We start from the raw sequence: 528,176 nt of genomic DNA, 5'->3' as shown, positions 1-528,176 counted from the left end.
GGTTGAGAGTCCGCCTGCCGATGGAGGGGACACGGGTTCGTGTCCCGGTCCGAGAAGATCCCACATGCTGCGGAGCGGCTGGTCCCATGAGCCATGGCCGCGGAGCCTGCGCGTCCGGAGCCTGTGCTCCGCAGCGGGAGAGGCCACAACAGTAAGAGGCCCGCATACCGCAAAAAATGATAATAATAATAATAAAATAAAGGCTGAATAATAATCCATTCCATGCACATACCACATTTCCTTTACCCATTCGTCCCTTGATAGCTGGGTTGCTTCCTCCCGGATATTGTGAATAATGCTGCAATGAACATAGGTATGCAAATATATCTTTGAGGTACTGCTTTCAATTCTTTTGGATTTATACCCAGAAGTGTGATTACTGACTATATGGTAATTCTATTTTTAACTTTTTAAGAACTTTTGTACTGGTTTCCATAGTGACTGCACTATCTTATTCCCACCAGTAGGGCATAAGCGTTCCAATTTCTCCACATCCTCACTAATGCTTATTTTCTTTTTCTTTCTTTCTTTTTTTTTTTTACAGTGGCCATCCTAGTCAGTGCGAGGTGATAACTCATTGTAGTTTTGATTTGCATTTCTCTAATGATGAGTGATGTTGAGCATCTTTTCATGTGTTCACTGATCATTTGTATATCTACTTTGGAGAAATGTGTATTCACATCCATTGCCCATTTTAACTCAGATTGTATGAGTTATTTACATATTCTTATCAGATATATGATAATGTTTTGGAGACATAGACCATTATGAACGTACAAGCATCCAGGAAATATTGTTCCCATACCCCTTTTAAAGAATTTACTAGAGAATACGGTTCAGAAAATAATTGGAGAAATTCAACTTAAGTTTTGGTGGTGAGCATTTTACAGTAGAATTGGAGAGAAACAGTGAGAATAAGGTTGAAAGAATAGTATTTAATTTATATAGGTTTTGATAATATGGATATAACACCAATATGAAAAATGGGGAGGAAGCAGAGACTATATACGAAGAGAAAAGCTGACTTCTTTTTAAAAACTGGGACTAAAAGGGTAATACTTTAAGTTAGATGCTGGGGGTAAAGGAGAGAAGAGAAAGAGGAGATGACTTGCAAATTACAATATTGTTCATAGTGGGAAGACAATATAAAAAAGGGGGCGTACTGAATGGTATTGAGTAAAGATATTAGAACAAAATGAAAATATTTCTAAATACCCAAATTAATGAGATAGAAAGAGAGAGAGAAAGAAATAAAACAGACTTCATAGGAAAGACTTTATATGATTATGACAAAACTGAAGCAAAGCATATCAATTGTATCAATACATGCAATAGGGCTTAACTGACCTATAAAAAGAAAAGAATTTTCAGATTGGATAAAAAGTCAATATCCAAATCTATGCTGGATAGAAGAGACTTACCTAAAATATAAGATTAAAATGGTAAAAATAAAAGGATGGTGTTTTTAAAAATTTAAGTGTACTTGGTATATCTATAACCATTCTAAATAAAACCTAAATTTAAAAAAGGGTGGGGGGGGATCAAAGCCACAATGAGATATCACCTCACACCTGATAGAATGGCTATTATGAAAAAGACAAGAAACAGCAAGTGTTGGAGAGGATGTGGAAAAAAGGGAACACTTGAACACTGTTTATGGAAATATAAATCGGTGCAGCCACTGTGGAAAACAGTATGGAGGTTCCTTAGAAAATTAAAAATAGAGCTACCATATAATCCACCAAGTTCACTTCTGGGTGTTTATCTGAAGGAAATGAAATCACTATCTCAAAAACATATCAGCACCTCCATATTTTGCAGCATTATTTCCAATAGCCAAGACATGGGAACAACCTAAGTGTCTATCAACAGGTGAATAGATAAAGAAAATGTGATACTTATATAAATTCAGCAATATAAAGAAGGAAATCTTCCCATTTGTAACAACGTGCATGGACCTCAAGGTTATTATGCTAAGCAAAATAAGTCAGACAAAGAAAGACAAATACTGTGTGTTCTCACTTATATGTGGAATCTAAAAAAAAAAAACCAATAGAACACATAGGTACAGACGGGTGGTTGCCAGAGGATAGGCGTGGCAGTGGGTGAAATGGGTGAACTTCTAGTAAGATAAATAATTCCTGGAGATGTAATGTACAGCATGGTGACTATAGTTAACTATACTGTCTTGTATATTTGAAAGTTGCTAAGAGAATAGATCTTAAAAGTTCTCATCACAAGAAAAATAATTTTAGGTGTGTGAGGTGATGGATGTTAACTTATTCTGGTAATCATTTTGCAGTACATACATATATCAAATCATTATGTTCTACACCTAAAACTAATGTTATATACCAATTATATCTCAATTTAAAATAAAGTAAACAGGGTCATGACTTTATTATTAGACAAGCAAGAATTCAGCCTTGTTCCCCCTAAAGGAAACAAAAAGACACTTTATAATGCTAAATACTGCAATTTGCAAAGAGGAAACTATCATTAATATCCATATGCCCAATAAAACAGCAACGAGTATTATAAAGCAAACTGAAAAGGAATGCAAAGATAAATAAGCAGAAACTCTAATAATTGGAAATTTTAACACGCTTTCATAACAGAATAGACCTAACTGGACAAAAAATTGTGTGTGGATACAGAAGACCTAAACAAAATTGTAAACAAGATCTAATAAATGTAAACACTGAATCCTGATAATAGAGATTAAACTTTCTTCTAAATCACATGGAAAATTCACCAAATTGACATATTATAGTCCACAAAGAAAATTTCAATACATTCCAAAAATGTAAATGATATAAGGGGCCTTCTGTGATCACAATTCTATATAACTGGCAAATAATGACATTAAAAAAATCTCTTCCAACTAAAACTGTAAAAACACACTGCTAATCAATCCTTGCATCAAGAGGAAATAGTGAAATGAAACTGTGCCCCCCAAAAGCTAAGTACTGAAAAAGTCAAGAAAATGACAAACCACTAGCTAACCTAAACCAAGATAGGGAGTGGAGGAAGGTTTGAAGGTATAAACATATGAAATAAAAGGTAATGGAACAATAACCATAAAATCAGAGGAAATATATAAAAACTTATAAACACTACTTTGCACAACTCTATGCAAATAAAACTGAAAACCTGTATGAAACCATTTGAAATGGTTAATGTTCCATAAATATATAATTTACAAAATTTCCCCAGAATCAATAGCAAGTCTAAAGAGAGCAATTTCTACAGACATTACAGAGAAGGTTTTCAGAGCTCCCACATAAAAACACCATGCCCAGTTGGTTTTACAAGGGGCTTTCTATCAAACTTTTAAAGATCAGATAAATCTAATGCTACTTAAACTATTTCAGAGTATGGGAAATAAAAGGAAATTTCCCAAGTTCTAAGAAATGAATATAGCATTGATACCCAAACTTCACAATGATTGTACAAAAAAGAAAATTAGGGACTTCCCTGGTGGTGCAGTGGTTAAGAATCCGCCTGCCAATGCAGGCGACATGGGTTCTAACCCTGGTCCGGGAAGATCCCACATGCCGTGGAGCAACTAAGCCTGTGCACCACAACTACTGAAGCCCGCGCACCTAGAGCCCGTGCTCCGCATCAGGAGAAGCCACTGCAGTGAGAAGCCCATGCACCACAATGAAGAGTAGCCCCCGCTCACTGCAACTAGAGAAAGCCTGTGCACAGCAACGAAGACCCAATGCAGCCAAAAATAAATAAATAAAATAAATAAAGTTTAAAGAAAAGAAGAAGAAAATTATACACCTGGCTTAATTGGGTTTCCCTAGAAAGCCAATATAGAGACGAGGTTCAAGTGCTAGTAGCTTGGGAGTCAGAGGGGGAAGGAGAAACGAGGAAGGAAGGGAACCAATAATGTGTTACTATCAAGCAAATTGTGGCTAAGGGCAACTGGAACTTAATCCTGCTGGGGAATTCCCAGAGTTATCCTGGGTGAGCCTTGGTATTTATCCACCAGCTCATGTTAGTCATTGGTTGAGGGCTGCTCCAACGGGGTGCAAATTTCCCAGCATTTCTGGCCTGCTCCTTGCTCTCTAGTTAAGTCGGCTCCACTGGCCAGAGAAAATCTTCAGGCAAAGAGTTGTAAATGCTGGTCATTGAAAACTGGGCAGATGTGTACACAAATACTAAGTGCCAACGTGGTTTGGGTGAGGCACTGACAGCCTTTACTCAAGACCAGTCTTAATTATGAATATTGATGCAACAAATTAAATATTAGCAAACAGAATCCAAGAGCACATTAAAAAATAGACGCCATACAAGAGATGCTGTTTCCAGGAGAAATTAGTATATTTATTAAAATAGTATAGTCATTAATATAATACATCAGTTTAACAGAATTAAGACGAAAAATCACATAATCATCTCTATAGATGTTAAAAAGATATTTGACAAAATTCAACATTCAGTAAGATGAAAATTGATACCCATTATGCATGATAAAATGTGTATACCTCTGCCCCAAAATCAGCATTTAACTTAATGGGGAAATACAGGGCTTTCCTGCTGAAGTCTCCAGACAAAATACAAGGATGTTCAGAGTCTTCACTAGTACCTAAACACTGAATTGGCAATGTTAGCCAAAACAGTTACATAAGAGGAAACAGTGAGAAACAAGAATTTGAAAGCATGAAGTAAGACTATTTCTAGATGCAGATGTTATGATGGTATACCTGGGGGTGGGAGTGGGGGAAGCATCAGAAAAACTGCTACTAACAAGAGAATTTGGTAAAGTAGCAAGAAATAAAATAAACACACAAAAATGCCACCCAGTCTGAAAATATAGTGGAAGGGAAAACCCATTTAAAAGAGGAATAAAATAAAATACCTCGTCATAAGCTTAACAAGAAATCTGCAAAAAATGTATGAAGAAAACCATAAAACATTCTGGAAATATAAAAAACAGATTTCAGTAAATGGAACGATATAACATAGATAATCCATGGTCTTGGATAGAAAGATTCAATGTCAAAACATGTCAATCTCCTAAAGTACACTATGAAATTTTCCCAATCCTAATATAAATACCAAAAGATGTTTTTTTCTCTTTGAGAGATTATAAAGTTCATACAAAAAGACGAACAAACAGTAGCAGCAGGGAGACTCTGAAAAGGAAAAGCTATAGTGGGAAGGGGGAGCTACCCCTGGTAGATATTAAAAACATAAAGTCTGCATAATAATTAAAAACAGTATTGGTACACAAACAAAAGAGGGGACAAAAAAGAAAACTCAGAAGGAGATCCCAGAGCACTGGGAAATTTTGTGTAGATAAGGGGAGCATCTCAGATCAGTAGGGAGAAGATGGGCTTTTTACTAAGTGGCAGTGGAACAAAAGAATAGCCATTTGGAAAAAAAAGGGAAATTTGCATCCATTCCACACACTATGCAACCAAATAAATTCAAAATGTATTAAAGATTCAAATTTTAAAAATGAAACCTTCAAAGTACAGAGAGAGAGAGGGAGGGAGGGAGGGAGAAAACATTTTCTTTATAACTGGAATCAATGGGGAAATTTTTCTTAACTATCATTCAAAATATAGAAGCAGTAAGAGAAAAGATCCATGATCTGACTATATTAAAATTCAAAAATAAACTTTATATAACAAAAATCAGCATAAGCAATGTAAAAAGGCAAATGACAAACTTGAAAACAAGATTTCCAACTTATCTCACTGGAAAGGGTCAATACTCATAACATTAAAAGCTTCTAAAACCTGAGAAGAAAAAGACCAATAACTCCATGGAAAAACGGGTTGGAGAAATGAACCAACAATTCACAGAAATAGAAATACAAATAATGCTCAAGCATATTTAAAAGAAAAGGTGCTCAAACTCATATTAAACAAACAAACACACAAGAGAAAATGACACTGGAGAACCATTTCTCATCTATCAGAAAGGCAAGAATAAAAAATTACAACATACCTACTGGCAAAGTTGTGGGGATCCAGACATTGTCATACACTAATGTTGGGAATGCAAAATGGTCGAGTTGCTATGGGAAGGAATAGGCATTATCTAGTAAAATTACACATATGCATTTACCTTTATACCCAGAAATTCCTATCAATACTCTGGGAAAAAATTCAAGATAACATACACACTGTGGCACTATTTGCAATAGTAAAAATTAAAATAACCCAGATGTCTATCTTTGGGGATCTAGTTGAATAAACACAAAATGGAATACTATGCAATGTAAAAGATGAGAAAAATATGTATATCCTGCTATGGAGTGATTTTCTAGATATATTGATAAGTGAATAAAAAGCAAATTGCAAGAGTGTTTATAATATGCAGGCTTTTGTGTAATAAAATGAGGGAAATACCTATATATGTTTATATATACGCACACATACATACATATGCACATATACTTATGTCTTCAAAAAGAAGCAATGGAGGATAAGCCAAAAAAGAATGAAATAGTTACCTATAGGGGAAAGGAAGAAACAGGGAAGGTATTAGAATTCTCTGAATGTGCTGTTTTATAGTTTTGTCTTCGGAATCATGTAAATACTTTATACTTTAAAAAAAATTAAATACAAAAGGAAAGAAAACCCACCCAAAACTGAAAACAGACTGAAATAACTGAATTTAACTATATATCAAGTTTGTGGCCTAACAACACAGAAAAGAATTATTTTAGGCGACTTTAAACCTCAATATTTGGATGGTACATCCTTAGTAAGATGTATCTTAAGGACAATGACAATAGCTACACACCCTCAGAGAAATCTTAAATTGTATTCAATCATCTTAATTTTTCATACTACTATTGGTATGGTTATTTTGAAACTGCTATGTAAATATTTTAGATAGAGCAAATAAGTAATTATATTAACACCATTTGCAGCTTAGATGTTTTGTTCAAGAGAAAAGAAATAAAAGCAAAACCTTCCTGTAATCTTAAATTTGAATTGGCAATATCTGTATAAATTCATGGTTTCCTTTTCTCTTTCTGAAAAACTATTTATTCCCTAGCTTGGTCCACTGGAAGGTCTAGAAACAATAGCAACCCACCATACAAGTATCCCTGAGCCCAGATGGTGCCTGTTAAATACCTTTCCCCACTAAAAGGAATAGAGCTTCTTAGATAAATGACTGATTTCAAGTCTGCGTCAGGAAATATAAACCTGGGACACCTGTGGAGCCAGAAAACAAGGAAGCTCTCAAAGACTATTGGGGTCATGTCAAAAGGAATCTGGAACTAACTCCAGAAATTCCCACTAGCCCAAACTGACAAAATCTGGATCTGCCAACCATTCTGACATCACTAAAAGTGTGACCAACCAATTTGTGCCCTGCTGCCTTAATGCATTAGGAAGTGCACAGTACCACCTAATATGTTTTGTAAAATAATGACAACTTTTCTAAATCAAGCACCTGGTTCTAACTACCATTTTATAGGAAATATAAGGAAGAGAGGGATAAGTGAAACTACTCAAGGAAGCAATCAGCCTAATCTAGAATATGGGAAATTCTACAGGTTAAATTTCTGTTTTCTTCAAAGGGAAAATCATACAAAAAGAAGATGAGCTGTTTTAAATTTTAAGATACTTAAAAGGCATATAAATATAAGAAACTTGTTGGTTGACCTGCATATAGGTTATAGTTATTATCATGGGCAAAAGCTCTAATCATGAGAGAAGGGAAGCAGCCCCCGATTGCTGATTGGGTGTTACCTTAAAACTTTTCCAAGAAATTGGAATTAAGATTTGCTATCCAAAAGTTAAAATGTAAAACTAAACAACTTGGGTTGTGGGCCCGCCATTGAATTAGCTGAAACAATTAGGATGAGCCTAATTGGTTTAGGCAAATCAGGGCCTACCCCTCCAGCTGGGGGTAGGCATGTCAATATCACCCAGAAGGCAGAGCTGCTGTTATAGGGAGAGGGTGCAAAGGAAATTAGGGAGGCATCCACATGTTTACTGCAGCCAATAATATTTGGGATTTATTATTTTGAGAGTCTTTTCCTAAGAGGTAAATTTTACTCATTTTTTATCTTCAGCAGACTCACCAAACTGATTATTTATGTTGGTAACTTTTCAAGTTGCTATTACCTGACTATCAGGCCCATAGGAACAATTATCTACTTAATTTAATTATCCAGTTTTGCAAATCAAAACTATTTTATCTCTAGAGACATGAATATTTTAATGCTGAAAATTATGGTGTAATTACATTGCAAATAATTTATTTTGGTTAGCCTCATAATTCATCCATTTAATGCTACGGATAAAATCAAACATTTGTGTCAAAGAAATGCTTTATTTTCTAGCAACATAACATGTTCACGCAGGGGGAGGGAGTAGGGAGGCATGGGGAACAGGATTTTAGTTCTAGTTCGGAAGAGTAGCCGCCTTAAATAAACTGGCTTAAACCTTGATTCTCTGCCTCACCTGCTGGAATTTAGAAAAAAATATTTTAAGGGTTGAATTTTGTATACATTGCAAGGTGTCGTTTCTTTGTCAAAGTTCCATCCATAGTATGGAACAAATGAGATCTGTGTTAAATTCTGCTAAATATTAATGAACCAGAACTAACACCCATGAGTTAAATCCTGAGAGAGGACTGGAAGGAAACACTTTTTTTTAAAACATTGGTAAATTGTGTACAGTTTGTACTGTTCCCTTTTTCTCATCCTACACTACCTCTTCCATCTATCTTATGTTAAAAGCACTTTGCAGGTTTAGACATTCTGATTATAAACTATGACAGGGCCCCCAAGTTGCCATCCAGGACAGAGAAATCTCTATTATTTTAAAATGAATACTTTCATTTTCACAGAAGCTGTCTTCCTTTGAAGCTGCCCAAACAGACCACCTACACACTGGCTAGAAGTTCCTGATTTTTTTTTAGCCAAGGATACAGAAGGTATCAAAAGAGGGGTGGCTACAGAGAGCAGAAGCAGAACCAGCACGTTTTTGTATGGCTTTTACCTCTGCACTGGTGGGATGTTACCAAAATAACCCTTTATGTCCCTGTTCCCCCATCTCAATTTTTTGTCGCTTTTTGGGGGATAACATTTCTGATTTATAGACAAGTTGCAACAGTATTATAACCCCTGTAAACCGTTTACCCAGATTCAAAAATGGATATATTTTGTCCCATTTGTTTTTTGCTTTGTCATATTTTTCTCTTTCTCTCCCCACACCATACAACACAATCCTTTTTTTTTGAATAATTCAAGAGCAAATTGTAGACTTCCTACTCTGTTTAACCTATAAATACATCAGTATATAAATCCTAAGGATATTTTCTTACATAACCAGAGTACAATGAACAAATCAGACAGTTTAACATGAATATAGTACCACTATGTAACCCATTGTTTGTATTCAAACTTTAATTTTCTCAATACTGTCCTTTATAACTTTTTTTTTGCCAGTCGAGGATCCAACACAAGATCATGCACTGCATTCAGTCCTCTCTATCAATCTGTGACAGTTTCTCAGTCATTTTTTCTTTTATGACTTTGACATTTTTGGAGAGGATAGACCAGAGATTTCATAGACTGTCCCTCAATTTGGGTCTCTCTCCTGTTTCTTTGCAATTAGACTCAAATTATATATTTTTCACAAATAAACCACAGAGGTGATACTAGGTCCTTCTCAGTCCATTATATCAGGCAGCACATGATGTAGTTTTGTCTCATTACTGGTGACGTTAACTTTGATCACTTGGTTAAGGTGTTTGCGAAATTTCTGCACTGTCAAATTACTAGTTATTTATTTTCAATTAACAAGTATTTGTGGGGAGATATGTAAATATATTGTCTCATTAAACTTTCACTCCTTAATTTTTACATCTATTGATGATTTTCTATGTATTAGTTGGTATTCTATTGTGAGAAAAAGCTTTCTCTTCTCCTATTTACTTATTTATTCACTTATGTATACCTGTGTGACTCATGGATTTTTATTCTATTTAATGGGCTTTCATCCATTACTATTATAATTTATTTTAATACTAAAATTGTCCCAGCAGGAGCCCTTTCAATTTGCAAATCTCTCCTTTTTATGTATCCCCATCGTTCTTTGAGCACTTCCTTAATTTCTGGTACAAGTTATTGCAGATTCATTTTGTACTTTCCCTGTCCCAGCCCTGGAATTAACCTTTTCTCCAAGGAGCACTGGCTCCTTTTAATGTTGAGAATGATATTTAGAAAGTAAGATCTGAATGTGTTAGTTAGCTAGGTGTGTTAATTGCTAATTATGTGTCCTAGCTTTTAGGCCTTCCCATTGTAGAGGGCAAGGAAACACACACATACACTCTCTTATCCACAATATATCTATATTTACTTCTCTATTTATCTATGTTTAAAAGCTTCAAGAATGAGAAGCTTGCAGCAACGTGCTGGAACCAGCATGAACCAGCTCAAGAAGGCTGATTACTAGCTATTTGTAATTTTGTGAGCTGGTTGTTGTCTGAAATCATCCAGGAGAGGATTTATACCATTGCAATTGACAAATGCTGCAAATCAAGTTTGTTTTTATTTTACCCCCCACCAAGAGAACCAGTTTAGCAGAGTACCACTGGAAATCTGACTTTCATTATTCTCAATATATTTATTCAAAATACATTACGTGGCAAAAGGGAATTAAGGTTGCTAATCAGCTGACTTTAAAATAGGGAGATAATCCTGGATTGTCTGGGTAGGCCCAATGTACTCACAAGGGTCCTTCAAAGTGGAAGAAGGAGGCAGAAAAGAGTCAAAGAGATGTGAGGATGGAAGGAGGGTCAGAGACATTGTGTACACTGCTGCCTTTGAAGAGATGGAAGGGGGCCACAAGCCAATGAATGAGGTCTGCCTCTAGAAGCTGGAAAAGGATTCTCCCCTAGAAGAGAGCCCCCAGAAGAAATGCAGCCCTGCTGACACCTTACTTTTGGTTCAGTGAGATTCATTTTGGACTTCTAACTTACAGAACTGTAAGATAACAAATGTTTTGTTTTAAGGCACTAAGTTTGTGGTAATTTGTCACAGCAGCAATGGAAAACAAATATGCATACTATGTATATTTTTTCTGTCAAGGCTCTCTCTCTTTCAGCATAGTGTCAGTGAGATTCATCCGTTTTGTTAAGTATATCCATAATTTGTTTCACTTCATTGTGGAGTAATTCTATTATTAACTTAGTTTTTCCATTCTCCTGTGATGAACTTTTGATTATTTCTAGTCTTAGACAACTATGACAAAGCTGCTATGAACAGTTTTTTTAAAAATTTATTTTATTGAAGTATAGTTGATTTACAACGCTGTGTTCATTTCTGCTGTACAGCAAAGTGATTGATTCAGTTATACATATATATTCTTTTTCATATTCTTTTCCATTATGGTTTATCACAGGATATTGAATACAGTTCCCTGTGCTATACAGTAGTATCTTGTTGTCTATCCATTCTATATATAATAGTTTGCATCTGCTAACCCCAAACTCCCACTCCATCCCTCCCTTACCCCACCTCCCCCTTGGCAACCACAAGTCTGTTCTCTAGATCTGTGAGTCCGTTTCTATGAATGGTTTTATACAGTCTTTTCGGGGCGGGGGGGATATATGAGCATCCATTTAAGGGAATGGTCACAAATATTGCGTTTGGACTTCCCTGGTGGCACAGTGGTTAAGTATCCGCCTGCCAATGCAGGGGACACGGTTCGAGCCCTGGTCTGGGAAGATCTGACATGCCACGGAGCAACTAAGCCCGTGCACCACAACTACTGAGCCTGCGTTCTAGAGCCCACAAGTCACAACTACTGAGCCTTCATGCCACAACTACTGAAGCTCGTGCACCTAGAGCCCGTGCTCCGCAACAAAAGAAGCCACCACAATGAGAAGCCCGCATACCACGATGAAGAGTAGCCTCCACTCGCCGCAACTAGAGAAAGCCCGCGCAGCAATGAAGACCCAACACAGCCATAAATAAATAAATTAATTAATTAATTAAAAAAAAACAAAAACAAATATTGGGTTTGCCAGGTCCTTAAACCAAACAGTATCAGCAAGGCCACATCCTCATCCCCAGAAGAGTAGTCAATACCCAGATGTCCCTGAAAAATATCTCAGCCATCAGCATCCAGTGTTACAGAAAACCTGTCTCCCAACAAAATCTGAAAAGTCAGATTCAAGAAGCCAGAACAACGCCATATATAATTACATTTTAAAATCTATTAAGGGACTTCCCTGGTGGCGCAGTTGTTAAGAATCCGCCTGCCAATGCAGGGTACATGGGTTCGAGCCCTGGTCTGGGAAGATCCCACATTCCCGGAGCAACTAAGCCCATACGTCACAACTATTGAGCCTGCACGCTAGAGCCCGCAAGCCACAACTACTGAGCCTGCGTGCCACAACTACTGAAGACCACGCACCTAGAGCCCGTGCTCTGCAACAAGAGCCCGCACACTGCAACGAAGAGTAGCCCCCGCTCGCTGCAACTAGAGAAAGCCCGTGCACAGCAATGAAGACCCAACACAGCCAAAAATAAATAAATAAATAGATTTTAAAAATTAAAAAAAATAAAATCTATTAATAATTCTGCTGGGAGTGGAACTGGAACAGAAAATCAAAATGCTGGTAGCAGCACCACTAAAAGTAAAGGAAGGTCAATTAAAATGTATTTATTTATTCACTTCAGGGTGAAAATTATTGAGTATCTGTTCAAGGCTAACAACAGTGTGCTAGTCTGAGATTTAAAGGCCCTGCTGACAACCTAGTAGAACGATGGACAGATAAGTAAACATTTCCAACGTGGTATTTTAATTAAGTGCCATGATCATGCCCTTCACTGGCCATCATGGAAGCGAAGAGCGAAGACCCTGAGTTCAGCTGGTGGGCGAAGACCCTGAGTTCAGCTGGTGGGTGCAGACTCGGGAAGGCTTATGGGAGAATGGAGTGTCCTAGTTAATGAGAACACCAAGCCCCGAAGCTGGGAGGCAGGAACCCATGGGCATGGTTGAGGAATGACAGGGCCCTGATGAATATTCAAGGATAGCCGACCTCTGTTTTCTCAGAGACACGTTCTAAAGACACCAGGAATAGGGAACCCTTGAAACATTACCATGAGTTCTTGGAGGAAAACTCTCAATAGGGACCAATCAACAAGGTGTTCTAAAGGAGATACAAATGTCACACTGAAATTCTTCAATTCCTTAAAATCCCTGTCCCCCCTCTTTTTTGCATAAGTAGTTCCGTCTGCCTGGGATACTCTCCTTCCTTTCCTATCCTACCTCCTAAAATGGCTTTTAGTTGAACTATTGATCCTTTAGATTTCAGCTCACTATCACTTCTTCTTGTAAGTCTTCCCTCTCCACAAACTTTGGAAGATGCTGCTGCTTTGTACAACTGCAGCCCCTCAGACTCTCCCTCACAGCCCCAGATATTATTGTAATTGTTTATTGAGTTGTGTGTCTTCCCTGACAAACAATGCAGTGGTAAACTCAGGAGTCCTATCATCCCCATTTTACAGCTGTGGAATCTGAGGCACACTGTAATGGCTCAGTTACTCACCCATAAAGTAGGAATAACAGCAGTACTTAACGTAGAGAGTTGTCACGAAGACTGGGTGAGTTCACTCTGACAAGGCGATTAGAACAGCGAGACCTCACCAGGTGACCTCATTCCTGTCTCCTGACTTTCTTCTCAGAGTCTCATTCAGTCCTCCACCGGGGATCCCGTTGAACCCTAAACCACTTCTCTGCTCAGAGCCCTTCAGTGGCTCCTGTCTCACCCAGAGTGAAAGCCAAAGACCTCACCATGGCCTACAAGCCTCGTGACCTGCCTCCAGCCACTGCTCTGCCTGCACCTGGGACCACTCTTCCCTTGATCACATCACTCCAGCCACACAGGACTCTGCTGTCTCTTGAACACAACAAACACACTTCTGTCTCAGGACCTTTGTGCTTGCTGTACTTCCCAGATAGCAGAGCTCTTCCCTCACTCCTTTCTGTTCACACCTGCAAGACCTCCCTGGATCACCCTATAGACAGAAAGTCTCCCTTTCTGTCTACACATCCCCACAACCTGCCCCCAAACTCTCCAACTCCTGTGTTTTCTTTGTCTTCATAGTAGTTACCACCATATGGGATATACATTTGTCTATCAATATACATATACAAGCATATGTCAGTTTGTTTGTTGTCTTTCTCCACTTGAATGTGAACTCTGTAAGGCAGGAATTTGTTCATTTTGGTCACTGCTCTATTCCCAGAGCACAGAACAGAGAGAGCATGGCATTAGGTAAGTGCTCAGTAAATATTTGTAAATGAATGAATGACTACTATTATTATTATTTGGCACATAGTAAGTCTACCATGACTACTTGTTGATTGAATGAACAAATGAATGTTCTAGAGATTCCTGGGAGGAGTGTTAATATTGTAGGATGCGGGGGAGGGGGAAGAAATGGGACATATGTCTGCAAACATGGGCTGCATGGGCTGCATGTTCTCTGAATCATGCTTTCCTCTAATCCTCTTTTCTTTATGAGTGCTTTATATGGTTTGTGGGACCACTTTTAAACAGTCCACAGGGTGGTTCTTGAACCTCAGTGATCATCAAAACTACCCGCAGAGATTCTTATTTAATTGGGAATTTAAGTAGTTTTGAGCAAGGATTTAACCCTTAGTTTCCTCATCTGAAAAACGGCATTATAACACTGCCCTCATAGGGGGTGAGGATTAAATAAAATAACCTCTGTGAAGCATCTCACAAGTAGTAAATTTAGATTCCCTTTGCTTCTGCTCATCTTCTCTAAACCTTAGAGGTTCAATTCTTACAAACAAGTCATATTCCCTGTTCTCTTAAAATTTAGCTTTATCTTCAGTCCAGATCTCTACTTTGAGTTCCAGATTTATTTTCCAAATATATACTCAGCATCTTCACTTGGATAGCTCATAGAGGCTGCAAACCCAGCATGTCCAAAGTAACTCAAAATGGTCCCTTTTAGCCTTCCTCCTCCAGATTCTCCCTCTCAGCGAGTAGGATAAGCTCAAGCCAGAAGCCCGGGAGTCATTTTTGGACACTTTTCTCTCCTTCACCTTCCACACACAGTCAAAGATCAAGCCTTTGCAGTTCTAACCCTGATCTACTTCTTTGACCCACTACCTCCTAAATCCCCATTGCCCACAAACGGGCCTTCACGCCTCCTCCATTGCTCCCTTCCTATTCCTGGTCCACACATATGACCAGCAATGTCTTTCATAAAGACAAATCTGATCATGTCCAAATGGACCCTCTCCAACTCTTCAGTGGCTTCCTTTTGTCTTTAGGAATAAATCCAAAGTCCTCAGCGTGGTCCTCAAGGCTCCTGCCGGCCTCTCCTGCAGAACGAGCCATCTCACTCTGGCCACAGTGGCCCTGTCCCAAGGCCTCCACAGGTGAAACCCCTTCCTACCAAAGGGCTTTCAAATCCGCAGTTTCTGTAGCTTCAAGGGCACACTCCCCACCCCACCCCCTTCCCTTTGTTGCCAGGCCTCCTCCTCTTTATTCTTCAAGGCTCAGATTAAATGTCACTTCCTCAAAGAGATCTTTCTTATCCGCCAGAACAGACAGGTTCCTTTGTTACACACTTTCATAACTCCCAGCCTTTTCTCTAGCATCATCCAACAGTGATTACTACATATCCTCAACTCTAAGTCACTTGCTTCACATTTAGGGTTGCCAGCTGTCAGGCAGAAGATGAACTAGTAATGTGGTGTTGCCTGCACACATCGGGACCTAACTTTTCAGAAGGGGGTAGCTCTTCGCCAGCTTCCACTTAAATTTGGATTCCAACTCGAAGCTTAAAATAACTAAAAAAATATACTCTATGTTGTGGCATACAGAACGAAGGGTGCTGTATAAGCAGAAGGTTGCTACATACATGGCGACTAATGAAATTCAGGGCAATGGAAGCCATCAGCTCTCTGAGAAGAAATGTTGGTAGAATTTTCAAAGCCGGTAGAGGGTGGCCTCTCCTATGTATGCTTTGCGCAGAAATCTTGAAAGACTGCAGGACCCAGAGGAGGAACACATCCGTTTGCAACTACTTCTGGCAAACTTTCAACAGCAGCTAATTACCTCTGAGTGATATGCAATTCAAAGCATTAAGAACAGAAACCACTTGAAAAGGCAGTCAAAACACTGTTTTTCCATATTCCTTGCAATTATACTTTCTTTCCTAATAATGACGTTCAGAACACTTGCATGGGCCATTATAAAAAGCATTACCCCAGATGGCCAAGACTGATACAGAAGCACCCTGAAGGTGAAGGTCAAAACTCTGATGGCAAAGCAAAAGAAACAAACGGGATAAATGTACTCTCTGATATCCTTTAGCACCTGAAAATCTGCTACTAATTCATTGGAGTGACTTAGAGTTGGTGGAAGCTTTGATTTGAGGAAGTGTTATTTGCTGTGTAATTTTTTAAATGACAGTCTCTCTTTTAGAAGAAGAGCCTGAGGACGGAAACCTTTGTTTGGGTCACTGGAATACCTCCGCGGCGTTGCCCATTACCTGCAAAAGATGCTCAAAAGATAGTTGTTAAATAAAATACACGAGTTCTCGGCTTTACGTTGCAAACTGTGGCTCACTTTTATATAGACTACAAAACAAACACGGGCAAGCTTGAAAAGTGTGGCATTCCAGACACCTCCACAGGGCCCATGCACTTTGCCTGTACACCTCTCTCCCACTGCTGGGAGCTGACCTAAATCTCATTCTTCTGGGGTCGCTCCCCTTCTCTCCTACCTCGGATCAAGCATGGCCCATTCTGCACTGCTCTTAAGAAAGGCTTACACAGTTTTAACCCCGGTCTGTGAGAAGGAAATATGAAGACGGCCAGCAGGAGGTCCCTGGTCTGAGAACAGAAATCATGAGTCATAGATTTGGGGGCTCGGACCAAGGAGCAGCCAGCGATGTGGATGTGCGTGGGTCGGTGGGGATGGAGGGGGCTGACGAACAAGGAAGTCCACAGCCCTTCTCTGCTGAGTAGCATCCCTTGAAATATTCCCCTTTTGCTCTGCCCTATCGGGTTCTCGGCCCGCGTTCGTCAGGTTGCGGCCAAAGGTCCGGGAGAAGGCGGCGCTCGCGCTCCCGATCGCCAACCCAGCGGCCACATCACCAGGCTCTCGCTTCCCCCGGGGCGGTGGCGCGGCTGCGCCTGCGCTGGGCGGCCGCGCGGGGGCGGGGCGGGCGGCTGGAAGCCCGCGGGCGGAGGGCGCCGGCTCCGGGGCTGTCACCGTGGGGCTGCGACGGCGCGAGGAGGCGCGCCAGCGGAAGGAGCCGCGGCCGCTGGGCAGCCGCCGCCGCCGCTGCCGCCGCGGGGGAACTAGGTGAATGCCCCTTCCGTCCCCTGCCACGGTGCCTCGGTCGCGTCTGAGGAGGCGGGGTCCCCTCTCCTTGCACCGCTTTCCGGGCAGGTGATAATGGAGGGAAAGTCTCGGCTTTGGCCGCGGCGCGGGGTTCGGGCGCATCCCAGGTACTAGAGGGAGGCTTGAGACCCGGCGGCCGGGGCGTAGGGAGGCCAGGGCAGGGGGAGCGGCCGAGCGGCGGGGCCCGCCCGAGCCGCCGTGTCCCCTCCGGGCCCGCAGGCAGCGCCCGAGCCGGGCCCGCCGCGGCAGCCCCACCTCGGGCGGGAGGGCTGGCCGGCCCTGGGGCGCCCGCAGCGGAGCCGGGCGGCCGTGGTGGGTCGTCCCCGGCCCTGACAGTGGACCGGACAGCGGGTGGTGGCTGAGTGATGGGTGGAAGGTGAGCACGGATGGAGACCCTGCGAGTCAGGCTGGGGCACACCCCAGATCCAAGGCTTCAGGGCTCACAATTGCTCCGTGTCACCGTGTTCTTTCATTCCTTTCTTTATATTTGTGATATATATCTCAACTAAAAAAAAACCCAAACGTTGATTCATAGAAAGAGAATACGTATATGTATGTAATACATTTGTAGGTATATTATATGTCTATGTAACTTCTTTCTGTAAATGAAGAATTTTTTTAAAAAATTGAGATATAGTTCACATACCACAAAATTCATCCTTTTAAAGCGCGGCCTTTAGTATTTTCACCGAGTTTTGCAACTATCACCACCATGCAGAACATTTTCATCACCCCAGAATGAAACCCTATACCCATTAAAAGTCACTCCTCATTCCCCCGTTATCCCACCCCCTGGCAACCACTAATCTCCTTCCGTCTCTATGGATTTGCCTATCCTGTAAGTTTCATATAAGTGGCATCATACATTATGTGGCTTTTAGTGTCTGGCTTCCTTCACACAGCATAATGTTTTCAAGGTTTATCCATGTGTAGCATGTATCAGTACTTATTTTTTATGGCTGGATAGTATTCCATCGTATTGATGTACTACAATATCACATTTTGTTTATCCATTTTCAGTTGATGGACATTAAGGATGTTTCTACTTTTTGGCCATTGTGAATAATGCTGCTATGAACATTTGTGTACAAGTTTTTATGTGGGCATATGATTCCCATTCTTTTGGGTCTGTATATTTAACTTTTTCAGGAACTGTCAGACTTTCCCAAAGTAGCTGCACCATTTTACATTCTCATCAGTGTATGAGGGTTCCACGTTCTTCACATTCTCACCAACACTTGTTATTGACTATTTGCTAGTTTTTATTACAGACATTCTGGTGAGTATGAAGTAGTGTTGATTTGCATTTCTTTATGACTAATTATGTTGAGCATCTTTTCATGTGCTTATTGGCCACTTGTGTATCTGCTGTGGAGAAATGTCTATTCAGATCTTTTGCCCATATTTTAATTGGGTTGTCTTTTTATTGTTGAATTATATTTAAAAAATTCTAGGTTTGGGGGACGAGTACTGACCGAAAAACCCAACCAACCTGATACCAAGCAACATAATGCTTCTACTTGGGGGAAGTGAATAAGTGCCGTTTAAGTCTGTCAGAATATGCTAACTGTCATTTCTTGGGTGCCTTACTGCCCCTTTACCCTTTCTGGTATTTTGAGAAAAGCCAGAAAAAGTGTGTTCATGACCAAAGTCAAGAGAGAACACACACAGCATTTTCATGTATTCTATGCTTGGTTTGGAAAGTCCCAGTTATCACTTTAATTACAAATAATTTATTTTGGTGGCTAGCTAAGCAAACTAATAAAAAATAGCAAACACCAATTACTCAATTAAAATTTCATATACTTCTCAGGCAAAGTGGAAGATCTTGTCATCCTAAGTGTGTGTAGTCTTTATTACAGCTATATTCATATTTGGGCGGCAAATAAGTATCTTTTATGGCGCTGAAGTTAAGAGCCACTTGCAGCTGAATGAATGCTACTTTGCCTATTCCGTGCTTAATTTCTGAGCGCACACAAATTCAGCATCAGCTTCAGGTCTTTCATACAAAAACCACTGAAAAAGACATGATGTTTATCTCCCAGGAATTCAAGCTCATTTTTCTTTTACTCTAATATGACTGTTCTAAAGTGCACTACCAAATTTCAGAAACGTTATGGAAAATAAAATTAGAGATTTTCAAGTGGAATTAATGGATAAACAACTGATTCAAAGTGGGTGAAGAGCCGTCCAGTCCTGCTCTTCAACTACTAAACTTTAAACAATGGAAATGTTATTTAACCCCTTTATGCCTCATTGACCTCATTAGTAGAATGAGGTAATAATTGCAATATATAACCTGAGTATATGTTTTACCTAATAGAATGATTGTCAAACATACTGAAATTATAACGTATCCAACCTAATATTGATTGTAACTGACTTACCCAATGGATGACTAAATATCCTGTAGTTACAAATGCTTTCCCAAGTTGGCTTTCTCTGCCCCCTGGGGTTTTTAATGTCACTTAAGGACTGAAAGTTGGGGAAAATGTGGGAACAACTTTGGGGATGTGATCCCTGGGAAATGCTGATCAGAGCGGACCTGCCTCCTTTATGGGAGATTTTTAGGCACCCCTCATCTTTTGTCTGAAATTACTGTAGTTAGATTTCTATAGCTTAAAAATGTCTGTGTGTGTGTGTGTGTGTGTGTGTGTGTGTGTGTGTATAAAATAAAAAATATGTATATCTCTAGTAGGCTGGGTAGACTGTCAGCCAGTTGTTTTATCTTAATGTGAACGAATTTGATCAGATTGCTTTCCTCCAGATCAGCTGCACTGAGGAAATGGGAGTTTTGACATGAGGAGGGATAGGAGACGTTAGTGGTATGGGATCATGGAACATTTTGGAGGTTTGGGGAAAACTTGGTCTATTTCTACAAGTGTGGGTGTTGAAAATGGAGATCTATGGGCAGCATAAAAGGTCTGGAAGATGAGAAAAGAGAAGCAAGAATGAGAAACAATTTGGAGGGGAAGGTTGTAGGACACAAAGATAGGTTCAACTTCTTTAGACATTTTTGCCCAAGAAAAATTCAAACGAGGAAAAGTGAAAGAAACCCTTTTCTCCTTCATTTCATTCCCTTCCCTTTTGCTCCACCTTGTTGCTCTGTGCTACGCTTCTCCTCAGACCCAGAAATCAGACTGGGATGACTGTTATTCCTCTTGGAGCTTTTCAGTTTGCTGATTACATCTCTTCTCTCTCCAGATTCTGCAAATTGAGATCAGATTCAAGAAGCCAGATGAGGATTATAGTACTATTAAAATATAATTTAATTTTCATTTCTGGTAAAGCTGGATTGGAGAATTTAGCTTAGACCCACACTTCCTCTGTTCCTTCTTAATTTATCTACCCACGTGATTCTATAGCGCCTAAAAAACTGCAGGTCTCCCCTGCAGGCAGGGAAAGCCCTGTCTTGGGGAAATTTCCTCATAGGAGTTGGAAGGGAAAGGAGAACCTTCTCTTCTTGAAGACAGATAAATCCAACAGCCAGTGAGAGCTCAGGGCTGGGGCCTGTCTGGAATATTGACCTTTAGTCTTATCTCAGCCATGAGATAAGTCACTTTGCTCTAGGAGGAACTGATAGAGTAGGGAGAAAGCAAGGTGTCCCTTTAATCCTGTTTTCTCCTACTTAGAGGAGTGAAAGTTCTCTTGTCCTTGCAGAGAGGCAAATAAGCAGCCATCCGCTCATCAGTTAAGTGCTTGTGGGTAATAGCGTTTTGTAGGCTAACTTAGGAACTTAATCACCAATTATATAATTGGAACTGAGAATATATTTTCCTTTGAACTGGCGAAACCTCTTAACAGTTTTTAAGTGGGTGCTCATTTCATTGTGCGGTTAAATATATAGATTATTCAAGTCCATTTCCTTACTTGCTTTACTCCTCATTGACTGAGTGCCTAATAAGTAACAGGCACTGGGCTAGGCTCTCAGGATTCAGCAGAGACCAAGAATGGGTCCTGATGCTTATGGAGTTTACAGCCTAGAAAGACAATTAGCACACATACAATTACAGTAAAGCTTAATGAATGTTAGAAAGCATAGAGTACTTCAGGAACACAGAGGAGGGGGAACTAATCTAAGAGGGTCAGGGAAGTGATGTTTAAGAGCTCAGGTCACAAAGTAGCATAGGAAGTAGCCAGAAAAAGGCAAGAAGGAGGATGAGCAAGAATGTTTCCGGCAAAAAGAATGTGTGGAAAGGCCAAGAAGTGAGAGAGAGAGAGTGTGGTATATACCAAGGTGGTATTTTTCAAGCTGCAGGTACCTACCAGGAGATTGTAAAATTAATTTAGTGGTTGTGAACTGCATGTTTTTAAAAAGAAATAAAATAGAAAATAAGCGTGTCACACATAGATACTTTACTAGAGTGTGATGTATAAAGTTTGAAAATCCCTACAATAAAGGAAACAGAGAAAAAGAACAGTATGACCACAGCCAAAGATCTTGGGTAGGTGGGAAGGGTGATGCAAGATTTAGTTACCCTTTTTAAACATTTTGGCTTTATCTTAGAGGAAATGAGAAGCCATTGAAAAGGTTTAATCAGAGCCTGATTAGATTAATATTTTCTAAGGATCCCTTTGAATACGTCGTTTTCCTCTACTCAAATATAAACTTTGCATTCCTCGGCCCAGTGTTACGGGTATTCCAAAGTCTGGTTCTGGTCTCTTCTAAAGAATATTTCTATTTTTGGTACTGGAACTTCTCGTTTCATAAAGATTCGTGGTTTGCCAAAGTGCCTTTGCACCAAGAGGGAAAGATCTATGAGAGCAGGCCTTGCTTCTGTCTTGTTCACACTGAACGTCTGGCGTTTAGCATGGTGCCCCATGCCCAGTAGGCACTAGGCAAATCTTTGCTGATAGAGTCTAAATACCCTGACTATTAGAACTGTTACATAGTAGTAGAAGTGACCTTGATGTTTCTAGCAATCCTTGCTTTTGGAAAAAGAAAAAGGGTTTTTTTTTGTTGTTGTTGTTTTAATTTTTATTTATTTACTTATTTATTTATTTTATTTTATTTTTGGCTGTGTTGGGTCTTCGTTGCTGTACGCGGGCTTTGTCTAGTGGTGAGTGGGGGCTACTCTTCGTTGCGGTGCGCAGGCTTCTCATTGTGGTGGCTTCTCTTGTTGTGGAGCACAGGCTCTAGGTGCACAGGCTTCAGTAGTTGTGGCACATGGGCTCAGTAGTTGTGGCTCGTGGGCTCTAGAGCGCAGGCTCAGTAGTTGTGGTGCACAGGCTTAGTTGCTCCGCGGCATGTGGGATCTTCCGGACCAGGGCTCGAACCCGTGTCCCCCACATTGGCAGGTGGATTCCTAACCACTGCGCCACCAGGGAAGCCGGAAAAAGGTTTTTATTAGAAATTCTTTTTGCCCAGTTGGATTCATTAGTGATAGAACTCCATTCACTTATTTAACAAAAAGTTAATTTAACAAAAAGTACTTTTGTTATACTAAAACAGTAGTAGAGATAAGAAAAAGAACAACGGACTTTCTGAGTCTGGGGTTTCCGCTTTCAAGAAGTACAGAACATTGCAGGCTGTTCACAGGAGGAGGCAATCGGGCAGCCATTTATATTTTGTTTGAACAGATAGGCATTCTCTGAGCACTCACCAAAAGGCAGTTTTATAAAGATGGCTGGGGACAAAGAGAATACATTGATTAAAATGTATCAATCATCTGCAGCCAATCCAGCCAACTGTGCTCTTTTCCCCATGGGGGCCTGGTGCGCAATGGTTGCAAACAGCAGCCTCCTCGGTAGTGTATGCAGCCTGTTGCCTGTATAGGTTGCCCTAAGGGACCTCGAAGACAGCCCTTTCCAGTGGACATTAATGACTGGCATGCTGACCCCAGTCTAGGCTCCGGGCAGGTATGGGTGGTGCCTTTGGAAAGCCCCAGGGCACAGGGGTCAGGGTCCACATTGGCCACGTCATGATGTCCATCTGCACCAAGCTGCAGAACAAGGAACATGTGATTGAGGCCCACAGCAGGGCCAAGTTCAAGTTCCCTGGCCGCCAGAAGATCCACATCTGCAAGAAGTGGGGATTTACAAAGTTTAATGCGGACAAATTTGAAAACATGGTGCCAGGAAAGTGGCTTATCCCGGATGGCTGTGGAGTCGAATGCATCCCTCGTTGTGGCCCCATGGACAGATGGCGGGCCCTGCACTCGCGAGAGCCTTGGCGCTGTCCCCTCCTTACTCACGCCCACCAATAAATCCTACTTTCTTGTCCAAGAAAAAAAAAATGTATCAATCATATGAGCTTAATGGAGAGGCAACAGAAAATAGATTTTGATCTTAGAAGTAAAAATAGAACATCCATATACCCAACAGAACTTACCATTAAGAATTTAGTGATGTCAGTTTGTTGCCAGAGAATGATTGTACTGTCACAGTACTGTGACTTCACAGAATTGGATAGTGAAACCCAACTGTGAAGGAAAATTGTTTCAGTGTATGGTTTTGATAAGTGGCAAGAGAAGTTATGAAAAATTCATGAAAGGTAGAGAGGCTTCAAGTTCTGTTTCAGATTTTTCTTTAATACATTTTTTGAGATATGGAAACTTCGCTAATTAGTTTTGTAAATTAGATTTTATATATCTTTTTTTTTTTTTTTTTTTTTTTTTTTGCGTTACGCGGGCCTCTCACTGTTGTGGCCTCTCCCGTTGTGGAGCACAGGCTCCGGACGCGCAGGCTCAGCGGCCATGGCTCACGGGCCCAGCCGCTCCTCGGCATGTGGGATCTTCCCGGACCGGGGCACGAACCTGTGTCCCCTGCATCGGCAGGCGGACTCTCAACTACTGCGCCACCAGGGAAGCCCCATAAATAAATAATTTAATAAACTCCTACCCCCAACATCTTCTTTAAAAAAATAAATGTGGCAATTCTCGTGAAGAAATTTAACCATTAAAAATGCTTTTTTAGATCAATGGTATCTTATTTCTTTTGAAATTAAAAAGTAAAAAGTGCTCAATATAAACAAAAGTTCAAATAATATAAAAAAAAGGCAGGATTTAAAAAGTGAAAATAGTATTTCAAGTCCTTCCTTACCCTGCTCCCTCAACCTAGGCCAACCCAGTTCTCCAGAAGTCAGTGCTCTGAGCACTTTGGTATCTGTCCTTCCAGACCTTTTTCTAACCCAGTGGTTTTCAAACTGTGCTCCAAGGAGGGGCTTTGGGGGCTTCTCAATTAGGTAAGATGGGGACTGAGTGGGGCTTCAACCGGTACGGCTTTGCTTTTACCTGTTTTCTATATTGGGGTTTCGAGTAGGGTTTAATTTAAACAAAGCATTCCCCTGCATTAAAAATAAATGTTCAGAAACCTTTGGCCTAATTTAGAAAATGAAGTCCTAACCCTGCAGTCAGGAATTCCAGATCTTCCAGTTTACCGTTTTTTTGCTGCTTGGTGATACAGATCTTCTACTCAGACCTGCCTATCCATTTCCCCGGCAGTTGTCTGCTTGGTTGCCAGCCACCTCATTAGGACGTACTTCCCCTTCTTTTTCTCCATCTCTCTAAATGTTGTTATTTAAGGTTCAACTCGTCAATGTTTCGTTCACTCCTTCTTTCAACATTTTTAGTGGACACCACCTACATTTTGACTAATACTGAGTGGGGAATATGCAGAATTTTGTATCAAAAGCTCACAGACTAGTAAAGAGCAACCTTCATGTAAATAAGTGCAATTATGTATTATAAAACAAGAGCGTTTGAGATACTAAAGATATAAGTGGTCTCTTCCTTCTACACCACATTATATGGCACTTATAAAAAGGGCAATTTATGGTATGGTTACATTTCTGGGTCTTCAGTAAATAATTGCTCATTTATTTATTAACAGAAGATAAGGCAGAAGATAATTCACCTGTGAATTAGGGGGTGAGACTTGGGGGGGAGCTGTTTCCGTTCTTGAGCAATCAACCGTGTTCAAAAATAACTTGAATCCAACCTGCTAGATGCCGGTGTAGCGCATGGAGTTGGGAGGGAGCACTGAAGGACTTGTTCTGTAATCCTCGTCTCCGTGGCCACTCACACTGGTGTACAGGGAATGCCTGTCATTTCTGCTTTATCATTAGCTGGTAAGAAAGTTGTGAATTTGAGTCCTGTGTCTTTATTTTACTGACTTTGTAACTTGAGCATATTACTTAACCTCTCTGAGACTCAGTTTCCTGAACTGTAGTGTATGAACATGTCTACCTCCTAGGTTTTCAGAAAAGATTATACAAGTACATACAAGCAAAGTCTATTCTTTTTGCTTTCAGTGGTTTTGATGTTCTGTAGAATGGGTGATTGTTCTCCTTTCTTTGGGGTTTAAGTTTTTAAATATTTGGGAGGACTTATGGATTAGACTCTAGTTCTTTTTTTTTTTTTTTGGCCACACCACATGGCTTGCAGGATCTTAGTTCCCCGACCAAGTATCAAACCCATGCCCCCTGCATTGGAAGCATGGAGCCCTAACCACTGGACCTCCAGGGAATTCCCTAGACTTTAGTTTTTTGAAGAAGTGGTTTTTTTTTATTCTCAGAGTGGCTTTTTGATAAGCTATTCATATTCCTGGTAAGGTATGAATAAACAATATAGGAAAGTAATCAGGCCAAAGAACATTTAGTGGGGAAATAAATCTTTTTCATTATTAACCAGTGTATTCTCCTGAGATTTAAAGCAGACTGTTATATCTATGATCAAGAAAGCAAAATTAATAGGTAGGCCCAGAGTCCAAAGCCTGGCCTATTTTCTTCATTTTATCTCCCACTTTCCTCTATCTTTTACATAACAAACAGTAAAGAATTTTTATGGTAATGTTCTAGTACTCTTTGGAAAAAAAAAAAAGTCAGAGAATTCTTGTCTGTCATTTCTGGATTATAGGTTTCAGAATAACCCCAGGCAAACTCATGATGGATTCTATCTTTGTAATATTTCTCATTCTGGTTGAGCAGACTTAGTTCTCTAGTCTAGAATAAACCTTACACTAATGGTTTAAGGTAGTCTGTTTTACTTGTAAATTGTAAAAATGTTATTTAGATACCTTTTTAAAAGTAAAAAAGTACATTAGATATGATATTTAAATTTAACAACAGTATTAGAGCTACTTCCTATTCCAGCTTTCATCTTCTTTTTTCCTTTTAAAACATTGTGGTTTCCTGAAGACCTGTGTTGTTCAGTATATATAGGTACCATTTGTTCTGTGTATATACTGGTCATTATAGATATACAGTATTTTATAGCATGCTAGCAGTTAAATGAAAAATAGGATGAGTGCAGTGTATACAATGTAAATATTAAACTTCAGTTTATTTTTTAAAGAAAGTAGGAACAAAACAGTTGATCTGAAAATTATAAGGTAGGGGTTTAATACAGCACTGTATAACATTTTTGTGATTCTGTGGTCTAGTCTGTTCCTTAGTAAGGGGAGAAAGAGGTGGAAAGTAGGTTTTGAGCCTTTTACAAAAATATATAATAATGAATAAGGATGACGGTAACTAGCTAATATTTATTGAAGGCTCAATACACTGTTCTAAGCACCTTACATGTATTAAGTCATTTAATTCTCACAGTAACCCAATGGAGGAGATATTTTTTCATGAGGAATCTAAAGTATAGAGGCATACGTCCCATAGCTAGTGAAAGTCAGAATTTAAGCCAAAGCAGTTTGACTTTAGAACCCAGCCTCTAAACTACTGTCAATATCATTAGTGTGTTGATACTTCTTCACATTTAATTTTTTGGAAGCAAATCGTCTCTTTTAATTGAAGTGTGGAGATTTGCTGAATAAGTCACTTGAAATTCCCCCGTAAAACCACTCAATGCAAATCATGTTATCCATTTATTCATATAATGAAAGCATTGCATGTATCTCGGGAAGCTTTGTACAGTTTCAAACACAGCATAAAGCATTTGCCAGTGATTCCACATGAATAGTACAACTTTGAACAAGCAGTTAATATTCTCCGTTTCAAAATGTGTTTGACTGAAATCTGTGTGCTCAAGTCTGGGATTTTGATTGTGCATAGATTTTATCATCTGAGTTTAAACTCATATTATTCCTTGGAACAAAACCTATTCTTTTCTCAATCCCAGGAGGCAGCTTAATAGACATGCTTAATAGACATGCTTAATAGACAGCTTAATAGACATGCTTAATAGACATGCTTAAAAGACAATGTAAGCATGTGTTTGAGCATTAGCAAGGGGGCACCAAAAGAGAGAAAAAAAATTAAATAATATTTTGAAATTTTTTTCAGTTTTTTTTAATATATATATTTCAGATTATTTTCCATTATGGGTTATTACAAGATATTGAATATAGTTCCCTGTGCTAAACAGTAAATCCTGTTGCTTATCTCTTTTATGTATAGTGGTTTGTATCTGTTAATCCCGTACTTCTAATTTATCCCTTCCCCTCCCTCCCTTTGCCCTTTGGTAACCATAATTTTGTTTTCTATGTCTGTGAGTCTGTTTCTATTTTGTATATAGATTCATTTGTATTATTTTTTAAGATTCCACATATAAGTGATATCATATAATATTTGTCTTTCTCTGTCTGACTTAGTTTGATAATCTCTAGGTCCATCCATGTTGCTGCAAATGACAATATTTCATTTGTTTTTATGGCTGAGTAGTATTCCATTGTATATATATACCACTTTTTTATCCATTCATCTGTCAGTGGACATTTAGGTTGTTTCTGTGTCTTGGCTCTTGTAAATAGTGCTGCTGTGAACACTGAGTGAACTAGAGTTTTCATATTTTCTGGATATATGCTCAGGAGTGGTATTGCTGGGTCATATGGTGGTTCTGTTTTTAGTTTTTTAAAGGAACCTCCATAGTGTTTTCCATAGTGGCTGCACTAATTTACATTCCCACAAAAAAACACTGTAGGAGGGCTCCCTTTTCTCCACACCCTCTCCAGCCTTTATTATTTGTAGACTTTTTGGTTATGGCTGTTCTGACCAGTGTGAAAGGATACCTCATTGTGGTTTTGATTTGCATTTCTCTAATACGTTGTTGAGCATTTTTTCATGTGCCTGTTGGCCATCTGTTAATGTTTTGTGACTTTTAAAGAAACAATGAAATAGTCTTTCTAGGAAAAGTTGTACCTTGTTGTGACTCTTATTTTGTTTGGAGTTATTTTGAATTATATGTCATGGCTCATGGGGGAGACACACTGTAGACTTGATGGCAGCCTGGCCCTTCCTTGGAACTTGGTGGCACAGATACAGTTGTTTATTCATGATCATCTAACAATATAAAATATAAATGAAATAATTGCTGTGAATACAGTGGAATGTTAGTTTTCTGGAAGTGTTTAGGATGTATTAATTGAATGAATGTTGCCTTTTAGTTGTGTTCCTACTGGGAAACCGTGGAGGGGGAGAAGTAGGAAAGAAGAAAGTTTAGAGCCCCTGGGAGTTTTAGAAAGAGGAAATTTTAAGTAGCCATTAAAAATAACTTTGTGGGATACTGATAAGACACTCTTTTTTGATATTTTATGAAGTGCAAAGAGCAGGATGCCAAACTGTGTGTAATATGAACCCATTTTTGTTTCAAACATAGACCTAGAAAAAAGTATATCAACAATAAAGTTATCATACGCACTAATATATCATCAGTGATTATCTCTGGATGCTGGGTTTCCAGAATAAACAACTTTGTTTGTCCTTGATTTATTTGTTTATTTTGCATTGAACACATATCACTTCTGTGAAAAATAGAAAAACAATAGAACTCTATGCCAGTGGATGTTAGAAGCACCATTTCCAAATGAGCTGGGAAAGAAAGGTAGTCAGGATATTTTTATGAGCAAAGGCCAGTATGTGGCAACTAAGTTGTTCTGGGGTGACTTTGAGGGTAGTTTTAGTTTGAACTTCAAGTTGGACTTAGAGCCCTCGGGCTCCTTTTTTTTTTTTTTTTTTTTTTTTTAAACTGGTATTTGAATTAAAAAGTACGCAGCTCTGACCAAAGGGTAGAGGAGAGACTTGATTGCAGAGAGTAAAGATACTGAAAGAGTTAGATCATTATTTCAGTTTGATGCCAAAATAGTTGAGTAAGGTAACACTGTGTACCTGTGGTTCACCTAATCTAATAGAGCCTCTTGCTGTGAGTTTGTGCACTTGCCCTGCCTTCACAGCTCTGTGTACCAGGGAGCAGTATTGAGGGAAAGTACAGTTTGGGAAGGGGGAAGATTGGTGTCATCTCCCTGGGTGGTACCATTGTGAAGGTGTCCCAGCGAGGGAAGGTGATGGTAGGCCACCACCTGAGGAAGACCTCACTGGGTTTGGGAGCTGTCCTGTTTCGTCACCTAGTAGAAGGTAGTGTAATTCTATGTGGCCTGCTCAGCAGGGTATAGCGTGCTGCTTCCTCAGGGATAGGGGAGGGAGAAGGGCCCCTGGAGGGGTAGAATGGCTCTGAGTAAATATTTGGAATGGGATCACCATGAAAATTATGGGGCACTCTTGGTCTTCAAATGTAGAAGAAAAATGTTAACCTTACACGTGGCAAATCATTTTTCCCTTTTCCTTTTCTTAGAAAGAAGATTTTTACTTTGACACATGGTTATCCATTCTACACTTTACAATTCTGGAAGATTTTATATTCAGTTTTCACTTTAATTGTACGAAGAATAAAGTGTATATTTTAAGTTGGCGCTAGAAGTGCGTTTGCGTTTTAAAAATGGAATTCTCTTTAAGAGTATAAGGATGTATTAAGGCTAAAAGTATGAAAGTATACTTTTTGGTGAGTTCTGAATAATAATTTCTCTTCATTTGAAATGCTGAACTCCAGTTACCTAGTCTCTAAATTTAGGTATTTCAGATTTATAAGTGCCAGGGAAAACCAGTAAGGAAATGTATTATTTATGTTTTATTCTCATGTATACTACCTTTTACACAAAGGTGTTGAGTCACTTTATAAAAAATAACATTTACAAGAAATATTGGGTTTTAAAAAAATTATGAAACCACTACCAGAGAAAATAAAACTAGGAGTGTAACATTAAGATGAATAAATTGATCATAGATGTGAGTTTCAGATGTAGCTGTAAGTTTCCTTGTTGCTGAAGTAAAATAAAAGGGTCGCTCAATCTTCATTAAAGAAAAAGAAAAATACCAGTTTTCAGTAGCAAGGCTTTCTGTAGCTATAATTTCTAAGTAAAGTTTCATGTGACTCTATCTAGGGTGATTGATAAGGTGGTGATGTTCTCAGCAGTAGTTTGCAGGAAATTAAGGAATGTCAGTTGCTAGTTAATTGCAAGAGTGTGGTTAAGTAGTTTTTTTGAATAAGATACATGTAAGAAATGTTTTAAAATGGGAGAAATATACTCTTTTGTTGTTTAAAAGCAGTTTCTCGGCTTCAAAACAGAGTTCTCTGATTTAGCTCCTTTGCTACCAACTATTCACCGAGTTGTTTCAAACAGTAGTACTAAGTGATATTTCTGGTCATTGTTTACTACCTGTATTATAAATCTGTATTGCTATTAATCTAATCAGAATCTAGTTAAATGATTGGGGTTTTTTTTTCACTTTTCAGTTGATTTGATAGGGGATAAATATAATCAAAGTTCATTCTACCAAGTATCAGTCAGTGCACTTGGTAGAATGAACTGTACTTTGTTTATGCAATACACTTAGTTCTTTGGACACACACTATATTTATTCTGTCAACATTTTCTCAATAAGCAGAAATGGTTCAATTGCGGATTTTGTTTTAGTTGATTCATTGGCTTGTCTTCGGTGTATCCTTCTTCCAAATAAATCATTCTTTTTTAAAAATTATGTTTTTAAGTGGGGCTGAGGGTTGTGATTCTGAAAACAAATCAGTTGTCTGGTTCTGGTTTCCTTTGGAACATTATTTGAGATGTATTGAGGATTTATCATACCGAAGATTTATTATACCCACTGATTCTTTCTCTGGGCTCAAACAAATTCTTTACAAATGTTTGGCTGTCTTTTAGGCCTATAGAAACTTTAGGATTGATAAATTTTATGATGTTACTCTGTTCTATCAGTGGGCAGTCTTAGAAATGAGTGATTGTTTTATGGAGTCCTTTAGCTTTGGGATATCAGGAGCTGAATCATGCCCATGATTTCTCAAGCTTCTGTGTTTGTTAGAGAATATCAGGACTACCAGATCAAGAAAGCTTGACATCACTACCTAAATTACCTAAATGTTACCTAAATGAAACCTGTGTGAGTGCTTGAATTCAGTTTAATTAGACAGTTTCCAGTTTAAGCCAAAAAGTCAGCATTTTTTTTCTAGGAGCTAACTCTATGCATTTCAACCAAAGCAAAAAAAGTGTGTGTGTGTGTGTGTGTGTGTGTGTGTGTGGCGGGGGGGGGATACATTGATTCCAGTTTAGAGGTGAGCCTTTTAATCGGGGAGGACAGTATTTGTGAGGTAGCAGTTATTTGGTTTTTTTTTGCGGTACGCAGGCCTCTCACTGTTGTGGACTCTCCCATTGCGGAGCACAGGCTCCGAACGCGCAGGCTCAGCGGCCATGGCTCACGGGCCCAGCCGCTTTGCGGCATGTAGGATCTTCCTGGACCGGGGGACGAACCCGTGTCCCCTGCATCGGCAGGCGGATTCTCAACCACTGCGCCACCAGGGAAGCCCAAGTTTCATTCTTTAAATGAACGTGGTGGAAGAAAACTGAGCGGCCATAAAGGCAGCCTGCGGTTTGAGTGCTGTAAAAAGCAAATTAAATAGACATAATCCTTCTGTGTGAACCTGCTATTCAATTAAGTACTTACTGGATATTATTCAAAAGAATGTACCAAAATTTTTTATAAAACAAGAAAATAATTTGTGCAATATTGGCTAAGGTCTAGCTAGTTTTGGCTGGCATGACCTCTCTGAAATCTGATTTAACTGACCACATAACACATCCTGTTTGGTGACTATCTACATCTTCATAACAAACAGAAACAGAAGACATATATTCAGAGGAAATGAAAGAAGCAGAATGGGGACTTCCCTGGTGGCGCAGTGGTTAAGAATCCACCTGCCAATGCAGGGGACACGGGTTGAGCCCTGGGCCGGGAAGATCCCACATGCTGCGGAGCAACTAAGCCCGTGTGCCACAACTACTGAAGCCCGCACGCCTAGAGCCCATGCTCCACAAGAGAAGTCACCGCAATGAGAAGCCCACGCACCGCAGTGAAGAGTAGCTCCCACTTGCCGCAACTAGAGAAAGCCCACGCACAGCAAAGAAGACCCAACACAGCCAAAAATAAACAAAATAAATAAATAAATTTTAAAAAAAGCAGAATGCACACTTGCAGAGTGGTGAAACTAAGAATACACAGTAACCATAAGCTGGCTTGACTTCTAGGTTAGTGTGTGTGTGTGAGACAGTGCTGTGGTTTTATGTGTGCTTATACAAATGTAAAATACCCACCCCCCAACAAGTTTTGAGATTTTAGACTAAGTGCGATAATCTTTTTGTTGTTGTTATGGGAAGATAACAGTGTTAAACTTCCATTTATTGCCTCTCTCAGTAATGAGGTGTGACTTAGGCCTGCTAACTCACAGCTCTGATGAATTTTTCAAGTGTATTATTTAACCTTTGCAATGGAACAGAATGCCTCTTCCAGCACGATAGGCAGATTTTCTCCAAGATACTGATTTAGTAAATCAACACACATATAATACAATTCTTTTTCTTCTAAAAAGAAGCAATTTTAGCATTAATGTTTTTTTTGTTTTCGTAACTACAGTTGAATTCATCAGAATTGTTTTGTATTAGTTTGTTTTCCTTTAAGTCAGTGGTTCCCTGACACAACTCTATAGATTAATGCTGGCCCATGACAAAGCTTTCACAGGGAGCATGAAGTGAGTTCTTGATAAATCTAAATGTGCTCAATGGAAAGGCTTTTAGTCCAAGATTTTGTCCTTTCTGCATTTTTATTTTTAAAGGAAAGATCATTTTTAAATTGGTAAAATTTGGGGGGAAATTTGGTTAATGAGATCTGAATGTTTGGAAAACACTGTTTTCAAACTCTTTAACCATAGACGGAATCCTTATGTGCTCATATATCAGAGAGATTCTCTTAAACTAAACTAGATGGGAATCTGTGGTTCAGATTCTTCTTTAAAATATTTACTTTTTTGGTTAGCTTTTGTTAGATCATGCTGTGGTGGTAAACAATTCCGCACTCTCAGTGGCTTTCATCAGCAAAGCTTTCTTTCTCGTGTTGCATGTTGCTTGTAGGTTGCTGCAGCTCTGTGTGTTATCTTTGTCCCAGGACCCAGTCTGAAGAAGCAGCACTTACCTAGGACATGTCATTCCTATGTCAGATGGAAAAGAAGCCATAGCTGAACTATTTCTGTTTGTAGATGTTGCTGCCATCATGAGTCAGATGCCCAAACCTGATGTCAGGGGATGTGAGGCAGTATAATCCTCCCATAGTCCCTGCAGGTAACATGACAACAGGTGGAGAAAACAATCATCTTATAGGAGGGGAGCAATAAATGGGAGTAAGAAAATCTGTCACAATATCACTCATGTGACTGAAGCACTCATGTGATGTAATGAAAATGTTTAAAAAACAATAATAAACACGTATATACCATCAAGCTTAAAAAATATAACCACTACTTTTGGAGTTCCCTGTGTGCTTTTGTACTACTTCCCCAAATGTAACCATTCTCTTGAAATTTGTGCTTGCTTATCATCCCCTTCTTCATATATTCCATTGTGTGACTGTCCCGCCATTTATCTTTTTTCATGAGTTAATTCCAGTTCTTTTGCTACTGTGAAAATATTGCTAAGGATATTCTTTTATGTGTCTCCTGGTGTACAAAGCAAGAGTTGCTTCAGAGTATGTACTTAGGTGTGGAATTGCTGGAATGTGGGGCATATGCCTCTTCAGTTTTTTTTTGTTTTTTTTTTTTTTGTTTTTTTTTTCCTTCGGTACGCGGGCCTCTCACTGTTGTGGCCTCTCCCGTTGCGGAGCACAGGCTCCGGACGTGCAGGCCCAGCGGCCATGGCTCACGGGCCCAGCCGCTCCGCGGCACGTGGGATCTTCCCGGACCGGGGCACGAACCCATGTCCCCTGCATCGGCAGGCGGACTCTCAACCACTGCGCCACCAGGGAAGCCCGCCTCTTCAGTTTTAGTAGATAATACCAAATTGTTTTCCAACGTGGTTGTACAGTTTACACTTGCACTAGTGGTGGTGTATGTGTTACCAGTTCTCATGTCTTTGTTCACATTTGAAAGTCTGACAATATCTAATTTTTAGTCTAATGGGTGTAAATCAGATTCTTTTTTGAATGTTCAGGGAAGTGCTTCTCAAACTTCCATGTGTACATAAATCACTTGGAGATGCTATTAAAAGCACAGGTTGTGATTCAGTAGGTTGGGTTATGCATGGGAGCTGAGATCCTGCATTTCTCATAACCACCCAGGTGATACCAGTGCTGCTGCACCGTGGACCATACTTTGAGTAACAAGGGTTTAAGGCACTCGAATAGACTTGCCCCTGTGTTGGCTCCACATAACACCTAAAGAATCTTTGGAACAAAATTGCTACATAACAGCATCTGATATAGCCACTCAATCGAGGGTTTTTGAATCATGCCTGATATTTTTATTGACCTTACATGAGCACTATAGATAATACTTCTTTTTCATGTAGTAATTTGGAAAAAAAAAATCAAGCCACAATGTTAATCACTGTACCTGTTTTACCTGCTGCAGATGCTTTTTTTTTTTTTTTTTGGAAAATGTTTTGTGCAAACATTGGCCATTAGCAAATAAAGTAGTGGATTCCTTTTTCCTAGAGATTGCTTGCTTTATAACTTACAAAGAGAATTGAGAATTTAAACCTAAGCTAACCTAAACTTTTAAAGACACTGTTTATTTTCGGCTATGTTGGTACTAGATTAAAATTACCTATTAGGTAGCTAAAGAGTAACCCATAAATATCTCCACTGGTATTCTTTAACTTAAAGCACCTAAAACCAGGGGAAACTTTGCCCAGTTCTATTCACTTATTTTTTAAAATTTTTAGTTGTTTTTACTCATTCATGGATGAATAACAATATAGAGCAACCCAACCAACTTTTTATTTAGTGGCATATGTGTACATTACCTATTTTAAATCAACCACAAAGTATTTTGATTGTAACCATTATTCAATGAGTTTCTAAGTGATTTCTTTAAAGGAAGAAAATTTAAGGAGTCTTTAAGGGAGATAATAGACCTTGTCAATATGCAAGCATTAGAATAACTGATCACTCATTAACTGGATAAAATGAAGGATAAATAAAAATAAACACATTTTCCTCAGTGCAAGACGGTGGCATGTGGTCCGTGGCATGCACTGGTAGCAAGGTAATTCCTAGTACTTCCAAATTGCATTATTTAAAAAACAGATGTTAGACACTCAGACTAGCTTAAGCAGTGGAGATTTCTTGGCCCATATAATTGGGAAGAACAGAGATGGAACGGGCTTTAAATAAATGAGATAGACATTCTCATCATGATGTCAGAACCCTCTCATCATCTCCTAGCTCTGATTCTCTGTTTCTGTGGATCCTTTTGTAACACACATGAGCTTTCCTCCAAGTGTTAGTGGTGGTGGTGGTGGTAGTGGTGGTAGAGGGAGCTTTTTGAGGAGGAAGACAGAGTGACAGCTTCAGAATTATTTCCTTCCAAAAGGAAGTGAGAAAACACCCTTCCAGAGGCCTTCCCCTCTGAAGTAGCCCTGCAAGTCGTTCACTCTTTGCTCTATCAACTGTTTCCTTCACTGCCTTTACCACAAATTATCTCATTTATTTGCTCACCTGATTGTTGTTCCTCCCCACTACAAGGAAGAATCCTTGAAGCAAGAATAGTGCCTCTTTTGTTAATGGGGCAGCCCCAGGATCTAGTAGCCATTCAGGAAATAATAAGCCAACAAATACGTGAAATTCCAGGGTAGGACTCAGGCCTGCTCCAGGCACTTGTCATTATGTGGTCTGGAGGGGAGGGGACTGTGATGCTAGGCCTACCAGAACCTCATGGAACAGGGCAAGTGTGGTTTTACGTGGGAGATGGAAATACCATAAGCTGAAAAACTGGGGAAAGATGCTGAGGAAAACAACAATAAAAATGTGGTGTTTTGTTTGTTTGTTGTATGCTCTTTAAGCGTAGTTTCCCATTTCACCCAACTGCCCAGTCTTGTTGTTCAAGGTTGTGCAGATCCTGCAGTGCCTGAAGGTGCTTGGCTGAGGGCGTGGAGGGGGGCTGAAATCCAGCCGGAGACTCCATTCCTGTGGCTTCCTTTTTCCGGGAGGTACTGTTTTAAATTTACCCAAAGGCTCTATCTGGTCTCTGTACACAGTGGCCCCGTGTACAGAATATCCACCTCTCCATCTAACCTTCTAAAGAAAGAATACTAGGGGCAAAAGTAAGAGCTGGATGTGTCTTCGCATCTGGATCCTGCTGGCCAACTCAGTGCAGACTATGTGCTTAACCATGTCCTGCAAATACTCTAAGAGAGATGATTTGTTTTGGGAAATTCCTCTTTTTTTAACCTTCTCCTCACTCCATTTTCCTATTTAGTGTTAGCTGGTCAATTTTCCTGAGCATGCTTTTTGAGCTGAATGGTGACTGAATGGTGATATGCATACTGTCATCTCTCTTTATTGTTTATCTACATTTCTCTGCATTTCCATTTTGATTACCCTTATAATTCTGCTTCAAGGGGAAGAAGAAATTGCCTATATCCATCACTGGCCCTTCAGACTTGTCTTAAAGCTTTATCTCTTTGAGATTTGCTCTGTTTTTTTGTTTGATTAGAGATCTCTTTGGGGCAGTGAAATGCTCACTACTTAAAAAGAGGTGAATTGGTTGAAGAAACCCACTCAATCTGACTCGTGTAAGGCTGCTGGAAATCTCATAAGTTCCAGACATACAGCTGAGCCCTTCTTACATGGAAAGTTCTCAGGCAGCTGTTCTGGCTTTCTTCCTCTTTGTGGACTGCTTGGGTTCTTCTTTGCTTCACTCCGGACATTGCTTCCATTCCTTTGATTTTCTTTAAACACTGCCTTTGTCTGCATACTGATCAGCCTGCAAGTGGCAAAGATGGCAACTAGTACTTAATCTCATCGGATTCTCTGCAGGTCCACAGGATGTCTGTACTGTAATCACTTGGGGAGCTTAAAAAAAAAAAAAAGGTTTATATGCCTCAAATATATTCTGAGTCAGTAGGTCCAGAGTCCTAGAATCTATATTTTAAGACTATTCCCCAGCAGGAATTCCCAGACCCCTCCATAATCACAAGAGGGAAGAAAGGAAAGTGAGTGAATGATGAAATAGATGAACCAGATCCTAGCATCCACTTGTCCCCAACATAGTCCCTTTTCTTTTTCCCTTTGCCATTCCTTGTTATTGATCTTCCTATCCAAGGAGAGGAGATCGATATTCTAAGAAATTGAAAACAAATATTGAAGAATAGAATGGTTTTCATTAAAAGCAGCAGTATTGTAGCAACAATTCTTAGCCTAGCTTGGTGGGTGGGCAGTCCAGTTAGGCAGTGGGCCATCTATCCCTTACCAAATCAGAGCCAATTTGTTGATCTTGGATGCTCTTATAAATGTAAGACGGGGCTGGGCATTCCTGAGAAACACCTGAGGCCTTAGACCCACCCTAATAACTTTGAAAACGTATGTACCTGTGGTGGCAGCTGTCCCAAGAGTCAGACTCTCTACCTGGGCAGGTGATGTATGACCTCACAACTTCAGTGCCTGTCACTCTCAAACCAGCTTACACAATATGTCTGTGTCTTTAGTTCAGGATCTTTAGAGAGAATCTTGTCCATAACCGGCCAATCAGGAGCATACTCTGGGATTAAGGGTCAGAGCTGACTTTGAGAAGGGCACTAAGTGATAAGTGCATTGCAAGCTTTCTTTTGGTTGGCTTGCAAAATAGGATTAAGTGAATATTTGTAATCCCTTTTCATTTTGGTTATTTCTTAGGTAACAGAGGGATTATATTCCTAAATCAACTATAATGAATTTTTTGTATGTCAGAAACTACAAATATGACATCAGCCTAATTTTACATGTGAAGTAAATGCCATGTACACTATTTAGGATATTTATCAAATAATTTCATGGCAAACATTATCATCGTTTCTTCATATTTTAATAACAAAATGTATATTATATTCAGTTGTAAATAAAGTAACACAGATTATTATTTAATATGTTTAAAATATAATGTCATATACTTTACCTTTGTTGTGCCTGCATATGTAAAGGGTTGTAGCAATTTGATTCTGAGACCTCAGTATAAGTAATGGAAGCCATTACTTTATTTAATAACTTTGTCTATTGTAGAATTTCAGAGACATTTGAAGACTTTACATGGGTATTAATTACATAAAGTATACGAAGATAAACATTTTTAACCGAGATAGAACACACAAAGAAGCTGTATACTACATTTCTGTGTACAAAGCCGTTATGTGTTAAGCCCAAAGGGTATAATGTCAGTACATTAGGGTTGGTTTAAGAACATGTGTTATTTTATACCTTTAATTATGAAGTATCAAGATAGTTAATCTGACTTTTAAAAATTATTTTATTTTGTTTTTCCAGATCCAATCCCTCTGTGGAACTTCTAAACATCTTCGGTTAGTGGAAACGTTGTTTTCTACACAATGAAGTCAACATCTTAATTTAAACCAGCATTCATGTGGTTCTGATTCATCTGCTATGGTTCATGAAGCTTGAGATCTAAGGCGTACAGGGTCTTTTGCGATGACAATATGACTAATAGTAAAGGAAGATCTATTACTAACAGAACAAGTGGTGGTCCAAGTAGTGGAGGAGGTTTTGTAGACTGGACTTTAAGTTTAAATACAATTCAATCTGATAAGTTTTTAAACTTACTGTTGAGTATGGTTCCGGTAATTTACCAGAAAAACCAGGAAGACAGGCACAAAAAAGGAAATAGCATTTGGCAAGATGGGTTATCAACTGCAGCACAAACTTTTAGTAATAGATCTGAACAACACATGGAATATCACAGTTTCTCAGAGCCATCTTTTCATGGCAACAATGGGCACACGCCATCAAGCTGTAGCCAAAAGTATGATGACTACGCCAACTACAATTATTGTGATGGAAGGGAGGCTTCAGAAACTACGGCCATGTTACAAGATGAAGGTGTATCTAGAGATGGTGATGAAGATGTCATTGTGGAAGCAAACCAGAAATTACCAAAGGAGTCCAGTGGTGTCATGGCGCTGCAGATACTTGTGCCATTTTTGTTAGCTGGCTTTGGAACAGTCTCAGCTGGCATGGTTTTGGATATAGTCCAGGTGGGTTTTCATCTTTGTTTAACTTCACTGTCTTTGTTGTTTAAAGTGCTTTGTGTTGGTTACTAATCTCAAACATTGTATTTAGATTTAATTTATCCCTTAGTTAAAATGAACTGATGCTGACTTTGGTGAAGAATCTGCTATTTCTGTTTTTTTGTTTGTTTTCCTTTAGAAGTTCTAAGAGAATTGTCTCATTCTGACCATAAAGTAACTTTTCATAAAATATTAAATAGTAAAGTAATCCCCAATTGGGTAAATCAGCTAAATGAATAACTCAATAAATGTTATATTTAAATACATCCTTATTTTAAAAATAAAAATTAATATATGCTCATTAAAATGAATTCGGACAATGCAGAGGATTAAATAAAAGATAAGTCTTTCCTATTCCTCATCTCCAAACCAAAACTCTCTTCCCCTCCAGAGGTTACCATTGTTAAGAGTTTGCTGTATATACTTGCAGACTTTTTTCTATGCTTATATACATGCATATGTGCAGTCTTTTTTCAAAAATAAAAATGAAATGCTATATATATTTTTCTGCAGCTTATTTGCATTGCTTATTAATGTATCTTGGACATCTTTCCAAATTAGTAACAAGGATATTCAGCATTTTAAAAAGAGTGCTTGAGGGCTTCCCTGGTGGCGCAGTGGTTGAGAGTCCTCCTGCCGATGCAGGGGACACAGGTTCGTGCCCCGGTCCGGGAAGATCCCACATGCCACGGAGCGGCTGAGCCCGTGAGCCATGGCCACTGAGCCTGCGTGTCTGGAGCCTGTGCTCCACAACGGGAGAGACCACAACAGTGAGAGGCCCGCGTACCGCAAAAAAAAAAAAAAAAAAAAAAAAAAAGAGTGCTTGATATTTCCATTGTATATATACACCAAAATTTACTTATTCATTCTCCCATGCTGGTGCTATAACAAATATCCTTATAAATTTATCTTTACACACTCATACTAATTTTTTCATAGGATAGATTTTAAAAATGGGATTGCTGGGTATTAGGGCAGCTGTATGTGTTTAAAATTTTTATAGGTATTGTCAAATTGCCTTTCAAAAAGTTTGTACCAATTTGTAGTCCTGCCATCAGTATATAAGTACTTTTATCTATCCGTACCCTTATCAACATTGGATATTCTTGATCTTTTTCATTTTTGCCAATTGATAGGAAAATGTTATCATATTTTAATTAACATTCTTTAATTATTATTAATGTCTTAGCATCTTTTCATGTGTTTATTGGCCATTCTTACCTTTTCTGTGACTATTTCTTATATACTTTTTTGTATCTTTTATCCATTTAAAAAATGGGTACATTACTTATTGACTTGTAAGAGTTCTTAATGTAGTATTATATAAAATTACAAAATTACCTATTATATAATTACCTTTCTAAAGCAGTAAATTGTTAAAAGGTGGCATTCTGTTACTATCAGTTTTCATTCATCAGTCAGAGAAAGCTTGGCTCTGGGAAAGGGTTAGAAACATTATCCTCATGTGCCTTTGTCTTTCATTGTTTGCTCCCTAAAAGAAACCTCAGGTTATCTGTGACTCTAAGACACTTTTAAACAGATAACATTTTTATCTAAATGGAAAATGTACATAAATAGAAACATAATTTTTCCACCATCAGATGGAGAAAAGATATGAAAAGATATACTGTGTTAAGTATATTGAATTTTTGAATAGACTGTAATACTCTAGGGAGACCAAACGTATCTGTCCACTTGAAATATAATTGTTTCAAATTATTACCATAGTATCATAGCTGCTAAAATGAATATGCTGTTTTGGGTTGACTTTTTTTTTCTTCATATACCAGTTATTCTGAAGAAACACTCATCATTTAGCTATAGGATGATAACATCTATAGGAAAAATATGTTAGAGTATAGATTGTTAAGCAGAATATTTACGTAGTTCATTATGTACCTTCCTCTGGTGCATGTTCACTTATTTCTTGATGCTATTTGAGAGAAGAGCACATATGTAATTGGGAAAAGTTCCTTTTATGATTTTATGAACTTTAATACTGCTAGCCCTGAGGACTTTATAGTGTTAAACTTCAGTGTTAAAAATCATAAAGACATAATGTAAATGTTTTGAAAGATTTCATTTGAATGAGGTTTTAAAAACTTTTAAATTGTGAAATTGAAAACATACAGGGTGAAAACAAACAGCTCAGTGAAAACAAAAACATACAGCTCAGTGAATTTTCATGACACAAACAACCATATAACCATCACCTGGGTCAAGAAGTAGACTCTTACCTATACTTCATTAGTGCACCCTTCCAATAGCTTCCTTTTTTTCCTCCATCACCAAAGATAATCAATAATCTGATTTTTATGAGAACTTTTTTGTCTTTATAAGCATGTATTATTAAGCACCACTGCTTGGTTTTACTTAATTCTTTTCAGAATTTATCCAGTGGAAGTATAGAGTATATATTCTTTTATGTTTGGGTGTTTTTGGTCAACATTACGTAAGTTTTAGGAAACTGTTGTTCATTTATTTTTATTGCTGTGTTTTAATCCAGTGTATAAATACATCACAATTTATCCATTCTACTATTTTTTTAAATCCATTCTACTATTTTTTTAATCCATTCTACTGTTGATGGACATTGGGCCTAATGGTGTTTCCAGGCTCTTGCTGTACGTGTGCATGCATTTCTCTTGGGTATATATGTAGAAATGGAATCTCTAGGTCTTAGAATATGCAGATATTTAAATGTAGCATTTGTCAAATGGTTTTCCAAAGTGGTTGTACCAATTTACAGACTAATATAGCAGTATATGAGAGGTCCAGTGCTCTATATTATTATTTATACAAGGTATCAAAAGTCTTTTTAATTTCAGAAATTCTGGCATATGTGGGGTGGCATCTCATTGAGATTTTAATTGGGATTTTCCTGATGACTAATGATGTTTACTGACCATTTGGATATCATTGGTGAAGTTTCTTTGCCCATTTTCTATTTGATCGTTTATCTTTGTCTTATTGATTTATAGGAGTTATTTGCATATTCTGGATGTAAGCCTTTTAGTTATACGTATTACAAAATTTTTCCCCTCTGTGGCTTGCTTTTTTACTCTCTCAGTTGTGTGTTTGGATGACCAGAAGTTCTTAATTTTTATACAGTCCCCTTTTCCCTACTTTTCTATGGTCTGTGCTTTTCGTCTCCTGTTTAAGAAATCTTTCCATACTCTTTGAATTAAGATATTCTCTTATAATAGCTCCTTGAAGCTTTGTTTTGCCTTTTACATTTAGATTATTCCCTACCGGGAGTCGGTTTTTGTACAGAGTGTGAGGTAGAGGTTATATTTTTTCCTTTCCACATGGATTTCCAATTATCTCTGCACTGTTATATAACCAAAATATTTGTTATAAATATTTTCCCATTTATGTGTAGTCAACTTCTGGGCTCTCAATTCTGTTCCTTTGGTGTATTTTTGTCTCTTGTCGTGAATGCCACACCATCATCATTACTCTAGTTTATAAATCTTGATATCTTAGAGAATGTTCTCTCTTTATTCTTCCTGAAGAGTGCTTTGGTTATTCTTTTCCCTTTGCATCTCTATGTATGTTTTAGTATAAAACCTTGTCAGTTTTCAAAAAAAGTAGTAGCGATTGTGATTCAGATATAATAAGGGGGAGAATTGACTCTACACTGTTTAGTCTTCCAACACAGGTATGTGGAATAATAGCCTCCATTTATTTAGGTCATCTTTAATTCCCCTCATTGATGTTTTACAGTTTCTGAACACAGGTCTTTTACATTTTTAGTTGGGTTAGTTCTATTTATTTTGCTTCATATATCCCAGACTCAGAGCTAAAGAAGCCGGCAACCAAGAAATGCCAACAAGGGCAGACAAAACAAAACAAAACCAACAAAAGCCTGCTCTTTGTAGCTGAAGGACTAGGAAAGGGACACCCTAGCAAGACAAAACAGTTTTAGACAATAACTGTTCTACTCTAGCCAAACACTACGGAAAAAACCGTGACCTCACCCACATCCACATCAGCAAAGGCCCAGTGGGGAGCCTGGAGGGCATTCTGCGAAGTGAAATAAGCCAGATAGAGAAAGACAAATATTGCATTGTATCACTTACATGTGGAATCTTAAAAAAAAAAGTCAGACTCATAAAAACAGAGAGTAGAATGGTGGTTGCCAGGGCCTGAGGGGGTGAGGGAAATGGGGAGAAGTTGGTGAAAGAGTACAAACTTTCAGTTACAAGGTAAGTATGCTCCGAGAATCTAATGTACAGCATGGTGACTGTAGTTGATAATACTGTATTGTATACTCGATATTTGCTAAGAGAGTAGATCTTAAGTATTCTCACCAAAAAAAAAAAAAAAAAAGTAACTCTGTGAGGTGATAGATATGTTAATTAACTTGTTGCTGGAATTCCTTTCATAATGTATATGTATATCAAGTCATCATACTGTACCCTTAAAATATATTACAATTCTATTTGTCAATTATACCTCAGTAAAGCTTAGAAAAAATGAGCAAAATATACCAAAAGCAAGCAGAAGAAAGGAAATAATAAATATAAAAGCAAAAATCAATGAAATTGAAGGCAGGAAAACAGTAGAAAAAAGTCAGTGAAACGAACATCTGGTTCTTTGAAAAGATCAATAAATCTGACAATTTGTAGCAAGACTGACAATGAAAAAAAAGAAGACATAAATTACCAAGATCAGAATGAAATAGGGGATATCACTACAGATCCTGTAGACATCAAAAGGATAGTAAAGAAGTACTACAAACAACTCTGCACACGTAAATTTTACAACTTAAAGTGGGCCACTTCCTCAAAAAACACAATTACCACAATCCACCCGAAATGAAGTGGATAACTTGAATAGCTCTATACTTATTAAGGAAATTGAGTTCATAATTTTAAAAACTCCCAAAAAAGAAATCTTCAGACACAGATAGTTTTACCTGGAAATTCTACCACATGTTTAAAGCAGAGTCAACACTAATTCTACATAAGGTTTTCTGGAAAATAGAAGAGGAGGGAACACTTATCAATTCATTTTAAGAAGCTGGTATTACCCAGATACCAAACCAAAGACAATGCAAAAAACAAACCAAAAAAACCCAAAAAACCTACAGACCAATACTTCTCCTGAATATAGACCAAAAAAATCCTTAACAAACATTGGCAAATAGAATTTAGCAGCATATAAAGTGAATTATACACCATGAAAAATGAGGTTTATTCCAGGGATGCAAATCTTGTTCACTATTTGAAAATCAATATAATTCACCATATTAATAGGCTAAAGAAGAAAATCACATGACCATGTCAAATGATACAGAAAAAGCATTTGACAAAATTCAACACCCATTCATGATAAAAAAAAAAAACTCAAATAAATAGGAATAGAGTGGAACTTCCTCAATATTATACTTAATTTAATGATGAAATACCGAATGCGGTTTTCCCCTAAGATCAGATACAAGGCAAGGATGTCCACACTCATTACCTTTATTCAGCATAGTGCAGTAAGTCAAGAAAAGGAAATAAAAGACATACAGATGGGAAAGGATGAAATAAAACTGTTCCTATTTGCAGATGACATGATTGTCTACTAAGAAAATCCCAAGGAATCTACCAAAACAAAAACAAAAAACAACTCCAAGAACTGATAAATGAGTTCAGTAAGGCCCAGGATACACAATACATACAAAAAATAAATTTTATTTCTAGCAATGAGTATGTGGACATTGGAATTAAAAATACAATAACATTTACTCAAAAAACAAACACCTAGATGTAAATCTTAGAAAACACATACAGGATTTGTATGCTGAAAGCTACAAAACACTGATGAAAATAATCAAGGAAGATCTAAATAAATGGAGAGACTTGCCATATTCATGGCTTAGAAGACTCAACATAATAAAGATGTCAGTCCTCCCCAAACTGTACACATGTTTAACAGAACTTTAAAAATCTCCACAAGATTTTTTAATAGAATAAATAATATTAAAATGTATATGCAAAGGGAAAGAAAATAGAATTTTCTTTTTAAAAATCAAAGTGGGAAGGATCAGTCTACTTGATTCCAAGCTTATTAAAATGACCACAGTAATCAAGACTGTGGTATTTGGTGGAGGGATAGACACGCTTAAACTTTTGACACCAAAAGTGTGATCCATAAAATGGAAAATGGATAAATTGGACTTTATCAAATAAAAATTTTGTTCTGTGAAAGACCTTGTTGAAAGAATGAAAAGCCAAGTTACAGAGAGAAAGAAATTATTTGCGAACCACACATCTGGCAAAAGGCTAGAATAAAGAACTCTCAAAAACTCAACATTTTAACAAAAACAGCCCAGTTAGAAAATTGGCAAAAAAAAAAAAAAAAAAAAGCATAGAGACGTTTCACAGAAGAATATGTACAGATGGCAAATAAACTTGAAAAGATATTTAGTATCTTTAGCCATTAGAGGAACGCAAATGAAAACCACAATGAAATATCACTGTGTACCTATCAGAATGATTATAATAAAAAATAGTGGTAGTATCAAATGCTGTTGAGCATGTAGAGAAAAGGTATCACTCGTATATTGCTGTTGGGAATTTAAAATGACACAGCCGCTCTGGAAAACACTTTTGACAGTTTCTTTAAAAAAAATAAAACCTAAACATTAACTATCATACAACCTAGGAATTGCATTCCTGGGCATTTATTCCAGAGAATGAAGACTTACGCTAACACAACTCCTGTACGTGAATGTTTACAGCAGCCTTATTCATAATAGCCAAGAACTGGGATACACGCCAGAAGTCCTTCAACAGTCAAATGGTTTAACAAACTCTGGTAAATCCATATGATGGGATACTACTCAGCAACAAAAAGAATGAACTGTTGACACATGCAACAATCTAGATGAATCTCCAGAGAATTATGCTGAGTGGAAAAAGCAAATCTCAAAAGGTTATACATATTATATTCATTTATAAAAATTCTTGAACCAACATTTTCTGGAAATGTAGAACAGATTAGCAGTTGCCAGGGATTAAGAAGGGGCTGGGAGTGGAGAAAAGTGGACGTGGCTATAAAAGGGCAACAGGAGGAATCATTGTGGTGATGGAAATGTTCTGTATCTTGACTATATCAATATCAATATCCTGGTTGTGAGATTGTCCTAGAGTTTTGCGAGATATTACAATTGGGGGAAACTGGATAAAGGATACATGGGATCTCTCTATTATTTTTAATAACTGCAAGTGAATCTATAATTATTTCAAAAAGTTTAATGAAAAACATAATATATGTATCTGGTAAAGCATATTTAAGCTGTATGAAACAATATATAAAGGAAAAAGAAGTCTCCTTTTTTTTTTAACATCTTTATTGGAGTATAATTGCTTTACAATGGTGTGTTAGTTTCTGCTTTATAACAAAGTGAATCAGTTATACATATACATATGTTCCCATATCTCTTCCCTCTTGCATCTCCCTCCCTCCCACCCTCCCTATCCCACCCCTCTAGGTGGTCACAAAGCACTGAGCTGATCTCCGTGTGCTATGTGGCTGCTTCCCACTAGCTATCTATTTTATGTTTGGTAGTGTATATATGTCCATGCCACTCTCTCACTTTGTCACAGCTTACCCTTCCCCCTCCCCATGTCCTCAAGTCCATTCTCTAGTAGGTCTGTGTCTTTATTCCTGTCTTGCCCCAGGTTCTTCATGACATTTTTTTTTTCCTTAGAGTCGATATATATGTGTTAGCATACGGTATTTATTTTTCTCTTTCTGACTTACTTCACTCTGTATGACAGACTCTAGGTCCATCCACCCCACTACAAATAACTCAATTTCATTTCTTTTTATGGCTGAGTAATATTCCACGGTATATGTGTGCCACATCTTCTTTATCCATTCATCTGTTGATGGACACTTAGGTTGCTTCATGTCCTGGCTACTGTAAATAGAGCTGCAATGAACCTTTTGGTACATGACTCTTTTTGAATTATGGTTTTCTCTGGGTATATGCCCAATAGTGGGATTGCTGTCTCGTATGGTAGTTCTATTTTTAGTTTTTTAGGGAACCTCCATACTATTCTCCATAGTGGCTGTATCAATTTACATTCCCACCAACACTGCAGGACGGTTCCCTTTTCTCCACACCCTCTCCAGCATTTATTGTTTGTTGATTTTTTGATGATGGCCATTCTGACCAATGTGAGATGATATCTTATTGTAGTTTTTTTGTTGTTTGTTTGCGGTACGCGGGTCCCTCACTGTTGTGGCCTCTCCCATTGCGGAGCATAGGCTCCGGACACGCTGGCTCAGCGGCCATGGCTCACAGGCCTAGCCGCTCTGCGGCATGTGGGATCTTCCCGGATCGGGGCACGAACCCGTGTCCCCTGCATCGGCAGGCGGACTCTCAACCACTGCGCCACCAGGGAAGCCCCTCATTGTAGTTTTGATTTGCATTTCTCTAATGGTTAGTGATGTTGAGCATCCTTTCATGTGTTTGTTGGCAATCTGTGTATCTTCTTTGGAGAAATGTCTGTTTAGGTCTTCTGCCCATTTTTGGATTGGGTTGTTTGTTTTTTTGATATTGAACTGCATGAGCTGCTTATAAATTTTGTAGATTAATCCTTTGTCAGTTGCTTCATTTGCAAATATTTTCTCCCATTCTGAGGGTTGTCTTTTGGTCTTATTTATGGCTTTCTTTGCTGTGCAAAAGCTTTTAAGTTTCATTAGGTCCCATATGTTTATTTTTGTTTTTATTTCCATTTCTCTGGGAGGTGGGTCAAAAGGATCTTGCTGTGATTTATGTCATAGACTGTTCTGCCTATGTTTTCCTCTAAGAGTTTTATAGTGTCTGGCCTTACATTTAGGTCTTTAATCCATTTTGAGTTTATTTTCATGTATGGTGTCAGGGAGTGTTCTAATTTCATACTCTTACATCGACCTCTCCAGTTTTCCCAGCACCACTTATTGAAGAGGCTGTCTTTTCTCCACTGTATATTCTTGCCTCCTTTATCAAAGATAAGGTGACCATATGTGTGTGGGTTTATCTCTGGGCTTTCTATCCTGTTGCATTGATCTATATTTCTGTGTTTGTGCCAGTACCATACTGTCTTGATTACTGTAACTTTGTAGTATGGTCTGAAGTCAGGGAGCCTGATTCCTCCAGCTCTGTTTTTCTTTCTCAAGATTGCTTTGGCTATTCGAGGTCTTTTGTGTTTCCATACAAATTTTGAAATTTTTTGTTCTAGTTCTGTGAAAAATGCCAGTGGTAGTTTGATAGGGATTACATTGAATCTGTAGATTGCTTTGGGCAGTATAGTCATTTTCACAATGTTGATTCTTCCAATCCAAGAACCTGATATATCTATCCATCTATTTGTATCATCTTTAATTTCTTTCATCAGTGTCTTATAATTTTCTGCATACAGGTCTTTTGTCGCCTTAGGTAGGTTTATTCCTAGATATTTTATTCTTTCTGTTGTAGTGGTAAATGGGAGTGTTTCCTTAATTTCACTTTCAAATTTTTCATCATTAGTGTATAGGAATGCTAGAGATTTCTGTCCATTAATTTTGTATCCTGCTGCTTTACCAAATTCATTTATTAGCTCTAGTAGTTTTCTGGTAGCATCTTTAGGATTCTCTATGTATAGTATCATGTCATCTGCAAAGAGTGACAGCTTTACGTCTTCTTCTCCGATTTGATCCTTTTATTTCTTTTTCTACTCTGATTGCCGTGGCTAAAACTTCCAAAACTATGCTGAGTAAGAGTGGTGAGAGTGGGCACCCTTGTCCTGTTCCTGATGTTAGTGGAAATGATTTCAGTTTTTCACCATTGAGGACGATGTTGGCTGTGGGTTTCTCATATATGGCCTTTATTATGTTGAGCAAAGTTCCCTCTATGCTTACTTTCTGCAGGGTTTTTATCATAAATAGGTGTTGAATTTTGTTGAAAGCTTTTTCTGCATCTATGGAGATGATTATATGGTTTTTCTCCTTCAATTTGTTAATATGGTTTATCACATTGATTGTTTTGTGTATATTGAAGAATCCTTGCATTCCTGGAATAAACCCCACTTGATCATGGTGTCTGATCCTTTTAATGTGCTGTTGGATTCTGTTTGCTAGTATTTTGTTGAGGAATTTTGCATCTATGTTTCTCAGTGATATTGGCCTGAAGTTTTCTTTCTTTGTGACATCCTTGTCTGGTTTTGGTATCAGGGTGATGGTGGCCTCGTAGAATGAGTTTGGGAGTGTTCCTCCCTCTGCTGTATTTTGGAAGAGTTTGAGAAGGATAGGTGTTAGTTCTTCTCTAGATGTTTGATAGAATTCGCCTGTGAAGCCATCTGGTCCTGGGCTTTTGTTTGTTGGAAGATTTTTAATCACAGTTTCAATTTCAGTGCTTGTGATTGGTCTGTTCATATTTTCTATTTCTTCCTGATTCAATCTTGGCAGGTTGTGCATTTCTAAGAATTTGTCCATTTCTTCCAGGTTGTCCATTTTATTGGCATAGAGTTGCTTGTAGTAATTTCTCATGATCTTTTGTATTTCTGCAGTGTCAGTTGTTACTTCTTTTCCATTTCTAATTGTAGTGATTTGAGTCTTCTCCCTGTTTTTCTTGATGAGTCTGGCTAATGGTTTATCAATTTTGTTTATCTTCTCAAAGAACCAGCTTTTAGTTTTATTGATCTTTGCTATAGTTTCCTTCATTTCTTTTTCATTTATTTCTGATCTGATTTTTATGATTTCTTTCCTTCTGCTAACTTTGGGGTTGTTTTGTTCTTCTTTCTCTAATTGCTTTAGGTGCAAGGTTAGGTTGTTTATTTGAGATGTTTCCTGTTTCTTAAGGTAGGATTGTATTGCTATAAACTTCCCTCTTAGAACTGCTTTTGCTGCATCCCATAGATTTTGGGTCGTTGTGTCTCCATTGTCATTTGTTTCTAGGAATTTTTTTATTTCCTCTTTGATTTCTTCAGTGATCACTTCGTTATTAAGTAGTGTATTGTTTAGCCTCCATGTGTTTGTGTTTTTTACAGATCTTTTCCTGTAATTGATATCTAGTGTCCTAGTGTTGTGGTTGGAAAAGATACTTGATACGATTTCAATTTTCTGAAGTTTACCAAGGCTTGATTTGTGACCCAAGATATGATCTATCCTGGAGAATGTTCCATGAGCACTTGAGAAAAATGTGTATTCTGTTGTTTTTGGATGGAATGTCCTATAAATATCAATTAAGTCCATCTTGTTTAATGTATCATTTGAAGCTTGTGTTTCCTTATTTATTTTCATTTTGGATGATCTGTCCATGGGTGAAAGTGGGGTGTTAAAGTCCCCTACTATGATTGTGTTACTGTCGATTTCCCCTTTTATGGCTGTTAGTATTTTCCTTATGTATTGAGGTGCTCCTATGTTGGGTGCATAAATATTTACAATTGTTATATCTTCTTCCTTCTTCTTGGATTCATCCCTTGATCATTATGTAGTGTCCTTCTTTGTCTCTTCTAATAGTCTTTATTTTAAAGTCTATTTTGTCTGATATGAGAATTGCTACTCCAGCTTTCTTTTGGTTTCCAGTTGCATGAAATATCTTTTTCCACCCCTTACTTTCAGTCTGTATGTGTCTCTAGGTCTGAAGTGGGTCTCTTGTAGACAGTAAATATATGGGTCTTGTTTTATATCCATTCAGCCAATCTGTGTCTTTTGGTGGGAGCATTTAGTCCATTTACATTTAAGGTAATTATTGATATGTATGTTCCTATTCCCATTTTCTTAATTGTTTTGGGTTCGTTGTTGTAGGTCTTTTCCTTCTCTTGTGTTTCTTGCCTAGAGAAGTTCCTTTAGCAGTTGTTGTACAGCTGGTTTGGTGGTGCTGAACTCTCTCAGCTTTTGCTTGTCTGTAAAGGTTTTAATTTCTCCATTGAATCTGAATGAGATTCTTTCTGGGTAGAGTAATCTTGGTTGCAGGTTTTTCTCCTTTATCACTTTAAATATGTCCTGCCAGTCCCTTCTGGCTTGCAGTTTCTCTGAAAGATCAGCTGTTAACCTTATGGGGATTCCCTTGTGTGTTATTTGTTGTTTTTCCCTTGCTGCTTTTAATATGTTTTATTTGTATTTAATTTTTGACAGTTTGATTAATATGTGTCTTGGTGTATTTCTCCTTGGATTTATCCTGTATGGGACTCTCTGTGCTTCCTGGACTTGGTTAACTATTTCCTTTCCCATATTAGGGAAGTTTTCAACTATAATCTCTTCAAATATTTTGTCAGTCCCTTTCTTTTTCTCTTCTTCTTCTGGGACCCCTATAATTCGAATGTTGGTGCGTTTAATGTTGTCCCAGAGGTCTCTGAGACTGTCTTCAGTTCTTTTCATTCTTTTTTCTTTATTCTGCTCTGCAGTAGTTATTTCCACTATTTTATCTTCCAGCTCACTTATCTGTTCTTCTGCCTCAGTTATTCTGCTATTGATCCCATCTAGAGTATTTTTAATTTCATTTATTGTGTTGTTCATCGTTGTTTGTTTCATCTTTAGTTCTTCTAGGTCCTTGTTAAATGTTTCTTGCATTTTGTCCATTCTATTTCCAAGATTTTGGATCATCTTTACTATCATTACTCTGAATTCTTTTCCAGGTAGACTGCCTATTTCCTCTTCATTCGTTAGGTCTGGTGGATTTTTAACTTGCTCCTTCATCTGCTATGTGTTTTTCTGTCTTCTCATTTTGCTTATCTTACTGTGTTTGGGGTCTCCTTTTTGCAGGCTGCAGGTTCGTAGTTCCCGTTGTTTTTGGTGTCTGTCCCCAGTGGCTAAGGTTGGTTCAGTGGGTTGTGTAGGCTTCCTGGTGGAGGGGACTAGTGCCTGTGTTCTGGTGGATGAGGCTGGATTTTGTCTTTCTGGTGGGCAGGTCCATGTCTGGTGGTATGTTTTAGGGTGTCTGTGGCCTTATTATGATTTTAGGCAGCCTCTCTGCTAACGGATTGGGTTGTGTTCTTGTCTTGCTAGTTGTTTGGCATAGGGTGTCTAGCACTGTAGCTTGCTGGTCGTTGAGTGAAGCTGGATCTTGGTGTTAAGATGGAGATCTCTGGGAGATTTTCGCCGTTTGATATTACGTGGAGCTGGGAGGTCTCTTGTGGACCAGTGTCCTGAAGTTGGCTCTCCCACCTCAGAGGCACAGCCCTGATGCCTGGCTAGAGCACCAAGAGCCTTTCATCCACACGGCTCAGAATAAAAGGGAGAAAAAATAGAAAGAAAGAGAGAAAGAGAGAGAGAGAGAAAGTAAAAGAAAGGAAATAAAGTTATTAAAATAAAAAATAATTATTAAGAAAAGAATTTTTAAAAAAATGGACAGACAGAACCCTAGGACAAATGGTAAAAGCAAAGCTATACAGACAAAATCACACGCAGAAGCATACATATACACACTCACAAAAAGAGAAAAAGGGAAAAAATATGTTTATCTTTGGTCCGAAAGTCCACCTCCTTAATTTGGGATGATTCGTTGTCTATTCAGGTATTCAACAGATGCAGGGTACATCAAGTTGATTGTGGAGATTTAATCCACTGCTTCTGAGCCTACTGAGAGAAATTTCCCTTTCTCTTTGTTCGCACAGCTCCCGGGGTTTAGCTTTGGATTTGGACCCGCCTCTGCGTGTAGGTTGCCTGAGGGCATCAGTTCTTCGCTCAGACAGGACGGGGTTAAAGGAGCACCTGATTCGGAGCCTTTGGCTCACTCAGGCCGGGGGGAGGGAGGGGTACGGATGCGTGGCGAGCCTGCGGCGGCAGAGGCCAGCGTGATGTTGCACCAGCAGCCTGAGGCCTGCCGTGTGTTCTCCCGGGGAAGTCGTCCCTGGATTACGGGACCCTGGCAGTGGCGGGCTGCATAGGCTCCCGGGAGGGGAGGTGTGGATAGTGACCTGTGCTCGCACACAGGTTTCTTGGTGGCTGCAGCAGCAGCCTTAGCGTCCCATGCCCGTCTCTGGTGTCCACGCTGATTCCCGCGGCTCGTGCCCGTCTCTGGAGCTCCTTGAAGCGGCGCTGTTAATCCCCTCTTCTCGCGCACCAGGTAACAAAGAGGGAAGAAAAAGTCTCTTGCCTCTTCGGCAGATCCAGACCTTTTCTCTGACTCCCTCCTGGCTAGCCGTGGTGCAGTAGCCCCTTCAGGCTGTGTTCACGCTGCCAGCCCCAGTCCTCTCCCTGTGCTCCGACGGAAGCCCAAGCTTCAGCTCCCAGCCCCGCCCGCCCGGTGGGTGAGCAGACAAGTCTCTCGGGCTGGTGAGTGCCAGTCGGCACCAATCCTCTGTGCGGGAATCTCTCTGCTCTGCCCTCCGCACCCCTGTTGCTGCGCTCTCCTCTGCAGCTCCGAAGCTTCCCCTCTCCGCCACCCGCAGTCTCCGCCCGCGAAGGGACTTCCTAGTGTGTGGAAACCTTTCCTCCTTCACAGCTCCCTCCCCGAGGTGCAAGTCCCGTCCCTATTCTTTGTCTCTGTTTTTCCTTTTGCCCTACCCAGGTACGTGGGGACTCTCTTGTCTTTTGGGAGGTCTGAGGTCTTCTGCCCACGTTCAGTAGGTGTTCTGTAGGAGCTATTCCACATGTAGATGTATTTCTGATGTATTTTTGGAAAGGAAAGTGATCTCCGCGTCTTACTCTTCCACCATCTTGAAGCTCCCAGAAGTCTCCTTTTCTATGTGCCCTTCCCCTATTCCCTTCTTTAGAATTTACTGGTATTATTTTTTTCTGTCTCCTTCCACTGACATTAAATGCATGTACATTGAGATATATATATATATATATATATGCTAATATATATGTGTGTGTATTCACTAAAAAACACAAGCAAAAAACATCCTATAATGCTGCTCTTCACCCTGCTCTTAATTTATCTTGGAGCTTCCTTATAGATACACACAGATTTACCAAATTCTTCTCTGGAGAGCTCTATTGTTATGTTCTATTGCAAAGATGTATCATTGTTTTTCTACCAAGTGAGCTAATGAAGGAGATTTAAAGTACCTCAGATCTTTTGTGATTATGAACAGTGATGAAGTTGACTCATTATATGTATGTGTTTGAACTCACATTCAACTTTATTTGTAGGATAAATTCCTTGAAGTAGAGTTTTGAGTTGAAAATTATGTGCATTTTACATTTGATAGATATTGCTGAATTCCCCCAAAGAAGTTAAACCAATAGTGTAATGGAGTGCTTATTTCCTTATACTCTTACCGACAGTATTATCCAACTTTCTGAACTTTACCAATCTCACAGAAGAAAATTGATCACCTTTTAATTTGCATTTTTAAAATTATGAGTGAGGTTGGTCACTGGGTCATATGTCTAAAAGTGAATGGGTTTAGTTTTTCAAAACTAAGTTAAAATGAGAAACAAATCTTCTCCAGCTCTGGGGTATATAAGTTTTTTTAAAATTGCATAAGCTTCTTTTACCAATTAGTTATTTTTAAACTTTTTCTGTTTATTTTTAAGTTAGGACTCTATGGATGTATTCCTCAACTTGTTTATTCTTTTTTTTAAATTTAATTTTATTTATTTTTCTTTTTTTTTTAAGTTTCATTTTTGTTTGTCCTTTTGGACATTAATAGATTTTTAGGTTTCGAGTATAGGACATATGTAAGCAACCTGACATTATGTTTGAGGTATGGGTGCTTACGTAAGATTCTGGGTATTGACAGACATCTAAAATTAGGTAAGATTAGGAGTTGATTTCCTGTAGGGAGGATTCTTGTGGAGAAGTTTAGCAGTGCATAATAATCTGCATAGCCTCAGAGGACATGTCTGTATTGTGGCAAAATTTATAAGTGGGTGTAATTTATTTGGGTCACTGGCTGCCTCAGCATCCCCTTTCTGGACTTTTTTTTTTTTTTTTTTTGGCATTACCTCTTCCTGACAGGAAAATTAACTGATAATATATCTTGGTGTTATAGCTAATAAACCCTCAATATTGTTATTTATTACTATGTACAGTCATGGTCCTGAGCACAACTGTATGAGGTAGGTACACTTATGACCCTATTTTAGATGAATAAAGTAAAGCATAGTTTTGCTCAAGTCATACAGTAAAAGTAGTCGTATCAGAATTGCAACTCAGATATAATCTGATTCCAGAGCCCTTTTCTTTGACTAACGTGCTGTACTGTTTCTCACCATTCTCGTATTTCCCAAACTGTGTGTCTGGACACCCTAGGGTTGCTGTGGGATATGTTAAATTTTTGAGGGAAACACAGTGACATCTCTTGGACACTCTACAGACCACTGACTCGAGGTGGTTCAACATATCAGCATTAGATCACACTCCATCTGACATACCTCTGCAAAGCTACATTTTCAGCGGTGCTGGGAAAAAAAGCAAGTGTCACACAAAAATCAATACAGAACAAGAAATGAAGGCAGTAGTTTCCAAATTCCAAGGTTTGAGACGCTGTGCAGTGCCCAACAGATACACACATCCTGTTAGTAAGTACTTGTGGTAACATGACTTAAAAATATGATTTATTCTTTCAATTTATTTGTGTTATTTCTTCAAATGGCTACCAAATTGTTAGGAAATAAATACTTATTAAATTGTTTGGACCTAGCTACTTAGTAGGACTGTTAGATACTTCTTTTGGCCTAGGGTTGTCATGAAAACATTTCTGAGATACTACAGGTGCTGTGAGCTGAGAAAGTTTGAGAAATTCTGAAAGCCCACCTCTGCACGTGTAGAGAGAAGAATGCAGAATTTATTGGGCATGAGGTTGGAAATCAATACGTGATAGTTCTTATTGTTATATCAATGCTAAGATGTGTTTTCATAGTAATTCTCACAGGAGCATTTGATTTGAATTAAACTTGGAAAGGGTGGTAGTAACCCAAAGGAATGCATCCCAACAGATCCAAAGTGGGATGGCAGTGACTGATAGAGCAATTTGGATATTCCGGTGTTTCTAAAATTGTGTAGGTAGGTGTCTTAATATTGTGACCTAGGTAATCCCAAATTATGTCTAATGTGATAAAAACAATACCTATCTCGTAAATTTGTTGTGAAGATTAAATGATTAAACCTAGAACAGTGCCTGGCACTAACAAGCAATCAGTGAATGTTGACTGTTGTTAATATTTATCATTATTATTATCTGTTGTTATTCATCATCATCATCATCACTGTCATCTGTGGAGGATGCATATTCCAGTAGCACAGCAGGATTCTTACCTATCATAAAACATGGACAGAATTGTTTGTTAGTTTTTTGACATGTTAAGGAATCTGAGAGGCTACTGGACCCCGAGTGCTGTTTTTAGGCCCATCCTTAATTGACTTGAACCCTGGAGGGATTCCCTTGTAAAACTGTTAAACCAGGTTTTTACCAAAGACTGGTCTGATAAACATTTCCTAAAGCTTCTTTAGGCCCTAGTTCTGCACCTATTTGGAACAGCCTCTAGGGAAACTTTGGGGACAAACTGAAATTTTCTTTCATTTTTCCGATCGATTTGTCTTACTTTTCTCACCTGTCTTGGTGTTAGTGACAAGACTGTATTCTTGATATTTTTTGGCATAAATTAATATGCCTAGTCCCTAAAGTCTCCTTTGGGACAATCACCTCTTAATAACACTTGTAAAGTAGCATTTTGTGTTATTCAGTCATTTGTATGGTCTTTTCAGTTTATAAAGTACTTTAATATCTATTGTTTTCATTATTATGGTATTTCCTCATAGGCTAGACAGGGCAGGTAGTATCTTCATTTCATGGATGAAGAAACTGAGGTCAGAATGGTAGGTAATTCCATCCAGGATCACACAGCCAGGTTATGACAGATCTGTGCCTAGAATAAGAAATTTTCTTATTTCCAGTTTAGTACTCTTTTATGATCCTGTGCTCTGCAGCCTCTTGCCTCACACCCTAAAATGGGGAGCAGAACATGGGATGACTCAGAACTCCTGGGGTCAATTCTAGGTCCCATTTTTTGATCTTGGGAAAATCATTTTAACTTATTTGAATGCTTATTTCTTCATTTGTGAAACGAGCTAATAATATTACTGTAATATTCCTGTGGGTTGGTTGTAATTAGTGTTGGAACCAAGATTCAAATACAGGTTATCTGGTTCTTGAATCTGTGTTTTTAACCACTAGTTACACTGACTCTTGCCATCATAAAGAGATACAGTAGACTTTAAGAGTAACAGAGTTGTGTAGCAAGCTAGATGTACTATGAGATATAGTGAGTGTATCAGCTATTACTTCCAACTCTAACTGAATTTCTAAAGTAACTCAAGGTTTTAGAACTCTGGAGAATGGCTTAAGCTAAATGTTCACTGATTAAATGACCTGTGTAGTTATTCAAAATGTAGATGCAACATCGGAAAAAAGGCTGAGATTTTTAGAAATCTTTATTCTAAAGTGTTTTTTAAAGGGTGTCAGAAAATTCTATTTTTTTGTTTTCTTACAGCACTGGGAGGTGTTCAAAAAAGTAACAGAAGTTTTCATTTTAGTTCCTGCACTTCTTGGTCTCAAAGGGAACTTGGAAATGACATTGGCATCCAGATTATCCACCGCAGTAAGTTTTTTCCTATACGTAAACATATACTGTTTTATCTATACATAAACATATACTGTTTCTCTCTATTGAGGAGAACTTGCACCAGGAAAATAATTTTCTCCTCTGTCTACTGGTAAATTTCTGAACCTTAGGGCTATGCTAAGTAGTTATGCCTGTTAATCGTGCCCTGAAAGCTCCCTGGGTTGTCTAATCTGGGGATTATAGGCTTTCCTTTTTCCTGAGAAGAAGTAGCATTCTTGCCCCCTTTCATTCCAGGGCGTTCTAGCAATTATCATCAGTGCTTAAAACATGGCGCAAGTCAGATATTGAGATTCTTTATGGTTCGATGGTTGGTAAATTGTTATTTAAACTTTTTGTGATTGTAAAAGTAATACATGTTTATTATACAAACTGCAGGAAAGGGAAGAAAGTATCAAGAAGAAAATTTATAACTACCCCCAATTATTTACCTAGACATAATTACTATTAATATTTTGATATAGATCCTTGTATACTTGGGTATCTCTACCTATGCATAGGTATATCATAATGTAGATACATACTGTATATTCTAAAAAAAAGAACTGGAATCATATATATTCTCTTTTATAATCTGTGATATCCATTTGTAGATACATCATGATCATCTTTCCATATCAATAAATGTAGACCTATCTCATTATTTTTATTGGCTGTTTGTTTTTCTGTTGTATAGCTCTACCACAGTTTAATCCATCATCGTTATTGAATATATAGGTTCTTTTTAATGTTTTGCTGTTATAAACAATGTTGTAATGAATATTCTTATACATACAGTTTTACATTCTTATTTCTTTTGGGCAAATTCTAGGGTTGTAATTACTGTACAGGAAAAGAAAAAGTATACTTTTAAGGCTTTAGCCACATATTGCAGAATTGTCATCCATAAAGGTTAAACACTTGATAATACTGCCACCAGCAGGGTTCTGAGGTTTTTTAGTAGCCAAAAAGGACATTGTTTTTTCACTATAACATTCTTTGGGGGTTCACCATTGTGGAACCAAGTTATCATTAAAACCATGTAGCTAGTGAGGTTCACTTCAATGAGCCATCAGCCCACGGAACGTTAGCCAAAAATTAACTAAGTCATCATTACTAATTGCAGTGCTGTTAGTATATGAAGTTTGTTTCTTTCCTTAAAGAAGGTACAACAAATGAATCTATGAACTAGGAAAAAACATTTGTGTATCTAAAGGTAACCAAGATGTGGAAGCTGAACAACCATGTTGTTGATCGGAGCCCTCTTTCACTCCTCTTCCCCTCTCCCCATTTTTCCCCAGGCAGCTGTGAGTTCCCTAAGGTTTCTTGGGTGAAGCAGATGCTTGGAAAGGAAATGCATTAAATAATGTTTTATTAACATTATTATTGGCTTGCTCAATTAACAGAAAATGCTACATATGCCCTATGGAAATTTCTAAGCCCTTTCCTTACATATAAAAGGTCATATAGCCATACTCTGCCCAGGCAATAATGAAGTATTGGATGTTAGTGAGCTCTCATAATGTGCCAGCACTGTGCTAACTGCTTAACAAGGATGTCTCTTAACAACCCTATGAGATAAACACTATTCCTGTTTTACAGAGGAGGAACTGTGGCTTTGAACAGTTGAGTGATGAAGGGTGAATCCTGAGAGCTATTTTATATTAGGTGGTTAGGGAAAACTTCTCTGAGAGGTGGTGTGTAAGCTGGAGCCTGAATAATAAGAGTGAGTCAGCCATATCAAAATCTTGGAAAAGACCATTCCAGGTTACATTGTATCTAATCAGTGTAATGATGTCAGTGTAATAATGTCAAATATTTATAAGCGTTCTGTACAGATTCACTTTCACAGTTGAGCCTGTGTAACTGTATGTCTATGTAGTAAACAGAGGCCCATGTAACCGTATATCTATGTAGTTTAACATTAAACAACAAGCTTACAAATTAAAAAAAACTTCTAGGGACTTTCTTTTCCTGGTGGCTTAGTGGTTAGGAATCCACCTGCCAATGCAGGGGACACGGGTTCGAGCCCTGGTCTGTAAGATCCCACATGCCGCAGAGAAACTAAGCCCATGCACCACATCTACTGAGCCTGAGCTCTAGAGCCCACGAGCCACAACTACTGAGCCCCCATGCCACAACTACTGAAGCCCGGGCACCTAGAGCCCGTGCTCCGTAACAAAAAGAAGCCACCGCAATGAGAAGCCCGTGCACTGCAACGAAGAGTAGCCCCCGCTCGCCACAGCTAGGGAGAAAGCCTGCATGCAGCAACAGAGACCCAATGCAGCCCAAAATAAATAATTTTTTTTTAAATCTCTATCTTTCTGCCTTGGCAAATACAGTATATCCTTTGATGATCTGGAAGTCCAAGATCAAATTTAGAATTCTTGAACTTCTTGGGTTCTATTTTGGAACATAGTGATATGGAGAGAGCCAGCCCCTGGTCTGATGCCTGCCCCCTTCCTTCTCCACCCTTGGCCCTATGTCCTGCACTTTGAAAGACCTCACACATACCTCACACCTCACGTTCATCTATACCCCCAACAAACAGCCAGCCCTTGAGCGCTCCTTGGCTTGGGCATGCACCAGTGCTGGCATGGTCTGCCTTCAGGAAGATTGGCTTCAGGAAGAGGCCATTGGGCTCTAGGCCATTTAGTCAGGGAGCTTTGTGATCCCAGGTATCTGGAGTGTGGCCTAGAAGGGGATGAGACACAGGCTTCGAGTGGGCACACTGCTTGGGCCCTGTGCACTCTTCATCCTAAGGAATGGGGCATAGCTAAAGGAGGGCCAAAGTGGGGCCTTCTAAGCCATGGGTCTCAGAGCTGAAGTCCCTCTTACAGAATTAGAGAACTACCGATTCTAGATTCCAGGAGTGAAAACTTCTCTTGGCCTAAGGAAAATTATATGACATAGAAGAGACTTAGAAGCTTCCTTGTGATGTACTTCTGCAAGATATTAAAACAGGATGGAAAAGTTATATATTAAGAAGGGTTGCTTGAACAAAATAGCCGTAATATTATACTCTGAAGGTAGCAGTCACAGGACTTACTAATAACCAGTGGTTGCCTACAGAGAAAGCAGTTCTTTTATTGGAAGCTTCTTAAGTAACCAAATGGCTGTACCTTGAAGTATACAAGTATCTCTTACATGATATCTGTCCTATCATTCTACTCTTGAGACGATACTGAAATTAGTGTGAATGCAATAAAAGCTGAGATATAAATGGAAATCCACTACTTTTTGGTGTCTTGGAAGCCAGTCACATGGCTCCATTGTTACACTTTTAGATCCGAGGTTTAAATGCAAATTTTTCTCAAGTGATCATGTGAAGCAGTAAGTACATGTAAAAACATTAAAATTTTAAAATGTGTTAGGACAACACCCTTTGACTCATCTGAAAATATTTAGAAAGCATCAACATCAAGCAATATACAAAGTTTCAGTTTATGCAATTATTTCAATGAAATTGCATCATCACTATTAACCAAAATGTCAAACCTGGGAATTAAAGAGGATATAAGTCCTTTATCAATTATATTTATTTCCTAATATAATATTTAGGAAAGAAAGCCTAATAATTTGATAACACCGTCATTCTCAGCAGTATCTAGACTGGCAAAAGTAGCCAAAAACATTCTTGATTGTTTAATGACTTCATTTGAAAGTGGGCATCTGTATAGTATTACAAATATGATGTATAGTGACCACAGGATCAATCTAGCAGCCCTCAGTGCTAAGAACTTATTTCTCAAAAATTTAATAATAAGATGGTAATAAGATTTTAAAAATTTGATTAAATTTCACATTTGTTCTAATCTCCTAGAAGTTCATCATATAATGGTGACATTTGGTGTCAGCTGAATATTGATTTTAACACTTGGCATCCAACTGGAATGTGTGTCTAGTATACCTCTAGCTTTTGTCTTCAAAAACAAAACAAAAACTTTTATATAGTTTTACTGAGGTTTTCAAAGTTAGTGAAATTACATGCATGTGTTCCATCTGCCATCTTTTCCCAGTGATCTACCCTTGATCTATTATGTTTTAAGAGCTGATGGGTTACCTAGATAGAACTCAATCCAAGAGTCTTTTTGACAGGAGAGGAGAATAAAGAAGAGGTCTTGAAAAACAAGAGTGGCAACATTTAAGGGAGAAGAAAGTTATTAGAATGAGAGTTAAAAGGTGGCTTTAGGTACATTTTATTAGAAAATGAACTTTGTTCTGATACATGTAGTTAGGCATACCAACACTTAAGCAACTTGATAACTTTGCCAGGAAAACTGAAATTTTGGCTAACTTACCTCAAAGAAAATATTTCTAAAAGCAACATTCTTGAGCATTGCCCAGCATTTGTTTAGATTCAAATAACAGATTAAACATGCCAGTCCATTTTGAAATAAGCCATGCTGTAGGGAATCTGGTTAAAAAAGAATATGCTGCAAGTTAAATTGTTTAATTTGATTACGTATTACCATTAAAGCTGAATTTAATCTTATTATTTGAACTTGATTTGTTGTGGTGCCTATATTTTATATTAGATATTCTTATCAAATGTCTGATTTGTCTGTTCATATTTAAGACAGGAGAACTCCAAAGCTGATTAGAAGCTCAGCTCAGCTCACTGCAGGGTCATCTAGCTGGACCTTTCTTTGGGGAGATGGGATGGAGTCGCTATTTTCCATAGGTCAAGAATTGGGTCACTGATTATAAGATATCTGAGCCGTAAACTAAAGGAATTACTCAGTTCTCTAAGCAATTAAAACACCATAAACTAGGTGAATATACCATGTTATCGTGGCTTGATGCCATGAGTTTCTACTTTTCCATCTACTAATTTGTTTACTTTTATTTTTTGAGGCTCTTTGAGATAAAAATGTCCCCTTTATTGCCAGGGCCAGAGACAGGACTGTTGTTGATTTGTTATATTAGTGGTTCTCAAAATGTGTCCTTCTGAACAGCGGCATCAGCAACTTGTTAGAAGTGCAAGGTCCCAGCCCCACTCCAAGGCTACTGAATCAGAAACTCTGGGGTGTGGCTCAACATCTGTATTTTAACAATCTTTCCAGATGATTCTGATACACATCAAAGTTTGAGAACCACTGTGTTACATGAACAGCATGGAGGCCGATAGGGCTGGGACCAAGTGAGAGGGGGGAAAATCACAGGGTGTGAGATCACCTGTGGGTCATCGTGAGGACGTGGGTCATTGTGTGAAATGGGAAGCCTTTGGAAGGTTTTGAATAGTTGAGTGATGTGATTTGATAGATATTTTTAACAGATTATTTTGACTGTTGTGTTGAGACAGAGCTATAAGAGGCCAAAGACCAAAGTAGGGAGGCAAGTTGAGAGTCTGTTGGAATAATACTGCAGTCCAGAGTTGAGGTTGGCTTGGATCAGGGTGGGGTAGTAACAGGGGATGTAGTGAGACATAGTTGAAGTCCAGAACTCATTTTCAAAGAGAGTTGTCAGAATTGGCTGATTGATTAGCTGAAATTAAAGACCAGGAGTTGTCACTTGAAATTTTCTCTGGATCTGAGAGGGGTAGAAGTAACCAAATTAGAAGATGGAAAGCTAGTAACTTGTGGCATCAAGCTAAAATGACATGGTATATTCATCTAGTTTGTGGTGTTTTAATTACTTAGAGAATTTGATCTCAAGTTTCCTAGGCAGAGTACTACCATTCTGATAGAGTGCTGGAGAATCATTGTCAGCTGTATTCCAGCTCTGATGCTCTATTTGCTATTAAAGCAATTCTGGGTTAATGACTTCTCAACAACAAAAACCCCAAAGCCTCACCTTCTCTGGCTGTTCTCTACTTGAAATTTTTATTACCCTTGACTTTGAGACCCCACACCCTCCTCACTCACCTCTTTCATGGTTTCTTCTTAGTTTACTTTTTTCTTTGCTCATCCTCTTGATTTGAGGTTTTCTTGAAGTTTCAGTACCTTTGTCTTACATGTTCTCCATCAGTAATTTCATGTCCTGGCACATTGCTGACTCTCAGATTTGTATCTCCGATCTCTTTCCTGTCCTCCGGAGCTGATTGCACCACTCTCTACCTTCAAAATTAAACTCATTATCTTCTCTCACTCTTAACTGTGCTTTCTATCATTTTTGTCAGTTTATTAACGTTACCAGTCACCTCCCCTCTATCTAGTTACTCTCTAGACTGTCAGTTCCACCTGTGAAATCCTCTTCCCTTTCCCTTATGCCCCACCTGCCACCACCTTAATTTAGTTGCCTGTTGTTTCTAATTGGGATGCTGTAGCAGATTTCTAACTGTACTCCCTTGTGCCAGGGAGAAGGATGGATGAGTATAATTTTTTTTTAAACTTAAAACAAGCACAATTTGAAAGTCAGCTCTTTCATCTATGGTCAAAAGATAATTCTCTTAAAAATTTTACAATTTTTTTTCATTTGTGAAATTAGGAGTAAAAATCATTATAGCTATAGAAGGCCAGTCTATGATTACTTTAATCTTTTTGCTCCATTAAGGTCTTTTCTCATTTTTATGACTGTCTGCAGTAGAATCATGTTAAACAAGCTTATAGGATTTTAAGGAAGGCCTATAAAGATGGAGAACTTAAGACATAAGATATCAGATGCAGCCTACTTACCCAATCCTTTGAAGGTCAGTTGTATTTCAAATTTGTTATTCTATGAAGCTAAAGATTAGATGTTCACAGATAAAAAAGATATTCCAGTAAAGTATGTTTCCTGTTTTAACAAGGGAGATTTAATAATGACGAATCCAAATCAACTTTATCTCTCCCTCTTTTACTTCAGTCAAAATTTATTTCTAAAGGTATAATGATTAACTTGAATAATTTCTCCTAGATTTCTATCTTTTCAACAGTAGATATATGTTATAGTAGTATGTTATCTACTATGTTATAGTCGATATTCTTACAGATATATAACAGTAGTATATAATTGAAAAATAAACCAGGTACAGTGACTCTGTAAATTGCTGGGTTTAAGATCTGTTATCTGAGGTCTAAAATTTTCTGCTTCTGAATGCTAGATAGAAAAGAGTCAGGAATGATACTCACTGTCCTAATGACAGGATTTTTTAAAAAAGTCTTTAAAACTATTTTCCAGGAGTAAATTGCCTAGCACTTTTCCACTCTAGGCAAAAGTGATTTTTGTTGCCTCAAACCTTTATTCTTTGAAATTACTTTGAAACATTCTACCTTTTGAATTCATTAATTGAAAAAATATTTTTGAGCCCTTTCTATATGCCAAGCACTACTCCGTGTGCTAGGGACTCTGCGATAAACAAACCGGAAAATGTTCCTCCTTCATTGAGCTCACATTCCAGTGGAGGCATGTGAAGTTGGAAACACCCTCTTTCCCTAATAATTTTACATTAGACTTCCCACTCAAACTGTGAAACTTCTAAAATAAAGAAAAAAATAGAGCCCCCAATAATGATGTTAATAACTATGGCATAATTTAGGTACCATCACAGTCTCAGTATTATTTCCTAAATTTGGCATAATTCTAAATTATATGTGTTCTTGTCATATCCTGATGATTAAATACAAATGAGATTGCATATTTCTATTGTTCTTAATTTTGAGGTATGTTTCTTAAGTTATGAATACCAACCCATAGTCATAGCTGTGTGGAGTGGAACTGCGTAAGTTTAATCTAGAACTGTTTCAATCAACTAGATATTTAGCTCTCTCCCTTCTTTGAAGGTTTATTGAGGTATAATTGACGTACAAGAAACCACACAAATTCAGTCTTAATTTGATGAGTTTCAGTACACAGTATGTACCTGTGAAAGCATCACCACAATCAAGACTGTGAACAGATGCATCACCCCTGTACATTCAGAAAGATATTAGGGTGTGTGTGTGTGTGTGTGTGTGTGTGTGTGTGTGCGCGCGCGTGTTTTAGTATATTGTTTTATTATCAAATATTTCAAGGGTGTAAAATTCTAATAAAGTGGTTGAGTGAAACTTCCCAGAGAATAACATTTACAAAATCTGGATAATAAATTATTTGCAGGCAATGGAAGGTGATCAAAAGCAGGTAGAAACTAGAGTTTACCCTTAAAGACCATAACTACAGTGGGTAAGAGTTGCAAAGTTTGTGGCTTGTTTTGCTTGATGGAATTCCCCAATCCTTGGGTCTCATGTGGTAGAAAACCCACAGTCTTACCAGCTTGAGGTGGCAAAGGTCAGGGAGTCTGGCAAATGAAAAAAAAGAAGAAGAAGAAAAGTAGGCAGAGATGTGAGAGGGTCCCATACTTGAAAGACAAACACACTGGCTAAAACTTATGAGTTTTTGCATTTTTGACTAAGTGCCTTCTGTTACTATGCCCAGCTATAGTGGCAGAAAATTGAAGTTTTGTTGGCTTGAATTATCAGATAACAGAGCTTGGAGGTGACAGAGCAGGTGGAAATTTATGGGGAAATCCCAGCAGCAGAGAACTGCAGAGAGGATGAGCCCCAAAATCTGAGTATTAATTCTCTCCAAATCTTTGGCTGACCATTAAACTACACAGGTGCAGGGGAGATCCCCAAAAGACTGGACTAAAAGTTGGTAGCTGAAGGAACCAAGCAGAGATATGAGCTGCTCCACATTGTGGAAGAGACAACAGTTTGTAGTTTGAGTCTAGGCAAATTAACTGACTATTAGAAGGAAAATCCAGTTATCCTCAGAAGAACATAGCATTATCCAGAGTTATTATAACATATTATTACACTGTCTAGTTTTCTACTGAAATCACTAGATGTGGAAAGAAACACAAAAGTGTGATTCATATTCAGTCAATGGAAAGTGACTCAAATTGGGCCTGGATGTTGGATTTAACAAAATCTTCCAAAACAACTAGTAGAAATATGTTCAAAGAACTAAAGGGAAAAAATGTTCAAAGAATTAAACAAACATGTCTTAATGAGTGAATGTATCAGATTGGTGATAGCAGAAGAAAGAATTCATGAACTTGAAGATAGATCAATAGAAATTATTCAATATGAAAAATTTAGAGGAAAAAATTGAATAAATATAAATAAAGCCTTGGATATCTGACAATATAATGATGTTAAACATATATGTGATATATTGGTACACTAAATATGGTAAAATTTTAGTATTTGACAAAACCAGGTAGTGGGAATATAAATGTTATTTTTTAAAAGCATAAAAGCAATTACTGCTGAATGAAATTATCTTTTTAAAATTAAACTTTATTGAAGTATAATTTACATGTAATAATATATGCCCATATTAAGCATACAGTTTGATGAGTTTTGACAAATATATTAAATGTGTAACTATCACCACAAACAAGATATAGAATATTTCCCTCACCCCAAAAAGTTCCCTTATGCTCCTTTGCTGTTAATCCCACTGCCAGGTAATCCCTCTGGTCTCAGGTAATCACTGCCCTTTCAATCACTAGTTTAGGATTTCATATAAATAGTATCATAATTTTTCTCATTGATTATTCGAATAACAGTGTTTGCCAGGTTTCTCCATTATAAAGTTACATTTTACCTCTTGATATATCACTAAATAACCTGTAGGAAGGTACTTTGAGACTGCAGACATATCCTGTTACTTAAACTTTAGCCAATTATCTTAGCATATATTAATGATTTTTGTCTGAATCCATTTTTACATTGAAGGCTGCTGAATTGTCATTTTCTAACTGTTATTCCTTCTACATTTATTCCTTAGTATTCTACTAAGGAAAAGATCTCCCTGTCTTTCTTATCTCCCTCTCTCTCTCCCTCCTCTCCCTTACCTCTATCTATCTATCTGCCTATCTATCTATCTATCTATCCATCCATGCATCCATCCACCCACTCTCAGTATGGACTCTTATTTTATTCAATGGGTCATAATCCATTACTGCTGTTATTCATTTTGATGCCCAGATTGTCTCAGATTTGGCTAGGGGGAAGCCCTTTCAAACTGGTTCCTGTGTTGTTTTGACATGCCCTTATTATGTTTTGAGTACTTTGTTACTTTCTGGCATAAGATATTCCAGGCTCATCTTATACTTCCCTGTCCCAGCCCTGGAATCAGCCATTTCTCTAAGGAGCCTGGTTTTAGTGGGAAATAGTATTTAGAGATTTTAGGCTTTTTAAGCTGAGCAGTTCCTTACTACTTCTAGATTCCACATTTATGGTATTTTCTTCTATCATTTTAACTGATATTTTTAAAGGACTTTATGCTTATTTATTTTATGTAATAAAGTTTAACATCATAACTACCCGAGAAGTACCATTTTCACTAACACTAATATTTTACAGGACTGTTTGCATATTTCTAAATTTGATTTGTGGTCTTCATGAGAGAGGTCATTTAGTCAAATCTTCATACTTTGTGCAGGACGGCCAGTGTGTCCTTCTAGATAGATGAGAGTCAACCTTAAATCAACCTTAAAACTTCAGAAGAGCAGATTTTACAGCCTCTGGGGAAAACGTACCAATAATCAGTGGCTGACACTCAAGGATTATATGCATTTTATGCTCACTTCTCTAAAGGGAAACATTCTTTTCCTAAAAGCCTTTCCCCACTTTCTTCCCATTTCTTTGTTTTCCTTCTACTCCTTCCACTTTTTTTTATTCTTCCTGTTATTCTCTTCCAAATGTTTAGTGTCTTACTGGATATAGGCCATTTTTTAGCTACTCTCCAGTTCCTTATATTTTTAGAGTGGTCTTAGTTTACATTATGATTTTCATCTTAATACTCTTTTTTTTTTTTTTTTTTTTTTGTGGTACATGGGCCTCTCACTGTTGTGGCCTCTCCCGTTGTGGAGCACAGGCTCCGGACGCGCAGGCTCAGCGGCCATGGCTCACGGGCCCAGCCGCTCCGCGACATGTGGGATCTTCCCGGACCGGGGCACGAACCCGTGTCCCCTGCATCGGCAGGCGGACTCTCAACCACTGCTCCACCAGGGAAGCCCCTTAATACTCTTTGAATTTTAATGTTATTTATGTTGTAGGACCTACATTTAGACAAAAAGCTGAGATTGTTTCTTTTTCTAGTTGCCAGTGTTTTAATTCACCAATTAATGTTTTTAAATAAAATTTCTCATTATACCAGTACTATTTTTTCAGTGATGAAAATTTGAAAAATTCTCTAAAGAACAAAGAAGAAAATAAAAATCATCCATAGACTCATCACCCAGAAATAACAATAGTTTTTTTTTTAATATACCTATTTTTTGAGCTCAGACGTAGAGAATGGACTTGAGGACATGGAGAGGGGGAAGGGTAAGCTGGGATGAAGCGAGAGAATAGCATGGACACATATACACTACCAAATGTAAAACAGATAGCTAGTGGGAAGCAGCCGCATAGCACAGGGGGATCAGTTCAGGTGCTTTGTGACCACCTGGAGGGGTGGGACAGGGAGGGTGGGAGGGAGGCGCAAGAGGCAAGAGATATGGGGATATGTGTACATGTAGAGCTGACTCACTTTGTTATACAGCAGAAACTAACGCACCATTGTAAAGCAATTATACTCCAATAAAGATGTTTTGAAAAATTTAAAAATAAAGACTAATACTTCAATGGAGACTTTCAGTGCCCTTGTTTCAAGTATTTACATATTAAATGTACATTTTCTAGTATCAATTTTAGTAACTATATTTGTATATGTATAACTATATTTGTGTGTATATAACAATTATAATAACTATATTTGTATTTATATTTCAAAGTCATCTCAACCCACTTTTATCTTTAGCCCCAGTAAATCTTGGGTCCTACCCGTAACTCATATACTTGAGGGTCAGACAAATAACATACACATTTATGGAGGGGAAGGGTGTAGGGATTATAAAAAGTAGAGACTGCAGACTCCACCTAAAGGCATTCAGATTCAGAAAGTTAAAACCGCTGTGTTGGCCAAACAGAGCACATCTTCAGGCTGTTGGCTATCTCAGCTCTACTCTTTCCTAAAAGACTAGTTAGTATATCTGCAGAAATAGTGGCCTGGTTTCTGATACTTTAAGACAGATGTAATTTAAATAAATCTGGATTGTACAGAAGTCTTTATCAGATCTTGCCCTAATGTGCTTTATCACCTTCCAAGTTCTTAGTTTCTCTAGCTGAGCACCATCAGGTCAACTAATCTAATAAAAATAGATCCAACAGTGCTTCCCTGGTGGCGCAGTGGTTGAGAGTCCGCCTGCCGATGCAGGGGACACGGGTTCGTGCCCTGGTCCGGGAGGATCCCACATGCCGCGGAGCGGCTGGGCCCGTGAGCCATGGCCGCTGAGCTTGCGCGTCCGGAGCCTGTGCTCCACAACGGGAGAGGCCACAACAGTGAGAGGCCCGCGTACTGCAAAAAAAAAAAAAAAAAAGATCCAGCAAAGGCCTTTAGATAGAACATTCATGCTTCTCCCTTGCTACTCTGAAAAAATATAGATAGTTCACATTAATCCTAGGCTCTGGACAGTAGGGTGGGTTAGCCCGCGTCTTGGTGCAGTTTTTACAAGTTGGAGGCAACTAGGGTCAATTTTCTGTGTCTTGCCATACCCCACCCTAATGCCCATACCATAACTGTTTTTCCTAACTATGGAAATGGGTCAACATTTCTCTAGTTTTATTTTCTTTTTTAAATTCTTCTAAAAGTCTTTTCTTTGTAAAAAGTTATTGTTTGTGAATATATTCTACTTTTTAAATTTCACATCATAAATTATATTTCATAAATATGAAATATATTTTATTTCACATCATATATCACCTTGCTATTTATTATTTATCTTACACTAAAAGGATTACAGGTTCAGAGACTCCTAGACTGGAAGGGACTTAGAGATTGTGACCATCATCATTTATAATACAATTAACTGAATAGTGTGAAGTTGCTCTGTCAGTTGGGTTTGGTCAGAAAAACAGAGCCATGTTATGTATTGTGGTAATAAGGAGTTTAATAGACCAATCTGGGCTTACACAAATGTGGGAGAAGTTGAAGTAGGAGGATCAGAGAAACAACCTGAAGCACTGGAGTAGGGGAAGAAAGCCATGGGTGCGTTGTAGTGAAGAGATCTGGATGCTACTGTATCTGACCAATGAGACCTTCCAAAAATAATGGCCTCTCCTTCACTTCTGCCTTTCAAATCTTAGGCCAGTTCTTCTCACTGGCAGCCTGTAAGCTGAAGCTCTAGAGAAGGGAATTTTGAGGCATGTCACTGCAGGCATCACTGGTAGTGATGATAGCAAGTGAATCTGGCACAGCTGCTTACCTAATTCATGGTGCTCATTCATTCTGTCATCTTCACCTTTCTTAATCTTTTCCTAGACCATGATGAATGTGTGTCTCCATTGATCATCAAGCAGTCGTGGAGTCTTGACATCTTGTACTTCTTCACAGAATCATTTTAGATTGCTTCCTATACCTACAGACATCTTTCTAAAAGTTATAAAAAAGTAATTTCTCTCATACCTATTTCTTGAACACTAAACCCAAGATAGGTTCACTCTTTAAACATTGCTTGTACCTTGTTCCCTAGAGCAGAGACTCAGGTTGCTAGAGCTGCAAACACAAATTTTATCAATGATTTAGACTTTCAGGCTTAGGAAGGAAATAATACAAGTAAAGACAGCAGGAATAATTATTCTGAAACACTGAGAAATCTTAATATGTGCATTTGCTTGATACTTTGAGACTACAGTCGAGAGTGAAGTTAGAGAATAGAATGTTTTCCAGATTGATACAGGAAGTGTTGATGTAGCACTTAACCTGTTGGTTTGAAGCCAGTGAACTAAACTCTAGTTTGTCCATGGTTAACTACCCATAAATAATTACCCTTATATATCTCCCACTTTACCCATTCATCTGTCTTCAGTGAACAACCATATAATGAGTAATTGAAACCTGGCTTAGTATATTTTTAATGATTATTGCTTTCCAAATGTCTGCATTAGAAAAAACTTATCAGTTTGGGATATACCTTTTTTGAATCCTAAGTGGTTGAGAAGTATGATTTAGCTTACAGAGCAATTGAATATGTGAATAATAATATTATTTTTTGGAGGCTCTTCTTCGATTTAGCCAACAGATGTATACATTTTAATAGTGAAGTACATTATCAAAATTCACATGTGAACTGAATGAATTTTTTATTGATAACAATTTTAGTCATGACTCAAATATAAATTATGTACATATGAATAATTTATTTATATCTGGGTTTTTTGGTCAATAATTCTTGAAATTACATAAGTTTCATGATGTGGAATTAAACGCTAGCAGCTAAAAATTATGTAATTATTTATGTTAGGCCTCAGTAGACAAAATTTGGCATGTTAGTATGACACTTGATGTTAGTTGTAAAATAACATCAGAGGGCAGGTAGATAGTACTAACTGGCCCACTAGTTCTTATGAGCTAGTAATTAAGTTAAAATTTTTTTTTTTCTAAACGTCCCAGGCAAGCTGAGTGTGAGATGCAAGACTTGTAGTGAATTTAAAGTTATATTTAACGTGCAATGTGAGCTCATCGAGTATACGAAAGGATTATTTTTGGCTTTAAGACTTCATGTGCTGTTTAAGCAGAGTACAGAGCATGTGGATTATTCAGTGATACGTGAAACTGTCCATCTTAACAGGTAAATATTGGGAAGATGGATTCACCCATTGAAAAGTGGAACTTAATAATTGGCAACTTGGCTTTAAAACAGGTAAGTGATACATATATTTGTTTACAGATCTTGAGCTTTACCTGTAAGAATGGAATAAATGTTAGTGCTCTTAAGTCTACCATTTAATTGTTTCAGGGGACCTAAAATAATAATTGGGTACTATGAACAAGTGATAGAATCAATGGATACCCATGGCTTCTGAAAGTTTTCTTTTCCTAGAAACTGATCAGATTCGTCTAAATATGAAAAATGTATAACATGCAAAATATAGAATAAATATATGAAATCTCTTCTACCATAAGTATATAATAGAGCCAGAATTTGAGTTCATATCTGTACAAATAAATATTTAGCACTTCATGGCTTAGGTGCTGTTTTTCTACTTTGATTTTTTTTAAAGTAAATCCTCTATTTAATTAAACCCAGCTGTTTAAATATATTATGGTAAGATGTTTGTTTAAGCTGAATTTTCCTTAATTTGTTAATGTTATCAGTGTTAATATAAATGAGCACATTAAATTGTCAATTACATATACATGAATTATATATAGATTACCTACAGTTCTTTCTAATCTCAGGGGAATATCTCTTTCTCTCCCACTACCCTCTCCTATCCCCAAGACACAAGACTGCAGCCCCCTAGCACCTCTTTAGCAAGTGCAAGCTTAGGAAATGCTCACTAATTTTAATGTTAGTTCAACTAGGACATAATGTTGAGAACATGTGGCGAACAATTTATTTCATGTAATGTTCAAAGACAAAGAAATAAAGGAAATTTTGGAATATAGGCTTTAAAAAAATATCTGTGCAACTACTTCTAAGATCACAGGGTTAGAAATAAGAAAATCTGGTATCTAATCTCAGCTCTAACATTAACTAGCTATATAACCTTTGTTAATGTAACTTTCTGTGCTTAATTTTCCTCTTCTTTTCCACAGTATTGCACTAGAGACATGCATGATCCTTTTCAACTCAAAACTGTAGGAATCTATGCTGGAGTAATAACCAAAATATCTAACAACCAGTAGACAACTATAAATTAATATATAAATTAAAATTTGAAAATATATTCCATTTTTTTCTTTAAATACCCTAAACTCTTACTAAGTTATATGAATTGTACTATAAATTATTCATCAAATTATTCTAATAATTTTCCATCTCTGCTTTTAATTTTTCCTTTCACTCTTAGTCTCCACCCTTCCCTTGTCATCCTCTCTCCCCACAACTGTTGGTCAGGATGGGAGCCAGTGATGGCCGGGGGATTCACTGATCCTAGTTGCCACAGCCTGAAGTCTGTGTCTTTGTCTCACTCCACCAAGGATGCATGAGAAACAGGGAACCCCACACAGGCCCATCAGGACATAGTCGGTGCCAGCCAGTGAGGCAGCAACTGGTTGGAGCCCAGTTACCTGTGGACAGAAGCAGAGGGGAGAAGAAAACAAGGTCAGGTGGGGGGTGGTGGTTGTGCTATCTCTGAAGCTTTATCCGCTAAAGCTCGTGAGGGAGTAGATGGCGTGGGGGAGGGGCATGGGATGGGTTAGCAGTGTTCCTTCGACTAGAGGCTAGTTATGGAGGGTAGAGGTGGGGAGTGATGGAAAGGACAGAGGAGGCTTATGCTGGCATTAGCTGGGGTGTATTCTTCTGACTATTAAATAGGATCCCAAGCAGATGATCTGTCACAGATTTCTTCACAATTGTACACAGTGGCCACCTCAACCTGTCCATAAATTGTCAAATAAAGCAAAGTTCCCAATCCCACTGAAGAATCATTACCTCACCAGGAGGGATGTGCCTTGCGCTCACATGTATTTATGGCTCCTGTTAACTTCCCCAGCTACTCCTTAACCCAGACTCTGCTCTCCTCTTGCGTACAACTGGGCATTTCCTTTGCAGGTTTACAGAATAGGACTTATTTATCTCAGGGGTGTGTGTGTGTGTGCGCGCGCACGCGTGCATATGCTATAAGTCTTACATAGGCTCCCTAGCTCTGTATTTCATTTCCATGAAGTAAAGCACTATATTTTATTTCTAAGAAAAACCTTGGAATCACAGTGCTAGAATTTAAATTATTAATTTTATTTCTTTTACATACCATATTATTTACTAACGAGTAAGAGAATGCTGAAGTATCTTAGCAACTGGTACAACCATAATGGTGCTTACAGCTTGACTCTCAGCTCTGAATCTGCTGTAATGAAAGATGTGGGGCTGGAATCTAGGATATCTGGACTTGCTGGCCCAGGCTTTTCCATTAATTTGCTCTATGACAAGATCAGACTACTTGGGTTTTTCACCTGGAGCCCTGGGTTCCAGTACATGGGTTGGCTTCAGAGAGTCTAAGCACCCAGAAGTTCTACTCAAAATATTGAATGCATCTGTGTTTTCGTGGAGGGAAGAATCTATAAAATTTTTGCCAAATTGTCAAAGGAGTCTATGACACAAACACAGTTAAGAATCAGTGAACTGGAGATTCCTTCAGGGTTTCTTTTAGTTCTAGCATTCGACTAATAGGATTCTAAAAGTAGTTGCCTTTTTTTTTTTTTCCTGAGGGTTGCTTTGTGCCACCACTGTGGGAAGTACTTTATATATTTATGTAATTCATTTAAATATCAAAATAACCCTTTCATGTTCGATATGATCATTATCATTTTTCAGATTAGGAGCTAAGGTTTCTATAGCACTAATGACAATTGTGACTATTTGTGAGGTTATTTTTTAATGTCTGTCCCTCCCATTGACCAAGAGCTCTGTGAGGGCAGGAAATAAATCTATTTTGACCACTGTTGTAGCCCAGCACTAAGCATAGCACCTTGTACATAGTGGATCCTAAATTAATGCTTGTTGGATTAATACATTTAAATAGCTTGCCACAAGATTAAGTGGTATAGCTAGGAATCAAACTCTTATCATTTGATTGTAGAATCCAATCTTTTGCCAATACTGTGTCTAGAGTCAGACTTCAGTTATGTGGATTGGGTACTTTTCAGTCTTCAGGTTGGTATTTTTTTAGGTGATCTGTGGGTTACACCATCAAAGTCACTTAGGGTGCTTGTTAAAAATAGATTCCTAGATCCCATTCCATACCTACTGCTGCCAGATCAGGGCACTTTGAGAACCCATCACCTTAGGGAATAGTAAAATAAAATACAGTAGCTTCTTCAAAAGGTAAGGCAGCTCAATTACCATATATAATACTTTCTTCTGACTCCTTGTATGCATATTTACATCATAAAATAAAAAATGCATTTTCAAAATGAATAATTCTGTTGGATTTTATTAAAACTTTTTTAAGGTTCAAGCAACAGTAGTTGGCTTTCTAGCAGCTGTGGCAGCAATTATATTGGGCTGGATTCCAGAGGGAAAATACTATCTTGATCATTCCATACTTTTGTGCTCTAGCAGTGTAGCAACTGCCTTCATTGCATCTCTTCTGCAGGGTAAGTAAATTTATAAATGTCTGCTCTATAATATTTTACTTTCTAATTATTTATTTTCCATGTTAACTATTTTTATTTAAATGGTACTTGTTCATTATAAAAAACAGAGAAAAGTTATCTACAAACTTTTTAAATAGATTATTTCAGATATATTTATATATATTATACGTAATCCTTAGTATAGAGCAAGCTTTCTGAGGTTGTGTCCCAGCTTTAGGTCCCCTGGTGCAGCTCCCAGACAAGATCAGGAAAATAGTCTAGATATTCATTTGTTTCTGTAATTTAAATTAATTGAGAATCTCCTGTCTGGAAATCGTGCAGAGGATTTACCAGCTTGTCATTTGAGTAACAAGTATTCCAGGAATTCTGAGTTTTAAAAGCAGTCCCTCTGGGTTTCCCTGGTGGCGCAGTGGTTAAGAATCCACCTGCCAATGCGGGGGACACTGGTTCGAGCCCTGGTCCAGGACGATCCCACATGCTGCGGAGCAACTAAGCCTGTGCGCCACAACTACTGAGCCTGCGCTCTAGAGCCCGCGCGCCACAGCTACTGAAGACTGTGCGCCTAGAGCCCGTGCTCCGCAACAAGAGAAGCCACCGCAATGAGAAGCCCATGCACCACAACGAAGAGTAGCCCCGCTCACGGCAGCTAGAGAAAGCCCGCGTGCAGCAACGAAGACCCAACACAGCCAAAAATAAATAAATAAATTTTTTTTTTTAAAAAAAGCAGTCCCTCTTGAAATTTTTTAAAGTTTCAGATTTCAAAAAAATTCCTTTACTGTTTCTGTGGCAATACAAGTATAACCATATGCTTAACACAGCATATTGTCGGCTATAGAATGTTAAAGAGCCAGAAGGTTTTAACGTTTAACTACATTATCATTTTTTTAGTTGGGATATCATTCTTTATATTGATTTATTAATATCAACTTTACACTAGAGAACTAGCTTATTATGGAACAGTAATCATAAAGACTTGGTAATTTTTATTTTATAATTGCCATCTTCTCATTTTAGATCCCCAGCAAGGTTAAAAACGGAACACTCTACTCTCAGGTGATCATACAACAAAGCTAACTTTTTCAGCTAGGTTCTGGTAATTTAGAAGCTCTTATTAAAATTAAGACCTGTCTACCAAAATATTTTCAAGCATTTTATTTTAGTACTTAAATTGTACCAGGGGTAGTTTCTTGTCTTTATAATAGAATTACTAGAATTGAATAGTGTTAACACTGGTGAAAGCATAGTGAAGTTATGCTATTGGGAAACTAATTTCTGGTAAAAAAAAAAAAAGTGTTAAAGCATTAGCACTCTGTTTCTTTAGGCTCATTTGCTTCTGTTTTCTCTCTAATATTGTTTCATTTAGAAAAAATTGTTTAAAACTTTTCAGACTAACAAGTATTTGTATTGCCTGTGATTTTTAAAACCATAAAAATTCAGATTTTTAAAATATATTTGTTAGCCTTCTTTTAATAATGTGTGTTCTAATTTTATGATAATCTGACCTTTATATATGTAGAGCAGATACTATTGACCACCTTTTGTAGGTGAGAAAACTGACTTAGGTAAGGTGACTTGTCCAATTTCATCAGCTTGTTCACAGAAAAATCATAATTAAAACCCATTTCCTGCCTCCCAGCTCTTTCCACTGGTCCATGATGGCAAAATATTTGTTTTCCGCTGAAAGTTATAGACAGAATTCTTTCATAGGAGAACTTTCCACATTGATCTTTAAATGTGCTGATTTTGAAAAAAAAATTTATATGATCACATCTTGACTGATTATTGTATAATATGTTTAAGTTTTTTTCCTGCTATTGTTTTTTTCTGTTTACAATGATATTATGGAAAAGGTAAGTCCATAGATTGAAAAAGCCTACAGAATATAAGACGTGAGACATTGAACAAAAATTCTGCTTTCAGTAATTTGGCTTTACGGGGTAGTAGAAAAAACAGTTACTTAAAAGCTATGGGACCTTATGCAAGAATTTAAACCTACTCCTAGGACCTCAGTTTTATTATCTATAAAGTGAGTATGTTAGAATAAAATCATTTAGAGTCATTTTCAGTCTAAAAATGCAGTGAGATTCTGGTTTTTGTCTATAGCCATATTTAGGCTTCCATATTGATTTATGGTTAGCACATAAATGAACTAATCTTAAATATTCTCTGCCCTGCATCCTCTTAAATGTGTTGGCATGAGAAAATCTATATAATCGGGTATGGCTGTAATGCTATCATTTTTCTCCCATTTCTGTATTCAAGAATATAAGGAGGGCTTCCCTGGTGGCGCAGTGGTTGAGAGTCTGCCTGCCAATGCAGGGGACACGGGTTCGAGCCCGGTCTGGGAGGATCCCACATGCTGCGGAGCAATTAGGCCCGTGAGCCACAACTACTGAGCCTGCGTGTCTGGAGCCTGTGCTCCGCAACAAGAGAGGCCGCGATAATGAGACGCCCGCGCACCGCGATGAAGAGTGGCCCCCGCTTGCCACAACAGGAGAAAGCCCTTGCACAGAAATGAAGACCCAACACAGCCATAAATAAATAAATTAAAAAAAAAAAAAGAATATAAGGATTTAAAAGTATAAGTACACAGTCACATTTTCATCTTCTGTTGTTATAGGTTCATAGACAGAAACTTGGGGTTTAAAGAATATCCTTTACAAAGACTGCTTCTTGTATTCTGGCCTTCAGTGTTCAAAATTTAATTACTTCCCTCTTCTTAATACTTCAACACTCTTTAATAATAAAATGAAGCAAGCATTTCTGGCTACCACTATGTAAACAAATCTGGTTTTGTTGGCCTTCTTCCCAATTGCTATGTGTATAAATATGACTCACCTATTTATTTATTTTAAATTTATTTATTTTTGGCTACATTGGGTCTTCGTTGTCGTGCGCAGGCTTCTCATTGCGGTGGCTTCTCTTGATGCGGAGCATGGGCTCTAGGTGCGCGAGCTTCAGTAGTTGTTGCTCTCAGGCTCAGTAGTTGTGGTGCATGGGTTTCATTGCTCCGCGGCATGTGGGATCTTCCGAGACCAGGGCTTACACCCGTGTCTCCTGCGTTGGCAGGTGGATTCTTAACCGCTGTGCCACCAGGGAAGTCCTTAAGTATGACTCACCTTTCTTTGACATTTTCATACTTTATTTGAGGGTTAAAATAAAATCTTTGACTTTGATACACATGAATACATTACATCTAAGACATGCATGTTACTAAATTTGGAACTTTAATGTTATTTTACAGTAGCTCTTCAGGTCTCTAAATGCAGCATTGAACTTCTCAGATCTTTTGTGATCCCCACTTGGAATTTGTTGAAAGACATTTTGCCAAAGCATTCAAGTAAAATGTTTTGTTTGCTTTAGTCAGCTTATCTAAGCAGTCTAACCGGAAGTGATACACTCTTTGTCTAGCCTATGTATTTCAATATTTCGGGGGATTGATTTTCTTTAAATTATAGCAGAAAAAGTAATGAGCTTTATTTTTTTCTAGGAATTATAATGGTTGGGGTTATCGTTGGTTCAAAGAAGACTGGGATAAATCCCGATAATGTTGCTACACCCATTGCTGCTAGTTTTGGCGACCTTATAACTCTTGCCATATTAGCTTGGATAAGTCAGGGTTTGTACTCCTGTCTTGGTAAGTTGACTTGAAATTAACTATAATGCATTATTCAAAGTCTCTTTAAATAAATATTGTTGCAGCAATGTCATGACTCCGTGGTGGCCTTCATCTGTGTTAGAACTGTAGTTGAGGCTGATTAGAACAATAACTGTTACTTGTTGTACACCTACTATGTGTTGTGGTTCTCACATATTTTTCTCTTCTTAAAGAGTTTAAAACTCAAAAGATAAGGATTATCATTTCTAATTTCAGATGAGAAAACTGAGGATCATAAAGGTTATGTGTGTTACCCACTGGTGGTAGGAAGGTTGAACACAGATCTGTCATAGTCTATGAATTCTGCCCTTTCCTCTGAATGTGTAGCCACTGATGGGTCAACCCACAGGATTCTGATATGTGTGTTGCACTGTTATCTCAAAACATAAGGTTATGGTGGAGTTTGAAATTTAGTGATTTTTCCACCTTTCAGAAACCAACGTGGCAATTAATACTAACAACCAAAAATCACCATGAAAATGAGCCTGAGTGCTGTGTGAATTTGGAGTCATCTTATATATGTGATTCCTGATAATAGTAATAGGGTATTTATAGAATGTAATGGATTGTTTTAATGCAAATTTATACTGTGTGGCTATTGTCAATGTAGATGTATATGATTTGTGAGCATAGGTTTAGTGCTAAAAGTTGGTTGTAGTTTCATCTTTTTTGATGCCAAATTTTTAAAAAATTAAAAGAAAACAGAAACCCACAGTAATACAAAAAAAAAAAAAAAAGAGCGAGAGAGACAGAGAGAAAGAGAGAGAGAGTTTATAAGCCAAGCCAGAAGCAAACATTTAATCACATATCCTCATATATTTTCATGGATTCTAGACAGATTTATGGTATACTTTAGAATAAATCTAAAGTATATTTGGTTTGTAGAAGTAAGAGTCTCAGATAAATGTTTTTGAACTAAAGAGAGGGCTTTAACCTGTCAAAGGCAGTCATTTTCTACTACTTTTGGAGATATCAAGAGAAGTTTCATGTAGTATATAAAATTACCATAAATTATTTAATGACATAAAAACAATACTCATTAAGACTTGATATGTATGTTAAAGGAAAATTCTCATATAGAAGATAAGATGTGTCTAGTTGAAGTAAGGTGGAAGACAGTAAATGATCAATGGCCCAAATGTAAGATCTTGTTCCCATAAAAAAGAAAAGTGTATTATTTGCAGACTTGGGTACTTAAATTACCATGATGTCAGCTGCCTGCCAAATACCAGGATGTCTCCACAAGTTGAAGCCATTGAAGAATGTTACCATAATAAATATGACAATTGTTATAATGATACAGACTATTACGATATTCCATAAGATAAATCAACTTCTGAGGAATTTATTTTTAAAAATTACACAAGTGATAAACTTATAAAAGACTTAACATAATGTGTTATTCTCTAAAGCTTTCAATATTTTGAGTGTTACAGATGATATATCAGTAGTTTAACTAGATCAGGAAATTTGAAAAGTGAAATGTAATGAGACCATAATTTTGTGAAATAATTTTATTTTTAAATATTGCTTAGCCTTTTCTAGGCCTTTACTTGTCTTCTGAAAGTTGACTCACAGTAATTCAAGATGAATTAATTAAAACAGGGTCTTTTACATTTCGTCTGTATCATTTGTTTCCCTAAAATTATATTTTTTAATGGGCTACTGATTGATTCCTCAGTTAATTTAAAGGTGTTTCTGAAGTGCCAGTTTTGGATTTCTACAATAAAGTGTTTGCATTTTGAGCACTAGGGGGCCTCATAGGACCAGCAGTTGGAAGCCTCTTATTGGAGGTATTCTGAACACAGAGATTAGGCATGGGCATATTTAAATTCCAAGGTCCCATTCATCCTGCTGAGTGGGATGCCTAGCTCTTGGAGACAGTGTTCAATTCCTGAACTATATTGGAAATACTTAGCTGTCTTTAGAGATAAAAAGAGGATTTCATGGCAGCCATACACTTTGGTTATAAATAGAGGCCATGAATTATGTGGCTCTCAAAGAATTGGACATTGAGAAAAGTCTCACTTAACTCCTCACGTAGAGCTTTGGATATTCAGAAATGACTGAACAGCTCCGCTGGCGTTCTGTTAGCTTCGGTACAAGCTCACTCTACATTCATTCAGTGTGCTACCTTTCTTTCACTCCTGATAAAACGTGCTGATTTCTGATATCTGAAGTAAATATGGAATTCCCCCCTTCTCACCTCTCCAGTTCTCCAAAAAAGGACAAAAGAAACAAAGCTTTGTTTACGGTTACTGACTTTATTTTTGTAGTCACCCTGAGAGGAAGTCTTTATTGCTTAGTGAACAAGGTTAAAGTTTTAACTTGGTGTTCAGGCCTCCTGGAGTCTTCCTTCTCAAGCTCCTGCCTGCTCCTCCCTTTCTTGTACCTCTTGCCTTTCTTGTACTCCAGCCAAACTCAGCCATTTACTGATTCTCATACGCCACCTGTGATTTTTGTCTTTTCTTTCTTATGTCATTCCCCTCCTCCATGAAGGCCAGTCAGAATCCTCATTTTTCAAAACTAAATTCATATATTTCCCTAATCTTAGGTAATTTTTTCTCCTCTGAATTCCTATAGCACTTTATTGACACTTCTCTTAAGTCATTCTTTATATTTGGCCAGTCATTATAGCTTTTTAAGTAAATGTAGTATCTTCCCTTATGATGGTATAAGCCTCTTGAGGACAAAACTGTGTCTTTATTTTATTTATTTGTTTTGTTGACTCCATAGTGCCATATACATAGTGGATGTTAAATAAATAGCACTTCACCAAATGTTTTATTCCTTTTGAAAGCTATCCAATTAATGTGAATAGAAATTATTTAGGAAGTGGTATATGTATGGAAAATGAAGGAGAGTTATCCCTCTAAATGACTTTGCCACAGTACCTGTCCAATAACATAATAAATTGTAATGAAAAAAATGATCCTTTCAATGAGGACATAGTATTAGGAAAATAGAGTATACTGCCTTAGCAGAAAGTATTTAGACATTAGTATCACCATAAAAAAATAAAAATGGCAACATGTGGCTAGAAAAAATCTATTTCAAATGAAAATAGAAGAGGAAGGACTTCCTTGGTAGTCCAGTGGTTAAGACTTCAACTTCCAATGCAGGGGACACAGGTTCAATCTCTGGTTGGGGAGCTAAGATCCCACATGACTCACAGCCAAAAAACCAAAACATAAAGCAGAAGCAATATTCTAACAAATTCAATAAAGACTTTAAAGAAAAAAATGGTCCATATCAAAAAAAAAAATCTTAAAAAAAAAAGAAAATAGAAGAGGAAATAGAAAGTCAGTTTAGAGAGTAATCTAAGCTCTAGATTATGATATGCTTAGGTATGACTTGTAGAGAAAGTATAAAGGCATTTATTCATCCATATGGTAATCTTTAAACATGTAGTTATTTTTAAAACTATTATAAGGATCTAACGTTGGGCCAGTAACTGAAATACCTGTACACAATGATTGTTGCCTTTTCTTTTTCTTGTATGCATAATTTTAAGAGGATTTTAAAGACTCTTTTTCAATTTTTTATAACTACATGGCTATGTAATTCTTGTATGTACATGATATATACTGATTTGAAAAATTATCAGTTTTTCTCTCTTTAGTCAAGATCTGAGAAGCAAAATGTTGATTCATTTCTCATTCCTCAAGGTTAACTTTAAAAAGATGGCCTAAGAAGCAATAAGCTCTAAGAGCAGTAACAGTCCGCCTCAGATTGTTACTTGGGTCCTGTGGAGACTAACAGGGATATTTACAAAACATTCTAGAGTATCACTGCCTTGATGTGGTGATGTAAGTAGAATGGAAAATTATCGTGCATGTCACTCTTCTACAGAGTTCCGTAGCACCGTATGATCTCAGTTTAGAGTGATTCCTAGAAGGTCAGTCTAGTGAGGAAATTCTGATGGTTATTATAAAGGGCATTTTAAAAAGTGTTTACAACTTTCCATGCCCATTGCTTTCTTGTTTGCACACAAACAGCCAATATATAAAAATGTCACTCATAGCAGCTACATATTTCAGAAGAATTTAGGGTGAAAATAATGAATGCTATTAATGAAATTATGTAACAGCAGTTACAAAATGCCACCAACAATCTAGATAAATGTGAAAGCCATGAATCAAAAAGATGGCAGTTATGTTTCGCAGTTAAGTGGAATCATAGCAGTTTGAACCACTTTAGCCGTGTTAATCCTTACCTTTCTGTAGTTTACCTGTATCATGGAATCAGTACCGAGGTACACAGACATTAATTAGGCTTAAAATTCTACAGTTTTATCTATAGTCCTGTATTCGTTTCCACTGCTGCTGTAACAAATTACCACAGCCTTGTGGCTTAAAACAACAGTAATTAATTTTCGTACAGTTCTGGAGGTCAAAGTCCAAAATGAGTTTGTTATTCAGGGCTAAAATGAAGATGTCGGCAGGGCTCGTTCCTTCTGGAGGTTTCAGGGGGAATCGTTCCTTAACTTGTTTCATTTTCTGGTAGCCGCTAGCATTCCTTGGCTTGCAGCCACATTACTGATCTCTGCTTCTGTGGTCACATTATTTTGTCTTCTGTAGTCAAATTCCTGTCTACTTCCTGCCTATAAGTACACACCTGTGATTACTTTAGGGCTTACTCAAATAATCCAGGATAATCTCCCTATTTCAAAATCTTTGACTTAATCACATCTGCAAAGCCCCTTTTTGCCATATAAGGTAACATTCCCTGGTTCTGGAGATTAGGATGTGGATGTCTTTGAAGACCATTATTCATCCTACCACATTACACAAGATGATATCCCCAGAAATTAATACAAAATATTATTTTGACTAGGGTCATTTAAATGTATTAAAAACGGTCATTTAATTTAGAAGGCAGACACTTTTAGGTTTTGATATTAATGCAGAAGTTCATGGTTGGCTTTTAATCAACCAGTTTCCCTCACTGATTGTGTCATCAGTGGTTTTCTAAAAGTAATTCTTTAATTATCTATAAACACCAATATATCCTAAAAAGAGGAATATTTTAGCACCTTTCTCTTTTTGTATATTTGTAATTTCCACCTAACTATTGGATTAGAATTTAGCCAGGGAAAAGGTAAGAGGGTCCTATACAATTAAACATACGATTTAATTTGGTGGGAGTGGGCATGTTAGATTTGCAGGAAATTGAATACATTTGCAGTAAATCATTTTAGGTATTTTGATTTTACCATGGTTTTCCCATTCTTTTTTTTTAATGTTAAAAAATTTTATTTGGAGATAATTTTAAACTTATAGAATAGTTGCAAAAATAAAATAGTACAAAAAACCCTGTATACCCTGTACCCATGTTCACCAAATGTTAACATTTTACTCCATTTACTTTATCTTTTATTCTGTCCATCTGTCTGTATGAATATATGTATGTTCTTTATATTTTATAACGTTGACATTTTTAAAGAGTATAGTACCCCCTCCTTTTTTTTTCATTGTGGGAATTTTAAAAAATTGAGATATAATTCAATTACATCATACAATTCACCTTTTAAAAGTGCACAATTCCGTAGTTTTGGCATAGTTATAAGATTGTGAAACCTATTATCTCATTCCAGAACATTTTCATCACCCCAAAAAGAAACTTTAGCAGTCACTCCCCATTCCACCCTCCCCCCAGCACTGGCAACCACTAATCTAGTTTCTGTCTTTGCCTATTTTAGACATTTCAAAAAATGGAATCATATAATATGTGACCTTTTATATCCAGTTTCCTTCAATTAGTACGTTTTCAAGGTTCATGCTTTAGCATAAATCAGTTCTGAATACCATGCAGTACTGAATAATATTTCATTGTATGGGTTAATAATATGGCTGACTAATATTCCATTGTATGGATATATCACATTTTGTTTATCCATTTACCATTAGTTGGACATTTGGGTTGCACCCACTTTTTGGCTGTTATGAATAATGCTGCTTTGAACATTGTCGTACATGTTTTTGTGTGAACGTATGTTTTCAACTCTATTGGTATATACCTAGGAGTGGAATTTCTAGATCATATGATAACTCTTTAACTTTTTGAGGAACTGCCCACTCATTATTTTTTATTTCTTTCCTGAGAAATTTTTCCCCCTCTTTGACAATCCAGGGCAATGATTCTGGAGTTAGGATGGTGAGCGTTTTCTTCAACTTAGGATGTCCTTCCAGAGATGTGATGTTGAGAATAAATTAAAAGCCTGGCATGGTGCTCCTCTCTTTACCTGAAGATGAAAATACTAAGACAACCTAGCAGAATAGTTCTTTTCAGTTGTGTTTAGTGGGTTTTAATGCTTTTAGTTTGCTGTTTGAGTCTATAAAGAGATTGTTGGTAACCTTAGTTGTTTTAGGAGGTAAGAATGCTTCCTAATTGGAATGTTATTTATCCCTATCTAATGGTTTAGCAAAGAGAACTGGAAATCCATCCAATAAAAGTTTCTTCATGTTTTAAAAAGCTATGGAGAAAATGACTCTATATGTAGCACTAGTTATGTCCCTTTAAATGGAAGGAAATATTTAAATGAATTTTGTTAGCACAATTATTTTGAAGATGTGTTGGCAAATCCAGCTAAAACCATGAGTGTAAAATTTGTTTGGGTATTATTTTAATATTTATAGTAATTGTTCCTACCTGATTTGAAAAAAATTGAGTTTCTATTTAATTTAAACATCTTAATCATAGGTGAGGAGATTTTTAAATATGTTAAAATGATAAAATATAAAATTCAGTCCAAGAGAAGGGTGTGAATAACAGTTGAAGAATTTTGTGAGACATCAGAAAAATTTAGTAACATTTAACTTAAATCTAAGGCTGTAGGCTACAAAGACTGTGAGATCAACTCTGTGTTTAAGTTATGAATTCCCTACCATACAAAATGTGTATTAGAGTCCTTGAGAAAAATGCAGGAATGTCCTGGCTGAGATGTCTGACAATAAGAAAAGCTCGATCAGCTAAAATGATATTACCAAAAATGTCTTGGGATGATGCAACTGTTTCAAGAATGGGTAGGCAACTTTTAACCCTAGGGAGATTTAGAACTAAGTATAAAAATATTTGAGAATCAAATTTATGGTATGAATGATTTTATGGTAAAGAGGCAGTACACATTTTTAAATATACTTGTTACTTAGCCCATTACAGTAACATGCCAGTCTTCTGATTCCATTTTAAAAGTAATGATTATGTAATTAATTTATTCTTGTGATTGTTAAATAGAAATCTTACCAAATTTATATACATTGCATGAATATTTATGAAAACATAAGACTCACCATATTTGTACATATAATTTATTAGATTTAGAAAGGTTACTTTAAGTACTAGGAAACTTTTGTGAGATAAGTGAAATGTCTAAAGTAAATAGAATATTTCCTGGTATTTAACTAGGTTTATAAATGCAACCAAATATAATTTCAAACTCTTAAAAATAATTTTTGATTGGATGTTAGACATTGTGAATGTAATGTTAAGTGCTTGACTGTTTTTTCCTTACAGAGTATTTGTTCTGCTTTTTGCTTTTTTTAAAAGATTGAAGTATAGTTAATTTACAGTGTTGTGTTAGTTTCAAGTGTACAGCAAAGTGATTGTTATACATATACATACATACATACATATATATATATACACTTTTTCAGATTCTTTTCCATTATAGGTTATTACAAGATATTGAGTATAGTTTCCAGTGCTATACAGTAGGTCTTTGTTGTTTGCCTGTTTTATATATAATAGTGTGTATATGTTAATCCCAAACTCCTAATTTATCTCTCCCCCCATCCCCCCACCCCTCTCCCCCTCCATCCCCCCACCCCTCCCCCCTCCATCCCCTTTGGTAACCATAAGTTTGTTTCCTGTGTCTGTGAGTCTATTTATGTTTTGTAAATAAGTTCATTTGTATCATTTTTTTAGATTCCACATATAAGTGATATAGTATGATATTTGTCTTTCTCTGACTTACTTCACTTAGTATAATAATCTCTAGATCCATCCACGTTGCTGCAAATGACATTATATCATTCTTTTTATGGTTGAATAATATTCCATTGCATATCTTCTTTATCCATTCATCTGTTGATGGACATTTAGGTTGATTCCATGTCTTGGCTATTGTAAATAGTACTGCAATGAACATTGAGGGTGCATGTACCTGTTCGAATTATGGTTTTCTCCGGATATATGCCCAGGAGTGGGATTGCTGGATCATGTGGTAACTCTATTTTTAGTTTTTTAAGGAACCTCCATACTGTTCTCTATAGTGGCTGTACCAATTTACATTCCCACCAACAGTGTAGGAGGGTTCCTGGTTCTCCACACCCTCTCCAGCATTTATTATTTGTAGACTTTTTAATAATGGCCATTCTGACTGGTGTGAGGTGATAACTCATTGTAGTTTTGATTTGCATTTCTCTAATAATTAGCGATGTTGGGCATTTTTTCATGTGCCTGTTGACCATTTGTATGTCTTCTTTGGAGGAATGTTTATTTAGGTCTTCTAACTATATTTTGATTGGGTTGTTTGTTTTTTGGATATTAAGCTATACGAGCTGTTTGTATATTTTGGAAATTAATCCCTTGTCAGTCACATCATTTGCAAATATTTTCTCCCATTCTGTGGGTTGTCTTTTTGTTTTGTTTATGGTTTCCTTTGCTGTGCAAAACCTTTTAAATTTAATAGGTCCCATTTGTTTATTTTTGTTTTTGTTTCCATTACTCTAGGAGACAGATCCAAAAAAATATTGCTGCAATTTATGTCAAAGAGTGTTCTGCCTACATTTTCCTCTAGGAGATTTATAGTATCCAGTCTTACATTTAGGTCTTTAATCCATTTGAGTTTGTTTTTGTACGTGGTGTTAGAGAATGTTCTAATTTCATTCTTTTACATGTAGCTGTCCACTTTTCCCAGCACCACTTATTGAAGAGACTGTCTCTTCTCTATTGTATGTTCTTGCCTCCTTTGTTGTAAATTAATTGACCATAAGTGCATGTTTTTATTTCTGGGCTTTCTATTCTGTTCCATTGATCTATACGTCTGTTTTTGTGCTGGAACCATACTGTTTTGATTACTGTAGCTTTGTAGTATAGTCTGAAGTCAGGGAGTGTGATTTTTCCAGCTTTGTTCTTCTTTCTCAGGATTGCTTTGGCTATTTGGGGTCTTTTCTGTTTCCATACAAATTAAAAAAAAATTTTGTTCTAGTTCTGTGGAAAATGCTATTGGTAATTTGATAGGGATTGTGTTGAATCTGTAGATTGCCTTGGGTGGCATGCTCATTTTAACAGTATTGATTCTTCCAATCCAAGAATACAGTATATTTTTCCATCTGTTTGTGTCGTCTTCAGTTTCTTTCATCAGCATCTTACAGTTTTCATGGACCTTTTTCTTGTAGGCAGCTGTTTGTGGATTAGTTTGAGCCTTACAGGGCTTGGTTTTAAGCTTCACTGGACTAGATCTAGCTGTGATCATATAGTGGCTAGTACCCTGCATTGTGGAATAGATCTAGAGTAGACATTACAATAGGGCTAGCCCTACTACTAAGAAGTATCCCTTCTTTGGTCTCCACTGAATGTTCTCAGTTTTCAAAGAGGCGCTCCTATCTAGGGGGTTAGATCTCAAATGACTTCTAGCCCTTTGTACACTCTGGGAATTTTTTTAGTTTACAAATCCCCAATTGTCTTGGCTTAGCCTTGTGGAATTCACCCTATGCATGCATGGCTTGGTATTCAGTTTGCAAGCTCCCTCTCTAATAGCTTCCTCTTCTCCAGTGTTCTTCCCTGTAAATTCCTGCTGCCTTAGACTCACTCTGCTGAAATTCTCCCTTCCTGAGCTGTGGTCTGGAATGTGCCTTTAGTCAGAAAGCTCAGGCTATTGTAGGGCTTATCTCATTTCTTTCCCCTCTCTCAGGGATCACAGTCCTGCAATACCAGTTGTCAGTGTCTGAAAACAGTTTACTATCTATCTATCTACATATATTTATAAATCTTCTAGTAATTTCCAAAAGCACATTTCAGATTTTGCTCAGAGATGGCATACATCATGTCTACAAAGCTAGACAAATAGCCAAGCCCAAAGTCAATAAGCTTTCCTAAACTCTATAGGAAAGCATTAACAAGAATGGGGAGAGAATGAATAATTATGATCAAGTAAGGCAATCTACCACAGAGAGGTATAAAAAAATATCCTGGCACTCTGTTATCTGAGTATATCACAAGTAGAAAGATGCTAATAACAATGGCAATGATGATTATGTTGCTAGTAAGTGTTCAGTAAATGTTAACTATGTGCCTGGGTGCTATTCTAGTTAAATTACATGTGTTAATTCTCTTAAGACTCACAATAACCCCATGAAATAGTTATAATAATTTTTATCATTTTATAGATAAGGAAATTTAAATTTATAGAAGTTAAATTTCTTCTTTTTAAATTTTATTTTTTTATACAGGAGGTTCTTATTATTTATCTATTTTATACAATATTAGTGTATATATGTCAATCCCAATCTCCCAATTCATCCCATACCACCAGCCCCCACCACTTTCCCCTCTTGGTGTCCATACGTTTGTTCTCTACATCTGTGTCTCTATTTCTGCCCTGCAAACCAGTTCATCTGTACCATTTTTCTGGGTTCCACATATATGCGTTAATATACGATATTTGTTTTTCTTTTTAGAAGTTAAATTTCTCGTCCAAGGTAAGTTGTAACATCAGATGTGAAACTAAGTAGTCTGGCCAAACTCTGGTTTGCATATTTTTGCATATTAAAGGTTCTGAGTAATTTTGTGAAGAAATCTGTTTATTAAACCTAGTATTTCAATTTCATTTTGGATATTGGAACACTATTCAGAATTAGGAGGATATCTATTATCAATCCATTGGCCAATATTCCATGGAATGCTTGTGCTATAAGATCCTGATGGGTAAAAACAATGTCCTATTAGACTTTATAGTTTGGAGTTAAGAGCACTAACTTCAGTGTCAGACAGATGTCATTTTCTCCCAATTCTTGCTGTTTCTTAGTGGTGTTCTTAAGCTCCTAAGCCTCAGTTTCTTCATAAGGTAGGAATGAGTTTCTACCTCATACTTGTGAGGACAATTAAGTGAGACAATGAACATAAAGCATTTAGCACAATATTTGGAAAATGGTAGGAGCCAAGTAATGTTAGATTTTTTACTGTTGTTACTCTTGTTATTATTACTGTTGTTGTTCACATCTAGGTCACATAACTATTTCAATAAATGTTGAATTAATGTGTTAGCTTTCAGTTACATTATTTAACATTTTTACCTTATCTATAGTTTTCAATTTGTTTGAAATTTATAGAAAGTATATAGCATGAGTGTGTTTGATAACATATCTTCTGGTAAACTTTTAATACTTACATTTGCTATATGGTTATAAGAGAGATTGAAATGTTGTCTCTTTTTGAATTTTAGAGACCTATTACTACATTCCTCCATTAGTTGGTGTCTTTTTCTTGGCTCTAACTCCTATCTGGATTATAATAGCTGCCAAACATCCAGCCACAAGGACGGTTCTGCACTCAGGCTGGGAGCCTGTGATAACAGCTATGGTTATAAGTAGGTTAGTATTAAAGTGTGTGTTTGTGCGTGCGTGTGGGGGGCAGTTATTCTATATGCATGTATCTATGTATATATTAAAACAAACCAATTGCCTGTTTTTATTTCTTAGGTCAATCATTTTATACAGTCGGTTCTTTATTATCCCAAGTAATAGGGATATAGTGACAAGAGTTATTGAAATCAGTGGATGTATGGAACCTCATTTGCTACCAGTTTCAAACTTTTCCCCAACCAAATCCTTACCAGATTGATGATTAAAATTTAGTGGTGTTTGTCTTTGTCTGTGTGAGTTTTAACCTGACAAGGACATCACTTATTTTGAACAGTAAGTGCTCGGATAAGTATCAGAAAACCTTAGAAATGTACATACCATTTGACTACGCCACTTCTAGGACTCCGACAGGACTTAAAGATATAATTATGGATCTATGCAAGTGATTAAGTTGTAAGGATCTTCATCACAGTGGAATGTTTAATAACAAGAGAGAGAGAACACCTTAGATGTCTAGCAATCAGATGTTGATTGAATAAATTGTGGCATAGTCACAAAATGAAATATTAGTCAGCCATCAAGAGTAGCATTGCAACATTCCTTTGATGTGGAAAGGTGTTCGTTATACATTTGGTGAAAGGAGAAAGCTAGAAAAGAATATGAATTTCCTATTAAAGATGGTAGATTGACACGTTTATCTTCTTCCTTATTGAAGCTATTAAAATGACAGTAAAAGAATAAAAAAGCTATACAACCACAAAAACAGAAGGGGAGCAGAGAGGACAGTAGGTGAAAGATTTACCAATATCAGTAAGATAGGAATCGGTTCTATGGTTGTTAACTGAACTATCAGAATGAAAAAAGCTAAAACCTAACTGCCTGCAGGACAAGGGGACACCGATAAGAAGCAAGCTGAACTGAGCCTCAGAAACCCCAAAAGGTGGAGGATTTAGAGACACTAAGAACTTCTGAAAGCTGAAATGAAGGGGATTGGTTGAAAGTTAAAGTAAGAAGCAATTAGAACCTAAAAGCCCTTTGCTAGCTTGACCACCCAGGTGACTGCCTCCTCCCATTCTATAGAAGACAAGAATTAACCCTGGAGAGGGTAAATCATAGAGCCTCTGGATTTAGAATCACCTGCACCAGTGAGGCTGTGGATTAAACACTGTATAAAAAACAAGAATTAAGGAAAAGTCTACATGCTGAACAATGAAAACCCAATCCCACTTCCTTTTCTTTTCTCATAGAATGCTGGCACTCTGGCTTTTACCCCCAGGCAAAAAATTAGATAATTCCTTTCTGGGGAAGCTCATCAGCTCAAAAGAAAAACCTGCAAAAACTGACCCTGTGGATCCTTTAGTGAAAGAGCTACATGCCCATCTGATCATTCTTCAGTGAGGCCCGCCTGCTGACAAGTTCTGCGCTTGTGCACAGAGAGCTCCAGATATGCTTTGCAGTATCCTTTAAGGAGGAGCAGACAGTAAACGGTCGCCAGACATTTGGTTAAGGCTTTTAACATGACAGAGACAAAAAAAAAACAAAAACGTTCCCCCAAAATTGCAGGCATAGTTGAAAAGTCTCCAAAAACGATCACCAGTATCCTCAGAGAAATTAGAGAAGTTATGGCATCTATAATGTAAGAACAGAATTTTCTAATAAGGAGGATTTGAAAAATTGGAAGAGCTCTTGGGAATATAAAAATGTATAAATAGTAGAAACAAAAAGAATCAGAAGAAAAATCTTGAGGGTAGAGTTGAGGAACTATCCTGGAAAGTAGACCAGAAAGCAAAGAGGTGGACAATCGGAGCAAACAATAAGGAGAGGAAATTATCAAAGAAATAATACAAGAAAATTCCCCAGAATTGAAGAACATGGGCTTCCAGATTTAAAAGGCCCCCTGAGTACCTCGCACAATGAGTAGGAGGGACCCCAAGCAAAGCACATTATCATAAATCCCAAAAGCTTCCAGAGAGGAAAGTCCAGTTGCATATAAGGGATTGGGAATTGGAATGATGTCCAGCTGCAACACCAAGTGATTCCCTCACAATTCTGAGGGAAAATTGTTTTGAACATAAAACATGCTCACTGTATCAAGCAAACATAAGCGTAGACTCAAGAAGCTTTCAGACATGCAGGATCTCAAAAAATTTATTTCCCGTATACCCTCTCATATAAAAGCTGAGAGAAGATGTCTATCAAAATGAGGAAATAATCAAGAAATAAGATGACACGGGAATGAGGAAACCTGTGACAACATGTGGTTCATTTTTCTATGATGTAGATTGTGTTTTCCTGGAGGATTTGGTCAACAGGATCCCATGAAATGTTGGGACCTGGTCATAGTACATAAACCAAGACCCATCGTGGGGAGGTGAAGGGAAGGTACAGAATGACAGCTGAGCATCAGACCTACAGAGCAACTGTCCAGGTTGGCAAGACAGTGACCTTAAGAAGGAATGTCTCTAAGGGAAAAAAAAGGGAACTGATTGGTTACCTAATGAGTATGTATTCAGAGGCCATTCATTAACTTTGTTCCAAATTTGATTCTGAATTAGTAATAAGTACCTAAAAAAAATTAAGAAAAATATGAAACAAGGCAAAACAGTACAAATGGGGAGATCTCAACACACTTTGTGGCCCAGTTGTGAATAATGATTTCACTGTTAAAATAAAGTAAAACCTAAATATTTCACCAAAAATTATAATATAACCAGATTGGCAGGATAGAGGAAGGAAGGGAATTGTGAAGGGACTAATGTGGGGAGGGAAGGGTAAGAGAGACTAAATGCTCACCTGCCATAGTGGACGTCATTAGGTAAATGTCTAAAATTAAAAATCAAGAAATAGTATAAACATGCTGTTTAGAAATAGAGGATTAAATGCCAGAAGAAACAGTTAAAGAAGTTAAAAAGAATTGCTAGTGGAGAGCAGGATGTGTTGTTAGGGCTAGGGGCTATTTTATAAGCTTTGTGGTACTTTCGCCTTTTAAATGATGCACGTATGTTTGTTTGATAAAAATCAAATTTAATACAAGTGAAGAACTCTACTTTTACAATTTGAGTTTTTATTTTTAAAAATATACATGTTTTGGACTTCCCTCGTGGCTCAATGGTTAAGAATCCGCCTGCCAATGCAGGGGACACAAGTTCGAGCCCTGGTCTGGGAAGATCCTGCATGCCACGGAGCAACTAAACCCGTGCGCCACAACTACTGAGCCTGCGCTCTAGAGCCCGTGAGCCACGACTACTGAGCCCCCGTGCCACAACTACTGAAGCTCGTGAACCTGGAGCCCGTGCTCCACAGCAAGAGAAGCCACTACAATGAGAAGCCCGCACACCGCAACGAAGAGTAGCCCCCGCTCACCTCAACTAGAGAAAGCCCGCGTGCAGCAACAAAGACCCAACACAGCCAAAAATAAATAAATTTATTTTAAAATATATATATATGTTTAAAAATGTCTGGGAGGCTATATATCAACATGGTAACAGTATAACCCTGAATGATGTAACTGTGGTTGATTTTTTTTTTTTTTTTTTTTTGCGGTACGCGGGCCTCTCACTGTTGTGGCCTCTCCTGTCACGGAGCACAGGCTCCGGACGCGCAGGCTCAGCGGCCATGGCTCACGGGCCCAGCCGCTCCGCGGCATGTGGGATCTTCCTGGACTGGGACACGAACCCGTGTCCCTTGCATCGGCAGGAGGACTCTCAACCACTGCGCCACCAGGGAAGCCCTATGGTTGATTTTTCTTCTTTTTGTTTGTATTTTCTAATTTTTCTATGATAAGTTTTTATCACCTGGGTAATAAAAATATTTTAAAATTATTTTAGCAAGTGTTCATGTTATATACACAGCATGATCTGTGTGTTTTGGCATGGAGATTTATTCTTTGACATATAACTAGTTTATTCTATGAAATACATAGTTTTTTAAATTACGTAGTAAAATATTTCTAAGGATGACTGTTTTTAGACTTTATAGTATACTTTTTAATGGGAACTCCTAGCAGTTTAGGCATATTTAGCCATTCATTTATATTATTAAAGAATTAAAATAGTAAAGATTTAATAATTTCCTAATTTAACTATCAGGTAGTGGTAAGAACATTTGATCTGATAGTTGACCATCAACCCTGTTCTCTGACAGCATATAGTTCATTTTTCTGTAACGTGAATTGCATTTTCCTGGAAGATTTGGCAACAGGATCCCATGAAATACTGGAACTGACACTGTTTTATAGTACGTAGACCAACAGACTGAAGTTAACCAATTGTTAATGGTCTTGGAAACAAACAAACAATTGTTAATGGTCTTGGAAACAAACAACCAAAAAATCTCCAAGCTCCATTGAGACACTGAGAGTGTGTATCTTGCCACTGTATAGCTGTATGTTATTTTTCCAGACCTCTGTTCTTCAGATCAGCTCTTTCTATGGCTGCAACTCATTGTTTTAATTTACCAATGGTCAGACACTGTAATCTACTATATCTAGTTTTAACACAATAAAAGTCATCTCTTTAATGGCTTGCTTACTTCAAATATGAAAAGATACTCTTTAAACCTTTTTTTAAATTATAAGGGTAATAAATGCACATGGTTTTTAAAAAACTAATAAGTACAGAAGGATACAAAATGACCATGAGTCTCCTGTCAGTGTCACCTGTAGGGGTGGACATTGTTAATAATTTCTTACATGTCCTTCCAGACATTTTAATGCACTTAAAGTATATGCTTTTTTCCTTTTTACGTGTAACGTATGTAAACATGTAGACCAGAAGGAGAGCCCTGAAACGTGGGGTTACAGCTTATGCCATGTTTTGTTTTCACCATTTTGCTTTTGACAGTGATTTTTACTTTGAATATTTTTTCTTTTTATTCAATTTTTCAAATGTCTAAATATTTTATGTTTAAAAATAGGGGTGTTTGTATATAAAGAACAACTTCCAATTAGTACATTTCCTTTCCTCTTCCCTAAATTATATGCTTTTGCTTCTTTCAGCATCGGGGGCCTTATTCTGGACACAACTGTATCTGACCCAAACTTGGCTGGGATTGTTGTTTACACACCAGTTATTAATGGTAAGAATTAGATACACTGTTTCATAATGATATCCTATCTCTCTATATCCTTAGGTACAAACAGGAACCTTTGAGTTCAGATTTTAAGAGGTCTGTCTTCCCATTCTATTCATTTGATTTTCAATCCCAGGTTGTTGCTCATGGTGGAAACTACACTGTATGTTCTCAGTATGCAGAACACATTTTTGAAAAGAACTCTCACTTAATCTTATCTCTAGATATTAGTTTGAGAATCAGACATACCTGATTTTTAAGATTCCTGTGGCAAAATAGGATATTCCAATTCTATATTATCATTAACTTTGGGCTTACCTGCTTTCTTGTGCTGCTGTGTTGCTGTCCCTGTCAATTTTTGTGGATAAATTAGAGTTAGCTAGGTTTAAGCATTGCTGGAGTCAATTCACTCCATTAAAATCTATCACTCCTCTGTTGATCCCTTTCAAACCTGCCTTATATTTTTTCTTATCTATAAAATGGGAATTATAATACTTAAATTCACAGGGGTTTTTATATAAATTCCATTTAAAAAGACAGATTTAATCCAGTCCTACTGGCTTTTGGGCTGGCATTCACTAAATTGGATTTTGGTATAGCCTAAACCAATATAATTTAAAATAATGCTACCTGGGGAAAACTGTATCACAGGATATATGACACATTTAATATAAATTACTTTTGTATATTTATGAATAAGAAAATATGATATACAAAGGCAACTTCTCTAAAATCTAATTTCATATCTACAATTTTTACTGAACATTTTAATTTTGGGGTACCTGAACAAATTTCCCCTAGAGATGCCCCTCCCAGTTTTCCTGGTAGCACCATTCTCCCCATCACCTGCCCTTAACATCATGGACCCATTTGATTCAACCTGGCTCTTTCATCCTCTTTGAATAGATAATGACCAAATCTTGTCTATTTGTACATTAACATAATTCACTTGTTCATTTATTTATATAACAAGTATGTCTTACTACTGTAGTCTACTAATGTCTCAGTTCAACCATCATTCAAGTAATAAAGTAGGCTTCCTGACTCACTCCCTATTCAGTGCAAGTTGAACGTCACTAGTAGATGGGTCTACCGTAAACATTGTTTTTATTACATTAGTTTTAAGCTGATGAACTTGACAGTGGTTTCCTCCTGCCTGTCAAATCAAATTAGAACTCTTCTGCCTACCTATCAAGACTCTCTCTATATGCTCTTGGATGCACACAACTTTATCCTTTATCATTGCGACTTGCTTCTTGCATTGTGGCCATACAGAGATCTAATTTTCACTGCCTGGAATAACTATCACTTTCTTTCCCCCTGTCCGAATCCTCTCAGTGACTATTACTTGATGAATTCACTAGCATGAATATTACCCAACAATGACTGTTAGAACTGTATTGCCCAGCATCTCAGTGAGAAATTTAACTTAAATTACAACCCCGTTATTAGTAAGATTTTAGTGAGTATCTCTGTTATTTTGCCTTTTACAAGAAACAGTTTGCTAAAGTGCCCTCATTGGAAGTCTGTGCATGGCATGGCATAGTGGTAAAATCTTTTTTCTATCTCAGTAAGTAAACCTCTTAGTTGGGTATCACAGTGAACACATTTTATGTTACATTATGCTCTTTAAAAACATTGATTGAGAAGATTCACTCCATGCTTCTCAAAAAAGTTGTAACTTCTGAGAACTGAATTTCGTTTTAAGTGTGCTGAGACATACTATTTAAAAGACCCCTCCCTGTTTTATCACCATCGTCATCATCTGCTATTTTTTCCATATTTATTTACTTATTTATTAATTTATTTTGGCTGCACTGGGTCTTCGTTGCGGCATGCGGGATCTTTAGTTGCAGCATGTGGACTCTTAGTTGCGGCATGTGGGCTTCTTAGTTGAGGCATGCGGACTTCTTTAGTTGCTGCATGCGAACTCTTAGTTGTGGCATGCATGCGGGAACTAGTTTCCCACCAGGGACCGAACCCAGGCCCCCTGCATTGGGAGCGCAGAGTCTTACCCACTGTACCACCAGGGAAGTCCCCATCATTTGCTATTTAGTGAGTACCTACTCTGTGGCAGATTACTTTTAGTTCTTTTATGCATGTTATGTTATTTAATCCTCAAATAAAGATAAGGTCTCATATCTAGCAAATGGTGGTTTAAACCCAGATCTGCTTGATATCCCAAAGCCTGTGACTTCTTTCCTTCAAAATGAACAGCTACTAATTTATCTGTTATATTAGATACGGGAATACACACTTTGTTTAAAGTAAGGCATATCTGTGTTGATACTGTGATGAGGGTATCTTTTAATGCTTATTAACATCTCTCAGAACCAGTAACATTTTTAAAAAATATATTTCATGTAACGATAGTTCTCGAGGTGTTGAAAAGTGAGTTCTGTGGTCAGCTAAGTTTTGGAAACATTAGGTTAAAAAGATTTCTTTTCCACAGGATGCTGTGAGTCTCCCCTTCTGGAACTTTTGTTAGAGAGGGGTTGGAATTTCTGGATCTAATCTTCTTTCTAAACCCTAGACCATACTTTGAGAACTACTGATCTAGGTCTTATTATATCTTTATCACAGTCTACTTTCAAATAATAATATATCACTTTACATAAAGGATAAGAACCTTATATTAGTATACTTGGATTTTCACTCTTTCTTATGGGCTCTTTTTGTCATACGTTTTACTTTGCTATAAATCCTATAACATTATTTTTGCTTTAAACAAGTATGTTTTAAAAAGATAAAAAACGAAGGGGTGGTATCTTGTACATTTCCCCAGATTTTTCACACTTTCAGCACTCTTCTTTCCTTTGTGTAGATTCGTATTTCCACCTGGCACTGCCTTCCATCTTCCAGAAGAAGCACCTTTAATGTGTCTTACAGTGCAGCTCTGCAGAGAAAACAGAGGCTTTAGGCAGGTGTCTCCCAGCTTCCTTCTCCTTCCTTTCCCTTCAGCTCTAACAGTGTCTACTCTTAACCTTTTTCACTCCATCTCAGAAGAAGAGCAGACTCTTTTATCTAAGACCATTACACCTCCAATGGGATCCTTACTCTCAGTTATCTTAACTTTTCCTGTACCTTCCATACCTTCCTCTCTTCCATCTTTCCTCTTTTTTTTTTCATCTTTCCTCTTTAGTTTACAATTGTACTCGACTCTTTCGTTCTAAATCACCTTTCCCACAGTGTTCTGCCTTCTCAAGCTTCTGTTTTCTCCCTTCTACTCTTTACAACCAAACTTTTCAAAGTGTAGCCTGTACTTGTAAAATTTCTTACAATGTCTTCCATCCCTCTCACTCTACATAACTTTTTTTGCTGAGCTCCACAGTGACCCCCTAATTACTTTATCCAGTAACTTGTTTTCAGTCTTCATTCTGTTCAGCTGTTTGATACTAGTTAATCTGCCCTTTTGCAACTCTCCCAATTCTCCTCCCATTCTCTGAAAATTCTTCTCCATTTTCCTTCACTAACTCCTCCTTTCTAACTGCCTCTTTAAGTATGTGTATTCTTCCAGACTCTGTTCTTGATCATATTCTATTCTCACTTTTCACCTTCTTTATGAGGGATATTGTCTAGTTCAGAGGTTTTCAAAGTGTGGTCCCCAGACTAGCAGCATCACCTGGGATCTTGTTAGAAATGCAGATTCTCAGGCCTCAGCCCAGACCTCCCATGTCAGAAAGTCTAGTGTAGAACCCAGCAATTGATTCTGACACATGCAAATGTTTGAGAACCATTTGTCTTAGTTATGTGACTTCAGCTCTCTATCCCCTGTCTCGACCTTCATTCACTTCCAGATCCATACTTTAAACAGATATTTCCACATGGAAGATCCCAAGCTCCAAATTGAACTCATTATCTTCCCCCCAAACCTGCTCTTCCTTCCCGGTTTCCTGTCAGTTAGTGGTATTATTATCTACACAAACAAAACATCCCAAAGTCACATACTCCCTTTCTCTAAATGCTCTCTCTTTTTATCTGCTCTTGAAATACCTTCTGAGTTAGTCTCAACCCTTTGTCTCCCCGTGCTCCCTGGTTTTTGTTCATTCATCTTCCCTGGGTACATCTGCATAAATTGTCTCCCTGCCTCTACTATCACCCAGTGTAACCTGTCTATGCTCCATACTGCTGTTAGAGTTAGCTTCCCGATCAACAAAGCTGATCCTGTCCCTTGCTTACGTAAAGATCACAGTTACGTTTCCTGGAGATAAAGTACAAATTATCTAGCGTAATATACTCAGTAAGCCCAATCTGCCCTAAAAGCACCCTCTCTAATCTCATTTCTCCACCACTCCACCAATTCTTAAAACTCTCATCTTGTTGAATTTTTGTTGCTTTCTCAAAAAGATCATGTCATTTCTCTATACCATTCCTTTGTACCTGATGTTCCCTCTGTCTCACTTCCCTTCTTTTACTTACCAAGTTCTGCTCATTCATTCAGACCCAATTAAAATGTCACCTCTTCTGCAAAATAGTTCCCTTTGGGAATTCCCTGCCAGTCCAGTGGTCAGGACTCTGCACTTTCACTGCCGAGGGCATGGGTTTGATCCCCAGTTGGGGACCTAAGATACCGCAAGCCATGCGGCATGGCCAAAAAAAAAAAAAAGTTCTCTTTTCTATGCTTCCACAGCATACTTTTAACATACATAATTATTTTGTATGATGATTCTTTTTGTATGACTCTCTAGTGCCTAGAGATAGTGCCTAGCATGTTAGGATTTGGTAATTGCTGGATGAATAAATGCATGAGTTTAAGGAACATGCTTTGTTTTGCTGCAAAGTACATGTCACCGAATTTGAAGTTATCTTATTAAATAACACAACTTAGATTATACCCGAAACATTTCATATACTTAGGAACTGGTGAAGTGCATTAAAAAAAGGCAAAAAAATAAATAAATAAATAGAAAAACGGTTCTTACTATTCGTATAAAAAACTAGCAGTGATGGCAACGTTTATTACTTTCCTTAACAATTTCTCCTGCGTGTAACCATAGAAATTGGTTTCTCAGCATTTCCTCCTCTTTGGTGTATTCTACAAGCTTTTTAGATAGGAGTGAATATTTATAAATTTATTTATTTATTTATTTTTGGCTGCATTGGGTCTTTGTTGCTGCACACGGGCTTTCTCTAGTTGCATCGAGTGGGTGCTACTCTTCGTTGTGGTGTGTGGGCTGCTCATTGAGGTGGCTTCTCTTGTTGAGGAGCACGGGCTCTAGGCACGTGGGCTTCAGTAGTTGTGGCTCGCAGGCTCAGTAGTTGCAGCTTGCGGGCTCAGTAGTTGTGGCTCACGGGCTCTAGAGCGCAGGCTCGGTAGTTGTGGCACACGGGCTTAGTTGCTCCGCAGCATGTGGGATCTTCCTGGACCAGGGATCGAACCCTTGTCCCCTGCATTGGCAGGTGGATTCTTAACCACTGTGCCACCAGGAAAGCCCGGAGTGAATATTTAGATAGGAGCTCTTTAGATACTGAAAGAAGTTAGCAATCCCAGGAGTGAATATTTTGTGGACAGAAAGAGTTGAGCTAGAGATCAATTGGTTAGAAGAGGGATGAGCTCAGTTAGTGTAGCCAGGGGAAATGACTCAGAAGGAACCATTTCTTCAGTGTTTTGGAAGGCATTTGAGAGTTCAGTTTTTGTTGAGTAGAAGCAATGGCTAAATAAATGAAGGTATAGCCTTAGATAGAATGTTATGAACAATCAAAATTAAAAAATTACATTTCACATAACAACAAAGATGAATTTTAGGAACTTAATATATGTGAATTATCCCATTTCTATAAAGTTCAAAAGCATGTTTAGGAATACACATATATGTGGTCATAACATAGAAAACAAGAGAATGAAAAACACAATTCAGGATAGTTACTCTGATTGACGAGGAAGGACATGGGATTGGGGAGGGCACATAGGGTACTTCAAATGTAAAAATCATGCTGTATTCCTTTTCTTAAATTGGGTGATGGGTACATGGGTGTTTTTGCAATATGGTTATTTATAGCTTATGTGTATTTTATAAATATTATTTCTGTATTTATTAAATATTTAGTACAAAATAAAAATCCTGGAAGTAGCACTTTTAGATTTCTTATTAAATGGTTGACTATGAAAAGAAAAGAATTAGAATAACAGCTAGGTGTCCAAATGAAGAATTTCCAAGGTAGGAGGGATATAGGTATGTTTATTGACAAGGAGGCAAAGGAATAATAGAAAAGGAAAGATGGAGGATGCATGAGAGATGGTGAAGAAGGAAAGGGGAAAGTCCACAGAATGATGGGCTACAAAGTAGCCTTGGAAAGAAAGGATACCCCTTATTACTTCAATGTGGTAAGAAAAGGAGTCCTGAAGAGAGACTAAGGTGAAGGGCCTTACCTATAATGACATTCTCAGTTGTCCCAAGAAGGTAGATAGATCTCCCAACCTGTTTCATGTCGTGACACACACAGAAAATTGTAATATTAGATGGCACACTAGGGAGAAGAAGGAGGCCACTTGGAACCAGAGGCAACCAGCCTGCCCCTGCAGAGCTTCGAAGGTCAGTATCTTGACACAGCTGTAAACTATTCAAGGCATCCTGGTTTGGGAAGTTCCGATCTAGGCAGTGTTTCTCAACCTTTTTTTCATTATGACCCTCTGAGGGAACCATTTAAAACATTTTTTCCCCTAAATGTTCCCACCCATGAAATTTTAATATCACAGATATCCAGTTTATCCATTTCTATACTGTATGTATATCCGTGCTTTATACATAAAATGAGTGAAAAATTTTTTTCTCCCCCCAAGAACAAATTTTTGTCCCCACTAAGAATGCATGATCTAGGGTAAGGGAAGCAGAAAATTTGGAGACCTTGTAAGTCACTCATCAGGTTGCCGACACGTACATTGGAAGGAAGTGGTAGAGGTGAATGTGCCTGCCCTCATTTAGAGGAAAGGGTCTTCACTCTGAGGGGCTTACATGTATTTCTTCTTAAAAAAAAAAAAAAAGAAAAAAATGGAAGACACATCTCCCCTATCCCTTTGCATTTCTTAAAACTAAAAGAGCAGTTGCTGTGTGTGAGTTCTGATAAGGAGTCATGAAAGGAGGAGAGGTGAAAATGCAGAGATGTGTGGAGACGGCCAAAATATGTAGGTATATATGGAAGATACTAGATCTGCTGTGCTGTTGATTATAAGGCTTTGCTTTTGAACAAAATGAACTTTTATTTCAGGTTCCCTTAGGAATGCCCAAAAGAATTATTGACATAATTTGAAATATATTCTATGGTGTGAAATCTATTCTGTGCTAAACATTTGCTGGAAACATATATTTCTAAATTTAATAAAACATGAAGTTGGATTTTAAAGCAGTCCTTTGATGAACCTTCTGAATTTGTTCATACTATCAAACTTTCTGTTATCAGTGGAGCTCATTCTAGCAATAAGGCACTTAGAAATTAGGTCTTATGGATACTGAAAGCTCTCACTAATTAGTATGTTGAAAATCTGTTTTTTATTAATGTTATTAATTTATGTGACAATCTTTAAAAGCGCTCTACTAGCTCTAGTAGTGCAGTTAGTCTGTGAGGAATTTAAGTAATTTAAAAGAAATGCTGGGGGCTTCCCTTGTGGCACAGTGGTTGAGTCCGCCTGCCGATGCAGGGGAGCCTGTGCTCCGCAACAGGAGAGGCCACAACAGTGAGAGGCCACAACAGTGAGAGGCCACAACAGTGAGAGGCCTGCGTACCGCTAAAAAAAAAAGAAATGCTGATAGACTTGCTCTTAATAGAAATGTAGAGTATGTTGTGATAGCGAGAAAGCATTTCTGACATTAAGGGAAGCTATTCAAGGTAATAATTCTGCTATAGTTTAAAAATATAACCGGTGATCATGATGAGATCATGATGGGGTTTTAACTTCATGAGCGGTTAAAACTTTAATAAGTTTCTATACTAATTATGTTAATTAATTTGTCTTTCACATGATGCCTTTAATCTACTTGGAACTGATTTTTGTGTATAGTATGAGAATAGGGGTCCAATTTCAGGGTATTTTTTTGGCATATTAATAACTGTCTTGGTACTATTTATTGAAAAATCTATACCACTCTTTATTGATCTGCAGTACCTCTTTTGTATATCACAGATTTCAAGTGTATGCGTGCGTGTGTGCATGTGTAGTTACCAGGTTAAAAAAGTACCCCTCGGGCTTCCCTGGTGGCGCAGTGGTTGAGAGTCCGCCTGCTGATGCAGGGGACATGGGTTCGTGCCCCGGTCCGGGAAGATCCCACATGCCGCGGAGCGGCTGGGCCCGTGAGCTATGGCCGCTGAGCCTGCGCGTCCGGAGCCTGTGCTCCGCAACGGGAGAGGTCACAGCAGTGAGAGGCTCGCGTACCGCAAAAACAACAACAACAACAGCAAAAAAGTACCCCTCAATTCCTGGTTTGCTAAGAGTTTTTAATAATAAATAATAAAATGATGAATTTTATCAAATTTTCTGCATTTATTCATATAATCATATTATTTTTCCCTTCATTTATTTGTTAATGTACCGTATTATATTTTCAATTATTAAATCAGCCTTATATTCCTAGCATAAATGCAGTTTTGTTGTGGTGTATTACACATTTAACATTTTGCTGGATTTGGCTTGCCAACGGTTTGATATCTTTTTTACATTTATTTTTATTCGTAAGATTGGCTTATAATTTTCCTTTTTCATATTGTCATTGTTGGATTTTGAACTCAGAGTTATGCTAGTCTCATTATGTGAGTTAGATATACTTACTCATACACTTTATACTGTAAAGTAATGTAAGATTTTGTAATCTATTCTTTTTATTATTATTTGTTACTTAAATATTTGGTAGAACTCACTTGAAAACAACAACAACAACAAAGCAAACAACTTATGTGGACCTGGTGATTTTTTGAAGAAGATTGAAAATTTTAGATTTAATTTCTTTAGTCATAGAATGATTCAGATTTTGTATTTCTTCTTGAGTTAATGTTGTTAAGTTATATATATTTTAGAATATTTTCCCATTTAAATTGTCAAGTTTACTGGCATAAAGTTGTTCATAATCTTATTTTTAAAATATTGGTAGTAATTGGAGTTATGGCTTCCTTTTTCTTCCTGTTGTTTGTCCCTACTCTTTTTTTCTTTTCAGGTAACTGATATGTAGCTTTATTGATCTTATTACTTTTTTCTCTTTCATTACTTTTCTTATTCAAGTTTGTGTTTATATTTCTATCTTTTCCCACTTCTTGAGATGGATGCTTAGGTCAGTAAGTCTTCCTTCTTTTTTAAGTATGTGCGTTTAAGACTTTAAGTGTGCTTCTCACTACTGCTTAAGCTGCACCCCACCTGCTTTTGTATGTAATATTTAATTTCCATTCAAATACAAATGTTTAAAAATTTCTATTATGATGTCTTCTTTAATTCACAAGTTATTTAAAGGCATGTTCTCTCAGTTTCCAGATAGTGAAGGCATCAGGCCCTGAAGGTTTTTTCTCATGAATAAGTTTTTAACTATGAATTCAATTTCCTCAATATAGGGTTTCTCAATCCTGACACTTGTGATATTTGGGGCCAGATAATTTCATATTGTGGGGGGTGGGATCTTGTGCACTGTGGTTTGTTTAGCAACATCTCAGGCCTCTGCCCACTTGATGCCAATGAAACATCCCAAATTACGACAACCAAAAATGTCTCCAGATATTGCCAAATCTCTTTTTTTTGGATTGGGGGTCGATTATTGGTGGCAAAATCACCCCCAGCTGAGAACTACTGCTTCATAGATATAGGGCTATTCATGTTATGTATTTCTTGCCAAGTGAGTTTTTATAGCTTGTGTATTTCAAGGAATTTTAAAATTTCACCCAAGCTATTATGTTTTGGCATAAAGCTGTTCATGGTATAACCATATTATTCTTTTAATCCTGCATAGTCTGTAGTAATGACTCCTCTTTCATTCTTAATATTGAAATTTGTGTCTTCTTTTATTCTTGATCTATTCAAAGAAGCAGCTTTTGGTTTCATTTCTTTTCTCTATTGTTTCTGTTTTCTATTTCATTGATTTATGCTCTTATACTTCTTATTCCTTCTTTATGCTTCCTTTCAGTTTAATTTTTTATTTTTTTTTAGGTTCTTAAGATGGGAACCTTAGATCATTGATAATAGATCATTCTTCTTTTCTAATATAAGATTTAATGCTGTGAATTTCTAAGGACTGCTTTATGTGCAGTACTCATCTCAATATGTTGTGTGCGCAAATCTCAATATGTTGTGTTTTCATTTTCATTAAATTCAGAATATTTTAAAATTTCCTTTGTGATTTCTTTTTTGACCTGTGGGTTATTTAGAAGTGTATTGTTTGCTTTCCAACATTTGGGGGAATTCTCAGATATCTATCTTTTCTGTTGTAGCCAGAAAACATACGTTATGTGTTCCAGTTTTTTCAAATTTATTGAGACTTGTTTTATGGCTCATAGTATGGTCTATCTGCGTGAATGTTCCATGTGTATATTTGTAAAGAATATGTATTCTGCTTTTGTTGGGTGTTGTGTTCTATAAATGTCCTGTAGATCAAGTTGGTTGTTATTATTGTTAAAATCTCCTGTATAGTTTTGATTTTTTAAAAATCTGTGTATTCTACCAGTTAATAAGAGAAGAGTGATAAAGTCTCCAAGTATAAATACCAACTTGTCTGGTTTTTGTTTGTTTGTTTGTTTGTTTTTCAGTTTCATCAGTTTTTCCTGTGGGTATTCTGAAGATCTATTTTTAGGTGCAACTACATTTAGGATTGTTATGTCTTTTTCATGAGCTGACCTCCTCAGCCATTATTCAATGTTTGTTTTTCTCTCTGGTAATATCCCCTGTTATAAAGTCTTTTCTTTCATCTTTCTGATACTGATATAGCCACTCTAGCTTTCTTTCCCCTAGTGTTTATATGGTATATCTTTTTCCGTACCTTTACTTTTAACCTATTTATGTTCCCATCTTTTAATAATGCATATTGTAACCTCTTTCCCACTAGATCCTTTAACATATTAATCATAGTAATGTTAAAATTCTTGTCAGATAGTTTCAACACCTGAGTCCTGAGTCTGGTCCTATTGACTTCTTAACTCCTGACAGTAGTCTGTTTTCTTTATTGCTTTTTACTGTCTCAGAAATTTTTTATCAAATGCTGGACATTGTGTATAAAAGAACATTGGAGATTGAGATAAATATTATTTACGCCTTGAAGGCAGGCTTTTTCTTCTATTAGGTCATTAGTGTGGAGGACTGTGTGAGTCTCATCAGTAGTTGAGCCGGGTCTGGTTTTTGTGGTTGTTATAGTTACCTTCAGTGCACCACTGGCTTCAGATTTATCAATGAGCGCCTGCTACCTTATGCTCAGTGTGAAGCTTGGAGCACTGTATGCCTGAAGCATGAAAGGCTTAACTATCTGTGCTCTTGCTTCTCTTCTCACAGTAGGTTGTTGATGCTTGTTACATGGTGCAAGGCATGGGATGGGATTTGGGATTCTCTTGCACTAGTCTCAATCTTAGGCAGTTCTTATACACTTGGTCCACAGAGGTGAGGCCTTCTCAGTGTTTCTTAAGACCAATCAATTACTCAGATTGGTCTTAAGCAGGAAGATTTCCTTCCACTTCTCCAGCAGTAGACAGCTTTTGCTTCTAATTTTCCTCCAGTGGCAGTTGATCTTTGCCTGGGGTCGGGTAGCTGGAGTGTTTCCTTCATCACCTCAAGCAGCTTTTGTTTCATATGAGAGAGGGAGTCAGAAATGGATGTGATTTCTTGCTGTGTGCCACCAAGGTCGGCTCTCTCAAGTGTTCTGTCCTACCTCAGTCTGTCTCACAAGTGCCCAGGGGAGGCTTGCAGAAATAGTTGACCCGTGAATGTAGACTCCCCTTGTGTCTAGGGTTCCCAGGTGTTCTAGATGGTTATGTTAGTCCACACTCAGCATTAAAGAATTTGAAATTTTCAGTTGTTTCCTTCCTACTTGCTTTTATGACTACTACCTCTTCCTCCCCATAATCTGTCAAAGGAGAGTTTGGGTGTCCTAACTTACCTTGGGGGCACTTACCACCCTTTGGAATTCATTTCACTTCTAGGCATCAACTCCCCTTCCTCTGAGTATATGAGAAGATAATCTAGGTTAAAAGATGACTTTCTTGAGTAATTTTTTCAGTGTCTTATACCCATTTCTTTAGTAACCTGAGAGACATGTATCAAGCCTTGTCTATTTGAATAAATCTAGCTTGTTTTCCCTGTCATTAAGATGATAAACATGGAATATCTTGTTACCTAGTTTTATATCTTGATTGTGATAGTAATTTTTAAAAATTAATTACTCTGCTTTCAGATCAAACAGTGAGTTAGATTTGAAAAAATAATGAATGAGTCTTTCACAGCAGTGATTTTCTGTCTTTGGAATATCTACCTCAGCATTTAATAAATCAACATTTCAGAAGAATTCTTTGTTTGTTTATTTTCTTGGCCCAGGATGTGACATAAAGAGGCTTGTATTCAGTTGAATGTATGCACATTATTTAAAATATGAAGATAACTACCTTGTTCGTTTTTCCTTATGTTTCAGGTATTGGTGGTAATTTGGTAGCCATTCAGGCTAGCAGGATTTCTACTTACCTCCATTTACACAGCATTCCAGGAGAACTGCCCGATGAACCCAAAGGTGGTTACTACCCATTTAGAACTTTTTTTGGTCCAGGTAGGTGCTTGTGGATTCTTGCATATTTTATTTCAGGAACTATTGCTCTCTATGAGTATAGGCAGGCAACATTTGTTGAATACATATTTTGTTTGTGAATATTGCATAGTTTTCCATTTCTGAGAGCTAAATAGATTTTAAATACTAGAATAGATTGTATTCACTAAATCTCAGTGAACAACAAAAAAAAACAATTTGGATCAATTCTGCAGTTGCTGAGGAGCTTTATATAGTTTTTCTCTTTCTCTGGGATATCTTGCTTTAGGAGTCAGGAAAGAGGAACCTTGTGCATATAAGAAAGCACTGTTAGGTGATTTAGGGAGACAGATATACCATCTGTCTTTTGTATATTAATCTTATGGACCTTTCTAAATGTAGGCATTTGATTCCAAACAAGCAGAATGAGAGGGGATAACCTCAGTTACAAGGACATTATTTTGTCCCAGGCGTATGATATCCAAAAAACTAAACCACAATTTTAAATTCTTGACAGTTTTTTTTTTGTGATGAAAATAAGTGTAATAAATGTAACTTTTGAATGAGGATCAGAAATGCCCAGTCTTTTAATTGCAGTGAAAGAATTCTAAAGGAAAAATAAAATTAAAACATTTCATAACCAAAGGTCCTCTATTAGAAGATCATGAGATGTCATTTAGTCATTAAAATGGTCAATAAAAAGGAATTAAATGATGTAGGGAAAAAAACTACATTTCAGTACTTTAAGAACTTCATATTTTTTCTTTTGTCTTTCCTCTGTTTTTATAATAGATATTATAGTTTGACCAGTGTTCTTCATAGCATGTTTTTATCAACCACCTTTTATTTAATTAATATATAACATATAGGGAGAATTTTTAAAAATTAAGTGAATTGTAAATAGTTAAAATTTATTTTTAGAAACTGAATTTTATGTGATTCTATGCACTATAGTAACTAGAAGTAATCCTCAAATTTTAACAACTGTGACCTATTATTCACCAAAATATGATTTTAACAACTTTTACATTTTATATTACAGGAGTAAATAATAAGTCTGCTCAAGTTCTACTGCTTTTAGTGATACCTGGGCATTTAATTTTCCTCTACACTATTCATTTGATGAAAAGTGGTCACACTTCTTTAACTATAATCTTCGTAGTAGTATACTTATTTGCTGCTGTGTTACAGGTAAGAGTTGAAACCTCTTGCAATCTCTTTTATGCTCAGATTGATGTAAAAGTGTAACTGTAAATCTAAAGGCATAAGAAATATTTTAACATTTAAAAAATCAGCTGAATGCCTTCATATTGATTTGATCTTCTTAAAACCAATAACTTTTAATATGATTTGATCAATAGAACCGTTGAATTTCCTGTTTCCTAGATTCTGTGTCTTCCCTTTTATTTGTTCTCTTCTTTTGTATGAACACATCTTCAGATAAATTCCTGAGAAAGACTGCTGCATAGGAGAAAAATTTTTGAGTCTTTGCATTTTGTAAAATGCTTTTACATGAATAGCTTGACTGGATATAGAATTGTTTCTTTTAGAATTTTGAAGGCATTGCTTCCTTGCTTTTTAACTTCTCCTGCTACCATTGAAAAGAACAACACATGCCATTCTCACTGCTGATCTCATGGTACAGAACTACTTTTATCTTTCTAGAAGCTTCTAGAAAGAAAATCTTCTCTTTTTCCCTATTGTTCTTAAATTTCTTCTGGTATTTATCTATAAGTTTTAAAGTAATATGCCTAAATTTCTAGTTCATGATTAATCTTCTTTAGACTTTTGCTAATAAAAGTTGAGGGTTTGGGGGCTGTTATAATGCCACATCTTTCCCATATGGTTATATAACAGTTTTTGGTTAAATTAGTAGTCAGTGTTTCTATTATTGGGTCTATCTAAACATTGTTTACTATAGAGCCAGATAATGTATTATATTTCCTTTTTGTGTATTTTACTTTTCTTTGGGTTAATAATCACATCTTTTTCCATTTGCCTCATTTTCCATAAACCCATCCTAAATTTTTTTTCCAACTGTTGCAGCTTTATTTTGGCTTCTTAGCCATGGCTTCTTGCTAAGCTTTGTAGGATTTGGTACCTCCTACAGTGAGAAATCCTAATTTAAGAGATGCATTCAAATAATTCTTTGAAAAGATAACATTTGAATTTGGCCTTCAGGGGGTTTGTAGGAGTGGAGCTGGAGGGTAAGTATGTGGAAAGAAACTGCATTGATGATAATGATGTTAATGAAATTAACTGACATTTACTGTGTTTCCTGTATGACCAGCATTGTTCTAAGTGCTTTACATGTACAGATTTACTTCATTCTCACAAATACTCTCTGAGATTTGTCCTCCTGGTGTAAATCAGTGATTTTTAAAGTGAAGTACGTGCAAAACAATGCATTGTGTGCAGAAAGAGAAGATTAAAACTTCTATTTATATATGTCTACCTCATTTGTTTAAAATGTCTATTTTCTCCTATTTTTATGATCGCTTTACAGTAAACGTTAGCACAGTGTTACGTAAGTATACTCATTTATATTGAAAGGGCTGCATAAGCTAAAACTTTTGGAGGTTACTGAGTAAAAGCATAGAGATGAGAAAGCACAGAGCTTATGCCAGAAAGAGCAAGTAATTCATACAGAGGATATAACTAAAAGAAGAGAAGGTGAGGTTAAGAAGGTAGATTAGGGCCAATGTAGAAAGGCTTTAAATGCCAGGCAGAGGAGACAAGAATCCGCTCATAAAATAACAAAAACGCTTATGACTTAATTGATATTTTTAACTTTTCTATAATGCTTTATAGCACCCAAGATTTTGTTAAAAGTCACTTATCAAATCATTCATTCATTCATTCAATAAACCTTCATTCTACTAGGTGCAGGGATGGGTTTTAAATCCCAGGATGAATAAATTCAGACCCTATCCTCAAGGACTCACAGCCTGGAGGGAAGACTACTACATGAACAAATAACTATATTATATTGTAATAGAATATAAACGCTGGGAATAGCTACGTGTAATTTGCTGTCAGAGCTTGGAAGAAAAAGCAGCTAATTCCACCTCGGGAGTTATATTTTTCTACTATTCAGTAGGGACAACAGTTACTTCAAATGCATTTTTACTACTGGCTATCTTTATTGCTACATATGATATGGTCATTTATTATAATTTATGTTCTCCATGTGTGTAAGTATTATGAAAAAGATGCATTCCTCAATCCTATGGGAAATATTTAAGAGACTATTCTTTGGTCTGTTTGTAAGCATGCCATTTTTAGAGCAAGTTCCTATTTAGAGCAAATATTTCAAATATATTTTCTTATCCCTCTTCACTTCATGGATGGATTTGATGTTTATGTTTATGGTTCTGTGCCAACATACTATCATGCATCATTTCTCTTAAGTTCATGAAGGATATAAGAAATTATTCTGAATTCATAAAAATATTAGATTTCAACCTTATGCTCACAGTATTCCTATATGTCTTCTGTTAACCTCTGATCCAAATTCTGACCAGTAAAGTTTGAAAAACTAGAGTTGAGGAGAGTAATTATTAATCTCTCTGTGTCTCAGTTACCTCCTCTATAAAGTGGGAGGGATACAGACAGTCCGACTTAACGATTTTTCAACTTTATGATGTGCAAAAGCGATAACGCATTCAGTAGGAACCGTACTTCAAATTTTGAATTTTGATCGTTTCCTGGGCTAGTGATATTCGGTATGATGCTCTCTTATGATGCTGGGCAGTGGCAGCGAGCCACAGCTCCCAGTCAGCCACGTGCTCATGAGGGCAACCAACTGATAAACCGATCCACTTAAGACCATTCTGTACCCAACCATTCTGTTTTTAACTTTCAGTACAGGATTCAGTAAACTACATGAGCTATTCAGCACTTTATTATAAAATAGGTTTTGTGTTAGATGGTTTTGCCCATCTAACTGTAGGATAATGTTAGTGTTCTGAGCATGTTTAAGGCAGCCTAGGCTGAGCTACAATATTCAGTAGGGTAGTTGTATTAAGTGCATATTCGACTTACAGTATTTTCAGCTTATCATGGTTTTTTGGGATGTAACCTCATCATAAGTCAAGGAAGATCTATAGTGTTACCTACCTCATAGTCACTTTTGAGGATTAAATGAATTAATTACATAAAGCTTGCTTCATAGTAGATGCTATATGTGTGTTAGCTGACACTATTGTTGTTGTTGTTTTAACATGGAATTGTAAATGGTGAGCCATTAATCTCTGAATAACAGTTGGATTTTTTTTTAATTTTATAGTATTGACTGAATTTTCTTATGTGTCTTTTACAACTTTCATTTTTATGGGTTTTAGTTTTTATTTTCTCCCTAAGAATCAGATAATCTGCCAGAGTAGATCTTTGGTTTTGCACCTGACATTGTGCATTATTTCAATGCAATAGCTTAGAATGAGATTGTAAATTGTCAAATCAAATCTTCATGCTCTGAGACTAACATATATAACACATACATGAGCACACACATTCACACATCTCTTTAGAGACTGAGGTTGAGATAAAAAATCTTGACCTTTCCCTGCCTACTTCACTCAGTCCAAAGATGGACAGAATAAATAAGTACTTTTTTTTTTTAAGACTTTTTTCTTTTTGATGTGGACCATTTTTTAAAGTCTTTATTGAATTTGTTACAATATTGCTTCTGTTTTATGTTTTTTTTGGGTTTCTTTGGCCATGAGGCATGTGGGATCTTAGTTTTCCGACAAGGGATCGACCCGCACCCTCAGCATTGGAAGACGAAGTCTCAACCACTGGACTGCCAGGGAAGTCCCTAAATATGTACTTTTTAAAGACAAAGACTCCTTCACCACTTAAGACTCATCTTTTAATATCCTTTACTTGACTGACTTCCTTTTTGGATGTGGATTAAATTTATATTCAAAACCTTGGTTTAAGTCCCAGCCCTTATTCAAATATTTCAGTCCACACCAGTCTTCCCATCACTAGACTCTATATTTTGATTGAATATTATATAGTAAAATTTTCTAATGCCTGTTTAATTTCTCTCCGCCTAGATTCCTACCTCCTTGAGGGGAGAGACCAAGACTTTTTTCTTTTGGTATTCTCCACGAGACATGATAGAGTCGTTGTTTTTTGAATTCTTGATATTTCACTCTCTTCCCAGACTAATGTTCTTTAAGGAAATTTCCCCACACCACCTAATTTCCCCAGCCAACTGAATGAAGGAAATCCATTTGGAAGAAACTTTATATTGAATTTATTATAATGACATCATGACAGTTCTTTGCAGTATTTTTGCATTTACTCAGATGTCATCTTCCTGGAAGCCTTTCTTGAATACCTAATTTGGTGCCTTTATTCTCTGTTCCCATGGTACCTTGTGAATACCATTATCCTAGCTTTTCTACTTCACATTAACATAATCTGTTCCTGTGTCTGTCTCACCCATTCTAGAGAAAGGGTCTTTGTTTTACACATTTTTTTAATCTCTAGCACCCAGCCCCATTCCTAGTGCTCAATTAGTATTTGTTAAACTGAATGACTGTATCTTGCTAGCTCTGTCACCCCCTTCAGGAAGAAGAAAGTTTACAACTGTATTTAGGTACTAGAAATTCCAGAAAAACTGAAAAATCTGAATTTTCTTCTCTTGCTCAAATTTTCTCTCTTTCACTGACCTAGGTATTTAAAATTAAAAAAAAAAAGAAAGGAAATAAAAGGCAATGAAAAGTAAAACACAAAATATCACAAATTGTATCAGGGTTCAGTCAAAATTACAAGGATTTACTGAAATGTTTAGAGATGACATGACTTGATATCCAGGGAAAGTGCAAGGTTGGCTTTAGATAAAGGGAATTGGAAATGAGTTGAAAATTGATGAAGCTGAAGGATGGAATGTGAGACTGCTGTGGGGATAATGTGTATTCTGTGTACTTTTGTGTATGTTTGAATTTTTACATAGTAAGGAGTTTTTTAAATTAAGGTTTTTCAGAGCATTTTTTTTTTGCGGTACGCGGGCCTCTCACTGTCGTGGCCTCTCCTGTTGCGGAGCACAGGCTCCGGACGCGCAGGCTCAGCGGCCATGGCTCACAGGCCCAGCCGCTCCGCGGCATGTGGGATCTTCCCGGACCGGGGCACGAATCCGTGTCCCCTGCATCGGCAGGCGGACTCTCAACCACGGCACCACCAGGGAAGCCCTTTCAGAGCATATTGACTTCCTAATTTTGGTCCTGTAGCTGACTATTTCTTACTTAAAGTGAAAAGTAAAAAGTAAACTTGAGTTTGAAATTGTTTGAGACTTAGAATAGTCGAGTTCATGTCTTGTTCATCTTAAGTGCACACTGACTCCGTTTTTTGAAGCTATTTTTTAAATTTAAAAATCTGCTTACATGTCACACATTTCATTGTTTAGGTATTTATTATGTGTCTTGAAATTAGAAGGAACATAACAAATGTGTTTTTGTTGTGTCATTAAGTCCACTGAACCACAGTCAGTAGGTGTGACGGATTATACTCTTCCTCCTGTTCCTGCCCGGTGCCCAAGAGCAGTCAGAGTAGTTGGAATATGTCAAGGCTGGAGTAATGTGCAAAAGGCATCCATATTTAGTACACCACCAACCACACTGCATTTTAAGGGTTTTTTTTTTCAGCATTAAGGATGGGTCAGCACCAAGCTGACCATGCTGATCACCCATTCTTCCTTCTGTGCCATGAGTCAGCATTTGTGAGACCGCTAGCTGTGGCTAAGGGTACAGTCACTGGCTTTAGAACAGGATTTTTCATCTGTGTCAACAGATTAGCCCACTGAACCCACAACTTTGATTTCACAGAACCAGAGTAGACTTTCTTCTACAAACTTAGAGATGATTGGGTTCTTTCTCTCTAATCAGTCATTTCCTCTGCCTTCACGTCTTTCTTATTCAGATGCTCTATTGACTGCTCAAAACCTGTTAATTTGTGATATCAAAAGCGTAATAAGGAATTCCAGGCTGTGATGGACCTTGCTGGCCTTCCTTCTAAGATGTACAGAAGGGGCTTCCCTGGTGGCACAGTGGTAGAGAGTCCGCCTGCCGGTGCAGGGGACACGGGTTCGTGCCCCGGTCTGGGAAGATCACACATGCCGCGGAGCGGCTGGGCCCGTGAGCCATGGCCGCTGAGCCTGCACGTCCGGAGCCTGCGCTCCACAATGGGAGAGGCCACAACAGTGAGAGGCCCGTGTACCGGAAAAAAAGTAAGATGTACAGAAGGGAATTTTGATATCTTCCTCAGGGTTTTCTGTTTCTAATTCTTTTATTTGCCTTATTCCCTGCAGTTTTTTTCAAGGACATAGTACCTGGACCGCATAATAAACCTGAGAAGGTACAATGATAACTATCAATCAAATAAGCAGACTGATGATCTCTTGAGCAAAGAAGGAAGAGCAGTACATTGTCGTTCATTTCCCTACTTAATTTAAACCCTCTGCTAGTTCTCCTTTGTGTTTGAATTGCTAGATATGCTTCCTTTGTCTGTGAAGAGATAAAAGCTTAAACTTTGGATGACATAACCTACAAAAGGCAAAAAGATAGGCACGTATGGAGTATATTAATTTTTTTTCTGCTATAAACTATTTCAGTGGGAAAGAAAAATGAGACTTTTCTAGCCCTAGAGGCCTACTAAATTCCAACAAAGTGTTCGTTAATATAATTCATAAAGAATGACTCAAAAACACTTCTAAATGAAAATTTTAATTCCCTCTTTTAGGCACTGATTGTTTCATATAGAAAATTAGGTTACTAAGAACTTTTCTAAACTTCTAGCAGCACCAAATTCCATGGGAAATTCATATGAAAGCTTGTGGGAAACCTGGCTGTATCTGTTTTTTAATTGGGAGAGACAAAGTGGTTCCCTTAAATGGTGGAATGACAAATTCTCATTTCGTAAAATTAAAAATATAAATATCGGGATTTTGTCAACTGTATAGTGCACATTATCTTGCTAGTCTCTGTGCAAAAGAAATAGAAGATATTGTCCCTGCCCTTTAGGATCTTCTCTTGGCTGTGGGAGATGAGACTTAAATGCAAAAAATAATTAGAGAGGAGCCTAAATAAGACTTACCTCCTTATAACAGTAAGTTATAAGCATCTTCCTGTGTAACTTCAGAATCACACTTTGTGCTTATGCCTGGATTTCATTGTTTAAAAGTGCTTTAATAGGTTTTTTTTTTTTTTTGGAGGGGAGGATCAGAATATATACTGTAGCTGATGAGAAACTTGAATTAATATCAATAAATATGAAACTGCTCTTAGCAAAATAGTAATACTTATACTTCTTACTAATATAATTTTGAAAGCAGAAGTCTCCTTAGTTTTTATTACTGCCTTTCAGTAGGCAGTGTTTGTTTTTTCATTTTATACTTATGTGCAAATTGCACCATCTTAACATTTCCCAACAAGTTCGTGTTCTTAAGAAAAATTATTGTCAGCAAAGCCCAAGCCAAACTTAAATGAGCAAATGAGTGACCCTCATAATAAAATTAATAATCTGGGTATTGAATATGAATTTCCTAAGAAGTGTTTCTGTTTTATAAATAATAGTTCGTGGTTGTTTTGAAACCTATGTTTGTACCATGAACACACCCACAGCACAAATAGTGCAAATTAAGAGCAAACAGCTTCCATTTCTCATCTAGTAGAACATGCTTGGGGCAGAAATATGGTCCACGTACTTGCTAACAGAAGCATTGGCAACATCTTAGTTCTGAAGTCACATTCACAATGACTCAGTGTCATTATTTTAACTACAAAGACATACAAATAAATGTTTTCACAGAAGAAAAATATTTATAAGCCTTATAAATCATCACATACAAAGGACAAAGTGGAAAAGAGGGAAGATAAGATCCAGTATGCAGAACATTGTAGAAAGATCACAGAGCTCTTTAGAGGCAGAGCTGAGTCTGAATTTCTGCTCTGCTGCTTGTTTTGTGGCTTCAGTCAAGTTTCCTAACATCTCTGGCCTTATTTTTTTCCCTACCTCAGAGGATAGTAATGAGAACTAAGCTAATGTATATAAAGTACTTGGTAGAGTTGCTGGAACGTAAAAAGTTTCCAGTAATGGTAGTAGCTGCAGTTTATCATCATTATTGTTGTAGACATTATTTTTGTCTTCCTCTCATTATTGGAGCTGGTTATTCAGTGTCCTAAGGCCTTTTTCATCTCCTCACCCTTCACCTTCCTTTTGACCCCTGTTCTTTACTGCAGGACTCTTTTTCCTGCTCTTCTCATGAGTGCCCTAAGCTTCAGATACCACCCTTTCATTGCTAACTCCCAAACTGATATCTCCAGTCTGGCTTCCTATTCTACATCTCCAGTTAAATGTTGAAATGTTGTTTCAAATTTAACATGTCCAAAACTAATTTATTTCTCTCATAATCTTTCCCACATCAGTAGGGGTGGTGGACAAGAAGCCGCAAGTGCACAGAGAACTAGGCCAGGCTTAGGTACACAAAGATCCCCTAAATCTCTCAGCCCTCAGCATCTGACCCTGTAAAGTTCCTCCAGGATGGGGAGAGCCTTGCTCGCATAGACTTTATATCTCATGTGTATTGCTGGTGTCCAAATCCTGCCCATCTCAGTCATTGCCATTACCTTGTTACTGGTAAGTCCAGGCAGTGTAATAAGAAGACTCCTAGATATTTCTGGGTTCTAAGTCTGGTCCCTTCCTAAGTCCCTAACTTTGTCTAAGTCACAGCCCTGCTCTGTGGCTTGGTTTCCTCACTTGTAACACAAGGGTGAAGATACTAACACTAAGGTAACCATATAATTTTAGTCCAAACCAGGACACTTTTGAGAATGAAAGGGAGCTGTTAATAATTATGATTAGAGTCACAAGCATACCATGACTATCCGGGGCAAACCAGGAAGTAGAGTGGCCCTAGCTATCACTCAGATCCCTTCCTGCATTTCTAATAGTTGATTTTGTGAATTCCCACTCCTACAGTAAAGATGATTTGTTACAAAGCATTGTTGTACATAATTAATAATGTATATGCTAATATTAACATTATTTGGCAACTAAAACAGTCTTTAATATTAAAATCTATAATTGCTGCTAAGGTAATATTAAGTTAAATTGGCTTTTATGGGTTAGCCAGAGAACCCAGGCAATACATAAAATGTTGTTTTCCTTAAAAATTGTATTTCAAGTCCAAACAGCTAATTTTGAATTAGTCTTTTTAAGTTAGAAGCTATCTATTTTTACATTTGTTCAGCCTAAAACAGTCTCTTTCAGGTTCCTGGGTGCCCTCTGTGTTCTAATATCTCTGTATTTTACCTAGAAGTCTGTATTTGCCTCTTTCTGCCATAATTTGACTTTTGTTATTTTATAGTGTTCAGCTTTATCTCCTCTTGATCTGCAACTTTTGAGAGGAAAAGAGTACTGGCTCTCTTATATTAAAAGCCGGCTTATCTCCTTATCCCCTAAATTGTTCATTCTGAAAATTTTCCGTCTCTGACAGATCCCTTCTTGAGGTTTGGTGTTCTGAGCCACTTTTTCAGTATATATATTTAAGAGTTTCCAAAATGGTGATAGCAAATATTTATATAGCATTCATTCTGAGCCATGCACTGTTCTAGGTACTTTACATGTATGAACTCACTGAGTACTTAACACAGCCCAATGAGGTAAGTTATACTATTAGTTCCCACTTACACATGAGGCACTCGACCTGGAGAGAAGTTGAGTAGCTGGTCCAGGTCCACTCAGCAAGACGGAGTCCAGATCCAGTCTACAATCCTAACCAATTGTGTTTTACAAGAACAAGTTTGACATTTTGTTTTGCTCTTAGGGAGGGTCATAGTTTTCAGGATGGCAGTTCTTGGAGGCTTAAAGCTGCCTCTTCTCTCTGGTTTCATTAGATCTTCATATTTCTTCCAGCCAGGTGTTCTGCCTCCAAATTGCATTCGTTCCACAGAGTTTATATGGAATCTGTGCCTACTGAAGTCAAGTAGGAGTCCAGTCAAGGACGTGAATAGGTCCTGAGAGAAGGACTAAGTGCTACGGAAGTTCAGTAGTGGGAGAGTATATTTCTAGGGAGGGAGGGAACCTTTATAACGGATAAAATTTTGTTTTGTGGAATCCACAGAAAATGCCACTTCAGCAGAAAGGAAGTAGCATTAAGTAACTGAGAAGACTCAGGGTATTTACAGAAATACTAAGAAAATTTCCGGAGCATAGGGTTTATGAAAGGGAGTGATAGAAAATAAGGTTGAAAACTACAGATTGTGACAAGATCATGAAGGGTCTTGCAGACCAGACTGAAGAGTTCATTTTATTCTATAGAACGATGATTTTCAACATTTTTCCCACTCCCAACAAACTTGAGAGATCTGACACATTCCTCTGATGCAGTGTCATATAATGTGGAAGGGCTTGAGCTTTGATTTCCACCACTCACTGCCACCACTCACTGCCTGTGTCACCTTGATCAAGGTAATCTCTCGTCTGTTTTCTCAGCTGTAAAAAGAGGCTACGAATAGACCTGCTTTGTGGGTTGTTATAAGGATGAAATGAGATAATGCATGTAAGGTGCTGTTATTGTCTTATCATTTTAATATCATCATCTCTAATAGCTGTGGATTACTGGCGCAGTGAGTCTCTTAGGGTATCACTGAGTGGGTCAGATCCTGTGGAATCTAGCATTGAGTCTCTACCATGATTCTAATACTCGACTCAATCCTTGGAGTCATTCTTCTATGTAAGGAAAATGTAGCCATATGGTGGTAACGTGGCCATAATTGGAATCCCAGGATACCCACCCAGTAGCTGAGCAAGTTAATTGGCTTAGCCTTGGGCAAGTTACTTAATTCCTTGGGGGGTCTTATTGTTCTTGCCTGTAAAATGAGGATAATGATTCCTCTTTGCACAGCAGGTATAATACCTGGCACATAGTAGGCCCCTATTAAATGGTGTGGTTATGTCTTTTCTTTTATTACGACATTGAGTCAAATCCTATTCCCGGATGGCATCTCAAAGGAAAGAGCTAAGCGACCAGGAGATTTTAACAGGTTGCCTGACTTCACTCACATTTTTTCCTCATTTCTCAGGATTTAAGTCCACCAGATTCCAACGGGAAAGTAAGGATCTCTTTATTCTTTCTGTGACTGTTCTGCCTCTGTCTCTTAATTGGTTTCTGTCTGTCAGCTTGGGTTGAATGGAAAGTGTGAAGAGAATGATAAAGGAAATGTAAAGGGAGGACCTACAGTTCTAAGAATTTTTTTTCTAGTTGTAAAAATAGCTACTTTAACTTTGGGAGTTGATTAATATGGTGAAGGAAGGAAGTTGAAACAGGTGATTTTTTGAGATTCCTTTTTAGCCCTGGGATTGTCTTTTTGTGATACAATATTGTGTTATGCTATTATAGCTTAGGTTGTAGGGTCTTAAAATTGATACACTTTCCTAAATCCATATTTATGATTAGTTCTCTGGACAGGTATGATTGGGCTCCAGGCCAGTAAGCACAGAAGATGAAATGATTGCCTGCCTCACTGGAGGCACGGCATGCCAGAGCCCTGTGGAGCAAGGCATTCAGAAAGGGAGCTTTTTTTCCATCCTGTCAAGCCTGACAAGGACGCAGTTAGGACCAGGGAAGCGGAGTCCTCTTTTTCTAGCGTGCTGGTTAGGATGTTACTGCCTGTGCTCCGAGTTCTGCTGCAATTGCAGACATGACTTAGAGGAATTTTCACATCATCTGGAAAAAAAAAAAAAAATCTTATAACACAGCTATGTGAAAGCACTTACTTGGAAAGCATAAAAACTATTTTTCAAGAAATTTGCCAGAATAAAATCTTGGTTGATTGTGACCCCAGAATATTCAGCCAGAAAATACTGACTTAAATGATTCGATAATTTAAATTTTTTTGCTATTTAAAAAAATAGATGTTTAGCTCCATACTTCTTTTTTATTTTAAAGCTAAATGTCTGTGTTAGTTCCGCATAACAAGGCTAATCTAAGTTGTGATTTTTTTGTACCATCTAGGGAAATGTGTAAAAGCAAAAGGTCTCTAAAGATTTTTGCATTTATTAAAAGGGGTGTTTAAAGGGTGTCAAAAGATGATGAGACCGTCATTCAATATCCAAAGTAAATAAACAAAATTGAATTTATTGCTCACTGTTGTAAAGGATCAGGGGAAATCTCTCCAAGCAGCGCAAATTACTGATCTTTTGTAGGGTTTTAGGGATGCCTGGAGTTCAGGGATGGGCAGATATTCAAAAGCTTGAGTAGGCCTATGTCATCTGTAGAGATGTGGATACTTGGGTGTGACTACTGTTGTTAGTTGGTCCTCAGAGGTGTATTTATTAGACCGGATTTGTTCCTAATTGCCTACTTCAGAAGCAAGGACTATCATTGATCGGCTGCCTTCTAAATGCATTCAGTACGGCAAGTTGTTTATTGATTGAATGAATTTAAAATCAGTTCTGGTGGCTTCTTGTTACCATGGCTAAAGATCAGTCTTTTCCTGGGAGTGTGGGAACTTCTTACTTTCTCAGTCTCCACTCTTGTTCCTCACTCAGTCAAAGCTGCAGGATTTCGTTAAGGATTGTCCAGACCCTCACCTCTGTTGTTGATTCTTCTTGAAGATGGGGTATCTGATTTTCAGTTTGAGTCCATCAGTGTAATTCCTTTTGGGAGGAGGGGTCTTTGAATTATTTATTGAAACATCTGATGGGACAGTGGCTGGGTTGAAACATTTGAGACACTGGACAATAAACATTAAGTGTGAGATAAAGAATAATTAGAAGTATTGTAAGAAGGGAGTGGAATATATTTCACTACCATAACCTAAGATTTTTCAGGCCTAACCAAGAAAACATGTCCTAATGATTCCCTAGGTAGCCAGACTGCCTTTTCTTTTAGCTTAGATACAGATTGTTTTATTTCATCTGTAACATTAATTCAGGTATAATATGAAGTGTTGGCAATGGTTCTGGTTGGCCAAAAGAAAGTCCAAAACCATTCTTTTATCTGTAACCATAACTGTTACTTTGCTGGTCTTAGGTGGAAGCTGTCTACTTTGTGGGCTCATCTCTTTGCTCTGAGAATCTTTGGTTAATAATCGACCTCCGCGAGTCATCTGCTTTGGGAAGTGCTCTGGAGAACTTCAGTTTAGGTTCCCTGTGGTGTTACTTTCCAGCTCTGCTGAAGATCTCTTCCGTTTTTCTCCCAGAGGACAGCAGACTGTGTTGCCAGTTCAGGCGCATTCAGGGATTATGTTTTATTCATCATCTTAGACTCAGCATTCAGCCCCTGCCTGGTACAGTAAATATTTATAAAATGAATATTCAGCTTTATATTATTCTTGGATTATTTTTGGCATTTCAATTATATTTCTTCATTTAGATTCTGATCTCACTGAAAGCAATAACCGTGTCTTATTCTTCTCTAAATGCTCCAGAAAGCTTATCACAGTGTTTTCTATGTTAGATAAAGATAAATATTTGTTAAATTGGATTCCAGATATATTGAGTGTACTTTGTTTGGGTGATAGGGCAAATATTTGACAAGATTTCTCATCTAAAAGAATAAATCTGATGGAGAGGTGAAACATATACATAAAACAATTTGAAGATGATGCTTTTTAAAAACGTAATATTACATGTTTAACAAGTACAAACAAAATATTCTATAAATGACTACTTAACAGTAGGTTTTTTAAACATCTTAACCACTTAAACAGAATGCTAAACTTTATTATTTTTAATGGATTTTTTAAAATTTTGATTTTGGAGTATACTTGATTTACAATATTATTTTAGTTTCAGGTGTACAACAAAGTGATTCAATTATACATTTACATATATCTATTCTTTTTCAGATTTTTTCCCCATAGATGTTATTAGAATATTGAGTAGAGTTCCCTGTGCTATACAGTAGTCCTTGTTGATTATCTATTTTATATATAGTAGTGTGTATATGTTAATCCCAACCTCCTAATTTGTCCTTCCCCTTTGGTAACCATAAGTTTATTTTCTGATTCTGTGAGTCTGTTTCTACTTTTTGAGAATAAGTTCATTTGTATCAATTTTTAAGATTCCACATATTAGTGATGTCATATGATATTTTTCTTTCTCTGTCTTATTTCACTTAGTATGATAATCTCTAGGTCCATCCATGTTGCTGCAAATGGCATTATTTCATTCTTTTTTATGACTGAGTAATATTCCATTGTATATATGTCCCACATCTTCTTTACCATTCATCTGTCGATGGACATTTAGGTTGTTTCTATTGTAAATAGTGCTGCAGTGAACATTGGGGTGCTTGTATCTGATCGGATTATGTTTTTCTCCAGATATATGCCCAGGGCTGGGATTGCTGGATCATATGGTAGCTCTATTTTTAGTTTTTAAAGGGACCTCCATACTGTTCTCCATAGTGGCTGTACCAATTTACATTCTCACCAACAGTGTAGGAGGGTTCCTTTTTCTCTACATCCTCTCCAGCATTTATTGTTTGTAGACTTTTTGATGATGGCCATTCTGACTGGTGTGAGATGATAACCTCATTGTACTTTTGATTTGCATTTCTCTAATAATTAGTGATGTTGAGCATCTTTTCATGTGCTTCTTGGAGAAGCACATGTGTCTTCCTTGGAGAAATGTCTATTTAGATCTTCTCCCCATTTTCTGATTGGGTTGTTTCCTTCTTGATATTGAGCTGCATGGCTGTTTGTACATTTTGGAGACTAATCCCTTATAAGTTGCATAACTGCAAATATTTTCTCCCATCTGTGGGTTGTCTTTTCATTTTGTTTATGGTTTCCTTTGCTGTGCAAAAGCTTTTCAGTTTAATTAGGTCCCATTTGTTTATTTTGTTTTTATTTCCATTCCTCTAGGAGACGGATCCAAAAAAATATTGCTACAATTTATGTCAAAGAGTGTTCTGCTTATGTTTTCCTCTAGGAGTTTTATAGTATCTGGCCTTACATTTAGGTCTTTAATCCATTTTGAGTTTATTTTTATGTATGGTGTTAGAAAATGTTCTAATTTCATTCTTTTACATATAGTTGTCCAGTTTTCCCAGCACCATTTATTGAAGAGACTGTTTTTTCTCCATTGTGTATTTGTACCTCCTTTGTTTAGATTAATTGACCATAGGTGCGTGGGTTTATTTCTGGTCTTTCTATACTGTTCCATTGATCTAAACATCTGTTTTTGTGCCAGTACCATATTGTTTTGATGACTATAGCTTTGTAGTATAGTCTGAAGTCAGGAAACCTGATTCCTCCAGCTCCATTTTTCTTTCTCAAGATTGCTTTGTCTAGGGCTTCCCTGGTGGCACAGTGGTTGAGAGTCCGCCTGCCGATGCAGGGGACACGGGTTCGTGCCCCGGACAGGGAAGATCCCACATGCCGCAGAGCAGCTGAGCCCATGAGCCATGGCCGCTGAGCCTGCGCATCCGGAACCTGTGCTCCACAACGAGAGAGGCCACAACAGTGAGAGGCCCGCGTACCACAGGAAAAAAAAAAAAGATTGCTTTGTCTATTTGGGGTCTTTTTTTTTTTTTTTTGGTACCAGGGAAGCCCTATTCGGGGTCTTTTATATGTCCATACAAGTTTAAAACTTTTTTGTTCTAGCTCTATGAAAAATGACATTGGTAGTTTGATAGGGATTGCATTGAATCTGAAGGTTGCCTTGGGTAGTATAGTCATTTTGACAATATTGATTCCTCTAAGCAATCCAAGAACATGATATATCTTTCCTTCTGTTTGTGTCATCTTCGATTTCTTTCATCAGCATCTTAGTGTTCAGAGTACGGGTCTTTTGCATCCTGAGGTAGGTTTATTCCTAGGTATTTTATTCTTTTTGATCAGAATGCTAAACTTTAACGTTATTTTAAAAAGTAAAGTTTCACAATGAAATAAAATGTATTTCACAATGAATAGGGCAAGGGTAATGAATGATCTACACCTTTATGCAACAGTATATTCACAACAATATTGTGAATCCCACAAACCTAAGGTTGAAGCCAGACACAAAAAGAGCACATAATACGTGATTGCATTTATATTAAGTATAGAAATAGGCATTAAGAGCTTAAAAAAAAATGTAAAGGAAGGTTGATAACTAACTTCTGCCAGAGTAGAACTGAGGCAAAGTAGGGAACAGTAACTTCTGGTGGGTGATCAGATTCTTTTTCTTCCTCTGCCCCATTTGACAACCCACTGTTCTTAAATGGCTCATTTAGAAGAACAATATGAACTAATATTTATGATGTCTGTTAACTGCCAGACAATATGTATTTTATTCACATTATTTCATATAATCCTTTGAGCAGTCCTCTGAGATACGTATTGACTTCCCTACTCCTCAAGTGACAAATATAAAAACTGAAAGCGTTAAAAATTTACCCAAGTAATAGAAGTAGTTAAGTAGTAGATAAAATTTGAACTTAGATTTGTATTACTTCAAAGACTTTGTTATGTCTACTCCATCACAGGGTAAGTAAAAGGGTCAAGAACTTAACCTGGTAATTTCATTAGTGGAGGATGATGGGAAGAGGCTCTATACTAGGGCAGGGATCAGCAAACTTTTTCTGTAATGGGCCAGGTAAGCAACATTTTAGCCCTTGCGGGCCATATGGTCTCTGTCACAAGTACTCAAATCTGTCAAGACAGCACAAAAGCAGCCATAAACAATATGTAAATAAATGAACGTGGCTGTGTCCCCAAAAAACTTTACTTATGGACACTGAAAATTGGATTTCGTATCATGTTCACAGGTTACAAAATCCTATTCTTCCCTTGATTTTTTTCAACCATTTAAAAATGTAAAAATCGTTCTTAGCTTATGGGCCATGCAGGTGGTGGGCCAAATTTGGCCTACAGGCTGTATGTAGTTTGCTGACTCCTGCTCTAGGCTCTTGCTGGGAAGAAAACTCTACCAGAGTCTTTGTATATATTTAGGCATTCCCTTTCTAAACAGGTTCAAAAGCTCAACAGATATTTGTCAAACCCTTCCTGTGTGCTCCACTGCTACTTGACATACAAAGATGACCTCTCCAACCTACAAAAGCAATTTAAAGGAAAATAACATTAAGATATAATTTACATACAGTAAAATACACCCATGTAAAGTGTGGAGTTTGATGAGTCTTGACATATGTGTTCAACCATATAACCACCACCACAGTCAACATATAGAACGTTACCTTCACCCCCAAGAAGCTCCCTCCTGCTTCTCTGCAGTCAGTTCCCATCCATCCCTGGCTCTAGGCAGCCACTGATCAGTTCTCTGTCACCATAAATTAGGTTTCCCTTTTCTAGAATTTCATATAAATGAACCTAGGTATGTACTCTTTGTTGTTTCCTTGTTTTACTCAGCATATATTTTTGGAATTTATCCATATTGTTACATGTATTAGTAATTTGTTTCATTTTTGCTCCTTAGCATTCTGTTGGATGAGTATATCCAAGTCTCTGTACAAGTCTCTGTATAGACATATGTTTTTATTTTCCTTGAGTAAATACCCAGAAGTAGAATTACTGGATCGCGTGGAAGATGCTTGTTTAACTTTATAAGAAACTGCCAAGCTGTTTTCCAAAGTGATTATACCATCTGCCTTACCATTAGCTTGAGAGTTTCATGTGCCTCACATCCTCACCACCACTTAGTATTGTCAGTCTTTTTACCTTTACCCATTCCCGTGGGTGTATTGGTGGTAATCTCATGGTGATCATAATTTCCAGCTACCTGATGACTAATAGTATGGAGTATCTTTTCATGGATTTATTGGCCATTCATGCTTTCTTCTGTGAAGTTCAAATCTTAGGTCCATTTTTTAAATTGGTATTGAGTTGTAAGAGTTCTTTATATATTCTGGATACAAGTCCTTTGTCAGATATAGGCATTGGAAATACTTTCTCCCAATCTGTGCACTGTCATTTCATTTTCTTAATCATGTATTTTAATAGCAGAAGTTTCAATTTTAATGAAGTTCAGTTTATCAATTTTTTCTTTATGGTTAGTGCTTTTTGTGTCCTAAGAAATGTTTGCCAATCCCTAGAGTTTTAGGGATATTTTCTTTTAGAAATATTCTGGTTTTAGCTTTTATTTGTATCTCTGATCCATTTTGAGTTAATTTTTGTATATGGCGTGAAATACAGATTGAGGTTTATATTTTTCCATGTGAATACCCAGCTGTTGCAGCACCATTTGTTGGGAAAACTGTCCTCCTCACCTTCAGTGACCTTAGTATGTTTGTCGAAAACCAATTTACTATATGTGGGTCTATTTCTAAATTGTATTCTTTTCCATAGATTTATATGTCTATTCTTTTGCTGCTCTTCTCTTTTAAGCCTTAACTTTTCTAAAAAATTTTTAATTGCAAACTCTCTTCTTTATGTAAATCTCAGCTCACTTTCATGAGTATTTGTACTTTTACAGGTATAAATATGCCAAACAATCAAATCTAATGTAGATGTGTTTCTCTCTGTGATTCCAAATCAACATCCTTTTATTCTCTACGCTTAGCATAGAGTTCTTAGTGTGCTAGCATTTCAACAGCAGCAGTAATTATATTTATGAATCCTTGTCTGATACTGTATCTCAAACCTTACAGAAGTCCAGGTTGATCATATCTGGGTTTTCACACTTGTCACTTCTCACAGCTGCTGCTTCTAAAATGTTAATTAGTTAAGCATGCTCCTTGCCTTTGTACATCCAGTTCTATTCTCTGCTCTTCTCCATATTCTGTCTCTAACTAATGACTGTAGACCCTTCTAATATCAAGAAAAGATTGATTTTCTAGGTTTCAAATATCTCAGTTATTTCTTTGCCCCTTACTTTTATCCCCTCCCATAAAAATAAATTGTCTTCTTTTCAGGGTTTGTTTACTTATGTCAAAGAAGTTCAGAGCTGTATTTCTGACTCTTTTCCTTTTACCTGCAATTAAAATTTTTTTCAGGTAGTTTCATTTTCTAGCAATATCCATTACTAAATTCCTATAGATGTCAAAGTTATCCTTTTAAATCTGTTCTCTGAGATGATATCTCACCTAGTAAAGGGAAAAAACAGACCTCCATGCTGAGCTTAGACAAAGAAGTGGTTTTTGGTCTTGTTTTATGGGGATTTTTTTTAGTTTATTGAGTTTTGTTTCTTATCATAAAGCAACACATGTTCATCATTGTAAAATTGTCCATAATCCCCATACTCAAGACCACCACCACAAATATTTTGGTGTGCTACTTCAAAAAATAATTTCTCAAATTTGAGTAATATATTAGAAAGGCATTCAATAAATAGTTTTTTTGTTGTTTTTTTTTTTTTTTGCGGTACACAGGGCTCTCACTGCTGTGGCCTCTCCCGTTGCGGAGCACAGGCTCCGGACGTGCAGGCTCAGCGGCCACGGCTCACAGGCCCAGCCGCTCCGCAGCATGTGGGACCTTCCCGAACCGGGGCACGAACCTGTGTCCCCTGCATCGGCAGGCGGACTCTCAACCACTGCGCCACCAGGGAAGCCCGTCAATAAATAGTTTTAAATGAATGAATATTCTTTTTTCCAGTAAAATATTCTGCTGGGCAACAAAGTCTTCCTACTTGAAAAAGGATGGTATTAGAAGCAGAGCCATCTTTGGGCTACAGGCAGAGGGTGAAGAGGGAACACCTAAGTTGTTCAGGGCCTGATCTCTGCTGATTGCATCTTTCCTTAATATTCTATGGATATTAACAGCATTAAAGTAATTTTATTTAGCATGTAAGAGATAGTCAATAAATGTTAGTTTCCTCTAGCAGTTTGTATATGTTTTATTTCCATCTTTTTTGCTTATTATTACTAAACAAAGAAACGTCTTCAGTTTGACTTTCTTCTTGATTTTCAGGTTGTCATTTCATAATACTAAGTAACATTGGCTATCACTGGTTCTTTGCATGATTGGAACAGAATGACATGGTCACATGAGGGAGGATCACTAGGCCAGGGTTAATGAACTCCCAGCCAAAAATTATTGTATTTAAGAAAAAAAATTTTTTTTTGGCCACGCCACACGGCTTGCAGGATCTTAGTCCCCTGACCAGGGATCGAACCGGTGCCCCTTGCAGAGGAAGTGTGAAGTCCTAACCACTGGACCACCAGGGAATTCCCTTTAAAAAATTTTAATTGCATATTAAATATTGAATAGGTAAACAATAATGACATGTACAAGGTATAAAGAGTAATAATACAGTGACCACCAGGACACTCACCAGTCAGCTTAAGAATTATAACACTACCAATACCCTAGTACCTATACCTTCTAAAGCTACCTATCTGCTCCTCCCTCCTCCCCAAAGCAAACTATTGATTCAGAATTGTATGGCTAAAGAGTTTTGCTCTTCCCTATGATTATGCATTTATTTGGATACCTAAAAATATATGGTTTTAGTTTTGCGTGGTTTTGAAATTTATAAATGGAATCAATGAATTTGTGTTTAAGTGGCTTTCTTTTGCTCAGCATTGTATGTGAGATTCATTCATATGGGTAACTGTTGTTCATCTATTTTAGTTATATAGTATTCCATTGTATAAATATTCCATGATTGTTTCATCTATTCTTCTTTTAATGGACTTTTAGGTTGTTTGTAGTTTTTTGCTATTAAAAATCAAGACTGTGAGTATTGTTATATTGTCTCCTGAACACATTCTGAGGGTTTCTTTCGGACAGAAAGTCTTAACCATTTTTGTGCCATGGACTCCTTGGGAAGTTTGGTGATTATTAGGGACTCCTCGAAATAAGGTTTGTTTGTTTCCTACCTTCCCCCACCTGCCACCTCACAAAAATAATTCAGGCCAAAGAAAAGACATTTTATCTGTATATCAGGAGTAGACTGAATTCCTGTTGACTGATAATCCTAAATTCTTAGCTGACATTTAAATATTAGATTTTAATGAGTAGCATTAGCAGTCTGGAAACTGGATTAGGGAAGCATATTTTTATAGGGAAACTGAATTCAGCTTTTGTAAGGCTTAGGAAGAAATGTACTGATTTGCTATTCCTGGTGTTTATTTGTATCATATTTCTAAGCACTCCTCTCCCAAAGAAATCATCTTTAGTCACATGATACACAAGGCTGTTACTGGCAATGGGGCATTGAAGGGATGCTAGTAGATGGGAATGTTGATTCTAGCTCAGAGAAGGAGCTGGCCTAGAGAATCAGTCATCCAAAGCAAATATATATTCGTGTGTTTTATATATTTATTTAAATTCCAAGTAATACATCTAGAACATGCATAATTAGCTGGGGCAACAAAGTTGCCTTTTAAGGAGGTATATTTACCCAAAGAAGTTGTGCATATTTCATAAAAAACAAACAGACCATGTAAAATACAGTCTACGCTTGGTTAGATTTTTGATGTGTTTTTCCAGTAAAAAAGAATACATTCCTTAAATAATCATTTAGTTTGAAAATAAAGCATGTTTCATTAAGAAGTATCTGATACTTACTGTGCTTTTAATAATTCATTTATACAGTGTTCCAAGGAAACACTGATATCCTTGTTAACTTGTAAAAAAATTAATAAATTTAAACCTGCTTGACCTTTAAGTCATCACAATACCTTTAAAAAGAAATTGCATGGGAAGGGAACTTAAATTAAATTATGAGACTAAGAATGTGGGAGGGATGGAGGAAGAAATGCAGAGATAAGGAGAGCAATCACTATGTGGTTTATGACCACAGATTTCTTACCCTTGTACTTTAGAGCTAAAACAGACTGTGGAGACATCAATTCATCCATTTATTTTTAACATCTTTATTGGAGTATAATTGCTTTACAATGGTGTGTTAGTTTCTGCTTTATAACAAAGTGAATCAGCTATACATATACGCATATCCCTATATCTCCTCCCTCTTGCGTCTCCCTCCCACCCTCCCTATCCCACCCCTCTAGGTGGTCACAGAGCACCGAGCTGATCTCCCTGTGCTATGCAGCTGCTTCCCACTAGCTATCTATTTTACATTTGGTAGTATATATAAGCCCATGCCACTCTCTCACTTCGTCCCAGCTTACCCTTCCCCCCCCCCATGTCCTCAAGTCCATTCTCTACGTCTGTGTCTTTATTCCTGTCCTGCCCCTAGGTTCTTCAGAACCCTTTTTTCTTTCTTTCTTAGATTCCATGTATATGTGTTAGCATACCGTATTTGTTTTTTACTTCGTGACTTACTTCACTCTGTATGACAGACTCTAGGTCCATCCACCTCACTACAAATAACTCAATTTCGTTTCTTTTTATGGCTGAGTAATATTCCATTGTATATATGTGCCACATCTTTATCCATTCATGTGTCAGTGGACACTTAGGTTGCTTCCATGTCCTGGCTATTGTAAATAGTGCTGCAAAGAACATTTTGGTACCTGACTCTTTTTGAATTATGGCTTTCTCAGGGAATATGCCCAGTAGTGGGATTGCTGGGTCGTATGGTAGTTCTGTTTTTTTAAGGAACCTCCATACTATTCTCCATAGTGGCTGTATCAGTTTACATTCCCACCAACAGTGCAAGAGTGTTCCCTTTTCTCCACACCCTCTCTAGCATTTATTGTTTGTAGATTTTTTTGATGATGACTCTTCTGACTGGTGTGAGGTGATACCTCATTGTAGTTTTGGTTTGCATTTCTCTAATGATTAGTGATGTTGAGCATTCTTTCATGTGTTTGTTGGCAATCTGTATATCTTCTTTGGAGAAATGTCTATTTAGGTCTTCTGCCCATTTTTGGATTGGATTGTTTGTTTTTTTGATATTGAGCTGCATGAGCTGCTTGAAATTTTGGAGATTAATCCTTTGTCAGTTGCTTCATTTGCAAATATTTTCTCCCATTCTGAGGGTTGTCTTTTCATCCTGTTTATAGTTTCCTTTGCTGTGCAAAAGCTCTTAGTTTCATTAGGTCACATTTGTTTATTTTTGTTTTTATTTCCATTCCTCTAGGAGGTGGGTCAAAAAGGATCTTGCTGTGATTTATGTCATAGAGTGTTCTGCCTATGTTTTCCTGTAAGAGTTTGATAGTGTCTGGCCTTACATTTAGGTCTTTAATCCATTTTGAGTTTATTTTTGTGTATGGTGTTAGGAAGTGTTCTAATTTCATTCTTTTACATGTAGCTGTCCAGTCTTCCCAGCATCACTTATTGAAGAGACTGTCTTTTCTCCATTGTATGTTCTTGCCTCCTTTATCAAAGATAAGGTGACCATATGTGTGTGGGTTTATCTCTGGGCTTTCTGTCCTGTTCCATTGATCTATATTTCTGTTTTTGTGCCAGTACCATACTGTCTTGATTACTGTAACTTTGAGTATAGTCTGAAGTCAGGGAGCCTGATTCCTCCAGCTTTGTTTTTCTTTCTCAAGATTGCTTTGGCTATTCGGGGTCTTTTGTGTTTCCATACAAATTGTGAAATTTTTTGTTCTAGTTTGGTGAAAAATGCCATTGGTAGTTTGATAGGGATTGCACTGAATCTATAGATAGTATAGTCATTTTCACAATGTTGATTTTTTTAATCCAAGAACATGGTATATCTCTCCATCTGTTTCTATCATCTTTAATTTCTCTCATCAGTGTCTTATAGTTTTCTGCATACAGGTCTTTTCTCTCCTTAGGTAGGTTTATTCTTAGGTATTTTATTCTTTTTGTTGCAACGGTAAATGGGAGTGTTTCCTTAATTTCTCTTTCAGATTTTTCATCATTAGGGTATAGGAATGCAAAAGATTTCTGAGCATTCATTTTGTATCCTGCTACTTTGCCAAATTCATTGATTAGCTCTAGTAGTTTTCTGGTAGAGTCTTTAGAATTCTCTATGTATAGTATCATGTTATCTGCAAACAGTGACAGCTTTACTTCTTCTTTTCTGATTTGGATTCCTTTATTTCCTTTTTTACTCTGATTGCTGTGGCTAAAACTTCCAAAACTATGTTGAATAATAGTGGTGAGAGTGGGCAACCGTGTCTTGTTCCTATTCTTCATGGAAATGGTTTCAGTTTTTCACCACTGAGAATGATGTTGGCTGTGGGTTTGTCATATATGGCCTTTATTATGTTGAGGTAAGTTCCCTCTGTGCCTACTTTCTGGAGAGTTTTTATCATAAATGGGTGTTGAATTTTGTCAAAAGCCTTTTCTGCATCTATTGAGATGATCATATGGTTTTTCTCCTTCAGTTTGTTAATATGGTGTATCACGTTGATTGATTTGCGTATATTGAAGAATCCTTGCATTCCTGGAATAAACCCCACTAGATCATGGTGTATGATCCTTTTTATGTGCTGCTGGATTCTGTTTGCTAGTATTTTGTTGAGGATTTTTGCTTCTGTGTTCATCAGTTATATTGGCCTGTAGTTTGCTTTCTTTGTGACATCTTTGTCTGGTTTTGGTATCAGGGTGATGGTGGCCTCGTAGAATGAGTTTGGGAGTGTTCCTCCCTCTGCTATATTTTGGAAGAGTTTGAGAAGAATAGGTGTTAGCTGTTCTCTAAATGTTTGATAGAATTCACCTGTGAAGCCATCTGGTCCAGGGCTTTTGTTTGTTGGAAAATTTTTAATCACAGTCTCAATTTCAGTGCTTGTGATTGGTCTGTTTATATTTTCTATTTCTTCCTGATTCAGTGTCAGAAGGTTGTGCTTTTCTAAGAATTTGTCCATTTCTTCCAGGTAGTCCATTTTATTGGCATAGAGTTGTTTGTAGTAATCTCTTATGATCTTTTGTATTTCTGCAGTGTCAGTTGTTACTTCTGCTTTTTCATTTCTAATTCTATTGATTTGAGTCTTCTCCCTTTTGTTCTTGATGAGTCTAGCTAATGGTTTATCAATTTTGTTTATCTTCTCAAAGAACCAGCTTTTAGTTTTATCGTTCTTTGCTATTGTTTTCTTCATTTGTTTTTCATTTATTTCTGATCTGATCTTTATGATTTCTTTCCTTCTGCTAACTTGGGATTTTTTGGTTCTTCCTTCTCTAATTGCTTTAGGTGTAAGGTTAGGTTGTTTATTTGAGATGTTTCTTGTTTCTTGAGGTAGGCTTGTATTGCTATAAACTTCCCTCTTAGAACTGCTTTTGCTGCATCCCATAGGTTTTGGGTCGTCATGTTTTCATTGTCATTTGTTTCTAGGTATTTGTTGATTTCCGCAGTAATCTCTTGGTTATTAAGTAGTGTATTGTTTAGCCTCCATGTGTTTGTATTTTTTACAGGTATGTTTCCTGTAATTGATATATAGTCTCATAGTGTGGTGGTCGGAAAAGATACTTGATACTCTTTTGATTTTCTTAAATTTACCAAGGCTTGATTTGTGACCCAAGATATGATTGATCCTGGTGAATGTTCCATGAGCACTTCAGAGGAAAGTGTAATCTGCTGTTTTTGGATGGAATGTCCTATAAATATCAATTAAGTCCAGCTTGTTTAATGTATCATTTGAAGCTTGTGTTTCCTTATTTATTTTCATTTTGGGTGATCTGTCCATTGGTGAAAGTGGGGTGTTAAAGTCCCCTACCATGATTGTGTTACTGTCGATTTCCCCTTTTATGGCTGTTAGCATTTGCCTTATGTACTGAGGTGCTCCTATGTTGGGTGCATAAATATTTACAATTGTTATATCTTCTTCTTGGATTCATCCCTTGATCATTATGTAGTGTCCTTCTTTGTCTCTTGTAATAGCCTTTATTTTAAAGCCTGTTTTCTCTGATATGAGAATTGCTACTCCAGCTTTCTTTTGATTTCCATTTGTGTGGAATATCTTTTTCCATCCCCTCACTTTCAGTCTGTATGTGTTCCTAGGTCTGAAGTGGGTCTCTTGTAGACAGCATATATATGGGTCGTGTTTTTATGTCCATTCAGCCAGTCTGTGTCTTTTGGTTGGAGCATTTAATCATTCATCTGTCAGTGGACATTTAGGTTGTTTCCACGTCTTGGCTATTGTGAATAGTGCTGCTGTGAACACAGGGGTGCATGTATCTTTTTTTTTTTTTGCGGTACACGGGCCTCTGACTGTTGTGGCCTCTCCCATTGCAGAGCACAGGCTCCGGACGCGCAGGCTCAGTGGCCATGGCTCACGGGCCCAGCCGCTCCACGGCATGTGGGATCCTCCCGGACCAGGGAGCAAACCCGTGTCCCCTGCATCGGCAGGTGGACTCTCAACCACTGCACCACCAGGGAAGCCCTATCCTTAATTTTTTTCAAGTGTTCCGTCACAACTATCACCCACCTATAATTAGTCCCTTCCCCCAACTCTGTTATTTCAGATAATTTACCAATTTGCCTTTATCCTGGGACTTCATTTCCAGAGCCGTCCACCCTCTAGCTCTGTCTGGACTCTGTCGCCAGCCCACTGCACAGCTCTTCCCCTGGAGGTTTCCCTCACTCTCTCTTAGGTTGGCACTTCTATTTTCTGGATCTCGGGTCTTTCTCTTTCTTGGTTTTCTCCCTCATTTTGCATCAAAACATTTTCAAGAAAGTTCCAAAGAGAACATGGGATCATTTTTCTGAGTGCCTGTATATCTTAAGTTGACTGTAGTTTACCCTCAACACTCAGTTGATAAACTGGGCACAGACTTATAGACTGGAAATACTCTTCTCTCAGGATTTTGAAGGTATTGCTCCCTTTTCTACTAGTGCAGCTGTTGAAAAGTCAGATTCTTGTTACTCATATATGACCTGGTTTCTTTTAATTCATAGCAAATAGTTATTATGTTCTTTCTATGTGTCCAGCACTGTTCTAAGTGCTCTGCCCTGTTTAATGCTCATCTCATCATCTCTATGAGAGAGGGATTGTTTTCCCTATTGTACAGGAAGGCAGCTGAGGCATGGAGAGGTTACGTAGCTTGGAGGTGGGAGAAGGCTGTTGACTGGGCACTTTACTGTTGGAGGATCTGGGGTAGTTGGCCATTTCACGGGGAGCCCTCCAAGTTTGAACATCTAACCTCCTCTCTGGGGAGTTATACTCCCGCCTGCCTCTGTTCTTGGAACAAAATAAAGGTCTGAAGGAATCCCACTGTTAACTGTGCAGACTTCCAATTCATCCTCATCCTCTGCCAGTACCTCGTAGTGTCTGGTATCCTTGAGACGTGAGTCATTCCCATTCAGTTTCTCTAGAATACGTCCCTTTATTCTCCCACCTGGGCAGGGCAGTTGAAAGAATGATGAGAGATTGCAGACATTTGCTTACTCCATTCACAGACTTTTATTTTTTTTATAGTCAAAACTTTTATATTTAGAATTAGCCAGCTGGACACAGTTTGAATGATCCCAGTTTTGTTGGCAACATCCAAAGCATCGTAGTCAGGAGCCAGTCAAACATATGCCTTCTTCTCTCCATCAGGCCTGATCAGGGTGTTGACCTTAACCACGTCAGTGTCATAGAGCTTCTTCACAGCCTGTTTAATTTGGTGCTTGTTGGCCTTGACATCCACAGTGAACCCCAGCATGTTACTGTCTTCTGTTTTCTTTATGGCTGACTCAGTGGTGAGGGGCAACTTGGTGATGGCGTAGTGGTCAAGCTTGTTTCTCCTAGGGGCGCTCTTCTGAGGATATGTGGGCTGCTTCCTGAGCCACAGTGTTTTGGGCCATCAGAAGGCAGATGACATCCAGATCTTTTTTTGTTGCTGTGGATGCCTTTCAACATTGCTTTCTTGGCCTTCAAAGCCTTTGTTTTGGCTTCAGCTTTGGGAGGTCAGGGGCTTCCTTCTTCCCCTGCGGCGCCATCTTCGTGAAAAGTCATTCACAGACTTTAAAATAATCCTTTGGTGTTAGCCTCAGCGCTACTTGGTCCTTACAAGTCCAAGCTTGTCATGGATTCTACAGGGCACACTTACTGCCTTCCTTTCTCAGGCATCCCCCTGGGTAGGTATTTAAGTAGTAGCCCGGGCAGCCCTGGTCAGTGAGTTGCCGCTGCCCCAGCTGCTTACACTTTGTATTACGAAACACAAATGTACAGGAAATGATAGGAAATAAGATAACCATGTAATTACCACCCAGCTTTATCAACCATTAGCAAATTATTTAAGCAACTATTTCAAAATGCTCAATAAAAATACATCATACCTATGGTTGGTGCCTCCTAGATATCCCTTCCTGGTCTTATTTCATTCTCTTCCTAGCAGTTATTAGCATTCTAAATTGGTATGTATCGTTGCCATGCATGTTTTTATACTATTGCTACAGATGTGTGTATCTATAAATAACGTATTGTTTTTAATATTTATAAACCTTATTAGAATCATTTATTTATACTGCTTTTTTCACTCAGCCTTACGCTTTTGAGACATACTCATATTAATTCATGTAGCTCTTTTTCATTCATTTTATTTATTTTTCAAATATTTATTTATTTGGTTGCACCAGGTGTTAGTTGCAGCAGGCAGGCTCCTTAGTGGTGGCTTGCCAGCTCCTTAGTTGCAGCTCCAGGGCTCCTTAGTTGGAGCTTGCCAGCTCCTTAGTTGTGGCATGAGAACTCTTAGTTGCGACATGCGTGTGGGATCCAGTTCCATGACCAGGGGTCGAACCTGTGCCCCCTGCATTGGGAGTGCAGAGTCTTATCCAATATGCCACCAGGGAAGTCCCTCTTTTTCATTCATTTTAGCTTCTATATAAGTGTTCAGTTGTATGACCTAAGAGTTAACTTAGCCCTTCTTGTTTCAATAGACATTTCAGTTTATTTCCAATTTTCGGCTTTTACAACAGTGATGCAGTGAATATCCTTGCACATCTCTCTTAGTATGCATGCATACAGTACACCAAGATATTGGTCTTCCTGGTCCTTGGGTAGCCACATGGGACCTGGGCCCAGCAGAGCCCCTTAGGCTAGCCTCCTTTAGCCTACATAGTTTTATCCTTTTAGGGTTGCAAGAGGGAAAAAAATCATTGTTTCTAGTGGAATTGCTGAACTAAGGAGCTGCACATCTTCACACTTAACACGCAGTGCCACATTGCTCTCCAAAGTATTAATAATTGTGCATGTTGCCAATGTGGAGTTCTTTTTTACCAAGACAATGTACTTCACTGATGGATGAGAACTTGGGCTTTAGTGTTAGACTAAACTTGAGTGGATGAGTTTGAGCCTGACTCCCTATGAGCTGCGTGATCTTGGGCAGACTTCTTATACTCTATAAATGCCTTTGTTTCCTCATACCTCAAAGAGGGATAGTAAAAATCGGTAGCATTTTACAGAGATGTTTTGAAAATTAAATCAGTTCATACACGTTAACCTCTTTGAATACCGCATGGCCCCATAAAGGGCCATTTCAAAAACAATGTTCACTATTATTGTTGTTTAAAAGGTGATTTCTGTCAGTCAGATGGATATGAAATGGAGTTTAATGTGGTTTTAATGTACATCCCCATATTATTAGTGAGGTTGGGCATCTTTTCATATGTTTATTAGAGCTTTAGGTTTCCTCTTCTATTCTGTTGAATTGTTTCTTTTTCTAATGAACTGTAGGAGTTCTCTGGATATTCTCTTAGTATATGAATACTAATTTTTTTGTCAGTTATGTGTAGTGAAGAGATTTTTTTCCAAGCCTGGGGCATGATTTTTAACTTTTATTTATGGTATTTATTGAACCACAGGAATCTTTAATGTAAGTTATAAACAGTTCCTTTAATATGTTGCATTTTATTTATGAAATCATTCCCTACATCAAGGTCTTAAAGACCTTCTCTTACATTTTCTTATAAAACTTTTTGAGTATTGCTTTTTTTTTGGTAAGATATGCCTAGGCAGATATTGTTTTTATTTTTTTAATAAATTTATTTATTTATCTATTTTTGGCTGCATTGAGTCTTCATTGCTGCACGCGGGCTTTCTCTAGTTGCGGCAAGCGGGGGCTACTCTTCGTTCCATTGCGCGAGCTTCTCACTATGGTGGCTTCTCTTACTGCAGAGCCCGGGCTTTAGGTGCGCCGGCTCAGTAGTTGTGGCTTGTGGGCTCTAGAGCACAGGCTCAGTAGTTGTGGTGCATGGGCTTAGTTGCTCCACGGCATGTGGGATCTTCCCAGACCAGGGCTCGAACCCGTGTCCCCTGCATTAGCAGGTGGATTCTTAACCACTGTGCCACAAGGGAAGTCCAAGTATTGCTTTTTATATTTGTCTTTACCTGGAATTTATTTGGGAGTATGAGGTAAGGATGCCATTTTAGTTCTGTTTTGTGTTTATGGACCATATGGTCTCTGTCCCAACTACATAATTCTGTCATCGTAGTACTAAAACAGGTTTCTTACCCTCTCTGACTCACCTTCTCCAAGTGAACATTAGAGATGATAACAGTACCTACTTAATAAGAAGGTTGTGAGGATTAAATAATAGACTAAATACACAATGAGTAAGCAAATGCGTAGAGTTGTGTTCCAATAAAATTTTATTTACAAAAAACAGGCAGCAGGTTGAATTTGGCCCATGGGCTATAGTTTGCCAACCCCCGTTCTAGACAAATCTCCTATTCAGTGTAAATGTTATACCACGAATTAGTAAATTATATATCACATATGTATGATGTATGTTATATAAATATATATAAATATACTCATATTATTAATATATAAATACATAATGTTATAAAAAATATACAATATGGATTTATTTGTTTGTATTTCCTGCCAATCCCAGAGAAAATAGCTACCCTCATTCTCTTTAAAAATTTTGTTTCCTCCAGCACATATTACTCACATAATCAAAAAATTTCTTTATTGAACCTTCATATACTCCAGTAATACAGAGTTTACTACATAATTCGTTACATATATAGACAGCCCAAATTGTTTTTTTTTTTTTTAAGTTGTTTTGGTAACTTTTGGTAACTTTTACCCTTTACCCTAAAACTCTACCCTATGACACTGTGTGTTATAAGCCAGTGTCTCCTGACATAATAACCTTCTTAAGTTTACATCTCCTGCCCTCCTTGCCCAGGACAAACAGTTCTTGTTCTCATAGGAGTCTCTTATATGAATGACCTTGTCTCCCGCTGATTTTTATGCCCTCAATCAGATATCAGGGGTCTGCTTTGTGAGCTAGTCACTCTGCTAGGTGCTGGAAGCACAGGGGTGAACAAGTTCCTAACACACTGCCGAGTTGTGGCCTGACCCATCCAGGGTCCAGTGGGTGACACTCTCTCGGTCTGTGCACTATGCTTTTATTAATGTAACTTGAGACTGTGCTGCCTTTTTACGTTTCTCTTCATCTTCCTAAACTGAGGCTCTTATTAATTATCTCAAAGTAAGTGTGGCAGATATGAGGCCCGTTATGGTTTTGTTCTCCTCAAATGAGGAAATTGAGGGTTAATGGTAAGAAGCTTGCCCAGAGTCATATAGCTGATAAATGGCCAAAGTGGAAATCAAATCCAGATCTTATGACTTCCAAATCCAGGATTATTTCTAACATTCCATGCTTCCTCCACACGCAAAACAGATTGTCCTGAAGAACAGGACAATATGATTCCAAAACAGTCTTTGCCATGAAACACTAAGGAAGAACCAGCCTCATACAAAAGAAAACAGGACTTAAAGTACAACCTCTCTCTCTGACTGATGTCCAAAGACATGTGAAGTTCCCTCCTTTGGATTAAGTATATGGCTCTCAGCTTGGACAAGCCACCGTCCTTCCTGGTAAAGGTGTCAGAGCTAAACCACAGCACAGAAGTTTGGAACCCAAGGCAGACACCTCACCTTCATGGCCTACTTGTCAGAGTAGTAAAAGGTCACAGACCCTGGGCTCGGCTAGACCTAGGCGGGCTTCCTCCTATACGTACCAGTGTTCTCACTACCACAAATAGCAAAGTAATAGCAATGACACGGTTAAAATCAACTAATGGCAGACGTCTGTTGAAAGTGTATTGTGTGCCAGGCACTGAATTACTCATTCTATTATTTAATCCTCACAACATGCTCATGAGAGTAGATGCCGTTATCATCTCTAATGTTCATTTAGAGACATAAAGAGGTTAAGTAACTTGCCTATAGTTAGCCAGCAGGTATAGAAATATGCTCTTAACCAGTATCCTGTATTTGCCAACTTGTCCCAAACCAGTGAATATTAACCTCTCTAATCCCAAATCCCTTTTAATACTTTAGGTGTTTGAAAACTAGAGAATCCTCTTACTCTAAATGGATGAAAGAAAAGAATCATTTATCTGATCCCAAAATTCAAAGCATTACAAAGGTCTTAATATTCCTGATATCCTAGAAAATACTTACTTATATCACCTTAGTGTTTGAATAGCCCTTTGAAATATTTTGACCCTACCTATCTATAAGTATATCTGTATCTGTACCAACAAGTCACTCCTCAGTGCCCTCACCTTCTGGTGACTGTTCTTACCATGGAAACGAAGTTTTCCTTGACAAGCCGCCAATGGCCTTATAATTAGTAAGTAAACGGTCGGTTCTCCATCTTTATTTGATTTGATTGTACCTGCAATAGGAGAATGTTATTCCTTATTTTTATTTCCTTCTTCGTATGTCTTCTTCCTTCTTCACAGGTTTATCATATAGGAAGAAGTTGAAGCAACAGTGGTTTGGCAAAATGTACAATACTATTAAATATAAGAAACATGGTGGTTTGGGGAAGGCTAGAAGAAAATGAGAAGATATATGTGACAAGTTGAAGAAAAATATTAATTGCAGCAATACATAGTATTTTCCTGTGAAAAGAAAATGTTGCTGTCAATTAACTCTTTCTTCTTTTCCAGTGAGGTTCTTGACTTAGACGCATTCTGTTCCCTTCAGAGAGCAGTGGCTTCGGCTTATGGCCGTGTTTACTGGGCTAGGACTGTCCAGGCGACAGGAGTAATCTTTGGTGCTCTCTTCTAGGTGTTTACCTTGCTGTGGATTGCTGACTGGATGGTCCATCATTTCTGGAGGAAAGGAAAGGACCCGGATAGCTTCTCCATCCCCTATCTGACGGCACTGGGTGATCTGCTCGGGACAGCCTTGTTAGCCTTAAGTTTTCATTTTCTTTGGCTTATCGGAGATCGAGATGGAGATGTTGGAGACTAATAAATCCTACAAACCGCTCTCAAGTTACCAAGAAGGAAAAGACAACCACTTATAGCTCTTTTTCAAAAATTTTATTTCAGTAGTTTGTCTTCTGCGAGGGTAATCTTCAGTTGGCCCTGATTCCATTAAATGGCCTTAACATTTTATTTTTAAAGAATTTGTGCTGAAACCAGAATGAACAGTATTTGTGCTGCTTTTCATAGAATAAATGATAATTTGACATAGACATAGACTCAAGCTCTGAAATAAATAGGAAAGAATATAGGATGTTTACGATGAATAATTTTAAAACCACAGACGTAGCAGAAATGTAATGTATTACTGTTTAACTCATAATGCCATGTTAAAGGAAACAGAGTTCTGGTTTAGCCTTTCTTGTCTCACAGATGTGTTGTACTGCAAAGCAGACTTTAAAATGAAAGGAGCCCAACCAAGCTTGTAATAGTTCTAACTATGCCCACCTCTCTGCCAGCTGAGGATCCAGTTACCAATTACTTTGCTCCTAACCTGACCTCAATATGTTCTGCTGAGTATGAGATAAACTCACTTTTACCTGTTTTTATGAATCCCTGTGCTGATGCTAATTTAATTTCAACTCTGCAAGTTCTCGGCAGGCTACCCTTTAAACACAGAATAGCCTTTAATGAAAGCAATGGGTCGTTTTTTTTTTTTTTTTTTTTTTTTTGGCCATGCCATGTGGCATGCGGGCTTTTAGTTGCCCGACCAAGGATCGAACCCGTGCTCAGAGTGCTAACCACTGGACCGCCAGGGACGTCCCATCAGTGGGTCATTTTTGATCATTGATTTGTTGAAAGAATGTTGATCTTTTTCTGAAGACTTAATAGTCCAAAATAAGATAACCTGAGCTGTGTTTGTAGAAACAAGATGGTGTGAGAAATCGTGCGTGCTTGTGTGCGTGTGTGTGTGTGTGTGTGTGTGTGTGTGGTGTGAAAGAGAGAGACAGAAGCTTTTGATGGAGAGCTAAATCTTTGCTAAAAGTTGTTGATAGCAAAGATCATAGTGGGATATGAGCATTCTGTGGTTATTCTTTAGCGCGTTTTATTGGTATGCTTTTGTCATGCGGTGCAAAAATTTTGCTACTGGCCAGGATTTAGTATTTGTTACCTACCTTGTAATTAATACTTTCTTTTCATTTAAAAAAACTGTACCATTTAATATAACCAAGCTATCATAAGATTTAGAATGAGCAAATGATTCATTCGCTCCTCTTAAGAACTCGATCGAAACTGGTAGGCTTACCATTTTAAAGGAGAAATCGGTGGGGTTACTTTGGTTATTTTTCATGCCTGTGCACATCATCTGTTTGCACAGGCTGATTTCTACGTGGGAGACTATCAGGTACACTGCTGTGTTTCTCAAATATTTTTCTAAAACTCTGATTGTATTCTGAACACTTGACCAACACCTTAGTCATTCAATAGGTAAGCATTTTTATATTACATACAGTTCATTTTTTTAAAAATGCAGTGGAATCTCTCAAGACTGTCAGATATTTAATAATTTAACTGATAAAGGGAAGAAGAAATGCACATTGACTTTGATCGTGTGGTTTAAGTTGTCAATTAGTGTTAACATTATATAAGTAGTAGGTTGTTTATAAATATATTGGGGGAAGTGTTCCTATTAAGCTCTTTAAAATAAGGGGACTGTGGTTTAGAGTTATATATTTTTGCTTATTTTGAAACTTTATTCCACTCTTCTGCCTTATAATGAAGCTGCTGAGGCAGAGAACTGAACTAATTATAGAATTTCTCCTTTGGAGAGTTATATTGTCACATAGTGAACATTCTTATAAAAGAAAGAATGATTAAGTTGATGAATATTTAGCTGCAAGATTTTTTATTTTTAAAATATCCATGAATAATTTCTTTGATTTTATTGTAAAGCATTTGTAAATTACTTATTTACATTTGGGCTATATGATTCAGAAGGATTTATGTTTCCCAGTGATTTCTATTTTCATTTTTTTAACCTAAACAAGTGCACAGCAAACCACATTTTTAAAGCATTTACCAACAACTTTAGTGCATTACATATTCCAAAACACATTCAAATACATGTATTATTTAGTACTCACAACAGTACATGTGAAATAGGTCAGGTAGATATTCCTATCTCTATTTTACAGCAGAAGAAGCTGAAAATCAGAGAAGGTACATTTTTAATGTTGCACAGCTACAGAGTACCCACATTGTGATTAAGTACAGGTCTCCAGTCTCCTAAGCCAGTGCAGTGCTATTTCTGTGACCCTCCAAATGTACCAAGAGTACCTAACTCATTAACTGAGAGGAAATCAACTAGAGAAACAGGATTTTCTAAAGTAGAATAGAGTATTGCTACATCTCTCCAATTTCAAACAGGGAAATCTTCATTTAATATATCTTGATGGTAAGTATAGCCAGCTCTAAATTATTCAAGTTCCTAAGACCAAGGAAATCAAAGATAAATGAATACTTTGGAAGAAAAAACAATGCCTTATTTCATAGAATATTTAATTGCCACCACCCTTCCCAGATCTAGCCATTTTCCATGAGATGCTAATAGATAACTAGGATGACTGATATGAGTTCTGTCCCCTCTCTCTTTTGCTACCCAATCTTGGTTACAACAACAAAATGTCTAAAAGACATGTAATGGGAAAAAAAATAAAGACATGGAAAAATCAGTCACCAATCAGCTGAATTAATTTATAAAAGAGGTTTAAATTCCTTTTAAAAAATTTTACCGGTTTTTTGAAAGCCTTCACGTAAGTATGGAACCAATAAGATAACTTTGCCTACCCACAAAAATCATTTATTATCAGTCTTACATACAGCGAATTCACAATATTTATTTTTATACAACGTAAGTTTGCTTTCTGAACTTCTTCCCTTCATGAATTTATCAGACACTTTATTTAAATACAGATAGTCTTTTCAAAGACATTTTTTATTTTTCCCACAATCATTTTTTTCTTTAAAAAATAAAGTTTCTTAGAACCTAATACAATAGAAACTGATGGTAATGTATCTTCTGGGAGACATCAAAAATTCCACGACGTAGACTATCAATGATGTAGCCAAGTGAAGTACATTTTGAAGGGCCTTTCAGTAATTGGGCTTCCTTGCCTTATAATATAGCTCTAGTTTAGTATACCCATTTATAAAAGGCATCTGCCATCTCTGAATTGTTGTAAACCAAATAATAAAATTTAAGATGTATTTACCCAGCCTTGTTGTACTTCTTGATAAACAAGATGAACACTGAGCCTGTGTGGAACTCACCCAGAAGGGACTGGGTGGTCCGTGTATATACGTTGTGTTTATGAGCATAATAAATTGGGCTTTGACCATACCTAGAGCTCCACTCCATTGCTTTACCACTTTTTCACTGTTAGGTTCTGTCCTCATTATTCAGCTTAGGTTCCTTGGCCCATCAACCAATACATCCTCAACTGCCTCCTTCATACTTATTGGACAGCTCTGGTTAAATACAGCTCTCTGCCTATCCTTTGCCTACATTTGAACAGCTGAATATGGTTCATGAAGAACCCATGACTGCTAGGACAGATCTTTACATTCATAACCTCAGACATCAAGTTAACCCTCAACTGCCCAGCAGCCTCCTCTATTTCTCTAATCACTTCACTCTCTGGGAGATCAGGCTTTTGTCCCCACCACTTCACTGAAAGTACCCCCGTCAGGGTCACCAGCAGTCTCCATGTTGCAAATCCAGAGATCAGTTCTCAATAAAAATCCTCATCTTACTCAGCCTCTAAAGGTATATGACAGAGTCTCCTTCCTCCTTGAAATACTTCCTTCACTTGGCTTACAAAAACATCTGCCTTTTGCTTTCTTTTCTGCACCGCTGGAAGCCTCCTCTCTGTCTTGCTGGTGGTTCCTCCACTTCTCAATCTCCAAGTGTTGGAATGACCTACAGCTCAGTTTTTATTACCATTTCTCTATTTTTTATCCCTAGGTGACCTCACCTATCTCATTGTTTCAAATGCCATCTATACCTATTATTCCTAAATTTCTCAGTCTAGACTCTCACCCGAGTTCCACATTTGTATTTCCATACTAAACAACCAATGGATCACTGAAGAAATCACAGAGGAAATCAAAAAATGCTTAGAGACAAATGAAAATGAAAACACAACGATCCAAAACCTATGGGATGCAGCAAAAGCAGTTCTAAAAGGAAAGTTTATAGCAGTACAGTCTTACCTTAGGAAACAAGAAAAACATAACCTTACACCTAAAGCAACTACAGAAATAAGAACAAACAAAACCCAGAGTTAGTAGAAGGAAAGAAATCATAAATATCAGAGCAGAAATAAATGAAATAGAAATGAAGAAAACAATAGAAAAGGTCAATGAAACTAAAAGCTGGTTCTTTGAAAAAATAAAATTGATAAACCTTTAGCCAGACTCATGAAGAAAAAAAATGGAGATGGCTTAAATCAATAAAATTAGAAATGAAAAAGGAGAAATTACAACTGAAACCACAGAAATACAAGGGATCATAAGAGACTGCTGCAAGCAGCTTTGTGCCAATAAAATAGACAACCTGGAAGAAATGGACAAGTTCTTAGAAAGGTACAATCTTCCAAGACTGAACCAGGAAGAAATAGAAAATATGAACAGACCAATCACAAGCACTGAAATTGAAACTGATTTTAAAAACTTCCAACAAAAGTCCAGGACCGGATGGCTTCACAGGTGAATTCTATCAAACATTTAGAGAAGAGGTAACCCCTATCCTTCTGAAACTATTCCAAAAAATTTCAGGGGAACACTCCAAAACTCATTCTATTAGGCCACCATCACCCTGATACCAAAACCAGACAAAGATACCATAAAAAAAGAAAATTACAGGCCGATATCACTGATGAACATAGATGCAAAAATCCTCAACAAAATACTACCAAACCGAATCCAACAATACATTAAAAGGATCATACACCATGATCAACTGGGATTTTATTTTAAAGACTTTTTTTTATGTGGACAATTTTTAAAGTTTTTATTGAATTTGTTACAATATTGCTTCTGTTTTATGTTTTGGGTTTTTGGCCATGAGGCATGTGGGATCTTAGCTCCCCAACCAGGGATCGAACCCACACCCCCTGCATTAGAAGGTGAAGTCTTAACCACTGGACCACCAAGGAAGTCCTGATGAAGTAGGATCAGGACAAGTGGGCTTTATCCCAGGGATGCAAGTATTCTTCAATATCAGCAAATCAATCAGTGTGATACACCACATTAACAAACTGAAGAATAAAAACCATATGATCATCTCAACAGATGCAGAAAAAGCTTTTGACAAAATTCAACACCCATTTATGATATAAACTCTCCAGAGTTTTTATCTCCAGGTTTTATCATACCTCAACATAATAAAGGCCATATACGACAAACCCACAGCTAACATCATACGCAACGGTGAAAAGTTGAAAGCATTTCCTCTAAGAGCAGGAACAAGACAAGGATGTCTACTCTGCACCACTTTTATTCAACATAGTTTTGGAAGTCCTGGCCACAGCAATCAGAGAAGAAAAAAGGAATCCAAATCGGAAAAGAAGAAGTAAAACTGTCACTGTTTGCAGATGACATGATACTATACATAGAGAATCCTAAAGATGCTATCAGAAAACTACTAGAGCTCATCAATGAATTTGGTAAGGTTGCAGGATACAAAATTAATACACAGAAATTTCTTGCATTTCTATACACTAACAATGAAAGCTCAGAAAGAGAAATTAAGGAAACACATTTGTATTTCCAAATGCCTGCTGAACAACTCCACTTGACTACTGGGTATCTTAAACATTTGAACAACAGTATCAACCTCTTTGACCTAATTGACATGTATAGACCACTATTCCAACAACTACAGAATACACATTAAGGGCTAATCTTAATATATAAAGAACTTCTGTAAATCAGGAAGAAAAAGACCAACAACCCAATAGTATAATACCCAAAGACAGATTGTTCATCGTAAAAACCAAATAGATGCTCAATAATTGCTCAAAATAAAAGAAGTGCTAATTAAAACCACACTGGGACTTCCCTGGTGGTCCAGTGGTTAAGACTCTGCACTTCCACTACAGGGGGCATGGGTTCCATCCCTGGTCAGGGAAGATCCCGCATGCCGCACAGCAGGGCCAAAAAAATAAATTAAATAAAAAATAAATACATTTTAAAAATTTTCTTCAACTGGACAACCTGTTTACTTCCCCAGGGCATTTGCCTGTGCTGCACCCATATCTTTGAAAGCTCTTCCCCTCACTCTTCCCAAGCTAATCCCTTAAAAAAAAAAAACCACCCTGAGATACCACTTTTTACCTATCAAATTGGCAAAAATACAAAGTCAGAGCATTCTCTTGGCAAGGCTGTAGGGAAACAGACAAAATTGTTAGTGGTAAATGATAAATTTACCATGATAAGATGATAACTCTGTACAGGGGAATCTGGCCATATCTAGTAAAATTACAGATGCACTTACCATTTGACCCTATAGTCCCACCATCAGACCCAGGCAAGTGAAGCCCCTGCCCTGAGCCCTCTGCCACGTGCAGTGATTATAAAGGTATGGCCAGTGGGCTGAATCCAGTTCACTGCCTATTTTTGTAAATAGTTTTATTAGATTGTTGCCATGCCCATTTGCTTACTGTAACCAAATATTTTTGGCTGCTTTTCCTCTATAACAGCAGAATTGAGTAGCTGACAAAGAGACCAAACAACCTGCAAAACCGAAAGTATTTACTCTCTGGGCCTTACGCACAAAAAAGTTCCCCCACCCCTGCTTCCTCAGATTTTACTTCTAAGTCCCCCTCTGGTACCTGGAACTAGCCAAGATCAGCAGTGCCATCCGGGTAGGCTGCCCAACCTGAATCTGGTCCTGTATGGGCTCCAGTTGCCAGAAGCAGACAGTCCTTGGACTTGAACCTCAGATCTCTTTTGTCAGCATTCTGATTGCAGCATCATTTCTGGCCTAGAGCATCCAAATGTGGGGAGGTGGTGGCGGGCATCCTTTACTCTCTGCCCCCACTGCTTGCAGCCAGGAGGGTCTCCCCACCCTCCTACAGGCTCCATGCTGTATGTCAGGCAGTCCTCCGGGGTGGCCACTGCTTTCTCCCCAGAAGGCTCCACAATTGGCCCTTCCAATGGGTGTCCTTTCTTGCCTCCAGTTGATGTGGTACTGCCATGCTCTCCCAGGTCAGTCTTAAATTGTACTGGACAGACATTCAGTGTGTGGATGGGACCATTCTTCTCAATATGCTCCTGGGCCCTCGCCTAGGCTCCCCACTGGTGACAGTGTGTGAAAGGCAGGGGTTGTTAACAAAATATCCAACGACACTTGTTAAAGATGGTGAGGTGTCGTCTTGACTCAGGCCCATCGTGATAGATACAGGGACAACTGCAGTGGGATTTTACAGTGAGGGAGAGAGGTGGGGCTCGACTCCAAATACAGCACAAGCAAAAGAGCAGGGTGGGTGTGAGTGGATGGGAAATTACTACGAGGAAACATCAGGAATAAGAGCAATTCTGGCTAAACTGACCTAACGGGATTCTTTGCTGAAGACAGGCCAGGGTGATCAAACACTGCCTGGGAGAAGGTGGAGGATGAAGAACCCATCAGATATCGAGAGTGATCAGATATCAAGGGTAAGGGGTTCTGGTTAAACTGACTTAGAGTTCTTGCTAAAACTGGGTTTTACAAGGAAGTGCATAGATGGACCTAGGAGAAGTTTCCAGAGCCTGACAAAAATTTGAATCTTTGTCAGGGTGCAGTCAACACTGAAAGAAATCACACCTAGAAATGCAGTAGCCACAGCCTAAGGGTTCAAGAGACGGCATGGCTGGAAAATGTCTTGTTCTGCATTTACACTATAGAATTCCAAATGGCAAATTTTATATGATCAGGAAACAAATTATCGTTCACGGTTTCCTGCACACCTCTGGTAAGATGAGTGTTTGTGGCTGCCATTAACAAAGCACGAGAACGACCTTTGAGAAAGCTGTTGGAAGTCCATATTCACTGGGGTAAGATGGATGATGCGGCAACACGAGGAATGTCGCAAACAGCAGTAAATAAATGGTATTAGGGAACTGCAGAGGCCAGAAAATCTATACTGTTTCCACACAAATAGGTCCTGAAGAGCCAGAGCATTGCAAGTAATAACAGTTTTACTCTCTTTATCTTCACAGTGGGAGACATTAGCCAGGAATGACACATTTGACGATAAAGAACACAGAAGATGGTGCCAGGACCCTATGAAGAATCTTTGCATTCATTGAACAATCAACAAAGACGTAAGTACCTCTTTTCTACTCATTATACCAAATTTTCATCGATATATCTATACTTCACATGGGCCCAAGACTTTTGTAAAATGTTTAAAATTCAAATTGCTTATGAGGTCCAGGGCCTTGCAAAGCTTTTCCTGGAGCCCCGCACACCCTAGAGGTCACGCGACATCCAATTTTTGGAATCTAAATACAGATATTCCCAAATATCTGTGTAATGGTGTACTTCAAAGTTATTCATTGGAGCTTTGTTTATAATAGCAAAGGAAAACAACTCAGGGTCCTGGTGGAATAAATTGCGGTACAATCACACCATTGAACATAGCACAACTGGGAGACAAGAGGCGTGAGAATTATCTCTACAAACTGCTAGGGGGAGACATCCAGGAGAAAGAATGAGGTGAAAAAAGCAAGGCATGGAAAAGTGTGTAAAATATTCTCCTTTTTTGTAAGAATGGGGGAAATAAGGATAAATATTTGAGAAAGAAACACTGGAAGGGAAAAAGGGGGAGGGGAATTGTTACCTATGGGGACAAAGCAATGGGGTGCTCAGGGCCAGGGACAGGAGCAAGACTTGTCAGTGCGTACCTTTTGTGTCATTTTGATTTTTGAACCGCGTGGGTATTACTTCTTCAAAAAATAATGCAGGGCTTCCCTGGTGGTGCAGCGGTTGAGAGTCCGCCTGCCGATGCAGGGGACACGGGTTCGTGCCCCGGTCCGGGAAGATCCCGCATGCCGCGGAGCGGCTGGGCCCGTGAGCCATGGCCGCTGAGCCTGCGCGTCCCGAGCCTGTGCTCCGCAACGGGAGAGGCCCCAACAGTGAGAGGCCCGCCTACTGCAAAAAAAAAAAATAATAATAATAATAATAATGCAAAATTTTTACCTGAAAAATATATTCTTTGACCTACTGTTCCCACTTCTAGAAATCTGTTCTAAGCGAATAATCAGAATGTACATTGCAGCAATTTTCAGCTTGAAATTTCTCATTTGCAAACAGCCTAAAAGTTAAAAAAAGATTAAATATTTAAAGATTAGATACAGTATGTTATACAGTCAATGAATTCATATTTGAAAAATCCTTTGATGAGTTAGAGAAATATTTGTGACAATGTGCGACCAGCACTGTGTACAAAATGACTGATGGAATGATTCCAATTTTTAAAATCATCAAAATATTTTAAATGTTTTTTCCTCTGGATGAGATGATTACAGATACTTTTTTCTTTTTAGAACTCTTCTGGATTGTCCAAATTTTCATTATTTTTTGAGTTCCTTCATAATTATTACTTTTCTAGACAATCAATCCCTATCTCTAATGAGTATTTAGTCATTGTTCAGGCTCTTAAAAAGAAGAAAAAAAAAAGATCATGGGCTGTCAGGTGCAAAGAGGAAATGGCGAGGAAGAGGAGAAGCCTGCTGTCCAGAGAGTTGGCGACTCTGTCCCCTCTCCTGTCAAGTTGCCATGTCTCTGTTCCTGCCCCCTCTCCCTCACCATTTCCTCTCTGCTTTGCACCTGACACCCCACGACCTTTTCTCTTTCCTCATCTTCTTTGACCTCTGGGCTACATCTCAGGTGTGCCAAGATTTTCTTACTTATGACTTTGGTTTCCTAGGTATAATGACAGGCAGGATATAAGCAGAGCTCGCATCCCAGCTTTACCCCTTCCTCGCTGTGTGTCAGTGGGCCACATCACTCATCCTAGCCTTTTAATTCAACAAATATTTGAATCTACCTAGCCGATTGATTCAATTTAACTCAAATATTTATTGAGCACCTCTTTTATGCTAGGCATTATTCTAGGACCTGGGGCACATTGGTAAACAACTCAGATAATAAAGTCTGTATGGGAGCTATATTCTAGAGTGGAGATTGAAAATCAGTCAGATGATGATGATATCAGTAGAGCAGAGGGAAGCAGAGTACCTTCCATGAGATGTTCAGAGAAGAAGCCCTCTGTAGGGCTTTGAGCTACAATCTGTGATTCTAGAAAGGGCCACATGTGAAAACCTACGGAGGCTTGGCATTTCAGACAAAGGAAATGCAAATGCAAAGTCCTTGAGGAGAGAATGAGCCTGATCTACTCTAGAAACTGATGGAAGGCTAGTGTCTAACTAGACGACATGCTGCTTTTTTTAAAGTACTTTACATTTTATAATTTTTTCAAAATATTTCTATAACTTTTTAAAATTAATTTTTATTGGAGTCTAGTTGCTTTATAATGTTGTGTTAGCTTCTACTGCACAGCAAAATGAATCAGCCATATATATACATATATCCCCTCCCTTTTGGATTTCCCTTCTATTTAGGTCACCACAGAGCATTAAGTAGAGTTCCCTGTGCTACACAGTATGTTCCCCTCAGTTGTCTATTTTGTACATAGTATCAAGAGTGTATATGTGTCAATCCCAATCTCCCGATTCCTCCCACCCCACCCCTTACCCCGTTGGTATCCATAAATTTGTCCTCTACGTCTGTGTCTCTATTTCTGCTTGGCAAATAAGGTTAGACGACATGCTTCTTAAGAAGAGGAACCACGTCGTACTTTTCCTTTATTCTCCAAAGCACTGTGTATGAGTGCATACACAATTACATATTGTTTGGTAACGGTGAGCAATTTTCTAGCATGTTCAGAGCATATATGATTGTGATTCAAGAGAAATTCTTTTAACTATGGTAGATTTAAATTTCGTTTAAATTCAGAGATTGACTTACAACTAAAGTCTTCCATCGCTTAGCTAACCCAGACTGAAAGATGGAGTGCTATATTTACCTGTGGGTGTTGTTGACAGGGAGCATGGAAACGCCCTCTGGCCTGGGCTGTGTTGTCATGTTTCTCTTTTCAGTATATATCTGACATCAGAATCTCCATTTTAATAAACATTACACTAACTTTGGAGCCATATTGAGCTCCTAATTTGGTATTCTATCCCTCATTAAACCTATTTTCGATGATTCAAATAGTTACCAAAAATACATTTTTTCAATGGAGGGGCTCTATCTATGTTGTATTAATTATTGGCCACCTCATTGTTATACAGGAGAACCATTACTCATCATTAAACTTATTTTTAATTTTTTAAATTTGTGCACTTTTTTATTGTGGTAAAATATACATAACATAAAACTTAGCATTTTAACCATTTTTAGTGCACAGTTCTGTGGCATTAAGTACATTAAGTTCATTCACATTGCTGTACACCCGTCACCACCATCCATCTCCAGAACTTTTCCATCATCCCCCATTATCAAATTTAAAAATATGTTTTAATCCCATTGTTACCATCCATAGAACATTTACCTAAAGATGCCCATGTAGAGAGAGCAGTTGGACTGTAATCAATCACTGCAATTTGCCTTTATGACTTTTCACTTAGGATGCATATTTGGAGCCAACATACATTTTATCCATAGATCTTAGTACCAGCAACTTCTAAATCTGCAATCACACAGAGCCTCTATTTGTCTCTAGTTTCAGCTGCTCTGGATGAAGATATCCTGTCTCTTTGAGGTATATTTTCTGGCATTTCCAAAAGGACTTTTGTGAACACCACATTTTAAGTCAGACCGCTCCAAACACACTCTACACACGTGGAAAACTCTTCCAGGCATTTTCACGCGGTGCAGTGGCAAACACACCAGGAACTTCATTACATTCTTATGGATGTTAATGGCTCAGTGTGTCGACACAAATAATCAATAACCAAACAACAATAGGAACAGAAGAGAGTTTTATTTGAGCCAAACTGAGGACTGTAGCCTGGGAGACAGCCTCTCAGATAACTCTGAGGAACTGCTCTAGAGAAGCATGGTTTTCAGCACCGTTTTATATCTTGTCAGAACAAAGAACATCAAACAAGTCAAGGATACCTTCCTTCAAGGTTTCAAAAAAAAAAAGAAAATCAGCACGTACACAGTGAGTCAGTATGGCCTTGGCACCCAAGAAGGGAGTCATCATCACAGGAGGACTAGAATTGGCATCCCCGGAAGGGAGGCATTTAGTCATTATTTTTAACATGGACATTCTTTACTTCTGGTCCATGTACCCTTTTCTTTAGTGATTAAAGCAGATGTACAGTGTATGTATGATAGGCCATAAGCAGGCTGTTTTAGTTAGCATAAAATTCAAGTTAGCTCATGTATAAGCCAGAATGACTTCCCCAGACTTCAATATGTGAACATTTCTCCCATTAAGTGTCGGCATATAATTAGACCTCAATAAACAGTCACTATCAGTGAGTTCCAGAAAGCCAGCTGATTTACCAAAAAAGCACAACTCTGAAACAACATGGACCTGGGTTCTAATCTCAGTTCCACCCTTATGCAACCATGGGACTGACTTAAGGCAAATCAACCTCTTTGAGGATCAGTTTCCTTCTTCATAAAACAGTGATGATAACTACCTTACAGATTTCACAAAGATTAGGAATAAAGTTTGTATATTATAAGGGCTGAATGAAGAGTAATTATTGGGAGACAATGTTTTCCACAATGTTTTCAGTTAAATAGATCCACTTCTCTGTTTGGTGTGTTCTAGAGATGTGAATGCTGGGTTTGAATCCTGTCCCTGAATGAGCAGCTCAACCTCGGCTGTTCATTTAACCTCCAAGACTCAAGTTTCTCATTCATCAGAAGGGGGTAGAATATCAATCCCAATTTCCCAATTCATAGAGGAGAAATATTTTACATTTTGGTTCACAAAAGAAGACTTGTAGAACATTGAAGAAAGGTTTTTGTTATATATGGATTTCAGTGGCTTTATTAATGCACAATTTTCATAAAAATAAATTGCACCTACTTAAAATATAAAAAAAAGAAGGGAGTAGTGATTCCTACCTCATGAGGTGGTTGGAAAAATTTAAAAGATCAAGTGTCTGGAACAAAATAGCAGGCAGGTGGGATGTACTTGACAAATATTAGTTTTTCTACCTTCCCCTAAACTATTTCTATAAGATTGAAATCATAACAGTAGAATCAAGAATTACAGACTGAAATATCTGTGAGAAGATCAAGTCCACCTGAGTTGTCCACCCAAGAAGTGCAGGAGAGTCCCCCCTCTGAAGGGTATGGCAACTCCAGGGGTAATACACACACTGTCCATTCTTCTGCACTCAGGTATCGGTGGTGGATCTGATGACAGTTCACAGCACTGAGTCAAGAGGTATGGTCTTTAGTGCAGTCATTTGGTAGTTGCCATTGCTATTTTAATTGTAAGGTCAAAGAGTCTTTGAGAAACCAGAGACAGAAAAAAAAAAATAGTTTTAAATATGGAAAACCTGCACAGTTACAGCTGAATTTTGGGAAACTAAATTGCTAATCCATACACTGTGGTTTTGCAGGGGGCATTTGGCTGGTTATGGGAAGGAAAAATTGCTATTAAGGAGAAAGGAAAGAAACAACTCTATTGTTTCCACATTTTAGAGGGCAGACCAGTTTCAAGATGGCAGAATGGCCAACACTGAAATCTCACCCCTTCTCGCCAAATCCAGAAAAATGATAGATAAAAATTGAAAAAAAAATTGTAAAGCTCCCCAGCAAGAGCTGCCCCCTCCATCCCCACAGCTTCTTCTCACTTCTGCAATGCGTTTGCAAGTTCTACTCCCTAATGCATGTTTCCTCTGAGAGCTGTGACAGGGGAGCCACAGTAGCTCAGAAAACAGCTGGGAGAATTCTGAGCTCATAACAAGAATGACAGAGCACAGGAAGAAAGTCGACCTGATAAAAAGATTCATCAGATGTGTTCTGGGGGCGGGTGAGAGGTTGCGGGTGGAGGGAGGAGCCTGTTTGAGGTACTCCCTAGTGGGCATTTCTGGTAATGACAGGCAAGGTCACTGGGCAGACCTGGAAAGAGAATTTTTCTGCATGAGACATTTGTGTATTTCTCCCATTTATTTATTCAGTCATTTATTTATGTCAGTATGGACTCATGAATATTTCTTTTATACTTTGGGTTATAATCCAATACTATTTTATTATTTTGTAACATCTTTACTGGAGTATAATTGCTTTACAATGTTGTGTTAGTTTCTGCTGTATAACAAAGTGAATCAGCTAGATGCATACATATATCCTCATAGCCCCTCCCTCTTGAGCCTCCCTCCCACCCTCCCTATCCCACCCCTCTAGGTGGTCACAAAGCACTGAGCTGATCTCCCTGTGCTATGCAGCTGCTTCCCACTAGCTATCTGTTTTACATTTGGTAGTGTATATATGTCCATGCCACTCTCTCACTTCATCGCAGCTTACCCTTCCCCCTCCCCATGTCCTCAAGTCCATTCTCTACATCTGCATCTTTATTCCTGTCCTGTCCCTAGGTTCATCAGAACCTTTTTTTTTTTTTTTTTTAGATTCTGTATATGTGTGTTAGCCTATGGTATTTGTTTTTCTCTTTCTGACTTACTTCACTCTGTAGGACAGACTCTAGGTCCATCCACCTCACTACAAATAACTCAATTTCATTTCTTTTTATAGCTGAGTAATACTCCATTGTATATATGTGCCACATCTTCTTTATCCATTCATCTGTCAGTGGACACTTAGGTTGCTTCCATGTCCTGGCTATTGTAACTAGTGCTGCAATGAACATTGTGGTACATGACTGTTTTTGAATTATGGTTTTCTCAGGGTATATGCCAATACTACTTTATTTGATTGCTCAAATTTTGCCCAGCTCTGGCCATTAGGAGCTCTTTTCTTTTCAGTAGCCTCCTGTATCACTTTGACACACCCAGGTCTTGTGGGGTTTGTGTTCTCTTTTTTCTTTCTGTGTGCTTTCTTACGTTCTAGCACTACAAGATGCTCCCAGCTCATCCCTTTTTTTTCTATAGTGCTTTGAATTAATAGAGTTCGATATGGATTTTTAATGTATATGTCCTCAATATTTGTAGTGTGTTATCTCAGGACTCCAGAGAATACAAAAATTATTTTACTGCAGTTAGATTTTTTTCCAGGACTAATTCTTTCCCATATATTATGCACATATGGTGTCTGGAAAGGAGAACATCGTCCACCCTACCCTTGTATTGTTTCATCTTGGTCTTAGAAAAGAAGCATTCTCCTGTGATGGATATAAAGACTTACGAGCTTTGTGTGTCATAAGAGATGTTAGAATGTCTTTCTATTCCAGAGGCTATATCATGTTTCCTGAAAGTACTGTAGCACCGGCATCTTCACCTTACTGGGCTGTTTGTCTTTTGAGCAGTAGGAGTTCTTCATATATAAATTCTCTGAGAGATATGTGCTTTGCAAATTTTGGAGAACTTGCCTATTCACTTTTTTAAATTAAAATTTAAAATTTTTACTTTTTTACATATACTTGATGTATAACATTCTATCAGTTTCAGTTGTACAACATAATAATTCTGTATATGTATATATTGCGAAATGATCACCCCAATAATTCTAGTTACCATCCATACCCACACTTAGTTACAATTTTTTTCCTTAAGACTAGAACTTTTAAGGCTCATCTTTTACATTTCCTGCCCCAGTCCTAGAATCAGCAATTTCTCCAAGGAGCCCTGATTCCTTTTATTGGAGAATTAGAAACCACGATCTGGGCGGTAGGTATATTCGTTGCTGCTGGGGAGTTGTTCTTTTGCCTGGAAGAACAACTCCCCAGCAGCAATGCTGGGGAGTATGTATGTATACACACATGTTTCCTCATCAAGGAAACATATGTGTGTATACTAACCTATGCATATACATATACCTATGAATATTTATATATGTAACCATACATATGTATATTAGGATAAACATGAGTTCATGCTGACGTCTTCAACTCTAATCCATTACCTCCCAGATTATTCTAGCCTCTTCTTGATTATCTGTAAACTCTCACTCCAACAATGAGAAGCCTGGCTCACCATCTGCCATATATTTATTTAATTGTTCAGTTCCAATACACATGCAATGGGGTATCAGAATTGTTAACCTGGACCCCCATGGGACGGCCATAAAACTTTATTGTGTCTAATCAATTTGAAATTGTCTTGTGTTCTGTGCTGTGACATTTTGCTTCATTGTCTCAAAGTTTTCAGTAAAAGGATTGTAACATATAACAGCTTTGTAGTAAAAGAAGAAAAGCCTTTCGGGGCAGGAGGGAAAAGAATACAAAGCAAGGGCAACGCCCCCGAGGCATCAAGAATTCAAAAGGTACAGGATTTAAGGCAAAGAGGACTAGGAGAAGTCCTTTCTCCTGTCCTTGGAAATTTTCAGAAATATTTCTAAAGGTTTGGGAATTGTCATACTATGTGGGATGAGGCTTTTTTTTTTTTTGGCGGTACGCGGGCCTCTCACTGTTGTGGTCTCTCCCGTTGCGGAGCACCGGCTCCGGACGCGCAGGCTCAGCGGCCATGGCTCACGGGCCCAGCCGCTTCGCGGCCTATGGGATCTTCCCGGATCGGGGCACGAACCCGTGTCCCCTGCATCGGCAGGCGGACTCTCAACCACTGCGACACCAAGGATGAGGCTTTTATTCTTCAAGATAAGCTAGGCTAGGATGGGGTAACAAGTCAACTCTGGAATCTTAGTGGCTTCACACAGTGAACCTTTTAGTCGGGTGTGGGTCATGAGGTTCCTCTCTATCTTAGAGCTACATCATCTTGAACACATGGCCTCTAAGGTCACTGCAGAAGAGAAGCGAAAGCTGGGGAATTATGCATTAAGGACCGGGTGTGGAAGTGGCGTACATCACTTCTACCTTAACTGAAAGGAGGCTGGGAAATGCGGTCTTCCTGCGTACCCAAGAAGAGAAAAAAGGAAATGAAATTTGGTGGAACACATGACATTTGTCTCCACCACAGCACTCACGACATTTTATTTGGATATTACACAACTCAGGAGGCTGAAGTGCTTGAAGCTATTTGGGGAACACAAGAAAGAGAAACACACAGCAAGCCAGCTCAAGTCATGGAGTCACCACGTTACCAACTCCTCGGGGCAGAAAACCTGATTGATTTATATTGGGTCTGGGGTTCGATCGGCTGAGGCCAAGTAAGGTCAGGGGTCACTAGGTAATTGGATTGCCTCTTCTGGCACTGTGAGCTCTCTAAGAGAGAGGGCAGAGGGGAGGACTGGCATCTCTGGGGTGCACACCAAGTCAATCTGCACATCCCAGGCCAGGTGACCTGGAAGGCTCTTTTATCAGCTGCTAGAAATAGACCAGGAAACAACTTTTGCCTTATACATTATATGTTACTGTAACCAGGCACTTTCAGAAGTAAAAGTTGCAAGGTAAAATTGTATAACCTAAATAGATCTAAAAGCCTACACACAGAATATGCATAGAAAACACTTGGTTTTGGTTTTTTTTAATGGTAAATCTCCGATTTTCCCTAGACTGTTTAGGAAGGAGGATACCCTTAGATTGAATATGACCAAATCTCTTCTCCTCATATCAAAATGAGTTTCTATCAGGTAAAACCACAGAGAATGGAAGCAGCTCTAGAACTCCTCCAAGAATGAGAGGTAAATGGATTCAGTCTCAATCTTGGTTAAGTTAACCTGTATTCTGTGAGCAACTCTGGGCCCAGGGCTGGGCAGATACTAAAATACCATTTGGGTTCAGTCTACTTTGTGGTGGTGGTAAAACTAAAAAGGCTTTAAAGGTGATTTCCAGAAGTGTTTTGGTTTTGGTTATTCTGCTTTTCCCCAAAGGCAATAGTCAAGTAGCTTTGGGATGTAGGTTTCCTCTGTCTTGGCGTTCTACTTCCCTTGGTGAATTAACAGTTGATTGTGCTATCAGTACTGGGGCATTACTGTCATACACAGAGTGTGAGTGTGTGTGCCTGTCTGCACGTGCATGCGTGTGCTGTTTGTACTTGACTATCAAACCTGGACTCGATGCTATGATTTGCATAAGATGGTATACATCATATATGGTGATAAACACCATATAAGGCACCAGGAAGGTAGTTTAAACCTAGTACTGCCTAAGTTTTGTTAAACAGTTCCTCTTGAAAGGACATCCTTTGCATAGGGGGTTGTGTTGCTGTAGCAGATGAATAAATATGCATGATATATACATTCATTGGAAAGTGTTTTATAAAAATTATTACTTGTGCTTTCATTCCCTAGTGCCTTAATGGTTTCTGCTAATAGCATTTCAGAAATTAAATATAACAAAATGTGAGATGCCTAGCTCATATAGATGCTAATTAGATTTGGCACAGTCTCGTGATTTCGTAAAACTTAATATTAAAGAGACGGTTTTTATAGGGATCCAATGCAAGCTGATCTAGACCATGAGTGGAGTTAATGAGCTTTTGCTAAGCGCCGTATGTGACACCACTCCTGCTGTTAGCGCTCAGGAGAGCTCCAAGGATGAAATGAGGTACTTGCCGTTCTTAGTAAATACTCTCTGAAGGGGTCAAAGATTTACAGATGAGAAAATTCATAGCAGTTACTGATAAGAGTAAAAATTGTAAACAAACTAGGTGTCCAACAATAGAATATATGATTAAAAAAACTATGGTACAGGGCTTCCCTGGTGGCGCAGTGGTTGAGAGTCCGCCTGCCGATGCAGGGGACACGGGTTCGTGCCCCGGTCCGGGAAGATCCCATATGCCGCGGAGCGGCTGGGCCCATGAGCCATGGCCGCTGAGCCTGCGCGTCTGGAGCCTGTGCTCCGCAACGGGGGAGGCCACAACAGTGAGAGGCCCAAACTATGGTACCTAATTTGCAAAATATATGTAAAATATGTATCATCATGTACAATCATATTTTACAAAAACATTTAATGACATGGGGTAAATTCTCACATTATAAGTGAAAAAATCACGATATATGCACTTTTTTTTAACATCCTTATATGAGTATAATTACTTTACAATGTTGTGTTAGTTTCTGCTGTATAACAAAGTGAATCAGTTATATGTATACATATATCCCCATAGCCCCTCCCACTTGAGCCTCCCTCCAACCCCTCTAGGTGGTTACAAAGCACCAAGCTGATCTCCCTGTGCTATGCAGCTGCTTCCCATTAGCTATCTATTTTACATATATAGCTATATAGTATATATGTCAATGCCACTCTCTCATTTCGGCCCAGCTTACCCTTCCCCCTCCTCTTGTCCTCAGGTCCATTCTCTATGTCTGCGTCTTTATTCCTGTCCTGTCACTAGGTTCATCAGAACCTTTTTTGTTTTTTTTAGATTCTATATATATGTCTTAGCCAACGGTATTTGTTTTTCTCTTTCTAACTTACTTCACTCTGTATGACAGACCCTAGGTCCATCCACCTCACTACAAATAACTCAATTTCGTTTATTTTTATGGCTGAGTAATATTCCATTGTATATATGTGTCACATCTTCTTTATCCATTCATCTGTCAGTGGACACTTAGGTTGCTTCCATGTCCTGGATATCGTAAATAGTGCTGCAATGAACAGTTTGGTACATGACTCTTTTTGAATTATGGTTTTCTCAGGGTATATGCCCAGTAGTGGGATGGCTGGGTCATATGGTAGTTCTATTTGTAGTATTTTAAGGAACCTCCATACTGTTCTCCATAGTGGCTGAACCAATTCACATTCCCACCAGCAGTGCAAGAGGGTTCCCTTTTCTCCACACCCTCTCCAGCATTTATTGTTTGTAGATTTTTTTGATGATGGCCATTCTGACCGGTGTGAGATGATACCAGATTGTAGTTTTGATTTGCAATTATCTAATGATTAGTGATGTTGAGCATCCTTTCACGTGTTTGTTGGCAATCTGTATATCTTGTTTGGAGAAATGTCTATTTAGGTCTTCTGCCCATATTTGGATTGGATTGGATTGTTTGTTTTTTTGATATTGAGCTGCACGAGCTGCTTGTATATTTTGGAGATTAATCCTTTGTCAGTTACTTCATTTGCAAATATTTTCTCCCATTCTGAGTGTTGTCTTTTCATCTTGTTTATGGTTTCCTTTGCTATGCAAAAGCTTTTAAGCTTCATTAGGTCCCATTTGTTTATTTTTGTTTTTACTTCCATTTATCTAGGAGATGTTGTGGTTGGAAAAGTGTTGTGGTTGGAAAAGATACTTGATACGATTTCAATTTTCTGAAGTTTACCAAGGCTTGATTTGTGACCCAAGATATGATCTATCCTGGAGAATGTTCCATGAGCACTTGAGAAAAATGTGTATTCTGTTGTTTTTGGATGGAATGTCCTATAAATATCGATTAAGTCCATCTTGTTTAATGTATAATTTAAAGCTGTGTTTCTTTATTTATTTTCATTTTGGATGATCTGTCCATTGGTGAAAGTGGGGTGTTAAAGTCCCCTACCATGATTGTGTTACTGTCAATTTCCCCTTTTATGTCTGTTAGCATTTGCCTTATGTACTGAGGTGCTCCTATGTTGGGTGCATAAATATTTACAATTGTTATATCTTCTTCTTGGATTCATCCCTTGATCATTATGTAGTGTCCTTCCTTGTCTCTGGAATTGTATTTATTTAAAAGTCTATTTTTTCTGATATGAGAATTGCTACTCCAGCTTTCTTTTGATTTCCATTTGCATGGAGTATCCTTTTCCATCCCCTCACTTTCAGTCTGTATGTGTCCCTAGGTCTGAAGTGGATCTCTTGTTGACAGCATATATACAGGTCTTTTTTTTTGTATCCATTCAGGCAGTCTGTGTCTTTTGGTTGGAACATTTAATCCATTTACATTTAAGGTAGTTATCATTATGTATGTTCCTATTACCATTTTCTTAATTGTTTTGGGTTTGTTTTTGTAGGTTTTTTCCTTCTCTTGTGTTACCTGCCTAGAGAAGTTTCTTTAGCATTTGTTGTAGAGCTGGTTTGGTGGTGCTGAATTCTTTTAGCTTTTGCTTGTCTCTAAAGGTTTTAATTTTTCTGTCAAATCTGAAGGAGATCCTTGCTGGGTAGAGTAACCTTGGTTGTAGGTTTTTCCCTTTCATCACTTTAAATATGTTGCCACTCCCTTCTGGCTTGCAGAGTTTCTGCTGAATGATCAGCTGTTAACCTTATGGGAATTCCCTTGTATGTTATTTGTTGCTTTTCCCTTGCTGCTTTTTTTTTTTGCTTTTTCTTTTTTTTTTTTTTGCAGTACGCAGGTCTCTCACTGCTGTGGCCCCTCCTGCCGCGGAGCACAGGCCCCGGACACGCAGGCTGAGCAGCCATGGCTCACGGACCCAGCCGCTCCACAGCACGTGGGATCCCCCCGGACCAGGGCACGAACCCGTGTCCCCTGCATCGGCAGGCGGACTCCCAACCACTGCGCCACCAGGGAAGCCCTCCCTTGCTGCTTTTAATATGTTTTCTCTGTATTTAATTTTTCATAGTTTGATTAATATGTGTCTTGGCATGTTTCTCCTTGGATTTGTCCTGTATGGGACTCTCTGTGCTTCTGGACTTGATTGACTATTTCCTTTCCCATGTTAGGGAACTTTTCCACTATAATATCTTCAAATATTTTCTCAGTCCCTTTCTTTTTCTCTTCTTCTGAGATTCCTATGATTTGAATGTTGGTGCATTTAATATTGTCCCAGAAGTCTCTGAGACTGTCCTCAATTCTCTTCATTCTTTTTTCTTTTTTATGCTCTGCGGTAGTTATTTCCACTATTTTATCTTCCAGGTCATGTATCCAATCTTCTGCCTCAGTTATTCTGCTATTGATTCCTTCCAGAGAATTTTTAATTTCATTTATTGTGCTGTTCATCATTGTTTGTTTGCTCTTTAATTCTTCTAGGTCCCTGTTAAATGTTTCTTGTATTTTCTCCATCCTATTTCCAAGATTTTAGATCATCTTTACTATCATTACTCTGAATTCTTTTTCAGGTAGACTATTTCCTCTTCATTTGTTTGGTCTGGTGGGTTTTTACCTTGCTCCTTCATCTGCTGAGTATTTCTGTCTCTTCTCATTTTGCTTAACTTACTGTGTTTGGGGTCTCCTTTTTGCAGGCTGCAGGTTCGTAGTTCCCGTTGTTTTTGGTGTCTGCCCCCAGTGGGTAAGGTTGGTTCAGTGGGTTGTGTAGGCTTCCTGGTGGAGGGGACTGGTGCCTGTGTTTTGGTGGATGAGGCTGGATCTTGTCTTTCTGGTGGGCCATGTCCAGTGGTGTGTTTTGGGGTGTCTGTGAACTTAGTATGATTTTAGGCAGCCTCTCCGCTAATAGGTAGGGTTGTGTTCCTGTGTTGCTAGTTGTTTGGCATGGGGTGTCCAGCACTGGAGCTTGCTGGTCGTTGAGTGGAGCTGCGTCTTAGTGTTGAGACAGAGAACTCTGGGAGAGCTCTCGCCGACTGATGTTACGTGGGGCCAGGAGGTGTCTGGTGGTCTAATGTCCTGATCTCAGCTCTCCCACCTCAGAGGCTCAGGCCTGACACCCAGCTGGAGCACCAAAACCCTGTTAGCCACATGGATCAGAAGAAAAGGGAGAAAAAAAAGAAAGAGAGAAAAAAAATAAAATAAAATAAAGTTATTAAAATAAAAAAATGTTAAAATACATCATTAAAATTAAAAAAGTAATTAACAAAAAAGAGCAACCAAACCAATAAACAAATCCACCAATGATAACAAGTGCTAAAAACGAAACTAAGATAAACATATAAATCAGAAACTAGTCAGTTGCATACAGCAAACCCCAAGTCCACAGTTGCTCCCAAAGTCCACTGCCTCTATTTTGGATGATTCATTGTCTATTCATGTATTCCACAGATGCAGGTACATCAAGTTGATTGTGGGGATTTAATCTGCTGTTCCTGAGGCTGCACAGAGAAATTTCCCTTTCTCTTCTTTGTTCGCACAGCTCCCGGGGTTCAGCTTTGGATTTGACCCCTCCTCTGCATGTAGGTCACCCTCTGCCATCTGTTCTTCACCCAGACAGGAGGGGGTTAAAGGAGTGGCTGATTAGGGGGCTCTGGCTCACTCAGGCCGGGGCATCGGAGGGGTACGGAATGCAGGGTGAGTGTGCGGCGGCCATGTGTTCTACCGGGGATGTTGTCCCTGGATCATAGGACCCTGGCAGTGGCGGGCTGCACAGTCTCCTGGGAGGGGAGGTGTGGATAGTTAGACCTGTGCTCGCACACAGGCTTCTTGGTGGCTGCAGCAGCAACCTTAGCGTTTCATGCCCGTCTCTGGGGTCTGCGCCGATAGATGGTGGCTCCTGCACATCTCTGAAGCTTCTTTAGGCGGTGCTCTGAATCTCCTCTCCTCGCGCACCCTGAAACAATGGTCTCTTGCCTCTTAGGCAGGTCCAGACTTTTTCTCGGACTCCCTCCCGGCTAGCTGTGGCGCACTAGCCCCTTCAGGCTGTGTTCACGCAGCCAAACCCAGTCCTCTCCCTGGCATCTGACTTCCGAAGCCCGAGCCTCAGCTCCCAGGCCCTGCCCGTCCTGGTGGGGGAGCAGACAAGCCTCTCGGGCTGGTGAGTGCTGGTTGGCACCGATCCTCTGTGCGGGAATCTCTCTGCTTTGCCCTCCGCACCTCGGTGGCTGCGCTCTCCTCTGTGGCTCTGAAGCTTCCCCCCAGCCCCGTCACCCCCCCGTCTCCGCCCGCGAAGGGGCTTCCTAGTGTGTGGAAACTTTTCCTCCTTCACAGCTCCCTCCCAGAGGTCCAGGTCCCGTCCCTATTCTTTTGTCTCTGTTTTTCCTTTTTTCTTTTGCCCTACCCAGGTACGTGGGGAGATTCTTGCCTTTTGGGAGGTCTGAGGTCTTCTGCCAGTATTCAGTAGGTGTTCTGTAGGAGCTGTTCCACATGTAGATGTATTTCTGATGTATCTGTGGGGAGGAAGGTGATCTCTACGTCTTACTCCTCCTCCATGTTGAAGGTCTGAGCGAGGATATATGAAGTTTGATCTTACTGTGGATTATCTTCCACCAACCCTCCCCTAGAGATTATGGAGAAACCAAGAAGCCACTTGGGTTTACCAGTTTTCCTGCTAAGTCAACGCAAGGAAACTATAACACAGCCTACACAGGGAGGAGTAAATACCGCAGGAAGGAAATGAATCCTCAGAAAGGTCAGGTCATAATTTCAGATCTTATTTTAGGAAAACAGAACTCACATTTATCCATACCCTTAGGGTCTCCATCTCAATGCTCCACAAGCTGGAGTCAGCAGTCACTGAAACCCAGGCTCACTACTGCCCCTGGTGGAGTCAAAAGAATCCACAGGGAGTACAGCCACTGGTGGTCTTGGACTGTGAAATTTGAACATCAGGAGCAGGTCTTAGTGAGCTTGTTGTTTCTACAGGGATGAGTGGCAGGCAGCGTGCTCCAGGGAAAAAGGAGCAGGTTGGAGAGACCATTGGGAGAAGAGAGAAGTGGGAAGAATTTGGGTGTAAGTGAGGTCCACGTGGCACAACCCTGAAGGCCTAGCCAGTGTTTCTCTCTACCACGTGTTAGAGTCACCTGAGTGCCTAAAAAAGCATGGATACCTCGACCCAACTAACTGAGTCAGCTGTGGGACCTGGGCACCTCACGGCCCTAGTACAGAAGGTGAGAGTGGGGCAGTACCAGTACAGTAAACCAGGGATGCAGCTAATCAGTACCCCCTCCTTCCCGAATTGAGTGTGACTTTGCAGCAACCATTGAATCATCCGTTAAAGTACTTCCCATCTTCTTTGGGAGGAGTGTATATCTGCTTCAGGGAAAAGGTCATTGGAGAGGCTAACCTCCTGTCCTACCTTGTGTGAATGACGACAGCCCCCACACTGTGGATTGCTGTATATCGGCAGTGGGGGGGCATCGACTGAAGGCCCCAACCTTCCCCAGCCCTAAGGGTAGCTCAGACATGCTGTGGGGACAGAAATGAGATGGGGCCTGCCACAGGACTCACAGTGCCTTTGAGCTGGAGGACGGGGGTGGGCCTGGGAGTGGGAGGAAGTCAGGAAACCTGTGTGTGATATGTGTCTATGCATTTTTAGAAAATTGGAAGGAAACACACTGAATAATATAGAAAATAATTTATAAAATAATAAAATTGGTTATCTGATGGTGAGATTCCTGATGATTTTCTTTTCTATGTGCTTCTCTATATTTCTAAAATTTTCTGTAGTGAACATGTATTATTATTATTGTATTTTTTAAAAGTTATATGTCCTACACAAAAAGGAATCCTGGCCTTCCAAAAGTATATGTTCTAAATGGGGTTTTCAAGTGACATTTGTGTTTGGAGTATTCACTTGGCTCTAGTGGTTATGACAGGGGGTGTTGTATATGCTTGTGGCGTCCTCCTCACCCAGGTTACTGTCTGTCACTATCAGTAGTACTAACATTAAGTTGATTAACGTTGTCACAGGATCGTGATTTAAGGACTTCCTGCATTCTTTTTAGGTGAGCAAGTGATACCTTCTGTAGGAAATGGCCAGGAGCACATAGGACAAGAGCTCTTCGTTGCATTTCCTAGGCTTCCAAAACCACTATCAAACATATATTGGGCAAAATATATTATAACTTGTTCTATTGAGTATTACACACTGTGGTATCATCTCCTTAAGCCCTGGTGTGCAACGAAATACATTAACTACAACTTGAGTTGCTCTGTTCCATCCTGCACCCCATCAGATTATTGGAGTATGCTGTCCTTTGGATCCAACCATATCAACCACATTCACTGAAATGCACCATCAGGAGTAAGGCGGTGCCCTCAGGTCTGTTAAGAGTAGATACCACAAAAGTAAAGGGTTAAATATAGGGACATTTTGGGCCCATTTAATCTGGTAAATGGAGATGATTTGATTCACTGGAGAAGATCCTGGCTCCTAAACATGCTAGCTCAAATGCCAAATGTCCTTCTTCAAGAGGATCTCAAGGATGGAAGCCTCTTCACCTTTCTTTCATCTATCTTTCCGTCACCTTTGTGATGGGGAAACACAAGTAGGGTTGATTTTGAGTTTTAATTCAAAGCTATTATGAAGCATTTCACATGAGGAAGAAATTTCGACTTTTTGGGCATTTAATCCAGAAGGTCGAATAATTTCAGGGCAAGAAAAATGTGGTTTGTATCCTCAGAGGAATCAGCACATTAACCATCCTGCAGGAATTTAAAACTCTTCTGTGTGGGTTAATGGGTACAATTAACACCAAAATTAGACACCGTATGTAAGTAACGGAGGCTATTTAACACAGTTATTGACTACACAAAGCTCTGGACTGTGGATTAGGCAGTCTCACAGTTCATTAGAGAATGTAACTAGCAAGGGTTTATTGGATTTCGTTATTGGCTCCAGAGCAGACTGGTATGGGAAATACCTTGGTGGGTAGTTTTCAGAAGAATACCTAAGTGACCATCATTTCAATGTCTGAAGTGGGTAAGGATGTATTTTCAGATATAGATTCAGTTTACCAGACTAAATTCTCCTCATACGTTCCTCCCCACCTCTCTCCAATCTTCAATGGCTCCCTTTTTCCCCACCACATTAAATAGACTTTTCTGCCCAACCATCAAGGTCCTTCATGATTCTCCGTCCCTCATTTCACTTTGCCACAAGCTTCTGCCGGCCTCAGGGCTGGTCATCACCTGAGACGACTTCTTCTTATCTTCCTCCATGGTTGACTCCCATCTAGGACCAAACAAAGAATCATTTACTGAGAAAGACGTTAGCCCACGGCAGAGAGAAGGAGAGGGATGCATATTTGAATGTGTAAGGAGGGCAGTCATGGTAAAAGCTTTCCTGAAATTTAAGCACACTGACCCTTTAAGCAAAAGTTTCCAACACTCGCTGCCCATTGGAGTCACCTGAGAAGCTTTTATAAAATACGGCCACCTGGTTCCACACTCAGGGATTCTGATTGAATTGCTTGAGGTGGGGCGCAGGCGCCCAAATGTTTTCAGTTTTCCAGGTAGTTCTAAAGTGCAGCCCGGTTAAGAACTACTCCTTCAGGGCAGGGCTTCCCAGACTTTGATGTTTTTATAAATCAGGGGTGTTGGGAGTGGGGAGCTTTTGTTACAGGGAAGATTCTGATTCAGCAGGCTTGGGTGAGGCTTGACATTTTGCATCTCTAAAAGGTTCCCAGGTGATGCGGCTGCTGGTTTTCTGACTGCGCTGTGGATAGCAGGGTCAGAACTGTGAAGTTGCAACAGGACACAGACGACACGTTTTACATCCGAAAAGAAGGTGAGATAAAGCACGCCTGCCGTTATACTGAGTTTCTGCCGAATAGGATGGGGATGATGATGATAATTCGAAAGCTGGGTAAATATAATTCAAGTTTCCCCAGACCTCACCAACCTGTGAGTACAAATAAGGTCTCGTGTTTACAATATGTTTGCAGTACTTACTCAGATGTCTGCTTATCGCCCTATTTGTACATCACAGAACCCCCAGCTCCCTCTCTGTGTCTCACCCAGTGATTTCCAAGCGGCCCTGGGGGTCTCTCACTTTATTTCAACAATAATTCTCTCAGGCTCTTCAGCTCAGTATCTCCTAGTTCATCCTGGAAGCTCAAGACACTACCTGGGGAGGGGTGGTCCTGTCTCTGGGGCCAGCACCTGCCCTGACAGCCCTGGTGTCCCTTTAAAGGCACTGTCTCCCAGGAGTCCCAAAGCTGCAGAACCCAGGGAGGCCAGAGCAGGGCTCCCTGACAGAGCCTGCACCCTGCCGTGGCCCACGCATCAGCGGCGTTCCTCCTTTCCTCCCAGGTGCGTTCAGCGTGGAGTCAGGCCCACTTGCTTCCTGCTGTGTCAGCCGGAGTCTCTTCAGAAATGGCGTCAGCCGCTACCCGTGGCCCCTCTCCAGGCCCAGTCCACGCACTGGCAAAGACACAGGCATCGCATCTGTGTCGGTACAAGAGGGAAAATGTGAATTGGTTCTGAACTGTGAAATCTGCCGCCTGGAATTGAGGTCCTTACCTGAAGACGTATTGCAGTAGGATGGCCAGTGCTCGTCAATGCTGCGGGGCAGTGGTTCCCCATTTCCCCAGCTTTTTGAGTGGGAACTCACCCTTTTTGGATGTCTTTCAAGATGCATCTGGAAATTAAAATTCCAACAAGATGGAGATGAAGTCTTGCTGCCCACGCCCAGCCCTACTGCTCAGAGGTAAGCCCTGTTGACTGTTTTCGTTTCTAAGTCTTTTCACGGCTACCTCCGTTGCTTAACTGTATGGTTATACCTCTGCTTCATGATTTCTTGGTTTTAAGCACTGTCTCTGAATTACCAGCGTGAAAAATGTGAAATTTAATTCACTTATACCATCTCCTTTTCTGACACCCTCCTGATTTTGCTGGTTATATTTTTTAATGACTGGTTCTTATTTTGGTTACTTTTGCAGTTTTAAGTAATGTGCTTAAACTTGTTTCTTGGTCCATACTCTCTAGATATTGTGTCTTTACTTACTAATGTGTATGATAAAGGAATTTACATGCCTGCGTATTCCTCCACTCCTTCTTCTCTCCAAGTCCAGTTAGCTGTGTTGTTACTTTGTTTATCTAAATGGAAGACAGAATTAAGAAAGTTATGTTAAAAGAAACATTGTTTCATTAAGAAGCCGGGCAGGTTGGCTGGATGAGCAAAATAGGAAATCTAATTTCATATCTGTGGGGATATCCCAAGAGTCAAAGTCAAATCCATTCTCTTCCCTTGAACTCCGTCAAACAGTCTGAATCGTGCAATGTGTAGTTTGTTTTGCTTTTGGAATTAATACTCTTGTACCGTTTTGCGCCCCTGGTGTTTTAAATTCTTTCTTGTTGAGAAGGTAAGGTTTTTTCCTTAATCACTGATATCTTCCAGCTGTTTAATACATTTTGAGGCCAGGAATATGCACTGGCTTTTCCTTCTAGGCCGTGTGTGTAGACATTATCCCGGGAGTGCTTTTTGATACACTCTTGAGTTTCACTGTTCTTAGAGCTCGAGTCATTGTGTTTCTTTGGTTTATTTTTCCTTTTGCCACAGTAGATCCTCAAGTTACTTTTCCAGAAAAAGTAGGTAGGTGTTTGCATGTCTGAAAATGAGTTTTTGCTTATCTGAGTTTTTGCATGTCTGAAAATGGGTTTTTGCTTATCTGAGTTTTTGCATGTGTGAACGTGTATTATGTTCCCCTGATAACTGGTTAATATTTTGGTTAATTTTACAATCAAAATCATTTTCCTTCAGAACCTTGAAGGCATTTCTCTACTGCCTTCTAGAATTTAGTGTCACTGAAAAAGTAATGGTTAAGAACACTAAGCCAAACTACTGGTTTTGTTACCAAACTAAGGGTTTAGCTTCTCGTTGCTCAGGAATCCAATACTGAGAGACAGGTGTTGGGTAAAAGGAAAAAGAGCTTTATTGAGGACGCTGGCAATCCTGAGGAGAAGGTAGACTCACATCCGGAAGAACCAGCTCCCCAGGTTTTGTTCAGAGATTATATAGGGAAAAGAGGAAAGGGCTACATTCTGGGGAGGGGATAAACTTCTATTTTCGAGACGATTGTCTCAATCATGTGATTCCAAATAGTGCTCTTGTCTCACTTGTGGCTGGAACATTATCTGAGCCACGAATCCCTGGTCAGCTAGTCCTTCTGGTTCCACATAGTCTGGGGTCTACATGCTTGAGGGAAGCATACAGTTAACTTCTTCCACCTGGTGGGGATTTCAGTATCCGCAAAACAGCTCAAAGGACTCGGCTCAGAGTATTATCTACATACCTTGAGGAGGAACTAAAGTCCTTGACTTTGTTTAATGGCTAAGCTATTATTATTTTGTCTTGCCTGACTGTTTTCCTTTCTTTCTGCATTTTCTCACTTCTCTGACTAAATTTAGTCTTTGGATAAAGTTTTTCTACAGACAAGAGGCAGGTGGAGGACATGGGCAGGGTGGGGGGGGGAGGGTCTGTCCTGGGAAGAACCCATGGGGTTCTGCTCAGTTACAGTTTGAATCCCAATTCTGCCACCTGCTGGTTCTGTATCCATGGGTAAATTGCTCAGAATTTTCATGTGAAAAAGGATAATTGGGCTTCCCTGGTGGCGCAGTGGCTGGGAGTCCGCCTGCCGATGCCGGGGACACAGGTTCGTGCCCCTGTCGGGGAGGATCCCACATGCCGCGGAGCGGCCGGGCCCGTGAGCCATGGCCGCTGAGCCTGTGCGTCCGGAGCCTGTGCTCCTCAACGGGAGAGGCCACAACAGTGAGAGGCCCCGCGTACCGCAAAAAAAAAAAAACAAAAAAAAAACCTAATAATAATAACGGTGGTAGTAGTAATAGTAGCTAAATCAGGACTATTGTGAGGATTGAATTACCTAATACATATAAAGTTAAAACAGCTGCTCATACACAGCAAGCCCTATAAGTGTTAGCTCTGTTTTGGAATCAATTTTATCATCATTATCTTTATCCTGAGTATTTTGAAATTTCATGATACTAAAGCTCTGTGGGTCCTTTTGCCCTCAATGAACTTGGTACTTGGAACACCCTTTCAAGTATCTTCCTTTAATTCTGGAAATTTAAAAAATTGTTTTAAAGATAATTTCTTGGCTTCCATTTTCTCTCTTCTTTCTAGGATGTCTTCGTTAAATGTGGGCTGTTTTGGATTGAGATTATGTGTTTCTTCTTACTTCAGAGTTTCCATTTCTTTCTTTTCTATATTCTGGGAGATTTTCTCATCTCTTTTTCTTCCACCTAATTTATTACATTTTAAATTTCTGCATTCATATCTTTATCATAAACTATTTCTTGTTCTTTGCTCCTTTTTGGAGTTTTTAATGAAGATAATATCTATCCATACCCTGTGGCTTTTAGTTAGATTTGTTTTATGATCTCCACTTTCTGCTAAATTTTCTTGGTTCCTTCAGAATGTGATGACAATGGTCCTTTACAGACGCCTCACATCTTTTGAACATTCTATATTTTAATATTTCTCCATGGTATTAATGCACATGTATTTTAAAAATCACATTTCCAACTCCCTGTAACTAGAACATAGACTTTAGTTCTGTTGATCAAAATACGTTTCTTTAAGAACTTTGATTCTAAAGTTGGTTATACAAGGAAACTGCTAGGACACCTGGCATCTGTTTTGCACTGAGGGGAGGCAGGAGCAAATTTCTCTGTGATCTGCAGCAGCAGGGACCACAACAGATCCTTTACCGGACTGGTTCTGCAATATGGTTCTGGGAGATGTTCTTGGAGACTCCAGGTTGATTCCTCTTATTCTTTTAAGATTGTCTAAGATACTGAATATCCAATAACATGCTTGCCTGATGATGACTCTCTAGTTGGATTTATCCCCCAAATTCCAGATTTTTTTTCAAACTGCCCACATAACCTTGCCACATGGACACCCAATGAACCCCGCTTCCTGGTATTCATGCCCTTCTATAATCCTCTTTCCTTTGAGTGTGGGAAGGCTGAGCATATTGACTCGCTTCTAATGAATAGAATATGGCAGACATGATGGGATGTCGCATCTAAGATTATGCAAATAAAAGACTGTGGCTTCCAACTTGGATGCTCATTCTTTCTGGCTCTCTCTTGGGTCATTCACCCTGGGGAAAGCCAACTGCCATGTCATAAGGCAGCCCTGCATAGAGGCCTATGTGGTCAGAGACCAAGGCCTGCCAAGAACCACATGAGTGAGCTGGGAAACAGATCCCCTCACTCTCAACTAAGCTTTCAAATGAGACCATAGCCCCAGTCAACAGCTTGACTGCAAGTTCATGAGAGACCTTGACCCAGAGGCACCCAGCTGAACTATCTGATTTCTGGCTCACAGAAAGTGTGAGATACTAAATGTTTGGTGTTTTTCAGCCACTTCATTTCAGGGTAATTTGTTATGCAGCAATAGCTCACTAATACATATATCACAAATTTAACTTGTCTAAAACCAAGCACTGCCTGCAGTGTGCTGCTCCTCTCATAGTCTTCCCCATGTTAATAAATGAAACCCTATCCTTTCAGTTTCTGAGTCCAAAATGTTGGAGTTATCCTTGACTTTTCTTTTTCTCTTGTAACTAATAGACAAACCATCAGCAAACCCTGTCAGCTCTATCTTCAAAATATTTCTAAAATTTGACCATCTCTCATCACCTTCACTACTAGCACCCTGGACCACTTCTTGTTCCTGGAAACTCACTGAGATGATAAAGGTGGTAAACTTAACTGCTCAGTATGTCATCTTCAATCAGAAGATACTCCATTATATTGTAATTTTTATTTCTTATCATCCCCACTATATGGTAATGTCTTTATTTTTCTATTATTTTTTTTAACCAGAAACTTTTGTTCCTGGTGTTATGAAATTTTATAATGATATGTATGCCTCTGGGTGTGGGCATTTTTTATTCACTGTGCTGAACAGAAAAATTTACTTCTCCTTTACTTTGGAAAAATTTTCACTATTTTTGGATAATTTTCTACTCACTGTCTTATCTCCCTGGAGCTCCTATTAGTTGGAAATTGTACCTTCCGGGTAGATTAACCACCTCTCTAAGCTTTCTTGTTTTCTATCTTTGTATTTTTTTTTTTAATCTCCTTTCTGTGAAGTTTCTTCATCTCCCTGTCCTTCAATTGAATTTATTTTGGCTGTCCTATTTTTAATTTCCAAGAGTTCTTTTCATTCTCTATTTGTTCCTTGTTCTTGGCATTTCTTGTCTTATGAATACAATATCCTCTCTTATCTCTTGGAAGATGCCAGCTCTACTTGGTGGGTTTTGTTTGTTTTCATCTTCTCTATTTCCTCTGGATTTATTTCTTCTCTTTGCTTTGTGTTCTTTTGCTTTGGATGGCTTTCCCAAATATTTGGAGGTTCTTTGCTATATGCTTTGTTAAAAGATGAAATGAGGCATATTAAAAATTTTAAGAGTTTATTTGAGCAAAAGTACATTCGAAGCAGCGCCAAATAGGAAGTGGTTAGGAGTGCTGTACCCACAGGAGCCAGGTAAAGACTTATATGGAGAAAGTGCAGAAGCAAAGAAGGGAAATTATTTGATTGGTTATAGTTTAAAGGCTAGTTGGCTGTTTGTGATTGGTTTTCCTTACTGTGTTGATCTCATAACCTTGAAGCAGTTACAGGCTTAGATTTTGGTGGCTCTAATGCCGTACAGTTTATGTAAGCAAGCACCAGTCTAACGGCCTCCTTGTTTAATTATTTTAACAGCTTATAGTCAAGAGTAAGACCACGCATGGATTTCATTTGCTGACTAATGGATTTCACTTTAGAATAATTATGGCAATTGGGCATTTCTATGGAGGACATTTCTCTGGGATCCCGAGTAACATGTATATTGCAAAAGGGCTTATTCCTACACTGGGAGGCAAGGAATAATAGCCAATCATAGAATAGCGAACATGAGTGCTAAAGTATTATTGTCTACACATGATTTCCCTGCAAGATATTGAACTATTCCCTTACCATATTTTATTATTATTATGCTATAATCTGTGGCCAACTTTAGGACAAGGATTGTTACTTATTCATCTTGATATTCCTCAATGTTTCAATAAATGCATGTGGAATGAATGAATGGATAAGCTAAGTGTGGTGGAGATTTACTTAGAGCTTTGCCCAGAAATTCAAATAACACCAACCTAATGATGTTGGCCAGCTAACTGCTGATTGTGTCAGAGGTACCCGCCCAGGCCCTTGTTGATCCACCCCAGGTGAGGCAACTCAGATCTGTGTGATGGAAACAAGGGTCTGCATTTGCTTAGCACACAGCAGGAGGGTCATCATCTCCACCGTGCTGTGTTGCTGCTTATGCTTAGCAACGAGGCTAGGTTCATTCTTGGGTCTTTCTGTCAAAACTAAACATGGAGATAATGGGTTCCAACCACAGTTGGCCCTAGAATAACATGGAGTTTGAATTGCCTGGGTCCATTTATATGAGGAATTTTTTCAATAAATATACAGTCAGCCCTTTGTATTTCTGGGTTTTACATCTGCAGATTCAACCAACCGCAGATGGAAATTTCCATCCCTGGTTAGTTGAATTTGCTGATGCAAAACCAGGTATACAGAGGGCCACTGGACTATGCCATTCTGTATATGGGACTTGAGCACCCATGTATTTTGGTATCTGCAGGGGCTCTTGGAACCAGTTTCCTGTAGATACCAAGGGACGATTGTATATAGTGATCCCTTCTGTGTATTTGGTTGGGATATTCTTCCCTCTTGTATTTTCCACATTAAAGTGCTATCAGTACTGTCAGCTCTGTTGTTTTGCCATTTCACTAAGCTGAAGAGCCACTTATCTGAAAATGTCCCCGCTTTGAGACCAATGGTGAACATTATATACTTTTCCATCTAGGGAAAGGAACATTATCCCTATTCTTTTTTTCCCTCTTTAAGTCAGTTTGTGTCATATTTTCTCCAACATCAACATAATAAACATTTTTAATAGGCTTTCTTAATACTTTTTGGAAGTATAAATAGATGATGCCTTTCCAACTGAAGCATGTATTATTCACTTACATCCTACCAAGTACAATAATGGATAAAGAAAAGAAATTTTCCCTTCAGAAATTTACAGTCTAGTGGAGGAAAAATACACAAACATAACGAATACAAGTTTGGCAAATATTATAGTAGTACTAACACCACAGAATTTAGGGGATGGAGAATAAACCAGTGGTCTCTCTGTGATCCTAGCTGGGTTTACACAGAGCTTCTAAATGATTCTCAGATACTTAAATAAAATTTTAAATTGGTAAAATTACCTTGTGCTTTACTTTTATCACTTCCAATTCAGATTTGTAAATTAACAAATGGAAATCTGTAGTGACAGGCAGGTGTGAAAGAGAACCCACAGAAACAGCTGCTTTAAGGAATAATATTGAACATGTATAAAAGCTGTTAATAAATAAAAAGAAGCCCATATGTGTATTTTAAAAATCCAACACTTCTTTTCTGGCTTGCTTACAATTCCTAAGAGTAGAGAGATTAAAAAGAAATTAACCAAATCTGCTCAGATTTGCAAAGACCCTCAAGGAATCCTAAAGGATAAGACATGAGTTAATGTGAAAGATTAAGAAATGATGGTTGTTAAAAAGGAAAGAGGAGCAAGCATGAAAGACAGAACAAAGCCTCATGAATGTGGACAGGAAGTGAAACTGAGGTGAGAAGGTGGGTTTGACAAGCAAGAATGGCTTGAGTACGACTCCTCAAAGGAGCCCTTGGATTCTCAGAGTTCCCTTGGGAAACGAAGAGGTTGAGAAGACTCCAGACCTCCTCAGTCCCCTTCTCCTGTCACCAACAAAGACCAAAGCAGCTCTGGGTGTGTCTCTTTTGCAGACTGTTACCGAGTCCAAGCTCATACTGCTCACTGCACGACAGGCCGGTAAATCAAGAGACAAGCTGTTGGGGCAAAGGAATAACTTTATTCAGAAAGCCAGCAGACCGAGAAGATGATGGACTAGTGTTCCAAAGAACCATTGCCCAAGTTAGAATTCAGGCTTCTTTTAGACTAAAAGGGGAGGGGGTGTGGCTGGTTGTTGCAGACTTCTTTTTTTTTTTTTTTTTTTTTTGGTGCCGGAATCCTTTGTTCTTGCAGCTGTCCACATAGGTCTGGTCACAATGTTCCTATAAACCTCCAACAAGACACATGGTATTCTCTGTTCTGCAACTTTTAATCTCTACATGAATGGAAAGGTGTTATACCTTTAAAGGTCAGAGCCCGAGAATGGGCTATCCTGTATATTTCAGGCTATAGGCAACATTCTTAACTTGTAGCAAAAGCAATGGAATACAAAGGTTAAAGTAAAAGAAACAGATCCAATATGGGATCAGATTTGTTCTTTCCTATTACAAGATTAGACTACTGCATAAGATTTCATTTGAACCGAGCGTTTGGAAGTTCATGCAAAATTTAAACGAAGGTTACTGCATTGGCACAGAGAGTCATTCAGTAAGGTGGAAGTGGTATCAGTACAGCAACCTGAATCAAGAACAATCACAAAAGCAGGCAGTATAATGCAAGCAAAATGGACAGACTTTGGAAATCCTGGCAGGTACTCGATAAACTAAGTAGAAAAAGCAGATCCTCGTAGAGTCTAGGGTTCCATAGGAAAGGCCAGGTTGAACAGAAATCATTAAAGATCAATATTCTGACGTGAATGGCAACCTCAATTCAGTCATGGGGAGGAAACATTATGGAAATCCACATAGGAGCAAAGCTCAAAGAAAGACAGCTGCCGGTTAAAGTTTTAAACAGCAGATTTAAAGACAGGCTCTTCTAAGGATTTAAGAAGAAAAGAAACATTGAGAGATATAAACACAAAACAAACTTGGAGTTTACCCCTTAAAACACTAGAGAATACAAAAGGAAGGCTCTGGGGAAAATTTGCACAAAGCTAAGAGAAATGGGGTTGTCAGTATTCACAAAGGGTTGGCCAGGTTGACCTTTGCCTTGACCTTTAACAAAGACCAGGTTAACCTTTCTTTTAGAAGGCAAAGGGCATTTGAAAGACATACTGAAACAAATCCCACAGCTGCAAGAACTTTCATGAGGGGCTCTGCAGATCTGAATTGGATGAAGGCTCTTCTGAAAGAGAAGTTGCCTAGTACCTTCCCAGGAGGCATGGTTAATGAAGGAATGTTAATGTCTATAAATCAGACCACAAAAATATAAGAAGCACAAGATACAAACTTGATTCTTAAAAAAAATGTCAGATTTCTGGGTTAATGCACACACCTGCTCTCCATAGCATTCATCGTAGGATCCCAATAATAATAATAATAATTTTTTTTTTTTGCGGTACACGGGCCTCTCACTGTTGTGGCCTCTCCCGTTGCGGAGCACAGGCTCTGGACGCGCAGGCTCAGCGCCCACGACTCATGGGCCTAGCTGCTCTGCGGCATGTGGGATCTTCCCAGACCGGGGCACGAACCCGTGTCCCCTGCATTGGCAGGCGGACTCTCAACCACGGTGCCACCAGGGAAGCCCCCCAATAATTATTTTTAAATGAATAAATCAGTATTCCAGCCACTATTCTAGACATTCAATATATGGTGGTAAGAGCACAGACATGGTTTTTGGACTTTAAAGTCTGGTAGATTGAGGGGGCAGAATGAAGAGAAATCAAGACATTAAAGTTTACTGCAGCAGCTATGCAAATAAAAAGCAAGCCATTGTAACAGTTAAAAATGTACATAGAAGGTGGTGAAAAATATAAATATATCATATATATGTAAGTTAAAAAGATGGAATCATTTGGATAAAGAAGAGCCCTGACAGAATTAAGAACAAAATCTAATGATCTGTTGCTTAAAGAGACACACTTAAAAATGAAAGTCATATGTAAAGTAAAAGAGGCTAAGCTATGTAGCTTACTATCTTACAAAATGTAATGAGGTCTTACAGAACAAATACCATAATTCTTCCTGATATGTTGTCAAGGTTGATAAAGAGCTTATACACAAGAAAATTGAGACATTTAATTACCAATGGGAAAATGCATAATTTTCTTAGCAATATAAGAAAAAAATAAACCATCTTCTAGGCACCATTACTCATGGTTTCAAGTAACAAAAATAAAGTGATACAGTCCAATGCTGGCAAGCACATTAAAAGGATCATACACCATGATCAAGTGGGGTTTATCCCAGGAATGCAAGGATTCTTCAATACACGCAAATCAATCGATGTGATACACCATATTAACAAATTGAAGGAGAAAAACCATAGGATCATCTCAATAGATGAAGAAAAGGCTTTTGACAATATTCAACACCCATTTATCATAAAAACTCTCCAGAAAGTAGGCATAGAGGGAACTTACCTCAACATAATAAAGGCCATATATGACAAACCCACAGTCAGTATTGTTCTCAATGGTGAAAAACTGAAACCATTACCTCTAAGATCAGGAAGAAGACAAGGTTGCCCATCCTCACCACTATTATTCAACATAGTTTTGGAAGTTTTAGTCACAGCAATCAGAGATGAAAAAGAAATAAAAAGAATCCAAATAGGAAAAGAAGAAGTAAAGCTGTTACTGTTTGCAGATGACATGATACTATACTTAGAGAATCCTAAAGACTCTACCAGAAAACTACTAAAGCTAATCAATGAATTTGGTAAAGTAGCAGGATATAAAATTAATGCACAGAAATCTCTTGCATTCCTATACACTAATGATGAAAAATCTGAAAGAGAAGTTAAGGAAACACTCCCATTTACCACTGCAACAAAAAGAATAAAATACCTGGGAATAAACCTACCTAAAGAGACAAAAGACCTGTATGCAGAAAACTATAAGACACTGATGAAAGAAATAAAGATGATACAAGCAGATGGAGAGATATACCATGTTCTTGGATTGGAAGAATCAACATTGTGAAAATGACTCTACTACCCAAAGCAATCTACACAGATTCAATGCAATCCCTATCAAACTACCACTGGTATTTTTCACAGAACTAGAATAAAAAATTTCACAATCTGTATGGAAACACAAAAGACCCCGAATAGCCAAAGCAATCTTGAGAAAGAAAAAAGGAGCTGGAGGAATCAGGCTCCCTAACTTCAACTATACTACAGAGCTACAGTAATCAAGACAGTATGGTACTGGCACAAAAACAGAAATATAGATCAATGGAACAGGATAGAAAACCCAGAGATAAACCCACACACATATGATCACCTTATCTTTGATATAGGAGGCAAGAATATACAATGGAGAAAAGACAGCCTCTTCAATAAGTGGTGCTGGGGAAACTGGAAAGCTACGTGTAAAAGAATGAAATTAGAACACATCCCTAACACCATACACAAAAATAAACTCAAAATGGATTAAAGACCTAAAAGTAATGCCAGACACTATAAAACTCTTAGAGGAAAACATACGCAGAACACTCTATGACATAAATCACAGCAAGATCCTTTCTGACCCACCTCCTAGAGAAATGGAAATAAAAACAAAAATAAACAAATGGGACCTAATGAAAGCTTAAAACCTTTTGCACATCAAAGGAAACCATAAACAAGATAAAAAGACAACCCTTAGAATGGGAGAAAATATTTTCAAATGAAGCAATGACAAAGGATTAATCTCCAAAATAAACAAGCAGCTCATGCAGCTCAATAACAAAAAAACAACCCAATCCAGAAATGGGCAGAAGACCTAAATTTCTCCAAAGAAGATATACAGATTGCCAACACATGAAACAATGCTCAACATCACTAATCATTAGAGAAATGCAATCAAGACTACAATGAGGTATCACCTCACACCAGTCAGAATGGCCATCATCAAAAAATCTACAAACAATAAATGCTGGAGAGGGTGTGGAGAAAAGGGAACCCTCTTACACTGTTGGTGGGAATGTAAATTGATATAGCCACTATGGAGAACAGTATGGAGGTTCCTTAAGAAACTAAAAATAGAACTACCATACAACCCAGCAATCCCACTACTGGGCATATACCCTGAGAAAGCCATAATTCAAAAAGAGTCATGTACCACAGTGTTCATTGCAGCACTATTTACAATAGCCAGGACATGGAAGCAACCTAAGTGTCCACTGACAGATGAATGGATAAAGAAGATGTGGCACATATATACAATGGAATATTACTTAACCATAAAAAGAAATGAAATTGAGTTATTTGTAGTGAGGTGGATGGACCTAGGGTCTGTCATACAGAGTGAAGTAAGTCAGAAAGAGAAAAATAAATACCATAGACTAACACATATATATGGAATCTAAAAAAAAAAAAAAGGTTCTGGAGAACCTAGGGGCAGGACAGGAATAAAGATGCAGACGTAGAGAATGGACTTGAGGACACTGGGAAAGGGAAGGGTAAGCTGGGATGAAGTGAGAGAGTGGTATTGACATAATACAGTACCAAGTGTAAAGTAGATAGCTAGTGTGAAGCAGCCGCATAGCACAGGGTGATCAGCTCAGTGCTTTGTGACCACCTAGAGGGGTGGGATAGGGAGGGTGGGAGGGAGATGCAAGAGGGAGGGGATATGGAGATATATGTATACGTATAGCTGATTCACTTTGTTGTACAGCAGAAACTAACACAACAATGTAAAGCAATTATACTCCAATAAAGATCTTAAAAAAAAAACAGTCCAATGCTGGTAATCAAGAGAAATATATATCCATATTACAATGCCTAGTGGCACTGTAAATGGGTTTTATCTTTCTAGGAATAATAAGGAAATATTGCAACAAGAACTATAAAATTGTTCACATTGTTCTGATAACTTCACTAATTATTGAGGAAATATATTCTGAAGAAAATGCAAGGTTTTTTTTTTTAAACAACAACATTCATACTGGCACTGTTTATAGTTTTTTTAAAAATTAAAGAAATAATCCAAATTCTCAGTATTAAAGGAGTAACAAGCTATGGGGTGTAGATTTTGCTATAGCTATTGAAACAACAAGGAGACATTTGTGTAGCACCATGAGGGATTAACACAGTCCAAATTTTAAAAAAAACCTAGTAAAACAGGCAAGATATAGGAAACAACTATTTTTGGATGTTGGGGACAACAGGCAGAAACGAATTGTGATCCTCGAGAAAAGGGAACAATTGAGATGAGGTCTCCCATTGCCAAGGCTTTTTGCTTAGAGGTAATTCCCAGACTGTAGCCCACAGAGAAAATTCCCAGACCCAGTCCACCAGTCTCTGATTTGAGGAGACAGATTGGAATTCTGCAAGGCCAAGGTGGCTAGAATTGGCAGAGTAGGGTATCCAAGTGATGAGAGATACATGAGAAAGAGCTTCAGAAATTTGGATTGTGGTCTCTTGAGTTTGGGACTGAATACCAGAGAGTGTATATCTAGAGTAAAATCACATAAGGTCAGACTAACACAGCTTCCAAGGAAAGGACAATTGCTGGGAAGATCTATTAAAAAATACTTATCAGAGGTTACACAGTGCCAGGAATTATTTGAGTTGCCTCCAGCCAGAGTTAAAGGTCTTATTGCATATTCGAGGTGCTAAGTAGGATCTTCAGGAAGGTCACACCTTACAAATGGAACTTAATTAACTCTATAATAATACACCTACCCTATATGAGTTTAAAATAGACCACAAAAGGATCAATCTAATCCACAAGTCAGGAAATGTCCAACATCCTGTAAAGGAATACAAAAAAATCCAGCACTCAATAATGTAAAATTTAAAACATCCAGCATGCCAAAACAACCTTGAGGAAGAAGAACAAAGCTGGAGGTATCACACGTCCTGATTTCAAACTATACTACAAAGCTACAGTAATCAAAACAGTATGGTACTGGAACAAAAACAGATACATAGATCAGTGGAACAGAATTGAGAACCCAGAGATGAACCCACACTTTTATGGGTAATTAATCTCTGACAAAGGAGGCAAGAATACACAATGGGTAAAAGCCTCTTCAATAAATGGTGTTAGGAAAACTGGACAGCTACATGCAAAAGAATTAAACTGGACTACTCTCTCACACCATGCACAAAAATAAATTCAAAATGGATTAAAGACTTAAATGTAAGACCTGAAACCATAAAACTTCTAGAAGAAAACATAAGCAGTATGTTCTTTGACATCAGTTTTAGTAATTTTTTTTGATATATCTCCTCAGGCAAGGGAAACAAAACAAATAAACAAATGGGACTACATCAGTCTAAAAACTTTGGCACAGCAAAGGAAACTATCAACCAAATGAAAAGGGCTCCTACTGAATGGGAGAAGGTATTTGCAAACAATAAGGGGTTAATATCCAAAATATATAATAACTCATACAACTCATCAAAAAAAACAACCTGATTTTAAAAATGGGCAGAAGTAGGGCTTCCCTGGTGGCACAGTGGTTGAGAGTCTGCCTGCCAATGCAGGGGACACGGGTTCGTGCCCCGGTCCGGGAAGATCCCACATGCTGCGGAGCGGCTAGGCCCATGAGCCATGGCCGCTGAGCCTGCGCGTCCGGAGCCTGTGCTCCGCAACGGGAGAGGCCAAAACAGTGAGAGGTTTGCGTACCACAAAAAAAAAAAAAAAGTAAAATAAATAAAAAATGGGCAGAGGATCTTAATAGACATTTTTCCAAAGAAGGCATACAGGTGGACAACAGCACATGAAAAGATGCTCAGTGTCACTAATCATCAGGGAAATGCAAATCAAAATCACAATGAGATATCACGCCTGTCAGAATGGCTATTATCCCAAAACAACAAATAGCAAGTATTGGCCAGGATGTGGAAAAAAGGGAACCCTTGTGCATTGTTGGTGGGAATGTAAATTGGTGCAGCCACTATGGAAAACAGTACGGAGGTTCCTTAAAACAACTAGAAATAGAACTACCACATGATCCAGCAATACCACTCTTAGGTATATACTCAAAGAAAACAAAACCCTAATTTGAAAAGATATATGCACCCCAATGTTTATAGCAATATTTTTTACAATAGCCAAGATATGGAAGCAACCTAAGTGTCCATCAATGGATGAATGGATAAAGCAGATATGATACACACACACACACACACACACACACACACACACATATACACATATACACACATACAGACAGCCATAATGGAATATGACTCAGCCATAAAAAGAATGAAATCCTGCCGTTTGCAACAATGTGGATGGACTTAGAGGGTATTATGCTTAGTGAAATAAGTCAAATACTGTATAATTTCATTTATACGTGGAATCTAAAAAACAAAACAAATGAACAAACACTACAAGACAGAAACAGAGTCATAGATGCAAAGAACAAATCAGTGGTTGCCAGAGAGGAGAGGAGTAGGGGGAGGAAAGAAATAGGTGAGGGAGATTAAGAGGTACAAACTCCCAGTTGGAAAATAAATGAGTCACAGGTATGAAATGCACAGTGTAGGGAATATAGTCAGTAACTATGTAATCTTTATATGGTAACATATCGTAATTAGACTTATTGTGGTGATCATTTTGAAATGTATAGAAATATCAAATCATTATGTTGTGTAACAGGAGCTAACATAGTGTTGTAGGTCAACTATACTTTAAAACAAACAAACAAGCTCACAGAAAAAAAAGAATCAGATTTGTGATGACCAGAGGCGGGGCATGGAGAAGGGGGAATTGGATGAAAGCAATCAAAAGGTACACACTTCCAGTTATAAATAAGTACTAGGGATGTAACGTATAACATGATAAATATAATTAACACTGCCGTAGGTTATATATGAAAGTTGTTAAGAGTAAATCCCAAAAGTTTTTATCACAAGGCAAAAATTTTTTCCTATTACTTTATTTTTGTATCTATATGAGATGATGGATGTTCACTAAACCTATTGTGATAATCATTTCATGATGTATGTAAGTTAAATCATTGTGCTGTACACCTTAAACTTATATAGTACTGTATGTGAATCATATCTCAATAAAACTGGAAGAAAATAAAGATTATATAGAGAAAAAATATCTAGCATCAAATTAAAAATTGATAGATAAACAATAAGGCAAGAAAATGTGAACAGTCAACAGAAACAGACCGAGGACTTCTCTGGTGGTCCAGTGGTTAAGACTCCATGCTTCCAGTGCAGGAGCCATGGGTTTGATCACTGTTCAGGAACTAAGATCCCATGTGCAGCCAAAAAAAAAAAGAGACCACAAAATGACAGATGATGGATTAATAGACAAGAACATTAAAGAGCCTAATATACCTATTCCATTCTCAAGATGTAAATATGATCATAGTAAGGAAAAGAAATTGAAGATTTTAAAAGACCTAAGTGGAATTTATAGATATGAAAAATACAATGTCTGAAATGAAAATTTAACTGGGATTAGCATAAGAAAAGACACTGCAGAATTAAGAATTGCAGAACTTGAAGATAAAACAATAGAAACTATTCAACATGAAGTACACGGAGAAAACAAAAACTGGAAAAAAAAGAACAAAGCATTTGTGATGAATGGGACAACACCAAATGGCCTAATGCACAAGTGGAGTCCTAGAAAGGGGGTGGAGGCCAAAAAGAGTATTTCAAGAAGTAATGGCCAGACTTATTCAAATTTGATCAAGAGTTTTTAGACGAACAAAAGATGAGAGAATTTACTACCAGGAGGCTTACATTACAAGAAATGTTAAGGAAGCTTTTCAGGCTGAAGGAAAATGAGACCAGATATTTATAGTTATGCAAAGGAATAATGAGTGCTAGAAATGGTATATGTGTGGGTAAATATTAAAATTTTTCCCCACTTTTTGTTTTTTTTAAAGGACAATTGACTGATAAAGCAAAAATAATAAGATATCATACAGTTTCTTACATTCAGAACAAAATGTATGACAAAAATAGCAAAAAGGAAGAGAGGAGTAAATGAAAGTAATCTCTTGTGGGGTTCTCACACAAAATGTACATATAGTATAATATTTTTTGAAGATAGACTGTAGTAGGTTTAAAGGTACATATTGTAAATCCTAAAGCAACCGCTAAAAACAAACAAGCAAAGGAATAGCTAATAATTGAGGAGTAGAGAAAAAATGGAATCATTAAAAAAAGATAGGGCTCCCCTGGTGGCACAGTGGTTAAGAATCCGCCTGCTGATGTAGGGGACACGGGTTCGAGCTCTGGTCTGGGAAGATCCCACATGCCACAGAGCAACTAAGCCCGTGTGCCACAACTACTGAGGCTGCACTGTAGAGCCCGCGAGCCACAACTACTGAGCCCACATGCTACAGCTACTGAAGCCTGCGTGTCTAGACCCTGTGCTCTGCAACAAGAGAAGCCACCGCAATGAGAAGCCCACACACTGCAACGAAGGGTAGCCCCTGCTCACGGCAACTAGAGAAAGCCCGTGTGCAGCAACAAAAGACCCAATGTAGCCAAAAATAAATAAATTAATAAATTAAAAAAAAATAAATCCAAGAAAAGGAAGGGAAAGACAATAAAAGGAAGAAAGAAAGATATGACAATAAAAAGCGAATGACAGATTGGTAGATTTAAACCCAGTAATATCCATATTTACATTAAATATAAATTGTCTAAATAATTATAAAGCAGGAGTTGTTAGATTAGATTAAATTAAATACTATTATTAAAAGGTAGGGATTATTAGATTAGATTGAAAAGATTCATTTATAACAAAGAACGCTACTTTAAATATAAAGACACAGAAGTTAAAAGTAAAAGAACAGGAAAAGATATACAATGCAAACTCTGAAAAAAGCAAAGTGGAGTAGCTATATTAGTATCAAGACAAAGTAGACGTCAGCACAAGGAATATTAATGGGGAAAAATAGGACTTTTCATGATGACAAAAGGTTAATTCAGCAAGAGAACATAATAATACTAAATGTGTACGCACCTAATTTTGAAAGCCTCAAAATACATGAAGCAAAAATTGATAGAACTTCAAGGAGAAATAGATAAACCCACAATTATAATAGATTTCAACATTTTTCTCAATAATTGATGAAACAATGAAGATATAGAAGACTTGAACAACATTATCAGCCAGCTTGACCTAGTTTACGGTTATGGAATGACCCACCCAATAACAACAGAATACACGTTCTTTTTAAGGGCACAGAGAACATACAGCAGGATTGACCCTATTCAGGGCCATAAAACAAGTCTCAGTAAATTTAAAAGGATAGAAATGATACAATTATATCTTTCTGTCCATAATGGAATTAAACTAGAAATAAAAAACTGAAAAATATATGGAAAACTCCCATCATATATCTAAGTAATCCATGAGTCAAAGAAGAAATTACAAGGAAAACTAGAAAGTACTTTGAATTGAATGAAGGTGGAAACACAACTTACCAAAATGTATGGAATGCGGCTAAAGTAGCCCCTAGAAGGAATATTATAGTTTTAAGTGCTTATATTAGTAAAGAAGAATGGATGCAAATTAATGTACTGTAAAAGAACAAATTAATCCCAAGGCAAGAAGAAGAAAATAAAATAATAAAGATGAGAGCACAAAACAATGAAATTGAAAACAGAAAAAACAGCAGAGACACATCAATGAAACTAAAGCTTATTTTTAGAAAGAATCAATGAAATTGATAAATTTCTAGCCAGACTATTGAAACAAAAAGAGAAGACACCAACCACCAACATAGAAGGGGATTTAATTACATATCCAACAAACATTAAAGTAATAAAGGAATATTATGAACAACTTCATGCCAATAAATTTAGAAATTTAGAGGAAATGGATGTACTCCTTAAAGGATATAAACCACCAAAACTCAGTCAAGAAAAATTAGATAATTTAAGTATCCATATACCTATTAAATAAGATGAATTTGTAATGAAAGGTCTTCCCATAATGAAAATTCCAGGTTCAGATGGCTTCACAGGTGAGTTCTACTTAACATTTGAGGAAGAAATAATACAGTTTCTCTACAGATTCATCCAGAAAATAGAAGAAGCCATGTTATGAGGTCAGCATAACACCAAACCACATGAAGACATTACGAGAAAAGAAAACTACAGAACAATATTTCCCATGACCATAAATGAAAAATCCCTAATAAAATAGCAAACTGGCCACATCAATTTGCTGATAAAGGGCACCTACAAAAGACCTACAGCTGGAATTGTACTTTATAGTCAAAATTGAATGCTTTCCTCGTAACCACTCCTATTAAGCCTTGTATGAGAGGTCATAGCCAGGGCAAATAAAAAACCAAAAGCATACTGGAGGAAATTATACTTACATGATTTCAAGGCTTATTATGAAACTACAGTAATTAAGACAGTGTGATATCAGCATGGAGAAAGTCATACAGATCAGTGGAAGGGAATAGAGAGGCCAGAAAGGTACCCATACATATGTACGTGGTCACTTGATTTTTGACAAAAACACCAAGGTGAGAAAAATACAGTTCTTTCAAAAAATGGTCAGAAAACTGGATATGTATACAGTCTTAACTATGACCCTTACTTCATACCATGTACAAAACTAACTCTAAGTAAATATAGATTTAAATGTATGAGCTAAAATTATAACAGACTATAAGAAAACATTGGAGAAAATCTTAGAGACTTTAGGTTGGGCAAAGATTTCTTACATAGGATATAACCTGCAATAAGATAAATATTGGTAAGTGGAACTTCAACAAAATTTAAAACTTTTGCTCTTTGAAAGATACCTTTTAGAAAATGAAAAGGCAAGCCACAGAGTGGGAGAAAATATTTGCAAAACACATTTCTGATAAAGAATTTTGATGCAAATTTTAGAAAGAATTCTTACAACTCAATAATAAGACAAACAAACCAATTTTTAAATGGACAATAGAGTTCAATAAACACTTTCCAGAAAAGAGATGTAAATGTGTTTATAAAATAACATAAAGTGACAAATACACATACATGTATAATTCGTATATACACAATGGAAAGAATCAGAAATGATTTTGAGTTCAATATTCACCGAAATATTTTTAAAGGTTTTTTAAAGAGCAAATATTTTTATAAATATTTGCTTTTGTTTTAGATAGTGGATCATCATTGCTTTTGGCGACAAGATACCAAATTTCCAGTATTTACCTCGTGGCAACACCCAAATGTGCAAACTCAAAAGTGAAGAATACAGCTGTGGATACATCACACGTATATAATTTCAGAGCTTGCAAAATTTCAGAGACTCTGGTACACTGACTCTTATCTGGTTGATAACTTGTAGCTCCAGGCTGACTTCCATTGGAATAAAGTCTATTCTTTGTTGAAGGAGCAGAGGAATGAGAAGCAATCCTCGGTTCTGAAGAGATGACAGGCGCTATGTTCTCCAAAGCGCACCAATGTCTTTTGAAGGAGGAATGGGCATTTGGATCCCGCTGCGGCTGCTGGAGACCTCCATCTGCAGAACAAGAATAGCACAACAGCAGACCATCCCATGCTGTTTTGCTCTAGTCTGCTTGTCTCAATCACAGATCCAATGAGAATTCACTTGCTTTCATTCTTTTGTAATCTTGCTGGGATTCTCTGTGTCTGTCAATGAGGCTGAAATTCATGGGTGCTTCTGGGGTGCGTGGCTTTGGGCTAAGTGTTTTCAGAACATCTGGAGGTTTGTTTGGAAATGTGCCACTCAAGTGTGGGGACTGGCATTCTGTTACGGGAGACCCACACAAAAGGCATGTCCTGGTGCCTCTTACCCATGTTTCTGTCTGAAAATATACTGTGAGTGCCTGTGAGAGAAGGGCCTGGACTGTGTACTGACTAGGTTCTTACTCAATAAGCTTCTTGGAACTAGTGTGATGCAGAAAGAGGAGAGGGTTTGAACCTTGGTTCCCCCGTGTACTTGACCTCTTTGTGCTTCAGTTTCCCCATCTGTAAAACTGGATTAGTACAAGTTCATAATTCTTATCTGAAACCCTCGGATCAGATGTGTTTTATTTATTTATGTTTGGCTGCATTGAGTCTTTGTTGCTGAGCGCGGGCTTTCTCTAGTTGCGGCGAGCAGGGGCTACTCTTCGTTGAGGTGCGCGGGCTTCTCATTGCAGTGGCTTCTCTTGCTGCTGAGCACGGGCTCTAGGCACGCGGGCTTCAGTAGTTGTGGCTCGCGGGCTCTAGAGCGCAGGCTCGGTAGTTGTGGTGCACAGGCTTAGTTGCTCTGCGACGTGTGGGATCTTCCTGTACCAGGGATTGAACCCATATACCCTGCATTGGCAGGCGGATTCTTAACCACTGTGCCACGAGGGAAGTCCCCAGATGTGTTTTAGAGTTCAGAATTTTTCAAAGTTTAGAAAAATAATGCTGTGTAAATAGCGTGTATTACCTCATGCTCCAGTAGTGTATAGAGCTGTACCCCATAAGAAAATTAATTTATATTTACATTAATATTTCTGCAGGAAAATGTAGAAATATTCACAGTAAGTGGGATAAATAAAGACTATAATTAGTCTCATGTTAGTTAAGGTCAGGTTTTGCCGCCAAGTGAGCTTGCTGCAAATCTATGAAAAACCTTTTGGTTTTCAGGGTTCTGTAGATTTAAAAACTGCAGATAAGGCAATGTGGATCTGTACTATATCTAGGGCCACTGCTAGGCCATACGGCTATTGTGCAAATTAGAACAGTACACCTTCTGCATGGTCACAGCCCCTGCACGGGTAACTTGGCAATCAGGGTAAGAAAAATGCATCTCTTTCTTCAGGGTAAATGTCAAATATCAGCCCCATCCTCAACTAGGCAACTTTGTGCAGTGCACAACCTGTGCAACAAGACACAGTTGTTCTGATCATACTCATGCCTCAGAGTTGCTGGAAAAATAAGCAATAATGTAAGATGACCCCTTCTCCCCCACAGCTACAGCTCTGTCTCAGACGGTCTCTGGTTCTCTAGACCAATGCTTCTCAAATGTGAACGTGCATATGAATCACCTGGCTTCTTAAAACGTAGGAGGGCTAGTGTGGGGCCTGAAACTGTGTTTCTAGCAAGCTCCCAAGTAATATACAGCTTTTCCAGAAACGTGTTCCTGATCACCTGATCTCCATGAAGGGCCCCAGTCTCCAGCGACCGTATGCCAAGCTGGGAACGTGCCACTCTTCCTTGCCTCATTTTCCTCTCCTCACCCACACATCCATTTAGCTATAAAAACCATAGATTCTACCCCCTCCCCAACAGTTAATATTTCTCTGATTCAGGGTTCCCCAATCTTGGCATTTTTGAGCCAGACACTTCTTTGTTGTGGATGTCTGTCCACTGGGGGACAAAATCACCCCTGCTCTAATCCCTCACCTTTCTCTTTCTCCAGCAACGGACTTGGATCACTTCTTTCCCAGGGATAGTTTGAGGTGTCATCTTCATGTATGTTTTGGCTATGTTGTAACTATCTGTTAACATTCCTGTGTTCTCCACTTGATTATGAATTATAAGAATTCCCATATTCTCAGCATCCTGCTGAGGGTCTAATATAGACAGACGCTTAACACTTTTGAATGAATGAATGAGTGTATCCCCTGACAGCTGCAGGCTCTTAGAAGGGGTGGGGAAGCTCAGGACTCAGCTTACAGGAAATCTGCCCTGGGGTTAGAGTAATAGCGGGCACGTCTGCAGGGAGCCTAACCATGCAGACATCCAAAGCCGTTTCTGCCCCAAGACACTCCCACCTGCCCTTCAACCTTTCTCTCTTGGCCTGTTTTTGTCTAGCCTCTTTACGTTGCTCAGAAAGGTCATTCATCCTACTACTGCTCACCCAGGGTGCGCTGTGCAGCGTTGCTATACATCTTTGTCCTGAATGGCTGCCCTTGAATCTTGATTGGGGCTTATATTTGAAGCCCACATTAACTTGTCTGCCCAGACCATCAGAATACTTACGGCTTTGCGTTCCATGCATTAGACTCACAGACTCTTCTGAGACCCCGATTTGAATTTCACTTTTGCCATTTGGCTTTTATTTGAAGTCCAAACTTTCTAAATAGTTTGTCCACATTTGTCGATAATTGGTCTAGCATTCTGGTAAGATACAGAATATAAATATAAGTCTCTGCCCCAACTGCTGGCACAGAGCTCCTGAAACATTTGGCATTGCTAAGTGATCAGAGCACTAGGAGTATCTTTTATTCTAATAGTTGGTCTTTTTTTTTTTTTTGCGGTACGCGGGCCTCTCACTGCTGCGGCCTCTCCCATGGCGGAGCACAGGCTCCGGACGCGCAGGCTCAGCGGCCATGGCTCACGGGTCCAGCTGCTCTGCAGCATGTGGGATCCCCCCGGACCGGGGCACGAACCCGCGTCCCCTGCATCGGCAGGCGGACTCTCAACCACTGCACCACCAGGGAAGCCCTAATAGTTGGTCTTTGACCCAGGTTCCTGACACAGAGCTCCTAAGTCCCTTGCAATTGCCTGGGTGATAGCAGTGTCCTTCGTTCTAATGAGGTGACTCTTGGTGGGGGCACTGGTCCCCAGAAAGACCACGGTTAGAAGCTTGGGATTTTCAGCCCCATGCCTTGTTTTCCAGAGAGGGGAAAGGAGCTAGAAATGGAGTTAATGACTGATCGTGCCTACGTGATGAACTCTCCATAAAAAATTCCCAAGGTGTGGAGCTGGGAGAGCTTCTGGGTAGGTGAACACGTGGAGGTGCTGGGAGAGCGGCCAGAGAGGCCGTGGAAGCTCCGAGCCCCTTCCCATACCTTGCCCTATGCATCTCCTCCATCTAGATGTTCATCTGTATCTTGTATCATATCCTTTTATGAGAAACTTATAAACAATAAGGAACCTGTTTTCTTGAGTTCTGTGAGCCGCTTTGGCCAATTAATTGAACCTGAGGAAGGGGTGGTGGGAACCTCTGATTTATAGCCGATCTGTCAGAAGCACAAGCGACAGCCTGGACTTGGGATTGGACTTGGAGCGGCAGGTGAGCAGTCTTGTAGGAGTGAGGACTTAACCTGTGGGATCTGATGTTATCTCCAGGCAGATGGTGTCAGAATTGAGTGAAATTGTAGGACACCCACTGGTGTCACAGGGAATGGCTTGCTGTGGGGAAACCCACACACATCTGGTGTCAGAAGTGTTGTGAGTGTGACTAGTGGTGCAAGAGGAAAGGCGAAACAGGAGGGGACTGAGCTGTTCCCATCAAGAACACTGGCAGAAACTTAAGTTGCTCGTCTAGTTTTCTGTGACTATTTTAGTCTGAAGCTTAACCTTTTAGTCTTCCAGCTCTTTTGTTTTATCCTCCCTTTGATTGTATTTAATCAGATTTTGCGCTTTGGCCAGAGTCGTAATGTCTCTTCATTAATGGCTGCTTGTAGCAGTATCATCCCCAGAATTTGGCCCCCTCCCCTGTTGGCCCATCGGTGTTACTAATTCCAGTGGGCTAGGGAGTCCACCAGACCTGGGTTTGAATCCTGGCTCTGCCACTTATTAGATGAGTAATTTGGGGCATGTCATTTAAAGGATCCGTCTGCTTCCTTATCTGTAAAAAGAATAAAAGTATCTACCTATGTACACCAGAAACTAACACAAGATTGTAAATCAACTATACTTCAATGAAAAAAAAACTATCTTAAAACAAAACAAAAAAGTGTCTCCCTTGCTGGTTGTTCTGAGGATTAAATGGAGACATTTAATGCATTACAAGTCACGCAGTAAACTATATAAATTAATAAAAGTTAGCCACTTTTGTGGTCAACTTCGTTTATGAAGCTACATATTTTTGGAAAAGACCACATGAAAAGCCAACAATTCCAAGCCACCCGCAGTTGAGTCTGTGCTCATTGTACAGAGAAACTCAGCGCACAGGCATCATTCCTACAGTCAGAGGTCCTTCCTCCTCCTTCATTTCTTCTTTAGACATTTTTCCTTCATCCTGCTGCCAGTTTGGTTCCAGGCACAAAGTTGTGTCTGGCTTAGTCTATCCGGTAAAGGTCCAAGGCTGGATGCAGACACAAAAAAATCTCTCTCTCTAGCTGCTGGCTCTTCCAAACCGTGAAATCTGAAGCCCTTGCTATTCTCCCGTAACGTGACTCTCTATTATTTTTAAAAACAAACATTGAAAAATAAAAAGCAGATTAATAGACTGTTTTTCATTCCAGCGTCTTGTATTTCAAATTAGTGGAGATTTGTAGGAATTTGGAGCCAGTGTTTTCTTGGTAGATCATTGAAAAAGAGGAGTGTAAACTTTGGTTCCCCATCTTAAATCTGGGTGTGAGCTGTTTCTTTCCTGCAGCTGCTTCTACCTTTCTATTTTTCTTCTCCCTTATTTCTTCCATCTTAATCTCATTTCAATGCTGTTGCCTTAACTCCCTTTTTGAAACAGTTTTTACTTCCATGGTACCGTCTAATTGCTAACTGACCTCTGGCGGAAAGCCACAAAGAGCCACAGAGGAGCATTTGGGTAGATCATTAGAGAATGTCAACACTGGAAAGGATGAGGTCATCTAACTTTGTGGTTCTCAAACTGTGTTCCTTAGAATCCTAGGGTTCCCTGGACGTCCACAGGCATTTTACAGAAAAGGAGAGGCTCAGCTGGGCCTCAAACTATTCAATCACAGCATCTCTGTTTCATCTGTTTTACATACGAGTGTTTAGCACACAAAAAGTTTTGAGGCTCTTTTTTTTCCCCAAAAAAACCTGAAAAACCAGAGATATAGCTCAATTTTGTCATTTTACAGATGAGCAAACAGGCCCAAACAGGATGTGATTACCTCTAGATTTGGTGGATGAACTGGGGCTAGCAACCTCAGGGGTTCTTATTTATCTCAACTTTGGCATAATTCAGATGTTGCCGTTTTTCTTGTTTCAAAGAGAAAGAGACTGAGGCACTGTGTTTGTGAGCAGTTCTCAGCCAGCCACGTGTTCGGAATCAGCAGGCTGCTTCCATGCTGTTCTATCTATAGGTTGTTATGATATTGGGATGAGGCTGGCTCTAGGAGAGGATTGTGGACCAGGGAAAAGGTTGGTTGTTTGGTTGGGTTTTTTTCTCACATCAGTCTTGCTAGAAAGTCCCTTTTTTGTTTTATACTGGAAATGTCCATCACCCCAGAACCAAGATATCTGATAAACTCCCTACAGGTGAACGTAGACCAGATCAGTCTTCAACTTCTTGTAAGTCATCCCAGGACTCCAGGGACCCACGGTGTGCCAGCAGGAGTCTGGGAACCAGCTGTGCAAAGCTCAGAATTGTTCCCGGGAAGGATTTCCCCAGAGTGCTGTTCTCCACTAAACTCTCTCAGGTTTCTGCCCCCTCAAATGCATTCCTGGCTAATGGTTCCTGGTCTTTTTGGATATCATAACTTTCTGAGAAAATATTTGAAATGACTTTGGGGGCTGACATGAAATTGCCAGTATTTGTATTTTCTAATATCACTTAATAGCTACCGTTATAAAAGTTATTTGAACACCAAAATGTAGGAAAGACATGACTTGAGAAAGGAGCGCTCTTCCCAAGAAAGGATACTTTGGCATTGGATACTCATGATTCTTCCTGACACTATTTTTGTTCACTTGCTGGTGGATCCGTAATAACCTCTGGCCCTGGCAGTGTTCTGGGCCACAGGCCCCTTGGTTTCTGTAGCTTCTGCAGCGTCAGCCAGAGGGCACCAGTGGCATCATGAGAAATAAAGATTAGCTGACCACTGACGAGAGGGCATTGCAGTCTTACTCCATGGGGAGTAAACTAAGACTGGGGGTGTCCTCATCCAGCCTTGCTTCCCACTGACGTTTAGTGCATTTAGTGAGACAGAGACAGGCCGTAACAGTCACAGCCACTCGCCACATTAAAAAGTAAGCACATTTCCCATCCATTTCAGAAAACTAAGCTCCATGGTCTGGCCGTTTGCCAACCAGAGGGGACCAGAGCAAGGACAGTGATGACACCAGGAATGGGTGGGAGCCAGGCCACTGGTGGTGAGAACCAGCTGGTGAGTGGACATATCAGATACCATATCCGGCATGGATGAAAAATGAGACACAGGGTTTCCCTGGTGGCGCAGTGGTTGAGTCCACCTGCCGATGCAGGGGACACGGGTTCGTGCCCCAGTCTGGGAAGATCCCACATACCGTGGAGCGGCTGGGCCCGTGAGCCATGGACCCTGGGCCTGCGCGTCCGGAGCCTGTGCTCCGCAATGGGAGAGGCCGCAGCAGTGAGAGGCCCGCGTACCACAAAAAAAAAAAAAAAAAAAAAGGAAAAAGGAGACATATCTTCGAATTCAGTATTCTCATGTCAAAATGTTTACATAATACATTTTTTTAAATTAGGGTACAATAAAATAGAGGTACAACTTTGAGATGATTTCTTCTTTGACAAATAAATAAATAGTTCTTATCAGTAAAGCTAAAAATGTCCATCAGTGGAACCGAAAGAAGCTATATACGACATCAGAAAAGGAATGGATTCGGAATCGGAAAATCGGGGCTTTGAAGGGCAGGTCTACAACTTCGGAACCAAAGACAGGCACTTAAGAGAGGCGTGTCGTCGACTGCCACAACTCTGAAGGCACATCAACCTAAGTTTGAATACTGGCTCTGCCACCAACGCCCTTTAGCCTTTCAGGGCCTGTTTCCTTATTTTTCACGGGGGTGGTAGCCTACATGATCAGGGTGGGCCTTCTAGTGCATCGCTTTACAAAGAATTTACAGACAAAACAGGAATGAAGAAAGCTTCTATTCATCCACTAAACAGAAAGGGCTCGGCTCTATGGAGGTCTTTGCCACGGCCAAGACTGCAATGCGGTCTGCATGTGCGTCTCTCCCACTCCATCCTCTGATACACGTGAGCAGGGCCCCGCACATGCTAAGGGACACAGCCCAGCCCACCCCACCTCTGCAGTCCTGTCAGTGAGCCGTGAACAAACCATACACAGAGAGAAGCTTCTTTTCTTTCTTCAATTTAATTGAAGTTACTTAGAAAAATAATCAGGCTTGAATGGCTTTTCCTGGAAGAAGGTTCATGAACATTTTCACGCTTTTGTTGGCAATGTGGAATTCAGCTTTCTTGAACAGTACAGTAAGATACAGGGAGAGTTTTCTACAACAGGCCCTCTACTGCACACAAATATGTAAAAAAAGAAAATCACACTCCACAAAGATGTTAAATTATATGTCCATATGCCATACTGAGCACGCTCCTAAGAAAATAGTACGGGCAGCCCCTTCTGTACCTGACAAAGGGTAACAGACTGAAATTCGCCCGTTAACGGCCGAAGGTCAAGCTGGTTGTAGATCCTGCTGCCTGTTCATAGGGTCCAGTTGGTTGTGATGGAAAAGGCTGGAGGAAATACTGGTTGTGGGAACTCTGGGGGAGTGATGAGGTCAGTCCTGCTGACATGAGTGGGCAAGAGATTCTGGTCCCCAGGATCGCACAGAACAGGGCAGCTCAGATTGCGTGTCTCTGTAGGGGATGGTCAGGCTGTGAGAAATCGGCTCTGAGCCCCATCCATCAGGGTCAGAGTCCCTCGGCTTCTGGCCAGGTTAGAACAGGGACTTCTGCAATCACTACCTCAGCGGTGGTCCAGACCCCACCAGCTAAGGATGTTAGGGACTCGCTTTTGTTCTGGGAATTTTCTACCAGTAGGGATCAGACCCTGGTGCTTCCATGCCTTTGCCACCAGGACACTGGTCCGACCGAAGTTTCCACTGCCCGCTGCTGTCCTGTGCCATACAGCTGAACAGGCAGGACCGTGAAACTCACCTGGTGGACAGATGGGAAGGAAGGTCCCCTCTGAGACACCAACAGGTCAGCAGACTGCCCTTCTTCCCAGACCAGCTGGGGAGGCAGGGAAGGGGGAGGGTCTGAAGCAGCTGCAGGAATTCAAACACTGTGGCTAATATTCTACAGTTTTCCAACCAAAGGGACAGGTTAAGCAGGAATGTCCTTGTAAATACAACTTTGTACCTGGTTTTGAAAACACAGCAGCACCTCTGAAAAGTGGCTCGAAGATGGGACACCTGCCTGTACTTTTCTCCAGCTAAGCATGCAATAGAAAGCGTTTTCAAACAGTCTTCTTTAAAAAAAAGGAAAAGGAACGAAAGAACCAAGAACTTTTGTTTCCCAGGCACATTTTCACCCATGGATTCTTTTTAACCAAGGACACAGAGTACTTTCTACATTCTGCAAAAACAGTTGAATTGATTTTTTTAAAAAAAGTTTTTATGCCATTAGAAAATAAAATATGAACACAAAACACGAGGAGAAAGAGCCCCTCATTGCCGAACCATACCGCAGTATCGTCCCCTGAAGGACACCTTTTCCCACTAGAGCGAGAAGACGAATGAAGGCATCACAGCTGATCAAAGACGGAGATGTGGAAATGCAAAACGCGGGAAATCCACGTGAATTTCCACTTAAAGTACTAAAAGAACACTGAACAATTCCAAACTATAGAATCGAAGGAGCATTCAGCAAGGGTTGAGCTCTCTTGGCTTGCACTGAGCAACCTTAGGCTTGAGCACTAGGGGGACCAACTGAGGCTTTGTGCCCCTCCCCCATCCCTCCTTCTGTCAGCACCACCCAAGACTCTTCGGGCACTCCCTTTGGGAGGGAGGGAATCGTGGCCCATGTAATATCCAGGATTAGAACCATTGCACTTAAGCAAAAGTTGAATTCATTTGATAAAGTACCTTCATTGCTATAAACCAGGTGGAGACTGTGGTGCTGTTTTATTGTTGTTTTGTTTTGTTTTTGGAAGCGGGGTGTCAGGGAAGCAGTTTTTTATCCTTGAAGACCTCAGATGTGCTAAAGCAACCTAGCCAAAGAATATTCAGTGGAACGCTAGCTCTCTGAGATGATCTGCAAAATAGAGTATCCCGCTCAAAGAAGGTCAGGAAATGCCACCGACTCCATCAGTGATGCTCTTGGGAGTTCACAATGCACAGCACACATTCAAGGCTCTGAAAAGTCCTGCAGAAAGGAAATGGACTTCGCTCTGTTTCCCAAGGATATTTGACTACAAAACCCTTATTTTGCATCACACCAACTTGTGTCTGGGGAGAACCTGTGTTCTCTGAAGCACATTATCAGGAAATGCCAGAAACCTCTTTCATTAGCAGAAGCTTTGTTTCTGAGGACAGTGTCCCCTGCCTGGAAACAGGGTCCAGGAATAATTCCAAGGACAGCTGAAGTCTGTCACTCTACTTGGTAAAACACATTGCATAAATCTCTATTTGTCAAGGGTACAGTTGACGTGCCCTTCGCAAAGGAGAGAGCGCTTAGAAGGTACACACCATCTTATAAATAGCTTCGGCCGCCCTCTCCAGTGCACACCTCACTCACATTCAATAAAATAATTTCCTCCGTGAGACGTGGCAGCTGCCGCTCACTGAGCTGGCTGTGAGCTTTACAATACAATTTTAATAGCTTCTGTGAATAAATTATTTTTTGTTCGTTTAGAATATTCTTCTCCCCTCTGTTCTATACATTGCATCAAAAACAAAAAGCAAAACTTACCCACACCCCATCCCACCCCTCCCCCTATTATTAGAACTATTATTATTATATACAGTATCTGCTACCAACTCATTCACTAGCTGTAAGAGGGATGTGGCTCAAACTTCAGCGGAGGCATTGGAAATGAGAAGCATGTGCAGACGTTAATTAGCAAGGAACAGGGAATGGAATGTTTCCAGCCTTCCAGAGGAAAATGGCATGGGTTACCATCACAGAAGGCTATCCTTGCTGATCATTGCTGGTGGTTGCAAAGGGGCCGATGGTTTCTTGGCCTTTGGAGGAGCGGATATGCATAAGTGTACAAATAGTCTGCCTCTGACCTTCACAAGGAGTAGAAATGCCAGGCCATTGCAAATCCTCCAATGTCTGAGTCCTGCCACAAAATTTTAATCTTTTACATGGCAAAGAGTAGAAAAAACACTTCTAGGTGGAGACCTTAAAGCTGGGCTGGAAATGACAGGAGGAGACGGTCGGTGAATATTTCCTTTCCTTCACCCAAGGCAGACATCACTAATCAATCACAGCACTCTTCCATGCTGTGCCTGGCAAATCTGTCCTGGGGCTTAAAGGCAGATAGATACTACCAATAAATTGGAGTGGGCACATGACAGGAAACATTTTTGTCATCTCTTATGTTGAGCAATGAGCTTGGATTACTCACCAAGTTAAGTGGCCTATTCCAAGCACGTGGTTTTCAAATTTGGGCCATAGAAAAATGCAAATTTGTAGGGATCCTGAACCTTCTGGGGTGGTTCGTGAATAGTCCAAACCTCATGTTAAGTCCATGAATATCAGGGGTTTGCTAACTGTCAAGCTGGATACTCTGCGTCCACGTAAAGCTTCTTGAGGGCCAAGACTATTGGTTTTGTTTAATGCTCTATCCGCAGGGTCTAGAATTAGGCCTAGCACATAGTAGTTGCTTAATAAATACTTGTTGAATGTAAAGCAACAGCCACTTCACCTTCATCACAACTGGCACTGCCAGTTAAAAAAATTCTGTAGAAAAGCCTATTCTACCAGATTGCTAAGTCTGGTGGGAAAAAAAAAAGCTACAATCAGCTCTCTCCTTGGGTTAAAAAAAGAAAAATCACTTTTCTTTCGTGTGAGGAACGTTTGGGTCGACTGAAATCAGTTTGGAATCAGTCCCTTGCAAAGGAGCCTCTTTCTATTTATTTCTAGCAGAATTTCAAGAACGGTGGTATCAACAGACAGCACAACGGTTGTTATCACAGTGACTCTCTGAGCGGTTAATAAGGAGAACATTCATGCCCCTGCACGAGCTGCTGCAAGCACAGAACGAAACATAGATTTCTTCTGCAAAGACGTTAGAATCTTGCTGCCACAAAAAGAAATCTATACAGAGACCATGTTTAAATAACTATAAATAACATTAATTAGAATTTATGGGATGCACAATTCATGGAATTCACCCGAACACAAAGAAACCTCTGAAAGTGTCGGGGGATTCATGTCTAAAAAACAAGGACACCCATCCTAGTGCCCTGCAAAGACAGCCGTCCTTCCCTACTAAGGATTTTAAATAATTCTCACTATGCTGCTCGCAGCATCATCCCCAAACAAATATTAATTTACAAAATAACCCAATATCCATAGAATTCTTTTGACAAATAAAAATCTTAAATTAAAAAGCACGATTCTCGCCCCTCTCCCCACCTCCACCCTTCACTCCAATTTCAGGTAGCTTGGCACTGAGTAATTGAACATTAAAAAATCGAGTTTGTAGACTTCGTACAGCTGCGTCTGGTGCTCTGAGCTGATGTTCTGGAAGAACTCTGTGGTCATTTCATCAGTAGTTCTCGTGGACTTGGCGTAGGTGGGGAACTTCAGGTAGCTGCCCACGCCCGCCAGCTGCAGGACGTAATTGGAATCCTCCTCCAGCGTCTCATACTTGCCCACGAGGTCATAGTGGATGTGGCACGGGTGGCAGAGGGAGTAGACGGTCTGCCAGTGTTCGTTGAAGGGCTCCTCGCGCTGCGTGTGCGGGTCTATGAGATAGGCCACGAACTCCTCGAACTTGACGTCGTCGCCCTTGCGCAGGGCCTCCTGCGTGGCGTTCTTGCGCTGCCGCCTGATGATCTTGGTGCCGTAGCGCTTGTGGAAGGAGGTGTTGTATTTCTGCGTGAACTTGTTCCGGTAGGCGGACACCAGCCTCTCGAAGGGCTCCCGCACGAACAGGAACTTCATGTAGCTTTTCAAGCGGTGGTTGATCTCGGGGATGCTGTACTGGTTCAGGGTCTTCAGGTTGGCCGAGACGTGCGCCTCGTTGGCCGGGATCTCCATGGGGTCGCTGTACTTGCCCCGCCCGGTCAGGACCATCATGAGCCGTTTCCAGTTGGTGCACGCCACCTTGGGCACGTAGCAGTAGATGAGCTCGTGGTCCTCATCCACCACCAGGTGCTTCAGGTCGTTGGGGGTCAGCACCCGCCGCTTGCGGCTCACGGCGCTGTTGGCCCGGCACGTGTCTGTGACCTGGTCCCGCCGCATCTGGTGCAGGACGGCCGTGTTGGAGAGCTCCAGCTGCAGAGGGGACACAAGAAGAAGAAGTACTCAGTACTTGTGTGGGATGTTTACACTGGGCCACATCCATGACACGATGGCCAATGCGGGCCACCAAGGCAGCCACTGACAACCTAAATGGCCCGTCTCCCTTTCCAATTCTCCATCAGCTGTCAGGACTATTTCGGTTCTGTGTTCCACCATGCTTCCTTTGGACAGTAATGATAATGACCAATTCTGTAACTTACCCATCACCCTCTACATGCCAGGCATTTTATCAGAGCTTCATGTATACAGTTTTTCTTTTCTCTGTACAACAAACTCGAACCGTTACTGATTTATTTAACAATATCAAATACCTGCGGCTGTGCCAGGTAGCATGCTGCTAGGCCCTGGGGGTGCGGTAATGAAAAAGTGCAACAAGGTAACTGCCCTTAGGGAGCTGACAGTCCAGCTGGAAAGAAAACGGAACTGAGGTTCAGAGATGTTGAGAGATCACACAGCGAGAGTCAGTATTCAAACTCAGGTCTGCCTGGCAACCAAAGCTGCCCACTTTCCACTCTAATCTGATGTCCAGGCCTCCAGTCTTCTTGATTAAGGCAGGAAGAAAAGCATGGAGTTCTGGCATTTGTTGATCTATTTCAAAGCAAGGGGATCCAGTTTTTCTACAAGCCTATCACTGTGGACACCTGTTGCTTTTTGCTTCCTCAGTACCAGTGCCTTGATTTTCATCTGAGAACCTGCTTTCCTTCATTTTCAGCTCCCTTTCCTCTCGCTGAGCTGAGAGCATGCACCCTGGAGCTTGGGATCAGGGAGGAGGGACCACCATGCAGGGAGAACTAGACCGGGAATGAAGGGAACAGAGGAGGGATGAGCAGAAAGACAAGGGGATGTATTCCCAGTGACATCATCTGAATACCTAGCTCCATACGTTGAAACCAGACCCCCAGCTTCTAGGCTTTTGTTGCATCAGTCAATACATTTGCTTTGGTGCAAAAGGCAGTTTAAGTCTGGGTTATAATCACTTGGAACCATCATATATGGGTATTTACATTTATTATCTTTGAGCTTTTCCTCTTTTTTCCCCATATTCACCCACTGATCCATCCATTCAAACATGTGTCCAGACCTCATAAAGTACAAGGCACTCTGCCCAGCACCCCTGGGAGATATAACCCTTTCCTAAAGGGCTCACAGCCTAGGAGGCGCCAGGCCAGAGAGCTGGCGGCCTCAGTAGGGGCCAAAGGGGAAAGCTGTGTGCTCCTCTGAATTCTAGGAGCAAAGGTTTCTCCCCTAAAGGCCGTTCGCTCCCAATCTGAACTAGTTCTCACAGTCTACCTAGAAGAGGCAACATGAGGCCACACTGGCCTGGTGCGCTGCCATCCTGGTCTCCAACCCCACAGACTTTCAGTGGAGTGGTGGCACCCTACCGTTGTCTGGCTTAACACCATGCCTCCATCTACCCTCCTGGATGTGTAATGTGCTCTTCTTTTTTTTTAATTTAATTTTTTCTTTTATATCGGAGCATAGTTGATTTATAATGTTGTGTTAGTTTCAGATGTATGGGTCTTCTTTTAAATATCAAAGATACTAATATTATGATTAAAGTTATAGAGAGACTGGGGCACCAGGGCTATGGGATAGCCACTCTGGGGCTGCAGATGACATGGTTGCATCCCTGACCCCGGAATGAATGGGGTCCCCGTCCTCATGCTCGTCTTCTGAGGTCCTTCAGAGTCCAGCACCAACCTACTTTTCCCACCTCATTCCTGTTCCTCCCCATTTTATTATTACTATTTTTTTTAATTTTTATGGTACATGGGCCTCTCACTGTTGTGGCCTCTCCCGTTGCGGAGCACAGGCTCCGGATGCGCAGGCTCAGCGGCCATGGCTCACGGACCCAGCCGCCCTGCAGCATGTGGGATCCTCCCGGACCGGGGCACGAACCCGTGTCCCCTGCATCGGCAGGCGGACTCTCAACCACTGCGCCACCAGGGAAGCCCTCCTCCCCCTTTTAGAACTGAAGGAAGCTCCAAAGAAACAAATGATTCACTCTTTTCCTGTTGGGCCCAGCCACTCCTATCTGGGATTCTTCCCTCTCCCTTTCTGCGGGTATAAACTGGATAATCCATGAAGGCCCAACACACTCCCCGGCCACACAAGTGGAAGAATCATTCCCTCCTCTAAACACCCTCCCCACTGAGCGTCCTTTACAGCACAATTGCCCCGTCTATTTCACGCCTGGTTTTCTCAAGTCGGGCGACCACTTGATTCACAGGGACCCAAAGCCACAGAGCCACTGCCCTCTCCAGGCTAGACTGTGGGTGGTCCAGAGTAGGTAATGTGGAGGGATCAGTGAAAGCCCCCTGCTCCTAAAGCCACCTGCACAGGCAAGTCAGTGGAGCCAAGGGCCTGGGTGGGACCCAAGAAGCTGGCCTTGTGTTTCCAACTCTGAACCGCAATCTGTACAATTCATTCTAGAATATGCACAGGGCAATTGGCATGGGCTTAAGTTAGGAACACTGATGAGTTTATGGGGGACCTGAGGGATATCCTGGTGGCCAGTGGAGACAAGTCATTACATCCTGCTTTAGGGCTCTGTGTCTCTCTTCTCTCGTGGTTTCCACGACGATGATGGTGTTGGTGATCATGAGCTGGTATGAGACAACAGCAGACAGCTGAGGGAGCTACTCTGTGCCAGGCACCTTCACACCTTCAGGTTATTTAAATACATTATCTTTAATCTTCCCAGCAATTCTCTGAAGTAGATGCTCTCACCACTGGAACTTTCCACACTCAAGGGAAGGAAGCAAACCAAGACAGAGTGCTAATGTTGTGAAAATTCCATGAGCAAACAGGAGATTCTCTTGCTACCTTAGTTTCACAAGCAACTGGGGGAAATCTCGAAGGAGTCGTCACTGCCCTCTCGACGGTCATTCCCCTTTACAATCCTACACTGTCACTCTTCCCTTCAAGAAGTCGAGTCTACTTCTCTAGCCCCTTGACTCTGGCTGGCTGTGACCTGCTCAGACTAGCAGAACGTGTTAGAAGTGAGGACGAGCCAGTTCTGGAGCCTATTATGAAGCCTTGTAGTTCCTGCCCTTTGCGGCCACACCTTCATACCACACTGGCAAAAGTTTCTCCCTGTTGAATGCAGGTACCATGAAGTGTGAACTTTCTCTTTCCAGGGCTGTAGCTCCAGTGCTTGCAATAGTGCCAGTCATAGAGTAGACGGTCACTAAGTATTTTGTTGAATGAATTAATGAATCAGTTAATTATCTCTTCAGGGAAGCTTGATAGGAAAGGGGGAAGGCCCCTCTGTAGCTAAAGAAATTTCCCAATTGTTCATAGATGTCAGAACGTTCTTTAATAGAGGCGGTAATAGTGATCCCCCAAAATTCATGGGGGACCTCAGAATGTGACCTTATTTGGAAATACGGGTTTTTTTTTTTGCAGATGTGATTCATTAAACTGAAGTCATACTGAGTTAAGGTGGGTCCTAGTCCAATGACTAGTGTCGTTATAAGGAGAGAATACAGAGACACACACAGAGAAGGCCACGTGATGGCAGAGGCAGAGGGTGGAGTGATTCATCCACTAGCTAAGAGATGCCAAGGATTGCCAGCAACAACCAGAAGCAGGGGAGGACAAGGAAGGGTGTACGCGTGGAGCCGTCAGAGAGCGCGTGACCCTGCTGACACCTTGATTTTAGACTTCCAGCCTCTGGAGCTGTAAGAGAATAAACTCCTGTTATTTTAAGCCCCTGAGTTTATGATACTTTGTTATGGCAGTCCTAGGGAACTAATACAGGAATGAAGCCTTCAGCCCATACCTTTGAGCAAATTGTTATAAAATATAAATGTATAAGAGAGGGTAACATTATATAAGATAATATTTTTACATAGAAGAGTAAGGAAAGGGTATTAGAGCACTAAGTAGAAAGTGGGTAAGATCTGCAATCAGAAGACCTAGGCGTGGGCAAGACCCTTAACTTTTTTTTTTGTAAATTAATTTGTATTGGAGTATATTTGCTTTACAATGTTGTGTTAGTTTCTGCTGTACAGAAAAGTGAATCAGCTATACGTATACATATATCCCCTCTTTTTTGGATTTCCTTCCCATTTAAGTCACCAGAGAGCACTGAGCAGAGTTCCCTGTGCTATACAGTAGGTTCTCATTAGTTATCTATTTTATACATAGTAGTGTATATATGTCAATCCCACTCTCCCACTTCATCCCAGTTCCCCTTCCACCCTGGTATCCATACTTCCCTTCTCTACGTCTGTGTCTCTATTCTGTTTTGCAAATAATTCACCTGTATCGTTCTTCTAGTTTTTTGCTAAGATGAATTGTCTTTTTCCCTGGTTCAAGCCAAGGGCCCACAGAGCCATATTTGCTTGCCCCCACCTATGTGAATTACGGTCAAATCAAAGATGAGTATAAAAAAGGGGATCTAAGAGGTTAAGGAGTAGTGACACATTGATCTAAAGTACAAAATATCAGCTAGAAGTCTTGCCTGGCTGTCTCTAACTCCCCTGAAGTTAAAGGGGAGGAATGAAGATTGTTTTAGTGGTTACACTAAAATTAAAATGTTGGTGAACTCTGTTTCATTCTTTGCTTTCTACTTATTATTATTAGGGAAAACCCTTAAAAAGGAAACAGACAATAAACTCAAAACTGTGTTCATTCCTATTTAGTTACTGTATGGGAAGGAGAAGATTCTGTATTATTTGGCTTTAGACTGCAAGAGAAAGATAGTTATGAAAAGAAAGAGCCGTAGTTTTTCTAAAGCAATGGATGAGAGAAACAGGGTCAATTCCTATGATAGACAACAAAAAGGTCTAAGAAGTACCCCAAGAAGCCATCCCTAAACCCAGCAGTGATTTTGGAGGAGGATTTTCAGAAAGACTCTTCTTAGGTAAATCCAGATATATCTCAATAGAGCTTGAAAATAGGGAACGGTTGTGAAGATCACAAGATGAAAGATGAAGGAAGAAGACCTGAAGTATCACATATGGTCAGCACCTGACCACCATTCCCCTAGCAAGAGACAACAGTTCTTAAGAGGCGATCACATCAATGAAAACCGGACTGTGCGTCAGTCAGATATTTAAAATACTGACATCAAGGCCTTGACTTGAATCATAACTTCTGGGGAAGAGATTTCATAATCTCTGTCTTTTAAAAGACTCTCAAATGATCTTGGTAATCAGCTACTTTAGAAACTACTATTTTATATGTAACTCTCACTTAGACTAGTATGACTTTTTTGGAAGAGTTTGAGAAGAACTGACTTGATTCAAAGGATTCTTCTTTGAATGTTTTTTAGAATTCAATAGTGATACCATCTGGTCCTGGGGTTTTCTTAATTGATGGGAAGGTTTTTAGATACTGATACACTCTCCATACTAGTTATGGATCTGTGTAGGTGCTGGCTTTCTTCATGATTTAATTTTGGCCTGTTGTACATTTCTAGAGATTCATCCATTTGTTCTGGGTTATCCAATTTGTTGGCATAAAATCTCTTATAATCCCTTTATTTCTGTGTTGTCAGTTCTAATGTCTCTCCCTTCATTTCTGATTTTAAGTCTTCTCTTTGTTTCTTAGTCTAGCTCAAGGTTTATTAAATTTGTGTATCTTTTCAAAAAAACAATTTTTTTCTTATTTTTCTATTTGCTATTTCATTTATTTGCCTTTCTGCTTTTTAAAAAACTTTTTGCTTTGTGTCTCATGTTCTAGGTTTAACGAGGTTGTGATTTAATCTTTTCCTGTTTAACTTTGGTATCATGTGTATTTTATTTTATTTATTTTTAATTTTTTAACATCTTAATTGGAGTGTAATTGCTTTACAATGGTGTGTTAGTTTCTGCTTTACAACAAAATGAATCAGTTATATATATACATATGTCCCCATATCTCCTCCCTCTTGCGTCTCCCTCCCTCCCACCCTCCCTATCCCACCCCTCCAGGCGATCACAAAGCACCGAGCTATCTCCCTGTGCTATGCGGCTGCTTCCCACTAGCTAGCTATTTTACGTTTGGTAGTGTATATATGTCCATGCCACTCTCTCGCTTTGTCACAGCTTACCCTTCGCCCTCCCCATATCCTCAAGTCCATTCTCTAGTAGGTCTGTGGCTTTATTCCTGTCTTACCCCTAGGTTCTTCATGACATTTTTTTCCCTTAAATTCCACATATATGTGTTAGCATACGGCATTTGTCTTTCTCTTTCTGACTTACTTCACTCTGTATGACAGACTCTAGGTCTATCCACCTCATTACAAATAGCTCAATTTCGTTTCTTTTTATGGCTGAGTAATATTCCATTGTATATATGTGCCACATCTTCTTTATCCATTCATCCGATGATGGACACTTAGGTTGTTTCCATCTCTGGGCTATTGTAAATAGAGCTGCAGTGAACATTTTGGTACATGACTCTTTTTGAATTATGGTTTTCTCAGGGTATATGCCCAGTAGTGGGATGGCTGGGTCATATGGTAGTTCTATTTGTAGTTTTTTAAGGAAACTCCATACTGTTCTCCACAGTGGCTGTATCAATTTACATTCCCACCAACAGTGCAAGAGGGTTCCCTTTTCTCCACACCCTCTCCAGCATTTATTGTTTGTAGATTTTTTGATGCTGGCCATTCTGACTGGTGTGAGATGATATAGACCCTTAACTTTTTAAGCCTCGGTTCTATTATTTGCAAAATGGGAATAGTGCCACCTACCCTGCAGCAGTGTTGATTAAATCAAATAAAAAGTATGGGTTGGCATTTAGACAATAAGATCAAGTCTAGTTCAGAATTTGGACAAGGTATGGTACACTGAAGGCAGTTAACATATATGCATTCTTTTTAAAATCAATCAATCAATCTTTGGCTGCGTTGGGTCTTCCTTGCTGAGAGCGGGCTTTCTCTAGTTGCGGCGAGCTGGGGCTACTCTTTGTTGCGGTGCACGGGCTCTAGGCACGCGGGTTTCAGTAGTTGTGGCTTGTGGGCTCTAGAGCGCAGGCTCAGTAGTTGTGGCGCATGGGCTTAGTTGCTTCACGGCATGTGGGATCTTCCCGGACCAGGGCTTGAACCTGTGTCCCCTGCATTGGCAGGCGGATTCTTAACCACTGCGCCACCAGGGAAGTCCCTATGCATTCTTCATGAAAGAAGAAAAAAAAAAAATCCAAGAAAGAAGTCCAGAAATCTCAAAGACAAATTTCACCAGCTCTATAATTTTGTTGCAGGCCAGCCCTAGGTCATGGAGTTCAATTAATATTTAGTTTGAATGGTAAAACTCTGACTTTTGCGATTTCTGAACAGATGTATTCATCACCTTAAGAAGAGCATTCATGCCACTTAAAAAACCAAACCCAAACCAGAACTGTCCTAAAGGAAACAGGACTAGGAAGGAAAAAGGGCCCGTCAATTTTGTCCATTTGAATCACTACTGGACAGTATTGAAGGCAATAAATGGCTAAATGAGCAGAGAAACAAGGGGTCCTCCTTCTTTCCCCCAGCTTTTTTCAGTTGGAGACAATTTTCTGGCCGTTTGAATCCCCAGGGAGGTAGCACGTCAGATAATACTGCACTCAGGACCGCAGAGCCATGAAAAATGGAAACGATACCACAGCGTCGTTTTACATCCAATTGCAGAGACAGAAAATAACTCAAAGGGGCTTTGGAATGTGCTATTGTGGTTTCTTTCTCTTCCATTTCCTCCTTCTCCACGGCAGTTTAGGTGGCAAACGGTGCACCTGCTGCAAGGAGGCAGCACAGTTTCCCTCAGGAGGGCTTTGGGGCACAGATCAAGAGAATAGGCATATTCTCAATCCTGAGACATATTCCCAATTCCTTCTCAGAGGAAGGAATTCACCCAGGCCTCTAGTGTTGATTTTCTTTTAACAAAATATTTTGTTTTTATTTTAAAACAATTTCAGGCTAGTGTTGATTTAACTTATTTAAAGTATAATGGTACTAAAATATGCAAAAATATAAAACTAGGTAGAGAAGACCAAAACAAATGGAAACATTCAAATGAACAACATTAACCTGACGGATGATGATGTTTACTGGAACCAAAGCCCCACTAGAAACGTACAGGGTACTTGCCGTCTGTGCCGGGATAGGCTCTTTGCAGTGTGGCATTCCTCCTGTATGTGCCGCTCAACTTTCCCACTGCTTTCTCATTTCTAGTTACTGTAAAATCCAGCACCCTCTCATATCACTTGACCTTTACTTGGTCCAAATGCGTCATTTATATATTTTTTGTCTCTGCCCATTTCTAATGAGCCCAAGACAATAAAAATTGAGGTACACGTGACTACCAAGACCATCAATGAATACGTGTGCCGTAATTTCACATGGCAGGACTAGGTGTGGCCCTGACAATCCAGAAATGCTTTAACGTTTTTTCAAAATACAAATAAGAATACAAAATAAAAATACAAAATTAATACAATTCTCAGAACTCAGATCCCTGGGAGCTATATCTGTGGACCCCCTTGTATCTTGGTTTAAGAAACCTGGATTAAGGGGAGCCCTGGACAGGTCAGAGGGAAGAGAAGAATTCTTCACCATCATGGCCAGGACGGGGCAGGAGAGATTTCGGATGGCGGCCTGGGCTGTTGCAGAGATCTCCATTTTTGTTATTAGGACCAACCACATGTTAGAAATTGTAATCAGGTAAGCAGTGATTTCTAACCTTAAAGAAAATGCAGAACTGGTCATGTCACTTCCACACTTGTCCCCAGTCAGGGTTCACAGGAGCTTTTGTAATGGTCCCAACTCTTCAGCAACTAACAGGTTCCCTGAGTATCAGTTTGACATCTTTCCAGGAAGAGGAGGGAGTGAAGAGCATTTCCTTGGTGAGCAGCTTGCTCCCTCGCCAGGGAAAGAAAACATCTGTCTTCTCCGACCATGCTGTATCAGTTTTACAAACAGAGCTTGTTTTTCTGATAATTATCTGAGCTTGAGATCAATCTCTTTCCTTTTTCACTCCCTTTCTTTCCCCTCTTCTTTCCTTTCTCAAAGGTATCTGAAGAGACCATAACAAAGGACATACGTGTAGCATAAAACTGAAAGAGGAAACAACAAATATACTAAAAGGGCTGTGATTGAGGATCTTCTTTGGTGGTGGGCTTCCTGGTAGCAGGGACAAAAGGGGAAACGGGATTAAGTCTCCTTGCTTTTGTTCTCAGAAAGAAGTAGCATTCCAATTGCTTGGGGCAGAAAATATGCGCAGTGTTAGGGACTCAGAAATTCATTCGAGGAGGGAGATTCTTGGATTCAGTGTGCCCATGCTGGAATATTCAGAGGGTCTCTATCTTGGTGGGAGACGAGTAGCACGCGTCACTACCACCTGTGTCCACAGGGCCCTTCAGCATTCACAGAGCACTTTCACACACCGTCCCGCTTAAAGATCCCAGTGGGACTTCTCCAGAACCTACTAAAAGAAAGTTTATATTCAGCAGACCGGCCCGTACTTCCGACCACGTGTCATCTTTTTGTGGGCTGGCTCTGCCAGGTATTACCAATAATGTGAATGGTTCTCAACCTTGAGCTTGCATGGCAGTCACCTGGAGGACTTGTTAAAATGCAGTTTGCTGGATCCACCCCAAGTTGCCAATTCAGTAGGTCTGGGACTGGGCCTGAGAACCTGCATTTCTAGCAAGTTCCCAGGTTGTCCGTTTGTTAGGGCTGCCATAACAAAATACTACAGACTGGGTGGCTTCAGCAGCAGAAACGGATTTTCTCAGCGTCCTGGAGGTGTGCGCAGGGTTGGTTTCCTCTGCGGTCTCTCTCCTTGGCTTGCGTACGTCTGCCTTCCTGCTGCCTTTTCACACGCTCAACCCTCTGTGCATCTTTACCCCTGGTGTCTCTTCTTTTTTTATTTTTTAAGTACATTTATTTAATTTTGGGCTGTGTTGGGTCTTCGTTGCTGTGCACGGGCTTTCTCTAGTTGCAGCGAGCGGGGGCTACTCTTCGTTGCGGTGCGCGGGCTTCTCATTGCGGAGGCTTCTCGTTGTGGAGCATGGGCTCTAGACGCGGGGGCTTCAGTAGTTGCAGCACGCGGGCTCAGTAGTGGTGGCGCACGGCCTTAGCTGCTCCGCGGCATGTGGGATGTTCCCTGGACCAGGGCTTGACCCCGTGTCCCCTGCACTGGCAGGAGGATTCTTAACCACTGCGCCACGAGGGAAGTCCTCTTCCTCCTCTTATAAGGACACCAGTCTTACTGGATTAGGCCCACCCTAATGGCCTCGATTTAATTCAGTCACCTCTTTAAAGGCCCTATCTCCAAATACGGTTATGTTCTGAGGTACTGGGGGGTTGGGACTCCAGCATATGAATACTGGGGGTGGGGCACAATTCAGCCCATTACACCAGGTGATGCTGATGCTGCTGGTCTGAGGACCACACTTTGAGAACCACATCTTTACACTATGAGGAAAGGACTGTAATCTAACATCTTTCACCAGTTCAAGCTATTCTTAATTATAGAACACAGAGCCAAGTTCGTCATCTGCTGCCAGGCAACTCCTAGGTCTACCTCCAGCTGCAACCTCGACTCCCCTCACCTCCCTTTGATCTCCCAAAAGTATAAATTAGGTCAGAGGAAGGCTGATTCTAGGAAACCGTGAACATGGCTACAGGCTCTGGGCTGTGTCCTGTGTTCTCACTTAGATGTCTATTTTTAATTTGGACATTTAAAAAAGGCAACTGTAATTAGCTGAAGTACCAAATTTAGGGACTGTTTGAAAAAGTCTTTAAGACTTCACTATGTTTCATCTTAAAAGGAAGGAAAGCACGTTTCCCTTAAATTAAAACATCTTTTGCAGTGTTTACAGTTTCTTTCAGACACAAGGACCCAAACTGAAGGAGGAGCAGCTGGTCCATTTTACTGTCCCGGGTGGAGGAGATGCAGAGGGATGGAAACCCAGAGAAAAAGGTAAATGTAAAGGCATCAGGAGAGTGGGGTTGGCAGAATCTGTCATTAACAACTGCCTGCTTGGGTCCAGCCTCAGGTTCTCCACTTGCAAATCCTAATACAAGACCCCTTCGAGCATCTTGGGGGCACTGCCATCATCTCGCTGATTTCAGAATTGGGGGAGGGAGAGGAAAACCCGGGGATCTGGTTTGCTATGATTCTATTATATTTCCTTCTGGTCCAGTAATTCCTAAACTCTCACAAGAAAGGCTAGTCATAAGGAATCCCTGAAGAAACCACATCCACAGCAAAAAAGAGGCCTACGTTTATACTAGCTACCATTTCTTGAGCACTTACTATGTACCAGCCACTTTTAATCCTCACGGTCTAGGGGATAGGTATCATTAGTGTTCCCAACTTATGAATGAGGAAACTGAGGCGCAGGGAGAACAAGTTGCTCAAGATCAGGGAGCTAGGAACTGGGGTTGGGTTTTGAATCCAGGCAGCCTGTGCTCTGAGCCCCTGCACTGTGCAGCCCCCCAGGATCTGCAGCTCCCTCTGGGAGTTACCATCTCCAGGGCAGCTGCTGGAGCCATGCGTCTCCATCCTGGCAGCTCACAGGGGAGCTTTAAATACCACTGAAGGCTGGGGCCCACCCCAGAGATCTGATGTGATTGCTTTGGGTGTGGCCAGTTCCCTGGGGATTCGAAAGCTGTCCAGGTGGGAACCATGTCTTAGAGGCTCCAATGCCAGCAGCTATATAAACTAAATCATGGAGTGGACTTGAGCAGTGACCCTTGTGTGATCTTGGGCAAATTTCACCTTCCTGGTCTTCAGATTTGAAATTAGGGGCTTTCCGTCCTGTAGGGCCAGAGATCAAAGGTCTAGAAGCCACAATTCTAACGTCTTTGGCTGCGTCCTTAGAGAACCACTAGGAATTCTATAATGCTTAAAAACTTTTATGTTTAGAAAAGAAAGGAGAAAAACATTGAGCCTTTAAAGAAAGAATCTAGTCTGAACCTGTTGCAAAACTTAAAGGGTTTAGGAAAGAATTGATTCCACATTAACTGACATTAGCATTGCCAGGGAAATTGGCTTCTTTTTTTCTTTTTTTGAATTGAAGTATAGTTGATTTACAGTGTTGTGTTAATTACTGTTGTGCAGCAAAGTGATTCAGTTATACATATATACACACATATATATATATGTATACATTCTTTCTTAAAATATTCTTTTCTATTATGGTTTATCATAGGATATTGAATATAATACCCTGTGCAATATAGCAGGACCTTCTTGTTTATCCATCCCATATATAAAAACTTACATCTGCCAACCCTAACCTTCCATTCCATGCCTCCCCCAACCCCCTCCCCCTGGCAACCACCAGTCTGTTCTCTATGTCTGTAATTCTGTTTCATAGATACTTTCATTTGTGTCACATTTTAGAGTCCACATATAAGTGGTATCATGTGGTATTTGTCTTTCTGACCTACTTCACTTAGTATGATAATCTCTAGTTGCATCCATGTTGCTGCAAATGGCATTATTTCATTCTTTTTTTTACGGCTGAATAGTATTCCATTGTGCTGTATATATGTACCACACCTTATTTATTCATTCATCTGTCAGTGGACACTTAGGTTGTTTCCATGTCTTGACTATTGTGAATAGTGCCACTATGAACATGGGGGTGCATGTATCTTTTTTTTTTTTTTTTTGCGGTACGCGGGCCTCATTGTTGTGGCCTCTCCCATTGTGGAACACAGGCTCCGGACACGCAGGCTCAGCGGCCATGGCTCACGGGCCCAGCCACTCGGCGGCATGTGGGATCCTCCCGGACTGGGGCACGAACCCGTGTCCCCTGCATTGGCAGGCGGACTCTCAACCACTGCGCCACCAGGGAAGCCCTATCTTTTTGAATTATAGTTTTCTCTGGATATATGCCCAGGAGTGGGATTGCTGCATCATATGCTAGTTCTATTTTTAGTTTTCTGAGGAACCTCCATACTGTTTTCCACAGTGGCTGCACCAACTTACATTTCCACCAACAGTGTAGGAGGATTCCCTTTTCTCCACACCCTCTCCAGCATTTATTATTTGTAGACTTTTTAATGATGACCATTCTGACTGGTGTGAGGTGGTACCTCATTGTAGTTTTGAGTTGCATTTCTCTAATAATTAGCACTGCTGAGCATCTTTTCGTGTGCCTATTGGCCATCTGTATTTCTTCCCTGGAGAAATGTCTCTTTAGGTCTTCTGCCCATTTTTGGAATGGGTTGTTTGTTCTTTTGTTGTTGAGTTGTATGAGCTGTTTGTATATTTTGGAAATGAAGGCCTTGGTCACATCGTTGGCAAGTATTTTCTCCCTTTCTGTAGGTTGTCTCTTTGTTTTGTTTATGGTTTCCTTTGCTGTGCAAAAGCTTGTAAGTTTGATTAGGTCCCATTTGTTTATTTTTGCTTTTATTTCTTTTGCCTTGGGAGACTAAGAAAACATTGGTACGATTTATGTCAGAATGTTTTGCCTATGTTCTCTTCTAGGAGTTTTATGGTATCATGTCTTATGTTTAAGTCTTTAAGTCAGTTTGAGTTTATTTTTGTGCACGGTGTGTTCTAACTTCATTGATTTACATGCAGCCATCCAACTTTCCCAGCACCACTTGCTGAAGAGGCTGTCTTTTTCTCATTGTATATTCTTGCCTCAGGAAATTGGTTTCTTAGGATTTCAACTTGTCACTAGGGAATCACCTGTTTAATAATAAGGACTGAATCTCTACAGGAGCTTTTCCTACCTTTCCAAAGCAAAAAGAAGGAAAAGGTGCAATGGATGGGAAGCATTTTGAGCCCTGGAAGGTGAGGCAGTGGTGCAGGAGAACCCTGGGTGATGGAGGGCCCAGAGCTGGCCTCTGGATGCAGCCCCCCAGCCAGGCTCAGCTGACATGGCCACAGGCGAGCTGAGGCTCTGAGCTGCGTTTTAACCTTGGGTACTTTGAGGGCAGAAACAAGCAAGCAGAGGGTTAAGGTACTTCTTTTGTATCAGGGTTTAAATTTGGTGACCTGGATTAGGGTCACAAACTCCAATGCCCTCTGGAGCCAGCAGGGAGTCCCTGAGCCCCTGAAGGTGGGAGATGCCACTTAAATCTTGCTCGTGTTGTCGTGAGGGAATATGGGGACCTTGTCTTTTGGGATGTTTCAAGTTCTCAAGAGAAGCCAGAAAACCCGATTTTATGTGTCATCTGCATTCTCAAATGTTAGCTACAATCAAAAAATAATTTTTTTAGTGGTGTTTAAAATGTTTTTTAACTTGTTTGGGCTGGATTTGCACGGGGGCCACCAGTTGGTACCCTCACCCAGGCACTGGACGGTGGGACTAGTAACGAGGTGCCCTCTTGGAAAGGGCTGTTCTGAGCTGTGCCCACCACTGCCTCCCACCCAGCTGCGCTGCTCAGTTAACCGAACCGTAAGCAGTTGAGGGGGTAAAGGGTCAGGTGGAACAAGCCAGACTGCAGAAGTTCAGAATGCAATTAGGATAGCTCACGATCAGCAGTGGTTACTAAGAGACACCCCTGGGACCTCAGCTCTGCCCACCCACTCTTCTTGGTAATACCTCCTTCTAACACTCTCATTACAATCTACTTATTTTGCATATCTCTCCCTTCTAGAATGTAGACTCCAAGAGGGCAGGTACTGTTTACTGTGTGTTCATCCTCATATCCTCGGGGCCTGGCACACACTAGACACTCAAAGCTTTGTTGAATGAACGAATGGATGCATGCACGCATACGTGAATGAATGACTCGGGGGTGACAGGGGTTTTTAAAGGCCACAAAAGGGCTGATGAGGCCGCATGGGCTTCCTGGTGCCTCAATCTGCAGCCCCCAGCCCATCTCCCCATGGAGGGTTTCTGGCAAAGATCCTGCAGCTGCAATGCAAGAGCTCAGTATCAGCCCAGAGGCCGGAGGCCAAGAGACAAGCAGCTGGGGTGCCTGGTGCCGGGTGGAAATGGGCTCAGGGTGCCTGCGGTAGCCTTTGACGTGGGGGGTGGGGGGGTGGGAACTGGCACTTTCCACCCGAATGGTGAGGCCAGGAAGCAGGAGGAGAATCACGCGAGGGTGCTGGTGCCAAGGGCTCCCTTTCAGCCTGACCAGGTGTGGCTGCAGGGGCTCATTTCCATCTCAGATCAGCTGTTCAGGCTTCCGGAGGCCTGGGCAGGGTGCGGGGTGTGTGTGTGTGCAGGGATGGGGATGCTGCTGCCAAGCTGGACCGGCGTCCGATGAATGGTGGCCCGGAACAGGGACAATGGCAGGGAAGGGATGTGCCTCCCACGTGCTCGGGAGGCTGGGTTTCCTGGGAAAGCAGAAGTCGGAGGGCAGGTGGAATGTGCACTGCTGACTGATGCTTTGGGACCCTTGGAAGTCACTGCTGGCAGGAGGCGGGGGGAGGGTTCCACTGTGCAGCCTCCAACGTTTCACCTCTCTCCCAGCCGAGGTGGCTGACGGCACCGCCCCCCCCCACGTGGGCCTCCCAGAGGGCGATGCTATTCTGAGGCAGAAGGTTATGACGCCCCAGCTTCTCCTTCTGGTCTCTCCCTCCTTGGGACCGACTGACTTCACTGGTTCTTGCTGATTCTCTTCCTAGACTCACCAGAATGTTCTACCGCTCATATTTTACCCACATCACTTGGCCTCCTCAGGTCTTAGTTACCCCATCTGTAAAATGGGGACAACAATCGTGTCTCCTCCTCAAGGTTGTTTAGAGGATTCAGGGAGAGCTTACAAGGAAAGCACTTAGCACTTCTCTTTATCACTATAAATATGACAGAGGGTAGCTTCCAAAGTGGCCGACAGTATAGTGAGCACGCTACCCTGCCTCTCCCGTAGCCTAACAGCACATCTCACTCTTTATGTAAGAATCACAGTGGGCGCTTGGTGAAATATGGATTCCTCGACGCCACCTGGAGAAATTCTGACTCAGTGGGTCTGGTTGTTCTAGGTCCCTGCCCTTGACGGCTGCCCCAGGATGACTCTACCAGGCCGATTCCAAGGTTGGTGATCCTGTGTCCCATTTTGAAAACTGCTGATCAGCCGTCACTTTTTTTTTTTTTTTTTTTGCGGTACGCGGGCCTCTCACTGTTGTGGCCTCTCCCATTAGGGAGCACAGGCTCAGCGGCCATGGCTCACGGGCCCAGCCGCTCCGTGGCAATGTGGGATCTTCCCGGACCGGGGCACAAACCCGCGTCCCCTGCATCGGCAGGCGGACTCTCAACCACTGCGCCACCAGAGAAGCCCCAGCCGTCACTTTTACACGAACAGGTCCTGCAGTTAACATCCAACACATTTGTTATCTATGCAAAATGCCTGGCTCACGGCGATTCAATATCTCACTGACTCAGAGACAGAAGCAATTGGAGGCAGCTTGGATTGGCGGCTGTTTGTTTGTTAAGCAAGCTGGAGGGCTAAAGAGCCGTTTTCTAGCTATAGAGAGATCAGCTATTAGTAAGTATTAGCAGACTGTACAGTGTGCATGGAATTTCAGAGTCAGTGAACCATGGGTTAGGAGACACCCCCAGAGGTCAATTTATTTCTTAATCAAGTAGCATGTTTCAACAATATCCCATTTCCCTATTGTTCAAAGGGTACATTCTCTTAGGCTTTCATATCTGCATGGTGTGTGTTTCCTGGCGAGGGCAAGGCTGGTCTTTTGCTAGGAGGGGAGGTGGAGCCAGCTCTGAGACAGGGGCTCAAAGCCCCCCGCCCCCAGCCACAGACCTGGGGCCCCAAAAGAGCCATTTCCACCACCTTCAGCCAGACCCCTTTGTCTCGAGCTGCTCCATCCCAATTATAGTTATAGTGCCGTGAACAGTATGAGTTCAACTTATTTCCCTCCTCCAAGGACATTAGGACAGGGCCTGGGTATCTCTGTGTCCCAAGTGCCAGGCACTCAGTGCCCAGTACTTGCGGGACTCAGAAAAGAGTGATTAGCTTTGTACCAACGTGTTAATGCCTTTCAAATACTAAGACTTTTCGTCTGTCTCAGCTGCTTTACTACCTTTTCCCTCGTTCAAGAATGGCCCATTTGGGAGGATAATGAAAGTGCCAGGAAGGCCATCATTGAGTGCTACAGGGACAAGCATGTCTAAATTCACAGCTGTTTAGTGAGAAACTTAAGAACCTGGGCTGCTTCTCAGTCACTTCTGGGGACATACATACAAATACGCATAATGGAGCCCTACATGACATCATGGATTTGGACCCGGGGCCCACAGATGAATAAGACCCTCAAGGTAATGGCATCAGAGGTGGGCATGTCCTTCTGTTTGTAGAGTTGCAGAGTGATTTTACAGCCCTAGAGCCCTTGCAACACAGAGCTTCAGAGTCGGAAAATGCCTTTGTGATCATCTGATACCATGTTCTGATTTTCAGATGGCAACACTGAGACCCAGAGATGTTAACCCATCCACCCACTCCCAGGAAGTGGCGAAGCTGGGACCAGAAACCGAGTCTTCCGCCCCTTTGTGCTGCTGGACTGTACGGTGAAAAGAGGACCCTTCAGCAGCTCTTGTCCATGGCACAGGGATAGATCCAGGAACAGAGTGATGGGTGGGCCAGCCCAAGTGCCACCTCCATGGTGCTAAAACATCTCTGTGAGATGCAGCAAACAACCCTGCTTCCAGCAACCTAAGGAGTATCATGTGGACTCATGATCCGTGGAATTTCTGAAACTGAACTCCTGTTCACTGACCTTTTTTATTATTCAGTATAGGGAACATGGCAAAGGTCCCCCTGGGCTGGCTTGATTGAGGAATCCATTAAAGAAAAGTGAAGCAAGAATTGGGAAAAGTCTTGATGACTTTTTTAAAAGAACAGTGACTCTGCTGTTTGCAGATGACAGGATACTATCCGTAGAAAATTCTAAAGATGATACCAGAAAACTACTACAGCTCATCAATGAATTCAGTGAAGGTGCAGGATACAAAATTAATACACAGAAGTTTCTTGCATTTCTATACAATAACAACAAAAGATCACAAAGAGAAATTAAGGAAACAATCCCATTTACCATCACATCATAAAGAATAAAATACCTAGGAATAATACCTAAGGAGGCAAAAGACCTGTACTCTGAAAACTATAAGACACTGATGAAAGAAATTAAAGACGACACAAACAGATGGAAAGATATACCATGTTCTTGGATTGGAAGAATCAATATTGTTACCATGACTATACCATCCAAGGCAATCTACAGATTCAATGCAATCCCTATTAAATTACGAATGGCATTTTCCACAGAATTAGAACAAAAAATTTTTTAATTTGTATGGAAACACAAAAGGCCCTGAATAGCCAAAGCAATTCTGAGAAAGAAAAGCGGAGCTGGAGGAATCAGGCTCCCTGCCTTCAGACTATACTACAAGGCTACAGTATTCAAAATAGTATGGTACTCAGTACCTCCCATCAGGACGCTTGCACAAGCCTCTAGATAGCCTCATCCACCAGAGGGCAGACAGCAGAAGCAACAAAAACTACAGTCCTGCAGCCTGTAGAACGAAAACCACATTCACAGAAACATAGAAAAAATGAAAACATAGACAAAATGAAAAGGCAGAGGACTATGTACCAGATGAAGGAATTAAAACCCCAGAAAAACAACTAAATGAAGTGGAGATAGGTAACCTTCCAGAAAAAGCATTCAGAATAATGATACTGAAGATGATCCAGGACCTCAGAAAAAGAATGGAGGCAAAGATCGAGAAGATGCAAGAAATGTTTAACAAAGACCTAGAAGAATTAAAGAACAAACACCTAAAAGAATTAAAGAACAAACAAACAGAGATGAACAATACAATAACTGAAATGAAAAATACACTAGAAGGAATCAATAGCAGAATAACTGAGGCAGAAGAACAGATAAGTGACGTAGAAGACAGAATGGTGGAATTCACTTCCATGGAACAGAATAAAAAAAAGAATGAAAAGAAATGAAGACAGCCTAAGAGACCTCTGGGACAACATTAAATGCACTAACATTTCCATTATAGGGGTCCCAGAAGGAGAAGAGAGAGGAAGGACCCAAGAAAATATTTGAAGAGATTATAGTAGAAAACTTCCCTAACATGGGAAAGGAAATAGCCACCCAAGTCCAAGAAGTGCAGAGAGTCCCAGGCAGGATAAATCCATGGAGAAACAGGCTGAGACACATTGTAACAAAATTGACAAAAATTAAAGACAAAGAAAAATTATTAAAAGCAACAAGGGAAAAACGACAAATAATATACAAGGGAACTCCCATAAAGTTAACAGCTGATTTCTCAGCAGAAACTCTACAAGCCAGAACGGAGTGGCATGATATATTTAAAGTGATGAAAGGGAAAAACCTACAACTCAGATTACTCTACCCAGCAAGGATCTCATTCAGATTAGATGGAGAAATCAAAAGCTTTACAGGCAAGAGAATTCAGCACCACCAAACCAGCTCTACAACAAATGCTAAAGGAACTTCTCTAAGTGGGAAACACAAGAGAAGAAAAGGACCTACAAAAACAAATCCATAACAATTAAGAAAATGGTAATAGGAACATACATATCTATAATTACATTAAATGTGAATAGATTAAATGCTCCAACCAAATGACACAGGCTTGATGAATGGATACAAAAGCAAGACCCATATATATGCTGTCTACAAGAGACCCACTTCAGACCTAGGGACACATACAGACTGAAAGTGAGGGGATGGAAAAAGATATTCCATGCAAATGGAAATCAAAAGAAAGCTGGGGTAGCAATACTCATATCAGATAAAATAGACTTTAAAATAAGGAATGTTACAAGAGACAAGGAAGGACACTACATAATGATCAAGGGATCAATCCAAGAAGAAGATATAACAATTATATATGCACCCAACACAGGAGCACCTCAATACATAAGGAAAATGCTAACAGCTATAAAAGAGCAAATAAAAAGTAACACAATAATAGTGGGGGACTTTAACACCTCACTTACATCAATGGACAGATCATCCAAACAGAAAACTAATAAGGAAACACAAGCTTTAAATGACACAATAGACCAGACAGATTTAATTGATATTTATAGGACATTCCATTCGAAAACAACAGAATACACTTTCTTATCAAATGCACATGGAACATTCTCCAGGATAGATCACATCTTGGGTCACAAGTCAAGCCTTGATAAATTTAAGAAAATTGAAATCATATCAAGCATCTTTTCCAACCACAACACTATGAGATTAGAAATAAATTACAGGGGAAAAAAATGTAAAAAACACAAACACACGGAGGCTAAACAATACATTACTAAATAATCAAGAGATCACTGAAGGAGTCAAAGAGGAAACCAAAAAATACCTAGACACAAATGACAACGAAAACATGACGATCCTAAACCTTTGGGATGGAAATATATGGACACCAAGGGGGCAAAGCAGGGGGTGGTGGTGGGATGAATTGGGACATTGGGACTGACATATATATACTAATATGTATAAAATAGATAACTAATAAGAGCTTGCTTATAAAAAAATAAAATTAAACAAACAAAACCCAAAACCTATGTGATGCAGCAAAAACAGTTTTAAGAGGGAAGTTTATAGCAATACAATCCTACCACAAGAAACAAGAGAAATCTCAAACAATCTAAGCTTACACCTAAAGGACTAGAGAAGGAAGAACAAACAAAACCCAAAGTTAGTAGAAGGAAAGAAATCATAAAGATCAGATCAGAAATAAGTGAAATAGAAACAAAGAAAACAACAGCAAAGATCAACAAAACTAAAACCTGGTTCTTTGAGAAGATACACAAAACTGGTAAACCTTTAGCCAGACTCATCAAGAAAAAGAGGGAGAGGCCTCAAATCAATAAAATTAGAAATGAAAAAGGAGAAGTTACAATGGACACCACAGAAATACAAAGCACCATAAGAGACTACCACAAGCAACACTAGGCCAATAAAATGAACAACCTGGAAGAAATGGACAAATTCTTAGAAAGGTATAACCTTCCAAGACTGAACAAGGAAGAAACAGAAAATATGAACAGACCAATCACAAGTAATGAAATTGGAACTGTGATTAAAAATCTTCCAACAAACAAAAAAGTCCAGGACCAGATGGCTTCACAGGTGAATTCTATCAAACATTTAGAGAAGAGCTAAAACCCATCCTTCTCAAACTCTTCCAAAAAACTGCAGAGGAAGGAACACTCCCAAACTCATTCTACCAGGCCACCATCACCCTGATACCAAAACTAGACAAAGATACTACAAAAAAAGAAAATTACAGACCAATATCACTGATGAATATAGATGCAAAAATCCTCAACAAAATACTAGCAAACAGAATTCAACAACACATTGAAGGGATCATATACCATGACCAAGTGGGATTTATCCCAGGGATGCAAGGATTCTTCAATATCAGCAAATCAATGTGATACACCATATTAACAAATTGAAGAAGAAAAACCATATGATCATGTCAATAGACGCAGAAAAAGCTTTTGACAAAATTCATCAACCATTTATGATAAAAACTCTCCAGAAAGTGGGCATAGAGGGAACCTACCTCAGCATAATAAAGGCCATATATGACAAACCCACAGCAAACATCATTCTCAATGGTGAAAAACTGAAAGCATTTCCTCTAAGATCAGGAACAAGACAAGGATGTCCACTCTCACCACTATTATTCAACATAGCTTTGGAAGTCCTAGCCATGGCAATCAGGGAAGAAAAAGAAATAAAAGGAATCCAAATTGGAAAAGAAAAAGTAAAACTGTCACTGTTTGCAGATGACATGATGCTAAACATAGGTAATCCTAAAGATGTCACCAGAAAACTACTAGAGCTAATCAATGAATTTGGTAAAGTTGCAGGATACAAAATTAATGCACAGAAATCTCTTGCATTCCTATACACTAACAATGAAAGATCAGAAAGAGAAATTAAGGAAACAATCCCATTTACCATTGCAACAAAAAGAATAAAATACCTAGGAATAAACCTACCTAAGGAGGTAAAAGACCTGTACTCAGAAAACTGTAAGACACTGATGAAAGAAATCAAAGATGACACAAACAGATGGAGAGATATACCATGTTTTTGGATTAGAAGAATCAATATTGTGAAAATGACTATTCTACCCAAAGCAATCTACAGATTCAATGCAATCTCTATCAAATTACCAATGGCATTTTTCACAGAACTAGAACAAAAAATCTTAAAATTTTTATGGAGACACAAAAGACCCCAAATAGCCAAAGCATCTCTAGGGAAAGAAATGGAGCTGGAGGAATCTGATCCCTGACTTCAGACTATACGACAAAGCTACAGTAATCAAGACAATATGGTACTGGCACAAAAACAGAAATATAGATCAATGGAACAGGATAGAAAGCCCAGAGAAAAACCCACACACCTATGGTCAACAACCTATGACAAAAGAGGCAAGGATATACAATGGAGAAAAGACAGCCTCTTCAATAAGTGGTGCTGGGAAAACTGGACAGCTACATGTAAAAGAATGAAATCAGAACACTCCCTAACACCATACACAAAAATAAACTCAAAATGGATTAAAGACCTAAATGTAAGACTGGACACTATAAAACTCTTAGAGGAAAACACAGGAAGAACACTCTGACATAAATCACAGCAAGATTTCTTTTGACCCACCTCCTAGGGTAATGGTAATAAATACAAAAATAAACAGATGGGACCTAATGAAACTTAAAAGCTTTTGCACAGCAAAGGAAACCAAAAACAAGACGAAAAGACAACACTCAGAATGGGAGAAAATATTTGCAAATGCATCAACGGACAAAGGATTAATCTCCAAAATATATAAACAGCTCATGCAACTCAATATTAAAAAAACAAACAACCCAATCCAAAAATGGGCAGAAGACCTAAACAGACGTTTCTCCAAAGAAGATGTCTTTGGATGGCCAAGAGACACATGAAAAGCTGCTCAACATCACTAATTATTAGAGAAATGCAAATCAGAACTACAATGAGGTATCACCTCACACTGATTAGAATGGGCATTATCAGAAAATCTAGAAACAATAAATGCTGGAGAGGGTGTGGAGAAAAGGGAACCCTCTTGCACTGTTGGTGGGAATGTAAGTTGATACAGCCACTATGGAGAACAGTATGGAGGTTCCTTAAAAAACTAAAAGTAGAATTACCATATGACCCAGCAATCCAACTACTGGGCATATACCCCAAGGAAACCATAATTCAAAAAGCGTCATGTACCCCAGTGTTCACTGCAGCTCTATTTACAATAGCCAGGTCATGGAAGCAACCTAAATGCCCACTGACAGATGAATGAATAAAGTAGATGTGATAGGGTTTCCCTAGTGGTGCAGTGGTTAAGAATCTGCCTGCCAATGCAGGGGACACAGGGTTCAAGCCCTGGTCTGGGAAGATCCACATGCCACTGAGCAACTAAGCCTGTGCACCACAGCTACTGAGCCTGCGCTCTAGAGCCCAGGGGCCACCACTACTGAAACCCGCATGCCTATAGCCCGTGCTCTGCAACAAGAGAAGCCACCACAATGAGAAGCCTGCACATGGCAATAAAAGAGTAGCCCCGCTCAACGCAACTAGATAAAGCCTGTGCACAGCAATGAAGACCTAACATAGCCAAAAAAAAAAAAGATGTGGTACATATATACAATGGAATATTACTCAGCCATAAAAAGGAATGAAATTGGGTCATTTGTAGAGATGTGGATGGACCTAGAGACTGTCATACAGAGTGAAGTAAGTCAGAGAAAAACAAATATCATATTTAATGTATATATGTGGAATACAGAAAAATGGTACAGAGGAACTGGTTTGCAAGGCAGAAATAGAGCCACAGATATAGAGAACAAATGTATGGACACCAAGAGGGGGAAAGCGGGGTGGTGGTAGTGCTGTGATGAATTGGGATATTGGGATTGACATGTATACACTAATAATGTATAAAATGGATAACTAATAAGAACCTGCTGTATAAAAAATAAATAAAATTCAAAACCAAAACAAAACATAAGACAGTATGGTACTGGCACAAAAACAGAAATATAGACCAATGGAACAGGATAGAAAGCCCAGAAATAAACCCACGTACCTATGGTCAACTAATCTATGATAAAGGAGGCAAGGATATACAATGGAGAAAAGACAGTCTCTTCAATAAGTGGTGCTGGGAAAACTGGACATGTAAAAGAATGAAACTAGAACACTCTGTAACATCATACACAAAAATAAACTCAAAATGGATTAAAGACCTAAATGTAAGACCGGTTACTATAAAACTCTTAGAGGAAAACACAGGAAGAACACTCTTTGACATAAATCACAGCAATATCTTTTAGGATCCACCTCCTAGAGTAATGAAAATAAAAACAACAATAAACAAATGGAACCTAATCAAACTTAAAAGCCTTTGCACAGCGAAGGAAACCATAAACAAAAGGAAAAGACAACCCACAGAATGGGAGAAAATATTTGCAAATGAGGTGACTGACAACTGATTAATTTCCAAAATATACAAATAGCTTGTACAGCTCAATATCAAAACAAAGAAACAGGGCTTCCCAGGTGGCGCAGTGGTTGAGAGTCCGCCTGCCGATGCAGGGGACACGGGTTCGTGCCCCGGTCCGGGAAGATCGCACATGGTGTGGAGCGGCTGGGCCTGTGAGCCATGGCCGCTGAGCCTGCGTGTCCGGAGCCTGTGCTCCCCAACGGAAGAGGCCACAACAGTGAGAGGCCCGCGTACCGCAAAAACAAACAAACAAACAAACAAATCCAATCGAAAAATGGGCAGAAGACCTAAGTAGACATTTCTCCAAAGAAGACATAGAGATGGCCAAAAAGCACATGAAAAGATTCTCAACATTACTAATTATTAAAGAAATGCAAAGCAAAACCACTATGAGGTATCACCTCACACTGGTCAGAATGGCCATCATCAAAATGTCTGCAAACAATAAATGCTAGAGAGGGTGTGGAGAAAAGGGAACCCTCCGAACTGTTGGTGGGAATGTAAATTGGTACAACCACTATGGTGAAAAGTATGGAGGTTCCTGAAAAAACTAGAAATATCAATAGAACTACTGTATTATGATCCAGCAATCCCACTCCTGGGCATGTATCAGGAGAAAACTATAATTCGAACAGATACATGCACCCCCAATGTTCACTGCAGCACTATTTACAGTAGCCAAGACGTGGAAGCAACCTAAATGTCCATCGACAGAGGGATGTATAAAGAAGATGTGGGACATATATACAATGGAATACTACTCAGCCATAAAAAGGATGAAATAATGCCATTTGCAGCAACATGGATGGACCTAGAGATTATATACTAAGTGAAGTAAGTCAGACAGAGAAAGACAAATATATGATATCACTTATATGTGGAATCTAAAAAGATGATACAAATGAACTTATTTATAAAACAGAAACAGACTCACAGACATAGAAAACAAACTTGCGGTTACCAAAGGGGAAAGGTTGGGGGGGAGTGATAAATTAGGAGTTCTGGATTAACAGATACACAGTACTATATATAAAATAGATAATCAACAAGGACCTGCTGTATAGCACAGTGAACTCCACTCAATAGTCTGTAATGACCTATATGGGAAAAGAATCTGAAAAAGAGTAGATGTATGTATAACTGAACCACTTTGCTGTACACCTGAAACTAATACAATATTGCAAATCAACTATACTCCAATATAAAGTAAAAATTAAATTAAAAAATAGAAGAAGTTTTAAGAATGAAGAAAATTAAAAAAAAAAAAAAAGAACAGTGACTATTTGGGCCAGTGGAAGAAAATAAGTGACTCAATTTCAGGATAGAATTTTTATAGAAAATCAGTGTCTTACTGATGCCATTAAATAAATACTGAACAAATACTGGGAGTATTTGCTTTCTCACCCTGCCGAGGAAGTCTAGGATTCTGCTCAGTCAACCCGACACAGAGATCAGACTCTAAAGTCAGGCAGACACATCTGGACATGGATCCTGGCAATGCCCCTGACAGTGCCATGACCCAGGGCTGGCATTTCCACCCTCCCCGCCTCAGTTTCCTCATCTGTAAAGTGGAAGTTGATAGCAGCACATACTTTACAGGCTGTCATGAGGTTTGAAGGGATAAAGTCAGCAAAGAACAAGGCATATCACCTGGCCCACGGCTGCTCCTAATGAACATGCAATTAATATTTAAAGTTAAAAGTGCTTTTCGGGCTTCCTTGGTGGTACAGTGGTTGAGAGTCCGCCTGCCGATGCAGGGGACACGGGTTCGTGCCCCGGTCCGGGAAGATCCCACATGCCGCTGAGAGGCTGGGCCCGTGAGCCATGGCCGCTGAGCCTGCGCGTCTGGAGCCTGTGCTCCACAATGGGAGAGGCCGCAACAGTGAGAGGCCCGCGTACCGCAAAAAAAAAAAAAAAAAGTGCTTTCCCATGGGGGAAAAAAAAAAAGAGGTCTTCTTTGCAGCTGTTTCCATCAAGGGGCAGAACCGCTCCGAACACAGACTCTGCAGCTAGACAGCCTGGGGTTAAAATCTGGCTCCACCATCCACCAGCTATGGAAGTTGGGCAAGTTACTTGACGTGGGCCTCAATATTCTCATCAGTAAAATAGGGCCTAGGACAGCACTGACCTCCTAAGGTTCTATGTGGCAGTGATAACAGCTCGCTGTTTGCCCAATGCACTGCGGGTGCACAGGGGACTATCTCGGAGGCATCACTCATGTTCTGTTCAGGCCAGTGCAACGATGAAAAGATGTGGAAATTCCCCACATCACCTTCCCCAGCTAGACCTCTGCCCTAAGGAGCCAACAAGGAGGGAAGAGTGGCTGATGTCATCTGTCCTTTCACTTCCGCTGTCTCTTTTGGGTGGAGGCCAAATAGTGGCGAGTCCAGGGCAGAGTGGGAGAGAAAGCTCGAGCTGCATGCGCCCAGGCTCCTGAGCGGGGCAGAAAAGGCTCTGACCCCTGACCTCTGGCAGGCACACTGTTGGTACCCTAGTCTCCAAGCTGAGCCAGTCTACAACCTGCAGGTCCCCCCACTTTACCCCTCCGTGGGCTTTGGATTGGTCGGCTCGCCCCTCTCCCACTGCCCAGCAGGTCACTAACCTCCCAGCCCTATTCTCCATGCCCAGGAGGGACACCTAACACCTGGCAGCTGCTCCACACTTCGTCTCAATCCCTCAGTTGGCACAGGCACTGGCGGGTGGCCAGTGCAGAGCCAGATAAGGTTTGTCTCTGGGGAGAAATCTCACATTCTAACAACAGACATGGATGAGGAAAGGAAAACATAATGCAATGTGGCAGCTGACAAGTGCTCACCCAGGGGTTAGGAGTACGCTGGTGTCAGACTCCCAGATCTAGTGCCTACTAGCCTAGAAGTGTGGGGCTTTCTTAACCTCTCCAAGCCTCTATTTCCCCATCTGTAAAATGGGCAAAACAACAGCTTCTCCCTCGAAGGTGGTGGAAAACATCAGACGAGAAGAGCTATGTGTGCCCTGGCACATAAGTACTCAATACCTGAGAGCTCTTTATGTCACAAGGTGGGCATGAGGATGAAGCAGGACAAAATAGCACAGGCAATGCCCTTTATCTGGGGGAGGAAATGATTTCCCCAAGAAAGGAGAGTTCCTGGGAAGCTGGAGAGAGGAGCATTTGTGAGCTGGGCTAAAAGGCCACACAAGCCGGGGCTGGGGTGGGAACTGGAAGCACGAAGACTCAGCAGGAACAGAGAGCAGGCTGTCCCTGCACAGGCCGTGTGCCCCAAGTGACAGGGACAGGCTGATCCGCCAAAGCCGAATGAGCCTACGGGGGCCTGTGGGAGGCTGCAGCACACCCCCATCCCAGCCTTCCAGAAAGGACGCTTCACAGACATGATTACACCGGCGGGGCAAGGTGGGCTGCTGGGCATCTTATTTTATAGACTAAGTGGCATTCTCTGAGCCAAAGCAATGAACAAGAGGTTCAGAAAAGCAAGTGGGGTCAGGGCCTGGGGGGACTGATTTTCATGAATGAATCTACTTCCTGTGGTGACTGAAGCCTCCAGGGGAGGCCCTTGAGCTCCAGGGACCAAAGGCACATGATGACAGCTGGGGACAGGCCACCACCCGTGTTCCCAGGAGACAGAGCCTTGGTACTGCCCTCCCCCAGGGCTCACCTTTCACTTCCCCCTGCTCTGCAAATTCTCCAGGCTGGGCCCTGGGTGCAAAACCACCTCCTGGGGGATTCCTCCTCCCCTGTTTCTGTTTTCTTTTAAAAACCTTAAAAACTGCAGTCACTCAAGAGAGGCAGGAATACCTCCACTCTTGTGTCTGCTGCACTGCCCTGAGGAAGGCGCTGGGCAAAGGGTCAATGTGGGTCTGGAGTGAAACAGAATGATCTAGAAGATTCTAGGTCGACTGACCATTCGTTAACAAGTCTACAACCCCAAGGTGGCCAGACAACAAAAAACTACAAATTCACCTGCAGGCTTAGATGGAAAAAGGAAGAAAACCAGGTGTTGCACTTACTGAGGTCAACGAGTTTTAGCGGGTACTTGTCATGTGGCAGGTGAGGGGCTGAGTCCAGTCGGGATCAGATATGGTGGAGGGACAGGGATGGACCAGGAAGACCCCGGGTTGGGATGGGGGTTCTGCATGGCAACAGACTCTTGCCTGGGACCAAGAGGACTGAGAAACAAATGGGTCCATGAGGGCTCCTGTCTCTTTACTACCATGGGGAACTCTGCACCCTTAAATGAAGTCATGGCTCCTCAGAGCCAGACTGACAGCAGGAGGCCCATTTGTCAAATACGGAGTCACAATGATGGCCATGGCAGACCCAGACCTACTGTGCTGAGACTTTACCTAATTTTACCTCTGATTCTGATAACTCTGTGAGGTGTAAACTAACACCTTGTTTTATAGATAAGGAAACTGAGGCCCAGAAAGTTAAGCATTTCTCCAAGGTCGTCAACCTTCGCTCTTTGACGGAGAGGTCCACTGTGACCTGGACCTTTGTGCCTGGAGTGCAGTCCACTGTGTGGGAACTGTGCCTGCATGCCACAAGGATGGTGCTGGCGGTGCCACCTGGACGGGAGGGCCAGGCACCTGCCATGTGCCAGGCATCCTACGAGGCACTCGACAGCCACCATCTCAGTCAATCCTCAGGATAACCTAGAAGTGCTATCCCCACTTTACAGATGAGTAAACTGAGGCTCAGGGAGCTTCAACACTTATGTCAAGGCCCACACCTTGTAAGTCGTAGGGGCCAGATGTAACCCTGGTGGCCCAGTTCTGGAGCAGGGGTCTTCGGCCTCAAGCCTAGTCGTGCCCACGCTGACCTGTAGCTGATCCACCTTTGTTTATGACCCTAAGTCATTCCCGTCAGGAAGAGCCTGGAGCACACAGGCTCACCCGCCGCCCAGATCTACCTTGGAGGGGCACGCCTGGCTGCTGCGGGCATTGAAAACACCAGGGCAGTGATTACTGAACCAAGCTCTTAGGAAGGAAGCGCTGATTAAATGCCCTTCCTGAAGTTGTTAAGAAGTTTCAACAATTCTCAGAATTTATCGCATAAAGATCATCGATAAATGGTGTTAAAGAGAAAACAGATTTTCTTGCCAAAGATACTACCAGTTTCAGTTCTGTAAGCCACACCATGTGGCTTTTGCCTTGTCTCCTGAAGCCGTGTTTTGTTTCTATCGAGCCCGGCAACGAGCACGCCTCACAGGGCACAGGGACAGATGCCTTTCATAAACCGGATTTTCTGTGTGGTTTACCCACGACTTCTAGCACATCTACAGCTCTGTTCATGGAACTTAAAGGGGCCCCGTCTTCCATGGGCACCCGAGTGGAGAGCAGATCGGAGCCGAACCAGCCCCTATGAGGCCCTCACTCGGCCAGCTCTGGGCACAGCGGAGCGGTCACGTCCCCGGCGCCAGGGCCTCGCGCAGGCGCACAGCCGTCCATGCGGCTATGGAGCGGCCCCCGATGAGGGTCCCGGGCCCCCGCCCACGCTGCTTCTCGGGGCTCTGCCACAGCGCAGTCAGCCTGGGTGCTCTTCAAACAGGCCGGAATCCAGAAGGGCGGGGCATTTTCTCCGAGTTTTATAGGAATGTCTAACCAGAAACATCTGGAAATACAAGGGGCTAAGTTGGACGCCTCAGGGGGCAGCTCCAGCTCCGCCAGGCCCGGCGTTCACCCTGCGAGCTTGTGCGTCTCCGGCCTCTTTCCCAGCATCCTCTGCTGCAAGATGACCTCCCTCCTGCCTGCCTGCCTTTCGCCCTTCCTCCTGTTGCAGCAAAAGTAGAAATGAGACTTTTCTGATAAACAAGGAAGATAAGGAAACAATGAACAGGCTGGGGAAACAACATAAACAGGCCTGAAACGGTTAAGCAATCTTCGTTATTCTTTAGCTGTGACTACTAACAAACACTTACAGCTAGACTTGTCCTTCACAAAGCTGATTACTCCCTGACTCCACACAATCACCCTTTGCACCTGGCATTTCTTCTCCCCCTACACCCCCTTGTAGCACTCTTCATGTCAGAAAGAAGGTCACGGGGCCGATAACTTCAGGGACACCAGACCCGGTTGCAGAGCCGCCTGATGCCAGCTTTGGCCATGAATTTGCAGAAGAAAAGAAATGCAAGACCTTCGCTACTTTGATCCTTATCACATACCCTGGACTGCGAGCCCCCCATATAAAATCTTCTCTGATTCCGCAAGGAGGGGGGCACAGTTCTTGAGGCGTTAGCCTACTGTGTCTTCCCTTGGCCAGGCAAAGAAAATAAAAAGCTTCTCTATTTCTTGTCTTCCAGTTTTCTGTCTCCGTATTTCTATTCGACAGCGGGTGCACAGGGAGCCAGATTTGGCAACACTCCCTCCCCCCTTCCCGTCCTCCATCGTCCACCCCGCTTCCTTCCTCCTTCCACTGATCCAGGCGCACTCATTTCATCTCAGGGTGGTTGAACTTCCCATCGCTTCTGCGTGGAATGCTCCTTCCCCAGACCTTTCAGGGACACAAGGGTTGCCATTTTGTAGGGGAAGACTTTGGGGAAGGTGGGATTCATGGGGAAGCAGGAAGCATGGTCTCACCTTCCCACGGGTGGCTGCCCCGGGAGCGTCCCGCAGGAATCTCAACCTCCAAATATCTGAAGGTGGTTGTCCCCTGCCTCTTCCGTGTCCTCGCCTCTGGGAACGGCACTGCTGTGTGCCCAGTGCCCTGCCAGACACCCGGACATCAGCTCCTCGCAGCCCAGCCCCGTTTCCCCATCCTGGCAGCCTTGGCGCAAACCACATCCCCTCTAGCCTGGATGGCTTCCCACGCTCCAAGCCCGGGGCCCATCCTGACCAGATCAGTCCCTCTAAACACGGCTCTGACTCCGCTGTTCCTGCGCTTTAAGTCCCCAACGAGTCTCTACTGCCTTCCTTGGGGAGTTCAGACTCCTGAGCCTGGAGTCAGGACCCATGTGCCCGGGCCCTGTTGCCCGGGTGGCAGGCCCGCCACTGTGGCTTCTCTGGAAGTGCTGTGTTTCCTTGTGCAGGGATCTGTGCAGACCCAAAGCCTCACTCTTCTCACCTCCTCCGATTTGCCACTCTTCCTGCTAACTGCTGTGGGCTTTCAGACCTCCCTTCCTCCAAGACGATGACCACCCTCACCCCCATCCCAGATCACTTTGGTACCCCCTCTTCCTGGTGCCCCCCAGGGACCCGGATTTACCTCTCTTATAGCACATAGGGTTACTACTGTCATCACTGCTGCTCTTGTTAACAGCAGAGCCAACAGCACCATCAGAAGAGCTGAGTGTTTTGAGTGCTGTTCTAAGCTCTTGTGTAATATAACACATTCGATCCCATGAGGTGAAGGGTGCAATGAGCCAACACCCTCACCCTTGCTCCTGGCAGAGGAAGAAATATGGGACTAGAGTACTGCAGTCCATCCCACCTTCCACCTACATCTGCACTCACGACCAGGGTGGGGAGGACTGAGCAGGTGCTTGGGTTGAACTCCTGGGTCTAAACCCTGCCCCTTGTTTGCCATGTGACTTTGGACAAGTCAACCTCTCTGAGCCTCAGTTTCTGTTTCTGTCAAATGGGTCCTGGGTGACAGGGAAATGAATGCCATCCATCACATGCCTACATAGGGGCCTGGAATTACTGGCCCCTCAGCAGGGACCTCTCTCCTGGGCAGAACCAACATCAGATCCTGAGACCAACCACCCTCTTTCTGGATTTTGAGGCTGGATTTTCCTCCAGCAGTTAAGTATTTCCAACTGCTTTGAAATTTAAAAATAATAAAAATAATAAAAATAACAGAAAGGCACATCCACTTCTGTAGACAAGTGTGAAGTCATCAGCCCCTCTGCCAGCCGGGTCTGAACAAGCACGCCCTGTGTCCCTCCTGATGGCAGCGCTCACCAGGTGCCACTCTGCAGACAGGCCCTCCCAGCCCTCCCCTCCGTTTGTCCTGGGAGCTGCTGGCACAGGGAGAGCCCTGCAGCGTTCTTCCCAGGAGCTGGGCCCAGCCAAACGCTGCAGAAAGAGCTGGAGGGGCAGGGAGAGGCCCAAGCCTACATTCCCACCCAGAACATTTACTCAGTCCTTCATCCTCACGAGGGGTGGCGCTGGAGAGCAGCCACCTCGACATCCCCAGCTCAAATCACCCCAGCTGGCTTTTCAAAGAACCTCCTTCCCCACTCCACCCCCAAGCCCCTCTCTCCTCCTAACTTCAAGTCTCAAAATGCAGAGTTCCTCCCCTCAGAGCCAGTGTAGATAAGAGCCAATCTCCCTGGGTTTGAGTCATAGCTCTGCCACTTGGTTAGCTGTGTGACCCTGGGCAAGTTACTCTACCTCTCTGTGCCTCAGTTTCCTCACCTGTTAGGTGGGAATAGCAGTCGAATCAAGCTCACAGAATAGGTAAAGCGCTCAGAAGAATGCCTGAAACACAGCATGTGCTAATTACCACCTGCTATTACCACCAAGTGACCCCAGCTCAGGCTCAGTCCTGCTTGGTGGGCAGGCTCGGGGTGCAGGAGTGGGCACTGAGGAACTCTCTGGGTTTGAAGGTGTCCCCACAGCAGGCAAGGCCACTTTCTTGACATCCACAGTCTGTGTTACTCCCTCCCACAAAGGCTTTATAAATGTCCCCTTTCCTCTTTCTTCCATTCCACTAGGCAATCTTGAATCAATTTGGAGATCATTTCCCTGTGGGATCTGGACATCTTACATCAAGCAAATATTAAAGTCTGGCCTCGTGCCCTCTATACTTATGTGCAAGATACTTCTCACCTACATCACCTTCTAGTTCAAGAGCCTGATGACAGCACAGCATCGTGGAAGAGGCACACACTTTAGAGGGGCAGGGGTGGGAATCCCAGCTGTGTGACCTGGAACAAGTCACTTAACTGGTCTGGGCCTCAGTTTCCCCACCTCTAACGGGGCTGGTAACACCTACTACACAAGAGTGCGCAAGGAGAATTAAACAAGACGGTACATGTCAAGTTCAAAGCACAGGGCTGATGCCCTCTTTGTGGACGATGTGTCAGGAAATCAGGGCTTAAAAAATGCTTAATAAATATTTAATTCTAGAAGGAAAGTTAGTTTCCAATGCTTCATGTCCCTGCAAAATAAATCACCATTTGTTCTGCCATCTGGTCTCGTAAATGATGCAAGCTGGGAAGGAGGCAGCCAAAGAGACGCTGGAGACCAAGGGTACTGATAGATGACGTCAACCTCCCGGATTCAGCAAATGCCTCGGGGACACCGTGACACCGATATGAATGGGATTTACCTGACCGAGCTCAGGTTTGATCCCAGCACTTTGACTTGAGGGACAGTGGGACCAGGTGATTTTAGCCAGCAAAACACCAAGAGATGTTTTATTATCTAGTAACACAGGTGCCAGATACTCTTGCCCATCCCCCATCCTGGAGTCTCTCCCATCCCTGACCCCTTGGATGGTGGGTTTGGAGAAGGGAAAAGAGATGGGGGGGGAACTGAGAGATGGGGTAAGAGGGTTGATTTCAAATGTGAGAGATGAATTTTTTTTAAGTAAGTGAAAGTCCAGTGATTTGGTTTTCAGGCCGCATACAAATTGCCCCTGGGGTTAGAACAGCCATGAAAACACTCCATAGTCTAGATCTCCTGCCAGGACCCAGTCAGGGCTCGAAGGTCCTTAGAATAACAGGTATCATTGCTTTCCATTGTTCCACAGTCTGCACGTGTACAGGAAAAGCCCTGCTGGCTTCCAGCACGTGGGCCAACACAGAACATGCTATAGCCACAGCCTGGTCCACTCCAGGAAGTCACTGATCCCAGGAGGCCATTCAGGGCACGGATATGACCCAACACTCCCTGACCCCCGATACACGAGGTGCCACCGGAACACAACTTCTGGCCACCAGCAGTTCCATTATCTCCTGGAGGGTTGGAGCATAGCTGGGGAGCTGGCTCCCCCTCCTCCAGCCCTAGACCAGAGACAGGATGGAGAGGCAGACCTACAATCACCGAACACTCCAGCAAAGACCGGAGTAACTGCCTGGCTGTCAGACCACAGGGGCAGGTGCCACAGCTGACCCCTCATGCCTGCACAGCTCCCGGCAGCACTCAAAACTACTTGGTGAATGGACGCTCCTTGGGGAGAGCCACGGTTTCATTCAAAACCACATTCTGGAATCATTACACTCGGGTCGGGACATCATCCTAGAGAAGGGTAGGGAAGGGAACTAACATTTCAGAAGTCTTTCCTTAGGGCTAGAAACCTGGTGTATTTCCCAAGTCCCTTCCTCAACCCTGAGAGGTGGGTAAGAGCATCTCCGATTGACAGATGAGAACACTGAAACTTAGAGAGGTCCAGTTCTGGGCCTGAGTCTTGGGGCCCGCAGGGAGGGATACAGGGCTTCACACCAGCTTGCTTGCTCTCCTATGATAAAATGTGGCCTCAGCGTGATAGCTTGAAAGCCCATTTACAGGACAAGAGGTACCAGGTTCCCCCCATCCTCTGCTCTCCATCCCGTCCCAAACAAAACCAGGAAAAGCCTCCCTTTAGATCTGTTTTCTGGACACTTCCGACCCAAGCAGGGCTCACCCTCTAAGGTCTGAGTGTAGGAGACAGCCGCCGGCCCACACACTGGGCAATAATGAAAGCTCTTTAGCACGCTCCTTCGGGCTTTGGTTTGCTTATGGGTTGAACTTCCTGTTTGGTTTACTGGTGGGGGACTGTTTGGGCTGCACTTGTTTACAGGGCGGGGGTCAGCTGAGTCTGGGGGACGGCTGTGACCACCCTCCGCTCTTCCAAAGCCCATGAGAGCAGCAAACCAGCTCTCCAAAGAAGGTTCTGGTTAGTTTGTGCTCTTTGGCTTGGAATGCTGGAGGAGATGGCCAGAGTCAAGGCGCAAACAGGATGCAAGGGGGCAGGCAGCAAAAACTGGCCCCAGGAAGACGGCTTGGAAGCGGACAGCAGAGGGCCGTGCTCAGAAGGACGCTGGAGGGCTGCTGCGGGTCGGTGGCAGAGGCTCGTCCCTGTACTGGCGTTCACGCTGGGGCGCTGCAGAGGTGCTTCTGAAGGCTAATTACCCCACGGCTGGGACGGGGTGCCTGCCAGGCTGGGACTCTTCTGGCAGCTATAACCCAGGAGCCAGGAGAGTCCTTCTAGGGAACTGCCGCATCTTCTGCCTGCTCCAAGGTGGCCTTGGATTCAGCTGTTGGCCTCTTGTGAGACAGAGGGTAAGCGATCGAGAGGTCCTCCTGTCCCATTTCTTTGCAAGCAGAGCAGACAGTGAGCGAGGATGTGACACCCTAGACGGGGCTTGTCACAGCTCTTCCCTCTCCGTGGGATGCTGCCCCCGCATTCTGTCCCCTTTTGTTTCAAGGCCAAATCCAAGTGTCTCCTCCTCTGGACCAACTGATGAGGCAGCTGCTTTGTGACGGCTGTGTCCTGGACATGCTGCTATTGTCGCAGCGTGTCACAGGAAGCTGTTCAGCCCCCAGACCATGAGCTCCTGCTCCTAGTCCCTCCTCTGTACCTAGTACGGTAGATGTTCCCTAAACGGTTATCAGGTGAACAGCTGATAATTGTTATCAGTAGCGAACAGTCATGGAACCCTCCTTATGTGCCAGGCCCTGTGACAAGGCTTTCGTGAGGGTTATCTCAGTGAAAATCCTTATGACAGCCCTCTGAGACAAGAGGCTGCATGAACAGAGAGGTTATGTAACTGGTCTCAGGTCACACAGCAAGCAAGTGAGCGGCAGAGACAGGATTCCAACCCAGGCACATGGCTCCTGAGTGTGCTGGCCATGGCGCCATGCTGCCTCTCAAATGAACGAGTGAAGGAACTGTAGGGGGAGCAGAGGAGTTTTCAGAGTCTACTGGGAGCAGACCAGTGCCTCCAAGGCCCAAGAGGCAGGCCCTGGTGCTGCCTTTGTTTCTTGGACTGGCTCTGCTGTCATCTGACACCAGCCAGCCCAGTGGGTTAGGGAACCAGGTGCCAGCTTGTACAGCCAGCCCAGTGCTACTTAGAGCCCCCAGTCATGGGGGCAGGTGGAGATCAGGGACCAGAGCGTGCAAAATCACCCCAGCAGCCTGATACACATATCCAGAGAGGAAGACCAGGAAAGGAGAGGACATCCCCACCTACCCCTGTGCCCCTGCTCCCCAGGCACCCTCCAGCCGGATGTCCCACACCTCCTGTCCTCTTAGCCTTTCTGAATCTGACCTACACTTTGTAGATCTCCCTTCCCCAGCTTCACGAGCCTCCTCTAAACGTACAAGCACACACTTCAATCATGCGCATGTATGGTTCTGCAGATCCATTTCTCATGTTCCTGCTATGACGCTTAAGTGCCTGGATCTCAAACTTCAGTGAACACAAGAATCTGCAGGGCAGGTGAAGGGGCACGTATGTGTCTGTTAAAAATGCAAATTCCACCCCCCCACTCCCCGTTCCCAGAGATTCAATCTGTGCCAGAGATCCAATCTTTGCCCAGGAATCTGCATTCTTAACAAATTATTCCAGTAAATCACCTGTGAAGAAACACTGTTTAAATCCTCAGTACCTAATTACTGGATAAAAGCAATCCTCTTCATATATACAATCTCTCATAATTTACCAGGTCCCCTTACATCTTCTCCCTTGAGCATCACAACGACTGATAAGATGGTCTAGACAGGAGTCCCAGGCATGACTGCACAGAAGAGGAAGCTGCAGTTCAAAGGGCCGTTCGTTCAAGGTGACAGAGGAAGTGGGAGAGGAGGCAAGTTCAGACTGCCCTGGTCTAGCGGTCATTCCAGCTGTGTGTCTGTGTCTGTGTCTCTGTCTTGGCCTCCATGTCTCTGTTTCAGTCTCTCTTTTTTTCTTTCTTGCTATACTATTTAAAACAATTCTAGAAACTAAAAGTAATCATTAGAGGTAAATGATAAGAGGAAAATAAAAATCCCCCAAACTCCCATTCACCAGAGATAATTATTTTTCATGTTTTGGTGTATTTTTCCAGCTTTGTCCTTACATCTTAATTGCGATTCCACTGTTTTGTAAGCCACATTCTCCCTTCCAACAATCAACCCAAAGTAAGGATGGTATTGCTTTTACTGGCCCTTGAGGGAGAAAGATGCTGGCTGTCTACCTTGTCCCTTTCTGCCCACCGCCTTCCTCAGTAGCCATTGCCTCTTTATCCTCTCCCCCATCCCCTCCAGCAAGTGGGGCAGGGGAGAGACCGGGAGGGAAGCAAGCTTTCCTGGGCAGGGATGGGGCCTCTGGATGTTCAAGTCACTAGGGACAGAACTTCAGGGGTCTCTAATGTTGAGCTGAACCAGCGGGACAACAGCACACTGTAGCCAGCACTTTCCACAGGGACACTGCAAAACGCACAGCACTAAGACAGACTGGTTTTAAAACACAGGTGAGGTGACCCTGAAATCGACGCTAACCTCAGAGGGATGGCTGGCTTGTGTCTGAGATTCTCATTCCAACTCCAACTCCTTGCTTCTTAGAGACAACAAACTCGGAGCCAATGAAAACTAACCTCAGGACTCTTCCCTTTTCTTTTTTTTTTTTAAAGGGGTTTGGAGTTGAAGACCGTTTGATTATTCCAGAGGCTTCTGAACCGAGACTAAGAAATGGTGTGTGCTGCTGTGTCTGCTGACTGCAGGCACGTCTGACTTCCTCTTCTCTTTTCGTCTGAAATCCAGCATGGTTTCTCAGGGGCTTTGACTGACAAGTCCTCACAGCTTTAGGGAAGTTTTAAGACCAAGCCCGAAGAGACTTGCAAATGAGTTCCTGCAAGATTTCTGAGTAGTGACTGATTACAATCTCTAATTATTTCTAAAGGAACCACTCACCCAATTAAAGCCACAGTCGGTGAGAGGGAGGTAAAGGTTCTCTTGACGGAGAGCAGGGAGAAATCGCAGCCGTTATTATTATTGTTGCTGTTTTCTAAAATCGTGCTGTGTCTAGAGGCCATCATCAGCTCTTTCCATACTGGATTCTACCTGACCACCTGCCAGAAGGCACTGGATCCACTTCTCTCTCTCCTTTGCCAGCTGACCCCTAACTCACCTGTCAGGCAGAGGCTAAAATGTCGCCTCCTGGGAGGACTTTCTTGAGCAGGTGAGGGCCCCTGTGCCCCTCCTCCTTCCCGGCACGTCTCATGAATCTACGACCATCTGCTTGTCCTCTACAAGCTGTATGCGGTCCAGGAACTTGTTTGTGTGTTCACCGCTACACCTACACCCTGCCTGGCATGGAATAGATGCTCAATAAATACCGACTGAATGAAGGAGACTGGAGGACAAAAGATTTCCTCCTTGGGTTCTGAGTGTAGGTTTCTGTCTAAACATGATTACAAAAGCACATCGACTTCTTCATTCATTCAACAAGCATTGAGGAACATTGGTAGTGTGTTGGGTGGTGGACTGACTGGTCCAGTCTCATCACCTCCACTCCACCACCATCCAAGACACCACACCAGGGTGTGAGGAACCTGCTTCCTGAGAGCCCTGCAATCCTGGAGCCCATACACTCCCACACCAGCCTCTTGTTGGCTCCAGAGCTCTGCATTGTTGGGCTTAGAGGAGCGAATTTCTGTTTGGATTGATGTCACTTCAGTCACCTGGGCAGAAAGACCATTTCCCCAGCCTTGAGGTCAACTCTCAGCTAGGTTAACCCACCTATTGCTCCTCAATGGGTTGAATGGGATGCACTAGGAGCAAGGTTGACCTTAAAGGGTCTGGAATGTAGGACCCTGAGGGGTATAACACAAAATTTGATCCATCAAGATATTAGGAAACCCCAGTGATGGGCCAGGAGTAGGTACCATCTCTTTCAGAAGGTTCTGACAATGTAATTTGTCATTACATGATGACATCATTGCACGATGACATCATTGCACGATGACATTGTTACATGATGACATCATTACATGATGACACTACATCATCACTTGGGGGGAGACCAAATAAATACCTGTTTCCTTCTAGATTCCTAGAGACCTACCAGTTCAAAATTACAGTGATGACCTAAGGCAGCTTGGGGGACTGGACAAAATGGCCAAATGGGCAAAATCATCCTTCCTAATTAAACTATCTGACATGTTCTAGACTTGTCCCTAATATCTTCCCTAATCCATCCACCCAGATTTACCTGAGCTCTGCTAGACAGCTGTGAGATTGTTCAGATGTCCTGAACCTGGCTCACGGGTTCATTAGGCAGCGGATTCTAATCACACATATCTAAGTCCAGTGAAAACACGTGTCTAGAAACATCTTGAGAGATTACACGCTAATGTCTCAGCCCCTACAGCAGGTTTATAGCAGACTTTGAGACACTTCAAATCCTAGCACACCCCACCCTAGACCATTACACCAGTATACCTGGATTGCCCTTTCCAGAAAAGCCCATTCTGGAGCAGCGTTGCTGAACTCCTTTGTCCGGAGGGGTGGGGCGGGGTATGTGGAGATGGGAAGGCAGATGTGTGCGGCCTCTCTTGTTTTCCAACTCCCAGTGACCCATCATCTCTGGGATTCTCCCATTTGCTTTGCGGAAAGGGTCCATTTTTAGTTTCACAGCAGGTATCAATCCCTGGCCTCTGGTCTATACCACAGCCTTTTAATTAAAAGCCCCTTAGAATTCCACTTTAATCCAGCTGCCTTGGTTTTCTCCTAGAACACCCGGAGGGGCAGGTCCAGTGTCTACTTCAAGCTGGGATTCTGCGCCCAAGGGATGTACAATATGGTCTCTGCTGGTCAGCAGAGACCACCCAAAACCTAACTTCTACATGGTTTGTCAGATAATGAAAAGGACAAAATCTCCTTTGAACTTTGAAGCTGGACCTAGAGCAAAGGATGAAACAGGGTCTGGTTACATATTTTGCTAAGGATTCTAGATGAGACACTAAGAACCCCTCATGAAATATGCAATTATTTCTCTCTGCCACGCGGGAAGGGGGCATATTTGTTTTCTGTCCTGTCCTCTGGGTGACAGAGGCCTCGCTGAGCAATGCCTTTATCACAGGCACTGTTCTTACCAATCCTACTTCACTGGTTAAGGGATGGACAAAAGGGATCGATGACTTAAAGGCTGAAGAGATCTCTGTTGTCCAGTTCCATCTTGATTATTCAAGACGGCAGCAGCAAAGCAGTAGGAAAGAGAATCCATTCACTGGTTCTATGGACCTCTGGGGACCACAGAGACTTGCCCCACCACCCTGAGGTGGTGCTCAGAAGACAAAGCCCCACTGGATGGGTGTGTCGGGAAGTCTGTTAGTAGAATTTGGGGGATAGGATTCATCTAGATTAAAAAGAGGACCGATTTAGCAAAACTAAAGAAAATTTAAAGGGAGAGTCAGACAAACACCTTTGCATTCTCGGGTCAGATGCCCTCAGGCCAGCTGCTAAGCCAGTGGGGGTGTCTCCATCCCTCCCAGGGGAGCTGGGGCCCTGAAACCGTGCAGGTGCTCTAAGGAGGGAACTGCCCCCAAGCCCAAAGGGTCTGAATCCCACCTTATTTGGTGGGAGATGAGCATTTCATCGACTAACAACCTTGGGTTCTGTAAACCAAGCACCTGTGTTTCAAACAACTGTAAACCGGCTCCCTCCGAAAGACCAGGCCCCAAGAGGCAGAAGTGCTCCCCAGCTCACCTCCGCTGCAAAATCAGGCCCTTGCACAGCCTGCTAAGGCCAAGGCTGGGTTTTTACAGAAGAAAAAAAAGAAAATGAAGAGCAGTGGGTGCAAGGCAGTCAGAGAAAGAGGAACAAGGGGAGGCACTGACCGCCATGCTGGCAGGCATTATTCCACAAGGGAAACAGGCTGCTGGCCTCACGGTCCCTGGGGAAGGGCAGAGAAACCCACTGCATGCCATGGTCTGAGCTAGTGCCTTCCACTCATCTTTGAGTCCTGACTCTGCCATGTATTTGCTGTGTGACTCTGGGCAAATTGTTGACCTCTCTGTTTTCTCCTCGGCTGTTGTGAGACATTAATGAGTTAAAATACACAGAGTGCTTACCACTGCATTTGGGATATGGTGAGCATTCAAGAAGCGTTAGCTCGTATTCTCACACCCACGGCAAAGTCTCCTCCGAGTGTCAGCTGCCCTTGTTATCAGTGTTATTAATACTGCTGGCTGTTACCACAATTCCTGCGGGAGGTGACACTACCCTCATGTTACAGATGGGGAAACTGAGGCTCAGGGAGGTTGCAGAGGGCCGGAGTCAGGACTCAGGCCAGGTATGTCTGGCTCTTGTCTAGGGGAAGGGGAACTCTGGAAGAAATTAGAATCTTGTGTGAGATGTCCGACTGGGTACCCCAGCATCACCTCCCTTGAGAACTGGGGGACAAAATCCAAGAAAACCATTAGACTCCGCCCAGACACACATCAACCCTTCCTGTAATACACTTTAGTTTGTTCGTGGCAAGTTTAAAATCTTTAAGGAGCTGACCCTGATTAGAGGTCTGGAAAGATGCTGTCCCCATCTCAGCCTCAGAAAGGTCTCAGCTAACTTTTGACCATGTGTCACTGCCAGGGTCTTTGAGAAGAGCAGCCCCACACCCCTGCACCCCAGGTATCAGAGGGAAGCAGAGAGAGCCTGGGGAGGAGGGAGGGACCTTTTTTGCTTTGGAAAGAGATGGGCAAAGACCCCTGACATGGAGGCTGGAAAAGAGACTCAAATCACAGGAAGGCAGAGGGTCCAGGCTGCATCCACCAGAACCTGTCCTCTCCCATAAACAGAAACCACAATGTTCTAGAAGTTAAATTCATCCTCATCACTTTTGAATGCATTTGAGGGCACGATTTACCTACTTGCAATAGATGCACATATGCAAAAGCAAATCTACCATATCTAAGTCCTGCACTTGATGACAATACAGTATAAGAAATATACTAACAACCATGGTTAGGAGATATACTAAATATACTAACAACCATGGGCATCACACTTAGCTTGAGCTTCCTAGCAGCCAAGGTATAAAGGGAAATATGATGTTTATGAAACCTTCCACCTCTGATAAAGTTGAAAACACACAGGATTTAGAGTTGAGACCAGATGTGAATTTAGGCTCTGTCACTCACAGACCACATACCCGCAGACAATACTTTAACCTCTCAATACCTCAGTTTCCTCCCTTACTGAATAGTCTTAACAAAACCACAGACTATTAGGGCAATCAAATGAAATGTGTACGTGGCAGTACTTTGAATGTTATAAAATATCCCACAAAGATCTTACCTATCAAGTACTCATATTAGTTCTTCAAGAGAAGCAAACTTTTTTCTATGCCGGTTGTTTTCTCTTTGAGATAGTTTGGAAAACATCTGATCACGTGACTCTTCACACAAGGACCACTGAATAATAGAAAGGACAGCAGTAACAACCACAAGTTTTGAGCACTAATTATGTACCAGGCACAGAGTTACACTCATCTGAGTTTCAGTGAAGCAACACTAACTCATTTCATCCTCACGGAAATTCTAGACATGGGTACTATTAGTATCCCTATCGTAACAGAAACCGAGGCACAGAGAGAGACATGGACCAATCATATGCTCTTTCTCATGAATGTGGCGCTGGAGATCAGAGGGGCAGGGTAAGCTGGTGGTGGGCAGTGGACCATATGGAAATGAAGGCTCTAGGCTGAAGGCACCCTTTTAAGGTGGCTACATGGTCTGTATATGAGAGAGAGAGAAGGAGGGAGGGAGGGAAGGAGGGAGAGTGGGAGAGGGAGAGGGGGAGAGAGAGAGAGAGAGAGAGAGAGAGAGAGAGAGAGAGAGAGAGAGAGAGAGAGAGAGAGATGTAGAGACAAAGAAATCAGCAGTGGCAGAGACTCAAGGGCCAGAGGGAGCGCTGGAGAGTCACAGCCTAATCCTTGATCCCTTGATGCCCACTGGGGTGGGGGCCAGGTGCAAACCTAAATGCCCTTCCTGCCCCAGGGTTTGCTGCTCCAATAAATTCCTTTTTTGTTTTAACAGCACTGGGTGGAGGTCTATCCTTTGCAAGCAAACATTTCCCAAGAAGACATGAGTAGGTGGATGGTACGACCAAGGAAGCGAAAGTGGCGGGAAGAGCAGAGGGCAGATGTCGCCCTGCATCCTTGATGCTCAGCCCTGGTTCTCTGAGACCCCCGGAAAACTAAGCCTAAGAACCCAGGCTCGTGAAGGGAGGCAAGAGGAGATGCACACTGGGTCTAGAACATGCACTGTCGTTTTAAAAAGCCCCAACGCAGCATCTGACCAGCTCACAGACACCACACTTCCTGTTTGTGTGAACTGGTTCTGTTTTTTTCCAATTAGATTTCTACTCACTGATCCTCTCCAATTTTTTTTTCTTTCTTAATTGAATAGCAAATCAAAAGGAAGACGAAGGAGAGCTCGCAGTGTTCTCCTCCCTCAAAGGCCAAGCATCTGTTGGCTTTGTTCAGTCTTGGCGCTGACCATGGCATTTCATACTGTTCGAAATTAGTAGCTGTGACAATTCATCTTCAGGACAAATGGGTCCTGGGTAGACCAGGGGCAGACTCGCCCAGCCAATGGGGTGAGCGTGGCTGCTGCCCAGGCCCGGGACCCCGTGTCCTGATGGATGGGGGAAGTGCAGGGCAGGCGAACCTGGCGAGGGGCCTGCAGGACCAGAGTATGGAAGAGGAGGCTGAGTCACAGCCCTCAGGGAGCAATGGGGACAGAACTGAAGACAAACATCTCAAAAACAGGGCAGTGACGGCTGCCCAAGTCCCCAGAAACTTAGCTCAAGTGCTTGTCCTAGTTTGACATCATAAGTCCTGGCTCTGCCTCTCAGAATGGTGAAGCCATGATGAGCTCACCAACCCTTCCTCGGTTCCGTCTTCCATAGCCGAGAAAAGGGGAAAGTCATGTTATCCACTACGTAGTAGAGAATCAGATCGTGTGGGTAAAATGCCCGGCACACAGTAGGTCCTCAGGAAATGACAGCTGGTACGGTACTCTGAGCGCCATCCTGCCTGCTCTGGGGGTACGTTTCAGGAGGAAGTGTGTTTCCTGGGGCCCCAGATGCCTCCAGCATGTTTACGGAACCAGGAAAGTCCACTCACTCAATTTACGAAAAGCGACATGCTTATAAAAACCAGCCTCAGACTCAAAAGTGTAGAAGAGCCTGGAAGGCACAGTAGGTCTGGAGAGAGGGATTGCTTTCGAGAAGCTGTGGAGCAGGGGACCAATTCCTAAACCATTTGCACGTTTACGCCAGGAAATGGGTGTCCGGCAAAGAAAGCTGCGACCGGGATTGCCGTGTAGGAAGTGGCTTGGGTGCCCCCTGGTTCCTGGAGCTTCTGGAGAGAGTGGAGCCCGCGGATCAGCCCTGGCCGCCCACCTCCCTGAGCATCTCCCGGTGCCGGCCACTTCTCTGGGCAGCTCATCCTCTGTGCCCCCCACCCCCGGGCCTGCTGGCCACTCAGTAACTCTTCATTCAGAAGAACACTTCAAAGAAACGAGGAGTCCCAGCTCAAAGGGGGTGTTTATAACTTGAAAAGTGCTGATATGCCAACCAGCCATTTGCCGTGAAGTAGGTATTAGCTAGAGCAGCATTTCTTGGAATTAAAAAAGAACTATGAATAGACTGTTATGCTGCGTCTGTAGTCAGAAGCCTCCAATTAATGGCAGGAAGCCTATATTCCTGCCAGGCTGCAGCCAGCACTGTGTGTGTGTGTGTGTGGCAGAGAGAGACAGAGAGAATGAATGAAAAATGGTGAGCAAGGAGACAGTGGATGAATGTGTTTGTACAGCAAAAGTGATGGCTGGCATGTTGATTTCTAGAACAAATTCACTGGGCCACTTTGGATCTCAGGTTGTCATCCAGGGGGCCAAATGGAGGGTCTAGAAGACAGTGCATCGGCGGGGGGTCCCCCCATTCTGGAACCACGGCAGCCAAGTCAGAGTCCTAGGGCCAGGCCTGCAGCCCACCCTGGTGGAGCCAGAGGACCAGAAGACGAGGAGGCCGGAGTCACAGCTGTGCCCATTTTGTGCCCTCGACCTCAGTGGATGTTGATTCTCCAAGGGAGAAACGCGTTGGCGTTCCATGCACCTTGGAAAGTCAGAGAAGCTTTCCTGACAGGAGCGTACCTCCCGCAGCTTGTTCTCTCAGCCTGCAGTAACTTCTGCCTTTTTTCTCAAGAGCCTCCCTTGTCTTGTTTAATTTAGACACGGGTAGTAATGAGGGCTGTGTCTGCTCCACTCTCGTCCACAGGATTGAAATTTTTCATTAAGGAGATCCTGGGAGACCAGCCGTGCGTACTCTTTCAAGCGTCACATCTGCCTGCCTGCTGCAATCTTCCGACCAGCACTAAATGAAAGTCCTGGCTGGCGGGCAGGAAATGCCATCCAACTCTCCCTCTAAATAGCTGTGATTACTTACCTGTAGGGAGGAGAGGCGGGACTAAAAATAGCCAACACTCCTGAAAGGGACTAGGTGGGTGGGGAGTATTGTGAAAACACTGATTTTTCTAAATTAATGCTTTATCAGTAACACATGATGAGGCAGCCTGATGCGGAGAAACAGCCTGAGCAGGGCACTAAGCAGCTGAGTAAGGCTGGGCTGGCCAAGCAATCATTCTTGGCCTCGGTTTCCTAATCTTAGCCATGGGGACTAAAAAGAAACCCTCCCCTCACAGGACGGTTGTGCAACTGAAATGAGATGATGTGTGTGAACGTGAATGGCAGAGAAGCAGAAGAGCACACTAGGGGAGAGCAGTGTTCTAGAGCCCAACTCTCTGGGTTCAAATCCCAGTTCTGCCACTGATGAGCTGTGTGACCTTGGGCAAGTCACTAAACCTCTCTGTGCCATGGTTTCCTCATCTGTCAAGTGGAGATGACAACTACCCACCTATCTTAAGGGCCTGTCATGAGAACTCAGTGAGATAACGGGCATCCCATGCCTGGGAGAGTCCCTTTCCCATAGTAAGTGCTCATAAAGACTGGCTTAGAATAGCAGGTAGCTGCTAAGTGCAGCTAATGCTGCCCCACGGGAGGGGCTCCCCGAACATTTCCCGATTCTGATTCTGGGCTATTATCCTTTATTAAGGCTGGTTTTACTGGCACCTACCACCAGCTCCAGAGAATCACCACAGCACAGTCTGGAGTCATGAATTTCAGGAGGAGCTACTGTGAAAGAGGTGCTGATTCTAAGACCTTGATCCTCTAAAAATGGTTTGGGGCAGTTAGAGCGTCTCTACCTTGGCTTTCCCAGCCTCCTGAATAAGTGAGAGTCCCCGTGGTAAGCAGAATAGTCCCCTAAATGCCCACATCTCAATCCCTGGAACTTGTGAATATGTTCTGTTACCTGGCAAAGGGGGAAGAAATTAAGGTAGCTGGTGGAATTAAAGTTGCTAATCATCTGACTTTAAGGAGAGTGTCCTGGGTTATCCAGGTGGGCCCAATAGAATCACAAGGGTCCTTTCAACGGGGAAGAGGTGAGAGTCAATATCGAGTGAATATCAGAGTTATGCAACGTGGGAAAGGCTTGTTGCTGGCTCTGAAGATGGCAGGGGGCCCTTAGAAGCTAAAATCCCCTCATTTTAGCCAAGTGAGACCCACATCAGACTTCTGACGTCCAGAATCATAAGATGTAAATTTGTGTTGTTTTAAGTCACTAAATTTGTAAGTCATCTGCTATAGCAGCCATAGGAAATTAATACAGTCGCAGATGTTTCCTTCTAGGCCTGTGAACCCCTAAAGGGCTCGGGAGCACCCAGAGACCACTCTTACCATCCCGTCCCCTATTACGTTTGGAGCAGTACTGTTTACATGTATTCACTCACCCTTTTAGCAGATACCTTCTGAGAACCTGCCGTACGTCAGACCTGGCACTAGGTCCTGGGGACGCAGCAGTGGAACAAGACAGGCCCCTTGCCCTCATGCAGCTCAAAGACAGAGTGGATACTGATCTTTAACAGATATTTACAGAGGATGATCATAGAGACACTTTTATGGAGCCTAATATGTGCATGGCACTGTGCCAGCCCTTCCCATATATTAACTCGTTCAATCCTCACAAGCACCCCTGAGGGAGGTACTGGGGCCCTGGTTATCGCCCCCATTTTACAGATGAGGGAACTGAGGCACAGAGCTGGGCGGTGGTGGACCAGATTTGGAATCCAAACTCTTCTAGTTTGCATTTAAAACGACAGGGGATGGAGATCGTCCCAGAGAAGAAGTAGGTATGACCGTGGTCCCCAAGATGTCCCTCCGGCCTAGAGAATGACAAGCCCCCATTTAGAGCAGGTGCCTGTGATTTTGAGAAGGTGGGTGTGAAAGTAAATGCTAAATAGTGTCCCTGAGCCCTTGGCACCCCCTGTGCAAAATAAGCGCCACCAGATCCACTGGAGCCCGGGGCTGGGGCCGTACCTTTCTCCAGGCTTGGCGGGAACTCCACGCCTGAGCCCGAGCAGGGCAAGCCAGCCGACAGGCAACAGGCCCTTACTGACTGCTCATTCTCAGCGCACACAGGCTGTCCATTTAAACGCTGATCCAATATTACTGTCCATTGGGTAAGCTCATCGAGATTTCATAGGTGGACGCTCACTCAGCAAGGGACAGGCACGACACACATGAGCTCATTTATTCCAGCAACAGCCTGCAATCCCAGACCCATTCATCCCTGCGCAATATTCCCCAAGGGGCGGAGGCAGAAAGATGGCGAGGCTTCCTGCTGGGGGGAGGGGGAGGTGAGCCACAGGTGCCGCCGCAGAGTTGCGAGGCTGCTGCCCTGGGAGCCTGGCGGGGTGGCAGCAGCCCTCGATGTGCCCCTCCAACACGCCGCTCCTTAACCTCTTGGGGCCTGAGTTTCCACATCCATAAAGTAAGGAACAATAATAGTACCTGCCGGGGGTGGGGGCAGGAGGGGCGGGGCAGGGATAAATTGGAAGATTGGGCACTACTATATATAAAATACATAACTAATGGGGACCTGCTATATAGCACAGGGAACTCTTCTCTATACTCTGTAATGACCTATACGGGAAAAGAATCTAAAAAAGAGTGGATATACATGTATGTAGAGCTGATTCACTTTGCTGTACAGCAGAAACTAACACAACATTGTAAATCTACTCTACTCCAATAAAAGTTTTAAAAAAAATAAAATAAAAATAAAACCATGTTTTGTGGATGCAAAAATAAAAAAAGTACCTGCCTGATGGGATCGGGGAGGCGTGAGACAGTATGAAGTGTTTTGCTGGGCAGCTGGCACCTAATGACCACAGACTCGGCGTGAGCTGTGTTTATGTCGGGAAGAGTCCTGTTTAAATCCCCACGATGGCTCTGAGAGAAGCGACCGGTACTGTCTCTATTTTACAGATGACGACTCTAAGCCTCCCAGAAGGCCCAGAACTTGCCCATGGACTGGCAAGCCGAGGGCCTGGGCAGGATTCACACCCAGGACTTAAGACTGGGCTCTTCTCACAACTCTGCCTCTAGCTCAGATACTCCGAGTTTATACATGGTCTGGATTTGAACACTAGGTCTCCAGTGCTAGCCCATGGTCTTTGAAACCGAGGACTCTACGAGTGAGGTACTGCTATCATGCCCATTTTACAGACAGAGAAACTCAGGCACAGAGAGTTTGAGTGATGTGCCCCAGGTCACAGAGCTGGGTGGCAGTGGATTCAGATTTGGAACCCAGGCAGCCTCCCTATAACTCTACTAGGCTGTATCTAAACTATACGCTGTGCTATCATACAGACTGTGTACTGTGCAGCACTCCTCACCACCATCAAAGCTCACTTTTGGATGTCGCTCCAGGTCAAATATCAAACAGTACCGATGTCCGGCTGAGCTCAGGATCGCTGTCACCACCCTCTGCATTATCATCACCATCACCATCAAAGAAAACCCGATTCCTGACATTTATCAAGCACCTTTTACATCTCCACGCCCTTTACCATTCATCCCTTGGCCCCTCTGACTTCAGCCCAGCCCAGACAGGGAGCAACGGCAGGGAAGATAGCCACAGTGTGCAGAGGCTGAAACTGCCCAAGGCCCAGAGTTATCTGGGAGCAGATGGGGCTTTGCGCTCGGCTCTGCCACCTCCCAGGCTGGGGCCTTTCCCCCCCGGGGCCCCAAACTGCTCATCCTCTAGCATTCGTGGGCGAGGCAAGAGGAAGCCCCCCACCAAAAGGAGGCTGCCTCGCAATGGGGACTTGGGTCGGTTTGCTCACAGGGATGGGGCTCCCCTGAGGGGTCCCTTTGTGCTCCTTCTCCGTGTGCTTGGTTTGACCTTTCAGAATGTATATAAACATCAGTGCGTGTGCACAGCCCCACGATACTGGACTGGGGACGTCCAAATCGCAATGTTCCAAGACATCCTTTGGGGGAGGCAGGGGGCCAAGGTGCTGCCCACCAGGCATCTTGTTGGCACATAACAGGTCGGGGAGACTTGGAAGTGGCTCTTTCTGCCCAGCTTCCCCAAACAGCACAGCGTCCTGACCCCAAGGAGAACCCGCTGCCAGAAGGACCACAAAGGGCCCACTCACGGTGGGCTGGCAAAAATGCACCCAACATGTCTACCATCCAGCCTCGCCCGCAGTTCCAACTGGGTTCTCCGGGCAGCCTCTGCTGAGGCAGAGGTGCGGGCGTGGAGGAAACCTGTTAGCCATCCCTGTGACGAGAGACCCCGCACCGCAGCATCAAGGGGAGGTGGGGAAGAGTGGCCTTGAACAGGAAACAAACGTCCCCAGTGAGACTAGTCCTCAGGGAATCAGCCACATGGGACAAACTGAGACGTGGTCCAGAGGATGTCCTTCATCTGCAGGGCTCCCCAGGAAGGAGGTCGCAGAACCAGGGGTCCACGTCGCCACATGCCCTTTACCTGCCATTAGACACCCTTGTAGAGTGAACCACACAGAGTGCGGGTGCAGTTCTCTTATCTTCACACACAACTGAGTGGAAAAGTCCCTTTGCATCTGGCTATGTGTACCTGGAGGTGGTGGCTCCCACCTGGGTTTTGTAGGTACACCTGTGGTGCTCAGAGGGGGCAAATGCAGGTGAACAGCCACGTTCGCAGGATGCCGTCTCAGCCCAGCTGATTTCCACCCGGGAGGGCTCCATCCCACAGACAGGCACGCACCCACTGTCATCCTGGCTGAAGAGCATTAGAAAGCCAGGCCGTCAAATGCCCAAGCAGAACAGATGCAGCTTAGCCACATCCTCCGATACCTGCTGGAATTCCGAGGGGGCCTGGGTTGGAAGTAACCACAGCCTGGCCTGTGTTTGAAGAGGCTGAGCGCCCAGAACAGCGCGGCCAGGCTGGTGGACAAGGCACAGTTGGAGCTCCGTGGCTCCCAGGAGAGCCTAAGAATGCCTTCTCTCTGGGTCCTCACGGCCCAGCCACAGGAATGAGGGGCTGGGGTCCTTTAGCGAGCGCACTTTCTCATTTATCTTGGGGTCCTATAGCAGGAGGTAGGAAGGGAATCAGGGCATGCTTGCACAAAACAATAGAAGACTGTCCCCTAAAATAACAACCTCCTGCCCCCAGGGCTGATGAGAAGTACGCAGCCACGCGGCTCAGAGCTCAGATGGGCATCACCCCATAAAATGAGAGAAACGGCCCCCATCCACTCAGCCCAGGAGAAAAGGCCATTTGCGCCGGCGAGGAGAGAGGAGAGGTTTAAAGAACGATGACGTCAGCTTAAAGAACGTACATGCAGTGTCAGAGGGGCTGTGGAGGGCACCAGGCTCTGGCTAACCAGGATTCCTCCGGGCCACGAGTTCTGAGGGTTAACAGCGGATCACTGTAGAGTTGCCCAGCTATCTTCACACCAAAAACTTTTCCCCAGGCCTCCGGAATTCAGTGGCTCTGGGAGAAGGTGGCTGTGTGGGCTTTGGAACCAGACAGACCTGGATTTTTATCTCAGCTCCACTACCTTCTAGCTGTGTGACCTTGGACATGTTACCTAACCTCTCTGGGTCCTAATTTCCTCATCTGTGAAGAGGAAGTAGAGATAAGAGGCGAGTTTGGTGTGAGGAGCTTTACATCAGGCACACAGTAAATACACAATCAAAAGGTATCATCTGGGGCTTCCCTGGTGGCACAGTGGTTGGGAGTCCGTCTGCCGATGCAGGGGACACGGGTTTGTGCCCCGGTCCGGGAAGATCCCACATGCCGCAGAGCGGCTGGGCCCGTGAGCCATGGCCGCTGAGCCTGCGCATCTCCGCAATGGGAGAGGCCACAGCAGTGAGAGACCCACGTACCGCAAAAAAACCAGAAAACAAACAAACAACAAAAAACAAGTTGCTTGTTTAAAAAAATAAAAAAGGTATCATCTGTTCCTTTTGCTTCTTATCTCATCAGGGAAGGTGAGCAAAAGAGGGGCTCTGAAAGCAGCCTCCAAATCCTAGTTTTACCTCTCAGCTGGCTGTGGACCTTGGGGGAAGCTGGGCTCCTCTGTGCCTCAGTTTCCTCAGGTGTAAAATGAGAGTAATAACAGTACTGACCTCAAAGAAACCAGATGAGACCATTTGTATAAAATGCTCCCACAGTGCCTTATACAGAGTGAGCGCTTGATAAACAGAAGCTCTCTGTGTGACGTTTCCATCCTAACAACTCATTCCTGACCCCACCCAGCCCAACCTTCATTTACCCTCACACCCCATCAACACACTTCCGACGAGACTCAGCTTTCCCTGAGATATTCCTTTCCTACCTACGTCTGGTGCCCACCATCCCGTCCCTCCCATAAAGTTAACTTTTTGGGGTCAGAGAAAGCACCAGGTAGACCACGCTGAAGTTTCAAGAAAGATTTTTCCATCTATGGTGGCTTCCCATTGTTCCTTGTTGGAGAGAGACGGGGCAAACAGGTCAGATCCTGAGCCTAAGACGAACTCAGGACCAAGCGACGCAAGGTTTTCATCAAGGTTCTGTGCTTTAGTTGTTTCCTTTTAAAGTTGTTTCCCAAAGCATCCCTCATCGGCAGAGTCTGGATGCCAACTCGACTTTGCCCTCTTAAGTCCCTTTTAGATTCACCCTTCAAGGCACTGCTTAAAAAATGACACGTGGCTGAGAAGAGAATAAACTTCTCCTTTCCCACTTCCGCCACCGCCCTCCACCCCCAGATTTGGATTCAATTATAAACTGTCTGATGTTGTCCTTGGGTCCTTCCCAAGATTAATTGTAAAATCAACACTAAGGGCATTAAAAAAAAAAAAAAAAAAGAGCCTGGCTGTTTATTCACAGAGGAAGAAAAGGGGGGATGATTTCTGATGCTGTTTTCTACTGTCTTCTTGTAACATCCTCGCCAGAAGCTTCAGGATAAATGTACCAGCAAACAGATCAAAACTCCAGTGTAATTCCGCAACATCAACTTTCTATTCTTCTTAAAAGCGTTTGCTATTTATTTGGATACATAACCTATTCAAATGGTGTCTCGGTGGGGCAAGAAAATACTGGGACCTCCTACAAAAGAAAGCTCATCAATAAACAAGTGAAAAAGATCAAATCCATTTGGAAACTTCAGGCACCGTTTGACAAGGAACATCTATCTTTAAAAAGCATTTATGGGGCATCTCAGGAAATGTATGCAGTGGACAAGCTCATCTTGGCATGAATATGGTTTTACTGAACACGACACGGCTGCTCCAGGGAAGATGTGAGAACATGATCTCCCTCCCCTGCAAATATTTTATAATTGTCTCAGGATACTGAAATGGAAGTTTCCAATGAAGCACAAAGCTACATTATACATAAGGTGGCTCAATACAAAGCAGGTACTGGACTATAGGCAGACTTTGCAAAGGAGGCACCAAGTGCTGAGTGGCCCAACTCTTAACCCGACCCACAATCCCACCCAGCCTTGCCCACGTCAACACAAAAGAGTGGAGTTTTAGGAGATGGGAAAGATTTTAGAGTGGTTTACCGGAGAGAGCTGTTGAACCGCCAAAATCCCACCTGCAAACACACCCAAGTGAGAGGGCTGGGAGGTTTCCCCCTTCATCTTTTTTTTTTTTTTTTTTCGGTACGCGGGCCTCTCACTGCTGTGGCCTCTCCCGTTGCGGAGCACAGGCTCCGGACGCGCAGGCTCAGCGGCCATGGCTCATGGGCCCAGCCGCTCCACGGCATGTGGGATCTTCCTGGACCGGGGCACGAACCCGCGTCCCCTGCATCGGCAGGCGGACTCTCAACCACTGCGCCACCAGGGAAGCCCCTCCCCCTTCATCTTAAATTGAGGGAGGGCAGCTTTGAAATCACCGAAGAATTTAATATATGTGCCTCCCCGCCATTTATGGGGCCACATCTACCCAATGTCTGAGGCTCAAATCTGCCACTTCCTAGCAGCTTTGACAATAACGCTTGCTGAACTGGAGAGCAGCCCGCCCTCTCAGACTTCATCAGGGAATAGGTGGATGTGGCTTCCCAAGGACCAGATGGGGGCCCCACTCAAGGAGGGCCCTCAAGGCTCATCCCTTGCATGGTACCCATGCCACCCATGGGCCACCTGCATGGTAACTATGGAATTCCCAATCCTGAGGAACGAGGTGGCAGCAACAAACTGGAACAGAGCCTCGTTATGGAAAAAGAAGGTGAGAGATCCTTAGGGACAGAGAAGTCTCCAAACAACCCACGAGAGGCCCTGCTGGAAGCATCTGCTGGGTCTAGAGAGAGACAAGGCCAACTCAAGACTGCGTAATTCGTGCACGAATCTTCCTGCATCTTTCCCACTCCTCCCGCCCCCCTCACTTAAAAGCTCAAGGCAGAGAGAGAGCAGATCCTGACCCAGCTGTCCCCCAGCTGCAGGAGCAGGCCAGCTGAGTGGGAGGGAGAGGGCTCGACTTTAAATGAAAGATCAAAAACTCGCTTTTTTGAAATAAAATTCGCATGCCATACAACTCACCCATTTCAAGTGTCCTGTTCAATGGGTTTCAATATTCACAGAGTTGGGCATCCATCATCACGATTCATTTGAGGACATTTTCATTACCTCAAACAGAAAGCCCGTACCTACCAGCGCTCTCCTTAGCTATCCCCCCCCAGCCCCTGCCTCCCCCAAGCCCTAAGCAATCATTAAACTACTTTCTGCCTCTGTGGATTTGCCGATTCTGGACATTTCACAAAACTGGAATCATACAGTATGTGGTTCTCTGTGACTGGCTTCTAAATGAAAGAACCATACATGCTGACCAGACATCCCAGCCCTGCAACTTTCTGGGTTCTTCGACAGCCCCTTCCTCCGAGGGAAGTGGTAAGGATTAAATGAGATGTGCCCAGTTAACCACTTTGTTTGAACCAGCCTCCCCAGCTCTGCCCTGAACTGGCAGAGAAACAAATCTCCCAGCATGCCTGGCAGTGGCAGTGTCATGATTCAGATAACATCTGAAAACCTCTATGAGGGCGGCGTCTATCTCCGTCACTCTCCTGTCCCCAAAGGCACCTGGCGTGAGCCGGGCATATGTCAGAGACTCAATAAACATTCATTTGTTAGCTGATGACAGAGGGAAGAAGAGAGGATGCTGTGGAGCCCACGGGGGCGCGTGGCGGGTCTGTGGGCAGTGCAGCTCACGGGCTCCCCACACGTGGACTTGGGCTTGGGATGGCCAGGGGGCAGTGCCAGGTGGCAGACAAACTCCGCTGCTTTCTGCTTACGTTTTATGCATTTCTTCGTTTTTCAGTTTCTTTGTCACTGACACCTGCTGCTCTGTATTGTTCCGGAGGCAAAATGTAAGGCAGAAGATATGTGGGATGCGTTATTCCTCCCCACCCTGGCTGCTCTGTTGGGACGTGCCTCGTCCTTGGACCAGGACCGCCATCCCACTCCATCCTGGTGACCTTTCTCTTTCCCTACGTTCACGACTCTTGTCATCTCCTCCCCTATGGCCAGAGGCCATGAAACTATGAAGGTGAAAATGACACAATCTTTTCAACTGACGTGCCCCAGGGAGACCCCAGGGGGCCCCAATGCAGGTAACATGGGATCCTTATACCAGAGCCTTCCAGAGATGGGGAGGCTGCTCTCTATAACGCAGGAGTGAGAGTGGATCCATCCCCAAAGTTACGGATGTTATTTCAAAGGAGGATCTTTAAATGGCAGAGAGAGGGGTTTTCCAGGGAGAGCCCAGCCTGGCTTCTGTGTGCTCCCAGAGGACAGCACAGGGTGGGATGCATGGCGGTAGGGGGAAGATGCAGCCTTGGGGGATAGAGTGCGTGACAAGCTTCGTCAGCCACTGTGCCCGCATCGTCCTGTGGATCTCAGTTCCTCCCCTCAAGGATTCTGCCGGAGAGGCGATATCCCCTTGTTACAAAAGAAACATGGGCCAGGGAGCTGGTCCGACATCACACAGAGAGGCACAGCAGGTCCTGACGCTCCTGCTGGGGCAGCTGGCGAGTACGCCATGCCCGCTCTCAGCTCGTTCCACTGCCTCCTGACCCCTGTGAGGTAGGTGTGACCTACCCCAGTTCCCAGGTAAGGGATCAGGCTCTGTGAGATGGAGGGTTCTGACCCAGGTCACTCAGCCAGTCAGTGCGAGTTCAAATGCAAGTTTGTCCCTGCAAAGCCTGTGGACTCGCCCAGCCTGACTACCCGTGGATGCTGGTCAGGGGCAGGCTGGGCTCTGCGGGTGCCCCTGTCTGAGTGCCCGTCTGAAAATGGCCCGGGAGTCTCCACAGTGGAGGGGGGCACCGTGCACAAAATGGAAAAAGTAAGGATGTTCCTGAGTGGGTGTAAGTGTGTGTGTGTGCACGCATGTGCATATTCATAAGGTGTCTGTTTATGTTGTTTCTGTGTCCGTGGATACACCAATGGGTTTGTATCTGTGTGTCACTGTGTACATATATGTTTGTATCTATAGATATTTATTTGTGAGTATTACTGTGTGTTCATGTCTGTGTGTACGAGTGTGTGTGTGTGTGTGTACAGAGTGTGTATGTGTGCGTGTGTGTATGTGTCCGTGTGTGCTTGTATGTGGCTGGGCGTGTATCTGCGTGACTGTGTATATGGGTGTGCGAGTGTGTAAATAACCCCATGCATGTCAGGAGAGACTTAGGAGATTGGGTCCCCTCTGCAGCAGAAAATTATTCATTTTTTTCAGTTAATAGGAAACAAAGGAATCTTTTCTTAAAGTTTGGCTTTGGGGCCCCGGAATGTAAACTTTATGTAACTATGTTTACAGTCTCTGAGGGAAGAATGTGCCTTTTGAAGATCGAGCCTGAGAAAATTTAGAATTCACTGTTGAGTTTCAAACTTTTCTGACTACTCCACAGTGAGAAATAAAGTATGTCATTGCATATATATGGGATATATGTACATGCATGTATACATTTTTCTTAAAACAATACTGACCCTTACCATGTGTAATGCACTCTGATATTTTAAATTCTTTTCTATTTCATTTTTTTAAACGCCAGCTAAACTTACGTCGCAACCCACTAATGGGACATGACCTGCAGTTTGAAAAACACTGGTCTACAGTGATTCCTCCCCCAGCTCTATATAAAGCAATTTCATCCATCCATTTACCAAACAAACATAGAGCAGTTACTAGGTGCCAACTACTTGTCTGGGTTCTTGGGAAACAAGTTTCCTGCCCTCCTGGCACTTTCATTCTAAAGGAGAAAATAAACCACAGACCCCAAAACACTTAAGATAATGTCAGGTGGCGACAAAATCTCTGAAGGTAATTCAGTGGCTGCTCAGAGAGGACTTCCCGGAAGAGGTGACCTGAGTGATGAAAAGGAGCTGGCCATGGCAAGAGGCAGGGGAGAAGGGCTATCCTGTATTTTGTCTCCAGTCTCCACTGTCACAGGTTAGAAACTGACCTTGATTCAGACACCAGTCACGGTTCTGTCTGTCGCTCCCCAGCCCTGCTCTCCCCTCGCCTTTTAGCTGCATGTTGCCCCAAGTGCTCCATATTAGAATTTGGCAGCCCTACACTGGCTCATAGTCATTCTTTCCCTGGAACATTTCAAAATAACATTTGGATTCCATATATATGTGTTAGCATACGGTATTTGTTTTTCTCTTTCTGACTTACACACAGACATAGAGAATGGACTTGAGGACACGGGGAGGGGGAAGAGTAACTGGGACAAAGTGAGAGAGTGGCACGGACATATATACACTACCAAATGTAAAACAGATAGCTGGTGGGAAGCAGCCACATAGCACAGGGAGATCAGCTCGGTGCTTTAGTGACCACCTAGAGGGGTGGGATAGAGAGACGCAAGAGGGAGGAGATATGGGGATGTATGTATACATATAGCTGACTCACTTTGTTATACAGCAGAAACCAACACACCACTGTAAAGCAATTATACTCCAATAAAGATGTTAAAATAAAATAACGTTTGGTCTGATTAATTCTGTTATTAAGACAAACTCCCTGAAGACACAGTCAATCTTGTGGAGGGTGGTTCGATTGCTCAGTAAGGCTCAGAAATGAAGGGGCAGAAGGCCAGGCAATGGGGCTCAGAGAACACGTGTAGGAAAGCTCACGTCAAAAGCAGCAAAGATGGTGGGCAAGCCTCCCCCTCGAGGCTGGCATTGCTTCTCCAGGGCTGTCTGCATGGCCAGCTCCCTCTCTGCCTGGTCAGCTCCCTCTCTGCCTTAGATTCTTGCTTAAACGCCATCTATTCAGCAAGTCTGCCCTGCACACACTATTTAAACTGCAGCCCTCCCTCCCGACTTACCTATTTGACTTGTTTATCTGGTTACCTGGCTCCTCATCTAGAATGTTAATTCTACAAGGGCCATTTTTATTCCCTAGCTAGTACACAACTGGTGCTCAAAATAAATAGCTGTTGCATGGGTCAATAACACTCCCATTTCCTGCGCACCTGCCATGCTCTGGGCTCTGTACCAACATGGTCTCTAGTGCTCTCAGAAACTGTGCAAGGTGTGTATTATCATTCCCATTTTGGAGATGATAAGATGAAGGCTCAGAGAGACATAATAAATGCAGTGAGTAAGTGACAGATTTGGAGCTGAAACCTGGGTCTCCCTGACTTCAAACCCACCATGATGCTTTCACTCACAAAATAAGAATGTTGCATACTAAGCGAAGTAAGTCAGAAAGAGAAAGATAAATACCATATGATATCACTTATATGTGGAATCTAAACTACAACACAAATGAACATATCTACAAAACAAAAACAGACTCACAGACATAGAGGACAGACTTGTGGCTGCCAAGGGGGAGGTGAGAGGGGGAAGGGAAGGACTGCAAGTTTGGGACTAGCAGAGGCAAACTATTATCTATAGGATGGATAGATACCAAGGTCCTACTGTATAGCACAGGGAACTATATTCAATATCCTGCGATAAACCATAATGGAAAAGAATATGAACAAGAATACATATATGTATAACTGAGTCACTTTGCTCCACAGCACAAGTTAACACAACACTGTAGACCAACAATACTTCAATAAAATTTTTTAAAAATAAGAACGTTGCAGAAACCAGATGACCCACACCAAGATCCTTCCAAAGGCAAGCTCCGTGGGCACAGAGCGTTGTTCTTTGTTTTGCCTAAAAAGGGCGTGTTGTGCATCAGCAGCAGAGATGCTTCTCTGACAAACAGCTGGGTCAGCTCCTCCGAGTAGGAGGGCAGTTTCATGGTGTAGTTTTATTTATAAGCAGTTTCCATGCGTTTGTTTTCCAACACACTGGGGCACATGGAACATGAACGGGCAGAAACTCTCATGCACTGAATACCCCCTACCGGGTGCCCTGCGGTTGAAGCTGGGCGTGCAGCTCTGCGTGCCTCTCGGGGTGGTCCTAGGGGACGAGGGGGCCCTGGGAGGGGACACAACAGCCTTCCATTTCCCTCTGTACCTCAGGAACAAACAGCCAAGGTCACATTAACCAGCGGAGACCTCTGAAGGCTGGCGTTCTGGGACACCAACAGAGTGGTTCTGCTTGGGGACAGCAGCTGCTTCAAATTAGAAGCTACTCTAAACAGAGAGCTGATTCACAAGGTTTTTCTGGCCTGGAGAGAGACCAAGAGAGACTCGGGCCACAGCCTTCATCTTCAGACTCTGGCGCAAAAGCTTCCAGTGGAGGCGTCAAGAAAGGAAAGGCCAGAAGCGGTGACAGCCAAGGCAGAAGGTCCCAACGCCCCCCTTCCCTGACCATCGGCAATTCCCAGAATGCTTGGGCAGAGCCTGAGCGCCCAAGGTGATGGCAGTCAAGCCCGGCACAAAGGGATCATCTCTGCAGGGGAAGCCGCCCCCATCTGGTCACCTGCTCACTTTCCCCACGGTCTCAGCCACCCCATCAGCTGGGTCAGGGGTTCAATTCCCGCCAGGAGACCTTATCCCTGGCTCACTTTCCCCATGGTCTCAGCCACCCCATCAGCTGGGTCAGGGGTTCAATTCCTGCCAGGAGACCTTACCCCTTGCTCACTTTCCCCATGGTCTCAGCCACCCCATCAGCTGGGTCAGGGGTTCAATTCCCGCCAGGAGACCTTATCCCTGGCTTTCTTGATGTCTGAGCTTGGAGCCGGGAAGTAAGGGTTAGGCCCTGGGGAAGGGACCCAAGCAGGGGTAGTTCCCCAGGCTGGTGGAGCAGCGAGGGCAGGCAGGAGATCTTGCCTCAGAGGACACAGAAATGATGGGCTCCCAACTGTTTTTCAAACTGTTCAGTTCTCATGGCCTGGACCAGGCGGGGTGTGCACTGCCTCACCTCTACATTTTCAGTTCAACAAACCTTTGAGTTCCCACTTGGTGCAAGGCACTGGGCCAGGCCCTGGACATGTAGCCCATTGACCAACCTGAGTGTCTGCTACGAATTAGACCCCGAGCATCCACGATAAGAACGCAGCAGTAACTAAAAGCTAACGAGCCAGGCACTGCCCTAAATGCTTTTCACATGTTAACTCATTAATCCTCAAAGCATCACAAGTGAGTCCTCAGAAGCTAACCACGAGTGTATCTGGGGAAGCAGGACACAGGCCAGTTGGGCGTGTGCCTGGCGTGTCTGAGGAAGCACAGGGAGCCTGGAATGAACAGGGTGGTGAGCGCCAGGCCTCCCAGGCCTCGGGGAGGACCTGGGCCTTCACAGTGAGGCGGAGGTGTGCGTGCAGGAGCGACGTCATCTGACTTACGTTCTAGAACAGCTCTGGCTAAAGCATTAGAATGTTCTTTGGTGGGGAAAAGGGTGGAAGCAAGGATGGTCCAGGCGAGACTGCAGGAAAGAGACAGCAGGCAGGGTGGGGAGAAGCCACTGCCTTCCTGGTCTGTTTTGAAGGCAGAGCTGAGAGCAACTGTGTCTTGGATGAACATGTGGCGTGAAAAAAGAGGGTGTCCGCACGGGCTCTGAGGATCCTGTCCTGAGCAGCCGGAAGGAGGGGGCTCCCAGGCGCCGAGGTGGGAGATGGGAGCTGAGCGGCTTTCGGCAGCTCCTGGCATGTTAAACGTGCAACGTCCAGTGAAGACATCCAAGAAGCAGATGGGGAGACAAGACTGGAGCCCAGGGGGCCCACGTGTCAGCCAAATAATGCTCTGGACAGGAACTACCGATGCTTCATTCAACAAATACCCTGTTGTGCACCTACTATGGGCTGGCACTGTTGCAGTGAATGCAGCAGGGAACAAAAAGACAGCCCCAGCCCGGTGAGTTTCCAAGAACCAGCAGGCATGGGAGGGCATGCTGACAAGGGAAGATGCCCAGAGAGCCTGAGTGGCCAGGAGATCAGCCCTGACCACCCGCCTGCTGAGTCCCCCATGTGCCCCGGGGCCCAGGCCCCTCCCTGGGGGCAGCGCCCAGCCGCTGCTAGCGCACGAGGAGGAGGTGGACGCCAGGCTCGCATTCCATCTGATCGGTGTCCTATCTGCTGGAATCCATTATCGACTCTCACTGACCCGCTGTCTGCCCTTGGAAAGATATCTAAACTGCACTGTCTGAGCCAACACCAGCGAGGACGAATAGCAGGGGACCAGTTAATGTTTCCAACATGTTTTAAGACACTGCCGGGGGCAGGGACGATTCAGGGAAGGAGCTGAGGGACCAGGGGAGAGAGACGACCTGCTGCAGTGGCCTGGAGGTCGTTCGACCTCCTGGCACGAAAGGCTGTCTGAGCCCTTCCTGAAGCTTCCTGATGGACCCTGAGGAATCACCTGGGCTCAGTTCTCCAACACCCATCCCATAGGTCTGCAGCTTCGTGTCCGTGTTCAGCGCTCAGGTTCAGGGCCGCCTGGGTTTCTGACCTCGCTAGCTGTATGACTTTGGGCAAAGGACTCAACCTCTGTGTGCCTCAGTTTCCACATCTATAAATCAGGACTGCTGTGAACGCTCACAGAATTGCTGAGAGGATTCAGTGAAATAGTACAGAGCACGATCTAGAACACTGTCACAGAATGAAGCACTCCCCAACTGTTAGCAATTACTATTTACCGAGCGCCTAGAAGGTGCTGGCATTAGGGTGTCTTTGAAGTGGGCCACAGACAACTCGTAAATGGCAGGCAAAGGAGACGCTATCGTGACTTACCCAAGGTGGAGAAACTCTCTCCAAGGATCTCTGAAAATGGAAGAGAGAAGAATTTCTCAGCCTGCTTGTCGAACGAATAAAAGGTGGACGTTTTAGAATCCGCGGTGAGCTTGGCACCCACGTGACCATGAGCTTGGTGCAGCTCATGAACCTGTGAGTCCTGCCCGCCCCAGCCCAGCCTGGCTACCAGCAGTGAGTGTCTGCTGAGAACACCCTGACCCAACCCCAGGAGACGTCGGCCTGGAGAAACACTGGAGCCCAGGGCTGGGGGAGGGAACCATAGGACAGTCTGTGGCCAGGGTCACATGGCTGTGCCCCGCCATGTCCCAGCACCGCAGCGGGTGTCAGGCTCCACCTTCCCTGCCCACTCTCACCAGAACTAAACATGCAGACCGGGCTTGGGGCGGCCCAGGTTCCGTCTTCCTGTCTAATTTCCTGCTGCATCCCTGACTTTCCATTCTGAAGTCTCACCTGGAGGGACCTCGCCGGTCTCGCAAAATGCTGACCATTCCTGAGTGCTGCACCTTGAGCCTCTGCTAGTCTCCTGCACGACAGGGAGCTCCCTTCACCCAGGTAGCTCAGCCCACCATCCCAGCTTTAATCATCACCAGACCCCTCTTATACTACAAGGACAGCCCACCCACGGTGTGCCTGAGGGGCACGCTTCACAGAAAGTGGCAATCTTCTGGTTTCAACCTCAGTGATTTGTTTTTGCCTGATTTTCAAGAATGCTGGGGAGGAAAATATCTTATTATAGGAAAAGAAGATTTTCAGACACATCAGAAGAAATGATCCCATCACTTGAAGGGAGAGACGTGGAGGTGGTAGAAGAAGCAGAGGACTTGTGGGCAGAAAGACTTGAGTTTGGATTCACTTGGTAGGAGGTCAACCTTGGACTCAGCCTTTGAGACTCAGCTTCTCCATGTGTCAAATGAAGTAGTTATAAAGATGAAATGAGACCACACGTGTAACGAACGTGTAATGGGACTAGACTATGGAAGGCATTTAGCATTATTATTATGATTGCTGTTGTTGTTCTTGTTACATTTTGCCTGGCCAGCCCCTCTGACTCTCCCTTTTTGAATCTCATGACTGCTTACACCCTTAATCTTTTTGCTATGCCATTTTCCCTAAAAGCTGCTATAATGGGGGGAAAACTTTCACTCTCTGGAATATGGGGTGATATCCCAATAATGTCTGGCCCAGCGTGGGTATGGAATAAAGGTTTTGAAAATGAAATCAACAGCATAATCATATATATATATGAATTATGATATATAATTAATTATATTAATTAACCAGGTGCCAGGCACCGTGCTAATTGCTTTGCATACATTATTTTCATGTAACCCTCTCCGTCTTACATGAGTTAATTATTAGCATTTTCCCCATTTTACAGACGAGGAAAATTAGGTACTGGGTTAACCTGCCCAAAGTTACATAACCAGTAAGATGTGGGGGGAGGGATTTGAACCTAGATGATCTGACTTTGTTAATTGCCCTTTTGACCACCACCACATGGCCTCATGAATATATAATTTTCAGTGCAAATGTAGGAGTGGGAAAACAACCTCACTGATGTTTAATCTGACATTGTTAGAGTTGAGTCATCAATTATGTGTGATGGGATAAAAATGAATAATACATTCCAGAAGTTATGTGGGGACAGCTGTAAGAAAGACGGGCATTGCAGCAAGACTATTCCTGGTTCTAAGTGAGACCAAGAAGCAATCCGGGAAGGGCTGCAACAGAAGATGAAATTATAGAGGGTTCCCAGTGAGGCTTCTCACCCCACCACTCAGTAAGCTGGGGACACCATTATTTCCTGCCCCCAGTGAGCAATGTTTTGCAGTCCCTGGAAGTAGAGAACTAAAATCCTTTTTCCAAATCACTGGAGATCTAACTGGAAGCAGATAACAGGGCTCCGGTTAGTCGCTTATTTTACACATGAGAAAACCTGAGGCCCAGGGAAGTGAAACAGCTTGTCTCAGGTCCCACAGCAGATAAGAGGAAGCCATGTGTTAGTGATCAACCTCATTCATTCATTCATCCAACAGACACTTAATGAACACCGACTGCCTGAAATTGACCGGGAGGCAAGCACCCTGTTCTCCGCGACTCAACAATCCAGACCGGCGACGTCCCACAGAGATGTAATGCAAGCCACACTTGTACTTTACAGTGTTCTAGCAGCCACATCAAAAGAGTAAAAAGGGGCTTCCCTGGTGGCGCAGCGGTTGAGAGTCCGCCTGCCGATGCAGGGGACACGGGTTCGTGCCCCGGTCCGGGAAGATCCCGCGTGCCGCGGAGCGGCTGGGCCCGTGAGCCACGGCCGCTGAGCCTGCGCGTCCGGAGCCTGTGCTCTGCAACGGGAGAGGCCACAACAGTGAGAGGCCTGCGTACCACAAAAAAAAAAAAAAAAAAAAGAGTAAAAAGGAACAGGTGAAATCAACAATTTATTTAACTCAGTAGGTCCAAAATATAATTGTTGTAATTAATATCTGACAAATATTAACGAGGGATTTTCCTTTTTGAGGGTACCAAGTCTTTGAAATTCAGTGTGTATTTTACACTTACAGCACATCTCACTTTGGACTGACTACAGTGAGCTTCTAAAATACAGCCCGGTCATTTATGGTGCCTAATAGGGATTGACCAGATAGCAAGTGAGGACTCTTCTCTAATTCATATGGTCTAGGACAAGCGTGATCTGAATTAGCAAAATCTGAATTAAAGACAACATTTGATAACATTCAGTAGAATTACTTTGAAAAGTAGAGTAAACGCAAAAGAGTGCTTGCTTTAGATAAGATTTCCTGATTAAAAAGTCATTGGCACACGCTACGTTAAACTCTTTAAAAACTAATTAATTTTCTTAAGATTAAACAAACCTTCAATCATGTCTCCAGCACTAATTTGCTCAACAGAAAACTCCCTTAACAAATAATGGACAGTTGGGTGGCAGTGGTACCTGTGCTGAACAGGTAAGTGCAGCAATGAAGGAGCTGGGAGACATTCATTAAAAGCTTTAATCAAGCACCTTCTGTATGCCAGACATGGCCCTCAGCCCTGAGGCTAGAGGTGAATGAGGATGGGTCATGCTCTGGAAGAGTTTGCACAGTAGCTGGCAAGATGGGCAATGATGTGCAAAGCTCTATGGGAACACAGGAGGGAAAAGATAAGTTCTGCCTCAGAGACAGGAATTGAGCTGAGCCTCAAGCGACCACAAAGTGTTTAACAGGTGGAGACCAGGAACCCTGGCAGAGGGAGTGAGAACACTGTCACGAGTGTTTGGAGAACTGTGGGCAAGGAGACTGGAGGCCCGGGGTGGGGTGGAGAAGGTGGAAAGGATGCTGGGGAAAGGGGCTGGAGCTGGGATGGAGAGATGCCTTGAAGGCCAGGCTAAGGCATTTGGATTCGGAGCCATAACTGTAGTTACAGGGTTGCACATAGCAGGGCTTCAGTCAATGATGGATGAACAAATGGGTTGATAAATGATTGTAGGAAATGAACAGAAGTCTTAAAAAGGGGGTGGGGTGGGTAGTGAAGCCGGGAAGCCATTGAGGTTGAGGGGCAGCTGTCCAGCTGAGAGGCGGGTAATGAGACTTGGACCAAGTGCTGACAGCAGATGGGAGATGAAGCACAGATGTTTTCAAAGGACCCAGAGGAAGAAAATCCAGAGTTGGTGAAATTGCTGTAGGGAGTCACCCTTCACTTGGCTAAAGCCAATATGCGATGCTGATGTGCTAGAGGCTGAAAAGTCCCAGTTAAAAGAGAAGAGGCTCACGAAGCCAGAATGTCTAAGAGCCCCGTGGAAGGAAGACGCTGAACCTGGGATTTACAAAGCATTCCTTTTTGAGGGCAGGCTGATGACACTTCTGTGCCAGCTCCTCATTTTTTCCCCTTATTTTCCAATTTTTTCAATAGAGAGGCCATTCATTTGGTAAGACATGCAAAACACCTGCCGACTCAAGTGGCTGGGAGGATACAGGGAAACAGGAGCCCCAGCCCACTGCTGGTGGGTGTCTCGACACACAGACTGTAGGGAAACTCTTGCACTTGTGCATCTGGAGGTGGACATGCACCAGAATGTTCAAATCAGTGCTGTTTCTAATGATGCCAAATTGGAAGCAACCCATGTTTCTATCTATAGAGACATGGATAAATAAAATGTGGTACGATCATATGAAGGTTAACGATACAGTAATTAAACTAAGAGATCCATGGGGCTGAACCTCAAAACACAAGGTTGAGTGGAACGGGCAAACTGAAGAATAATATATCCAGGATGACAGTACCTATATGAACTGTGGACACACACAGCTATACTATATATCGTATACGGCTACACACAGTAGAAGTTAAAGTGTGAAAACACAGACTGGGATTTACATAGTATATTCATAATAGGAGGCTGAGAGGAGGGAGATGAAGAGGAGGTTCAAAAGAGACTTCTATGTTGATGACGATTTATCCCTATTATATGGCAGACCTATAAAAGAGCTGAAGCAAAGACGCCAGAATGTTATATTCATTAACTGGGGATGGTGAGTAAAAGAGTGTTTATTATATCATTTGCTTTATCTTCAAAGATTTTCCAAATTGAGAGAAAGAAAAGAAAGAAAGAGAGAGGGAGAGGGAGAGAGGGAAGGAGAAAAAAGGTAGAGTGGGTGGGAACCAAGCAGGAGACTTGAGAAACTATTCTGTGAGTCCCACCAACTAGGGTCTTCACACAGCAGAGGGGGTGCAGATGGTGATTTAACACACCTAGAGGTTCCCCTGGGGTCTATGTTTTGTGTACACTCAGAATGACTGCTCTGGCAAAGGAAAAGTAAACTCCTTTCCCACGTGTCCCTTTCTCAGCCCTGCACCACTGCCAAAATAGCGTGTGGGGGGGTCACATCATTTATTTACACAAGGTCCTCGGTACATGTACACCTCCACTAATGTTATTCATCCCGTCAACTCCTCCCAGGCTGTCCCACTGTTCCCAGCAGTCCAGGAACATGACTTCACAGCCAAGTGTCACATGCAAGTCACTCCTGTATGTGGCAACACCGGGTGTGCACAAGAAAGGAGAACTGTGACGGGACACACGAGGGCTGCTTCTGCACAGCGGATGCCTTCCCCCACTTCCGGCCAAGGGCTGTGGGGGAAAAGGACTTTTAAAATGATTTAATAGTAAGGTAAAGCACAGGAGGGGCAGAATTGAGCGCAAGGAAGCATTCTTGTCACTAGTTCCGAAACAAGACTGAAGTAGCTGCCTGGCGCTCCCTTTTCTGCCAGCAACGGTGCCTTAGTCTCTTTTATGTCTCCAGGGCTCTGCAGAGTAGGTGCTCAGGAAACGCTTGCTCGAGAAGTGGAACTACATGGCCACACACACGCACATGCACATGCACATACGTGTGTTTGAGAACTATGTTCCTGTTTTCTTGAGTCTTATCTCTCTTAATGGGGCAATGTCACCTAATGATTCACGATGTTGATTCTGGAACAAAACTGCCTGGGTTCTGGGAGCAGACATGGCGCCTCTCTTTGCTCAGTACCTTCACCTCATAGCATCTTGAAGAGTTGAGCCCTTAGCACAGCAAGACAAGGCCCTCAGCACAGGAGCTGGTACATAAGAAGCTCTCACTAACCGTTAGCAATTTTCACTAGTTAGTCCTCACGGCAAACCAGGTGGACAGGCAATACCATGTCCCTTTTACAGATGGGCAAACTGAGGTTCAAAGCAGTCCTGTTACCTGCTCAAGGTTACACAATTTACTGGTAAGTGACAATGCCAGGATCTGAGGGCAGCTCATCTATCTCCAAAGAACTCCCCATACCCTTCGCTGTTGCAATTTCCCAAGAGCTGATTCAAGGACCAACGATTTCCACAATCTTCTCTGGCTGCTTTGTCTCCCACCCAACAAAGGGTCTGGTGGGAACTCTCTCAGCCAAGCGGAAGCTCCCGACTTCTGCGGCGCGGGGGCCTGGAATCTGACTCAGGCCCGGGGAACTCTAATTCCCACATCAAAGCTGAGACCTGAAAAATCGTTCTAAGTGCACATAGAGGGCAGAAAGTTCTGAGGCAAAAGGAAGATACCAATGGGCTTTCATCACTCCCCACTCACCCCAGGACTGATGCCAGAGATGAAGGCTTTGGTGACATCTCAGTCTTTTTATCCCAGGAGTTCAAAGAACCTCACACCCATTCTGCCACATTCAGGCTTCATTTTGTCGAAGTAAACATGATCCCAGGTAGAACCCTGGCTGGCGACTCTGGTGAAGGCACATCCTACATCACATTCATTCCCTCCACCACGGCGGCATCAGGACAGGGGCTTGTGCTTGGAAATGACCACCAAAAACAGACTCACAAAGTACCTGTGAATGGCGTCCTGGCTACCAGGTATAGCTCTGATCTCTCAGAGCCTGGGGCAGTACCTGGCACAGAATAAGTGTGTGATAAGTGCTGAATAAGAGGAAAGGGGATCTAACCAGTGGATTCTCACTGGGTCTTCACAGCAGCCTCGGGAAGTAGGGGGTTATCATCTGTATTTTACAGGTTTAGGAAACTGAGGTCCGGGGAGGGTTAGAGGCTTGTCAGAGCCTCACGGCTGCTGCGTGGGTGCAGAGATGAGCTTGAACACAGGGCTGACAGGTCTTTAGATTTTGAGCTGTGTCATGTCCTTGATACTACACCAGCGTCTACATAATACACGGCAAAGCTTTCTGACAAATAGATATGCCAGTTAAACCCGGGCAATATGGTAAATGTGGCATAGCCACCCAGGGCCAAATCCAATCAGCTGCCCCTTTTCTTTGGTCCTCGGGCTAAGAATGATTTTCATATTTTAAATGATTACACTTACATGGTTATATAAGTTCCCACACAATAGCCTCAATTTTGCCTCTTGGCCCACAGAGCCTACAATGTTTACTATCTGGACCTTTAAGAAAATGTCTCCAGACCCCTGATATAAACCACATCTTATTTTATTTGAGGTCCCAGAGCCTAGGGATGTGCCTGGGGCCAGAGCCAGAGACGTCCTCTCTAGACCCAGGCCTTGCTATCCCTCCAAGGTCAGCTCTCACCACAACACACTAGGCTCTGCCTGCCGAACTCCTCATCCACAGTATCAGCGGAGTTGCCCCTTCCTCCAGGAAGCCCTCTTTGATTCCTAGAGACCAAATAAGCGGCCTTACTCTGTGCCACCATTTTTTCCCCAGCCCTCTGTAACCCACACATGCTGGCACGTGGCATACTGCATTAGCATGCCACTTTCTCGTCTCCCACGCCGAGCCCCAGACTCTACAAGGGCAGGCGCTGTTCTGTCAGGGGCAAGAAACAGCGCCATTTAGGTGATCACACATCCCGGTTTGCCTGGGATGTGGCCCCAGCTCAGGCCTGTTGACCTGTATAAGTATTAATGATGCCCCTTTCATTCTCACAAGCATCTCAGTTTGGAGGATAAATCACATTGCCATCCTGTGTACAGCTTTGGGGTCAAGTCAGAGTTCTTCCACTTTCTAGCGGTGTGGCAATGGATAAATGACTTAACTTCTCTGTGTCTCAATTTCCTCCTCTGTAAAACGGAAATAATAATAGTGCTCACATCATAGGTTTGTTGTGAGGATTCAATAAGCTAATATACATAAAACACTTCGAACAGTCCCTGACAAACTGCAGGTACCACATAAGGAGGAGCTGTTGTCACTGGTCACACTGAATCCCCGATGAGTAACACACGTCTTGTGCTGGCAGACTGTCACACACACTGCCTGGATGAACAACGCCTGACCTCAGAGGTGGGGCAAAGCCAACCCCAAGGTCCAGCTTCACAGAGCTGGTCAGGGAGCATTCAGGCCAACAGACTCACCGTCCGGCTGCCCACTCCAAGGACCAAGGAGGGTGTAACTCCATCAGTCATTCCTGGTCCCCTCTGACCTTTCTAGATGTAGGCACTGCTTTCCGCTTGACTAAAGTCCTCCCAGACTATTGTCTGTACATTTCTATGCCTCTATCATAAGTGTGCCCACAGAAAATATACTGCAATTGTCTTATGGTATATGGTATTGGACTGAAAGAACTTTTTGGCTACTTGCTTTTTTTCTTGAACAGTAGGATACGACATTTATTAGATTAGATCTACCTTTTCTTCCTAATTGTTGCATCGTAGTTCATAGTTTGCATAGAACACAGTTTATTTAGCTATCTGAACAATCCCGTTATAAATGGTGCCTAGGACCACAATGAATATCTTGGTGAGGCCTCTTTATGCTTGGGGAAATTTTCCAAGATACTTCTCTCTCTTTTTTTTTTTTTTTTTTTTTGCGGTACGCAGGCCTCTCACTGTTGTGGCCTCTCCCGTTGCGGAGCACAGGCTCTGGACGCGCAGGCTCAGTGGCCATGGCTCACGGGCCCAGCTGCTCCGCGGCATGTGGGAGCTTCCCGGACCGGGGCACGAACCCGTGTCCCCTGCATCGGCAGGCGGACTCTCAACCACTGCGCCACCCGGGAAGCCCACGCCTCTCTCTTTTTTAAAGCAGGCTGTTTCTCACTGTTTGCTCCATGATTGGCCAGAAGACGGCTTTGGATGTTGGCTTTAATACTTCCCTTTTTCACAAGTTAAAAGTCAACTTTTATTCCTACCTAAGAGGAAACAATAGTGAAGATAACATAAAAAAAAAAGGTAACAATAGTTTTAGCTAATTGAAAAGAAAACTACAAATAAAGTGATTCAACCCTCAGAATGCACAAAAGATGTGACTAGAAAGGAATGTCTCGATTTTCAAGGCCCCCCCATACATAATCTCTGGAATACCAACTCCCCTTGAATAGAAAGCTATTAACCGATTCTCACCTTATTTATAGGCACCGTGTTATTTTAACGAAAACTAAAGCTTGCTTGCTCTTTCTTTCCAGTCCTTTCTCTGCTCAATTGATTTCCTGTGGCTACATGGGAATCATTTATATTTAAATCTTCACCTGAGTCCCCCAAGAGTTTGAGCCCACTTGAATGGGGAGATAATCACTCTTGCCAAATTAAAAATGCTCTCGAGAACTTCCGGAAGACTCATCCAGCTTCCCACACGGAATCTATCCAGTTGTGACCTAAACTGTGATTTCTGCACAGTGGTATTAAATCAAAAATATATGGTCAGATTTTGTGAAAGTGGTATGTATGGGGGTGGAGGGGGATGGTAAAGAGGTGGAGAGAGAGACCTTCTCAGGAGAGAGGGCTGGGAAAGCCCGTGCAGGGGCAGAGCTGGGGGCAGGGACACAACTGGACACAGATGGCGCCTCTGCTGGCCTCTGTCTTCCCGATGACGGTCTTCTGGGGCTTTGCCTCTCCCAGGGTGGCTCAAACCTCTCCGCCATGTTAAAGGCTGGGTGTCTCCACCCCCACTCCAGCCTTGGGATGTCTCGGGCACTGATGTTAGACAGCACTTATCACAGTGCCAAGCACAGAGAAGCATATCAAATAAATATAGTTACTGTTATTCATCATGTAATCAGAGCGAGTGCTCCAGAAAAGGCTGTTAAATGAATCATGGACGGACTAGGCTCACTTAGCTTCCTGGGGGTGAGTTTTGCCCCAGTCTTAACCAGGACACAGCACACAGACGAGGCTCTCACGGGGCTGCTCGACATGGGCTAGGACAGTCACCGGCCCCGCCTTCAGAAGCAGACGAAGCTTCCGCTGTGATGCTGGCTGAAGGAAGCATGTTTGCTGTAGGGGGCAGCAACTGACGTACGGCCCTGAGTTTGCAGGTTGGGGCCCAATCAAGGACCAGGACGAGAGCGCCAGCAATTTCTCCGAACCCGCTTTTCTAACAGCAAACCGTTTCATCCACAGTTAAAGTCCAGCAGGATGAGTCACCCGAATGCTTGCATCTCATTTGCAAAATGGAAGGATGGGAGCCACGGGTCTCTGAGGTTCCCTTGTGCTGTGACAGCCTTAAAGCCACACAGGGTCCCCAGTTTACAGACACGGAGATAACCACACACCTTTGTGTTTTCCGAGAATTATGAGGATGCCATGCTGCGAAGTGACACAGAAAACATGACCACACTGTTGCCAAACTCAAGTGTGAACTCCTGCCCCTCTACATACTGGCTGCGAGCAGGAAATACAGAACGACAGCCCCACCTCCTACCCACCAGCAATAAACAGGAGGAAGTGTGGTTGCAGTGTGATGACAGTGGCTCGTGGACCAGAAGACTGCGTCTGAGTTATTTCTCAATCTCAAATCTAAAGCTGTGAAGAACATTTTTCTTGGGTGCTGCCTGGAATATGACAGTTCTGGGCAGAAAAGTCCATTTCCTTGAAAGGAATTTTGTGCTCAGCTGACCTTGGTATCCATCCTCCCATCTCACCTCACAGCATCTGTCCACTTCCAGAAGTTGTCTAAAGACCACCCTGGGATCAAAGCCTTGCCCCTGCTTTCTAGCTGTGACTGTAGGTGAGTTCTGAAGCTCTTTGGCCTCAGCTTCTTCATCTGTAAAATGGGGATCTCACAGCATCTACTTAATGGGATGGTTGGAGGGTAAAATGAGATAATCCAAGTAAAGCATTTGGCATAGTGTGGTACACAGTAAGTGCCCAATAAATGCAAGCCATTATTATGAGTCTCGATTACTGCTGTGCTATCCAGGATTTATATACATTTACTTAGTACCTCTAATGTGCAAGGTGCTTTTGAGAATTCAGTCGGCAACCACTGGCTTGAACACCCAAGTGAGAAGATGACAAGTCATAAAACACTTGGTGCGAAAATGATGGCCCCAGAAGTGCTGGTGACTGGCCTGGGCCCTGCGGGCTTCCCAATGCAACTCCTGAACCCTAGGCTCTATCACAACCCCTCTTGGTACCTGGCAACATCCAGGGAGGTTGCTGCATCAACTGTAGGTTTGTGGCATCCATATATGAGAAGGACCGTGTGCCTTGTAAGCTGGGACCTACGCACAAACCAGTCTCAATCCAACCCTACAGACGGACAGAGGGAAACCAATTCACAATAGAAAGCCTTAAAATGTAGTAGTCTTCACAACTGCAAGCCTTGTCCAGAGCCTAAAATTCTAAATCAAGAGCCCATAGAGTCAGACAAAGACAAATATCATATGATATCACTTATATGTGGAATCTAAAAAAATAGTACAAATGAAATTATTTACAAAATAGAAACAGAGACACAGAAGTAGAAAACAGGGCTTCCCTGGTGGCGCAGTGGTTGAGAGTCCGCCTGCCGATGCAGGGGACACGGGTTCGTGCCCCAGTCCGGGAAGATCCCACATGCTGAGGAGCGGCTGGGCCCGTGAGCCATGGCCGCTGAGCCTGCGTGTCCGGAGCCTGTGCTCCGCAACGGGAGAGGCCACGACAGTGAGAGGACCGCGTACCGCAAAAAAAAAAAAAAAAAAAAAAAAGCTAACTAATAAGAACCTACTGTATAGCACAGGGAACTCTAGTCAGTGCTCTATAATGACCCATATGGGAAAAGAATCTAAAAAAGAGTGCATATATGTATATGTATAACTGATTCACTTTGCTGTACAGCAGAAACTAACACAACAGTGTAAATCAACTATACTCCAATAAAAATAAAAAAAAAAAAAAAGAGCCCATAGAGAATGACATATAGGAACTGAATTTGTGTGGGCCTAGTATGTACCAGAACCAAGTTTCCTATACGTTATGACAACAATCACCCATCAGCTACCTGGTCTTTAGGGTCTTCTGCACTTGGGTGAGCTAGGAAAGGCAGAGGACTATCTCTTAGAGAATGGCTGTCCCGCAGTCTGGCACCTGGGGAACGGCCAGCCAAGCCCTGGAGCGTGGTGAGACAGGTTGAGCTGCTGTTCATTTGACTTTTAGGAAAAGTCAGGTCAACCCTATGGAATTGCTGTGTAGAAATGTTTTGAATGAATTTCTGCAGCCATCAGAAAACACCAGAGCAGAAGTCTGAGAAATCCCCAGATAGCACAAGAGTGAGGGCGCAAATCAATTCAGGTTGTCAGGGAATGAATACATAGACGGAGAGCAGGGTCAGCCCCAGGAACTGTTATTTTGATCTGACTTTGCTCTGAAGGGAAGTCTGGGTCTGATCTCTCACCCAAAATCCTGCATCAGCACAACCACAACAATGGTGCTACCTAATAGCATTTACTAAGTGCTATTATATGCCGAGCACCCCACATACAGTTTCACATTTAATCCTCACAGGAGTCCTCCAAGCAGGTGTTCACCTACAGGACGAAACAGAGCTCAGCTAGGCTGAGAGACTTGTCTGAGGTCACACAGCAAATTAGTGTTTGAATTCCTGGTCGCTGACTCAACACATTATGCCTTAATGATTAATGTTTAAAAATGGAAAAGGGACATTCAGATTTTATCACTGGATGAGAAATCACAGCTTAATTTTTCTCAATACAAAGCACTCTAAGTGACCTGATATTAAGAGTCATAAGTTTTTTTATACCAAACAACCTAATTTGCTTATATATAAATATCAAGGGATGGAAAAGAAGAATTTCAAGCCCAACGGAGTAACAAGCAGGCAGATCGCACCTCAGCTCTTTCAGAGACCATATATTAGGATTTTTTTTAGGCCTTACACCTGATGCTTCTAGAACAACAAGACAGAGGAGGTTTTGCAGATTTATTTCAGCATAAATTAAAGCTATGCATCTGCATGGATAAGACAGTTAAACAGCCATAAAAGCTTGGCAACCTCCAACATAAGGAAAGTAGCTTGGGAGCCGAGAGGAAGAAAGAAAAATCCACGCAGAGTTCGCTGGAGGGGTTCCAAAGTGATCACAGAGTTTACTAAGATTCTGACTTACTCTTGCATTTTAATCATAATATATTTGCAACGTGGGGGATGACAGGCAGCCTTTGGAGGGGAAGAGGTGACCCGGCTAATAATTCCTTACAGCTGTGGAGCACCAGGACTGAACAAAGGTGTCTGGCTTTTATTTTGAGCTTTCTGACGGCCCTTGGAGCTAGGGAGGGCCAGGGTTTACTGTTCTCTTTTTACAGATGACAGAATTGGGCCTGGGGAGGGAATAGGCTGTTAGCTTTGCCGTTCAAGACCAACGCTCTTTATAATGTGCCATGTTGATGCCCACCTACCCATCCACCCATTCATCCATCCATCCATTCATCCACCCATCCACCCACCCACTCACCAGTCTATTTGTATTTCCTACCAATTCCTATTTACCCTATAATCCTTCAAGAAAGAAAGAAAACGAAGGGCTCCTTTGGAAGGGAGGCACACCCATGGGTCTGGACACAGAAAGAGTCCTTTCTTGCCAATAATGCCATCAGCTTGGGGATCTGCAGCCCTGCCCTCCCCTGGCTTCTGCCGCGTCTCCTGGCTTCTCCCTCGTTTCCACTGCTGACTGGTCTTCTGCCAGCAGTGTCCACTTGCAGTCAAGTGCCAACCATTGTGGGAACGTTCTTTCTCCTCTCTGGCCTTCTGCTAATCCACCAGATCGGTAGGACTCCAGGCCTCTCCAGGCTGCCTCTCCAGCTTGGGTTCTATGGCTAAGAAACAGCTGCGTGATGGAACTGAATCCAGGGGTGAATATCCTATAGGAATGCATTTTCCCACAGATGTCAATGCATGTACTCACACATTCATTCACTCACTCACTTCTTCCTTCATTCATCCAACAAATGGCTACTAAGCTTCTACTAACTGTCCACCAATGTGCCAAGGGATACAGCAATGAAAAAGATTCAAATGTCAAATAAAAACCATTCAAATAATAATTTAAAAAAATGTTCCCTTGGAGGTGGGGTGGTGATAGTGCGGTGTCAGCAAGTCAAGGATGGACCCCACCGAAGTGATAAGGTCTGGGGTAGGTGGCAGGAGAAGCTCACAGTATCTTACCATTTCCTGAGGAAAATGAGTCCGGGCCACATGTTCTGAATGACTTACTTTGACTCCACTGAGTTGCTCTCAGCAGTTACATGAAAATCTCTCAGTGCAGCCACAGCTGGATTTAGTCCTCCAGCAGCCTTGCGTCCTGACAAAAACCACACATCCTCTCAAATGTGACTGGGAGTAAAAACAAGGTTACACCATAACGTCCAACCCATTTCTGATTTTCCGCATGATGACTACACTGATGATTTTTTATAAATATCAAGAATTTCTCTCTCTCTCTCTTTTCTTGAGAAGTGGGGGTGCGGAACGCATTCTCCGCTTTGCTGAAGCCTCAGTATTGGATCTGCCTGTCTGCTGAGTCATCCCTCGCCGGGCAGGGCTCCGCTTTGAGCCAGGAGGCGTCAACCCCTGCTTGATGATGCTCCGCTGTCCCCCCCACCAATCCACCTCCCTTCCTGCTTCATGACCCTCCTCTCTCCCTCTTCCACTCCCTTCTTTCCTGCCAAAGGTCAGCTGCCCTTCCGAGGCACACAGCACATCCTTCAAGCGCATCCTGTCCATGTAGGCAGGGAGCTTATCCCTGTTAGACCAATTTGGAGATGGAGGCACGGGGCGTGCCAGGCAGTGGCCCGGTGGCGCTGGCGCAGGGTTGGTGCTCAGGGACTGACCGCTGTGGCCCCAGCAGCCAGCGGGTTAGGGTCAAGAGCAGCATGCACATCCAGAGCCCGATTCTCTGCACTTTCGCTCCATGACGCCGCTGCCGCTGGGATCACGCATCCAGGCCACCGGTCAGCTTTCGTTCCCTAACGAGGCGGCTTCACGTGCAAAACCAGAGAGCATAAGGGTTAAACTTTTAGACCATAGCGAGGCCACCATTATTAACTCTAGTCTGTCTCTGTCTCTCCCTTTCTCAAAGTCACTGTGGTGAAAAACAAGATCATAAACTCCAGAGAGATGGCAACCTTTAGTACCAAGATCTGCGCCAAGACATCACTGGGGTTTCCGACACTGGGGTAAGCAGGAGTCTACTGGAATCACTGACCCACTTGTGTCTGGTGGTCAGCGAGGGTTTCTTGTCACCAAGGACAGAACTGAAACGTATAACAAATGCTGCTGCCGTACCTTTAGGCAGGGAAAAGCCAACAGACTATTATGGACACTGCTACTTCAACCCAGACATCTCAGTCAGAGAAACACCTGTTTAGTCCTCAACTTCCCTCTCAGGTGACATTTCCCTCAGGAAGCTTGTCTGAGACTCTCGCTCCTTTACCCAATCCCACCCAGATGGAAAACAGGTTTCCTTTCATTGCAGGACTTATCAGGACCTTTGGCACCCAAGGGTGCTCTCTGAATTACCAAGGACTATAGGAGGCAGTACTTCCCAACTCTTCCAGAAACTCTGGACGGTGGCGGGATGTCTTGCTGGGCTGGTGTGATGACTAATTTTATGTGTCAACTTGACTGGGCCACGGGGTGCCTAGACATTCAGTCAAATGTTTTTCTAGGTGTGTCCACGAGGGTGCTTCTGGAGGAGATTAACATTTGAATCAGTAACCTGACTAAAGCAGCAGATTGCCTTCCCCAATGTGGGTGGGCCTCGTCAATCAGTTGAAGGCCTAAACAGCACAAAAAGGCTGACCCTCCCAGAAAGGATCATCAGATTTTTCTGGCCTTTCAAACTGAAACATCTTGGCTCTCCTGGGTTTCAAGCCTGCAGATCTTGGGCCTCGTCAGCCTCCATAATCACGGGACCCAATTCCTTGTAATAGATCTCTTTCCATATGTGTACATACAGACACCCTAGTGGTTCTGTTTCTCTGGACAACCCTGAATGGTACAGCTGGTATCCTGAGCGACACTGTTCAGGAAGTGTGCCTGTATTTATAGGGCTACAGTGGATATCCTGGAAGATAGCCACAGCGCCCATAAGGAGTTGGCAAGGATTCCGGCTGCACTTCTGGAAGCTACGACTTTCCGCAGGGTGGGGCTCTGTTTCACCTTTTCTCGCTCTCTGTTGTCAAGGACGCAAGGGTGGTTTCCACAGAGATGCAAGGTGCCCGCTCCCACTATGGCAGGTGTCAGTGCCGGATGTCCCTGCAGCCGGGCTCGGCTGCCACGCTCTGGCCAAGCCATGAATCCCACTCATCGTCCACACAGGCCTGGCTTCACCATCCATGGAAACCCCCCAGGCAGGGGGGTTTGCTTTGAGGGCTCCCTCTATTCCCAACCCCTCCTCCCCGAGCCACGCACAGGGCAGAGGCCAGTGCAGAACTCAGACCCCAGAGCTCCACTCAGAGGGGACCCCGCAGTGCTCCCAGGTGATTCTGGTCCTGAGTGCGCAGCTCCCCAGGGTGTCCCAAGCTGCATGTATACTATCATCTCCCCTTGCCTCTAGACTGCAGAGGAGATGCTGTGGGTCCTGAACCCCATTCACGCAGGCTGCACTGGCTGGAGGAGTTGGAAATGTCTGGAACTGAATCTTAACTCATTGACTAGCTGGGTGACATTGACCTGAATCTCCCTGAATTTCAGTTTCCTCGTCTGGAAGATGAAGATAGTAATTTCAGTTTCCTCGTCCGCCCTGACAGGGTGGTTGGTGTCCTTTTCCCCCTTCACTCATTCAGCCAACACTTACGGAGTATCTACCATGTCCCAAGGGCTCTGCTGTGGGGTAGAGACTTTATCTGGAGAATCTCGGGAGAAATAAAAATAGAACAGGGCTTCCCTGGTGGCGCAGTGGTTGAGAGTCCGCCTGCTGATGCAGGGGACACGGGTTCGTGCCCTGGTCTGGGAAGATCCCACGTGCCGCGCAGCGGCTGGGCCTGTGAGCCATGGCCACTGAGCCTGCACGTCCGGAGACTGTGCTCCGTAAAGGGAGAGGCCACAACAGTGAGAGGCCCGCGTACCGCAAAAAAAAAAAAAAAAAATAGAACAGAGACCGTGTGGGCGTGAGGTATTCAACCTCCCTCAGGTTTCTGTTTCCCAAACTGGACAAAACAGGGCAATGCTGTACTTCCCAGGACTTTGTGTATTTAAAAATAAAATGCACCCAATGATGGAGACTGAAACCCAGCAAATAAATAAAATAAGATAAAATGTAGCAGAATGCCTGACACAGGGTAGATGCTCAATTAATGTTCGTAGCAACTCTCTGAAAATATAAAATGCAGTCTCTAGCTCCCACTTCATTCTTTATGTTCCTTAGCTCCCTTGACAATCATCAGGAAGAAATGGGGTGTTTTGTTACACAGAATGACTATCGAAAACTGACTGTTACTAAATTAATTCGGTCATACCTGGAATATGGCTGAAGAGTCAATTAATTTGACTTATTCCATTTATCAAACTATGTCTCAAGTTTCCTCATCTGTGAAATGGATGAGTTGAGAGGAATTAAATGAATTCGTTTTGAAAGGGATGAGGCATAAAATAGGTGCTACGTGTCAGCGATTATTATCATAAATGCCCCTCCATGAGTGTGGCAATGTCCCAGCACTGGGTGATGGCCGTAGATAACAGCCAAGGTCCCTGTTCCCTTAGAGATTATGTTCCAGAGGCAGTGAGAGAGACACCAGACAAATAAATGAGCAAAGACCATTTCTGATGGTGATAAGTGCTGTGAAGACAATACAACAGGGCAATGAAACAAGGAGTGACGGGAGGATGGAAGGCCTCTTGGGGGAGGTGAAATTTCATTTGAGACTTGACAAGAAGGAGCCCACCACATGGAGATCCACGGGGCTGTGTGCTCCAAGAGTGCAACGGCCACCGCCCGAGTCCCATGGTGGGAATGTTTGAGGGACGTGCCTAGTGGGCAGGGTGATATGAGATGCGGTTGGCAGAGAAAGAAGGCTCCTCAGGAAACAAAGATTTCACTTTCCCTTTGCCTCCCAACCTCCAACTGCCCATCTTTTGGCAACACGGTACCCAAGGTGGCCACGCCCCATATCTGAAATTCTGTGACAGCTCAGAGGGCCTGGACTTCCCTTGCTTTCCCTCTGTTTTACTCCCCTCAGATTCCCAGTGGTTCCTCCCACTTTCACATGGACACCTTGAAAGATTTATACCCAATTCCTCCTGGAAACATAATATAACCTGTGAAAGGCTGATCAAACAGGGTTGCTATTTAGGCTCTGGGCCTCGCTAGGGGCCGTAAAATATCTTGTGCCTCTTTTAATATAAACGCTGCTACAAAAGACTGCCTTGATCTGCAGCCTTCACAATAAAATACTGTTGGACAAGCTAATCCTGGCTCCCCGTCCCTTTCTGGTTCACACCTAACATCTGGTCAGCTGAATAACCCTTTTGTTCCCAACCGAGTCCAGTTCTGGTGAGTGGGAACCAGGCTGGGATTTTTTTCTGCTTTTTGTAGGCCATTATCAGGGACCCCTTGACCTGCATGCTAAGACCCTTGTTCATTTTTTACCAGGACACTGGGCTCTGTTTGTTGCTACAAGAGCATTAAAAATAATTTGAAAGTAATCTTCAAGAGAATAATGGTTCCCATTTTTGAGAGCCAGTCAGGACCAGGCATTTTACACACATTACTTCATTTGGTGCTCTTATTGGCCCCACAGAACGGGTGCTGAAGCTTTTATTTTTCAGATGAGGAAAGGAGAAGATGGGGCACAAAGAAATGAAACGCTTGGCCTGGGCTCACAGGTCAGTAAAGAGAGGGGCCGGGGATTAGGACTAAATCCACCGTGCCCTAAAGCCAATACCACACGGCAGCTCGAGAAAGGAGAACATGGCCAGGACGGAGGCGTCTGTGGTAGGCAGAACGATGGCCCCCCAAAGAGTCCACGCCCTCATCCTGGGACCTGTGAATGTGTGACCTCAGGTGGCAAAAAGAGACTCTGCTGATGTAAGGACCTTGAGTTGGAAAGATTATCCTGGATTATTCAGCTGATAATCACATGGGTCCTTAGAAGATGGAGGCAGGAGGCTTAGAGTCAGAGCAGATGTGACAGCAGAAGCAGAGGTTGGAATGATGCGGCCACCAGCCAAGGAATGCAGGCAGCCTCTAGAAGCTGGGAAACGCAAGGAACAGATTGTCCCCTAGATTCTCCAGAAGGGACTCAGAGTTGCTGACAATTTGATTTTAGTCCCATCAGACCCATTTCAGAATGTAAAATAATACATCTGTATTGTTTTAAGCCCCTAATTTGTGATAATTCGGGACAGCAAGCTAGTACACCATCCACAAACCAAAGGCCGGTCGGTCTCGTGCCCAAATGAGATAATGGCTCAAAAATCAAACTGATGTAGCAACAGGAATCACTGAGCAGTTTCCCTCTTGTGCAGACACCACCACCCATGATGACAGGTTGAGATGTGTGAGGGTACAGGATGTGAGCCCCGCCGCCGGAGGCAGAGCTGGGCTTGAGCCCGCACCCCGACCCGCACTAACGTACACGTGACCCTGAGCCAGCCCCCAAGCCTCTGAGCCCGAGTTCCAGATCCACCTCCACCATAAAGTTCTTTAAGGCATTAACAGTAATTAACATCACCAAGCGCTTACAGCTTGCCAGATAGCGTGCTACGTACAGAACACACATTATCCCACTTCAACCTCAGAACAACCCTGTAAGAGGTGTGATGTTATGAATGTCACGCTACAGGAGAGGAAGCCGAGGCCCAGAGCAGTAACTTGCTCAGTCAAGTACATGGCTTAGGGCCAGGAGCCTGACCTCAGAGCCGGCAGTTCTTCAATCGCTGCTAACGCAGGACGTCTGGCACTTAGTAAGCGCTCAGCTCGGAAGAGCAGTTGTTGCCCTTAGTATTATTACTGCTACTATGACTCCTGGCCCCAGTCAACTTCTTGGATCCTGAAGGTAGTAATGCATCCTACTGATACTACAGAGCAAAGAGAAAAACACAGATTGGAAAGCCAGAACTCTGCATCATCCAGGTGGAAAAGGGCCAGGCTCTGTGCGAGGCAATTTGAGACCCTGCTTCATGTTATAGAGGAAGCAGTGAACAGCTCCCACCGAGGAGCTGAAATAATCGATGTCTATTATCGTTTCTTAATTAGATCTACCTCAGTGGTAAATGGTTCTGTTTCATTCATAATGATGATCATCATCAGGCATTTCTCATTCAATTTTAAAAGTATTTCTTGACAATCTTTTTGGCCAGAATGTTCAATATACATAACATGAGAGTGATCGCCACTAAAAACATACGCTATTATAATAGAGGTATCTGTATAAGATTTACCTAAGCAAAGTATAGTTTAAAATACATCTTGAGAGCTATACAACACCTTCCTTCAGAAAAATGCAAAGTATTTTTTATTTTACTTTTCAAGTTACTGTATACTGAGACTTGATGTCGTGCCTGGCACTTTATATACATTAGCATATTTAATGTGTTAAATGTTATTAGCCCCCAAAAACTAAGGCTCAGAGAGGTGATGTGGCTTGCCCAGGTCACACAGCATTCGAGATCGAAAAACCATACTTTTCAATGTGCATCCTTTCATACTATGCACAAGTATGAAGACGAGGGCATTATAGTGTAGATGGGGAAACCAATAAGAGAAAAATCTGCACTACTCTCAAGCCAGGGGGGCAAAGAAAATGTTCCAGTTTGCTAGCAAAGACTGAGGTCCCTCAGGTAACAGGAAAAGCCATTCAACATTCAATTAATTCTATAAAACATTTATGGAACTCTGTGCCTCCTAGGAACTGTTGCAGACATTTAATGAGGGGCTCAAATCCAGCTGTTGAACTCCAAGGGCTTAGGTTCGAATTCCAGAAGTTACTGAAACTCTTTGGGCCTCATTTCTTTTTTTTTTTTTCTTTTAACAGCTTTATTGGAGTATAATTGCTTCACAATGGTGCGTTAGTTTCTGCTTTATAACAAAGTGAATCAGCTATACATATACATATATCCCTATATCTCCTCCCTCTTGCGTCTCCCACCCACCCTCCCTATCCCACCCCTTTCTTTCCTCATTTGTAAAATGGGAATCGTAACAGGACCTACATCATTAGGACGGGAGGATGGAAAGTAAAGTGCTGAGGACAGTGTCTGGCAGAGCCAGGGTGATGGAAGAGTGATTGTACTATAGAAATATTAGCTCTTGTAGGATTTATGATCTGGTTCCTGCCCACTGTGACAGACAACTGAGAGGGACGATGCAGCATTTTCATGAAAGATTAGGAGTTTCAGGCACACCAAGTTAGAATTTACCCGAAAATCTTTTAACTAATAGAACAGTTCTGATTTGCTTAGATATTGATGAACTTCCTCCCCAAATGTGCCAGTAAGAAACTGCTGAGGGACAGCAGCCTGCAATGCACAGCCTTACCTGTGCTGGAAACTGAAGAAAAATTAGGCTCAGAGGAGGAAACTGACTAAAACTAACTGCAAGCCCTTCACTACAGGCTGGGGAGAGCTGACAGCAGAGAAAATCCAAGCAGCAGTAAAGACACAGGCAGGGAAGAAAGAAGCCACCAGTGTTTGTGAAGTAGCCGCAAACTGTACACATGCTGTTTCTTCACTGTTCATCCAACGTGGATTGAGGTAAACCATGTGTCACACGACTGACTACTTTTAATCTTTTAGCAGCCTTGCCGGGGGGACGTTCTAACAGACTCAGAGAGATTAAGGAACTTGTCCAAGGTCACACAGCAACAAATTCCAAGAAGTCGAGGCATAAAAGGCCAGCACATTAGAAGAATACACTAAATGTAAAATGAGCAGTCTAGGGACCTCCCTGGCGGCCCAGTGGTTAAGACTTCACCTTCCAAGGCAGGGGGGTGCGGGTTCGATCCCTGGTCAGGGAGCTAAGATCCCACGTGCCTCGGGGCCAAAAACCCAAAACATAAAACAGAAGCAGTATTGTAACAAACTTAATGAAGACTTTAAAAGTAAAATAAACCAAAGTGAGCGGTCTCGGAAAGTCCCATTGTGTGATGTAGGTTCCAATGGTGACTACAATGCCGTGATGATAATCACCGTAAAAATGGCTACTATTTAGACAGTGCTTGCTATGCCCCAGGTGGCACTCAAAGGATTGCACTTGTGTGAATTCATTCAACCCTCACAACAGGCCTATGGGTAGGGACGATGATTATTATTCCCATTTTACAGGTGAAGAAACAGGTCCAAAGAGGTTAAGTAATCTGTCAAACAGCTGGAAATAGACACCACCAGATGTTTATTCTTGAGAAAATGCTTTAGGCGCGTCATAGAAAACCTCCTCAAGTCAGTGTTAATCCATGTAACGAACCTTTCCATGAAGAGGTGACCTGCACTGAATGCGCCCCCCTCCCAAATATATCCACGTCCAAATTCTTGCAACCTCTGAATGATCTGGAAAAAGGCTCTTTGCGATGCGATAAACTTAAGGCCCTTGAGATGAGACCATCCTTGATCACCAGAGTGAACCCTAAACCAATGATAAATGTCTTTGCAAGAGACAGAGGAGGAGGCGGCAACGAGAGGATGGACAGAGGTGAAGCCCCAGGTCCCAGCAGCCAGGAGCCACCGGCAGTTGGGAAAGGTAAAGTGAATTCTCCCCTAAAGCCTCCAGAGGGAGCACAGTTCTGGCCTCTAGAACTGACCGAGAATACATTTCGGTTGTTTGAAGCCACCTGGTTTGTGGGGGCTCGTCACGGCAGCCTGAGGCAGGCAGCCGGGAAGGTAAGACTCAGCGTCAGGAGTTGAGGCTCGTGTCCAGGCCTGGGTGTCTGGGTGGACGCAGTGGAGGGGATGGCGCCGAGTGAGTGGCGTGGGCCACCGGGGGAGGCTCACCGTCTGGAAGCTGCAGGAGGAGACTCGCGGTTGATATGACGAGCCAGCTTTCCAGCCAGGAGAGCTGTGGGCAGCGCGTGCACTCCCAGTCGTGCACGGAGCTGCCCGTCACAGGGGGTCGTCTTGCCCGCTTGGGAGGTTATTCCTCCCGAGGTCTGTTTGGAGGTGGAACAGGTGGGGTCTGACGCCAACCCCACTCCCATGTTCTCCCACTGAAGAAGGCCAGGGCCAGGCAGGCGGCGAGCTCGCAGAAACACTTGCTCACAGAATCCACGGACACAAGTCGCACGGTATCTCATAAAGTGTTTTTCCTTTAAAGTTTTTCGTTCACTGTAGAATTTTAGCAGAACGTGCCAGGAGGCAGAAAGCAACAACCTTTTTGTTCTCCATTTCTGGAGCTAGGCGGCTCTTCCCCACCCTTCTCCGCATGGTCACCTGCAGTAAGATAGCTGGACAGCGGGGACAGCGCGGAGTTGGACATGTCACACCTGTGAGCTGTTACTCCATGTGCTAGAGCCAACCTTGGAAACTGTTCCACGGCCCCCTTATTCCTGCAGTTTCCACCCCACTGTGTGGACCAGATGGACCTCGGGGAGCCTGTAGGTGCCACGCACGTGCCTTGTTCACCGTCCATTGGAAACAACGGCCCTTGTACCACCCTGGCAGTCTCACAGTCAAGATCCAAAACCTGGGCTGCCCTAAATTGTATCAAAATATCTCGAATCAGAGCAGAAATCTTAGCATTCTTTCCTCCAAGGCTGATAGTTAAAATACTATTTTCTAACCAGTATGATATGGTGTCCCTGACCAATCAGAAGAGATGCTGGCGGTGACCCCAGTTGCAGGGAGGAAAGCGCTGAGTCACTGCCCGGTTGGCCAGCTTCAGGGTTCCCGCTGCCACACACCTATAAGGGACACAGGGGGCGTCCTCTGGGCTGTTGAAAAGACTCCGCTTACTTTGTGCAATAGGGAAGAAAGAGAGGAGAGAGAAGTGAACAAAACTGTTTGAGTGAAATATCTAAATATCAAGTCATAAGTTAAAGGGAACCTTTCTGGAAGTAAAGGAGTCTTCCGGAAACAAATTATCACCTTGCTGGTAACAGTGGCCCTTTCTCCATGACCACTGTTCCCTGGAGTTCAATAGGATACTGTTCTGGCTCTTAATTTGCTGCCAGACCCTCGGGGGAAGGAAGCCGATGAGTAAATCACTGATTACAGTCCAGTCTAATAAGTGCTTCTGTGATGAAAATCATGATAATAATAATAATGATAGGTGGTCAGACAGTCTAAATATTTTATATGGATCGTCTCACTGAATATTCCTAACCACCCACGAAATAGGGGCTAATAATGGCTCCACTCTGCAAATGAGGAAACCAAGGCAGAACAAATCACTTGCAGAGTCAAGATGTCAATCAAGCAGCCTGGCTCTGACCTGACCCCGCCCCCCCTGCATCCCTTGGTTAGGCTCCCGGCAAGACAAAACTGTAGTACCAGATCAGAGTGGAGATCACAGGAGGCTTCCAGGAGGAGGGGCTGCAGAACAATAGACTAGATGTATTGAAGCTACAGAAGAAAGATCACCTGCCCCCACCCCGTGTTAATGAGAAAAGATACGACTTGCCATTTGCCTGTTCTAATTCAAACCTTCCAATCTGGTGATTATCTTTTCATCTCCATACATGGTCTTAGGGCTCACATTTGCCCATCACTTTCAGAAGGCAGGTCAGGAAAACCATTGTTTTTTGGGTAATTCACACATGGGAAATCAAAGTAAGTGAAAAGGAAGAAGCAGAAACACTAAGCCGGGAGTGTGGTGTGTGTGTGTGTGTGTGCGATCCACGAAGAGGATTGAGTTGGGGACACGGGGGAGATGGAAGCAGTTCGTGGAGGGACATGAATGGAAAAGGGAGGAAGGAGGAAGGACCACTCTGTCCGAGGGAGCAGACGCTACTTGTAGATTTTTTTTTTTTTTTTTTTTTTGCGGTATGCGGGCCTCTCACTGTTGTGGCCTCTCCTGTTGCGGAGCACAGGCTCCGGACGCGCAGGCCCAGAGGCCATGGCTCACGGGCCCAGCCGCTCCGCGGCATGTGGGATCTTCCTGGACTGGGGCATGAACCCGCGTCCCCTGCATCGGCAGGCGGACTCTCAACCACTGCGCCACCAGGGAAGCCCTGCTTATAGATTTTGAGCCTTGGTTTTGAGCACCGTTTCTGCTGCGGGTCCCCTAGAGAGGGCCTCCCTTACCATCTCAAGGACAGAGGGTAGTCAGCAGACCACGGGACTTTCTGTGGACTGTTCCAGCTAAAGTGCACCTGGGGAAGGGACACCCTTCTCCTTCCTCTTCCTATCAGGTGAGTAAGACCTTCAGGAAGCTGAGTGGAGAGTCCAGACTCTTCCAAGTTCTTGGCAAACTTCTGCTGCTGTCCAGCTATCGGCTTGCTCAGGTTTGAGGTAAGGAGGGAGGGAGAGAGTTAGATTTATCGAGTGCCTCTTGCTACGGAAGAGGGTGTGTGTGTGTGTGTGTGTGTGTGTGTGTGTGTGTGTGTGTGTGTGTGTGTGTGTGTGTGTGTGTGTGTGTGTGTGTGTGTGTGTGTGTGTGTGTGTGTGTGTGTGTGCGTGTGTGTGTGTGTGTGTGGTGGGTGTGTGTGTGTGTGTGTGTGTGTGTGGTGGGTGGGTGTGTGTGTGTGTGTGTGGTGGGTGTGGGTGTTTTCTCTCTCAACCACGATTGGTTTCATCAAGCCCTTTCTAAGTACTCGGCACTAGCACTCCGTGCATTAACCCAGTTAGTTCTCACCCCCTTTTGAGGATTCCCTGTTATTCCGAACTTAAAGTTAACTCACAAAATAGAGAGGCCTAGACCACGGCATGAGGAAGTGGCAGAGCTGGGATTTGAACCCAGGTTGTCTGGCTTCTAGAGCAGTAAGGTAGGCGCTGTTATCATACCCTTTTTACGCATGAAAAACAGAAGTTCTGGAGAAGCTGAGAACTGTGCCCAGGGTCACAGTGTTCTTTGGCAGAGCATGGCTTGATCTCAGGGTCAACCTGGATGCTTTCAAAGATCAGGCATGCTCCCTGACCTCCAAGGTTGCTGTCGCATGTGCTGGAAACCCTCGCAGTCCGGCGTGGAAACGGGGAGCAGTCTGCAAACGGGAGTCTGGCCTGGACCGGGGAGGCGCCTAGTGAATGTTTATGGCCAGCCTGCATGAAGAATGAACAAAAAACCTCAGCTAATGCACCCAGGTCTGGAGGCTGCGTTCAGAATCCAGCCTCGGGGGCAGCGGAAGGACCCAGAAGCATCCTTTTCACAGAGAGAGAGAAAAAAAAAATCACTTGCACCATTTCTGAAAGCCGGAGGGGGAAAGGATTCAAAACAAGCAAAGTTCTCCAAATGGCGATAAATACCTTAAATTACCCAGCAAGTTTAAAAGCCTTCATGCTGCTCTTTCTCCCAGAACAGGAACAGGCTCCTGATTGTGGCTGTTTAGAATGGAACATTCAGGAGGGTGTGGAGCCAGAGGGGCAGGAGAAGTGGGGAGGGCGGACGGGGGAGGGGGAGGAAAAGGCTCGGGTGCCCAGGAACACTCAGCCCAGCTGGCTGGCAGGAGACAGCGGCAATTGTACAGGTTTGCTGCTTGCAGAGGGCTGTGCGCCCAAGGCGCACTGGAGCTGCGGACCCCCCTGGATCCTGGGGGAAGTCAACCTCGCTCGTGAAAACGGAAGAGAGAAATGGCAGGGCTGCCAGGGCTGCTTGAGGATGCCTTCATTTCTGAAACCCAGCGTTGCCTGGGGCTTCTCTGTTCTTACAGGAAGACAACTGTACTGGTTCCAAAATAGAGAGAGGACAGTTCATGGAGGGCTAGAAATCCCCACAATCCATCACCCTCTGAAAAGCGCAGGTTTGGGGTCAGCTTCTGCCTCTTCTGCCATGACCCATACTTCTCCGGGGGCCGCTGCCATCAGACTGGTACGAATTACTGCCGACCACCCCAGGCGCACAGTAAATGTTCATAGGCAAGATACCGGGAAGGACCTGGGAAGCCTCTTCCCTGATCACCACACAGCTGATCTCTAGCCCCAGATAAGATACACATCACTACGGAGAATGTATGCTGCCCCTACTCGTGTGGTCAGCTGCTGCTCCTACTCGTGTGGTCAGCTGCTGCTCCTGGACTAGGCAACCACAGGCCATCTAGCGGGACCCACTAGCTCAGCTGACAGCTCATCGTGAGCTCGGCATCTTGGGAGTAGGTTCAAACACCTGTGACCTTAGAGCAGTTACATAAATGCTCTGTGTCTTTGTCTCCACATATGTAAAATGTGGGTAGTAACAGTACCTACCACCTAGGGTTGTTATGAAGATTAAGTGATTTAATATGTATAAAGTGCTTACCATTTACTGGGGTACTTATAAGACTGACATATATCATCTCATTGAATCCCTATATGACCCTATGAGGGGTGCTAACATTGTCCTCTTTTCTTGAGTAAACTGACTTCCAGCAACGTTAAGTCACTGGCTCAAGGTCAATGGCAAATGGTTTTGGGGGGCAGAAGGAGGTGTGCTGGGGTTGGAACCCAAATATTCTGACTCTAGCTTCTATGAGAAGTTATACTGGCTACACTGCCTCCCGAAGAGAACACCCATGAATCCAGCTCCTTTAGAATCAGTACTTTCAACTGTGGCTGAACACGCAAATTATCTCTGGGGATTTAAAAAAATATGAACTCCTGGGCCCTCACCTCCAGAGATTCTGATTCAGTAGGTCTGGGCGTCTCAAGTGGTGGAAAGGCCCTCCAGGCAATTTGGATGTGTGACAATAACCAATATCACCTGGGCCCTCAGGCAGCGCTAAGAAGCTGACACGCCTCCTTCAACCCTCACAACCTTTAAGGGTAGGACCATTACTACCCCTGCTTTACAGATGAGGAAATTGAGGCCCAGGGGAGTTCATGGATGCCCAAGGAGATAAATGAGTATAGGAAGCAGAGGCTGGATGAATGCTAGAGTCCCTTCTAGTTTCAACATCCTGCTCTGTATGGAGACATGGATAAACAGGTCAGGGCCACTGTCCCACGGTGCCCTGTCTCCACTGGGCCCCTTCTCAACAAAGGACGAAATTCTGTCCTTGATTGAGATGCAAGATAAGGGCTGGCATGAAACTCCAAGGGCCAGAGTTTTTGAGAGCATATGTGTTACTACCATATAACATTTATCTAGAGCTAGACCCATGTTCTAGCAAAACCTGTGGAAGACACAGCCTAGGTGTGCAATCTGAGAGCTGGAGGACCCATGGGAGATAGAACACCAAGTCGTGGGGGCTGAGGCTACATGACTCACATTTTATTACACAAATAGTGGCCAGGGGCTTCCCTGGTGGCGCAGTGGTTGAGAGTCCGCCTGCCGATGCAGGGGACACGGGTTCGTGACCCGGTCCGGGAAGATCCCACATGCCGCGGAGCGGCTGGGCCCGTGAGCCATGGCCACTGAGCCTGCACGTCCGGAGCCTGTACTCCGCAACGGGAGAGTCCACAACAGTGAGAGGCTCGGGTACCGCAAAAAAAAAAAAAAAGTGACCAGGGAGGTGGACACCTGCAGACCTCCGTGGCACCAAGATGCTGTCAACATTTTATGAGAGAGGCTAGAAGAACCTTAATGTTTGCAGTCAACAGTTCAAGTCAAATGACTATTAAGAACCGGAGTCCCTGCTGGACCAAATGCACTAAACCGAACGATTCTTGCAGACAAGTCAGGACCACTTGCCTCTCAAAATACAGTTGCATCATTTAGTGCAAGTTCTGTAAATGGAAATGGCTATGTTCATTAAGTAACCATCAGGTTAATGGAATGTTTCATTCAACAAGTATTTTTAAGGCACCTACTATTTGCCAGGCAGGAGGAATATGACTGAGAGTCCTTGCCAGCTACCCTTGGCATAGTTTTGGAGAACAGGATGGGGCAGCAACTTATCGTTCTGGGCTCTCTCCAGACCCCACCACATACAGGACCGTAGAACTGTGGACACGGTGGTTATCACACCACTCCTCACCCCTCTGACCCCAACCTACCTCTACACATTGGATGCTCCTATCTGCGCCTCCTTCTCTCCCTTCCCTCTCCTCCTCCTTTTCCTTTCTTTCCTTCTTTGTTTAATCAAGAAACATTTGTTGGCCATCCATTGTATTGCAGAGCAAAATCTGTATTTCAGGCGTGATGAGCCTTGAATACTGAATTTGGATACCAGTGTAGCAAGGTGCCCCTATTATTCCATCCCATTTTATTTGTCCGTAATCACACCCTCTAGAATGCAACATGCAGACAGATGAAAATGGTTGCAAAAATGCAGAGTCCCAAGAACAACAGAAGGAAGTTGGATGGTCTCATCTTAATAAAATCTCGCTTTGGCAAGGCAGAACTCAAGGCAGAGGGGGCTGCAGGAGGCTGCCCATGTTTCACAATAGCCCCTGGTCTTCTGTATCGCACTTTGGATAAAAGAAACCCAAAACTTCTATTCTTGCCTCCATCCAAAGTTCAATCGTTTTGGAAAGTAGTTCAGGTGTTTTTCAGTGAGAAAGAAGCTACACTTGCCACAATTTCATAATACAAAATATATGTTTAACCCCTACTTAAACAGAACTTGAAACTGGTAGCTATTTAAAGTATCCCAATGTCAGTTCTACATATGTTGGTCTAAATATGCTAAGAAGGGAGGAAGGAAGGATGGAAGGAAACAACGAAGGGGGGAAAACACATAAAGCGGATATTTGCTCTGTATCCGGAGAAAAATTATAAATTTTTGTTTCAAATTTACAAGTGGAGATAGGCAGAAAAAAGTTAAAAATTAGGAATGCTACTACTTACGTGTATGGACCATACATGGGCCAGACACTATGCACAGCACTGCAGACTGATTACCTAAGCTAATGGTCAGAATGACTCCATGAAGAGTTACTCTTATTACCCCAAATTTACAGAGGAGATGGAGGCACAAAGAGGATACACAACTTGCCCAAAGCCACACACTGATACACTTGCCAAACACCTAGGCAGCATGACCCCAGAAACTGCACTCGTAACTTCCACACGCAACTACCTCCATGTAGATGTCACAGTTTGAAATGAGTCTTCCAGATGATGGTACTTTTTTTTTTTTTTTTTTTGCGGTACGCGGGCCTCTCATTGTTGTGGCCTCTCCCGTTGCGGAGCACAGGCTCCGGACGTGCAGGCTCAGCGGCCATGGCTCACAGGCCCAGCCGCTCCGCAGCATGTGGGATGTGGGATCTTCCCAGACCGGGGCACGAACCACTGCGCCACCAGGGAAGCCCTGATGGTATATTTTTAAATGATGGTAAGGTGATATTATTTCCTTCTTTTCTTCCTATACTGCCTCTTGCTCCCCTCCCAAAGCTCCATTTTCCCCCAAATCCTGAGATGAATGTTATTATTACAGCCTTTCACAGATGTAAAAATAAGCCCAGTGGAGGAGAGTAACTTAACCAAAGCCACACAGCTAACAGACTGGGTAGACAGAGCCAGACCTCAGATTCAGGCTGTTCCCATACATCTGCAATCAACTCAAGAGTGGCCAGACTACCTGGAGAGATGATAGCAGGGAGGGGAAAATGAAGATGACAGGGCTTGTGGAGGAACCTCCTGCTCTATGTTAAGTGGAAGATATGTCTGCAGCACTCAGGCAGAGCCAGGAGCCACTGTCTGTTTCTTTCTGAATAGCAAGGGGGTCGACCACATCCGTTAATATAATTAACCTCCAAGGTTTGCCCCATCATTGGGGTTATTAAAAATATTTTGGTATCTTTAAAAAACCACATACAGTGTAGTTGCATAAATGTAATAAAGGGGCCTAGGTTGGTGACATGGAAATGTTTGCATGGAATGGTTCTAGCAATTTCATAAGTGGCACATGTAAAGCTTTAGGATGTCACAAGGCCCACTGGAAGAATTATTTCCCTATAAATCTACGGCGGTCTTAGGAAGTCGAAATGGCATCATAAAAAAAAACAACCCCACTTCCCTGGAAAAAACGCAGCCTACTCCGTCTGACGGGGGGAGTGGAGTCTGTTCACACTTGTAGCGTTCTACAGTCACTGCCGCCGGCATCCAGTGAGGTACCTCCTCCTGCTGAATGCTGTTGCTGGGCTCTGAGGTATATTTTACTGGCAAAAATAAATTTTACCTTTTTACACAAAGCCATGCTTCTCTAGAACACACAATGAGGGAGGGGAATATCCTTTAAATCTAAAGAGAATAACCTTGCTGTGTCTCCAAGACCTAAGAAGGCCACGCTTAAATAAAGAACACATGGGGCTTCCCTGGTGGCGCAGGTGTTGAGAGTCCGCCTGCCGATGCAGGGGACGCAGGTTCGTGCCCCGGCCCGGGAAGATCCCACATGCCGCGGAGCGGCTGGACCCGTGAGCCATGGCCACTGAGCCTGCGCGTCCGGAGCCTGTGCTCCGCAACGGGAGAGGTCACAACAGTGAGAGGCCCGCGTACCGCAAAACAAACAAACAAACAAAAAAAAACACATGAAAGAATGCGCAACATCATTAATCATTACAGAAATGCAAACCAAAACTACAATGAGATATCATCTCACACCGGTCAGAATGGCCATCATCAAAAAATTTACAAACAATAAATGCTGGAGAGGGTGTGGAGAAAAGGGAACCCTCTTGCACTCTTGGTGAGAATGTAAACTGATACAGCCACTATGGAGAACAGTATGGATGTTCCTTAAAAAACTAAAAATAAAACTACCATACTACCCAGCAATCCCACTACTGGGCATATACTCTGAGAAAACCATAATTCAAAAAGAGTCATGTACCAAAATGTTCACTGCAGCTCTATTTACAATAGCCAGGACATGGAAGCAACCTAAGTGTCCATCAGCAGATGAATGGATGAAGAAGATGTGGCACATATATACAATGGAATGTTACTCAGCCATAAAAAGAAACGAAATTGAGTTATTTGTAGTGAGGTGGATGGACCTAGAGTCTGTCATACAGAGTGAAGTAAGTCAGAAAGAGAAAAACAAATACCGTATGCTAACACATATATTTGGAATCTGAGAAAAAAAAATGGTCAGAAGAACCTAGGGGCAAGATGGGAATAAAGACACAGACCTACTAGAGAATGGACTTGAGGACATGGGGAGGGGGAAGGGTAAGCTGTGACGAAGTGAGAGAGTGGCATGGACATATATACACTACCAAACATAAAATAGCTAGCTAGTGGGAAGCAGCCGCATAGCACAGGGAGATCAGCTCGGTGCTTTGTGACCATCTAGAGGGGTGGGATAGGGAGGGTGGGAGAGAGGGAGATGCAAGAGGGAAGAGATATGGGGACATATGTATACGTATAACTGATTCTCTTTGTTATAAAGCAGAAACTAACACACCATTGTAAAACAATTATACTCTGATAAAGATGTTAAAAAGAAAAGAATCAAAAATCCTCATTCTTCTTTGATATATGAGATATGTAATAGCTGTAGTGAGAAACGGTTTTTAAAAAATGTTGCTGCCACTTCAGTCTGCTCTAATATTCATCTTGTGGTCCCATTGAGTATTAGGCTATAGGTGTAGTCAGCATTTAGGGGTTTATAGAAAAGAAGCAATACAGAGTTTCTACCCTTGAGATGCCTCCATTGTAAAGGAGGAATTACCTGTCATATCCCTAGCTTTCTGCATGATATCTGTTTGGAATTGATCAATTTCATGATGGAGAAGTCAGGTGGAGGTTACCATCTCATGTCCAGGGCAGACAGAAGCTCTGGGTGGATACTGATAACTCCTGGTGGGCAGAGGCCTGGATCATACATCTCTGCATCCTTATTACCAAACACAATGCCTGGCACAGCCTAGCTGCTCAGTACATTGGATGGATGGATGGATGGATGGATGGATGGATGGATGGATGGATGGATGGATGGATGGATAGAAGGAAGAAAGAAAGGGTACAAAACAAGTCACCCTTATGAACTTGTTAAGAATGGTACCTTAGGGACTTCGCTGGTGGCAAGGTGTATAAGACTCCGCGCTCCCAGTGCAGGGGTCCCGGGTTCAATCCCTGGTCAGGGAACTAGATCCCACATGCATGCTGTAACTAAGAGTTCACATACCACAACTAAGGAACCCGCATGCCATAACTAAGGGGCTGGCGAGCCACAACTAAGCTCATGAGCTGCAACTAAGGAGCCTGCCTGCTGCAACTAAGGATCCAGCAAGCTGCAACTAAAGAGCCGATGAGCCGCAACTAAGGAGCCCGCCTGCCACAACTGAGGAGCCTGCCCGTCGCAACGAAGACCCCACACAACCAAATAAATAAATATTTTTTAAAAAGGAATGGTACATTAAATGGGCTAAAGAAAAGGGGATGGGCTTCTGTATTACATCAGTGCCCTCAATATGACACTGAAGCAACCCAAAAAGAAATGCCTAGCTGCAGCCAGTCTCACATTTCTGCAAAGGCACTTGGGCAAACGATTCCCAGCCAGATACTTGTTTATTAGGGTCAGTGTGAATAAGCTCCTTTGAACAGCAGTCTAAGAGAGGCCGTTGACTATTATGGAGAAAAACTGCTCAAAAAGGACCAGTGAATAAAACAGGTTACCAAGCAATGTAGGCTGCGTGTGTCCATTTTTTAAAAATATACAGAGGTATACCAGAGAAAAAAGCGGAAGCGTATTTATCCGAACTGATAACAATGATTATCTCTAGATGACGGATTTGCTGACAATTTCTAGTTTATTCATTTTGACTTGTACGTATTTTCTAAATTTTCTGTTATAAACAAGTATTTCTTTCATATCATAAAAAATAATCATTTAAAAAAACTGCAAAAAATCTCTGATTGTGCCAGAGAAGAAGTAACAGCAAGACACACCCACAGAAATCAGCCTCAGCAAAATCGCAGATTCAACAGAGAATCGTGAGGTCGGAAGAAACGCTAGAGGGATTCTACCCCCGCTGACGGAGGAGGGTCAATCTGTTTGTAGAAGTCCCATAGCTGCTCTGATAAGGATCACGTGTGTCCATCTTCCCCTCCATCCACGTAGGTAAACCTCATTGGACTCACACAGAAGTGAGGGCAGAGTGGATTAAGAGAGGGAAGGCCACTCCTGCTGACCTAACCCAGACCAGACTGCTAGCCCCCGTCTGAATCTCTCTAGAGGTCCCACCCCAATCCCTTGGGTCCCCCCCCCTACCGCTTTGCTGGCGGAACAGTTGATATTTGTTTTTCCTGTGACTTGGTGAGGAACAGCTGCAGACCACAGATCATGCTAAACAAATTTGCGACTCCAGAGTGGGCTCCATGGCACAATTTCTAATTCATACAATGCCTCCGATTTTGCTTTTTCAGCTAAATCATTTATCAATCCCTTCACGGATGTCAGTAAATCCCACCATCTGGGGACCTGCAAACAACAAGAAGCTCTAAAAAATATTAGTAAACCAACTGAAAACTCAAGTAGCAATAAACTCTACTTGCATTACACCTAAAAAACAAAACCAGCCACCTCCTCCTCTGAAATTAAACAAACATCCTATATCAGCAGTTTTTCAAGGAGCTTTTTCTTTCTTTTCAAAAGCGCTCCTGATCTCCCGTTTGGTACCTTGGTGAGCAGGGGATTGCTTATGGATCAGGCAGAAAGGAATAAAAGATGAAAGACACCTACGTTTCTGCTAGAAAGCAAACGTGGTTGATAATTGGTTGGGAAATGGTCTAGAAACGGTATCATTTGAAAAAAATCTAGTTTGAATCACGACTGGGAATTGACAAACATTTACCCAAATCAAATAAAAGAGGTACAAGTATCATCATTAACCACAATAATTAAGGATGGGGAACTAATATTCTGTGTTGCCATTACAGAATACTTTCATTTAGTTCCTCAGTCTTCATAAGCACTGCATGAAGTAGACAGAGTTGCAGTTACTCCCAGTTTTTAAGATGAAAATTCCCTGGGACTCAGAGATGGAAAGTGGCTTGCTCAAGGGCACGCTGCTAACGAGAGTCTGTGCTGCCACCTGAACCCAGGTCGAGGGCTCCAACCTTTCTCCTTTCCTTTTCGACCTGCTTCAGGTACCACACCAAGGACAAGAAATCAACACACGCTAAGATCCTACTACATGCCGGCTGCCGTCTAGGCAATGCAAAGCCTTCACTTTAATTAATAACCCCTGGGACCATCTGAGTTTATATTTCATGTAAACATGACTTCCTGCTCCCCTTCTCCACCCAGGTGGAGCTCACTGAGTCATTCCAAAATGGGAAATGAGGCTTAGGATGTTTAATCAAAAGTAACCTCTGGGCTTCCCTGGTGGCACAGTGGTTGAGAGTCCGCCTGCCGATGTAGGGGACGCGGGTTCGTGCCCCGGTCTGGGAAGATCCCACATGCCACAGAGTGGCTGGGCCCGTGAGCCATGGCCGCTGAGCCTGCGCGTCCGGAGCCTGTACTCCGCAGCAGGAGAGGCTACGACAGTGAGAGGCCCGCGTACCGCAAAAAAAAAAAAAAAAAAAAGTAACGTCTCCTCTTTGCCAAGATTCCTTGTTCTACTCCTGACACAAAGAGAAGGAACAGGTGGCTTCTGAAAAGCAAGGAGGTAGGAGTACTAATAATCTCCAACTTCCAGAATATTTCCTCCAAGTTTCCGATGTGCTACGGAAGAGAGCTCTTCGTTAGGGGCCATTCAGTTGGGGTGAAAATCCTGTGTGTGGTAGAGACCAGCCTTCACCGACTCTCACCTGCCCTGGTCAGAGGAAGCTGCCACGAATCAGGAGGCAGAGCAGGGAGAGATGGAAGAGCAAAGCCTTAGGAAGCAGTAGAGAAGGGTCGCTGGAGGCAGAGCAGGGAGAGATGGAAGAGCAAAGCCTTAGGAAGCAGTAGAGAAGGGTCGCTCACGTCTACCACGTTCTGGGCGCTGTGTGCTATTTACATACTACCTCATTTAACCCCAGCAACAAGCTGGGCAGGTGCTACGATTTCCATGTTAACAGAAGAAACCAACTCTCAGAGAAGTTGTCAGTTGCTCCAAAACACACGACTCAAACAAAGCTACATCAGGATTTGGGTACAGGGGAATCAATGTGTATATAAACTCTGTCACATCACCCTCAGAAGAGTGAATGGGAAAAGCCCGGGCTCGTGGCGGGTGGAGAAAGTGGACCAGGTCAAGCTCCGGACGAGGTTATGCAGGTTCACGTCTCCTGTGTGCCAAGCCCTCCCTAGCAGCAGAGGTGTCATGGGAAGGATAAGAACCATGGAAATCCAAGATAGAAGAGACCGGACCTGTCCCTCAGACCCCTTCCAGCTCCAGCATTCTTTGACTGAAATTCCTCCCCTGGCTCGTTCACTCAGTAACCTCAAATCTTGGGATCTGTCAGGACCGTGGGTGGAGCTAACGTCAGTTCCCACAGATGTGAGGTCAGAGAAGAATGTCAGATACACACCCCTTATGAGGGCTGGCTCTGGGGTTCATTTTGCAAAGAAGGGGATGTGGAGAAGGGACAGAGTCAGAAAGATGAAATCTTCTATCTTCCTAAGGCTCAAGCTGAGACGCCAGGTCCAGGAGAGGCCCGCAGACCTGCTAGAAATTTCCTCCAGGCCCTTCTCTCCTGCTCACTGCGTACAGTGACCTCTTTCACGGGCCTCCTTTGGCTGACAAAGTGAGCTTTCAGGTCCTCTGTGCAAAATCGGTTTCTCTGAAAACAGAAGAGACTTCCACAGCCGTGTTTTCCCTTGGGCTGAATAGCGAGGCTACCTCACGAGAGGCGGACGCCTGGCCATCCAACCTAGCCGTTCAGTGGGAGGCCGGCTTGAGCACGTCCAAGGGTGAGCTAGAAACTCCAGGCTACAGGGCTTCCCCAAGCTTTGGGAACTGAGGGCTTTCCCCATTCGTGGCTTGGTACCCTACGGACCTATCTGGGGCTAAGAACAGAACCTCTGTATAATCAAAACTGCATCAACAACCATATTTCTGAGCATCTCCTGTAAGGCCAGGATCTGAGCAAGACGCTAGGATACAGCAGTAAACAAAACAGATGTGGCCCCTGGAGGTTACAGTCTACGGTCTAGACCAATACTGTCCAACAGAAGTACAATGTGAGTGACACGTGCCAGTTTACATTTGCTAGTAGCCACATTAAACACGTGAAATAAAACAAATTATTTTTAATAATGTATTTTAGTTAACCCAATATATCTAAAACAGTATCACTTCAATGTATAATCAATATAGAATTGTTAATGAGATAACTTACATTTGGTGGGAGAGGTGCTAAACCTTCAAATTCTGTTGTGTATTTAGCCCTTACAGCACATCTCGGTTCACACTAGCCACATTTCAAGCGCTCAGTAACCACCTGGGGCTTGGCGCTACTGTACTGGACAGCACTGCTCTGGACTGTAAAGATGGAGAACGAGGTGGGGAAATAATGTTATCATCAATAATAATGTTTATTAAGCAGTTACCATATGCCAGTCACTCACGTGATCTTGCCCAAACAACCCTAAGAGAACGTCATCCCCACCTTACAGACGACAAAAGTCAGATACAGAGAGGTTCCATCACTTGCCGAAGTCACACTGCTGGTAAATAATGGCACACAGACGCAGAAACCAGAGCCTGTGCTCTCACCCATCACAAGACCCCAACTCTTGAGCATGGAAGCTGTGAAGGGCTTCACGTTGAATACTGAATCTGTTAAGTAAAGTGGAAGTAGTTTATAATGTACCTTCTGCAACCAAACGGCCTGGGTTCACATCCTGGCTCTACCACTGATTAGCTGTGTGACCTTGGGTAAGTTACTTGGCCTACCTGTGCCTCAGTTCCCTTGTCTATACGGTGGGGATAACAGAGCCGACCTCAAGGGTCATCGTGAGGATTACACGAGTTAATACAAACAAAGGACCCAGCACCTTGCTTGGTACTTGAAGAAGCAATCAGTAAGGAGTAGCTCTAGTTCTTGCGGTATAAACAGGGTTCAGATGCTGGGGGTTTCTGACAGGTATGTCTGGAAGGAGGAAGAGGGAAGAAGGCAGAGGAAAAGGGCCAATCATCAATCCACAATGAAATGCCAGAGTCACGGGCCCCACAGCTGCTTCCCTATCTTCAGATAAACAAGACGGAATGTAAGGTATATGCTGCTGTGGGTCGAATTGTGTGTGTTTTTCCAAAATTCGTATGTTGGAGTCCTAACCCCCAGTACCTCAGAAAGTAATCTTATTTGGAGATAGGGTCTTTATAGAGGGAATCAAGTTAGAATGAGGTCATTAGGAAGGACCCTAATCCAATATGGTCGGTGTCTGTATAAGAAGAGGAAATTTGTGAACAGACAGCTGCACAGGGAGAACGCCATGTGAACATGAAGAAGGTCATCTACCAGCCAAGGAGACGGCCTGGGACAGCTCCTGCTCTCACAGCCCTGACGCAGAACCAGCCCTGCCCACACCTTGAGAACTGGGAGACAATAATGTCCGTCACCTAAGCTGCCCCCTCTGGTACTTGGCCAGGGCAGCTGTAGGAAACTACATCAGTCGCAGATACGCATCCTCCTCATCCCCTTGACCAAGTAATGCTGCAGATGGGGGCGCCGCCAAAGGGCCTCCAGATCAGCGTGCAGCCCCAGTCCACACGGCGCGCTTGTAAAAATCTCAGTCTCCTGGGCCAGCTTGCTTCAGTGGGGCTTGCGGCAGTGGAAAACTACCCAGGAAGGTGGGCTGCGTCCCTGAACACTGCTCACTCTGTTTCCCCTGCTACCTTCAAAATCCCCCTCTGTCAACTGAAAGGGAAATAAAGTGTGTCTTTATTCAGGCCCAGGCTCCCTTGGACACCGCACCCCAGCCTGAGCCAAGGCAGACACAGTGGCTCATTCTCCCTCCGCATGTTCCCAGCACACTCCAAAGGGGCCCTCGTACCCTCCAAAATGCACAGACGTCCACCCAAGGCCTGAGCTTGCAGCAACCGTGGGGGAAGGTGGCAGAAGCTGCTCAGGTGGCCAGCGCCACGATGCCCTGGTGATTCAGATGTACGAGGCACTGGAATTTTCTCTCCTTTTTCTTCCCAAAGCCCAGCAATTTGCGACAATTATTGCTAATTTTCCAAGCTGTGAAATGCGACGTGCATTATTTCTCACGTGCTGCTCGCAGACAGAACATGGGGTTGGGGGACCAGCCTGCAAACGATTCTGGGGGGTTTTTCTCAACTGCCACGCAAGAAAGAAGGCACTAGGACTCCCGGATCAATTCTCCATCCTGAAAACTCCTGCGTGAGGGGTGGGTTCCTAAAAGACCTCACATTGCTCTCCATGAACAGCTTCTTAGTTTCTAATCAATCATGCCTTTCTCCTGGGAGAATTAACCAAACATAGGGAGTCTTGTATTAGAAGAAAATGCAGATAACTGAAAATAATGTAAAATGTGGCCGAATGGTCATTTTAGGTGAAGGATGTGAAACCCTCGAAGTTTACTCTTTTTGTTTCTCTCCCAGAGATGAGAAAGACCTGCAGACTGTGAATTACGGATGCTTCCTAGCACAGGGAATGTGGTCCACTAGGTTGTTATGTAACTGGCAAAACAAATCAATGTGGTAGCACAGGGCCGGACTGACTATGCAGAGACCCACAGCTGGGACCGGGCTCTACAAGCTTCACAAGCTTGTGGCCCTATGGAACTCACTCAGTCTCCCTGAGGCACACTTGCTTCCTTTCTTCATCAATTAAAAAAAAAAAAAAGTTTGATTAGGCAATGTCTATAGGTCTTTCCCAGCATGCAGTCCTTTTGCAAAGAATTCTATATATCACAAACAGTGAAACTTTTTGTATGAATTTGTATGAGCAAGAGGCAGGGACTTGGGCTGGGTCACCTCTGTAGCCTCAGTACCTAGAAAGGGTCAATAAACGCTTATTGAACAGAAAGACAATAAATAAGGACTTGACCTTCCTTTCTCCTCTACTGTCTCCTCCTCCAGCCCCCAAAACCCCCTGTGAGTATGAAGATGGCTTGTGGGTGTGTGTTACTCTATAACTCACTGGCGGGCTTCCCTGGTGGCGCCGTGGTTGAGAGTCCGCCTGCCGATGCAGGGGACACGGGTTCGTGCCCCGGTCCGGGAAGATCCCACATGCCGTGGAGCGGCTGGGCCCGTGAGCCATGGCCACTGGGCCTGCGCGTCCGGAGCCTGTGCTCTGCAACGGGAGAGGCCACAACAGTGAGAGGCCCGCGTACCATCAAAAAAAAAAAAATATATATATATATATATATATATATATATATATATATATATATATATATATATATATATATATATATAACTCACTGGCTGGGGGCAACATTCCAATGCCCCCCGGAGCAAAGCTGGCAGGGACCACTTGTGCATCAGTTAGACTGACTGTAGTGAGCCTGGGGCTGAGGAGGACCTGGAGTTCAAATTCCATGGAGGCCAAGGACGGGTCCCAATGTGCACCCTGACTCTCAATGGTGGAGGTGGGCCTAAACAGTGACTGTGGCCACTTGAGACAAACTTCCTGCTGTGCTGAGGTCAGGGTACATACTACCTTTGGTCTGAAGACAGAACCTGGACCTCAGTCCCAGACTGACCACTTGTGTCTCAGTGCTGGGGAGTCTCAAGCGTGACTTAGACGAAGGATAGGAGATGAACAGAAAAAATGCGGAAAGTTGGGTGGAGGTTATTAAAACGGGCAGGATTTGGTTTAATTCAAGAGAAGTACTATATTAGGAATGCTAATTATTTACCCCCTCTCTGTTCCTTACCAAGGAGAACCTGATTTTTTTTTTTTTGGCTGCATCGGGTCTTAGTTGAGGCACGCGGGACTTTTGTTGAGGCGTGCAGGATCATTCGTTGCAGCGTGGGTTCTTCGTTGTGGCACGCGGGCCTCTCTCTAGTTGTGGTGTGCGCGTTTTCTCTCTCTAGTTGTGGCGCATGGGCTCTCTAGTTGAGGCGCACGAGTTCAGTAGTTGTGGCCCATGGGCTTAGCTGCCCTGTGGCATGTGGGATCTTAGTTCCCCGACCAGGGATCAAACCCGCATCCCCTGCGTTGGAAGGCAGATTCTTTACTACTGGACCACCAGGGAAGTCCCTAAAGAGTACCTGATTTTATTGGGAGTGGATAGTAAATTTCCTGACCTCCCTTGTGATGACCACCTGACATAGTTCTGCCCAATGAACTGTAACCAGAAATCTTCTGGGCTTTATTCAGAAAGCTTTGCTTTCTAGCTCTAGGCACTGCCCCTTTGTCTTGCATCCCCTCCTCCTTTCTGCTGCCTGGAATTCAGACGTGATAACTGGAGCTACAGCAGCCATCTTGCAACCACGAGGGGAAACTTTCTGACCTGAGAGCAACTCTAACCCTGCACTTCTGATGACAAGGGACAAAAAAATCCTCTTAATTTATATAAGCCACTATAGTGAGGTCTCTGTAACTTATATCTGAATGGGCCCACAGTGCTTTAACAGGTTTAACAGCATCTCCATTACACTCTGGAATTTTCTAACCCAACTGAGCTTCTAGGTTTCAAGACAATTACATTTCCACTCTTCTTTTTACCCAAATCTCTTATCCACTTCACAGAACAGTTTTATCTGTGATGCTGATCCTCCAGTATATTCTATCTGAGCAACAAGAGGTGAGGCAAGGCAGCCTGATGTTTGCTAGTGACCTCTGGCTGTGGAAACTGAAAAGGAGTCCCCTGCCTGCCACACACCTTCCCAGCCTCGGGAGGGGCTCCTGTTCGCCATGCACATCGTAGCGGAGCCACAAGAAGACAGTTTTCCCTTCTGTCCCGCCACAGGCACGGCCCCTCATCCTCCAGCCTGGGGTTCAGGGCAAAGTCTTGATGGGTCTTCAACGGAGTGAAAACAGAAGGAATCCATCTTTCAACATCCTGCTGAGGCTGCCTCCACACTGGCATCCTCTAAATCAATCAGGAAAGAATTAAAAGACATGCCACGGAGTGGAAAATACCTTCTTGCTGCTCCAGCTCCAAGGGTGGGGGGATTTGTGCTGAGAGCTGGAAGTCTGCTCCAAGCTCTGCAAAGATGCTCACCCCACCACCATCCAAAGCAGGGCACGCAGAAACCTTTCCTGTCGACTCCACAAAGCCCCCTGCCGTTTCCGTCAACTGTTACTGGGCATAACTGCAGCCTCCTCCCCGCAACTTCTGAGCATGTCCTAGAATTTCATGAAGGAGTAGACAGAGAGAAAGACCCCAAACACACATGCTAGTAGGCAAAGGCCAAGAGAAATGAGAGCTAACGGCGTCTTCCTTATTTGCCAGACACCGTGCCAAATATTTCACATAGATTTCACTCAGTCCTCACGGGGGAGGTACCATGGTCATCTCCATTTTGAATAAGGAGGGGCTGGTGATCCGATGATGAGGTCTATATCTGGGGGAAGTCAGCAGTGGAGATTAACAGAAAGTAAGGCTGGAGGGGATGCATGGTTATCAAGTTCACCAGCATCCTTCCGGAAGGGACCTGTATCACCCGGTTTTGGCAACGTGCTGGGGTCATCTGGTACCAACTCCTTGCTCCTGGTGAGTGAACAGGCCAAAATCTCTAAAGAGCCTTGGGCTGGGGGCAGGAGGTGCACAGGAGGTCTAACACCCACAGGAATGGTGAAGGAAGCTTCCCCGCCAGGTAGACCCCTCCTCTGTGCAGGGTGTCATGCCCGTGGGGAACCCGGGAGCCAGGAAGCTGTACCCCAGCCGGGAGCACACTGCGTTATCTCCCACCTTATCACCCCCTGCATACGCTGCCGCATCCTGGGCCATTTCCCACTGGGCCTACGGGCATCTTGTTGTTGATCTCATCACCATCCTGTTGTGACAGCCAAGCAGCCTCTCTCACACTCCTGGCTTTTTAGAAAACTTGACAGGAAGGAGCCGATGGAAAAGTCTTTGGGTTCCACTAAGTGCTGGGATAAACCCGGAGGATTCTGGAGGCAGAGGGTTACTTGTCCAATAATTTGTCCAGTGCTGTGGGCAGCCAGAGAGCTGCCTCCCTTTACAATTCGGGTCTCAGTCTTCAAAGAGGCTCCCTCCGTGAAGCCAGGGTCTTCGTCTTCTAGATTATCCTCGCATCCCCAGCCCTTAGCATATATCAAGTGCTCGATAATTACAAAATGAACGTCGCAAACCCGGCAGCCCTTACCTTATCATATGAAGACAGCGAAAGGCTAAAGAGGAGGCCCAGCACACTGGGCGCCCCCTGGCCTCACAGAGCACCCCACTACTTTCTGCCTGCTGGGAAACCACCGCTCCATGATTTGCTCCAGACCACGGGGCAGGGTGAGGGTGTGTTCATTGCCCTGGGAGCAGCATCGTGGCCCCCTGCAGGTGCCAGGGACATTGAGATGGAAATACTGCACCCTCCTGAGGTTTTCCAGCAGGTCCCTGACACTCTTTTGGGGGAAGAGGGGTGGAGACAAGGGTCTGGGGTCATTGGTCAAGGCTATGCAGGGGAACTGCCCAGGAAGCTTTTTCGGGACACTCCTCACTGCTTGGGCCTGACTCCACAGTATAACTAGGAATTGCAGGTGTAGAGCCATACTGCCTGGGTCCTAATCCTGTCGCTACCTGCAACATGGCCTTGGGTGTGTCACCTCATCTCTCTGAGCCTGTTTCCTCCCTGGATATCATGGTAGTACCTAGTTTGTAAGGCTGTTGATATGATCAAAGGAGATGATGTAAAATGATGTCACAAATACGGACCTCAGACCAGGGCCTGGCACACAGTAGGGACTCGATAAACATGGGTCGTCACATTATAGGGCTACTGTGGCTGTGGTCCATATTTAGCTCTCACTTAAAGGGAGATGCAGTTTTCTTTCTTCTCAGGTACTGGACTTGGCTCACATACACTGTGCCTCCCATTCGCATACAGTTTGGCACCTGGAAAAGGGGGTGCTGGGGGTGGCAGCTGACAGGGTACCTGCCACAAAGTAGGTGCTCAGGAAATCTCTGTTTAAAAAGGGTAAATGCAGGTGGAAGCGACCCAAATATCCGTTAATGGATGAATGGGTAAGGAAAACGTGGCATATACCATGTAATGGAATATTATTCAGCCTTCAGAAAGAAAGAAATCCTGTAGCATGCTACAACGTGGATGCAGCTTGAGGACATTAGGCTAAATGAAATACGCCAGTCACCAAAAGATACACACTGTATGATTCTACTTACACAAGGTTTCTAATGTATTCAAACTCAGAAACAGGAGGCAGAAAGGTGGTTGCCAGGGGCTGGGGGAGGGGGAAATGGGGAGCTGAGCTGTACAGAGTGTCTGATGTGCAAGAAAAAAAGTTTGGAGATCTGTTGCACAACGATGTGAATATACTTAACACTACTGAACTGTAAACCTGGAAATGACTAAGAGGGTGAATTTTATGTTATGTGTTTTTTTTACCACGATTTTTTGAAAAAGGAGGTAAGCAACCTCCCTAGATGGAGAGGGTGGTCATCAGGCCCAGGGTGAAGTGGGCTGGCCCACAGCGTGGGTAGAAACCACTTCGGAGCAGGGTGGCAGCCTCTGGCCCTTTGCACCTGCTTCCAAAAAGGAATACAGCTCAGGATCAAAACCGACAAGACTCACCAACTCACAGCCTCACTTCCACCTGGGAGCCATGTTGGGGCTTCCAAGATGAAGAGGGTAGCTCTTCCGGGACTGGGTTTGTAAATGATGTCTCTGTCTTGGGTCTTAGGAATTTAACAGTTTCCCCACCAGGACTGGGCTTGAGTTAAGAGCAAACACAGCAGTCGTAAAATATTTTCTAAATTATCCTGAATGCTCCCTCTGTTCTCTGGAGACAACCCAACAGGACACACAGCAGTGATCGTTTGCTGGCTACATGGCACTATTTCCTACTGTAGGCAGGCTGCCCCCCTTGCTGTCCCCTCACCTGTTTGGACCTTCCAGGCCTCTTGCAGTCACCCAGGACGTGGGACCCGGAGTCAGCTGCTGCCTGCAGGGGCTGACAGGCCCGGCTCCCCAGCAGGCTGTTTCCTTTGTGTAATTAGATCAATTATCCTGCTGTCGACAATTACTGTCATTGCCCAGTGCCATTTTTAGTGTATTTGGTGGTCATTCTTCTCTTCTCAATCAAACTGCAAGTTTGATTGCACCGAAAATGTAAATGACTGTTAAAATAACACTAAAAAAAAAACCCACCCCAAAACACAAAACAAAAAAACCCCACACCAACCTCTGCATTTTTCATGACGCTCTCAGAGTTGGGCTAGGCAGGAAGGAGGGGACCTGACATTGTGTTGGGTTCAGCCACACTTCCTTTATGCCTCACAGCCTGGCTAAGTGGGTATGCTTATCCCTCCACTGCAGATAAAGAAATGCAGCCTTAGGGACATTACCATCCTTGTCTAATGTCACCTAATCATTAAATCCAGAAATCAGTGGCCTTGCTCATGGATTTTAAGAGACAGGGGGGATGAAGGATGGGGGGGGGGATGAAGGATGAGGGGGGAGGGCGGAGAGAGAGTGAGAGAGATTAATTTTGTATTGGGTAGAGGGAGAGTGGAGACACCACCCTCACCCCAACCCCCAAACACCTATCGAGAACTTCTGGATGCAAAGATCCAATGCATAAGAAACTAGGTCAAGTTAGCAAGAGCTGGAATTGGGAGGAGTCAAGGGCCATAGGAACAACAAGTTCTTTTAAAAAATAAGGAGCAAAGACAAGAGGGAGGGGATATGGGGACACGTGTGTGCATATGGCTGATTTGCTCTGTTGTGCAATAGAAACTAACACAGTGTTGTGAAGTAATTACACTCCAATAAAAGATCTAGTAAAAAAAAAAAAAAAAAAGGAGCGAAGAGTAGTAAAAGGCACCGGCACAAAGAAGCAGTGACCTGGGAGGGGGTGAGGCCAGGGAAGCCTGCTCAGGACTGGTTCACAGGAGAACGGCTGAGCGAGGGCCCAGCCTTCTCCCACCCCACCCCAAACTGGAACGGTTCTCTTTAGCTGAGGTCCCAAGGTCCCAAGTTAATATTTTGTTTAAAGTGTTTCCCTTCTCAAAAATATCAGCGGGGGTGGGAGGTGGCACTGTTGAGATATGAGACGATGAACAGCACAGCGCCCTGAACAGAGGAGATGTTTGATCATATAATTAAATTAGATGTACCCGAACACCCTCCAGTTCAAACCGAACAAACCAGGGTGTCACTTTCTTGGCCCACATTGAACTCTTTTCAGCGTGAACTCACAGATCATTTTCCCATGAACGGATGCCAAATTGTAAATCAGGGCTCTCACATTCAGTATTAATATTTTAGTGCAAATAAGCAAGGAGCACAAAGCTTTAAGCTAATTTAGAAATTAATCTGATGGTGTTATGCTGGATAGCTTTGGACCAGGAGGTGAACTGGCAATGGGGCCACCAGTCAGGGGGTCCTGGAAAACTCCAGGTATAAAGGGCCATCTTTGCTATTTGAAAATGGGGCTAAAAACTAGGAACAGTAATGACTGACACATACAATGGGTTGAGCTCTTCACAAGTAGTAAGTCACTTAACCCTTGTAACAACCCCACCAGCTAGGGCTACGGTGGTCTGTGACTCACCCATGACCACGGTGCATGGGACGTAGACCAGGTGGTCTGGCTCCCAAGGCCCCCTTCTTAGCCATCCTTACACTGTGAGGCTCTCAGCAATGCTGACTGAGGGAGCACCTACTGAGTGCAGGACCCTGGGTCACAGTTCACCAAGCACTACGATGCTTTCCACAGTGTAGGCTCAGATCAAATTCAATTCCAAATTCCAGTCCATGAATTGTCCCACTGGCTGGCAAAGACTTGGATGGGAACATGGTCCCCCTTTTTGTTGCCCTGGAAACTTCATGGACACATGGGCTTCCCGCCCCCATCAGCACCGCCTCTCCACTGTGACCCACCCCCCACCCCATGCTGTGCCTACATCTCCAACGTGAGGAAGCAGAGTGTTCTGGTGACCCTTCCAGAGACCGCCCTGCATGAACTTGGATTCCAACTAGCAAGATTAACCGGGTATCTCACGACCCCAGGGTTCATTAGGTATTTCAGTCATGGCGCCTAGAGTTTGAAGTGTAAATAGAAGATTCTCTCCTGGGAAGAGAAGTGCAAAACAAATCCCCCAAACCCACCAGGTTCTGGCTGCAGCCCCAGGACACCTTGACCAAAGTGTTGGGCTAAGGTCCTCCCAAGAGCCCCAGCCCCTCCACCTAGGTGGCCTCCCCAGCACAATGTCACCACGGCCACTCTTCCTTTGCGGCAAGAATCCCAAGGATGTACATGAAGACAACCCAGGGAAGTCCCTGAATTTTTTGGATCACATGTCCAGCACTGACGACAGAGTGGGTAATTTTCATTATCGCAAAATGCTGAGTGCGAAGTAATGCCATTACCTTCTCTCTCTTCCTCACCGCCACCTCCACCCCTCTTCCCTCCAATCCTCCTGACACCTATCCATCTGCAGCACAGGGAAAATTTCCTTCTAAAGCCAAGTTATTGACGGAGTGCCTCCTGGGTGCCCAGGGCTGCCGGGACGCCGTCTTCAGGGGATGCCAGTGTGCCTGTCGTATCGGCAGCAGCCTCAGCGCAGTAATTTACTAAGATCTCGAAGGTGACCTCTATTAGGTCAGCTCCCCAGCTGTGGTCCTCATTCCATTATTCCAAGGGGGATCCTGACTACTCTGTATGCACGGGCACAAAACTCATAATTTGCTAAACACACGATACTCCAAGTCCTGGGCAGCTGTCCAGAGGAGACGGTGTGTTAAAAGATTTATTCTTTTTTAAAAAAGTACTGCTCTGTTCTAGAAGAAGCCATTGAAGGCTTCTTCTTGTAGAAGGTGTGTAGAAACCACATCGGTCCAACCTGTGAGGCTGGCCTAGGCTGCTAGAGAGGAAGGCATTCGGAGTTTACAGTAAAACAGACTGGACTCCAATCCTAGCCCTGCTACTCATTTTGTAACCTCAGGCAGGATCTTGAGCCTTTCCAAGACCGTTTTTCCTTGCCTGAAAAAGGCTCATAATAACATGTGCCCTACAGATTGGCTATAAAGATTAGAAATAGCATGTGTAAAATGCCCTGTAATGTAATACGTCACCCTGGACATGGAAAATACTTAACACATTATGGCTAAACTGCTGTTATGATTATTAATAACAATAAAATTACCCCCGGGACTTCCCTGGTGGTGCAGTGGTTAAGAATCCGCCTGTCAGTGCAGGAGACACTGGTTCGAGCCCTGGTCCAGGAGGATCCCACACGCTGCAGGGCAGCTAGGCCCGTGCGCCACAACTACTGGGCCTGTGCTCTACAGCCCACGAGCCACAACTGCTGAGCCCAAGTGCCACAACTACTGAGGCCCGCACGCCTAGGGCCCGTGCTCCACAACAACAGAAGCCAACGCAATGAGAAGCCCGCACACCACAACGCAGAGTAGCCCCCAAGAATAAATAAATTAATTAATTAATTTTTAAAAATTACCCCACATCGACACTATGGCAGGGTTAGTTACCTCTGTTCTGATACACTGTTCTGTACCTTACAGATGTTCCGAAAATACTAACGGTGAGTTGGTTATTCTTCGTTCCCTCTTCTCTCCATCCTCCCATCCATTTCCCATGCTTCTTTCTTTACCTGTAGGTTGACCCCATGGACCACATCAACTGGGCTCCATGCTGGCTATTGGTTGACCTCTGTTTCAGTTTGGCCAATAGGAGGAACCAGCAGAAGGAGAGAGAGGAAAGGGTGGGGGGAGAGAGAGAGAGGGAGGGAGAGAGAGAGAGAGAGAGAGAGAAACAGACGGAGACCAGAGAATGGACAGAGGAGATTAGGGGATATCTTCCCTGCTTGCACCGCAGTTCCGACAGTTCTGTGGCCCCATCCCTCCAGGCCTCACGGTGGCAGTGGCTCATCTCTGGTGGCCAGTCTCAGGGTGCCTCTAATCTAATTAGTTTCCTTCCCTGCTCACATCTCTGTAAGTGCTTCCTTCATTAGAGCCTGAGCTGGATTCTCTTTCCTGCCAGACCTAGCTAATTCACTGAGTTACCATGGCAGTCCCCTCAGGGGATCGTCATCATGTCAATGCTTCAAGGGAGTGGTCCAAAGGGGCCCAGCTTTGGGTAAGGCCCCAAATGACTTTGAAACCCTGACTGAACAAAGTGAAATCAAATGCACATGAGGCACTTGTAAAACATCAGGTGCCTGAGGCTTTCAGGAGTGTATGTTCCATGTAATAGCAAAACAGTGGAAATAATACAGATACCCAGCAACAGAGGATTGGTTAAGTAAGTGGAGGTTAGAGAAACAGGATGGTGTGGTAGTCAATCTGATGGTATCCCCCAGTGATCCTCCCTCCTGGTATTCATGTCCTCCAGTACAACAGGGCTGACCTGTATGACAAAGAGAATACTACCCAAATGACACTGTGTGACCTCCAAGGCTAGGTCACGGAAAAAACACAGCTTCTGCCTGGCCCATTCTCACTCTGGGCCCATTCACTCTGGGGGAAGCCAGCCGTCATGTTGTGAGGACACTCAAGCAGTCCAGTGCAAAGGCCATGAGAAAAGCACCACCTGCCAGCATGAGAGTGAACCACCTTAGAGGCAGGTCCTCCAGCTCTAGTCCAGCCTTCTGATAACTGCAGGCCCAGCCGACACCTGACTGCAACCAAACCAGAGACCCCAAACCACAACTGCCCAGCCAAGCCACTCTCAATTCCTGGCCCACGGATATTGTAAGAGATAATGATTGTTATTGTTTTAAGCCACTAAGCCTTGGGGTGATCTCAACAGATAACCCGTAAATGGAAACATCATATAGTAGGTAAAAACCTTATTTTGGAACAATATTTAGGTAACTAAAAAATGCTCACAATCTACTAAATGAAAAGAACAACATATAAGATGTGATCCCATTTTTAAAAAAATGTGTATGTTTATATATTCATCAAAAAAGACTGGAAGAAAATAATGTAAATGTAAATGTCTACAATGATTATCTTTGGGTAGATAAATTAGTCCTTCCAATTTTCTTTTAAGTTTTTCTGTGTTTTCTAAAATGACCACTTTTCATAATCTGTCCAAATAAAATGTACTTTCAAAAAATAGTTTTCCTGGTATATTTTTTAAATGGAAGTTTATTTTACATAAAGTGAAAATGTTTGGCTCCAGCTTTCAAGAGGAGCCTGTTTACTTCCACCAGGAAAACATGATGACAAAGTCTACCTTGCAGGCTGCCCAGGGCCCCTTTCCTGATCTCATTTTGCCTCCTCCCTATAGGTCTAGCCTGGCTGTGGCTTGACACCTATACAACAGCAGCCAGCCCATGGTGTCCTTCAGAGAATCAAAGAAGCTTGGAGGTGAACGGGACCTTCAGGAGGCTCTACTGGCAGCATCAGGACAAGGAGTCACCCAGGTTCTTCTTGAATGCTTTCTGTGACAGGGAGCTCACCTCCACCTGAAGCAGCCAGCCCACTGGCTGGTAACTCTCCTTGTTGGAAGCGTCTCAGTGAGAATAAACAGATGTCCCTAACCATGGAATGTGTGGCTGGTCAGCAAGCGCTACGGCAGCAGGCACGTCGTGTTGTTTACTGCTGTATTCTTTGCACCTAGCATGGTACCCAGCACACAGACACTCAAGAAATAGTTGTTGAATGAATAACTGAATAGGTGAATGGATAAATAGTAATTGACAGGCTTAGGGGTTTAGTGTTGAGCGGGACCTATCCGCCCCGGCCTTCAAGGAGCTTAGAGTCTGGCAGACGAGATGGGCATGAAAGAAATCCCTAATTACCACTATGATGAGTGCCGTGAAGGAGGATTTCAAGGGGCCATGAGGAACCTAGTTTAGGTAGGTCAGGGAAAGCCTTCCAGAGAAAGAGACATTTAAGACAAGGTCTAAGAAAAAGTAGGAGGTGGGCAAGAAAACAGGTGGCAGGTTGAGGTGACAGAGAAACGACAGTGGGGCAGGAGCAGAGAGGAAGAACAGTGAGGCTAGAGAGATGGGCGGAGTGGGCCACCCACGGCCTTGGGACGTGGGATACAGACGAGTAGGAAACGCAGCTTCTCCCCATGGAGGGGGTAAGATGTACAGAAGCCATTACCTGGGTCCATTCCCCAGGGAGCCGCTTTCTATACGTGAGACTCAGAAAAGGGCCAAAAGGAGGGACAGACATGAGCAAGGTGCTAGAGACCACGGCCCCACCGCCCAGGCCCCTAGAGAACCACGTCTGCTGAAAGCACCGCACAACCATCTTGACCACGGCCGACCTGCAGAGCTGGCGAGGGTGGGGAAGACAGGAGGTGGTGGATGGCGCCTGCTGGAAGCCACACCCATGCGTGGGGAGGTGTCCAGCCCTGGAGGATAAAGAACTGGGCTCTGTAAACTCATCTGCTCTGCTGCTGTTGCTTTTTCTGTCGGGGATTTGTTTATCCTTTCATTTCCTAGTTTAATTTCCTTTTAATAAAGCCCTAATCTTGTCTTGGCTCACCTAATGGGATGAGGGATTAGTCTTTAGCTAAGCCAGGAGGAGGGCAGGGTGGAGGGCTACGGGTCCTTGGAGGCCAGGTCAAGTTCAGGGAAAGCAGGGTCTGGGGACACACCTCCAGAGCTCGAGCAGACAGACAGCAAACTCGGGAGAGGCCAAAGCGAAAACAAGTGTGGTACCCACCCCTACCTGTGGGTCACTCGTCCCCCAGCTCAGGCCAAGTTTCCAAGGCAAATACCTCTTCCAAAGCAGAAGCCAGGAGGCCCTGAGCGCTAGTCCTGGCCTAGCCCCTGGCTCTGTGCTGGGCACGTTCTTTTAACTTTTCTGAGCCTCAGTCTCCTCACCTGTGTGATGGGGACGATAATCAGAGTACCTGCCCCAGAGGATTACTGCAAGTACCTGGCACACAGTGAGCACTCTCAAACCACAGTAACTATTACTATTCACTGGAAAGTATAAGCCCAGCTTCAGTGGATCTGTCCTCGGGTATTCACGCAGATAAGCCAGGCTACTCCAACGCCCAGGCCCAGTCTCTGCAATTACTCCTCCCGGCTCTGACCTGAGACTGTCTCACAGACTCAGGCACCCAGGGGGTGCAGCCTTAACCCCACTTTCAAGGCAGGGACCTGGGCTGGGGTTCCCCAATGTTCTTCCCCACCCAATCCGGCCAGTCCTGCTGCTTCCCTTGGAGACAGAACAACCCTGTCCAGAGCACCGGTGCCACGGGCAAGGTCCCGCTGCTTGCTGCCAAACGCTTGAACCAGGACTTCAACCCAGACTCCAAGCCTGTTCCCCAGAGCTGCTCCCTGGGCCTCCAAACCACGAAGCAGGAACACTCCTCCGGCAGGAAGGCAGACGCTGGCCGGATCCCCAGGCAGTGCCAGGCCAGCTGCAGGGATACAGGTGTGCCTTTCTGGCAGCTGTGCGAAGTTACTCTGCCCTTGAAGGGAGATGACTGGCCACCCATTAGACACTGGAGGCAGGAAATAGAATCTGTCCTTGATGAAGGATGGAAGCAAGAGAAAAACCACTTAAAAGGTGACGGACGAAAGACTTCAGCGGGAGGGTGATATCTGGGGAGGTCGTTGCATGCAATTTTAAGGGGTGGAGAGTCTAAAGGCAATCTGAGATGAAATACAGCAGGAGGATGCAGGAAATGCCCAGGTGTGTCAGGGGCAGGGAGGGAACACCTGGGGATGTCTGGAAACTTCTCTGAACAGATACTCAGGAGCGTGTGCTCTGGTGAGTGTCGGGTAGAGGCCACAGGACTCATTTCCCACCAGCCTCTCAGCATCAGTAAGGGCTGTGATTAGTGAGAGGAAGCCTTCTCCTCTCAAGATGAAATGGTTCTCCATTCTGTAAGTCATTCCAAATTACACCAGACAGCTCCCGTGCAGAAACCGTCCAAGAAAACCAGCCTCCTAGCAGGTGGCAAAGTTCAGGACACTTAAGGGTTCCCTTTCCTTGCTAACTGAGCTCCCAAACCCCAGGGGAAATAAGGAAACTCAAACTGCTTCCTCTCGGTACCAGGGGAATAAGGCATGAGTGTCTTGACTGTGAGATGACAGCCGGGGAACGCTGTGATGTGCCCCCTGCTCGCCCCGGGTTGCAACTGTGAAGTCTTTGCTTCATGGGAGCCAGTAAACACATTCAAGAGACTCAAACCCCGACTCCTCGGCGCAACTCACATTGCCATCCCTGATCCAGAATGAGCTATTCCAGACAAAGGAACTTTCCAAAAAAGAAAAAGCTCTCCAAGTGTCGTTAGCAAATAAAGAAAACAGTACTGAAAACTTTTTTGTATGTGTGAAGAGAAATTCTAGGAATGTTCTCTGAATTCTCAAAATGGAAATCCCCTACATGTGTTAGGGATTTTTAAAAACATAAAGAAGAAAATCTAACATATTACTGATAATCCAACATCAGCACATTACCATGCACTGTGGCAGAGGCCCTACTGTGGTAGAGCAGGCAAGGGATTTGGAAACCACAGGGAATAACCCCATTGCTGCCTGCAACAGAGCTGAGGAACAACATCTCAACAGGATCTTTTGAGAAGTCAATGAGATGTATTGAAACCTGGCGTGTAGTAGGCTCTTAATCGGTATGGGAGTTCATTCCTTAAAATACTTTCAAATGTAAGTCATAGTTGAAAAGAAACCTTAAAACTTCAGCCAACTTGACTACATTTCCAGTTGCATCATTTTTTAATTTAAAAAAAAATGTACTTTTGCTTTATTGTTTTAATTAAAAAATAACTGTTCACTGTAAAAAAAAAAATTCTAAATATCAAAAATAGTTTTGGAGGGTCAGAATCACCTATATTCCAACCACCCAGACACAGAGGCTTGAGATTTTGGTAGGTATCTTCCCAGATGTTTTAAGAAATGCACAGACACTCTGTCTTCACAATGACAGAATTATTCTCTGCGTGTTGCTCTGTAATCTTTTCTCAGTTACAATGCCTCGTGAACATTTTTTCATATTAAAATCGTAGCTCTGCACTGCCATTCTAAAGGCTGCACAGGATTCCACAGTATGAATACATCGTCTTTTATTTGACTAATCTCTGCTGAATGATGTTTTGGGTATTTCTAATTTTTCACTACTGTGAACCACTGAGATGAGTATCTATGTCCCTGCCCACTTTCCCAATTGAGTTTCTCAGCAGCGGCACTAAGGATATGTGGACTAGATGACCCTCTGTTGCGGGGGTCTGACCTGCGCAGGGTAGGATGTTAGCAGCATCACCTGTTAGGTGCCTCTACCTGTGAGATGCCAGCGGCAACTCCCTGTGACAACCAAAAATGTGTCCAGACATTAGGCAGCTGAGAACCACTGCTTTAAGACAAACTCCTAGAAGTGGAATAAGCCAGCTCAAAGCATTACCTACTTTGCATTTTGTTACCCATTGCTAACATGCCCTCCAGAGGCTGAATGCCCTGGCCAGCACCGAGGAGCATCTATCCACCTTTTCATTTTTGCCAGTGTGAAGGTGAGTAAGGTCAGCCCACTGTTTTGTTTTTTAATTAAATTAATAGACTTGCGGTGGGGGAGGGGGGACTGTTGAGAAGTTTTAGGTTTGCAGAAAAAATGGAACAAAAAGTACAGAGAGGTCTCATTTACCCCCTCACTCCTCACTCCCAGCTTCTCCTACAATTAACATCTTTCATGGGTGTGGTACATTTGCTACAATTGAGAAGCTAATATTGATACATTATTATTAACCAATGCTAGTTTACATTAGGGCTCACTCTCTGTGTAATGACATGTATCTACCATTACAACATCATACAGAATAGTTTCACTGCCCCGAAAATCCCTGTGCTCTGCCTATTCATCCCTCCCTCCCCCCAACCCCTGGCAACCATTCTTACTACTGTATCCATAGTTCTGTCTTTTCCAGAAGGTCATATAGTTGGAATCATATAGTATGCAGCCTTAGTAATATGCATTTAAGTTTCCTCCATGTGTTTCCACGGCTTGATAGCTTGTTTCTTATTAGTGCTAAATAATATTCCATTGTCTGTCTGTACCACAGTTTGTTTATCCATGCACCTGCTGAAGGACACATGGGTTGCTTCTAACTTTGGCAATTATGAATAAGGCTGCTATAAGCATCAATGTGCAGGTTTTTGTATGGACATAAGTTTTCAGTGTATCTGGATAAATAACTAGAAGCACATCGGCTGGATCGTACGGTAAGATTACGTTTAGCTTTGTAAGAAACTTCCGAAGTAGCTGTACCATTTTGCATTCCCACCAGTAATGAATGAGAGGAATCAGAGTTCCTGTTGCTCCACATCCTCACCAGCATTTGGTGGTGTCAGTGTTACTGATCTTAGACATGCTAACAAGTGTGTTGTGCTATCTCTTTATTGTTTTAATCTGCAATTCCCTAATGATAGGATGTTGAGCATCTTTTCACATGCTTATTGAGTTGTATTCTTACTGTTGCATTTTAAGAGTTTTCTGCATATTTTGAAAACTAGTTCTTTATCAGATATGTGTTTTACAAATATTTTCTCCCGATCTGTGGCTTGTCTTTTCATTCTCTTAACAGTGTCTTTTGAAGAGCAGAATTTTTTAATTTTAATGAGGTCCAACCTATCAATTGTTTCTTTCATGGATTGTGCTTTCAGTATTGTATCTAAAAGGTTATCACCAAACCCAAGTTCACCTAGATTTTCTCCAATGTTATCTTCTAGGAGTTATCTTCTATAGTTTTGCATTTAACATTTAGGCTTGTGATCCGTTTTGAGTTAATTTTTGTGAAAGGCGTAAGGTCTGTGTCCAGATTCATTGTTTAATTTCCCCTTTTAAAAAAATTAGTAGTGAGGTTGGACACCTTAATCTTTTCATTGACGTTTGTATTCTCTCCTGAAATGCCTTTGCGTGTCCTCTGCCCAATTTTTAGGTCATGCTGTTCATTCCAATTATATTTTTTGCCATTTAAAAATCATTTTTACCAATTTATTGAGCTGTAACTTACATACAATAAACTTTACCCATTTTAAGTGTACAGATTGATGTTTCAGTGAATGTAAATTACATTAAAAACTGCAAGGACAACCACATCCAAATTTTAAATCCTCCCATCACCTCCAGAGAGTTCCCTCCTGCCCCTTGCAATCAATCATTGCCCCACCCCAGCCCCAAGCAACACCCGATCTGCTATCACCATAGCTTTGCTTTTTCTGGAATTTCGTATCAATGGAATTAGACACTCTGTAGTCTTTTGAGTCCAGCTTCCTTCACTTGGCATAATGTTGTTGAGATTCATCCTTGTTATTGCTTATATCAGTACTTGCTCCTTTTTAATTGCCGAGTAGTACTCCATTGCACGGATATACCACATTTTATATATCCATTCACACGTTTGTAGGCATTTGCATTGTGTCCAGTTTAAAGCCTTTATGAATAATGCTATGAATATTCAATCTCTGTGCTGTGACCAGCTGCTTTAAAATATTTTGTCATATTAATTTTCAAACTGTAATATACAAGTATATCCTACTATAGTCCAAACCATGTCAACTGATACCAAAAACGGCGATATAGGATATGGGACTCCAAACCTGTATCTCAAAGTGCAAAAGTCAGAAGTTACTGCCACACGTCCCAGGGACCCCAGGATGGCATAAAATTCCTACAAAGGTCATGGGAAGCCAGATGTAGCTCTGAGAACCCCGGTCCCTGAAAGTCACGAAGCCAAGGAGCATCTAGAGTAACAAGACCAGGAAATGCACTTTACACTGACATTTTCAAGCTTTCCACTCCCAGACTGACATTTCTAGAAAAGACATGCTCAGCTTGAGCGCCAGGAGAAAAGGCATGTACACAGCTCTTTGGATCTGTGCCTGCCGTTGATATTTGAGATCTGCTAAGCTCAAAGCCACCACTCTTTGAAGACTGCTGATACCTTTCTGGTTTTAGAAAGAAGGGAGGAAAAAAGCTGAAAACTAAAGAAAATAAGGTTACAGGGAACAAAAGGAATTGCAGGACCTGGACCTGTGCAGATAAAGAAACTCTTCCCTCACATATTCAGTGGAGATTTCCATCACAGTAATACAGGAAGAGAACTGGAGACAAATTCCTACAGCTCTTCCTCTGCAAACTGGCCAGGCCAATAGAAGGGGATTCCTGGCAGATGTGTCAGCTGATTTTCTATGTCACCCCAACCCCAACTTCACACCATGCTCCACCCAATTCCAACCGCCCCCCGCCCCAAGGTGCTGGTAATTTGAGCAGCCATTGGGTGCTGATCACCCTTTCCCATCCCACCTCCATTAGGGAGTATGGTAGTTCAAATCCAGGCATATGGTTCACCTTCACTCCACATCTACTGCTAATACCACCATCATTCTACAGATGAAGAAACTGAAGCACAGAGAGGTTAAGTAACTTGCCCAAGGTCACACAGCTGGTAAGTGGCAGAGCCAAGATTCAGGTTCAGATTCTTATACAATGCCACTAATTAAATAAATGGCACACACACACACACACACACACACAAAACAAGGGTTAGAGAAGGAAAGAGGGTGCTCCTTCTTGCCTCTTTACCTGAATTGGTCATAAAAGGTGCCACAGAGATGGAGAATACTGAAGCATGCCCAAAGGGCCAAGGACTTTTAGAGGAGCACGTCAAGCTGGCAGAGAGAACACAGAGAACAAACGTACAGAATTGTGCAAAGGACTAAGACCCAGGGTGTTTCTCTGGTTTGGTCTCCACTCTCCAGGCCTCCACTGTCCTCTGGAAAGGAAGGGGTGGCCCGTGATGTTTATGTGAGCCAGAGAGAAACTCAGTCTGGTTAAAGAAGAAGGTGGCAGGACTGGGTGGAGAAGTCAACACTGAGAACACTGAACAACACAAAGATGAGGATATAGGATGGCCGACGACCTGGATTTGGATACCGACTCCACCAATGCTCTCTTGTACAACCCAAGATCAGTCACCAAGCTCCCTCGACCTCAGTGACTACATCTGTAAAATGGGAGTGATCACGGTTACAATCCATAATAGAACTTCATGTAAAGCTCTTAGCACATAACCCACAGTCAGCATTAGCTATATTACTATCAGTTATTAAATTATACTTGGTCCAGCCCATCCTGCCTGGAATGAAAACCACCACGGGGCCAAATGGGAATGATGCTCGCCCAGGCTGTGTCACGTGTTAGCCTGCTGGGATCTGTTGAACACAGAAGACTTGACCAGCAGCAGTTACTTCTCCACTAGTGATTACTGAGCCATGACTCCACATGTGCAACCACTGGGCTCCCTACGTCACTTCTTCAGATGAAAGCCGCACTGATGAACTCCTCCCCGATTAGAAGCGAGAAATGGGATTCATAACACTCAGATAAGGTCTGCGACAGCAGATGTGGCCACAGACGTTTCCTATGGCTATATCAACCCACCAAATGTCTGGAAACGCGGAGCTGTCAACGCAGTCACTTTTTGTCTGGTTCAAAGACATTATCCAGCTGAATTGGATTTGCCAGGTGTTCGTGCCGTTTTCTGCCTCCTGAACTCTCCTCCCAAACCACCCTGTGATGAGATGATTGCTTGTAAGACAACTGGCAATCACAGTCCTTTTAAGAGTCTAGGCATGTATTAAAAGATTAGAAGCCTTGGACACGTGCCGCCAGGTGACCAGGTAGCATTTGCGATGGAAGGGGCCTGTAAATGATCATTTAAGAGCAAATATGTACTTTTTATTCCTGAAAAGGTGGAGATTCTGGCCCTCTCCCTTCTTTACACTGTCTTTCACAGGCTTTGCAACATACAAAGCACAGACATGGTGGGGGGGATCAGGAAAGGCTGTGTTAAGGCCCCTCAATGTGTTACCCTGCGCTCACATCTGGCGTTGGGATCACCTAATGAAAGGCTTTTGTGATCAGTGACATCTACAAGTGGGTGGAGTTAGCTATAGAGACCAGGCAGGATTTCACTTCCACTGCTGCACCAGAGACAAGGGCCTTCATGCCTTCATTCACACCCACATACCCTCCTACTCTCCCTCCCAGGGCCAGATCTGTGCACCTGCACTTGTCCTGCACTTGCCCAGCCCTGAGAGCTGCCTGACCTTTTGCAACCCAGGAGCCTTGCGTGCCTCTGTCCAGTCCTGGCCCTGCCCCTTCCCCTACGTTATGAATGACTGCATAATGAACACGTGGTCACATAAACCGCCCCATGAGATAAACGGAGCAAACACATCTTGTTGAGGAAGGGGATGATCCATTTTTCAGTGGAAGTTTCCGGGTGGGCTTTTAGGAGGTTAATGCCTGAAGTGAAGACAGCTCAGAAGGAAGCAGCCAGGCGTGGGTTCAAACCAAAGGTGCTGAAATAGACATTGCCCAACCAACTTCAAAACACGAGGGGTCTCGCGACACCTGAATGAGGTGGCCTTGGGGCAACTAGAGGGTCCGTCATGATCACCCAGCAAATACAGATCTGCCATAAAATTCAGTGACCCCCAAGAAGTTGCACAACTACACAGAAGCTAAATAGAGATTTCAAAATGGTGCAAGATTTGCGGGGTGCATTACAGAGGACGGAGAGAGGAGACCCCTGGGGTTCTGGAAGACCCATGACTGAGCTGACCCCTCTTCCCTTACATTCCCTCTCATGGGCTGTAATCCACTCCAGAGAAGCTAATTCCACATGATGAGGTCTGGATTCTAAGGGAAGACACCACCACCTCGGGGAGCCGAGATGATCAAAGGGCCGCCTTGCGTTCCCTGAGGTCCTACCGCATGTCTCCATGGCCCTTGGCAGGACGAGGACTCTGGTTAAGGCAGATATGGCTCGGTCCTCATGGAGCTTCCAGGCTAGTGGGGAAGACACGTCAATAAACTAACTGCCGAATAATTATTCATCATCACAATCTCAATGAATTTAGAATATACAAGCTCCATGAGGACAGGGGTTTGTGTCTGTTTTTTGTTCACTGATCTGTCACTAGTGCCTAGAACAGAGCCTGCCACATAGTAGGTATTCAATAAAGATTTGTTGAATGAATGGAGTGCTCTAAAAGAAAAGCAAAGGGCATAGTGAGAGCCTATGATGAGGGGACCTAAGCTAGTTGGGGGCACCAGAGAAAGCTTTCCTGAGGAAGCCACGGTAAGTGGATCTGAGACTGTGGAGGATGCTACAGGCAGAGGCAACAGTCAGGTGACAGGAGAAGCTGGAGTGTCAGAAGGGCTAGAAGAAACCTCCTGGGAAATAGGACCCTAAGATGTGGCCTGAGGCTGGCAGGGGCCCCACTGTGCACAGCCACATTCAAAGATGCTTCTGAAGCCTCGGGGAAAAAAATAAATCCAAATTAAAACAGCAGAGGAAGAGAGGAAACCGTCAGGCTCTTCCCCTCACTGTTCTCTCCCTCTCCCAACACCACTAAGTAATTAAAAACCACCTGATTATATATATCCATAAGAATAATCTGTGCCTTCCTTTAACTGCTTAATAGAAGGCAGTGAAGAAATTGTGAATTACTGCCCCAAATGGGACATTTGCCAAGGAAGAATCATGAGCCATGATGACTGGGTGCTCACATCGGAGCAGCTACATATTTCGAGTATTAGAAAAACAGCACAACATAAAGCAGCAGAAGTCCCCACCTCCACTTCCTGGCAAAGCCCCGTGGCTTTTATGACATTTATGCCCTTATTCCCAGTGGAAGAGCTATCATCCGCCCTGCCCGTAGGCATGCTGTGAAAAATGAGGGATGGCCTCAGTCTGACAAAGTCGATGATAAAGAAAAGAGTTTCCCAGGGCCCCACAGAACCACAGGCATTTCAATACCACCTCCCCTTCCCGCCCTCCCTGGGAGGACCACAGCCAGTGCCTGCATTTCCTGGCTTCGGTGGCGGAGACTCCTTCATTTCAACAATTGCTTCAGTGTTCTGGGAAACTGGTAGGGTGTTTGTGGGCTCCCTGGAGAGGAGCAGGAAAGAGTGGGTGTTGTCTGCAGAGCACCATCACCAGCCCAGGTTGGGATGCAGCTGAAGGGCAACTCAGGGACCTGGAGTCATTTCAAGTACGAGTTCAACAAACTTGGAAGAGGATTTAACACTTTCAATCTGAGCAAACTGATGAGTTAGACTTAGGGAACCAAACTGAGTGGACTAGGCAACCAATTACATGGAGTAGTTTCCAGAGGCTTCCCCTCATCTCCCCCCAAATGAATCCCAACAGCTTGTCAATTTCCGAGATTTCACAGTTAGGGAATATTTTCTTTGATGTGAATCTCTAGGACTCATAATGCCTAATGGTAATTTCTTGGAAGACCAGACTCCTTCTCATATCTAGTACTTCCTCTCGCCCACTTCAGCTTAGCACTTCCCTTGCACAGAATTCAACTTGAGCTGATTGTAAGCATTTCTCAGGAGCAACCTGGGGGCAGGGATTGGGTCATTTTAAATTCAAACCTTCTGCACTGAGCACACAGACACAGTAGGCCACTGCTCAGTAAACAGAGGTCCCACTTCTACACCGCCGCTCACGCTGTGCCTCCTTTCTGAAGTCATCTCCTATCCCCTCTCCCACACCATCAACCCCAATTCTATCTGTCCAGCATTTGGGGCACACAGCATGTTTCCAGGGCAGATGAAAGAATCCTAGCCTGGACCCAGGAGCCCTCATGAACTCACAGACAGCATTTGGCTTCCCACATTGCTCACTGCGGGTACCTCCAGGATCGGGCTTTGCCTCATGGTCTGATGTGTGATATAATGATCCGTGCCTTCATTTGTCTTCCCCCGGCTCCTCAAGGGAAGGCTTGGTGCCGTATTCATCTTAGAATCCATCCAGAGCAGAGCACGAGACAAGAATTCATGTGCAAGTGACTTAATAAGGGATGCTCCCAGCAAAGTGGAGGGAACAGGCAGGGCCAGCTACGCAGGTGTGTTACCTGTGAAGTCACACAGGGCCTGCCAATCACAAGGGTCTCATGCTGGGTGTAACGTTCTGCTGTCACCATCCTGAGATCTTGATTTTTAATAATATTTTAACAAGGAGCCCTGCAAATTATGTTGCTGGTCCTGGGAGTAGGATAGGGGAGTGAAGAAGCCCAGCAAGGATGTAATTTCAGGCTTAATGCCAGTCTTCAACTGGATCCCATAGGGACCTCAGGAGCATAACTTCACTCTTCTGAGTTTGTCCCACCTTGGGATGATGGAGCCGGGCTAAGGGCTGCCCAGGAAGAGGTAAATCCTGGATTCTCCCCTGTCTCTGTGCATAGGAAGAAGAAACTCCAGGAGCCCAAATGCAGCCTCAGAAGCAAGTCGCAGGTGCAGCCATTAGAAACAAAGCACGTAGGGACTTCCCTGGTGGCACAGTGGTTAAGAATCCGCCTGCCAATGCAGGGGACACGGGTTCGAGCCCTGGTCCGGGAAGATCCCACATGCCGTGGAGCAAGTAAGCGCACAAGCCACAGCTACTGAGCCTGCGCTTTAGAGCCCATGAGCCACAACTACTGAGCCCATGTGCCACAACTACTGAAGCCAGCGCGCCTAGAGCCCGTGCTCCGCAACAAGAGAAGCCACCGCAATGAGAAGCCCGCTCACCGCAACAAAGAGTAGACCCCACTCGACGCAACTAGAGAAAGTCCACGCGCAGCAACGAAGACCCAGCACAGCCAAAAATAAATAAATAAATAATTTTTTTTTTTTAAAGAAACAAACAAAGCATGTAGAAGCTGCAGGATGGGTGCCCGGAAACCATAAGGGGATGCGAGGGGGTGTGGGCAGAGTGCCAGAGGTGTCCACCACCACCGTCAATAGTACTTGAGTTGAATTATCAGATGTAACGTACACGATCTAAAGAGAGTGAATGACTTGCCCTGGGTGATCCAACAGAGGGATTTCAATGAAGTGACTTCCTTCCAAGGACAGATGCTGCGTCATCTTCCTCTCCCTGCCCGCCGCTATGCATAAATATGCCACCATGAACTTGTTTCATTGACTCACCTCGCTGCGTCTGCCCACATTTGGTTAACAGCATCCCAGACGGAGCAACAAATCAATTCTTAACGCTACCCAGCAAAACGCACGCATCACAGAGCAGGTTTCCGCAGCAGCCTCCCTCCCGCCCCATCTCACAATACCGGTTCACGTGGTGGTAGGTCTCACCAGGGTGACGAGGGACCCTTATTTTTAAACTGAACCAACTGGGATCCTGTTTCAGGAGAAAGCCTTCTTTTAGGTCAAACCTAAATTTGGGGGTGCAGCTGCTTACAAAAGTTGCCCAAATATCCAGTTATGTTCATCTATTCACATTTGGGGTGTCAGCCTTGATTAAATGCCTGATGTAGGGACTTCCCTGGTGCTCCAGGGGTTAAGACTTCACCTTCCAATGCAGGGGGTGCGTGTTTGATCCCTGGTCGGGGAGCTAAGATCCCACATGCCTCAGAGCCAAAAAAAAAAGAAAAAAACCAAAACATAAAACAGAAGCAATATTGTAACAAATTCAATAAAGACTTAAAAAAAATTTTTTTTTAAATTCCCGATGTAAGGGATTTTAAGCTTTCTGGAGAGATAGCATTACTCTTTGTCTTGAGAAGAGATGCTTAATGAAAGGAACTAAAATGGGGGGCACGTGCACCCACTTATATCCAATTTGCTTTAGTAATTTGATATAGCTTTCCATCTGCTTCACCCATGTTCGCCCCGTGGCATGGAAGCTGTCAGCTTTCATTTTAGCATGGCCTATTTACCAAGCTCATTGACAGTCTCCAGTCTCTTCTTTCCCCTTCAGCCTGGCTGCTCAGGTTTCATTTTCCAGCCAGTTGGTGGGTTGGATTTTTAACCTTGGATCCCACTGGCTTGCTTGGGGATTATCGTCATCTTTATGGCTGTAACGGCTAACATTTACTGAATACTCACCACCTGCCAGGAATCGCTTTCAGCGTTTAACATAAATTAACTCATTTAATCTTCATAACAAGCCCTATGAAGTGGGTGCTACCATTATTCCTACTTGATAGATGATGCAAGAGTGGCAACAGAGAGGTTAAGCAACCTACTCAAGGCCACACAGCTAGACGAATAGAGTTCTAAGATGGTCCCTGTGATTTCTGGCCCCCCGATATAGATGCCCTGTATAATCCTCTCCCCTTGAGCACAGAAAGGACCTGGGAATACGATATCACTTCCATGATTATGTTACATTACAAGGCAAAGGGATTTTGCAGATGTTAAGGTCCTTAATCAGTTGACTGTGTGTTAATCTAAAAGGAAGTGATGCTGGATGGGCCTGACCTTATCAGGCCCCATCCTCTTTGAGCATTCTAAAGAGGGCTTAGACTTTCTCTAAACTCAGAGAGACTCTCCTGCTGGCCTAGAAAAACAAAGCTGCTGTGATTTTTACAGCTAAAAGAAAATGAATTCTGCCAAAAACCACGAGAGCTTGGAAGGGGACCTGACCCTCACATGGACTGTAGCCCTGGCCAACACCTGGATTGCAGCCTGGTGAGACCCTGAGCACAGCATCCAGCTGAGCCTGCCCAGACTCCTGTACCATGGAAACTGGGATAATAAATGTGAGTTGCTATAAAATGCTAACTTTGTGGTAATTTGTTACACGGCAATAGAAAAATATAGCTAGTAAGAGGCAAGGCTGGGATACAAACCCGGACAGCCTGGGTCTAGAGTTCTCATCTTAACCCCTTTTCTATTGGCCATTCTAGACCTGGGATCTCGGATGGATGGAAAAGGAGTTACTGTATAGACTGACCAGAAGACCCAGCTCTTTTTGAAGCTTGGGGCACCCCATTCTCACCCCATCTACCCAGTGGCCACCATGTTTCAGGAGCTACGTTAGCCATAAAGCAGGCACAGAGGCAGCCAGCACGGACCTTAGCATCCAATGGGGAAGACAGCACTTAAGTGACAAAAATAAAATAAAATAATTACAACAGGTAAAGGGCTTAAAAGGAGAAGTAAAGGAGCTAGGGGAACACGTAACAGGTCCTAGGGCCGAGCAGGAGTTAACCAAGTTGAGGTGAGGAGAGGAGAAAGCTTCCTAGGCAGTGGGAACAGCATGTACAAAGGCCTGCTGGCACGGGAAACAAGTGCAACAGAGGAACTGAACCAGGTCCTGTAATGATGGGAAGGGAACGAGGGGCCCAAGATGAGGCTGAAGAGGGAGGGAGAAGCCAGCTCAGCTGAAACGGTGCTACTTATTATATCTGGTGCTGACCCTCTTCCGTCAGAGGAACTCAACACCACATTACCCTTGATAACAGGCTCATTTCACTGAGCACCGGTGGCCCAAAGTCAAATTACTGCTTTCTGAGAAGGAAACCAGAAATGCTTCCAAATTCAGCAAGCTTTGAGAGGCCCACGCTGGGACCCTGGCAGCTGAAAACAGAAATCTTTTGCCCTTTGTCTTTTCTTGAATGCGAAAAACTGAACCCTAAAGAGACAGTCTAGGCTCGTGTGGTCAGTGGGCTCCGTGAGGTGAGGGGCCACCTGTCAGCGCTTGTCAACTGAAGATAAGGCCCCCTAAAGGAAACACAGGAGAAATAGGACATTTGGGATTAAGCAAGAGAACTGCTGTCTCCTGACCTCAGGCTTAATGTCGGGGCCCTGACACACACTGCTCCCGGGCCTCTGAGTCACCGTACGGGAGCAGCGTGTGTCCTGGGACTCGTTAAGAGCCTTGGCAGGTGGAGACAGAGGACTCGTTAAGAGCCTTGGCAGGTGGAGACAGAGCACTATGCCAGGAGGCAGTGAAAGGGCACGAGACGGCCAGGGTTAACTTCTCATTGCTGTCACCTGCCAGCTGTGTGACCTAAGGCAAGTTCTTAACCTCTCTGAGCCTTGTCATCATCATCTGTCAAACCGACTTTCTACATTACAGGGTTGTGATGATTCAAATAATGTGTGCAAAGCACCAGAACAGTGCCTGGCACACAGAGTGAGTGTGCAAGAAATGTTAACAACAACTACTACTGCTGCTATGACCACCACCACCGCCGCTATATCATCATCACCACCATCACCCTCATCATCCTACCAAGTACAGAACTGGCCTTACGAATAAGGGAATAACCCTTCATCTTCCACAATCCCCAAAATGGACTTAAAGACGCATTAAATACCCAAGAAGGAGAGATTCAGAAGCTCCCCCAAATACGGGGAGTGCCCCACTCTTGTTGACCACGGCTGTGCAGAGAATTCCTCAAGTCCCAAGGCTAAGGAACACATTGTAATTTTGTCCACCTCGCCGGTACTCTGAACCTGGGCTCACTAAATAAGCTGTTGATTGCTGTCTGGTGCCCTAATTGGTCTGACTCCAGGGAGAGGACGTGCTGATGTGCTGGTGAGAACATTCCAGGCCTTGTGGCAGTTACAGTTTGATTTAAGTTAATAAATAGGCATGTCATTTATTTGTTTAAATCCCATGGAAAAACAGCCCATTCCCTGGGGAATCTCCACAGAAATTCCGCCTTTACATCCACAAACGTATTTCGACCATTCTTTGGGGCGCTGCCCAGACCAGAGATGGCAATAAAGGAAAACATAAAGCATTTGTATATGCTTCCCAAATGTACAGAACCCTTTCACGTGCATTATTTCATTTGCTCTGCCCCAATCCTATGAAGTATTACACTTCTTGTTTCTCAGGGGTTCGGTGAATGCTGCTTTTAAGGTTAACATGAATAGACAAAAGTTCTGGCCCTTTAAAAAGAAGTTGTTAGTGACATAATTGTAAGAGGGAGTGTTGGTTAGAATGAATGGTACAGAAGGTTTTATGAGGTTCTTAAAAAGCCTTTTCTTATTAAATAACTATAAAACCTCACCAAAATAGCTCAAGCTAACTTGGGAGAAGGCCAGTCATAATTAGTGGAAAACTTGAAATGCAGAATATTTTTTTAAATGTACTTTTAATATGTGAAATCCATATAGTAAAAGGAACCCATAGTGGTAAAGCGCCTGTGTCTTTCACAAACAAACAAGACTCCGTGAATTAGGCTGGGGTCCTAAAGGAAGGGAAACAGTCCCACTGTGTGAGCTTGGAGGAGCCAGGTCTGCCTGCTGGGCCTCAATTCCTTCAACTGAAAAGAAAAAGCCACCAAGGGAAAAAGGACTGGATCACCTCCAGGTACCTCCCAGCTCTACACGACTCCTCTTTTCTAATTATGTTCACACAATTAATTTGCTTCACAAATTCCTACTTCACAGTGAACTTGGAGGAAATGTAACATATTCTAAATGAGCAGGGTTCAAATTAATGAGCTTTCGCTGTCTTCCAGGCAGATTTGGAGACGAAAACGAAAATAGAAAAAGAAATGAGATCTAGTTAGCGCTCTCTCTAACACAGAATAGTGGGTTCACGACGTCGACTTCCTCTCCCAGAGCACGTGTTTTACAGAAGCCTTAGAGAGGGTCAGGTATTTCGCTTTTTTTAAGGAAAAAAAAAGCATGAGTGAGCTGCCCATTTGTCTAACAGTGGGGAGTAAAAGGATGACTGCTGGGGTCTTTGAAGAGCACGAGACAGACACCCCCATGTGGAAGGACGTACGCTGTGGGAAATCCACCCAATTTTCCAGAACATTGGGACATTTCCAATTTCTCTCCCCAGGAAAAGATTATTCCAGTGTAGCTGCTTAGTGACAAGGTTAGGCTTTTAAAAGCAAGGTTTGATTCTTTACCGAGTGTTATAGAACTGTGCCCTCCCTAAATTCATATGTTGAAGCCCTAACTCCCCCCACCCAGCGGGACTATAACTGGAGACAGGGCTTTTAAGGAGATAATTAATTTTAAATGAGGTCATAAGGGTGGGACCCTAATCCAACAGGATTGGTGTCCTTAGAAGAAGAGGAAGAGACCCCAGAGATCTCTCTGAGAAGAGGCCACATGAGGACATAGCATGTAGGTGGCTGTCTGCATGGCAGGAAGAGAGACCTCACCAGACATCAACCTTGCCTGCACCTTAACCTTGCACTTCCAGAACTGAGAAATAAATGTCTGTTGTTGAAGCCACCCAGTCTGTGGCATCTTTTTATGGCTGAAACATAACAGAACCAGCTGAAACTGAGTGCCTGCTCCTGCCAGGCACTGTGCTGCAGGTTCAGATGCATTCTCCCATTTAATTCTCCCACCAGTCATACAATGGTAGGTACTATTATCATTTCATTTTATGTGAAGTATTGGTTTATAAATTTGTTCATTCCTTCCTTCCCTCCTTCACTCACTTATCTGACAATCATGTGGCCAGCACCAGTCATTCATTCATTCAATAAACGTGTCCCCAGTGCACTTGAAACTTTCTACAGAGCAAACCGCTTTGATTCCCAGAAGGCCTGTTAAGGGCACCAAATGCACGGTCCACGTGGCCCGAGTGTGACCCTGAGACCACACACACTGAGTCTTGAGTGATCAACGTGCCTCTTTACATCCCTGTCTTCTTTGCTGCAACAGCCATTTCACACCTATTGTTTCGAACCCTCTCCCTTCTTTTTCTTCTCCTGCCAATTATGCCTGACCGCTTTTCAAACCTCAAAACTGAGGTTTGCACATAATCGCTCTGACAATTCCCATAGTATTGGGGCCAAAACTGAGGGCATCTTAATGAGATACATCGTTGCTCAGCACAGTGCATTTATTCACCAACCGTCCTGTAATTCAGCTCGGCAATTCACTTGCCACCGATCTTCCCCCGATAAAGCCTCCAGGTTTCCCTTCTCCAGCCTGCGACACTGAGCCGGACGGAGCCTTGTGTTTCTCCCGAGCCCCCATTCATCACGGTCATTTTGCTCATTTGCAATTTCCAGAATGGAGATCAATTGCGGCTAAAATGAAAGCATTGTTTCTTGAGAAATATCTCATGGCAGGAAAGGGAGGCTTTTGAGAGGCTGGTGCTACTCTCATATCCCAAAAGATGAACGTAATTGAAATCAAATAGCCCTTTCCTGATTTCACCATGCATTTGCAGACCGGAGAGCTGGTCGGCCAACACCCAACATTTTCTACCAAGTGCACGTGCATGCTTCATCCGCCACAGGTGGCCTGGACCACAACTGTACATCAGCAACAAAATACTGACAACCAAATGAGGCTCAGTCCTCTACAGTTTACAAACGCTCTCGTCGGCTCACCCTTCTCCTGAAAGAATCACCACTGTGCTTCCTATTTTTAGAGGTGAAGGACCTGAGTCCTGGAGTCTTCATGACTTGCTACAGAACGCCCTTGTATGGTGGGAAGGCTGGGGCTTGAATTTGGGATTTCTGGCTCTCAGCATTGTCTAAAGCAGAGGTCGCCTGTGGACCAAATCCAGCCGTGTCCATTCATTTACATGTTGTCAACAGCTGTGTTCAGACTACAAGGGCAGAGGTGAGTCACTGCAACAGAGACCTGAAATTCTGACTGTCTGGAAAACGTTCGTGGACCTCTGGTCTAGAGCTTCAGGCACCAACTTAATTGAGCACTTTGGAATGTTCAAGCAGAATGGGATGGTTTGGGATGCTTTTGGCTTGTAGTATGCGGGCAGTCATGGAAATTGAGCACTGAACTATGCGGTCGGCTGACTCTGGCTATGGTTGTGTAGCTGGTGCTATGGCCGTTGAGACACAACCACACACCCTACTATGTGCCTGGCATTACTCTAAGCATTATATGGCTGTATGATCACTTAGACCTCACAACAAACCTATGAGGTATGTACTAGGATCATCCCTATACTGACGGATAGGAAACTGAAGCACAGGGAGGTCAAGTAACTTGCCTAAGGTCACCCAGCTACTGACTGGCAGGACTGTCTGCTCTTAACCAGCACAATCCGCTCCCCTCTCTGGGCTAAATGTTCAAGTTTAGCCTCATCTCAGTCGTGTATTAAGAGCTTGCCTTCGGAGCTTCCTTCTCTTGGCATCTACAACACGGGAGATGATACCTACCCTGCCGACCCTCAAAGAATCGTGAGTTTCAGTGAAGCTAGCCCCTGTGAAGGTACTTAGAGAACACTGGAAGTATTATATAATTGTGAAGGAAAATCGTGACAAATACAACACAAACTCCCAGTATGTATTCAGTTCTTTTTTTTTTTTTTAATATATTGACTAAACACAGTGGTAGTAACTCCCACCTATGGGAACCCATCAACACAAATGTGCTCTGATGTGAATTTCAGGTGGTATGTACGGTCATAGAAGAGATGCTTACAAATGAAAGGATCTGGGCTCTACCTTCTTGGCCTGTCCCTGAAGGGCCATGAGCTATGACGAGCCAATGCCTCGGCCAATCAGGGCTGCTGGTTCACAACTTAGATTTATTGGGCATTTTCATGGTACCTCGCTTTACGCTCAAAACAATCTCTGAAGAGGGCAGCATCACAGCACCTTCATCATCGTTACTGCCACTTTCCACACTCGCACTACTGCTGCTAGATTCTGCTTTCCCGACATCAGCGTCTCCCAGGCTTCCCTCGGACCCTGGACGTAGGTGGGAGCTTTTGTGTTAGTTTCCTATTGCTGCGGTAACAATCACCACAAAACCCGTGGCTTAAGACAACACCAGTGTATTCTCTTACAGTTCTGGAGGTCACAGGTCCTAGAGTTAAGGTGTTGACAGTTTTCCCCAGAGGCTCTAAGGGAGAATCCATTTTCGTGCCTTTCCCAGCTTCTGGAGGCCACTTGCATTCCTTGGCTGGGAGCCCCATCCTCACAGCACCCTGACCTCTGCCTCTATCGGCATCTCATCTCCATCTGCCACTCTGTCTCTGGATCCTCTTACCACCCTTGTGATCACCCTGGACTCACCCAGCTAATCTAGGATAATCTTCCCATCTGAAAATCCTTCACTTAACCACACCAGCAAAGTCCCTTCTGCCCTGTAAGGTAACACAGCCACAGGTTCCAGGGATTGGAATGTGGACATCTTCTGTGGGGCCATGCTGCCTACCACAGTTTAGGAGGCAAGTGACTACAGGCCTTGGGTTTTAAAGGACCCTGGGTCAAGGGCAAGGGCAAGGGCAAGGACAGTACCAGAGAGGAAGAACAGATGTTGCTCTGGTTCCCGTAAGTGGGTGTAGCAGCTCCGGCTGCACACTTCACCTCTGAGTCAGGCTTGGCTTTTACTCCCCAAATGGATCCTTTCCCTAGGCCTTGAGTAAGGTGCCCCCAAACTGGTGGCTGTGGTCTGCGGGATTCCCCAGGATCCTACTGCGTAGAGCTTGAGATCAGAAGCACCACCACCTCCCAAGGTTTGCAGTGGGTTTGGACATTGCTATTTCGCAAGTTCAACTGGAACAACAGCGCAACCGCAACCGAAAAGACAAGCTGGGTTTCTTAGGCTCAAGAAAGACTGTACCTTGTGCATTAATCAGATAACAAATGGTAGCAATTGCCAGGGGCTGTTTTTGGCCAGGCTTTATCTCAACAAGATACTTATCATTCCTTCCCCTCGGATTGAGTTACACCCTAAAATCCTGGGGAAGGAGACTCAATTATCAATTGCAATTGACCCTCCTTCTCCTGGCTCCTGGTTTTTATTTCAATGCGATCTAGGCCTGAATCCCAATAATATTTTTTCTTTTTAGCAAAAAAGAAAATCACTGTGTTATATGCTGGTCTCCGATAAGACAACAATGAACAAACCAACCCACAGAAGAAGCTCATTTTGCCACTTGCTCAAGAAAAATGACACTTTACTCTGAGTGAATAACAAAAACAGTAATAATAATACATAAAAAAAAAAAAGAATTTCAGTTCCTCTAGATGCTCATTAAGAAAGGGGTTGGTGGGCTTCCCTGGTGGCGCAGTGGTTGAGAGTCCGCCTGCCGATGCAGGGGACACAGGTTCATGCCCCGGTCTGGGAAGATCCCACATGCCGCGGAGCGGCTGGGCCCGTGAGCTGTGGCCGCTGAGCCTGCGTATCCGGAGCCTGTGCTCCGCAACGGGAGAGGCCACAACAGTGAGAGGCCCGCGTACTGCCAAAAAAAAAGAAAGGGGTTGGTAAATTATTTCTTTTGTGCTGATCACTCAGGATCTCAGTTCTGAAGAGAGCCACGAATCAGCCCAAGAAGGTTAAAGGCGTCGTGGAAGAGAAGGCCATTGATTAACGCGAGGTCTGGAGATTACGTGTGGATTTCTATTTCTCATTCAACCCCTTTCCCTCATGACCGTGAATAACTGGGTATCAGCCGCCTCTGAACTCCCGTAGTATCTGCTAATTCCTTTCAAAAGTCACATTTCTTTTCAGGCACCAGCTTGTCTATCCTGTAAAATGAAAGAAAACCTACTGAGAGCCAAGGCCCAGAGGCTAAACTGAGATTAACCATCCTATGAATGAGAGAGACCCAATGTAGCATGTGGGAGAAAGCAGGGGTACCATTTGTGAGCCAGTCTATGTGGTGACAAAACATGTTTGAGGGACAGGTCCCAAGACAGCCTCCTCATTTCTAAATGTCATGTTAGCATGCAATTTCCCTACCAAATGAGATGAAATTTTCAAGTGGCTCCACCAGGCCTAGAATGAAGGTTCTTTGGGAATGATGATTACAGAATTACAAAGCTGCTGTGCTCAGGGGATGGCTGGGCTCACTGGTGAGCTGAGGGGCTGGCTTCCTCTGATTCAAATTTGTTCCTCTGAAAGATTACAAGTGTCCCTTGTTAATGGACTTCCAGGCTGCTCTTGAAAAGTCAAACCCAGAATGTTCCATCTGCAAAAACTAAGGGCTTAGTGTGAGTCTATCTACTTCTTTACTCTTAGTGATCAAGGGGTTTGGGGATGAGTTAACCCCTGCCTATAATTCCCTCTGCCAACTACTGCCATGGTCTGTGCCAGGCTGTGGAACCAACTGACACAACAGAAGCCCAGGGGATCTACCAATCAGTGTGGCCAACCCTTCCCCAAATGGGCAGCCCCTACCCTGGCCTTACCAAGCTGCCTGTTTGCTTTCACTGGCTCTGTGCTTCCTGCTAATTAGGAAAGAGACCTGGAATCATCCTGATTCCTGTTTGAACACTGATTCTTGGTCAGGGTTCTGGCAAGAGGATGGCAAGAGGCCGCCAGACAGTGTCTCCATTGGGCTCATAACACAGACCCGGGGGGATGAACGCAAACAGGCCACTCCTGACAAGAATGAATGGAGGAGACAATTACAGATGGTCACTGTGCCTAGGCAGAGAAGAACTCAAAGAAGCAATCTTCCAACTCTTAAACCCTCAGAAGAACTTCCTGTAACTTGCCTATTTCAGGTGCCAACTCTGGCCTGAGCAATCCTGTTCCTGGTTTAAAGATGCTCTGTCTGACTCATGAGGGGTGAGTGAGTTTCTGGGAGAAACTGAGAAGCCAGAAGAGAAGTGGCCTGCACAGGGTGCCCCATCATCCTTGCTCCCCTTCACCGCATCCTGCCCGCTGGGATAGAAGGGGCCCCAGGACCAAGCAGCATCCTTCACCCAGGTGTGCCTGGAGCGCCGTGGTCACCACCTACCAAAGGCAGGCAGGAGCCAGCCTATTTACAAGTTCTCACGGGGAGGAGGGGGTTCCATCACTACTTTAAGGACCAATGAATTGAGAATCAAATGCGTTTGGGTCACCCATGTAGTCAACGCATCTCTACGCCAGCTGAGCTGGCAGAGGTGGCCTGGTCCCAAGAACAACAGGCTGAATTGTGGCTCTGCAACTCCCTGACTGGATTGGATGACCCTGCACGTGTTACTTTAAAAGCCAGTAGGCCTCTCTGTGCCTCAGTTTCCCCACCTGTAAAATGGGGGCTGCTGCATTTGAAAAGCAACGACAGGTTGTTTGAATGTGAGGAACTATAAACGTCACTGGGCAAGAGACGCTTCTCTTAAAAGTCAGTTACTAGAACCCAAACTGTGATTACAATTTTTTTTTGAAAAGAACAGTGGAAAGTTTTAAATATGCAAATGTAAAGGTAAAAAAAGAACATTTACTAACGTACTTGACTCTGTGTCTCCAGCTACTGTTCTAAGCACTTGACACAAATCAACTCATTAAATCTTCCTAACAAGCCAAAGAGGTAGGGACTGCTGTTCTCCCCATTTTACAGATAAAGAAACTGAGGTACCCAGAGATTAGGTAAATGACCCACGGTTACTCTGCCAGGGAGTATGGATTTGAACCCAGGAAGCCTGCTTCCAAGAACCCCAGTTTTAACTGCTATACTATGTGGCCTCTTCAGCTAAAATTAAATAAATTATTTTCCACTCTGAGATACTTGACCAAGATCAAGCAGAAAGAGGCAGAAATTTAAACTTAGGACTTCGGGCTCTGAATTCCCTTCTCTTCCCGTTAAACTTCATTGCTTGAGATCTGCTGCGCCTGGCATGTAGAGGCAGTGGGGGGATGGGATTGGGGTGGGGGGTGGGATTGGGAGAGGGTGACACCTAAAGATGTCATTTGGAGGTAAAGGCTGGAGTCGGGTGGGGGAGCATGGAGGGTCCACCTTGGGTGCCTCCTTCCTGTTTCCTGACAAAGTGTGGTCAGGGACAGCCCAAACCGCGAGGAGAACAAACTCAGACTGCGGCCACCAAGGCAGCCCAGCTCAGCTCCTCACTCAGCTCCCCTTCACCCCAGGAACTCAGCACGCAGAAAGGATGAGGCCTTTTAAAGGCATCACAGTGGCCTTCGCTTCCAGGGTCCCCGTTCAAAGTCACGTTTTCTTCCTCCAAGTTGAGCCAGTTATGAACATTCAGGGCATCCAGAGGACCCGAGAGGCTGCCCATCCACCTAGCCCACCATGGGACTGAAGCTCCCTGCCCCCGACAAGCACCCCATGCAGCACAAACATAGCATCTGTTTTCTAAGTTTCCAGAAAGCAACAGCGTGCCAGCCTCCACGAAAGGTAGGGACCTCTGTCTCTGAAATCCACACAGACTCTGTACCACCTGTCCTTGGTCATCTAATACATGGACAGCTGCTTCTTCTAGAAGCCCCCAGGGAGCGGACTGTTCTCTCAGGAGCCCTCTCCAGTGAACACTGCTGCAGACCACCTGGGACCCTGTTAAAATGCAGGTTTCCATTCAGCAGGCTGGGGTGGGAGCCAAGGCGTTTCTAACAAGCTCCTAAGTGATGCCAAGGCTGGTGGTCCCCGGACCTGTCTTTGAGTAGGAAAAAGCCAGAGCAAGTGGTTCTCAAACTGGGTTGCACACTGGAATCAACTGGGAGCGTTTAAAAAAGTACCGACACCCCAGAAATTCTGATTTAGTGGGTTGAATGTGTGGATGCTTTAAATTTCCTTTTTTGATTCTGAAGTGCAGCCAAAACAGAGACCCTCTGCTCTAGAAGGTGGAGTTCCCTTTTAACAGGTAGAAAATGAGCCAGTTCACGGAGCCCTGCCTTCCAAGTGATCTGAACTTCAACTTGCTCATGTGTCCCCAGCATCATTTCCTCCTTTCTGGCTTTTGTCCCTGAATAACAATAACAGCAAACAGCGAACACCTATGTCGGCCTCATTCTGTGGATTCAAATTTAATCCTCACAAGAACCCTATGAGGTAGATGCTAGTAATGTATTATCCTCATTTTACAGGTGAAAAACCTGAGGCACAGAGAAGGTAAGAAGCTTCCCCAAGTCACAGCTGGCAGGCGGTGGCTCTGGGGTTCCAGCTGGTTCTAAGGCCTGTGCTCTTAACCACGGCTAGGGAGGGCCTCAGACATGCCCCTTTCTCTCAGAACTTTTCCCCAAATACCGGGACAGGATGTGAGGCCTGGATCCAAGCAAGCAGTGAGCTGGCCGAGCTCTCCACAGCCAAGTCCTGCACTGGCCAGATGCCGTTACAGCTGTGGACGTATCTGTGGACATCCTGTGGGGCACAGGCTGGAGATGGAACAGACAGGTAGAGCGGTTTCTCCAAGAGTCCAAATGACTGCCAGAACTGTATGCTGGCCATTCTGTGGCTTTCAACCCCTGACAGAAGACAAAGGGGAGGAAACATTGCAACAGGCCATTTTAGGCAGCAGCGGAGTCTGCCTGGGCGTCCCACCCCTGTGGCATGTTCCAGCTTCCTTCCAGAGCTGCTCTGCACCCGCCAAGGCTGGAGCAGGGCCAACCTGGCAGTGTCCTCCGGCATGGTCATGTAGATACTGAACAGCAGACTATCAGCTGGAGACGTTGGAGCTGCAGACTTTTCTAGAAGTCAGGAGCTACTGTCAAACCGGTTTTCACGCATCCCTGGGGTGCCGGTCATCACCAGAGGGGCATGGATGGGGTGCCCGCCCAGGAGGGACGGTGCTCCAGTCCCCTGAGAGTCAGGACGTCCTCTCCCCTTAGCTGGTGTTTATGCGGGGGAGGGCAGGACCAGATGGTCCTCTGTGTGTCACCTCTCCTGTGTCTTTGCTCAATCGGGGTGACAAAGGTTACACAAACACAGGAGCACAGACGGTGCACACACTCCCACGTGCGCACGCCTCGTCTAACTTCCTGGTCCATCTACGCTCCTCTAGCATCGAGTACCAAACTCAAATAGCACTTTGTTTTGTGATGGTCAGTTTACTGGCCTGAGTTGCCCGCTAGAGTATGAACTAATAGAGGGCAAGGACTTCCTTGTCTTACGTGCCCCAGCATCTAGCACAGCGCTATACACACAGCAGGTGTCACTGGTTGCACTGCGCCACCCCTCCCCCGCCCAATCCATGTGTTGAAATCCTTGCCCTGGTACCTCAGCAGGTGACCTTATTTGGAAGAGGGTCACTATAGATGTAATTAGTTAAGATGAACTCCTATTAGAGCAGGTGGGCCCTGATCCACTGCGTTTGGAGTCCTTATAAAACAGAGAGATTTGGACACAGACACACACAGGGAGAACGTCATATGAAAACAAAGGCAGAGACTGGGGTGATGCTTCTACGAGCAAAGAAAGCCAAAGGACAGCAGCAACCTGCCAGGAGCTAGATAAGGGGCATGTCAGATTCTTCCTCGGGCTCTCAGAAGGAACCAGCCCTGCCGACACCTTGATCTCGGACCCGCAGCTTCCAGAAATGGGAAACGATACATTTTCGTGGTTTAAGCCGCCCAGTTTGTGGTCCTCTGTTAACGGCAGCCGTAGGAAATGAATACGGTAGGTATATAATAAGGGAGGGAAGGAAAGACGGCATCCAGCAATTTCAGTCCCATTTCATTCAATGCATTTTTACCGGGTTCCTACTTGTGCCACCTGCTCTGGAAGAAGGAGGGAGGAGGGGAGGGAAGAAGGAAACAGGGCTGAATGTGGGCTATGTACCGAGGAAGGGCGAGGTCTGGATTAAGCAGTCCCCTCCCCGACCCTCCCCCCCATTCCTTCTGAGTCTATGACTCACTTTCTCCAGTTCTTTCAAGCATCCAATTCCCTGTACCTGTTCTCTCCACGCTCCCCACACTGTCACACGCCAGTCTCAAGACAGAATCTTATAAAACCGAAGCTGAGACGTTAGGACAGCACTGTGACGCTGAGCAAGTTCCTGGGCCGTCGCTACCGCGAGCTGGCCAAAATCTGGATTCCCACGGCGGGCGTGTGGGGCGCCACGGGCGCCGTGGGACTGGTGTGGGCCACCGGCTGGCAGCTGATTCTGGACTGGGTGCCCTACAACAACGGCAAGTTTAAGAAGGACAATTAATGAAACCGACGCCCCTCAGACGCCTCTGGAATCTGGTGCCTACTTCCATCCACATCTGAAACAGCCCATGCTCTTGGGATGGACCTGGAGGAAATACACAGTTAGACTTTCTACGTTTGTGAAAACAGCTTTGGTGTATGAACGCACACAGCATTAAACCTCTCTCTGAAAAACTAACAAACAAAACCTAAGTTGAGGTGAAATGACCAGTGTCTTTCTAAGTGTCAGCCCTTCCACGGTCCTTGCACTTGGACTTTTGGAAGGATGTTTTTTAGGAGAAACGTCAGGCCTCAGCCTGGAGTGGAGATGTCCTCTTCAGACCAAGGACCTACTGGGCCCCAGCAAGCCTCCCGCCTTGACGGTTGGCTGCCTTGGCGTCTCTGGGGGCACAAAGCCCTGGTCGCCTCCTCAGCATGACCTCCACACACCGGGCTTGCTCAAGGCCCAGGGACAGGCGATTCGCTCAGTGCCAAGCACCTACTGAGCTCCTTTTCTGTGGCTGGATGCAGTGGCCACAGGATACCAAGATGCATGACTCAGACCTTGCCCTCACGAGGCTCAAAGCCTACTTAGATCATCTCAAACACATAAGATAAGCGTCACGAACGAGGGGAACATGGGCATGGGGGTGAGGATAGACTTGCACTGTCCAGTATGACTGTCACCAGCCACGTGTGGCCATTGAGCATGGGACATATGGCCAGCCCAAAGTGAGATGTGCTGTGTCAAATACACAGGACTTCAAAGACTCAGTACAAAGAGTGTAAAATATCTTAATATTTTTATTGATTACATGTAGCAATGATCATACTTTGGTTATACTGGGTTAAATAAAGTATATTATTAAAATGAATTTCACCTGGTTTTTGTTCTACTTTTTAAAATGTAGCTGCTGGAAAATTTCGAATAACATATACAAGTCACATTACATTGTGAATAGGCAGCACCATTCTAGGAGGACATTTAACCTGAGTTTGAAGGGGGCGGGGGGGAATCAGGGGGAGCTTCCTGGAGGAGTTTTCATCTGAGCTAATATGAATTTAAAAAAACAGCATCGACTGAGCAGCTTGCCACATGCCCGGAACTTGCTATATATATTCTAATTTAATCCTTAATAACCGAACAGTTAGTACTTTATTCCTACTTTATAAACAAGGTCTGAAGGGTTTGAAAAGGTTCAGCTGTTGGCCCCCGAGTTCACAGTAATTCGTGGTGGAGGCAGGGTGGAAACCCTGCTCCCCACCAGACCTGCAGGTCAAGAGGGAGGCTGGATGGGGGGAAGCTGATGCCCACCCCACCCCATCCCCTGACACCGTCTTTCCTACAGAGAATTTGAGAGCAAGCCAGGGCTTTGTCTCAGCTCTATGCATTCCAACAAGGTTAAAATCCAGTTGGCCGAGAAGCTCCCTGAGTTGTATAATTTACAGAAAAATCAAATTATGTAGAGACCTCTTATAATTGAGGGTAATTTAGGAAATAACTTTCCAAAGACGGCAGACTTTACAGCTGTGTTACCATTTGGAAATTGCTGAGGTTGTTTTGTCACTCGAACGCCCTCCTCTCATTGAAATATGCCAGCTTATATCCACACAGCCTGACACAGAAAAACCCCATTAGAGCACTGAGCTAACCACATTTGAATATACTGGGTCAAATTAGGCTTCCAGAAACAGAACAACTGCCTATAAAAACAGCCTGAATGAAACGTGGACCAATCGACGAAATCAATGGCCTCGCATTAACACGGCCCAGAGATGGTCTTATTTAACAGCTCTTAATGAGGCCACTTAGCTACGTGCTGTGGGTACGACAGACACAACCACAGGAGACCTTTAAAACTTAACAGCTGAATCTGCCCATTTTCCAGGATGTGGGTTGAGTGTACACACACACACACACACACACACACACACACACACACACACATACAGGCACTCATAGCCTTAAAAATCAGCACAGCAAGCTTCCCTATAACTGAGTCTACCAGACACATAACAAATCAAACTTTTTGGGTAGTGCTCGTGATGAATAGCTAGCTAGTAGCTTCCAGGCAAGAGGAAATCATCTATTTTATTATTATTCAACAAAATAATCTTATTATTATTATTCCAAGTGCACACCTGCCAAATGTCTGAGCCTGCAGGACTGGGACCAAGCATGGTCCCAGACCCCCTAAGGGAAGTCCCAGGTGACCTAACTCAACCCAGATCACTGACGGCTACTGACTATCACCAACTCTGCCCTGGGCACCATCCTAGGTGCTTTTCATACACGATTTTAAATCTCACAAACCTGCAAGATTGGTATCATGCTCCTAATTTACAGATAAGGAAACCGAGGCTTCCAGAGGTTAAGTAATTGTCCCACGTCATACACCTGGGCTGGGATCCCGCCCTTCCTTCCAGCATCCAATCACCTCTTTCAACCCGAACTGCGTCCGACTCTAGATTCGCCATCTGTCCAGGCTTGACTGGAAATCCGACCAGGGCGCCTTCCCTGGTTCAAGAATAATGAAGCCACTGGCCACAGTGGAAAAGGCGGCCCATTGTCCCCGGGTTTTGCAATGGACTCTGCTCATCTATTGTAATTTGCAATTAATAATGAAGCATCCTCCCAAGTGCTGTATGTAAGATCAAGCTGATGTAATATTTCATCTTTGCCAGCCAGCTGCCGTTCTGCTAGGCTGACAGTAAGTAATATCTTTGCATAAGGAGCCGGTCCACAACTAAATCAATTAATCCCTCTTTGGCTGGTAGACAGCTGTTGGGTCAATGCAAGATAATTAGAGGGACTCGTCATTTACCAGGTGGTTGGTAATGAAGGGATTAATTGACCAGAGTTGGGGGCTGTACAATGTCTGCTCTCTCTTGCCTTCCCCAGTGGACACGGCCATTCAGCATTGTTCTTCCTGAACGATTTTCAAGGCAGAGAGCCCTTTCTTCCCTTTCATGCTTATTTGTGAGACTGAAGCTGATCCTTCAGAAGCGCCCACCTGATGTCTGGCTTGGAACAAGTCTAGGTTCTCCTTCTTATGGGATCAAGAGCTAAGTGGCTCAAGTTTCGTTTACACAGGGCTCCACCCAACATTCTGCCCTAGGGCTCCGCTTTTTGGGTTTGTTCACAGAACGAGTCTCCAACACTCAGGGCGTTGACACAACAACCTTCTGTCCCGAGCAGCACAGGAAGGAACGTGGTCTCCGTGTCCTCGTGGATGAGGCCGAGTACAAATAATTTACACGGGCCTTCATATACAAAGACAGTAGAAAAGATAGCGAGCAACCTCGATGCACATGCTTTGAGTTGCTTTTCATGTTGTGGGTTATGCAAGAATCAAAGAATCGAAGATTTTAAAACTGGAGGGTCCCTTACAGAATCTCCAACCCAGTGCTTCTGAGCTCTGGGTGCCCATCAGAATCACCTAGGGAATCTGAAAAATACTGACACCCCAGCCCTATCCCAGACCAACAAATAAAATCAGAATTTCTGGGGGTCTGGGCATTGGTCATTTTTTCAAAGGTCCTGAGTGCAGCAGGTGTTGAGAAGCACGGGTCCAGTCCAGCCCCTGCATGTTACAGGTGAGGAGGTTGTGGCCAGGAGGGGCCAGACCTCCTTAGAGAGGCCCCGGAGTTAACAAGTGGCCAAGTGAGAAGCAGCAGCTGGTTTGTAAGGTGCACACCATCTCCAGGGGGCTCCTTGGGACCACCAACCTGCCGGTGGCTGAAGACTAAACCCTCCAGAAGGGCGAATGAGCCTTATCCAGCTGGTACCAACCTGCCTCTCCTGCCTTCTCTCCAATCAGCTTCCAACATGCTCTTTCACGCCAGCTATAAACCCCTCGCCATTCTCTGAATGCGCCATGGACCGTCCCACCTGTGCACCTCACTCCTGCTGTTCCTTTGCTCTGGGAGGCTGTTCCCTCTTCTCTGTCCGGTGAAGTCTGATGTGTCCTCAGAGGCCCGGCTCAAATGCCATCTCCTCTAGAAAGCCTCGCACTGTGCCCTGTGCCTCAAAGGGTTAACTGCTCACTCCTGATTCTCCCATAACCTTTCAGAATGCTTCGATCACACAGCACTTGTCATGTTCTCTTACCTACACGCCTCTCTTCCCCACGTCTTTTTCCTCTGTTTATCCTATGAGCATCTGTAGACAAAAAGAATCTTGGCAAGCCTTGCTCAGAAAACTATTTAGGTTGGAGCTAGAAGAGTTTCCCACCCTCCCTTGGACAATTCAAGCTTTTTTCAATCTAAAACTTTAATCAAAGACCCCAACTTCCAAATGTCACCAAGCTGTGCTATCCTACAGCAGAGTTCTTGGGGGTGACTCCTGCTTAGTCTGGTTCCAGCCAGGAGACAAAGCCCCCTCCAAAAATACCATGTTCAGTGAGAAAAAAAAAATCTGCAATTGTTTATTGGACATCTACTGTGCATTCCATACCACTCCATGAGCCTTGGCCCCTGCCTTTGGGAATTTTACAACTATCCGGAACACGTCCCAGATCTCAGCTTGAGTCACCATGAAAAAGAACCTCAAGGGAGCATTTTTCCCCCTGGGAAAGATAACGGGATAGGCTCTTTCCCTCCCACTATCTCGCCAGGTCAGATAGAGCCGGCACTACCGTTTAGGGACTGTGGGACCCTGGCAAATTGCTCAGTCCTTCCGGGCTTCAGTTAACTTATCTGAAAAATGGGGCTATCAGATTTTAGGATTGTTGTGAAGATTCCATTAGATACGTGTGGAAAACACCTAGAAGAGTCACTGATGTGTATTATACATTCAATGAACAGTAACTCTCTTCCTTTCTTTCTCCCTTCCTTCTTTCCTTCCTACCTCCCTTCTCTCCCTCTCTCCATCCTTCCTCCTCGAGCCTGCCTTATGGAGAAGTAAATTTACTTTTAACACATTGAAGATTGCACCAATAAAGATCCAACTTTATTATTATAATAAAATGTTGACTGGTCAAAATATTATATTGACTGGTCCTCAGAGGCCCCTAGGAAGGCCCGCACGCCACTGGTGCATGAGTGAAGACCTCCTAGACTCAGCACTTAGGAGTTCCTGGTCAGCCCCTGGGCTGAGTATCTGTATTCTCAGAACGTGGTAATCACAGAGCAAGTATAAACGCTAAAGAAAGAACCAGGCGGGGCAGGGCTGAACCACATGAGTGATGCTGGGAAGACTTCAGGGAACCCACGAGAGGACCGGGAGGTGGGCGAGGCAGGACAAGCTGTCTCACCCTCGCTGGCATTTTAGGCGCAATTATGCCCTGTTAATGGCTGACGGCATAGCTCTGCCCTGCAGTCTGAGCTGAGCCGGGCGGCCCACAGATGTGCTCGGCCCACAAATATGCAGCTGGCAGCTCCTGAACTTTCGGTGACTTGACGCCAGCTGATCTGATCAGCAATTACGTTTTATTTTGGGGCCAGGAAGACAGCAGAGAACCAGGAAAATTATAAGACATCAGAGTGCAGTTTTTCTAAGAATATCAACTACAAACTTTTTTTTCACCAATTGTTGTTTTAATGGTTAGGCGTTTGTGAGGCACTAAAATAAGAAAACTTTGGACACTAAAGTCGGATTAGAGCCAATTTTCCTAAGGGAGCTTTTAAGACTTTGTCCAGTGAAAATCTGGGTAAGATTTTTTTTTCCTCTCTCTCTTTTTTTTTTTTGTATGGGGTAATTCCTGCCAAGAGAACTTTGCTGGTGACAGTGAATACAGCATGGAGATAAATGCATCTGGAGTCCGTCCTGGATTTGAATCTTTCCTCTGCTTCTTACAAGCTGTGTGACAAGCTCCTCAGCCTGTTCTCCCATACCTAAAGTGGGGGTGCACTAGCTAGCGCGGGGCTTAATACCAGCACCCCACGAGATGTTTGTAGGCATCTAGATAGCATCTGGCCTACAGTACCAGTACCTGCTAACTAAGATGGTGCTTCCCGCCGTTATGTTGGTTTTCTTATCATCTAAAATAAACAGTTCCTATTTTCACCATTATATATCGAACGCAAATCACCAACCAACATAAAATGGGGAAACGGCATCTCCGGGAGCAGTTCGGTTTCTAGCAATTACAGGGCTTGTCATCTGCCTCTGTGATAACATCAATCCAGGCTTAGCGGCTTCCACAGCTTGGCTGGTAGGGGAACACGAGAAACCACAACCAAGCCCCAACGGATGCAATGTTTGCTAATGTCTCCGGGACACAAAACCCTACTCAACTCAACAGAAGCTCCTGCGCCCTTCTCTCCTCTGAGCTCCCCGGCCCACGGCAGCCCCAAAGGTCACCAAGACGGTTTCTCTGAGAAGCACCACCGACGGAACGTGCTTGGGAGGAGAACATAATTGCAGCTTGTAAAGGAAACCAGCCTAAGAAAAAACATCCCGGGACAACATCCCGAGGAAACAGGGAGATCCTCCTGCAGGGACATTTTCCTGGCTACCAGCAAAAGGGGCCAGACAGCTTGCCCACGAGTGCCTGATAGAGGCTGATGACTCACCCACCTAGGCTCTCACAACTGGCTCCCAGAGCTGCCTCTCCAGCCCCATCTTCCCTCCCGGGTCCTAGGCTTCTAAGTGAGCATCTGCACCCCACATCACCGGATGGAAGGGATGAGCTCTACCCAGGAAGGTTCTCTCTCCTCTGATGGGTTTACAAATGGACCAAGCAGGGTCCCCCTCACCAGATAACCCACTCAAGCCAGCTCTGGGATAACGAGGAGAACCAGACACGGAAGGCTAACCACACACAGCCCCTTGCTCACCCTTCTGTGGCCAGTGCCTGGCACTGTGTTACACATAGTGGGCGCTCGTAAGAGTGTGAAGAAATGAATGAGTGAATGCATGAATGAATCTGGGAATGAGCAAACTCCATAAAAGGCACCGAGCGAGGCACACCTTCTCATGGAAGGCTGCAAGGCAGGAATTGTCAGCACCGTGTTACAAAGGAGAAAGGCCGTCTCTGAGGGGTTACATGTCTTGTGCTCATTCACACAGCTGATAAATGAGGAGACCAGGCTTCGAACCCAGGTCTGACTCTTAAAATCAAGGTTTCCACGAGTGAAGCCATTCTCATGACCGTGGTGATGACGGATCATGTTTACATAGCCCCTGACACATCAGAATTATTTCATCCTCCCAACGTTCCAGAGAGATGGGAAAGCTGACTCCTATAGCGGACTCATCATGTATGCAAGGTTGCACTACCAGCTGGAGGTGAAGTAGGAATTTAAACCTGGACTTTCATTCTTTCAGTCACAGATATTTGGGGCCACCCACTACAGGGACACAATAGTGACAGGCGCAGACACAGTCCATGAACTTCCTGTCCACAGGGGCATCTACTTCAGAAATAGCTCCTCCCATGACACCCACATGCTGCCCATAAAATTTCCTCAGGAAAGAAGGAGCACTTCAGTGGTTTGGTTTTGACGCAGAAAATGATCTGAGAACAGAGGATGTCAACTAAAAGAGAGGGGTGCTTCGCATCTCAATAGCATGTGTTGTTTTCAACATGGCTTACCAGAAATTCTCTTCCCTAAGACCAGTGTGTGAACAGGCTGGGAGACTAGCCTGTCATAATCAGGTATTTGGGCACAAAACAAAACCCAAATACAAAATAACCAACAGGGAACTATACTCGATATCTTGTAATAATCTATAATGGAAGAGAATGTTAAAAAAAGAATATATATATATATATATATATATATATATGTATAACTGAATCACTATACGGTATTCCTCAAACTAACACAACATTGTAAATCAACTATACTTCAATAAAAATTAAAAAAAAAACAAAACCAAAACAAAATACAAATTCCCTCCTGCGTCACCAGAGAACCCAGTAAAGGAGGCCTCAGGCAATCTGAGTTTGCAATTACCTGGCGAATCTGGCCCCATCACACTGAGCTCCAAATCACACTGAGCTCCAAAGTGGTGGGCGGATAGGGGAGTGAACTAACATGGTTAGGCCACCCATTCTGCACAAATTCAGGAGTCCATTTTTCCAGACGGGAGTACGGGTGAAAGACAGGATAGAGATGTGGAATCAGAAAGTTCTCAGGCTCATCCCTTTGCAAGACTTCTGGGAATTCATCACTTTGGGGGAACCAAGCAGTTTCTTCCTCTAACAAGCACCTTGGTCCCCAGAAATACTAAATCAAGAATTTGATACAAAATAAAGTTCAAGGATTACAGCCAAAGCAGTACATTTTCCCCCCTTTCTCCCCAGCTGTCAAAGTCAGCTAATGGGCCACTAGCTGTTCATTCACCAGTTCTTGGCATCACAAGCTAATTCATATTCCCGCAAAAGGACCAGCCTTGGAGTCTCCACGTCGTCGAGACCAACACACACAAACAAGGCCATCACCGTGGCAACCAGGCCTCCTCCCTTTGCTCCTAGCTTTCCATGGAGGGCACTTTACCTTGGTTGGAGCTTATTTTGCTCAGAGAGGAACTCTTTTCATAATCAAGTCCAACTTACTGTGACGGTCACTTAAGCAAAAAGTCTCCCCACCCAAGGGAGTCCTGTCAAACTGACGCAGTGAGGTGCAACTCTTGGGGACATCGTTGGGCTCTAATAACCAGATATGGGAGCTGGGTGTTGAGTTCACTCCCATGTGAGCCTTCTTTGGGGGTGTCACGGGGGAGACTGCACAGCCTGGCAGGCTCTGCAACTTCAGAGTCCCCTTCCTGGCACCTGCAACTGTATGGCTCTCAGGGATCCCAAACCTGGGCAGGTCTGAAAGCTCTGCCCCGCACTCTACCAAGCTGTCCCTCTCACTAAATACCTCTCACTAGAATTTCAGAGCCATTCTAGAGCAAGAGGGTAACCAAGAAAGCAACCACTGAAGGGGAACTGCCAGGCAGTGGAGGGAAGTTTCAAATCCCCAAAGACCAGAATTTGGGCGTTTTTCAATCCCTCTCCGCCCCCCAAAAAATTGACACATGGAGACCAAGCTGAGAAGCAAGGACATTTCCAGGGCTTACCTGGGTCGGGTTGTAGAGTTCCTGCAGGGGGCTTCGGGACCCCTTCCGGCAGCAGATGTCCACACCGAAGGGGCTCCTCCGCATGACTGAGGAGAGAGAGTGAAGGCTCATCAGAAATAAGCAACAAACGTTTGCTGTCTGACCAAGAAAAGGGCACAGAGGAGGGAAGAAGAAACAGTTGGGGAAGGAAGAGAGAGGACAGGCTTCCGGCTGGGCTGATCCTTTGCCTGGTGCCATGGGGGCCCACGGGTCTTCCCTGGCCTTCAGGCTTGTCCACACCCAGAAGGACATAAATAATGCTGAAAATTCTGCCCAGCAAATCCTTCAGAAAACAAGACAGGCACCTAAAACCCTGAACTTTTGCAGATGACATTGTAACTGCTGTCCCAAGACAGCGAGTTCCACCAACGCCAGACTTGGAGATATTTTTAAAATTCAGCAGCCTTCTCCCTCCACAATCAGTTACGAGCTCTTATTCCTGGCTCCCGAGCCCCTGCGGGAGCCCTCTTTCGGGGTGTCAAGGGGGAGAACGGCACAGGGCCTTCCCCAGGCGGGCTCTTCCCACTGGGTGAGTCAGAGGGCCGGCCTCCCCAAAGCCTCTTGCACGTTACATTATTGTTAATGACAATATCAGCTTGAGGCAGAAAGGATGAGATTTACGGTTTATGGTTCTCATTGTAAGGATGAGCACTTACAATGAATAAAAGAGGAGGAATTAAGTGAACTTCTCAAAAACCCAACAGCTTTGAGGATACTAAGAACTGTTTTTCAAAGGAAAAAAGATTCTTTTTTCATTCTTCTTGTTCACAAAACCCCCTCACTTGTGAAGCCCCTTGCACAGAGTTTAATACATAGTCACCCTCCCGACAATTATTTGTTGAAGGGAGGGAGGAAGGGAGGGAGAAGGTGGGGGGAGGGATGAATTAACGAAGGAACGAGTGCTTCCTTCTCATACAGGAGGCCGTTTTCCTGTGGAATGACATTGTAGGGGCGGGGGGGGGGCGGGGGGGGGACAAGGAAAGCAGATCTTTTCACAGGCCTAAAGAATTCCCCCAGTGTAGTGGCAGTAGGCAGGACACTCCTGAGCAGACAGCCTGGGTTTGGATCCTGGCTCTACCTCACACCTGCTGTGTGACCTTAAGCAAGATACCTAACCTTTCTGTGCCTGTTTCTTCCTCTGTAAAATGGGGGTGAGAAGAGGACCTCACTCCCTGCGTTGGTTGTGAGGATTAAATGAGTTACTACTATATGCAGAATGCTTAAGCCAGGGGCTGGCCAAAAAGTGTCTGTTACAAATTTCTGAAGCTATTGGAGATCATCAACTAGGTCTACACAGAATTTATGACAAAAAGCGCTTGCCTCCTGGGAGGGAAGGTGGAAACTTCTTTATTCTCGAATCATCGAGGGAGCTGATGAGAAGTTACCAGACCTCAAGCCAGGCTTCGGGAGTCTTACAGGAAAGCCAGGCAGACGGGGAGGGCTGGCCGGAGGGGGATAACTCAGGCCCCTCTGCTCAGAAGCCAACCTGAGGTCAGAATAGCGAGGAGAGCCATCTCCACAAGCAGCCGATTCCTCTGGAAGGTCTCCAGGAGAACTGACTCCTTCTCATGCAATTCCCCCTTGACTTGTCACTTTGAGCCCCATGGAAACCCTGAGAATAAATCATCAATTCCAAGAAACTTGAAGCTGTTTTCTCTCACTTCCTTTACCTCCTAGAGCAGGGTCAGCCAACTTTTTCCATAAAGGGCAAGAGAGTATTTGGCTTTGCACCACACAGTATATGGAAACTTCTCAACTCAGCTGGGGCAGGGCAGAAGCAGCTCCAGACGACACACAAACGAACGGGCGGGATGAGGTGCCAATAGAGCTCCCTCCATTTCTGGCCCTGAAACCTCAAGTCTATGTAATTCTTATGTGTCAGGAAATCTTCTTTGGATTTTTTTCTTTTCCCAATCATTTTACAAAAAGAGGCGGTGGGTTGGATGTGGCCCCTGGGCAGTCGTTTGCTGACCCCTGCCCTGGGGTAGGCAGTACAAGCCCCAAACACACCCAACGTGCCCTGTAGCCCTCTCTGGGGAGGAGGGGATCCTGTGGGCAAATGTCTACACATAAAAGCCATTAGAATCTGAGTAAGTGGTCCAGGAAGACACTGGTTCTTTGTTCTTCCACGGGTGTCTCCACAAGAGGGGAAAAAGCCACCTTGTGTTTTTAATTTATTACTTCACTTTTCATTTCCACCCAAAACGAGGTAAACTGTTAATTGCACGCAGGTTGCCCTCAGCGCACAAGGACACAGCAACACTTCAGGGGAGACAAAACAGCCGTAAAACTTGTAAAATTATGCCCACGCAGTGCAAGATTAAACTGTCCCCATAGAGGCAGACCGTCTCCCCAAGACCTATGGCTATGAGACCGCCACGGAGAAAACCCCACCACAGAACCCATTAAAACTCAGCTTTTATGGGGGGCAGTATTATTTAATTGGTTTCTTTTTCTACTACAAGGCCTTTAAAATGGTTTGACCGTGTGGGCCCTTTCCCAAGGCCGGCCGGCCTCGGGGCCTCCTGCGGGCCTAGCCTGTAACTTCAGTGGGGGCCCCACCAACCAGCTCTGGCACCCCAGGCCACAAAAGCCAGGTCCTTAGGTGCTTTTTATGGGGATGATAACAATCCCACCATTTCCGGAGTACGCCTCGTGTGCCGGGCACTTCGCTCAGCATAATCCTTCACACAGTAAAGGAAGTACCTGTATTTTCCAGATAACCTCTCTGAGCCTCCCTTAACCTCAGCAACTTGACCAAGGTCAAGGCCATGCAGGAAGAAAGTTGCCAAGCTGAGACTCCAACCTGATGACTGAGCTCTTTCATACCCAAATGATAGCAATGAGGACCTACTTGCTAAGGCCTGGGAGGCAAAGGAAGAGCCAGCAATTACGCACATGGGTTTATTTATCCCGTGTGCCTAATGCCTCAGAGGAGGTCGAGGGACCACCACACGCAGAGGGTGGCAGCTAACATCTGGAGGGCACCCACAGTGCACCAAGCAGAGCACACGTTTAATCCACATAACAACCCTATGGGGTGGGCCCACTACTGTCCCCACTTTACAGATGGGAACACTGCGGCACAGTAAGGTTAGGGAACTCGCCCAGGTCTCGTGACTAGGAAGAGGTGAAGACAGGATTCTGACATAGGCAGCCCATGCTCTCGGCTGCTACGCTGGACCAACGGCAGGTGTCCAGTCCACCATCTCAACAGTTTCCTCCTGGCCCCAGACCTGGTTGGCGGACTGCTTCTAGGACAGGTGATTTAAAATGTAACCCAGTGTTACATGAGTCATCAAAATGATGTGATGGGACAGCCAAACTACTAACAGTTAATGCCCGTATTCATTTCCTTACTGAAATTTTTATTAAGCACCTAGGATATGCCAGACATTAAGTAAGTAAACCGTCTCCATCTCATCTGTGTTGTTTCCCTGATGCTTGGCACACAGTAGGTACTCAAAGAGGTTCACGAATGATCTAGGATTTAAGGCTTCCTTTACACTCACCAGATTGTTTCCTGCTGTGGAAAAAGGAAACTGCCAGTATCAACAGGCTGCTGTTATTTTTTTCCTTTGAAAATGAAAGGTCTGATGATCAAAAGCCCCAAGAAAGGAGAGTCCCTGAGGACACTGAACGGTGGCCTTCCGCTGCCCACCTGCCGCCACAAGTTTTATTTAGCTACAGCACTTGCTTTCTCCTTTCTAAACCCAAATCAATGAAATGCGAGACCATTTTATAAGACTCTAATTGGTTCAATTCACAGTATGATTTCTTGGACCCAGAAACAGTGGGGTATGCAGATCTTCCTCGACTTAGGATGGGATTATGTCTCCATAAACCCAGCGTAAATTGAAAATATCGTTAATCTGAAAATGCATTTAACACACCTAACCTACCAAACAGCATGGCTTAGCCTAGCGTACTTAAAACATGCTCAGAACACTTACATTAGCCTACAGCTGGGCAAAATCATCTAACACAAAGCCTTTATTTTTTTTTTTTTTTTGCGGTACGCGGGCCTCTCACTGTTGTGGCCTCTCCCGTTGTGGAGCACAGGCTCCGGACACGCGGGCTCAGCGGCCATGGCTCACGGGCCCAGCCGCTCCGTGCCATGTGGGATCTTCCCGGAGCGGGGCACGAACCCGTGTCCCCTGCATCAGCAGGTGGACTCTCTGCGCCACCAGGCAAGCCCCACAAAGCCTATTTTATAATCAAGTGTTGAATATCTCATGTAATTTATTGAATACGGTACTGAAAGTGAAAAACGGAGCGGCTGTCTGGGTGCAGAATGGCTATGAGCGTATCGGTTGTTTATCCTGGTGATCGCGTGCTCACCAGGATCTGTGGGTCCCCGCAGCTCCCCAGCATCACCAGAGAGGATCAGATCACATATCTTAACCTGGGGAAAAGATCAAAATTCCAAATTCAAAGTACAGTTTCCACTGAATATGTACCGATTTCACACCATCGTAAAGTTAAAAAATCGTAGGTCAAATCATTGTACGTCAGGACCCGTCACTTTTCCAACATACATGAATGAAGCTAAAATTAAAAGCAAGCCACCCAAGTTTGCCGCTTCATGCTATGACGAAGAGAATGTTCTTAAGCGGACGCTCCACTCTCAGTCAGCTGAGAACAGGTGATAGAAGGTTACTGAGTGACAAAGGAGGGAAGCCCGTCTCATTCCCTGAGTGGTTCCCTGTGACCCTGCCTGTGCAGTTAATTCGGGTCTAAAGACATAAAACTAAAATGCTGTGGGATCCGGGGTGGAAACTTGCTTTTGATGCGTTGGAACTCTCAGCTGGATTACAGTCCTTCAATTCACAGAAGAAACTCAGAGAGCTGACACACTTGCCAAGGTCCCCAAAGCAGCCAGCAGCAGAACCTGGGCTGGAACTCAGGTCTCATAAAATACAGCAATAGTTAATAATAATAATCATGAGAACTAGCATTTATCGAGAATTTACCAAGTACCTGATGCCTGACTTGAGGCTAAGCCTTTTCTTTACGTTGCTTCATTTAATTCTCATCAAAACCCTGTTAGTTAGAAATACTGAATAATAGCATTTATTCCCATTTGACTGTTGAGGAAACAGAGGCTCAGAGACATTAAGTAACTTGCCCGAGATCACACAGCCAGCAAATGGCAGAGCAGGTAGCAAATTCAAACCTAGGTTGTTTCTGGAACCGGAGGTCTTCATCACCTTGTCATGCTATCGCTAAAGGCAGGCAAAGATGCATTTACACTTAGAGCTCCCACCACAAAAATCAATGCTCTCACTTCCCTCAACATTCGAGGTGAGGGACTTCTGTACTAAATCGCCCAAGTCCAGATAGGTCTGCACTCCTCCCGCTGGCCAAACAGCCCTAACACTCGGCAGACTCCGGACACTTTTCAAATCCCCTCATTTGCTAACAGCCTGGGCATGCTTCCTCTGCCACTGCACACTCTGAGCGCACAGCAGTGATGCAATTACAGAGGTGTTTTCTCCCAATGCACCAATTCGTGCTGGTGCCCTGGTCCGGTACGGTCCAGCCCGTCTGTCAAAAGGACGTTGGAATGCAGCAGGGTCTGAGTCAATCTCATCAAATCAGGAGAAGGGCAAGCGATACCCGACTCCCTGAGAGGGAGCCACTTCCGACAGGACGGGCCATGCCACTTTCAGCGGTGGGACCCACAGCTCGCCCTGAAAGGCCCTACATCACAGCTCTCCCCCTTCCGCTTCAGACGTCACTGTGCTGAAGGCGCACGGGGATGAGATGGTCACCCAGCAGCACCCTGTGGAATGAGAAGGTTCGGTAGGTGGAGTCCACCGGAACCGGATCCAAGTTCTAGGTGAGTCTTGGGACACTGGCTTAATGTCCTCATCTCTGAAACTCAATGTTAAAATGCAGCAATCATGCCTAAATCTTAGGGTGGCTGTGGGAATTAAATGAAAATGTAAAATTACCTGGGACCTGGCACCCAGAACCGTCCATGGGAAAAGTCAGAGGCCTGATCCCCCAGCTCTGCCACCACACGAAGCGTCTCCCCTCTTTGAACGCGGTCTCCCTGGGCCTCAGATTTCTCCTTGGTCAGGTGACGAGGTCAAACCAGATGTCTGAGTCCCTTCTGACTCAAAGTTCCTAATTTCTAAGCACAGGACAGGGAGGTCTCCCTGGAGAACCACAGGTTAAAAAAGCCCTAGCTTCCCTGGTGGTGCAGTTGTTGAGAATCTGCCTGCCAATGCAGGGGACACGGGTTCGAGCCCCAGTCCGGGAGGATCCCACATGCCGCGGAGCGGCTGGGCCCGTGAGCCATGGCCGCTGAGCCTGCACGTCCGGAGCCTGTGCTTTGCAATGGGAGAGGCCGCGACAGTGAGAGGCCCGTGCACCGCGATGAAGAGTGGCCCCCGCTCGCTGCAACTAGAGAAAGCCCTCGCACAGAAATGAAGACCCAACACAGCCCCAAAAAATAAATAAATAAATGGGCTTCCCTGGTGGCGCAGTGGTTGAGAGTCCCCCTGCCGATGCAGGGGACGCAGGTTCGTGCCCCGGTCCGGGAGGATCTCACATGCCACGGAGCGGCTGGGCCCATGAGCCATGGCCGCTGAGCCTGCGCGTCCGGAGCCTGTGCTCCGCAATGGGAGAGGCCACAGCAGTGAGAGGCCCGCGTACCGCAAAAAAAAAAAGGCAGTCCTGAATATTGATCCGGTGTTCTCCAGCTAACCAGGACCTTCAGGTGTTTTATAGACACTCAGCACACTTGTGCTCACAGGTGACTTTTCAGGAGCCCCAAACACTGAGGTGGGAGCCGGGTTCAGCCTAAGCTGCCATTAATACCTGATTAATAAACCTCAATTTTCCAACTTCCTATTCCTTCCTTCTCACAGTCCCTCCAACAGGGACATCCCAGAGCCATTCAAAAACATCTCCAGATCTGCTTCTCCTTACTGGAGACCCTACAAGCAGCTAGAATAATGAGGGATCTGGGGTTTTGACTTGGGACTAATCTGAACCCTTACTATACCTAATTCCCATGTCAATCTCCCCTCCTACTTACTGTAAGCTCCTCAAAGCTCCTGATGTTTAACCTGTGGCTGTAGAACTAAAATGAATTAAACTTTGCAGAGATGAAGGTCAAGGGTAAAATCTAAGAATTAGGTGAACGCGCTTGGTAATAACACAAGAAGAGAAAGAGCACAGCTGCATCTAAAAGCCAGGAGATTTGCTACATAGAAACCCTCCACTAAGGGACTCTGACACTCGGCTTTGAAGAATATACTGTATACATTGCAACACTTACCTGCGGGGAGAAGAACTCGGCTATCACATACACTCACCAAAATCCATGGCAATCAAACCACTCCCTCTTTTAGATGATCCTGGCCCTTCTGTGAAAACGTGCCCAGAGCAGAGGGTTGTGCCGACTTCCGAAAAGCACAAGGTCCCTGCCCAAGTGCAGCCAGCTGCCGACCAGATAGGTTAGTGCAGACAGAGGCACATCTAGGACAAGCAGGGTCTTTAGAGACCGGCTGGTCCAATGACTCCCACACCAGTGAAGGGCCTGGGTATGCACAGCTGGGGAGAAGCACCCTCGGAATTGGTTCTGACTGAACAACAGACATGGCAGGAAGCAAAGCTCAGTGAGGACCTTTCTGGCCAGTACGGTTTGTGGTCCGTCTACTGAGAGAGCATGCAAGAGTTGAAGGAGAGAAAAGGGGGGAGGATGGGGTGAATCCAGAGGAGCCCTCCTCACCCCAGCCCCATTTCACAGGTGGGGCAATGGACACAGGGGCATAAGGGACTCACTCCAGGCCCCATGGCTCATTAGAGGCAGAGGTATGGCTGGAACAAGGGTCTCGGGACTCCTGTTTCTCGTCCCTTTCTCCTTTTGAACCCAGTTTACATGTGATGCTCTGATATTTTCTATTCTCTTCTATTTTTCTTTAATATTAGTACAAGTCATTAAAGTGATTTTTTTTTTTCTTTCAGTACGCAGGCCTCTCACTGCTGCGGCCTCTCCCGCTGCGGAGCACAGGCTCCAGACATGCAGGCTCAGCGGCCATGGCTCACGGGCCCAGCCGCTCCACGGCATGTGGCATCTTCCCGGACCGGGGCACGAACCCGTGTCCCCTGCATCGGCAGGCGGACTCTCAACCACTGCACCACCAGGGAAGCCCTCATTAAAGTGATTTTACAACCTACCAATGGGTAGGTACAACCTACCAATGGTTTAAAACTCCCCAACTTAGACATCTTGAAAGAATCAGGTCAGGGATAAGAGTGCTCGTTTAGGTTCAGCTTGGGGTTGTTGAACACAATAAACACTTATAGGGAGAACTCAAGACTTCCACCCCTAAAACGTCCCCCTCCCCGATGTTCCCCACTGCGGTAAACACCACCACTATGCACCCAGCTGGGCAGACTCAACAGCCAGGAGTCATTCTTAATTCCTGTGCCTTACCTGCCATCACCCCCTCCCCCCATCAGTTCCTCTTGGTCCCAAACACCTGGTCCGAGCCATCATCACCGCCCCTGGGGCTAGGACGAAGTCCTCTTAACTGGTCTCCCTGCTGCCGTCTTGGCCTCCCTACCCTATTCCCTATCAACGGCCAGAATAACCTTCTCAAAATATAAACCCGTTCACAACATCCTCTCTGCTCCGAAGTCTCCCCACCATCTTAGAGCAAAATCCAGAGTCCTTTCTATGGCCCAGGAGGCCCACGTGACCCACCTGCCCGCTTATCACCTCTCCTCTAGCAGCCACCACTCTAGTGTACCTTCTGTCTTTATGAGTTTGACTCCTCTAGGGACTTCATGTAAGTGGAATCAAACAGTATTTGTCCTTTATGTGTCTGGCTTATGTCACTTAGCATAATGTCTTCAAGGTTCATCCACAGTGTAGCATGTCAGAATCTCCCTCTAAGGCTGAATGAAATTCCACTGTATGTATATCCACATTTCTGTTTATCTATTCATCCACTGATGAACACCTGGGTTGCCTCTACCTTTTGGCTGCTGTGAATAATGCCGCTATGAACGTGGAGGTACAAATATCTGGTTGAGTCCCTGCTGGGGTTTTGCTTTCTAAGCTGTTTCACCAGGACATGGAGCGTGAACCTGAGATGGGCCAAGAGGCTGCTGGGTGAGTGCCTTGACTGGTGGCCTATGAGTGGGCGCTCTGAGGATGCTAGGTGGTCACAGGAGCGTGGCTCGCTGGGCGTGACCTCAGAACTGTGGCCTTGGAGCGAGACACCACGGTCTGCAGTCAGCTGTCACTTTCACTGGGTCTTACAGCAGTGAGCCCAGTGGGTGGGCAGGGAATCAGAATGGAATGAAGCCACCAGATGGGGTCTGGTCTTCCGTGGGGAGACATGTGAATTAGGCAGTAAGTGACTTGAGTCTGGGTCATGGGTTACAAGAGCCCCCCACTCGGAGGCAGAGCTCAGCTCCCCAGCCAGGGGTCGGCTCACAAAGACACTTCCAGCCATGGAGGCAGTAACCCCCAAAATTGCAGGAAGTGACCCCAAAATTGTTTGAGACATCAAAACTGCTTCCTTAAAAACCCAGCATGATATCAAATTAAGTACCAAAAAAGTCCAAAACAGGCAAATATAAAGACACAGAAAGTAGGCTAGTGGTTGTCTAAGGCTGGGGGTAGGGAGGCAAGAAACAGTAAATAGATGCGAAAGTTCTTTTTAGGGTGATGGAAACGTTCTAAAATTAGATTGTGGTGATGGTTGTAGAACTCTGCAAACATACTAAAATTCAGTGACTTCTACACTTAGAGTAAGTGAAGTTTATATGTAAATTATATCTCAATATGGCTATTATTTTAAATAAGTACAGAAATGTTTAAGAAGAAAACCCATAAGACTAATATTTTTAAGATTTTGACCTACTCAAGTAGGAGGAGTTACCCTGCCTTACCAATAAGAAGGATTTAATTGAACAATTTATTTGACTTGAGATTTTAAGTTGAAATCTTCTACGTTTACATATAATATTGGAGCATTTAAGAAACAATGTCATTGAGGTATTAGATTTATATTATTTAAGTATTTGTTTGTTAATCAGAACGTCTGAAGTACTCAAAAAGGACATTAAGTATATGAGATTTTAAGTGCAATCTAAAACGTTAAAAGAAGGTGAAGTTTGTTCAAGGGTCAATGATTAATCAAAGGCTACCCTAAATGTAACTTAAAATTTACTAGATGGGCTTCCCTGGTGGCGCAGTGGTTGAGAGTCCGCCTGCTGATGCAGGGGACATGGGTTCGTGCCCCGGTCTGGGAAGAGCCCACGTGCCGCAGAGTGGCTGGGCCCATGAGCCATGGCCGCTGAGCCTGTGCGTCTGGAGCCTGTGCTCTGCAACGGGAGAGGCCACAACGGTGAGAGGCCCGCGTACCGCAAAAAAAAAAAAAAAAAAAAAAAAAAAAAATTACTAGATTTATGAGTCGCAGAGTAAAATCCTTAACTTAAAGGCTAGCTTGCTAGATTTATAACTTAAAGTTCTTTAAAAGCTTCTTTTGTACACAACTGTCACACTCAGTGACATGAAAACGCTCACATTAACAGAGGATTAACAGGAAGTGGCACCTTCGGGCTGGTCTCAGGGTAGAGACACTGAGCATCTCAGGTAAAGGAGAAGCAGCCCCCAACCCAAACCTCATCACAAATTCCTGAAAACCCCTACAGTGGTGGATGAATTTTACTGTTGAGAAACCTAAGAGCCTGTGGAAAAACACAGTCCAAGGAATTAAATTGGCAGTTAACCTAGGAAAGCCCTTATAAGTTACCTTTTACGGTCACCTAAATAAAACAAGAGAGACAGCACGGCAGTCCACGTCATATTGATTACGTTCTACACACCTGGAAGGAATAATTAATGGGCATGGTACAGTTAATTTTCATTTACCTTTCCTTGCTTGCTGGAGAATTTCTACACTCTCCCCTGCAGTTTTCTTGGAATGCTTATAAATTTATTTTGCAGTGATGCAGATGATATGCCAAAATACTTTCTTCCCTGGGGCTGGTGCTCCAAGTCTGACTTTACGACTGGAGACACTTATGTCTGCCTCTGGGCTTCCCCCACAGGTTCAGAGACACGGTGTAATGAATCACTCCACTGCTTGAGAAGGTAAATATTCTAGGTAACCTTTCCTTAAGCTACTGAAGAATGGCAGGGCATTAACCCCAAACCTACTCCTTAAAGAGATTCCCACAAAGCTAGCTGGCTCCGGGCAGGATCATTTCACGCTGATGCAGCCAGCCTGTGCCGGGCACCCCCATCTCTTGCACAGGGTTCCTCCACTCGCTCCCGGCTCACAGCCTCTTCAAAGGCCCAAGGGGACTGTCGCCCATCCTGTGTCTCTCTCAGGGCCATCTGGTCAAAACTTGCTCCTGCCTGGGCTCCTGCTTTCTTTCCCTTTTCTCCACCCTGTCCATAGTGTCATAGATTGAATACTATCCCCCTCAATTCATGTCCCCTCAGAACCTCAGAATGGAATCTTATTTAGAAATATGGTCTTTGCAGATGTTATTAAATTAAGAGAGGTTGTCCTGGATTAGACTGGGTCCTAAATCCAATGACTGGTCCTTATAAGAAGGGAGGACACAGACAGACGCACACAGCGGTACTTTTGTTATGGCAGCTCTAGGAAACGAATACACGTGGGTTCATGTCCTGTGTGACCCTGACAAGATAATCTCTTGGCCTCAGTTACTCCATCTGTGAAATGGGGATAATCATATGCCTACTTAGTAGGGACGTTTTGAGCACTAAATAAATTCTTCCATGTCAAGTGTTTGGAACAGCACCTGGTCTGAGATAAGTCCTCAATAAGCTACAATTAGCTAACCATCCCTGACGTCCAGTACCTTCTTTTTCTATCTCCCAAAAGAGCACCTCAAAATCCTCTTCTATTCCAACCCAAAATCTAACTGTTGCACACACGATATACACATATTAATCTGTGGACACTAGGTTATTTCATGGATGGGAGAGGAACTCTCGTCACAGTTGGCGACATACGATGGAGGTCTAACCATTCTGCTCCCAATGCGCGTAAGGCAGGTTCAGGATGCTGAAGCGGGGGTGGTGAACAGACAGCGTGCATGCCTTTTCTCCAGAAGCACAAGACAGCTAGAGATTGTCTCCCACAATGAAAGACACAGTCACAGTAATAAAGAGCTGGAGCCTTCCAAGGCAGCCAGCCACCCATCTACGCAAACCCACATTTTCATTTCCATATGTCTAGATGAGTTAAAGATGAAAATTATCTTTTTAATTGTTCACTTGTATTATTTTCTTCTGATATGTTTCTGGCACAAGACGCCAGCAGAGAGAACGCTGATTTTAAAAACACCCCCATAGGCGCTGCATCACTGGAACTGCGAAGATGTTTACCGCCTTCAACTCCAGCAATTTCCCTCTTGGGAAATTACACCAAGGGAACAATTCAACAGAAGCTAACAGGTTTATGCACAAAGATGTTTACCATAGTATTTCCCTTCTGATGGGAAAAACCTGTAAACACTCTAAGATGTCCAAGATCAGAGGAATCGTTTCATAAATCATGGTTCACGTAGGTACATCATTAACAAATCACAGTATATTCACTACTCAAAAAATGATACTGTTATTAAAAGTGATAATGTGAAGATATGGAAAAGAGGTTGAAATGAAGGCAGCAGAATTCATAACATTATGAGGATAAGGATCTCGGCTAGGTGAATGCACACACATATAAAAATGAAAACAATGGTCAGGGTGCCTCGTGCCTTTCTTCCATGTTGTATACCATTTATCACACTTAAAAATGATGGCTTCGATATAATACTAGGTCCAGATCAGCTCTCAGTGTTAACGGTGCTACTGGAAAGCCAGAGACATTCTAAACAAAAAGCTGGAATTTTCCCAAAGACGACACCAAATTATCTGCAGCCACTGCTGTGGACAGTCTTCCGCAACAGGTCTTTGAAAACTGAGAGCACTTAAGTTTTGCATGTCTCAGGGCCATAAGTTGCTGAAGTGTAATTTATGTTGCCACCACCAAGCAGTGGAGGGATGAGGCAGGTGCAGGAGAGTGCAGGGGAGGCTCAGGATGGGGGCAGAAAAGGCACATGTGGCCTTTGGGGGAAGCTAGACTGTGCTTCAAATATTATTCTTCTTGAAATATGGTCAGAGAGAAAAGACCACTGCAGCTGTATACTATTACACACGCCCACACTTCCCATCTCCCTCCCTCCCTCCCTCTTAGGGAATCCAAGATGTAAGGCTGAACCTCACTCCACAGTCCCTCCGAAGACATGCAATGGGATGGGAATGAACCCAAGGAGGGGCAAGAAAGGACCTGAGTTACCGTAGCGATTTTCCCCAGGAAAATATTTCCCATTTTGAGACTTTTTTTTTTCCAAACAACAAAAAAAGCTTTCTGACAATATGGAGAGACTGAGTCCCATCCTTTCTCCGAAAAGTAAGGAAGTCATGCACAAGATCCTCGCTGGCATGATAAGCAGGAAGGCCTGCCTCCTTGGGGTGCAGCACACACATACAGGCTGCGTTTAGATATGAAAATTCCTTCAAAGTCAGCCAGGCAGGCTCTATTTGCGCAGGCAAATTAAAAAGCTGTAAAACAATAATGAGGTGTTTGCAAATGATTCCAGCTACAAGGGGATGTGAGAGCCACTGGCTTGTCTATATATATGAGACATGGCCAGGTGTGTCAGAAAGGGTTCTGGTTCAGGGCTTGTGACCAACTACTATCCGGTGACCCAGGGAGAAGGGGGACAGGAACAAGCTGAACGTATTTTGAGTTCCTATTATACACCATGCCGAACGCCAGGGACTTTAGTAAACGTTATTTAACCTTCCCTTCCTCACTCCCATCCTGAAACATAAGTGTTATCATTCCCATTTTACAGATGAGGAAGCAAGTGCAGAGAGGTATCTGCAAAGGGTCACACAGCCGGTAACTCACAGATTCTCTAGACTAATATAGCAGGTAATGTTTATTATCTGTTATCAACAGAGATCTACCTGATGTAGGAGAGGGGGAGGAGCAGAGCAGACATGAAACACACCGAAAGCAGCATTTCACAACCCTGGGTCCAGCCCTTACTAAGAATAATAATGTGGGCTTCCCTGGTGGCGCAGTGGTTGAGAGTCCACCTGCCGATGCAGGGGACACGGGTTCGTGCCCCGGTCTGGGAAGATCCCACATGCCGTGGAGCGGCTGGGCCGGTGAGCCATGGCCGCTGATTCTGCACGTACAGAGCCTGTGCTCCGCAACGGGAGAGGCCACAACAGTGAGAGGCCCGCGTACCGCAAAAAAAAAAAAAAAAAAAAAAAGAATAATAATGTGAAAACATGTCAATGAGGTTTAAGTTACTTACTAAAAGTAATGGAACTCAGTTAACGTATCTGTCTGACACAGCTGGGTCAAAATGTTGACATCAAAGTGTTCAAACACCACGGACTTCATTGACAGGGGGTAGAACAAAGTGGCTAAAGATGTCAGCCCTAAGGGTGGTAGAATACCTGCTTCAATCTCGGCTCCTACACTAGAGCCAGATGAGTGATCTTCTGCAAGTTCTGGGTCCCAGTCTTCTCACCGATAAGATGGGAACGAGAGAACTTGCCTTTTAAGATTAAGAGGATTACGTGAGATGAAAGCACCAACGTTGCCAACCATGATTCATGTCATTTTCATGTTTTTTAACTTCTCTGAAACCGAGGGGCATCTTACAGTCATAGCCTTTTTCGATCGGATAGGATGATGACGATGGTGGGGACAATCCCTGACGCTCTCCACAGACCTGTGGGCCTTCCTTCATCCCCATCCCCATGCCTCATCTTAAAGTCCAAATCCCTGGAAGGAATGTGTCCCCCCTGCCTTTCTCCCTCCCTCTCTCCTTCTCAGTCTCCCCTGACCGCAAATTTAATGCTTTCTTTTCCAAGCCAAGATAAATATCCTCAAGTCCAAATGACACAGTGCTGCAGCATCAAAATGCCCTGTACCCTCTGAGGGTGACCCCAAAGAGAAGGCTCGCTCGGGTGCAGGCAGGAGGCTCCAGGATAAGCAGCCCCCTGAGATAGCCCGGTACCCAAGCCATTCATCACAACGCCGAGGTCCCTGAACCAGTAGCCTGAATAACACTGGAAGCCACCACACCCTGTGAGTGTCAGGGCAGAGTGGAGTAGCGGTCTTTAGCAGAACCAAGAAAGACCCCCTTATTATAAGACCCAACCCTCCTCCAAATAACTGCCTGGACTTCACTGTCAGAGGGTAGAGCAAAGTGGCTAAAGATGTTAGCCCTAAGGGTGATAGAATTTTTTTTTAATTAATTTATTTATTTTATATTTACTTTTGGCTGTGTTGGGTCTTCGTTTCTGTGCGAGGGCTTTCTCCAGTTGCGGCGAGCGGGGGCCACTCTTCATCGCGGTGCGCGGGCCTCTCACTGTCGCGGCCTCTCCCGTTGCAGAGCACAGGCTCCAGACACGCAGGCTCAGTAGTTGTGGCTCACGGGCCTAGCCGCTCCGCGGCATGTGGGATCTTCCCGGACCGGGGCACAAACCCGTGTCTCCTGCACTGTTAGGTGGATTCCTAACTACTGCGCCACCAGGGAAGCCCAGGGTGATAGAATTTTTGAGGCCATAAATCCCAGACAGTGTCTCCAATGTTAAGCCACTAAATCAAATAACAACCAGCTTTCGAAACGTTTGAAAAACCACAACATCAAAAGCAACAAACAGGGGTAGAGTTTTCTCGATTATCAAGCTTTTCTCCCATAAACTTTGTTAAACCGTTGACACAGTTATGCTTGACATATATATGAATAGATATATACATACACTGATATATAATACTAATACTCAAAAATATTAATAGATCATGGTGATTTCCCGGTGATCCTCCATCTGACCAAGTCTGAGGTTATTCCTCCAGCAGAAGGTCAAGGAGGTCAGCATCCTGGGAGCAGGACCCAAGTCCATAAGAGCGAGGATGCAGGAAGCATCTGCTTCTAAGAGGTTCTGATGGGAGAAGTAAGCTCCTGGATGTCCAAGGTCAAAGGCGAGTGACTTCACGGAGAGGGAAATCAGGACAGAAGTGGGAGGGCCACAGAAACAGAGGGAAAGCACTTTGGCCTTTCACTTCCTTCTGATCTCAATAAACATCAACACACGCTTTTCACGATGAGCATAATTGAGCTTCAGGGTATTTGGAAACAGGCAGCCCAATGTCGAACTTAAACTTAAGTAATTAAACTTCTTTGTAATTAAACATTTTTGTTTTAACATCCTGACCTTCACTATGCTGGCCCGTGCATGTAGTCAAAGCTTTTGGCTTTACTTTAGTCAAATCGAGAAACCAATTTTTAGTTTCAATTTTCTTTTATACTCTTGCTTAAGCCTAGACTCTTCCTTCTTGTTAACAGAAATCCCCAAAGATAGTTTATCCCCCAAATCTATAACGTATGGGGGAAAAGTCATAAATGATTTGACTTCAATCCCTTAATGAAATAACTGAAGGGCCGTGACAGCAAAAAGCAAATGGTTTTATTCAAAATTCAAGCCTTTTCTTCAAATGTCTATCGGAAATAAAAGGGACTGGGCTTCCCTGGTGGCGCAGCGGTTAAGAATCCACCTGCCAATGCAGGGGACACGGGTTCAAGCCATGGTCCGGGAAGATCCCACACACCGCGGAATAGCTAAGCCCGTGCGCCACAACTAGTGAGCCTGCACTCTAGAGCCCGCAAGCCACAACTACTGAAGCCCACGCACCCTAGAGCCTATGCTCCGCAACAAGAGAAGCCACCGCAATGAGAAGCCTGTGCACCGCAACGAAGAGTAGCCCCTGCTCGATGCAACTAGAGAAAGCCCACGCACAGCAACTAAGACCCAATGCAGCCAAAAATAAATAAATAAATGAAATTTTTAAAAAAGAAGAAATAAAAGGGACTGATTACCTAGGGTTGACCTTATGTGACCATTATCTGTGGTCTTCAATTACAAATAACCATTTGTAAATAACCATTCCATGTGCCTCTCAATGATCACTGTCGGTGATAATTGAGGGTGTGGTGACCCAAGCCATTCAGAAGCAGTAGGTGATCCAAAACGTCGCTTCTGGTCAGCTGGGGCTGCTAAGCGGGCTCCTTGAACGTTTAGCTTTTATCTCCAGTTACATTTGGCCTCAAAAGTTTCTCCAACGACCTTGTGTTTTGTGAGCACGGCAGCAGAATCGGGGTTGGGAGGGCAGGGATGCAGCCCAGGGGATTCACCAACACACTGGCAATCGGAAGTTACCTGTGTTGGAATGGACGTATTCTCCTGAAACTCCATTGGAGGTGAAAGAGTGAAACAGCCCATTCCTGACACGGAATGAATAACAATGAATACTTGTTTAGCTGTATGCCTATTCCAGTGGGCCTTCCACACGCATCCTCACTGCCTCTTGTTTTAAAAAGGAGAAATCCCCGATCAGAGAGGTTCAGTGATGTACCCACGGTCCCAAGATGAATCATGATGCCTCCATTCTATCAATGAGGAAATGGAGGCTTAGGGACATAAGTGACTTGCTCAGGGGCACAGAGCTCAGTGGTGGAACAGAGACTCAAACCCAGGTAATACAGGCCCAGGTTCAGTCTTATCCCTCTGCACAAAAGGTGCCTCCTTTATGGAAGTTTGTTTTAAAAAGGCAGGGGAGAGGGCTTCCCTGGTGGCGCAGTGGTTGAGAGTCCGCCTGCCGATGCAGGGGACATGGGTTCGTGCCCAGGTCCGGGAAGATCCCACATGCCGCGGAGCGGCTGGGCCCGTGAGCCATGGCCGCTGAGCCTGCGCGTCCGGAGCCTGTGCTCCGCAACGGAAGAGGCCACAACAGTGAGAGGCCCGCGTACCACACACACAAAAAAAAAGGTGGGGGAGGGGTTGTGCATGGAAAGAAATATTCTTTGAGCATCCACACTGTCCTGGGACCACAGAGGTGAAAGAGAACAGATCAGCCCTCACTGAGCTTCAAGGCTCAATAGTGCCCTTTGTTGTTCTTCTAGCAACCTTCTCTGATTCTTTAAGGGTAACAAGAAAACAGAAGCATGTAATAAAGCTCCTTAATAGATACCTAGGCACCAACTCATATGGCTTCTTCCTTATGTCAGAGACCATGTTAAATTCCTTTTTGTACCTCCTACTTTGAGTGGGGTCAGTACAAAATAAGTCCTCCATAAACACAATATTTAGTCAATCAATTAATCTGATTTTGCAGCTGAGACGATTGTACATCACAAGAGCCCAGAACCTTCCTAGAAGTTTTTACTCAGGAATGTGAGGGGTCTGGCTCTCGAGCGATGGTTGGTGTCCAAACAATAGAGCCAGCTTTCCATGTCTCCTCAAGCACCCCTATCACAGAGGGCTCTGTTGAGTTCTTTGTGTAGCTTATATCTGAATCATTTCCCAGACTGAAAGGACAGTGACTAAATAACATCAGATGGGACTTCAGAATTCTGGGAAAGGATAAGCCACGCCAGAAAGCTGATGACTCAATATTCCACTTTTCAAACCAGCTGTGCCGCCATCCTGGAAAGAGAGCCTCGGTGCCCAGAGCTCTCATCAGAGCAGAGGCAGGGGGTTCCAAAACGTAATCAGGAAGATCAAGATCTTAGGAAAGAAACTGAAACGTCTGCCCAGGAGCAAAGACTGATTCTACCCGAGTACAGGAAAAGGCAATTGGAGAAGGCACATAATCTATAAATGATTTTGGAAAGACTTCTCGTTCCAGGAAAACTTATCTTCAGGGTTTTTCTTTTAATATTGCAAAGCCAACCAGTCAATGGAAGCCAGAGTTCAAGGACTAGAAAGGTCTGATGCAGCGGAAAGTCAGTGGGCTGGGGACCAGGAGGCCCGTGTTGGGCTGGGTTCCTAACTAGCAGGGTGACCTTGGGTAAGCACCCACCCCCTTTTCTGGGTCTCAATTTCCTCATCTTTAAATAAGGGGGGTGGGCTTCCCTGGTGGCGCAGTGGTTGACAGTCCGCCTGTCGATGCAAGGGACACGGGTTCGTGCCCCGGTCCGAGAAGATCCCACGTGCCGCGGAGCAGCTGGGCCCGTGAGCCATGGCCGCTGAGCCTGCGCGTCCGGAGCCTGTGCTCCGCAATGGGAGAGGCCACAACAGTGAGAGGCCCGTGTACGGCAAAAAAAAAAAAGAATAAGGGGGGTTACTCTATAGAAGTTCCCTTCCAGCTGCAAAATTCAATCCTTCTGTAACTCAGTGCACGTGCTGATCCAACGCCCTCCCCTCCACTGCTGTGAGGCTCACCAAATTCCATTGGCAACATGCTCCACCACTGAACAAGCCAGCTTTTGTAGGCCTCCTCAGAGTGGTAACCACAGAAATGAACCCAAATGCACCAAAAAATGTAAATGGGTCGTGAGCGCTCTCATAGGTATGAAGTCAGCAGTGTGAAATTTATAACAAGATGGTCTACAGATCTTTCGTTGACACACGGTAAAAAAAAAAAAAAAAAAATCTCCTCTTAAATATAAAAAGGCCCATTTGTTCTCACCTCAATCAGTCTTGAGTCGGCAGCATCTGAAACCCTAGTCCCAGTTGTGACCGTGGGTTGCCTCTTAGCGACACACACATAGGAGGGAAACTTGGATTCTTTACAGAGATAGCCTCTATTCTGCTGGGGAACTGGGGGAGGCAGGGGAAGTTGCCTTTGGCATCGACCAGCCCTTGGCATTGACCAGACAATGAACTCATCATCCTGCCTGGCCCAGAAATAGAAATTGAACGTTAAACATAGCTCACCAGCATCTCCTCCACCAGCATCTCAGACTGAGGTTAAGTGGCTCACAAGAAAGTCTGAAGCGGGGATGCTTACTTAATGCTTAAGAATTTACCTCATCACCCCAATAACCCCCGCTGCTCCACTGTCATCTGAAAGAAATTATTAAGCACCTAATGTGTACACAGCCCTTCCCTCCTAGACTGTTCCAAAAGGAGCCCTCTGGACTGGGCTGCATGCCCAACAACGTGAACGTACTTCATGCTGCTGAACTGTACACCTAAAGATGGTTAAAATGGTCACTTTTACGTATGTATATTTTACCACAATTTTTTTAAAGATACCAAAAAAAAAAAAAAAGACTTAGACTGCAGCCCCCAGACACACCTAATCATACTGATACAAAATAGAAACACTCAGCCAGCGAGCTACTTCCAGCCTGTCCCCAAAATGTCTGGGGCCGATGATAATAGCCTCTCCCCTGGCCAAAGTAACCACGAAATTTGTTTAAGCATCATGCCTAGAGCCTTAGAGGAAATCCAGAGCCATTTCCACCCTTCCCAAAGGGCTCAGTACTGAGACCTAGACTAGTGGTTCTCCAACCTGAACGCCCCTCAGGACTGCCTGGGGGGAGGTCAATGCAGATTCCAGGGTCCCATGACCAAGATCCTGATTCAACAGGCCTCTCTCAAAGCCCAGGAATGTGCCCTTTTAAAAATGTCCCAGGTGATTTGGAGGAACTTGGGGTGTATTAAAGGGTTGAGCAGGGGGTTAGGTGGACCGGATGCAGCCCTTACATGGGCTTTAGAATCAGCCAAAGGGGTGTGGCCACGGGGACTACCGCCAGCCCCTGCTCCCCAGTGAAGGCTGCTAGGGGCTCTTTCCCAACTTCAAGGAGGCCCTTGGCTTTGAATCCTTGAATAAGTCTGGGCAAAGTAGAGTGTGCGGTTCCACCACCTTCCCCACGGCTAGTGGACGTTCTGCCAGAACCAGAACACCCAGATTCCAGGCCCAACTCTCTTCCACACCCTTTTCATGACCATGCCTCAGTCTTCTCCCTCTGTAAAATGGGCCTGATAGTACCTGCCCTGGCTGACACCTCAGGCTGTTGCATGAGGGGTTCCAGGCCCTGTTCTCCCAACTGTGTGGCCTTGGGCTCTCTACATTTCACCTCTCTAGACCTCAGCTTCCATATCATTCAAAGGGGAATAAAAAGAGTACTAAGCGGGCTTCCCTGGTGGCGCAGTGGTTGAGAGTCCGCCTGCTGATGCAGGGGACACGGGTTCGTGCCCCAGTCTGGGAAGATCCCACATGCCGCGGAGCGGCTGGGCCCATGAGCCATGGCCGCTGGGCCTGCGCGTCCGGACACTGCGCTCCGCAACGGAAGAGGCCACAACAGTGAGAGGCCCGCGTACCAGGACAAAAAAAAAAAGAGTACTAAGCTCACAGAGCTCTCATAGGGACTAAAGAGACTAATGCAAGAAAAACTCTCAACCCACTGGAACACAGACAAGGAGCACTTAAGAAATATTAACTATTATTGTATTTATTAATACGCTGCACTTGGGGGCGCTTGGTAGGGAACAAATCTAAGAGATGACCGTTTTCACACTTTTATTATTTAAGAAAAGACCAGAACTTGTGCGTGCCACCCACCCTGTGATTACAAATCACGGCCCTTTGGCTTAGAGGTGACAAGCATGTCTCTGAGAAGCCAACCCTTTTATTTCAAAAGTGAGTTTCTCCACTCTCTATCGGAAAGGCCTCCAACCCTGCTGCTCCCGGAACGGCCTCCCTCAGAAGGGAGCCACGTGGGGACTCCGTGACTCAGGCAGGACGGTCTGCAGACTGCATTCCACCTCACCCACTGATGTCACCTTTCAGCCACACAGAACCACTCAGAGATCTCAGAAGACACCCAGGAATTTCTGTTCCTTCCTACGGTCAAGCTGCTCCTGCTTCCAGAACTTTCTATGCTTCAGCCAAGACCCTCTTCACCCAGATTGTCACTCGGGCTGCAGCTCAGTTGCCCCGCCTGAGGGAGACCTTCTCCAGCATCCCTTTCATCCCATTATCCTGTGTGTCTTCCTTAGAGCACTGATCCCCCGACCTGAAGGGACCTCATCACAGTTCCCTTCCTCCTGAACGTCAAGCTCTAAGACACCCCCTGCCCGGCTCACGGCAACAACAGTGCCTGGCACACTGCAAAATACTTCATGCCTGAATCGTACATCTCAGCCAGGGCGAACATGGAACCCAGGTACCCTGAGATGGTCCCATTCATGCCTGTGGGCCTGGAGCCAAGTTTAAAAGCTCTTTCTTTCATTCTAACAAGTGGCTGGTTTGATGGTGAACCTGCTCTAATGAGAGGTGATACAGCCCAGGGGTTAGGAGCCTGGAAGTTCTAGAATCAGACCAACTTTGGTATCAGCCCCAAGCTGCCACTTCCTACCATGTTGTCCTCAGCAAGTCATGACTGTCTGATAAAACCATCCTCGGAGTATTTCAGAGAGACTGAAAGATAGCACGCATGTAGGCACCTGATACATGGCACGTGGTAGATAGTCAATAAATGTTATTATGAATAATAATAGTAGCATTTTTTCTCCTCTGAAGACAGAGGACCGAGTCCACCACCTACCAGTCATGTGACCTTGGCCAATTTACCTACTACCCCTGCCATTTCTCATCTCTAAAGTGAGAAGACAGCGCTCCGCGGCCGCAGCCTGGTCGCCGGCCCTGCCATGTCCTGGGCCATGGTCTTTGGGCTTCTGGCTGTGCTGCTGCTGACCCGCCGGCGCACGCGGTGAGGAAGCAGGCGTAGGGAAGCAGTCACGCGGCCAGCGAGAAGCATGGCTGGGATTTGAAGCCAGGAAGTGTGGTGCTGAAGTCAGGCTCATAACCATCCTGCCCTCCTGCCTCTTGTGCAAAAATCGCCGCTCCTGTGTCCTGTCTGTGGGCTCAGACCTGGAGTGGGAGAGGGCTGGGGCACACTGGTCTCCTCCAGCCCTGTGCTGTGCCAGCCCTTAAACGGAGCCTTTGGGAGAAGCCGGCTCACAGAGAGGCGACCTGGAGAGCCTCCGCCGGAGGGCAGTATCCCCTGGTTGGGCTACGCTTTGGAGTTTGGAAAAGATGCTGCCAGCTTCCTCACTAGGATGAAGGGGAAGCACGGTGATATCTTTACTGTGCTGGTGGGGGGCAGGTATGCCACTGTCCTCCTGGACCCACACTCCTATGACATGGTGGTGTGGGAGCCTCGCACCAGGCTGGACTTCCACGCCTACGCCGTCTTCCTCATGGAGAGGATTTTTGACGCGCAGCTTCCGCATTACAGCCCCAGCGATGAAAAGTCCAAGATGAAACCCACTCTCCTCCACAAAGAACTCCAGGCGCGCACGGAAGCCGTGTATGCCAACCTCCACGCTGCCCCGCTGGGTGACACCAGGGAAGCAGGCAGTGGCTGGCATGCGACAGGACTCCTCGAATTCTCCTACAGCTGCCCGCTCGGAGCCGCTACCTGACTCTGCACGGTGTCGAGGCAGCGCCCCACACCCGGGATAGCCAGGCCCAGGACGGCATCCACTCAGCCAACGGCTTCCATGCCTTCCGCCAGCTCGACCTGCTGCTCCCCAAACTGGCACGTGGCTCCCTGTCACTGGGGGATAGGGAGCAGGTGTGCAGGGTCAAAGGCCGCCTGTGGAAGCTGCCGTCCCCAGCCAGGCCGGCCACTCGGGCCCACCGGAGCAAATGGCTGGAGAATTACCTGCTGCACCTGGAGGAGGCGGGCGTGTCGGAGCAGATGCAGGCGCGGGCTCCGGCGCTGCAGCTCTGGGCCACGCAGGGGAGCTTGGGTCCTGCTGCCTCTGGCCCCTGCTCTTCCTCAAGAATCCCGAGGCCCTGACTGCTGTCCGTGGAGAGCTGGAGCCGATTCTCTTGCGAGTAGAGCAGCCCATTTCGCAGATGACCACCCTCCCACAGAAGGTTTTGGACAGCGTGCCTGTGCTGGACAGCGTGCCTGTGCTGGACAGTGTGCTGAGAGCCTCAGGCTCACGGCTGCACCCTTCATCACCCGCGAGGTCGTGGCGGACCTGACCTTGCCCGTGGCAGATGGGCGGGAATTCACCCTGCGATGTGGCGACTGCCTCCTCCTCTTCCCCTTCCTGAGTCCCCAGAAGGACCCGGAGAACTACACAGACCCAGAGGTATTTAAATACAACCGATTCCTGAACCCTGATGGATCAGAGAAGAAAGACTTTTACAAGGATGGGAAGCGACTGAAGAATTACAGCATGCCCTGGGGAGCAGGGCACAACCAGCGCCTGGGGAGGGGTTACGCCATCAGCAGCACCAAACAATTCGTGTTCCTTGTGCCAGCAGCGCTTTGACCTGGAGCTGATCAGCCCGGACGTGGAGATGCCCGAGTCTGACCTCGGCAGGTACGGCTTCGGGCTGATGCAGCCGGAACGTGACGTGCCTGTCCGTTACGGCATCCAGCCTTGGGCTCGGGGGCAGATGGGACTCCACGCACCCAGCCTGCCCCTAGTGGCCCAACGTTCTGTGCCTGCGTTCAGCCTGGGTACAGAGCTTTGAACACCCAACGGTGCCAAGCATTATCCCTTCCCTACTGTTCTTCCTAGAAGGCTGTGTCTGGGGGAGGGGAAAGAAGGGGAGCGAAGAAAAGACACCAAAAGCTCTGCGGATTATGTGCTGCAAAGGTTAAGTTCCAAAATGAGGCTCTTTCCGCTCCCAGCTCCTCTCACCTTTATGATATCCACTAAAGCTAGAGCAGACGGGGCAAAACTAGGAGACCCCACTGCTCTGCCCCCAGCCCCCACGGGCTGCCGTCCAAGGAAGGCCCTGACAGTCAAAGCAGATGCTGGCCATGGAAAGGCCATTTGGGGCCTAGCAGTGCATCTGTTGAAAGAAATTCTGTCCCCAAATTTTTATTAAACTACTTAAAGCCAAAAAATAGAAATAAAATAAAATGAGAAGGCTTCCTAAGCTCACAAGGTTGTTGTGAGGATCAGATGAGATCATCTGGGTAAAGCACAGTGCCTCGTACATCCTGAGCGCTCAATAAACTGCAGCAATTAGGAACACCCATATTGTTGCCTTTCCTCCCCAAAGCACGAGCTCCTTGAGGGCAGGAACCCTGTGTACTCACTTCTCTATCCCTAACACTAAATGCCTGGCACATTTTTCTAGAAGGAAGGAAATGAGTGGGGTTTTTTTTTGAGGTCACCCCACGCCCATCACCCTCCAGCTTGATTTCTGGTGTGAGAGAGGGGGTAGATGGGACACAGAGAAGGCGCGGAGCTTGGGTTGGTTGCACAGCGCCGCAAAGGTAGAAAGAGAATTTGCTGGAAGTGTGGAGGATCACAGATGGTAAAGCCCCCAGCTGCTCACACACCTACTAGTGGGAGAGGGAGGCTGGTAAATGTTACAAATGAGTCAACTTTCTCCTAGACAATAAGATCAACAAGGAAGACAGTGATGGGGAGAGGAACAAACAGGGTGAGAAGGAGAGAAACAGGCACCTGGGCTCTTGTGTAACTTAACCCTTTGGGAGGAAGGGGTGTGGTGGGGGGCACACGGGACTGGAAAGCCGTCGAGTGGGGGGACGGCAGGGGAGCCACCGATTTAATTTAGATCCTCCCCAATGGGCTGTATCACAGCCTGGCTCGCATGCTCATTTCATGCTCCTCTGACACAGATGGGAAGATCAAACCCAGGACGTGTCGGTTTTGTAGGTTATCAGATATGTCAAAACCGCTAACCGTTTCTGAATATAGCAATTTGGCAGAATGTGGAGCGGAGCTGCTCGGATGGCCAAGCGCGCTGACTGCAAAGGGTTTCTTTCGCAATCTTGTCCTCTTCTGCCAACTGTAAACTAAGATTATGAAGCAGGATCAACATGGCTACATGGAGTGTCGGCCTTCAAGAGGGAAAGCCAGGTGTTGGGGGCTCCCAGGACCGCATCACCCCAATACCACCTGCACCATCATCACCGACAATGCTGTAATTTATCCCCCAATGATCCACGAGTGGGAGAACAGATGGATAAGGTATAGCCTGGGTACCCTGGAGGCACCCAAAAAATGTGGTCCCTAAATACCTAGCCTGGAATCTCTCCACTTCATTATCTTCTAATCCCACACATAAGACTTCAATTTTCAATCAATCCAGCATGTGCACTGTGCTCCCAAGTGCCTACGACGTGCTCAGCTCCGAGGCAACAAGTTAGGAAGATTACAAAATGGAATCAGACATCCTCTGAGTTCTTCTCTAAATTTTAAAAGCAACTGCTCATGACAGAATATTGAGAACATAAGGGAGACTGGTTTTTAAGTAAACTGCCCACAAATCCTAATGATTGTTCCTTTAAGTAAATTTGACAGGTTGTATTTGTCATGTGCTTTTTTCTTTTTTTCATTCAGAATATAAAACATTCTGAAAAATGAGGGGTCTCATAGACTGAGTTGTAGTAACTAATATGGCAACTCCCGGAGGGTTTTCTGTCCCTCTCTATCCCTAGAATTTCTTCCCCCACAATCACCAAGTCAAGAAGTTTGCCTTATTTTGTTTTATAAACTAGTAGTTTTACTTACGTGTGTAGAATATGGAATCAAGACTACTGGGTTCCAATTCGGGCTCTGTCACATCCTGGCTCTATGACCTTGGACTGGTTACTGAATCTCCACCTGCCTCAATTTTCTCATCTCTAAAATGGGAATAATAGTAATACTTCTCAGGACTGTTGTGGGTATTAATGAGCTATTATAAGAACACTTAAAAGAGTGCCTAGCACAGTTTTAAGTACTTACTTTATTAAGTACTTAATAAATGTAGCTATATACATAAAGCAGCAGCACTGCCTTTGAAAGTAGGTCATTACCTTTTTAAGATCCCCTAGGGTGGGTTTCAACTTTTATAAGTAGAAAGGCAGTATAGAATACTGGTTAAGAGCACAAACTATAAAACCACACTGCCTGGGATTGAATCCCAGTTCTGCTTTTACTTGCTGTGTGATCCTGGCTGTTACTTAACCTCTCTGAGATTTAGTTTCTGTAATATGGAACTAATATTGCCTTCACGCTTAAGTGAATACAAACACATAGTAAGTAAAAACAAAGCATGACAGTTTGCGGCTGTCACTGTATTTCTAGGGGAGGTCCCCACAGCAACGAAGAGTCACGTTCGTAAAACGTCAAGATGACATTCGAAGTCCCAGGAAGCAACTAGGTAATCAGCCATTAGCCACTCTCACCCCATCTTAGCTCTGTGCAAAGTTGCTAACGTACAGATCATTAGTGAAGGCGTAGCAAGCAGAATTCAATTAAAATCGGCCCAGCTTGCTGCTCCAGGTCCCTCCATCCCCATCCTGCAGCAGGACTGAGCGCTAAGGGGGACAGACAGCAGGGCTGATGCACAGACAGTGGGAGGGGCCCACTGGCGCGGTACCTTTGGCTGTTGCATGGCAACGGGAGCTGCCAAGACAGAAGAGCATCAGTAAACTGCAAAGAGAGAGGAGAGCCTGGCTCCTGCATGCAGTCAGCATCAAAGCATCCGTGAGGCTGGAAGGCAAGGAGACCCCAGCCCTAAATAGCAGCCCTGGTGACGGGGTCCAGCCCAAGCCTGTGAATCCTGGTGTGGAAAGGAACAGACACACCAGTGCTTCCCTATAGTGACCTGCCCTGGGGAGCCACAAATGCATGGACCAGACTAACCTCTAAACCTTCCACACAGCTCAAGGTGGGCCTGGAACCCCTCTCCATACCTCAGGAAGGGAGTCAGATCCCCAAGAGAGCTCGTGCCCAACTGGAGCTTGGGAATGTCTCACTGAGGACAGAACAACAGAACGTAGGACAGTGCATCTCAGCAGGAATGTAACTAGAGGTGCTGCAGGCTGTCAGGAGAGGGAAAGTTTCCCGGAGAAGGAAGGTGGAGGAAGAGGAGGCAGGGAAATAAGGGCAGTGACACAAGTCCCACGCACCCAAGGAACACCTTTCTACCCAAAGAGAAACTCACCATTTAAAACAAACCTTTCTCTGCCGTCTAAAAAGGGATTGAATTTTCTGCCAGCTCTGATTGAAGCTCAAAGGTATTTTGTAACTGCACTTCCCTGCCTACCTAAAGATGTCCCGACTTGTCAGTCACCCTCAACCTCAGATGCATTTCGCCTGTTCCACAAAATGTGGTCCATCTGACCCGCGAGGCTCAATTTCCTAAAGATTCTTGCAGCTTTAATGTGGCTGACCGAAGCGGCTATGATATTTTATTGGAGTGACGGTACGCTTGATTCTTTGGAGACGTCAGCAAATTTTGCCTCTGGTGAATCGGTCCTGATGGAGAACCTCAGATTTGAAGAACTAGGGGGAGAAGTTTTATGTATATATTACTATACACACACACACACACACACACACGTGTGTGTGTGTTTATACATTATGAAAGCTGCTTATATAAACTTTATATGAGTATAAACTTCACGTGTGCATGAACATTTGTGTGTGTGTGTATGTTTTAGCCCACCTAACAAGAAGATCTGCCTTGAGCTGGATATGTAAGGCTCCGGGTCTCAATTTCTATAACTGCAAAGGCATAGGGTTTCTCAGTCTTGGACACTGTGGGGCGAGGATCCCGAGGCTCCATTCTAGTTCAGTGTGGAGAAAAGTGCTAGGATCCACTGGTAATGTCTGCTGTGGTCACGCTACAGAGAGTTGGGAGGTGTGTTTGCTGGTACCTGGATCAGCTCAAAGGACCCTCCTGATAGATGATTTTCAGGATCTTAGAACTGAGTCCCAAAACAGAGGGTTCTTTTAGAATCTCTAAAGGCCTATTAGCTCCAACACTCTGAGCACTGAGTTATAAAGGCCACACTCATGGGTTCAAAGCCAGCCCCTTGCTGCAAATAGAGAAAAAAATGCTGTTTGTGTTGGGAAGATCCCTCCCAAACCCGCTCCTACAAGCTCCCTGTGAGCACAGGCCCCCAAGGTGGGGTCACGAGTTTCTCCTCCACTGGGACCCGGTGGGACAGGGGAATGGTTTCCCAGCACTTCTGCACAGCTGTTGAGCCACAATAATAACTTCTGTGAGGGTCTAAAATGATTTCCACTATGAGCAGCTTTCACTTTATAGAAAGACCCCCACTGCCCTCAATGCAACTAAGGAAGAAGAGAAAGGCGACACAAGTGACAATAATGATGTCTATGGATTTTGACACAGACCTTGGGAGAGGCAACGGAGAAAGAATAATTTACGGGGACCCTGAAGCCTCATGACCTGTCTGTGCGGGACATTCTAGATTCCCATCGAGCAGTGACACCGAGGCCCAGAGTCGTGATGTTTAACTCCATGGGACGGGCACACAGCCAGCGAATGGCTTCCAAGCCCTGTCCTTTCCACGCTGTAGTAACACAGACTAGACACCTCTAGGGGCTGCAGTGGGGCAGGGCCGGAGGATCTGGAATGTTGACAGGCCCTAGGAAGTGAAGACAAAGAGGCTGTGGGGCTTCCCTGGTGGCGCAGTGGTTGAGAGTCCGCCTGCCGGTGCAGGGGACGCAGGTTCATGCCCCGGTCCGGGAGGATCCCACATGCCGCAGAGCGGCTGGACCCGTGAGCCATGGCCGCTGAGCCTGCACATGCAGAGCCTGTGCTCCGCAACGGGAGAGGCCACAGCAGTGAGAGGCCCGTGTAACGAGAAAAAAAAAAAAAGAGGATGCACAAGGAAGCGAGAACATAGTTTCCACATGGCCCATCCCATGGCTCAGAGAAACTCAGTAAACATAGTCTGCGTGTTTCCATCCCAACTTCTCAGCCTCCGTTTCCGTTTCCCTCCAGCTTGCCCGGCTGAGAGAGATGTGACGGCTGCTGAAGACAGAACACTATGCTCTGCTCCTTTATCTCTGAAAAGATCTGGAGACCGGTCCAATCTCAAGGGACCACTGACAAGAACAAGAAATCACCAAGTGCAGAATGCACTCATTAGTCAGGCTTCTAACCGCCGCTGGGTGATGTCAGGACCACACGGTTCCTCCCCTGGGCCCTGGCATCCTCACGCGTTCATATCTCCCCACCCCTGCCACGCTGCCTGGAGACTCCTAGAATACCAAGTATCAGTCCAATACAGGAAGCAATTTACTAATGTCCTAAAAAATATGGGGACTGCACAAGGTGGTCTCTGGAGTCTCTTCCAGGATGGCAGTTCAGAGACGGCTGTAGCTGGTTCTGACTTTTATCACGATGTGCAGCCAGGAACCTTCAAGTCCCACCATCAGAGTCCCCTGGAGGTAAAAGGCAAATGTCTTATTGGGGGGAAAAATAGTACTTTGGCAAATGATCATTGAGTCTCATCTTGGACAGACTTGGGAGAAAAAGAGATATGATGGGGAGTGAATGTGGAAAGGAAACTAGGCTCTGAAAGCCTTGAGCAGTCAGGGACGACCGGAACAACGGCATAAAAATAGCAGTTACGTTTCCTGCACACCTGCTACACGCTGGGCACAGCGACTCAGACTCCTATCATAAGCACTATCTCATTTAATCCTCTGTTATCCCTGCTTCATAGGTAAGAAACGGAGACACCAGGAGATTCAGTGACTTGCCCAAAGCAACACGCTGTTCACCCATTCCTTCAACATCGATGTATTTCACACGTGGCTCCAGGCACTGCACCAGATCGGGAGCCACAGAGTGGCTGGGCTGGGATCCAAGCCTAAGCATCCGGATGCTAGATTTAAGACCCCAGATGGACCAATCCGCAAAGGGGAACGCTGTGATGCCGAACCACACAGACACACGCAGGAGGCCCACCGGGAGGAACCCAGGCCCCAGCCCACTTTGGGGTGTGCCGCCCGTCGGAGCTGCAGGGAGGAGGGTAGGCTGGAGGGAGCCTGAGTCCTGCGGGACAGAGCTTCTAGAAGGCAGAAGCTGAATCTGCCTTGTCCTTGGTGCCGCGCCTCAGTGTCTCCCCGTAGCAGGGTCTCAAATAACTGTTCTTGAGAACATACGGCACCCAAGGGGCCACCCCACAAAGCCGTTTCTACCAATGGATTCTATTCTGTGCAGACAATGTGGAAGACTGCCAGGAAATGCCCAGGGTCATCCTCTGCGTCAACAGACTTCCTGGAAATGAAGCCAACCTTGACCTTTAAGAGCCTGCATGATCTACCCTTGCGGAGCTCTCCCACTCCACTCCAGCCACCATTCCCCTAACCTGCCAAGCTCATCCCCACCTCTGGGCTTTCATCCTTGGTGTTTCCTCTGCCCCCAACACTCTTCCCTTAGAATTTCACCTGGCTCACCCCTTCACATCCCTTTAGTGCCTACCCAAAAGTCACCTCTTCAGAGAGGCCCTCCTCAACCATCCCTTCCAAAATAGCTTTCCCACTCTGTTCCCTAACCCTGCTTGAATGGGGTTCCTCATCACCCCAAATCACGTCCGTTACCACACGTGTTCATTCATGGATAGTCTGTCTTGCCCACAGGAATGGAGGCTCCGTGAGAGCAGGCTTCATCTATTTGGTTCACTGCTCTTATCTCTAGAGCCTGGAAGGGAGGCTGGCACACAGCAGGTGCTCAGTAAGTATTTGCAAAATGACTTGGACACATTAATCTGTATCCACCAACCTTTATTGTATACTTACTACATAAGGCTCTGAGTACACAGAGATTTAAACACAAGCAAGACAATGTTCCTATCCCTGCATTCACAGCTGAGAGAGGCAGATGCTAGAGGGAGGTGTCCCAGTCGAGCAGTGCTAGAGAGAGAGCCAACGGTGTTCTGGGAGCACCGCCCCACCCCACTGCGTGACACTGAGGAACCACAAGCCCTGACTCCCAGGGGGGGGACCCAAACCTGTGTGACATAAGCTCTGCCCTCAGAGGCACAGCCTTGCCCACTTACAGGAGACAAGGGTTCCGCACTGACCCCCGACGGAAAATCGAACCGCAGCGTTTCTTTATGCCGGGCAGGTGAGGGTTCTGCTTCCAAAGTAGTCACCTACACAGAAGCTTAAAACTATTTAAAAAATTTTTCCATTTTTAAACTGACATAACTAGTTTCTATTTTTTAAACTGAGATATAACATTAGTTTCAGGTGTACAGCATACGGATTCGATACTCTTCTATGTTGCAAAATGATCACCGCAATAAGTCAACATCCATCCAGTCACAGATATTTTTTCTTGTGATGAGAACTTTGAAAATCTACTCTCTCAGCAACTGTCAAACATGCAATACAGCACTGTTAGCTAGTCGCCATGCTGTTCACGACATCCCCATGACTTACTTGTGTTTTAACTAGAAGCCTGTAGCTTCAGAGTCCCTTCACTCATTTCACCTACCGCCCACCCCCGACTCTGACAACCAGTTAAAACCATTTCTGGGGACTTCCCTGGTGGTCCAGTGGTTAAGACTCCGAGCTCCCAATGCAGGGGGCCCGGGGTCGATCCCTGGTCAGGGAACTAGATCCCGCATGCGTGCCGCAACTAAGACCCAGAGCAGCCGAAACAAAACAAAACAAAAACTAGATAACGTCAATTAAATTTTAATTAAAAAAAAATTTTCTGAAAAGTCTCTAAGGTCTCTACTCGAGGTGCTCCCGGTGCCTGAGGGCTTCGGATGAAGAGTTTCTGTCTGAAGGGAGAGAAGGAGGACAGCACAACAGAATTAATTTTACACCCGTGGGGAGGGGAGTTGAGGAACTGGGGGACAAGCATGACAGCCCCCAGTTTGCAGGTGAAGGGACTGGGGGCTCCGTTTCCAGAAGTCTCCTTTGTCTCCAGTTACAAACAAATGCAAAGGCTTCAAGGGCCTGGGAAGCCCCTCTGTCTTCGGGCCTACGGGCTGGGCCGGCGGGGCGGCGCTTCTTCCTTTTTTGTTTACGAAGGCTGCTGACAAAGGTGAAAGGCAGAGGGAGGCGCTCTGTGAAAGCGGAGACTGAAATATTGATGAGGGACAGTAATTGCACGTCCTGAGACAGGAGGACAGGCCCTGCCGCTGCCCTGCTGGCGAAAGGTTCTCCGGGCTCATCAAAGCACTCAGCTCAGCTCTGGGCCTCAGTGTCAGCCGTCCTCACCCCTGAAATACCCTCTACATCCTCCCCCAAGTCAAGACCCCCTCCCCCACGAAGCCTCCTCTGATTGCCGCAGCCTGCACTGGTTCAGAATCACAGAAACCTCGGAATGTTAGAGCCGGAAGGCACCTTTCAGATGAACCAGGCCAGGTCCCACATTCTCTGGGAGATGAATCCGAGGTCCACGAGGTGGAGTGGCCAGGCTTCCACGCCTCTCTCGCATGCTTTTCCTCCCGTCGTGCTCTCTGCTCCTTCTAAGGCAAGTCCACCCTCCTCGACTAACTCCTTCAAATCACTCAACAGACACACTCTCTCCTCTCCTGCCCTTTGCCTTCAAGATCGAGCCCTGCCCACTGGCCACCTCAATTCCCAGGCACCCCCCCCCCACCCCTCCTCTCTCACCCTTCCATCCACGCCTGCGTTCAGGCCCTGCTCGTCTCTCCCTGAGGGGTTTCACAGAAGACTCGTGATGGCCCCAGATCACACCCTTCTTGTCCTCGTCCCATGCATCCTCCTTCCGGCGCTCACCACGCCCACCTGACCATCCACACCCACACTCCATGCCCCCCACCCTGCCCAGTGCCTAGTCCAGAACTAAGTCCAAAGTCCTCAGCAGGGTCCAAAAGCCCTCGTGAGCTGGCCTCTCCAGCTTCAGGCGTCCCAGCTATGCGTGAGCCCTACCCCCCCGCTTTCTGCCTATTCTCGCCTTAAAGGCATCCCCATAATTGTGGGTTCAGCTGTGTCCCCCAAAAAGATCGGTCCAAATCCTAACCGCCAGGTGCCTATCTGTGAATGTGACCTGACTTAGAAGCCCTTTTTGCGTCCCTCTTATGATCTTTTCGCCGGGGGCAATGGAAAGGGGGGGCGGGCTTTGAAATCAAACCTGGCTCCCAGTCTCAGCTCCATCACTTCCCAGCTGAGTCACCTGGGCCAGGTCCCTTGAGCTCTTGCAGCAGCCTCAGTTTCCTTCTGTAAAATGGGGCACCACGTCATCCCCGGTATTACTGATAATGTACGTAACTATCTTGCATAGACAGAAGAGTCAGGAAAGCCTCAGCTGGTATTACTACAATTCCTATTCCTGGGAGGTCTTTCTTGTCCTTCCAGAGCTCATCCCAGGATTGCATTCCACCTCTGTCAAGTGTTCCAGGGTCTGCCTCTGGGAGCACTTCCCCCACTCCCTGGCTCAGTAACCCCTTCTCCAAGAGGGCAGGGCTCCTCTCCCGCCCCTCGGGCTGTGAGAGGGCCCAGAGCCCCTGCCCAGGGAGCAGCAGGGAGGCTGGACCTCCCCGGAGACTTCCTTTGTGAGCCAACCAAGCACCCAACCTGTTGCTTTTAAGGACAGTCCCCCTGCGGGCTCCATCTGCCTCGGGGAGGAGCTGTTTAATGGAGCGAGAGTTGGCTCCTGAGAAGACAATGCATTTTAACGATTCTGGACACAGCAATCAGACAGAAGCCTACCTATCAGGCAAGGTCAGGAGGGGCTTCAAAATCATGCAGCCCAACCTCCACCGGGGCCCAGGGCGGCTGGGCTGTGGTCCCACAGCTGGTTAGTAGCAGTTAGTCCCTAAACCAGGACCCACTGTGGCTCTGAGTCCTGAGACTCTGAGCAATGTCTTTTATACAAGTTAAAAATATGCAGAGGAAGACAGGAAGTGAGGGGGAAAGAGGAAAAGGGAAAGGTGTGTGCCTCTAGTCTAGAAAACCAGCAAGACTTCTCCCTGGGTTATTCTAGGTTCGTGGAATTTAACCCACAAGTCTAAAAAGTGAAAACCCTATTACCAAGATATATTTCCTGCTCCTGGGGTCAAGTCCTCCTTACCCTACTAATCTGCACTGCCCATGCTTCCCACTCTTCCCAGAGGTACTCCTTTCTGGGGGTGGGGGGCGGCCTCCAGAAAAAGGGAGGGACGATGACCCTGATGTAGTGAGATCAAAGGAACAGGGTCCCCTGGCCTCCTCTGGGGAGCAAGCCACAAGGTGAGCAGAACCTCAGTTACTACCCCTCCCTGATGTGGCTGGGATGGGAATTTCCTAGGCTACGTGCTTGGCATTTACCAAACACGCTGAGGGTGAACCTGAGAAGGCCCCATAGTGACACTGAACAGTGTTGAATAAACAAAGGAATGATGACTGAGTAGCGCCAATGAATGAAATAGACAGTTCTGATCACAAGCATGGAAACTGGTTTTCCAATAACTCAGTAACTCGCCTCCCCACCCACCCCAGTGCAGCCTCAGGTCCCTCTTTCCCGTAAGTCTGGATGGGAGAATGATGCCAATGTCATTAACTGGCTCAGGGTCTACAGTTCTGGTCTTGGCGCAAACCACTGTGAACCCTAAGAGAACCACATGGGGCCAGCAGAAGAGGGCCCTCCGAGGGCAGCTGGTGCAAATGGTTCCAACCTGATTTTAAGTCATGGAAGTCTCTGTTCAAAGAAAACCTTGGACAGAAGAGCCAATCTTGAACACAGGTTGAAGCCAAGCTGCTCTGATGGGGAGGGAATGTACACCTCCCAACTCCTCTATCCTCCCCAGCGGCCCCTGAGATGCCTCTGTGGAGCCCCAGCTTCCCTGGCACCCATGTGAAAATGCCTCAGCTCACTGTGTGCTGCAGCAGAGGAAATGGAAGGCTAGAGCGAGGGACATACCCTCGCTCGTTGCCAGGAGCAGTGGCGCCAGCACCAGAGCCCACGCATCCTCGCTCCCAGTCTTGTTTCCTCTTGTTGCCTTTGGTGGAGAGACTCTAAGATGACCACCAGTGATCCCCAAATCCTGATAGTCACAGCCTTGTGTAATCTCCCTTCCCCCCTGAGTAGGGCTATCCTAGCAACTTCCTACTAATTAACAGAATACAGTAAAAATGTCACTTGTGTGATTATGTCACACAAAATTACAACTTTTATTTGGCCCTCACTCTCTCCCTTGATGGCTTTGATGGAGCAAGTTGCCACACTGTGAGCTGCCCAATGGAGATGCCCGCTGGCAAGGAACTGAGGGAGGCCTCCAACCAACAGATGGAAGGCACTGAGGCCCTGAATCCAACAGCCTGCAACCATGTGAGCTTGGACGTGGATCCTTTCCCAGTTGTGTCTTCTGATGACACCACAGCCCTAACTGGCATCTTCACCATGACCTGAAAGAGACCCTGAAGCAGAAGACCCATCTAAGCCATGCCCATACTCCCGACCCACAGGAGCTGGGAGCTAATAAATGGGTGTTGTTTTAAGCTGCTGAATTTGTGACAACTGGTTACACAGCACTGGTATCTAGTACACTGCCCTAAAGAATTACTACTTGCCTTTTGAAAGAGAGCTCAAAGGGCACTCTGAAAAGTGAAAAGTCAGGCTTTCCCTGCATAACCACCACGTTCACCATTTTCATCATCATAACTGGTATTGCATTGCTTCAGGGTCTACTCTATGCCAGGTACTGGGGTTTTAGTGTTTTATATCTATTATCTCTTTTAATCCTACGACAAATGTATGTGGGAGATACTGCTACTTAAGCTCATTTTACTGATGAGAAACTGAGGCCCTGAGAGATTTTTTTAAAGACACACTACTTTATACCAATAACTCTTTCCCTACACTCTTTCTTAACACCACAGACACAACTAGTTACTGACTTTTCCATCTCTCCATCTAGCCAGTGGGATCCTTAAAGACGGCACTTCTGATCTTTCATGCAACAAATTTTACTGAGCATCTACTATATGCCAGGCATTCTGCTAGCACAGCTGAGGATGGGAGGAAGAGACAGGAGTCAACAGAACAGCCAAGTGCATGTGCTTGGCTCTCCTAGAGCTCATTTTCTCACGGAGACAGACAGAAAAGACACATGAAACAAGATAATCTCAGAGAAATGTACGAGGTAAATTAGAGATGGGGAGCTACTTTAGATTTGGGCCATCAAGGGAAACAAGTCTCTCCAAGGTGGTGACACTGCTGCTGAGACTTGAATGAAAGGAAGAAGACAGCCAGGCAGAGACCCAGGGAAGGAGCATCTGGGTGCGTGGGTGGGAAAGTAAGACACCGAGGTGGGAAGAAGCTTGTTTTCACCTGTCATATGTCACCAAAATGACACAGAGCTTTGGCCTTGCGAGTCAGGTGTGGGGCCTGCACCAGCATCAACCAGGAGCTTGTTAGAGATGCAGAATCTCAGCCCAACCCCAGACCGACTGAATCAGACCTACTGAGTCAGGATCTGCATTTAAACAAGATAACCCAGTAAGCTGAATGCACATGAAAATTGGAGAAACTGGTCTACAGCACTCGAAAAATGATTGTTGACTGAATAAATGCCCTGCAGATCAAGTCTCTGACTCCACCTGTACCCATAACAGCACCCAGACAGCCTCCCCATCCCAAACAACAGGGAGCGTGTCCATTTCACACCCCATGAAGCAGACCAACTGACAGCTGTCATCAGAGCGTGGAAGGCGACCACCAACCCACGTCAGGATCAAATCTCCCAACGGCTGTCCACATGCAAGTCTTCCACAGCCTCAGTCCCCCTCCACCTCCCACTGCTTCCCCACAGCCTCAAATGAAGCTCCACATCCCATAACTCACCTGCAAATAGCTATCAAACCCACACGGCTGGGTTAAAAATACTCTTCACACTCATGAAGCCGCCCCACTGTTAAATCACCTGCAAATCACTCTGTTAAATCAGCTGTAATTAGCAAAAGACGTTAATCCAGCCTTTTCACAGAGACGGCACCCATCTAAGTTACGGTGGCACAGGGTAAGCCAGAAAAGAGGGGGTGAGGTTACGTTATTTCTTCTTGCAAGACCTCAAAGTGATTGAAACTGGATGGTTCCAGCAACATGAGGAGGGCTTTTGTTGCTTGAATCTGAACTACTCCTAACAATCTATAACCAATGCATGCGTACAAAAGCAAGTAGACACAAGGTACAAGACCAGCCAACCTCCATGCACCCCACCCCATGGAACTGTGCTGTCAGCATGTGAACATTTTAACACTGAATGTGTAGGTCTATGAGGCATCAGCCGCGACCCCAGTGTACCTCCTCTGGGTCTTCATGTGAAAACAGATTCGTGCAGTGTGCAATTGTGTGTTAATTTTTCCTGTTGGAAGTCTATCAAGGAAATCACATGTATAAAACTGGAAACTGCTTTCCTTTCTTCATAAAGCCATCCCCCATCCGGAAGGAAAAGCCAGTGAATCCCAACCCACACTTCAAGATGGTAGAGTAGGTTGCCTTTGAAATAAGACCAAAGCCTGAAAATTGCAGAGAACTAAACTACCATATGTGTCAAGTCGTCAGCACTCACCTTATTTTCCTCTTTATCTATTAGGAGGATGAAGGAAATAAGAGAAGGAATGTCTTAGCAAAGTCCTAGGCAGAAAGTTAAATGGTGGCCAACTGGCCAGCCAACACAAAACACACTAACACCATCACATTGGAAGTCCCGGCGGCCCACCATCCAGACAAGAGCAGTGACATCATTAAAGATTAAAGCGGCCTGAAGATGTTCTCTGCGTCCACACCCCTTGATTAGCCACATCACCATCAACGGGACAAGAAGGGAGGGTCTACTGTCCCCTTTTCATTCCCCACTCTCAGCTCAATTGGGGAAGGGTCTTGTAGCATAATAACGCACTGACATTTGCAATGCAGTGTCATCCATATTGGCAAGTAAGAGGCTTCCACTCCATCTAAGACGCCCCCCCCCATACAGCAGGGGGAGTAGAGCAGGGAGGGCAGAGCAGGCAAACAATGGCCCACAGACCAAACCCTTCCTGCTGCCTGTTTTGGTAAATACAGTTTTACTGAAAGACTGCCACACCCATTCATTCACTTATTACCTACGGATGGCTTTTGCTCTGTAACTGCACAGTTGAGAAGCTGTGACAGACACCATACGGTTCACAAAGCCTAAGATGATGTTCAATACCTGGACCTTTAAGAAGTTAGCCAGCCTCTGCTTTAGAAGAACGAGGCAATCTGCATAGCAGGGTAAAAGTACAACATATTTTCCATTCTGCTTAAAGAAAGGTCAAAATAGTTGGCAGATGACCAATTCCCCAGATCCTGATGTCTAATTTATAGGAATTCTGCCTTTATAACACAACAGGATGGACCTCATGAGAGGACGTCAGCCAATCCAGGAAAAACACTATAAATAACAAAGAAGCAACACTGCTCCTCTGCTGTGGTTGTAGGTTCAACAATGGAAAAGCCCCAAAGACTGTACCTCCTCCAAGGTTCCCCTGGAACAAAGGGGTCAGGTAGGGATCAACCCTGACTCCCAGTATACAGTCTGCAGGCTGCTGAGAAATCACAGCCTCTTTGAACTCTGCTCTTCTAGACGTTTCTTCCAACGGAAGTTAGTCCTCATTTCAAAGCACGGTCTGGTGATATCTCACTGTAGTTCTGACTTGCATTTCTCTAATTATTAGTAATGCTGAGCATCTTTTCATGTGCCTCTTGGCCATCTGTAGGCCTTCCTTGGTGAAATGTCTGTTTAGGTCTTTTGCCCATATTTTTAACAGGATTCTTTGTTTCTTTGATATGAGTTATCTGTAGTGAGGTGGATGGACTTAGAAGTCTGTCATACAGAATGAAGTAAGTCAGAAAGAAAAACAGATCTACCAGAGGGCAGACAAGCAGAAGTAAGAAGAACACCAATTCTGAAGCCTGTTGAATGAAAACGACATTCACATAAAGACAGACAAAATGAAAAGGCAGAGGACTAGGTACCAGATAAAGGAACAAGATAAAACCCCAGAAAAACAACTAAATGAAGTGGAGATAGGCAACCTTCCAGAAAAGGAATTCAGAATAATGATAGTGAAGATGATCCAGGACCTCGGAAAAAGAATGGAGGCAAAGGTCGAGAAGATGCAAGGAATGTTTAACGAAGACCTAGAAGAAGTAAAGAACAAACACACAGAGATGGACAATACAATAACTGAAATGAAAATACACTAGAAGGAATCAATAGCAGAATAACTGAGGCAGAAGAACAGATAAGTCACATGGAAGACAGAATGGTGGAATTCACTGCTGTGGAACAGAATAAAGAAAAAAGAATGAAAAGAAATGAAGACAGCCTAAGAGACCTCTGGGACAACATTAAACGCAACAACATTCGCATTATAGGGGTCCCAGAAGGAGAAGAGAGAGAGAAAGGACCTGAGAAAATATTTGAAGAGATTATAGTTGAAAACTTCCTTAACATGGGAAAGGAAATAGCCACCCAAGTCCAGGAAGTGCAGAGAGTCCCAGGCAGGATAACCCAAGGAGAAACATGCCGAGACACGTTTATAGGAGTAAATAACTCCTATAAGGTTAACAGCTGATTTCTCAGCAGAAACTCTACAAGCCAAAAGGGAGTGGCATGATATATTTAAAGTGAGGAAAGGGAAGAACCTACAACCAAGATTACTCTACCCAGCAAGGATCTCATTCAGATTCGATGGAGAAATCAAAAGCTTTACAGACAAGCAAAAAGCTAAGAGAATTCAGCACCACCAAACCAGCTCTACAACAAATGCTAAAGGAACTTCTCTAAGTGGGAAACACAAGAGAAGAAAAAGACCTGCAAAAACAAAACTACAACAATTAACAAAACAGTAATAGGAACATACATATCGATAATTACCTTAAACATGAATGGATTAAATGCTCCAACCAAAAGACACAGGCTCACTGAATGGATACAGAAACAAGACCCAGATATATGCTGTCCACAAGAAACCCACTTCAGACCTAGGGACACATACAGACTGACAGTGAGGGGATGGAAAAAGATATTCCATGCAAATGAAAATCAAAAGAAAGCTGGAGCAGCAATACTCATATCAGATAAAATAAACTTTAAAATAAAGAATGTTACAAGAGACAAGGAAGGACACTACATAACGATCAAGGGATCAAACCAAGAAGAAGATACTACAATTATAAATATATATGCACCCAACATAGGAGCACCTCAATACACAAGGCAAATGCTAACAGCTATAAAAAAGCAAATAAAAAGTAACACAATAATAGTGGGGAACTTTAACATCTCACTTATACTAATGGACAGATCATCCAGACAGAAAATTAATAAGGAAACACAAGCTTTAAATGACACAATAGACCAGATAGATTTAATTGATATTTATAGGATATTCCATCCGAAAACAGTAGATTACACTTTCTTCTCAAGTGCACAGGGAACATTCTCCAGGGTAGGTCACATCTTGGGTTACAAATCAAGCCTCAGTAAATTTAAGAAAATTGAAATCATATCAAGCATCTTTTCCGACTACAACACTATGAGATTAGAAATCCATTACAGGGGAAAAAACGTAAAAAACACAAACACATGGAGGCTAAACAGTACGTTACTAAATAACCAAGAGATCACTAAAGAATCGAAAAGGAAATCAAAAAATACCTAGAGACAAATGACAATGAAAACACGATGATCCAAAACCTATGGGATGCAGCAAAAGCAGTTCTAAACAGGAATTTTATAGCAATACAATCCTACCTCAAGAAACAAGAAAAATCTCAAATAAACAATCTAAACTTACACCTAAAGGAACTAGAGAAAGAAGAACAAACAAAACCCAAAGTTAGCAGAAGGAAAGAAATCATAAAGATCAGAGCAGAAATAAATGAAATAGAAACAAAGAAAACAATAGCAAAGATCAATACAACTAAAAGCTGGTTCTTTGAGAAGATAAACAAAATTGACAAACCTTTAGCCAGACTCATCAAGAAAAAGAGGGAGAGGACTCAAATCAATAAAATTAGAAATGAAAAAAGGAGAAGTTACAACAGAAACTGCAGAAATATAAAGCATCCTAAGAGACTATGACAAGCAACTCTATGCCAATAAAATGGACAACCTTGAAGAAATGGACAAATTCTTAGAAAGGTATAACCTTCCAAGACTGAACCAGGAAGAAATAGAAAATATGAACAGACCAATCACAAGTAATGAAATTGAAACTGTGATTAAAAATCTCCCAACAAACAAAAGTCCAGGACCAGATGGCTTTACAGGTGAATTCTATCAAACATTTAGAGAACAGCTGACACCCATCCTTCTCAAACTCTTCAAAAAAATTGCAGAGGAAGGAACACTCCCAAACTCATTCTACGAGGCCACCATCACCCTGATACCAAAACCAGACAAAGATACTACAAAAAGAAGAAAATTACAGACCACTATCACTGATGAATATAGATGCAAAAATCCTCAACAAAATACCAGCAAACAGAAACCAACAAAGTATTTAAAGGATCATACACTATGATTAAGTGGGATTTATCCCAGGGATGCAAGGATTCTTCAATATACACAAATCAATCAATGTGATACACCATACTGACAAACTGAAGAATAAAAACCATGTGATCATCTCAATAGATGCAGAAAAAGGTTTCGACAAAATTCAACACCCATTTATAATAAAAACTCTCCAGAAAGTGGGCATAGAGGGAACCTACCTCAGCATAATAAAGGCCATATGAAAAACCCACAGCAAATATCATTCTCAATGGTGAAAAACTGAAAGTATTTCCTCTAAGATCAGGAACAAGACAAGGATGTCCACTCTCACCACTCTTATTCAACATAGTTTTGGAAGTCCTAGCCATGGCAATCAGGGAAGAAAAAGAAATAAAAGGAACCCAAATTGGAAAAGAAAAAGTAAAACTGTCACTGTTTGCAGATGACATGATACTATACATAGGTAATCCTAAAGATGCCACCAGAAAATTGCTAGAGCTAATCAATGAATTTGGTAAAGTTGCAGGATACAAAATTAATGCACAGAAATCTCTTGCACTCCTATACACTAACAATAAAAGATCAGAAAGAAATTAAGGAAACATTCCCATTTACCATTGCAACAAAAAGCATAAAATACCTAGGAATAATCCTACCTAAGGATGTAAAAGAAAACTGTATTTTCTGTACTCAGAAAACTATAAGACACTGATGAAAGAAATCAAAGATGACACAAACAGATAGAGAGATATACTATGTTCTTGGATTGGAAGAATCAATATTGTGAAAATGACTATACTACCCAAAGCAATCTACAGATTCAATGCATCCCTATCAAATTACCAATGGCATTTTTTACAGAACTAGAACAAAAAAATCTTAAAATTTGTAGGGAGACACAAAAGACCCCGAATAGCCAAAGCAGTATTGAGGGAAAAAAAAAAAACAGAGCTGGAGGAATCAGACTCCCTGACTTCAGACTATACTACAAAGCTACAGTAATCAAGACAATATGGTAGAGTAATCAAGAAAATATGGTAATCAAGACAATCAAGCACAAAAACAGAAATATAGATCAATGGAACAGGATAGAAAGCCAAGATATAAACACACACACCTATGGTCAACTAATCTGTGACAAAGGAGGCAAGGATATACAGTGGAGAAAAGACAGACTCTTCAATAAGTGGTGCTGGGAAAACTGGACACCTACATGTAAAAGAATGAAATTAGAACACTCCTTAACACCATATACAAAAATAATCTCAAAATGGATTAAAGACCTAAATGTAAGACTGGGCACTATAAAACTCTTAGAGGAAAACATAGAAAGAACACTCTTTGACATAAATCATAGCAAGATCTTTTTTGACCCATCTCCTTGAGTAATGGAAATTAAAAAAATAAACAAATGGGACCTAATGAAACTTAAAAGCTTTTACACAGCAAAGGAAAATATAAACAAAACGAAAAGACAACCCTAGAATGGGAGAAAATATTTGCAAATGAATCAATGGACAAAGGATTAATCTCCAAAATATATAAACAGCCCATGCAGCTCAAAAAACAAAGAACCCAATCAAAAAATGGGCAGAAAACCTAAATAGACATTTCTCCAAAGAAGACATACAGATGGCCAAGAAGCACATGGAAAGCTGCTCAACATCACTAATTATTAGAGAAATACATATCAAAACTACAATGAGGTACCACCTCACACCAGTCAGAATGGGCATCATCAGAAAACCTACAAACAACAAATGCTGGAGAGGGTGTGGAGAAAAGGGAACCCTCTTGGATTGCTGGTAGGAATGTAACTTGATACAGCCACTATGGAGAGCAGTATGGAGGTTCTTTAAAAAACTAAAAATAGAACTACCATATGACCCAGCAATCCCACTACTGGGCATATTCCCAGAGAAAACCATAATTCAAAAAGACACATGCACCCCAATGTTCACTGCAGCACTATTTACAATAGCCAGGTCATGGAAGCAACCTAAATGTCCAATGACAGACAAATGAATAAAGAAGATGTGGTACATATATACAATGGAATATTACTCAGCCATAAAAAGGAATGAAATTGGGTCATTTATAGATACGTGGATGGACCTAGAGACTTGTCATACAGAGTGAAGTAAGTCAGAAAGAGAAAAACAAATACTGTATGCTTATGCATATATGTGGAATCTTAAAAAAAAAATGGTACTGATGAACCTAGTTACAGGGCAGGAATAAAGATGTAGACATGAATGGACTTGAGGACACAGAGGGGGCTGGAGCTGGGGCGAAGTGAGGGTAGCATCGACATATATACACTACCGAATGTAAAATAGATAGCTAGTGGGAAGCAGCCGCATAGCAAAGGGAGATCAGCTTGGTGTTTTGCGATGACCTAGAGGGGTGGGAGAGGGAGAATGGGAAGAAGCCTCAAGAGGGAGGCGATACAGGGACATATGTATGCATATGGCTGACTCACTTTGTTTTACAACAGAAACTAACACAGTATTGTGAAGCAATTATACTCCAATAAAGATCTATTAAAAAAAAAAAAAGCACAGTCTGGTCTTTGAGCCCTTCATCATTCTCACGTTCACTAGATACACAGCAGAGCCTAAGCTCACAAGGAGTCCTCCAAGCAGAATCATTCATCTCCTCCCATTTCTTCCCTCCCCGCCTTTGCTCACCCTCCGTGGGCCTCTGATGAGGTGGAACCGATAAATCACTTGTTTTTGTTTTTGTTCTTTTAAGAAACTGACACCTGGATATAAAATCTGCAAAAATCCTGAATACAGGAATATCCTTTAGTTCTTTCCTTTTTCCCCCCAACAATAACCCCACTGTTGGCATTTTCCTTTATAATATATTTTCTACCTTCCAGAGGACAGTGATAACTCTGGAGTCTGGTATGAGCAGCCTGCCCAGAGAATATGTAAAGGAGGAAGCTGATCCCGTAGGAAGGAATTCTGCAGTAGGAACCCCCATCATTCTCGCCACTTCGCTCTGGCCATAGCTGGTCCCCACCCCAAACCCATGCAGGACTTCACAGCCCAAATGAAATGCAGCGAGTCCGCGCATCAGACGCACTTGTTTTCTCTTCTGGATGTTTTACTGCAATCGTGTTTTGACGATCCACATGTATCTTTTTTCTTCCCACCTCACTCACCACTGGTGTTGGTACCTGTTTGGTTGAGAAAACCAACTGTTCTACTGTGAAGGACAAGGTCAGTTTATGATGTCTGGAGGAGTATCCAGAGATGGAGGAAGGGAGGGGAGAACTTTATAGTTCTGATGATAATGGAGCTAGTTAACTTTGCAGAAAAGGCAGTTTTGAAGTTTGAAAAATATCCCATTCTGCTTGGAAAGTCTTGCCTTTTGGACACTCTTCGTTGCTCATCTGAGAGCTGTCCCTTATCACTGACAGATGCCTACCTGTGTTCAGAGAGGCAAGCAGCCCACCTCTAGAGAATGACACATGAATGGTCTAAGCCATTTATAGCAGGGGTCCCCATCCCCGGGGCCTTGGACCAGTACCGGTCCACAGCCTGTTAGGAACTGGGCCGCACAGCAGGCGGTGAGTGGCAGGCGAGCGAGCGAAGCTTCATCTGCCGCCCCGCATCGCTCCCCATCGCTCGCATTACCGCCTGGACCATCGCCACCCACCACCGCCCCGTCCGTGGAAAAATTGTCTTCCACGAAACCGGTCCCTGGTGCCAAAAAGGTTGGGGACCGCTGATTTATAGCATTGCCCACTCCCCTGTGTTCTTTCTTCTTTGCCTCTCTTGTAACTGGAAAAGATCGTGTGACCCGCTCAGGTCAAGGAGGAGAAAGAAGGCCCCTGGGAGGGACTCAGAGCAGAACCTGGCACAGAGTAAATCCTCAATCAATTTTAGGTGTTATTATTATTACCATTATTACTATTATCAATTTTAATAAAACCTTTCCTTCCCTTTTCTCTCTCCCTCCTTTTTCCCTCTGTCCCTCCAGTGGTGAGCTGGGGCTGGTCTGTACCAGCTCACAAGAGCTGATCACAAGTGTCCCTCCCCATCATTGAGTTCAAGCTACACTGGTAGCTTGAAATCAGCCATGATGGAAATAGTTACACCACGGAAATTGACGAATGCTACAAATCAGGACCTTTTTCCCCCAGAGAGCTAACAGTTAAACATTTACCAGCATACCAATTCAACCAGCCTCCTTCCAACCATCTATCTTCCTCATAAACCCCTCAGTACCTACTGTACGCAGGGTGTTATGTTAGAGTCTCCTTGAGAACTCAAAGGTGATTACGTCATTGCCCTGCCTTCAGTGAATTTACAGTCTCCTAATACATTTGTATGAATTAAGATACATTTGGCTACAAATAACAGAAACCTCAACCAGCAGTGGTTCATTCTTAAACGGAGAGAGTCCAGAGTCTGGAGGTAGGCATTGGTCTGGCTGCCCAGCAGGGTCATGAATGATCCCAACGTTATCAACTTTCCCCCTCATGCTCATCGCCTCATGTGTACGAGAGAGCTGCTGCAGTTCCAGGTATCGAGCCTGTGTTCAAAAGCAAGAAGCAGGGGCAAGTGGCCTTTTTCTTTTTATCCAGGAAGAAAATCATTTAATCCTCAGAACAACTTCATGAGGTAGCTACTAGCACTATTCTCATTTTATAGATAGGGAAATTGACACCCCCAAAGATGAACTAATTTGCTCAAGGCCACACAGCCTGCATAGCCAGAGCATATATAAACCCAAACATTCTGACTCCAGAGCCTGTGCTGTGTCAGGTAGACCACTAGCTAGAGATGCTAGCACTTGGGAGCAAAAGCACCCAATCTACTGCTTCGTTATCTGCCTTGGACTGTTCTCCATCGCTGCATGTATTTATCTTTCAGCCCAAGACTTTTTGTTGCTCAGGAATAGAAATCCTGTTTGCTCATTCCTCTATGATCCCCGCTCCCAATCACGAACATAATATCAGGCGCTTGCATTTGTTAACTGATATGCACCCATCTCAGCTCTAAGACTATCCAACCTGAACGGAAAATCTTGCTGTTCCAGGCGCCAGCAGGCCTGCGTTTGGCTCCTTCCTGGGCTAATCACCTACTTGAAAACCTTTAGACTTGGACTCCAATCCACTTGGCAATCAGACCATCCCCTTGGCCCATCTGCCTGTAACTGCACACCCCCTTTGCTGGGGCTGCATTCCTTTTTACAGATCTTACGACTTGTACTATTCCAATTACTCCCCCATCACAGAAAATTCCAACCCCACTGGCATCCCCACCACAAACTATTCTCCCTAGACACAGCAGGAGAAAAAAACACCAGTATTTGCTAGAGAGGCCAAAAGACTTGAGTCCTTTATTAGCAATAAATTTTTAAACAGAAAATGTAAGTTCTCTACTTGGTTGCTCTGGTGTCTCTATGACATATGGCAGCTTTAGAAATCCTGATCTGCAAAGAAAAGCATCTATCTGGTTTGGAAATCTAAGCACCGCGTAACTAGTGCTTTAGAGGATGTTGTTAGAAAAGGCACAGCCTGGGGCTGTATTTGTCATGGCAAGTTTGGGCTCAATCCCTGAGCAAGTGCCAACTGTCCAAAGGGAACAGGGCTAGTCTGATCACCACTTCTCTCTGGACTTTTTGTTTTGCTTTGTTTTGGTTTTGTCCAGGAGAGAAAAGAAGTGGTTGGACTGAAGCAGCTGTAGGGACTTGATGTGATAGAACTGTTCCCCATGCTGGAAAAAAAGGTCTCCAAGTGCTGCACTCGCCTCTTTCTTGGGTGGCCTTGCAATTCCTTTTTCAATATGCATTGAAGCAAAACCTGAGCTTTCTAAATGGGCACCCTGGGTGGCTCAGAGTATCCCCATCACGCTAATGCTAGCCAAGAAGACCTTGGGAAGGAAAGCTAAACTTTTCACTACCCCTGATCAATCAGAAATAATGAGAAATAAAACAGATCACTTATAGTCCGATGACCTTGGGCAAGTCACATGTGGTTCCTCATCCCTAGGGAAGTGGGGAAGTTCAGGCTTGGGCTCTGGAGCTAGAATACCTGGGTTCGAATCCCGACTCTGTCACTTACCAAGTGTCATCTTGAACAAGTCACTTAACCTTGATGTGTCTCAGCATCCTGAGTTCTTGCATCTACCCTCAGAACACTGTTGAAAGGAGTAATCTGTAAATTTTACACACAAAGTACTTAGAAGAGAGCCTGACACATAGTTTTGTTTGTAATTAATGTTTCTCATTATTATCTGCCTCCCTAGATCTTGGGAGAGCGATGCAAAAAATTCTATTTAGAACACTGAGTTTCCATTCAATAAATATTAGTTTCCCTCTCAAAAAAAAGAGAATCTATTAATATCCATTTGTTCTATATTTAAGCCCAGGTTTCTAGATTTTCAATCAATCAACCAAGCGTGTACCCAGCAGACAGAGACAAGGACTGTTACTCTCAAAAACCTGACTCAGGGTGGTTTTTCTCCCTCTGCCCTTCATCGGAACACAGTCCGCATTCATTCAGCGAAGGAAACCTGGACCAGCTCCACAAAGCAACACTGACATGATGGATACATTCCAAGGGTCACAACACCGGAGCTCAGGAGAGCCGGGAGACCACCCCCTACCCTCGAGGGGCCAGTGGCTCACAGTCCTTACACCTCACATGCACAACACCGCAGAGAAGTTAAGAGGGCAATAAATGGATTTCTTTTTCCAATTTGTAACAAAATCTGCCTTGGTCCTTTTCTCCCTTTCACCCTGCGGGGTAACAGCAAGGATGCTCAGGCAGGATTTGTGCCTCTCTCCAGGGATTCCCGCTTTCCAGACAGACCATCCAGACAAGAAGGACCCTGTACCACTGCTGACACCTCCCACCTCTCAGAACAAGGATTCTGCATCCGGATCTAACAAACTGCACTTCCCCATGTTCCAGCCACAGGGCAAACTGACAGTGAACTTCTAAACCGCACGGCTGCTGTGAGAAGGCCAGCATCCACCCCATATAAACTTACTGTAGTGATTCACATGGGGTTGGAAAGCCCTTTAATATTATTTTGAGAAACCCAAAAGAAAGGACCTAATTTGTTATCTCCAGGGAAGGATTCTGACCACCACAGTTCATTGTTTCAGCTCAAACTTCTGATTTCTACAACAGCAGAACAAATTTTCTCCCCTTCCCTCCCCCCAAAAGCTGTCCATCTTTCCATGCTGACATGGGGCACATTCCCAACAGTTTACACTTTTCTCTAATATCCTTAACTCTGCTCATTACTTTCTGAGAAACTAGCCCAGAGAGGCTAGCTGGCCAACACCTTCTTCAGAATCGGAGGGTTCTTTTCAGAAATCCTCCATATGGACATTCTTTTCATACTTCTTAACTGGTGCCCCTAGTAAGTGAAGGGAAGATCAAAAATCAGCCCAGGTGAGTGTAATCTGTAGGTTACTAGAGTGGGAGAGGGAGAGGTGGGGGGGGCGGGGAGGAAAGGGGAAGTATCAGATGACTTTGGTGATTGTCACTGTGCATCTCAGAAGGCCACACACAGATAAAGGACATCAGGCAGGATTCAACCAAATTACTAATTTCCCTCAATTTACACTTCTGGGCTCCTGCAAGACTGGGCCAATTCCAGAGGAGGAAGGAGGGAAGGGAGGGTAGGGGGAAAGGCCACATTCCTCTGGAGAAAAATTTTAAAGGCATCGAAGGCTGGAAGAGACCACCACGCCCCTCCCCACCATCCAGGAACAAATGAAAAAACATGAACCATGACATACTGAGAAAAACACCTGTCCCACTCACGTAAAAACTGAAACACAGGGTTTCCCTCGTGGCGCAGTGGTTGAGAGTCTGCCTGCCGATGCAGGGAACACGGGTTCGTGCCCCGGTCCGGGAGGATCCCACGTGCCACGGAGTGGCTGGGCCCGTGAGCCATGGCCGCTGAGCCTGCGCGTCCAGAGCCTGTGCTCCACAACGGGAGAGGCCACAACAGTGAGAGGCCCACGTACCGCAAACAGAACAAAACAAAACTGAAACACAGAGTCATCCTCCCCTGCCCAGCCCTCTGTCCCTGAGGACCTCTCAGAGGCTGAGTGCCATCGTCAACTGTTCTGTAAGGCAATGACCCTTCCATGGCCCCAACATGTTCTCAGGTGAACTTACATGTCCCTGGACCACCCTCACTGCCACTGGATCTGAGGGGTGAATTTATTTTTTGAATAAGTAATGAAGCCGCACCGTACCCGAAAATTCCAAAAGGCATGAAAGGATACCTGTGATGAAAATACGTCTTCCCTCCTCCCCCCCACCCGCCCTAGGCAACCACGGTCTGTTCGAAAGAACTCACAGAACATACACGCTGTGCCAGAACACTGTGCTTCCAGGCCCTGACCCGTTGTATATAATCACTGGACAAGTTTCCTGTGTGTCCTCCCCAAAAGGCAAGTGGGTACATGTGCTGGTATGTGTGGAATATTTCTTTACATACCCTGGTAAAGCAGACCTAATATAAAATTTACCATTTTAATCGTTTTAAAGTTCAGGGCATTTAAGCACATCCACATTGTTGTGCAACCACAGCCAACCATCTGCAGACCCTTCTCAACTTCCCAAAGAGAAACTGTCCCTATTAAACACTAACTCCCCGTTTCCTCTTCCTCCCCCAAGCCCCAGGCAGCCAACATTCTGTGTTCTGTCTCTATGAGTCTGGCTACTCTAGGTACTTCACATAAGGGAATCATACGGTATCTGTCCTTTTGTAACCGACATTTCATTTATCGGAATATCTTCAAGGTTCATCCATGCTGTAGCATGTGTCAGAATTTCCTTCCTCTTAAAGGGTAAATAATACTCCATTACACACAGATACACCACATTTTGCTTATCCATTCATTTGTCAATGGACATTTGGGTTGTTTCCAGTATTTGGCTGTTGTATATAATGCTGCTATAAATATTGGTGTACAAATATCTGTTTGAATCCCTGCTTTCAATTCTTCTGAGTATATGCCCAGAAGTGAACTCCACTGGTAATTCTACATCAAAGTTTTGAGGTTCTGCCATACTGTTTTCCATGGCAGCTGCATGTGGATTATTTTAAGACAAATGTTAGTATATTCTCCACGATGTTCTATACTACCATTTTAAAATGCAGTCCTCACTTTTCTCATTAAGGAAAAATGAAATTACTTGTTATCCCAACTTGATCCTTCACATCCAAGGTCTTGAATAACAGACGTAAGAATTGCTAGGAAGTAAAATGCATTATTATCCAATGATTACTTACGGTCTAACAACAGGTTGTCTGGTGGTCTTTACTCCTAAGATACTTCTTTCCCTTCAGATTAGCTATCCTGAAATAACTTTCACTGCCCTTTTCTCAGCTGTTTTCCCAATTCCCCCAGGAAATGGAACAAAGAGGAAGAGCGTCTCCAAAATATTGAGCACATGCATTCTGAGTAAATACCCCATCCTCAACAGAGGGATTCAAAAGGAAGAGGCAATGGCCAAAATTCTATTTCAGAACACCCACTGGGCCAGCATGGAAATTTTTTAAATGTTAAAGAGAACTGCCGCATAAATGTCAGACAAGGAGGTTTAAGAAATCAAGGAGAGAACACTACCATTATTTTTGTTTCAGGGAAAAGAAAGAACTGCCCAGAGCTTATATGTAAGCTGAACATGGACCACTTTTTTTTTTTTAACATCTTTATTGGAGTATAATTGCTTTGCAATGTTGTGTTAGTTTCTGCTGTATAACAAAGTGAATCAGCTATATGTATACATATATCCCCATAGCCCCTCCCTCTTGCGTCTTTCTCCCACCCTCCCTATCCCACCCCTCTAGGTGGTCACAAAGCACCAAGCTGATCTCTGTGCCATGCAGCTGCTCCCCACTAGCTACTTTACATTTGGTAGTGTATATATATCAATACTACTCTCTCACTTCGTCCCAGCTTACCCTTTCCCTCCCCGTGTCCTCAAGTCCATTCTCTACGTTGGCGTCTTTATTCCTGTCCTGCCCCTAGGTTCGTCAGAACCTTTTTTTCTTTTAGATCCCATATATATGCATTAGCGTATGGTATTTGTTTTTCTCTTTCTGACTTACTTCACTCTATATGACAGACTCTAGGTCCATCCACCTCACTACAAATAACGCAATTTCGTTTCTTTTCATGTCTGAGTAACATTCCATTGTATATATGTGCCACATCTTCTTTATCCATTCATCTGTCAGTGGACACTTAGGTTGCTTCCATGTCCTGGCTATTGTAAATAGTGCTGCAATGAACACTGTGGTACATGACTCTTTTTGAATTATGGTTTTCTCAGGGTATATGCCCAGTAGTGGGATTGCTGGGTCGTATGGTAGTTCTATTTTTAGTTTTTTAAGGAACCTCCATACTGTTCTCCAAAGTGGCTGTATCAGTTTACATTCCCACCTGAACATGGACCACTTTGAGAATGGGAAGGGTCTTGCAGACACTGAGAAGAAACTCCCAAAAGGGATGTTAAGACAGATTGTCATTTAAGATGTTAACTTCTCAGCCTTGTGAGCAATCACTCTGTAGGTTGATACCACTCTGCGTACATCACCTTCAAGAGCTCTGGCATCTATAGAACAAAGCCAAAGACTCACAATTAATCACCAAAGGAGGACAGCATGACCAGGGCAGATGAAAACTTTTTAACTGTGTGTGCATGTGTGTGTGTGTGTGTGTTTAAAACAAAACAAATCCTAAAAGTGCTGCTGGATATAATCCCAGAGCCTTTTCTTACTCTGAAAACATTCTGTGGAACAAAAATTTGTGTGTCTCACTTTGATCCTTGTTCTTAGAAGCTAGTGTATTGGATACTTCAGGGATGCCAGGTCTTCCTTTAAAAGTCATTCAAAAGCTCTGTCACTGGCTCTTTGCTTTTGCTCTCAAAACATGGCAGATGAAAAAGTATTTTTCTGACCTGATTTCAACCTTAACTCAGGAAGCAACATCTTAGAGGTAAGTTCAATTTCCATTCCACTGCTTCAGTCCAACACACACACGAATAGATAAGACCATGTTTCCAGGATGAAAACATGTGCCATTTTAGGGCATCAAAATTCTTCCTGGCCAACCGCAGGCCATCTGCAGCCCTTGTCTCCAATTCCCATTAGCTTTATAATTAGAGAGGATGGAGACTTAGCATTCCCAGACCAGACACTGTGGTTTACCCATTTGCAACTTTCCCCAAAAGGTCCTTGACATGTTGACATGTGAATTGTTTCTGATTTTCCTGAGGCATGAATCTGAGTCAAGAGCATCCAGGTGACAGTGGAAAAGACCAGGAGTGTGGCCTCCGGTCACCTGGCGATGGCCTGGGGTTTCTTATCTCTTACATATTCTCTCTTCTTTTTATCCTCTCTTTGCAAAAATATGGCTCTCCCTGAAAAGCTGCCTGCCAGAGCTATTGATAGAAGCAAAGTTAAAATTTTAAAGTCTAGGAACTGATAGTCCTTAGCTTAAAAATGGTGACTTTCCCTAAATCTGAGATGCTACCTATCTATATTCCTCTTACGGATCTTAAATTGCAATAACATTTTAAAACATAGGTCACTTTAATGACAAGCTTTACTTATTAACGTTATTTGTGACCTTTACTCCTGTATTTAGATAACTGTTAAGAGTCTGAAGAGATAACTTTTTTCAGTTTATGCTTTACTATGTATTATGCTATTATGGCTGACAATTTTGGGGTATATGAGATGGTCTTGACATACGTCCCTCCCGAACGACGCAGGTCCTGACTTGTCCCAGCTTCTCAGTCCCTTCCACCGTTGAGCTCCTCCACCTTCTTTATGAGTATCTTATAATTCCACTGGGCAGCCATCCTACTTTTAGGAGATGATCCCTGCTTTAAATAGTTCATCTATCGTCCCTAAACTGACACAGTTTTTCATCTGTGTTTCCCTACTTTTAATTCAGAAAACATGGCAGTTGTATCTGTAATACATGCTAAATGCTAGGTTTGGTGCTTTACTTGCATTATCTTATCAAAGCTCTCAGGGAGGTACCAATATTATTATTATCTGCATTTTATGAAAGCAGAGACAGAGAAGGGAAATAAATTGCCCAAGGTCACACAGCGGGTAGGTGCTGGAGCCAGGAATAAATGCAGGGCTGTTCTGCTCCAAAGCCTAGACTCTCTGCTGTCACAGGAGGAAAGGGATACTGGAGTTATTGGCTCGTGTGGATAGCAGGGAAGGACAGTTAGCAAACACACAGATAAGTTTTTGCTCTCCAAATGCCATTGCCCAGCTCTGTAGTTTACTAGCTGTACAACCTGGGGCAATATTTCCCTGAGCACTACAATTCTCTGTGCCTCGCCTTTTTCATCTGTAAAACGAGGACAGTAATAGTGGCTGCTTTATAAGGTCAAAAAGTTAGCATGTGTTAAAGGCTAACACTGTGTCTGGCACTTAAGAAGTATGTGTAGGTGTGAGCTTCCATTGTCATTATTGTGAACTCCTTAGGCCTCCATTACTCAAAAAACAGCATTTCTCAAAATACAGACAGTAAAGAGTCCCAACGATGGATACCATAATACTGAACTGGGGTAATGTTATATAATATATATAATATTATATAAGCTAAGGTTATCAGGACTGCCATCTCTCACTCAAACCGAATTTTCCAAAGACCAAGGATTGGAAATCAGGAAATCCCAAATGTCAAGTAATCTGGCCAACTGACCTATAATGTTTATACAAATCAGCCATGTTTCTTTCCATAAAGGAAATTACAACCTAGTGGCGGAAAGAAATAGGGTGGATTTTAATAAGATGTGGGATGTAGAAAGTGCTGGATAAAGGTATTGGAACATACTCCTAAGTATAGGCTACAGATAATGACTCCCTGTCAAAGAACACAGTATGGAAAGGCGGGTGAGCAGAGACAACTCTCTAATGGAGAAACCTGACAAACATTAGCTCGGCCAGGCGCTCAAGGTCAACATCCACAGTTACGTCATGTTGAGCGTATGTACCCTTGATACGATGTGAGGACAATGGCACTTTACCTCTGTGGTCTTCCTCCCCAAATCCCAAAACGCCAGTCAATTCATGAGAAAATCATCAGACAAATCCCAACTGAGGGGTATTCTACAAAATATAGGTATGCCTCAAAATGGTCAAGATCACCAAAAACAAGGAATGTCTGAGAACCTGTCACAGTCACATGCGTAAGAAGACATGACAACTAAATGTAATGTGGTCTCATGAACGGGATCCTGGACCAGGAAAACAACATGAGGCAAAAACTAAGGAAATCGAAATAAAATATGGACTTCAGTTAATGATAATGTACCGATGCAGGTTCATTGGTTATAACAAGTGTACCACATTAATATAGGGGAAACTGGGTCGGGGGTCTACGGAAACTCTGTACTATCTTCACTATCCATGCTGACTATTCTCTAAATCTAAAGCTACTCCAAAATTAAAAATGCCTTTAACAGGTTTTTTATTCAAGTATAGTTGATTTACAATATTGTGTTAAGTTCAGGTATATAGCAAAGTGGTTCAGCTATACATATATATATAGATATTCTTTTTTAATAATTCTTTTCCATTATAGTTTATTACAAGGTATTGAATACAGTTCCTTGTGCTATACAGTAAATCCTTCTTATCTATTTCATATATGGTAGTGTGCATCTGTTAACCCCATACTCCCAATCTATCCCCCACCCCATCCCCTTTGGAAACCATAAGTTTGTTTTCTATATCTGTGAGTCTGTTTCTGTTTTGTAAATAAGTTCATTTGTATTTATTATTTTTTAGATTCCACATATAAGTGGTATCATATGATATCTGTCTTTCTCTGTCTGACTTACTTCACTTAGTATGATAATCTCTAGGTCCATCCATGTTGCTGCAAATGGCATTATTTCATTCCTTTTTATGGCTGAGTAATATTCCATTGTGTATATGTACCACATCTTCTTTATCCATTCATCTGTCAATGGGCATTTAGGTTGTTTCCATGTCTTGGCTATTGTAAATAGTGCTGCTATGAACACTGGGGTGCATGTATCTTTTCAAATTAGAGCTTTCATCTTTCCCATATATATACCCAGGAATGGGATTGCTGGGCCATATGGTAGCTCTATTTTTCATTTTTTAAGGAACCTCCATACTGTTTTCCATAGTGGCTGCACCAATTTACATCCCCACCAACAGTGCAAGAGGGTTCCCTTTTCTCCACACCCTCTCCAGCATTTATGGTTTGTAGACTTTTTGATGATAGCCATTCTTAAAGATTTTTTAAAATGTCTATTGATCAGCCAACTCAAAACCTCAGGGACCAGGCAGGGCATAAATTCATCTATTTAGTGAGATTCAGTGATCTGGCTGCTAGAAGACAGAGCTAAGATTTCAAGCCAGGTCATTAGACCTCAGAGCCCAACCAGTTAATACTTGACCTCATTATCCCCTAATATGATGAGAAGCCCATGTGACTATTGCAAGACCAGTGCTAATTCAATTCTGGGCCCTCGGGGATGCCTGTGATTAAAAGTCCCACCTGACTGGTTGGCTGTGTCCAGGGTCAACCCTATCCCACCACGCTAGGATCTGTTGTTTTAGAGCTTCTGTGTCTCACAACCACACCCCATTCCAAGATGACATTTTCCCAAATTGATATGCAATTTAAGCCAATTTAAAATGTATTCAGGCTCTGCATTTTCCATCTCATTCCAAAGTGACATGATGATGGAAACTGTGAGCTGGCCTTTTCTCAACAACTACTCCTTTTCGTTCCACACACCTGTGTGCAATGTGGTATGCACCCAAAGAGCAGTCGTGGACTTGCCCGAACCTGACAGCAAAGGAGCTGTCTCATAATAGGTAGGCTTCTAGAATGCTCCCTGTGGAGCTAAAGTTATCAGGACTGCTGTCTCTCACTCAAACCGAATTTTCCAAAGACCAAGGATTTTAATGCTAGCGCTAGACAACAACTCCGTCATCCATCAAATAGGTTCCAGGCACAGAGAAGGGGCACAGAAGAAAACAAAGATGAAGCAGACGGGAAGCCTCTTTCAAAGGCACGTACGTACCATCAGCAAGGGAAATAGGCCATGAATATCACCACTGCCGCACTAATAACCACCACGTACTACCTGCCTAGCTCTTGGGTGAGTATTTTACAAATATTCTCTTAATGCTTGAAAAATCCCAATGAGGTCGTTGCTGCTCTCTCCACTTTATAGATGAGGAAAGCAAGGCAGAGGGACGTGACATGGCTTTCAAGCAGCAAAGCCAAGGTAAGTGCAGTTGTCATGATCCCAAATCTGGACTCCTTGCCATGCAAGGCAGAAAGTGATACGTGGTGGGCTACTGTGGATAACAGGGAAGGACGGCGATGCAGAGGTGCAAGCAGTTTATACAAGGACATGACATGGGCAGGCGAGGCCCGAGATTCTGCATTTCTAATATCTAACAACGGTGATGCTGGTGGTCTTCAGACCACGTGTCTGAGTAGGAGCCCTTCCCAAGCGACAAAGGCCATAAACTCACGGACCGCTCTATATGAAGGAGAGATTGGCCTCATTAGACTTACATCCTGGGTTTATGGACACCAACACCAGACTTAAATTAAATGGTCTTACTCTGGCCCAAAAGGATGTGAGAAAGTACCCACTATCACTTTTCATGAACCCCAAGGCATCATTTCTCAGCCTTTCAGAACCTATGTCCCTAAGATGCCTTCCCAGCCCATCTGGTCCCTACTGGTCCAGGCTTTATCAAATTACAGTCTCTCCCCCATTTCTAATGTACATCCCCTCTAAATACTGCAGACCTACCACTGAAAAGAGCTGAACTAATAGATGTCATAAAGGAAAGTTAATGTAATATAATAAAAAGAATTGTCCTTCACCATCTAACTGTATGTGGGATTCTAAAATGAATCTGATTATTAACAGTGAATCCAGAGCTAAGATCTCTTTCATATGTATATGTATAAATTAAATTTTCTATAGCACCATAAATGAATACATGATCCTGTTTAGGCAATAATGCCCCGGTTTATAACTCTGAGGTTCCCTCTGGGTAAGTGAGTGTCATCACAGATACATAAGGCAGTGTACTCTCCAACCCCTCCAGAGCTCCCCATCTGCTCAGCGTACCCATATGGGTTTAATTTTACTGCACATTGAGCCACCTTGGCAATAGGAGAGGAGAAGATATTTTCAAATGCTTCCATCCCACAATGTAAGGTTTATGTTCCTCTAGGTAAGCAACATTCCACATGGTTTCTGGAATGCAGCACAGAGTCAGTGTGAGATCTGGCCCTGAGGTTTGAGGACATGCAGGCCTCGTCGGGATGGGCAGGTTAGAACACCCAGACATTAAGATCCTATGGTGCCGAGACAGTTTGCAGTTCAGACCCACTGCAGGATGACGGATGGAGCGCCAAGGACAGACACTCCCAAAGGCAAGCTGCCACCTGAACAGGAGAGAGTGTCAGACTCTGACATCTTTAGACTCCTGTCTTCCTAACCCCAATCCACCCCGAAGTCCAGGAGGATGAGGGAGTCTCTATGGGGATGTCAAGGAGAGAGCCCCTGGACTGTTAACAGCCCACAGACTCCAAAGGGCAGTGAAGCCTCTGAAAAGAGGCTGAGAAGGCATAACGTGCCATCTTTTCACACTGACAAGTTTTCTTACAAAAAGAAATAGCTCCCACCAGAAGTGATTTTACAACTCAGTACGGTGTAGTCTTCTCACTTCTTCTTTGCTGCAGAAAGATGTTTTATGGAAATGCAAAGGTGTCAGGTTTTACCCTAATTAGCTACTCTCTAAAAAATGTATAATTCACATCTTAAATTGCCTAATGAAGATGGGTGGCTTCTAGGAACAAAGAATAATTGAGCTCCTTAATAAAATAAAAATTAAAAATCTTAATAAGCCAGTATGGAAATAATCAAAACAAAAGCTCCCAAGAAATCAATCGACACATTCATCCCGTTCTTTAATCTGGCAGACTGGAGATGAGCACTGCAGAACCACGCAGAGCCAGTACTGGACTACCCCCCGAAGCCTTCCTTCCTGGAAGGAAACACAAAGATGACAACAGTTTCTCTCACATCCTCCACGCGATCAGCTGAAATCCACCCACCCGGCAACCCTCAGATATGTGTTTCTAATGTGATCAAAACGAATTTAAAAGTCACTCCGTGCTAAGCAAAAAGTTCAGCGAGATGGAAATTACTAAAAGAGAAGCCGTGAGCGGCAAGTGACTAATTGCCACTTGGAGAAATATCGTCGGTAATGTGTTCCTGCTCGATTTCCCTGGCTCTGAGGGAAGCAGAGTTAAGAAGCTACATCTTGAGAATCGCTAGGGAAACCACACACTGTTTCAGGGCCACGTCTTCGTGTGTGGTGTCTATCACGCCATCAAAGAAAACGGGGATGAAAAGAACGGCCCTCGACACTCATTTTCCTGTTCTTCCTGCTTAATAAAGATACTCTCAACCAAGAAACCCAACTGGTCACAGAAATTTTTAGTAAGTTGACTGGCTCAATAAGTTTATTTGCCCTTAAAACGTTTTATCATAGGACCTCCCTGGTGGCGCAGTGGTTAAGAATCTGGCTGCCAATGCAGGGGACACGGGTTCGAGCCCTGCTCCGGGAGGGTCCCACATGCCACGGAGCAACTAAGCCTGTGCGCCACAACTACCAAGCCTGCGCTCTAGAGCCCACGTGCCACAACTACTGAGCCTGTGAGCCACAACTACTGAGCCCATGTGCCACAACTACTGAGCCCACGTGCCACAACTACTGAGCCCATATGCCTAGAGCCCGAGCTCTGCAACAAGAGAAGCCACCACAATGAGAAGCCCGAGCACTGTAATGATGAGTAGCCCCTGCTCGCCGCAACTAGAGAAAGCCCACGTGCAGCAACGAAGACCCAACGCAGCCAAAATAAATAAATAAATTTATTTTTAAAAAAGTTATATCACTATCACATTCATAATTCTGAAGTAAAAAAGAACTCAGTTCTTCAAAATGAACCCTGCCAAATGCCAAGAAAACCACATTTTAGGATTTTGGGGGTTTTGTTTTGTGTTTTTAAAGAGCATTTCTACTAACCCAAGACCTTCCTTTTATTATGGGGTAACTTTAATCCCACTTAAAGGGTTGGGGGGAGAGTACATTTTAGTTTCATTCTAAAGAAATGCCTTGGGGACTTCCCTGGTGGTCCAGTGGTTGGGACTTTGCCTTCCAATGCAGGGGGTGCAGGTTCGATCCCTGGTCAAGGAACTAAGATCCCACATGCCTCGCAGCCAAAAAACCAAAACATAGAACAGAAGCAATATTGTAACACATTCAATAAAGACTTTAAAAATGGTCCGCATCCAAAAAAATCTTTAAAAAAAAAAAAAGAAAAGAAATGCCTTGGGTGGGGGGGGGGGGGGATTGGAGGAAGGTGGCCCAAAGGTACAAACTTGCAATTTTAAGTAAGTATTAGGGATATAACATGACTATGGCTAACCCTGCTGTAGAACACATAGGAAAGTTGTTAAGGGAACAGGTCCTAAGAGTTCTCATAACAAGGAGAAATCGTTTTCCTTTTTCTTTATTCTGTCTCTATGGGATGATGGACGTTAACTAAACCTGTCGTGGTAATCGTTTCACAATATATGTAAATCAAACCATCCTGTTGTACAACTTAAACTTATACAGTGATGTATGTCAATGATTTCTCAATAAAACTAGGAAAAAACTGCTGCACAATTAAAAGCAAAAAATAAATAAAAGAAGAAAGCCAAAGAAATGCCTTCATATTGCCAGCCTTGGGCCAACCCGATGGAGAGTTATATCAACAGGACGTGAGCTAGAACCAAAAAGGCTTATCTGGAAACGCTGCATGTGACCTGCAGGCCATTTCAGAGCACTTTCATGTTGCTGCATATTGTTCGGCATTTGCCGCGGGCTCCTGCGTTTCCATTCTCCCCACCAAGCCCTACCGATCCACAAGCCAGCACTTCAGTGTCTTAGGGGAGCACAACTGGGAAGGAACCGTGTTAAGAATCCTTTCGTAATGCCAGTAACCCTCCCCCTTGTTTATTTATTCTATTTATTCTGTTTTTGTTGGCAAACTAGATAAAAGAGGGGGCGGGACACACACAACCATCAAAATAAGACTTGATGAAAAGTGCTCTAAATTTTAGCCATCCGTCCTACTCAATGTATTTCCAACGGTCATTACTTTTTCTGAATCAGGGAAAATTAAACTCATGAGACTTACCCCTACTATTTCACAAAATACCGACACTTTTATACTGGACGTCAAGGTGAAGTGTGATTAAGTGCAAAACAATAAATGGGCCTATAATGATGGGAAAGTGCGATCATGTTCACGGGTGAAACTTCTTTCAGTTCTGAACTCAGGGCCCCTAGGCTCCCTTGATTCTTGGTCTGTGATGCAGGGCCAACTGGGGCAGGATGCAATGAGTACAGTAACGGAGGCAGGTTCAAAAAATATCATGGGAACTCATAAAAGAGTGATCAAATCTTTCGGGGGTGTAGGGGTTCAAGTGATTTGGGGGCCGATCAAGGAAAAAGATATGAACACGAGAGACCCACGACAAGCTTTACTGGGAAGGGATGTCCCTCACAGCAGGAGACCAACCAGAGGCTCGGCTCAGGGTCCACCATTCAGAAGCGGGGGAGGACGAGGGAACTCCAGAGGAGGCTTACTTGTCTAAGGGATGCCATTCAGCAGCAGTCGGGGGAGGCTTTGAGTCACAGAGTTCCAAAGGGCAGTAGCAGCTTGGGGTTTTAGAACCACACAGCTCCATCCTACCAACGACCAACAGATGCTGGGTGCAGTTTCACGGGGTATGCAAAGCAGGCAGACAGACCCTAAATGGCTAAAAATCTGCTTGTCTGGCCTATTTTTAAAGCAACTGGATGTGTAAAAGTTTGCATTTGGCACCAGCAGGTTTTTGAGCTCAAGGGTCTCAGCCTGCAGTGGAGAAATAAAAACCTTGGGGCCAATACACAGTGGCCATCTTTGACTCATTTACATAATAGGAGGGGGAGGGGTGAATCCTCATAGAGGAGGCTGTGAACTAGACCCTGAAGGAAAACTTTGCTGGTCAAAAAGGCCAGGGAAGGTACTCTTGGCAGAAGGAGCTGCAAAGGCAAAGGCACAGACACGGTGACATGGCCAACATCCAGGGCTTGCTGTTCAAGGCAACAAGACAGGCGTGAAAGGCGATTAGTGGGGCTGGAAGCCAGGGCGTGAGGAAAGGAGCTGGCCAGAGAAAGGCCAGAAAGAAATGAGTCCAACACATGACGTGAAGCTTGAGCACCAGTTCTGGAGACCAATTCTGATTTCACTACTTTTTAGCAGGTGTCATGAGGTAGGTTACCTAAACTCCCTAGCCTCCATTTCTTCTGCTGTAAAAGAGGATTATACAGAATACCTACCAGGCTTCCCTGGTGACGCAGTGGTTAAGAATCCACCTGCCAATGCAGGGGACACAGGTTCAAGCCCTGGTCCGGGAAGATCCCACATGCCACAGAGCAAATGAGCCCGTGCCACAACTATTGAGTCTGCATTCTAGAGCCCACGAGCCACAACTACTGAAGCCCGCATGCCTAGAACCTGTGCTCCGCAACAAGAGAAGCCACCGCAATGAGAAGCCCACGCACCTCAACGAAGAGTAGCCCCCGCTCGCCGCAACTAGAGAAAGCCCGCACCCAGCAACAAAGACCCAACTCAACCAAAAATAAATAAGTAAATAAATTTATTAAAAAAAAAAAAGAATACCTACCATCATGCTAACTATTCTGCCTGTTATTGACACACTAGCAGACAACCATAGTAATGGCCTGGCCTTGGACCCCATGCCAAGGAAGGCTGACTCTGTGCCACTGATTGCAATGGAAAGAAAAGCGACTATCTATAACCAAGAACGTGACTCAGCCAGATCTATGCTGGGAGAACACACATGGGATGGGGGAGAGGCAGGAGGCAGGGAAACTGGGAGACTACTGCACCAGTCCTGGCAAGGGATGCTGAAGGACTGACTAGAACAGTAACAGAAGGAACATAATGGAGAGGAATTACCAAGAGATTTCTCAGGGAGCATCAACGGGGGCTGAGAGGAGAAATGGATGAGCGAGAGTAAAAAAAAAAATGATGATGACATCAATGCTTCTGTCCGAAGATATCCCAGTCCCTTGTCTCCATGGCCCATCATCTTTCAAGATAAGTGACTTGGTAGAAAGAAGCAAGGTTATAATCTTGGCACAGTTCCTCCTAGGAGAAAAAAATGTCACTTTCTGACACAGTATTTTTTAAAGGAGGAGACAAATGATGGAGGTGAGACGTGGTTCATGGAAACCATGAAGGCTAGCCAGAGCTCCATTAAATTAGCCTCACTGAGATTTATAGCAGCAAAGTGGCATCCGTCTTCCTCAAGACTTTGGACTTTGAGTCCAAAGTCCATGTGATTTCTCAATGAACCACCTCTACCAGAAAAGACTATTGCAGAGCATTTAAATCATGAATAAGGGTCTACGGAACAAATCCCCTCATTTTTTTTAAGTGCTTCTGAATTAAAAGAAACTCGGCTTCCACATCTTTCCAGGGACAAGGATTTTGAGCCTGTTGCATCTTGGAATCCCCAAAGGAGAGTCAGGAGGCTGGACAGCGAGACTAATGCCATGAGAAGAACTCCGTGGAGATTCAAGGCATCTTTAGTACGGGCCCACAAACATTTGAGTGGAAGTGGTTAAAAGTAAAACAAATTCTTAACCTGCATTTAGACTGTTTTCTTCGTTTCATCAACTTCTCCTGCAATATTTTAGTTAAGCTGCCAAATGGATTATTAAGATTTTATGCTCTCGTCTCCCCCATTCCTAAACCGTCAGTGTCTTCACCAGCTTCAATATCAATTTCTGTCACACAGATATTGGAGGGCTGTGGTTACATTGCCAACCTCTAGGTATAAAAAGGGGTCAGAAGGGCTTCCCTGGTGGAGCAGTGGTTGAGAGTCCGCCTGCCGATGCAGGGAACACGGGCTCGTGCCCCGGTCCGGGAAGATCCCACATGCCGCGGAGCAGCTGGGCCCGTGAGCCATGGCCGCTGAGCCTGCGCGTCCGGAGCCTCTGCTCCGCAACGGGAGAGGCCACAACAGTGAGAGGCCCGCGTACCACACACACACACACACACACACACACACACACACACACACACACACACGAAAAAGGGGGGTCAGAAGTACATGGACATGGAACAAATTGTGCAATGGAACAAAGTACAAGCCAAGATGGTCTAAAATGGAAAATAAGGGGCAAATTAATTAGTACATGAGTTCCTGGAGGATGATCTTATAGGCTAAGATCAGAAATGATGACCGTGATGACTGTGGTAATGATGGTGGTGGTGATAATAACATTTATTGAACATCTACCTCTTGAACAGAAACTGCCAGTCGTTCCCTAGTATCCAATCTCTCTTTTTTACATAGTAATAGAGCTTTTAGTTAGGTACCAGTTAAAGACTAAAATTTCCCTAACTCACTTTTGAATAACATGGTCATATGACTAAGCTCTCACCAATGGGATGAGACAGTGGGCAACCTTCAGACCACACCCTCCACTTCCCTTTTCCCCTTCCTGGCTGGAATGTAGAAGATGATGGTAGGAACTAAAGCAGCCATCTTGGACCATGAGACAGAAGGCACATATTAAGGATAGCAATGCAACAAGGTAAAAGAAACTTAGTCCCTGATCATTGTGGGACTTCTATAAGCCTCCTGGGCCCTCTACCCTGGCCATATTTCAGAGAGAAATTAACTTTTTTTTTTTTTTGCAGTATGCGGGCCTCTCACTGTTGTGGCCTCTCCCGTTGTGGCGCACAGGCTCCGGATGCGCAGGCTCCGCGGCCATGGCTCACGGGCCCAGCCGCTCCGCGGCATGTGGGATCTTCCCAGACTGGGGCACGAACCCGTGTCCCCTGCATCGGCAGGCGGACTCTCAACCACTGCACCACCAGGGAAGCCCAACTTTCATTTTTTTAAAGCAATTATTATTTTGAGCCTCTCAAAACAGCTGAACTGATAAAACTCTGTGCCAGGTATAATGCTATATACTTTACATGCATTATCTCACTTAATCCATATGCACCCCTATAAAGTAGGTACCATGGTTATCTTCATTTTGCCATGGAGGACGCTGGGGCCCGAGGGAGAAATCACTTGTTAAGCAAATGGCAGGGGCTGATTGAACAAGGCAGCCAAATTCCACAGGTTAGAATATGACACCTCCATGCACAGAGAACTATAACCTATAATGGAAAAGAATTTGAAAAAGAATATCTGTATCTATATATATATATATCTATCTGTCTCTCTCTCTCTCTCTCTCTCTATATATATATATAATAAAACTGAATCACTTTGCTGCACACCTGAAGCTAACACAACATTGTAAACTATACTTCAAAGAAAAAAAAAATATATATATATATATATAACACCTCCCTGCCACACAACCAGTCAACCTGAACCAAGGAAGGAATCTGACCAACTTCCAAAGACTGAGGCCAGCCTTAAGCTCTCCAGCCAAGGAGGAGTGGCCACAACTCCTTGGCTGCCCTTGGCCATTTCAGTCTCTGGGAGATCAGCCTGCCCTTTGCCTCCTTCCCCAGATTCAAGGAAGCTCAGTTAGAGACTCTGCCACCTCTCCGTTTAAATCTCATTTCCTCTGCAGGGTTGATCTGAGCACTACAGTGAAACAGGAATGCTGCTGAAGTGCTGCAGACACAGCTATTTCTTCACCTAAGTTGGGTCTCTCAATGCTAGACTGAGGTCCTCTAAGCCCAGCAACAGGCTTATTGCATTTCTACACTTCTTTAATCTTCTCACTTCCCTTCCAAAAGGTACGTGCGGTTCCCCTCAGTGGTACAATTCAGAAAGAATTGCAAAGTCAGTCCCGGGGACACAGCAGCACAAGGAAATGCTGTCAAGTGCACTCAATCGAAAAACAGCTAAGTCGTCATTCTTCTTTCACCAGTTTTCAAAGTCAAGTACAACTAAAAAGTCCCAAGAGTACCAAGAGTGAGGAGTGAATTTAAAATTCTATCTGAAAGGAAAAGCAGCACAGAGGCTGGTTCACTCGCTAACTTTTCTTAGGACCTGACAAAGTATCAGAAATTTCTCCAGGTCTCAGTTTCCACATCCAAAAAGTGGCAGGGAGAAGAGCCAGCTCCCAAGCGGCAGGCTGCCCAGGGAATTAATGACGGTTCTAGTGAACAGAGCTTTCACTGAAAGCAATTCCTCCCTACATTTTCAAAGGAAGAGTGAGTTCAAGGAGGTTTCACGTTCTCACCAGTTTCACGGAAATTTTGCTACACGATTGAGCATCTTCAGAAAATTCTGCTTTGGGCATCAAGTCCTGCCAGGAAGGACCTGGAAGCCTTTAACATTCGGATCTTCTTGCTCACAGCTAAGGCCACACCATCCTCTAGGGAAAGTTGGCTCAAGTTTATCCGAAGATAAGCTTACTTGAAAGGGTGTTGGGATGGTTAGATGAGGTACACGCTCATCTGGCATAGAGAACGTGCATGATCGACACTAGCTAAAATTACTGATTTTATCATCGTCACCTGGGGACACACCTGTGGGAAGCTAGCAACACTCCATAGAGAATCAAGGTTTATCAACTCTTCTAATACAGTACAAAGGTTGGGGGACGAGGGCTTCCTAAGAAAATGGTTTATCTTAACTGATTCAGTAAATGTTGACTAACTACCAGGCTCAGAGCTGCGTGTTAGGGAGAAGAGATCAACAAAATCCGTACCCTCAAGGTGCTCAGAATCTAACGTGGGAAAGAGGCAAAACAACAGACAAGTATAGAATGATTAATGAAGCTGCAGCTGAGGTAAGCGCTGGTGCTGCAGGAGCATTGGGGGGAGATCCAAGCGTGTGGGGACAGAGAGGGTGGGCTAACAGGGCCTCACAGGGCAGGTGGCCCTTGACTTTAGCTGAAGGATCCACAGTTCATCAGGCAGGGGAGAAAGGCGGACAGAAGCCAGAAAACAAAGGACCTTCTGTGACATTCCTTGGGGTTGGAAATTTATCCCCGAGTCAAACGTAGCCGGTGTGTATGAGTTTGGTAGGGCTGCCATAACAAAATACCAGCTGGATGGCTTATACCACAGAAGTGTATTGTCTCACAGTTCTGCAGGCTAAAAATCCAAGATCTAGGTCGTGGCAGGGTTGGTTTCTCCTGAGGCCTCTCTCCTTGGCTTGTGGACGGCTGCTTTCTCCCTGTGTGTTCACACGGCCTTACCTCTGCAAGCATGCATGTCTGTGTCCTAATCTCTTCTTATTAGGACACCAGTCAGATTGGATTAGGGCCCACCTGTATGCCCTCCTTTTATCTTAATCACCTCTTTGAAGACTCCATCTCCAAATACAGTCACATTCTGAGGTCTTGCGGGTTAGGACTTCAGCATATGAATTTCGGGAGGTCCCAATTCAACCCCTAACACCATGAAAGGAGCTGCAAGGGGAGAGTGACATCAACAGGTTTTCACTGGATGAAGACCACTCTGCTGGTGATGAAGAGAATGGAATTTGGGGAGAGCCTCGAGGCAGACAGGCCACGGAAGAGACAATGCAGGGACCAACCCCGGGCATGTGTTTAGCTGGAACTTGGTTGTTTTGTTCAAGACACAATCTCTTCTTACCCAGGGTAAATCCCTGCTGTCCTCTGCTGGGAGGAGTTTTCCCGTCCATGTGGATTCAATTCTCTTCTTGGACCCACTGCTCCAGCACGTTCCCAGACTGGGCCTGATCACCCACCACCAATACCTGCCAAGGTCTGGGGGGCCCCAGAAACTAAACAAACAGTGGTCTGGGGAACAGGAATAAAAACAATGCTGCAGTGTCTTCCAAATACAAGCTGGGAGCCTGGGGACCCAATGCCTGAAAGTGAACCCTTCAGAAGAACAAGAACTCTGGTGTCCCCAGCTGCCCCTTTGAGGCCCCTGTAACAAGCGCCCCTTACAAATAAAGCCCTGGCAGGAAACCCATTAACACCTCACAGGGGCAAACCTCAGGGCCCATAGGAGAAACTTCAAAAGACATCCCAGCAGCGCAAAACGCCAGAAACTCATCAATCAAGTACGCCATCCCAGGAAGTAGCCAGCTGATTTGGGGAGAGAAGTCAAGCACATAAATTAAGGGTCCCTGAGCCGCCATATGGCTCTGGATTTATTACCATGGAGGCCAACTGTGCTCCTTAAAGTTTAAAAAGGATCAAGGCCTCTATAAACAGTATATAGAACTACCTTCCATGGGAAACAAAACAAAACAAAACACCAAGAGAAACCCCCCTCCTCTTTTTTTTTTTTTTTTTAAGAAAACGATCCTTTTGTGAAAAGAATTTCCACTACACCGAACCCTTTGCCTCAAGTGTTACTATAAAATCCAACTTGCTAGTTGGCCCTTTAAAAAATATGTCAGCGGGCTTCCCTGGTGGCGCGGTGGTTGAGAGTCCGCCTGCCGATGCAGGGGACACGGGTTCGTGCCCCGGGCCGGGAGGATCCCACATGCCGCGGAGCGGCTGGGCCCGTGAGCCATGGCCGCTGAGCCTGCGCGTCCGGAGCCTGTGCTCCGCAATGGGCGAGGCCACAACAGTGAGAGGCCCGCGTACCGCAAAAAAATAAATAAATAAATAAATAAAAATAAAAAATATGTCAGCTACAATTACCAATTGCCTTTTGATTTGTTGAAATTAATTTCAGAAATTTCACCTGAGTAGGTGACCCACCTGAATGATACACTAACAGCTCAGGCCTGTTAGCTGAAAATCTATGACACTGCTCAGAGGCTTAAAGCTCTCTCACCTCCCTGCTCTCTACATGCACAAACACTCACCAACCCTTTAGCTGCAAAAAGAGCTAGCTCACCATTCATGCCCGTCACACCAACGATGCAAAAAGGGGCTATAGGAGAAGTATTACATTAATATTTCTCAGGGGGTTGTTAGCTGTGTAAAACCAAAAGGCATCACGTATCCCATTTCCACCGCTAAAACCTCAAGTTGCCCAGATTTATATATACATATTTGGAACGACCCCCTTTTCTCCTAATAATCATCAAAAAGCTAGACTTTCCAGGGCATTTACTACAGGCCAGGCCTGTGCTAAGCACCTGGCAAATCTTTGCTCTTACTTCAGCTTCATAATAATTCTCTCAGGTGAATACCGTCGCTATTCTCATTTTACAAAGAGGGAAACTGAGGCTCAGAGAGATGAAGAAACTTGCCCAAGGTCACACAGGTAGAGAGCAGCAAAATGGAGATCCAAACCCAGGTTGGTCAGATTCCAAATCTATGCTCTGAATCACTAATTGTAATGGCATGTCCCTGTGCTAATTTGAAAGACAGAACTCTCTGCCACCCAACTGGCCTTCTAGTTTAATATATTCAGATGTTTTGCACTTAAGTTTACCCAAGGCTGAAAAAGCAATTTTGAATATTGATGAGGTTTTTTAAAAAGCTTTTAAGAATTCCAATGGGTACCTTAATACATTTTTGCTGTCCTAAGATCTGATCTTTTTTTTCTGGATTATGATTTCTTCCCTCTTTTTCTGTTTAATAACATAAGCACTTACACTATGCTTAGAGTTATGCAAAACATGAAATCCAACCAGAACTTGGGTTTATAAAAACAAGTGAGAATGTCACAATGGTTACATGCCGTTCTTTGTTCAAAAGAGATGAGAACCAAAACAAAATAAAAATAGGTATGTGTCGAATAAGAATTTGACTTAGGGCTTCCCTGGTGGCGCAGTGGTTGAGAGTCTGCCTGCCGATGCAGGGGACACGGGTTCATGCCCCGGTCCGGGAAGATCCCACATGCCGCGGAGCGGCTGGGCCCGTGAGACATGGCTGCTGAGCCTGCGTGTCCGGAGCCTGTGCTCTGCAACGGGAGAGGCCACAACAGTGAGAGGCCCGTGTACCAAAAAAAAAAAAGAATTTGACTTAAAATTTAGGAAAACATCCTGCACCCAAACTGCTGGTTCCTTGAGGACAGGGATCGTGTCTTATGTTACTTCTTATCCCCAGAGCCTAGCACAGACTCGCACACAGTAATGCTTAAAAACCATTTGCCAAAATGGAGGATGGATGGATGGATGGATGGATGGATGGATGGATGGATGGATGGATGGATGGATGGATGGGTGGACGGACAAAGAGATGCTTATTCCAACGCTTAAATACGAAAATTATCTGTAAGGAACTTATTCTCGCTCTGTATGTTTAAGATTGTTTCTGGCCAGATATATATTTTTCAACAGTCCACCTGGACTCATAAACAAATGACCCAGCTTCAGAGCCCACTAGCACAGTGACAGTAGGACCAAACGTGGGCGGCTTCCGACCTATGACCTTCCCCAAGGACAGGCAGACAGATGCCAGCAACTGCACTCTATAACTGTCCATTAACTAAACACATACTGAATGCAAATAATTTTTCTGGAAGGCAGCCCCATTTATCGGCATCAAAGCATATTTGTCATCTTCTCCCTGTGTCCTTCCCATTCGCCAGTCACCATAGTGGGAAGCAACAATTAGTAACAAGAAAGACACTTTGGGTCAATAACTACTCCAGAAAACAAGTCCTGCAGTGCCACTTGATTCTGATTGAGGAACAAAGAGAAAGAAACAATCCTCTAGCTTCTGTGAACACTGCAGCTCTGAGGCCGCTGGTCAGAGCCAGGGCTCACAGGCATCAATCTTCTCTCTCCAGCAACACAGCACAGGAGATGGACTTATAAAGGTAGCCAGGGCGGGGGTGGGGACCCATGTGAGATTCCCAGAACACCCTTCTTCAAAGTGCCTGGGTGCAGCAGGGTTCCCAGGGCACTAGAAAGCAAAAAAGAAACATACAAATAATTTGCCACGTTAAACACAGAGAAATAACAGCAAACAATCAGCAAAAATTCTGAGTAAATGCCAGTGTTCTAACAAGCAACAAAACATTCCTTACATTCCTTATACGAGAAGGTGACACCGCTCTGTGGTTTTATAAAATATCTTAACATACTATTTCATTTGGGAAAGCTAAGGACAGGAATATGAACACCCCTTTTAATCAGGAAGAGAACCATAGCTCACTTGATTAGGTTCAATTTCTTATCTCAGGTCATAGAACCAGGAAGGGGAAAGGGGCACGTTTTACACCCAACCATGATATATTTCTCATTGCTCAACAAAAACATTTCAAGGTCTCACGATAAGTGCCAGGCTGTACTCAGGTAAGTTCCGAGCTGGGAACAGTTCCCATCTTTATGAAGTTTCCAGCCACGTAAGGGTTGGAGCCAGAATTTAAGCCGGCTTCCTTGACTCCACAAGCACCAAGGTCCTGCAGGAGGTGATTAAGAGTTCTCCCAGCACCCAGCCAGCCAGAGGAGGAGGGAGAGGAGTGGGGGGCGGGGGGAGGGGCAAGGGAGACAGAGGAGAAACTCCACCCACACATCTCAACACAGATAGGAAACTGCAAGCTGACTGACTCCATCTTAAAGCTTTTATCTCAGAGACAGACCTCTGTGTCTAGCAAGTGAACCCAGGGGCACCAGAATAGAGACAATCCAGTTGACTTTCATGCTATGAAAAAGGCCTTTGTAGGAGCAAATTCTCCATTTCCAATTAGTCAAGCATCACATCTTCTCTTACTAGACAATTTCTTATAATTGTCCCATTTCCCACCCAACGCATCCCAACCCATCGAAATAACTTGCTATGAGAAACAGAGCCCAAATCTAGCACCAATACATGGCCAGAATATTTAAACCCTCATATCATTTATACCACACCACCATATAGCCTTGGTCAAAGATGATTAGAAAAAAACCCACCCTGCAGAGGTTCCCAAACATGGCTGAGGGTCAAAAGCAGCACTTAGGGGGCCTTTTTAAATGATGAAATGCAGGGCCCACCTCTAGAAATTTGAATGGGTGGGTGGTCTAGAGGGGCCCAGGTATCTGGTGCTGGGGGTGCTAGTGTCTGAAAGCACCCCGGTAACTGTGATGACCGGCCTGCTTGAAAACCCCTGCAATACGCCTACACAGATCACTCTGGAGTGAAGGCTGTCTGGACAGCACCCACCGCAATGTGTAGACCCCCCAAGCACCAAACACTGAGGGAGACATATTCCACACAAAGCATAATGTCAAGTCATCTTTACAACATCTTCAAGACTGGCACAAGACACCCATTTACAGATAAGAAAACTGGGCCTCATTGTAATACAGTCGTCTCTCGGTTTCCGTGGGAATTGCTTCCAGAGCACCCCTACCCACGGCCCATGGATATCAAAATCCCCAGATACTCAAGTACCTTACAGTCGGCCTACGTATCCGCGGATTCTGTATCTGCGGATTCACCCACCCACAGATTCGACCCGGAACCTGCAAATATATACTGATTTGCCCAGGAGGTATGAATTCCCAGGCTTTCCCAAGAAAGCCTGCTCTGTGCTCCTACGATGCAGAGAAAAATCTTTGAGGAAAAGAGCCAGGGAGAGTATTAGAACATAGAGCCCATAGAAGTATTTGAGAGGCTAGTGCGGATTCAGGGAACTTCTTGATTTAATTTCCTATTATTGATTAATAAAACTGAGAAAGCAACGCTAGTGGAGACAGACATCCCAATTTTATCAGCTTCAGTAGAGTCCAATTTTCTGGGCGTAGGGAGGGTGTGAAGATCCTATCTGGGATTTTACCACCAAGCAGGAACTGGGCCAAACAAGTCCATTCGCCTGCAGGGCAGCTCTGCAGGCCACAGCCTGGACGTCCCATGTAGCAGCCAGGAGAGGGATAAAGGCAGAAAATGCCCACCGGCAGGGAAACAGGATACCATTCCCCAGGTTGGGGGAGAGACAGCTGCATCTTAATCAGACGGTAGAGAAGACCCAAGCCCATTTCCCCTCAGTGTCCAAAGAATCAGAGTCACCCAGGTCCCCGAGAGGGGCAGAGTGGGGTACTCTGACACCCCCATGCAGGACATCGCCCTCCAGGATATCATCTCTGCCGGACCTTCCGGGGCAGAAGTCACAGCCTGCTTTCTTGGAATTAGGCCAGGGCTAGGAGGAGTCAGGAGACAAAGGTTTCTATCTGGCCGCCCCACTAACTCAATGTTCTTGGGCAAGTCACTTCACTTTGGGCCTGAGTTTCCAAAATGCAAAGGGGGTATGAGACCATCTTTGAATCCCCTGTCAGCTCATATGAAACCCAGACCACAGTAGCCACCAGGCTGGCAGGACAGTCGGGGGTTGGGGGGGTGTTCCCAAGATTCTGAGCACAGGAAAGCTGTAGGAGGGAGAAAACCACCCTGCTTGAAATCGGATTGCGGTGCTCACTGGTGACAGATATGCACTGCCGTATGCATGTGGATAAGAAGAAAGTGGTTACATAGGAAAAGGAAAGGGTAGAAATCCAGAGAAAAAGAACGTCTGCCTTACAGATGGCCAAGGCCATGAAAAAATGCTCAACATCAGCCATCATTAAAAACTACAAACAACAAATGCTGGAAAGGATGTGGAGAAAAGGGAACCCTCCCATGCTGTTGGTGGAAATGTAAGTTGGTGCAGCCACTATGGAAAACAGTATGGAGGTTCCTCAAAAAACTAAAAATAGAGTTACCATATGATCCAGCAATCTCACTCCTGGGCATATATCCAGACAAAACTCTAATTCAAAAAGACACATGCACCCCAATGTTCATAGCAGTACTATTCACAATAGCCAAGACAGGGAAACAACCTAAATGTCAACTGACAGATGAATGGATAAAGAAGATGTGGTACACATATACAATGGAATACTACTCAGCCATAAAAAAGAATGAAATAATGCCATTTGCAGCAACATGGATGGACCTAGAGATGATCATACTAAGTGAAGTCAGAAAGAGAAAGACAAATACCATATGATATCACTTACACGTGGAGTCTAAAATATGACACAAATGAACCTATCTACGAAATAGAAACAGACTCACGGACATAGAGAACAGACTATGGTTGCCAAGGCGGATGGGGTAGGGGAGGGATGGATTGCGAGCTTGGGATTAGCAGACACAAACTTATAGAATGGATAAACAACAAGGTTCTACTGTATAGCACAGGGAACTATCTGCAATATGCTGTGATAAACCATAATGGAAAAGAATATTTAAAAAAAGAATGTATAGGGCTTCCCTGCTGGTACAGTGGTTAAGAATCTGCCTGCCAATGCAGGGGACATAGGTTCGAGCCCTGGCCCTGGAAGATCCCGCATGCCGTGGAGCAACTAAGCCCGTGAGCCACAACTACTGAGCCTGAGGCTCTAGAGCCCGCAAGCCACAACTACTGAAGCCCGCGCACCTAGAGCCCGTGCTGCACAACAAGAGAAGCCACCGCAATGAGAAGCCCGTGCACCGGAATAAAGAGTAGCCCCCACTCGCTGCAACTAGAGAAAGCCCGCGCGCAGCAACGAAGACCCAACACAGTCAAAAATAAAATTAATTAATTAATTATTTTTTAAAAAGAAAGCTTTTCTTGGAACGCATTCTGGGGCTTAATAACTTAAAAAAAGAAGAAGAATGTACATATATATATGTATGTATAACTGAATCACTTTGCTGTATACAGAAGAAATTAACACAACATTGTAAAACAATTATACTTCAATTAAAAAAAAAAAAAAGAATGTTTGCCTTAAAGTTCCCCCCAGACTTGAAGCTAATGGTAAATCTCCAAATCTCCTCTGTAGGTCTCCAAGTCCAACTGCTCATTGAATAAATATATATGAGCAACTGCACTGAGGGTAGGGGACACTGAGATCAACTATGATCAATAGTGTTATTATTATTATGACTACTATTATTTAATCAAATCAACTGGGGGGAAAAAGACGTCTAATTAAGTGATGCCAAGACTCCTTTAATAGATGAATAAAAGTCCACCAGCAAGATTCGGAACATGTCCAACCCTTTCCCCCTTGACTCACATATTCCAAAGGAATATCAGGCAGTTGACTTCAAAACAAAAGGCCCACAGCCTCCAAGGGCAGAAAACACAAGGGGAGACGCATGTACCAGAGGCAGTAGATTGTCTGACTTCCTGAGCAGAGACAAGCCAAGGTCAAGGGCTCTCAAGGGAATTCAAAACCTCCCCCTCTGATGCTCAGAGCCCAGGACAGATTTAGTTCCAGCCACAGAAGACTTTGCCACACTGGCTCGATGCACACAGCTGTCCTCTGCCAGGGCCATGCCCCAGGAAAAAGATCCTATCTCGGAACAAAACTAGTACACCCTAACTAAGAATCTCCTTCAAGTGCTTTGGAATGTCAGGCGACAAAACCATCTGTCTTCCAGTAAACTCAGAGTTTAAAAAAAAAAAAAAGCAAAAAACCCCACAATTGGCTAAGTAGTAGCAGCGGTAGTACTCCTCCTAACTACCAGCCATGAACTAACTAGCCCTTCTTATTACTAACAACTACTCTGCTGACGTTATCTCCACTAACCATTAGGCTTTACTGCTTCTCACTGAACGGACCCATATCTATTCCTTCTTGGTTTATAAAGCATTTACTTGTTGGTATCTTACAGGATATTTAAGACCATGTGAGATAAGCAGAGCATGTATATTAGACCCACTTAACAGATGAAAGAAACTGACGCTCCCAGTTCAGAGACTACTCTGAGGGCTTACAGCTGATAAGCAATAAGGTTTTTTTGGTGTTTTTGCTACTACATCCCCCTCACTGCCTGTTGCATGGCTGTGCAGAAAGACAAGTGACTCTGAAGACAACTCTGCACTCTTGTCCTGTTCTGATGCCAGCAGCTAGGAAGGACAGAAGGAGCTCCTATACTCTGACAGAGTCCCCTTCTCTCCTAGTGGGGGCCTCTTATACTAAATACACACATACACACACACAAACACACACACACTGCAAGTAGTCTCCCAGGAAAACCAGACTATCACCCTTCAGAAGTCAACCCCACACCTGCCGAAGAACATTCAATGCAACCAACTGGGAAGGCTTTGCCGAAACAGCTCTCAGGACAGCTGTCCTGGTCCGGCTACAGCACAGGAAATGTTCACATCTTGGCAAACCCCACTGCAACCGTGCTTCCACGCCGCAGCCTCACATGAATGGAAATATCAACTTGAGCCAAGCAAATCCAACAGGCTATCACGCAAAATGCTGGTGTCAAACCAAACCTCATAACCAGTCATTATCCATCAATCCAGGACTGTAACAATGGGCTCCTTGGGGTCACCTCACTGGAGGGCAGGGAGATGGTTACTACAGGGAGAGTTGCAATTGGACAAGGGTGATAACAGCCTTAAGAGAAAGGCGGTCCACTCCCTGTTCCGCATATATCCCCAGCCCCATCTCCAAAAAAACAATCCACTCCTCCAAGGTCAAAAACACATCACGTGACTGCCCCCAGGCACGCGTGAATGTGAGCAGCTAGGGCAGATTTCCATCTATTAAGCTGTGCCCTCCTCTAATTTTAAAGGAAGCTGGCTTTAGATAATGGTCTGAAAGGTGCTTCCTTTCCACACTGCTGTAATTAAATTAGAAAAACATTAATTTGTAACTTTATGGTAAGAGTTTCCTGGAAACTCCTTAAAGGAAGTCTGTAATTGATAGACTGGCTAAACGTCATACACAGGCACAAAAACCCAAATTGAGTACAATTTGTGAAGGCTCAAATCCCCTGGTAGAGAAACAGTGCTTTTGTCCACAAAAGGTATCGTGCCACACTTCTCTGTATGGCTGGTACTGTTATGAAGAAAGAAACACACACACATCCCTCAAGATTTGCAGCTCTGGGTCTCAAAGCTCCTGCAGTATTAGCTCCAACTCTAGGATTTGATTGACGAGAGAAGAAAGCATTTTAAAAAAAAAAAAGACTTTTAAGAAAACAATAGCTTTGCATAGCACCATCTTTTAAAAGATGAAAGGACTTAGTAGAAACACCATAAGTCTCAGAATTACACCATAAATTTCTTTTGTTTAAGGCAAATTAATATCAGATCACAGATAAAAAAATAAACCCACCCAACATCTCCAGCTGGATGTTACATTCACGAGGCAGCCTGGCAGACAGCATGTTAACTATTTTGTAGAGAAGGAATGAAGGTTATAGTCACCTGCCCACTCAAATCCTCAAGTCCTCAAATCCTGTCTCATTACCTGAAGTGTTTTTCCTGCAAGTGACACATAAATGATTTTCTAGTCTCCCATTTTCTTCACACAAGCCACCATATACAAAGCGAGGGGAAAGCCCGGGGTAGAGTGACAGTAATGGCATGTCTGCCCAGGCCCTCTTAAGTGCTGCCCGGATCACCAGACACAGACATCACGGGGCCTGAGAGTGAAGGCCTTTGCAGGGGCTTTACGAGAATCTAAGTGAATGGGCACAGAGGCAATTGACAAAGCTCCTAACATTCCTTACTGGGCCTCCAAGAAGCCGGCTCCCTCAGAATCCATATAACGAATGAAGGAAATACAGCATGAAAATGTGCGTAAAACCTAAACCTTATCCACGGGCTCCCGGCATGCAAATCGATGGCAGGCTTGCTGACTCAAAACTGGAGCTTATTAGAAATGAGTTGCATTTCTCATTGCCAAAGTGACCTTCGATCCAGGGATCCAGTGTGCTGCTAAGTGGAAAAAAGTAAAAGCACATAGTAGGTATTCAGAAAATGCTAGCTACTCTCTTAAGAGAAGGGACCAATTATAAAATGTCTGGTTTAATTTTTTTTTTTTTTTTTTGCGGTACGCGGGCCTCTCACTGCCGCGGACTCTCCCATTGCGGAGCACAGGCTCCAGACGCGCAGGCTCAGCGGCCATGGCCCACGGGCCCAGCCGCTCCGCGGCATGTGGGATCTTCCCGAACTGGGGCCTGAACCCGCGTCCCCTGCATCGGCAGGCGGACCCTCAACCGCTGCGCCACCAGGGAAGCCCCTGTCTGGTTTAATTTCACCAGGTTCATCAGTAGTCAACTTAAGTAACACCACATCACGTTGACTCCATGTGCCGCTAAAAGATGGAACTCTTCCTGGAGCCTGGTTCCTGAATCTCTTCTGGGCCAAAACTCCTAAGATTTTGCCTCAGCCTCTGCAGTAGGGGCAAGGGCACCATCATCTATTGATGTATCTGGCTACCCAGTGTGAGCAGTGGACAGCAGCCTCAGAATCACCCACCCTGGAGCTTATTTGTAACGCAGACTCAAGCCCCAGGGCAGCCCTACAAAGGAATCACAATCTGCTTTTTAAACCAGATTCCTCAGGGGGGATTCTCCCACGTCCAGGGGGGCTCTATAAAGGGTGACTACAGGGACAGGGGTCAGGAAGGCTCCCTCATACACCCCGGTTCTCCTAACTAACCTTAAATCTGCCAAGCTTCAGAAGGAAGAGGATGGGCAGAAGGAAGAAGACACTATAATACTATTAAAAATAACTCCCCAGAAGGATGTCAATCCATTGTGAGTCCATCATTGAGACGGACCTCAAGGGGCTCATCCACATGCATACTGAAAAGTGGATTCAATGACAGGTGAAAGGCTTTGAGGGTGGAGCCCAGGAGCCCCACCAGGCACCGAGCTTCGGTGTACAATTTTAATTTCTTTGGAGAATCGTCAGCCTCCCCTTGTGTTGCGTCCAGGATTTTGTGAAAGAAAAAAATCATGGGGATCCAATTCCAGCTTCTCCAAATGACTTAACTGCTGAGCCCAGGAAAGTTACTTAACCTCCTGGGAACTCTCTTCTGGGTCTTTGAGTGGAGCTAAGAGCCCTGATGGGGAGAAGTAAGAGGGGGAAAGAAGATACTGCAGAGAGCACTTCCCAGCACATCGTAAGTGCCCAAAACGTTAGTCAGCCTTCCTTGGCCATCTAACAGCCTAGAGGGAAGCACCAACAGGAACTCCGTCCCGTGACCAGCACAAGCACGGGTGAGGAGGTGCAGGGGAGGAAACAAGCCCAAATGTGTCCAACACGGACACAGATTCACAGAGGCACATCCTTCAGGCTCTCCCCACGTGCCCCTTCTAGGTGTCCTGAGCAGACTGGGAGATAAAAATGCCAGGTTGCCTAGTGTCTGCCGATTCCTCTCGCTGCCGTTCCTCTTTACAGCAGGTGTCTCTTTCATTCTATAGGAGGGCCAAGGGTGACATGAGGCAGCCAGCGTGTCCTGGGGGCTCCCTGGTGCAAAGAAGCCCTTTTAAACGGATGTGTTCACAGCAGAGCCACAGAGGAATAGTGCAAAGGCTTCTCCCTTTTCCTAACTGCACAACCGGCCTCCCCTTTCACACCCCATTGGCCAGGCTACCCAGAGCCCAATGACCGTGAGCTAGGGCTTCTCGCCCTTCGACTCGGGGACCTTGGGCGTGTTCCTTGGCTCAGAGGCCCTCCATTTCCAACCACTGCTAAAAGTGGAAGAAATCGTGTCCACCTCATTGCATCACAGGTCAATTCAGAGGTTGTCAAATGGCAGCCACACAGGAGGGATGGTGATCATTAAAGGAAAAAAAGCACAAAAGATGACATTTTGCTGGCTTGTACTTTAACACAAGGATCTGAGCCAATCACATAAATCATATAAATACACTTCTCACCAAGACATGAGTAGACAATGTGCTCTCGGCTGAAGAACAAGGTGAATGAGAGAAAAGTGAGAGCCAGGGTCTGTGCTCTCCCAGCTAACATCTGTCAACGGCCTGGGCCACACCAAGCAGCATGCTGTGCTGGGTGCATTCCCCTTTTAACCATCTCAACAGCCCTAGGATGGCAGGTGGAGGTATTACCTTCACTCTACAGATGATACAACTGAGGCCCAGAGAGGGTAAGTAACTTGTCAAAAGTCACACAGCTGGTAAGCAACCTAACCCCAGAGCAGTTGTTCTCAATGGGGGTGATTTTGCCCCCAGCGACGTGTTATGTTGTTTGGAGACATTTTTGGCTGTCACGACTGGGGGATTCTACTGGGATCTGGTGGGTAGAGGCCAGGAATACTGTTAACCATCCCACAGTGCACAGCACAGCAAAGAATTATTTGGCTCTCAGTGTCAACAGCGCAGAGGTTAAGAAGCCCCGCCCCAGAACTTCCAATCTTATCCACTGTACTATATCGTCTCCCTTGTTTTCTAATGTGCCTGAAGAGGACAACAGATACTATTTTAACATGACCATAAATCAGATTACCAAGCTCTGTGGCCAATGGTGAAAATAAACACACAACCCCACTGTGCATACCACGCTTTTGCTTGACTTTCCCCAGTGCTTCCATCCCAGAGGCTTTCCCTCTGTCTGGGCAGTTCTCCCTCATTGCCCCCAACCCATCATGTGTGTTCAGGGCTCACACCTCACCTCTTTCACATTTCCTGACCATCCCCGCCTTCCCCCAGAGCAGTGTTCACCCCCTGACGTGACAGGTACTTTTTACCCGTGTAGTATCTAATTCCTCCCATTAGATTGTAAGCTCTATGAGGGCACAGATCTTTTTCTGTGTCACTTAACTGCTTTTCCCTCACGACCCAAAAGTGTGTCTGGCACATGGCAGGAACTCAAGAGGTATTTGGTGAAACAATGAACGAATGAACAAACAATCTAGCTTAGAGTCCCTCCTGAGGAAGTTGAGGGCTTCAGCTTTCCCGAAGCTTTAGCATCATCAGGGGAAAAGATCTCTGCGCAGAACCTGCTTCACCCTGCTACGAGAACCATTGTTCTAGGCTGGGGTTGGCACACTTTTTCCTGTAAAGGGCCAAACATTTTCAGCTTTGCAGACCATTCTGTCCCTGGAGCAACTATTCAACTCCGCCACAGTCATGCAAAAGCAGCCACAGAAGATCCGTAAACAAAGGATCAGGACTTAGTTCCAGTGATACTTTATTTAGGAACACTGGCAATTCGAATTTCATGGAATTTTCATGCATCAGGAAATGCTATTCTTCCTTGATTTTTTTCCCAACTATTTTAAAATGTGAAAAGGATCTTGGCTCAAGGGCTATGCGAAAAGAGGAGACGGGCTAGATGTGGCACGTGGGCCATAGTTTGCTCAGCCTTGTTCTAGGTCTTTGTGAATTTTGGTGATTTATTCAGTAAAACATTACACCCTTGGGATGGCCCAGAGTCCTTTCACGATCATCTCATTCATCCTCACGACAACCTTGGGAGGGGTGGTTCTTCACATCTTTCTCTACCTCAGTTTACCTTTAGGAAACTGAGGCCTAAAGTCACAGAACTTGGCCCTCTGACTCCACGGCCAGAATTCTTTCCACATGGAACAGACTGTCACAAATCCTTGCCAATATGGACGCAAAAACCTCAATTAATCCATTATTGATTTTTTTAAATTGAAGTATAGTTGATTTACAACATTGTGTTAGTTTCAGGTGTACAGCAAAGTGATTCAGCTATACGTTATATATACATTCTTTTTCATTATAGGTTATTACAAGATACTGAATATAGTTTCCTGTGCTATATAGTAGGTCCTTGTTGTTTATCTATTTTATATATAGTAGTGTGTATCTGTTAATCCCAAACTCCTAATTTATCCTTCCCTCCATGCCCTTTTCCCTTTGGTGACCATGAATTTGTTCTCTGTGTCTGTAAGTCTGCTTCTGTTTTGTAAATATGTTCATTTGTACATATTTTTTTAGATTCCACATATAAGTGATATCATGATATCTGTCTTTGACTTACTTCACTTAGTATGACCATCTCTACGTCCATCCATATTGCCACAAATGGCATTATTTCATTCTCTTTTATGGCTGAGTAATATTCCACTGTGTATATGACCACGTTTATCCAGTCTCCTGTCGATAAACATTTAGGTTGCTTCCATGTCTTGGCTATTGTAAACAGCACTGCAATGAACATTGGGGTAACATGTATCTTTTCAAACCATGGTTTTCTCCAGATATATGCCCAGGAGTGGAATTGCTGGATCATGCGGTAGCTCTATTTTTAGTTTTTAAGGAACCTCCATACTCTTCTCCATAGTGGCTGCCATTACTGGTTTCAGAGTATTAGCAGGGAGCATTCCAGTGAAGTGAGCACCAGAACCAGCAAAGATTCATGTATCAAAACCAAATACCAAATCAAGAGGGCAGCCCGTCTCACAGCACAGATGGTCGCTCAACTTGACTCAGAGAAAGAAAACGTGGATACCAGCAGCCTCCTGCCCTTTGGTGTTACAGGAAAAAGTTAACGACACAGAAAATTGGTTGTGCTGCCCAGGATGTCAAATAGGAATTCTAAAGGTGAAGCCTCCACAAAAAACATATAGTGTTATATTTTAATACCTAAGCCAGCCGTGACTCTATTTCCACCTTAATTTCCTAAAGGTTCCCTGAACGGTAATTAAGACACTCAAACCAAAGGCAAACACTCGGGGAAAAAAAATTCACATCCAAAATCCAAAAAGTCTGAACTGCATTCCACATGATTACTGCCTTAGAAATAACCTCTGGACAGATGGATATATCACCTTATAATGCTTCTCAAATCTATTGCAACCAATGTTTTCTCAGTGTATGTGAGACGTGGCACAAAAAAACCAAAGCCCTCCAATTTCAAACACTGTATCAAGGAAGGGTTAACTGCCTTGCCCCACCTCCACTCAGGAACTAGGTTATTTTGAATCCCTGGTGGAAATGCAAAACTAACCCTGAGCTTCACCTCTCAAGACCTGAGTACCTAGAATCAGAAAGGAAATGGCCATAAAAACCAGGGCAATAACTCAGCGTAGCTCAGCATCTGAAGTACGTGCAGTAGATGTCCCTCCCTCCTTGCTAGGGAACTCTTTAGGCCAAAGTTAAAGCTTAGGGGCTTCCCTGGTGGCGCAGTGGTTGAGAGTCCGCCTGCCGATGCAGGGGACACAGGTTCGTGCCCCGGTCCGGGAAGATCCCACATGCTTCGGAGTGGCTGGGCCCGTGAGCCATGGCCACTGAGCCTGCGCGTCCAGAGCCTGTGCTCCGCAACGGGAGAGGCCACAACAGTGAGAGGCCCACGTACCGCAAAAAAACCCAAAAAAACAAAGAAAAGTTAAAGCTTAATGGTTAAGGTCTCCATGAAAAAATATGGGGACCTGCTGATAGATGAAACCTAAACAAAAAAAGCATGAGCACCTGAGGCCGGTGCTTCACACTCCAGAATTCGATTCGATTGGATTCGGCGTCTCCAGTTGGGTTTCTGTTAATCCCACTGGTAGCGCTTAATCTAGCTCCAAAATGCCTTCCCTCTGCCACCTCCTCTCTGGTCCTACCTCTAGCCTGAGTTCAACTTACAGAGGAACAGCTTTCATTGTGCTCCTTCCTGTTCAGTGCTTCAACAGTCTTCTTCTCAAGCAACTCCCTCTGTCTCAATAACTGACTATATTAGTGACCATATCATTGACTTCCCCAAACAGGACACTTTTGAAATGAAAGGGGCACTATTAATAATTATGCCAAGACAACCACAATAAACCAGGACTGTCCATGGCAAACCAGGGCATAGAGTCATTCCAACTATAAGGTCTTAGAGGGAGAGCACTTGTCTTACCTTGTTAACTCTGTCCCACCTTTTTAACCGAACAGCTCCCAGCATAGCACTGAAACACCATAGGTGCTAAATAATAAACATCTGTGGAATTGAATCTGTAAATAATAGGTACCAAAGGTCCCAGCTACTATGGATTTGTCTCTGCAAAGGATGCTGTAGATTATTACAAAACACGATCATACCAGAAAATTCGCTGCTTCTGATATTCTATTTCATTTCCACCATGGCTATTTTTAAATCTCTCACCAATAGTGATTTTGTGTATAATAATAATTAATAGTATTTATCACTGAGTCCTATGTATGTTAATTACAGTTGAGGAACCGTAGATACATTCTCCCAACAACCCTAACAAGGAAAGCATTTGTAGACCTAGTCTCTAAATGAAGCAACTGAGGCTCAGAGAGGATAAATAATTCCCATAGGGTCACAGACTCTGGCCAAGCTCATTCCCTTCCATTGACTAGAAAACTTACCAACCATAACATCTCAGTTCCAGAGCGTTACTTTTCAAAACCATTTCACCGCTGAGACAAGGTGGCATAACATTCAGCCAACTAAGCAAAGCCACGAAATCGATGACGCCTGGCCCAACTATACCACTGACTGTCTACTGTACTTCCTCTAACGTGATGTGGATTCAAACTAACTGAAAAAGAGGAGACCTGGAAGAACGCTGGCAAGACCCTATGATAACATACAGCACAGCCCTTCTTTGAGAAAAAGCAGGAAGGCAGAAACTGGCATCTTGATAGCCAAATGTCAAATAAGCTTTGCTGGCCAGCCCCACAAATGGGACCCACAAACAGAATTTCCTAAGCGATAAAAAGAAGTGAGCACCTGCTTTTGAGGCGAGGTGAGGGGAACAGTGGGATGAGGGGAAAGAGATACTATTACTAAACAGAAGCGATGAAAATCGCTTTTACGGAGGGAAGGGAATTTAAGCTGTAAACTCCATGAGGGTGGAGACTGGTTGAACTGAGCATTCTCTGGCACTTTTGTCCAACTTCTTGTCAGTGAAACTCCACACACAAAGCCTAGAAAATTCATCTCCCATAATGCTTTGATTGATGGCAGTGTCACATCTAACACAAGAGGTTCTTTCAAGTGAGATGTTCGTCTTTAACGTTCCCCCTCCACCCCACCTATTTTAAAGTATGTACAAATTTCCCAAATCCATAAAACTAGGGACTCTTGTGGGTACCACTCCTCAAACTACAAGCTACCAAAATACTTCCCAAGAACACAATGGGTTGTCGACTTCTCGGTAAAAAAAAAAAAAAAAAAATTCAGGAACCTCATGTATACACTTGTAAGAATCACAAACTACCTTCTTTCTCATAAATACACTCCCAGGAAATTAGCTGAGCATCTCAATCCCAGCAAAGAGAAAGCTTTGTCTGTTGAACAAGAAACTCTCTTCATTAATGTCTCGCTTATATTGATTACGGAAGACATGCTGTACAAACGATGTTTCCACGACGAGGAGAAAGAAGCTGCAGTCACTAAATTCAATAGCCACCAACTCCCTGCAGACTAAATTCTGCTCCCTAAGCACATTCAGCTATCACTGATCTCAAAGGCTTTAAACCAAGCAAGTTGGGCACTGTGTCCCTGCAGCTGCCAGCTAGCAATACCACACATACAAACATTTAGCCTAAAAATGAACTGTGTTCTAGGAAAGGCACAGAGTGACAATCATAAATCATAAACAGCAGCTCACATCTCCAACCCCTCCTTCCTGGTTCCAAGATCCTCATTTTGTCACAGGGCTGCAGACCAAGACCCAGTGTTACATGAAATGGAAGTAGGATCTGGTTAAGATTGGCTCGACGTGAAGAGGTGTTTAAAAAAAAAAAAAAAGAACACTGCACATCTCTTACATAAACACTGTCATGGGAGGTCTCGCTAAACAGACAATGAACATATAGCTAGCTACATTTCTCTGCCCCATGGAGACCAAGCTCTGGCCAGCAGAATGGGAGCAGAAGTGATGGGAGCCGATTCCAGGCCTGGCTCAGGAAACTCAATGTCCTTATCCCTCTGCCTGGTTGCCTATAAAAAGGAGATGACCTTCAGAATGACCTTGGGAGCCTTGGGTTGAAAACGGCTGATCAACAAGATGGAAGGCGGCTGGGTCCCTGAAACACCAAATGGAGGAGAGCTGTCCCAGCAGGAACTCCTACTCTAGACTTCTGCGTGAGAAACTTTTCTTGAGTTCATTTACTGTGACTTGGTGATTGCTGTTACAGAAGCTAGTGTTACCTTGTATAATACAGGCAGTCATAAAGAGTCCATTTATAAGCATCTAAGAGCCCCTACTTGCTCTGGGGCTTCCTAAAATGTGCCTATCCACAGAACCCAGTGTCACCTGTGAATGCTACTCTTATTATGCGCCTCTGAAACCATAGCAGCATGGGGGCCTTCTCCCACAGTCTTTGGTCTTAGAACAAGGGTATCCCAAGAGTGATGTAAAACTCCTGTCAGTAGTTCCTCAACTGGTATTAACTGATGGCATATGAAAGGTTCTCTTCTAGATACCAAGGCACAGAGACATGCTTCCTACCCTCTTAAAGAGGGGCAAACAGACACCCATCAACAAATACTGGACTTCAAACACACTATGATAGAATAGAAGCATGTAGAAAACACAAAATAGTAGAGTACTGTTACTGGTGTGGGGGAAGCTGGTTAGGAGCGTTATCCAAGAGGAGATGATCTGGCAAAGGGCAGGAAGGGTGACAACGATAATTCTGGTTGTGCCTTAGGTGGTGGTGGTGATGGTAGGTCAGCTGTTTGAAGGACTGTCCCATCAAATGAACAATCACAGGAGATCCTTTCCACTGCCACCCTCACATTTTCTCACGTGATCATCATATCCACACACACACAAAAATCACATATCCTATGTCATAAGAATGATAATTGGGTGAGCGAGGGTTTGCCTGTGTAAGCAACTGTGAGGTTAGTAATTGTGGTAAGTCACCAAAATGGCCCCGTTTCTTCACCCCACCCTGAGGTACTCCTTTGGCCGTGGAAGTCTGCATGCCACTCTGGGCAACACATTCTGCCCGACGTTCTGACTCTGAGCTCGGCCAGGGGACTTGCTTTGGTCAATGGGATGTGAGCTGACATCCCACAGTGGATTTAAAAGCACCTGTATGACTGGCTCGCCGGCTCTTGCACCTCTGTCATATCCACGAGAACTTGCCTTGGCAACCTTGCCAGGGGATGAGAGACACATGTGGAGCTGAGTCCAACTACCTCACTCATCCCAGCCAAGGCCATTCTGGGTCAGTGACCCTCAGACACGTGAGCAAGGCCAGCTATGGTCACAGGGCCCTCTGAACCACCAGACGCGTGAACAATAAACGGTTATTACCGTGTGCTACTGAAGCTTAGTGGTCGTTTGCTAGGCAGCGTTATTACAGCAATAACTGGTAGAGTACTGTCATCATCCCCGTTTTACAGATGGAGAAACAGGGGCAAAGAGAAGTGAAGTAACTTCATCACGGTTACACAGCTGGTATGTGGCAATACCGAATTTTGAAAGCAGGCAATGGCTCTATAGTCTTTGCTCTTATTCATTTCATTCACCACAACTTCTCCCCATAAAGCAGTGAGAGTTGAATCTTTATCAGAAGGCAAAGCGCTCTGCCTGGGCTCCAGGTGGGGCCTCCAGGCTGGGAGGAGGGATCCTGGGTATTGTGCTAATTAGTGGCATTCACCTCCCTCTAGTCATTGATTTAGTGCTGACAGTGATGGGGACCACCTGCTCTCCCCAGGAGCTCTGCAACACCTGAGCTCTCCCTGCCTTTCCCTGCACTGCACTGTCACAGCTCAGATCCTTTTCCTCCAAAGATGCCTCCTCGGGGCCAGTGAAAGCGAGTCCCCCTAAAACCGAGCTCCCCTGCTGAGTTTACGATTAACCTCTCTATCCAAAACTTTATTCCCTTTCTTGTCCATCTCTGTTCCCCTCAGGATTGAGGAGTATCAAAGAAAAGGGGGGAATGAAACCAAGTAGGATCCTGCAGGGCCTTCCTGGGTACAAAAGCCCCTCCATGGCTCCCCGCTTTTTGTTTGGCCGTCTGAGTTCCAAAGAGCAGACTCAAGCAGTTAATGATCAGGACAAGAGAGTCACAGCTCCTCCTGAAGGGATATGGATGACAATCGGATGCGTATCTTTGAGTTGTTCTGCAGAAACTAAGACCCCTACGTGGTGGACATGATGACTACTTGCTGACCGCAAGCACGGAGACCCCAGACTGGTTGGAACAAGGTTGATGATGGAGATTCCTGAAACATCACCCTGTTACCTGATCACCAATCAATCAGAAGAAGGTCCACAAGCTGCAGCCCTCACCCTACATGTTGCCTTTAAAAACCCTTCCCTGGAAGCCATCGGGGAACTCGAGTCTTTGGAGCACAAGCTACCCATTTGCCTTTCGTGGCACCCTGCCGTAAACACTGTGTTTTCCTTCACCACCGCCGGTGTCAGCGGATTGGCTTTGCTGTGTGTCGGGCAAGCAGATCCGAGTTTGGTTCGGTGACACCCACACCTGGAGCCAACAGGGGCTTCCTCTCCACTCCTCCCCATGCTCACCCCCTGCCAGGCTTTCCAGCATCATCTTTTCACCTTTACCAGGAAACCTGCACAGATGCCTCCAGCACCTGCCTCTGCTCTCACCTCCCTTACCTCCACTTCTTGCTTCCGGAGTGCTTAAGCCTGGCTTTGAGGTTCTCCCATTTGGAAGTCAACTGTTCTGGCAGCCAGCTGTATTTGTCCCCTCTTCCCTCCCCGCTCTGCCTCCTCTTTCCAAGTAATGAACGACGGCCTGGCAAAGAAAGCAGAACCCTCTGCCACAATAAAAAGTCTGTCAGAACAACCCACAAGGGTTACTGTGTCCTCTTACCCCTCCGCCTGGCCGGGTTTCCTGTGTGTTCTTCATCTCTGCCGAACACCATGGTACCAAAGGCGACCACTCTAACCTCAACACTAGGACTACGTTTCTCTAAGTGGCACACCAGTACAGAAGCCTCTGGGCTGCTTATTTGAAATGCACGTTCCTGAGCTTGGCCCTAATGAATTAGACTACCTGAGGGAGGCCTTAGAAGCTGTCTTCATCCATAGTAAGTTTCCCACATGATTCTAATGCACTAACTCTTGAAAACAGTCTTCCTAGTGACAACCTTCAGTTGCAGGCCTAGAACGATACTGGTCCACAGTCAGCAGGTATAAAATTTATGCTTCATCTCACATCAGCCTCATTTCAACTCTAGAAGTGGGTACAATTTTTCTCCCATTTTAGAGATGAAGAAACCGAGGCTTTGAGATATTAAATAATTCCCAGGTCACATGGCTAATACGTGGTAATGTTGGCTTTGAACAAAGATCAACCCCATGCTCTAAACCTGCTCTGAAATCCTCATACGCTAGATGACGTCGGTATTTCCAAAAGCTGATGATACTGGGTATCTATGTTCACTTGTCATGTTTCCCTATTACCCATAAAACCGTCATTAGAATGAAAACTCAGAAAACAGGCACCTTATTATTTTAGGACATTCTCTCCATACTCACTTTTGATGAGCGAGTGTAGTATAACTGTGTTCCATGGATGTGAAGAACACTGTTGATTTTACATCTATTCCAGCCTCAATTTCCCACCCAGTGCCAGAGGGTGGAGTGACTTACAAGGAAAATTGACACTAGCTGTTTTTATAATTCACCATCACAGACATAATCATTTGTGCCTCCTTCCAACTAATCCTATTTTAGCAAAGCATTAGGCACAAAGTAGGTAAATAATGAAGCGCTGCAAAAACAGAGCTGAATTGCTAAGCAAATAATAACAACGGTAATAATGAAAGTAACAGCTGCACTTACTGACTGCTTGCCAAGGCCAACTTCTTTACAGATATCATCTCATTTGAGCCCAAGTAATATCTCTCCCCAATTTACAGATGAATGAACCTAAAGGTTTAGAGGCTGAGTAACTTGCCCAAGGTCACACAGCTAATTAAGTAGCAGAGCTGTGATTCCAACCCACATCAGCGCCACTCTGAAATCAACTGCTGTAAAAACACTTTCTATACAAAGAGTGGTCCCCAGGAGGGCAGCATCAACATGGGCCAGGAACTTATTAGAAATGCACAATCTCAGGCCGCTCCCCAGACCTACTGAATCAGGACTTACACAGTTAAGTCAGAGCAGCATTTGTCTAAACCACGGTTTCTCAGCCTCAGCGCTCCTGACATTTGGGGCTGAATAATTCTTTGCTGTGGGGTTCTGTCCTGTGCAGTGTAGGATGTTTAGCAGCATCCCTGGTTTCTACCCACTAGATGCCAGTAATAACTCCCCTTCCTCCCCAAGTGATGATGACCAAAAATATCTACAGCTGTATCCAATGGCCCCTGGGAGAGCAAAAGAGCCCCCAGCTGAGAACCACTGGCTAGATGAGAGTGCTTTTCTGCTGGGCTGAATTTCTGGCATGGAGTAGAGGTTTGTATGCACAAATGAGAGGCCTGTCTGTCTCCTAGGGGTCTGGAAGCCAAAAAAGAACCTCTGGGTTCCAAGGACTGGGTTCTAGGCCTGCCACTGCCTGTCCTGTGAAGCTGGGAGTGACAGAATCAGACATGCACCTCTGCATTCAGCCCCACCACCAAAAAAAGCTGACCTAGAGCAGAGCTCCTCCAAACCTCGCTGCGTATGAGAATCACCTGGAAGTTCTTTTGAAAAATACAGATTAGGGGCTTCCCTGGTGGCGCAGTGGTTAAGAATCCGCCTGCCAGTGCAGGGGACACGGGTTCGAGCCCTGGTCCGCGAAGATCCCACATGCCGCGGAGCAACCAAGCCCGTGCACCACAACTACTGAGCCTGCACTCTAGGGCCCGCGAGCCACAGCTACTGAGCCCGCGTGCTACAACTACTGAAGCCCGCGAGCTGAGAGCCTGCGCTCCGCAACAAGAGAAGCCACTGCAGTGAGAAGCCCGTGCACCGCAATGAAGAGTAGCCCCCGCTCGCCGCAACTAGAGAAAGCCCTCACCCAGCAACAAAGACCCAACGCAGCCAAAAATAAATAAATAAATGTATAAAAAAGTAAATAAAAATACAGATTAGGTGGTGCCCTCCCCACAAGGCCCCGCACCCCCGCCGGGCCCTGGAATCAGCTTCTCTAATAAACTCCTCAAGATATTCTAATGCACTTCATCCCTGAACTGGTTTTTAGGAAGCACTAGACCAGAACATTTCAAAAGGCCCCCAATTCCAGGATTTTACCCTCTTTGTCAGTGACTCAGGCCTCCTCCCGACCCAGAGGTGCTACTGACTCCAAAGAGAAAGAAACCAAATCCTACCGAGAGTCCACAGGCTGCTCCATGCGATCCAAACAGCACGAAGCACACACGGGGCCCCAGCAGGGGCTCCGGGCACACAGCGGCCGCGTCCCACCTCCAGCGTGGCACTCGGCAAGAATGAAGGCGGCGCGCGGGGCCTGACTGTCTTTAAGTGCTGCGGACACCTGCCGCTAATTACGTTAGCACAGTCAGATGGCGTCGGGTGGGGCGGGGCTCCTCCAGCCAGGGGCAGTCGTGGGAAATGAGACGCACACGTGAGGCTCTTTCCACAGCTGCAGAACTGCATGCGGTGCGAGCGCGGGCCCGTTGGAGAGGTTCCTTCCCAGCCGCTGACTCTCCGGCAGCGAGACGTGATTGCGAGGATGCTGCCCTGAGTGTATGGGGTATCCCCAGGGAAGAGAGCCAGAGGGCCGGATCCATTTCCTGACGACGGCGCGCTCAGTCGAAGGTACTCAAAAGAGCCAGAAAGACACAGCTGACGTTTACGGAGAGCACCCAACACGCGTGCACCGCCTCCTTCACCCCCGCACAAGCCACACTGCGAGGAAGCCTGAGAGCCTCTATCTTACAGATGAGAAAACTGAGGCTCAAGAGTAATTTGCTCCAGGACACGCAGCAGTTACGGTGGGACGGGAATTGGGCTCATTTTTAAGAACCCCAGAGGCCCCATCTTGTTGCTTTTTTATTTCCTGTATCTGAAGGGAACTTTCCTGAACCAACTTTAATATTCAGCCAACACCCCCAAGGGTGTAAGTAGAAGCCGGGACTGCTGGGGCACCTGGCCCCAGGAACAGACCTGCAATTCCTAGAGTTAAACACCAAGTTACTATGACCAAGTCTCTGCCCTACAGCAAAGCAACCGAGGGGCTTTCTGAGCTCAAAAACACTAGGTTGAGCCCAAAAGCGTTTTACCACTTTTAATTCATGAATCTGCCCAGTGATATTTTTTCTCTCTCCTTACAAGGATTTTCTTTTTCTTCCCATAAATCCTCATCCATTCAGTCACAGCCCTTCTTTTTGGCTTTTCCCATCAGTTCCTGAAACAGAGAAAGGGGTTAGAGGTCCTAATGGGTCCCATGTGCTGATGGTGGCCAGAATCCCCAGAAGGGATCAAGGTAGCCCTGCCATGAACCAGGTGAGAGGAGGCCAGCTTCCCAGTTCTGAAATACGTGCTGTGGACAGAGGGCCACAGGCCGAAAGTCTCACTGGTCAAGTCCAATTAAGTAGAGGTGCTCCCAGATGAAAAATGGAAAGGACCTTGTTGGCTGCTTTGTATGGGCCAGGAGCTGCTGTAAGCATTTACACAGATTTGCTCTTTTATTCCTAAACGCACACACACTTTTTTATTATTAATTAATTTATTTATTTTTGCTGTGTTGGGTCTTAGTTTCTGTGCGAGGGCTTTCTCTAGTTGTGGCAAGCGGGGGCCACTCTTCATCGCGGTGCGCGGGCCTCTCACTATCGCGGCCTCTCTTGTTGTGGAGCACAGGCTCCAGACGCGCAGGCTCAGTAGTTTGTGGCTCACGGGCCTAGTTGCTCTGCGGCATGTGGGATCCTCCCAGACCAGGGCTCGAACCCATGTCCCCTGCATTAGCAGGCAGATTCTCAACCACTGCTCCACCAGGGAAGCCCCCACACACACACTTTTAAAGGTGGGTTACTCAGCCATAACGAAGAATGAAATAATGCCATTTGCGGCAACATGCATGGACCTAGAGGTTATCATACTAAGTGAAGTGTCAGATAAATATCATTTGATATCACTTATATGTGGAATCTAAAAAAAAACAAATGATACAAATGAACTTATTTACAAAACCGAAATAGATTCACAGACATAGAAAACAAATGTATGTTTACCAAAGGGGAAAGTGGGGGAGGGGATAAATTAGGAGTTTAGGATTAACAGATACACACTACTACATATAAAACAGATAAAACAACAAGGACCTATTGTATAGCACAGGGGACTACAGTCAATATCTTGTAATAACCTATAATGGAAAAGAATCTGAAAATAATGTATATACTTCTATTTTTTTAACTTAATAAATAAATAAAGGTGGATACTAATTACCATCCCCAATTTGCAGGTGGGCAATGAGACTCTGAGAGGGTTAATGACTGCCCAAGTTTTATGGTGTGAATGTTTGTTTCCCTCCAAAATTCATAGGCTGAAATCCTAACTCCCAAAGATAATGGTATTAGGAGGTGGGGCCTTTAGAGGTGCCTAAATCATACGGTGGAACTCTCAGGAAGAGAATTAGCACCCTCATAAAAGGGGCTCCAGAAAGATTCCCAGCCCCTTCCATCAGATGAGGGCCCTCATCTGACCATGCTGGTACCCTGATCTCAGACTTCCAGCCTCCAAAACTATGAGAAATAAATTTGCTCTGTATAAGCTACCCAGTCTGTGGTGTTCTGTGAGAGTGGCCCAAACAGACTAAGACACCAAAGTCGCCCACCTAAGAAGCGACAGAGGTGGGATTTGAACACAGGCCATGCGATGCCACTACACCACCGCGGGGAACGTTTGGCAAGGCGTTTATATTAGTCCCGTGCACCCACAGTTCCTTCTCCCTTGTAACTAACACCTTTAATCACATGATACAGATCTGTAGGTAATGCCTAATCTATCATCTAAGACCTGGCCACACCAAGGGTGGTCCTCAGACCAGCAGCAGGAGGATCACCGGGGAGCTTGTTAGAAATACTCCTGAGCCCTGCCCCAGACCTCCTGAATCCAGTTTGAGAAGCGCTGATAAGATCCTTATCTTCCCGATTCAATATAAGGATCTGCCTCGGAGTTCTGCTCTCCTGGGGTCTGGTCCTCAGGAGTTTTTGGAGTCTAACAGAAGATTTTTTCACTTGCGTTGCTGTACTCCCTTCAAACTCTTTCCCGATGATTCCCCTTGGTCTCTCCCTTCTCCACCTCATCGGTGCATGTGATGGTTTGAATTGCACAACGTCTGTCAGCTGCCCAATTTAGCACCCGCCGCTGCCTTCCAGAGAGCTCGCATGTTAATTGTCTCACACACGCAGTGGGTGGTGGCTAAAAAGTTCAAAGACTGATTGCAGGGCAGATGGAAATTATCACTCACGAATCAAATGATCTCCATCCAATTAAATGACTAGCAATCTGGGGAGAAGACATGAGCTCTGTTTGGGGGCTCATGTCTTTGTCTGTTTTGCTGCATAGCAACCAACAGGTACAAGTGTATCTCCATTAACTGAATTATCTGGCCAATCCAGTCTGTTGTAAAAACCACGCGTGTAGAAGGAACAGGAAAGAGCAGCTGAGGTCCTGGAGGTGCTGTCAGGGGAAGAGGGGAAGGTCAGGTGTTTGCTCACAGCTGTGCCTTACCCAAACTGGCATTAATACATTCCCCAGTGACTGACACCAGGGTTTGGTGGAAGGCACTTAAGACTCGCCCTGGGGACTTCCCTGGTGGTGCAGTGGTTAAGACTCCATGCTCCATGCTTCCACTGCAGGGGACGTGTGTTCAATCCCTGGTCCAGGGAACTAAGACCCCGCACGGCCCAAAACAAAAGACTCGCCCTGTGTTCTGAGGGGGAGGTAGACTCCTTCCTCCTGCATCTGGGGGCACCTGAAGGAGCTCGACACGTGCAAACTATAACTACAAGTTCACTCCCTCCTGGCTGATGTTATGGCCGGCGCTGGGGCTGAGCGCTTCTCCTGCATGAGCTGATTTAATCCTCACAAATGCCCAGGAGGGTGCTCCCCATCCCAACCTGAGCCCATTCTGCAGGTCAGCTGAGTATCTGCAAGCTTAAATGACTTGCTCAAGGTCAAGGATCTAGTTGTGGTCGGGCAAGGATTTGAACTGAGGATTTGACCATCAAACGCTAGACCACATTCCCCAAGAGAGAGAAAGGTACTCTGAGCCCAGCACCTTCCATTCGGTGCCTCCACACAGTTACCCAGCAAAATTAGGGTGTTTGCCTCCAGGGACCTGGTGTTTGCCCTCTTGTTACTTCCTGGATCCCAGGGTCCCACTATGTATACACCCAGGATGCACTCTAACACCTGTCCCTCCCTGGTAACTCCTAGGTGCGGACTGTACAGTCAAGGGCAGGAAACCTGCAAAAGACAGATGGACTCGGGGTCCGGCTATGAATGCAAGTGGGAGGGGTCCTATCTCGAGCATCTTTCTACTCCATACCCAGACTCTGGTCTCATCTCTTATTCCAGAATGCTCTGAAAAGCTGCTCCACTTTTCTGCCCTTCTCTCTCTAAGACTGAGAAGCCCAGAGCCCTTGCAATCCTCAAGGACTCCAAGAGGAATGAAGTGTCCTTACCAACAGGCCCTTGTCTACAATGAATGCCGGCCCTGTGCTAGGGATGGAATCAAAAGGCTCTATTCAACCCCCTTGATCAAACCTACCTTCCCGCCCGGGACCCTACAGAGACCAGAACCTGAGGAACCTCCCCCCATTTTATTCCCTAATGTCCCAGACTAGCCAGCCTGCTGCAATAGTTCAATTCCTCTCCTTCCTTACTGCGGAGAATCACATGCATTGACACGAAAAGCCTGTGGATGAGTGAGTCCCACACCAACCTAGGATGAAAAATGACTGGCAGCTTTGTCATCCACCTGAAAACCCACAATGCAAGGGATTTGTAATTCTTCTACCAAAGTAGGTTTTGTGGCGAAAAGTATACCTGCAACTTCAGTAAATCCAGCATCATAATCATCATGGCATTTTATTCCTCTACCCCGTTCCTGTTGAATGCCCCTCTCTTAGCTCATGTCATCCTTTCTATCCCTTCACAGAGAAACGCCACGCCAAACACCAATCAGTCTTGTATGAGTAAGACACCAAAGGGCAGAAGACATCAGAAGTTCATTCACCTTCTCCCTCTCTCATCCATTTCTGGATCCTTGGTTCATTTTGCCCCTGCTAATCATGTGGCTTAAAACAAACATTTAAAATTCTCTGTGCCGCTTATCACTAAGCTAGGACGATAAATCCAAACCCTTACCTCCCAACGTAAAAAAAAAAGAGGCCAATAAACCCTTAGCAAGCACCAGGCCCTCCTAGAGGGAGGCAATATTATACGTTAAGGAAATAAAAGGAGAGCTCAGATGTAAACTGCCAGGTATTAACGCAAAGTAATAAACCAGGAAAAGGCCCAACAGCGATGTTTTATGGAGACAAAGCAAGAACTTCTCCCAAGGAGAGGGGAGGTCAAGAACAGAGCTTCTAATCTAATAAACCAAAGCGGAAAAAGCAATTAATAGGCCGGGCAAATGTATCTCAGAAGATAGCTACAGGGAAACGCAGTAAGAGCTTAAGGGTCACCTGGGGTGTTGGATTAAAAGTTCACAGACAAATCCTGCAAAGCCATATGAATCTTACTTAGCTCTATCAAAAAATACTGATGGGGCTTCCCTGGTGGCTCAGTGGTTGAGAGTCCGCCTGCCGATGCAGGGGACACGAGTTCGTGCCCCGGTCCGGGAAGATCTCACATGCCGCGGAGCGGCTGGGCCCGTGAGCCATGGCTGCTGAGCCTGCGCATCCGGAGCCTGTGCTCCGCAATGGGAGAGGCCAAACAGTGAGAGGCCCGCGTACCGCAAAAAAAAAAAAAAAAAAAAAAATACTGATGGAGTTTTTCCCTGCTGCGCCCCAGGCTGCCTGTACCAGGCACAGGGGGCTCAGAGAATGCCCTAGACCCTACAGTGGCAGCCTCGTGGCCATGGAGGATGCCCAGAAAATGGTAACAAGAGAAAAGAGGGGACAGAATGAGAGGAGGGGGCGCTGAGGACCTAGACCATGGCAGGAGGCAGTCTGAGGCCCCGGAGAGCCCACGCTTTTTTTTTTTTTTTTTTTGCGGTACGCGGGCCTCTCACTGTTGTGGCCTCTCCCGTTGCGCAGCACAGGCTCCGGACGCGCAGGCTCAGCGGCCATGGCTCACAGGCCCAGCCGCTCCACAGCATGTGGGATCCTCCCAGACCGGGGCACGAACCCGTGTCCCCTGCATCGGCAGGAGAACTCTCAACCACTGCGCCACCAGGGAAGCCCCCACGCTTATTTTTGATGATTCCTCTTCCTGTCTTTTTTCGGGGTTTTTTTTGGTCTGAATTCTCCAGTATTGAGCTACCTGCTGTCCAGACTTAAGTGTATATTTGATTTACACAATAATGACTACATTACACCCCCAAAGCTGTCATGACCCAGCAGCAAGGATCTGTATCCATTTGTCAGGGCACACTGTCTCCAAGTCTTCCCTCCCTCTTGACGTTTTCTTGCTGAAGCCAAGGTGAAAGCAGGCAGAGTCTGGCCCCAGAGCTGCATAAAGTTAATGACCCAACAAGCAATTGCTGTTCCAGGCTTTGGGGCGGTGCGGGGTCGAAGGACAGTCCAGCCACTTGGACACGGGGTTCCCCCAGTTTCTCCCTTCCCACCCCATTCAGGTGAGGAACCAGAAGGAGGCTACAGGCGTTTCTACCTCAACTGTTGAGGCTCCAATGGCTGGTTACAGGCCTCACCCCAGCTCTGATTGAGGCCCAAAGATACCCACCCCAGCCCCTCACCCTCATCCCCACCCCAGTGGCCTCTACAGAAAGCCCCGGTGCAGAGGAATACATCAAAACTGCCTGCTTCTCCACAGGAAACAAACTTACGGTTACCAAAGGTGAAAGGGAGAGGGGGAAGCATAAGTTAGGAGTTTGGGGTTAACAGATACAAACTACTACACGTAAAGTAGATAAGCAAGAAGGACTTCCTATATAACACAAGGAATTATATTCAATATCTTACAATAATCTATAATGAAAAATAATCTGAAAACACATATATAACTGCATCACTTTGCTGTATACCTGAAACTAACATAATATTGTAAATCAACTGCTCTTCAATGAAAAAATGAATGAGAAAAAAAAACTGTCTGCTTCTCTAAAAGCCTCTAAGAAAAGGATAAAAAACCTCACACTCCTTCCCTCCCCGCAGAAAAGATTCACCAATAAGCATTTGCTAAGTGCTTGCTCTATCCTTTGGGATCCAGGTGAATTGAAAAACAAGAACCATGGACCAGACAGAGAGACCTAAATTAAACTAATCCTGGGGGAAAAAAAAGGAGGAGGACTGGCAATAGTGAGCCATTGAAGGTTGTGGAGCAATAGAGTGGTGGCCATGTTGAAAAGGGGTTAAAAAGATAAAGACACAATGAGAAGAAATTCAAAACTGAATCACCTCTTTCTTCTTACTGCTGGTAAAGAATATTAACAAAAATAACCCCTTCCTCCAGCCACCTAAAAACTATTAGACGTTATCTCAAAGAAAATTTTCACCATTTTACCAGCTGCAAAAGACTATTAAAATCAATAGCTGGGGCTTCCCTGGTGGCGAAGTGGTTGAGAGTCCGTCTGCCAATGCAGGGGACACGGGTTCGTGCTCTGGTCTGGGAAGATCCCACATGCCGCGGAGCGGCTGGGGCCGTGAGCCATGGCCGCTGAGCCTGCGCGTCCGGAGCCTGTGCTCCGCAGCGGGAGAGGCCACAACAGTGAGAGGCCTGCGTACCGGAAAAAAAAAAATCAATAGCTAACTCAAGCATTCAGCCCTTTGAACTGAATCCTCCCCACATCCGCTTGAATGGGCTCTCGGAAATCATTAAGACTTGCACAAATAACCAAGAAGACCCCTTCCCGACAAGTCAGATAACCCAGAAGTGAAACTTACTGAAATCTTCAATGAAAAGGGTCTCTTAGGGAAGTTTCCAACAAAAGCATCTTTGAAGGCCTGGCCCTCCTGTGAACTCTGCAGTAGCTTACTGTGGTCATGAGACACTAACACTACCCCTATTCTCCGTGGGCACATCCCTTTGTTCTTCTGGCTTTTTACTGGGCTTAAGTGAAGCTCACCCTGGCAGTTGAAGATTCCCCTAAAATCTAGTCACTCTTCATTCTATCTGCTTGTCTCCCAGTAATGGTTGGCAGTAAAGCCTTTTAAATAAAAATGGACACATATGCTTAGGGAAACATTTTACATCTTACATCTTACCCACGCACAGACCAGGAGGGAGAGAGGGCACCCCTCCGCCCACAAAGATGTAGACGTTATTAAGGTGAAACATGATGTCCAACATCCCTGGAGCCATAGAATGGAACGAAGTAGGGGACAGGAAGAATGACCCAGGAAATGCCCACCAGCAGCTCATGCAGGGCAGAGTGGCCGCGGACAAAGTAAACGGCTTGTCAAGGAGCAGCTGGCTTCAGCACACTTGCTGTCACCCGGCCCTCCTCCTCTCCATGCCATCTTACCCCTGTCACTGATCCAGGGCCTCAGAAAGTGGGGGACAGAGAAGACAGAAATCAACATACAGGAGGAAAGGTTAGTGGAGGCCAACAGACTTCGGCCCCTCTTAGAAAAACCCAGGAAACCACTAAAGAAGAAAACTCCAAGGAAACTATTTGTAGAAAAAATAGTATGTGAACTTCTTTTTCATTCACAAAGTACTCAAGAAGTTGTGACAACATCAGAGGAATGAACTCGTGTATGAGCTTGCTAGGACTGCCATAAAAAATACCACCGAGTGGGGGGCTTAAACAACAGACATTTATTGTCTCACTGTTCTGGAGGCTAGAAGTCTAAGATCAAGGTGTCAGGGAAGGGTTGGTTTCTTCTGAGGCCTCTCTCTTCAGCTTGCAGACGGCCACCTTCTCCCTGTGTCCTTTCATGGTCTTTCCTCTATGAGCACGGACCTCTGCTGTCTCTTTGTGTGTCCAAATTTCCTCTTACAAAGACACTAGTCCGACTGGATTAGGGCCCACCCATATGACCTCATTTTAACTCAATCACCTCTTTAAAGATCCTGTCTCAGTTCAGCCCGTAACAACTGTTAATGACAGTAACTGTCCTTTAAGGCATATGACAATCATATTATGCCAGGTCTCTGATGCACCTCAGCTTGTTAAATCTTTGCAGAGGTCCCATGAGGGCAGATATTCTCCTTTATAAGTCATGGATAAGGGTTCCAAGTGTCACACAGTTAGACGGTGGCTAAATTATCCACAGAGTAAGTATAAAGATAGGTCTGAGCCCAGGACGGGGATGAGCAGGCCTGCCTTCCCCAGCTCCAGTGGAAAGACTGTTTCTAGACGGCAAATTCTTTCAGACCCCCCAGTTCAGTGATCTTCAGAACATACCATAAAACTCATCCTTCAAACTCTGTGTAGGATTTTGTGATAGGAAACGACACATCATGGGTTTTTGTCTTGTTTAAAAAAAAACAAAAAAAATTTTAGGGGATGAGTCTGTGAGTTGAGTTCTTAATGGAGACTTGATTTTATGGTGCCAAAATAAGACAACTGTAAACAAAACATCTCAAAGAGTGAGGAGTAGGCCCGCAAATTTCATTGGCCCTGTGCCATTATTTACTGATAGGATTAGCAGATGTGAGTGTGGAATTGCTCCCCTGGCTTGAAATAACGTAATGTATTTTTCCTAATGTAATTTGAAGTGTTTGTTAATACAATAATCCAACACAAACATGAGAAATGATATGGGGAATTGTGGCCAGCAGTCACTTCAATAACATCCTAAAGGAAAATTGACTAATATTAGTCCTGATCCAAAAACACAATTAAAGAAGATAAAGATTAACAAAAAATAAACCAAGTACAGTGGGCCCTCTGTATCTGCAGGTTCCACACCCGCGGATTCAACCAAACACGGAACAAAAAAAATTTTTTTTTCATTTCCTAGTCTCTCACCTTCTGAGAGGGACCGCTTTCTGCCTATGGAATAAACTCGCTTCCACTTAAAAAAAAAAATGTCCAGAAAGTTCCAAAAAGCAAAACTTGAATTTGCCATGCACTGGCAACTACTCATACAGCATTCACATTGTATTTACAACTATTTACACACGATTTACATTGTATTAGGTATAAGTAATCTAGGGTCGATTTAAAGTGTACAGGAGGATGGTTACATGCAAATACTACGCCATTTTATTCAAGGGACTTGAGCATCCGAGGATTCTGGTATCTGCGGGAGATCCTGGAACCGATCCCCCGAGAATATCAAGGGAAGACTGTACTTGACATTTATTTTTAAGTTGGCAGGCATGCCAATGCTTCCATGGCTTTCTAGAAAATCCAGGGGCTCTAAGAATAAACCCTCTAATGCAATAACAGCTCATTAACTCAACATCCCCCTCCCCCTAACACATGCACACACAGAATAGAAACCAAATTCAGGAGTTGAATAGTGTCATGAAAAAATATTCAAAACTATGTCTCTTTCCTCACTTTTTCTATTACTTACTCAAGACTTAGGGGAATTCAGGCCAAAAAAGCACCGAGTCTTTTACAAGCCAAGGGCTTAAGAGACTTGGCCACTATTTGTGGAGTCCTGGCTTTGGGCTTTACACACTTCCATAACGACTGACGCATGGGCCTTATTCTGGAATCTTCAACTCCGGAGCCCATGAAGGATCTCTATTCTCGAGGAAGGATCTCATTATCTATTATACCTTTTGTGATATGGGTCAGCTCAGGATGTGAATTTTAAACAGCTTAGCTAGTTAGGATAAAGGAGGCAGAGAATTCTCTGGAAGCCAGACAGCCAGGTTCAAATCCAGATGTAAGCCTTTACTAGTTGTATGATCTTGGATAAGTTACTCAAAGTCTCCGAGCCTCAATTTCCTCATCTGTAAAATGGGGTAATATGGAACCTTTCTCAGGGATTTCCCTGATGGCACAGTGGTTAAGAATCCTCCTGCAGGGCTTCCCTGGTGGCACAGTGGTTGAGAGTCCGCCTGCCGATGCAGGGGACGTGGGTTCGTGCCCCGGTCCGGGAAGATCCCACATGCGCGGAGCAGCTGGGCCCATGAGCCATGGCTGCCGAGCCTGCACGTCCGGAGCCTGTGCTCCACAACGGGAGAGGCCACAACAGTGAGAGGCCCGTGTACCACAAAAAAAAAAAAAAAAAAAAAAGGAACCTTCCTCATAGAGTGGTAGTAAAGGTTAAGTCATGCAAGGTACAATATTTGGAAGACTTAATTAACAGTTGCTATTAGTTTGGATTAGTACCAATGTATATATTGATTACAACATAAAGTATATAAAGTAATAAAACTGCATTGTTTGACTATAATGAGATACCACCTCACATCCACAAGGATGGCTGCTATCAAAACAACAGAAAATAACAAGCGTCAGCGTGGATGCAGAGAAATAGAAACGCTTGTGCGCTGTTTGTAAGAATATGAAATGGTGCAGCTGCTACAGAAAACAGTACAGTGGTTCCTCAAAAAATTAAAAATAGAATTACTATATGACCCAGCCATCCCACTTCTGGATATAAATCTGAAAGAAGTGAAAGCAGGATCTCAAAGAGATATTTGCACACCCATGTTTAACACCACTGTTCACAATAGCCAAGAGGTAGAAGCAACCCACACGTCCACTGATGGATGACAGATAAAGAAAATGCGGTACATACATACAATGGAATATTACTCAGCCTTTAAAAAGGAAGGAAATTCTGACACATACTACAACATGGACGAACGTTCAGGACGTTCTGTTAAGTGAAATAAGTCAGTCACAAGACAGATACTACTTTATGAGACACTTAAGCAGTCAAATTCCAAGAGACAGAAAGTGAAAGGGTGGTTGCCAGGGGTTGAGAGTAGGCGCAATGGGGAATTGTTTAATGGATACAGTTTTGCAAGTTGCGAAGAGTTCTCGACATGGGTTGCACAATGATGTGAATATACTTGACATTACTGAACTGCACACCTAAAAATGTTTAAAACGGTAAATTTTATGTTATTTTTTTACAATCAATTTTTTTAAAAAATCTCTCCACCCAGAAAAGCAACTGCACCATTTACATGTTTTTAACAAATGACCTCTAGATGCCTCCAAGTCAGTCAGCTAGCCCCCATCCCACCCCAGGGTTATTATTCAGAATTCATGACAATTTGCAGAACGCCTATGCTTGCCTACAAGATTGCTCCGAGGAGCGGTGGAGCTCGCCGTGGGAGTCTGCTGCTAGCAAGAGGGTCAGGAGTGGAGGCATTTGAGAAGGTAACTTGAAGAGAAGTATTCTGACTGAGAATGCATTGGGCGCTTCGTGACCACCTAGAGGGGTGGGCTAGGGAGGTTGGGAGGGAGGAGATATGGGGATATATGTTTATGTATAGCTGATTCACTTTGTTATACAGCAGAAACTAACACACCGTTGTAAAGCAATTAGACTCCAATAAAGATGTTAAAAATATATATTTCTTTTTTCATGCTCTGAGACAAAATCCTTCCCCTGGGAAATTGCCTCAAACTCACTTATCACATCCTCAGAAGTGCAGACCCTACTTTTCACTTTGGAGATGTTATCACCGAACCATTCAAATAAGAGCCTTGATAAGGCACATTTAACATGTGAAGCGATGGCTGCAAGGCAGTGAGGGCTCAGAGATACCAGCGAGGCCGCAGCCAGAGGGGCCAGGCTACCAAGTTCTGGGGCTCTGGTTGGTGGTGCAGGCTCTATCTTTCGTCTCCAGGGCATGCCTTCAGAGGGACTCCTGTGGGAGATTGGGGGAAATGAGCCCAATCCTATCCACCGGCCTCTAGCCCCAAATCCTCATACAGCGGCTGGGTCATAAATAACAAAAAGCTCATCTCTGCACATGTCAGACCCCAGGGAGCATCACACCAACAGATGAAATGCTTCAGAAGGGACTGCCCTCCATAGACCTTAAACCCATCTTCTCATGTACAAGTCCCTCTTGTCCCTCCCTTCCTCCCAGGGTGAGTCACCGCCAGGGTGAGTCACTGCCAATGTTGAGTCTGAACCAGAGTCGGGGAAGGGAAAAGGACAGCGGGAGGGAAGCGGCTGGCTGCTCACACCCTCAGGCCTTCAAATGGTCCCTCCATTGCCAGCCTGATGTCTGCTTTCCTGCCACAACTCCCACGTAAGTAAAAAAACGCCTTTACCATTTAGGAAGCATTTGACATATTTGCATATATTATTTCCACCTCTCTCACACAGGACAGGTCCAAAGCCACCAGATTACAAGCCGGCATGTCTGTATTATTCACCAACGTATACCCAGCACCTCACATCTAATAGGTGGTATTCAATAGCTGTTAAGGGAATGCCTGGGGCCCTCTGAAAATACCTGTGTCTATTAAAGAGCCAATTAAATGTCCCAAGGCCTACCTGGTTCCAGGTAAAAATGTTCTCTTCTACATCCATCATCTGATGAGAAAGCAGTAAAGATATTGAGACGTCAATAGACACCAGTTCCCAAGTACACACAGATCAGAAACTACCCCCATGCATGTGAATAGCTTGCACCTGTTGCCAGCAAACCGCTGAGCTGTAACACACCTTTTAGATTACCGTCTTATTTCACTTTCTGTTCTTTTTTTTCTGGTCAAGAAAATCTAACTTGGCTGAAAGCAGGGAAGAGAAATATGGGTAAGTGCAGCACAGGATTTCAACTCAACATTTTCCTCAGCTACATCCTGGGTGCTTGTTAATAAAACCTTAATCGGCGCAACTGACGTCATACCCCATGGTGGTATCTCCAAGCTGGGGCTTGTTCCAGAAGCACCATTCAACAGCCATAAGTATAATTTTAAACAGGAATTCCATTCTTTATTCACAGCTTCCAAAGGGCATTAACAGGGATTTATTCATTCAGTGAGTCAACGATAATACTTACTGAGCTCTTACTTTGGAGGCGGCAGTTAAGTATATGCCGGGGATACCCACGGAGGGATGAAAAGACAAAGGCTCTGCCCTCAGGCAGCCTCTATGCTGATTGGGGGGAAAAGGTAAGAATAAGGAAAAAGAAGAAAGAAACAAATTTCAGAGAGTGATATATGCTTTGAAGGAAATAAAAGGGAGTGATGTAATAAGGGGGAATTCTTTGTAACAGATGGTCAGGGAAGGTGTCTCCAAGGGGCGTACCATGTAAGCGGAGACTGATTCATGGAATCAGGCTGTCTTCCGGAAGAACAGCATTTCGGTAGAGGGAATAGCAAGCACAAAGGCCCTGAGGCAGTTTTTGAGACAGGAAGAAGATCCATGGAACTGAAGCCCAGCCAGTGAGGCTGCGGGTAGTAGGAAACAGTCAAAAAGGTGGGCAAGGGCTGGGTCTTGAATAGCCTGTAGACCCCTAGTAAGTGGTGGTCAGAATTTCATCCTAAGTACAACAGGAAGCTCTGGATTTTTGTTTTTAAAACTCTCAGACTATTGTGTAAAGAATAGATCTCGGGGATAAGGCGCGAGTCTTCATTACGCAGATTTTACTTAGATGCTCTTCCTAAATTCTCCTGTCCGCCCTACCCCAGGTCACTCTCAGAAAAGTCTGGATCAAATGAAGTGGGTATGGTGGATAGGGCTGGCAATGCCCGGATTCTCTCTGATGGTCACGAGAGGACATATCTGGAGAAAATCTAACAGGATGTGCATTTGCTATGTACCCAATAAGGAAATACTTGAAAGCTTGGAACCATGCCTAAACGCAACAGGCTCTCAGAAATGCCTGTTGGATAAATGATTCAGTATACTGTCTCCCCTCAGCTCCATGAGAAGACAGAAATCAAAAAAAGTCAGAGGGCTTCCCTGGTGGCACAGTTGTTGAGAGTCCGCCTGCCGATGCAGGGGACGCTGGTTCGTGCCCCGGTCCGGGAAGATCCCACATGCCGCGGAGTGGCTGGGCCCGTGAGCCATGGCCACTGAGCCTGCGCGTCCGGAGCCTGTGCTCCGCAACGGGAGAGGCCATAACAGTGAGAGGCCCGCATACCACACACACAAAAAAAGTCAGAGACTTCGCCTGACATGCAGCAAAGGACCTGGTCCACAGCAGGGGCTCACAAGTTAGAGAAACGAGTGAAATGTAAGCAAAATGACAAGCTTTGCCAAAGATCACCCTGTATGTTTCTCATTGAACGATGGTCAATATTTTATTATTTTTCAAATCTTGCTCCAGATTTTGGAAACAGTTCAAAACTGGCACTCCTGAGATCTGTTGTCTCTTCAGACTCATCACACACACTAAAGCATTTTTTAAACTTTTATTTATTTATTTTTGGGGGGGCTGTGTTGGGTCTTCGTTGCTGTGCGCGGGCTTTCTCTAGCTGTGGTGAGCGGGGGCTACTCTTCGCTGCAGTGCACGGGCTTCTCATTGCGGTGGCTTCTCTTTCTGCAGAGCCCGGGCTCTAGGCACGCAGGCTCAGTAGTTGTGGCTCGCGGACTCAGTAGTTGTGGCTCACAGGCTCTAGAGCACAGGCTCAGTAGCTGCGGCTCACAGGCTTAGTTGCTCCGCGGCATGTGGGATCTTCCCAGACCAGGGCTCGAAGCTGCGTCCCCTGCACTGGCAGGCGGATTCTTAACCACTGCGCCACCAGGGAAATCCCTAAAGCACTTTTTTTTGGGAAATGTCAGTTCTTGCAATGAATCTATCCTCTCCTTTCAAAGGCTGAGAGAATGCCCATCTCTACTTCTCCAATTCCCCTAACGAATGTTCAGCAAAAACAGTTTCAAGACTTAATAAAAATGCAGCATCAAATCCAATCTCCCTCTTGATTTTGTTGAAATTTTCAAGGAAGGAAATAAATCACTGTGCTTCTGTCTTGAGCTGGGAACAGGGCAGGCTCAAGACACCATGTTGATATGGTAAAGTTTTCTGACAAACCCTTATATTGTCTGCAATTTACTTTAAACACTTTGGCACCAGCTGTGTGACATAAGGGTACGTCTATTTTAATCTAGGTGCGGTCAGGTAACATCTAAGGTCCCTAAACAGGAAACATGCACTGCTGGGGATGGTCAGTATTTGACAGATGACCATCAGAATCCCACTCCCCACTGTCTGTCTAACAGCATGTCTGCCATCTTTATTCCCCATAGCCACCAGAAGGTAGGAAATGCAGCTTAGTGAATGCTAGAAATAATTCCGCATCCATGAAGTGAGGGGTGTACAAGATGTGTGGTCTGGCTAGACTTATCTACTTTTCCTCAACAAACTGTAGGCCAAGACCCACATATTTCAGAGTACACTCTGGTCCAGAGCATCACCTGCTCTGTGAGCAGATGTTTGCAGAGGATGCTGTTGCCTGATTCAATTAAAAAGTGAGCTGAGAGGGCTTCCCTGGTGGCGCAGTGGTTGAGAGACCGCCTGCCGATGCGGGGGACACGGGTTCGTGCCCCGGTCCGGGAAGATCCCACATGCCGCGGAGAGGCTGGGCCCGTGAGCCATGGCCGCTGAGCCTGTGCGTCCGGAGCCTGTGCTCCACAATGGGAGAGACCACAACAGTGAGAGGCCCGCGTACCGCAAAAAAAAAAAATTAATTAAAAAAAAAGTGAGCTGAGGGCTTCCCTGGTGGCGCAGTGGTTGAGAGTCCACCTGCCAATGCAGGGGACACAGGTTCGTGCCCCGGTCCGGGAAGATCCCACATGCCGCGGAGCGGCTGGGCCCGTGAGCCATGGCCACTGAGCCTGCGCGTCCAGGGCCTGTGCTCCGCAAGGGGAGAGGCCACAACAGTGAGAGGCCCGCGTACTGCAAAAAAAAAAAAAAAAAAAAAGTGAGCTGAATGCTGCCCCAGAACTTTCTCATCTGCCATGAGGGAAACTTCCATGCAAGATGCAGTCAGAGAGCCTAAAAGTACAGACAGCTGGACTTCACCAGATTCCAAGGACAAGCTGTAAATGAACGTTTATGTGGCTGCTTTCTGGAAATGTACATGAGGCAGAATTTGGTCTAAGACTCAATTTCGTCCTCACACTCCCACGACAGATTATATGGGAAGCCCAATGGCCCTCCGCTCCCTTGAAATGCTGGAGGCACAGATCCCTGCCACAGTTTGCCAGTAATGGTTGTTGAGGGTTGAACCACATCTCTCCAAAAGATGTATGTTGAAGTCCTAACCGCTAGGACCTCAGGATGTGACTGTATTTGGAGACTGGGCCTTTCAAGAAGTAACTGAAGTTTTAAAAAGGCCATTAGGGTGGGTACTAATCCAGTCTGACTGGTGTCCTTATAAGAAGAGGAAATTTGCACACAAAAAGAGACTCCAGGGATGCATGTGCACAAAAGGAAAGACCGTGTGAGAATACAGGGAGAAGACGGCCATCTGCATGCCAAGGAGAAAGGCCTCAGAGGAAACCAAACCTGCCGACACCTTGATCTTGGGCTTCCAGCCTCTAGAACGGTGAGAAAACTTCTGTTGTTGAAGCCACCTAGTCTGTGGTATTTTATTATGGAAGCCCAAGCAGACTAATACAACAGTGAAAAAGCAGTCTTAGGTGTACACACACACACACACACACACACACACACACACACTGCTCCACTCCGAGGATGCTCTAGCTGCTGGAGCAAATGCTCAGTCTCCCGGGTGCCTTTACCTGGACCTTCCTCTTGGGACAGAACAAGCCTCTCTCTCCTCCTTCCCTCAAGCACTATTCCCACATGCACAGCCTGATTCCTAGAAGTCCTGGCCCCTCCCTAGCTAACCTAACAAAAAGGAAAAAAATCATCCACATCAAAAGTTTAGTTGTCAGATAATACGTCTTTTTTAAACGTTTACCAGTATGCAAAGAATACATACAAGGAGGCAGAAACAATAAAATGACCTATAACCCTACCTTCCACCCAGGAAGATTTACTTATGTTTTTAACCAAAAGAGATTTACCATTCCATGTGCATTTTTAACAGGTTTCTTAACCGCAAAAGGAACCAGCAATGTAAGTTCCACAGGTGACCTCGAAAAAAATGTCCCTACCTCTCCAAGCCCAACTTCCTCATCTGTAAAATAAGGGCAGTGAGGACCTCTCCAAAGTTGTGTAAAACAAGACTGCGTCTCAAGTACCTGGCAGTGCATGCAGAAGGCACTCAAGAAGAGGTGCCACTATTATGAGCCTAGTTAACTGTTGGCAACAATGGGTCATTACAAGCAAGAATTTTTGACAAAGTCATGGGATAGGGAGAAGACTCTTTTTAGGCAAAGAGAAATGAAAATCACCCAAGGCTGGGTCCTCCGCTTACCCAGTCTAACGCACCCATCCGTGGATTCACCAAAATCAAGGTGAGACTTGAAAACAGCTCAGACCGGAAGTATGGTTGGCTTATGTTTAGTCGTAACTCCATCTGGGTCTAACTCTTTTACAAAACCTAGCTCTACCAGATTGCTAAATTGGACCATTATTAATTTGTGTAACAAAAGTAGAAGGCTGGCAAGTCCTCTGGGGCTTCCAAACATGCTCCTCCAACAGAAATCCGGGAGTGGAATCGGAGCCCCGAGCTGGGGTCTCCCTGGTCCTGTGGAAGGTCTCCTCCCTCAGATTTGCCCGGGGGCTCTTTCCAGCTCTGAAATTCCATGATGCGGTTTGTCCCGGGGAGCAGCCCTGGCAGTCAGCCCTTTCATGTGTGGTCATTAAATACACACCACAGTGAAGCCTGACTAGAAAGTTCCGGGAACACACCCTCTGGACACTCTCACCACCCAGAGGAATGAAGCAGAACACGCAGCCCACGATCTCGGCCTGGCTCTCTCCAACTCCCCGGCACGCATGGCTGCGGGCCCAGGATCAGGCTCTGGCTAACCAACCGCACACTCCAGCCACACGGCGTCCCCAACAGGCCAAAATCCAGACCCCCGAAAAGCTGAAGTCATCATTCGCAAAAGCGGGCACGCCCATCTGAATAGCCATTAGTCACAGAGTGGTCCTCTCATTAATATTCATTTCTGTAACTCTGTTCAGTATTCTGTAATGACCTAAATGGGAAAAAATTTGAAAAAGAACAGATATGTGTATATGTACAACAGAATCACTTTGCTGTACACCTGAAACTAACACAACATGGTTCATCAACGATACTCCCCTATAAAATAAAAAAATTTTTTAAATGTACATGGACTTTAAAACACTTTTCTTCCATGGGTGTGAAATGAGGTGGGAAGACGGCCTGTGATTCAAATCCATCTGCTGGGGAATACAGACTAAGGATCATATTTTCCCTAAAGAGAAAAAATCTACAGGTCAAGCAGGAATGACTAGCGGCAGAACCACGGCCTGGAAGCAACCCAGCAAATTGAGACTCATGGGGCAGGAAAAGCACCGAAGCCCCAGCAGAGCAGAGAAGGCGGTGAGGAGTAGAGGGGACACACACACACACACACACACACACACACACACACACACACACACACACACACACACACACACACACACACACACACACACACACACACACACACACACACACACACACACACACACACACAGCTGCATGATCATTTATGCTCCAGTTTTAAAGCAAGGCAAGCTGTGCAAAGCCCCAATTCACCTTAGATCGCCGCGCCGCCTAAAAACGGCGTGTCGGTAATTACAACCCGAGGAGCGCCCCGAGTGGAGGAGGAAGGCGGCCGGCAGGAAGTCTGCGGTCAGAGGCCTTTTCATTTTCCCACTGTTTCCATTTTCAGCTCAAGTACTACGATGAGCCCCGCTGATCAGAAAACCGCTGTGCGACGTTAAAGACCAACCTCTGGACCTGAATTCAAGGCTCCCCGTGACCCAGCTCCCAAGTCTGACAGTGGATGCGAACATGAAGAAGAGCCCGTGTCGGTCTGCCCTTTGCAGGGGAAGTGGAAACTCAGTCATTTTACTGTTGTCACAGCTGCACAGAAGCCGAACGACCCTGGGTGTTAGATGTGCTGTGTCCACCCTCTGGGGTGAGGTGAAGGCCAGAAAGGGCAGAGTCCCCAGTGGCCATGGAAACCTTCAAGAAGGTTTCAACGGCCAATTCCAAGCCTCTTATTTCGGTTGCAAGATAAGTCTTGGAAGCTCTTACCTGAACTCTTCCATCAGGGCATCATGAAGTTAGAGGATTCCAGGATCTGGCTAGAATTCCTGCTGGCCCGGTTAGTAGGCTTATACTCAGTAGTCATCTTGGTTTTGCTAGGTGGCTCCCCCAGTGCTCTCATAAGGGCCTGATAGCATCGGTACAGCTCAACTCAAACGCTGGGTGATTTCTGTCTAGCATCCAATGCCCCATCTTGGGAATCAGCACCCCCAGTTTGCTTTGGGATCCATCCTCCCCCACTCCCAGCCCAAGTCTCGGACTAGACATCTGACCCCAGCAACACCAAAGAGATTTATTCATTGAACACATATTAAGCCGAGCACTGTTCTAGGAGCTGGGGATGTGACAGTAAACAAAATATAAAAATCCCTGGACTTCCCTGGTGGCGCAGTGGTTAAGAATCCGCCTGCCAATGCAGGGGACATGGGATCGAGCCCTGGTCCGGGAACATCCCACACGCTGCGGAGCAACTAAGCTCGTGCGCCACAACTACTGAGCCTGTGCTCTAGAGCCCATGAGCCACAACTACTGAGCCCATATGCCAGAACTACTGCAGCCCGCGCACCTAGAGCCCGTGCTCCACAACAAGAGAAGCCACCGCAATGAGAAGCCAGCGCACCTCAAGGGAGAGTAGCCCCTGCTCGCCGCAACTAGAGAAAGCCCGCGTGCAGCAACAAAGACCCAATGCAGCCAAAAATAAATAAACAAATAAATAAATTTATTTTAAAAAAAAATCCTTGCCCTCATGGAGTTTCTATTCCAGGACTTCTGTGGAAACTAGTGGGAAAGAGAAGTACCCTTTCTTTGTACTGGGATTGCTCAGAGGATGGGATGGAAGCTGGAAGTGCAGACAGCTATCCTGCCACCACAAGCAGAGATAAGGCATAAAAGACCAGATCCTAGAGTCCCTGAATCCTGCCCTACTGACACTCAGTTCCCTGAGCCAAAACAAAGTCTCTTTTTGGCTTTGTTGAACCAATTTGACTGGGGTTAGGAGAAGGAAGATTTGCATCTAAAAGATATATATATATACACAATGGAGTATTAGTCATAAAAAAAATCTGCAGCAACATGGATGGACCTAGAGAAGATCATACTAAGTGAAGTAAGTCAGACAAAGAAAGACAAATATCGTATGATATTGCTTATGTGGAATCTAAAAAAACGATATAAATGAACTTATTTACAAAACAGAAATAGACTCACAGACATAGAAAACAAATTTACAGTTACCAAAGGGGAAAGGGCGAGGGGGATAAATTAGGAGTTTGGGGTTAAAATATACACGTTACTAAATATAAAACAGATGAACAACAAGGACCTACTGTATAGCACAGGGAACTCTACTCAATATCTTGTAATAACCTATAATGGAAAAGAATGCTCAAAGGAATATATATGTATCATATATATAAAGAATATATATATATACATATGTATAACTGAATCACTTTGCTGTACACCTGAAACTAACACAACACTGTAAATCAACTATATTTCAATAAAAATTAAAAAAAAAAAAAAAAAAACTCCTGACCAATCCCCTAAGACTTCCTCAGATATCCGAGGCAAGTTTGGAAATGCTATAAAGACAGGTCACTTTTCTGAAACTGGCCCTTGAACATTCCTCACCCCCAGGCACTCACCCTCCCCCCTCCATGTGGTCATTTAGTTTGAAAAATACCTCCCTCCAATAACCTCCTGAAACAGAGGGTCCAGTTCACGGCCTCTCCCACTGTGCGTTAGGAAGCAGACCATGTCAACAGCCCCAAAACGACCAGAGACTAGATGATTCCAGCCACCTCCTGGAGCTCTTGAAATTGCGGGCTACTGCTGACAGCTACAGGGAACATCGCCTTCATTTCCCAAAGAGCTAAATCACAGTGGCTTTTCTCAAGGTGGGCCCCTGTGCTTCTTAAATTGCTTTCAGCCCAGGCAGGACGCTCCGAGGCCCTCTGTACACCCACTGTTGCAGGAGGGCCTCAACTAGACACACATATAACCGAAGTTAATTGCCCACATCCTATTAAACAGGAATCCTAATAGCCAGCTATTTTAGACTCATCTCACTTCCCCATCATCCACTTCTACCACAGCGCTAGGCTGATGGAGAGTCAGGGTGTGTGTAAAAATATGGGATGGGGGACGGTGACGACTCCAGAGTTCAGAGATGAAAAGGCTTTGGGGAGACTGTCTCGAGGAAGAGAGGTGCCAGGCATTACATCTGCATAGCAGACACTGCATTTTTCCTTAGTGTGTATTTTGGGGCGATCCAGTGCAGGCTGGTGGAAATTATGGGGGTGGCTACAGTTTGCCCTAAAACACCCCTTGCTGCTGCCACCAGAGGGGCTTATATCCAGTCTCACTCTAATATCAAGAATAAGTTACTTTCCATTCTTGTTTCAAAGAAATAATACAAAGATGAATGTATAAAAATGTTTATTGTGGCTTTTTTTTTAAAGGGAAAATCTTTGTTTTAAAATACCCAAAAAAAGAGAATGATTAAATATATCCAGGCCTCCCCTTTGAAGGCAGAGGCAATGCAGAGAGCACACAGGAAACCCCCATCTGGTATGTGTGTGTGTGTCTCTTTCACTTTTGCAAAAGGAAAGACAAAGTCATGAGCTGGGTTTGGTTTTGGTTTTCTCTCCCCACCCCCTCTACTCCTGCTTCCTGTTTAGGGGAGCCTGTTCCCCCAGCCCTGAGAGTATCAAGGCACAGCTTCCCAGGAAGAGGCTTCCTTCTCAGGGCACTGCTGTCACCCTTCTGGGAATGGCGCAAGGTGTGTAAAGAATGGCTCCACAGTGCCACAATACCTAGGTCCTGGTCACTACACAAACACCCTCTCATCTGAATTCCTTCTTCACGTTGGTTGAGGAACATTGAGTGCACAATGCTTCCTAGAGCTATTATTATGTCTTATCAACCACTGAGCAGTTGTCCATTTTCCTTCCAGCTCAGGGATCGCCCTGCTATCCATTTTTCCTCCTCAATCACAGAAAGGAGGTTTTCACACAGACACTAGCCCATGTTTGCACACAGAAGTTAATGCATCTGAAGTCCAACAGACCTGGGAATCCCAGCTCTACCACTTACCAGCTGTGTGTCTTCGGGCGGCCGCAACAAAATCCCGCAGACTGGGGGGCTTATAAACAACAGGAAATCAATTTTGCGCGGTTCTGGAGGCTGGAAATCCAAGATCAGGGTGCCAGCATGATCTTCCCGCTTCATAGCTGCCACCTTCTCTCTGTGCCCTTACCCGGTGGAAGGGGCTGGGAGCCCCCTGGAGCCTCTTTTATAAGGCACTAATCCCATTCCTGAGGGCTCCATCCTCATGACCCAAGCACCTCCCAAGTTCCCTCCTCCTGATACTTTCACCTCTGGGAGTTAGGATTTCAACATATGAATTTTGAGATGACACAAATATTTAGACCATAGTGCTGTGTTACCTTAAGTTAATTACAGAACTTCTCTGAGTCCCATCTAAAAGTGAGTGCTACCTTCACCAGCTTGTTGAGATGACTAAGTGATTTAACGAAGAGAAAGGACGCCCACGGAGTCAGCAGTCAACACATATCTTTTAAGTGAATTTCAACCCTGGGGATGATCTACAGGCCTCTCGGACACGCATGGAGATTGTGGAGGTGGCTTTCAGATAAGCACTTGTGTATTGATGGGTTTCCCTCTTCCTGAAAGTCCATTGATAAGGTGCTTTGGGACAAGGACGGGAGTTCTCTTCTCTTCCCAGTTGTCAAGTGAAACTTCCCTCCTACCCTTTGTGGCTCACTCGTTCAGACACAAAAGCATGTATTCAACAAACCTTCATTTTATTGCAAGTCTGTGACAGGGCAGGCACTGGGGACTCACTTGGTGCTCTCTGGAAGCCTGTTATCTAGTATGGACCAAAACCTAAACAAGACCATCCATGCTGAGTTTGAGGGAGGTTCTGTTAGGAATCTGGACGGCAGTCAAATCAAACTGGCTGCCATCAGTACGACCAACACTCTCATACACTGCAGTCGGAGCATAAATAGATACAACCATCTAGATAACCCTATGGCCACACCAATCAAGAGCCTTCGATAGTTTATAACCTGTGCATTCCCCTTCTGAAAATTTATTTCAAAGAGACATTAAGAAACTCAGACAAAGGTTTAGGTACAGAAAGGTGTACTGTGGCAATATTTTAAGAGGGAAAATCATTTTCAAAAATGTTCAACAAAAGAGAATGACTAAATTACATCCATATGATGACATATCCAGACAATGGAATATTATGACATCCATATGATGGAATATTACAGTGTTTTCAAAGAAAATTGGATGACATGAGAAAAATGCCTATGATTCAGTACAAAGCAGCAAAAGCAAGACACACTGTAATATATGCATGATAATTTCTATGCATCTATACGAATACATATATTTGTATAGATGCATAAATATATGCATTTGTATGGACGCACAGAAAAACAGACAGAGATCCTTCCTGGGCGGTAGGATCAGGGGTGACATTTTTGGAAGTGCGTTTCATTTTTTCAAAATTCTCCATGATATGCCTGAATTAAGTTTATAATCTGAAAAAAAGAAATATATATATATATACACACACAAACCATTGCTTTACTTTGATATTGCAGGGCAGGGGTGGGGTGATGATGGAAAGAAGCCAGAGGTGTCGCCAACCTTGCCACTTGATAGATTGTATGCCAAGAAATGTCAGCTCCATTGAGACAGGGATCTTGTCTGTTTCATCCCCGGCTGTTTCCTTAGCACTTGGTAGGGTCCTGGCACACATGGAAGGCATTCAATAAATGCTTGTTGAATAACTGAATGAACGACTGCAGTCCAGCTCAAATGTTCCTCTGTGAAGTTCCCTGACCTCCCCTAAACTAATTACTCCTCTTTTTCTAGAGGCCCAGAGCCGTTATTACAAAGCTTTACAGCTCACAATTATGGGTCTGTCACCACTCGCTAAATTGCAAGTTATCTGAATGCAGGAACTAAGTCTTATTTAGATTTGTCTCTGTAGTCAGATGAATGTTTGGTGAATAAATATTTGAGCGAAGGATGGAGGGGTGGAGAGATGTCAGCCTGTTCATACCGGATTAACAGTAATTATTCACTTCAACTGAGATTTAACTGTAAATGTGTATCAATTTTGAGAACTGCTAACACAATAAACTCTGAGTTGGGAGAAACAGTCTTAGGAATAGTCTCAGCAGTCAACTGCAAAGTTGTTGATGGTTTTAGCCTTGAAACACTTTCTTCTAACAAAATTTTACTCAGAACCCCAAAATATAAAACAGGCACAGAGCCACTGTGAGGAGGGTGGGGTTCTGGAACCCTCCTTGACATTAAGTTATCTGCTCTGGACCCTCTGGGGCTGAAGCAGCAGTTTGAAAACTGCCAACGTTGACATCCGTTAGTAACAGGTGAGAGGGTCCCCAGAAGGGAGTGGAAGACCAGGACCAGAAGCCCTGTTTCCTGACCCCTCACCCAGTGCCCTTTCTACTTAACTGCACCTCCTCTTACAGTCAGGGTTACCCTTGTTTTAGAACAAATCAAACCCTCAGCTATGGCAGCCAAGGCTTACATGCTGAGAACTCAGTGCTCTGAACTCATGGCTCTTTTATTTCCTATGAAAATCAAGGAGGAATGTCGCTGTGACTTTCCAATGACAACATCCTTCACGTTGCTTGAATCCCACTTTCAGGAAGGCACTTGCTATCGGACCTATATTTATTTTTGAATTCTCAATTTGCTTTTACAGACACAGGAAACAAACGTCTGCACAAGCCTCAAAAGAATTCCTTCCAGAATCCTGTAGAAAAGAACCCTGAACCACTCCCCTCCTGAATTAAATGGATTATCCTAAAATGGGCAAGGCCACCATTACTACTTAATATTTTTAAGCACGTAATTGTCTTTCATAGGATGGCCCACACTCTCCCAATAAAAGCTGTTTTATCACAGGTGGCTAAAACATTGCCTGTTCAGTTTCTGATTTCAAACCTGTGTTTCGATTTTTGAACAGCAAAATTATACAGAGCCCTACAGACCGTAAAACCTTGGCTCTTCTTAAAGGATTCACAACCTACCTCTTCCATTTTCAAAATAATCTCCACTCCAGTACTTTGGCATAGACTCCCAATAATAAGTACTGTCTTAATTAGACCTTCCAATCCCTAATCCCTAAATCCTTACAAGTCTGCAAGTGTGAATCCCAAAACCACTGTAGCTTACACAGCCACACGCCCCATTAAAAAAGGGCTGCCCGGGGCTTCCCTGGTGGCGCAGTGGTTGAGAGTCTGCCTGCCGATGCAGGGGACACGGGTTCGTGCCCCGGTCCGGGAGAATCCCACAGGCCGCAGAGCGGCTGGGCCGGTGAGCCATGGCCGCTGAGCCTGCACGTCTGGAGCCTGTGCTCCGCAACGGGAGAGGCCACAACAGTGAGAGGCCCGCCTACCGCAAAAAAAAAAAAAAAAAAAAAAGGGCTGCCCGTCTGTAATGACATTGTATTGCTTTTTCTTTCTTTTTTTTTTTTTAATTAAGCATTTGGGAGAGTTCTCCCTGTGGGTTGTTATTTTATGGGGGAAAAAAAAGGAGATCAAAGGTGATGAGATACCGCAATGAGGAAACCAGCTCTGAGGATATTTACCAATGGATGTCAAGTGCCACTGGCTAGCAGAGAAAATGAAGGGGGCCCTCAGTTTTCTACCAAGCACAATGACCGCCAGAAGTGATTCTGAAAGCGAGAGATGGCTTCTTCTGTGGTGCAAGAGCTCTACAGTTAACCCATCCTCTCTCCCACAGCCCAGGAGTGGGGCCTCAAAAGAGGCAGCCTTTTGATATGAAGATTACACAGGGCAGCATCTTTCAGGGAGACAAAGAGATCAGACCCCACACACAGCGCACAGGGCGAGTCTCTACGGGGCCTTAAAGCCTGGGGTCTTGGTTCCCAGGAGGAAGGGTCTGACTTTGGTCCAGCCTACACTGCTCATCTCCGGGGCAGCCCACAGCCGCAACCTGACGACCCCAGACAGACCCAAGAGCCCACACTGAAGCAAGAAATTCTCCGCCCCGCAACTATTTACACACTTTCCCTTTCTCCTGCCACTTCTCCCGGGGCCCTCCCAGGGTGAACTGAGGGCACCATTAGCAACTAACTGAGACTGAAACGTAACCTCCTCCGTGGCCTCTGATTTCGGCAGGAGCAATGCAAACAGTGGAGTTTTCAATCCCGTCCCAGAGCGCTTTTAAGCTATTGCTTATTTTGCACTTTAGACATTCATGAATAATCTTCTTCCACCCCTCCCCCATTAAATAATAATAATAGAAACTCTTTCAAAATGGCTCCAAGTTCATTTTGAGAAAGTGAGTTGAAAACCTCTGCCCTTCTAATGAAACAAGAGGGCTTCATTCAAACAACCCAATCGAAAAACGGGCGGAAGACCTAAACAGACATTTCTTCAAAGAAGAGAGTTTCATTCAATTGAACTTAAATTTCATCATCTGAAAAACAGGAGACCCTAAACCTCCTATAGCTCCTGGTTCCCAAGAATAAAATTCAAATTTCAGAACCTTCAGAGCCCTCCAGGTTGGTGGCCGACCCACCTCTCCAGCCTGGAGCTTCTTGTGCCCCCAGACATCGCTCTCCTTCCCACCCCACCCTGGTTCTGGCAGGTAACCTCACCTGAAGTGTCTGTTCTCTCCTCTTAAATCCCCCCAGCAAATCTCCACTCATCCTTCAGGGTCCAGTGCAAAAACATCACCTCTCCTGTGAAGTCTTCCTCAACACCCCTCTCTAAATCAATCACCCCTCCCTTCCTTAGCTGTTTCTCTCTCTCTTTGTAACTCCAATCACATTTGGCCCCATTAGACAGTTAATCATGTGTGCTTCTGTCCACCTTGATAGAATGATTCTTCCTTGGGCCAGTCTCTGCATGCAAACGTCTGCTTTAGAACGCATTTTAAACCAAATTTAAGCAGTTCCCTGAACCCCTCTGAGTTTCCACTACTTCATCTGTAGAATGAAGTTGACAGACTCTCTCTCTGGGTTACAGAGTTTGGTAGGCTATCGTTAGGAGAGTCAAGCTTCAGATGGCGACTGATTAGCTAACAAGACTTTGAAGATGCCTTAGAGGACTGAAATTACTTCAGCTATACATATGCGACTCCACAACGTATTTCTCTTATTTAACACCTAGAGTCCTAAGAGAATCAACAGTCTTCCCAAAGGGTACAGCTTAAACCCAGGAAGGGAAACATCCCCTTAAAAAAGGGGGGAAGGGGCAAAAAAAAGAGAAAAAAGTAAACAAAAAAACTTAAATCCAATGCATAGAAAGTTCTCCAACACTTCAGAGCTGCACTATTCAGTATGGAGCACTTCAAATGTGGTGAATCTGAATTGAGATGTGCTGTAAATGTAAAATATACATGAGTTTCTGAAGACTTGGTACAAAAAAAGAAATGCAAGGTATCTCAGTAATTTTTAACATGTATTGCCTCTTAAAATGATATACTTTGTTTGTTTGTTTATGGCTGCGTTGGGTCTTCATTGCTGTGTGCGGGCTCTCTCTAGTTGCGGCGAGCAGGGGCTACTCTTCATTGCGGTGTGTGGGCTTCTCGTTGCGGTGGCTTCTCATCGCAGCGGCTTCTCTTGTTGCGGAGCGTGGGCTCTAGAGCGCAGGCTCAGCAGTCATGGTGCACGGGCTTGGTTGCTCCGTGGCACATGGGATCTTCCCAGACCAGCGATCGATCCAGTGTCCCCTGCATTGGTGGGCGGATTCCTAACCACTGCACCACCAGGGAAGTCCCAGTACTACCTTAGATATTAATTTCACCTGTTACTTCTTACCTTTTTAATGCAACTACTAGAAAGTTTAGAGTGACATATGCAGCTAACAGCATCTTCTATTGGGCAGCGCTGCGCTAGCAGGGTACTCCGAGCTGAATCTGCAGATCCCGGCACACACTGCTTACAGCGTTATAGTCACTTTGAGAACTGTTCACTTTTTGGCTGTGTCTACATCTAACCAGGGTGTTAAGTGATGTGCTCTTTGCTCTCTTACCTGGCAGCTCATTGTAGAATCAAAGTGGAAATCAAATCAGCAGTGAAATTGCTGAAAACTCCATACCTGCCGTCCCAATAAAGGATTTTCTTCTTGGCCACCAATTACTATCAATGTATTCGTCCTTTCAATCAATATTTACTAAGTGACTACTGCTATGGTCTAAATGTTTGTGTCCCCCCAAAATTCATACTGTGAAAACCTAATGCCCAAGGTGATAGTATGAGGAGGTGTGGCCTTTAGGAGGTGGTTAGGTCATGAGGGCAGAGCTCTCATGAATGGGATTAGTGCCCTTCAAAAAGAGTCCCCAGACTGCTCCCTCACCGCTTCCACCCTGTGGAGATACAATGAGAGGTCAAATGTCTGTTGTTTATAAGCCATCCACTCAGTGGGATTTTGTTGCAGCAGCCCAAACAGAGTAAGACAACTACTATTACCAGGCTCTATTCTAGGTGCTGGGATACTGTGGCACACAAGACATGGCCTGCTCTGGACGGGCCAATACACCAGTGCACGTAATGACAGAGGTGCGTGCGCACATAGGAAGTACTACCCTGGGACACAGGGGAAGGACACCCATCTGCTTACCTGGCCAAGAGGAGATGGATGTTGGTTTCACACAAGAGGTAACATACGAACTGGAATTTTACCTCAAGACACGACCAAGTTGAAGAGAGGTGAGTGTCATCTGAACACAGGTGATAGCACTGGCCCCAAGAGGGGATGTGCTCACCCAGAATTGAGTATAGGTAAGAAGAGAAGGGGCTATCACTGAATGCCCCACAGAGAATCTACAGCTGTGCTTAAGGCCCTTATAAAATAATTACTTCTTGACCTAATTAGCTAAAACCAAGAACATGTAGATGAGATACACTGGTGAGGTGAAGAGACTAGTCTCCAGTGTCAGTTAGACCTAAGCCAGGATCTTGTCCCAACTTTCCAGCTCTATGACCTCAGGCAAGCTTCTTAACCTCTCGAAGCCTCAGTTTCCTCATCTGTACAATGGGATTGGTAAACGCCCATCTCACCAGGTTGTGGTGAAGAGTAAATGTGATTATCCAAGTACAGCAGTTGGCATACTGTCTGATACACAGTATCACTAAGTGATCACCTCATTAGCGTTATTTTTAGTAAAGCATCGCAACATATGGAATCTAAATGAGGATTTCCCAACTACTGATATTCTGGGCTGGAGTATTCCTTGTGGGAGGCTGTGCTGTGTGTTATAGGATGTTTAGCAGCATCCCTGGCCTCTACCCACTGGATGCAGTAGGACCCACCTCCCCAGCTGTGACAACCAAATTGTCTCCAGACACTGCTGACTGTCCCTGCACTGGGGAGGAGAAGGGAGCAAAACTGTCCCCGGTTGAGAACCACTGCTCTAAATCAGTTAGATGAGGTGGGAAGTTCATCCAGAGCGCCACGTGCTTAAAAAGATAAAGTTCGGGGCTTCCCTGGTGGCGCAGCGGTTGGGGGTCCGCCTGCCGATGCAGGGGACGCGGGTTCGTGCCCCGGTCCGGGAAGATCCCACATGCCGCGGAGCGGCTGGGCCCGTGAGCCATGGCCGCTGAGCCTGCGCGTCCGGAGCCTGTGCTCCGCGGCGGGAGAGGCCACAACGGTGAGAGGCCCGCATACCGCCAAAAAAAAAAAAAAAAAAGATAAAAGTTCTTGTAAAGAACTGGGAGCACTGACAGACGCCCACCCTCCCTAAGCCCAGCAGGAACGGTCTGAGGGGCCAGAGGTGGAGCGGAAGAGCCTCAGATAGGCCCTGTGTCTCAGGCTGAAGAACCCTGGGCCTCACGCAAACCAGGATTACAGTCTTTCGACTAAATTTCAGTACCTGCTCTGGTGATGACGGGCAGAAATGGGCCTCTGCCCCTGCTACGAGTGCCAGCCAGCAGAGGAAGCCCCACCAGGCCTGCAGTTAAGGGGGTGGGGGCGGTGGTGACTGGCCCCTGTGCAAGAAGAACTCAGAAAGTCCTCTTCCGCATACCACAGGCTCGAATGTGGAGACCAAGGCCAGTCGGTCCCGGCCTGTGCGATGCACCCAACCACGGCTCCTGTAAGGGCTGCCATTCCTCAATAGCTATTCTTCGGAAACGATTTTCATCCTCCTCAGAGTCCCGCTGCAGAAATGGCACTGACGGGTACCCTCTGTTGTATTTTTTCAAGTGCCACTTCTTAAAGCTAACGGGAACCTGAGGGGTAATTTATGTGCATAGTTGGGGGCGGTGGGGAGGGAAGCTATGGCCTTTGCATTCAGCATGGAACTGCAAGCTGATTTTTCACCAGATAAACTCAGCTTTTGCAAAACACTACACAGAGGCACAGCTAAGCTTTGGCCTTGGCATGGGAGGTGCGACAGCACAGCAGATGGAGGGTCAGGGCATCCAGAAAGATGATATCATAGGAGCCTAGACGGAGGACCCTTTTGGTAAACCTCACAGGGTAAGTCACACCTACGAAACGGATAAACATTAAAACATTTGCTCAGGATTCCAGCAGAATGAAACACAACAGCGTTGTTGTCAACACAAAGATTAAAATCTTAGAATGAGGAAACACAGTGCATTTATTTTAACAACATGCATACACTGGTTTTGCGTCCATTTTCAATGTATTTTCACATCTCATTTCTCATTTAATCCTCACCACCACCGCGGAAGAGAGATAATATTACTACCTTCCCTTGGCAAACGAGGAGAGCAAATCTCTTGCGTTTGTGACTTGTATTCAATCAATTATTAAGCCCCTACAATGAGCCAGGCACCCTCCCAAGTCATCGAGTGTAGCCAGGTACTACACCAGATGTTGCTGAAGCGTGTAGGGTCTTGAGGTATTTCTCCAGGAGGAGTATCATTGGCCCTTGGTTAGGATGACTATCTATCTGATGGGCACAAAGATCCCACCCTGTGCGAGATGTCTAGCATCCCTTGGCCCTGCCCACTAAATTGAAGTCCTCAATCCTTGGGACAAACAAGCACGGCGAGACACATTTCCAAATGTGGGGGCCAGCGGGGAGCCCCCAACTGAGAGCCCCTACTAGACCTTCAGAGCAACAGTCAGACAGCCATGGTTTAACTCTCGTGTCATCAGTTCCTCTCTGTGTGACCTCAGTCTCCCCACCTCGCCTTGTAAAACGGTAATTATAATAGGTGAACCTTGTAAGATTCCTGTAAGGAATAATACACGTTAAGCACCTGACCCACGTCAGCCTCCAGGAAATAATACCCAATAGATATCTGAATTTCTTTGTCAGCTCATCCCCCTTATACCCTCATCTCCTTCGATCTTAAAACCCCCTTCTCAAGGAGCCTCCCCTGACCGCTCCATTTAAAAGTGCAGTCCCCTCACTGCTTCCATTTCACTTCCCCCTTCCCGGCTTTATTTTTTCTCTGCAGCACTTGTCACCATCAAACATACTCTATGGTTTAAACATGCATTTGTTTACGTCTCCGTCCATGGAAGATACCATGAGGACATGAACCATGTCTGTTCGGGTCCCTGCTGTATCTCCAGCACCGAGCACAGAGCCTAACTCTTAACAAGAATTCAACAGAAATATCTTGAGTGATGTCGAAGGGATGCAGTGGAGAGCCAGGGCCTGAACGCTGGTCCTGGGCCGCCAATTCTGTGCTTTTTTCCACCATAGTGAACGATCATGAACAACAGTATTGAAGGTAAAATACGTCAACCGTTAAGAAATGTAAAGTGTTACAACACTACCTTAGAGGGGCCTTTGTGTTTTCCCTCTTCTGGGATCCTGTGAGGTTAACAGTTTCTAACAGAAACCCATCCACCAGCCCACTGCACTGGCGTTGTCTTTGTGGGGTTTTTTTCACAAGGCTTTTAAGATAAGCGCTCAAGCCAGAGATTGATCAGGATTTCAACGCTTACGTTACCGAGTTTCTTTATTTCTATCCATACCTATCTGAGTGGGACCTGAACTCCAGTGATACTGGAAATATCATTCCTGCCCATACTATGTATCCAAAGCCAAACTCGGACTCACCACTGCCAGAACGAGCTCCGGGTGAACACTGTGTTACCCAAACTTGACTGTGGCAGGTCTGACAATCAGCAACTATATTCAAGACCAGTTTGCACCTGGGGTCCCAAAGTCCAGGGGACATTCGATCTAGTGCAAAGGGGCCTGGGAAGGAAACATTTTCATTGACTCTAGAAAAAAAAATTTAATGTTAAAAATATGAATTTTCCATATTCATTGACTCTAGAAAAAGAAATTTAATGTTAAAAATACGAATTCATGTTAAATATTAATCGAAACAAACACCCCCATCTAACGTGTCATACCAAGTTACATGCCATTTATGAAACTCAAGCATCTGAGGAGGGAGAAGGAAGAAGGACAAAGGAACTCAGTCATCCCACCGCTCTCAGCATATTCTGATGAATCACCATTTACAACTGAATCATAAGTGGATTGACAGATTATATTATCTACTTCCACCTAAACTAATCCTCAGAAAACGGAATAGAAGCTTAAAGAGATCCCAGTCAAGAAACTACAGCCTGGAGGGCGTTCCCTGGCAGTCCAGTGGTTAGGACGCGGTGCTTTCACTGCCGGGGCGCAGGTTCAATCCCTGATCAAGGAACTAAGATCCCGCGAGCCGCTCGGCGTGGCCAAATTAAAAAAAAAAAGAAAAGAAAGAAACTACAGCTTGGAGATAATACTCATAACGCACATACACAGGAAATGGCATTCCTCTCTCTCCCGGAGTCTTGTATGCCGTATCACAAGGCAAAAGGGAGGAGTGGCGCAGTGGCTGAGAGTCCGCCTGCCGATGCAGGGGACGTGGGTTCGTGCCCCGGTCCGGGAAGATCCCACATGGTGCGGAGTGGCTGGGCCCATGAGCCATGGCCGCTGAGCCTGCGCGTCCGGAGCCTGTGCTCCGCAACGGGAGAGGCCACAACAGTGAGAGGCCCGCGTACCGCAAAAAAGAAAGAAAGAAAAAGGATGAGAGACTTGGAGTTGACTGGGAGTTAGATAACAGAATTTCCCAGATGGTGATGAACATGTGGATATACGATCACTATTGTTAGAAACTTAGAAATATCCTTATCCTACCTATTTAGATAATGGGAGTGATATGTATACACTTGCTATAAACAAAATATGTGGGGGATGGCTGCTCACATACGTTTTACCAATAAGGTGTGGTGAGTACTCCGGATGTCGGCTCACCATCCATTCCACCCCCTTCCAGAAGGTCTTTCTATACCGCAGAGGCTACTGATTTAAAAGCTGTGGTTCCCAGGCTTCCTTGAAGCTAGGGTTCTGAATGTGACTTTGACTCCCCCAGATAGAAGCACTCACTTCAGATTTAGAAAGAGGCCATGAGTGAGAGGCCTTCCTGCCTTTTGGGTTGTTTCCACCCTCCCGGTGATGGGGGTGTGAGGGTTTTTTCTACAACAGCATGGAAGGGACCACTCTCTGGCTTTCTGGGTGTCGAGAGGTGGCTGCAGTGGGGAAGCATCCCGATTCTGGAATTGAGATCTCTGATCCCAGGTTCTCAGTGTCGTTAGTTTGTTCTTGGATTCAGTAGTTCCAGAGACAGTCTCAGAGGTGGTAGCACACTTAGTAGGTCAGTTTTTTTGAGCAGCCATGCCATTATGTTTGCCCATATGTTATTACATATACTGTTACTATTAGCTGAGACTCATTCATGGAGGTCCAGCCGACGGCCCTATGTCTCCAGCCTTCCCAACAATTTGGTAAGGACCAGATTCCCTCCATTAAATACTTTTCTGCTTAAAATACCTAGACCGCTTTCTAGTTCTCGCCCCGAAGCCTGACTGAATCCTAGCAAACCAGGAGCAAAGAGGTTTGGGAGACAAATAAAACAGACCGCACCAGAAGCTATCTGGATACAGCAAACCAACCTGGCTCTTCTCTCTGGGCCGTATGCATATTGGTGAGGTGGGCAAGGGGGCAGAAGAGACGTCTTTGCCAATCACTTATTTACACTTTAAATGTTTCCTAAGCACGTCTGGGCCAATCTTAGAGGCTATAAAGAGGAACCTGGTAAACGTTCCTCAAAATGTGGAGATGTACAAGTAAACAAACAACTACCACCCATTTCTAAAAGGGCTAGAGAAGAGAAATGACGACGGCCATGGGAGTTCAGTGGCCTGGAAAGAAAGTTAAAATCCACATCGGTGACATTTTCCTCAAGAAACATCACGATGCCTATTTCTCTGTGAACTTCCAGGTTCGAGCTCCACGTGAAATAACTCACTCCCCCGCGTCCCCATTCTGACTCTTACCAACCTCATCAGTTAACCAGAGAGAGGTGCTAACTGCAAGCCCTGAGGCTCTGAAAATAGGTGCAAATTTCCCAAGCACAGCAGAAAAGACTCAGAGGCCTGCATGCCGGCAAAGCCTGTATGAAGCAGGTGATCAGGGCTTATCAGGTACCTCCAGGCCCTCATTGCAGCCTGAGTGCCATTTTTCATCACCTTCCTGAGGTTATGGAGTGCACCATGGTTTACAAAAAGTACTTTCACAATTTACAGAGGTGCGTCCGAAGCCATCAACTGTAAGACACTGTCATTTCATGCTCCTCCGAGAAAATAAAAGGCTCTCCGTTAAAGGTCAGCACAGTACTAAGATACTATCAATTACAACACATCAAATTTCATAAAAAGGAAAATGTGGGGAAAAGGAGTGTTTCAGAATTGATAAAATATAATAATTCATAGGGTTAGGCGGAGAGGGGAATGCCCACACTAGGACCTGGGTCTTTCGCTCCCAAATCATCAATCCATTCAATCTCTACTTTTCCTGAGTGCTTCCATAAGTCAGGGGCTGTTGATGACTGTTCTTAACTACGAAAGCGTGAATCACACCCTGAACATTTTAAGAATTTCCCAGCACAAGCGCAGTTAAAATTCCTGTCAAATCTTTTTTTTTTTTTTTTTCTGATTTGTACATTACTGCTTTAAAAAATGACAACGGGGTGGTCTAGTTTGGGGGTCGGGAGTGGAGGGGAAGTGGGGTTTACATGGTAACCACTTCACCCAAGGGCACCCAAGGGCTGAAGATAAACACAGAAGCGCACGCAAGAGGCCTCGGCTCGTCCACCCCTGTTGTGCCCCCTCCCCCAAGAATCCTCGGCCCAAACTCTCCCAGGGCTTCCCACGCTGTCCCCAGTCACGGCCAAGGCCAAGGCCCCGACACACAGTCTCTCTCCACCTCCTAGTCTTAGCTCCTTCCTCCCTCTGCTCCAGACACTCAGAGCTGCCTGTCAGGCACCATGCTGCCGCAGGGCACAGACCTGTGCTGCTCTCTGCCCGGAACATTCTGCCTGGGACTGGGCGGACACGTGGCCAGCTCCTTCACTTCCTCCCCGTCTCTATGGTCCAGTCATCTTGTCAGCGACATCCCGCAACGACCTCTGTATTAAATTGCAAGCCTGGCCTCTCACATCCCTCATTCACCTCCCCTGCTTTGTTTTTCTCTCTTCACACCATCTGACTGGCACCTATGCGACTTCTGCATTTCCTTAAAGGCTGCCTATCCCACTAGAATGTAAGTTTCATGAGGGCAAAAATAATGTTTCATTGTATCCCCAGTGCCTAGAGCAATACCCCACACAGAGTAGAGGAGACAGAGAGAGAAAAAGAAAGGGCAACTCTACTCTCACTTTCTGATCAATCACATCTGGTGCGAGATGCATCAAATTACAAATTCCTGGAATTTTTAATGGACAGATCAGATTATTCAATGATCTCAGACGCAGAACTGCCTCCCTCTTCACCTGTGATAAAGATGGGGTCTCAAAAGTCAAGAGAAGAAAAACTAAAAAGTGAAAATGAGTATGTAGAACAACTTCTGTTTTGTCTCAGACTCTGACCTTACAAGCGGCCGTGACTTTCATGAAAGTCTTTCCACTCACTGTCCCCAGATTAAGAAGAGCTTTGTCCTTTTGGTGGATTTAAGAAGGGAAAGGGTGGTACCCGTGCTTGTAAGCCTTTGATTTCCTGTTTTTAAATGGCTGTTGCCCACAGAGCTCGTCATAAGCAAAATGACTCTTCACCCAGATAAATACAAACAGCAGCCTCTGCTGGAGGGCGGATTCTCCCACCCCTCACCCATCAGAAATACCCCAACCGCTCTCCTTCCCGTGCCCAATCACCACTTTTATTTCAGAGGCAACGAAATGAGGACTCCTGGACAGCGGCTATTACTGTGGAAGGAAACTGCCTAAGTGTATCTGTCTTATCTTTGTGCAACTATGAAACTCCCCATTGAGGTGCAAACATTTAAACCACCAAGGGGAGACCCCAATGCTAGAAACATCTTATCTTTCAGTCATTTAATGCTGTTTCCAGGATTTAAAACAGCGTCATATCTGAGACCTTCTTGACATCTTTTCAAAGGATAAAGATGTCAGATATAAAAGAACAGTCCCTATGAACTGGTATAACTCCAAATTCATTTCATGTATCAGCAAAAAGATTCTTTAAAATGAAATACATGCAGGGGGGGAAAAAAAAAAGGCATGATACCAGACTGACATCCTGCAAAGGGGTGGGGATGGAAGGTGAGAGGTATATGCAACTCTATAAATTTAAAAGTTTGTGGTTAAATTTTCTGTCTTTAAACTTAATAATTAGTCACCATAATGACCATAATGATGTATTTGTCTAAAATACATATCATCTATCAAACAAGGTACAAAATCCAGGATGTGATCTCAAATTATTTTTAATATATATATTCTATAATATACAGAAAAAAAGTACCCATTGCCTCTGGGTCGTAGATTAATGAATGATTGTTTTCCTTCTGTACTTCCTAAATTTTCTCAAATGAGCACATATTACATTTATAATTAAATTAAAATTATAACACAAGAGCATTTCACATCCAGTCTAATCAAGTGAACTACAAAGGGGTAACCCAAGAACTCTTTAAATAAAGGGTATAATCTTTCAATACATTCAAGCAAGGCAAAGAAATCCCAGGCGACAGTGAAAGTAAACATATCGCAAAAGGAAAAAAAGAGAGAGAGAGGAAGAGCAAGAGAGAAAAAAAGCCTTTCTCCGCAGGTTTCTCTCCTATGAACAGCTTTCAAACAAAACCACAACCCTACGGAGTAACACAGAGGGAAGGTTCAGAGGATCTGTCTTCACAAATGCAGCCTGGCGGCCTCTCAGCTCTGCCTGGCCCGACACAGCTCCATCAGAGGCCAGCCGTCTGGGGCAGGTATGGTCTCGGCAGGTACGCGAGCCACGTCAATGCTCAGGAGGCACTTTCACAGGACATGATCGCTGATGGACTCAAACGTGTGCAGAAACCACAGGCATGGAGCTCCATTCTCACCAACATCAGAAACGGTTCACGCCCACAGAAGGTGTCCCCTGCAGATGGGTTTCTGTAGGTCAGTGGCTAAATAAGGCCAAGCTTCCCCAGTACCCAGGACACCCAAGCAGCGTCTCACTGCCTCACACTTCAGGGCAGCAAATCTAGGCCATGGGGAATGCTCCTGTCTGGTGCATGATGAGCTTAAACCTGATCCATGACTTGGGGGATCTCAGAGGCCAGGAGGGCAGAGAAGTGTCCAGACCTTGTCCCCTGTGTTCCACACCCCTCCTAGAGAGCCAGACTTACTGACTAGGTATTCTTGGCAAGGTTTAATGTAACCTTCCCAGAAACTGGAGAAGCAGGTCTCCTAGAGTCTAGCCACTTCATGCATTCATCCAGCAAATATTTTATTGAGAAACTACTATGTACCAGGCACTGTGCCAAACACTGGGGTTAGAATGGGGCCTAAAACCCAGTCCCTGCCCTAAGACTATTAACTCAGTGTGTCAAAGCTCTAAAGAAAACTGCCTTTACCGACAAGGCCCACTTCTGCTGAACCCTCCAACCAAATTAAAGATCAATTTCTCAAGTTTATATATTAGAAAAGTACAGGGGCTTCCCTGGTGGCACAGTGGTTGGGGGTCCGCCTGCCGATGCAGGGGACACGGGTTCGTGCCCCGGTCCGGGAAGATCCCACATGCCGCAGAGCGGCTGGGCCCGTGAGCCATGGCCGCTGAGCCTGCGCGTCCGGAGGCTGTGCTCCGAGGTGGGAGAGGCCGCAGCGGTGAGAGGCCGGCGTACCGCAAAAAAAAAAAAAAAAAAAAAGTACAAAAGACAATGAACCCTAGATTAGAATCAGAGGGAGAGACAGCCAGCGCTCCCCTGCCAGCTGTCTCCTTGTATTCTTTCTCTCCCTCCTCACACATTCCAGGTATTCTCTAGCCATCGACGAAGCCAGGAATCCATTTCTTTTTTGAATACTACTTTTCTATTTCAGATAGAAATAGAAATAGCCCTCCTGCCAGAGGGCTCCAAATTTTTAGCAACACAATCTGTGCCACGCTGTGGTCCCTTCTGCCTCTCCCTGGGTGATCTGGAGAAACGGAAACTGCAGAGCCAGGCTAAAGGATCAGCTTTCATTACCTAAATCCTTCGGAGAAGCAAAGATTAGCTAACTTTTAAGGAAATTCAAAGCGGTAGGAAAAAGATATAGCATCAGCTGTCATCAACAGTGTAGTTTAATAAAATGGGGGGGTAGATGTTTAATATGAATTTCAAAGCATATTTTTAATGTCCCATTGACATTGACATGGAGTTTTCATGGAACCATATGTAATTCAAAATAAGGAAGACCTTTCGGGACTTCCCTGGCCGTCCCGTGGTTATGATTCCACGCTTCCACTGCAGGGGGCGCAGGTTCGATTCCCTGGTTGGGGAACTAAGATCCCACAGGCCTGTCACGTGGCCAAAAAAAGAAAAAAAAGAATAAGGAAGACCTTTCAATTGAATTACCTGCAGTTCTACATTCAATAGAATGTATTGAAAGTAGTCTTTGCTATGGACTGGGGGAAGTATCAGAAGAACATGTTCATATAGACACAAATAATCAACAAATGCTATTTTTTGGGGAGGAAGCGGAACCAGGAAGGGAAGCCAAGGTTGAGAGCAGAGGATCAAAGACAGAGGATCCTTATCAGCATAGCCTTGGAAAAGGTTCTGTCCCTGGTTCCAAAAGGCCAGACTGAAAGGAGCTAACACCACTGCTTTCAAGTCAACTTAATGTTCCAACTGGAGCTGGAAATTTTCACAAAGTGCAAATTACAAGTTGGAAATTTCTTCCTGGTATCTCCAGCTAGACAGTTATTTCCTAATTCTCACAGAGGATAAGAAAAGCCCAGGATGCATGAAAACCATGGATAGTAGTAGTCTTTCTAGTTAGTATCTCACCGGACAACTAACAGGTAGAGAGAAGTTAAAGTACATTCCTGCCAGAGACTAATATTCATCCCTGTTCCAGGCATTTCTGCAGAGAATTACCTGGCATGTTCGGTCCAGGCAAAACTGTAAGTGGCCTAAACACATCTGTACTGTCTAGACCAAATCATTCGGCCCTTTGTTTAAACTGCTGGAGCCCCAGTGTATTTGTACACCACCCAGTCCCCAGCCCCACCCCCCCCGCCCCGCCCCGGGGGAGTCTGGCCCGGGATGGCACTGTCTGTCTGGTCCTGCCCATCGCAACCATCGCCCGGCGGCCGGCAGGCAAGCCAGGTCCATTTTTAAATTCCCTTAGAAGTTTCACAACCACTGGTTTGGGTGAGGAGACAAACACCGCTGTAGTTTGCTGACATGAAACTAAAAATACCCAGCTGCAAACAAAAGCCACCCTTTACAAGGCTGGCTTGGTGTCCTGAGGTTACATGTGGTAGTGCCAGGCCATACGACCATATTCTTGGCAAAGTGGCCGCCTTAACAACTGCTCCAGGCCCAGCGGGGCAGAGGGGCCATTCTGCCCTGAGCTGTCAAGGAATCCCGCACCGGGCAGCCCTGCCTGTTTGACGGAAAGAACAGCTTTATGCTGTCGATCCAAATGCAGGCTAGAGGAATTCGGGGCTGCGTCTGGGTTAGATACACACTGAAAGAAGAATGCAGGAGGCAAAAAGAAAACACCAACCCTACAGCCCTGGAAGGAAATGTGTTTGCACCTCCCTCCCTTGCAATTATAAAAGCAAGTTACTGCTGTGACTATACTGAGAAAGGCAACTCGGAGGCGTGAAAAATGGATCTGGGAGCCGATGTGGCCCACTGGGAGCCTGCTGGGGGCTAGGGGTGGAGGACCATGGCTCCACGGGGAGACTCCCGTTACCCCGGAAGCTTCTTTGTAAGGTTTTACCTGTTGGGCTCCAGAGCGGAGCTGCGAACCCGGGGCCGCCACGGTCGAGGTCGTCCCTCCCTCCCCAGGTCTCAAACTTTCCTTCGCGCCCCTCGGAAGGGGCAAGCCTTGTCCCTCCCCGAATCCAGATTTCAGGTGTGGAACTTGTCTAAGCCACCGGGGACTGCGGGGAGGGGGCTCATTCCCACACGGCCCGGCGGGGCTCCGGATGCTCGGAACGCAGGAGGGGGGGATGCAACCTGACGGTCAGTCCAGGACCCGACCAAAGTTTCCTCCCAAACTGCGGTGGCGCGCGCGACCCAGGAGCTCTGAGTCCCGCAGCACAGGGTCGGGAGCCGGGTTGCGGGACGGGAGCAGGCCCCGGGGCACAAGCCGCAAGGTCAAGGCGGAGCCGGAGCCGAACCCCGGGGCAAACAGCTGGCGCCGGACCCCATCCGCAGCCTGGTGGAGGGGCAGTGCCGGGCACCCAACCTCTCCCTACACCTGCTCAGCGCGGTGCCGAGCCCCGGACACGTGGGAGCCTAGCCCCGGGCTCCCCAGCTCGCGGCGGGGACTGGCAACCTCGCCGGGGCGTGCACCCTTCGCCCCCGGCCCCCCCAACCAGGAAGAGGCAGCGCGCTGGGGCGCCGGGCGGCTGGCTCCCGGCGCCTCTTTCATCCTCGGACCTCGGCAGAAGCCGGGAGGGAGTTTCGTTCTCTTCAAACCGACCCTCCACCCTCAGCAGCTTCCCGCAACCTCTACCTTGCCCTGCTACCTCGCAGACAGACGGACAAGAGACACAAAGAAGAAAACAAAACAAAACAAAACTACCGCCCCTCGGGTCTCATCCTCCAGCCTGGAGCCGGGAGGACGAAGAAGAGAGAGCACATCCTTCCTCCTCCTCCCCATCCGATTCGGGTATCCGGGCAGATTCGGTCAGCAAGGAACCCCGAGGTGGCCCATAGAGAAGAGGTAAGGTTGGAAGAGGCAGAAACCAGGCGGAGCGAGCGAGGGAGCAAAAGCGCGAGAGAGCAGAAAATAGCCAACAAAACCACGCTAACGCGCCCCCTACCTGGGTGCAACATACTTTGGAAATAGAAGATAACCAGGATAAAGGATCCCAAGCAAGTGGCCAGCACCATCCGGCAAATTCTGTTCATCCTCATCACTTCCAGCAGCCCCGGCTTCATGGCTTTGTCCTGGCTGCGGGGACCCGGGCGTCCGGGAGGCGCGCCCGGAGCGCAGGAGCGGGAAACCCGCCGCGCGGAGCGGAGCCCGGGAGGCGCAGGGCAGGGCTGGGCAGGGTTCGCAGGGAGGATAGGGTTGGCTTCACGGCCGCTCTCGGAGCCCCCAGCCCCGGGCAGGGGTGTGGAAGGCGCCGGAGTTGCTCTGGAAGTGCTGAGATGCGTGGACCCGCCGGCTGCGCGCTCTTGCTCCTCCCGCTGCTCCTCCTCGCCTCTCCGCCGCCGCCTCCGCCCCCGCCAGCAGCCGCCGCTGCCTCCTGGCGGGCCGGGCGGCTGGGGGGCGAGCGGTGGTGGTGCCGCCGCCGCTGCCGCTTTTCTGGCCGCTGTGGCTGTCGGACGGGCCCCCTCCCTCCTCTCCAAAGGCTACTTCATTGCGCTCCAAAGATCCACATATTCCGGGGCTGGGTTTTACCAAATGCAACTCACAGCCCCCGGCGAGGGGAGGGCGCCTGCGGAGAGCCGGGCGGAGGGAGGGACCCGAGCGCCGGGGCGGAGCGTCGCGCTCCCCCCGCCCCTACCCGGGATTTGGTCGCGTCCAGCTGTTTCCCGGGGAGCGCGGAGTGCGCGCCGCGCTCCCGCAGGGTCCCAAAAGCCCTCAGTCCCCGCCGGGCTGGCCGCAGTGTGGAGGTTGTGTGTCAGCGTTTCTATGACAAAACCCGGAGGAAAAAAATACGAATAAAATCGCCTCGGTGCTGCCACCCCCTCCGGCCGGCCTGTGAAGAGGGAGGTGGGGGGGTGCGGGTCGGGCACTGGAAGCGCGAAGGGGTCTGGCGGTACGCGATAATTTAAAATCCCTGGGCAAGGTAGCCGGGAAGTTGTCCCCAGCCCCCAGGGAGCAAGTGCCCTTTTCCCGAGTCTCAGAATAGGGTGGTTTGGGCGGGGGGGGGGGGGGGGGTGTTGTTTTGTTTTTTGGGGTTTTGTTTGTTTTGTTTTGTTTTTTCTTTCCAACGACAGCCCACCACGAGCGACGTTTTGGAAAGGGATTAAAGACGTCTGACTTCAGGTCAAGGTTAGGAAAACTGCATAATTCTCAGGGGTCAGGAGACAGCTGAGCTTTCCCCGGGATTTATGCAGTCTGACACTCACCCCGCCTCAACAGGGCAAAAGGGGATTTGGGGATTTTCGAAGTCTGATTTCGCAAAGGGTAGAGCTCCCTCCAAATCCTCCAAAGGGCAGAGTCTTAGCAGGGTGGACGGGAGAGGATGCCCCCACTAAGCCACTCCTCCCAGTACAACCAACTGCTGGAAAAAACCAAGCCCGCCTTAGCATTGGCAGGTAAATGGAAAGATTGGCGTTGCTTTCTTGTATTGAGTGAAGTGATTTAAAAATTCCAGTTCCATGTGTTTAGATTGTTTAGCAGTCAAGCTGGATGCAGGTAAACAGTGCAGAGATCACTGTCTCACCTACCTAGCACTAGCTGGAGAAAATCGGTTCCTATAGTCCACTTACCAAACTACCTAGTATGGAAGATCTAAAGGGTTATTTAAATTCCAACAATAATATATACCAGGAAAAAAAGTTACTGTAAAGACTACAATAAGTTTTGCGCATATTATCAAATCTTTACTACTATGAACACAATTAGTGATGAAATAAGATAATGGGTCTTCCTATACCTCTCACACAGCAGGCATTTGATACTTATTGAATCTGAATGTAATGGGCCTTATCCTCCTCTCAATACATCAGAGATACAATTTGCAAACAGATACATGCAGCCAAAGCCACCTCGACAACCTCGGTTCCCTTCCCCGCAGTCTTCCTCCAGCAGTTGCTAAGCAGGGAAAGTAACAAAGTCAGCAGCCTTGCCTTTGATTACAGAAGACAATCAGTTATAGCACAATATGTAGCCGGTTTGTACTGTATTAATTTGTGCTTACTTGTGAATGAGCTGCTTACTAAAGGCAGCTGAGCTGAACAAGATCCAGTACAAAGTCATTCTCTAGTGATTCCCCCCACAGGAGATCAGGGATGGGAGCTGCCCTTACCCACCCACCTGCCCATCCTTGACCAAGGTAGAGATTCCCCGCAGGGAGGATAACTAGATGGGCACTTGCAGTGTTTGGCCTAGAATAGCAGGCTCTCCTTTAACTCCTAGTTTTATAGAGCAGGCTGGGATTTGCTCCCAGGTCACCCAACTGGTCCCTTGCCTGCCAAGGCACAGACCACACTGTACCTGTACAAAAGCCTGGACACACATAAGGCAGTCTGGGAGGTCTCAGGGCCAAGGGAGAGGTCAGAAGCCTAATCCCTGGTGGGTCATGGTGAGTTGAGTTGGCCCACCTGGTGAGGAAGGATGGTGAAACATGTCCAGCATACATTTCTGCATTCTCACAGTCAGGAATGGGCGCAAACATACAGTGAGGGATGAGGTTCTGACAGGTGAACTACCACCTCTTCCAAGAAGCCTTCCCTGATTTCTCACCTGAAGTGGCCTCTTTCCTCCTCTGTGTTCATAACACTAGGTCCGAACCCCTCCTGGGTCACTGTACCTACTAAGCTGAGTTTTATTCATCTCTGTTTCTCTCTAGTGCTCGGCAGAGCGACTGACACCTGGTAGGTAAAAATAAATCTGAGATGGAGAGGTGATGCCTTCTCGGGCTAGGAAGTTAAATTAGATCCCCTCTAAAATCTATGGTCATGGTCAGTGCTAGTGGTCTGCAGTTCTGTTGTTCTGTGCCCCTAGGGGTGAGAGAAAAGTTCTATTTCTTGTCTCCTCATCACACAGTAATAAACTTCCCAACCACAAGTACAGTCATTGCTTTCTTTCCATTTTTATCCTAACAAAACTTCGTTGTATCTTTTATGCATGCTACATGATAAATATCAACCAGATAAAGGACAGTGTTGACTGATAAGACTGAGGAGAAACGAGATTTGATGTTCTGAATTTTGAAGAGAGGTCAGTGGAAGGCTGCCTCTCAAATCAAGTTTTTTGTTTTCCAAGTGTAGCAGTCAGGGCAGGTGTGGTTACGCTGCAATAACAAACAAGCCCTAACTTCAGTGGCTTAAAACAACCAGAGCTTAGGTCTCGCTCCACCACATGTCTGCCGTGGGTCAGCAGAGGGGCTGAACATGTGGAATACCACGTACAGGATGAGGCCGAAGCAGCCCCCACCTAGAACTTGGCCGGTTGCAATGCCTGAGGAAAGAGGGTGTCTCGCAGGTCTGACCCCAACAATTCAGTGATCCAACCTAGAAGGAGCACGTGTCACTTCTGCTCATCACGTATCAACCAGAACTACTCACCCACTGCTCCACATCCCATCCATGCCAGGAAGTCAGAGAGCCCAAAGCATTTGGGAAGGAGTCTTCCTGGGGCTTCCCTGGTGGCGCAGTGGTTGAGAATCTGCCTGCCAATGCAGGGGACACGGATTCAATCCCTGGTCTGGGAAGATCCCACATGCCGCGGAGCAACTAGGCCCGTGAGCCACAACTACTGAGCCTGCGCATCTGGACCCTGCGCTCCGCAACAAGAGGCCGTGACAGTGAAAGGCCCGTGCATCGCCATGAAGAGTGGCCCCCACTCGCCGCAACTAGAGAAAGCCCTCACACAGAAACGAAGACCCAACACAGCCAAAAATTAATTAATTAATTAATTAATTTAAAAAAAAATCCGCCTGACAATGCAGGGCACACAGGTTCGAGCCCTGGTCCCAGAAGATCCCACATGCCACAGAGCAACTAAGCCCATGTGCTACAACTACTGAGCCTGAGGCTCTAGAGCCCACAAGCCACAACTACTGAAGCCCGTGCACCCTAGAGCCCGTGCTCCGCAACAAGAGAAGCCACCGCAATGAGAAGCCCACGCATCACAACGAAGAGTAGCCCCCGCTTACCACAACTAGAGAAAGCTCACATGCAGCAATGAAGACCCAACACAGCCATAAATAAATAAATAAATACATTTATATTAAAAAAAAAAAAAGAAAGAAAGAAATAGTCTTCCTGGCTGCAACCCTTCATCCCTCCTCAGACCTTATTTTCCTTTATTTTTCTAAATTCCCTTTTACCCCAAGAGTTTCTGCATATCAACACCGGGCTCCTCGTGGGGCCTGGCTAAACCCTGGTTGATTGTGAGGCATGAATCTTGCTCTCCAAGTGAAACAACATACAAATGAATCTGGGGTCTATTTCAGAACCTGGCGTGGCCCCTGAACACGGTGTTGAGGAGAAAGTTCTATGTGTGTGGATGATCTTGGAAAACTCAGAGAAGAGGAAGAACCAGATGCAAAATCAGAATTCCGCCTTGTGTCTGCCATCAGCAGCGAACCGACAGATATTTGCCAAGCCCGCCAATACCTGCAGGCTGAGCTCTACCTCGTTCCTGTAGGTGATGCCTTCAATGTACTGTCTTGTTCAGATCTTGCAGAACTGGCGCCAGTTTCTGCACTTTGTTGGAGAGAGATGTGGGCCTCGGGCACTGGTAGACAGAGAGCTCTTTTGCATCCTTGGGGAAGTGGGGGCATGTCTTGGGCCAACATCAGCCAGGGGCCCCAGACTGGCTCCTCCCAGGATGGGCTTTGCCTGTTTGCATCTCTCTGGCACCTCCAGCACAAAGTACACTCAGTTAACCGGAGCACAGTAAATATTTGTGGAGTTGAATCAGAAACCATGTGCCCACAGCATGTGGAGATCTTAGGGTACAACTCTTTTTCAGGTAGGTAAACCACAAGGACACAAGTGGGTTACTCATGACATGGCTCTGAGCGAGGCTCTTCTTCCCTGGCCTTTCAGAACAAGGTGGGGACGAAAGAAAGGACAGAAGAAGCGATAGAGAAAGAGGGAGGAAAGGAGAGAGGGAGGGAAGAAAATAGGGGAGGGAGGAGAGGAAGGAGGGAAGAAAGAGGCGCTATTATTCTGTTTCACTTTCTGATGCTGCCTTTGCCCTTCCACCCAGTTCAGGCCCAAGAGACTCCTCTCCCTCCCTTACTGAGGAAGGAGGTCTGTCAGACCCTCGGACCCTTGGGCACTACCCCAAGCCCCCTCCAACTGCCCTCTAGGTGGCCTCAAGCACCCTCCCCATCTCCACGCGCAGCCCAGAAATCAGCTCCCCAGACTTCTCATCCCTCTCCAGGATTTCTTAACTGGGGGTCCCTGGTCACCACCCAAACTCCCATCCAGATGACCCAAAGCCCTCCAGCCCCAGTCAGATGGTCTCGCCCACCCCCCTGCCCTCCCTGCACCCCTGTTCCAGCATGGTCACAGAGGGAGTCATCATTCACATGGCGTCTAAAGTGCTTTATGCATTTCCCTCACCACAAGCCTCCAGGTGGGGACCATTCTTATCCTCATTTACAGAGGAGAAAACTGAGGCAGAGAAAGATGACATACCCAGGGTCACGGGGCTGTTGCTGGCAGATCCAAGGTCTAAAAGCCAGAAGCCAGGCAGCGGCAGTGGGTCCAGGGTCCCCTCTCTTCTCTTCCCAGACTGCCAGTGGGGCTGAGGGCTCAGACAGACCAGGTGGACCTGTGTGACCTGCGGCAGGTCACTTCACCCCTCTGAGCCCTACCTTCTCCACCTATAAAATGAAGGCAGCTGCCTCAAAGGACAGAACACCGAAGAGGATGACATGGCACTCAGTGACTGTTGGGTGCCTTCACTGTTTTTTTTTTTCCCTTTTCACCTCTGCTAGTCCCTCCTTGTGCCCCTCCTCAGTGACAACAGGAGCATTTCTTAAGCACCCTTTGACATTAACGGCATGGTAATTTATTGAAATATTCATTTGTGCTTGCTCTGGTATTCTTTACTTCTTCGCTCCTCCATTTCAAGCAGGCTTTGTGCTACCTTGCCTGAGGGATTTAATAAAGACATTCTTGGGGAAAAATTTAAAACTCTAGAAGAGATAATGCTGAGCAGTATTCCATGATAATCAATTTCCTACAATTTATCTATCCATTGGTTGATGGACATTTGCACTGTTTCCAATTTTGATGTTGGAAATGATGTTTCCAATCATGATGTTGCAATGAATATTTGCATATAAGTCTTTGTACGAACAAATGTTTTCATTTATCTTGGGCAACTACCTAAGACACTCTATGAGACTGTGTCTTCTTCAAAGTGACTGTACCCTTTTGCATTCCCACCAGCAAAGTAGGAGAGTCCCACATCCTGGTCAGAACTTAGTGTTGTTGGTCTTTTTGATCCTAGCCATTCTACTGAGTGTGCAGTAATATCTCATTGTAGTCTTAATTACATTTCCCTGATGATTAGTGATGTTGAGCATCTTTTCACGCATTTCTTGATCATTCAGAAATGGTCCTTTCTGAAATATCTGATCAAATCTTGTGCTGGGGCTTCCCTGGTGGCGCAGTGGTTGAGAGTCCGCCTGCCGATGCAGGGGACACGGGTTCGTGCCCCGGTCCGGGAAGATCCCACATGCCGCGGAGCGGCTGGGCCCGTGAGCCATGGCCGCTGGGCCTGCGCGTTCGGAGCCTGTGCTCCGCAACGGGAGAGGCCACAACAGTGAGAGGCCCGCGTACCGCAAAAAAAAAAAAAAAAAATCTTGTGCTGTTTTTCTTTCATTGAGTTATTTCTTTTTTTTTTCATTAGTTGTGATACTATTAAATTCTTTATGTATTCTGGATACCAGCCTTTCTTCAGATATATGTTTTTATATATTTTTTTCTCAGTCTGCTTGCCTTTTTGTTTTTCTTAACTGCCTTTTGAAGAGCAAAAGTTTTGAAAACTGACGCAGTCCATTTTATTAATTGTTTCTTTGATGGTTCATGTTTTCTGCGTTCTGTTAAAGAAATCTTGGCCTAACTCAGTGCCACAAAGATTTTTTTCTTGTGGCTTCTTGAAGAAAGTGTCATACTTTTGGCACTTAGGTTTAGGTCTTTGATCCATTTTGAGTGAATTTTGGTGTACGGTATGAGGTAAACATGGGGGTCTTTTTTTTATATATACAGATATCCAGTTGTTCCAGTACCGTTTTATATTATTATTATTTTATCCCATGTTGTACAATTAAAGTATGCCACCTCAGGATATAAATCCCCATAGGCCTGGTGCAGTCCTCAAGACATTAATAATAGGACTCCAAGAATGTTGTAGAAAAGCATGATTGAGTTCATCTTTCTCCCCTGAATCCCTTGGGATGTCCTGTACTGTCTCCCTACCATCTGTGTCCTTCCATGAGTTAACAGAGGCAAAAAAAACAGCCACCTCCTTGGTCCACTGTTAGACATGAGGTTACATCACTGAAAAACCTCATTGGGCACTTATTCACCGTGTCTATTTCCAGTGGTCTCTGAGCTCTGGGACCGCTGGGACCATTCCTGTATCATGTCTAACATGACAGTGTAGACACTAGGCAGTGTAGAAATATGTATTAAATGAATGATATCATTTTTACCTAGCAGCCTGGCGAAGATTATAAAATATTGACGATAACCAGTGCTGGGAAGGGTATGGAGAAAAGAGAAGCCATATACACCGATGGCAGAAGTGATTTTTTTTTTTTTTTTTTTTTGCGGTACACGGGCCTCTCACTGTTGTGGCCTCTCCCGTTGCGGAGCACAGGCTCCGGACGCGCAGGCTCAGCGGCCATGACTCACGGGCCCAGCCGCTCCGCGGCATGTGGGATCTTCCCGGACCGGGGCACGGACCCGCGTCCCCTGCATCGGCAGGCGGACTCTCAACCACTGCGCCACCAGGGAAGCCCGGTGGCAGTGATTTTTAAATTGATATAACTTTTATAACATTTCTGAAAAGTAATCCAGCAATAATTAAACTAAAACCACTAAGAGATCCAGAGCATTCCTGTACTTAGCTGTGCTAAAAGCACCTGAGTGTCTGATAATTAGGGTTTGATTAAACGAATTGTACAACCTCCATATGATGAAATACTCTACAGCCACTAAAAAGGAAAATGACTAAATCAATTAAAGATGTTAAAACACAGTGTGTATATATGCTCTTGTTTTTAGATAAACAAATATAAATTTATTTATATACAAATATACATATTATACAGCAAAGTATTAATAGCAGGTATTCCTGGGTATTGAGTTTTTTAAATTGATTTACTATATTCTCTTAACTATTTTTTAAAGAGTACATATTCTTTTTAAAAAGGAAAACTGTACAGCTATTTTCATTTTCAGAGAAAAAAATATTCTGTCTAAAAAAAGGAGAATATGTTTCTTAAATCACCAAAACCCAGGTAAACCTCTACCTCCTCCATGATGCTTTCCCTACTTACTTCAGCTTACAGAGATCTCTTCCTGCTTGTAAGAGTTAGACCCCTCCTCTATAATTTAGCTTGTCTACACTGTCGTACAGGTGCGAGTCATTTGGTGAGCTATGCCCCATCTCCTGGGACACACTGCATAAGCTCAGGGAGGGGGACATTGGGACCTGTTGCCACAGACCTGTTGCGATGCTAGACACATAGCAGATGACCCTCGAGAACTGCCAGTTAATTTCCTGATACGTTACAATGGGCTCCTGTTGCCATCTGCCTCCGGCCAGACACTGCTAACACGTGACACCCACCACCATTAACCCTCATCTCAGTCACACAAGGACAGTGTGAGCATCCCATTACACAGATGACAAAACTGAGCCTCAGAAAGATTAAGGGACTTGCTCACATTTGCGCAGCTGTTACGTGCGGGTGGGAGGTGGGATTTGAACCACAGTTACGTGGCACCAAGACCCATGCTTCAGAGTGAATCAACCACGTCTATCCGCTCTTCAAACATCGAACAGCACCTCGCCTAGACTTCTCATCAAGGTTATGCCTAATCAAGATCGACCCTTTGAGGAGCTTGGGGACAGAGGTCATATAAGCACACAGGAGTTGGGGGACAGGCAACCAGGAGTTAACAGAGAGATGTTTCCACTAGTCATCTGGATTTTCGCCTTTGCACTCACAGACATGCTCACTTTCAGAGCCTTTCCTAGTGCAGGTCAAATCTCAGTGACTTTTAAACCAGGGTTTAACATTCTCTCTTGCCCCCCTCTCCTCTCTCCCTTCAACAGTTGTTTAGATGGGAGGATAAGATGAGTCTGCCTAAAAGATTGGCTCAAACAATATTCACCTTCATCTTTTTTTTTTTTTTGCCCTGGGGTGTAGTGAAAAACCATGCTTCTCAGAGTTGTTTATGACCCTCTCTGGAGATGAAAGGGCTCTCTACAAACCTACTGACCCAAAAGTGTTGTGAGGTGGCAGGACACAAAAAAAGGAATTATCTAAATATTCAGAGTTAGAGATGTTTTTCCATAAAACAATCTCTTGGGTTATGTGGGCAGCGTGAGAAATACTTGTTAAATATTCATCTCCAAAATATAAAGCTCCTGTATGTCAGAGGAAAAAGCACAAAGGTAAACAGCAAGTAAAAATGTGATGGAAATATTCATTGAAAAAGAGGGAGAGAGAGAGAGAGAGGAAGGGAGGGAGGAAGGAAGGAAGGAAGGAAGGAGGAAAGAAAAATGAAGGGTGAAACTATTATATATAAAAGGCTCATGTGAGCAGCTAATAACACCACCAAGACCCCAATAGACACTTGAACAAAAAACATGGATGGAATTCTTCATATAGACAGACAGGAAATATAACTGGATAACAGAACATGGGGAAAGTTACAACATCAATAATTTAAGCGAAGCAAACCAAAACAGACAATACCATTTTAGTGTATCAAAGTAGCAAAGGTTTGTGTGAAATGATACATTTTCCTTGAAGCAACTGGAACAACCACTTTGGGAGTACAGGTGTCCTTTATCCCAGCAGTGGGGCTGAGGCACCGACTGTGGTTACCTATAACCTATAAAGTATGATGGCCACCAGTCATCCGCTACAACCCACTACAGACAGCAACAGGGATGGCTTTACTGGAGCAAACCCTGAGGGGCTTGTTTGCTGTTGAGTGGGCACCTAGCTGTTTCTCTGACCCTCCTGGATTTCTGTGAGCTACTGAACAGTCTTTAAAATATTCACGATCCTCTTAAGCTAGCAGAGTAGTTGCCTCTAACCAAGAACTCTGAGTGATACATACTTGACTTTCCAAAGCTTACTTTCCCCACAGGAAAATGCAAGGAATGATGCATATTTCTAAGTGAAAAAAGTCAATCACTGTATGATTCCAACTATATGACATTCTGAAATTGGCAAAACTATGGAAACAGTAAAATGATCAGTAGTTGCCAGGGGTTGGGGGGAGGGAGTACAGAGGATTTTTTAGGGCAGTGAAAATACTCTGTATGATACCATAATGGGAGATACATTTGTCTAAACCCATAGAATGTACAACAACAAGAGCGAACGCTAATGGAAACTACATACTTGGGGTGATTATGATGTATCAGTGCAGCTTCATCAGTGGTGATAAATGTCCTGCTCTGGTGTGGGTGTGGATAATGGGGAGGTGATGCATGAGTGGGGGCAGGTATACGGGACATATCTGTACTTTCCACTCAGTTTTGCTGTGAACCTTGAATTGCTCTAAAAAATGGTCTTAATTTTAAAAGGACACCTTTATTTATTTTTTAATTAGTTTGGTTTTTTTTTTTTGGCTGTGCCACTGCTTGCAGGATCTCAGTTCCCCGACCGGGGACTGAACCTGGGCCGTGGCAGTGAAAGCCCAGAATCCTAACCACTAGGCCACCAAGGAACTCCCTAAAAGGACATCTTTACATTATAGGAAAAAATTATGATTCAAAGAGTTGCAAAGATGGGACTACGTAAACTTTAAGATGCTGGGGTGATTCTCGAATTGAAAGCTGGTAATTCTAGGTTCCTGTAGATGAGTCAGAGCAATGCCATCGATATTAGGAACTCAAACAGAGATCCTTTCGAACATGACCTCTACTGAGAGTGGGGGAGGTGGGGGGCGACTTACCTCAAAGCGATGTTTCTCAAAAAAGAGCAGGTTGAATGCTGGGGGCTGGTAAACAACAATCTCCTTGGAAGACAAACATTATTTTGTTGAGTCAAATTTTTAATATTCAAGACGTGAAATAATCTCATTATGATAATGACAAACCCAGGGCTCTGAAAATGAAATTAAGAATGCTTCTCAGCAAGAGAGAGCAGCGAGGAGTAATTGTACACAGCAGGGTGTGAATTTTCAGAGCCATGGGAGCGGGAGTTACTATGCTCACATGAGATGCTTCAGAGACAGCGCGGTGCCGGGACTCAGAGGCAGGAGTTCTGATCCGAGGTCGGCCACCAGCCGATCATGTGGCTTAAAGCAAGTCATTCTCCTTCCCTGGGTCTCAGTAGCCACCTGAGATTAAAGCCAGAGAAATGCAATATCCAGATACCTAAGTGTTTGTTAGGATCTGTTAAGTAAAAGGACTCAGGTAGTAATACTCAGCGGTAACATTCTCTGGGCGGAAAGGATCCATCTCTTCTCCCTGCTTTTAATTGCAAGGTCAGTGCCATTTGGACAAGAAGACGTCTCCTCTTGAGTAGCACTAGGCTACGCTCAATAGTGTTGAACTTCAACAAAATCAGTCATCCAATGCTACCTACCATTTAGGTGACCCCTGACCAAGCAACTCTATTAGCCAGCGACATTTGGGTTAAGAAATCCAACTCCAGGGCTTCCCTGGTGGCGCAGTGGTTGGGAGTCCGCCTGTCGATGCAGGGGACACGGGTCCGTGCCGCGGTCTGGGAATATCCCACATGCCGCGGAGCGGCTGGGCCCGTGAGCCATGACCGCTGATCCTGCGCGTCCGGAGCCTGTGCTCCGCAACGGGAGAGGCCACAACAGTGAGAGGCCCACGTACCGCAAAAAAAAAAAAAAAAAAAAAGACATCCAACTCCAACTAGGGTGAACCAAAAGGGACATTTACTGGCTCCTGTAATTGGGACCTTCAAGGGGCAAAGCCGGCTTTAGGCATGACTGGATTCAAGGTTTCAAGCACTGTCTTGAGGACAATGTCTCTTTCCAGAGCTCTGCTCACCTATGTGTCGTCCTTATTCTCAGGTGGCTGCCACCTGCTCCAGGCTTACCTGCTTCAGCTCTGCAGCCACGGTGGAAACTGCCTGCCTCCTTCCCAACAGCCCCAGCAAGAGTCCAGCGCTTCTTTCTGCTGGGCCCAGCTGTGGTCACGTGCTCATCCCCTCACCTGTCACTGGGACAGAGAATGTGCTATTCTCATTGGCCAGGCCTGGATAACATGTTCATCTGGGAGCCAGATGTGGGGGCAGCCCCACCCACATCACAAGAAGCAAGGAGGGGGCAGGGTGGCTGCCCAGAGGCAACCACCCCAAGGGGCTGAGACGGATTCTGCTACAAGAAGGAATGCTACATGTATTCGTTTCCTATTGCTTCTGTAACAAATTTCCACAAACTTAGATTTGTCATCGTACAGCTCTGGAGGTCAGAAATCCAAAAGCAGTCTCAGTAAGCTAAAATCAAGGTAAGATCAGGGCTGTGGCACTTCCGGAGGCTCTGGGAAGAATCTGTCTCCTTGCCTTCTTCTAGCTTCTGGAGGCCACTTGCATTCCTTAGCTTGCAGCCTGTCCTCCATCTTCAAAGCCATGGCACAGCATCTTCCAATCTCTCTCTCTGACTCTCACTCTTATGTCTCCCTCTTAATAAGGACCCTAGTGATTAAACTGAATCCACCCAGATAATCAGAATAATCTTCCCATCTCAAAATCCTTAACTCAGTCACACCTGTAAATATGTTACCTCCTATGGTAACATATTTACAGGTTCCATAGATTAGGATTGGACATCTTTGGGGGCCATTACTCAGATGACCACACTGCATGGGAAAGAACAGATTTTTTTTTTCTTTTTACCACATCTGTCCATGCTCTGCCATGAACCAGCCCTCTTTTCGTCTCAGTTTATCTGCACGATGAATACGCTTACGTCAACGGCTGAGTTGTTGTGATATAATGTTCGTAAAAGCACATTTACATCGTGAAGCATCATACAAATGCAAGTGATCATTTCTGGAATGAAATGCGGGGATGTTAAATTTCACCCACCTTTGCAGCCAGCCATGCCTTGTGTACCACGAGGCTTCCCTCCCCGCGGAAGGAAAGGTCTCATCTAAAGCAAAACTGTCATTCATCAGCTTTGAGTCATGAACTAGCACTGGAAGCCAGGATTTGCCAAGAGAGAAAAGGACTGTCTATATTTCTTTAGCTCCCATTAACCCGTTAGCAACAACCAGGCCAGGCGGCCCAGATGCCAGAGTTTCCTCCACATATGACGTTATGACCCAGAAGACATGGGAAGCCACCTGTTCCCACCTCAGTGGACTGTGGGAAGAAGAGAAAAGAAGACAGAGGTAGTAGTTCAAATGCCAGAACTTTGTACCGCCTTCCACCTCTGCCTTGGGACCCAGCCAGAGATGAATGATCAGACCCAAGGGGCATACTGGACTCTAGCAGGAGGAGGGTCATGCCATATTTTCCCATAAGTAACTTGGAGCAGAGGGGTGGAAAGGAGTCCAGCACAGGGTGGCAGCAACAGTAGAAGGATGCGTCTGACAGGCGAGGTGGCCTGCCACACCACTCCTAGCTTCCTGTGGCCTGTGTGGGATATGCATGGCTTCAGAAAGCAAGTCGCTCCAGCGGAACCTAGAACCTAGTGTGATGCAGTGGTCACTGATCCAGAAAAGACACATGTGGATCCGAGGCCCTGTGCGGAAAAGAGTTAATGTAGCTGACCTGAGAGTATTTGCAAGGGTGGCCCTTGGCTGCCATCTGAGAATCTGGATTTGGAGAGGGCTCTCACCATCCCCAGAACAGAAAACAGTGGCTCGCTACGCCAAGACTCTTTGTATTAACAATATGCTTTATGCAGACCTCTGCCTTCCTTCTGGAAGTCTGGAAATTTGGTACATGCTAGGCAAAGGGTCCCTACATGACTGGCCCCAGTAAAGTCCCTGGACTCCTAGGCTCAGTGCAGCTTCCCTGATAGATACCGTTTCACACGTGCTGTCACAACTCACTGCTAAAGCAGTTAAGAGTATCCTGTGTGACTCCACTGGGAGAAGGCTCTGGACTCTTTTTTTTTAATAAATATTTATTTTTTATTTATTTATTTTTGACTGCATTGGCTCTTCATTGCTGTGTGCGGGCTTCCTCCAGTTGCAGCGCCCAGGGGTTTCTCTTCGTTGAGGTGCGTGGGCTTCTCATTGCGGTGGCTTCTCCTGTTGTGGAGCACGGGCTCTAGGCGCATGGGCTTCAGTAGTTATGGCACGCGGGCTCAGTAGTTGTGGCTCGTGGGCTCTAGAGCGCAGGCTCAGTAGTTGTGGCGCACGGGCTTAGTTGCTCCATGGCATGTGGGATCTTCCCAGACCAGGGCTCGAACCCGTGTCCCCTGCATTGGCAGGCGGATTCTTAACCACTGCGCCACCAGAGAAGTCCCAAGTTAGGAATTTTTTATTAAGCTTTCCTTTTTTATTCATTATCCTTAATAAAACCCTACAAATCTTCATAGGGAAATTATATTTACAGATAGATCCATAAAAAATTCACAGTTTTGGCTTGACCGTGGAGAGTCAAGTTTGCCTTTATCCATCTGTGTCCAGGTGAGTCAACCGTAAATACCTTCAGATTTTAAAGTTTTGTAAGTAGGAAAAAATTCCCTGAAATCCAAGGCCATTCCATAAATCAGCACCTGAGGAATATTGGCCTAGTAGACCTAAGAAGTCCCCGCCAGCTCTAACGTGCTGTGATTTTTCATATGGAATTCACTCAAGACAGGTGTCTGGATCCGAAAGTTCCTTTCCAATGCTACAATTTCATGTTTCTTAGATTGTATAAATCCCTCTTTAACACTCTCATTTTTACATACACACACACACACACACACACACACACACACACACACGCTTTTAAATTTAAATGCTTTTAAATTCTTCTTTCATATTTTAGGGGAAAATGCAAGAATGAAATACTTAAAGAAAAGTCAAAATACCAAAGTTTGGACAAACTAAATAAATAAAAGAAGGAAAAGTGATGGAAAAAAAAAAAAAAGCGAAAAATTTTTTTGTTCCTCCAATCTCAAAAACATAAACTCCACCCAGGCAAGGGCCTCAACTGCCTTGTTTAGAATTAGTTCTCCACCCTGACAGAGTAGGTACTCAATAAATATCTGTTAAATAAATGAATGAATTTATCAATTCATTTTATCATCAACACGTCTGGAACTGAACTTATCACTTCATTATCATTAGTGTTCCCTGTGCTTCCCATACACACAAGCTGCTGCTCTATGTTAAGGCAGTTGTTTCTTTGCTACAGAGACACAGAGGCAACAATTCATTTTTCCTGAGGCCTCATCAAGAAAGACAGGGGAACAGTTTGGACTTTCAAAGGAAGCTGTGTTTGGCCCCGACTTTACTGCCAGGAACTGGCTCTAAGTGAACAGGGGAAGAGCTTGTGCTAACACGCTCTATGGAAGTTTCTGTAATGAGTCTCTAGGGTGGCAGCCACAACCCAGGCAGGGTGGTCTGTAGTGGTCAAGAACACAGTCTCCTTTCCAGGTCTGCTACTTGCTGGCTGTGTCAGTGTAGCCTTAGGCAAATTCTCCAACCCCCTTGTGCCTTGGTTTCCTTGTCTATAAATTGACAATTATCATAGCCCCTCCCTCGAGGGTGTTGAGATGATTAAATGAGTTAAAATAATATAAAGCACCTTTTAAGCTGGTGTGGACAAAAAAAATTTTGCCTGCCAAACCAGTAAACAATGAATGTTGCCTGCCATCAAGCCATCAACCACCGCAGCTGCCCCCCAACCGTGTGCCCTCAGGGGAACTCAGGGTGGATTAAAACAGGATACTGGCGCTAGATATTTAAGATGCATGCTTAAGGAATAATTTCAATGAGCCTAGATTCTTGCATCTTCCCATACACAAAGAAGCACTAAAATCATTAACTGGAGATGTCTGTTTTGGGGGATTAGCCGTAATCTTTCAATGTTTGACTACATGGTTTTTTCTTTTTTTTTTTTTGCGGTACGCGGGCCTTTCACTGTTGTGGCCTCTCCCGTTGCGGAGCACAGGCTCCGGACGCGCAGGCTCAGCGGCCATGGCTCACGGGCCCAGCCGCTCCGCGGCACGTGGGATCTTCCCAGACCAGGGCACGAACCCCTGTCCCCTGCATCGGCAGGCGGACTCTCAACCACTGCGCCACCAGGGAAGCCCGGTTTTTTCTTTTTTTTTTTTTTTCAGCAAAAACTCCTAAATATCCCGGATCCTCCCTTACCTCTTCAGAACAGCTCCTTAGAGCTCCCTGAGAGGCTGTCTCCCAGGCTATAGTCCTCGGTAAGGTCCCTGAATAAAAGGTAACTTGGAACTTTTATGTTGTGCATTTTTCTTCAGTCGACACTGGATACATGTAAGGGCAGCTCTTGTTCTTCCCATTTAACAGATGAGAGACAGAGGCTTAGAGAAGGCAAGTTCTTGACCCAGACCCCCATAATATGGCTGAATCCCTTGCAACCTACCTGGACTAAGTTCTGGTTTCTGAGGGCAGTACCGACGTCCTTGGAGTGCTGATGACTCAACAGATGTGCCCTAAGTGTCCATCACACTGTCTTATTTGGCCACCTGTACAAGAAAAGTTATATTTAACTTGTACTGAGATTGCACCGTGAGCCAAGCCCTGTAACAGGCACCGAGGATACAAAAGTGCAGGGAATCTGGTCCTTGCCCTGGGGAAGCTCGCAGGTGATGGCGAAACCATTGTGGAGACTGAGCTCCCCAGCATTTCAGTAAACAGTGGCCAGTGCTCTGTTGGATGGCTCCTAGGGGAAAGGACATCAGACCTGAGTGTGGAAGCATGAGGAAGTAATAGCTAGGCAAATATGTGGAGGTCGGGGGAGGGGAAGAGGGTAGATTCAGGGGGAGAAGGCTTCTCAGAAAAGGGAACTGAAGGGTGTGGGTGAGGGGGAATTGGACGAAGGTGGTCAGAGGTACAAACTCCCAGTTATAAGATAAATAAGTACCAGGGAATATAATATACAACATGATAAATATAATTCACACTGTTGTACGTTATATGTGAAAGCTGTTAAGAAAGTAAACCCGGGACTTCCCTGATGGTCCAGTGGGTAAGACTCCACGCTTCCAACGCAGGGGGCCTGGGTTTGATCCCTGGTCAGGGAACTAGATCCCGCATGCCGCAACTAAAACCCCCTTGCAGCCTAAATAAATAATAAAATAAATAAGTAAATATTAAAAAAAAAAAAAGTAAACCCCTAGAGTTCTCAACACAGGGAAAAATTTGTTTCCTTTTCTTTAATTTTGTATCTATCTGAAAGGATGGATGTTCATGAAACTTACTGTGGTGATCATGGCATGATGTATGTAAGTCAAATATTATGCTGTACACCTGAAGCTTATACAGGGCCGTATGTCAATTATATCTCAGTAAAACTGGAAGAAAAAAGGGGGCGGGACTGAAGAGACAGAGGCACAAAACAACACTGGGATGTTTGTGCTATTGGCTCCTTAATCGCCTAGAACAGTGCCTGGCATGTGGTAGATGCTTGACAAATACGTGTTGATTGAATAGGAAACTGAGGTGAAGTTAGGCACTATTCCTTCCAGAGGAGAATGAGGCCCAAAGAGGCTGAGTAATTTTCTCAAGGTTCACAGAGCTAGGAAGTACTGTAACCAGGACTTTCGACTGAGAGTTGAGTATGGAATAGTAACATGTGTTTGGGATTTGGTGAATAGAACATGATCCAATAGCTTTTGGCTTGATGTGAGCCAAAGGGTGGGAGTCTTCACTACTCAGCTATCAGTCTTGATGAGCAGACTATTTTAGTTTAGAATATAAACTGTAAGGGAGCAGAATTTACCACCCCAAAATGTGTCTTTTTGGAATAAATTGGTTATTTTTAAGAAACGGCAGACGTGGGAGAAGCTCTGAAAATCAAGTAGAAGTTACCCTTCCTAAGCGATGTTTCCGTGTATAAGGAAATCTCCATTTGTAAGGGTGTCTCCCTGCTGTACCAGGAAGAGGAGGATGACACAGCTTCTAGAAACTCTTATCAGTGGAGAAAGCAAGGACCTAAATCTGCATCACAACCTTACCCTTGTTCACTGTGCTTTTTCCTGGTCACCTCCCATAACTGACTCTCCATCCCTAACATCTTCTCCCATCTTTAGCTGAAGATGGTATTTAAGGTGAGGACTTCCACCTTTTCAGAGTAGAACCTAGAAGGGAAGAAGCCCCTTCTCCCCTACAAAATAGGGTCTAGAACAGATGACTCAGTGCAGGAGGTAGTGGTCAGATCACTCTTGCTTCCGTGTCTTCAGGAGCCCTGATGGGCCAAGCTCCCTATGACTCAGTTTGACTCTAGGTAATAACAACGTGAATAATGCCCCCCATGTGCTTAGCACAAAGACAGTCAGAGACTTAGAGCGGGCCAGAGGTCAAATCCTCTACTTGCCAACTGTAGCCTTGAGCAAGCTACTTCTCTTTGACCCTCAGCTTTCTCATCTATAAAATAGGGATAAATAATACCCACTTTCTAGGACTGTTAGGAAGATCAGATGAGATGATGCCTATGGAAGGAGGAAGAGGGCAGAAAGGGAAAGTTGACCACTGACCTCCCAAAAGCCCAGAAAACCCATAGGTCAAGCGAAAACCATAGGTCACGCAAGTTCATTGGACTTACTGCAATAAGGGAGAACATCACCATGACAACATGTGAGTGATGTCTCAGAAGAAGGATGTCTAGGAGGCCAGTTACAGGGTTTAGGGCTGGAGATGGTTGGTTTCAAAGTGGGTCTTGCATAGCTGGAGGCTGTTGAGATTTGGGGCAAATATAGTGATACAATAGCTTTTGATTTGGTGTGAGTCACGGGTGAGATTCTTCACGACCAAGCTGTCAGTCTTGATGAGCAAACTATTTGGTTAGTTTACAGTCTTATATTTGTTAAGAAATGAAATTGGAGCAAGTAAATTTGAAGGTCTAATTGGCTTTACTGGTAATTCACGAATGGGGCAGCATCCGTGGTGCTCTGAGGGGGTTGAACAAATTGGAAGGTTTATATAGAAGAAGGATGGGGCAAGGGAGCTCTTAGCAAAAGAAACAAAAGGATTATTTTTAGGCCAGGACATCTTTTGTGGGGGAGGGAACTACAAAGGTTTTATCATGCAGATTGCCTCTTCTTGGGGAAAGCAGGGGACAGCAGGAATAGATAGTCCCCTTGAAAATCACTCCATTTGTGCTGACTTGAAAATTTCAGACTGGTTGATTAAGATTACATTTCTGGTGAACGCTGAAACTACAGTTAGGTTAGGTATTCAATCTAGGTTTGGTATCATGGGCTTTAGCACAAGTGACACCATTTGGAGTCTGTGGTTTTTCTCTTTAATATAATCCAGGAATAAATACTTATTTTTTTTCTTTTCCCAGTATTAACACAAGGACAGGGAAACGTGTTGGCTCAGTTCTGAGGTTGTCACCAAGCACGTCAAAGGAATGACCTCATTTAATTCCACAAGAGTCCCAGGAGGAATGAAGGAAAGGCCTTATCTTATCCATCCTTCCCTGTAGTCCTAGGAAGTAGATTTTATTCATTCCTACTTGACAGATGAGGAAACTGAAGTCAGCAGGCATTATTATTTGTTCCAGAGGGGGAAAAAAAATGAGACTCAGACAGGTTAAGGACTTTTCCCAAAGTTCACAGAACTAGTAAGTAGTGTATCCAGGATGTGAATGTAGCACTTTTGACTGTGAGTTGAATATGGACATATCTTAATATTTCCTTAAACCAAACAAGGAAAAGTGGAGCTATCTAAGCATTATTTGTAATAGCCCAAGCCAGAAAAAGAAAAAAAAAATCTGTTAACAACAGAGTGGATAAATAAAAAGCAACGTAGTCACACAATGGAATGCTCTACAGCAAAGAAAACGAAGGAGACACTGCCAGATGCCCCTACGTAGCTGCATCTCACAGACACACGTCGAGGGAAAGAAGCTGGACACAAGAAACTACCTGTGTGGTTCAATTCATAGGAAGTTTATGAACCTAGGGGTTAGAGGAAAGGACAGCAATTCCTTTGGGAAGGAAGCAGGGTAAGCGGTTCCTTCCACTTCTGCGGGGGGCCGGGGGAGGGGTCTGGAAGGAGGCAAAGCTCTATTTCTTTACCTGGAGGCTGGTTACACAGCTATGCTCACCTGTGCTAACTCATTGAGGTGCACGCTGGTGGACTGTGCATCTTCCCATATGTTATATTTTTATTTAAAACTTTTAAGCAGAGATATCTATACTTTGCTTTAAATGTTAATTTCAGGATCGCTATTCCAGAAGATGTCTGTGATCTTCCAAGTTGAAATTAAATGAGTAAATGCCCCCAAAGCACTCAACGCCGTGCTGGGAAGGGAGAGCTGCGCTCTATAAATTCTACCAAGTGTTATTATTACTTTTATTATGTCTTTCACTTTCCAAACAGCAGTGGAGAATTTTTGAAAAGCACACCACAACTAATTCCCAGCTCGACTGCCAGGAGTTCATTTAAAGGGGGCCAGGGGCGGTACCAAACAAGGGGAAATCCCCAGCATCCAGGCCGTTGATGAGCGTGGCCGCGGGCCACGGAGGGCTGGCAGGGAGCTGTGTGCGCCTCGGGAGGGCCCAGCCGCCTGCCAAGCTCCAGCGCAGCCCAGATCCCCTCCCAGGTCCATGCGGTTTTCTTTGCCCTTTTTCCATTACCTGCACAGGACACCTTTTTATAACGTGAGCTTCTGGACTCAGACGGAGCACAGGAGCATGTGCTTGTAGGAAAAACAGAGCAGCGGCTGGGCGCTGGCGGCCACCAGGACCAGCAGCCATTGCCATCAAGTTAACTGGGTGGGACCCACGGTGGGACCCACCCCGAGGGCACCTACACCCCTTCCCTGGCTTGCGCCTCGCACCCGCGGCCGCCGGACCCTGTGTCCTACCCGGGGTCTAGTACCTTCCACGCATGCTCACGGTGCTGGGTTGACACACACGTTATCACACGTCCATGCTCACTCACACATGCTCGCGTGCTGACAGTCACACGCTCACACACACACGCACGTTCACACTGTCACTCATCCAGAACAACTTGTGACGGAGAAATGCCCCTTGTCCACCAGGAGAACCTTGTGAACCCAGGGCGGAGTTTCTCAAAACACTGTTCCCATGACAGCCTATACACAATCACCCGCTATGTAAAAATATGCAGCCTGAGGCCGAATCTGCAGCATCATGGGCCAGGAGTCTGCATTTTAACAAGTCACACAGCTGTGTTTTTTCCTGCAACAAACCTGAGAGCCAGAGATCTTTCTAGAGAAAAGGCAGAGAGAGGGATGTTGGGGCACGAGGGAAAATACTTCCGCAGCAGGAGTGCACAGGGGAATGTGAGTCCACAGCTCTGACCCACAGACCCCCCTGCTCTGCGCACAGTGGTGGTCGGTCTGGCTGAACTCGGGGGAGGCTGGGGAGCAGCTGCAGAGGCTGAAGTTGAGTTTTTGCCCTTCTTCAGTAGTGGAAGCACATTCCCAAAGGCTGGAAGAGCGCAGATGTCATACTCTACAATAGGGTTATTTTCTCAACCCTGGAAGCTTCATTGGGGACTTTTATACTAGATTGCTTGACTATCTATTGCCAGGTAATATACTATACCAACATTTTATGGCTAAAACAACAACCATTCTATTAACTCACAAAATTCTGTGCATTGACCAGATGATTCTTTTTGTGACCACAGAACCAGCCCCAAACGGGCCCTATCCTGTTTTTAACAAGATACTGAGTTGTTTTTCAGAGACAATGGAACAAAACTGCACGTCATGCAGCCGAAACATGCTCAGAGGAGAAGCTTTTGACCTCAAACCACACCTAGAACCAAAGGACAGGGACATGACCGGAACCTGAAGGCCAGAGCCCTTTCAGAAGCACAGGGTCCACTGTCCAGGAAGATCCGGTGCTGAAGACCCTCTACCACACCTTATCATAAAAGGCCAAGTTCCAAGGCCCTCCAATCGAAACCTGCCCACCAGCACTTCCACATCCCAACCTTCCTCCCCTAATTCATAAAAGTTTGACCAAACCCCAGATCGGAGATGCAGATTTGCCTCCTGTCTCCTTGCTGGTCAACCTCGTAATACAGCTCTTTCTTCTCTCAAAAACCAGTGCCGCGATGGTGGCTTCCATGTATGCTGGGCATTGAGCTCTTTGCTTGGTAACTGTGTCTGCTGGTCTCACTTGAGGTCTCTCTTGTGGCTTCAGTAAGATGGCAGTTGGGACTGGAACACTCAAAATGGCTTTGCTCAAACATCTGGCACCTCAGCAGCAGAAGGCTGGACCTCTCTCTTTCTCTCTCCCATGGTCACAGACCCAGCGTGGGTTTCTTTACATGGCAGCTGGATCACAAGAGTGAGTGTCCAAGAGAAAATAAGTCCTTCTTCCTCACCCCAGATTTTCACACCATTTTTAAACAATCTCGAATGAATCTGTCTTTCTTTAATAAAGTTAACTATTGTTGTAGCATCAACTAGAACTTTTTCAATTAATCACCAAGAGTTTTTCATACCATCAGGTGTCAAGGAAGAAAGCAGTATGTTTTGACAACTTCCAGATTTCCTATTTTACAAGAGAGGCAAAACCTTTCCTGGAGTCAACCACGGATAGAGCACCATCCCTACAGATGCCAAATAATTCCTTCAAGACAGATCATTTGTTTTCAAACATGAAAAGACATTAAATATATTAAATTTCTGAACAAAAACATTAGAAAAAAATCTTAGTGACCTTGGGCTTAGTAAAGATTTCTTAAATAGGACACGCAAAAAAACATGAACTATAAAAGGAAAAACAATCAATGAATTGGACTTCATCAAAATTTAAAATTTTGCTCTTTAAAAGACAGCTCTGAAAATTAAAATGCAAGCCCAGCTGGAAAGAAAATCTTTGCAAAACATAGAGCTGACAAAGGACTTATATCTACAATATAAAGAGTACTAACAGCTCAATAAGAATAAACAACCTAATAAAAAAAAATGGGCAAGACATTTGAACAACACTTCACCAAAGAAGTGATATAGGTGGCAAATAGACACATGAAAACATGCCCAACATATTGGTAATTAAAGAAATGAAAACTAAAACCACAATGAGATAGTACTACCCCCTACTAGAATGGCTAAAATTAAAAAGACTGGCCATATCAAATATTGGTGAAGATGTAGAGCAACTGGAACTCTTACAGTCTTCAGGTAATACATATACTACGGTACAACCACTTTACAAAACAGTTCGGTAATTTCTTATAAAGTTGAACATATACCTACCATATGACCCAGCCATTCCACTTCGAGGTAGGTATTTGCTCAAAATAAATGAAAGCATATGTTTACATAAATACTTACATGAATGTTCTTAGCAGCTTTGTCAAAGGAAACAAATCAAATGTCTATCCATACGATGACATGCAACTCAGCAGTAAAAAGGAAGAAATTACAGATACACACAACGGGATGATTCTGTGGTGTCTCAAAATAACTGTGCTGAGTGAAAGAAGCCTGACACCAAAGAATACACACTACATGATTGCATTATATTAAATTCTGGACAGTACAAACTATAGTAGCAGTGAGATCAATATTTTCACATGCGCCCAGGAGTAGAGAGAAATGGGTTACACACAGAGGCATGAGGAAGCTTTGGGGTTGATGAGTGTGTTCATTATTTTGATTGTGGTGATGGTTTCACAGGTGTACAAATATGTCAAAACTCATCAAATTATACAGTTTATTGTATGGCAATTATACCTTAGCAGTGAGCAATCAAATAACATAATGCAAAAAAAACCTTAATAAAAAATACATGTTGGGGGACTTCCCTGGTGGCGCAGTGGTTAAGAATCCGCCTGCGAAATCAGGGGACATGGGTTCAATCCCTGGTCCGGGAAGATCCCACATGCCGCAGAGCAACTAAGCCTGTGAGCCACAACTACTGAGCCCACGTGCCACAACTACTGAATCCCTCGTGCCTAGAGCCTGTGCTCCGCAACAAGAGAAGCCACCGCAATGAGAAGCCCACGCACGGCAACGAAGAGTAGCCCCAACTAGAGAAATGTGCAGCAACAAAGACCCAACACAGCCAAAAATAAAAATAAATAAATTAAATTAAATTTTAAAAAAATACATGTTGGTCTTTACTTATTTGGGGCAACTCCTTCCAGCAGAAAAAGTATTCTTGAATGTCATCATTTATAAATTTTACAAATGCTACACCATGACATGTATTGGTGAAATCTGTTGACATGTCAGCTTGGATAGAGAAGCTATTGTTTTTCACTTTATTATATAAAGCTCTTCAGCATCATGCGACATGTCATTATGTTGATTTACTATACTCTTTGAGAGAAAAGCCTTTCCAACTCCTCATCCTGCATCTTGTCCTGGCATTTTACTCACCACAATCTTACTATTACTATTAGGTTTTCAGCAACTTGTGTTGCCTTTACTTTTCTGGGCACTAAGTTCTGCTGCTGGATAATTTGCTTCCTGTGCCTGAGTGTGAGTTTTTCTCCAAAGCTTTACACTGTTTGTTTGAGATTCCAATTGCTGTTTAAAATGACTAGCTCTTTCCTTATCCAATGGCCATGGCCTGTAGCTCAGCATCTTTTCAGTGGGCCAGGCCATTGCTGCACTTTCGAGTTTTTTTGTCACACCGACACATGGTGGGACAGGACCTCGTGGGTCACCAGCCTGTGGAAGCACGTTCATGACTTTCATTGTAAAGAACAGCGTCGCTTGTGTCCCTTAAATGAGTAGCACAGCGCAGTGTCTCAGAAGGCTGTAATTCCTCATCGCTGACTTCTGGTGTCAGATTCCACCTGTTACCCCTCATCGCTAACCATATCAGGACTGTCCGTAGACCTAGCCCTAGAACTCTCCTCTTCCACTTCATTGCTCACCTTCGAAACTCACAACATTACCCTCAGAAGAGTTTGCAAAACACAAAAAAGAAAAGCTACGAAATACAAGGGCATAATAAATAACTAAACAAGAAAATGGAACAAATGCAAGAACTTCACAATACAATTCTCTTCTAACCTACACAATCTATGTTTTGCACTGTTTACGAGGATAGCAAAGAGGCAGGGTGGGGCAGCTCAGGCACAATGGGTGGACATTCCTCTCTTAGTTTTAATATTTCTCTCTGATTTATGTTATACCTATACAGCTTGTTTGCTCAGCAAGTAAGGAAGATTGGGAGAGGTCGTTTGGGAGGAAGAAACTGATATCATCAACCTACTGCTGTCTCCCCTTCATGTGATTCAGAGCTCTCTCGCTTTCTACAGCCTTCCCTAGCTTGAGTCAACAGCCTCGAGTGAGAATGAACTCAATGGATGAACATGCTCTATTGTATATTTCCATAGGGGCTGCGATGGTGAATTTCACGTGCCAGCTTGGTTAGGCTGTAGGTCCCAGTTATTCAATCCAACACTCATCTTGGTGTTGCTGGGAAAGTATTTTATAAATGTGATTAAAGTCTATAATCTGTTTACTTTAAGGAAGGAGGATTATCCTAGATAATCTGAATGGGCCTGATTCAGTCAGTTGAAAGGCTTTCAGAGCAGAACGGAGGCTTTTCTGATGAAGAATAAATTTTGCGTGTGAACAGCAGCTTCAGCTCGTGGCCAAGAAATCAGCCTGCCCTTCATCACCGCCCGCCCCATTGATTTCAGACTCACCTAGACTGTCCCCACAGTTGCTTCAGCCAGTTCCTTGCAATCAATCAATCTCTCCATTTATAACCAGTAGGGAATATTACATATATATATATGGATTTTACTGGTTCAGCTTCTCTGGTAGAACCCTCACTGATATAGGGGCTGAAGGACTTTTAACAAAATTTCAAACAGGGCTGCTCCGTCCTAGTCCTTTATTGCAAACGCTAGCACAATGCAGACATAAAATTTTAAATATGATGTGGGCTTTTTTTTCAGTCATGGCCTCTCACCAACCTGGGTTCAAAGTCTTAGTTCTGAACTGCCACCCTAGACCCCCTTCTCCATTCGGATCCAATACTCTTTCTGACATTGTGCGCTTGCTCACTTTTAGTTCTTTATCTGAGCCATGCTCTGCAGGTTGTCTTAGATAAGCAGCCTCCACCCCCCAGCTCTACTCCATCCAGGGACCCTTCTACCCCACTGCCCTGCCCCCACCAACTCTTGTAAGCCAATCCCCAAGAAGCTACCCATGGACCCAAGTAGAAAATAAAACTCTCCTTTCCTCATGTGGAAAATGAAGATGATGATACTTTTCCTACCCAACTTCATAAGACTATCATGAGAATCCAATGTGATAAAGGATTACTTTGAAAACTGAAAGTCATAAGGATGGAAAAATCATTATCTTTGTAATTATCTTAATTATTATTATCACTCTACTAAGCCCACCAATTATTCACTTCCTGCCCACATCCCTTTCTAAGAGAATTTGCCTTTATCCACAAACCAAGGCAGGACTAAGCCACTACATTTGTACCAGGTGCCGTGGAGAAGATAGATGACTAAAAAATCTGTATTCCTTCAAGAACTGGCTATATAGTTCCGCACTCAATATCCTTGAAGAAGTTAGTTCATATCAGTTAGGGTTCTTGGATTGTAAATTTCAGAAAACCCAAGCATACTGACTTAAGAAGAATAACTTACCAGCCAGCCCATAAACTGAAATTTTGCAGTTGACTATCACCACTAATGATTACATAGTACTACAGATCATAGCCAAGGCTATAAAGAAAGAAGGAAATGGTGTAAAAATTGGAAGGTAAGAGATAAAACTGTCATCATTTACCTAGAAACACCAAAAGGATCAACAGACAAAATATTAGAATTTATAAGCAGTGTTGCCAGATACAAGATTAGCCCATAAAAATCAATAGCATTTCTCTACACCAGCAATACATCAATAGAAAAAAGTAACTTTAAGACATATTTTTTCCACATTTTAATGTCTGTGAAATTGGGATGCATCTTACATTGATGGCATATTAGACTTGCATAAATACAGAACTGAAAATATGACACCATTCATAATAGTCACAGATATTTTAAAGTGTCTCGGGAACAACTTACCAAAGAATACACAAGACCTCTATGGAGAAAACTTTCAAACTCTGGGGAAGGATACAGAAGATGATCCAAATAAGTGAAGTGACTTTCTATGTTCTTGGTGGGATAATTTAATATTTTAAGGTTGTCAGTTCTCCCCCAAATTAACCTATAAATTCAATGCAGTCTCAATAAAAATCCCATATGGATTTTTTGTAGAGGAACTCAGTAAGATTTTACATAGATTAAAAACCTCAATATGAAAGATAGAACCATAAAGTTAAGTTTTTGAACTATAGACTATCATTGTGACATGGGTCAATGTTTCTCAAACTTTTTCTATTATCACCTCTCACGGAGCTTTTTTCAGACATTTTCCCCCAGTTGTAACCCCTGACCCTCACCCCAGGGAAATTTTAATACCACAGTTACACTGGTTTTCTGTTTATATATTGTATGTATCTCTGTGCTTTACACATAGAAGGAGTTAAGATTCCTTTCACCTCCCCGCAAAAGTAATTTTCACCTCATGGACGTGATCACCCCACCCACTGGCAATGCTGCACACATATAGGTTAGGAGAGCCTTTTTTTTTTTTAACTCAAAAGCAGGCACAGATCATAAAGCAAAAGACTGATAAATTTGATTACTATTCTAATTCCTATTGTTGCCATAACAAATTACCACAATTTTTTTGACTTCAAACACATTTATTTATCCTCTCACAGTTCTGTAGGTCGCAAGTCCAGTGGACTCAGCTGGGAACTTGGCCTAGGTTCCCAGCAGGCTGGCCTGGGTTCTTGTCTGGAGGCTGTGGAGGAGAATCCATGACCAGGCTCATTCGGGATGTCAGCAGGGTTGAGTTCCGTGCAGTTGTGGGTCTGAGCTCCCCGTTTGCCTGCTGGCTGTCAGCCCAGGGATCCTTCTCAGCTTCTAGAGGCCGCACCCATTCCTTGGTTCGTGGCTTCCTTCCTCTCTCTCTCAAGCCAGCAGAATACAGTCAAGTTCTCCTCCGATTCCAGTTTTTCTGACCTCCTTTCTCCTGGATTTCTCCTCTTGCATCTCACTGATGTCAGCCAGACAAACGTCTGCTTTTAAGGACCCAAGTGCTTGGCATGGGCACAGCCAGATAATCCAGGATAATCTCCCTATTATGAGGTGTGAATGTTTGTGTCCTTTAAAATTCGTAAGTTGAAACCTAAGCCCCAAGGTGATGGCATTGGGAGGTAGGGCCACTGCAAAGTGATTAGGTCATGAGGGCAGAGTCTCATGAATGGGATTAGTGCCCTTATGAAAGAGGCCCTAGAGCAAAGAGGCCCTTGCCTCTCCCTCCATGGGAGGTTACACCTAGAAGATACCATCTATGAATCAGACACCGAATCTGCCAACACCTGGATCTTCAGAACTATGAGAAATAAATTTTTGTTTAAAACAAAACAAATTTATAAGCCATCCAGTCTCTGGTGTTTGGCTATAGCAGCCAGAACGGACTATCACAGCCCATAACTTTAATTACATCTGCAATGTCCCTTCACTGCAGTACTGTGATTAGTGTTTGATTGGATGATCGGGGATCGGGAATCTTGGGGGGACATCTTTAGATGTCTACCTACCACGATGACATTAAAATTAAAGGTTTCTGGTCCACAAAGGACACTATGGGCAAAGTTCATGGACAGATGAAAGACAGAGGGAAATATTTCCATTTCTAAAACCGACAAGGGTTCATCATTATAATATATAAGCAATCCTTGCAAATCAACAAGAGGAACTGGACAAGGGGTATGAACAGGCAGTTGAAAGAAGTTTACAGAAGGCGGTTTGTAGAAGTGGTGGCTCTAAATACTTATAGTTATACAAAGAGATGCTCAAAACCATTAGTAATCAGAGAAATGCCGATTTTAAAAACATGAGCTATTACCTTATTTTGACTTGGCTGGCAGAAACGAGAAAGCTGGGAAAGCCAAGTGCTGGGGGAACCCTCAGACATCGCTGTTGGGAGCGTAGACTGGGATACTACCCAGAGAAATCAGACAACGTAGTCAAATGAAGTGCTCCCAGGATCCAGCAATCCTAATGCGAGCGTTATGATCCTTGGAAATTCTTACACAGCTCTATCAGGGGACACTTACGGCATGTTCAGGCAGTGTATTTTGTGGCAGGGGAATGGATATATAAAATATAGTAAATATACACCAGGGAGAAGTATGAACTAATAAGAAGCATGGATAGCACGGTAGCCGTAGTCTCATGTATGGACCTTAAAAACATGGTACTCGGGAATTCCCTGGCGGTCCAGGGGTTAAGTCTCCTTGTTCTCACTGCCGAGGGCCTGGGTTCCATCTGTGGACAGGGAACTAAGATCTCACAAACCGTGCGATGCGGCCACAAACAAAACCAAAACAAACAAACAAACAAAACCAAAAAAACCACATGTTACTCAGTGAAAAAAATAAAAGGAAGAATGAGACACTACAAAATAACTTGTGTAAATTAAAAATACATACAACAGGGGCTTCCCTGGTGGCGCAGTGGTTGAGAGTCCGCCTGCCAATGCAGGGGACGCGGGTTCGTGCCCCGGTCCGGGAAGATCCCACATGCCGCGGAGCGGCTGGGCCCGTGAGCCACGGCCGCTTGGCCTGCGCGTCCGGAGCCTGTGCTCCGCAACGGGAGAGGCCACAACAGTGAGAGGCCTGCGTACCGCAAAAACAACAACAACAACAAAAAACATACAACAAAGCATACAAATACAAAGTTACATGTTAGACACATCAGAATGATCGCCCATAGGAAGGGATGGGAAAAAGGAGTAAGCACTAAGAGTTATGGGAAATAAATAGGAGATTTTGCATAAAGTGCCATGATATGAGGGTTATGATGAACTCGGCCTTCTCCACTGCTGTTCAACTGTTTTTAAAAAGGCAGTAGGCAGAGATGGCTTCAGGCACAGCTTCATCTAGGTCAGGCAATGTCACCAGGATCCACCTCTCCGCCCTGTGTCATCTGGGCTTGGCTCTATCCCTAGGCTGGCTTGGACAGAAGTGAAACTTGATTAACTACAATTTTCAAGGCAAATACATATATGTTCTGCTTGACTGCATATTCTATTTACTAAGCCATACCCAGACCTGCGGTTGAAAATACAGCATTTATTAGTGGCCTTTCCTGCCTGAGTAATCTGAGCCCCGCGGACCCATGCCATTTTGAACAGCTGTGGTCACTGTTCTTGAGACCAAGAGTGTACATGTGAATCTGTGGATAAAAACATCTGTGTGTGGTTATGACCACCCTTGGACATGGTTATGGTTTTTTTTTTTTTAAAGATTTTTGTGTTTTTCTTTTAAATTTATTTTTCGGCTGCGTTGGGTCTTTGTTGCTGTGCACGGGCTTTCTCTAGTTGCGGCGAGCGGGGGCTACTCTTCGTTGCGGTGCGCGGGCTTCTCATTGCGGTGGCTTCTCGTTGCAGAGCACAGGCTCTAGGCGCACGGGCTTCAGTAGTTGCAGCACACGGGCTCAGTAGTTGTGGCTTGTGGGCTCTAGAGCACAAGCTCAGTAGTTTTGGAGCCCAGGCTTAGTTGCTCCACAGCATGTGGGATCTTCCCCGACCAGGGATCAAACCTGTGTCCCCTGCATTGGCAGGCGGATTCTTAACCACTGTGCCACCAGGGAAGTCCCTGGTTGTGTTTTGATTTAGTACTTGAGATAAGCTTGTTTATTTTTCTGACGAGTAAAGAGAGAGGAAAAAAATGAAAGTTCACCAGGTCAGGGCTCTAGCTGAGTCTATTGGTGGTGCTGGGAGAGACACTTCTCATCTTGCTTCCAGTCTCCGCGTGAATGAGCACCACTAGGGTCTCACTCCTGGCTCTCCCTCCAACCCCAAATGTGACTTCTTTTCCTGGTGAGTTGGGAGAGAACCAGGGCATTCTCGGCTCTGTCCCTCCTGCATCTTTCACTCTGTACCCTGCCTGGAACATCACTGTGCTTGACCGTTGTGTTAATTTGCTAGGGCTGCATAGCAAAGTACCACAAACCAGGAGGCTTAAAACAACAGAAATTCATTCTCTCACAGTTCACGAGGCTAAAGGTCTGAAATCAAGGTGTTGTCAGGATTGGTTCCTTCTGGAGGCTCTGAGGGAGAATCTTTTCCCTGCCTCTCTCTTAGCCTCTGGTGGTTGCCGGCAATCCTTGGTGTCCTTGACTTGTAGCTGCAACCCTCTAATCTCTGACTCTGTCTTCAGAGGGTCTTCTCTCTGTGTGTCTCTCTGTGTTCTCTCCTCTTCTTATAAGGACACCAGTCATTGGACTTGGGGCCCCCTCTAATCCAGTAAGATCTCATCTTAACCAGTTACATCTGCAAAGACCCTATGTCTAATAAGGACACAATTTGAGGTCCTGGGTGGACGTGAATTTTGCGGGGGACACCATTCAACCCACTATAGTGGTCTAGCCCTGCATTTGCCACGCCTGGGCAGGTGAATTGGCCTTATGCAGAGCGACGGAGGGCACATATGGATCTGTAAGCCATTGCGTCTGACCTAGGCCATGCAATCAATCATAAAGGTCAGAGGGAGTTCTGAGAACACCCCACCTTCTGTAGGCAGCAAAACACCTTCGGCTCTGGTGGGAAGAAGTGGCAAAAAGCAGCAGTTTGCTCTGAGGTCCTAGGATTCCTCCCTAGCCATCCATCCGAAGGCAATCATCTTTCTCCAGCTTCCTTGGGTGGCTCTTTTTCGTTTAATTATGCAGCTACCAACCCCGGCATGTGAGCAGAATTCCTAACGGAAACCATACCCTGCAATTGAGAGGCGTATCCAAGGAGACTGACAGGTAGATGTGAACGTTATAAATCAAGATCTTGATGTTGCATTCTTAATGGCTTTTTCCTCTGAAAGGGCTTCTGTGCTCTCCCCTCAGCCTTCTTGTTAGGGATGTAATCGAACCTTGGGTTGCACCTGAATGAGAATGTCACCCTGTGTGATGCCAGAACTGGGTGGGAAATGATCCTCCCACTCTGGAAACCCAATTCCAGCTCCCTGCTCAGGATTTAGCCTGGGGGTAGGCGCGGGGGTGGGAATAGATACTGCAGCACAGTGAACTCTGAGATCTGCCTTTCCAAGTAGCTTCAACTCACAAAGCCTGTGTCAATACCTCCATCCAGTCCAGCCATTCAGAATGACGTGGCCATTCTTGAAGGTTTTTACTTTTCAGTTGGTTGTTACAAGGTGCACATGCAGCTGGGGCATTAGTCGTTTGTAAAGACGTCATCCTTCACGGCCTTTGTGAAGATGCTTCATAAGTTTTAAAATCATCTGTGGGTGAAACGTGCAAGGATCTTTTAAAGAGCAGGTTGTTTCCTCTCTTTAAATCCTGATGGTTTATTTACTTAGTCATTCCCTGAATAATTTTCTGAGCCTTGTTTTTCTTTCTGTTGCTGCATAACCAACCACCCCCAACTTAGTGGCTTAAACAACAATAACCATTTCACTCGTTCACACATCAGCAATTTGAGCAGGACTCTGCTGGACAGCATGTCACATGTCCACTCAGTGTCAGCTGGGGCAGCTCGACTAGGGCTGGACGACCCACTTCTAAGCCGGCTCTCTCCCATGGCTGTCTGGTTGGTGTTGGCCGTCAGGTCCTCTCCATGGGGGTCTCTCCATGGGGCCACTTGGGCTTCCTCCCAGCATGGTGGCTGGGCTTTGAGAACCAGTGTCCCAAGAGACAGGAAGTAGAAGCTGTCAGTTTCTTAAGACCTGGGCCTCAAAACTGGCACAGTGTCACTTCCACCATATGCTATTGGTTGAGCAATCTCATAGCCCAGATTCAAAAGAGGGGACATAAATTCCACATCTCAATGGCAGGAGTAGCTATGACAAGAACCTGCTATGTGCCAGGCACTGAGGAAACAGAAATGATAACCAACATTTATTGAGCACTTGCTATGTACCGGTATACATGTACTATCTCATTTAAACATTAAAACAAATAAACAAACAAAAACCCTTATGATATGGTGTGGAATAATAGATTCCCAAAGATGCCTAGAACCTGTGCGTATGTTACATCACTTGTGACTATATTATGTTACATGACAAGGGGCATTCAAGTTGCAGATGGAACTAAGGTTGTTAATTGGCTGAGCTTGAAATAAGGGCAATATTCAGGGAAGCCCAATGGAATACTTTAAATGGGGAAGAGGGAGGCTGAAGAGTTGGTGTCAGAGAAGGAGAAGTGACGACGGAAGCAAAGTCAGAGTGATGAGACGTGAGAAAGACTTGACCCGCCAGTGCTGGCTTTGAAGAGGCAAAAAGGGAGTCACAAACCCAGGAAAGCAAGCTTCCTCTAGCAGCTAGAAAAGGCAAGGGAACGAATTCTCCCTTAGAGGCTCCAGGAAGAATGCAGCCCTGCCCACATCTTGATTCTGCCCAGTGAGACCTATGTCTCATTTCTGACGTCTAACCTACAGAACTGTAAGGTTAAAAAAAACTGTGGGTTTTTTCTTTTTCTTTTTGGCCGCGTCCCGAAACTTGCGACACCTCAGTTCCGTGACCGGGATTGAACCTGGGCCTTGGCAGTGAAAGTGCCAAGTCCTGACCCGTGGACCGCCAGGGAACGCCCATGTTGCTTTGTGAATGAAATAATGCCATTTGCAGCGACATGGATGGACCTAGAGATTATCATACTAAGTGAAGTAAGTCAGAAAAAAAAACCAAATACCATGTGATATCACTTACATGTGGAATCTAAAATATGACACAAATGAACCTATATACGAAACAGAAACAGAATCAGGGACATAGAGAACAGACTGGTGGTTGCCAAGGGGGAGGGGGTTGGGGGAGGGATGGAGTGGGAGGTTGGGGTGAGCAGATGTAAGCTATTATATACAGGATGGGTAAACAACAAGGTTCTACTGTATAGCACAGGGAACTATATTCAGTATCCTATGATAAACCATAATGGAAAAGAGTATTAAAAAAAAGAATGTGCATATATGTATAACTGAATCACTTTGCTGCACAGCAGAAATTAACACAACATTGTAAATCAACTATACTTCAATTTAAAAAAACATTGATTAAAAAATTTGTGTTGTCAGGACTTCCCTGGTGGTCCAGTGGTTAAGACTCCGTGCTTCCACTGCAGGGACCATGGGTTCAATCCCTGCTCAGGGAACTAAGATCCCACATGCCATGCGGCATGGCCAAAAAAAATTGTGTTGTTTTAAGCCACTAAATTTGTGGTAACTTGTTACAGCAGCTAAAGGAAATGAATGCATGCAGTGCCATTATTGTCCCCACTTTACAGATGAGAAAGCCGAGGCTTGGAGAAGTTAAACAACTTGATTGGAGCAGTCACACCAGGAAGAGGCAGAGCCAGGATTCAGCCCCCATGCTCTTAGCTACTATGGTCCATGCCACAAGAAGCTTCACAACCTAGTGGGAGAGACAGGTGTATACATAAAGGAAAAAAAATGCTGGGCACTGACAGGGTGACTGTGGAGCCTAGCTCAGGTCAGTGGGGGCAAAAATGAAAGAGTGAGTCACGCTCCCTCAGGAGGTCAGGCAAGTTTCACTTAGAAGGTAACTGAGGGCTCTTTCTGTGACAATAGACAAACCTCCCACAGACTCATATAAGCAAAAGGACAGTGACGGCTTGTGTGCACTGAAATCAAGGAGACGAGGCACAGCTGGAATCAGGCGTTCACACGATGTTGGCAGCAACCTCTTTTTCTAATTCCTGTCTTGCTTTCCTCTTGAGATGGCCAAGGCTCACATCCTACCAGCAGCCCCCGAAGAAACCTAATCGTTTCAAAGAGCTACCCAAAATCCCCTAGGACTGAGGCTCGTGAACTGGATTGGGCTAGATGTCCAGCCCCGAAACAATCACTGTGGGCTGAAGGTGGATGGAGCGGACCAGCCAGGCTCACCGGACCCCTAGGAATCTCGATCCACTGCATGTGTTCCAGGAGCCCGCAAGAGACGGTTCACCAAAGGCAAATCAAGATTTGGTCATTAGAAGAAAGAGGAACTAATGTCGGGCAGACAGAATCAGGTGCCCACTACTCAACCTCAACTTCCTCACAAAGTCACATTTAACATATGAGGGTCATACATGTGACATTTATTTATTATAGGTGGCATATACTGCTCTACCACCTTCACACCCCCAGCTCTTGCTAACAGAACCTAGAACTTGAATTTTGCTCTGGTAGATGGTAAAGAGCCCTTGAGTTCAGGGACTGAGGACTCCTCCCAAAGCTCCAGGCAATAAATCATGATTGGGCTAAACCAACATGAAGATACCACTCTCTTTGCCAGATGCTGTCTTCCCTGTCCTCCCTTACTGCTAGGCATGGCCATGTGCCTGAGTTCTGGCCAACGAGCTTCAAGGAGAAGTCAGCTTGGGGGCTTCTAAGAAAAGTCATGAGAGGAGAGTTCCCTAAAGCCATCCCCTCCCCTCTTCTTGCTTTGAACATGGTGGTGTAAGGACAAGATGCTTGGAGCTGCAGCAGCCATCTTGTAGCCACGAGGCAACAAGCCTAAGAACAAAGGCAGCACACGGAGGATGAGGAGAGAGAGGAAGTCATCACGGAACCACTGTACCAACCTGGAACTGCCTATCACTAGACATCTTGTTATGAGAGATAATTAAATGTCTTTATTGCTCCAGCCATCGTTAGGTATTCTGTAATGTGTAGCCAGACACATCCTGACACTTTATTATAAAAATGAAAGATTATTACACCCCTAGTCTGTTTTTCTTTAAGGATCACAAGAGACATTCCAGAATCTCTCACCAAAACCATTATCTCAGATGCTCCCTCTGCCAGATTTTCAGCAGCTGCCCATTAATATAACTTCTGGAGGCTGGGAGGGCATCTGCGGGTAGTGCTGCTAATCTATAAAGCTGTTTTGACAGCGTCGTGTACTATATTATTAGCGGCATATAGCAGGCAAGTTAATTTCCATTCCCTCTGAAATACACGAAGGAACAAGTTATAATTCAGTCCTTTCTAGGTATTAAAGAGAAAATCATAAGGGACACTTTTCATGCTTTCAGCAGTGTTTCTTTGAATCATGAAAAGCCAAAAGACTTGTTTTTTAAGATGACAAAGTCATGAAAGTCCAACAGTACACTAGCAGGATGCTGTTGAAGCAGTTGTAGAACTATCTTTTGCTAAATGGAAGTGAATAAACTCCTACCTATTAATGAAAGACTCATACGCAGCAAAATAACTATACATGACCCACCTCTCTGGCGATCTGTAGAAATCCACAACTTAATAGGAGCTCTAGAGGGAGTATTTTGTTTGTTTGTTTTGGCTTAATTCATTAAATACTAATCAGGTACTTGTAAACTATAACAACAATCACAATTATTTGTTGAAGGCACATTCTATTACACATACGGGTACCCTGGCCAATGCTTTCAATGTATCAACTTATTTAATATTCATACCCACCCCAGGCAGTAGTTACTATTATTATTCCATTTTGCAGATGAGAAAACAGTCTGAAGACGTTAAGTAAACTGACAAAGGTCACACAGCTCCAGTGGGGTGCCAATCGCTAAATTTTCAGGAATTTTGTGAGCCAGTTGTCAAAAATAGGTAGCTTGAAATTAGTATGATGGGAATATTAACACCATAGAAATTGGCAAACTACAAATTCTCCTCCCCATTAACTAGTACACTACTGCATAGCTAATTACCGGTATAGTTTAAATATTAACATTTAACTAAAACAAATACATGATTCTATTGATGGGAAATGGTAGACCAGGTATGTTGTTGATGGACTGGAAAATGGATGGGATTAGTGAATATTCCAGAAATAAGAAGCCCCCAGATAGATCTAGGCAGTGAAGTGTATGTGTGTAATGAGAGGATTTTAAGGATACAGCAAGAATCATCTCTGTGCTTCAGTAAGTCTCCAAATAGAAAAATGTAAATTCCTCAAAGCTTAATCAGTGTCATGGCCCCCAGCTCAGACATCTGAGTTATGTAAATATCACAGACTCCAGGGCTGGGTAGTGTAGAATAAATTTGCAAAAATATAACTATTTTAAACATATTTGCAGAGGCCTTAGCTTTTGGGTTGTTGAAAAGATTCCACCCAGCCAAGAACAGGAATTGAATTCTCTTATGAGCCCAGAAGACAAAAATGATGGCAATATTTTTAGTGTTTAAAATTAGAAAAATGTAGCTGACTGTGTGTATCAGGCAGAGTAAGTTCACATTTGAACTAATATTAAAAGAAAAAAATATTCCTTGGCCCTCAGCTCTTATGGTAGGTCTTGGATCATTTCCTGATATTTCCTGTACCACACTCTATGGTCTGGTTACTCTGACGGCTTACCTGGCCTTTGCATATACTTTCCTCTCTGCCCTTCTCTTGGCTTAAAAAACTCTTATGCAACCATTGAGACCCAGATCAAATATCACCGCCTCTGGGCAGCCTCCTCTGACTCGCATCAGTCACACTGTTCTCTGAAGTCTTTCAGCTCCCCGGTAGATACCTCTATGTTGCCATGACTCACCCAGTCACACAACGATCTTTCTCACTTGATGGCAAGCCCCAAGGACAGCGGTATCTAATTCTTATCCATATCCCCGGCACAGTCCCTGCCTCTTCCCCTACCATTCTGCCTTTATGCCCCACCTAAGTCACTCTGCCTTCTTTCTACTTCTTGAACTTGGCCGGGCTACTACCCACCTTAGGGCTTTTGCATGAGTTCTACAAGGAATGCTCTATACATGCGCACACAGACACACACGGACGCACCCTTCACCTGCTAGGAGCCATTCCTGATGTTTGATTCAATCTTCAGGCCTCAACTTAAATGTCACCTCCTCAGGGAAGTTTTCTCTGATCTCCCAGGCTAGGTAAGACGCCACCCCTCCTCCTATTTTATGTTTTCATGTTATCCTCCATTTTCCTCCTTAACATTTATGATGATTAGAATTACATGCTAATTTGTGTAATTACATCTAATATGTGTCTGTTGTCTGTCTCTCCCACCAGTCTAAGATCCGTGAGACCTTAATTCTCCTGTTCTTTACATACCCCAACACCTAGCACAGGAACTGGGGCGCTGTAGGTGGTAAAGATCGTGTGTTGGATGAATGAGTGGACGGTTGGACGGATGAGCTGGCTGGTCTACAATTTCTGTTTGGGGATGAGCGAAGTGTTTACTGAGGTCCTGTGGACAGGATTCCTACTCAGCTCTCTCCTCTTCCCCTTCCCTTATAACTTATAGATGCATCCGTGTATTATTTTCTTCCACCCCAGTCTTGTGATTGCTACTTGGTTTTATACAACAGGATTACTGGTAAAAGGAAAGAATTAGTTTGGACTATGATCCATTCCTGATAAAATCTTGTCTTTTTTCCAAGTAAGACTCAAAGAGATTTTTCTTCATCCCCGATGAAGCCCAATACAGCAAGGAGAGCAGACACAGCACTTTCACATTCGGCTCTCCCTGAACACCCCCCGCCGCCCCCCCCCACCCGCCTTCTCAGGATTCATTTCCCTCTGGAGGAGCATTTAGGGGAGCCCTGCTGGCTGTTTGCTAAGACTGGAATCATCCCAACAAAGAAAGAATTGTTCACATTAGCTGCGTAGGGAAGCAGCCAAGTCAAATAGACCCTCTCTCTGGGGCCATTAGACGCTGACCTCCTCTCATCCCCTCCAGGTTAATTATCTAAACATCCATCGGGTAATTAACTCAAAGCTCCACCCACTTGGATCTGATTGGTCTTGCATCTGTATCCTAAATCCGTCTCTTGTAAAGTACTGGTGGTGGTGTAGATGATTTTAGATTGACGGAACTCTTGAAAATGTGTGTCATTGTTGCAAAATGACCTAAGTCAGTATGGTCACGCACAATCTCTTGGGTTCTTTTTGGTAGCTGTAAGAATTTTCCAGAATGTTTGAAGTGGGCAAGGGTTAACTTCTCTTGCAACCTCTTGCTACCAGTTAGATTGAAAGTGAGCCTCAGATTAAATTTCACCACACTTCACAGATTTTACCTTTAACAAGCATACAGTTAACAAATGGTTTATACCACATAACTATAAACTTGGTAAAGTTCCAGCTCTCCAACTTTTTAACTGATCTGTTCACACGTTACAGGAAAAGTTTTCTTGGGGATTAGACAGCAAGGTTTCAGAGGCAGGATCCTGTTATCCCTATAGTTGACGTTAGGCAACAAGCTAACCTCCAACCCGGTGGCCGGACACAGGCACCATCCCTGAGGGTGTAGGACCAGCCTTGTTTGATTCCTCTGCCCCATTCAACCAAGCACGGAGAGTGCCTCAAAAACATTTCAGCCAATCGCCTAATCTTGAATACCACTAATTTTACTAACGAGAGCCCATTTCTAACATTTGTTAGCCACAAATTCCACCAGTAAACCTCCCCCCTTTTGCTGTTCTCTGTACTAATTAGTAAGACACCAGGCACTGATCAGAGATACGGAAAACAGAGGAGCTGGCTACAGACGCCTTGATCTAATGTTATCTGTCACCCCAGGAGTGTGGATTCCTGCCTGGCTTAACCATCTAGAACTAAACATCTTAAAGTAGATTACAGAAATTATAATACAGAGGCTTTTTTTTTTTAACCTGAGGTCCACAGACCCCCTGGGCTTCCATGCAGAGAACTCAGGGAGTCCGTGGTTGTGGGTGGGGGAAAATGACATCTTGACTTTTGTCGACCTCGGTATTTGCAAACCCTGTAATTTCTCATCAACAGAAGTCAGATCTTTTCATATCACACTACAGCTGCTATATATATCTTGAGATATCAACACTCACTGTTTTTCTAGATTATTAGACCCACTGACACATCTTTCGTTAACTATATTACGGTATCATAATACCTTCTATATGGCTGTATCATATATTAATAGTCATAGTCTTATTTTTGTAACAGTTTGATAACTATGTTTCGATAAAATTGGTTTAGTTTGCAATCCTATGTATTTGTTTGATGTGTTTATAAACATTAATCTAAGAAGGGTTCAATAGCACAAAAAAGAATTTCTGACATGCGTGAGAAGCCTCTTGACCCACAGGCCAGGCCTCTTAGCTTCTGAAGGTTTACAGACTAGTGTCTAAGATTCTGCCCAACTAGGAACACCCGATATTCTAGTGGTTTAAAATCATTGTGCCAAGATAATACCATCATCCGTCGAAAGTTGGGTTCCCCAGGAATCAGACTCAGAGATGGGGATTTACATACAGGAAGTTTACTGGGGAGTGTACTTGGGAATAAACCCTGTCCTGTGGGGTAAGAAAGGAAGCAGGATTAGACAGAGGGAGAGGTTGGGCTGTGGTGCTGTCACAACAAAAGCTTATTTAGCTCATCCCACTGGGAGCTCTGGTGCTAGGCTGATGCTTCAGACTTGACCCAGTTTGGCAGGGAGCTGAGCCTTTGTACCTGACATCAACCCGTCCCTGGATGTGGTTGACCTTGGGTGAGTCAGGGCTCTCTGTCACCCATCAGCCACCAACATACCCAGCAACTGGGGAAATAAATGTTTCTTCCCTGGAGGAGTTCCGGCCGGCACAGCACGACACGCACTCCCCTGCATCCTCCCATGAACACTCACCTATGTGTGCTGTCTCAACACCTCCCAACAGTTCTACAAGACATGCTTATCACCCCCATTCTAGATCGTAGACACTGACGCTCAGAACAAGAAGGTGATGCGCCCCCTGCTTCTGCTGTCAGTAGCGCAGGTATACACTTTCATTAAGTTTGGAAGTTCACGTTATATAACTCTATCCGTCCTCCAAACTAGAATCAGCGAACAAGGAATGACTCTAATTTCACGCAGAATCTGCCCCTCCCTTTAACCTCTCCACTTCTAATCAGAGCAACACCCTTGTTGGGTGCACACCCCTGGTCCCTTACCCTGACTCAATCACTAAGTCTTGCGTTTCCCGTCACCCTCCTCACCTGCCTTCACATCTATTCCATTCCTCCCTTCCACCGCCACCTCCACTTTCACCTGAATTGCCTTAAGAGCTTTCTGGCAATTACTGGAGCCCCGTTCCCAGCCCCCGTTCTCCCTCTCCCGCTTCCCACCGGCCAGGGCGATGCTCCTCGGGCTGGTCTGTGATCAGATCTGACCGTGGTGCCCATCACCTACCGGCTCTGCCTCAGGACCACTCTCTGTGGAACGGTCCCAGCCCTCCTTCCCGTCCCTCGTCTCCTCTACAGGCTCTCCCCAGGCTCCAGCTCAGCCGGGGGCTCATTTCATTCCCCACCTTTGCTCACCGTCTTCCCTTTGCCGAAAGTGTCCTTCCTGCCTCCTGTCTCTCTCCACACACGTGTTCAATTCATTCGGGGAATATTTGCTGAGCACCTGCCATGTGTCTGAGAGAGCCGTGAGTGCGATGAACAGGTTCTGCCTTTCAGGCAGATGGTGAACAACTCAGCTCGATAACTGCAGATTCTAGTAACTGCTAAGAAAGCTTCCAGGCCACGCGCCAAGAACGGACTACAGAGGTGAGAGATACGGAGCCCCTCCACATTTCCCTCGTCCATTTAGGCCGGTGAGCCCTGCAAGTACCATTTGCTGCTTTAGCGGCGATGTGAAACAAGCTTGGAAATAGCGAGAGTGCTGGGGAAGCACCATGTGAAACAGGCAGAGACGCTGATGGCCTGCTGAGGTGCGGACCTGTGAGGGGAGACTGCAGAGAAGCACGCCCGCCATTGCAGGAAAGAGCAATCCGGGCAAAGGCCCAGGGGGTTGCAGGCCTTGAGGCAGGTCAGAGCTGGGTGAGCTCCCAGGACACAAAGGAGCCTTGAAGGCTGAGCAGAGGGGTCACGTAGAGGCTGCTGTGAGGTGAGGCTGGAGGAATGGGCAAGAGCCTTCCCTTCCCTCCTCAAAGAGCAGCACACCTCACCTGAGAACTCATTATAAATGCAGGAACTTGTCCCCACCCCAGACTTCCTGAATTATAATTTGCATTTTAGTAAGATCTCCAGGCCATTCATATGCACATGAATATGTGGTTCAAAACTAGGCCATGGAGGACCTTTTAGATCCTGAAAAGGAATTTTAAACCCTTTCTCCCTCTCCTCAAGGTCAATGTCAAATGCTTATCCCTCTGGGAAGCTGTCCTGATCCCCATAGGCTGTTGGAATAACATCCCCGTAGATGACAAAAATGCACTTGGCCGCAATTACTGGATCACAGACTCCCTGAGATCAGGGAATATGTCTAAGTCATCCTGCAATCTCCATATCCCTTTGCAACATCTTTCCCATCATGGATAAATTATCACAAAAACCAAAACCGGAAAACATCACACAGTCATGTACCGGTGCATGTCAGGTGGAGTGATACCATATCAGACAGGACTCTGAGCTCTTTCAGGGGAAAGTGATAGAATCTAATTCTACTGGCTTAAGCCAAAACGGGGGAATTCATGATCTCCTACAGCTGAAAAGTAAAGGAGAGTAGCTTTAGGTATGGCTGGATCCAGGTGTTCAAACAATGTACACAGGAGTCTGCTTTTCTTCATTTCTCTACTTTGCTTTCCTCTAGACCAGCTTCGTTCTTAGGATCAAGTCCAAGTACGGACAAAAATGGCCTCCAGCAGTCCTGGATCTAGACCTATCTTGCGCCAGCCTATAAACCCAGAGAAAAGAAAACGCTCTTTCTTGATATTTACAACTTTTGTCTATCCTTTGGCTCAAGAGGTAGGACTTAGCACCACCTGAGCCAGATGCTGTTATCAGACAGAAAAAGAGAAAGGATGTTGAGGAGTAGGGGAAGCCATTCAT

General features: G+C 43.8%; 3 protein-coding genes, 2 long non-coding RNA genes, 1 other non-coding gene and 2 pseudogenes across 18 annotated transcripts; 5 read left to right on the top strand and 3 right to left on the bottom strand.

Annotated features, from left to right (window-relative positions):
* Positions 1-17,207: 17,207 nt before the first annotated feature.
* SLC41A2 (solute carrier family 41 member 2) lies at positions 17,208-146,492 on the top strand. Of its 6 annotated transcripts, none has more exons than XM_033427576.2 (11): positions 17,208-17,436; positions 38,960-39,684; positions 58,123-58,230; positions 72,812-72,883; positions 76,140-76,284; positions 79,775-79,921; positions 91,389-91,536; positions 96,524-96,603; positions 109,179-109,310; positions 110,329-110,477; positions 143,078-146,492. In XM_033427576.2, the coding sequence occupies exons 2-11, from the start codon at positions 39,130-39,132 to the stop codon at positions 143,261-143,263; spliced, it is 1,722 nt and encodes a 573-aa protein (XP_033283467.1). In that variant the 5' UTR covers positions 17,208-17,436; positions 38,960-39,129; the 3' UTR covers positions 143,264-146,492. The 6 variants fall into 6 exon arrangements, with proteins under 6 accessions (XP_033283467.1, XP_033283470.1, XP_033283468.1 ...); XM_033427579.2 differs by having other exon boundaries at positions 17,216-17,349; XM_033427577.2 differs by lacking the exon at positions 17,208-17,436 and adding an exon at positions 25,344-25,456.
* On the top strand, positions 23,058-23,192 carry LOC117201183 (small nucleolar RNA SNORA70). The gene has a single exon (XR_004483160.1). It is a non-coding gene; the product is annotated as a small nucleolar RNA SNORA70 (small nucleolar RNA).
* Positions 137,329-138,133, bottom strand: LOC125960550 (60S ribosomal protein L23a-like; annotated as a pseudogene).
* A 52,187-nt stretch (positions 146,493-198,679) lies between the features above and the next one.
* On the bottom strand, positions 198,680-485,320 carry CHST11 (carbohydrate sulfotransferase 11). Of its 6 annotated transcripts, none has more exons than XM_033427583.2 (4): positions 485,186-485,320; positions 351,874-351,959; positions 265,655-265,684; positions 198,680-203,791 (listed from the first exon to the last, which is right to left on the bottom strand). In XM_033427583.2, the coding sequence occupies exons 1-4, from the start codon at positions 485,286-485,288 to the stop codon at positions 202,937-202,939; spliced, it is 1,074 nt and encodes a 357-aa protein (XP_033283474.1). In that variant the 5' UTR covers positions 485,289-485,320; the 3' UTR covers positions 198,680-202,936. The 6 variants fall into 6 exon arrangements, with proteins under 6 accessions (XP_033283474.1, XP_033283473.1, XP_033283471.1 ...); XM_033427582.2 differs by having other exon boundaries at positions 485,171-485,300; XM_033427580.2 differs by lacking the exon at positions 485,186-485,320 and adding an exon at positions 442,978-448,480.
* On the top strand, positions 275,517-290,484 carry LOC117201141 (uncharacterized). Of its 3 annotated transcripts, XR_004483092.2 has the most exons (4): positions 275,517-276,106; positions 280,452-280,548; positions 286,927-287,065; positions 287,636-290,484. It is a non-coding gene; the product is annotated as an uncharacterized LOC117201141 (long non-coding RNA). The 3 variants fall into 3 exon arrangements; XR_007470242.1 differs by lacking the exons at positions 286,927-287,065; positions 287,636-290,484 and adding an exon at positions 281,931-283,868 and having other exon boundaries at positions 275,521-276,106; XR_007470241.1 differs by having other exon boundaries at positions 275,523-276,106; positions 286,927-290,484.
* On the top strand, positions 340,032-342,885 carry LOC105747975 (cytochrome b-c1 complex subunit 10-like). The gene is made up of 2 exons (XM_033427529.1): positions 340,032-340,136; positions 342,703-342,885. Exons 1-2 carry the CDS (start codon positions 340,032-340,034, stop codon positions 342,883-342,885), a joined length of 288 nt encoding a protein of 95 aa, XP_033283420.1.
* LOC125960509 (prostacyclin synthase-like) lies at positions 374,429-376,418 on the top strand (annotated as a pseudogene).
* Positions 485,321-490,574: 5,254 nt separating the features above from the next.
* LOC125960512 (uncharacterized) lies at positions 490,575-502,375 on the bottom strand. Its single transcript, XR_007470245.1, has 4 exons — positions 501,773-502,375; positions 496,456-496,580; positions 496,194-496,256; positions 490,575-490,864 (listed from the first exon to the last, which is right to left on the bottom strand). It is a non-coding gene; the product is annotated as an uncharacterized LOC125960512 (long non-coding RNA).
* Positions 502,376-528,176: the final 25,801 nt, after the last annotated feature.

The sequence above is a fragment of the Orcinus orca genome, chromosome 11, assembly GCF_937001465.1.
Source record: "Orcinus orca chromosome 11, mOrcOrc1.1, whole genome shotgun sequence".
NCBI classification, from domain to species: domain Eukaryota; kingdom Metazoa; phylum Chordata; class Mammalia; order Artiodactyla; family Delphinidae; genus Orcinus; species Orcinus orca.
Note: the sequence above shows the minus strand (reverse complement) of the source record. Positions and strands in the feature narration are given on the sequence as shown.

Coding starts and splice junctions, on each gene's coding strand:
- SLC41A2 (XM_033427576.2), top strand. CDS start 39,130: ATGACTAATAGTAAAGGAAGATCTATTACTAACAGAACAAGTGGTGGT. Junction 72,884..76,139: donor GCAACTTGGCTTTAAAACAG/GTAAGTGATACA, acceptor AACTTTTTTAAG/GTTCAAGCAACAGTAGTTGG. Junction 91,537..96,523: donor ACAGCTATGGTTATAAGTAG/GTTAGTATTAAA, acceptor TGCTTCTTTCAG/CATCGGGGGCCTTATTCTGG.
- LOC105747975 (XM_033427529.1), top strand. CDS start 340,032: ATGGGACTGAAGCTCCCTGCCCCCGACAAGCACCCCATGCAGCACAAA. Junction 340,137..342,702: donor CGTGCCAGCCTCCACGAAAG/GTAGGGACCTCT, acceptor CTGAGACGTTAG/GACAGCACTGTGACGCTGAG.
- CHST11 (XM_033427580.2), bottom strand. CDS start 443,263: ATGCAGTTCTGCAGCTGTGGAAAGAGCCTCACGTGTGCGTCTCATTTC. Junction 265,685..351,873: donor AACTCTACAACCCGACCCAG/GTAAGCCCTGGA, acceptor TTCCATTTTCAG/AGATCCTTGGAGAGAGTTTC. Junction 203,792..265,654: donor AGAGAGTTTCTCCACCTTGG/GTAAGTCACGAT, acceptor TCCCCTCTGCAG/CTGGAGCTCTCCAACACGGC.